The 425,149-nt window shown below is 52.8% G+C and overlaps 24 protein-coding genes and 2 pseudogenes across 58 annotated transcripts; 13 read left to right on the plus strand and 13 right to left on the minus strand.

The window, feature by feature from the left end:
• The first annotated feature begins 32,683 nt into the window (after nucleotides 1-32,683).
• ADGRA1 (adhesion G protein-coupled receptor A1) lies at nucleotides 32,684-55,561 on the plus strand. The gene is made up of 7 exons (XM_036335725.1): nucleotides 32,684-32,997; nucleotides 33,666-33,872; nucleotides 38,819-38,946; nucleotides 39,931-40,054; nucleotides 44,137-44,282; nucleotides 50,416-50,514; nucleotides 51,356-55,561. The coding sequence occupies exons 2-7, from the start codon at nucleotides 33,870-33,872 to the stop codon at nucleotides 52,575-52,577; spliced, it is 1,722 nt and encodes a 573-aa protein (XP_036191618.1). The 5' UTR covers nucleotides 32,684-32,997; nucleotides 33,666-33,869; the 3' UTR covers nucleotides 52,578-55,561.
• A 3,425-nt stretch (nucleotides 55,562-58,986) lies between these two features.
• On the plus strand, nucleotides 58,987-90,098 carry KNDC1 (kinase non-catalytic C-lobe domain containing 1). 2 transcript variants are annotated; one of them, XM_036335726.1, is made up of 31 exons: nucleotides 58,987-59,407; nucleotides 65,382-65,580; nucleotides 66,075-66,133; nucleotides 68,042-68,188; nucleotides 68,648-68,765; nucleotides 69,879-70,543; nucleotides 71,411-71,525; nucleotides 72,203-72,274; nucleotides 72,379-72,440; nucleotides 72,835-72,993; nucleotides 74,232-74,309; nucleotides 74,817-74,910; nucleotides 75,436-75,598; nucleotides 75,670-76,310; nucleotides 76,578-76,722; nucleotides 77,097-77,191; nucleotides 77,695-78,101; nucleotides 80,167-80,196; nucleotides 80,984-81,077; nucleotides 81,158-81,255; nucleotides 81,469-81,689; nucleotides 82,892-83,005; nucleotides 83,705-83,852; nucleotides 83,932-84,111; nucleotides 84,629-84,832; nucleotides 85,419-85,501; nucleotides 85,726-85,876; nucleotides 86,353-86,475; nucleotides 86,581-86,640; nucleotides 87,419-87,576; nucleotides 88,158-90,098. In XM_036335726.1, exons 1-31 carry the CDS (start codon nucleotides 59,306-59,308, stop codon nucleotides 88,387-88,389), a joined length of 5,217 nt encoding a protein of 1,738 aa, XP_036191619.1. In that variant the 5' UTR covers nucleotides 58,987-59,305; the 3' UTR covers nucleotides 88,390-90,098. The 2 variants fall into 2 exon arrangements, with proteins under 2 accessions (XP_036191619.1, XP_036191620.1); XM_036335727.1 differs by having other exon boundaries at nucleotides 75,685-76,310.
• Nucleotides 90,099-93,759: 3,661 nt separating this feature from the next.
• On the plus strand, nucleotides 93,760-94,923 carry UTF1 (undifferentiated embryonic cell transcription factor 1). Its single transcript, XM_036337363.1, has 2 exons — nucleotides 93,760-94,315; nucleotides 94,445-94,923. The coding sequence occupies exons 1-2, from the start codon at nucleotides 93,760-93,762 to the stop codon at nucleotides 94,921-94,923; spliced, it is 1,035 nt and encodes a 344-aa protein (XP_036193256.1).
• Nucleotides 94,924-101,436: 6,513 nt separating this feature from the next.
• VENTX (VENT homeobox) lies at nucleotides 101,437-104,826 on the plus strand. The gene is made up of 4 exons (XM_036337364.1): nucleotides 101,437-101,565; nucleotides 101,872-102,226; nucleotides 104,205-104,365; nucleotides 104,452-104,826. The coding sequence occupies exons 1-4, from the start codon at nucleotides 101,437-101,439 to the stop codon at nucleotides 104,824-104,826; spliced, it is 1,020 nt and encodes a 339-aa protein (XP_036193257.1).
• Nucleotides 104,827-117,235: 12,409 nt separating this feature from the next.
• LOC118669665 (sperm flagellar protein 1-like) lies at nucleotides 117,236-123,621 on the minus strand. 7 transcript variants are annotated; one of them, XM_036335742.1, is made up of 7 exons: nucleotides 123,201-123,621; nucleotides 122,586-122,697; nucleotides 121,205-121,373; nucleotides 120,635-120,701; nucleotides 120,138-120,222; nucleotides 119,944-120,046; nucleotides 117,236-117,589 (listed from the first exon to the last, which is right to left on the minus strand). In XM_036335742.1, exons 1-7 carry the CDS (start codon nucleotides 123,586-123,588, stop codon nucleotides 117,494-117,496), a joined length of 1,020 nt encoding a protein of 339 aa, XP_036191635.1. In that variant the 5' UTR covers nucleotides 123,589-123,621; the 3' UTR covers nucleotides 117,236-117,493. The 7 variants fall into 7 exon arrangements, 6 of the variants coding, with proteins under 6 accessions (XP_036191635.1, XP_036191633.1, XP_036191634.1 ...); XM_036335740.1 differs by lacking the exons at nucleotides 122,586-122,697; nucleotides 123,201-123,621 and having other exon boundaries at nucleotides 121,205-122,081; XM_036335741.1 differs by lacking the exons at nucleotides 122,586-122,697; nucleotides 123,201-123,621 and having other exon boundaries at nucleotides 117,236-117,921; nucleotides 121,205-122,081.
• ADAM8 (ADAM metallopeptidase domain 8) lies at nucleotides 123,574-135,635 on the minus strand. Of its 5 annotated transcripts, none has more exons than XM_036335733.1 (24): nucleotides 135,291-135,635; nucleotides 134,349-134,452; nucleotides 133,076-133,152; nucleotides 132,900-132,978; nucleotides 132,742-132,818; nucleotides 132,245-132,428; nucleotides 131,901-131,963; nucleotides 131,758-131,826; nucleotides 131,373-131,542; nucleotides 131,179-131,260; nucleotides 130,552-130,700; nucleotides 130,268-130,445; nucleotides 129,914-130,003; nucleotides 129,590-129,779; nucleotides 129,425-129,506; nucleotides 128,868-129,120; nucleotides 128,418-128,495; nucleotides 127,981-128,065; nucleotides 127,531-127,645; nucleotides 126,850-127,045; nucleotides 126,317-126,382; nucleotides 126,072-126,122; nucleotides 124,490-124,640; nucleotides 123,574-124,162 (listed from the first exon to the last, which is right to left on the minus strand). In XM_036335733.1, exons 1-23 carry the CDS (start codon nucleotides 135,334-135,336, stop codon nucleotides 124,509-124,511), a joined length of 2,616 nt encoding a protein of 871 aa, XP_036191626.1. In that variant the 5' UTR covers nucleotides 135,337-135,635; the 3' UTR covers nucleotides 123,574-124,162; nucleotides 124,490-124,508. The 5 variants fall into 5 exon arrangements, 4 of the variants coding, with proteins under 4 accessions (XP_036191626.1, XP_036191628.1, XP_036191627.1 ...); XM_036335735.1 differs by having other exon boundaries at nucleotides 128,961-129,120; nucleotides 135,291-135,634; XM_036335734.1 differs by having other exon boundaries at nucleotides 124,563-124,640; nucleotides 135,291-135,634.
• Nucleotides 135,636-137,759: 2,124 nt separating this feature from the next.
• On the minus strand, nucleotides 137,760-154,928 carry TUBGCP2 (tubulin gamma complex associated protein 2). 5 transcript variants are annotated; one of them, XM_036335729.1, is made up of 19 exons: nucleotides 154,785-154,889; nucleotides 152,499-152,731; nucleotides 151,050-151,232; nucleotides 149,920-150,048; nucleotides 149,030-149,206; nucleotides 147,761-147,920; nucleotides 146,694-146,901; nucleotides 146,293-146,492; nucleotides 145,753-145,942; nucleotides 144,701-144,846; nucleotides 143,094-143,274; nucleotides 142,447-142,627; nucleotides 141,715-141,887; nucleotides 141,372-141,500; nucleotides 140,830-140,950; nucleotides 140,089-140,232; nucleotides 139,357-139,485; nucleotides 138,335-138,498; nucleotides 137,760-138,002 (listed from the first exon to the last, which is right to left on the minus strand). In XM_036335729.1, exons 3-19 carry the CDS (start codon nucleotides 151,197-151,199, stop codon nucleotides 137,867-137,869), a joined length of 2,718 nt encoding a protein of 905 aa, XP_036191622.1. In that variant the 5' UTR covers nucleotides 151,200-151,232; nucleotides 152,499-152,731; nucleotides 154,785-154,889; the 3' UTR covers nucleotides 137,760-137,866. The 5 variants fall into 5 exon arrangements, 4 of the variants coding, with proteins under 4 accessions (XP_036191622.1, XP_036191621.1, XP_036191624.1 ...); XM_036335728.1 differs by lacking the exon at nucleotides 152,499-152,731 and having other exon boundaries at nucleotides 154,785-154,928; XM_036335730.1 differs by lacking the exons at nucleotides 137,760-138,002; nucleotides 138,335-138,498; nucleotides 152,499-152,731 and adding an exon at nucleotides 138,769-138,956 and having other exon boundaries at nucleotides 154,785-154,909.
• On the minus strand, nucleotides 142,027-142,091 carry LOC118670423 (annotated as a pseudogene).
• Nucleotides 154,893-157,916, plus strand: ZNF511 (zinc finger protein 511). Its single transcript, XM_036335743.1, has 6 exons — nucleotides 154,893-155,082; nucleotides 155,299-155,372; nucleotides 155,890-156,091; nucleotides 156,238-156,362; nucleotides 156,774-156,908; nucleotides 157,656-157,916. Exons 1-6 carry the CDS (start codon nucleotides 154,930-154,932, stop codon nucleotides 157,729-157,731), a joined length of 765 nt encoding a protein of 254 aa, XP_036191636.1. The 5' UTR covers nucleotides 154,893-154,929; the 3' UTR covers nucleotides 157,732-157,916.
• A 2,367-nt stretch (nucleotides 157,917-160,283) lies between these two features.
• On the minus strand, nucleotides 160,284-162,570 carry LOC118669668 (homeobox protein MSX-3-like). The gene is made up of 2 exons (XM_036335744.1): nucleotides 161,639-162,570; nucleotides 160,284-161,032 (listed from the first exon to the last, which is right to left on the minus strand). Exons 1-2 carry the CDS (start codon nucleotides 161,850-161,852, stop codon nucleotides 160,620-160,622), a joined length of 627 nt encoding a protein of 208 aa, XP_036191637.1. The 5' UTR covers nucleotides 161,853-162,570; the 3' UTR covers nucleotides 160,284-160,619.
• An 18,854-nt stretch (nucleotides 162,571-181,424) lies between these two features.
• Nucleotides 181,425-188,018, plus strand: LOC118669669. The gene is made up of 2 exons (XM_036335746.1): nucleotides 181,425-181,726; nucleotides 183,566-188,018. The coding sequence occupies exon 2, from the start codon at nucleotides 183,618-183,620 to the stop codon at nucleotides 184,836-184,838; it is 1,221 nt and encodes a 406-aa protein (XP_036191639.1). The 5' UTR covers nucleotides 181,425-181,726; nucleotides 183,566-183,617; the 3' UTR covers nucleotides 184,839-188,018.
• A 1,891-nt stretch (nucleotides 188,019-189,909) lies between these two features.
• CALY (calcyon neuron specific vesicular protein) lies at nucleotides 189,910-197,409 on the minus strand. The gene is made up of 5 exons (XM_036335747.1): nucleotides 197,268-197,409; nucleotides 193,444-193,595; nucleotides 192,267-192,380; nucleotides 191,203-191,316; nucleotides 189,910-190,206 (listed from the first exon to the last, which is right to left on the minus strand). The coding sequence occupies exons 2-5, from the start codon at nucleotides 193,573-193,575 to the stop codon at nucleotides 189,910-189,912; spliced, it is 657 nt and encodes a 218-aa protein (XP_036191640.1). The 5' UTR covers nucleotides 193,576-193,595; nucleotides 197,268-197,409.
• A 2,488-nt stretch (nucleotides 197,410-199,897) lies between these two features.
• On the minus strand, nucleotides 199,898-203,799 carry FUOM (fucose mutarotase). 3 transcript variants are annotated; one of them, XM_036335748.1, is made up of 7 exons: nucleotides 203,684-203,799; nucleotides 202,956-203,024; nucleotides 202,156-202,254; nucleotides 201,544-201,614; nucleotides 201,282-201,380; nucleotides 200,500-200,573; nucleotides 199,899-200,262 (listed from the first exon to the last, which is right to left on the minus strand). In XM_036335748.1, the coding sequence occupies exons 1-7, from the start codon at nucleotides 203,766-203,768 to the stop codon at nucleotides 200,196-200,198; spliced, it is 564 nt and encodes a 187-aa protein (XP_036191641.1). In that variant the 5' UTR covers nucleotides 203,769-203,799; the 3' UTR covers nucleotides 199,899-200,195. The 3 variants fall into 3 exon arrangements, with proteins under 3 accessions (XP_036191643.1, XP_036191641.1, XP_036191642.1); XM_036335750.1 differs by lacking the exon at nucleotides 201,282-201,380 and having other exon boundaries at nucleotides 199,898-200,262; XM_036335749.1 differs by lacking the exon at nucleotides 202,156-202,254 and having other exon boundaries at nucleotides 199,902-200,262.
• A 4,241-nt stretch (nucleotides 203,800-208,040) lies between these two features.
• ECHS1 (enoyl-CoA hydratase, short chain 1) lies at nucleotides 208,041-215,219 on the minus strand. The gene is made up of 8 exons (XM_036335751.1): nucleotides 215,073-215,219; nucleotides 213,576-213,773; nucleotides 212,965-213,092; nucleotides 211,683-211,782; nucleotides 210,324-210,428; nucleotides 209,759-209,878; nucleotides 208,982-209,049; nucleotides 208,041-208,186 (listed from the first exon to the last, which is right to left on the minus strand). The coding sequence occupies exons 1-8, from the start codon at nucleotides 215,158-215,160 to the stop codon at nucleotides 208,121-208,123; spliced, it is 873 nt and encodes a 290-aa protein (XP_036191644.1). The 5' UTR covers nucleotides 215,161-215,219; the 3' UTR covers nucleotides 208,041-208,120.
• Nucleotides 215,220-220,250: 5,031 nt separating this feature from the next.
• PAOX (polyamine oxidase) lies at nucleotides 220,251-227,910 on the plus strand. Of its 3 annotated transcripts, XM_036335752.1 has the most exons (7): nucleotides 220,253-220,493; nucleotides 221,011-221,497; nucleotides 222,537-222,736; nucleotides 224,780-225,032; nucleotides 225,599-225,711; nucleotides 226,207-226,364; nucleotides 227,534-227,910. In XM_036335752.1, exons 1-7 carry the CDS (start codon nucleotides 220,310-220,312, stop codon nucleotides 227,675-227,677), a joined length of 1,539 nt encoding a protein of 512 aa, XP_036191645.1. In that variant the 5' UTR covers nucleotides 220,253-220,309; the 3' UTR covers nucleotides 227,678-227,910. The 3 variants fall into 3 exon arrangements, with proteins under 3 accessions (XP_036191648.1, XP_036191646.1, XP_036191645.1); XM_036335753.1 differs by lacking the exon at nucleotides 225,599-225,711 and having other exon boundaries at nucleotides 220,252-220,493; nucleotides 227,534-227,670; XM_036335755.1 differs by lacking the exons at nucleotides 224,780-225,032; nucleotides 226,207-226,364; nucleotides 227,534-227,910 and having other exon boundaries at nucleotides 220,251-220,493; nucleotides 225,599-225,687.
• A 1,495-nt stretch (nucleotides 227,911-229,405) lies between these two features.
• MTG1 (mitochondrial ribosome associated GTPase 1) lies at nucleotides 229,406-239,069 on the plus strand. Of its 3 annotated transcripts, XM_036335756.1 has the most exons (11): nucleotides 229,409-229,591; nucleotides 230,279-230,343; nucleotides 231,153-231,257; nucleotides 233,323-233,403; nucleotides 233,871-233,927; nucleotides 234,203-234,293; nucleotides 235,890-235,951; nucleotides 236,461-236,557; nucleotides 236,746-236,827; nucleotides 237,733-237,845; nucleotides 238,604-239,069. In XM_036335756.1, the coding sequence occupies exons 1-11, from the start codon at nucleotides 229,480-229,482 to the stop codon at nucleotides 238,762-238,764; spliced, it is 1,026 nt and encodes a 341-aa protein (XP_036191649.1). In that variant the 5' UTR covers nucleotides 229,409-229,479; the 3' UTR covers nucleotides 238,765-239,069. The 3 variants fall into 3 exon arrangements, with proteins under 3 accessions (XP_036191650.1, XP_036191649.1, XP_036191651.1); XM_036335757.1 differs by lacking the exon at nucleotides 233,871-233,927 and having other exon boundaries at nucleotides 229,406-229,591; XM_036335758.1 differs by lacking the exon at nucleotides 230,279-230,343 and having other exon boundaries at nucleotides 229,421-229,591; nucleotides 231,186-231,257.
• Nucleotides 239,070-239,225: 156 nt separating this feature from the next.
• SPRN (shadow of prion protein) lies at nucleotides 239,226-243,102 on the minus strand. The gene is made up of 2 exons (XM_036335759.1): nucleotides 242,844-243,102; nucleotides 239,226-242,147 (listed from the first exon to the last, which is right to left on the minus strand). Exon 2 carries the CDS (start codon nucleotides 242,129-242,131, stop codon nucleotides 241,697-241,699), a length of 435 nt encoding a protein of 144 aa, XP_036191652.1. The 5' UTR covers nucleotides 242,132-242,147; nucleotides 242,844-243,102; the 3' UTR covers nucleotides 239,226-241,696.
• Nucleotides 243,103-251,150: 8,048 nt separating this feature from the next.
• Nucleotides 251,151-251,733, minus strand: LOC118670245 (midkine-like). The gene has a single exon (XM_036337335.1). It carries the CDS (start codon nucleotides 251,668-251,670, stop codon nucleotides 251,239-251,241), a length of 432 nt encoding a protein of 143 aa, XP_036193228.1. The 5' UTR covers nucleotides 251,671-251,733; the 3' UTR covers nucleotides 251,151-251,238.
• On the plus strand, nucleotides 251,688-254,426 carry LOC118670296 (annotated as a pseudogene).
• Nucleotides 254,427-256,571: 2,145 nt separating this feature from the next.
• Nucleotides 256,572-278,801, plus strand: LOC118670297. The gene is made up of 28 exons (XM_036337366.1): nucleotides 256,572-256,728; nucleotides 257,559-257,876; nucleotides 258,687-258,983; nucleotides 259,490-259,936; nucleotides 260,201-260,506; nucleotides 260,644-260,958; nucleotides 261,034-261,348; nucleotides 263,710-264,024; nucleotides 264,178-264,246; nucleotides 264,321-264,635; nucleotides 264,923-264,958; nucleotides 265,546-265,680; nucleotides 266,153-266,362; nucleotides 266,836-267,002; nucleotides 267,655-267,820; nucleotides 269,144-269,296; nucleotides 269,666-269,989; nucleotides 270,529-270,840; nucleotides 271,394-271,708; nucleotides 273,945-274,250; nucleotides 274,388-274,702; nucleotides 274,778-275,092; nucleotides 275,167-275,481; nucleotides 276,424-276,570; nucleotides 276,645-276,959; nucleotides 277,470-277,616; nucleotides 278,049-278,150; nucleotides 278,713-278,801. Exons 1-28 carry the CDS (start codon nucleotides 256,572-256,574, stop codon nucleotides 278,799-278,801), a joined length of 6,723 nt encoding a protein of 2,240 aa, XP_036193259.1.
• Nucleotides 278,802-289,453: 10,652 nt separating this feature from the next.
• LOC118669676 (cytochrome P450 2E1) lies at nucleotides 289,454-302,355 on the plus strand. Its single transcript, XM_036335760.1, has 9 exons — nucleotides 289,454-289,671; nucleotides 292,842-293,001; nucleotides 294,325-294,474; nucleotides 294,774-294,934; nucleotides 295,385-295,561; nucleotides 296,724-296,865; nucleotides 300,332-300,519; nucleotides 301,178-301,319; nucleotides 302,000-302,355. Exons 1-9 carry the CDS (start codon nucleotides 289,495-289,497, stop codon nucleotides 302,188-302,190), a joined length of 1,488 nt encoding a protein of 495 aa, XP_036191653.1. The 5' UTR covers nucleotides 289,454-289,494; the 3' UTR covers nucleotides 302,191-302,355.
• Nucleotides 302,356-303,272: 917 nt separating this feature from the next.
• Nucleotides 303,273-320,570, minus strand: SYCE1 (synaptonemal complex central element protein 1). Of its 5 annotated transcripts, none has more exons than XM_036335765.1 (14): nucleotides 320,545-320,570; nucleotides 318,432-318,490; nucleotides 308,174-308,236; nucleotides 307,494-307,553; nucleotides 307,083-307,157; nucleotides 306,407-306,454; nucleotides 306,132-306,186; nucleotides 305,332-305,421; nucleotides 305,018-305,081; nucleotides 304,254-304,320; nucleotides 304,056-304,179; nucleotides 303,882-303,992; nucleotides 303,650-303,737; nucleotides 303,273-303,416 (listed from the first exon to the last, which is right to left on the minus strand). In XM_036335765.1, the coding sequence occupies exons 3-14, from the start codon at nucleotides 308,199-308,201 to the stop codon at nucleotides 303,351-303,353; spliced, it is 876 nt and encodes a 291-aa protein (XP_036191658.1). In that variant the 5' UTR covers nucleotides 308,202-308,236; nucleotides 318,432-318,490; nucleotides 320,545-320,570; the 3' UTR covers nucleotides 303,273-303,350. The 5 variants fall into 5 exon arrangements, with proteins under 5 accessions (XP_036191658.1, XP_036191659.1, XP_036191657.1 ...); XM_036335766.1 differs by lacking the exon at nucleotides 320,545-320,570 and adding an exon at nucleotides 320,383-320,526 and having other exon boundaries at nucleotides 318,378-318,490; XM_036335764.1 differs by lacking the exon at nucleotides 320,545-320,570 and adding an exon at nucleotides 320,383-320,512.
• Nucleotides 312,346-318,485, minus strand: LOC118669677 (splicing factor U2AF 65 kDa subunit-like). Of its 2 annotated transcripts, none has more exons than XM_036335762.1 (2): nucleotides 318,378-318,485; nucleotides 312,346-313,877 (listed from the first exon to the last, which is right to left on the minus strand). In XM_036335762.1, exon 2 carries the CDS (start codon nucleotides 313,763-313,765, stop codon nucleotides 312,350-312,352), a length of 1,416 nt encoding a protein of 471 aa, XP_036191655.1. In that variant the 5' UTR covers nucleotides 313,766-313,877; nucleotides 318,378-318,485; the 3' UTR covers nucleotides 312,346-312,349. The 2 variants fall into 2 exon arrangements, with proteins under 2 accessions (XP_036191655.1, XP_036191654.1); XM_036335761.1 differs by lacking the exon at nucleotides 318,378-318,485 and adding an exon at nucleotides 317,934-318,014.
• A 3,792-nt stretch (nucleotides 320,571-324,362) lies between the features above and the next one.
• Nucleotides 324,363-357,950, plus strand: LOC118669681 (minichromosome maintenance complex binding protein). 2 transcript variants are annotated; one of them, XM_036335778.1, is made up of 16 exons: nucleotides 324,363-324,672; nucleotides 331,357-331,442; nucleotides 332,469-332,609; nucleotides 332,720-332,761; nucleotides 335,172-335,273; nucleotides 337,024-337,168; nucleotides 342,297-342,448; nucleotides 344,636-344,736; nucleotides 345,203-345,381; nucleotides 345,647-345,770; nucleotides 347,526-347,643; nucleotides 349,137-349,302; nucleotides 350,663-350,796; nucleotides 351,692-351,856; nucleotides 355,968-356,056; nucleotides 356,364-357,950. In XM_036335778.1, exons 1-16 carry the CDS (start codon nucleotides 324,615-324,617, stop codon nucleotides 356,488-356,490), a joined length of 1,929 nt encoding a protein of 642 aa, XP_036191671.1. In that variant the 5' UTR covers nucleotides 324,363-324,614; the 3' UTR covers nucleotides 356,491-357,950. The 2 variants fall into 2 exon arrangements, with proteins under 2 accessions (XP_036191671.1, XP_036191672.1); XM_036335779.1 differs by having other exon boundaries at nucleotides 345,203-345,375.
• INPP5F (inositol polyphosphate-5-phosphatase F) lies at nucleotides 332,973-418,493 on the minus strand. Of its 8 annotated transcripts, XM_036335771.1 has the most exons (21): nucleotides 418,177-418,493; nucleotides 413,122-413,839; nucleotides 399,377-399,457; nucleotides 388,405-388,541; nucleotides 385,240-385,368; nucleotides 384,203-384,370; nucleotides 384,030-384,086; nucleotides 382,083-382,281; nucleotides 381,391-381,570; nucleotides 380,483-380,550; nucleotides 378,284-378,408; nucleotides 377,455-377,532; nucleotides 376,427-376,547; nucleotides 375,326-375,454; nucleotides 369,979-370,096; nucleotides 367,541-367,739; nucleotides 364,166-364,237; nucleotides 363,254-363,327; nucleotides 362,706-362,834; nucleotides 362,089-362,176; nucleotides 358,318-360,579 (listed from the first exon to the last, which is right to left on the minus strand). In XM_036335771.1, the coding sequence occupies exons 2-21, from the start codon at nucleotides 413,189-413,191 to the stop codon at nucleotides 359,427-359,429; spliced, it is 3,375 nt and encodes a 1,124-aa protein (XP_036191664.1). In that variant the 5' UTR covers nucleotides 413,192-413,839; nucleotides 418,177-418,493; the 3' UTR covers nucleotides 358,318-359,426. The 8 variants fall into 8 exon arrangements, with proteins under 8 accessions (XP_036191666.1, XP_036191664.1, XP_036191662.1 ...); XM_036335773.1 differs by lacking the exons at nucleotides 358,318-360,579; nucleotides 413,122-413,839 and adding an exon at nucleotides 332,973-334,273 and having other exon boundaries at nucleotides 418,177-418,492; XM_036335769.1 differs by lacking the exon at nucleotides 413,122-413,839.
• A 4,781-nt stretch (nucleotides 418,494-423,274) lies between these two features.
• Nucleotides 423,275-423,658, plus strand: LOC118670298 (small nuclear ribonucleoprotein E-like). Its single transcript, XM_036337367.1, is given in 1 exon segment — nucleotides 423,275-423,658. A coding segment is annotated over 1 exon segment (258 nt). The 3' UTR covers nucleotides 423,533-423,658.
• Nucleotides 423,659-425,149: the final 1,491 nt, after the last annotated feature.

The following is a 425,149-nucleotide window of genomic DNA, read 5'->3' on the forward strand; positions in this document are numbered from 1 at the left end:
CCTGGGAGCCCCTGGGGGAAGGCAGCCTGTGTTGGCATGGGAGGCCTTTCTCCATCACCCTGACAACAGTGGACCATGTGTGAGTGTGAGCATGCATGTGTGTGAGCCTGAGCATGTTTGTGTGTGTGTGTGTGTGTGTGTGTGAGAGTGTGAGAGAGAGAGAGAGAGAGAGAGAGAGAGAGAGAGAGAGAGAGAAGGTGAGTGTGAGCACATGTGTGACAAACTTCTCTATATGAGTTCCCCAGCAGGCATGCAAGCCCTGCCCTGCTTGCCCTCCTCATGGGGTGACCCTCCCCTCCCCCATAGGACAGCAGTCAGAACTGAATCCAGCTGAACTGATGAGTGTCTTCTGGGAGCAGAACCCTGACACCATGTTCTGGGAGGCGTCACTGTAACCAGAACCAAGGTTCAGCTGCCTGTTGCCGCAAAAACCAAACTGGTGAGACAAATGCTGGTGAAAAAGGAAAGAGGTTTATTCAGGTACTAGTAACCTGAGAAGATGAAGGCCTCTTCTTGCAAAGTTCATCTCCAAATCTCAGAGGTTCCTATAAGGAGGGAGAGGGAAAGCAAAACAAAGAAAAGTTCCCTACTTGCAGGCCAGCACAGTCCATTCTGATAAGGACCTCGCAACTGGTCAAGTGATGGTCTGATACGCATCATCCTGGTCTTCGTCATCCTGGTTCTTCATCATCCTGGCTCTACATTGGAAAGTTAGCAAATCTGGAACTTGGATGACTAAAGGTTGGAGCCCATAACTTCTGAAATTAGTTCCTAGGGTTCTTATACAAATATGTTATCTGCAAACTACATATTAGTCAGAACCAGCACTTACAGAAACAATGTCAAAAGAATGGTGGTATGGGTTACAATTCCCCACTGTTACACCATCTTGAGTATAAATATCTTTGTTCAATGAATTGAAAAATGAAACTAACTCCTTCTTCAATCTTAAACAAATAACTTCAAGAATTCAGGGGACGAAGACTCCACCCTTCACCACTGGCACCCTGGTGGCCTTGTTATTGCAACCTACGGAGCCTCCAATTATTTGCTGAAATATTCATAAAACTATGAAAAATTAAGCATTAGCAGTTTGCCTGTGTTTCATTATTTATTAAGCTAGTGACTTATTTTTCTTTTGGCAAGGAGCTTCCGATCTTTCTCAAGGGGGAAAAAAACGTGGGCAAGAATAACAGGCCTATTTTGAGTTATTGAAATTAAAATTTAAATAACTTCCCACCCCGAATGAAAACTGAATAAAGATGTTCATAAATGCACGTTGATTGAAAATGAAAAACGTGAGCGCTTCCCCATTTGTTTTATGAACATTAATTTTGTTCAAATAACTCTCCTAAGTTGCCTCTGAGCCCCAATCCCTTGAGGTTTCCTCTCCACTTCACAGCAGCACCCTGGCTGGCTCAAGGAGCCATCCCTCCTCTCTCTATCCGTCCAACCTTCCCTTGCATCTCCCCCATGTCAGTGGGGCGTCCACAGTCCTCAGGAAGGGGCAGCCTGTGCCAGACCCCCATACGAAGGTGCAAGAAGCTGGGGTGTGACTTCCAGGGGAGCCAGGACACCCCCTGGTGGGCATGGCCTCAAGGCTCCTTTCCTGCTCTGCGGTTTTGCTCCCCCCCAGACTTCTCCCAAGAGCATCCAAAGCCACACGTCAGAAGAAGGGAGAGGTGATGGGGCTGGTGACCCCCTGGCATTGGTTTCCTAAGGCTGCTGCACAAATAGACAAACTGAGCGGCTCAAACAACAGCAACGACTCCCTCGGTCATTTCTGGAGGCAGAAGTCCAAACTCCCGTTCAGATCCCTCCAGGCGTGTGGCCTCATCATCACCCAATCTCTGCCTCCATCTGTCCCGTCTCTCTGTCTCAAACCTCCCTCTTCTTTGTCGCATAAGGACACCAGTGACTGGAGTTAGGGCCCATCCTAAACCCAGGACCGCCTCATTTTGAGACTCTTATTTACATCTGTAGAGACCTTATTTCCAGATAAAGCCCCATTCACAGGGCCCAGGGGCTGGGATGTGGACCTTCTTTTTGAGGCCAGATACATCTATTTTTATTCTAAATTGCAATACCACAAAGAGAAACATTAGACATATTAAAAAGTCGCTGCTGTGAGGCTTTCAGCTAACTGCAGGTGGCCAAGGCCCTTCAGCACTGCCCTGCTGTTCCCAGCGCTCCAGGTGCAGGTGGCGCAGGTGGCCACCGGAGGGCACCCTCCTCCCTGCAGCTGGGCTGGTGTGCTCAGAGGGTCACCCTCACACTAAAGCAGGAACCCTGGCTTCAGGCTGTCCCGCATCCTCACATCCCGAGAATCCCCTGCACCTTCTGCCTCCCCATCTCCTCTGGGCAGGCAGGACACGGGCTGGGAGGTCTGCGGGGATAAGATGTGTGTGGGGGCGGGGGGGTGTTCCAGAGGGTGTGATCCATGAAACAATCCCCATGTGAGTCATTATTGTTAGTCAAGAACACCTGTGGGCTCACCTGTGGGGCTTTAGATACACACCCCATCTCACCCTGCAACTGGGGCGTGCACCCCTGTGCTGTGCACACACGACTCCAGCTGCCCCCTCCTCCTGCCTTTCCCTGTTGTGAAGGGTCCCTGGTGGGTCCCACCCCCTCGGGCTACATTTCCTAGGGGACAGGGAGAGGTGGGGCGCTGGTCAGAGCTCCAGGCCAGTCTGGGTGTGTGTCAGGAACATGACAATCCTGGCCCTTCCTATGATGAAGACGTCTTAGGAAAAGTTATCGTACAGATCAGTAAAAACCCAACAGCCAGTTCTGAAAAGAACTCCGACTCAGAAAGGTATAGATACATGATTTATGACGGGGTTTTATTGAGCCTTTTTCTTAGATTTCTGAAGACAGATTTGACCATCAGTGGCAGAAGCTGTGGAGCCAGAAGAGAAGAAGCCACCGCTGTCCTCCTATAAAAAGTCCAGGCGATTCAGTTAAAAATAGTCCCCACGCCCCTCTCGGTGACCTAGAAATCTCAACATGCATTTCCGTCTCGAGTCCAGGTTGTGACGGAGGCGCCTGGACATCTGGTTCCTCCCTGCTGGGGCCCTGGGGGCTGGGCTTGCTCTCAGAGGGTCCCAGGTAAGGCCCTGACGCTGTGGGAGGGGCAGGCAGGAGGGAGGCCGGCATCCTCTCCAAGGGAAGGGGTTTCCTCCCAATTCAGAACCGTCCACCGTGAGACCCGGGACGCCTGCCTGGTTCAGAGAGGCCCGCGGGTCCGCTGCGCCATCTCACGAGGACTCCTCAGGCCAGGGCTAGTGCTGGTCTGTTTTCAGTTCAGTCACAAAGGACACCTGTTCTTGGCGTGACCTGCTCCACTTCATGCTGGGGCCTGTCTTCTGACGGTCATGGGAAGAAACAGCACTGAGTGTCCTCTGAGGGGCGTTAGACCAGGGCTGAGCCCGGCGTTTCTGCTCTCTGGGGAGCCGCCCGGTGCAGCCGCGTCAGCATTTCGAAGCTGTGTGAGCAGAGGAGGTATGAAAGCTCTACATCCCTGGGGACTGGGTGATCCAAGACACAGAGGCCAAGCTCTGAGGATGGCCTGGACTCACCCACAGCGTGCTGGCTGGGCGGAGTGGCTACCTCGCTGTTATACCCATGAGCTGCAAGGGATGTCTGGTCCAGGTGGGGGCAACACCAGGTAAAACCATCATGATTCTTCCTCCTGCCAGAGCAGGTGCAGGGCTGCTCCTGGGGACACAGGTCTGCATGACTCTCTTGGGTCGTCTTCTTGGGTGTCCCCTGCTCCCTGCAGACACTGCTGGGATCATCAGGACCCTCATCCCCACTCAGGGGGTAGGGGTGGGAGGACAAGAAGGAAATTCCCTGTGTGACCCAGCAGCTCTCCCCCTGCTGTTAAGGAGGCCTTTGGTACTCGCTCCTAGCAGAGCTCCATTCCCCAGCTGCTGACAGCTAGGTGGGAACAGACGGCCTGTGTGCAATGAAACACAGCACCACAGAGCTGCTGGGGATGAACGGGGAGCAGGGCTGCTTTAGGCTGATCTGGGAACCCTACACACACTGGCTGGCTCTCTCCTGACTCCGGGAGGGGCAGAGCTTCGGGTGGGCTGGGGAGGGAAAGGACAGGTGTGGCCCCTCTCACTGCTGAGACCTCTGGCAGTCCCTGAGCTTCCTCGGGGCGTCGCAGAGGACTCTTCACCCCGTGGACAGAGCCATATCCGAGTCCAGACGACTGCACCAGAGACAGAGCTGGGTGGGCTACTGGGCAGGTCTGGGTGTCCAGAGAGGAGGCTTGAGCTGCACCGCCTGGCTCCTCCTCCCCAACTGTAAACAGTGCAAGTGCCTCTGGGAAAGAGACTGATGGTGTTGATGTTGGAAACACAGTAGAAATAAAAGGAATAAGTATAATTTTTACTGTCAAAACTTGTTTTCATTTTGCAAGAGTTTGAGAGGAGAAGCACAGATGCATGAAATGCATTTCATTACCAGGAGCAGCCCCATCCAGTTTGGAGATCCACGTGGGATCCCATCAGCCCCTTGGGATCCCATGGGAAGTGCTGGTACATGCAGGACACTCCACGTGTCCCTTGTCCTTGGGCATCTGCCTGGAGGGAGGGCTCCCTGGGAAGTGCAGCTTTTCCAGTAGCTGAAAGGATAGTGCGCCTTGGGGACCAGGCCCTGGGGATGAAAGTTGGTATAGACGCTGTTGCTGCCATGGTGTCTCAGCCACAGACAGTGCACCATGAACAATGATGCCTCAGAAACTGCAGGTCATAGGCTGACTTTGGGTTCTCTTTGGAATTTTCCCTGCACAGGAAATGGCTGTGAGCATCAGGAAGCCCTCCTAGCACCCCATGGGTTCAAGTTCCCTCTGGTGTGGCACCACTGAAGTACCTGAAGGCTTGTCCCCTGACGGACAAGGATGAAGAAATCTCAGCATGGAGGAGGGCCGGCTGCTCAGAGGCCTCTGAGCCTTGGACCTTGGTCAGTTGGAAGGCTCTGATGTGAAGTTGTCTATCTGGGCTCCTGTGAGATTTTGTTGGGGAAAATCAAGGTTCTTCTGCTGAAAAGAGGAGAGAGAGAGAGAGAGAGAGAGAGAGAGAGAGAGAGAGAGAGAGAGAGAGAGAGAGAGAGAGAGAGAATGTGAAAACCACTGGTTCAAAGTGCACTTTGCTATCTGAGCTTCAGGAAGATCGGGGTGGGACCGGCCTCCCTTCAGCACCCTTGTGCTGATCTCCCTTTTAAACACAATGGTGGGCACTCTAGAATGGTCGGAGAAGTCACCTGATGCCAAACGCTGAGCTGAAAGGATGTCTCTCCATTCCTCCTTCACAAAATAAATCATCCTGTTCCAGCCAAGTCTTAACCTCAGCATTTTCCAGGTCACAGAGGTATCCTTCAGGTTATATAATCTAGGAAGCCACCAACTATTGATGATGATGGTGGTGATGAAGGTAATGGTGATGGTAATGACGGTGATGATGGTGATAGTGGTAGTAATGGTAATGGGTAGTCATGATGGTGGTGGTGATCATGGTAATAAAGATGATGGTAGCGGTGATAGTGATGGTGGTGATCATAGTGGTGATGTTGGTGATCATAGTGATCATGGCGGTGGTGATGGGCACAGCTAATACTTAATGAGAACTCCTGTCTGCCCTGCTGTGTTATCAGCATTTGGTGGCGCCACCTCATCTGGTTGGTAATGCTCTGAGCATCTCTTAGGTTGACCACAGACAGGTCTGCAATTTTGCTCCAGAGTCAGTTTAACTCACAGCAAGTCAGCTTCTGGTCTCCCTCCATTCAGTAACCACGTGGTCCTGGTAAGTCACAGGAATCTGAGCCTGTGACAATGACCTGTGTCCTCAGCCAGTGTCAGCCGTCAATGGCGCTGTTCCTCTTGCCACAGCAAGGACAAGGCAGGGGAGCGGCCTGCTGGAAAGGGGACTGGGCAGCAGGACTGAGGCCTGTCCCTGGGAACCATGCCTGGGGCCTCCGGGTTGCCCCTCCCATGTTTCTGTCAGGCTTCTCCCCGCAGTGGGTCTTGGTCACCGCTCTTTTATCTCTTCAGTGCCCACTCACTTCCTAACTACATTTTGTGGGTGTCGTCCATCCCATTCTCTTGGTTCTTGAGGGTTTATGCACTTTTGCCCTTTAATTAACTTTGGTCCTTTTAGTTGGGGTTCAGGAACAATCAGGGATAATTGAGTAAGACCAGTCAGGTGAATGGGAAGTCTTGCCTTTTCCCATTAGCAATCATCGTAAGTAACCCTTTTTGGTGTAGCTTCAGTAAATGCTCCTGGATTTGCAAAATAATCCTGCGACTGCCATGTTAAGAAAAGAAGATTAAGTGATTGATTTCTAGTGCTTTGTGTGTGATTTTCACACATAAAACCTGGGCACGTCCAAGGGTGTCTGTCTCATTTGTGAATCCCAACTAGTGTGATGATTTAAACTGCGGAGACTGTGCAGCAAGGTTCTCAAACTCAACCAAGCCCTGGAACCTCCGGGGGCTTTGTCAAAGCACAGATTGCCAGGCCCCACACCAAAGATTCTAGGTCAGTCTGTGTAGGCACCTGAGGACATGCATTTCTGACACGTTCGGTGATGGCCAGGTCCCACCTTTAAACACTGGTGTGAAGATGTTAGAATGACTGCTGAGGGGGCACAAAGAACCATCCGTTAAATGATAGTGATTCCGTCCACATGGCATGTCAGGAGTGGGACCACTCCATGCAGCAAAGGTTGTAACGAGATTTTTAATGAGCCTTTGTTAACCTGACAGCAACTGAGGTTTTACAGTCTAACACAGTGATGGCAAACCTTTTGAGCTCGGCGTGTCAGCATTTTGAAAAACCCTAACTTAACTCTGGTGCCATGTCACATATAGAAATTTTTTGATATTTGCAACCATAGTAAAACAAAGACTTATATTTTTGATATTTATTTTATATATTTAATTTCCATTTAACAAAGAAAAATCAACCAAAAAAATGAGTTCGCATGTCACCTCTGACACACGTGTCATAGGTTCGCCAACACTGGTCTAACAGCTAGCAAATAGGTGTGGTTTTACTTGAGGTCATATGTATTTGCCTTCCCAATCAGTTTGCAAAGAAGACTCATTAATGTTGCAAAAGGACCCTCTTCCTCTGGGCGCGTCTCTGTTCAGCTGCACAGTCTTTACTCCTCCCCAGCAGGTATGTGCTGAGCTCCTGAGGGCCAGGCCTGTTCTATACACCTGTGAACAGACAGACCTGGGCCCTTGTGGTTCTGAGCTGGAGCCATGGGGGGTGTGGGTGTAGAGTCAGACAGAAGCGAACAGGACAAAGAAGCAGACTGTAGGGTAGGTTGGAGGGCTGTGTGTCTGGGGTCCAGGCAGGTTACAGGGAGGACACAGGAGATTCTCCATCCCAACTGGGGCCACGTCCGGGCATCTGGTCAGACAGGAAGGTCACATCAGCAGAGCTTCTCCTTCCCCTGCTCACACCTGGCCCACATTCAGCCGTGTTAGGTGACATCACCAACACCAACCTGGCAGTGGTGATGATCCTCTCCCTGGGTGGGGCCAGGGGTGGGCATGGTCAAGGCAGCCTGTCCAGGAAGCTACCCAGGGCTGCCTCAAGGCCAGACAAGAGGCACTGGAACCAGTACAGAGGGGCCTCCAGCGCCTGCAGGGCAGGGACCCAGGGCACAGGTGGGAGGATCCCAAGGGGCCCAGGTGACCTCAGAGTTGAGCTCAGAAAAGGGACGAGGGGTGGACATCTCCTTTCCCCACCCTGGGGGAGCCCAGGGGTCCCCATGCAAATCTGACCCAGTGGGCCTACTTCTCAGAAGAGCAGGAAGGGGGCCCGACAGCCAGAAGGTGGGCAGAGCGCAGGCTGCACCTGGCCGCTGTCAGTGCGTGGTGAGGAGCTCGCAGGAAACAAGCCTGGGCAGATTGTATTCAGGATAGAGAATCATTCATAATCATGGGAAGCTGTAGCTAAGTTTCCCAAAATAAGGACTTGTGGAGAGATGGGCAACTTAGCACTCGTCATCAAAAAAAAAAGGAAAATGTGGGGGAAACCCCAGCAGGCTTAGAAAGGAAGAGTCTTCCGGCCTGAACACACGGTGACGTGTTCTGCTGCTTCCTCGGAGGTGTTCTGGCTTCATGACACTTTTCCCATCCAGAGAGCCTTCTCTCGTGCATGTGATTCCATGGTCTGTCCTCAGACACTGCAGATTAGAGGGGCCACAGGCTGAGGAGACTCCGTCCTCAGGACCGGGTGTGGAGGACCCAATAGCCTGGATGGCGGCGCCGCACCGACCCCAGACCCTGTTCTGAGTGTCAGGGCCACTGTCTACGAGGCATTTGGACAGCACACAGGACGCCCACCATCTGGAGGCCTTTCTCTCTGCGGAGAGAACCTTCCACAGTGACTCAGAGGAGAAAGGGCTGCAGGGCCCCAGCGAAGGGCTGGGAGGAGCCCATCTAAGCGAGCAGGCAGTGACTCTCCATCACAGAGCAGCAGGCTCAGCCTCAGACCAGGGTGGGGGCCCAGATTCTGGGGGAGCAAGTGGTAAGTCACCCCCTGTGCTCAAAAGCAAGGCCCTGGAGCAGCAACCCTAGTGGACCCAGCTGGCCTGAGCCTCACACAGGACAGCAGCAGGTGGCTCCTCCCTGCTCAGCCCCCTGGGAGAGATGTGAGGACCCCGGACCAGGGGCTGCCGCCTGCTCCCTGTGAGCCCATCGGGGCCAATCCTCAACCTGATGGGGCTGCCTGCCCAGCGTGCACGAGAGGGGACCCTAACTGGCACCCTCTGCATTCTGGAATGCTCCCCCCCTGCGGGATCCCAGCTGGAGCTGCTGGGACAGGGAGTATCCCACCAGGCAGACTCTCCCAGACCACAGCTCTGAGGGCCATCCAGGGGCAGCTGGATCCCTCCTTGTGGGACACGGGACATGATCCCATGTGGACGTCACATGTCCAAACCCGTGGCACATTCATGATTCCCCTCCTAGTGCCAAGGTGCACACATCAGGTGGGGATGCACCACCCGGCGCTCCTCAGACAGGTGTCCCGCTCGTACATCTCGGTTTCTTAGGCAGAACATGAGCTGATGCTTCAGCACACTTTGAGAAGCGGAGAAGCATGATAATGTGCGGGCTAAATTTGGTGTTAATTACTTTGAAGAGAATGAGCCTGAAGGAGAAAGGATCTTTATGCATCATTTTAGTTCTTTCATTTAGGTCTCTGATCCATTTTCATTGAATTCATCTTTTTATACACGCCCTCGCTGGTTTGGCTCAGTGATAGAGTGCCAGCCTGTGGACCACAGGGTCCCAGGTTTGATTCCAGTCAAGGGCATGTATCTCAGTTGCAGACTCCTCCCCAGCCAGGGCCCTGGTTGGGGCACGTGCAGGAGGCAATCAATCGATGTGTTTCTCTCACATCAGTATTTCTCACAGTCTTTCCCTCTCTCTTCCACTCTCTCTAACAATATCCTCGGGTGAGGTTTAAAAGTAATAATAACTATAAATAAATAAATAAATTCCTCTTCATGCACATGGATGTCCCATTGTCCCAGCGTCATGTGTTGAGATGACCATCCTTTGCTGAGAACCAGTTGACCATGTGAGGGTTTATTTCTGGACTCTCAATTCTGCTCCATTGACATTTGCATCTGTCCTTTGCCAGAACCAGTGTCCTGATGCCACTTTGTGGGAAGCTCCAAAACCAGGTCGTCCTCCGACCTCAGTGTTGCTCAAGCTCTTTGCATGGCCATACAGCGGGACTCGCTGGTTAGTTCTGCAGGTCCTCTGGTGTTCTTCCCAGGTTCTCTTGCAGATCCCCCACCCAGAACCCCTGCCTCTGGTCTCAGGGTCCACAGCTATGATGCCCACAATTTTAGCCTCACGGTGGCCTGTGTCCTCCGGGCTTGGTCCCTGGGTGTCTGGCGTCTCTAGCAAGGGCACTTTGGGACCTGATGGCCCTAGATCAGGGGTGGGCAAACATTTTGACTCGAGGGCCACAATGGGTTCTTAATCTGGACCGGAGGGCCAGAACAAAAGCATGGATGGAGTGTTTGTGTGAACTAATAGAAATTCAAAGTAAACATCATTACATAAAAGGGTACGGTCTTTTTTTTTTTTTTAGTTTTATTCATTTCAAACGGGCCGGATCCGGCCCGCGGGCCGTAGTTTGCCCACGGCTGCCCTAGATAATCAGATGACCTGGGTGAGTGCCGGTGGGGTGGTCCTCACGAAGAACAGCTGAGCAATCCTGACTTGTATAACACAGTGTTTCAATTTGCCAAACAGCCTCGAAATAAAATACAGAAGCTCTTAAAGTCCCTCCATTTTGCCTCCGTCCAGACCAGGGCCAAAACTAGCCGGCAGCTTTGGTTTTAGGACAAGTCCAATGTCTCTGCCTCGAGCCTTAGGCCAAGACAGAGTTCGTCCCAGGCAGTGGAGCTGATGCCAGCAGGATGCTCGCCATCCTGGCCATGTGGAGTGACCAGGGCACGATGTTAGCCGTTTCCTCCCTAAACAAGGAATCTCACCTGGACTTTATGTACCTAATTGGAGATCAGGAAACATGTCTCCCAACACCCTAGCCTTTTGCTTCACAGAGTAAAAGGGGCTTCATAGTGTCACTTGTGTCTGTTGATCCAGCACCTTTGCAGGCAGCTGCATCCACCCCGCACAGCACACTCACACACATGCACACACACGCCTGTACACACTCACACATATGCATGCCGTGCCCAGGACCTGCCATCTGATGAAGCCAACTGGGCCTCGTCCTCACCCACCCAGAGCCCCATGGGTGCCTGGGCTGTGCGTGAAGAGACACCGGGAAGGCACACGTCTGAGAACCGCAGCCTGGCACGCATCCAGGATGGAGTGTTACAGTGAAAATCCCCATGAAATCCTCTCTAGGTTCTTTGTTAGAGGGATTCCAATGTAAACATGCCGAGACGAGCTTCGGAAAGCTCTGAAACAGATCCCCTGCCTGCCTCCAAAACAAGAAACAAGCCCAGCAGGCGGTGTGCGGCCGTCCTGCGTGTCTGTGAATAGGGAGCACGATTTAGGAGGAGGCTGGCCAGTCCAGCGTGCCATTCTCTATGGGAGCTCTGGTCAGCGTGCCTGCGGATTTGAAGGAATAAAGTGTCCCAATTATGACTGTATGTTTCAAATTGAGTGGTGGCCGTCCCACCCTCTGGCCCCTGCAGAACTCACCAGACCTCAGAGCACATGGGTTAACCAAAGGCCAAGTTCACTTGAGACCAGCAGCTCCTGCTGTGAGCTCCACAATAGGATGTCCATGTGGGTCCGGGGAGCCTGCCTCCCGGACACCAGTGCTTGGACTCAAGGCTTTAGTCCAAATGACACCCCTGCTCCTCCAGTCACGCTTTCTGTAGTGGATCTGGGGTGGGGTCCTCACTCTCTGGGCCCTCAGGCTGAGGGCTGAAAGGCAAAGGGAACCAGCAGCCCATGCCAGGGCTGCCTACAACAATTTGAAGAGAACACCCAGACATCCCTGATTTGGAAACGTTATGTAAAGACTCCTGAAAAGAATCCATCACTTTCCATGCCAAAGGCCTATGTCTCCCCTCCATTGCTGACATAGTGGCTGTCACTGTCCCTTTGTGACTTTGGTGCCAGGTTGGGGTATCACCTCCATGAACCACAGACCTAAAGCAGCAGGTACCATGGTCACCTTAGCGTTTGGTGTTCTGGAACCTCAGGGCAGAGTCCCGCAGAGGTCGGTTAACACTGTGGCCAGGTGGAGAGGACCTCTGTCCGCTCACAGAGCTCTGATGGCTGGGACACGAAGACCTCACCCTTACATTCCCTGCATGCCCTCCCCACCCCCCCGCAGCAGACGACAGGCCCCAAGATCAGGCAGCAAATCACTGCTTCCTCATGTCTGCGTGTGCATGTGGCAGATGGGGGGGAGAGGGGGGATAGGATCGGAACAGCTGCCCTGCAGCCACATCCATCCTGCCCCAGCTGCACGGGCTTCTCGCCCACGGTGCAACCTCAACACCTAACTCACAGCCTGATGAGCTCCCAGAGAGCCATGGACGCCGAGGTCAGGACCAGCCCGACTCCAGTCACCGTGGTCACACAGACCCGAGAGAGTTGGGGAGGACGCGTCCCTGTGCACAGGGAAAGCACAATGAGCGAAGACGCGGAGGCGGCCAGGGCAGGTCAGTCTCAGCTCCCTCGGGGGCGGGAGGGGACGCCACAAAGGGGGGCGGGGGGGGGGGAGGTGCTCACCCGCTGTCCACACCTTCCTCCGCGGCGCCGCACGTGGGGAGTATCCGGTGACGTGACATCGGTGAGACCGAGCTGTTGTATTTTCAGAGAATCCGGTACCAGCAGTGGGGCGCAGCTTGGGGGCGTGCGGTGGATGCCGGGAAGGTGGGGAGGATGCTGGGAAGGTGTGGAGGATGCTGGGAAGGTCGGGAAGATGCTGGGAAGGTTCGGAGGATGCTGGGAAGGTCCGGAAGATGCTGGGAAGGTCGGGAGGATGCTGGGACGGTGCAGGGCATGCTGGGAAGGTACGGAAGATGCTAAGAAGGTCGGGAGGACGCTGGGAAGGTTCAGAGGATGCCAGGAAGGTGTGGAGGATGCTGGGAACGTGGAGAGGATCCTGGGAAGGTTCAGAGGATGCTGGGAAGGTGCGGGGAATGCTGGGAAGGTGCGGGGGATGCTGTAAACTGAGTGCAAAGGTATGAAGGAGGCCGGGAAGGGGTCCTCCTGGCGGAGGAGACCACCTGCCGCCCCGGTCCCAGCGTGTGGCCCGTCACAGCCCCGGGACCCGGTGAGAGGCCGGAGCAAGCACCGCTGCTCGGGTTCCTGTGAAGCTGGCGCTCCCGCAGCGGCTTAAGACGCTGTAAGTTCCAGGCTGGCATTGACAGCAACATAAACGTGAACTTGTAGAGCTCGTCTGCCATGGTTATACACCGTGTATTTAATGCTGCTGTTGGCAGAGCCGTCGCCGGGGGTGCTTTTCCGACCAGGGTTCTTGGGGAAGCCCAGAAGGTTCTCAGTGCCTCCTCCTCAAGGGCCCCACGACGCGAGGGTCCCAGGGTGACGGAGGACAGAGCGGCCCCGGGGAGGTCTGGTGCTGACCTCCGTGCAGTGTCGCGGCAGGGACGTCTGAAAGGGTCGTGACCTCGCCGGTCCTCTGTTCCTGGAGGGACAAACAGTGCGGCGGTGCAGGAAGTTCAGGAAAATGGGAGGAAGCGGCCACGGCAGGCACCGCGTGGATGTGAGCCAGGCTGCCTCTGGGAAGCCGATTGGTGCGCGTGGGCAGGGCCGGCCGGGCTCCACAGCACCCTCCAGTGGTGAGCGGGATTTGCCCCAGGCCCACCCACATCGCCGTTACCGGGAGGCCCAGCAGGCAGAGGTAACCTGGGGGCCTGTGAACGTTGGAACGAACACACGCCAGACCCCCGCCATCCACCCCAGAGGATGCAGGTCCCTCCTGGCCACCGTCTCCTGGCCATCATCAGGCCATCACTCTGAGGTCTGATGACCACAGTGCCAGGCGGCCTGTCCAGAGGGGGAGCGAGATTTGCCTGGTATGAGGCCACAAGGATGACAAAGGGGAGGCTGAGAGCTCAAGCTGCACCAGCTGGCCTGGCTGGTCCTGAGTCACTGGGGTGGAGGGTCAGCAGGACAGAACTGCGAGCTGACCCTCTGAAGAGGCTCGGCAGCAGCCCGCGATGGGCAAGGGGGTTAGTGGATGGACCCAGAGGTCCAGGCAAGTGGGACAGAGTCTACAGTGGAGCCCGTGCTCTTTGAGTTGGCCCTCCAGGCCCCACAGGGATGGAGAGAGCCGGTAACAGGCTCCACAGCATACCCAGGCCCCGCCTGCTGTGAGGACGCTGCTCATGACATCTGCATGGCCGGGGCCCACATGGCCCGGGTCCTCAGTGCATGAGGAAGTCATGCCCTGCAGCTGAGCCTAATGGAGGTCTGGGCGTGGCTGTTGTGGCCAAGACCTCACCTCCATGTCTGTAAGGACTAAGGGTGACCGGCTGCAAGCAGGTCCTTGGCAGATTTTCTTCCTGCTGTTGTAGTTTTTCCTAAGGCCCCTCAGACCAGATGTAACAGCTGTGCAGGCGGAGGGCGAAGCCGTGACGTTGTCTCCGGATGAGCGAGCTCCATGGAGGTACTTCACTAATGCTCCCCGGGGAAGGGAGCCCTCGGCGCGAAGGGCTCTCAGTATTATCACTAATAAAATATTTACCAAAAACCCAAGCAGGACGTTTTCTAGTTAATTAAAACAGTGCATCTTACTAGCAGGGCTGTGCAAGTTTATATAGGCAGGTGACACCCCCACACACACACCAAGGCAGGAATGGACACAATGGGCAGGTGACCAAGGGGCTCCCAGGCGGGGAGGAAGGTACCTACAATCCACATGAGTGTTTATCAGAACATGTGGAATAAAAGACTTTAAAAATTGGTTGTGCAAAGCCAAAGGTTCCCACGATAACCTGGGGTCCTGGGCAGTGGCCAGTGGCCAGGACTCAGAGCCGCATAGACTGGTTGGAGGGAACATTCTAGAATGGCTGGTTTGAGAGGTTCTGAAAGCAAACACATTCCCACCCATGATTGGACACTGGGCATCATGCAGAAGCCGGGTCCCAGGAGGAGCCCTGGGCAGGAGAAGCCACGTGTCCCTGCAACTTGCTGCTGACAAGATGCCTGTGACTGACTTGCATGGTAATCTCATCAGCGAGAGGTCAAGGAGCCCCGCTGCCGATTGTACCGGATTCTCTGCAATCAAGGCACTCCATTGAGATAGCAGGAAAGAGCTAAAAATAGACAAGGAAGCTGCCACTCTGCTTAGACGCGCCCTTCTTATCCTTCACGCCACCCAGCACCTGCCCGGCCCCCAACTCGATGCTGGCAGGGCTCAGGGCCCCATCCCTCCTGGTCTCCTCTGTCGGCCGCTCCCTCCTGCCTCCACAGAGTGTTCTTGGCAATAGTGTAGTTCACGTGTTTTCCATTTGTTGATGAAACCAGCTGGGAGACCCCAAAAGGAAGCCAGCCCAGTAGAGCTCACTGCCCTAATTGGGGGCGCAGGGACGTCAGTCTATCTGTCTGCAGTATTTTTACCTGAACTCTTGCTGTGACACCCAGTCTGAGGAATTCCAGAGTGACACTTGCGGGGGGAACCTCAGTCACTGGTGCCATCCACCCTGCACCAGGGCTGCTGGGCATAGGCTCCAGCACGGGACTCTGGGGTGACAAGGGCTTGACCATCACAGTCCCGCCTGCTTGGACCACAGGGACTCACACATCCAGCTCCTCGTTTCTGCAAAATTTAGGGTAGTGATGGACAAGACAGGGAGGTTTTCTATGGTTCTAGGCTAACCCTCTGACTCCTGGAAGCCTTGCCCAGGACCCTTGCGGCCCAGAGTGATCTGGTTGGCCCAAGGGTGTGAGTCCTGGAACCGGGCAGCTCTCAGCGATCCTGCCTTTGGGAAGAGCCACATAAAGAGGCAGTGTGGTCACCCTGGCCTCACTGCCCTCAAGACAAGCACCCTCCAATGTACCAGTCAGCCCAGCGTGAGGCCGATCACCACTGCCCCACCCCAGGCCCTCGTGTCTGTAAAGGCTGGGCTTGGAGAGCCGTGCCCCTTGGCCCACAAGACACGGCTCTCAGCGCTGGGCAGGTCCTGGCAACGCTCAAGAAGGCAGCTGACAGCCAGACTTTGAAACCTGTCATTTCAACACCAAGATGTCTCCCTTGTCCTGGCCCCAATCATAGGCCGGATGTGCCGGTTAAAAATAAAACTCTAAAAGCACAGTGGCTGAGCAGGCGTCAGGGCAACATGACGCTCTCGCTCAGAAGCCCCAGGAACCCTGGGGCCCGGCCGGTAAACCCGTTTCGCTTCTCTAACACAAGGCTTGTTAAAAATCCCTGCACTTTCTAACAGAAGCCAAGGGCGTCCTGTCATTGTGCGACAAGCAAAGGACCGGAGGGTGCCTGCTCTTTATTGATCATGCCTCACAGAGTCCACGCTGTCTTATTTTTGAAACATATATCAAAGCCCACTGATTCTTCCAGCATTTGAAGGCGTTGAGAGTTCCAGAGATATCTCCCAGGAAGCCAGCCCCGGGGCTCGCCTGTGAGGACCCGCCTGCAGGCCTTGGAGCCCTGATCTCATGGCCATAGGTGGGTAGACAGCAGCCGCTGGCTGTGCAAGGGAGGCGGGAGGCCGGCCCAGCTACAGCCTGTTGGGAAGAGCTGGGTGAGATTAACAGCCAGGGTCCCCACGTGGGGTCACCTGGCTCCAGGCTTGTTCCTCTGGCCTCGCCCGCCTTCAAGCTGTGCCCCTGAGCACAGGCTGAGCACGCTGTCCCTGTCCCTGGCATCTGCTTGCTGAGGATGCAGGAGGGTAAATGCAGTTTTCCCGTGAGGACGCAGGCGGGGTGTACACGTGCTGCTGGTGTAAAGGCCGCCGTTATTCATCCTGCGGAGCCTGCGTCCTCTCCGCCGTGCCCGGTGAGGCTGGCTAGGGACGAAGGGGAGTTTTCTTCCTCACATGTTTGCTGGGAATGGAGGGCCTCCCAGGCTGCAGAAGACTTGGAGGGGTGCTCCCCAGTGAGAGGCTCCCCAGGAAGCACAGCAGCCTCCCCCTCTCTCCCGGTGGCCCAGCCCCTCTGGTTGACTGTCCAGTCTCAGACCTTGGCCTTCCTACCCAGCCTCATTCCTCTTTGCCCTCATTCATTCACTCTTCCCTTCGTCATTGCCGGGGGAGGAGCCAGTCTGGCCTCTGGCAGCTCCGGTGGGAGAAGATCTGGGGTTACCACGGGCCCTGACCGGGCCTGGCGCTCATGGGCCAGGGGAGGAAAGGGCCATGTCCACCTGAGAACCACAGCAATGCCTGTGGGAGTGCAGAGAGCAGGAGGCCTGTGGTTACAGCACCTTCTGACCATCAACCTGACCAGTGGTGGCCTGGGGCCTCATACTTAACCCCCACTCAGCACTTGTACTGTTTGCCACTCCTCACCTCTGACAGCCCCAGGGCCCAAGAATAGGGACAGGCAGGCTGGACCCCAGGTTTGCCCAGAGATGCACCCTAGGGGCTGGTCACCCAGCCACATCCCCACGGATGGGCATGACAGCAGACCCGGTCAGCTGTGCCCACCATGTGGTGCTCTGCTCCCAGCATCTGTCTCCTCCCGAGTGTATCCCCAGAAGAATCCTCCTGCCAGGCCGGCTGCAGTCTGGGGAGCTTTCAGCACCTCCAATGCCAACTGCACCAGCCACTGAGGTCAGGTCTCGGCGGCCCTGGGGTCACTCCCTAGGTTCCATGGGGAGCCCAGGGGCTGGTGGTCGGGGACCTGGCAAACACCTCTCCCAGAAAGGAACGTTTGCTTGATGGTCTGTTCCATCAGGTTCATTTCAACCAACTCTTCTTAAGTAAAATTCTTCTTCAAGTAAAATTAATTATGGACATTTTATTAAAACACTATGTATATATTACCCCAAGTCTCAAAAATGATTTATTTCTTTCTAGCTATAAATATGTGCAAAGAGGTACACACACTGAGCGGTTAGGTTTTGGATAAGATTTTTACTTTCTTGGTGGTATAGCTTGAAATTTTCTTAATAAGGAGCATGTATCATGTTTTACAAAAAACAATTAAGCCTTTACTGTTAAAAAAAAAAAATACCATGGAATGAGACAACCAACTAAAAGCCGAGAGAACGGCCCACAGTTAGTCCTGGGCTGCAGGCGCACCCATAGGTCTGGGTGCCCTGGGTGGAGAGGATGTGGCCCTGGGCAGTCCTAGCCCCTTTCTCCTTCTACGGGGAGGCCATTGAGAACAGCTGCCCTCTGCCTGCCCCTTCCCAGGGGTTGTTTTTTTCAGCTCAAATGAGATGATGACGTTTGTAAGAGATTCACAGGCCAGACATTCATGGCGGCTCAGTGGCAGCCACTCAATGGGCAGAAAGAGAATATGTTAACTCATCAAACCCTGAGGTTGGCAGGAAGAACCAATGTCCAAGAAGGAGGTTTTAAAAGGTACCTAAGATGTAAATTTTTAAAAAGACTAAACAGTCTTGTTTTCTAGGGTAAACTTACTATTTGAGGAAACACATTAATGTTTAAAACATATGTAGATGAGGAAGGAGAATCTTTCTCCCAATCTAAGAGAGATTTAAAATGAGTTTCAAATAAAAGCTAATAAATTTTTAATCAATTTAGTCTCAAGTAAATGCAGTTTCAGAGTATTTTAGGAAAACCTTTTATAATAAACCTTCCATTTGCAGCTATATTTAGTATTAAAAGATGTTACGTCACAGGCTTTAATCTGTACAGCCCACTCCAAAATTGGGAACGTTGGCAGAAAAACCCTAAAGTAACTTGAACTAAGAAGGAGCATTTTCTTTTCCCAAGAAAAATCTCAAATCGTCAGGTTCAAGTTAAATTCCAAATAAATAGTGAAGACGTGACCAAGTGAATTATGCCAGAAATATTGAACCCCGCCATTCCGGGGGTGGGGCGGGCCCTGGGGTTCCAGGCACACTGCGTGTTCCGACGCTGGGACCCATGCCTGTTCCCTGCCTGTCTCAGTGACCAGGAATGTGGGTCCCCCCCCCCCGCGTCCCCACAGACAGGCTCAGCCATGAGCACCAAGAGGGGGTGCTACAGGTCCCACCACAGGACTGCACATCGCCACTTTGGTGATACTGGGGGGGCCCTGTCTGGCAGCCCTGTTCCTGGAGCTCCAGGTGGAGCCCCTCTCAGCTGGGGTGTCATTGCCATGTCACGGTCACCCCAGTTTTCACATTGACATTTAGATGAAATGTCTTCCTGCAGCCGCTGGTGTTCAAGAGCCACCCGGGGAGGGTGGGGGCTGGAAGGCAGCTTACGTGATCGGCAGAGGCTTTCCTCCCCTCAGGGGTGGAGAGGAGTAAGTGCCCATGACATGGTGGGTGATGACGAGGTGTCCCAAGCCCCACGTGGAGCTTTCCACTGATCGCCCCTGGTTTTGGAGCCACGGATGTGCCGGGCATGGGGGGTCCCACAGGAAGCTCAACAGCAGCCAGCCAGGCAGACAGGGCCGCCACCCCAGGCAGCCTTCCTGGCTTCCTTGGGGACAATAGTGACAGCTGCCCTGGGCAGGGGCACAAGAGGGCAGGAGATGGAGTTGAGCCTCATCTGGGTCACCCAGAAAGTCTGGACCTTCGTTAGAAGCTCGGTGGACTTCCCTGTCCGGTGGACCATGTCTCAAACCTCCTCTGAGCCATCCCTGCACATCAGCTGCCCCAGAGTGTGAAAAGGCTGCTTGTATCCATGAAACATGGATCTTAATTAAATTTTCAGCATCCATGTTAATTATAGCATGACACTGACCTGAAAGAAAATCTGCAGCAGGCTGTCAGAGGAAGGAAGCCACGGAGGACAAGCATCCTCTCACTTAACCGCAGCTGCGACTCTCAGGAAACTCCCAGGCCTGGAAGGTCAGCCCTGGACACAGCTGGCCACTGCCTCCTGGAGGCCCACGGCCTGCACACCGCTGACGGCGAAGCTCACGCTCACTGGGCCTCTCTCTCTTAGCCTTGACCTCGCTCACTTCCTTGGAGTCCCCCGGGCTGTGGCCCCAGAGAGACTCGGAAAGAAATGCCATCACTTCCCCCAGCCTGGCCCTGGTCCTGCTTGTTGGACAGGCGAAGGACGTAGGGGCTGTGGTCCTGCCCCACTGCTGCCACACATCACCTGCTCCCTCGCCCCACCCTGCCTCCGCCTCCCTCCTGCGACAGTCTGAGTGGTGGGTCCCCAGGACCGAAGACTGTCATGGCCCCAAGACAACATGTCCATGTCTTAACCCCAAACCTGCAAGCCTGGACTTCGAACAAGGGTCTCTGACAGGTGCATGTTAAACGTCTTCAGGTGCGGTCACCTGGGTCGTCCAGGTGGGCCCTGCACCCAATGACAGTGTCCTTACAAAGGGAAGGGGACGTGGACCTTTGAGACAGACTGAGCAGGCAGGGGAGTGATGAGGGGCCGCCCTCCCTCGAGCAGAGGGTCTCTCCTCCATCCAGGGAGAAGGTGTTGCAGAGAATGTGCCTGGGGGGCTTGGCTCCCTGGGATCACAGAGCCCTGGCTCCACTACTGGCAAGGCTGGGAAAAGCCCCGTGTTTTATGGGAAAACTGCCAGAGCAGGGGGCACCGTCCCCATTCCCACACGTGGTCTCCCCAGGGACACAGCCTGCCATCCAGGCAAGAGGTGCCCAGCAGGCTGCGTCACCACCGCATCCATGTACTCATGAGGGTGATGGACGGGTTTGCCCGGAGCTCAAGGATGCGTCTGGGAAACACCACGACCCTCTGTTCCTGGCACTGCCTGGCCCTCTGCCCAGTGGTCCTAGACCCCCTGGAGGGAGCTGGCTTCATCTGATGCTGATCGCCCAGCAGGGAGCCGGCTTCAGAAGCGTGTGAGCAGTTAAATGCTACTTAAATGTGCGCTAATTAAATTTGCCATTGATGCACACACAGGACTGTGCCGAGACCTCCCACAACAGCGAATGAGCGACAGTCGCCCCAGCAGGCACAATGCCACTTGCAGCCGGCATCCCCCAGCGGTCCCTGCCTCCCACCACTGGGATGCATTGGCCTCTTCACAAATGTGTCATGTCAAAATTTGCCTTTTTCCTTTGGGTTTGGTTTTTGTTTTTGTTTTTGTTTTGTTTTTTATGAAGAAACAGCATCATCAAGTGAAAATGGTTATAGCAAATTAAGTCCAAATCAAGGAAGGAAACTTGAAACTAATTTTTTTAAAACTTCACTGTGTATTAGTGTTCAATACCCAGGCTAATGGGGTTGCAGCAACGCAGTCAAGACCAAGGATCTGAGCCCACAGATGGGTAACGCCAGCCCAGTTCGCCTGCGACCAGCTCAGAAGCCAAGCGGTTGGACCAAGGAGACACGTTTCCATGGAGATCCAACGATGTTCTTCTGTGTCAAACGCACAGAGGTGGTTTCTCCTCTGGGCATCAATTCAGAAGGGTCTGGCCAGAGCCCGCTGGCAGAATTGGGCAGTTCTTGGGGAGCAGCAGGCCACCTCAGGAGTGTCCCTCCAGATCTCCTCCATGTGTCCCCCCAGGTCCTCCAGGTGGTCCTCCAGGTGTTCCCCCAGGTATCCCCTCCAGGTGCCTCCTCCAGGTGTTCCCCCAGGCATCCCCTCCAGGTGCCTCCCTCCAGGTGTCCCCTGTGTGTCCTCGGGTGTCCCTCAGGTGTCCCCTGTGTGTCCTCGGGTGTCCCTCAGGTGTCCCCACCCAGGAGATAGTTCCCTGGGTTCCACCTGGCCAGAGCGTTCAGGTCTCAGAATCTCCACTCAGCGGTGCATTCCCGCAGTCTGAGAGCCTTGGCAGAAACCCTCTTGTCAGCCTCCACCAGGCAGGGAGGACAGGACAGGCTCCTGACTGAGACCCACTGTGTGCTGTGAATGGCCTCTCTCTAATGGTCCCAGTGGTAGGTGAGCGTGGCCAGTGAGTGGTCCCACCTCACGGCCCTCCGTCTTGGACACTCGGTGCCCATCAGCGCACAGGATCCACCCAGAAAGCACCATCTCTACTGACCGAGAGTCTCCGCCAGCGGGCGGCTGTGGCTTACGGGTGGACAAGGAAGACGGTCTAAGCCTGGTCTTCGTCCCTGAAGAACAGATTTGATGAACTGGGGTGTGTAGGGACGGTCGCTGTGGGGTGGGGCCAGAGTGTCGGGTGGGGCTGGAGGAGGGCTGCCCGGTCCCTCAAGGACCCCCACCATGAAAGGCTGGACCTCCGACGACCGTGCCCCTGGAAGGTGGCAGGAGGGCAGGGTGACTCCACTGAAATGCCCCTGGCGTGGGTGCCATGGCTCCGTGGCCCTGGTGGGGAGCAGGCTCACTGGTTCTGGGTGCACAGGACATCGCGTTCTCTTGCATGTCACTGGGAAAGATGCACCCATTCTGCATTGTGAGCCCTGGAGGCACAGACATGGGACCAGGTCAGACACAGCTCCCACTCAATCGTGGCCTCGGGTTTGCTGCCTCCAGCACCGAGGGCAACCTGAGTGACATCGTCCCTGAGATGCAAGCTTTGGATGGGAACCAAATCGTTTTCCCCTTGAGATACTGCCAGCCTCTCCACGGCATAGCAGGACTATCCCAGTCATCGGACCGTCTCCATCACGGTAGGACTGTGCCCGTTGTTTGTGCCCATCGGTCCTGGGAGAGACGTCAAGGCAGCTGTCCTTGCAGCTCCTCCGCGAGGCCCCTCCGCGTGACGCTGTCCGTGCGGGCCTGAGCCGGGGCCCATTTACCTGTTTCCAGAGGCTCCGGGTTTCCAGGCGATTTATTCTCCTAATTAACTTACGGCAGCAGCCTTCCCTCTGGAGCCAGGTGGGGCTGCGTCCGGAAATGGGAATTCCTTGCTGATGGAGCTGCGGCCACACGGCTGGTTTTTAATGACGGCAGAACCTTTGGTGCCTTCTCATCCGCTTCAAACCAAACCCAGTGAACACATTTGTTTATTGGTGGTGATGCCAGTTCTTGTGTGGAGAAGGCGTGACCACCCCCTCGGGCCTAGGACCCGTTCCAGCTCCTGCCGGCTGCACTCGGTTGGTCGGTCCCTCGGCCCCTGGGGCCCGCAGCTGGGAACGGGGGCCAGGAGGCCGGCCAGGGGCCCTACCAGGGGGGTCTGAGCAGGGACTCTGGTGCATCCACACTGAGCCATGACTAGCCCACCACCCACCACATGTGCCCTCAACAGACGCTTGCTGAACCAGGAATAGTGAGGAGCTTATTTGATTACTAGTAAGTTGCATTTGCCAAAGGACATTTAAACCACCCAGAGCAGTGAGGTAATCGGCCCCGGTCCGTTTGGGACCACGAGAGAAAGGACCAGCAGCTGTGGGTGCGGTCCTGGAGCAGAGGCAGAAACCCGAGTTCTAGACCCTCCCGCCCTCACTGGCGTGCAGCATGGGGCAAGTCACGCCTTGTCCTGGACCTGGGGTCCTGGCCTCCGGCAGGCCCGCTCAGCACCTGCTCCGGAGCCCAGTGAGCAGGGAAGGGTGACGGATTCCGCCAGGGCACACACCTTCTGGAAAGGACCAACAGTCACACTTCCGGCTTTGTGGGACACACGGCTCCATCTGCACGGCACCTGCCCAAACAGCAGAGGACCTACCTCTCTGGGTGTCTGTGGCCAGGTGGGGGGCGTCTGGGCTTGGGTCAGCCAACGGCAGGACCCCGGGGGCCGGAGAGCTGCTGGTGGTGGTCTGGCTGCAGAGGCCTGGAGTCTGGTTCCTTCTGGAGAGGGGCAGGGACTGCTGGAATCTCAGAGGCTCCCTGTTGGCCCGACACCCCAGTGGCCGAAGCTGGGTCTGCTCAGGCTGAGCCCCGCACCACCCTCACCCAGCCTGTCCTGTGTCCCTGGGGCCTCGCTCCCTCCCAGCCGCTCCTCTGCCTGAGACCGTGGGCAGCTGCCTGTTGCACCTGAGGAAATTCCCTCCCACTGGCCTTTGAGGCGTGCAGCGGGCTGGCCTGAGCCTCTCTGCCATGTTGTCGCTCACACCTGAGTCCCTCTGCAAACACCAGCCCCATCTGCTCCCTGTCCGGCCACCGCACAGACTCTTCCTACCCTGTGGATCCTACTTACGCTTCAAGGTGCCTCCTCCAGGGAGCCCTGCCTGCCTGCTCCTCCCCTTCAGAATGGATGGCCCTTTGCCCAGTCTTGCTCCTGTCCCACCATACCTTAACCACACTCATCTTACTGTCTCTTTTCCCAGGGTCAGTGCCCTCCCCATGAGCAGGGCCTTCCCCACCTGGCCCGCACCCCCAGCGGGACTTTGCATGTCCCAGAAGGTGCGGGATGAGCTCGGCTCACATCATGAGGACAGTGCTGGCCCTCAGAGCGATTTTGGAGAACATCAGTTCCTCCATTCACTCTGCTCTTCAGACCCAAGCAGAGACCCCCTCCCCACCACCGGTCTCTCAAGGAGGCCCAGCCCTCTCAGCAAAGGGAGGCTGCCTGTGGGATGAATGCATCGCCATGGAAACCACTTATAGTGAAATCCAGATGTTTGTTTTGGTGGCATCCATCACCGCTAAGCAGATGACTCACACCGAGTTCCTGTCACCAAGAACATGTGACTTGACAGTCCCCAGGACAGCGGGACAGAGGGATAGGCCCTCCCAAGGGCCACTCGGCCAAGAGCTGTGAGGTCAGCTCTCCCAGAGCAAATGTTTCCGAAACCCTGGGACCAGGCCACTCGGCTTCCAGCAGGAGGATTCATCCCCAGGAGGCCTCCTCAGCCCGGCCCAGGGGTTTCTCTCTCTCTCTCTCTCTCTCTCTCTCTCTCTCTCTCTCTCTCTCTCTCTCTCGATGCTGCTCCCTATGAGTGTCCACTGGGTCTCACCCAGATGTCACATTGGGAGTCACTGGTCAGGAGTGATGTCTCAGCCTCAGCTCGAATGGAGCGAATGGTGACCTGCATCCTGACGCAGAGGCCCCTGAACTCAGTGGTCCGAGAAGAGGGGTTAGCATCTAGAGCAGGACAGGGTCAGCAGTGAGAGTCAAAACCAGCCCCAGCCCAGGTGTTGCTGGTGTGACCAGGAGCTCGGCGGCTCTGACCAGGCCGAGAAGAGGCCCGTCCAGAGGGGCTGGTCAGGAGGGTGGGAATGGGCCCAGGAGAGAACCCACCAGGCCATCATTGAGAGAAGTTCCATGTTCCCAGAGGCAGGCTTCCTCCCAGTGTCCAAGCCCAGGTGAATTCCTGCCTCACAGATGTCGGGGCCAGATTCCTCCTGAGAGAACAGCGGTTAGAGGTGAGATGGGCCAGGACTCAGGGGGCCTCCAGGTGAGGTGGGTCAGGACTCACGGGACCCCCAGGTGAGGTAGATCAGGACTCAGGGGGCCTCCAGGTGAGGTGGGTCAGGACTCAGGGGACATCCAGGTGAGGTGGGTCAGGACTCAGGGGACCTCCAGGTGAGGTGGGTCAGGACTCAGGGGACCTCCAGGTGAGGTGGGTCAGGATTCAGGGGACCTCCAGGTGAGGTGGGTCAGGATTCAGGGGACCTCCAGGTGAGGTGGGTCAGGACTCAGGGGACCTCCAGGTGAGGTGGGTCAGGACTCAGGGGTCCTCCAGGTGAGGTGGGTCAGGATTCAGGGGACATCCAGGTGAGGTGGGTCAGGACTCAGGGGACCTCCAGGTGAGGTGGGTCAGGACTCAGGGGACATCCAGGTGAGGTGGGTCAGGACGCAGGGGACCTCCAGGTGAGATGGGTCAGGACTCAGGGGCCTCCAGGTGAGGTGGGTCAGGACTCAGGGGCCTCCAGGTGAGGTGGGTCAGGACTCAGGGGGCCTCCAGGTGAGGTGGGTCAGGACTCAGGGGACCTCCAGATGAGGTGGGTCAGGACTCAGGGGACTTCCAAGGGAGGTGGGTCATGTCCCAGGATGAGGCTGCAGCCAGATTTTTACCGTCTGTGCTCCACAGATGGAAGCCGGCACTCCAGGCATAAACTGAACCAACCCCTTTGAGGACCAGGGCCTAGCATCCCGGGCACAGCAAAGACAGCCAGGCAGGAAGACCCAACTTCTCGAGCTCATGACTGCCCCTCCATTGGCATGAGCACCGTTTCACAAATGGACACCTTGCAGTCCAAATAGAAATGTCCAGGAGCCGTCACAGGACTGACCATAGGCTCCAGGGCAGTATGGAGGAGTCTAGAGGGAGCCACCCAAGCTGGGAGCTGCCCTGCAGGGAAAGGTGCGGTCCCATCAGATCCCTGGGGAGGCCTTGGTCAGGAAACACAACCAGCTAGCACGGGCTGAGTGTCCCCAGGTGCCAAGCCCCTCCTGGAGCGATGACCGGGAGGTGCTATCAGGGTCCGGTCCAGCAGCAGCAACTCCAGCAGACGCTGTCTGCAGGACAGCCGGTCCCTTGTCTCTATACCCACACACCCTGAGACTGGCTCCTGGGTCCCCTCCGCCGTGGGAAGCACCTGTGAGCTCACATCGACACTAGGACCCACTGGCTCTCAGGGCGAGTGGACATTTGAAGGACATTTGAAAGTCAACTTGAAAGCCCAACTGGATGGATCCGCTGTGTCCAAATTGCCTTGGAGAAAATAGCTTAATCGGGGATCTCTTATTAAGCCGGGATTAGGAAGGCTTGTCTTATCAGTGGGTGAGAGATGACTAAGGATTCAACCCCTCAATGGAGGGGTTCAAAGTAGGAAATGGTCTCTCTGCAAGCCTGGCCCTTCATGTCCTGCGGGCACTGGAGTTTCGGGGTCCCTGGGCCAAAGGGTTCCCTTGGGTCAAGTGTGGCCCCAGCACCCACGTAATGTTTTCCACCCTCAGTCCAAGGCTGTATTTGACCTCTGTCTCCTCATATCACTCACTGGAGGGTGGGTGTGGTGTGGTCAGGCGGCAGGGACACACTGCTGGGACTCTGGGTCCCAGGTTCGATCGCTGCCACCTGTCCCCAAGCCAAGCACTCCTCCCTCGCATCCCCAGAGCTGGGTATTCCAGCTCCAGACCAGGCTGAATGGGGGCTGTGCTGCACATGGACCACACGCACCCGTCCCCAACACCCATGTGTGCAGTGGGTCTCCAACCTGTGAGCAGATGAAGCGTGCGGTACAGCTGGGCCTGCAGGGGCACGACCTGCCCAGCGGAGCTGACGGCAGCCTGGTCACCAGGGCAGTTCTGAAGAGGCTGGGTTGGGGGAGAAGGTGTGAGCCCCTCTGGACACCCTGGGGTGGAGGGGTCCAGGGACCATGGGTGATGAGTAGTGGGTCTGAGGCTGGAACAGTTTGAGGCCAATTGTCAGGGACAGGGAGGCCACAGTGAGCATAGGAGGGGGGTGAGGGGTGATGAGAGAGAAGGCACAGACGGGATCTGTGGGCCCCACCCACGGGGAAGGGGGTCAAAGAGCAGGGAGGATATTAGGGGCTGGGTCAGACCGCAGTGTCCCCAACAGGGAAGTGTGAGCTCAGCATCCAAGGCAGCTCTGGAAAGGGGTTGAGTGTGTCAGGGCCACCTGAGACAAGAGGGGCAGGGATGATGGCAGTGCTGGGGGTGGGCCGAGGTGCTGAGGGCTCCCTGGGTGGATCAGGGTCCTCCAGCCACCAATGTGGCCGGGATCTCGGCTCCCTGCCTCAGCCACACACTCCCCAAGAGGTGCAGGGAGGGCTGCGTCTTCTCAGCTACCTCTGACCCCCACCCACCCACCCCCCCGTCTGCGTTTCCACAAAACTTCTCTTCCGCCTGCTGCTCCACGGAGAAAACTGTGGGCCATATGGACGTACTGGTCAAATATTTGGAGTCTGTGGACTGCACTGTGAAATTAATGAGGATCTTAGCTTTCAGGCACTTCTAAACTAGGTAAACACGCCGACGGGGGAGAAGGGGACTCAAAGTTTCCTGTGAACCCAGCTGCTCTTCTCCCAGAGTCACCACAGCCGTGGGGACACCTGGCTCTCAGGTGTCATGATCCATCGAGTCTCTCCTTCACTCTCTGCATCAGCCTCGGTGACAGCATTTCCCCAGAAGGTCTGCATGTGTAGTGGGGCCCCTGTCCTCCTGGGATGGCGCCCCAGCCCTGCCACCGTCCTCACACACTGTCGTCCCCGCAGATGTCACTGTTCATGTGCCCATCACAGACTGCCTCTGAGGGGCAGGCTTGCCATCACCACCTCCCCACCGGGGCCATGTGCCTCGCACGGCCCAGCCCCCCAGACAGGCCGGACATCCACGCAGTGTTTATCTCGTTTAGAATGTCTGAAAGCTCAGATCCTCGTTAACTTCACAACGCAGTCCGCCCCCCACACGTGCAGGCCATCGGGGAGCATCCACGCACTGTTCTTTCTAGGGCGAGTTCGGTAAAGAGGGATTTAGAAAATGCTCACTGATGGTCACAAGTCGTGATTCTTTTTCAGAATTCAAGGCTTTTTCTCCTTTTGTTTCTGTTTTTCAAAATAGTTCGCTTTTTTTGTTTCTTGATTTTTTTTTGTTTGTATTTAATTTTAGTGATTTTTCTTATCTTGCCTTTTAATGTAGGCAGATAGTGCAGCAAACAAATAACCACTACTAATAAAAAAAACTAATGTCACAACTATAAACATTTCATATTGTTTGTTATTTTTTAAACTGATTTTATTGGGGGTTTTCTTTACAAGGAAACAATACATAGTCAAGGCAGTGAGATCTGAAAAGATGGAGACAGAAAAATAAGGTGACCAAAATCCATGATCCTGCCCCAGTCGGGCACCAACCCAACTCCCTCCTCCTCTAGGTGGTCTCAGTGCACATGTGCACACGCATAGTCACATGCACACATGCACATTCATGTATGTATATACATTTATGCCTACGCATGCACACTCATAATTACACCTGTGTGTGCACATACATGTGCACACATGATCACACTCACACATGTATATGCTCGCTATTGCCCACTGTCACACACACTCTCGCTCATACTCACATGCACGTGTAAAGGGCTTGCACAAGCGTCTGCTGGCCTACTTGCTGTGAAGTGTGGACTAGTCGCCAAGTGATGGTGGGAGCTCCTCCGACCGTCCCTATGTTAGAGGTTAGCATGTTGCAAACCCCTGTTCTTCCAACAGCTCAAAGCCAGAATAACAGGGAGAAACATGATTAGAAACTTAAAATATGGATTTTTTTTTTTTTAGGCGCAAGGATGTTTCGAAGAGGGAAGAAGCGTCGTGCAATGTGAAGTGTGCTGTGCTGGAGGTGCTGATGCCAGAAGCCCGGTGACCTGGGAATGCTAAATTCCAAACAAAGCATTCTCTTACAAAACTGCCAGGTGGAGCCACTTGCGTTGGACCACATCTAATTTGGTAAAATTGCTTTGGCCCAAATGCCAGAAGCCTTGGCAGGAACCAGGCAGGAGGCAACCGACTGGCAGCGGCAAGGGCAGCGGAAGCATCTGAGCCAGACCCTGTCTGATGGGCCAGCCCAGGCGGGGCCACATGGGTGAGACGGGGTGAGATGATGGAACCGGGAGGCCCCAGCTGGAGGGAGGGCGTGTCCAGCAGGTGGGTGAGAGCAGCAGGGTTCTGGGCAGCACCGTGGACAGCTCCCGAGCAGCTGGTCTCCCTCCATCCTTACTTTGTTAGGGCTGGACGCCACCCCTTCAGCCCCATCCTTGGGTGGTGGACACTGGGGCCCCAGCCCACCCCGCACCCCTCAGGATCCTGCTCAGAAGAGGCCCGAGGAGGAGGCAAGTGGTCCAAGATCCCTACCCACACCCCACAAGATGGGCCCCTTACACACCCGCTCCCATCACCCACCCTGCTCGCTCACCTGCGGCCCCTCACCGTCCCCTGATATTCATTTAACGCCTCCCCTGAAGGACAGAGCCGGGGATCTGGGCTCCAGGAGGGTCTGAGGACTAAGAAGGAGAAGAGAAAATGTGATTTGTGGGAGGAAGGGAATAAAAATGGACTAACCACTTGGGAAAGGCCAGAAAGAACAAAGGAGAAATGGGGACATTCTTAACTTTCAGGGTGTCTTCTTGTGTGGCCCACTGTCGTCCTCTCCCTTCAAGTGTCTCCTCAGAGTGGCCCTTCTGATGGGCCCTGAAGGTCGCAGAAGGCGGGCCAGGCCTCAAAGCACCGGGACGAACACTGGGCACTCACCATGCAGTCACCACTCCGCCCCATGCCCAGCCTGACCCTGTGGCTTGCAGAGCTCATGGGGGGCCCACTCAGCCCTGACCAAGAGGGCCCGTGCCCGTGACCCATGAGCTTTGACGTGCCTGGAGAGCCAGCAGGGACATGCGCACACAGGCCCCAGGCAACGCCTTTCAGGTGAAACCCCTCTGAGACCCTCATTCTGAAGGGGCCCCAAAACACCTAAAGTTGTCCATTTGCCGCAAATGGCCAACGAGAAGCTGCACAAAATACCTCATTGACCTCCCCGTGGCCTTGGACCGGGGCCTGGCTTCTCCTGGGGCCCTGACAAGCACGTGACAAATGGAAAGGCCTCGTCGGAACATTCTAAGTTTTGTTAATTTTATTATTTGCTTCTCAAACTAGGCTTCACCTCAGGGCTGAATGAATTTGTTGGCATAAATCTTTGTTAGAAATGGTCTACACAAATTCAAACTGACACCGCGGAGAGGGGAGAAAGACAGCTAGTTGCCATGGCAACCGGAGACCCGGCTTTAATTCCACTCTGTGAGCCACGCATGCTGAGCGCACACGGAGGCCAGCCTCGCGTCCCGTGCCCTCCGGGGCCAGGCTGCACGCGCGCGCGCGGCAAGGTCACCTCCAGCACCAGGGGGCGTCTCCTGATTTCAGGTCTCAGAATCTCACACAATGGCTAGAAATGAGGCAACTCCAAAGCTGACTAAAATGCTCAGAAAAGACGCAAGTCCGGCCTGAGATGTCAGCGGCCAAGCAGAGGCTATTCTCGTTCCAGAGACGTTGCGTTTTTAGAGAACTCCCTGCATGCACGGGATGGGAGACAGGGAGATGGCACCTGAGCTTCCCTGAGCCATGCAGTGACACTCAGTCACTGTGCTGACCACTCCAGACCCTTGGTCTGGTCTTTGATTCCATCCACCGAGAGGCCTGCGCGCTCCCCAGACATCTCCTGTTCTCCCACCAACAGCCTGCAGAAGCCAGGAGGGGCAGAGAGAAACCCGGCTCCCAAGCACATGTCCTGGATGTGGGGACCAGGGCTCTGCCCTCCGGCCCTGTAGGGGCAGCTGGCTACTCTGTCCCCTGACCAGGTGGGGCCCACAGCACCCAGCCCCAGGCTGAGCCTCAGCGGGGCCCAGCACCCCATGGCAGAAAGCCATCGGCCACCCAGCCCTGTGTCCAAATGACTTCCCTCAGAGGGACAGATGACATCGGCTACTGAGCAAGGTCAGGCCCCTGACGTCCCAGAGGTCGCAGGTGCCTATCCTGTTGACGAACACCCACACCTGCAGTGCAAAGACTTCAGTGGGGAGTCCTGCATTCATAGAATGTGCCAGAAAGCTGACCTTTCCAAAGAGGAAGTGGAGTCCCAGGGCATTAGGGAGGCCAAGGCAGGCTGCCCACCTTACCCTCCTAACAGCCTCTTCTGTGTGTGTTCCCAGAGCCACTTCTGCGGGATTTGGGGAGCCCTGGTTCTGGTCCTGGCCCCCTGCTCTGAGGCCAGGACACATCACTGGGACAGCACACAAAGCTGTGCACAGAGCAGAGGGAACAGCTGGTGACAGCAGAGTCCCAGGTGGGTACCTCAGCACCTGTCCCCTCCTCCAAGCTGCGCAAGCCGTCCTGGGGAGCTGAGCCCCTGGTGGGCTATTCACTCCTGGCTTTCTGCCATCTCTGGGCGGGGAGCCCCTGAGGGCAGTGAGGGGTTGACCCGTTCACCTTGCACCCTGTACCTGGACAGTCTTGATGGAGGGGGCGGCAGTGGACAGGACATGAGGGCAGAAGCACCATGGGACCACCTCCGCCTGGGGGAGTCTGGGCAAAATCTCCTAGTTCAGAGTGGGTTCCCCACCTCCCTCCCTGCCCCTCTTGTCCCCAGGCCTGGGCCCCCAGGGAGCTCCAACTGCCCCACAGGCCTGGGGAACCAGCCTAGGAGGTTCCCCCCTGACACCCACTCCCTGGGCACCAGGAAAGGCCCTTCACCCCTGGGGTTCATGCCTTCATCTGAGGTTTAGGACTTATCGCAGAGTTCCACAGAGAAGCGTTGGCAGCACCCCACTCAGAGGCAGGGTACCATGAGGCCGAGGAGCCGGAGCACAGAACCCCTCTAATTCCTATATTCTTAATGACACCATTAAAATCAGGCCCCTCGGCCTGGCCGGGGTGGCTCAGTGGTTGAATGTCACCCTATGAACCAGGAGGTCACGGTTTGATTCCCTGTCAGGGCACATGCCTGAGTTGTGGGCTCGATCCCCAATGTGGGGCCTGCAGGAGGCAGCCGATCAATGATTCTCTCTCATCATTGATGTTTCTAGCTCGCTCTCCCTCTCCCTTCCTCTCTGAAATAAATAAAAATGCGTTTAAAAAAAATAAAATAAAATCAGGTTCCTCAAAATTTGAGGACAGCAGGGACCTGGGACTCCTGAGCGGGGTTACAGCCTTCTAGATTGAAGAGAAGAGTGATGGGGTCCCCTCCAGGTTCCCAGGAGCTGAGTACAGACCCGGAAGCTCGGGCGGGTCCAACTCGCTGCCGACAGGACCCCACTTCCGCCCTCCCCTGGCCCCGCTCTGTCTGGGGCTGGGGGCTAGGGGCTGGGGGCTGGGGCCTGGGGCCTGGAAGGGGCAGGGGCTGTGGGGCTGTGCACACCAGCAGGATCGCTGACTCACTAAGGGAGGACTCATTGTGGGTACACCTCTGTCTGCACATGTTTGGATTCGTGATGTTTTAACACAAGGACTATGAAAATTCCTCCCAAATCGATTTCCTGGTCACATTTCTGTTTGTGGAGCCCTCCACGAACAGAGCTTTTTTCTTTAAATAAAATCGCCAGTCCTCCTGCCTTGGTTCAGGGAGACGTTTTCAGGTGAGTTGTCCGACGCTGCTGGGAGCGAAGGCAAAGCCTGGCCGGTTGTCTCTTTAAATCGGCTCTGCAGTGTGATGGGCACGGGAAGAACCATTCCCAGCCTGCGGCAGGGAGCCGGCCACAGCGCCGCCATCCGCCTCCCCCATCCCCATGGTTACGGCTCCTGCTTCCCGCCGGTCCTCTTCCCTGGCTGTCGCCGGCGGAAGCAAGCGCAGAGGCGGCTGGCGTTCCTCGCCCGAGTTCTGGAAGCTGCGTGCTGAGAATCGCGCTGCATGTCTGCCGTCCTGGCTCTGACTCACGTCCCCGGCTGCAGTCCTGCAATCTGTTGATAACTCTGCCAGCGAGCGGGGCGCACGGGCCCCGGGAATGGAGACCTGCTCCCCTGCACGGCGAGCTCGCGGTGGCTTCTCGGCAACAGGCACTGTGCTGTTGCCCCTCCAGCTGTTTTTGCCAAAATAGGTGAGAAGTTGGGTACCGCGTCTCAGGGTCTGAGCAGTGGGTGGACCTGGGGGCCGGGAAGCGGCAGGAGGTGGGGGAGGCAAGGTGGGAGCCCGCTGCCCACAGAGCCCGTTCTCCACCGTTTCTCAGGCATCAGTGCCAACCGGGTGAGGCGATTCCTGCTCCTGGAAATGCAGATTCCCAATAACTTTGGGTTAAGCTGAGGGCACCGAGCCACAGCCAAAATCCGTGTCTGTGTGGGGGGCAAACAGCCAGCCCCTGAGTCCAGCTACATCCACCTGCCAGGGGCTGGCTGTTCTTTAGGAGATGCATTCAAGGTTTACTGGATTCTCTTGACTTAAGCTGGACAGACTTGTTATCCAGCTTGGTGAGTTTAGTTTCCTGTGCTGTGTGGCGAGCATGGGTTGCTTTTTAAATGTGCAGAAGGAAGTGCTCCCTGGAGGGCATTCTGCTGCCAGTGCCTTTGGCCAGGGCCCCTCAGGCTCCCAAGCCCAGGTGGTCCCCGGACCCTCGGCATGCCCCTGGCAGATGGAGGCTGGAGTCAGAGTCCACAGGCTGGCTGGGCTGAGAGCAGCCGAGATGGGGCAACTCTGGGAGGTGCTGGGGCTGTGGGAGGAGAGGGCGGCAGGGGGACCCTCCCCTGCCCTGACCAGGCCCTGTCTTCACAGGTGGGTGCAGCCTCTCCACCCTCACCTGCCCCACCAGAGTCGCCCTGAGGCCCGTAGCCTGGGGCTTGACCCTGTGGCGGCTGTTTGGGACCTTGACCTTCTGGACGGCCATGGAGGCTGGCGGGGAGAAAGGCGCGACATAGTTGGCTAACGGGGACACCATCTGCATCCGGGGCGCCCACCCTTCAGTGACTTCACGTGCTCATGGTGAGTCCACATGCTCAGGGGCCGGGGGGGCCACGTCGAGGGCGGCCACCCTGCGCACAGAGGCCCCAGCCAGGAAACTGAGTCGTCAGGTGGTCAGCTAGCCCGCAGCCAGGCATACGCTGTGCCTGTGCCCAAGAGTCCTGGGGGTGGGGGAGGGGGCTGGAGGCGGGGGGTGGCCATTTGTTTCCAGGCCGCCTGCCTGGCTGCTCGGGAGGATCATACTAATTAGTTGATGGCATGCCGCAATGTTGAATCATTTCATCGGTGGAGGAGACGGCCGCCCCGCGCCCCCACCCCGGTCGGCTCCAGGGCCTCTGAGCACCTTCCCTGGCCTCCAGCCCGGGCCCCTCCCACTGCAGCTCTGCCCTCCTCTTGCCTGCAGAAAGTTGGCAGGACCACAGGGGGACGTGGGTGGGCTTCAGCGGCACGTACAGCAAACACGGGGGTGTTTCTCTCGCCAGCAAAGGGGGGCGGCTGCTGTGAGCAGCCCGGGGATGTGGGGGGCTCAGCCTGCGGACGCGTGTGTGCCTCGCTGTGGCGGCTGCCAGTTTGGACTCCGGAAGGTTGATGCTGAGTGAATAATGCAGTGTGTGTGTGTGTGTGTGTGTGTGTGTGTGTGTGTGTGTGACAGCCGGCAGAGCACGTGCAGGGAATGCTGATGACCAGAGGACAGTGCAGCCAGCGGCGGCCGTGGCACTGACCCCAACAATGAGTCCCAAATGCAGACCTGGTGGTCTGCTTCCTCAGGAGTGGTCAGTCTGAGTCGCCTGTTCATTTTCTCTTCGTTAGAAATGTCCGAATGAGAGAGATGCTTTTCTCCGGAATTCAGCCTCCCTCCCAGGCTGCCACGGGCCTCGGAAGCTGGACGGACGCCAGGCACTCGCCTTTCAGACAGCCGAGAGGTTGCGTGTTTTGGGCACAGGCTGCTCCTCAGAGAGGCGGGCTGCCTGGCCCGGCCCCCAGCTTCCCACCAGCTCACTTGTTGCCCGGAGGTGCCACACCCAACATGGCTGTGGCCTCCCGGGTGGCAGCATCCCCAGCTTTCCTTCCTCAAATGTAGATCCCCATGTGCCAATGGAACCTGTCACTGGTGGAGGGCAGGTGAGCTGGCAGGTGCCCAGCACTGCCCTTCAGGGCCGCCACAGGTGACCGCTGCCTGTCTTTGCCTCCTCTCTGATGCTTCGGCCCTTCCATACACTCGCTCTCCATTTCAGGGGCGGGGTCGGCCCATGGTGCCTTGCTCTCAGCCAGAACGCCGGCCCATCCAACACTGAAAACCACCCGGTTAGCCTTGCCCACAGCGATTGTGTTTCAGCAGTTTGTTGGGGTTTTGTCTTAATAAATAACACTTACACTGGAGAGAGTTTCTGAAAGGAGAATGCCCGGCCTCACATGCAGGGGCACAGTTCAGGTGAGAGCACTTTTCTGTGTGTGTCTGAGCCTGTGGTGCAGACGGCGGCAGGCTCATCCTGTGGCTCGGGGCATCGGAGGGAAGCCTGAAGGCCCAGCAGCAGGGCGGCCTGCCCCGTCTGCCCCAGGCTGCCGCCCTCTGGCCACAAGTGCAGCTCCTGTGGGGCCCGGGCCTCCCTAACACCTGCGGGCATCAGGCTGCCTCCTGGATCCCATATTTCCTCGGCCACACACTGAAGTTCAATGGCACTGAGTTCCAGGCGTCTCTGGGCAGGCTTCCTGGGGCCACGCCTCCTTTCAGAATGGTGCCAGGAGGTGCTGCTGTCTGTCCAGCGCTCAGACAGGGTCTGAATACCCAGGTGCTGCCCCTGGGAGGCCTGCGTCTGGCACCTGAAGCCCAGGCTGCCGCCACCCCACATCTTCATCACAACTGCTAGTCCACGAAGCAGACGTGGGCTGGCCTGTCCCTGGCTGCTGCAGTTGGGATCCCAATGCAAGCAGGTTCCACGTGCTCATTACTTTGTCTCCTACAATCTTCGGTGACCTTCACCCTGAGCTAGGGGACCGCCTCTCCTCAGGGAACAAAGTGGCCGGCTTTGGAAGTAGAGTAAAAGGTTGTCCAAACCTTTGCACTGTCTGTCTCCTTCCAGAGGAGCCACAGGAGGAGCAGGGTCGGTGGCCCGGCGGAGGGCTCTGAGGTCTCAGCCCCTGCGCTCTGGGCGACAGCGGCTGCAGGAAGAGGCCTGGCATGGGTGGTCCAGCCGCCTGCTGGCGCCTCCAGTCACAGTAGCATCAGGTCGTGCGGGGGGTGAGCTCCCATCACTGACCTGCAGGTTCCAGTGGCACAAAGGCCACTCGGTCATTCGGGATGGTCCTGGCCCAGGAGGCGCCACAACAGGAGGGCTGGGGCTCTCAGGCACACCCCAGCGGAGCCCCCCACATGCTCTGAATTCAGGGCTGGAATCAGTGTCCTTGGAGCGTGCTCGGGGACGTCCCGAAGAGCCCTGAAGCCAGGACAGGGCGAGAGGCCAGTCCCGCCCCGGCCGGGCTTGGAGTAGAGACACGCGGCACGCTCACAATGCCCTTCCCCCCCCACAGTTGTACCCCACATTCAAACAAGGGAATTAAAACCCCCAAAGAGATCGGGGTAGACACCAGGCAGGGTGCTCGGGAGGCCAACAGGGAGGGAACCGCCGGTTGTCTGAGCCGAGGACCTGGGCCCAGGGCCGCTCAGGACGCTCCCAGCGCTCAGCCGCCCAGTCGCCAGTCGGTCAGCAGGTGCAGGGGGTCGCTCCCACTCCAAACGCATCCTCCAGGCCAAGCCCAGGAACCTCCCCCCCACCCCACCCCACCCCGCCCACAGGCCGGCACCTCCAGCCTCGCCTAGAAGAGCAGTGTGGATGCTGCAGACACTTGGCTTCAGTGAGTGCTCTCCATTTGTGCTTTCAATTCTGTCCGCTATTTACACTTCTAAACACTCCTGACACAGCCTCCAGTCCGCAACTGGAGTGTCACCCCCTTAAGCAGTGACGCCCAGACAGAAGGCGCGTCCCCGAGACGCTTCCCACTGTTCTCTCCGAAGCTCTCTGAAGCCGACCAGCCCACACGCCTCCAAAAGGAAACGTAACAAACATGTAAATGCAACGTCCAATTAGGGTAATTTGTGCTCCGAATGAATAAATTACTTATCTTTTTCCTCTGCCTCTCCCCCGGGAACACTTTGATGAAAGGTTGACAGATCAATAAGATGCAATTATCATTAAAAAGGCGACAAGGGACAGCAGGCGCTAATGAAATCAGCCTCAGTCGGAACAGAACCACAAGGAAGGACGTCCCACATGCCCCCGGCCTGTGGACGCCTCGCCGAGAGGACGGGGCGCGCACACGGTCTGCACACACATAGGTCTGCGTCCGCGGCTGGCACAGGCCCCTTGGGCACGTGTCACTCTCCACTAAAGGGTGATGTTTTGATCAGACAAGTGGCACGCGACCTGACTGACTCCCTCCTCCTTTCCTCTTGCTCTTAACGTCCTGATTTATTTGGTTTGCAGAACATACCAAAAGGACACACGCAACTAAGAATAATATAATGTAAAAGGAACTCATGCCTCGAGAAATGGGAAAGCAAACAAACCCACAGTCCAGGCCTGAGCTCCACAGAGAAAAGAGGCCGCCTGGGAGGATGCAAGCCGGTAGCCTCGGAGGAGACAGCTCCTGGCCCTGCAGGCCCAGAAGTGACCAGGAATCACAGCTCCCTCTGCCATGGGGGTGAGAGGGTGGGGTCCCTCATCCTCCCCTCGGGGCTCCCTAGCCTTTCTGCTGTGAGGTCGGGGCTCCGCCCATGGTTGCTGGTCCAAAGGGCACTGCTGGGGCCCTGGCCTAGGGGGACTTGTCCAGGGACGTCGGTCCAGCTCTGTTGACCACATACCAACAACCGTCAGGACCTGCTTGTGGAACGCTTGCAAAGTCGATTCCTCCAAGAGGAACTTGTACATGTGTGAACTTTAAAATATAAAGTATGTCTCCGTTTTGCATTGCCTACTTTGAATTTTAAATGTCACCTCTAAAAATGTAGAAAGGCACTGTTGAGAACTCTGATTTGGAGAAAGGAAAAAAGAGGAGGCCAAAGGGAACTGATTGTTTCTTATAAACACCCACTGTGGCTGCCGCTGCTTGGGGTCAGTCCTCAGCGCCAGGGGACCCTCAACCCTGGGCGCTCAGAGGAGGGGGAAGTGCCCGAGGGCGGGGTGACCTCCAGCCTGTGAACCCAGCCTGGGCGCACCCTCACGAAATGTCTCTGCATCTTGAGTAGTGCCGCTGCTGCAGCCGGGGTGTCCCTGTCACCTTGAGGCTGGCACCTCTTGGCCGCCTTATTCCTGAGCTCACAGTTTAGTGGGGATTTGGACAAGGGCACAGCATGTGTCCTGCTGGAGCCCATGCCAGGCTGATGGGAGTCATTGCTGTTCTGTGCATGTGCACACCTGCCCTTCAGACGTCCAGTCTATGGACATTGCGGACCAAAGCGTGGGTGCCACCGTGGTGTCCGGCCGTGGTCTGTGGAGTGTCATAGCACCCTCCCTCTGTCATGTCTGGTCATCATCTTATTCTGGGCCAGGGCACTATTTCTGGCCTCAATTGCCAACCAGGTCCCTTGGTGGTGAGGCCATGAAGAGTCCCCCTGGCATCCACTGGCTTTTATGTGAGGTCTCTCTGCTGTCAAGGCAGCAGCTGATGGGATCAGTCACGGGGAAACCCACCAAGGGCTGTCGGGGCCCCATGAAGACGGCCAGCTGGGCCGCCCCTACAGGGTGAAGCCACTCGTGGGCAGCCCATGAGGCGTGGCTCCACCTTCTGAGCAGGTCTTCCCTGGCAGGGTGCCTCCTTCTGCTGAGACCCGGCAAATGTCCCCTGATTCAGAGAATGCCACCAGGGACTTGCAGGGAGGGGCTGGGCTCGGGGAGAGCCCCCGTGGCTCTGCCACATGCACAGGTTCTCAGCCGCGTCGCTCACCTGGGTCTGCTCTGTGTTCCTTCCAGGATTTGAAGAGTGTCCTCTCCCTGCCCCAGCACCCAGGGGAGTTCCTGCACCCCGTGGTGTACGCCTGCACGGCCGTCATGCTGCTCTGCCTCCTCGCCTCCGTCATCACCTACCTCATGCACCAGAGGTGAGGCCCTACTCTGTCCTGAGACGCCCCGCCTCCCCGCCTAGAGCAAACCCCAAAGTGAGACCTCCTACCTTCACGGAGCAAGAAGTCCCTGGAAGGCACTTCACAGATGGCCGGCCAGCTGGAGCCTGCCCCGCCTGGGTGGCCCTGGGGGTGACCGAGGTTCGCCAACGGTCAGGGACAGCCATGCCCCTCCATCCCCCGTGTCCATGTTCTTATCAAATCCGGTGAAGTAAGTTCTTCCTCCAACAGCACAGCGTCTGCTCAGGCACCCGAGGGCCCATGTCCTTGGGAAGTTGGAGCAGCCGGCAGACCCTCAGGCACGTCTGCATTTTTTTTCTAGAAAGGAGACTCTAGTCAGGTCTCTTCTGAGCTGGTTTCCTCTGCCTGGGAGTGAGGAGACGACCTGGCTGTGTCCCCATCACTCGAGGATGCCCTGGGGAATGTGAGGAGGAGTGTCGGCCATGGTCAGGGGTCAGCCCACAAGGCGAGTCATGGGCAAAGCCTGGGCCGTCTCATAACCACAGAACCACCGTCATGGGAAGAGACGTGGGGTGGGAACACGGCCACGGAGGGCTGTGGCCACAGGCACAGCTGTCAGCATAGCTAGGGAATCTCAGTCGTGGCCGTAGCCAGGGATGAGGTGTGGGCACAGCCATAGGCAGCGTCCGAGTCCAGTGCCCACATGGCGACAGGGGTCGCCGTGTAGTTGGTCACTGTCACAGCCTCCTTTCAAGGTTATAAGAGATTTCTCAAAAACCCTTCCAGGCCTCGTGCTCCAGGGTGGTTTAACACCGAACCCCACCAGCCACACACTGAGGGTGGACTCCGCACGGTCTGTCCGTCTTTCCCTTGATCTGGTCCTTGGGGTGTGTCTCTCTGCCCAGCGGTCTTCCTGGTTCCCACATGGACAGACGCAGGTGAAGGGCTCACGTCCTTTCTGCTGAGGGGCAGGTTCCTGACGACACACCTGTGTTTCCCCAGCGCCATCCGGATCAGCCGCAAGGGCAGGCACACGCTCCTGAACTTCTGCCTGCACGCAGCCCTGACCTTCACCGTGTTCGCCGGGGGCATCAACCGCACCAAGTACCCCATCCTGTGCCAGGCGGTGAGTCTTCCTTCACCTGCGTCTTCCTTAGGGTTCATCACCTCTCCGGCCAAAGGGGAAGTTTGTGATCATTGTCTTGTGTATGGAATCATATTTGAGTATCTGTTCGGGTGTTTCGCATGAAAGGAATGGTCCAGCGTCCAGTGTGTCCGTGTTGCAGACCCAGGTGAGTCTAGTTACTTTGCTCCGTATTCCATAATATAAATAACTAGAGGCCCAATGCATGAAATTTGTGTGTGTGTGGCGGGGGGGGTCCCTCAGCCCAGCCTGCACCCTCTCCCAGTCTGGGAGCCCTCACTCCTTACCGCTCAGTACTCCTTACCGCTCGGCTGGCTGCTCCTTAGCGCTGCTGCGGAGGCAGGAGAGCTGCACTTGCCAGCCGTGAGCCCTGCGTTGAACATCTGCCCCCTGGTGGTCAGTGCGCATCATAGCGACCGGTCGTTCTGCCATTTGGTCGATTTACATATTGGGCTTTTAATATATAGGATGTATTTTTCACTTGGACCAATTTGCTCTGAGGCCTGTGGTGGCGACAGGCTGATGAGAAGTCCACTGTCCCACAAACAGGGCTTGTCCAGGAGCAGGGACCTGCCCTGCAGAGGCTGGTGGGCAGGAGCAGGGGACAAGCCACCCGCTTCCCCATCCAAGTAAGAATCCCAGGATGCTAATGCCAAGACTCATAATCAGGCAGCAGAAACTGTCACCAGTGGGCTGCCACGGAGTCCAGGCCACAGAGACACCTGTGGAGGCCACAGAGGAGTTTGCCCTGCCCCCTCTCGGGTAAAAAGGGAAAAACTTAAACGACCCTTCGGCTCCTGACACGGCTCGGAAAAGGCCCTTTCCCAACCCACAGAGCATCCCTCCAAGGACCACCCCTTCGGTTCTGTCACTTCGTGGGCACACCGCCCGGGCCACGTGGAGGGAGCTCTGGCAGCAGCACCCACGGGGATGTCCCGCTGCTCTCCTTACAGCCTTGGTTGCTGTGAAGCCATTCATCGATGGCTGTGCTGCCACAGCCTCGCCACCTGGGACCTGGTGCACTGGCGCTGACCTCGGTGGCTGTCTGTCCACACGAGGTGACCTGTCCACATGCACAGACTCACCCTGGGGACCCATAGGTGAGATGCTGCTCCCACAGGGGTACCTCAGGGAATAATCGGGCTGTTAGCTCTCGTTCTCCACACCCACCTGCACACAAGGGAGGCATCAGGCCCATGAGAGAAGCACCTGCTCCAGAGCCCTGACACCCCGGGCCCAGCCCCTAGGCTCCTGGTGAAAGAGACACCACTTTTCTGTGACTCTGTCAAGATGAGCCGCCCAGCACAAACGCGAACAGCACAATGAGGGGCAGGCCCGCCTCCTCTCGCCTTTCCACAGCGTGGAAACCGCTGAGGCGAGCGCCCCGGGAAATCCAATTTACGCTCCGCCTGCAATGCTACCGGGGAGCGGAGCCATCCAGACGCGAGGCACGGATTGTTACCTCTATGTCCGCACTTCTCCACGCGAGCGCCACAAGCCGGGCCCAGTGACGAGGAGCCGCCAGAATCACGGTGGTACGGCCACCCCCACCCCCTCAGAGGCCCAGTAATCATGGTACTGGGGAGCCCTTGCCCCCCCAAAATCTGGGAGCCATCTGTGTCTGCTAGCCACCCACATGGCACCCAGAGGCCTGGCCAGGGTGCACGGTAAGTGGGGGCAGATGTGACCTAGAAACATCCACAGAGGTAAGACCTGTAGAAATCCTGTTAGTGTGAGAAACACTCGATTCTCTCGTAGTGACAACCTTGGGGCCCCAGCAGAGGCAGCCAGCCCTGCGCTCCTCAGCAGATGCTGTCCTGATCTCCCCCCTACCTTGCCGGAAGGTATCAGGGCATCATTCATTCATTCACTCATTCACTCATTCATTCACAAAAATGCACTGGGTGCCTGTGGGTGCTGTGGGTGCAGCTGAAATCAAACCTACCGGTTCCCCCGCTGTGTGGACCTGCCTTCCAGTGGCGTGTAGACAGCAGTAACCTGCCCGGCGTGTCAGGGAAAACGAGATGCAGAGCAGAGGCGAGGCCAGGCTCTCCTGGCTGGGGTCCCTCCTCCACTCACCGCAGGAGACCAGGAGGCACAGGGAGAGGTGATGGCTACTTCATGTGTCCCTTTGATGGGTTCCTGGGCACCCAGACATGTCACACATGATTCTGGGTGTGTCTGGGACGGTGTTTGGGATGAGGCGAGTGGAGTGGAGGGCCGTCCGTGGTATCGGTGGCCTCGTCCAATTGCTGGGGTCTGAATAGAGTAGAAGTCTGAGTGAGAAAGACCTCGGTCTCGGGCCTTCAGATGCAGACACAGGCTGAATTACATCGCCGTTCTCCTGGGTCTCCAGCTTGCCCACTGCAGACCTGGGGCTTCTGCGGGCTCCCTAATTACATGAGCCAATTCATTATAGGCAGCCAGGCTGGCCCCCACCTTGACCAGTGACACCTACACACGACCCTGGTGCCCGACACAGGACCCTCCGGCCAGCCTTCCCTGACCAGTGTCGCTCTGGGTGACAGTGAGTGATGTATGAGAAGTGGTCCAAGCTCCGAATGGCAGAGAGAACAGCCGGTTGTCATGGCAACAAAAAATGACCATGCGCCTCATTAAAGTACAAAGTGACATCATGATCACAGACAGACGGCCAGCGTTGTCCTCACATAATAGATGTGCGTCAGGGCTGCCCTGGGCCCAGAAGCGTGGGGAGGCGGTAGGCGGCTGTCTGAGAGCCAGGGCGGCGTCCCCGTGACCTCTCCATGTGTCCAGTCTGAGTCGGTGTTTGGAAGACAGAGTTCTGCCGTCTACAGGCTCATAAAATCCCCCCACATGCGGTCAGGATGAGGCTCACCCCCACCTCCTCCTCCGCACTCACCTCCCAGCTCTGGGTGCTCCCTGCCCTCCTCGCCCCTGAGGACGTGTCTCCGTTTCTTCCCGAAAAGAAAGTCAGACTGTCCTTCAGTTGAGGGCCAGGTGACGTGACTCCCCACCCTGCATCTCCTGCTGCCGAGCTGGTCCCCTGGCTTCCCAGCGCCTCCCCCGCCTGCCAGGTGGGGTAAGGCCCTGTGCGTAGGACGCAGCTGAAGCCAATGGAGGGCAGGCCGAGGAAAAGGCTGGACTCACCCACGTGCAGGAGCCCATCCCAAACCCTAAATACAATTCTGGGATTTACCCGCCTCCTCGATGTTCTCATCAATTATTATAGAGTTTTCTCATAAGTAAAACTGAACGCTGCACTTGATAAATCATTATGATGGTGCAATGCTAGCTTTACTCAGAGAATCTCTGTGTTCCTTAAACATTTATGTCCTCTCCCATTATAGCCGTATTTTACTTGTCAGTGCGAAGTGTCAGGTTATTACTTCAAAGGTAACCTCCTTCTCTAGAACCGGGTGGAGACAGAGCGTGGATTGCGTGATTAGCTCATGCAGTAAGTGCTGGCAATGGGAGGAACCTGGCTCTGTTTCCATAGCAACAAGCAACTCCGACTGACAGGGAGCGGACTTGAGCGTCTGACCCAGAAGGTGCTGATCTCACCAGCAGTGCCAGAAACACTGGCATCTGGGAGACCCCTGCTGCGCACCACACCACCTCACCCGTGGGCTCCTGTGTGGGGAGGGCCCAGCACCTGGAGCTCTCCGAGTACCTGCCTGGGCCACACCCACCACAGGGACCCGTGCACACAGGCCCATGTGCAGGATGGTGTGCGTGCTGCTCACAGATGCCCTGTAGCCGGCCCCAGGTGGACCACACCCAGAGGCTCACGGGCTCCCAGCCGGTCCCTCTGCAGGACAGCCAAGCTGCTTTGGGCTAACATACCTGCAAGGCTTCTTTGCAGCCCAGGCATCTCCCTTGAGCTCAGAGACCCCTGTGAAGAGCAGTGTTGCTGGAACCAAGGACCCTGGGGCCTCCGGCAGCCTCGTTTCTTGTCACTGCCGAGCTGCCTCCTAGGACCCAGGGGAGCGGGAGGGCTGGGCGGCTCTGGGACGTGCAGTGGGGAGGTCAGGGAGGTCAGTGCACTGGCGGGCGGCTACTGACCTGTCTCCCCCGCCCCCCAGGTGGGCATCGTGCTGCATTACTGCACACTCTCCACCATGCTGTGGATCGCCGTGACTGCCAGGAACATCTACAAGCAGGTGACCAAGAAGGTCCCACCCTGCCCAGGCCCAGACCAGCCACCGTACTCCCAGCAGCCCCTGCTCAGGTACCTCCCATCCCCCAGGCTCCGGGAGTCCCGCACCTGATGCTGGGATCTAGGCAAAGTGGCTCACAAGGAAACTTGGGGCCCTAGGATGATGTGGCCAGGGTTTGGGGGTGCTGGGCGGAGGGTCGGGGGCAGGAGTGAGCTGGGGCTAGCTAGAGCCTGGCCAGCAGGTTTGGGCCAGTGTGTCGGTCCAGTGTTGCTGAGCTCCACGCCATGGGTGGGCCGTGGTGCACACGGCTCCAATGGGGAGTCAGTAAGTGGCCTCAGTTATTCATGGGTCTCTGAGTTAAGATACCTACTCATTCGCTGGGGAAACCGAGGCAGCTCAGTTGCTGGAATTGCTGGTTTCACGGTGACTGCGCCCCGGCCTTTCATCTGGGGCTCAGTGGCTTCGGACTCACAGCTTTCTCCACGAAGACTAATTACCGGTCTAGGCAGGTACCATCATCACGAGCCATGGAGGGCAGCCTAGGGAACGTGCGGTGATGTCAGAGTGAGACCGCGGTGGTGGAATAGCTTCGAAGTCGCGGGTGAAAGGCTTGTCTCAGGATGTCCACACACTGCAGGGGACAGCGGTGCTCACAGCAGGGACTGACTCTGCGTTCTCACACGGGAATGTCACCCCACCCCACTTACTGATCAGACTCCCTCCCCCCCACGACCTGAGACCAAGAGTCCCTGTGCCCAGGGCCAGCCCTGGCTCCTGTGCTGCCCCGCGGTGACCCCATGGCCAGTCAGCAAGTACCCCATGCTCTTTCTTCCTCCCAAGTGGCTGCACGTCCTCACCCTGTGTGTCCAAGGACGCTGTCGGGCAGTAGTTGGACTTTCATCAAGATGCAGATTCACTGGTTCTTTCTAGAAACTGTGCCCTGACAGAAGGAGGAGGCTGCCCGACCCTACGGTCAGGGGAGCTCCTGGCTGGGTTGTGCGGAGACAGGGAGTGCATGAAGCCCATGGTCCTAATGGGTCTGGGCTCCGCTAGGGGCTGTGTCAGTGGGAACAAAACAGAAACCCCACCAAGATCCAAGTGGGGTCCAATGTCACATGAGCACAGGAGAGGGGCTCTGACCTGGGGGCCCCCAAGGCTGGTGCAGACCTCCCTGCTGAGGACGTGGCTGGAGCCCAGGGGCACGTGAGGCTGGTGCAGAGGGGCCACCTCCACCAGGAAGAGATCACTGGAGGGGGCAGGAGGCTCCACACCTCTGACCACCACCCAGCGGCTGCAGCAAGAATAGCTGCCCAGGCCTCCAGCGCCCTCTGCTGTCTGAGCCTGTGCTGTACCCAGGAGCTGTGCTCAGCCCCTGTCCTGAGGGCTTGAGGACTTGGAGTGACTTGAGCTGGAATACTCAGGGAAAAAGCAGAAAAAAGGCAAGAGAGGGCCTGGTCGGAGGTGATGGAGGGCCCTGAGCGCTTCACCCTGCAGGACGCACGGCCAGGAAGGCTTGGGCCGCAGGGCAGGTCAGCACCTCTGCAGCACCCAGTGGGCAGTGGCCCGTGGGACACACTGCCCGAGTCGGGAGGGACTGAACCTGCCCAGGGCCCGGCCGCCTCTAGAGCTCCACTCGCTGGAGAACATGTGGGTCCCACAGGGACAGTCTGCAGCCATCGGGAAAGGAGAGCATGCGACAGCACTGAACGGGCCAGGGCACACTGTCCCCCAGCTCCACAGCTTAGCAATGTGGCCCCCCTCCCCCCACCCGGCTGCCAGGTGGACATCTGTGGTCTGGCCTGGGCCACGGGGCCAATGATGGCGATCACAGGCTTGAGCAGAGCGAGCCCCACCGCACTCTTGTTTAATCCTTTTCGTGAAGTCCTACGTGCCAGAGATGTGGTATCTGTGTTCATGGGGGAGAATGTCAGGGAATTTACATTTTTAATGTCCTTGCCTGGTTTGGATACCAATCTCAAACTGTGTCAGGGGGTACCCCACCCCCCTTGTTTCTGAAGGAGCCTACATAAGACCCGGCCATCCCTTCCTTAGACGTGACCCACGGGACCTGAGTCTCTCTGTTAGGTGTCTGTGGATATTGAAGTCAATCTTCTATTATACACAGAGTATTCGGACTTTCTATTTCTTGTTTCAGTTTTGGTGATTTTTGGGTGTTGGTTTTGTTTTGTTTTGTTTTGTTTTTGCCAAATCATTCACATACACTTGTGTATGATATAGAGATGCCCCTCTAATTACGATGGAGTTTCATCCTGGTAAACCCATCACACGTTGAAAATATTGTTGAACCGAAAATGCATTTAGCACACCGAACCTGTGAACAGCATAGCTTAGCTTAGCCCACCTGACGATGCTCAGAACACAAAACCCCAAGACGCTGGCAACACAGCACGCTGCCGGGAACGGGCTGTTGGTTACCTTCGCGATCACGTGGCTAACGGCAGCCTCCGCTCACCCTGCCGCTCAACATCACACCACATAGCACCAGCCAGGGAAAGATCAGAAATGCAAAGTGCAGTTCCTACTGAATGCGTTTCACTTTCACGCCATCATAAAGGTGGAAAACCGGAAGTAGAACCATCCTAAGTCGGGACCGTCTGCCCTCTGACTCCTTCGGTGCCTGTGGGACGGGTGATGGGAAACTGCCTCCTCGACGCTGCAAGTTGTTATCTCCCTTTTCTTTTCTTTCTTTCTTTCTTTCTTTCTTTCTTTCTTTCTTTCTTTCTTTCTTTCTTTCTTTTTTCTCTCTCTCTCTCTTTTCTTCATCAGCCGACTGAGGCTATGTCATTTTGTTCATGGTTTCAGGAAATGAACAACTGCTTTGGTAATTTTCACTACTTTTGTCTCTTTTTTTCCTACTGGAGGTGTAACTGACATAAAATGATTAGCTTCAGATGTAGGACATAATGGTCATGTATATTGTGATCTCCACAATAGGTCTGGTTAACATCCATCGCCCACATAGTTACTCCTTTTTCTCTTGTGATGAGAACATTGAAGATCCACTCTCTTAGCAACTGTCAGAGATACAGCACAGTGTTACTATCGTCGCTGCGCTGTACATTATATCCAGGACTTTTTTTCTTTTCTTTATCTCTGCTCCTTTCCATTTCCTTTGATTTTTTATTTTTCCGCCTTGCTGAGCTGGAATCTTAGGTCAGTGAACTTTAGACCTTCCTTTTTTCTCACAGATGCAGTCATAGCTATGAATGTCCCTCTGAATCCTGCTTTAGCTGCACCCCAGAAATCTTATATGGTATTTTCTTCCTCATTCTGTTTAAAATCGTTTCTAAATTCCCTTTTGATTTCTCCTTTGATCCATGAATTATTTACTAGCAGAAGTGCATCATTTCATTTCCAGATAGTCGTGATTTTCCTAGTTATCTTACTGTCATTAATTTGCAACTTAATTTCATGGTGATCAGAGAATATACTCTGTATGCTTTCAATCCTTTTAAATTTATTGAGATGTGTTTCTTGATGTCATCTGTCATGATGAACAGACTATGTGCACTTAAAAAGAATAAATGTTATGCATTTATTGGTTGTGATGTTCTAGAAAGAGTAATTAGGGCAAAGTGATTAATACTGTTGTTCAGATCTTGTTTCTTTACTGATTTTTTTTTCCTATTTGTTCTCTCAATTGCTAAGGAAGGGGAGTTAAAATCACCAACTATGATTTTGGAGTTGTCCGTTTTGCCCTTTAATTTTGTCCATTTTGCTTCATGTAGTTTGAATCTTTTCCTAGGCACACTCACATTCATGGTTGCCATGACTTCCAGTAAACTAACACTGACATCATTACAAAATGTCCCTCTTTATCTTTTTCTCTTAAAATCTACTTTATCTGCTATTAATGTAGCCACTCCAGCCTTCCTGGGGTCATGGTTTGTGTGGACTGCTTTTTCCATCCATTAACTTTCCACCTCTCTGTGCCTTTATATTTTAAATGCTTCTATTGTAGATGGTAAATAGCTTGCTTTTTTGTTGCTATTAATCAGTTCTGATGATCTCTGCCTTTGGAGTTTTTAGTCCATTAAAATTTAATGAAATTTTCATTTGGTTGGATTTAGATCTCCATTTCACTATTTGTTTTCTGTTTTACTTTTTGTTGTTGTTAATCCTCACCAGATGATATTTTTTCCATTTATTTCTAGACAGAGTGGAAGTGAGGGGGAGAGACAGAGAGAGAGAAAAACATCAATATGAGAAAGACACATTGATTGGTTGCATCCCACCCAGGGATCGAGCCTGCAACCAAGGTACATGCCCCTGATCAAATAGAACCCAGGACCCTTCAGTCCATGGCCGAAGCTCCAACCACTGAGCCAAACCGGCTGAGCGTTACTTCCTTTTTTTTTTTCCTTCTGTCCTTCCTTTCCTCTTCTATTTCCTCCTCTTGGATTATTTAAACATTTTTAAACTCTTTATTTTATCTCTTAGTGTTTTGCCTACTAATTTTCTGTGGTCGCTTCAGGGATTTAAATCCACGGCCTCTTCACAGCCTGTTCCGTGTGAAAATTCTACTATTTCATGTAAACTACATTAGAAACCTTGCGACTGACGGAGACCCTCTCCCCTCCCACCACCCTTAGGCTGGAGACACCGTATATATTACCCCGTGTGTGTCATAAATGCCACAGGCAGAGGTAGCATTCTTAAAAATATATATTTTATTGATTTTTTACAGAGAGGAAGGGAGAGGGATAGAGAGTTAGAAACATCGATGAGACAGAAACATCGATCAGCTGCCTCCTGCACACTCCCTACTGGGGTTGTGCCCGCAACCAAGGTACATGACCTTGACCGGAATCTGCCGGGGTCCAGCCCCAGCGGGTCCAGGGGTCCCCAAAGGTGTGGATGGAGTCGGCGAAGAAGGAATGACACAGAGACAGTGTTCAGTTGATCAGCAGCCTAGCCAGGATCTCCAGCCAGGATCTCCAGCCAAGTTCTGGTCTGGATCTCCAGCGAAGTTCTGCTTAGGACCTCCTGCCAGGGTCTGTGTCCATGTTCTCTTGCTAGGTTCTCCAGCCAGGTTCTGTAGCCATGTTCCCTTGCTAGATTCTCCAGCCAGGTTCTGTCCAGGTTCTCCAGCCAGGTTCAGTCACCAGGTTCTAGTCAGGTTCTCTTGCCAATTTCTGTAGTCAGGTTCAGTGCAGGATCTTTTGCCATGTTCTCTCCAGCGAAGTTCTTCTGTCTAGGGGAATCCTTTTCCAGGGGTTCCCAAAGGTGTGGACGCAGTCGGCGAAGACTATCCACCCTCTTCCTATGGTGGAGTCCGATCCGTCCCGAGTGCGGGGCGCTTACCTAGGGGTCCCTGTTCGGGCGCCAGATGCCGGAGTCCAGCCCCAGCGGGTCCAGGGGTTCCCAAAGGCGTAGACGGAGTTGGCGAAGTTCTTCTGTCTCTAGAGAACGTTCTGTGTAGGTTCTGTGCCTAGGTTCTGTCTCTCTTGGTTCTGTATTCTAAGTTCTGTGTTCTAAGTTCTGACTCTCTTGGTTCCGTATTCTAAGTTCTGTCTGTATTCTAAGTTCTGTCTCTCTTGGTTCCGTATTCTAAGTTCTGTCTCAGAGGTAGCATTCTTCCTTTAAACAGTCACATGTATTTTAAAGAAGTTAAGAGGAAACAAAATCTTTTCTACTTACCCTACTATTTAGCATTTTTATGTTCTTTCTTCCTCCGAGTGTCCATGGGGTACAAGAACCCTTCAGCCTGAAGGCCTTCATTTAGCATTTCTTGAAGTCAGCGGGACACTTAGTTTTATTTTTATTACAATCTGTCTTTATTTCTCCTGCGTTCTGAAGGGTGTGTTTCTGGGTATAGAATTCTGGGAGGCAAAGTCCTCAGGGGTCACCACCAGTGACCAGAGGCAGGGGCATCCTGCTCCCACCCAAGGACCTAGGACCCGTGTCAGTCTCCTCTTGGGGGACATGGCGCTGGGGCCTGGCCAGGGCCATCTCTGCAGGGGCGCAGCAGCCAGCGAGCTGGGGGTGCGGGGAGGGGTGCAGAGGAGGGGCCAGGCCCTGGCAGTGGCTGCCTGGTCAGTGGGGCTGGCGCTGCCCCTGCCTGACAGCTGCTTGGCCAGGATCCCTGGACTACCCTCCCTAACTTTGCCCTGAAGGTGATGCTGTCCTTGGGGGACCCAGTTGGGTTCAAAGGGCAGTGAGCGACCTCCTGCTCTCCGGCAGGTTCTACCTCGTCAGTGGAGGGGTTCCTTTCATCATCTGCGGAGTCACGGCCGCCACGAACATCAGGAATTACGGGACGGAGGGCGAGGAGTCGGCATAGTGAGTACAAGCACCGAGGGGCTGAGGGTGGCCCTTGACGAGGCTCCAGTTGCCCTGGCTGCAGGTGCCCAGCGGCAGCCAGCACCTTCTCTGGTCACAGACACTCATAGACGACAGACTGCCACAGCCCGGGAATGAGGCGCGGCCTTGCTGAGGCCATGCAGGGCAGGGGTCCTGGCTGCCCAGACTGTCCCCAGGTGTCCATGAGTTGCCAGCACAAAGCCTGGTCGCCCAAAGCTGTCCTCCTCCCCAACGGACCCAGTTTCCCCCTGGGGACCGAGGGCCAGTTCGTGGAGATGGGAGAGGCCTGGGGGACCAATAACACCTGGGCAGCAGGCCAAGGCCAGCAGAGTGGACCCAGCTGTGCGCAGGAGCTGGGTCAGACTCCGCAGGCCCTCCCTACCCTGTCCAGGCCAGGGAACCTCACCGACCCTCCCCACTCTCACTCCACACAGGACGCCCACCCCCAGCTCTGCAGGCTCCAGTGCCCTGGGACACTCCCCGATCTTGGCCCTCCGAAGCAGCCTGAGTGCATCAGACTGGCCCTGGTGGGTGGGATGGGGTCCCTTGCCCATCACCTGACCATGAGGCCACCCGTTGGCCATGCCCAGCAATGACTTCCACGGGCACCTCAGGTGCAGGCAGCACAGTCAGCACTGGGCTCTCCCCACAGCCAACCTGCCTGACCCCGGGAGGCCAGTCTCTCCCCCACATTCACAGCAGTGCCACACTGGGCTCGGGTCCCAGCACAGCCCTCAGCAGACCCTCGGGGTCCTGGAGCTGTCTCCCCCCGTCCCCCACACCCTCACCAGCTCCTCCTCCTCCTGCTCTCCTCCCGCAGCTGCTGGATGGCCTGGGAGCCCAGCCTGGGCGCGTTCTACGGGCCGGCGGCCTTCATCGCCCTGGTCACCTGCGTGTACTTCCTGGGCACCTACGTCCAGCTGCGGCGTCACCCGGAGCGCCGGTACGAGCTCAGGGAGCGGACGGACGAGCAGCACCGGTTGACGGGGCTGGAGGCCGGCCACAGCCCCAGGGCCCCCCCAGGCATGGCGCCCACCTGTGCCTCCCTGGCCGCCTCGCTGCTGCAGAACGAGCACTCGCTCAAGGCCCAGCTGCGGGCCACCGCCTTCACGCTCTTCCTGTTCACGGCCACGTGGACCTTCGGGGCCCTGGCCGTGTCACAGGGCCACTTCCTGGACATGGTCTTCAGCTGCCTGTACGGCGCCTTCTGCGTGACGTTGGGGCTCTTCGTGCTCATCCACCACTGCGCCAAGCGGGACGACGTGTGGCACTGCTGGTGGTCGTGCTGCCCTTCCCGCCGGGACACCCAGGCCTCGGGGCTCAGTGCCCACCACACGCTCGACGCCAATGGGGACGCACTGGGGCACGCCACCTGCCTGCAGGACTCGCCTTGTGTTGGCAAGCCACGGGGTTTTGGGCACCCGCCGGCCAGCCACTGCAAGATGACCAACCTGCAGGCCTCCCAGAGCCACGTCAGCTGCCTGTCGCCGGCCACGCCCTGCTGTGCCAAAATGCACTGTGAGCAGCTGATGGAGGACATGGCCCATGTCCACCTGCATGAGGAGGACGCGTTTGGGCACGACCTGCACCTGCACCGGTGCCTCCAGGGCAGAACTAAGCCTCGCTACTTCAGCCGGCACAGGGCGGCCGCGGCCGAGCAGGAGTACGCCTACCACATCCCGTCCAGCCTGGACGGCAGCCCCCACAGCTCACGCACAGACAGCCCCGCCAGCTCGCTCGAGGGCCCGGTGGGGAGGCACACGCTGGCCTGCTGCGCCCAGGGCGACCCCTTCCCCTTGGTCAGCCAGCCCGAGAGTGGCAACGTCAGCCCCACACTCTACGGCTGCACCCCACGGCCCGGCAGGGAGGCAGGCCGTGGCCCCGCCCACTTTGAGATGCTCCAGAGGACACAGTCCCTGCCCTTTGGGGGCCCTGGCCAGAACGGGTTGCTCAAGGGCGACGTGTGCGAAGCCGTGCCTTACGGTGCCGACAGCACAGGCAACATCCGAACGGGGCCCTGGAAGAATGAGACGACTGTGTAGCCGCCGTGCCACCCACCCCGGGCGAGCGTCAGAGCAGAGCAGGGACCCTCTCCCCCGTGAGGCCGGCAGGGTCACCAAGTGACAGAGCCGCTCAGAAGCGACTGGCACCCCCGCTGACCTCTGGTTATGAAGGACTCAAGTGGGAAGACGCTTTGGGCCACATTGCCTCCCCGAACCCCCAGGTCAGACAAGTTGTCGTGCCCACAGTCACCCCTCGTGGACCCGAAGCGCCCGTCCCCGGGCAGCCCAGCCATGCAGCAGGCAGAGGAACCGGCCTCCGTGTGGGGGCCTGCCCGCCTGTGATGGCCACGGCAGGAGGCACACTGATCTTTCTCGTGTTCAATGTGTGTGTTCAGTCTTGTTCCAGGGGCGGGCAGCCTGCTGGCCAGCCCAGTGCACTCTGAACCTGGGCCCCACGTCTGAGCCGACGCCCATGCCATCTCCACCTCAGCCCCCACCCTGAATGCAGCCCCAGCCCCGCAGGCTGAGGGCCTCACAGACGCGGGGCACCCAGCTGTGCTCTGGGAGCACGTGGCCTTCAGGGGGGTGGAGGGGGCCCCACGGCTCTGCAAAAGCCCAACTGTCCTTTAACAAATATTCCATTTCCTAAGCCAGCCGCTGTCAGGACTAGATCCCGCCCCAACATGGGAATTTGGGAAAAATAAAGTTCCCTGCCCCGCAAAGAGAAGGAGCTGGCATTTCCATGAACGTCTGGGCACAAAGCCCTGACTCAGAGGACAGAAGTGCCCCATCCCATGGCTGGGGTCAGTGGGTCCTCACAGGGGCAGAAGCCTGGATGCCCAGAAGGATGTGACGTGCGTGTGAGGCCGTGCACAACCGTCCCTCCCTTCCTCCCCTTGGAACTGTGACATGTATACACACACACACACACACACACACACCTGTGTGTGTGCGCCACACATGTACATGCCACGTGTGTGCATCACATGTTCACCCACCCGTGCACAGTACACTATCCCTGTGCGCACATCACCACCAACATGCACATGGCACATCGCGCACAGGCAGGGTAGTCAGGTGACCAGTGGTCTGCTCGGCTGTCATGGTGCGACTCGCCCGTGTGCTCTGCGGTCTAGGCGGGAGGATGTCCCCCGGAGCGGCTCCTTCCTTCGCACCCACTGGGAGAGACGAGGAGTGTGTCAGGTGCCCCAGGTCCCACGCTCAGTATCTGAGCGCGAGGAGCCTCACTTCCCGGGATTCCTGACAGTGAAGCTGTAGCTTACCACAGTGTCCGTACCTGCCACCAACCCCGTGCGTCTCACAGGCCCACCAGACAGGCAACCAGATGACCTCCGGGCGGCTCCTGTCTCCATCACTGTCTGCCTGTTCACCTGCTTCTGTTGCTGACATGAACCGAGACCCGACGCTGTGCTGTGTACACACTGTAGATGCAGAACCGTCAGGCAAAATACAGTGTTTCACATTGTTCGCCCTTCGTGAGGCTGGTTACTGGCATCCACGTGCGTCTCTGACCCTGGAGGAGGGCGGCCCACCGGCCTGCAAGGCCTTGTCTGTGCCCTGGTGCTTGGGGCAGGGCCGTTCTTCCCTGGCCCGCCCCTGTGGGGACCCAGCATCCCTCCCACCTCAGCAGCCCTGGCAGAACAGAGAGCATCTCATCATCTAAACCAACGATGCTCAGCACTAAATAAACCTCGAGGGCTTCAGGATGGACACGGCCTCCTGAGCCCAGGGGGGAGCCGTGTTGTGACATGGCCCACTGGCACGTGCTGTTTCCGGAGCACAGAAGGGCACCGCACGCTGCAGTCAGGCGCTCCGTGTGGAGTGAGCTTCCACAAGGGTGTGAATGTGCTTACATGTGTGCTGTATGTTTGTACCTTGGATAGCTGTGCACATGTGTGAGTTCATGTAGGTGTGTGTGCATTAGTGAGTGGGTGTGGTGCCGGAGTTGTATTGCGTGTATGCAGTAAGAGTGCATGTGTGTGCATGCTACATGAGAGTGTGCATGTGTGTATATGAGTGTGTGTGCTTGTGTACATGAGATGAGTGTGCATGCGTGTGTGTGCTCTTCAGAGAGTTAAAAAGTCAAAGCGGAGTGCTCTGGCCATTCGGGGGCACGTGGAGCAGGAAGGGGCATAAGAGGCGCATCCCTCAGCCATGACCCACGCTGCTGCGTCCATCTCAGCAAAAGGATGACCAACAACCATGGGGGTTGGTGACAGGATGAGTCTGTGGCCAGGAGGGAGGGGTGCTGGATGGGACTGTGGACATGCAGGCACATGTGACAGAAAGAACCACCTGAGGGACAGTCCTCCAAGGGCGCCAGGCAGCAGCCCCGCCAGGCTGTGGATCCAAAGGCGTTGCCTGATGTCACAGAGGTCACACAGCAGTTCGAGGACCAGAAACCCCTGCGCACTGACGGGGAAGGTGCAGCAAAGGGGGCCTGTCCAGAGCCCCTCTGGGTAACGGCACCCACAGTCCTCCACCATCCCTGCTGCCTTCACACCCACCAGCTGGCAGGTGTCAGCCTTGTGGTGTCCTGCCCATGGCTTCCCTCACCTGGGGTGTCCCAGGGAACCGCCGGCCGCTGCCATGTCCCCACGGTCCCCAGGGTGGAACGCATCCAGGGTAACATCGTAAATTTATTCCATCTCAAACTGCATAAATGTCGACACTGTCTCTGCACCAGCAGCAGATGACTCCTCTCATAGCTCCAGCCACACCCACGTGGTGACTTTGGGGGCCAGCCCTGGCTACCAGAGGGTCCCCACTTCCTGTGGTCGGGGGTTCAAGCATCAACTGGACTGGGGACCCATGTCCACGGTGACCTCACCCCTCACCCCTGCAGGAGCCCCCGAGTCCTGCAGAAGCACCAGGGGTCCCCAGGGAAGGCCTTGTGAGCCCGGCCAGAGCTCTGGCTCCCGGGCAGCAGCAGGTCAGTGGGCTACTGTCCTGTGTTCCCATCTCTAACTGACTGCACCCAAAGACCTTGATCATGTAAAATGAGTCAAATGGTCATTAGAAACAAAAAAAAAATAGTTTTAAAGTTATTTATTAAATATTCAATTTATTAAAACTTACATGTGTATTTGTTTCCAAAAAGTGTGATGGGGACCCTGGCTGGGTGGCTCAGTTGGCTGCAACATCGTCCCATATACCAAAAGGTTGCGGGTTCAATTCCTGGTCAGGGTGCATACCTAGGTAGTGGATTCGACCTCCAGTCAGGGCACATATGGAGGCAAAGGATAATGTTCTCTCACATCCATGCTCCTCTTTCTCTCTCTTCTCTCTCTCTCTCGCTCTCCCCCTCTCTTTTTCTCTCTCCCCCATCCTCTCTCTCTAAAGTCAATTTTTTTAAAAAGAACAATATTCTCAAGTAAGGATTTTTTTTTTAAAGAATGATGGGGGATCTATAGAAACTTTCAAGCATAAAAATATGTCACAATAGAATAAAATTCTGGGCCAAATTGGATGATTATCATGAGTTTAATGAAAAATGTCACGATGAGGATTTCCGACTAGTAAAGAAAAATGCGTTTCTATGTTTTCTGTAAATGGCTGGTGGTGGGTACCAAAACCCCTTTGGTATTTAGCTTCTTGGATACATTTAGGAGAGTGACTAACAGCTTTATTTCAAACGGTCGATATTTACACCACACCAGCTATGACATTCACTGCAATTACTGACATTTCTTTTAATTTGGATGTTGACTTCAAACTGCGCACAGGTTTTGACAGCTCTTCAAAGTGTTTTAGGGAAAATGAGAGCCGAGGCATTGAAGACCCCGCTCCATTGGCCTCACACCACCTGGCCAAGCTGAGCGCCAAGTGCACACCCCGAGACAGGAGGGAGCCCCCATCTGCAGAGAGACGGGGCTCGACAGAGAACAAGACCACGTCCTGACAGTGTCCGGGTGTGGCAAGGGGCAGAGACCAGCGTGGAGCAGCCTTTGCAGGAGACCCCATCCGTGGGGGGGCTCCTGTCCTGAACCCCGACCAGGAGGAAGGTCAGGCACTGCAGCGGAGGCAGAAGTGGCCACCCAGAGGGAGGGTCCTGCCAGAAAGAGGGGGTGGGGCAGAGAGTGAGCAGCGAAGGCCAGTCAGAAGACTGGGCACCACCTGTCATGGCCTGGAAGCCCTGCACGATTCAGACAGCACCTGAGGGAAGCATCAGGAAGAAGGCGTGCTGCTGGGTGTGTCCTGGATGCACAGGCGCGGTGCAGAGGTGGGTGCAGAGGCCAGGAGGTCATTCCAGTGTCTGCTCATGAGGCTGCGTGGCCCTGTTTGGAACTGAGCTTGCTATGAACTTTCAGTGGACTTCAGGGGCTGCCTTGTGGTGTCCCATCGGCTCTGGGAAGATTTGAGTGCCTCATCTACATGGCTCTGACCTCAAGGATCAGGCCCTCGTTCAACATTATCTATCATCTACTACGTTCGAGGCACCAGGACCCAGGGCTGCTCCCCTGGAGAAAGCTTGCTATACGAGCAGGCAGGTGTGCAAACACTCAGAAAGATGAACTAACTTCCAGAAGTTTCACAACACTCCACAAACAGGCAGACCGTGGCCACAAACTCTGAAATGAAAGCAGGTGGGTAGGTAGAAGGCGCTGCAGTGCGCCCTGCCCCAGACCCCTCCCCGCGACCCATGTGCCCTGGTCCCTGGCCACCGAGCAGCAGTCCCCTAAGTACTCTCAGGCCGCTATGGCCAGAGCTGACTCAGGTGATGTCAGTTGCCCATTTGTTCTGTATTTTACCCAAAGTGGATGCATCTTTTCCCAAGAGCTTATGTGATGTCACTGCTCCCTTAGCTATGGGTGACCTTTGCCCTGTCCCATTCAGCCCTCACCCTACTCCCTGGGCCAGCTACATGGTGAGTTGAGAAGCAGGTGACCAAGCCCATGCCCTCCTCCGGGAGGGCCCTGCAGCACACCCTTTGTGCCCGAGGCTCCCCCACTGGGCCACATCCAGGCTCCACCACCTCTCAACAAAGTAAGGTGGCAGCCCAGCCCCCCAGCCCTGCAGCAGAGGGACCCTGCAGCCAGGTCCCTCAGCTCTGTAGACCCAGGATCCAAGGTTGGGGGTGCGGCTGGAGCCCCAGAGTCCTGCAGCAGGGCTTGCCTGCCACTGTCAGCCTCCTTCTGAGACCCTATGTGGTGTCCACAGAGAGCTCAGGGACAGGAGCCCCAAGTCACACGTCTGTGAGATGCTTTTTCTCCAGTTCCTGCTGCCTCTACCCCCATTCCACTCACCCCGGCTGCTGCTCTGAACTTCCAAATATCCCAGGATGGGGGAGACTGCCCCTGATTTCTGCTCCAATTGCGCTGGGTGGGCCCAAGGATCAGCGCCTGGCACAAGGTAAGGCTGCCCAGCACCCACCTCGGCCACCAGCCTCAGGCTTCACTGCCCACCTATTTCTCCCGGGACTGGGGAGCCCCTCACATCCTTGGGTGCCATGTCCCAGGGCCCGGGGCCATAGCGATATGATCCAAAGACAGAACATTAGGAATTAATGTCCCTGCCCCTTGCACCCTCAGACTTTGGAAAACCTGTCACAAGCCCTGCCTCATTCACAACAAGGAGCATTTACGCAGTGCCTGCTGTGTGCCTGGCCAGGCGAGGCTGCGGGGACAGGGCTGGCCACATGGGGGAGCTCTCCTGTGGGAGACCTCCCCACAGCTCTGCTCTCTAAGGGCTTGGGGTAGCAGGCACCCATGTCAACCCAGGATGGTGAGGTTACCATCCACCCGTCTGTGCAAAATGTGGGTGGCGGGTATCCTGGCTCTTGGTCAGGCTGGGGGGAAGGGGGGAGAGAGAAACCTGACTCTTTGCCCAACTACAGCCCCAGCTTGGGGCAAGGCTCACCTTGGTGGACCCTAATGTGCAGTGAAGGGCTGAAGCGCGGGCCGGCTGGACTGCAAAAGGGGAGGGGTTGTCTGGTCTCTGGGCTTCTGATTCACTGGCTGGCAGGGTGCGGGTAAAGCTGTAACTGCTGGTCCCCACATGGCGTCCAGGGGACCCTAATTCGAGCAAGGGGGATTGGCCACCCTCCCGCCGCCCGGCCGGGTCCCTGCCAAGCCCGTCCCGCCGGCCTGCGCGCCTCTGCGGCCGCCACCCCAGCTGAGACTGCGGCAGCCCCGGCCCGGGCCAGCGGGGACGGGAGCGGGGATCCGACGGAGGGTCGACGACCCACACGGCGCTGTCCTTGGGGTGCGCCGCGGCCCTCGCCCCTCCTGTGCTCGGGTGGGCGCGGACCCCGGCGGCAGCCCGCGGCGCCTCTGGGAACAAATCGCCGGCCGCAGGCTTGGCCCCGCCCCTAAACGTCCCGGTCCCTCCCCCGCCGGCAGCCCCCTCCCCGCCGCGCATCCACACCCCCGCCCCCCCAAAAAAATCGGCCAACGTGCGTACGCCGGGGAGCCTAGCGCCCGACAAAGTGAGCGCGGCCTGGCGAGTGCCGGGACCCCGGTGCCGCCCCAGCCTCTGCCCGGTCCGGGCGGCACTGCGGCAGACGCGCGGGCGGGGCGCACCGAGGCCGGGCGGGCCGGGGCCGCGAGGCGGGGCGGGGCGGTGCGGGGCGCGTTGCCATGGCTCCGGGGCGCGCCTAGCGGGACCCGCTCGTGGAGCCAGCCCGGCAGACCTGGGCCCAAGGCCGGGGGGAGGGCCGAGGCGAGGCGGGCCAGGGGCGCCTGCCAGGCGCGGAACGCGGAGCCCAGCAGTGGCCGAGGCCGCAGCGTCGCCGGCGCGCTCGCAAGATGCAGGCCATGGACCCGGCCGCGGCGGATTTTTACGAAGTGGACAGCAAGGACCTAGACTTCTATGACTTCGAACCGCTCCCCACTCTGCCCGAGGACGAGGTGAGACCCCGGCCCCACGGTGGGACCCCCACCTTTCCTGGCGGAGGGTTCCGCGGAGAGTCCCCAGGGAAGGTACCTCCCACTCCCCAGGCCCCTGCGCCAGGTCTTGGGGATAGGGGGATCCCCAGCTGGTCTCAACGCCTCCAACCACCCCTAAACATTTTCTCCCGGAAGGGGCAGGACCCCTGGAATGCCGCAGGGGACAGCCATTTGGGGGCTGTCGCTGGAGTTGATGCTCTGTGGGAGGTGGGCCCTGATTATCAGGGTTGGGCAGGGGCGTGTGGGGGCACGTGGGGGGTAGAGCGCTGTTTCCTCTTTGCAGTCGACCTAGGAGGTCAGCGGGAGGTGCCGGCAGAGCCCAGTCTGGCGGGACTGTTGAGGAGCTGGGGGGCGTGGAGTGGGGGTGGGGAGTCAGGACTGAGCGCTGCTTCCTGCTCACAGAAGACAGGGCCCTCACCCAGGCCCCCGAGTGGGCCCCCACCCAAGGTGCACAGGGGTCTGTCACATGAGATTTCTGGCCGTTAACTGAATCAGATGCCCACAGGGCCAGGCTGCCTGTGACAGGCAAGCAAGCCATCACCCACTTGACTGGGGTTTGTCCCTGTGGCTCTGGCTTCCCCATAGTGTCCCACAGGCTCTGAATCAAACGAATTAACGGCTAAACAAGCCAGGCCCCTCTACATGAGAGGGGACCCCAGAGGGTGCAGCTGCTCCCAGAGAGACCCTCTTGTCTCCCACGGCTGTGGGGCCTGGGCACGGGGCCTTCCAAGCCTCCAGCAGGCAAAGGCCCGGATCCCTGGGCTTCCCTGCTCACTGTTGAGGGCCGGCGCCATGCAGCCCAGAGTCAGATGCCGTCCCTGCACATGGCTGGTGCCGATGGAGACCCTCCACGTGCCTGTGGGGGTGAATCAGACTGGCTGGTGCCTCCAGGGAAGGGAGAAGGGATTCATCACATTCCCCGGGGCCTGCCCCCCTTGGCCCAGCCCCAGCCCTTGGAGCTCAGGTTGAAGAAGCTCAGTCCTTCTTTCTGGGTAGCCGTCTGTCTCAGGAAGCCGCTGCTGGCCAGGAGGGGCCGCTGAGCCAGTGCCTGGGGGTGGGTGCTGCCCTGCTCCCCCCCTCCCCCATGGTGACCTGGATTTGGTGAGAGAAGCTGCAGAGAAGAGAGGCAGGTAATAAATAAACCTTTGGACATCTCCATGGCTTTGATGGAAGAAGAAAGGGTGCCTGTCCCCTGCCCCAGCCTTCACAGTTCCCCAGAGAATGCATTCAAGTGCATCTGTGAGAAGACTCACCCCTAAACCACCACGGCAGCAGAACAAGCCGCCCACACTCCACCCACACTCGGTCTGCCTCCTCTGTGGCCGGGCACCAAGCAGGACTGGGGCCAAGTAAACAGGACAAGAGCCAGGATTGGACCCAAAGCCACCACCCTGCCACAGCCCTTCCTCCCACCGAGTCCTGACACCTTCTCTTGGGAGGTGTCCAGGCTCCCCTCTGCACAATGCATGGGGCCGGGGGTCCCCACTGTCATGTGACCAACGCCTCCAGGTGACGGGGGATGCACAGTGGTCCCACTGCTGAGCATCCAGCAGGAGTGTTCGGGGGCTCTTCCGACTTCTCGCCCCTCTGAAGAGACAGGTGCTGCCTCCAGGTGTGTCCCACAGAGCAGGAGGCCGGGCTTAGAGCAGGCCTCACCTGTCCCTGGAACACACCAGGCCCAGACTGCACGCCACACACTCAGCTTGGTCGCTGTTGCAGGTCTTAAATCAGGGACATGTGACACTGCCTGCCACAGCGATACCTAGTCAGGTGGCATCCGGAGAGCCATCTTGTGCAAGGTGAGGGAGGAGCCAGGCTGAGTGTCTCCTGGGCAGGCTTGCTGAAGGAGCCTGGAGAGCCAGGACCGCAAGGACATGGGCCGCCCCAGGGAGGGACAGCGGCCACCAGACCCAGGACACCAACAGACCTCAGGAGACACAGGAGTTGGCCACTTACAGTAACGGACTGTGTGCAGTGCGGTCAAGAAATAGAACCCCATGGAGCCCTAGGAGCCCCTGGAATGTCCCTCCCCAGTGTCACCCGAGAAAATCCAAATAGCCCATGAACACATGAAAAGATGTTTGACTTTATTATAAAAGAGGATAGGAAATAGCCCCACTGTGAGTACCTCTCCAGGTTGGCAAGGCCCAAAAATCCGGACGCAGCCCTCCCTCCCTGCTGGGGGAGGAAAGGAGAATGGCCTTTGTCAAACAGCTTGGCGTTCGGTGTGAAGTGGAGACGCCACAGCCTGTGTCCAGCAGTTTCTCTGGTGGGTGCCGACGGGTGGGAGAACTCGACTGGAAACCCCCGAGGCACATGGTGAGGGCTGGCACCACCAGCAACGCCCTGGAGGATGCAACTCGGCTGGTCCCTGGTCTCCTGCAGGCAGCGCCCCGTACAAGCAAAGGACAGGGTTTCGGGGTCAGGCAGAGCAGCCAGCCAGGCAGGACAGTGGCTGCAGGAGTGGCAGACGCCATCGGGAGGCTTGGACAGGAAGATGGTGCACCAGTTTAGGGATTGGCGGGGGGGGGGGGGGGGGGGGGCAGGGTGTCTCCTGGTCCCCAGACCCCCTTGAGGAGTAAGGAGCATTCTTATCCCTGCCCAGTTCAGCAAGAACCTCCCAGCATCTGTGGGCTGAGTACTGGGCTTGGGGATTCGAAGGCAGACGGGGACCTTGTCGCTGCCCAGAGGAGCACACAGCTGGGGGTCCCCTAGAAAGGAGTGACATTCCCACTGTGCCCTAGGGGGTCCATGTGACGTCTGTAAGGAAATGAGCTCAGAGCAGCAGGCAGCTGGAGAACCATGGAGAGCTTCCGGGGAGGTGAGAGTTAAGCGTGGGGGGGCTCTAGGGCAAATAGGCAGACCCCCAGCAGGGCACCGTGCAGAGCTCCCCACACCTGGGGGTCTGGCAACTGAAGGGACGTCAGCAGGCCTGGGGGTTGTTGACAAACCTCCGAAGTGACTGGGCTTTGTGTTGGCAGGCCCCGTTCCAAGGTTAAAAAATTCATTGGTTATAGAGAATACCTCTGGGTCCCCATGGAACCCTGGCTCACAGTCTGTGACTGGGTCGACGGCCTCTTTAAGACACAGAAGCCCCTGAACGGGCACTCTGCTGCAACCAGACAGTGGCCCTGGGTGGGAAGCCAGCCCTGCCCAAGGTCCCAGGGACTAGCTGAGGAGGGGCTGCCCTGGAGACAGCCTGCCCTGGGGGCTCGCCTGCACCTGCCTCCTGCACCCCTCCTCCCAGCCGGGACGGGTTGACTTTGTGTCTGCACAGTCTCAGGGGGGAGACCTCTCTTGCCTGCCCTGCATAGAACAGAACTTAGGTGGTCCTGCCCTCACACCTACCCCATGGCCCACTCAAGCACTGCCTTGCCGAGGGATGGTGAGGAGTGGGGTGCGAGGCCCAGTGATGCCCACGGATCGGGACCCCTCAGCATGTGGGAAACCTCCTCTTAGAAGCCAGCCGTGTCCCTGGGCTCTGTCCTGGCCTGTGCCTTAGCTGTCCCCCTTTCCTGTTGCAACTGCGGGGCTTCAGGGGGGCTCAGCCATGTGGAATCAATGACTCAGACCCATGGATGTCACTTCATAAAATCGCACAGAGAAGCCCCTGATTAGCTCCTCCTACCATGAATGGGACAGAGGCCACAGGGCAGGGGGTGGGCAGGGCCTGGACCTGAGCAGGAGGTTGAGCAGGAGCACCGTGGGCACAAGTGACCTGGGATCCCCCCTCTTTTGGCAGCACACCCAGTCACCAGCTGTGTGAGCAGTTGGGCCTGCTGGCCACATGGGCACACCAGTGGGTGTGCACAGGGCCCTGTGGGGGACCGGCACAGACTCACATGATGGGTTGGCCTCATTCTCCTAAAGCACAAACCCACGTGGCCTTTGGGCAGTGTATTAGTGTGTGCATAGTGTGTACACATGTGTGTGAGTGTGTGCGCATTTGTGGAGGTGTGCTCTGTGTATTCGTGTGTGCTGGTGTACACATACACGTGTGAATGTACAGGTGTGTGTGTGTGTGTTTCATGTGTGTGTTTTGTGGGTGTGTTTGCAGGTGTGTACTGCGTGTACAGATGTGCACATATATTTGTGTTGTGTGTATGGGTGTGTGGGTGTGCAGGTATGTGTGTGCATATGTGTGTTTGTGTGTGTTCTGTATAGTGTGGTATCGTGTACGAGCACTATGTGTTTGTGTGTGTGCAAGTGTACACATACCTTGTGCACTGTGTATACATGTGCACATGTATGTGGAGAGTGCCAGTATGAGTGCACATGTTGAGCCAAATCAGAAAGACCTGCTAGTAGTGAACTCGGGGACACAGCAGGTAGAGGTGGAAGCTGGTGTTTTGGGGCTCCCCCCTCTACCGCCCCACTCTAACGGCTCTGCCTTTTGTCCTGGTTTCTCCTTCTAAAACACCCAGTCACCTTCGCACGGGGATACTCTTCTGGAACCCGGCCAGGGGTTCTTGGCTCTTGGAATTCTAGGTCCGGGTGGCCACTTCTTGAACCAGCTCCCACAAGTCTCCCTTCCCTCATCCACCCCCGACCCCAGCCCTGTAGAAAGAGCCGGAAGTTCCTGGGGAGTGGCGCCATTGGGCCCCTCACCCAGCCCCGAGGAGGAAGCAGATGGTGGCAAATCCCAGCCCTGGTCCCACCACCTCCACCGCCAAACCCAAAGGCTTGGCCAAGATGCGCGTGAGTCGCTGCCTGGTTTTCTGTCCTCCTGTCCCTGGTTGGGCCCTTTGTCCTCTTTCCCTGGTATGGACGGGGTCCTTGCAGTGCAGGAGGGGAAGTTCAAGGACAGGAGTGTGAGATGCTTTCTAGGATCTGACAGCTTGTCTGTGCTTGCAGAGCAGTCCTAGGAGGCCCCCAGGGCTGCACTGAGTCTGTGGAGGGACTTGGCCTCTCTTCTGCATCATCCCCCAGCACATCGCCCCTCAACCCCCCAGCTCAACCCCCCTCCTTCCTCAGAGGCCCATGCCCAGACCCTTTCTGGCCCCACCACCCGGTTCCCAGCCTGGTCCCTCATCCACCCTCCCTTCTGGAGCCCAGGTGGTGCACGGACACAGGGACACACAGATGGCCAGGGCGTCAAACAGAAGAGCAGAGAAGGGCCTTGAGGTCCAAGGTGGATGTGTGTGTGTGAGACTGTGTGTGAGTGTGTGTGTGTGTGTGTGTGTGTGTGTGTGTGTGCATGCATGTGAGTGCACGTGTTGGTATATGGCCGTGTGTGTACACACAGAGGGACGTTGTGTGCACATGGCTATGTGTTAGGTGTGAGTGTTGGTGATACGATCACAGCTGAGCTCTTACAGGGTCAGAGGAACCCACTCGGACCTGGAGGGTGACCTGCACGGGGAGGCCCGGGGTCAGGCTGTGTCCTGCGTGTGAGCTCCCGGGAGCAAATGTCCGGCCACTCCGCAGCCAGCAGGCCATGTGGGGCTGGTGCGTGTCCTGTGGTTGGCATAATAGCCCTGTGAGTGGCTCCCCGGGCGCAGCTGCAGCTTCCTAGGCAGCAACTCCATTCCCAGTTCCAACGTCTCGCTCCTCTGCTCAGACCTAAAACAGCCAGCGCCTCCGGGTCCCCACGCTGTGTGCGGTGCTGTGGGTCAGTGATGTCTTGGCAAGTGGGTGACCCGGCTCGAGGGGCTGCAGGGACAGAGGCACAGGTGCTGGCCACAGGCGTGAACACCTGCCCCAGCGGCACCTGAGCACCTTACTGAATGCTCTGTGGCTTCTGACATCCAGGAACTGAGCAGTGGCTTCTGTTGGGTTGTGGTTTTTTAAGAAAGCCTTGCCTAAAACCTCCTCCCTGACAGAAAATGAAACTGCCACGCGTTGTCTGCCTCCCCAGAATTAGTCGCGACGCCGGGGGCCTCCCTGGGGAGGAGGGCCTGTGCCCGCACCGGTGTCAGTGCGGCTGTGTTGGCAGGAGAACGTGTCCCTGGCCGACATCCTGTCCCTGCGGGACAGCGGCCTCAGCGAGCAGGAGGCCTGGGCCGTGTGCCTGGAGTGCAGCCTGTCCATGAGGAGCGTCGCGCACTCGGCCATCTTCCAGACGCTCTGCATCACGCCCGACACCCTGGCCTTCAACACCAGCGGGAACGTGTGCTTCATGGAGCAGCTCAGCGGTGAGGCCCGGGCCGGGCGGGCAGCTCCGAGCAGGTGCAGAGCCAGTGCGGGGGCCCCTCGCTGGAGGGGACAGTCACACAGCCCAGGTTTCCTCGGTTACCTGATGGGCTCTCTAGCCCCGTGGGCTCGGGCCCTGTTGGTGGGTGCCTCAAAGGACCAGGAAGGGCCTGCTGCCCTGACCGCAGGGAGGACAGGCCTGGCGCCTCAGCCGGCCCCTGGGGTCCCCCTGGCCCTGCAGCGAATGGGGAGGACCCAAGTGGAGGGCCTGGTGCTTCGGCTCTCTGGGAAGACAGTGCCTCTCCTTCCTCTTAGGAGCCTTGTTCCCACACTTGCAGGGAAGGAGGTGGTTTCCTCCCCTCAGGGACCAGGGCAGGGGAGGGGCAGGAGGCAGAATCGGCCCCTGGAGAGCACGGGTCTGGGGTCCACTCCGCGCCCAGAGCCGCCTCCTGGCGGGCGGGTGTGTGATCACAGCATCTTCTCTTTCTTTCCCCAGATGACCCCGAGGGAGCCTTTGTCCCCCCGGAGTTCGATGTGACTGGGAACACCTTTGAGGTAAGTGGCTGCCGGCCTTGGCCGGGCAGGGCCAGCGGGTGGTTAGCAGGGAAGGGCTTCAGCAGGCCTGGGCCCAGGGGCACGCCCACCCGGTCACTCCCGCAGGCAGCTTGGCTGCAGTGACAGCTGGGTGTGCTTCGCGTGTTGTCATTACAGTTGCATGTTCTCTAAAGTGTGAATTGTCTATATTTAACACGTTAAAGTGCCTACAATTACCAGTGGTGGCTGTCGTGTCTCTGAGGATTCGCAGCCTCTGGATGGTAATTCACAGCGTTAGGCAGCCGCACCCACTCACTCCAGCTGCGGCCACCAAGGCCTCCGGGAGGCCCCCCTCAGCTGAGTGGACCCTGGGCCCCCTAAGTGCACAGGCACAGGGCTCCCTCTGCACAGCGACCCTGCAGCATGATGGGGGGACCTGTCCATCCACTCAGCGCTGCTGTCCACCATGTGCCATGCTGGGCTCTGGCCACAGAAGCCATTGGTCACGGTTTCTTTCTTCATGGCACCCAGTCTCCTAAGATGATGGTGGAGGAAAACGAATCCATTGTTAATAAAGAAACGAGAAATTACAGACTCAAGAATCTTCCCAGTAAAAGTCTGTTAGTTTCATGACATGAGTTTGAATTTTTACCCCAAATAAGAGTTTAGGATTGTCCCTTCCTGTGCTCAGTTTTACTTTAAAACAAGCCAGTTCCGGGCCCCTTGCCCTGAGAGGCTGTGCGCATCCCGGCTCCATGGACCACAGGACCCGGCCCATGAGTCTCGGTGGACCCCACTGTCCGGTCTTGGGGATTTTTGGACCTCACGGGCCAGAACCTTTGGTGTGTACAGTTCCCATTCCTGGTCCGTGTGAGGACTGCTTTATTTTTTAACTGTACTTTTGGGAAGGGAGCCGAGCTCCAACACGAACACCCCGGAAGCAGTTCTGTCCCCACCCCCACCCCCGCCCACGGTGACCAGCACCCAACACCATCCCTTCTGCCTCCTCTGTCCTTATCTCACAAGTATGGATTCCTGCAATCGCGTTATTTCACTTGTGCTGTTTTTAAATTCATAAAACCTCAGCATGCTGCATGGCATGTTGTGGGACTTCCTTTTATGTTTTTGCTGAGACTCATTCGCATGGTCCTGGGCGAGACAACATAGCGAATCCTCCAAATCCTCCGCTCCTGGGAGCCCGAGGCAGTCATGCTGGGTCTGGCCCCAGAGGGGATGTGACCATGGACCGGAGTGGGCACCAGTCAGGAGTAGGGGGCTGGGCTGGGGAAGGGAGCACCGGGCAGGGCGGCAGGGAGCTTGGCCTTTGGTCAGGGCCCCGACCTCCACTGTGTGGGTGGGTTGACTACCTCTCCAGAGCCACCCGGCCCAGGCCCTCACCTGCCCTCCTACCCTGGCTGTGTGGACCCAGGCAGGTGTCTGAACCCCTCTGGGCCCAGCCTCCTGTTGGTAAAAGGGGCATGGTAAAGCCCCACATGCATTGTGGGATGGTGCCCAGCCACGATGGGGCCTGTCCCGGCATGCTCAGGCTGAAGAGCCTACACACTCTCACGTACGCAGATAGGAAAACCCTAACTTTCACTCTGGCTCATATCTGATTTTCTAAGAATAAACCCCAAAAAGAAAAGTCTCTGCCCTTCAGAGACACAGCAGCCATCAGGGGAGGACATCCAGGTGTCTGTGCCCGGGAGGGGTCCAGGGTCGCTGGCTGGTACAGCGGGGCCAGTGCAGACTCCAGACCCAAGAGACTGGGGTACGTGGCTCAGTGCCAGGGAAGTCCACAGTGGGGGAGGTGGCCATAAAGAGCATGGAGGGTCCCCCAAAACATGTTGCTGGCCTGGGAGAGCAGTGGCCATGGGGAAACAGCAACACACGAGCCCGGTGGCACTGACGGTCTCTTTGGTGCCACAGGCTCACATCTACTCTCTGGGGGCCACACTGAAGGCTGCCCTCGAGTACGTGGCAGAGCCAGAGCCGGAGCCCAGGCTGAGCCGTGACCTGGAGGCGCTGCTGGACCAGATGCAGGCCGAGGACCCTGGGGACCGGCCAGATCTCGAGGTAACTCTTGGGCCACCCCTCATTTCACCCAGAGGCTGAGCCCCAACACCTCCATGCAGCCTGATGCCTTGGAGCCACACGCATGCACTCACAAATGCAAGCATGCACACACACGCACACGCACACACACACACACGTTACATACACAGGGCCCTCCCCTCTGCCCCCCGCCCTGCCCCATCACACCGGCTCCTCCGCAGGATCTGGTGGCATTGCACTTTGTTTAAATAAGAACTTGGCTTTTTGCCTTGGCCTGTATGGCTTGGTTGGAGTGTGGTCCCATACACTGAAAGGCAGTGGGTTCAATTCCTGGTCAGGGCACATACCCAGGTTGCGGGTTCTATCCCCAGCCATGGCCTGTATGGGAGGCAACCAATGAATATTTCTCACATCGATGTTCCCCCCTCTCTCTCTCCCATCCTCTTTCAAATCAATTCTGACTCTCGCACGTGTGTGCAGAGCATCATCGCGCTGTGCGAGGAGAAGACGCAGCTCATGTCCTCCTGCCGCCTGTGCCGCAACCTCTCGGCCGTCGGGAGGAGGGTGCTCTCCCTCGAGTCCTTCGGAACTTTCCAAGGTGAGCAAGCCACACTCACTCATGCATGTGCCTGCGTACACCCATGCTCCCAGGCATGCACATGTTCTCACACACATTCACACGTGCACATGTGAATAGGCACAAACATTGACACTGGTCTCACACACATTCATACCAGTGTACTCACACACCACATACACACCCACTCCCGTGCTCACACACAGTCACACACGTAAACATACACATGTGCAGACGCGTACACACCCATTTATAATGCACACATGCACAGGCATTGCACACCCACTGGGTATACAGATGTGCACACACACGCGGGACAGACTCACGCTGTGCAGACATCATGCTGTTAGAAGTGAGAACCGAGGTCGTGTTGAGAAAAGGCTGAGCTTGGAGCTGGACACCTGTCCCGGTCCCATGAGCATTTCGGCACAGGGACAGGGTGAGACCCATTCCGGTCCCCACAGCACGCCACATCGGAGGACACGTCACTTCCCGCCATGCCAGCTGTCGCCGTAGGGCCTGGGTTTCCACGGCTCATGTGGGATTCTAGTCTCAGATGGCGTTTTGAACAAACGCCAGCGTCAGCTCTGCCCTGTGCCTGCTGAGGAGGGGCCGTGGAGTCCTCCCCGTGACGCTGTCGGTGACGCTGCAGCACCAGGCCACGCTGTGTGGCTGTCAGAGCCGAGGAAAGAGTCCCCGCGGGAGGGGCGCGTGTCTGGCGGTTTGCAGGGAGACTGCGGGCGCGGAGGCTGCCGCCAGGGCGGGCAGGGAGCGGCCACAATTTTCCTTCCTGTGGAGACTCTCACTTGTGTTCTAATAGAACACGATGTGCTTTTTGGATGAGATAATTAGGCGAGCCCCTGTGGGCAGCTGGCCTGGCCCAGGGGAGCGGGCAGCCTGTTAATTAGCCAGGATTATGTGATTAACGAGGCAGCGAGGAAGTGTCTGGGTTGCTGAGGGAAGAGGCGGCTGGGAGCCCCCATCCTGAGGGTCCTGTGCTCAGTCTCTTTGACAGGTGGGGCTGGGGCCCTGCAGGAGCCGGTTCCGAGGTGGCCATGGGCAGGAGTGTTGTGGGGGTGGCTGTCCTGGGCTGGGGCCCTGGCCAGGGCAGTGATCAGCCCTGCTTTTGCCCAGATATCAGCGAGAGCGCCTGGAGGGGGAGACTTGCTCCAAGAAGTGTGGGGCCCAAGAGGCAGCCTGGGGACCATGGCGCTGACCCGGAGGCCCCCTCCGCCCCTCAAGGCCGGCCCCAGACCCCCGCCTGCGACCCCAGGACCCTCTCCTCCAAGCTTTTGCTGTCACCCCCTGCGAAAAACGGAGAAAGTCACATCGGGGAGGGACTGGCCAGCCTGGTCCTGGACGCCCAGGGCCCCACAGAGAGGGGCCGCCTGAGGAAAGTGCAGACGGTCCCCAGGCTCCTGCCCGAGGGCCCCGAGGCCAGCACCCTCTGCCTGCCGCTGACCAGCGTGAACAACCAGTTGCCCACATTGGAATTCTTCCCTTCAGACCCCGGGAAGGCCTTTCCCGAGAGGAAGAGTGGCCCTTCCAGCTTCAGCGGCCAGCCCAAGTCCAGGCTGCGGCCGGAGCAGGGGCCTGGGCTCCAGGGGGAAGGGGCTCGGGGTGTGGGTCCCAGTGGGGGCGGGGCGGCTGGGGTGTCTGGCCAGGGCCCTGTGGAGGAATGCCACCCGCCCTGTCCCGAGGACCCTCAGGATGCAGGTGGAGACTCAGGGATGATGTTGGGGGTCGATCAGCAGATTCCAGAAGGAGCCGGAGAGCCGGGAAGTGCAGCCTCGGACCAGGTGGGTGAGGGCGTGTTCTGCATGGCCCGTGGCCAGGGAGGGTCTCCCGGGCCTGGTGCTGCCCTTCGTCAGCAGGGAGGGACAGGGGACTCTGTGAGAACCGTGGCCTGGGAGTTGGGGTACGCTTAGCATCCCCACAGGCACTCTGAGTGGCCCTTTGTGGCCGAGGACACTGAGCAGAGCCCGGTCAAACATGCTGTCCTGCTGGGCTCCCAGCAAGTTGCTCCCTGAACTGTCCCCATGAACTCCGGGGACAAAGCCACCTGGAAGGCCGTGGCCCGAACCTAGTGTGTCTAGGAACAGCTCCCGGCCCAGCACAGCGGCGGGCAGGGTGCCACCGAAACCCTCAGCTCCCACCAGGCTTTGTTGGCCCAGGGACTAGGGGGCGGGGTCTTGTTTCCATTTTTATTCACATCCTGACACGCACCTGAGCGTGAGAGTGGTTTACGTGAAAAGCGTGGTAACCGTAAAACAGTTCACCCTGGACTCGCTCACCTGAGGCCTGGCTGCCCCACTGCGCAGGGTCCTCCATCCACCTCTCACCTCTTGTGAAGGATGCTGCCGTGAACGTGGGGGTGCAAAGGCCTGTTCCAGACCCAGCTCTCAGTTCTCTGGGGTCAGTTCCCAGGAGGGGGTTGCCGCGTCCTATGGCCGCTCTATTTTCAATGTTTTGAGGAGCCCCAGGCCGTCTCCCATGCGGCTGCTCCTTCACGTCCCCCCGCGGTGCACGGGGTCCCGTCTCCACATCCTCCCAGCACCGGGGAGGTGTGCACGCGGGGACGTTTCCCAGCTGATCTGCAGGAGAGGTCTCGCGGGAGGCACATCCCACCGTGTGTGACGTGGTTCTCGCCCTGTCGCCTCCCCCAGGGCGTCTCCCTGCAGGACCTCCTGTCGAAGCTGGGCCGGCCCTTCAAGGAGTACGAGCTGTGGGCTCTGTCCCACGCCTGCCTCAGCGCTGTAGGCACCCACCCCCGGCAGCCAGGTGACACTTCCTTGTTCAGCCATGTGGCCCATGGACGGCAGTGTCCACACTGTGAGCCAGGAGCACCCCGGGGGGGTGGGGGGGGCGTCTGCTCTGGGCTCAGGACCCACAGAGTCAGGGGGCAGATGCCTAACTGTGGGCCTTAGAGCAGGTGACCCAGCTGGCTCACCCTCTCAGCAGGGAGACACTGTCCCCAGGGAGGGGAAATGGCCTGCGGGGATGGTAGACATTATACTGCTTTGTGGCCCCCAAATCCAGCCCTGCGGGGCAGTGTGACAGGGCTGCCCTCGAGTCCCGCGGTCCACAGGCCTTTGAAGTCCGGTCAAGCCAGGCCTCCAGCCTCCTACAGGACCCCTCCTCCCAGGGGTGCACATGTGGGCATGCCCCCCAACCCCCGTCACCTCCTCTTTCTTCAGCTCCTTTTTGTCTCCAGCTTCTTGTGTCCAGCAGCCACAGGCCAGCTCTGGGGCAGGAGGGCTGCTCAGAGGGTCCCTGTGTCCTGTCCCCCAGGGCCGTCTGTCCAGCGCCTCTGGGGAAGGGAGGAGGCCGAGTGTCCCCTGGGTGACCCAGGGAGCCTTGGGATGGCAAGGGGGCTGCCCCACCCACCCACCCCCCGGCAGGCCTCCGGGGAGCAGCTCTCTGGGTGAGCCCAGCCCTGACCCCGCCTTCCGCTGCAGCCTACCTGTGTCCAGACTCCGTGCTGGTGGCCGAGGATGGGGCCGTGCTGTTCAGGCCGCCTCCTGCCAACGGTGGGTACGGGCGGGCATGGCTCACCCTCGGCTGTGTTCCCACGTCGACCACCAACCTCCGAGGCAGGAAGGAGAGCTCAGTGGGTTTGGGGTTTCTCTCTTAGGCACCTCCAACTCGTTCTTCCTGGCCCCCGAGGTGGCAGAGCAGCAGCTGGTGACTGAGAAGGTGCCTGGCCCCATCCCCTTCCCGTGGCCTCCTGCCCACCCCTCCCCACCCTGTGATGCCACCCCCTTCTGTCCTGAGAGCCTGAGGGGGAAGGAAGGGACAGGCACTGGCTCAGGGGGGTCCTGGCAGCCCCAGTGCAGCACGTGCGTCCATCCCCCTGGCTTTGCCTGACCTGGGCAGCCTCCCCAGCAGGTGTCTCACGGGCTCTGGTGGTGTCACCCCAAGATAGGACTCTGCATGGACAGCTCAGGGCCCGTGGGCACTGGTTAAACATGCACCTGGGGGCTGGGGGCTCCGGGCTTCGAGGTGCCGGCGGGGGCTCCGGGCTTCAAGGGACGGCTCCGTGGGGACGGAGACTGATCTGCTGAGCACGGCTGGCTTCTCTCGTCCCCAGGCCTCAGTGTACTGTGTGGCCGCAGTGCTGTGGATGGCGGCCAAGTTCAGCGTCCCCCAAGACCACAAGCTGGCCCTGCCACGCAGGCTCAAGACCCTCCTCCTGGAAATGGCCAGGCGCAGTGCCCAGGAGCGACCGTCTGTGGCCGAGGCCGTCAAGGTAACCTGGCCGTTGGGCACAGCTGGCATCCAGGGCCTGGGTGGTGCCCACAAGGAAGAGACTTCTTATGTCCAGGAAAAGTCGGCGTTGGGCAGGGAGAGCATGGGTGTCCTTTGTGGAGGGCCCATCCCCCCAGCATTGCCCCCAGACCACCTGGTCAGAGTGGGCAGGGGTTGTCCTGGGGCCAGCCCAGACCCCTGCCCTTAAGCCCGGCCAGAGAGGAGCAGAGCACCCCACTCATCGGAGTCCTCCCACCTCCTCTTCCTGGGGTTCGGGGCCATGGGGCTCCACATGACAAGTGCAGGGGAGCCCCGCTATTGTTTCCCTGATTGGGGGGTGAGGGGAGCCACAGGACCTTGAAGGAGAAGCTGCATGCAGACTGGGAGGAGACAGCTTTGCAGCTGCAGCCTGGGTGCAGGGCCCTGTCTGCCTGCCCCCGACTGCTGTCAAGTGAGGCCCACACCGATGTTCAGAAGGGGCGCGAGCTGTCCCCAGATATCAGAGTGTTTGCTTGTGGAGTGAGCAGCTTGACTGAGAGAGGCAAGTGTTTCTTCCTGCGAAGGCACAGATCAAGTGACAGACACCTGCTGAGAACCCCACGGGGCCCAGAGGCCTGGCTGTGTTTATGCCACAGGGGCGCTGCCTGTTGTCAAGGTCATGGCGGGCTCAGGGTTGCCGGGGTGAGATTACCTTTGCTGTCATTGCAGTTTTTGTCTGTCTCAGGTTCCAATCGTGGGGTGGTTTTGTGGGTGAGCTGACTGGTTCTGCCCCGCCGGCTCTGTAGCATCACCCTTTCCTGTGGTTCTTAGAGGGATGGCTGGGAAGGGCATGTGTCCCCGTGTCCCCGTCTCAGCACTGGGCACTGGATAGGCTGCCTCCTGCACGCCCCCTTCTGGGGATCGAGCCTGCAACCCAGGCATGTGCCCTGACGGGGAATCAAACCATGACCTCCTGGCTCATAGGTCGACGCTCAACCACTGAGCCACATTGGCTGGGCCGTCCAGTTTTTATTCCTACGGAGGACATCCAGGAGAACAGCCTCTAGGTGTGCGGACGCTGACATTGATCACAGGCTGCCCGCGCCTGGCCATCCCTGGGGTCTTCCTGCAGGGGAGCCCCGAGCCCCTCCACCATGCCCTCGCTGACCCGCTCCTGTCCAGCCTGGCGGGAGACGAGCTGGTGGCCAAGCCTCCCGCATCTCCGCGTGTCGGACGTGTGGCCTGTGTCCTTTCTTTCAGATATGTGGCAGTTACCTCCTTCAGCGAGGCATGGACAGCAGAAAGATTTTAGCGCACCTGAGGGCATCCACCTGTAAGGTAAGGGGGCGACTTCCAAGGCTCAGGTGCGAGCCCCAGAACCTGCCCTGGGGCGCCAGGGAGACGGGGTCCCTGTTTCCACTGTTTGTTGTACAGAGTGTAGGGGTGTGGGTAACTGACACATTCTCAGCCTTTCTCACCGTCTTGAACAGCAGCCCCACGCCCTGACCCACTGACCCAGGGCAGGGGATGGGGCTCACCCAGGTGGCCTGCACACTGGCCCTCAGGTAGCTGCATCATTTATACACGTCCCTGTCGGCTCCCCAGGCAGCTGACCGGGGCAGGCCACCTCAGGGTCCCTGGGTCAGCAAACAGGCACCCACCACCCACCAGGGTCTGGGATGGTACACAGCCTTCCTGAGCCCTAGAAACCGACCAGCCCTTGTGGAATCGGATGCAAGTGCCCTGGAGGCTCTGCGAGGCGGCTGAGGCTGGAGCGAGGGGTTGAGAGTGAGCCCTGGGCCTCCGCTGTCGCCTCACCGGGGGGCCCGTGTCCTTCTGCCCCAGGTTTACCAGGAGGAAGAGACCATCAGCCTCCAAAATGTGTTATCGGTGGTTGAACTGACCCCCAGCGCAGCGCCAGCTCCCGGGTCCAGCTCAGGTGAGTCCCCCGGGACCAGCCCCTCCTGCCCCGGGGCCCCTGCTGTCCGCCAGAGAGTGACCCTGCCCTGGGCATCCCCGGGACCCCCAGCTGCCCTCCCCCTGGCCTCAGTCTCTTCTCAACGCCCCGTTGCTCAGCCCTCGGCTCTAAATTCTCTCCCATCTTACCAGCTGCCAGAGCAGCAGCTCCGCCCGCCTCCTCTCCCCCCTCCTGTGTTCACATCGCCGACCCCCTAGTTGTCCTGCTCCGTCCCCTCCACAGAGCCCACGGTGTCCTGTCTCCACGGCACCTGCCCCATCCTGCCTGTGGCCGGGTCCTCAGGGTTTTCATGGCCCCAGCCCTCCCTGAGTAGCATCCCCAGCCTCCCTCCCAGCTCCAGCCGCCCTGGGCTCAGCCTCCATGAAGTCTCCCTTCCCCTTGTGCCGGGAGGTCCCAGTGCGCTTGGGGATGGTGGGAGGGGTCACAGCACCCCCTCAGAGCTGGAGGAGCCATCCCCCCACCCACACTCACCCCAAGTTTGTCCAGGCTTCGTGCAGGTCAGCGGTGACACCAGACTCATGGCTGTGCAGGGGCCTGCGCCCGATCCACCCTCCTGCTGCGAGGAGGCTTTGGAGCTGCCCGAAGCGTTCGCCTCCCCAGCCACGCACTTCAAGCCCATCGTCCTCGCACCCGACGCAGGTGCGGCCAGGTGAGTGGCAGGTGTGGCCAGGAGCCGGCTGGGCCCGGGAGCCCCTCCTGAGTGCTCTCTCCTGCTCACAGGGAGGTACTTGCCAGGTCGGGGCCGGCAGAGAGGCCAGAGGAGAGGAAAGGCAGGCTGGACGGGGACATTGATGAGAAGAAGGTGCCTGAGGCCCACACAGTGGCCACCAGCTTGGAGACACCTGACCAGATGGCGCCTGGACCCAGCTCGTGTGGCACAGCCCCAGGACCCCCAAGAGAGTTGGTGCGGAGAGGGTCAGCCCAGGGGTGCCCCTGCCCCCCAGCTCCCACCTCCTCAGCGATGCCCCAAGAGGGAGGGCTGGAGGAGCGGGTCCCACCTGGAGCCTCTTCCAGAGGCCTGGGGCCCCGCACCCCCGAGCCCACCGCAGCTCGCCAGGGCCTGCATCACCCGGCCAAGCCGCCCAGGAGCAAGGCCACCAAGGGCCCCGGCCAGGAGCCCCAGGGCCCACCATTCAGCCCCTCCCTGGCCAAGGCAAGTCCAGACAGCCCCAGGGGTGCCCCAGACAGTCACCCCGAGCAACCCCGGCCAGCAGACCGCAAGCTGTGTCCATCCAGTGTGGACGCCTCACCCGTCCCCAAGAGCACGGCCTGCCCGTCCCTGCAGGAGGCCACGCGCCTCATCCAGGAGGAGTTCGCCTTCGACGGCTACCTGGACAACGGGCTGGAGGCACTGATCATGGGTACTGGGGGCCACCAGGGCCGAGAGTGGCAGGGGACACAGTGCACGGGCGGAGGGTCGGCATGAGGGGGGCCTCTGTCACCACAAAGAGGGGCCCCAATCCTCTGCACGAAGAGCCAGTGAGCAGAGCCAGCCCCCACGGGTCCTCTGGCAGCCAAGAGGGTCTCGGAGCCCAGCCCGAGACCAGCCTCATTTGCGCAGAAAGTGAGGGGACCCCCAAAATTGCTCCCCCACATTTTAACTTGCCTCTATCAATGTGTAAAACCAGGGGAATATATTTACGCCTTGAAAGATCTCACCTACGCCACTTTCTGCGGGGCCATATCAGAGAAGTTCTGTGACCTCTACTGGGGGGAGAAGCTGCTGCAGAATCTTTTCAAAGTGGTGAACGAGAGAACGTCGCCCTCCAGGAGGTGAGTGCCCCCTCGGGCCCCAGGCTCCCCCACCCGGGTCCCTGAGGCAGACCCTGTGTCCACTGGCCGCTTCCTCCTCCCGCCCCTCCTCACCCCAGCATTCAGCTCCACACCCTCCCCACAGGGGTTGCTCTCATGGCCCAAAGCCCACCCTGCTTCCCCAGCTTCCGGTTCTAGCACCTGGTCCCTTAGGGAGGAAGGGGGGCCCATGGGGTCACAGGGGGCCAGGAGGCAGATCTCCTGGCTCAGGAACCAGCTGGAGGAGGCAAATAACCTTCCGTGGGAGGTGGTGCAGAGGGCGCCTGCGGTGATGCAGGGGCGGGGAGCCCAGGGGAGGGGTCACGGAGGCTCCAGCGTCCTCCTTCTGGTGGCAGCACCCCGGAGGAGGCTGGGTCACAGCCCGAGGGCGGCCAGGCCAGCGCACGAAGCGGCTCACCGTCCAGCAAACGGCCCTTGCTGCGCGGAGCAGGTGAGCCATGTGGGCGGGGGCGGGGGGCCACTTTCCACGGCAGGTTCATCTCGACCCTCCCTATGTGGCTGGACAGTTACAGGAGAGGCTTCCTTTGTCCTCCTCCCCTGGGGGTCTGTACTGTGCAGGGGGACGGGTGAGGTGACAAGCGGGTGCCCAGGTGGCCTTGGGCCCCTCACCCCCTTTCACCCCTCTTTCACCGCATGTGCCTGAGGATGATGCATCACCTGTCCTGACCCTCCCTCTGCAGACTCACTTTATCGTGTCCGTCTATTTGCACGTGGTTGAGGGTTCCCTCAGTCTCCACTGTCAAGTTCGCCCCCATGTGACAGCTGGGTTTTTGAGGACCCTTGTGGCCCCTCTTGGGCAGAAGTGGGGGTGCCTGGACCCCCCGAAGGGCCTCACGTCCCCGACCGGGTGCAAGTAGCCTCTCAGGAAACAGTCTGTGGCGGACCCTCTGCATGACCTGCAGCTGCTGCCCCAACCCTCTGTCCTCTGTCCAGGGAAGGACATGCCGGCCGCTCACAGCAGCAGAGCCCCCTGCCCACCCCCCTCGCTGTCCGACATGGACTCGGATGAGCTGTCCCGAGGCAACTTGGAGGTGGGATTTCGGCCTCAGAAGTCAGTAAAAGCCGAGAGGGAGCAGCCGCCTGGGACCCCCGCGGACCAGCCACAGGCAGGGGGCCCAGAGCCAGCCAGAGGGACCCCGGACGTGGAGACAGCGGCCCAGCTGGCCAGGCCCAAGGACGGTGGCCCAGTTGTGAACCCGGGCGCGGCTGAGTTCCAGAGCTGCAGCCCCGGCTGGAGCAGCGCCTTCTACGAGGCCGACTGCTTTGGCACCGACGTCCACAACTATGTGAAGGAGCTGGAGGGGCAGAAGGCCGGTGGGAACCCCGACACCTCAAGCCCGGTGAGTGCGGGGCCTCCGTCCACACCCGGGTTGGGGGGGGGTGGGGCTGAGTCCAAGCAAGAGTTCTTCTCTCAGGTGACCACTCCCAGCGCCCCACTCACGCCCCGTGATCCCCCGCCAGCTGGAGCGCCGCGCCCTCCCCGTGCTCATCTTCACGTGTCCTCCACATTTTGTTAGAGGAAATGGCTTTTCTGTCCTTGTTAGCGGAGCACCTGGCCACCAGGTGACCGTTGGCAGGAGGTCACCTGGTCCTGGGGAGCCCGGTCAGCGCTCTGGCTGCGGCAGGTGTAGCTCCCTCTGCCGATCAGCAGCATCCCTTTGAGAAACACCTGCTGTGGCCGTCAGCTCAGCCTGGGCCCCGGCAGTCCGCCTGGCCTGGGCTGCCATGGTGCCCAGGGTGGTGGACGGGAGGGAACCCATCAGTGGTCCTCAGCCCAGGTCACTTCTGGTCTCCAAGCCACAAGTCACAGGAAAGTGTCTCCCAGCTCTTCTGCGCCGTCTAAGCTTTCCCCGTGTGTTTCTTGTCCTCCTCCTGCCACTTCTGAGCTTTGCTTACTACTAAGTCCCAGCCAGAAAGAGACCCGCCCTGCCTCCGTCCTGGCATGGATCTAGGCGGCTGAGTTAAAACGAAGAGATGGCCCAGTGACGTTCTTTACAGAAAGAGGAAAACCCATCCCAGAATTCTTAAGAATCTCAAGGGACCCTGAATGACCAAAACAATCATGGAAAAGAAAAGCTGGAGGACTCACACTTCCGATTTCAACGTTCACTGCAAGGCTGCTGTAACCAACTCAGTGTGGTGCTGGCATGGGGACAGACAGGGGCCGTGGGACAGAACAGAGAGCCCAGAAATGATCTCACCTCTGCAGTCAAATGGCTCTGACAAGGCGGCCAAGAGCACCCAATGGGGCAAGGACGGTCGTCAACGAGTGGTGCTGGGAAACGATGTCCACGTGCAAAAGGGTGAGGCTGGACCTGACCTCACGCCGTAGACAGAAATTAGCTAAAGAAGCGGAGACCTAAACCTAAGAGCTAAAACTATAAAACTTTTAGAACAGCAGTTCTCAACCTGTGGGTTGAGACCCCTTTGGGGGTAGAACGACCCTTTCACAGGGATCGCCTAAGACCATCGGAAAACACATATATAATTACATATTGTTTTTTTGATTAATCACTATGCTTTAATTATGTTCAATTTGTAACAATGAAATTGGGGGTCACCACAACATGAGGAACTGTATTAAAGGGTCGCGGCATTAGGAAGGTTGAGAACCACTGTCTTAGAAGGAAATATAGGGGGAAGCTCCCCCAACCTGGATTGGGCCATGATTTCTTGGATATGACACCAAAAGCACAAGCAACAAAAGAAAAAAATAAACTGACTTCATTAAAATTAAAGCTTTTGTGCATCAAATGACTCTATCAACAGAGTGAAAAGGCTCCCACAGATGGCGGAAACATTTGCAAGTCATCTACCTGATAAGAATGTAATACAGAATATCCTAACAGTTCCTAAAATCAGCAACAAAACAGACCACCCAGTTAAAAAACGAGGAAAAGGCCCTAGCCAGCGTGGCTCAGTGGATAGAGCCCTGGCCCACGGACTGAAGGGTCCCAGGTTCAATTCCGGGTCAAGGACATGTACCCCCATTGCAGGCTTGCTCCCCGGCATGTGGGAGGCAACCAATCAATGTTTCTCCCTCCCTCTCTGTCTCTCCTCCTCCCACTCTCTCTAAAAATCAATGAAAATATATCCTCAGGTGAGGATTAACTCAAAAAATTTAAAAAAAAAAAAAAATGGACTGAGGCCAGCTCAGATGAAAGATTCTGCTGGGGCAGCATCCATTTTTACTGGGTTGTGAGCCTATGGCTGGGACCCCTGGGCCTCCCGCCTCTGAAACGCCAACCTGGACAAGCCCCTGGGAGCCACGCGGGGCCCTGCCGACGCTCTACGGGTGGCCCCTGTGGGGACGGGCTGCAGGAGGGGAGGTGGTCTGGGGAAAGGCTGTGGGGCAGGTGACCAGCAGTGACCTTGTTCCTCCCTTTTTCCTGCTCACCTGGGAAGACGTCTCTCTTGGAACCTGAGTGCAGGCAGGTGAGCTTCCTGGGCCCTCTGCATAATGGGTAACGGGCTGGGGAGACCTGCCCGTAGCCACCTTTTCACATTTCTCCTCGAGAACCCACTGTGTCGGCTTCAAAACAGGAGCCTCAGGAAAGCACGAAAGTATAAAACCCCCTTGCCCTGACCGGTTTGGCTCAGTGGATAGAGCGTCGGCCTGCGGACTGAAAGGTCCCAGGTTCGATTCCAGTCAGAGGCATGTACCTTGGTTGCGGGCACATCCCCAGTAGGAGGTGTGCAGGAGGCAGCTGATCGGTGTTTCTCTCTCATCGATGATTCTAACTCTCTATCCCTCTCCCTTCCTCTCTGTAAAAAAATCAATAAAATATATTTTTAAAACCCCTAGTGGACACACTTCACATTCGCTGCCCCACAACAGAGCGAGAGGGTAACAGGCCGGGGCGCTGGGTGAGTGGGGCACTGAGGGCCCGCGTGTGCTGTCCATTTGTCAGGACCCACACGGCAGTGCCTCCCCCCCCCCCCCCCACAGTGAGTGCACCTGTCGCCTGGAGGGGCCATTGAAGTGCGATGATGGGGAAAGGCAGAGGGTGGGGACAGGGACAAGTGGAAAGACCAGGCAACCCCCAAGTGGGGAGGGTCCTGCAGCTCACCCACAGCCGAGGGGTGGGGTGCTGGGTGGTGGGCGGATGCACGCTGGCTGTTCTCTGAGCTGCCTTTTGCGTGGGGCCAGCTGAAAAGTGCATCCCGTGGGGGCTGAGGCCGCACGGCCCGGCCCTGGGCCCAGCAGCTCTTTCCTCCCCAGGAGCTGGAGCAGCAGCTCATGATAGAGAAGAGAACCTACCGGAAGACCCTTAAGTTCTACCAGAAACTCTTACAGAAGGAGAAGCGGAGTAAAGGTAGGGTCATCGGTGCTCAGGGTCGCACGGGGGCCCCCCGGGGCCAGGGCCGCCGGGTGCTGACTCTGCCGGGCCCCCAGGCTCCGAGGTGAAGACGATGCTGTCCAAACTAAAGGGGCAGCTGGAAGAAATGAAGTCCAAGGTGCAGTTCCTCGGGCTGGTCAAGAAGTACCTACAGGCGAGTCGCCCTGCATGCTGCACCCCCTCTCGCGTGGGTGTTCCGCAGTGACCACCTGGGAAACCCACTGTAGGAACAAACCCTGACTTTTGAGGGGCCACACGCGGTGCCGCCGCCTGGGGTCAGTGGCAGGGCGCCCGGGGACCAGTGTCCCCCCCACACACGCCTGGTGGCGCAGCTCAGCCGGACCACACTGACGCGCTCTCCCCTCAGGTCGTGCACGCGGAGCGGTGGGGCCTGGAGCCCTGTGCCCTGCCCGTGATCGTGAACATCTCCTCGGCCCCCTGCGACACGCTGGACTTCAGTCCCCTGGACGAGTCCTCGTCCCTCATCTTCTACAACGTCAGCAAGCACCCCCGCGGAGGCCGGCAGCGCAAGGCCCGCGTCCTGCAGGCCGGCACGCCGCTGGGGCTCATGGCCTACCTCTACTCCAGGTGCAGCCCGTGCCCCGGCGGGGGGAGAGGGGGGCATGGTTTCCCCGTCACCTGTCGGGCCTTGGAGAGCGGAAGGGAAGCAAAAAAAAAGGAACGAGCCCCTTGGAGGGGGAGGAGGTGGGGGAAGTCTTGCCTCCCCTCATCGGAGACGGGTTTGCACGATTTTCATTTAGAATGAACCTCACCTGGGCTTGCTGACATGTGGTCGCTGCCGCGTGCTCCTTTGTTGGGGTCCGGGCTTGAGTGGCCTCAGAGCCACAGGCCCACCCGGCAGCAGGTCTGGGTCTGGGTCTCGGTCTTGGGGGCCCCAGCAGGCTCTTTGGGGGAAAGTGTGTGATTCACTGCCCAGCAGGCTTCTCAGGTTAAATGCACACAGGCTCCTTCCTTGGAGACACACCTGAATCCCATCCACTTTACTAAGTCAAAACACCCCTTAGCTGACCGCCTGGCTCCCCAGGGACTGCGGTGGGGCTGGGCTCAGAGGCTCACTGGGGTATGTGTGCAGCCGCCACTGTGGGCGTGAACTGCTTAGGTTCATCGCACACCCGGCCTGTAAGCTCGCCCTGCAGCAGGAACCTCCGCCCACTCACATGTCACATGTCGCCCCCAGTGCCCCTCCACCCCTCTGCCCACCTGGGCCATAGATGCACCTGCGTCCTGCATGGGCCCCGCAGCTCCACCTGGCCCCCGGGCACGGCCCTCTTGGCAGGCTCTTAACCCAGGCGTGGCTTTTGAAGACCCATGAGTGGGACCCCTCTTTGCAGAGCAAAGTGGGCTGGTGGCTGCCTAGTCCCTGGCCTGAGCCTTCCGTGTTCCCAGCCCACTGAGGCTTTCTGGGGCACCCCTGCGGGTGGGGGCCCTCGTACACTCCCCGGCCTAGTTTCACCCTAATGACGCAGAGCTCTGGGGCACAGCTTGCTCTTTCCTAACGCAGGGATGTCCACCGGGGGCGGTGACTGTGTGTGCTCAGTGTGTGACTAACAGGTGGGCCTTAAAAAGTGATGGCCACTCACACACAGAGCTCACACTCAATCACCCTTATGTTCACACTCACACACAGCCATACGCACACTCGCTCACACACACATTTACCCCAGAACCACTATCGGAGGCTGTGGGTGGAAGCGGGCGTCCCGCTCACCTGAAGCACAGGTGAGGGGCAGCGGGAGGCCCTGCCGGGTCTGACAGGCCCCTCTGCGCAGCGACGCCTTCCTGGAGGGCTACGTGCAGCAGTTCCTGTACACCTTCCGCTACTTCTGCACACCCCAGGACTTCCTGCACTTCCTCCTCGACCGCATCAGCAGCACCCTGTCCAGGTACAGCCCCATGGGCCGCATACCGCAGGGTGGACGCCAGGCCCCTCGTCTGCTGACCCCGACAAGGAAGGGGAGGATGGAGGAGGCCAAGGTGTCACTGCCGCAGAGAAGGGAGCCAGCATGGGCAGGAGGGGATGGTGGCCTCGCCTGGAGAGGCCATGGAAGTGCGATGATGGGGAAAGGCAGAGGGTGGGGACAGGGACAAGTGGGAAGACCAGGCAACCCCCAAGTGGGGAGGGTCCTGCAGCTCACCCACAGCCGAGGGGTGGGGTGCTGGGTGGTGGGTGGATGCACGCTGGCTGTTTCCTGAGCTGGCTAGGAGCCCTCTCCCCACACCCCTGTGCGCCCTCACCAGGCTGGAAGCCCTGGCAGTCTCAGCCCATCCTTGTGGGAGAGGGGCTTACAGGAGACACCCCCCAACCCATTCCCTCCACACGTGGAGCCAGGCTCCCACCTGCCTGTTGGGAAGCGAGCGCTCTCCCGTGGCTTGCTGCCCCCTGGTGTCCCGGGCGCTGGCTCTGGGGGTGGCAGGAGGGCCAGGTCCTGCCCTGTGACCTGAGCCCTGGGTCCCTGTTATGTGGCAGCTGCTGCCTCTCTCCTGTCCCCAGACGGGCAGGGTAGGGGCTAAAACACCCCCTTGAAGACAAAGCTGCATTCAGGCTCCACACCCCCCACCCTTGTCTGGCCATCTGCCTCCAGGGCCCATGAGGACCCCACCTCGACCTTCACCAAGATCTACAAGCGCAGCCTCTGCCTGCTGCAGGCCTGGGTGGAAGACTGCTACACCGTGGACTTCACCAGGAACGCCGGGCTGCTGGGGCGGCTGGAGGACTTCATCTCCTCCCAGGTGACCACCGGGCAGCACTCGGGAGTGGCAGCCAGCACCCGCCCAGGACACAGCCTTGACCCCTCTGCTTCTGTCCAAGATCCTGCCCCTGGACAGCTCCGTGGAGCACCTGCTGGGCCTCCTGGAGGTGGGCACAGACCGGCGGACTGAGGGCGCCCCACACAGCACAGACCTGGAGGTCCCCAAGGAGACCGAGGAGGCCACCAGATCCCTCAACGCCCTCTGTAAGAGGCTCTCGGAAGACAGCATCTCCCGCAAGGTAGGGGCCTTTCCCAGGAGCGGGCCTCCCGGGACAGGTGCTGCTCCCAGTGTGCTTGTGCACCCCCACACAGACGTGCACACATACACATGCCCATATGCATACATGTGCACACGGGCACATATGCACACATACTTCGTGCTGCCAGTCCTGCGACCAGCCCTGTGGGGCTGGCACTTCCTGTCCCCTCTCATCCTGGGCAAGGACAGCAAAGGGGCCAGGCCAGGCGCTAAGATGACCTCACTTCCTGTCCTTGGACCAGAGATCCAGGTGGAAGGAGGCATTGTCATTCCTGCCCTGGGACAAGCACGGGGACTGAGGGATCCTTTCCATAGTGTGTGGGGACAGCCCCAAACTTCAGTGGCTCTATCTATGGGAGACCCCCTGAATTAACCAGGAAAAGGGGGGCTTGAGCCCACACGGCCGCAGGCGGGAGGGATGTGTGCTCTGGCTCTAGCTGAGCCAGGCTGAAGGGTCCTGAGCCTGGGTCCTCTCCCACCCCTGTGCCCCCCTGCAGAGCTTCCCCTGGAGGCTGCCCCGGGGCAACGGGCTGGCACTGCCACACAAGGAGCGCCAGTACACCATCGCGTCCGCCCTGCCCAAGCCCTGCTTCTTCGAGGACTTCTGCGGCCCCTACGCCAAGACCAGCGAGAAGGGGCCCTACTTCCTGACTGAGTACAGCACCCACCAGCTCTTCACCCAGCTGACGCTGCTGCAGCAGGTGAGGGGCCAGCAGCTGGGTGCAGGCAGGTCCCATGAGGCTCACTGGTAGGGCATCGGCAGGGTCTCGCGGGCCCCACAGATGTCTGCTGGAGGGGCACACTGACACGCAGTGAAGGGAGCCTGGCTGACAGGTGCACAGGCCGGGGGGTGGGTGCCGCTAAAAGGGATCCAGGAGGGACTCTGGCTCTGGGCACACAAGGCACACAGGGCCTGCTGCCCACCCTCCTGCACCCCTGACACTCCCCCCTCTCAAGCACCAGAGGGTGCCCTTTGGACTGCCATGGGTACCACCTTGGGTATCACCTCCTCTCTCCTGGATCTGCCCCAGGACCCAAGGAGTTCAGGCACCTCCAGGCTCTTTGCTCCCCCTGGGCCCGGCCCCTCACCATCCTGGTACCCCATGTCACTCGACAGGTGACAGCAGTGACAGCGACCCAGCGCGATCACAACCGGGCAGGGGCCAAGCCCTACAGCACACAGGACAGGCAATGCAGAGATGACCCCCCTCCACACACAGCCCCCAGGACGCTGCCTTGAGGTCCCCGGGAAAGGTGCCCTGACTGTCTGTGTCCTTGTCTCCGCAGGACTTGTTTCAAAGGTGCCATCCCGTCCACTTCCTAAACTCACGGGCCCTGGGCGTCATGGACAAAAGTGCCGCCATCCCGAAGTGAGTGTCCACCCGCAGGTGTCCACCGGAGGCCTGGGGTGGATGATTGGCGGGAGGGTCTCAGCAGCTTGACCGAAGTGTCTCGCGGACACTCTTGTCTGAGGAGAGATGCTGGTCTCAGGAACGGCCTCCGAGCCAGACCCTCCGCAGTCACGCAGCCCGGCCTGGCCCAGCCCAGGCCCCAGCGCCTGCCTTGCCGTGACGCGCACCCATGTCTCTTCCAGGGCCAGCTCCTCTGAGTCTCTGTCGGCCAAAACCTGTAGCCTATTTCTGCCCAATTACGTCCAGGACAAGTACCTGTTGCAGCTTTTAAGAAGTGCAGATGACGTCAGCAACTGGGTGGCCGCCGAGATCGTGACCAGCCACACCTCCAAGGTTGGCGGCCTCCGCAGCTCTGAGCTCAGAGCAGGGCCTGGGGTCTGACTGCACGGCTAGCGGCCATCCTGAGGGGCCTCGTCGTCATCCGTCTCCCAGGGCAGGAGGGTTCGCAGGCCGGCCCCCGGCCATCAGATGGTGCAGCCAAGTTCATGTCCGCTCCTGGCATTGACAGCCTCTGCAGTTTCTTCTTTCCTTCTCTGATACTCCTTCGTGTCCCTCACCCCAAGGCCCGCAGGGCAACGCCAAGGCCCATTAATAAATGCCAGTTTCTATTTCTTTCCCCTTTGGGAGCTTAGGAGTTTATTAGTTGACAGATTGACCCACCTTCACTTCTGCCCGATGGGGGAACAGGGAACCTGAGCTCACCTGGTTTGTCCTAATTCGCGACGTTATAAATATCACGGCATCCAAGGTGGCTTCCCCTACCATCCGTGACACCTGGAAGACGCTGAGTGCGCCGTTTCCCGTGTCAGTTGCAGGTCAACCTGCTGTCCAAATTCCTGCTGATTGCCAAATCGTGCTACGAGCAGAGGAACTTTGCGACCGCCATGCAGATCCTGGGTGGCCTGGAGCACCTCGCCGTAAGACAGTGCCCGGTGAGCCCACGAGGGCTGCGGCCGGACGCTGCTGACCTCGGCCGTGTGTGCTGAGGGCTGGGGGCGCCAGCCCGCCGCAGGGTCTCACCTGTGCTCTCATTCTAGGCCTGGAGGATCTTACCTGCGAAGATAGCAGAGGTCATGGAGGAGCTGAAAGCCGTGGAGGTACTCCTGCTCTGCGTGAGCTTCAGGCAACTGTGTCTGCCTGGGGATGCGACCGGCACAGCTGGGGGGTGGCAACCCCTCAGAGCCAGCATCAGGGCCCCAGAGCACATGGCCCCTCAGAGTCATGCATGGAGCAGCCCGGCCTTGCCCATCTCCCCACGGGGCCAGTGCCACTCACCTGGGCAAAGCCGGCTGGGAGCGCAGGGGCTCCAGAAGCCCACCTGCTGGGCCAGCGGCACAGGGTACAGGTGCCAGAGGACCTGAGCTTGGCTGACTGGCCGCCTCCTCACCGGCTGACAAAGTGAGGCCGTGAGGGAGGAAACAGTTTGGAACAATGGACCTTTCCCCCCAACTGCCAGGAGCAGGCCCAGCCCAGACACAGCTCTCTGCGGGCGGACGGGCTGTGTGTCCTCGGTTAACACCAGACATGGCCTCTGCAGCCGGCCTTGGTCTTACTACTATCTGGGGAGTTGGGTCACTGGCTCTTTCCTGGAGCCCCTGGGAGAATGAGTTAGGGAAGGAATCTGCCATTTCAGTAGTAGGAGGGGTGCAGCTTTCTGAGGGGGTCAGTGTGGCCTTTGTGGTGTCCAAGCTGAAGACACTGGACTTTCGATCCCCAATCCAATAATCCAAGGTGCGTTTGGACGGCTTGTAAGTCCGAAGGCTGCGGGACTATGGGCGCCAATTGGGATGGACTGGGCTGAGCCAGGACTGGCTGACCGCCCAGGACTGACCTCTGGCCTGTCTCCCTCGCCCACGCCCCTGGCTGGGCCACCAGGTGTTCCTGAAGAGCGACAGCCTGTGTCTGATGGAAGGGCGCCGCTTCCGGGCCCAGCCCACCCTGCCCTCAGCCCGCCTCCTGGCCATGCACATCCAGCAGCTGGAGACTGGGGGCTTCACCATGACCAACGGGGCCCACAGGTGGAGCAAGCTCAGGTGAGGGGCCCTGGGGTGCCACAAGCTCAGGTGAGGGGCCTTGGGGTGCCGCAAGCTCAGGTGAGAGACTCCCTCATCCCTCCTGCTCCTCTGAGGGCTGGTCCCCCTAATCCTCACTCAACCCTTACCCTAGCCCAGGGCATCCCCTACCCCTGTGACCTGCAGCCACCTCCTGCTCTAAACTTCATGCCCGCATGTCCCATGCTGCCATCCTCTGCCACTGAACCCGGTGCTGGGAGACGTGCACCCAGACACCGCTAACAATACCCCTTAAATGACCCACATCTACCGTACCCACCTCCTCCGTCCGCCCAACAGCGACAGTGGGTTTCATTCATGTTGGAATCCTTAGCACCGACCAGGGCGACATAGATTTTCAGTAAATATTTGTGAAATGCAAAGCAGATGGAGGGACGGATGGACGGATGGACAGACCACAGGCCTGAGGTCTGGCCTCGTTGGTCCAGACAGGCAAAGTTTGTGCTTTGAAGAGCTTCGGTTCCAGCCGTTGGGAGCGCGTCGGGAATTCATGAGCCCCTGAGACTCGTGCAGACTGACATCTCGTTCCTTCCCCAACACAGAAACATAGCCAAGGTGGCCAGCCAGGTGCACGCGTTCCAGGAGAACCCCTACTCCTTCGCCCCCGACGCCAAGCTGCAGGCCTGCCTCAAGCAAAGAATCGCGCGGTTCAGCGGGGCTGACGTGTCCATCTTAGCCGCAGACAGCAGGGCCAGCTACCACCAGATCGCCAGCGAAAAGCACTCTCGGAAGATTCAGGACAAGCTACGGAAGATGAAAGCCACATTCCAGTGACGGAGGACGGTGGGCGGACGTCGGATTCCACACCAAGGACGGAGCTGGGGAAAAAGGAGCCCGCCCGCTCGCTGCTCCGGGCCAATGGCCCCGCGGGCGCAGCCCCCGCCACCTTAGACTAGGGACCCCCAACGCAGGCCCAGCATGGGCCTGTGGGCACCAGAACGGGAGAGCAAGGGGCGCAGACCACGATTCGGAGGGGACAGGCACCAGTGGAAGTCAGGGGGTTTCTGCTAGAAAATTTAAACATGAAATCTTAACATTTTAAATGAAAATAGACAAAGTAAGCGCCCGGCTCTTTCCTGGAGCCCCTGGGAGAATGAGTTAGGGAAGGTATCTGCCATTTCAGTAGGAGGAAGGGTGCAGCTTTCAGAGAGAAATGGCCCTCCCCACTTCTCCAGGGATCCAACCTACCCCCACACCCCACCCCACCTCCCAGCCTCTGATTTTAACTGAGTTGCCCAATGAGCAGTGTTTTCATGGGCCTGGCCTCCATGTGCCCAGCAACAAAGGACCAAGACTGACCTCTGACCCCCACACCCACCATAAGTTCCAAGGGGTTCTGAACCCTTCCATGGGGGTCCTGAGGCTTCCCAGTAGCCCAAGCCCCAACCTGGTTCACACTCCCTCCCCCCAGACCTTCCCCCACCCAGACTTCCCTGGCTCACCCCGTCCCAGCCAAGTGGGGGTCCCAGAGCCCTGCAGCCCTTCCTGCCACCCATTCCAACTGAGCCTCCTGTTGCTGGCAAGCGCCTCCCAGCTCCACACTGGCAGCCCCCCAAGTACCCTCTGGCCCCACGTGCCCACCGCCCCCACTTAGAGCAGCTTCTGGTGGGACAGGTGCGCCCTGACCAAGGTTCAGCTTCCTAGCAAAGCACACAGGACACAGCAGCTCCAAAGCAGAGGCAGCTTCGGGGACCCTGAGAGGTCCCTAGCCCGTCTGGGGGTCAGGGGGCCCCTGGGCTGTGGCTGCTGCCCACCTGCTCCAGCAGCCATGCATGCCACGCACACACCCAGCCTGGGCTCCCGCCGCTTGCCGTCACCAGCGCTTTGTCGGAACCAACCAGGAAGTGAAGTTTGCTGCCTCAGTGGCACCAAGCTCTCTCCAGGGTTCTTCCCACGTGGCTGGTGCCGAGCACAGCCCAGTGGGTGGGGGACGCCCTGGGAGGGGGCCTGCTGTCACACCCACCACGGGGCCTCTTCCCCGGCGTGGGAGGCCAGACCCCCTGACACCATCCCAGGCACCCCCGTTCTTCCACTCAAATCATTGCAAGACCCACGACTGCTCTTCTGAGTTTCAGAATTAGTGGTTCTTTCGAGCGACCAGCTGTATTTCTAGGAACACTGTTACTAGTGATAAAACGCTGCTCTTTTCAATATCAAGATGTGTTTCCCCACATACATTCATTTCAGGTCCTGCTTCCATGGCGTACAGGGGACTCGGCTCTCCTGGCCATGCCAACGTGGCTTTATTTTTTTTTAAGCTTTTATATGAGGATTGTGTTCTGCCAGTCAACTCTGACATTTTCAGATTTTGAATTTAACAAGATAGTGTCACAAAGCCTGAAGCAAAATTAGTGTCCAGCACAAATAAACATTCCAATCTTAACGACTTATTCAGGGGAGCTGACGGGGCTTTTGGCTTAAGCACGAAGTTTGCATGGCGCCCTCCTGTCCTGTAGCGCAGGTTTCTAAATAAAGTCATTTCTACCAGGACGGCTTCCCGTGGCTCAGTTTGTTTCTCCCTAAAGTGACACCTGCTCTGTGGTCAGAGTGGGGGCTCCTTCGTGACCAGACAGAGACAATCAGGGTGCTCACGAAGGTGTGAGGATCCAGGGGTGCTCGGGCCACAGCCAAGTCCTCGGGTGGTGCGGGGAAGGGCAGGTCAGCCAACCCCTTTTGCCCACGGGCCCCACCGGAATGCGCAGGCCTGTGATCAGCAAACGCATCCTGCGGGAAGACTGCAAACCACCCATATAGCTGAGTCCCCAACCTCCCAGCGCTACCACCCAAGGCTGCTCTGCCACAAACTGCCCAGCCCCAGCCGCTCCGCCTGGCAAGCCCCCGTGCACTCGGGCACCCAGACCTCAGTACCCAGACCTCACCGCAGCCTGCGGGCGGGAGCGGTGGATCGCTCCCAGGCACTACCTCGCCAGGACCTGGGCTGGGCAGGGTCCTCATGGATGGGTTTGGGATTGGTGGACACCACAAAGGGAGGGGTGGAAGGCCAAGAGCTGAGAGTTGGGGGCGTAAAGTGCCTGTATGAATGATAAAGCCCTCTGCCTGGCAGGCAAGTCTGGAGAAGTTAAGTTTTATAAAAGACAACAAAACAGTCACCTTTTACTGTGGACCGAGCTCAGCAATTCTGAAGCTACTCTCCACACGCATGAGGGCTGGCCGTTAACGAGCTGTAGACAAGGGAGTCGAGCCACCCTCTGTCAGAGAAAGAAGCTACAGGAAAGCGCGTGGGGAGGCGAGGACACACCCTGCAGTGCGGGGACAAGGGGGTCAGCACCGAAACACTACCCGGATGCATGGACACAGGCTAGTGTACATTCCTCGGCTGCGGTGGGCTTCTCAGCCACTGGCTTCCGACCTTAGGGTGGATCAGTCTTTGCTGTGGGGCTGCCCAGTGCACTGTGGGAGGTATTACAGCATCTCCCGTCTCTACCCACTACATGCCAGCAGCACCCCTCAAGTTGTGACAACCAACAATATCTCCAGACATCACCAGCTGTCCCCTGGGGATAGAGAACCACTGGCTTAGAAGCAGTGACAACCCTGTATCCATATCTTGGCTTCCAGATCCCATTCTCAAAACAAAACAAAAAACACACAAATTTTTTGGAGAAACGGCTGAATAGCTGACTGGTGGGGAAGGTTCCAGCTGGCCAGGAGCACACTGTAGTGCCAGAAGCAAGCAAGTGCTAAAAAGAGGGGGGGTGGGGGGTAGAACATGTCAAAGGTCAGAGGACAAGAGGGAAAAAGGAAAGAGCTGCGAAGAACTCCCCGTGGCCAAAGCTGTGCCATCTGAGCACCTCAACACCAGGGCCAGACTGCAGCCCAGGAACGAGAAACGTCTGCGAGTCCACACTGACATCAGCTGATGGTGACTGAGTAAAAAGGGGAAGAGTTACAGAAGAACCCCTAACAATACATGCAAATGCCCCCGTGTAGGGGTGGGCTTGGTGACTGGCCCCCACTGCGGGGCAGAAATGGGGAGGTGGACAGAGAAAGGCACCACCTTACGGGAAATCAGGTGAGCATCACAGTCCTGCCAAGATAACACACCTGGTGTGATGAGTAAGGGGCACAGAACCTTGCGTGGTCTTCTTCCCAGAAACCCATAGCCCCAGTCTCACCACAAGACACCAAACAAGCCCAAACTGAGGGACATCCCACAAAATACCTGGCCAGTGTCCTCAAATTGTCAAGGGTGTGGACACAAGGCCACAGCGAGAGGAGACTGAGGAGCTACTAGGACAGGGGTGGGCAACCCCCGGCACGTGCCAAACATGGCACGCCAGTAACTTTTGCTGGCGCGCGAAACCCTCTCTTATAATCTTCCAGTTACAATTTTTTTCTTAATATCGGCTTCTTTATTTTTCAGATAAATTCAGTGTAGGTGCATCTTAGATAAATAAATAATTTCACATAACAAGTTATCTTAAAGACCATAGACATGGATTGACGAGAGAGGGGAAGAGCAATTTCTATGCCTCTGCCCTAACTCTCCCTGCCTTCCTAGATCCGACCAGTGTTTTGGTTTCATCCACATACGCTTGTGAATCTTTGTTCTCAGTGGTGAACTTTGTTAAGTCTCGAAATAGGAGTAGCCTGACGGATGAAAGTAGTAGCTCGTGCATATCTCTGAAGGTCACGAAATATAAACCTGATGTAAAATCTCTGTCATCAGTGATGCAGCAGCAAAAGTCCCACTGATGATATCAAACAGAGTCATAAAGTTTCCTGTCGGACTGTCAGTGTACATGTATACATTAAAAACTAAATGTATTTTTCATCATCATAGACTGTGTTTTTGTCGCTCAAATGAATTTTATTATTTCTTCAAGGTTCTGCACATACGTACACCTTAAGAAGTATCAAGTAGGCATAACATGTTCTCAAAAAATTAGGGTTGGCACGCAGAAGAATTTTGAGCCAGAGATTTTGCTTATTTTGGCACGCACTCACAAAAAGTTTGCCCACCCCTGCACTAGGACAATGCAGGTCCCTGGACAGATAAGGACATCGGTGGAAAACCTGGAAGGACCCAAATAAAGTCTGTGGTTTACCGATGTCATTTCTTGGCTCTGACAGAGGTCGAAAGGTCACGTGCGATGTTCATGGGACTCGGTGCTGTTTGCAACCTGGCTGAAAATCTAAAGTTTTCCCAAGCTAAAAAGCTGTAAAAACTATTGTAGCCAGTATACAGAAATAAAATTGATTTTTGTTCATTGTTCATTCAGTGACCTTGCTATTAAATTCATTTACTAATTCTAATAATGTGCTTGTGGGTTACGTTGTGCAGATTGTACGCGTATAGACATACAATCTGCAAATAAAGATGGTTTTACTTCTTCCTTTCCGATCTGTGTCCATCTTACTCGTTTTTCATGTCTTACTGCTCTGGTTAAACTTCTAGGTAATGTTGAACAGAGTGGTGATGCTGGGCATTCTTGTTTTCGTCCTAATCTCGGAGAGTAATGCTCAAAACTCTACGTGGACTAGAAGCTTCTTTCCGTGAAGTGTGTGTGTGTGTGAATCATGACACTAATTCTGACCCATGGTCACAGCGCGTTATCAGCTCCAGCCCTAAGCTGCCTGCACGTTTAGTGAACGCCACCTTCTGTGCATGAAACCACCAGAAGGTGGGAGCACAGCCAGAGCCTGGACGTGTATCTGTAAACAACACCCTGGGGCGCACCAAAGGCAACAAACAAGGAGGGGGCGCGGGGAGGGGGGGCGCCTTCCGGCTAGAACGTTCCAGAGCCGCTCCGCGCAGCGGTGAGAAGGCACAGCACACGCGTAAACACAGTTGAACTTTGCGCATAACGCACGTCGCGTTAGTTTGCGCCTCCATCTAACATTTTTTAAAAGTCCTACACCCACAATTGGTCGGCAGGTCCCCCATCGGGTGGGGGCGGAGCCTTGCCCCCTGCACTTGAGGCTTAGGGCCCGGAAGGCAAGCCCAGAAACCCAGGCGCAAAAACAGACGGAGTTGGATTTAGCCGGAGGGGGCGGAGCGGGGCGGGGCGGAAGGAGGGCCGCGTAGACCCGGCCGGGGTCCGGCTCCGACGGAGGGCGGAAGCGCACCAAGTCTTCAGAGCGCGTGTGGGCGGCCTGGCGGGCTGCGGCCCGGACCCCAGCATGCTGCTCCGACCCCGGCGGCCACCCCCGCCCGTGCCGCCCGCCTCGCTGGTGCAGGACAGCCCCGACGAACTCGAGGAGGCCGAGGACTCCCCCGGGACCCCGCCCAGACGGCCCGCCTCGCCCGGCACGCCGGAGGCGCACGAGCTCCCCGGGTCGCCGGTGTCCCCGGGCTCGGCGCAGCGCACGCCCTGGAGCGCCCACGAGACGGAGCTGCTGCTGGGCACGCTGCTGCAGCCGGCCGTGTGGCGCGCGCTGCTGCTGGACCGCCGCCGGGCGCTGCCCACCTACCGGCGCGTGTCGGCCGAGCTGGCCCGCCAGCAGGTGCGGCGCACGCCCGCGCAATGCCGCCGCCGCTACAAGTTCCTCAAGGACAAGCTCCGTGAGGCGCACGACCAGCCGCCCGGACCCTTCGACGCGCAGATCCGCGAGCTCATGGGGCTGCTTGGCGACACCGGGAGCAAGCGAGGCCGCCGCCGCTCCCCCGGGCCCGGGCGCCCCCCGCGCGGCCGCCGCCCGGCCCCCAGTACGCCCGCCGGTCCGCCCGCCGAGCCGGGTAGGTGGAGTGGAGGAGGGGCGGGAGGGCCGGGCGGGAGACCGGGGAGGGGGGTGGGGGGGAGGGGACTGGAGGTGGGGGAGCGGCGGCGGCCCGGGCGCCCAACCCTCCACCCACTCCGCGTTGCAGACGCTCCGTCGATGCCCGCGGCCCGCGACTCCGACGTGGACCCCTCCTGGTCGCTCAGATTCAGCTCGTCCCCGTCCAAGCCTTCCGAGGCTCCCCGCGACCCGGGCTCGCCGACGGCGCTCCCCTCCTTAACCCCCGCGCCGGGCCGCTCCGAGAACCACGCGCCCCCCCACGCCCCCAGCTCCCCGCCACCCCTGGACCCCGCCTGGGAACAGCCCGACTCGCCGCCCAGCCGCCAGGAGACCCACGGGCCCCCGCAGGCCGCACCCCCATCGCTGAACGCCGCCCTCATGCAGACCCTCGGGCACCTGGGCGACATCGTGGCCGTCCTGGGCCCCCTGCGCGACCAGCTGCTGACCCTGAACCAGCACGTGGAGCAGCTGCGCGGCTCCTTCGACCAGACCGTGTCCCTGGCGGTGGGCTTCATCCTAGGCAGCGCCGCCGCCGAGCGGGGTGTCCTGGGGGACCCGCGCCCCTGAGGCCTGGCCCAGACCCGTCCTGTTGCCCTCCCCCCACACCTCTAGGTACGTTCAATAAAAAAGTGTTGCTTTTCCCAACGTAGCCTTGTGAGTGTGTGCAGGTCCCGCCTAGGTAGGAATGGTCCCCTGCAGGTAGGGCGAGGTTAAAATGGCCTTGGGGTCCTGGGGAGGGGCAGGAGGAACCGCGGGGCCTGTGCGGGCTGTGGTTGGGCAGGAGTGGTGCGTCGCTAGCCAGGGCCTCACCTGGGGGCCAGTTTCCAGAGGGAAGGGCAGTGGAATCTGAGGTTGGAATCCTCCTGGTCTCGCCAGACTGCCCACCAGCACAAAGCAGCCTTGGGGGTGAGCACTACCTGCACTCTCCCTGGGAGCCCCACTGAGCAGGAGGGGTGGGTACGCAGGGCCCCACCTGTAGGATCCGGGGTGTGGCGGGAGCTCTGCCCCAGCCTGTGGGGGGAGGTGGAAGAGGTGCTGGGACACACAGGCAGGAGACCGATGCTCACCCAAGGAAGGGGCTGGTTTTGTCCCCAGGATGGTGACTGGCCTGGGTGGGTCCAGGTGGCAGGGTCAGGGGGAATCTGAGACTTGACATTGGCTGAGGCCAGGATCCTTGCAATTTTGAGAGGGTTTTTATCAAAATCGCTGAGAATGTTTTCCCAGATGGTCATTGAGAATCCTATATTCCATCAATGAGTCTGGCTGGAAGGAGACTGGGTGGAGCCAGACCCAGGAGCCCCCTGCCCAGGCAGATAGGAAGTAGCCTGAGGCGCCTCACCAGCATAACAATGCCGGCGCTGGAGTAGAATGTGGGGTGGGGAGCTTTTCACCAACTAGGGACTCATTCACAGAGACTAAAGCGATTTGCTTGGGGCCCGAAAAGCTAGGGACTCCCGCTGGCCTTATGGCGGGGCGGGGTGTGGGGGGTTCCGAGTAGTGGGGTTGCAGCCCCTCCCCAGCCCCTTTCAGGAGACACTGCCAGAGAGGCCACAGTTGGACCCTCAGACAGCAGGGTGCCCTGGTGAGCCAAGCTGAGCTGTGTATTGATGGCAGGCCCTGGGGATTCTGCGCGCGACCAGACCCACAGGACTGACTGTGGGTCACCTCGTTTCTAAGCTGCCTCAGCTCCAGGATGCCCCTGCTGCGGTCCCCAAGGATGGCCAAGTTGCTTGGAAGCCTGTTGGGTGAAGAGTCTGGCTTGCAAACATAACCCCCAACCCCCGCTTGGGGGGGCGACAGAATCCCAGCAAACCTGCCCACCCCCGTGGGTGGGGAGCTTGTTGTTTGGTGTGTTCATCAATCTAGTCACTAGGGACCCTCTGCCCTGGAGAAGAACTGTTCTGGGGCAGGAGAAAACCTCTGAGTTGGAGATAGTTGAGGACACCAGGAAAACCCATGGGCCTTAGTGCCACGTGGACTGTGGGTCAGGTCTGCAGCCTCCTGGGCGCTATGCTGGAGTAATCTGCCCGCTCCTGCCTGGTCAGCAGTATGTTCCTCCAACCTGGAAGGGAGAGATGCTGGCTGTGGGTGGTGCCCTTGGCTAGTTTCTCTACCATCTTTGCCCTGGTGATGCCCAAATGTCTTTTTTTTTTTTTTAGAGAGAGAGAGAGGAAGGGAGAGGGAGAGTTAGAAACATCAAAGATGAGAATCATCAATTGGCTGCCTCCTGCACGTCCCCTACTGGGGATTGAGCCCGAAACCCTGGCATGTGCCCTTGACTGAATTGAACCCGGGACCCTTCAGTCACAGGCTGATGCGCTATCCACTGAGCCAAACCGGCTAGGGCCCAAGTGTCTTCTTACCAGCAGGCCTGTGATTCCCTTCGCCCAGGGCTCCTGGGGGGCTGTGAGGTGAGGCAGGTACCCATGTTGCTTTGTGTCTTATGCTGGGCATCCTGGGTTTGGCTCTGGGAATGTGAAGTGAGGTGGACACATCCCAGTGGGATCAGCATCCCCAGCCCTTGGCCCATCTCTCCCTATGCCTGACCCCCGGTGCTGGGCAGTGTCTCCAGCAGCCTCCCAGGGCCTCTCTTCAGATTAGTCCCCATTCCGTCTCACTAAGGGGCTTCCGGTCACACTTTTTCTTTTATTGTAAATACACGTACAAGTCACATGACCTGTTTTCGAATGGGCAGTTCAGTGGCAGCAAGGACATGACACTGTTGTGCAGCAGCACCATCCATCCCCAGAACTCTTCGTCTTCCCAAACGGAAACCATGTCCCCATTAGACACACACTGACTTCCCATCCCCTCGCCCGGCCCCTGGACCCCAGCATTCCACTCTGTGAACGCGGCTCCTCGTGGAAGCGGAATCTCACAGTACTTGTCCTTTGTGACTGGCTTATTGCACCGAGCATGATGTACCCCGGGTCCATCTACGTGGTGGCCTGTGTCAGAATGTCCTTTCTCTTTAAGGCTGAATAATACTCCAGTGTGTGGATGGACCACATTTTCTCTATCCATGTGTGGACCGTCGGGTTGCTTCTGTCTCTTGGCAGTTGTGAATGAGGCTGCGATGGACATGGCGGCTGTCCCAGTGGGTGCGGTTGGCACCTTTCAGTGACGTGCAGGTACAGCAGCACCACACTTGAGGAGGACACCCACTGTCCAGTGGCAGGGTGGGCCATCTAGCTAGTGTTTCTAGCAGATGGTGCCGATTCCTAGCGAGCACCCTGCATTCTCTGTGGTGTGCTGGGGCCCTTCAGTGTGCACATCACCTGTGTCCCTCGCCAGGTCGGATGACCTGCAGTGACCACGGGAGGGTACGGCTTCAGGGACCCGGGGCTGGCTTTGCTTTTCCCTGTATCCCTGTCCTCTTAGTGCCACCCACTGTGTGTTCAGACTGAGTCAGGCCCACGCCAGAACTCACCTGGATCCTCGTCACCATCCGTCCATCGTGCAGGACTGTGGCAAGGGCGTACGTACTCTCAGAGGCCAGTCTGCTTCTGGGTGGGCAGCCAGTGGGCTTTGCAAACAGAGGCGAAGGTCCTGTGCCCAACCCAACGGCTTTGCTTCTGCAGCCTCCTGTGCTGGCAGCTCTGCCCACCGCCGGGGCCACCCAGGCTGTCAGAGCGCCATGTGACTCCGTCTTGTGCTCACTCTCACATGGGCCTGAGCCTGTCCCGCCTCCCCGTCACCACGGAGCTCTTCCCATGGCTGTTGCCATCTGCACTAGCTGTCATGTTTGTTGTCACAAGAAGGAGGAGGGGGTCCCTTCCTGAAGACCCCGGGGTCACTGTCCCCACCTTATTTATCCAGACGCAACACTGCTCCTCCTATTGCAGTGGTGGTGAACCTTTTGAGCTTGGCGTGTCAGCATTTTGAAAAACCTTAACTTAAGTCTGGTGCCGTGTCACATATAGAAATTTTTTGATATTTGCAACCCTAGTAAAACAGAGATTTATATTTTTGATATTTATTTTATATATTTAAATGCCATTTAACAAAGAAAAATCAACCAAAAATATGAGTTTGCGTGTCACCTCTGACATGCGTGTCATAGGTTCGCCATCACTGTCCTATTGTCAGAGTCGTCTGGTTCCACGGCTGTTCCCTGTGTGCCGAGAGCAACACGGTGTGGCTGGACTCCTGGGTGGGAAAGGTCTAGAACTGCACTGTCCATGACGACAACCACCAGCCACGTGTCACTGAGCCCTCGAAATGTGGCCGGTGAGACTGACACTAAATGTTTTCATGTCCACCATTGGACAGGACACGGGCCCTCATCCCTCTATCTCTTCACCCTTTTTTAAAAGCCCACATTCCACTATGGTGTCTTTAACCCGCGTCATGCAGACCACTACCTGGCCCTCAATGACGTGTGTTCACCGTCCACGCTTCTTACCTTTACAGCGGGGCATGCCCTCGGGTGCCCACTGTGCTGGCATGATGGGCCTGCATGGCTCCTGGGTCCCCGACTTTTCACAGCTTCACAGAACCTCTGGGAGGGGGCGGGAGGAGGGGGCAGGTTTGGCCTCCAGAGCCCTGTGATACCTGTGGGAGCAGTGGGTCCCGGGACTTAAGAGTCCACACTGGTCCCTTCCCGTCACCCAGCTCCCAAGGGCAGGATGGAGGTGGGCAGAGGGAGGCAGGGCCCACTCCCCACCTTTCCTGTGGCAGCGGCAGGGGAAGCTCTGCCTGGAGAGGGGCCCAGCCAAGGACACGGAGACCCAGATGGACAGAAATGAGCCGTCCTCCACTATCAGCTTGAGGCGGGAGGATGGGGAGCTGACTCATCACACCCTCCACCTGGGAATCTGCCACCTCCAACCCATCCACCCACCAGGTGCTCTCTTCCCAGACTCTCACCCAGCTGGGGTGGGGTCATGCCCACCTCGCCCCCACCCACCCCTTGGTTCTTTGCACAAACAAGCAATTGGGGGCCACGAGGAAGGGCCCAAGGGGACAAAGGGGCTAGGAGGGTAGGCTCGGGGGCTCAGGGAGGGGCAAGGCAGAGTGGAGGGGCAGGAATGCCCCTGTGAGTGATGGAGTGTGCGGTGGCAGGCCAGTGAATGCATGAGCAAGAACAGGGCGGGGCTGAGGCAGCAGGACCCCGGGCCCAGTGTGGGGTGCAGGGCTGGGGCCATGGGAACGGCCGTGGGGGGCGGGGCTGCCAAGCCTCCGAGTGACAGACGGGGGCCTGAGTGTGGGGAGCGCATCTACCACTCACCTCCAGGCCCAGTCACCCTTGCAGAGACCGGCAGGAGGCGACTCTGAGTCGTGCAGGCGTGGGATTGGGGCCAAAGGTCCAGAGCCGAGGCCACGCCCGTAATCACCAGGTCTCCGAGGAGGGGCAGAACCCCAGGGTGCGGCTCCCGGAACTGGGGGTGGGAGGCGGGGGAGAGGGTCCAGACTGCCCCAAATGCTCCACTCAAAGCCAAGTGAGGAAGCTGCCTCCAGGCACGCGTGGCACAGTCACTGGGGTTAGCTGGAGGGACCCCACTGGACAGGAGCCAGCTGCTGGGGGACAGCCTTCCGGAGACCAGGCAGTGCTGCAGGGAACAGCCAGGCAGCCGCCAGGAAGGAGGGGTCTCTGACCTGCTGAGGCTGGGTCACCTTCGGTCTATGGAACGGGTGGGGGGGGAGGGCGGTGTAGGCACGGGAGCGGGAAAGGGAAAGCAGGAGGGTCTGGATTAGGGAGGAAGCCGCCTGGCAGAGATGGGGTGCTGGGAAAGGTTTGTGTATGGGGTCAGAGGCCAAAGTCCTGAAAGATCAGAAATGAGGAGGTGCTGAACGCGGCGTTGGAAAGCTTGGGGCAGGTTAATGGCGGACGTTTCCTAAATTAGCACCTTGGGCGCCCGGCACACAGTGCGGGATTCCCACCCAGCGGTGCTCCTCATCGGAGGCCTGTCTGCACGCGGAGCCGTCCTGGGGGTGGGGAGTCTTCCCTTTGCTGGGTTTGTGAGGCACCCCCACCCCGTCAGTCCCAGAGGATCTCTGCGCAGGTCCCCACTCGGGACACAGGCCAGTGACCCAGATCCCCAGCCTCACCCCGTGGGGTCTGGTGACTGGACACAGCCGGTGCAGGGGTTGGAGGAAGACCTGGGTCAGCGCCGGCCGGTTCCCGCTGTGCCGGTGTGGGTCCGGCTCCCACACCTCTAGCCCCTTGTGGCCTGAGCGGCTGGGGAGGTGGGGCTGGGTGCTAATCCCGAGGCCGGGCCCGCGAGCCCTTTGATTCCACAGGCGGCATTGGGGGACCCGGGGTGGCCGTCGGTGCCCGGCCCAGACTGGCGCCAGCGCCCCAGGACCCCAGGCTGCTGACCTAACAGTCAGCACGGAAAACAGCCATTGGTTCGGCGGCCGGACCCTTGCCCGCACCCGCCTCGGAGCCCGAGCTCGAGGGCCCGTTGGTGGGTTTCCGCCGTGCACCTAACAGGCGTCTGCGGAGTGGCGTCCAGGAAACAGGCGCAGGCCCGCCTAGGTAGGAGAGGTCCCGGTGATGTGCGGTCTGGGGTGGGGCGGTTGTCAGAGGGGCTGTCACCCCGCTGGGCCCACCTGCCTGCGCCCTCTGCTTCCCCCAGAGCGCCGAACCCTGGAAGCCGACCTGGCCAGGTCAGGAGTGAAGCAGCATTGGCCAAAGTGACCGTCCCTAGGGCACCCCCTGAAGCTCTTGCTGCATAACCACCACCACCCCACACACACACACACACCCCAACTACAAAGGGGGCAGCAGCTGAATCTCGACCCTCCGCAGAGGACGGTGGCTGTGTTGTCCTTCCTGCTTGGTTCCTCCCGGGAGGGAGCAGAGGAGGGAGGTGCCCATGACCTGAGCCAGCAGGCCCCTCCTCCTTTGAGTCACTGGAATTTGGCAGCAGCTCCTAGGGCACCCTAAAGGACCCCAGCCCAGGGGCTGGTTGGGGGCTGGGAACAGCCAGACAGAGGGTCTACAGGAGCCGGGCAGTCCCTCTCTGGACAGCCCCTCCCTGCCCCGTCTGGCCTGCTTTACATTCCTACCCAGCCAGGCGCCTGGAGGCAGCAGACTCCCTTCTCACTGGCCGCCCACCCTGTCACGGAAGCAGGATGGATGCTGACTCCCCCAGCTTGAAGCAACCTGTCTCCGTTGCACACCTGTCGCCTCTGTCTGGCGCTGTAGACCTCCGGGACAGCTTGGAGAACGAAGAAGGTGGTCCCAGAAGCCCACAGGACAGGGTGGGAGCTGACATTGGCGGGGCCACCCTCACCTTCCCGCAGCCTCGGCCAGCGGGTGGGGGTGGGGAGATGAAAGGATCTGACAAATCCCCAGCCACACAGCCCCACCCCTCCCCGAGACATCTTGGAGCCGGGGGAGGTGTGAATGGCCTCCTTTGTGCCTCCGAATTGAAGGCAATTAGATGCTACTTATCTGGGGGGATTTGAGCTACCCATGCAAATGCGCTTCCCACCCCCTCCTCCTGATGAGCTATAAATGCTGCCCAGCCCTGCTGAACCTGAGACAGACCCTGTGCCCCCACCCAGCTTGGCCCTGCCCCGCCCACACGGCGCCAGCCCCCACCGCCTGTCCCGCCGAAGACCCGGAGCCCGGCCTCCACCTTCTTTTCCGAGGCGGATCCAGAGCTGTCCCCGCGTCCAGGCATGCCGCCCTCCTCCGACCTGCCCGGCGGCCAAAAGCCGACCTCCAGCTTTGGTTCTGTGGACTGGCTCTCCCAGAGCAGCCACGTGGGGCCGGCGCACACCTCCAGGCCCACTGCAGTCTCCTGGGGCAGCCTCTCTGCCCCAGCCAGGGTGTCCAGCGGTGGGGAACCCCCGCAGGCCGTGGGCATGGAGGAGGCGAAGTCCTCAGCAGTGTCTACACCAGGGACGTCCACGACTGGTAGGTCTGGGTGTGGGGAGAGGGATCCTTCCTTCCCAGACTGGGGAAGGTTCAGGCGAATGGAGGCCAAAAACACAGGCATCCTGTGTGCTCAGGTGGGAAGAAGGGCTGGGCTTCTGCCCGATCCCCCTGGCAAGTGAAGGTTTTCCTTCGGAAGCAAAAGCCACACGGCTGGTCTTCCCTCCTCAAGCCCCTTGGGCTCCTTCTGCACCCTCCTCCTGGAGGGACTGGCCTGGCCCTCTCGCCCAGGCCCGGCTGCCCACGGACTGTGCCCACGGATCCTCGCCCAGGTCTTCACTGTGGGCCATGACCGTGGTTTTCTAGTCGTAATAGTCCTGGACCCATTTCGACAAGAGGCGCGGGGTCGCGGATAAGTACGTCTTAAAGCTTGTGACACCTGGCCAGGTCAGAAGGTGGTTGTGCCGTCCCCCCTCTCCTCGCCCCCAAAGCCGGGCTCCCAGTTTGGCATCTGGACTGTCACTCCAGTTCCCCTGGAATCCTGCAGGCTTGATTTGGGGGCAGCCACAACCCCGACTCCTGAGGACACAGCCTCTGCTTTTCCGTACACCGGACTGTACCTGTGAGTTCCCTGCCTTGGGCCCATTGCTCCTGAGCCTTGCCCAGCCCTTTGTTTACTGACGACACTTTCTCCGTCTGCCTTTTACTCGATGTGACTTGGTCATTGCCTTTAGGTTGAAAGTGGGGGTTTATATTATCTGTAAGCTTTTGTTTTTTAAAACGTTTAGTTCTTATGAAGTAGTTTTATATTTTAATGAGGTCGAATTTTAAATGTATTCTCTGCAACCAGTAGCCACCCCCCCCCAAAAACAAACAAACAAACAAACAAACAAACCCCAATGGCTGCGTCAGAATCCTTCGTGCTGGCCAGTCACCCCCTCCACCCCCACTGCCCCTCGAGTGAGTGTGTGCTCCTCTGGTGGACACCACGGGAAAGTGTTAAAAACAACTTTGTAAAATCTGCTTCTCCCAAAGCAAATAATTGGTGTATTTTATTGGTCAGACTTCTGTTCAGTAAAGACCATGTGAAGGACCTACACCACACTGGTTGACCGTACCTCGTGCGTGGCGGGGCGGGGGGTTGGGGGGGTGCTGAGTGCCGTCCCCCACCTCCTAGTTTAGAAATTAGAAGACTGGACTTCCAGACACCTTTGGTGCCGACAGCCTGGTTCCTGGTGATGAAGGCTGCTTTCCCAGTTGGTCCCTCTAGGCCAGTGATGGCGAACCTATGACACGCGTGTCAGAGGTGACACGCGCGCGAACTCATTTTTTTGGTTGATTTTTCTTTGTTAAATGGCATTTAAATATATAAAATAAATATCAAAAATATAAGTCTTTGTTTGACTATGGTTGCAAAGATCAAGAAATTTCTATATGTGACACGGCACCAGAGTTAAGTTAGGGCTTTTCAAAATGCTGACACACCGAGCTCAAGAGGTTCGCCATCACTGCTCTAGGCCTTGCATAGAATGGACTCCACCCGCCCCACCCCTACCAGCCCCTCTCACCTCCTCTCACTTGATGAACAGGAGTTCCTTGTCTGCAGGCAAAAGAAACCTTTTCTGGAAGGAGGTGGGGTGGGTGGAAGTCATTCTTTCGGGAGCGAAATGCCCTGCGGTGGCAGGGGAGGGTCTGTGTCGGAGCCACTGACCTTTCTGCAGTGTCCACATCCCCGTGCTGTCCTGCGCCACAGCCTCTGGACCCTATTGCACACGTGGCTGGGCGGAGGAGCCATCGCCAACCCTGAGGGGGACAGCAGAACACTGGAGGGCTGCCACAAAAAGTGAGGCTAGGGAGGGCGATCTGCCCTTCTTCAGGCCCCAGGCATATTGATCACCGTGTCTGTCATCTTCAGCCACAAAGCTTGTGGCACCCACTGAGCAAGGGGAGGGTGTCTCTTGTAAGCCAATGTCCCTGGTAGCCAAATGGATTCAGTGCCTGTCCTTCCTCCCTCCCCCAGGGTTGAGCAAGGAGGCAGACAGCCCTCGACCTCCCCGCGTCCGCACAGCCTTCACGGAGGAGCAGGTCAGCACCTTGGAGAGCTCCTTCCAGCTCCACCGTTACCTGGACCCCCAGGAGCGCCGGAGGCTGGCCCAGACCATGGGGCTCTCGGAGGTGCAGGTGAGGCCTCTGGGCTCAGCAAACCAAGTGGGGCTGGGGGGCGGGGGGTGGCCTGTTTGCCCGCTCTGACCTTGTTTTCCCCACAGATCAAAACCTGGTTTCAGAATCGCCGAATGAAACATAAACGCCAACTGCAGGACTCACAGCTGAACGTCTCCCTCTCTGGAGCAGTCTACTCGCCCCTGGCTTTCTGCCCACCTGCCCTGGGCAGCCCCCTGCAGTTGCTGCACCCGTGGGCATCCCTGTCTGGGCCCTCAGCTCTAGCACAGCCCCCTGGCTCCTTCTGGGACCCCTGCCAAGGGGAACAAGCCTCCCTGGCCTCGGCGTGGGCCTCGAGCAGCAGACAGCCTCTGATGTGCTGCCTGCAGGATCCTGGGAGCCAGGCGCACACGCTGGGCCCGGCCTTGTCCAGGGGAACCTGGCGCCTGTATGTTCTGCCGGAGACTCGAGATGCCTTTTGAGGAAGCAGGGCAGCCCAGTAGCCTGCAGTTGGGGTGCGTCAGAAGCCAAATCATCCCACACACACACACACACTGGGTGTGTGCAGAGCATGCCTGGCATCTACCTGGAGAGATCGTCATCCGCATGTCAGTTTACGCCACCCTAACACCCTGGTGTGGGCCTTGTGCTGATGCATGGAGGGGACCTGGAACCCTGACCCGCCAGAAGGTTCTGGAGGGTTTACAATCGAAGGCATTTTAGAGCTGCCCCTTTACTGAAAGCTATTAAAGGGTTTCTGATCGCTCAGTGAACAGAATGGAAAGCGAGTAGACTGGTTCTGTGCTGGGCTGTTAGCACCTAATAGAAGGTAATCTAGTCCATCTAAGGCGTCAGAAAAATGTTTTCTCAGTTGGAAAAAATAAAGGTGGACCCTTCCTCTACCGGGGCCAGGCACATGTCCCTATCCTGAGCCTCCCGGTCTTTGCGCTCAAGCTTTGATCTGGGGGGTGGGCAGGGAAAGTTGCTCAGACCCCCCCCATAAACCCCATAAGGAAAGTGGGCATAGTGGGTTTCCTGAACAGATGCAGCCCCTTAGGGGTGACCCTGCACACCCCCTGCTACACTGACCTTTTACATTGGGCTCTCTGGACACGAATGCTCTCCCTGCCCAGGAAGCTGTGGACAAGAGACCCCCACCCTGAGCTGGGGTGCAGCATGTGACCCACAGGCCAGTTAGGGACCCAGGAGAGTGCTGCTTCTCCCTGGGCCCAGGAGCCATGTTGCAGCCGCTGTCGGTAAAAGTGGAGAGCCAGGCAGAGCCTTTGGCATCCTGAATTCAGCCATGCCTACAGCCCACAGCTGTCCCCACACAGGGAACAGTGAAGCTGATGCATTGGGGTACCCTCATACCTGCTTCCCTCTTACTCAAGAGTCCCACCAGCGCCTCATGCGGCTCAGCAGCATAGCCAACCCCCAGTTCGATCGGGAAGGATGGGATGGGAAGGGCCTATTCCCTGGCCGGGCGTCCCTGCGGCACTGACCCCTCCCCCCCAGAGGCTGTGGTCTTTTGAGGGAGGAGCCAGTTCCTATCAGTGAGATTAGGGGAGAGGCCCTCTGGGCAGGACCCTGGCTGATAGAGCTAATCGCTCCATTTGCTGCCTGTAATCGGACAATTGTTTAAGCCCTCAATTCCCAGGCCCCTGTCCTTTTCTCCACCTGGAAGTTAAGACACACGGGCGAGGGGCCGGGGGCGCTGTGCCCTGGGGGTCTGGCCCCGGCATTCCTGGCCGGCCCATCCCCACCTTCTGCCAGCAGGCGCCCTGGGAGTGTCCGGCTTCCAGCGACCCTGGTTATCAGAAGGTCATCAGGAACCACCTCGCCTTGTGGGTGGGAGTCATTTCTTCCCCCTCATGTGTGTGTTTTATTCCCCCATAACACCGCTCTGTCCAGTGTGACCCCCCACCCCCCACCCCTGGCCCACAGAGACGAGAGGAAGCCAGCACACAGCAGCTGCAACTTTGTTTTAAACTTATTGTCAAAACAACACCACACTTGCCGTGGAATTCGCTTTATTGACATTTCTGGTCAGAACATCAGCTCCTGCTGGTGGTTACAAAAGTATAATGAAGGTGCAAGAAGCACAGATCGCTTGTAGATGTTCAAGCTGCTCTCACCTCCACGGGAGACCCAGTCAGTCCCCCTGTGTGGCCCCGGACCCAGCCCCTCACCCCCAGGGAGAGTCGTCAGGTCAGGGTCTGGGCTGCCCCACCCGGCTCCGGGGGCAAAGATCAGGCAGGGTTGGGGCCTGCGCCATCCTCCCCACCCCTCAAGGGCACACACACACACAAAAACAAATGTTTCCAGATTTCCCCTCCTGGGATCCTGACCACCCCCGCCCGCCCGAGGAGGAGGGCAAGGAAGCCCTCTGGGTCCCACAGCCGATTCCAGGGGAGTGGAGGCAGGTCAGGATGCGGATGCAGCGGAAGGAGAACCTCGTCGCCCCATTTTCCCATGCCTTACACCTCTTTAGGCCAGACCCTCAAAGAAGTATATGCATAGGAAAAAGGAACCGCGAGAGACTGTGGGTGGCTGCTGGGCGCCAGGGAGGCCGTCCTGGCGAGGGTCCTGCGAGGCCAGCCGGAGGAGCTGCAGCTCGGCGAGTCCCGTGGGTGTGAGCTGTGTCCGGCCAGGAGGCAGGGAGGCCCCGAGCCTCCACCTTACCTCGTCCGGCCTCCAATCTCAGGTCCTGGGCAGCCGCTGAGGAGAGCTGCCCGCTGAGCTGAGCGAGGCGCTCTGCAGCTGCCTGCCGGCTGCGTGCCCCATTTATGCGAGACGGAGACCTTGACGGCTGGGCTCCCAGGGCAGCGGCTGTCACATGTGGTTGCAGGCTGTGCCGGCCAAGGACCTGGCCACCCCCGCACCTGCGAGATCGGGGCACAAAGCCCCGCTCTGAGCAAAGTGCTGAGTTGTGCCTTTCGGCCGGGCGAGCGGAAGGGCGGGTGGGGAGGCCCACGGATCCTGGGGGCTGCTAGCGGGGAGCTGGGACAGGGCCAGCCCTGGCCGGCCGCCCTCCTCCGGCACTTATCTCCCAACTTGCGACTGCTTGCGTCAGGGCCGGAAAATGCACACTGGCGACTCTCCCATCCCCTCCCCTCCCTGCTCCCAGCGTGGGCACAGCAGCGCCCCTGCCCAGGGCACTGAGCCCCAGGACCACCGATCCCCACCCCCAGTCTGCCCAGAGGATCAGAGGGGAGTTTATCCCCCATCGCCTGCCATGTGTCCTCCGCTCTGCTCCCAGAGCCCCTGGGGGTGTCTGCAGGCTCGAGGGTGAGAATGCAGGCACAGGCTAGGGAGACAGCACAGAGGGGAGAGCTATCAAAAACCCAAGGCTGCCAACAGAGAGCCCATATAGACACACAACACCCCCTGCTAGGCAGGTGCCCCAGGCAGGCAGCTCAGCTCCTGCTGTGTGTGGAAGTATGTGTGTGTGTGTGTGTCCACGTGTCTCTCTGTGTACAGCAGCCCCTCAGGCTCTTACCCCACTTGTTGATGGAGCCTGTGTTAGGGCTTCTGGGTGGACAAAGACAGACCGCTCAGGTGGAGGGACAAGTGGACAGGTGGGGGAAGTCAGCCGAGGGTGTTACCATCCATGTCCCATGAACACACTCAGGCCCTCTTGACACAGACCCCACGGTGGTCTGGACCCGTTTGGGCGGGTGGAGGAGTGAGACTGAGAAACTGCAGACCCGGGCTGAGCGGGACAACAGGTGACTACCCTGCCCGTGCCAGGGGCTTGTGTGCAGACCGCCCTCTGGCAGGGACTGGCCTCCCCCAGACGCTGACTGGGACTTCAGGCCACTGCTCTGTGGGTGACGGGGGCAGAGACTAATGGGTCAGGGGGCTCAGGAGCCTCCTGGGCAAGGCAGGACCTCTGGGCTGGGCGCCCCCTGAGGGTTGGGGGTGGGAGACAAAGAGGGGTGACCCACTGCACTGTGGGTGACGGGGGGAACAGCGGGGCCTCTCTCCAAGATCTCAGACATGCTCACACTCGCTCACACACGCACACTCACCTACTGACATTCACAGACACTCCCCACACTCACTGAGGCCTTTGAGGGGAACCTTCTACTGAGTCTTGGGCTGATAGTGAAGCCCCGTGAGGAGAGGGGTAGGTGAGTGGCCCTTCCCCTCACAGCTGTCTCCAGGGCGCTTGGGAAAGCACTGCTGTTCTTGACCTTGGGGCTCATGGGGCCCAGGGTCTGCAGGAGGGAAGGAGGCCAGAGGCAGACAAACAGGGAGACAGAGATATGGAGACAGAGAGACAGAGGGTGGGGGGAGGAGGCCCTGGATTGCCCTAAGACCTAGTTCTTTGCTGTGTTTTCCTAAATTATATTAATGTGACTGGTTATAAAGCACGTTTAAAATCCAGAGAGGTGTAAAGACAAAGACGGGGGCAATCAGCCAGCCCTCTGGGGTGTCTGCTGCCACACTCATTGTCCCTGCCACTGCCTTTCCCTTTGAAATTGAGGAGCCAAGGACTGTCCTGGGGGGAGTGAACGACGCCCCACCCACTGGGAGGAGGGGACCGGACCCACTGTCTTGTGTTTCCCCAAGGCCAGGCGATGACAGGTAGATTCTGTGTCCAGGTCCCTCCCTCTGCTGCCCTGTGGAGCTGGTCAGATGGAGGAGGTGGAGGTGGCTCGGGGACTCAGTGCAGGTTCCAATACCAGCCACCACTCCGGCTCTGAGGCCCTCACAGGTCTGTTCTGCCGACCTGGGAGGTGAAGGGTGGGCTCAGGAACCGCTGCAGCCCGAGAGCTGAGGTCAGGAGGCCCCCAGCAGGCGCCCCTGCATGCCTGCCCTACTCCAAGCTCAGTGCTTTGAGTGAAACCCAGCACTGGGCCACACAGCCTGGCGGCACCTGTCGGGGGCCAGGCCAGACTTCCCAGGGCGGTGTGGGCAGGAACACTGGGCAGAGCCCCCTCCCCGAGTAACGAGGATGGTCCTGCTGGGCAGGTGTGGAGGCCAGATTCCAGAGGCCAGATGAGGCACAGGGCTCCAGTTCACAGGGGGCCCTGCCCACCACTCATGGGGCCTCCAGACAGACCCCCCACCCACAGGAAGCCTGGCCTCTGTGTCCTGGTCCAGAGAGATATGGAGACAGAGACAGAGGGGTGGGGAGGAGGAGGCCCTGGATTGCCCCAAGGCCTAGTTCTTCACTTTGTTTTTTAAACTTCTTTTCCTGGTTATAAAATTAATGTGGCCGGGGCAGGGCTCCCTGCTGGGTCCAGCCAAATCCTGGCCCCGTGGACCCCAAGTGGCCCCTGCAACATCAAACATGCCAGGCCTGGCCCTCCCTCTGCCCATGAGACAGAGTATCCTTGTGGGTTCTGGGAAGACGTGCTTGGCACGGAGCTTCAGTGGACGGGCGATAAGGGGTGGCCTTCAGGACTCGGCACTCCCTCTCTGCTCCATTCCTGGCAGGGGGGTGGGGGGGTTCCCACAACTGTCTGCTTAGCTCAGCCCTCAGCTGCCAGCCCCCCGAAGGTACCCTGCCATTAATCCTTGGCGGATTCTCCAGGCCCATTCCCAGAGGGTGGCCCACCGATCTGTGAGACACGGAGACCTCGGTGTCTGCACTGGCTCCCAGGCTGCCCTGCACGCCCCCGGAGTTCACTACACCCCAGGTTACTGTCTACTGTGCTTTCCACCTGAGGGGCAGGCCAGGCAGGGTCCGCGGCCCCTTTCCAGAGCAGCAGCTGAGGCCTGGATCGGGACTCCCCCGGGCCATGCTGTGCAGACCTCCTCTCCTGGCCTCAGTTTCCCCACCTGTCAAAGCAGGCGCTGAAAATGGCCAACCCCTTTGGAGCCGTAAGACTAAGCATGTGACTCTGTGACTGTGACTTGGCCATTCCACGCCCACATGTCTCCCCCAGAGAAACAGAAGTATTGGCCCCAAACGGACCAGACAAGAATGTCCTCCCACCAGATGGCCCCCAGGCCCACTCTCAGAGGGGTGATGCCCACCCACCTGACCCGCAGGTCCACAGTGGAACACAGCTCAGCGATGCAGAAGACATATCCATAATAAGTTATCGCTTATCTGGAACTGGAATTAACTGGGTATCCTGAATTTTTATTTGTTAAATCTGGAGAGGACTGTGCTCAAAGAGGTAAAGTGACAGGAAACAAGGTCTGGACCTCAGGCCTCAGCATGAGGAAGGGGACCTGTGGGCTGGGAGCAAGTCCGAGATCCCCATGGCTCCTGGGCACCTAGGCACCTGGGCACCAGGCTTCCTGAGCAGGGGCCTGAGCTGGGGAAGCAGGAGCCTGAACTGGGGGAGCAGCAGGGGCCTGAGCTGGGGGAGCAGCAGGGGCCTGAGCTGGGGTGCAGGAGCCTGAGGTGGGGGGTGGCAGGGGCCTGAACTAGGGGAGGGGGTACAGGGGCCTGAGCTGGGGTGCAGGGGCCTGAGCTGGGGAGCAGGGGCCTGAGCTGGGGTGCAGGGGCCTGAGCTGGGGTGCAGGGGCCTGAGCTGGGGAGCAGGAGCCTGAGGTGGGGGGTGGCAGGGGCCTGAGCTGGGGGGACAGGGGCCTGAGGTGGGGGGTGGCAGGGGCCTGAGCTGGGGGACAGGGGCCTGAGGTGGGGGATGGCAGGGGCCTGAACTGGGGGAAGGGGTACAGGGGCCTGAACTGGGGTGCAGGGGCCCGAGTTGGGGCTGTCTCCGGAAGGCAGTACAGCCAGAGTGACCAGGGTCAGAGGGTCCTGTGGCCCTGGGTACCCATGGGAAGCCCTCGTGGGTGCTGGGTCCCTGAGACCTGTGCTCCAGGTGGGCAGTTCGGGGTATTGGCCGGGAGGTGGGACAGGCGGCCGTGGGAGGGGTGGGAGAGGAGGACAAAGAGTTAAGCCTGAGCCCTGGGAGGCCCTGCCTGTGCGTCAGGGCTTCAAGGCTGGTCTGCGTGACTCCCTCTGGGAGATAATATTGGCTTCCTGATATTTTCTTTCTCTCTCCCCGGCCGTATCAGGAACACGCACCGGCCCTGGGAACTTTCCTCTGCCCGCCAAGGCCATCGTGCAGGCAGCCCTTCCCAGGGCACCCTTGGCCTTTCCCGGAGCCCCCACCCTCTGGCAGAACCAGAGCCGCTTTGTCTGGACTGCTGACCTGGCAGCCCAGGCCTGGGCCTCCGGGGACCATCTGAGCACCTGGCCAGAACCTGGGCCGCTGGCTTGCCACACAGGCATGCACACACACTTGCACACACCCCCATGCATACACCCTCACACATGTACATGCACCCTCACACACGTCCACGCACACTCACACATGTATATGCATGCTGAGCCTGCCGCTCTCCTCCCCACTGCCTCTGGGGGCCAGCCACCAGGCTTAGCCCGGGTCCTCGGCTGGCTGCCCCCAGGGTGTCCACAGCTGCCGCAGGGCCCCTGCAGTGGTCTGGGGCGTCGGTTCGGACCTGCGAACACTGGAGTGGGGCTCAACCGGAGACCAGCCAACCCCTGCCCACACGGGCACTGGTCGGGCCTGTGGGGCCCTGGGCCCGGATCCTCCTACTTTGCTGAAGGGGACCCAGGTTAGCAGGCTGAGCTCGAGTCCCGGGGATAAGGGCCAGCCAGGGTCAGAACCAACATCCTCCAGGTTCAAGGTGTCTCCGAAGAGACCCTTTCCCCTGTCCTAGTGGACGGAGAAGCCACCAAGCCTGCCTGGGCTGGGGGGACCGTGGGGTGCCGTCTCCCCAGGAAACAAGCCACAGCCCGTGGCCCACATGGGCTCACTCACTACCTCTGAGTTGGGTGGGGCTGGGAAGACTCAGTGGACCCAGGATCTGGGGAAGGGGCTGAGCTTGGGCTGCCATCCCGGCTGCCAGGGCTGAAGACAGCGCTGGTCACAGAGGAGAGGAGAGGCAGGGCCACTGCGGGGCCAGTCTGGAGGGCAGAGTGGGGCCCACAGGCAGTGGGAAGACTGTGAGCACGCATGTGTGGGTGAGGACCCTGGGTGCGGAAGGTGGACTTGGAGCCGGGCCCAGAGTGGACTGGGTGGAAGAGAGCGGGCAGGGGCCGTGAGGACCGACGCTCAGAGGCCCTGGGCCTGTGCCCTGGGGGAGCGGAACCTCTCCCCGCCTCTCTCCCTCCCCACGGGAGGTTGAGTCAAATTGGCGGCAACGCTGACAGTTGTCAAATCTGGAGAGGGGGCTCAGGAGCAGACGGAGGGCCTGGCCTGGGTATATGGGGGCAGAGGGGCAGGGTGTAGAGAGAATCAAACCCTCCCTGAGGGCTGGGCGGGCAGGCTGGCAGGGCCACCCGGGGCCGGGATTCTGGGGTGAGGTCAGCATGTCCAGGTGACTGCCACTGTGGTGTCCACGGGGGCCACAGCCCGTCCACCCCTCAGTCCTCAGCCTCACCGCCACCCCAGCCGTGCAGCCCCCACTCTGACCCGCAGTCCCCTGCCCTCCGTCCTTGGCCTCCAGCCCTACCGTCTGCCGGGGCGGCCACTTGACCAGAGTGAGGGATGGGGTGGGGTCACGGAGAGCAGGTATCACTTGACCCACCATGTGGCCTGGGACACTGTGGGGTAGGGGCGGAGACAAAGACACCTGAGAACCTGGGGTCGGGGGGGGGGGGGCAGGCAGGCAGAGGGGCCTGGGCCGGGGTCCTCAGTCTCCCCTGGGCCTGACCCAGGGCTGTTTGGTTCTGTGTTTCCGGGGGTGGAGGGGGGTGAAGACGCTCTGAGGGGGCCGTTCACTGGCCACTTGGCTCGATGGGACCTGAGGAGTGTGTTTTGACGCGAGTGCCCTCAGCTGAGCCGGATGCCAGAGACTGGCGGGAGGCAGCGGCTCTCCCAGACGCCTGATCCTTCACGGGGATTCCCCTTTCCCCCCATTACAGAGCACATGTCGCCCTTAGGGAAGTGGCAAGGATACAGAGAAGAAATCACCTTTTTTGCCACCAGGGGACCCTGTTCACCATTTGGTTTTCCGTCAGCCTGCGTTCTGGCATCCTCTTACCGACATCACACGGGTGTGCACCCGCCGCCCCTCCTGTGACCGTGGCCTCCTCTTCTGGGCACCCACAGTGCAGGATGTGGGTCTGCGGCAGCGGTGGTTTCACAGAGGTGCTCCTTCCTGGGCCTTGTCGACCGGGTGTCTGAGTGTCTCCACGCGTTCAGGCCACCTCCACACGGTGGACACATGGCCCTGCCAAGCCTGCCGCTTGCCCAGCGTCATCCACGGCTCCCACCCCCCTCCAAGGCTCCCACCCTCCTCGGGGCAAAGATCCCCCCCACCGTGACCGCAGCCCACAGACCACCCCGTGAACCACTGGCTCTCTGCCCCAGGCCCTTTGCACCAGTTGCTCCTCTGTCTCGACCCCCAGTCCACTCATTCAGTCAGTCTTGGTGGGCACCCCGGCCACCCACTCTAAGTGTCAGGCTCTATTTTATTTCCCTCCTCCACCCCCACGCCGCACCAGGCCGCGCTTTCCACGTCTCCATCCTGCCCTTTTCGCGCTCTGCCACTGGAGGGCGGGCACCTAGAGCTGACACTATCATTCCGGCTTCCTGAGCATGGAGCCCAGCAATCCGCAGGGAGAGGGTCCCATTTCCACACCACGGGCCCCACATGGCCTGCTTGAAATCACTTTTCTGCCTGGCACGGTTAGATGGTTAGCTTCCCGGGCAGGCACATGCCCGGTCAGTAGGGGGCTTGCAGGACCAATGATTCTCATCATTGATGTTTCTTCCTCTCCCTCTCTTCCTTCCTCTCTCTGAAATCAATAAAAACATTTTAAAAACTGACTTTTCTGCCATCACTGAAGCCATTAGGGAGTCCAGGGGCCCGCCCGGCCTGGAGCCCCGGCCCGACTGGCTTGGCGCTTCCCCAGCCCCTGCTCTCTCGAGAGCACACCTGGCCATGGAAACTTGGGTGCACGAGTATTAACAAGTTGAATCAGTTGTTTCAAAATTCAGGAGCTGGAGCATCGGTGGGGGCCCCACAGAGCAGAGCAGAGACCACCAGGGGTCCGTGTGTGTGCCCACACTGGGCCACCGCCCACACTCACGCAGGGCTTTGGGCTGAAGTGGGATTCTCAGTCCTTTGCTGCCCAGCTGGGGAGGAGGTGAGGCTGCTGGTCTTTAAAGCTCCAGGTGTTGCCAATTTTTAAAGGATCAAGAAGGCGAGATTTACACACCGGCCACGCGGGGTCACCCTTGGGCAGCCCGTCTGTTGGCCCCTAGGGCGGTGTGGATGTGGCCAGGCTCACCCCAGCCCGGCATTGCCGGTCACTCTTGGGCACTTTTGTTCCCCATTTCTCAAATGAGGAAGTGGGTTCCAGATGTCCAGGCTCCCCGGGCCGGGGGTTGGGGGGAGGCCGATGGCCTGCCAGCTGGGCTCGGGGCAGGAAGTGGGTTTCTCATCACCATCCACATTCACCCCTGTGTGCATCCTCCTATCCCCTCATAATTGTTCAATTATGAATTGTGTAACACGTGCGAAAAGACCCGCCTCCCAGCTGAAGAAACACCTACACTCTCAGCTGTCCAGACCGGGCGGGGCGTCGGGGGGGACGGTGGGGAGCTGGCTCTGACTTCTCAGTTCCTCTCTGCGGGGTTACAGCAAGAGGAAGAGGGGGAGTGACCTGAATCTGAACTCGCAAGGACTCAGCTGAGCCCGAGGGCAGCAGCTTGTGGTCGGAGGGGAGGGGGAAGAGCGCTGGCCCTCGGCGGCGCTCCAGGGCCTGTCCACCTGACTCTTCCCGAGCCGCCGCCCCGGGGAAGCCTCGCGGCTCCTGCAGTCAGCACCCAGGCCAGCTTTGTGCTGCCTTCCTCTTTGGAACAGGGACGAAGGTGTTTGTCACCGGGGGTCGCTTTAGCTGACAGTCACTGGGCTCTAGTGTTCTCCATGGTACCCATGTCACCCAGGGGGGATGAGTGGAGGGGTCGGCCCTCACGGCCACTCCCTCCAAAGCCTGGGCACTTCTCTGAAGTAATCGCTGAACCAAAGTCCAAGTGCAGAGCGGGCGGCGCCTTCACCCTACAGGACGGGACGGGAAGGGACTGGCTTCCGATTTTGTCCTAAGTTGGCCCCCGAGGCTAGCTTATCTCTAGGGTGAAACGGGAGAGGCACTGGCCAGCGTGACTGTCAGCTGCTTCCTAACTCAGGAGTCAGCTTCTTGGCCCTCCACTGAAGCAGGACGTCTCCTTCTGGGGGGCTGGAGACCCAGGCCTGAGCCCCACCTCCAGCCCAGGCCGAGCCCCCTTGAAGCTGGCCTGGAGCAGGCTGGGGCTCACCGAGGCCGCCTATGGGCTTGTCTGCAGCCAGCAAGCCCGGGCCTGCATTTGGGGTGTGTTTGGGGTGCAGTGCTCCTAGTCCCTGGCCTCCAGGCACCTCATGCTCAGCACCTGCTCCCAGGTCCCTGCCAGGGACTTTCATCACCCGAGGCCGATTCCCCAAACTCCATCTTCTGTCTCCACCCAAAGCCCAGCCCTTGGGGGATGACACGCAGGCCCTGGATGGAGGAGGGGGCCTGTGAGTCCTCCTCGGGCTGCCCACCCTCCTCACCTCCTTCCTGCAGCCTCTGGGCCCTCCCTGCCCTGCCTCAACGCACCCCGGGAGGCCCCCCCCTGGAGAGCACACGCAGCCTCCGCTCAGCGTAAGGCCCGGGGTGGGCCCTCCTGCTTCCACATGTGCACGTGTGTCCGTGCCTGTCTGGGCCCCGGAGCAGAGGGCAGCCCCTGGCGGTACCACAGAGGCTGCAGGGAGGGCACAAGCTGTCCCCATCACCTCCTGGCTTCTGGGCTTCTCTTGGAGGCAGCCTGGTCTGGGGTGCGAAGCTGCCTGGGCCTGTCCTGACTCAAGCTCTGGGCCAAGCCCTCCCCAGCAATTTCCTGCCCCTCCCCCAGCTGCCATGTCACTGGGAGCTGGGAGCTGGGGGAGCCCCTCCCCACCTCTGGGTGGATTTTCCCTCTCCCAACACAGGGCGCAATGGGTGCTGTTTGTAGCCCAGATCCCCACAACCAGAGGGTCTGGGCCCCCAACCAAGGCTTACACAGCCACCACCCACGCATGGAGGCCTGGTCCCCGCACTGAGGCCATTGGAGCCTTCCTGACCCTTGAGTCTCAAGGCTGGGCAAGCAGATCCTTTATCTCTAATCCTCTTAACAAGGCCCCGGGACCCAGTCCTGGGAGCCCTGCAGCTCTGACTGTGCTGTGGGGCCCCTGACAGCCGTCTGACTCAGTGTGTACGTGGGCCGTGTGACTCAGGCTGAAACGCTGCCGGAGGCTTGTGGTTCTGAGTCTGATGCTGCTTCTGTGCCATTGGGGGTGGGGGGTGGGCAATGAGACAGTGGAATCCAGGAACTGAACCAAGACTGGGGTGGCCCCCAGCCTGCCAACTCTGGGTGTGGAAGAAGCAGGGAAGCCTGGATGCCAGGACAGAGAAGCCCTTGCCCATCCCCCAGGCAAACTCAGGGCCTGGGAGCAACCTGGCCACACGGACGCACTGCCCTGGAGCCCCCATCTCAGGGCCAGACGCTGCTTGCCTGGGACCTCCCTACGCATCCTCCAGGCGAACTCCTTCCAGGGGCCACAGACTCCATGAGGACTGGTGGGGCCCCATCCTGCAGGCCCAGCTCTTCCTTGGTCCCCAACACCCCGAGCAAAGCAGGGTGACCCATCCATCTCGAGGGACTGCAGCAAGGGACCTAGGACCACCCACTGAGGGTGGCCAGCACAGCCCCCTGATGGTTCCTAACTGTCCTCATGGCCCCCGGGGAAAGTGGACCACCCAGGGGACACAAGTTCCTGTGAGCAGGGTCTCCTACAGGACTTCAGGTCGGTGGACACAGGACACCGTCAGCCAGCCCGGGAGAGGGGGAACCGGTCCATGTTCACAGACACAATGACGACAAAACCCCGCAAGGCTCAAGGCAACCAGATCTAAGTCTTCACTTTCAAACTAAGCTGGTGGCACAGCCAGGAGCCAACGTGCAGCCCCGAGTCCCTGGCCTCCCTGGCCTCCAGGCTCGTGAGTTCCGCACACTGCTGCCCACCCCCCGCTCTTTGTACAAGATGTCCCTCAGCCTGCTGGACAGTGTGCGGCCACATCTGGTCGGGGGAGGTCCGTGCGGGTTCAAGTTCCGGGTCTAGTTGACTTGGGAGCCTCTCCCTGAGGCCTCTTGTTCACTGGGGCTCAGTCCCACGTCTGGTCAGCTCACTGATCCGCTGGTCCTTCAGCTTCACCAGGTGCTCCAGCCTGATGACCTTCATCTGCAAAACCTTCAGGGAGACACACGTCTCTCGCCCCGCCCACCTGCCAGAGCCGGGCAGTTTCGGCCCGAGCTGAGCGTCCAGCCAGCCATGCTGCAAGGGGGACCCCGGAAAGGCCCCGCGGAAGTCGCAGGAGGGGCGGCCTCCTCCCCGCTTGCCGCCGAGCGCTGGCCCGCCGTTAGGGGGGCAGTCACTGCGGATGGACGGTGTGCCAGGTGTCCTTCTAAGAGTTAACAGTCAAGAGCATGTCCATGTGCAGATGACGTGTGGCAGAACTGTCCACTTGAACCCTATATGATTTTATTGACCCATGTAACCCAATGAAGTCAATTTTTTAAAACCTGCCGACAAATCATCTTTATCAGAAAAAGAAGTTTCATGAAGAACGGGAGCCACCCCAGCCTCCTCCATCAGGACGGCCACGCCACCAGGCTCCCCTGCTTGGAAGCGCCGACCCGCCGCACGCACAGGCAAGTGGAAGAGAGGGATCTGAAAACGCTCATCTGCCCCCAACACCATGTGCAGAGTGAAGTCAGCAGCAGCCGGCCCACACTCCGGCCGAGGACAGCCTGCTCCCGCGGGCCCCGGTGGCGGGGGCCACCAAGTGCTGCCCACCTACCGTATCCGGGCCACACCCCTCCCCCAGGGCCCGCTCCCCACTGTGCAGACTTCCTCCTTGGGCCAACACAGAGGAGCCTGCCTGCCCCACGTGCCCAGGCCCTCAGCTGCTGCCCCCTTGGCCCTGGGCACCTGTCGCCCCACCTGCAATATCCACTGAAACAGCCAGCGACATTCTGAATGGCACGTAGAGCCGCTTCCCCCTCTGGGTTGCATAAAGCACAAGGTTATAATCCCCTTTGTCAGCTCCTGCGTGGACCAGAGCCCCGGGCTATGTCAGACCTCGCTGAGGTAGTTGCTTCACCTCTCATCGCTTCCTCTCTGCTGTTCCTCAGCAAAGGCAGACCACACCGTGACATCACTTCCTGCATTCTCAAGAAAACAGCTCACCAATGGGGAAGCATCTCTCATTTTGGAAAATCCTAAAATTACTAGGCCTACAAATTAGGCAAAACTAGATTTGAATTATTTATCCAAATTTGCTTCTTAATTGCCGGCCCTAGACAAACTAGTTAAAATTTTTTCTCAGATTCCCAAGATGGGGGATATATGTTCTAAATTATTTTAGCAAGTTATTGCTCTACAGTCCATCACATAAATGTTCCTAAATTCCTGCGAATAAGTGAAAATGAGTTATTAGGCTTGGGGGAGGGGAGAAACTGGGCACAGGAACACTTGCTAAGGTAGGTTACAAATAAAATACTTTGGAGAGAGATCAACCAAAGGACTTGTATGCATGCATATAAGCATAAGCGATGGATGTGGACAACAGGGGGTGAGGGTGAGGGCAGGATTGGGAGGATGAGAGGACATTGGGGGGATAAGGACACATTTGTAATATCTTAATCAATAAAGGGAAAATAAATTTTAAAAAAAAAGGAAATTGTAAAAAAAAATAAAATACTTTAAAAAGAAAAAGAAACAGCTCACCAAGCCCAGGACACCCACCAGGGAACCACCCTGTCATCACAATTCCTGCCGGCCCCTTGGACTCTGAGCAGACCGGTGTGGCCTGCACCCCTCCCCCACCCCCACTGTCTCAGGCCCCAAGCTGCGACCTATGCTCTCATAGGGTGGTCATTCTCTAGCAGCACGGGGCCTGAGCACTTCCTGAACTCAGGACCACTGCAGACCCTTGGTGCTCTCAGGACCAGGCCTGCACCTTGAGGACTATCTTCTGCTCCCTGACGTGGCCCTGGGCCTGCTGTCCATCACATCGGGGCGGTGACGCCTGTAACTGTCTGCAGCCCCCCGGAATGTGGGCCCTGGGGCTTGGTATCTGGGGAGGCTCGATGGTGAGTTCTTGGGGAGGGGGCACTAGACTCTTCTCTATGCTTCTGGATGTGTTTTGAATATTCCATAGTAAAAAATAATCCAGCCCTGGCCAGGGTTGCTCAGTGGGTTGGAACCTCTCCCTGTACATCAAAAGGTGGTGAGTTTGATTCTTGGTCAAGACACATACCCTGGTCCGGGTGTGCAGGAGGCAACCACCAATGTTTCTCTCATATCAATGTTTCTCTCTCTCTCCCATCCTCTAAAATCAGCTAAAAAAATTTGTAATTAACAAAAAACACCTAAATGTGGGTTCTCCCTGGTTAGAGACCCTGCTTGCCCCACCCACTGCCATACCCCCCACTATGGGTCTGAGCTGCATAGAAGGGAAAGCAGGGCCTCCCCATAACGCCCACAACCAATTCCTCTACTTCCTGGGGGGTGGGCATGGAGGGCCACCCCGGTCCCCATACCTGGACGGTCTCCTGCAGAATGGCCAGCGCCTGCTCCTTTTCCTCCAGCAGCTGCTGCACCCCAGTGTTCAGGTGCTCCCGGGGCCCACCGGCGGGGCCCCGACTGAAAGGCAAACACCCGGCCTTTAACCCGGCAGCTGGCAGGAAAGGGTGGCTGGGGTGCAATGGAAGAGGGTTCAAGAGATGGAGCCCACCCTCTGCACGCATAGTGTCCCGTCTTCTCTGCCCTCTGACTCTGAAGGGTCTTTACGCCGGAAGGCACTGGGGAGCTCGGCAGGCCTTCGAGACAAGTAGACATGACTCAGGTCCCCAGGTCAGAGAGGCGCCTCGCCAGCAGCAGCACACGGGGTGAGGGCGAGCCCACACAGAGAGTGCCATGTGGGCCCGGCCTGGCCTAGGCGGTCCCGAAGTGCAGCCTGGATGCCTCCATTTGGAGATGTGCCCATTGAACAACAGCCGCCCCGCGTGGCCCCTGGACAGAAGCCGTGGGCCCCCACTCAGGATGGCGTCAGGGCCCCTCTCAGGCCCCTCAGGGCGAGCAGCTGCCCTCCTGGAGGCCACCAGCCCCACTGGGCCCTGTGTCACCTGAGGACACCTGCCCTCCCTTGCAGGTGTGTGAACTCGAGGGCGCCACACGCCTGTCTCGATGGTGCTGCCCGTTTCCCACACACATCAGGGGTCTGGGTACTACCAGCGTGGGGGGTGGTCGCGAGCCCCAGCCACAGTCCATCAGCATCCGCACTGGAGACTCCTGGGTCCTGCAACGATTTCAGAGGTTGGGCTGTGAGAGGCAGCCCAGCAGGGCTCACACCAGACCTTGTAGCCAACTGGCCCCCCTGCATGTCCCAGCCACAGAGGGAGGGGCACGGGAGGGGGTATGGCCGGTGCGGGCCTGGGGACGAGCATTGTGAAAAGGGAGTTTCTTGCCGAAACCGGTTTGGCTCAGTGGATAGAGCGTCGGCCTGCGGACTGAAGGGTCCCGGGTTCAATTCCGGTCAAGGGCATGTGCCTGGGTTGCGAGCACATCCCCAGTGGGAGATGTGCAGGAGGCAGCTGATCGATGTTTCTCTCTCATCGATGTTTCTAGCTCTCTATCTCTCTCCCTTCCTCTCTGTAAAAAATCAATAAAATATATTAAAAAAAAAAAAAAAAAGGGAGTTTCACCGTCCCAGATGGACCAGGGGACCAGGGGCTTCATGACCACTCATTTCTTGCTTTCAGTTTCCCACTGGCAGACGGCAGGCTCAAAGGCGGTACGTACAAATGCACCGACGAGCACGCCTGCGCCAGGTGGGTCCTCGCGGACAGCGCCGTCCACCACCTTTTCCTTCAGCGCGCACAAGATGGGCTCGATGGCCCCGGGCGTGTTGGCCACCACCTTTCGGATATCCCCCTCTGAGACACAGAAACGCAGCTTGTGAAAGACTTTCCTGTGAAGGAAGGGGGTGTGGCCCTCAGAGCAGTGCGCCCCGGCTCTCCGCGGAGGGGACACTGGGGCTAGGGCTCCTCCTGGCCCTGCACCTGCAGAGGCCTGTGGCCATCTCGTTCCCAGCCGCCCCATGAATACTGGGTGCCCTGTGCGCTCAGGCCTGGACCCCCATCTCCCTGATGGGCATCTCCGGGACACTGCACGGTAGAAATCACCTTCCTGCTGAGTCACCCTCGGCTCTGAGGAAGTCTGAGGTTCACCTCCAATGCCCAGGACCTGGCTTCTCACCACCGCTGCCACACACATCTGCCTGCAGCTGCCACCTCCCCTCCCAGCCTCCGAAACAGGCCTCGACCCTGCAGTGCCTCTCAGCCCCAGGCTGGGCGCAGGGCCCTCGGCACAGTCTCCAGGGACCCTCCCCATCCAGCTCCAACCCCTCGGGTCACCACAGGGCTCTGCCCTCTGCCCCCACGGCGACCCCCTCCGCACCCACAGGTCGCCTCCCATCGCTGTCTGTCACTTGCTCAGGGGCCCTGCCTCATCCTCCGTTGCACTCATCACACCTGACACATCTCCTTTATGTGTCTTCCCTCTAGACCAGTGACGGCGAACCTTTTGACCTCGGCGTGTCAGCATTTTGAAAAAACCTAACTTAACTCTGGTGCCGTGTCACATATAGACATTTTTTTATCTTTGCAACCATAGTAACACAGAGACTTATATTTTTGATATTTATTTTATATATTTAAATGCCATTTAACAAAGAAAAATCAACCAAAAAAATGAGTTGGTTGACACGCGTGTCATCGGTTTGCCATCACTGCTCTAGACTCAGCCCCATGAAGGCAGAGGTCATGTCTGCAGTGCCTGGAGCAAAGCCCTGCACCCTGAACTATTGTTGAGTGAGAGGTGTGGTCGGCATAGGCGGGACACACGGTCCCAGGGCAGGACCAATACCCTAGTGAGTGAGTCTCAAGCTGACCAGTGCTGTCCTCTTGGTGGGGAACCCCCAGGAGCCCCAGGTTGATGGTGAAATTCTGATAGGAACACGGATACTGGCATGGTGTCAGGGAAACCCATAGCAAGGAAACAGCCTGAGAACCTGTCCTGGAGACCAGGAAGGGTGGGGGAGAGGGAGTTCCCCCCCCCACCCCCACCCCCCGAGGGCGGACTGGGGGCTCCAACAAGAACAGGCGGGGGGTGGAGCGCCTGCCTGTTGAGGGTGCTCCAGTTGCTGAGCTTCTGGTCCGTGTTGCAGGTGGGGACGTAGTTGTGCAGGTCCACCAGCCGGGGGTGGTAATGCTTCACAATCTCCGCCAGCATCACTGGGGGTGGGGTGGGGGGCAAGGTGAGCCTGGCCCGCCCAGCTAGGAACCCCTATTTACTTCCAGCCTCAGTCTCCATGGCCCCGAGGTGGATGAGGACAGAGAGCGGAGTCCTGGGGGAGCGATCACTGGGACCAAGGTGTGGGTGCTCCAGGGGGAGGGGTGTGGAAACCGGGTTCAGAGGTGCTGGAGGGAACCCCGAGTTTGCACCACCCGCTCCAGGGAATGCCGGACGGAGGAGGGGAATTGCCGAGTAACGGGGCTGAATGCACAACGCGGCCCCTCTCCGCTGCCATCCTCCTCCTCCTCCCGGGGCGTCAGTGCCCCCACTTGCCCGCATCCTGCGCATCCCTTTAGGGGCGCCCCTCACACCCTGTTCTGGGGTCTTCAGCACTCTACAGGGAGCCCGGGGAGCTGGGACACTTCGCGAGACACCGGCCCTAGCCGGGCCATCGCGTCTGGCCGGCCACATCCCGCTCCGCCTGGGCCCGTGCCTCCCTCACCGCCGTCGCTGAAGTCCCGGGCCAGGTGGCGCTTGGGACGGCTGAGCGGCAGTCGGTCCAGCCAGGCGTACAGGCCGCGGAGCGCGAGGGGAGACGGCGGCGGCGGGGCCGGGGAGCTCGGTCTGGCGGCGCCCAGCATGGCTGCGGGACTGATTGTTGCCGTTGCTAGGAGACGGCGCCGGAAGGGGCGGGTCGTTGGGCCGTTGCGGGGAGACAGGGGGCGGGGCCGGAAGGGCGGGAGTTTTGTAGGTGAGGGTGGACTTCCGTGGTTGGGCTGGGGCCAAGGGTCAGTGCGCCCAGACCGCTCAGTTTGAGGGGGCGGGGGTGTCTTATGATCACGTCGGAGAGCAAAGAAGGTGAAAAGCCGCCGTCCTTGAACAGTGCACATTTTATTTTAACACGCGTTGGAACCTTAACTATTACAAATTGAATTCCACCCAATAAAAATCTCCAGTCATTTAAAAGTTGATCAATAATTTAATCGTAAAACCATACTTTTTTTTTAAATAGCAGGGAAACAGGCTCTGAAAATTGAGGGGCTTGCAGTCTGGGGGTGCCGGAGCACACCAGCAGGACTGGGAAGCACAGCACACGGGCCTTCCACCTGGGGGGCCTGGGGGGCACAGCAGTGCGGTCGGACACACCCATTCGCAGGCCACGCAGCAGCCCCAGCCTGGGGGAGCTGAGTGTGGCCAACGTGGGTGAGAGTCAGGAACCCCAGCAGAGTCCTGACCGAGCGGCCCTCGGCTGTGACCCTGGGGTGCTGAAGCAAGACCTTGGCCACAAGGAAGTAGCTCGTCTGCTGGGACTTTTCAGAGTGGGCCCAGCCCACTATGGGGGCACTGCAGGGGCTGGCACCGGGTTCTTTCAACATGAACAGCTTGCAGACAGGTGTGCGGGTGCCCCAAGGGGCATCATCTCCTTAGGACGGGGGGCTTCAGGGCAACCTTTGGGCCAACTCCCTTGAAGGAGGAAACAAGAAACAATAAAAACCACCTGCTATGAAGAGTACAACTGAATCTTATTTCCTTTCACACTTATTAAAATTTAGATTCTTCGTTCAGCCAGCAATATGATGGCCCCTGCATACAACAATAACAGTGACGGCCGCAGTGCTCACAGCTAACACTGGATAAAGGACAGACTTTCGTACTTAGGCTAGTAGGGGAAGACAAATGACCAGCCAGTAGGAGCAGCCATCCCTGAAAAGTCCTCTGGCAGAGTATACAGCAGAGGTTAGAATATACCTACAGCTAACATTTCTCCTTTTAGCTGACAGTGTAACCAACCTCCGGGGCAGTGCCCTGGTCAGCCTGCTCCACTGCCCCTGCAGGTGACACTGCTCTGGCGGGGGAGGCTCACCTCAGTGGTTCCAGGGTTGGCCCCTCCAGCCTTGGGCTTGGCTGGTGGCATTGGGGGCACGGAGGTTGGCTTGATCACCTGGGAGGAAGCAGACACAGTGACTGGATGACACCTACCTGTCCCGAACTGGGCACAGCACTGTCTTCCCTTGTGCTCGGCTCTGCTCCAGACCGGCCCGCAGGCTTCTCTGCTGAGCTCTCTACAGAGAAGCCCCACCCAACACCCTCCCTCCACCAAGGCCAGAATGAAACCCAAACCAGTGGGACATGGCTGCCCTCTCCCCAAGACCCCTAGACCACCCCAACTTTACCAATAAAAAGCTTTTAAAACTGCCGGAATGTGGGTCTTGGAAGTTCAAAACCAAGAATTAACAACTAAAATTGGCTTTTTTTTTTTTTTTCATTTTAGCTTTCCCAGGGTGACAGGGGGTGGGACTCGGGATGGAGGTGGAAGGCTGACCAGGCCTGGCCCAGCCATGCTCAGCCCTGGCCACACACCCTAGCATTTAGGAGGCCTGGGTGGGGCCCAGCATTTGTAGTTTTCTATAACCCAGAAGGACCTTGGTGAGCAGCTGGTCCCTCACAGCCTCTGCCTGGCTATCTCCACTTTCTGGGCCAGAAATCTCTGCCTACCCTGGCCCCCATCTGGCTGGTCAAAACCCCTCCTTAGACCATCTTTGTAACTTTCTGTAAGTCTAAAATTAGTTCTAAATAAAATGTTTAAAAAGAAAGCAATAGAGAATATCTATTAAGCAAGCACCATAGTGAAGGCTGTTATAGGGAGATCCATGTGTGTCAGTTAAAAAATTAATAGAACCCTGGCCAGTGTGCTAAGTGGTTAGAGCGCTGGACCCCCCCCCCCCCCCCTCCACACACACACACAAGGGTCACAGGTTCAAATCCTAGCCCCGGTCGGGGAGCATGGGGGAGGTAACCAATAGATGTGTCTCTCTCACATCGATGTTTCTCTCTCTCTCTCTCACCCTCCCTCCCTCCCTTCCACTCTCTCTAAAAATGCCTCTGGTGAAGGTTAACAACAACAAAAAGGTTATACGAATTGCATCTCTCAAAGTACCTCCAAGATATCGAGGCCACAGGGAGAAACCTGTGTGAGTCAGCATCCTGGGTAATAGACAGACAGGTGGACAACAGGACACCTGGTGGGTGGAGCCTGTCCCAGGAGCGGGTGGTGACTGGTCGAGAAAGCCTGGCTGTTCCTGCCACCCCCACTTTGTCAGAAGCACAGGCTGGTATTGGTCCAGGGCCAAGGTGGGTGGTGAGCAGGCCCCAGCAATAAGGAGCCCACAACAGCCAGACCTCTGTGATCTGCCCGAGAGACTCCGGGGTAAGCCTAAAGGTGGTGAGGCCGGCAGGGGGCACTCCAGAGGAGAGCACCCCACACTCTCCTGTGGGGTTTGGGGTGTCGGGAGGCTGGGGGTCTGGCCAGAGGGGAAGGGAACAAGCATAGCCAAGGGAGTCTACTAGTGGCCGAGTGGCCAGGTCCTCTCACCTGTCTGGGCTTCTGCTCCGGGAGGGGCTTGGTGGGAGGAGCAGGTCTGAGCTGGAGGGAGGAACAGTCAGGAGCCCAGGCCCCCAGGTTAATGTCCTCACTGGGCCCAGGTGATCAGCCTCTGAAAGTGGGGCGGCTGCACCCTGGGGTCCCAGCCTCCCAAATCCAGCCCTTGGACCCCCCACCTCCTGGGACCCCATTTTCGCCACCTACACTGCCTGGTTGGGGGCCCCACCACCACTCACCTGGGCTGGGGACTGCTGGATGTACATGGGAACTGGGAAGGGTGGGCTGGACATGGTGGCCGGAGGCTGCAGGGAATAGGACCGTGAGCCTGGGTCTCCCCTCGCCGTCACCCAGCCCCCCAGCCCCCTAGCCCCCCAGCCCCCCAGCTCAGGACCTGAGGTTTCTGCCCCTCCCAGAGGGAGAATAAAGCTCCAGGTGTGTGTATGTATGGCGGCTCTGCCCCACCACCAGCAGGGCCCACAGCCCGAATGTGACCTGCACGTTCCCTTTGCTCAACCGTGTGAACGCTCTGAGGTGCTGGGTTGCAGCAGAGGGAGACTGGCCCTCAAAACTGTCCTCAGGCCCTGCAGCAGCCTCGAACCTGATTCAAGTTCAATGGCCAATTCTGTCATCAGTTGCGTGGGTCCTCAGACCTCCCATCCTCAAGCCTCCTTCCTGCCTCCCAACAGGGTGACCATGGCTGCTGCACTCAGGCCCTGGTGGAGCGCCCTGGCCCAGGGATTAGGTGGCCTGGGGAGCGGCTGGTGCTTACAGCAGGGGGTGGCCGTGTAGGGGTCACTGCAGAAGCTGTGGGCCGGGGGAGCGGGCCGGAGTGGCTGGCATACATGGGAGTAACCGGCTCTGGGGAGTGCGTGGTGGGGGCCGGAGCCATGCCCTTCTCTGGCCCGAAGCCCCTCTTTTGGAACAGGGGGTTGGAGAGCCCCATGGCGGTCTTGGGTGTCACGTTCCTGCCAAGAAAGTAAGATGAGTCGGTGCATCCTGGCCTCAGGGTCCAATCCAGGGATGTGGGGTCCCCTGAGCATGAGGTCCCCTGGCCTGGCCTCCGTATCTGCCACCCCCCACATGGTGCACCAGCCACAGCCACTCAAAAAGGAGAGGCAGCCTCGTGTGCGTTTTCCTGCAACTGGCACGGGGTCCAGGTCCCGACGGGGTGGGCGGCTGTTGAGTGGGTGGGGTGGGCAGTTCTCTGAGCCCATGCTATCCCCAAAGTGCCAACACCTACCAGGGTCAGGTGTGCGTGGGGGTCCGGGACCATCTCTCTGGGCTTACCATATCCCCAACCTGTCACCAAAATTTGTCACCTGTTCCCACCCCACGACAGGCCCTCGGGGACCCGCTGTGGGTTCTCTTCTTCCTCCAGCAGCAGCGGGGCCGTTTCCCAACAGCGAGGAGGGGATGTGCTTGTTGCGCAGGGACATTGTGCAACCCTCACCTCCCTCGGATGTGGCTCCCAGCCTTGCGGTAGACGACCACGCCCAACACGGTGAGTGCCAGGGTCACCAGGAGCACCACAGGCACCAGTACGCTCATCAGGAGGCTCCCGGATGCTGTGGGGAACATGAGACCAGGTGTCCATGGGGCAGTGGGGTTGAGAGGACAGACAGGAGCCTTTCTGGGGCCCCTTCTTGACCGGAGCCCTGGCCTCTCCCCTGCAGCCACATGCCCATCTGAAGACCCTTCTCCTGTGGGGCTGAGGTGGGGTTACTGGCTCTGGGCCCTACCCTAGACCCGTGAGGTCAGGATGCCCGGGCCTGCAAGTCTGACTCTTTAACAAAGCACCAATGGTGTGGGGGCACGCAGCTTCCTTCTCACTGCCCAAGTGGTCCCGCTGCCCCTTCGGGCTGTGTGGGTGTGGAGGCCCAGGGGGCCGTCGGGCTCTTACCTACGCGCAACTCAGCCAGCAGCTCTGTGCAGTGGGGTGGGGCCCAGCCCGGTTGGCAGTGACACTGGCCCTTGTGGTTGCACACCTGGGGGACAGCCAGGCGTCAGGAATGGGCCCCGGACCCTGCCTGTGCTACATCGCCCAGTGTCCACCCAGGAGTCACCAGGCCCAGCCTAGGCCTGTGAGGGCTCTGCCATGACTGACGGGGACAGGCTGGGCTTGTCCATGGACCTGGCTCCTACGTCCAGGTGTCCTTGGCTGTCACACACGCTGACGGCAGCAGCCCCAGCCTATGTGTCCACAGGCGCCACCACCGCCAGGACTGAGGGTCTACACGGGGCCCACAGATCCTCGCCAGCTCCAGGCCTCTGCCCTCTGTCCACCCAGGCTCGCCCTGAGCGTGGCCTATAGTCTCCTTCACCCAAAGGCCCACGCACCCCATGGCCATTGCACTGGGCGGAGCAGTTTCTGGACCGGTAAACGTGGAAGTCTTGGCACAGTCCTTTCCAACACACCTGGAAGGCGGGGGGAGGGGGGCAGGGGGGAGGTGTCTCATTAGGCAGTCGGTCTCAACCCCTGACCCCACTCTCCCCCAGCGCGGAAGCCCACCCGGAACCTGCAGGTGAGCTTCAAGGGGCAGGCCGCGGCCACCACAGACAGGCAGGCCTTGTCTGCAGCCCTTCTGCTGGCAGGCGGACCACAGGGCACAGAGGACTGCCCCCCCCCCCCCCCCCCCGGCCTCTGGGGGACTTGCAGACGGAAAGGTCTTCAAACCGCGGCAGCCAGAACGGCTCTTCTGGCGCCGCCCGTGTGCTAAGTTCCTACTGAGAACAGGGGGTCCGTCCATACGCACAGCCCCCCGTTGCCACCACCTCGCTTTGGACCACCTGAGCGTGCATGCGGGACACACGTTGGGGACATGGAGTCCAGTGGCCTGAGCGCCTCAGGGGGCACGTCCAGGCTTGTGTCTGGTCACTCACCCTCTCGTCGCCACACTTGGTGCCTTCGAGCACCCGCTCAAACCCAGAGCCACCGTCCAGGTTAAGAGCCTGGCAAACGGCTGAGCTGTAGGTGAAGGTGCAGGAGGCCCGCTCTGGAGGCTTCTGCCCACCTTCACAGAACAGGGTCTCGCACCCGGCCCTGTGAACAGAGAGATTTGCGTGGTCTCCTGTTCCGTGCATGCTGACGTGCTCAGTGGGGACCTAGGGGGCTGCCAGGAAACGAGGCCCAGGACCCTTGGACGGGCTGTGGGGTTCACTGATGGGGCATCCACCCCCCTCCCCCAGGGACAGGGTGGTCAGGCCTGACGGTCCTGGAAGACAGGGTGGGCCACACAGACCCCTGACTCAGGCCCCTCCTCCTTTGCGTAGAGAACTTTCTTGGGAGACCCCACCTGTGGGGACATCCCTGGAGCCAGGGGTGTGGGGCTTGGCTGGATGCTCACCTCTCGGCACCAAGGCGGGCATTGCTCTGGCAGCCTGGTAGGACACTGAAGGAGTAGCACGTCTCCCGGGCAGTCTGTGTGCCTGCAGGCCAGGAGCAGGTGAGTCCCCCAGCATCGGACCCGAAGCCACCCCCAGGACTGTGGGTCACCTGCCGCCCGCCTCACCTGGCCCCCACAAGTCCTGGCACCTCTGGGCCCGCGTGGGGCAGGCCCCGTTGTAGCAGTAGCCCCCCGGGCACGGCATGCCGTTCTCCTGGAAGGTGTCTTCTGGGCAAGAGGGCCGCTGGCCATCGCAGTACTCCTCCAGGTCACAGGCGTCCTTGCCGGGGCGGCACAGCTTGCCGGCCGGCTTCACCTGGCCCAGCAGAGTGAAGCTCACCATGGGAACGGCAGGCCCCAGGCTGCTCTCATCACCACCATCCCCGGGGCCCCTTCCCACCCGCTGACTTTGGGGCACAGCGGGCGGGGTCAGGAAGGGCCTGTGCTCACCCTGCACTCATGGCAGCAGGCACCATGGGCACACTCGGCCCCCTCGGCCAGCTGGCAGGTGGTGGTGTTGCAGCAGCGGTCCCGACAGTCCTGGGGGACGGACAGGGCAATGCCGAGGGTCTGAGCACCGGGCTCCAATGGCCCCGCGGCCCACCTCCCTCCATGACCCACCATCAGGGCTGGGGCCTTCCCACGGATCCCCTGCAGGTGGATGTGGGCGTCAGAAGGCAGGGGTGTGTTCTGACTGGCTGTGGGCATGCAGGGCGCCAGGCGGGTCAGGAAGGACGCCCTAAGCTGTGGGACTGAGACCCGGGGCTGGTGCAGGGCAGAGGGTGGCAGTGCCGGGCCCTGTACCTGGGGGTAGCCGCAGTCACACTGCTCCCCTTGCTCCACAAACCCGTTCCCGCACACGGGGCCGCCCACCAGGCGGTCGGGGTCTGGAGCATTTGCGATGCAGGTTATACGGGGCTTCTCCACGAACGTCTCCAGGTCGTCCTGGCTGCACTGGCTAAACAGGGTGGGGAACGTGGAGCTGCGGGGAGAGGTGTCTCTCAGGGGAGGGGGCGTGGGCAGGCCACCTGCGCCTCAGGACAGCCTGCTCTGCAGGGGCCCTCAGTCAGGACTGCGGTGGGCCTCACCCGATGCTGCCGGCCATGACGCAGCCGCCCCTGGTGCGTGACTCGGGGCAGTAGCAGCCCTGGACGTTCTCATCGTGGTCCATGCCCAGGTTGTGACCCATCTCGTGGGCCAGGGTGCATGCCACACCGATGGGGTTCGGGCTGTGGTCCTGCAGCGAGAGGCTGTGCTGGATGGGGCCCACTTGGCCCAGTCACCTTCCTGCCGGCCCTGCTGCCCCAAGCAAGGCTGGCATCACTTCCTGCCAACACTTCTTAAAACATAAAAGCATCGCCCAGTGGCTCTGCTGGCTGGAGCATTATCCCGTACACTGAAGGGCTGTGGGTTTGATTCCCAGTCAGGGCACACACCCCGGCTTTGGGTTCGATCCTCAGTCGGGGTGCTTGGGATCAATGTGTCTCGCGCTCCCTTCCTCCCTCTCTAACTATTAATAAAAACCATATCCTGGGTGAGGATTTAGAAAAACACAAGCCATCAATGCACCCTCCTGAAGAGGCAGCCGGTCAGGTGTTCATGGGGACAGACTGCCGTCCAGCAGGTGGACCTGAGCCCTGAGGTCTCCCCCGCGCGCATTCCAGCCCAAGTTCCAGGCCTGGCTCCCTACCCCACCCCGCTGGACCCCTCCGCACCTGGTTCACAGCCCCTGAGTTCTGGGAGCACATGGCAGACACCTTGGCCAGTCCCACAGTGGCCCCGGCGAAGTCGATATCACTGCAAGCAAGAGATGTGTCTGCAGGTGGACTCCCCTGAGTGGCCCCCGCGATCCCACAGCCCTTTGCTGGCAGTGGCTGTTCTCACTGCCCATCGCCTGCTGCCCACTCACGTGATGAGCTGGACGTTGTCGTGAGGGTGCCGCCCCACCAGGTTCTGTGCCCGCCAGGCCAGGAAGTTGTCCAGTGTGGCGCCGGCGTCGGAGCTGACCTGGATCTTGTCCCCGTGGTTCCAGATATCCAGGCCCACCAGGACCACGCGGAACTTGAGTTCCTGATAAAGCTGCAGGAAGACAGGATTCCGCGGGTCAGGGGCCAGTTGCCTCCTCATCGGCTCTGCCACCCACACCTCCCTCCAGGTGCCTCCTCCTCGTTGACAATCAGGGTTCTGTCAGGCTGGGTGACGTCCAGAATGGGCCTGTGTTGCTTGGGGTCCTGGAAGCCTCTGCTGGGGGAGGACCCCCTGGGAAACCCCCCCAGGGTAGAAACAGACGGCACCTTGTCCACGTGGTTCACCACCTCCAGCACCCGCCTGCGCACAGCTTCTCTGCTCCCCAGCTTCTGGAACTAATGACACAGACCCTCAGTCAGCAGCCCATGGATGGCTCGCCCCCTCCTGCACACCCCCCTGCCCATGGCACCTCTCTGCTGTCCGTGACCACGTATAGCTCCACAAAGCGGGTCTTTCGGGATAGTGGCCGGTTCTGCAAAACAGCAATGAGAAGCTGGTCAGCGGCCCCAGCCATAGGCCCCCTGACCTCGGCCCAGTCTTCACACAGACCATGTCCAGGGCCCCCTGCTCAGTGTTGGGGGACCTGTCTAGGAGGTGCCAGCGCAGACTAAGGAGCCGATTCCACAGCTGCTGGGCAGTCAGGCCCACTGGCCATCGGGATGGCAGGCAGCACCCTCATTCACTGAATACACGGGAGTCTGGGAGACTCGTAGGCCCAAGTGGCAGGGATGAAGCTGGGCAGGGCCTCCTCACCCGGGGCCTGAAGGCTGCCAACGTCCGGGGGCCCAGCATGCTCTCCAGGCTGGTGTTGCTGACCCCGCAGGTCCCCCCCTTCTGCTGCAGGTGCTGTGCCTTGTAGAGCGCGTGCTGCCCCTCTTCCCCGCTTCCATCCAGAGGCTCAATCAGGTGCACAGCCGAGCCTGCCTGAAAGAAGCCCCTGTGGGCAGAGGGGAGCAGGGGCTCGAGTCAGTGCCCCGCCCCCTGCGTGCTGCCCAGGGAGGGACAGAGGCCTGGAGGGACAGGAGGCCCCCACTCAGCCCTGGGACATGCAGGCGGACAGTGTCCAGGGCCCAGTGGGAGCCTTGCAGGTGGGGAACCTGTTGTTGTAAATAGAGCCCAGACACCCAGTGCAGAAAGGTGTCCCCAAGTCTGGCCCCTCTGTTCTCAGCCTCAGTTCACTTCTCGGGAAGCGAGGAGTGTGCTGGGGCCCTGACATTCTGACCCACTTCGCCCAGGTCTGGAGCACCCACCTGAGGCCATCACAGGTGCTGAGGCTGGCAGCGGAGAGAGGGTGCCCTTCCACGTGGCCCTGGTAGAAGCAGTGGTCCTGCGGGAGGCGGGCATGAGGGCTCTGCAGGACTCACTCCCAGAGCCCCCAGCCACCTTGGGGAGGGCCACCAGGCCGTACCTGCCTCTGCAGCTGCTCGGTCACCTGGGAGCCATTGGCAGCTGTGTAGGTCTCCGTGTAGCCCGAGCCCACCAGGTCCCTAGAAGAGAACCACTGTAGCTCACTGGGCCCCACCTGCCAGGGAGCTGGATGCCCAGGACACAGGTGTGCTGGGGGCAGGCCCGGCCCCTGCTCACCTGTTCTTTCGAAGGTGCAGGGTGAAGGTGTTCCCTGAGGCACCAAGGACATAACTCACACTCTCTGGGTACAGGCCCTGAGCCAGGAAAACAAGAGGGTTCTAAGGTGAGGGCCTTGCCTCAGGCTGTGCCTGTCTCAAACCTGGGGTGGAGCTCAGCTGACAGGGATGCAGCCCAAAACCAGCGGTTCTCAACCTGTGGGTCGCGACCATCGGAAAACACATATAGCATATCAGATATTTACATTACGATCCATAACAGTAGCAACATGACAGTTATGAAGTAGCAACGAAAATAATTTTATGGTTGGGGGTCACCACAACATGAGGAACTGTATTAAAGGGTCGCGGCATTAGGAAGGTTGAGGACCCTAGGGGTCGCTCAGCATCAGGCTAGTGAAGGATACTAGACCAGGCTGGGCTGTAATTCAGGGGTCCTGGCAGGCCTTGGGCCTCGGTTTCCCCATCTGTCCACACAAAGTCAATGACAATAATGCCCCTTCCCCAGGGAGCAAGGGGAGGGGAGATGTGGCCCTACAGGCAGCAAAGGAGCTCTGGGTGGGATAGCCCCTCCAGCCCCCCCCCCCCCGTACCCTCCCCTCAGGAGATGCAGTCCCTCCACCCCTTGTCAGGGACAGCATGCACCTTGCCCTCAGGGTGGAGTGAGGGTCCAGGGGGCTTAGTGTCCTTCCCAGACACCCAAGACAGGACAGGGCTACCCCCAATACACAGGCAGGCACATCCAATTCACACACACACACACACAATGCACATCCACATGGGTTCCAGGAATGACCCCAGGCAGCTCTGGGTATCTCAGCCCAAGCCAAAGCCTCTAGGAAAGGGTGTCTCTGCAACCACACAATGCAACAGGCTCTTGGGGAGCCAGCCACCCCTCTAGTCTGAGGAGGAATTTGACTTGTCACACTGCTGAGCGAAACCGGGGAGTGGCCGGGGAAGCCCCTGGCCCTGCCCACAGGGAGAGGCAGGGAGCAGGAAGGTGAGGCCTTGAGGAGGACAGCCAAGCCAAACACCAAGGACGTCACTCACACTTTCTGGGTACAGGTCCTGAACCAAGCAAACAGGAGGGGTCCAGGATGCGGAGCCCAGGTGGGTCTGCCCCAAAGCCCTCAGCCCACCTGGCCCTCAGCCCCAAGGCTGGCCCCTCACAACCGGCTGGGACACACAGGAGCTATCATCTTCTAATTGGGCGCTGTGGGGCCAGAGAGGGACCCCCCACACCACCACCAGGTCGTTGTCCGGCCAAGACTCACCACGCCGGAGGGCAGGGCTCTGCGGGCACGAGGACCTGGCAGGCGCTGGGGCCTCACCACCTCGTATTGCTCCACGTGGGGCAAGGGGGGACTAGGGGCAGCCACTGTGGGAGAGAAGGGTATCAGCAGGTGTGCAGGGCACCCATCCTCCTGCCCTGGGAGGCCCCTTCCTAGGTGAGACAGTGGGGACCAGACTCAGATCTGGCATTAGGAAGACAACAGGACCCCTGCTGGTGGGGCCAGGCAGACCCTGTCCTGAGGCAGCCCTTCCAGGAGCCCACAACTAACCGAGTAATTGCGTCTAACAGGGGAGCTGACCGGCCTCCCTGGCACTAGAAGCTCCCACATAGCCAACAACAGGCAGCAGGGCAGGCTGAGTTGGGTGCTGGAGATCAGCCACCCAAGACCCTGTCCTCTCCCTTTTAAGGTATTAACAGGTGTCTTGTGACCATTATCTTGCAAACCTCCAGGCTCAAGAGGCCCTGGGGCGCCCAACTCAGTCCTGTGGCCCCAGCCACTCGCTTGGTTGCCTCCACAGTGGGGATGGGACACCACAGAATCTAGACAGGAGGTTCCCAAGCCGGTTGGGGGCCAGAGCCAGCAGCCTGCTTGGTCCTCCCCAAGCAGGAGGAGGAAGCAAGTGGCTAGACATCCCCCCCTCTCAGCTCCAGGTGCTGCTCCTCAGTCCTCCCTTCCTTCTTGGGGTGGGGATCCGGGTAGGGATGGGCGATCACTGCTCTATCCCAGCCCCAGTTCCCACTAGGAGCCCAGGAATGATCCAGGCATGGGTTTCCCTCACTTCCCTTTTGAAGGTCAGTCTGTCCCCTCTCAGGGCCTCCCAGTGGGACCAGCACAGAGCACAGTGCGGGTACAGGCCAGGTGACCAGCCTCTGGCGGGGAGCAGCTCCCTCCCCCTGGTCAGAGCCCACATCCAGCACTCACCCTGCAGCCACCACACGCTGAGCAGCCAGACCCCGAGGTGGAGCATGGCCGAGGTGTGTATCGGAACTCAGGGGTCTAGAGCGCGGGTGGAGGTCTGGGATCACAGATGAGGATTCCGAGGTCTGGGATCCAGATGAGGGGAGGGTGGTGGAGTGTGGATGGGGATCCGGTGGCCTGGAGATCCGGGGTCTAGGATCCAACAGCACAGATGGGGGACTCAGGAACCAGCAGGCGCAAACAGGACGTGGGGATCCAGGGTCCAAAGTCAGCGGTGTGTGCAGGGATGTGGCTCTGCGATCTATGGAACACGTCTGGTCCCAACACTGGCCCTGAGGCTCTCCTAGGGGGCCCGCCCCAGACCCGCCCTTACCCACTAGGACCAGCCCTCCGGATGCTGGGAGGGGCGGAGTCTGGGGCACCTTGGTCAGGGTGCCCCGCCCCTCCCTTTTATCCTTCCTGCCCCATGCTCTTTGGTGTTCTTATGGCTACTGCTGGTCCCCTGGGGGCTCCTGGATGGTGCCCGCTGTCCAGCACATGGAAAAACTTCATAAATGTGGACTGAATTAAGGGAGAGGGAGGCAAACAGACTACTCTGAGCCCCTCCCTGCAAGGCTGGGCCCTGGTGGGGAAAGTGGCGTGTGAAAAAGGCTGTCTCGGGTGGGTGAGTCTGAAGGTGGGGGATACCCTGACTTCCTGGGGAACAGAAAGCTTCTACGGCAGCATGAAATCCACCCAGGCCCTGGTCCTACTCGAACGGGCTGCAGAGGCCTCACTGGGGAGGGGAGCACCGGGGTGCCATCCACTTCACCTTCACAGACCCTGTTCTGTGTAGAGGCCACTTCCAGGTAGGCTTGTCCATGGGAGTCGCCCAGCCCTGCTCTGGGGGGCCCCAAATAGCAGTGAAGGCAGCCTGCCCATGGGGACCTCCCCCTCGTTTCTGCCCTTCCTGTCCTGCTGGATGGGGTCACCCCACTCTGGCCTGACACAGAGGCTGGGGGTCCAGGCCTCCTGCAGCTGAGCTAAGTGCATTTGTCCACAATCCCAGACATGCTCCCTGGGATGCTGGGGTGACAGCATGTCAGGGACTCGAGAGGTGGTGGTGTCCACAGGTGGTTCCAGACCAGAGGTTAAAGTTCAGGGGGCCATTATTTCCCCCGAGGGAATGGCATAACAGGAAAGGCAGCGGGGCTGACACAGACTTTGGGGGCATCTTGAACAGAAGTAACAGGGAAGCCCTGGCCACAGCAGCAGTGTGGGCACAGCGACCAGGCCTGGACCGAGTGGGCCCTGTGGAGGCTCACTCATGGCTGTTATAGATGCCATGTGAACCGCAAGCCCCCCCGCAGGTTTACTTCTGTTCCTTCGTCACATTTTCCAAGTTGTTTCACAGAAAAAGTTTAAAAGCAGGGTGTCCGCCACGACCATGAGGCTTTACAGTGAGCTGACCCAATGCCCTGTGCGCAGCTCACGGGTAGGCAGGGCCTTCACAGTAGCAGCCAGGACCCATGCGGGCCCAGAGGCTCCTACCACACAGGAACCGCCACCCACCCACAGGACACATCTAACTGGTCCCCTCAACCACCTGCAGCCTGGAGGTGCGGGACAGGGACAGGGACAGGGCACCTGGGCTTCAGGGCCAGGCAGTAGGTCCCTCACCGAGAGCCAGGGGTTCCTCTGCTCAGTCCCCCAGTTGCGTGACACCACAACTGGCAACGGGGTTGGCAGATACGCTTGTTTACTCAGATCACATCTGCACAACCTGCAGAAGAGGAAACTTTGTGGCTTGCCCAGCCCTGCATGGCAGCAGCCCTGCCAAGAGCCACTCCTACCTGCACCCCAGGTGATCCTGTCTGTGTGCCCGGGCTGCTTCTAGTCTCATGCCTCCTCAGCTGCCCAGGAGGCCACCTGGAGCAGGTGGTTCAGACTGAATTTCGAAAATGACTGCATGAGTCAGCAAGTGGCCCAGAGGTGTTCGTGGCAGCATCATCCTCAGGGCTGGTGTGCCATCTACTGCCAGATGGGGAGCCCACAGGTCGTGGAATGGGTTGGGCGGGCATGTCCCCACCTCAGGGCTGTCCTAAGGACACAGGCCTCAGCCACAGCCCCAGGCTGCACATTCGTGGATGCAGGTCACAACTCACCTACAGCACAAGGAGCTGCTGCCCCCTAGTGCCAGGAGCAAACCCCAGCCCATGGGTTTGAGGGTTCTGGCAGACTCCAGGGAGCCCAGCCCGTCTCGCCTCCACAAGGCACCTTGGCAATTATTCTAATGTTGCTCAAATGCCCTTTTCTTTGAGGCCAAAAAGCAAAATCCCCTAAAGTGCCCCTGCTCTACTTAAGCGGCTCACAGGTCAGCACACCATGGAGACACCACTCTGGTCTGGGAGGCTGCTCTGCCCTGAGAAAGACAGACTGAGCACAGGTAACATTCAGACTTTATACTTACTTGGCAACAGCGCACGCAACACATGTACTTCAGATACTTTATTAGAAACCCTGACCTCATCTGTCCGCAACAGCACCCCCCAGCCCATCCGTCCCTCCTTCAGCTGTGGTGGGTGCAGGGTCCAAGGGCCTCACTGGGCAGTGACGGCGACCCTGGGCGCTGGTGCTGGGGGCCCCCGTGGAATGGGCACTTGGGGGGCTGCCTTCTGGCTCCTCTCTGCAGACAAGCGCTCCAGGCGCTCTGTGTAGAAGCCGTTGAAGTCGAGCCTGAGGGGTGAGGACGGGGCTGGAGTGTCTGGGCACCCACCCTGCGGTGGCTACAGGACCCTGCATCAGGTGGCAGGGACACCCTTCCATCGTTATCCGCCCGCGGCCCCCATCTCACTCCGAAGCGTGTTGTCACTTCAGGGAGTGACGGGGGACAGGCAGCAGCATAAGGAGGCCAAGGACAGACACCCTCAGGCCTGAGCAGAACTGGCCTCACGTTGTCTGTGCAGACCCGAGTGGGTGAAGGTGAGAGACGACAGCAGGGAACCTGGGCCTCGCAGTCACGCGGGGGCAGGGACAGGGCTCACAACAGGAAAGCTGCCCACACCCACCTGGAGATGACGCTGGCCATGCCGTGCTCGCAGTCGCTGGTGCTGTAGATGCTCAGCCGGGCCAGGAGGTCAAGTAGATGAGCTGAAAAATTCTTATCAAACTTATTGATGGTGGCCTCGAAGCTGGAGGCCAGCTGAGGCGTGTCCACGTGCTCGGCCAGGTGCTGGAAGACAGGAGCCCAGCTTGCCTTGACCTTCCTTTTAAGTTCTTCCAATAGAAGAATGGACTTCAGGAAGGTTCCAAGTGATAAAAGGTATAGGTAGGGCATCATAAAAGTTCCTGAGACCACCCTAGCCGATTTGGTTCAGTGGACAGAGTGTCGGCCTCCAGACTGAAGGGTCCCAGGTTCAATCCCAGTCAAGGGCACATGCCAAGGTTGTGGGCTTGATCCCCACTAGGGGGAGTGCAGGAAGCAGCCTATCAATGATTCTCTCTCATCATTAATGTTTCTATCTCTCTCTCCCTCTCTCAAATCAATAAAAATATATTAAAAAAATAAAATAAAAAGTTCCTGAGATCACAGGACGGAGCTGCCCTGGGCAGCTGGGCCTCTTCTCCTGGCCACAGGGCACCAGGGTTTTCTTTGTGCAGCTCAGACTTCAGCACAGTCCGTGTTCTCTTCTGCCCGTGAGGGGACAAAACAGGGACCATGGGAGCTGGCGCCTGAACCCATGAGCCCTCCACCCATGGACCTGCATGCTGGCATCTGAGAGCGGCCTGACCTTCAGGTAAGGAAAGACTCTAACCTATACTTGCTGAGGGCCAGGTTCTGCTAGGCAGCCCTACAGCTCAGCCCTCAACCACCGCCTGTTGTGCAGATAAGCTGGCCTCACCCTGGCGCTCAGGGGATTTCTGTGGCTTGTGTTTGGAACCTAATTTTAAGATGGTTGTCTTTTAATCAAACTCAAGCCAGAAATGAAAGGGTGGTAGCGGGTTTAGTTTTTAAGTATTAGAATCCTAACACTGTCCAATCTCTCAGGAAGATGGAGGACCTGCTGGACTAACCCCCGAGGCCACGCACCTTCCTGGCGAGCTCCTTCCGGGCACGCTCCTCCGCCCGCTCAGCCTCGGTGGGCGGCCCCTGCATTGTGCCGTGCTCCAGAGTCAGGCGGCCCAGCTCATCGTCCAATTTCATGCTCTGTGTAAACCTCTTGGGGGCCCAAAGAAAACTTTCATTACAACCTATTTGCTCCCACTGAAACGCCCCCTGCACCCGGACATCTGCAGACTCGAGGACAGAGGGCGGGCCTTCTGGGAGGCTGCAGACAGGTCAACACCATTCCCGTCTGCCCCACGGGCTTATGGACCTATTTTTCTGAAAACACTTGCTTTTCATGGTGTTCTCCAGGTTGCAACCCCATATATGGCTCCTAAGTGTCTGAGGAACCGAGTTTACATGCTCCTGACCCCTTTGTCATCAGCCGACACATCCCAGGCTTAGTCCGCCTTCACACTGGTTCAGACGTCCCAGTAGCCTTCAGCCCTGGCGAACCCCCACATCACCCCATCTGCCTCCTGGCACTGTTTTCTGTACCACTGCTTTTGAGCCACTGCTTATGACAGGCGCCCAATAAAAATGAAATCAAATAAGTTCTGACAAGAAGAATGCAAGGTGTTCAGCAACAGGCCAGGACAGAGACCCTGCAGCCGGGGTTCCCGCCCACGGGCCCGGCGGGCTCAGGAAGGACACTCAGGAGCACCTGCTGGCTGACGGACAGAGAGGGAGCGGGGTGGGCAGGGCTGCGGCACGCACCTGCATGCAGTTAGTGAACATGACGCACACGGACATGAGCTTGGAGAAGACCTTGAGCAGCTCGGGGTTGGTGAGCATGCAGTCCTTCAGGCAGTTGTCCAGGAAGCTTGTGTGGTGCCCCAGCACATCGTCGATGTTGGAGGCCTGCAGGGAGCACACCAGGTTGACGTGTGCCCCCGGGGCTTCAGCCCTGGCTTTGCACACGTTCGTGTTATTTCCATTTAAAAACTGACCCTGTGGTCTTTGGGGGAAACTCCTATACCACTAACAGGAAGTAATACTGAACATGCCCCCAAAGTCCAAGTTTTTGATCCCTAAAGACAGGAAGCAAGAAGGAAACACTGCCACTTGCCACTTCCTGCTTCTGGAATTTGGTGGCAATTGGTTCTTCTGGCTGAGAAGCCCCAGAGGGCCCAGCACGTGCTGGTGGGAGCGCAGGGCCCCCAGTTCTGAGGCTCTCAGAGCTCCCAGAGGACAAGGCATCCACGATGTTCAACAGCTTGGTCCTGGGGCTACGGGGTGTGTGGGAGCAGATCCCCCACGCCACACAAACCACCCTGTCACGTGAGGAAGGACAGCGTGTGTAGAGGTGTGGTTTCTCCCAATGAGGCTCTGAATGAGGCCTTGCTGGTGGCATCACCCTGACACCCACCCTAGCACCTTCCTCTCTGAGGACCTTGCAATGTGAGGGCCCGGGTTGCTGCAGAGTCTCAGTGTTACAGCAGTTACGTCAGAACTCACGGACTTCAGGTTTTTCTCGAGGATGTGCCAGGTGGGCTCCATGACCTCGAACATCATGTAGTACTGAATGTTCTGGACAAAGTTCAGCATCCGCTGGCGCAGCGTGAAGGCGCCGGCAAACCTGGGTGAACACAGACATCCCAGAGACGCTGTGGAGCTGGCACCTGTACAAGACCCTCCTGCTCCCCGCCCTTCCCCAGCCCCAGCGTGTGCAGGTGGTCGGCAGGTACACCTGCTCTGAGCACAACCCATGATGCAGCTCCTGAGGCTCAGACACAGGCACAGCAACACCTGGGGCCACAGACCAGCAAGCAGATGCCTCAGGCTTAAAGAGGTGGAGAGCTGACACCACAACGTCCCCACCCTGGGAGGAGGCTCAAGGTCCTCCGAGGGCTCCCGCCCAGACGGGGTGGCAGGCCCACAGGTCTGTGCAGGCGGCTGGGGGACAGGGCGGTGACCTGGGCACCTGGTGGTCAGCAACAGCCCTGCACCGCATGGGTGTGCATCCTAGGACCGCTTCCCCGTGTGGACAGAGGACGCACCACTTGGCGGAGTGCAATGCGTGCTGCTTGGCGGCCTTGTTGCTGATCCAGACGCTGCAGAGCTGCCGCTCCACATGCTTGCAGTAGAACATGTGCCGGAACAGCATCTGGTAACGCGTCAGGGCCTTCCTGCGGAGGAGAGGGCGTGGGATCCCACTGACACCTGACATCATAAACGAGGCTCCGGCTGTCACTGACACACAGTTCTGCATCTGGGCCACCAGGCTACCCGGTAACCCCCACAGGACACAAATGGCTACAAAACAATGCAGTGGGCAGGCACATCTGATTCCTCTCCCTGAAAACTGTTCACTGAAGCTGGGGCCCAGGGACCCACACTCACCTGTTAATGATCAGCGACAGGGGCCACTTGACCACGTAGTCGAAAGAGAAGGCCTCCAGGCCACTGAGAGAGAGCTCCGTGGGGTCGGCCTGCACCATGGCCTTCTCCTGCTTGGTCTCAATGGCCAGAACCCGCAGAAGCTGAGTGATGAGGTCATGAGGCATCAGGTCAATCTTGGGGGAGAGAAATAGAAGAACATGGAGTATGAGCCCTTCGTAAAGTGTGCAAATGTCTAATCGCTGTGCCCTCACCTGAAGGCAGTGCAATAACGTACGGTAACTGTAACTGAAAAAAGTGTTCTTTTTTATTTTGTTAAATATGGAACACTTCACAAATTTGGGTGTCAACCTTGCGCAGGGTCCATGCTAATCTTCACAAAAACCAGTTTAATACACAATGAAGGGGGGAAAAAATAGGATCATCTCAACTGAAGCAGAAAGAAAACCTGTCAGGCACTGGACCTTATTTTTTTCTTTTTTAAAATGTTTTTATTGATTTTAGGGAGAGGGAGAGAGAGGGAGAGAGGGATAGAAACATCATGATGAGAGAGAATCATCGATCAGCTTTCTCCTGCATGCCCCCTACCAGGGATCAAGCCCACAACCTGAGCATGTGCTCTGACCGGGAATGGAACCATGACCTCCTGGTTCATGGGTCGACACTCAACCACTGAGCCACACTGGCTAGGCTCCTGGGCTTTATTTCAACCATCTTTCTCAGGTAAAGGCCCACCTTGAGGTCGTCCTTGAAGGGGTCTGTGTTGGCGGTGCTCATGCGCAGGGCCAGCTCCAGCAGCGCCTCCAGGCGTGTGGGCGTGATGTCGTCCACTGGCTTCTTTAGCTCTTCTTCTGTGAGGTCCATGAAATGCACAAAGAAGTCCCCCTGGTCCATCAGGAAGTAGCGCTTGATGGACCTTGGAGAGGTGACAAGCAGACATCAGTGAGACCACTGGGGATGCAGACCAGCCCAAACTCTGGAGAAATGGTGGCAGGTGACTGACAAGAAAAAGCCACATGCACACAAAGGGCTCCGGCTACATGCATGCAAAGCGACATGACTGTGGTCAGTTTATGAGCTGCAATGAGCAGCTCTCTTGGGCAGGGGCACAAGACCATTGTGCCAGGACCTGCAGGGCAGCTGCCAGAAAGGGGTCACTGCAGGCCAACGAGGGGGGTGCAGAGGGGTCACTATGGGAGCCAAGGAGGGGCCTGGGGACCCTGGGCAGGGAACAGGCTGTGTCCACAGGTGTCAGGCAGTAAGACTGGAGATGACCTGGCCGTGTGCCCATTTGTAAAACGACAGATGGAACTGGTGGGAGCTCCGTGTCTGAGGCAAACCTTCTGCACGTTTGCCCACACTAACACGGCGGAAGCGCACACCTCAGGTGCGCCACGAGGTCCTGCTCCTCCATCAGGAAGTCCAGCAGCACTTTGCTGGCGTAGTTAAATGCCTTCTCAATCTGCTCCACATATGCTCGCTCCTTCAATGTATAGATGACCTCTTTGGCCACTGGGCAGGTGACATCATGACCACACTCTCTGACCACATTTAGGTACTTTCCTGAAAAGAGATGGAAGTAAGATTAAACATTCTGTTGTACATACAAGTCGTGGCCCACACACAAGCTAGAGGACTGGACACAGAACAGACTGTGAGAACAACTCTGGAACCTGCTTTAGCCATAGAGCAGGTGACCAACCGAGGTCAGAAGCAGTGGTTTGTCGTGACTGTTTACATCTGATTTCTCTAATCGAGAGCACGGAAACAAAAGCCCTGAGAACCAGCTTCTAAATCATCTTCCAACCCCGTCCCAGACAGACCTGCTCTCACCAAATGCCCAGACCCTGCTGACTCCCCATTCACGTCTCTACATCAGGTTCCTGCCCCAGTGGGGTGACTAAGAACCCAGTGGGCTTGTGTCCTTGATAGTTTTCCCTATAATGTGTGCAATATTGTGATATAACAACAAATATTTGGTTTTCGTCCCAGTTTCCAGCACTGAGTTCCTAAAACCCTTGGAATCTTGTTACTCAGAAGCCCCTCCACCCATACCTGAGTTTATGCTAATGAGGTGACCCTTGGCAGGCCCCAGAGAGCTGAAGGTGAGGCTGGTGGCCAGAGGAACCAGCCAGGTGATGAGAAGGCTGGAACTTTCAGCCTCACCCTTATGTCTGGGGAGGGGCTAGGGGCTGGGATTGAGCTAATCACCAGTGGCCACTGATTTACCCAATTGTGCCCATAGGATGGAACCTTCGTAACCCTAAACAAAGGGGTTTGAAGAGTTCGGGTTGGTGAACATGTCCACCTGCCAGGAGGTGGTGCGCCCCAGCTCTCTGGGGACAGATGCTCCTGTACTGGGATCCTTCTAGATTTCACCCCACAAACCTCTTCACCTGGCTGTTTATCCGAATCCTTTATCAAATCCTTTATAATAAGCCAGAAACTTAGTTGCTAAATTGTTTCCCTGAGTTCTGTAAGCCACTCTAGCAAATTATCAAACGTGAGGAGTCTTGGGAACCCCCAATTTGTAGTCAACTTGGTGGCCTGGGACTCATGGCTGGCATCTGAAGTGGGACAGTCTTGAGGGACTGAGCCCTGAACCTATGGGGCCTGCATTGCATCCGGGTAGTGTCAGGACGGAGTCAGACTGCAGGACACCCAGCTGGTGCCCACAGAACACTGGGGACCTGGGTGTTGGTGTGTAAATCTGGTGTCAGTGTTGTGAGAAAGTTTTCCTCTAAGTAGCAACCAAGTTCTGAAAATGCAATAGTTATGAGGAAGGAGAGGCACCTACTGAGACAACCTCTTAGGCTCAGGGAACAAATGCAGCCAATCAGACCACAGGAACCAGACACAAAGCCTGCACAGCCTGGCGCCTGCCTGCCCACCCCACTCCCAGGACACAATCACAGGACACTCGGCACATCCGGGACGATGGGGCCCCTCCTGAGGCCTGCTGTTCCCCCTCCCCCACCCCGGGCATCACCTGTGCTGAGCACCTTGCCCGCCATCTTCTGCAGGAAGGATGGGATCTGTCGCTGCACCACAGTGTACCGCTGGTCCCAGTACCTGTCGTTGTAGTCCTCCTGGATCTTCTCTTTCCGCAGCTCGTGCTCCTCGACCATGAACTCGCTGAAAGCAGGAAGGCATCTTGGGTCACAACCATGAAGGCCAAGCACAGTCTCACTACCGTTAATTCTCAACTGTGAATTAATCAAACCTGCCAACCTCACTTGGGGCTGCGAGGTGACCTGGGGCCAGAGAGAGCTGGGGTCACAGAACAGGATGGGAGGCTGGTTGACCTCTCAACGGAACCAGCCCTTCCTTTCACCACACATGTGGGTAACAGGATATGTTGGGGATGCTTTCCTGCCCATCAGAGCCCAGACACCTCACATCCCGTCTCAAATATCACCTACGCACCAGGACCTCAAAATCGCATTCCTTACTCAGCCCATCGCACCAGCTTTTATTTGGGTCATTAGTAGAGAAACTATTCCTAGATCACAAGTCTATTAGTAAGATATTTTGACAAGCCCTGGACCATCTGGCTCAGTGCTCAGAGCATCGGTCCATGGACCGAAGGCTCTTGGATTCGATTCCAGGCCAAAGGCATGTACCTCGGTTGCAGGTTTGTCCCAGGCCCCTGTTCAGACACATGTAGGAGGCAACCAACTGATGTTTTTTTCTCATGTCAATGTTTCTCTCTCTCTCTCACTCCCCTCTCCTCTTTCTCTAAAAAAATCAATGGAAAAAATATCCTTGGGTGAGAATTTAAAAAAAAAAAAAAAAAGGGTATTTTGACAAATACACTGCTCAGCCTTTTGGCTAAAATCAAGAGTAAAATGTTCTGACAAATAAATCTCAACCCAACAGAACTCTTTGTGAGCTGATGTATTTCGTCATATGCGTTTATATCCGTCACACTGAGGAGCCCACACAAAGGCAGCTAAGAGGCCAATCTGGGTCCTACACGTCCACCACGCAATAGAATAAGCTGAAGAGCCGCCTGCCCGCCCTCCACATCCCCAGCCCCACCTGTACGGGTCATTGATGATCCCCCTGTAGATCCACTTCTCCAGAATCTCAAAGTAGGGCACGCTGGCGGCCTTGGTGAGGTACAGGCACAGCTCCTGCGCCTGGCTGTCACCTGTGTAGTTGAAGCTCCGGTCGTGGAGGAGGCTCAGGGTGGACCCCCCAACACACTCACCTTTATCCACCGAGGTGGCTGCAAGGGGAAGAGGTACTCAGTGCTGAGAACGGGGAGGCCACGCAGAGCCTCACCTCCAACCTCCTCACGGGACAGGTGCTCTTTATGGGATACACCCAAAGCTGTAGTTGCAAATAAAGTTTACCAGAGCTTCCAGTTTCCTCCCGTGAATTAGGAAAACATGAAGCTCCACAGCTTTGGCCTCACAACCACGGTGACAAAAGCAAGACACGAATGACTAGCAAGCTGGCCCAGGGGTCCCTCCTGCGACACTACCCATCCCATCTTCACATCTCAGTGCTCCATCACAGGATCTGCCTGCATGCGCCCCACCCCCTACAGGCTCTCCTGGCCTGGGGGAGACGTACCCAGGGAGGCCAGGATGTCCACGGTGCGCATGGCCGGCTGCACGTAGAACCAGAGCTTCTGCAGAGACAAGAGGCCTTGCCTCTGCAGCTGCTCCAGCTGCGTCACCAGGATCAGGTACTCCTTCACCAAGGTCCTCATGGCAGCCGCCAATGCATGGTTCACCTGCCCATATTCGAAGGAAGACTTCTCCTCGATGAACCTACAAGGAAAGGAAGCATCCAGCACCTTGAGAAGCTGCGAGCTACCTTTTCAGATGAGGTTAGACATTCTGTTTGCTCTCAGGCCCAGACTAGGTTCCCTGCACCTGTCCCCAGGCCCTTCACATCATGCTAGGAGTGAAGCTGGTTGGCACACGCTCCGGGGCCAAGTGTGCCTGAGAAGGCCAGTGTCCAGCACCTACCTGGTCACGGTGGAGTAGCTGGCAGCCACTGGGAGGATCCTGTTCACCAGCTCCCTGATGGACAGGTCCAGGTTGGGGTCCACGAGGAAGGTCCGGCTCTGTCTCCCGGTGAGGGCCTGGGCAGTGATGTATCTGCCATCCACACCTACCAGCACGTAGAGCAGGTCCTCCACGACGGCCGACTCCTGGGCGGCCAGGGGCAGGGAGCCTGTGGGTTGCAGACACCAGCTGGGGTCACGCGCCTTGACTCGGAGCTCCCCTTTCCCACGGGCCTCTCTCCTAACCTAATCTACCTGCTGAAAGTCACGCTCTCACTCATTCTCCTCTGTGTAATTTCCTCAAATAACTACAGATATAAGAACTAGCTGTTCATTTGGCTTCAACTGAGCCCATCGGGGCACAAAAGGCTGAGATTCCAAACCATCAGGAGGAACAGCGCTGACTGTCCGGCAGGCTGGGAGCCCATCGGAGCCTGAAAGCACTAGGCAGGCAGAAACCTCTACACGCAGGGATCTGTCTGCACTTAAAGGACACAATCAGGAATCTGAAAAGCACGTCCAATGGGGTCTGCGTGCAGTGCTTATTACAGCTTGGTAAGTCTGGTTGCTCTGGGATAAAAGGGAGGTCTTCCTTAAAGACCTGAAAACACAATTTCTATCATAAACACACAATGAGATACCACCCAACGGACTTGAGGACAGTCCCAGGCCACTGAGTAGGGCTGCCACCAAATGCCTCAGGGCCCAGGAGGCTCCCAGCTCTAGAGCGACCCTCAGTGTCCCCCCTGACACCTGCTGGGACAGATGGGGACCTGGAGGCAGCACCAGGAGAAAGGTGTCTCTGAGAATCATCCCTGTTGCCCATACACAAGCTGCCCTGGGGTTCCTGAGACCAGGACCCGGCAGCACGATCACACGGCACCACATCTGCAGGTTACAAACCTGCTGGCAGCACACACACACACCACACCCCCTGTCTACCTGTGGGCACAGGATGGGCTCTGAGCACAGTGGCCACCTGTCCATGGAGTCACCACACAGGCAGTTAGAAGTAAGTGCTTCACATACCTATAGGCACAGTTGTGTCCGTGCTCAGGCCTGAGCCAGTCAGAAAATCCCCGACCAGCGTGGGCCTCTCGTACACCCACGCAGGGAAGATGGGGAGGCGCTGGCCTGAATTTTTTTTGTTCTGCTTGTCTCGAAGCATCTTTCTTGTAAGCTCCAGAGACTGGTGAGATTTTTTTTTAAAGCAGAAAACAAAGATATACTTTTAGTACAAACAGTTAAAACTAACATCCCTGAGCACAAGCGTCCAGTAAGTACGTGTATAAATGAAATGACTCCGAGCCCATCACCATACAAGGGGCTGGGGGCAAAAGAGATGGAGACCCAGGCCCTTGACAGGGTGTCGGTCTGTGCAGGGCCCCCATATTAAGGGGGACTGGCAGTGAGGGCACCTCACCAGGGCAGGCTGACCCTCGGGACCACCTGTGCTTTCTCCTGGCAGTTCAAAGTCTAGACATGAGCTGCTGGGTGAAGACATGGCCCCAGTGACAGATGGTTGGAGAAGGGGTGCCCCATCTGAGCCCCCTGGGTACAAGGGGCGGATGGAGAGGGCCACACTAGGAAAGCTGGCTCCAGGCACATGCATGGAGCAGTGTCCTCCTGAGGAACTAGCCGCCAGAAGCTGACCAGGGTTGTGGGGGTGGCTTTCAGAAGCATTGGCTTAGGAGTAGTGAGAAAGGCAGGTGCAAACTGAGTTTCCTCATCTGCCACACGGGGTGCCGGTGTGAGGGCTTTGTGAGGTGCTGGACCCAGCACATGCCCACCAGTGCTGGCCACTGTCCCTTTCAAAGCTGCTGTGCTCAACAAGCACATACTAAGCTCAGACCCTCATGGGGACACAGCTCTGTGGGGCTTGAAGGCCGAGGCAATGCTGTGAGCAGATGACGTACATCAAAAGAAGAGGGCAGTACATAAACTCAGAAGCAAGACAGAGCAGTAAGTATAGGAGAAAATGATCTAGAGAAAATGTCTATCAAGTATAATTTTAAAAAGACAAATGGCTAAAAATTAACAGAGGGAAATGGAAATTGCAGTTTGCATTGGCTGAACCCACACAACTGCCTTGCAGCAGGCGAGTCACCTGCCTGGGTGGGACAGAACCTTCCTGCCCCAGTTCACCGTGCCCAGGGTCCTGTCCACACACAGCTAGTCCCGATCAGCGTCTCCACGTTCAGACTCATCTTCAACAGATGACAGTGAGATGTGCACCCCCTGCTGGCCTCCCTCCCTGGCTGCAGTGAATGTGGGCCTGTGGGCGGCGGGTCACAGTACCTGCTGCAACGTGGAGCCCGTGGCCACGCTGCCAAGCTGCTTCCTCAGCTCCTCGAGCTCCTGCATGGAGATCCTGGAGGCCGTGGCAGGGGCGCTGAAGCTGGTGGTGCTGCTGGCAGTCACCGTGGCTGCCAGCTCGGCTCTTTCTCTCGCATTCTGCTGTAAATACTGCAGAGTCTGCACACACAGAACCCTGAATGGCAAGGGGCCGCACACGTCTGCACTCTGCCTGGCACCGACACCCCACCCCTTTTTTTCCCACCCCCAGTGACCACATGAAGGGGAAGAGCAGACGCTCCCATCAATCCTCAAGCTGCAGTCTGGTCTCCCAATGCTTCCTGCCACCAGGTTCAAGTCTTCCACTCACAAGGAGGGTCCCTCCAGCTGCTTTAACAGCCAATTCCCAAACTCCATTCCCAGGGGCACTGCCTTTTCGCTACACCTGACTGGCCCCCTCCCTGTCCTTGGCACTGGAGAGTGCACCTCCACCCCTGAATAGAACCTGAGCTTGGGAAGCAGGAGGAAGGTCCTAATGCATTCCCGGGTGCTCCCATGTGCCATGGCTCCCCCAGCTCGATATGTGCTTTTCTTAGCATCAAGTACACAGCTTTAAACTAACAAAAAACATGGCACAAAACAACACCACCCCCGCCCCTACCCCGCCCCTCGAGGTAACTACTGTCAGTACTTCCCGTGTTTCTGGCTACCACTCTGAGCTATTTTCAGTCCGACAGGCGGGCAGAACAGGAGGGGCACCCGCCACAGCAGGGTCATGAGGCGTTATCTCTACCGTGCAAACCTGTGTGCTGACAACCCTCGCCAGAACTGCCCCACAAGGCAGGCTCCCCACGCGCCTTCCCTGACAAGCCTGACCTGAGCCTGACAGTTACCTCTTTGTCCTCCGTGAGTTTTGACAACAGGTACACCAGTGGGTCAAGGTTCCTTGTGTTTTTCGATTTCAGTTCATCATATTTCTTCAGAAAGTCTTCTGGAGTACGAGAAAACTCTGCTATTTTAACCTCAAAAGAACAAACACAAGTGATTTAGTGACAATAACTAAGAACTTTAAAAAACATCTTCCAGAAAATTAAACACAAAGACCCACGTGGAGTAAAATTCGGTGGGCTGAGCAGTAACCATACGTCGCTGACATAAAGCCAAGATGACGCCTCAGTTTGGGAAACCATTCTCCTCCAAGGCGTCTCTTCCCGAGCCCGGTCACAGGATAACCCTGTATTTCTCCCCTGGTGGCTATGCCTTCTTTTTACTCTGTGCCCTCTGGAATTTATTACCATGTACTGGTTCGGGGGTTAAGTTTTCTCACTGGTTTTTAATGCTTCCCCTGTGGTAGATTAAACGTAATGTGTGTTCCTAAATTATTGTGCTCAGTGAATCTTTCTTTTCTTTTCTTTGTTAATCCTCACTGAGGATATTTTTTCCACTGATTTTTAGAGAGTAGAAAGGAGGGGTGGAGGGAGGGGAGAAGGAGAGGGAAAGAGAGAAACATCAATGTGAGAGACACATCGATTGGTTGCCTCCTGCACATTCCCCAACCGGGGCCGGGGATCAAACCTGCAACCCAGGATGTCCCGTCCCCTTGACCAGGAATTGAACCGAGCACTGGCCGACATTCTAACTACTGAGCCAGACTGGCCAAGGCTCAGTGAATTTTTCTAATTATCTGTGTGCCAGTATTAAGCTGGTTCAATACCTAAAGCTTCTTAATGTGTTTTTTAAAAGATTTCAAAGTTACCTTTTTCTGCTGATCTATAATTTTGAATCATATATTTTTTGATAAAGAAAAACAGTACACTTTAAAGAGATTTCAGTGTGGCCACGGCGTCAGCAGAGGCACTGAGCTGAGCAGACACTTGGTCCATGGAAAGCACCTGCCAAGTTGTCTGACATCATCACTGGCACGGCTAGGGCACCCCGTCAGGAGCCAGGGAGGTGAACTCTGTGCACAGCACAGGGACGGGCTGTCTTCACCAGCGACAGCAGCGCAGGGATGGGCACTCACCTTGGCACTGTGTGCAGACACAGTGGTTGTGACGTACGGGGTCCTGTTCTTCTGCAGGAGATCAATGTAAACCTCGGCCCCGTCCCCTCCATGTACACGCAGCAAGCTGAGCAGCTCATTGACATCGTGGTGAATCCGAAATTCACTCATAGTTTTGGCCCTGAGACATCACAATATGTTCTCCTAAAGATAAGAGGAAAGCTACTTACAAAAACAAAACCCTATTAGTAAGAAATTTTTAAAGCAACCAATTTTGGCCAATGTCAGGTCTAGGAGAAACGAAATCAGCATGTGGGTCACACGATGCCCCTCGTAGACCACAACCACCTACTGCCCGCGGTCTACTCCCGGGAGGGCTTGTTTCTAGGGTGAGTTCTCCTCTCCCTGCAGGTGGCGCTCTTGGTAGGGTTTGTCGTTTCTTACAGGCAGTCTCCAGTGGACATGCTCCCTTTGGCAATCCACACTCCAGCCAGTTTCTAGGCCCACTCCTCAGCTCGGGAGCCTGCAGGTGCAGACAGTGTGGACTCCAAGGCCTGGGCCCTCCTCACCCTGGGTGACATCACCACGCAGGGCTCTGGGCCAGTGGCTGGCAGACAATTTTCTTGTCTTGGCTGGGCAGACCCAGTGAACCTGGACCTACACAGGCCTGAGCTACTGCCCCGTCCCAGCTCGGGTATTCAAACTGTTCCAGTCCACGAGGCCCCACCTGGTTCTCAAATCCTGCGCTGTTTCAGGTTTGCGTGCTCTCTGCACTCTGGTACCTAGGACATTTCCTTCTCTTGCCCAAGCTTGGCTATATATGCAGAAGCTTTGGGGAAAATTGCTACACATTTCCTGTGTATTTGAGTTGGGTGGGATTCCACTTCAGCTCAGTCTAACCTGTCAACCAGATGTCCCAGGGTCTCACCATTAGATACAGAACCCTCTGGCATCAAAGTCATAACTGAGATGTCCCCAAGGGGACAGTAGTGGCCTGCATTGCAGTTTGTTCTCCCACTGATGACTGGCCCAGTTAGCCATCACCATCAACAGTGCTGATAAAAGGGAGTGAATAAACACACAGGGGTAATTAACTATAGATTAAAAAAATAAAAATGAGCAAATTTTACATGCTTCACATAAACATTTCAGTCTACCTACGTAAGGTTCTTAACTTCAGATCCATGAACAACAAAAGAACAGCTATCAAGGGCAGTCATGTCTCTGTGAATTTCCTGAGAGGCTTTTAATAGATCCTCAAAGGCTCTGTGACCCAGAAAAGGTTAGGAGCCACTGTGCTGACAGCTGCAGTGAAGACACCCAAGTCCAACAAAACACCAACAGACGACCCAGCCCACACTCCACAGCGCATTACCAATGAATATTACTTGTAACTGTGATCTTGGGGGGGAGGGGGGGGACAAGTTCTCCGGATGTAATTACAGTTCACAATGTGTAAGCATCACACACCGGCCAGGAGCAGATGTCTCCAAACTGGGGGCGGAAGAGTAAGTACGAGCTGGAACCCAGGCTGCCAGCGCAGGAGCGGCTACAAGAGGCGCTGACAGTAACGACAGCTGCAGCAGGGCGCAGGCTGCGGGGCCTGGCTGAGCGTGTCCGAAACCAGCTCCCTCCAAGGAGTGGTGAGCAGTGTACTCTCCCTGAGCTGCTGCAGAGATGCAATGCAGCAGTTCCTGTAAAGCCTGCACACAGCAAGTTATTAAAAAAGCAGGTCAGACGTCACTGTTACTGCAAAGGCCAACCAACTGCAAATGTGCATTTTACCCGAGAAAGGGCTGGTTTTCCAGCAGGAAAACTGGATCTGACCCACTGACGCCCAAACCACTGCTACCTCATTACTCCCAAAGGGCCATGAGCGAGGCGCTGCAAACCCAGCAAACGGAGAAGACAACAGAACTTCCCCCTGGCGACCTCGAGTCCAAGGGAACCAGTTTCCCCACATCCCATGTGGTTTCTGCGGGTTGTCCTTGTAAGCGCCGGACGCAGGATCCTTTGGCCATGTAAATGGCAAGGACACTGTTTACCGCGGCAAGCACACACACCTCCCCCAGACACAAGCGGGTTGAGAGAGCTCTTCTGAAGAAAGATCATGATTGAGTGTTTATTTAAAAACTATCTTCCTGTCCCCATGTTTGAGGCATCCACTGTTCTCTGTGGATTTGGGAACAATTCCTGCAAGAATGGGGGCTCTCTTGCCCTAGCCAACTTGGCTCAGTGGATAGAGCATCAGCCTGAGAACTGGGGAGTCCTGGGTTCGATTCCGGCCAAGGGCACATGCCTTGGTTGCGGGCTTGATCCCCAGTAGGGGGCGTGCAGGAGGCAGCCAATCAATGGTTCTCTCTCATCATTGATGTCTCCATCTCTCTCTCTTTCTCCCTTCCTTTCTGAAATCAATAAATATATATATATTTAAAAAAAAAAAAAAAAGAATGGGGGCTCTCACCTGCAGGCAGGGCCCCTGAGGGACCCCTGGTTGTCATGGTGACTGGGAGGCGCAAGAGGCCAGGATGCTAAACATCAGCAGCATCCACACTAAATGCAACTCTGCAGAACATTTAATTGCAACGGCTCACTTGACCTGTGACACTCCAGAGTTCTCTCCATCAGTCAGAACAAACGGACAGACTTCTGTGTGGGAAGGAAACCTACCTCGTCCACCCGTGAGCCACCGCCTCAGTGGGCTAAGACGCCTACTTCACGCACACTGGTGAACAGAGGAAAGTGAGTCTCTGTTGAGAGTTCAAAGCTAATTTCTCAAACTGGCTTGAAAAGCATTTTTTAATATGTATTTATTTTTTTTTAGAGAGGGAGAGATAAACATCCTCTGGCTCCTCATGCCCCCTACTGGGTATCAAGCCAGAACCCAGGTATATGCCCTGACTGGCAATCAACCAATGACCTATGGGTGCATGGAACAACGTTCAACCAACTGAGCCGGAGTAGGGCTTGAAAACTTGTGGAAAACGTCAACAACCCTAATGCTTTCTCTGAGGCAGAAAAAGTATAAAGTGATGAAAAGTCTGGGTCTGTCCAGTGCTCTTCCTGGGCATGTGAATGACCTGCTGGCGATGTAGCCACAACCTCCACTCCCAGAATGAAATGACCAAACTTTATTACATATTTTCAATTGCTTAAAGAAAAGCACCCCCCTAGCCCTTGCACGTATACATGAGCACGTCGTGCTCGATGCTGAAACATTCTGAGCCAGAGTCTGTGCGCACCTGGTCCACCCTCCAGTAAGTCTCATGCACACCTGCGTCCCTCATGTGTCTACCTATCACGTTTTAATCAGGTAACTGCTTGACCTCCTTGGATTTCTACGCCGTGAGCTCCTGGCCAGCTCAGGAGCTGAGCGGCTGCAGGAGACGGAAAGGCAGGCGGAGCGTGCAGGGCCAGACCGGCCGCGAGAAGGACACGGGACTAAGGTAATGGAAGCCACTGAAGACCTTTAGACAAAGAAGACTCCCAATAAATCCTGAGTTTCCTGGGGACCTAGGTGGTGACTGGTTTGGAGACAATGACCCAGAGGCCGCCGCAGCCAGAGACAAAGCCGTGCGGGCGAGGACGCCGGCAGCGGCCCGGGAGGGACCCTGCACCACTAGGACCTGGGAGGGACCTCAGCGTCCGCTTCGGGACTGAGCTGCCCCAAAGCACGGCTTCTGCTCCGCACGGGCTGGGGTTGGCTCGGAGGGCAGCCCCGCCGCGCCCGGCCCCTCGGCGCCCGTCCGCACTCACCGCCAGCGCCGCGCCACTGCCTACACCCGCTGAAATCCGCCGCGCAGCCCGTGCCGGAAGCGGAAGTGGCGCGTGACGTCACGTCCGGCCCCGGCAAGCTCGTGGACGGTGGCCGACAGGTTGTGGCTACGCGGCAAACCGGACGATGCAGTTGCCGCCCGCGGTGCACGCCCGCCTGGCGGCGGGGCCCGGGGCGGCTGAGCCGCTGCCCGTGGAGCGAGACCCCGCGGCCGGGGCCGCGCCTTTCCGCTTTGCGGCGCGTCTGGTACGCTTCCCGCGGGAGCATGAGTTTTTCGAGGTGCGTGAGTCGAGGGAAAGGGGAGTTGTCTAGGGGCAGGGCCTACAGCTGTGGGGGCGGGGCCTTGGCGGGGCCTATGGTTCCGCGGGGCGGGGCCTACAGCTGTGGGGCCGGGGTCTGGGCGGGGCCTACAGCTGTCGAGGGCGGGGCTAAGGTGGGGCGGGTCCCAGCCCGGGTGGGCGGGACCTTCAGTTGTGTGCCCACCGTGTTCTGTAGGAAGGGGACGTGCAGCGGCACCTCTACCTCCAGGACGTGCTTACGGGGGTGGCCGGGGTTCCCGAGAGGCCCAGGTGAGCTGCTCTGCGCCCAGCGCCGCCTCTCCTCGCCCCCCACTTTGTCCCCTTCCCGGGCCCCCAGTCCTGCTCCTCCCTGCTGACCTGTCACAGCGCTCTCTGCCTGAACCACCGCCCAGCCCCGCTTTGTTGATCTCTCCACTACCTGGCTGGTCTCTGAGACTTAACTTCTCAACAAAGAAAGATCTGGGCCCTGGTAGGGTAGCTCAGTTGGTTAGAGCATCATCCCTATGGGCCAAGGTTTTAGGGAACCTGGTCAGGACACCTACAAGAATCAACCAATGAATGCATAAGTAAGTGTAACAACAAATTGATGTTTCTTTCTCCCTCTCCCTTTCACTCTCTCTAAAAATCAATAAATAATTTTTTAAAAAGAAAGTAAAAGAAAAGCTACAAAAAAGAAAGCAAGATTTGGAATTGGGAAAGAAACATTAGGAGCTTTATCAGACCACTTAAAGGGAAGCTGTCAACAGTCTAATGTTTTTTGTCAGCCAGCAGTGGTTTCCTTTGCCAGGGTGCCTGAGTTCACCTGTCAGGTGGCGGGCTGCTGCCAGGTATTCGACACCCTGGAGGATTATGAGCATCACTACCACACTCTGCACAGAAACGTGTGCTCCTTTTGCAAGCGGGCCTTCCCCTCGGGACATCTGCTGGACACCCACATCCTGGAGTGGCACGATTCCTTGTTCCAGGTCCTGTCTGAGCGGCAGGACATGGTGGGTGAAGCAGTCATACTGGGGGCTTGGATGGGAGCTGTCTGCCTCAGGGTCAGAGCTCTCAGCTCTTGGGTGGGGCAAGACCAGGGCACCTTCCCTCTGCAGCCCCCATCCCTGTGGATGGCGGGACACTGTCTCTGTTTTAGTATCAGTGCTTGGTGGAAGGCTGCACAGAGAAGTTCAAGACCAGCAAAGACAGGAAGGACCACCTGGTGAGACATCACCTCTACCCTGGGGACTTCCGGTTTGATAAACCAAAGAAAAGCAAAGGGTATGTGCAGCCACCCCTGGAATTCAGAGAAGCCTTTTGAGTATATACACACATAATCGATATATGTCTCTCACATCGATGATTCTCTCTCTGTCTCTCTCCCTCCCTTCCACGCTCTCTAAAAACCAATGGAAAAATAGCCTCTGGTGAGGATTAACCAAAAAAAAAAAATTTAAAGGCAAAGTGAAATTGTTATACCTAAATTTATAAAAAGTGGCATCATAAGGTTCACTTTTGGCCTTGCCATAATCCTTCTCCTTAATCTGGTAGCCTAAAAATTACACAATGCCAAAATAGTGATAAAATGTCTTCAGGAAAAGACATAGTCTCTTTCTGGTGAGTTCATTTCTGTGGTAGACGGGCTGCACTCGTCACCATGGCAAGCCCTGCGAGCCCCTCTGCTTTCCACAGGCCAGCCACTTCCATGGCTGCCATGGAAGTGCCGACAGAAGCCATGGGGGATGATGGGGACACCATGGAAGTCTGCTCTGAACACGTGACACCACCCCCAGAGCCCGTGGGTGAGAAGCGGACCTACCGCCACAGGTCAGTAGCTGGCCTGTCTGAGGTTGTGAACGTGCTGGGAGAAAAAGGTGCTGGCTCCATTGGGCTTCTGTGGGAGCTGGGAGTCTGGCTGTTTTGGTTCTTGAGGAGGACTTCGTGTCTCTGGCTCACTGCTTTCGGAAGCCTGCAGCGCAGGAATGCAGAGTGCTGCCCCCTTTTCCTGCTCTGCTTCTTTGCAACACGCTGTTAACTTCAGCGTTCAGAAGCAGTGCAGGATAGAGAGAAGCTCAGTTGTAATTGCTTAGGCTACAACTGTGAGTCTGTCTTTCTAGTATTAACTGCACTTTTATTGGGTTAAACTTGAGTTCAAATCTAATCTGGGGGAAATGTTGGACAAATTAAAAAAACCGCCAAGGAATCCGAACTGACATGAAAAGGACTTGTGTCCCTTCGCTGCCTTCGCACAGCTGCCTGGACTTTGGCCATCGAGTGAGTCTAGACACCAGTGGGCAGTTAGGGTTTCAGTGCGGGGAGGGTGACAGGAAGTCAGCTCTGGAGAGCTTGGTGGGAGCCAGTCCCCATAGGAAGCAGGTCAGAGGCACCGGCCAGCTACAGTAAGGAGCTGCCCCAGGGCCCCAGAGCAGAGTCTGCAGGAAGGAAGAGCTGCCATTAGGAATGTTCCAGGAGTGAAAGAGCATTCTGGAAGAAGAGGAAAAGACTGCTCTAGGAATTGGGCTGTTTGTTGGTAGAAGGTATGATTCTTTAGCCTGAAGGTTTTTTCCATTTCAGAGTACCTTCCACCGTCTGTTTTGGTCAAGGTGCATCGCGAGGATTTAAAAGCACCAAGAGCAGAAATAAGCACTAGTGACAGCTGAGCCAGAGAGCGGGCCTTTGCCACCCTCATGTCTCGGTCCTTGGGGGGATGGTGGGATGACACCAGCTGCCAGTATCAGCGGAGAGTGACCACAGATTCAGCAGTGACTCTGCTCCCACCCCTCCCTCTGTAGGGGCCATCCTCCAGGTGTTCTTTATAAAGCATGTATTTTTTACTTATGGTCTCTAGTCATTTCTGTATTGTTGAACTAAGCAGGGAAATGAGCAATAATTACGTTTGAGCACTTTGCTTTCAGCATTCAGCTTTCAGAAAGAATTATTATAATTATTTTTTATCCTCATCCGAGGATGTATTTTTTTGTTTGTTTTTGTTTTTATTGATGAGAGAGAAACATTGACCAGAGATTGAACCTGCAACCTTTTGGTGTGCGGGACGACGCTCCAACCAACTGGGCCACCTGACTGGCCAGGGCAGTTCTCAGGAAGATTTATGAAGTCTTGGCACCTCTGGAGGGGTGAGTGGGCAGGGTGCCATCAGTGAGAGCTTGTGCCTGTTTGAGAGACCCTGGGTCATCCTCTACTGAGCTCTGAGCAAACCTGACTAGGGGGCAGTGACAGAGAAGACTGACAGGTGGCGCCTGGGCAGGTCAGTCGGTGCTGGGATGAAGAGTGCCAGCTGGGGCAGCCTCCCCAAGGAGGGACAGCCACAGGCAGAGGGAAGGGGCTGGCACCAGAGCTCGAGTGCCTGGCTGGTGTCTTCCTGGCAGGAACAGAGCAGGTGAGAGTCTGCAGTCCTCTCATTGATGGCCACCAGGTAGCTAAGGAGAGGGCACACCGCAGGGGCACGCAGAGCCACCGTAGGGAGGAGCAGGTTTGGGCAGGCATGTGGAACCCAGACCTATGCCGAAGGTAGCCCATGGACAGAAACAATGGATCCGCTCTGTTTTGACAAATAAGGGCTGTGGGCCTAGGCCTCGCAGAGTGGGGACCGCCTGCAGGGCCTCCCTCCAGAGGCCTCATCTCTAGTGGGGCTAGGGTGCTTTTAAGAACCTCCAATGTGCTCTAGCTGGTTTGGCTCAGTGGATAGAGCGTCAGCCTGCAGACTGAGGGTCCCGGGTTCGACTCCAGTCAAGGGCACATGCCCAGGTTGCTGGCTCGATCCCCAGTGTGCAGGAGGCAGCTGATCAATGATTCTCATCATTGATGTCTCTCTTTCCTCCCTCTCTGAAATCAATACAAATGTACTTTAAAAAAACAAAACCTCAGATGTGAGAAGAGGATCAAGGTTCTGAGTAGCCTTAAAAAGCAACAACTACGCTCTGTGAGGCATAAGTCACATGGGTCAGGTCATGGGTCATGGCTCTCAGGCCCTTCAGCCCCTCTCAAGCTCCTGTTGTGCCACGGCCCCACCGCCTTCTCTGGGGTGTTTACAGGCGGGTCTGTTCCCTGAAGACCCTGACTGGAGTTGGGCAGAGTTTAAACAGCTCAGGCACGGGCAAAGGCCTGGGGGGATGGCAGTGTGGAATATGAGGATGCCTCTCTCGTTATCAGCCTTCATTTCCAGCAGCTTCTACTTCAAAATTGGGTTAGTTTCCATTTAAAATCCATCGTGAATTGTCATTTTCCAGAAACACAGGGAGAGTAATGGCCAGTAATAGGCAGTTTAGGGCACTACCATCAATACTTCTGGGACTTCTCCACTTCTCCGAAGCTGTCTCCTGTGGGCAGCACCTCAGCAGCCCCCCGAGTGAATAAAACCGGGCGGGCAGGCCCAGGGAGAGCCAGCACCAGTGACCTAGGGGAAGGGGCTCGGCGTCCCCTCCCTATGGTCACCTCTGGGTCCTGGCTACAGCTGGGAGGCAGGGTGAAGGCGGGGAAGGGGCTGCCCACAGCAAGGATCAGGCTGAATGGTCGAGGGGGCTTCCATCCACCCAGGCACCTTGACAGTCCCAGTGCAGAGTCTAGAAGGAGAGCTGAGGCAGCTGGGAGAAGCCTCAGGAAGGGTCAGACCGGCACCTTCCTCCCTCGGGCCCTAGAGACCTGAATTGATAGCGTGTTGCAAAGAAGCAGAGCAGGATGCCAGCAGGTCCCTGGCCATCCTGGCCGAGTTAGCCGATGCCCTTTGTATGGACCCTGAGCCTTAGCAACTCCTCCTCCCCAGCCTAGCACCAGTCTAGGATCCCTGGGGAGCCCAGCAGACAGAGCCTGCGGTACACACCGCACACCGTGCTCTCCATGCCCATCCGCGGCTCCGTGGCCATCCTGCCTCTCTGCGTGAACACACCCCTACACACACCCACATCCCCACACAGACACAGACACACAGTCCACAGCACCTTGCCTCAGGCTCTCTAATAAAAAATAAATACGGAAAAAATCCCCTAAATCACGTGTGAAAGTTTCCATTCTGCCACGATGGTAACACACCTAGTTAGTAATCAATGCGATTCATTTCAGCAGTCCTGGCACCAAACTTTTCATTTCTTTTGCGGGAATCCGTTTCTTGCTGCCCTAAGACAGTCTGGCGAATCCTGATAGGAGCCGGTTACTGAAGCAGGGGTGTGGGAGGGAGGTCTCACAGAGTAAACTTCAGAATACTTTATTGGCTGCCTTGTACAAATAGGAAGCTCCACCCGGCCACCGTATGAAACTGTTCACTGTCTTTCAGGAAAGCGTTTAGAACAAATATTTTTTTTTAAGTTCTTAAATATCTGTAAGATACCCACAAATAGGCTTGAGGCATCAATTATAACATTGTATCAACAACAACAACAAAAACCTTAAAAGCAAAACAAAAAAAGACCAACAGGACGCAGGGGGTTTTCCTGGAAAACTGGGGTGCGCAGCTCGCCCTGTCCTGCGCCGCCCTCCCCTGCGGTCTCCCCAGGCCACCACCTGGCAAGGCGTGTGCCAAGTCCCCTAGGAGAGGTAATACACGCCGTAAGCGGTGATAGGCGCTGCGAAGAGTCCTGGCACCTGAGGCAGGGTGCCCGTAGCACCGCCATAAGCGCCCGGGGAGCCTTGAAGGTGGGTGCCCAGGGGGAAGGGCAGGGCGAATGCGGGCAGCAGCGGCTTGGCCTCCAGTTTCAGCTTCTCCAGCTCGGCCTCCTGCAGCCGCTTGGCCTTGGCCCGGCGGTTCTGAAACCAGATCTTCACCTGTGTCTCCGTGAGGCTCAGGCTGCTGGAGAACTCGGCCCGCTCGGCGATGGACAGGTACTGCTTCTGGCGGAACTTGCGCTCCAGCGCCAGCAGCTGGGCGGTGGTGAAGGGCGTCCGTGGCTTGCGGTTGTTTTTGTGTTTTCGGAGGGTGCAGGGCGGAGGACTGGGGGCGCCTGGGAGGAAAGAGAAGCACACATGGGGTACTCAGACGCCGGCAGTGCGCTCCCCTTTCCGACACTCTTGGATCCCCTTCCCGACTCCGTGATCGCGCCCACCGAGGAGACGAGACCCCAAATGCCACAGGGGTAAGATAAGCAAGGCACCGGGGAGACGGTGCGTGTAGGGGAGGGCCGCTGTGGACTCGGGCTCTGCTCCTCAAATCCACGGCCCCGCACCCCAGGGAGGAGGGGAACTCTGCCCACTTGGAGAGGCGAGAAGCTGGTGCTGGAGGCCGCCTCAATAACAGAGATGAGGGCTTGGCAAAGCGGAAGTTCACCGTCCCGGGACGGCCCGGGGCTCCAAGAAGCCTCAGGGCTTTGGGGTGCCCACTCCGCTCCCAGGTAGAGCGAGAGCCTGGTTGCGTGGGGCGCGGAACGGCTGCGGGGTGTGCGCGCGCCCGACGGCTCGAGTGGGCTGGCTTCTCTCTTGGTACTAAGGCAGGGCGGTTCGTGGCTGGTCACTTTCCGAAGTTAGAAGCGACAGCGCCCTCCCGCCCTGGTCCTTCGAGCTGCCCCAGGCCGGCTCTCTCGCAGTCTGGGACCGTGCGACAGGGCACTTACGTGGGGAGGACGAGCGGGCGGCCGGCGGCAACCTGGCCCGGGACTCCGCAGCGCCCCGCGGCCTCGCCTCCCGGGGCTCCGCAGGCTCCGGGCCCAGCCGGTGCTGCGCCTCCAGCAGCGACTCGACACTGAAGGGCAGCGGGCCGGGCCCCGCGCCGTCCCCGCCACACGTCCTGAGCCCCGACGAGTTCATGACGAGCGACGCCGGGGCCATGCGCAAGCCAGCGGGCGCGGGGCTTGCGGGGCCCGGCAGGCGCGTGGCGGGGGCAGCACGTCGTGCGACTGCCTGGGACGCGGAGGCGACCCCGCCCTCCGTACCCTATAAAAAGGCGGTGTCCTTTTCATGAGCCGCTGTCCAATCGCCTTGGCCGCTGTCGCAAGGCCCAGGCGTCCATTGGCTTTGCTGACCCCGGGGGCGGAAAGGATAGGGAGGGGCGGGGCCGCCGCCTGGCACCCCCGCATCCATCCGGGCCGGAGCCCTCCCGGCGCGCCCCTGGCGCTCTCCCTGTGCCCGGCCCACGCTCCTCCTGTCCAGGAGGCTGCTGAGACGCCCCCGGAGCACCCGGAGCTGGCCCAGCCTCCCTCTCCGAAGAGTGGACAGCGGGCGCGACGGGGCGAGGTCGTGGTCCCAGCACCCGCCCTTGACCGCGCGCAGATCCTGCGCAGCGAAGAGCTTGGCGCCAGGCGCCGCCCGCCTCGTCGTCGCTCTGTCGCTCGCCGGCTGTTCTTCCCGCTGCACCCCAACCCCAAGCTGGAACCCTCGGCACGTGCCTGCTTCGGCCCAGGCGCTCTCTCCTCACCCTGGGGGCCCATGTGACGGACCCGCACGCAGACTGGAAACTGGGCTTCCTCCATTCCACCGCCTTGAAGTAGGGCCAAGGTGCCCTTGCCTCCGAGTGCTTTCCATGCACCTGTAGCGGCCGAGCGTCCTCTGGGGCAGGGGCCGCCCCTCCCACTGCCTGGGCGTCCCGCGGCCGGGTTCTAGGAGCAGCCGGTGGGGACCTCGGGGGAGGCGACAGGGTCCAACCTCCTACCCGCCTCCGACCCCGGGCTGGGGACCCTGGAGGGGCGCCTCGGTCGGCTCCTGGCCAGGAACGCGGAGCCTGCCGCTGGGTGTTAGGTTCACCTTCAGTCTCTTCCGCCCCGCACTTGCTCGGAAAGTCGTCGTGAGACAGGGACCCGGGAAAACCCAGCCGCGAGGGGCCTGGGGGGCGGGGGGGGGGCCGGGCTTCCTACCGACCCGGGTCTGCGGGGCTGCTCCCGGAGGCGCCTGCAGAGGCGGGATCCCCATCCCAGGCTCGGAAGAAGAACCGAGGCCGACAGAAACCTGTGCTTACTCGAATTCTTTTTTCCAAAACTGGACCAATCTTTGGTTTAAAACCTTCTTGAGTGCTACAGAGGAGGCGCCACTCTGCAATCTCTCCTTGAGTTTTAGAATAAATCATGAGATTCGTTTGCGGGTAACGACTATCTTGTTAATATCCCAGAACACAGAAACAGCAACCTAAATCGATTTATATTTATTTTTGAGAAACTAAAGTTGCTTTAATGAAATCCAGCTTTTGGGGAGAGTGAAACCGTCTAGCTCAGCCAGAAAAATTCAATTAGAAAGTTTTTTTTCTCCATGCAAATGTAGAAGCAAGGCTGAAAGGGGCCCTCAGCCCGGCCCCAGGGCCAGGCCTGGTGTCTGCTGCGGGATCAGCTCTTTCTATATTCCAAGATGGATTGCCCCTTACTAATGTAATAAAGATGTTCTGAGTTGATTGAAGATAATTGCATCATTAAAGCATTTTCTTTGAAGGTCTCTCTCCTGGTAGTTTATCTTTAGCAGGCCACTCACGGGAGTGTTTGAAGAAGAATTTTAATAAGGATGACAGCCAGCTGCCCCAGCCTGCCCCACATCCGCTCAGGACTCTGGAAAGGTGGTGTCTGGGTGGATGAGTGGGTGCCCGAGCTGTGGCCTGGTTGGCAAAAGGGAAGGATGGGGTGTCAGGGCCAGGCATAGGTGCCAACCTTCGTCAGTCTTGCCCTTTCTTGTGGGTGTCTGAATTAGTGTCTGACCCTCCTGAAGAGAGCAAGGCTGGGCCAGTGCTGACCAAGCCCCTATCTGGCATGGCACCACAGGGAAGTAGAGGAGGGAGGAAGGATGCAGGTGGGGCAGAGCCCCTGGGGGGGAAACGGGGGTTGGCCATGAGAACACAAACGCAATGCTCAGCACAAACAGCCTTCGGCACACCAGTATCTCCAGCCCCTGGGGATGGGGGGCTGGTCAGAAGAGGTCCTGGGAGGTGGGGCATGGGGTGGTAGGGGTGAGAAGGGGCCCCACTTCTGTCATATGGTGGCTTTGGGCTCAAAAACCCATGTCCCACGTGGAAAGGGATCCTAGACTCTGTCCCTGGCTACCAGGTGGGACAAAGAGCAGGGTCCAGGAGCAGGCCAGCCAGGTGTGTTGTGTGGACAGGGGGCTGGACACAGCTGGTCCTTCTTGAGGCATGTAGATGCTCAGGCTGGTGCCCATCCCCATCCCAGGTGTGCTCCTGAAATGATGGCAAACCCTTTCTTCTTTTCTAATATAGCATGCAGTACTATGAATTTCCCCCTAGATACAGCTTTAGTGGCATCCCACAGTTTTGATATGTTTCCATTTTCACTCAATTCCAAATATGAATTTCCCTTTTGATTTCCTCTTTGACCCTGAATTAGAGTGTATTTACTTGGGAATTTTCCAGGGATGTTTCTGTATTGATTTTTAGTTTACTTCCATGTCAGAGAACACACTTTGTCTCACATAAGTCCTTTTACAGTTTTTGAGACTTGTGTTATGGCCCCAAATATAGCCTGCATTAGTCAATGATCTCTTGTCCTTGAAAAAAATGTGGATTCTTCTGGTGCTGGGGAGCAGGGGCGGGCAGTCAGTAAGTGTCACTTGGGTCAAGTTGGTTGATATGCACCTGTCACTGTATCATTGCTGATTTTCTGCCTACTTGCTCCATCAATTATTGAGAGAAGGGTATTGGAATCTCTAATAGTAACTGTGAGTTTGTCTATTTCTCTTTAAGGTTCTATTTGTTTTTACTTCCTTTATTATTAGGTTCATAAATGTTTAAGAATGTTATGCCCTCTTGACAAACTGACTCTTTTATCAACATGAAGTTGTCTTTATTTCTTTAATTTCTTGGTTCTGAAGTCAACTTTGTCTAATATTAGAATAGAGACTCCAGTTTCCTTTTGACCATATTAGCATGGTTTCTCTTTTTAATGTTTTTACTTTAAACATAGTTGTATCTTTATCTTTAAAGAGTTCTTCATGCCCTAGCTGGTTTGGCTCAGTGGATAGAGCGTCATCCCTTGCACCAAAAGGTCGCTAGTTCAAGTCTCAGTCAAGGCACTTGCCCAGGTAATGGGTTCTTTCCTGGGTCGGAGTTCATGTGGGAGGCAACCACTGGATGTTTCTCTCTCACATCAGTGTTTCTCTCTCTCTCCCTCTCCCCTCCTCTCTCTCTAAAAATTGGGTATTTAGACTACTTACATTTGTATACTTATTGATATGGTTAGGTTTAAATCCATGACCTTTATTTTATAAATTCCATCTGTTCTCTGTTCAGTCTTTTCTCTTTTTTTTAAATCAATTGAATATTTTTTTATTATTCCAACATATCTCCTTCATTGACTTATTTAGCTTTAATTCTTTTATTATTATTTTAGTGGCTGCTTTAGGGTTGACAGTATACATCTTCAGTTTTATCACAACATACCTGCCAGTGATATCATTCCACTTTGTATATAGTACAAGAACTTTACAGTAGTATCTGGGGTCTCCATCTCTCCCTCCAGAGCCTGATGCTATTGTCCGAATTTTTACTTCTATATGGTATAAATCTCACACTGATTGATGTCATTTGTTTAAGTGGTCAGTTATCTTTTAAAGAGATTTTTTTTAAAAAGTCTTTTCTATTTCTCTATGTAGTTACCATTTTTGGTGCATCACTCGGAGCAGAAACCATAGTGAGGCCAGCAAGGCAGTGCTAAGGGTCCATTCTGAGGGCAAGCCATGCAAAGCAGCCTTGGTACAGGCCTTGACTTGGGAGGAGGAAAGGGAAAGCTGGAACAAAGAGAGGTGTTGAGGGCAGGGGCCAGGGCCATGGTACTCAGAGGAGGGACCACGGGACTCACAGGGAGGGTCCACAGTGGTCAAGGAAGAGAATCCAGGGTGCTCAGAGCAACCAGGTGGAAGCCTGAGACGCTGTCGTGTCTCTCCATCAGCACCCTCCCAGGAGCTAAAAGGGCCCACCCAGAGAGGATGAAAGGGCCTGTGTTATTCTGGCCATTTTTGGAAAACGCAATGCACATGGAAGGTCTCTCTGGCTGAGGAGGGACTTGTGGGAGCAGCAGGGAAAGGTGAAGATGCAGGGCAGCAGGAGGCCTTATGGTGGAGGGTAGGCGTGGGGGGAAGGTGGGAACTGGGGCGAGAGGGTGGGTCCTGGGCTGTGGGTCAGGGTTTTATTCTGGAAGCACGTGGAGGGACTGGGGTGCGCTGGGGCCCCTCTTGCCTCCAAGTCACCCGCAAGCCTACCAGGAGGACTCTGGGAAGTTCATGGACATATGTCGATGGCACTTGGGCAGAGGGATGATGTGGCCACGTGGAGAAAGTGACAGCCTGGAGCTTGGTGTCCCAGCCAGGAGTCCTGAGGCAGCCTCCACCTTTGGGAAGAGGGAAGGCAGAAGGCAGACCTCAGTAGTTCGAGGCCTTACTGCTTTTCTTGGCGCTGCAGGAAGAAGTGGCCCAAACTGGTTGTTGCCAGATACCAGGCTTACCCCTACCCCCAGCCATCTCACTGTTAAAGGGACCTGCCCTTGAGGACCGTGGATGAATGCGCCCCGAATGGGTGCCCGCTCAGTAGTATGGGTTGGGAAGGCAGACACTCCAAACCCCACCTGAGGAAGAGACAGAGGGGTCTTCCTGGGCCACTGCTCCCCACCCGAAGGCCTTCTCCCAGCCCCGCCTGGAGCACCCCAGCACCTTCACTCGCATCCAAGCTTCTGCTGTGGTGCCTGGCTCCTTTAACCATGGCTGGGGGTGTCATCTGGGGGAAGCAGGGCTCTCCCAGGCTTGCCCACAGTGTGGGAGGAGTGTTCAAAGGGACTGAATAAACAGGCAGTACCTAGGGGACAATGGGCAGCTTGGTCTCCAGGCGGGGAGGGACCTGTGGAATCCCAGTCTGCCTGGGCTCCGGAGGGGAAGGCAGGGCTGGGGCCTGGGGACACGGTGCTTTGTGCTCAGGGTTAATGAGCTGGAAAATACAATTGGGCATCCCGGGCTGTGAAAATCGCTTTGGGGCAGCGGATCACTTAGCTGCTAGGAGAACCCAGAATTGATTTCCTTTGTCCCGAGGGCCAGCACATCCTTGCAGAGGCTGCAGCCCCCCAGGGCCTCCTCTGGGAAGACCTCAAAGAGCTCAGGCTTCGAAGAACTCTGCCTCGGCCAGGAACCCCGGAACAAGAAGGCTCTAAAAGCAGACAAAACAGCAGACGCCTTTCTCCTGCCTCTCCATTTTCTGCACTCCCCCCACCCTGTCCCCGCTTTTGTAAACTGGAGTAACATACCCCTGAAGGCAGGGCCTGTGGGAAGGACAGCCCTGGGACCCTGGACAAGGCTCCAAAAGGCTCCTCTGCTCCTGTTTCAGCCCCTAGGGATGGACACTGTGGCCTAGCCCCTTCCCCAGGAGATCAGCTGGGCCAGCCCCACCCAAGGCCCCAGGAGAAGGGTGGTCACTTGCCACTCAGCCCCTGCGTTGCTCAAACACCATATTCACTACACAATGAATGTCCCGGGCCATGGTGGGGTGGGAGGTGCTGTTCTGGACAAATCACAGGAAAGGTCCTTAACGGGGTCACAGGGTCATGGACATGTCGCCGGTTTCTGAGCAGAAAGTGCCTGACACTTCTGTGCTTATTTGTTCTCACCCAACGTTCCGCTTCGACATTGAAGACGTTTTTGAGGGCTGGCTCTTGCGGACAAACATGTTCTGTAAAACAGTCTGACTCAGGGCAGCTGGCCTCAGAATTTTTGTTACAGGCTTCCTGGTGGCTTAGGAGGACGGGCCAGCCAGCTGAGCCAGGGAGGGGAGGTCCAAGGCGCTTCACCTCTCTCGGCTGCAGAGCAGCTGTGCCCCAGGACCATGCCATGGAGAGGCCACCACAGGCAGTCAACTCAGACCTTCACGTGGAGTCCAGAAGATCTGTCGGTCATTTCCTAGGTGGGCCTGGAGTTCAGAGCTGAAACCTTGGCTCCAGACCCCCACTCCTGTGGTTTCCAGAAGCCCAGAGAAGCTCCAAGTGGTTTAAGGAAGGCCTGTGAATCCCAGGGGAGTGGTCTCAAGACAGAGGGGTATGGAGGGGCTCTGGCCTCAGCAGGGCGGGCCCTGGAGTAAGACGCAGGAGGACAGTGCCACCCTCAGAATTCCATACCTACCAGAAACTGGAAGAGAAGAGCCCCCACAGCTGAGGGCTGACACAGCCCCTTCTTGATTCTCCTCATTGCTAGTCACTGACTTTAAAAACCATGTTGTTTCAAAACAAATGCCGCCTCAACTCTGCTAATGTTCATTTCCTCCAAAGGCTTTCTGTTTCCTTCTCCCTCCGTCCCCAGGGACGGTCTCTGTGTTCCCCGGTAATGAGCAACATCAGACTGTGAGAAGCCTGAGGTTGGGGAGGTGCCTGGGAGCCGCTGCTTAGGGCTGCCCATCCACCCACCGTCCTGGGCCAAAAGCAGGCCGGCCCAGCTCCACACACTGGAGGATCTAGCTGCTGAGGCCTGTGGGCATGAATTGGCATGTGAGAGGTACCCACGTTTCAGACCCTCACCCGCCCTGAGCACTCCCCTGCATTGCCCGGCATGTGCTGTCTCTGGTCTCTCCCACTTCCTGGAGCTCAGAGCTGAGCACAACGGCTGGTTGTACATGGGACTCAAAAGAAGCGACAAGGGGGGTCCGAGGTGGTGCATGCAGCCTCCAGACCTGAAGCTCAAGTTGCATTCCTGGTTCATCCTGGCTCCGCTCAGAGGCTGTGACACCTGACCTGCCACCTTAACCTCTCTGGGCCTCAGTTTCCTGTCCAGTCTCCCCCACATAAGCAAAAGCAAACTTACAAAGCAATCCAGTAGTCTGGTCAGCAAGGTCCCTGCCCACTTCCCTCCCATCTCCCCTGCCCATCAGCCAGGCCCAGAGGCCCTGAGGAGGATGGGTAGCCAAAAACAGATGGTTGCAGGTGGGCTCACTGAGAAGAAGCAGGTGCTACTCAGTACTACCGCTCAAAGCAGGGAAGGGTGTAGCCATCCCTGTCCTGGGTCTGGTGCCAATGGTTCTGGCTCTGGCTGCCTGGGCTTTGAGGGGAGACGGTACCGATGGCTGGTCTCTGGGTCAGATGACGAACAACAGGCTCTCTGCCCACTGAGAAATGTGGGTTCTGCAAAAGTGCCCTCAGCCCTCCCTGACCCACCTTACAGCAGGGATAGCGCCCAGCCAGGATAGGCAGGCCGGAGGCCACTCAAATTGCTGAGCCTCTGTGGGAGGCTTGTAATCCTGCCTAATCCTGTTGGGCCTCAGATCCCTGCGAGGGAAGGAAGACCACACATGTGGTCTCACAATGATGCAGCCTGGCCATGGCCACAGGCCAGGGCAGTTGCTCTCACTCAGCCCTGAGCCCCTTGGGGTCCTGGGGGTCTGGGTCCAGGACTGGCACACAAGGCATCGAGCTGACAGGCCAGCTCTCTGTGGCTCATGCTCAGCCTGGTCGAGGTCCAGGACCTCCAGGCTCCAGAGCTGGGGCCTCCACCTTGGGTGGGTGGGCCAGGACCAGGTGGGAGATCTTGGGGCTGCCCTGGAGTTTCATTCACACTGGACACTCGGGAAGTCCATGAAAAGAAGTGTGTCTCTGAGCTGATGGCCTTAGTTCCTGAAAATGGCCAAGTTGGAAGCCGTAACTTGGTGTGGGAGCCACATAGGCCAGCCCTAGAGGGGGCAGCCTCCCCAGCACACCCCTTACCACCTGGGCCCATGCCTGGTCATGGGGAAGGTGACCTCAGGCCACTTAGGCCTTGTCCACCCTCTACAGTGGCTGGGTAAGTGCCTCCACCTCTCCAGGGACAGAGTAAATGAGGGTGGCACTGGGAAGAGGGTCACCTCAGCACACTCCCCACATTCGGGTAACGATATGTCCCTGTCTCTGTTGCAGGGACAGAGGCTGGGCCAGGGAGGCCATGTGGAAGGAGAAGATGAGGCCAGAGGGAAAGCAGGATCACAGGGTCATGAAAACCATGGTTCGGACTTTGAGTTTTGCTCTAAACGTGTGTGTGTGTGTGTGTGTGTGTGTGTGTGTGTGTGTGTGTGTGTCAGCATCTCTCTGGTGCTCTCATCAGAGGACTGTTATCTGCTCTTGCCCAACAGGTCACTCCAGCAGTTGACAGTGTCCGCCTGTCCTCAGGGACTGCTGAGGCCTGACCCAGAGCCCACCCCCCCCCTCAGTGGGTGGGAGGAGGGGGCTGCAATCAGGAGTTCTGCAGGGAGTAGGGGCCAATTAGGGCCTGCGGAATTCCTCTTGATCAAAGAGAACAGGCAGTGGTGTGTGTCTGCAGATGGTTCATGGCCCAAGGCTGGTTACTTTGAAAACAATCTAAGATACAGGGACATTAACAATCAAGTATCTAATTTAATTCTGGTTTAAAAGACCACTTAAGTCTGAACAGCTGAGTGAACTGTGGGTCTGCCTGCCCACTGTTTTTTCCCCAGTCCTGGGGGCAGGAGGCTGCTGGGTGGGTGTCTGGGCTGGAGATGGGGACAGGGGCCAGACCCCAGATGGGGCAGGGTGACAGGCACCTAGTGGGGGAAGCTCACCGCCAGCATGGAAGGCGGCACCTGTCTGCCTGGAGTGTTTGGGCCCCAGGTGCCATCATGCGTCCCAGACCCCTAACCCACACGTGTGTTGTCTGTGCAGCTGGGGCCCGGCAGCCAGCAGCATTTATACTGTGCATGTTGGGCCAACCATGGACTGGGCCCTGCCTAACGCCCGGGTTCTGGATCATTCTTTACTCCCTTGATGGATCCCATTCCTTGTATCCCTGTTAAACTGTTGCCCCTTGGCCTGGCACCAAGTCACTGGACCAACTCTGGGGCACGTGTGAAATCCTGGAGGTGCCCATCCAACCAGAAGCTGGCAGCAAGGAGCCCGGGATGCCGGGGTTGTAGGGCCAAGGCAGAGGGCTCCCTGTGTTCTGGGTCCACGGTGCTCCGAAGGGGACGCTGCCCGGACAGGATGGGGTGGGTATGGGATGCAGAGGGCCCAGCTCAGGCAGCAAGCTGAGGCTGGGTCCCAGATACCCGAGGGGTGAGCACGAGCTTAGGTGCCCCTCCCCAGGGGGCTCTCCCCGCTCCCTGGGTACCCAGTGAGGACACTTTGGTTAGTAGCATTTCCACTGCCCTGCCTCTCCCCAGACCCCGGAGCAGCCTTCCTGCTCCTCCTTCAGGGCGTGGGGGGTGCTGGGCTGTGGGAGGCGGGAAGTCCCGCAGGTCCAGCACCTCTGGGTCTATTAACTGTGATAGAGGGGTGGGGGGAGTTGCTCTCCCCTCCCCCAGGCTCAGGTTAGAGCCTCAGCCCTTTTGCCTGCCAGTCTTTCCCCAGGGCAGTCTCAGGGGCAAAAGGAAAGCCAGGCTCCCTGCTTCAGGGCGCTGTGGCTACAAGGGCTTCGAGGCCCACATTCTCCTTTGTGGGTTCCCAACAGGCAGTTCAGGTTTGGGCCAGATCCGGGATGGCCCCGGGCTACGCTCCTCCACTTCCCGAGGGAGGCCGGACTTGGAGACCGTCGGCTTCCCGCTAGGAGCGCCCTGGAGTGTGGGGCAAGGGTAGCCCCGGCCAGGCCCGGGTCACGGCCGGGCACAGGGCCGGGCTCCACCTCGGGGTGGACCCGCCACACTCGAGCGCACCGCCGCCTGGCTGGGACCGTCGGCTCCCGGCCCGCGCCCGCGGCCCCTTTGTCATGCACATGAGGGCTCCGCGGCTGAGAAAGGGTCCCCTTCAAACGCGGAGTCACCGATGAAGAGCACTTTTCTTTCCCAGCCTGCGGGCTTGGCACAAGCCTGCTGTTTCCAAGTGGCCTCTCATTCATTGTCCCCCTAGGTGCCCCGCCGACAGCCCCTGGCAGCTGCTATGCTTTCAAAGGCTCTATAGAGCCTCGCTGCAGGTGAGCCCTCCTGCCAGGGGGCTCCCCGTCAAAGGCTCTTTGAGACGTCACCGGGGAGCGGGCTCTGAGCGTGTCGCCGCTCGCAGCGCCGGCACAATGGATGCGCCACTCAACGGGCGACCCGGCGCGCCCCGCCCGCGCGTGCTCCCGTGGGGAGGGCCGCAGTCCCGGTGGAAGGCGCCGGGCCTCCCCGTCCTCCTGCGGTCTCCCCTCCCCCAGCCCGGCCTCGCCCCTCCCCACCTCGCTGCCCCGCCTCTCGGGCCTGGTCCCCGACACTCCCTCCCCCCTCCCGCCCCGGCATCCCGCCGCCCGCCCGGAGTAATTGCTCCTTTGAAGCCCCAGCCGACGTCGCGGCGCCCAGAGCGCTCCCACCCTGCGCCCGGGGCTGCCGTCCGGCCGCTCGGTTTCAGCTCCTTTTCATCCTTTCCTTTTCAACTTTATTAAAACCAGCCCGGGGTCCAGGGCTGCAGCTCTGCCCAGCTGGGCTGCTCGCTGGAGGGGCCGCCCGGGCAGGGGCGGGGACCGGCCGGGGGCGGGGCCGTGGCTGGGGAGGCGGGGCCTAAGCTCTTGGAGGATGCCCCGCCCATCCCGGGCTCCTCCTATTCCGCGAGTTGGGGCGCGGCCCCGGGACCCCATAGGACCAGATGACCCTCCCAGGACTCACTGTCCAGAAGCCGCGTGAGAGCTCAGTGCTCTGATCCTCCGGGTTGTTTTGTTCTTAGTGTTTACTGAAAGAACGAGAAGGGGAAGGCGAGAGAGAATTCTGAGAGCTGCTGTGGAAAGTGCCACCCCCTTCCCCCCCCCACACACACCACAATCGTCCTGGGTGGGATCTCAGACTCCAGAGGCTGTGCGGGGCCCACCTGGAGGGGGTGGGTGCCGTTGGACTTGAGCGGGTGACTGAAGGGGATACAGCTCCTTTCCCCCCAGCACCCCGCTCTGCCCTCTGGGGTGAGGCCTGTTCAGCAGAGATGGGGAGGGGGAGGTCGGAGGGGTGGCACTTGCTGTCTGCACACGTGTTCTTAGGGAGTCTGTTCACCTGGAACAGGTCAGCTCTTCCTGCAAGTGCGCTCCTCCGTTACAGGAGCCTGAGGATGGCCCAGTGTGGGAGGGGTGGGGACCCTATAGCTTCCACAGAGAAGAACTGATCTGGCCACCTCTGGAGAGGCCCAGGTGAGGGGCCAGACTGAGCAGGTGCTGCTACTGGATGGGCAAGGGTTGGCTGCTCAGACCTGTGGCTTGTCCTAGAACAGTGGTTCTCAACCTTCTGGCCCTTTAAATACAGTTCCTCATGTTGTGACCCAACCATAACATTATTTTCGTTGCTCCTTCATAACTGTCATGTTGCTACTGTTATGAATCGTCATGTAAATATCTGATATTCAGGATGGTCTTAGGCGACCCCTGTGAAAGGGTCGTTCGCCCGACAAAGGGGTTGCGACCCACAGGTTGAGAACCCCTGTCCTAGAGAGATCCCATCCTGACCGCCACCTTGCTCTCCCTCCCGTGGGCAGGGCAGCCACAGACAGACACAGGGGACACTCCTTGCTGGCCAGGGCTCTTGCCCGGGAGCACATCCAGGTTGTGTGGCCTGGAATTCCTTTCTGCAAAGCGAGGGCAGCTCTCAACAACTCTGTTGCCCCCTCCCCCCCCCAGGAGACAGAGAATGAGGGTTCCTCCAGGCTAGTCCTGAGGCCCTGCCACTCTTTCCTCTGAGCATCATGAGACCCTGCCCATGCTCCCTCTGTAGCCTCTAAACCAGCCGTGGGCAAACTACGGCCCTCGGGCCGGATCCTGCCCGTTTGAAATGAATAAAACTAAAAAAAAAAAAAAAGACCGTACCCTTTTATGTAATGATGTTTACTTTGAATTTATATTAGTTCACACAAACACTCCATCCATGCTTTTGTTCCGGCCCTCCGGTCCAGTTTAAGAACCCATTGTGGCCCTCGAGTCAAAAAGTTTGCCCACGGCTGCTCTAAACCCTGCTAAAGCAGGGGGTGCTGCCCATGTGTCAGCCCCTCATTCCTGGGGCTCCAGGCTGCCCAAGGGCCACCAAACTCGGGCTCTTCCTCACCAGGTGGGGGCATGTGGCTGAGGGCCTGTTCCCCTCCCTCCCCCTCAGTGATCAGAGAGGATGCAGCCCACATGGGATCACCTCCAATTTCACAGGAGACTCACGTGCCACATCTGTGTGTCTCCAGCGGAAGTAACTTCACTTATGTTGAATAAATTATTTCCTTTGAAGGGTAGTGAGATCAAGTTGCCTGCTATGGACACCGGCCAGTGCCATCCCTGGCAGCCCCAGCACCCTGAGCTGGAAGGTCCACGTAGCCCCAGAGCCAGGTGTTCTCCTGGAGCCAGGTGGGCACAGTGTTGCTCTGTCTCTAGTGGGACATTTCAGCTGGTTGTGGGCTGTGACCCTAAGGCCCTGACTTCCCGAGAGCACATTCCCTGGGCAGGGGGCCTGTCCCTGGGTGGGGGGATGCCCACAAAGCCTATCCCACCCTCGTGTCCGGCTGGGCCCACGTTACAGGTGGTGGATGTGTTTTGAGTCGCTGGCATGGGGAAGGGGCAGAAACATCACGCCATGGGGCGGTGGGCACTGGGCCTCACAGAGGGCACGGAGCAGCCAGGCTCTTGGCAGGGCTGCGCTTGGTGTTTGCAGCTGACACGCCCCCAGGCAGAGTCCCGTCAGGACTGGCTGGGATTCTGCCCCAGAAGCTTCAGTACCAGTGTCCCCTCCAGCAGCTGCTCCAGCCTGGCTCGTGGGGCTCTGGCCTTTTCTCCAACTTTTCTTTTTCTTTCTTAAATATATTGATTTCAGAGAGGAAGGGAGAGGGAGAGGGAGATAGAAACACCAATGATGAGAAAAAATCATTGATTGGCTGCCTCCTGCACGCCCCACACTGAGGAATGAGCCCGCAACCAGGCATGTGCCCTGACCGGCAATGGAAATGTGACCTCGTGGTTCAGAGGTCGATGCTCAACCGCGAAGCCACACCAGTCGGACTCTTCAGTTTTTCTTTTCTTTCTTTCTTTTTTTTTTTAAAAAATATATTTTATTGATTTCACAGAGAGGAATGGAGAGGGATAGAGAGTTAGAAACATTGATGAGAGAGAAACATCCACCAGCTGCCTCCTGCACGCCCCCTACTGGGATCGAACTCGCAACCAAGGTACATGCCCTTGACCGGAATCGAACCCAGGACCCTTTAGTCCACGGTCGATGCTCTATCCATTGAGCCCAACTGGTTAAGGCTTCAGTTTTTCTAAAGTTGCACTCAGACTCATGGGGTCCTGCTCTGGTCGGTACCAGCCTGCCCAGGGGTGCATCAGGACAGTGCTGGGGCCCACAGACAAGGAACCCCTCATGTCCTTCCTGTTCTCTGACCTCAGGGTTGGCCCTGGCCTGTCCCCCTATCTGTCCTACACTTGGACACGGTGCCACAGGTGTCCACATGGCACCTTGGTAGGGCAGTAGACATCCTTGAATCCTTGGCGAGTCTTCCCCAGGAGAAAGACCAAGGACCAGTGCCAAGAGGGACACGCCAATCATGGGAAGCTCTCTGTTGCCCAGGGCTCCTTCTGTGCCCCCAGGGCTGTGGCTAGGGAGGACACCCAGCCCAATGCCCAGCGTCCTGCTTGGCTGAAAGCTGACTTGTGCTGCCCGGCTCGCCAGGAAATGCCAGACCTGGGGCTGGGGGCAGATCCCACTGTGGCCTTGAAAACAGAGAGGAAGTGAGTGTCCAGCTCCCCACAGCGAGGAGGGAAGAAAAATCCACCCACAGGAATTCCAGAAAGTGAGAGGCAGCACTGAGTGGGGCGGGGCTGGGGGAGGGGGGAGGGACAGGCTGGGGCCAGACACAGACACAGTGTCCACCTCATGGGGCCCAGCCAGTCAGGGCCAGTGAGCTGGGGCGCAGCACCCATGCTGGGGAGAGGGTGAGATACTGGGGGCCTAACTCCGAGGCTGAACCTGGGATCTGGAAGCAGAGAGCGATAGGGCACCAGCAGAGGGAATGGAGGCTTGGCTGAGGGGGTGAACCTGGGGACAGAGCACGTGGTGTGGCTGCAGCCCTGGAAGTGAGGGGTGTGAAGGAGGAGGGGCCATGGCGCCCTGGGAGCCCAGGGGGAGCCAGTTCTGGGTCCTGTAGGCCAGTGGGGTCCCAGTACCTACCCCCTGCAGCTCCTGTGGCTGTCCAGACACTGTCCAAAGAGGCTCAGAGGGCTGTGGGCTGAGGTCATGCAGTCCCGCCTTCATGAGGAGGGGTGACCACCAACCTCGGGAGGGAGTGGTCAAGCGAGATTCAAGGCCAGGATGGAGCAGGACAGACAGGCTGGTTGGTGGCTGGCCATGCCCGTGGGGGTGATGTTTTCCAGGTCCCCAGGGCCAGGGGAGGCAGAGAATTGCAACCCCAGCAGAAACAGAAAGCCCCATCCCAGGGAGGCAGAGCCCTCTTGGCCCCGTTTTAAGAAAACACGGAAAGGCTCAGAGGGACTGGCTGCCCGGCTCCAGCAGGTGGCACTTCCTCTCCCTGGATTCCAGCAGCATCAGCAAGATCAGCATCTCCCAGGTCCTGCACGTGACCGGCGACCAGCGGTGGCGCGCAAGGCTCTGGTTACCAGAGGGCTCCACTAACTTCTTCCTCATGTGCCGTCTTGGGGTTTTTTTTCCAGTTGAGATGTCATCTACCCATAACATTTACCCTTTTATTTTTTTTTCTAAAATATATTTTATTGATTTTTTACAGAGAAGAAGAGAGCGGGATAGAGAGTTAGAAACATCGATGAGAGAGAAACATCGATCAGCTGCCTCCTGCACGCCCCCCAGTAGGGATGTGCCCGCAACCAAGGTTGCGCCCTTGGTTGGGATGTGCCCTTGACCGGAATCGAACCTGGGACCCTTTAGTCCGCAGGCCGATGCTCTATCCACTGAGCCAAACCGGTTCGGCCATTTACCCTTTTAAAGTGTACATTTCAGCGGCTCTTACAAGGCTCTAACTCCAGAATACTTTCGTCATCCTCATAAGAACCCCCATCCCCAGCAGCTGTCACTCCACATCCCCTCCCCCAGCCCCTGGTGACCATGAATCTGCTTCTGTCTTCGCGGACTTGCCTGTTCTGGACGTTTCCTGTAAATGGAATCGGACGCTGTGCTGTTTGGTGTCTGGTTGCTTCCAGGGCCCCCCACACGCACGCACGCACGCACAGCAGGTGTCCGGACTCCCAGCTATTGCGCGGTGTGGCTTTTCCACATTTTGTTTGCCCTGCAGCAGTTGGTAGGCCTCGGGATTGTTCCCACTTTCTGGCCGTTGTGAGTAATACGCCATCTTATTTTGTGAGCAGGGTCGTAGAACGGAATGCCTTCAGGACCCTGTAGAACACTGTGGGCCGAGCCACCCTTCTGTCCTAGTCCTTCCTTCTGCAGACCCCTCCCCGTAGCTTCCCAGCCCCCACCCCTCCACCAGCCCTGCCTCCACCCTGAGTCTGAGACCTGGGAGTAAACGGGGAATCTCATTTCCCATGCCCAGCAAGGAAGGAGGTTCCCCAGTTCTGGGGCCTGGCTCTCCAGGACCCCGTGCTTCCAGCTGCCCCTTACCTGGCCCCAGCTCCTCGTCCAGCCCTGACTACTATGCACTCTCTGAGACGGGCCCGTATGCTCTTGGACAAATGTCCATTTTACTCCCTATGTTTCCGTTTCTGTGTTCAAGGGACGTCTCTTGTAAAAGCATGTAGCTGAATTTTACTTGTTCGCCAATCTGAGCATCTCTCTGCTGTAACTCATATATTAAATACCTTTGATATTTAATATAATTGCTAATCTATTTGGATTTAGCTGTGGGATCCTTTTTGTGCTTTCTATGCGCTCCACTGTGTCTTTGCTTATTTTTCTCTCCTCCTCTGCTTTTCTTTAGATACTTTAAAAAAATAATTATTTCCCTGCCAGTGGCTTGAAAGTTGAACACTATTTCTATTGTTTATTTCTGTTTGGGATAGGTTGTGTTTTTTGAAAATACAGGTCAATTTTTTAAAGTAATTCTGAAGAAGTTGTTAGCAGCTACTTTTTCAAATATTGCTATTTCCCTACTTTCTCCCCCTCTAGAGTGCCAATAAAAATAGGCCTGGTCTTCTCACTGCGATCTATTGGTCTCCTAACCTCCTTACATCTTCCATCTTTTATCTCTGTCCCCCCTGCTGCATTATGGACCATTTCTTCAGCTGTACCTTTCACATCCCCATTTTTTTTTTCTCCAGCTGTATTTAACGTTTGTTTTTTTTAACTGTTCTAGTGTTTAATGTTCAGTAAATATATTTTCATTATTTCTAAAAATTATTTTATTCTTTTTCAAATTTGCCTGCCTTTTTAAAAATGCATTTGACCCTATTTTGTATTTTCAGTTCTTTTATTTCTCAAGATTTTTTTTTATTTTTATTTTTTTTATTTTTTATTTTTTTTAAATATATTTTATTGATTTTTTACAGAGAGGAAGGGAGAGAGATAGAGAGTTAGAAACATCGATGAGAGAGAAACATCGATCAGCTGCCTCCTGCACATCTCCTACTGGGGATGTGCCCGCAACCCAGGTACATGCCCTTGACCGGAATCGAACCTGGGACCCTTCAGTCCGCAAGCCGACGCTCTATCCACTGTATTTCTCAAGATTTTAAACACAAGTATTTCTTCTGTAAAACCTCTAATCTCACTTTCTAAAGATTGTTGAGTCGGCTGCTCCTGCTGAATTTCGTTTCCTGCTTGTATATTCTGTAGCGTTGGCTGTGAGTTCACATCTGGGTGGCTTTGTGTGGAGCCCTGTGCAGTGAGCGGTTGGAGGGCCACACTCCTCTGGAAGGCGCGTGGGCTGCTCCTGTCAGGGGCCTAGGGCCGCTTGCTTGCTGAGCCACACAGTAAATCACAACCCAGCCCTCCGCGTAGGTCCACCGTGAATGCAGCCCCCAGACCTGGGCTGAAGCCAACAGGACAGCCTGCCGTGGGCCTTTGCTGCGTGGATTTTCTTTCCGGCCCAGCTTCCCCCTGGAAGTAAAACCTTTTGGGAATCCAGCTTCCGGCAATGGCTTCAGTCCCAGCATCTTCTGACCTCCCAGGACCACTGGAAGCAGCTCTTGGCAGCTGAGACAGCAAAGCAGCCTGGCACCTCCGTTCAGGTTTCGGCTTCAGGCGCACGTCCATTTGGGTCGAAAGATGTCTGTCTGTGCACCTGTGTATCCAGCCAGACTTTCCAATAGTCACCCCCAAGCACCTGGCCCATCACTGCCTCCATCTCACTCCCCCACCCTCAGGTTCCCTTCCCCCTCCTCATCACTCCTGTTTCCTGTTAAGGTATTTTGCTTGTTTGTTTGTTTTTTGGTTAATCCTCACCCGAGGATATCTTTCCATTGATTTTTATTTTTTTTAAGTATATTTTTATTGATTTTAGAGAGGAAGAGAGAGAGATAGAGAGATAGAAACATCAACGATGAGAGAGAATCATTGATTGGCTGCCTCCTGCACGCCCCCTACTAGGCATGTCCCCTTGGCTGGAATCAAACCTGGGACCCTTCAGTCCGCAGGCCGACGCTCTTGTCCACTGAGTCAAACCAGCTAGGGCTCCATTGATTTTTTAGAGAGAGTGGAAGGGAAGGGGCGAGACAGAGAGAAACATCAAGGTGAGAGAGACACATCAATTGGTTGCCGAGCAGGGCCAGGGATCCAGCCTGCAACCGAGGTACATGCCCTTGACCAGTATCACACCCAGGACCCTTCAGTCTGAGGGCCAACGCTCTATCCACTGCTCAGTGGATAGGCCAGGGCTAAGGTATTTTTATTATGGAAAGTTTCAAACACACACAAAAGCACACAAACTCATGTGTGTTAGGATGGATGTGGGGATGGTTGCCCTAACCCGACAATGCCTACCCCTCTCACTCGCAGCAGGATGGGACTTGTCCCAGATCATGGGACTCATGAGGGAGGGGAGTCAGAGGGGACGGCCTCTTCCCGGAGCTTTCTGTTCATTTCAAAATGGGGCCGTGGGCCTCTGCTCCACGGCCTGGGCCTTCCCACCAGTGGACCTGCTAGGCCAGGGACCCAGCACGCAAGGGTGATGTGTTGGCTCCAAGTAAACCCATGAAGAGCTGGTCCCCACCACAGGCCCTCTGGCTGCAGGGTTCACTCAGCACCTGGCAGCCCCTGGCCCTGCAAACCCAGCTGCCTGGTTTGTATCTGCATAACCGCTGGGTGAGGGGCTTCCAGGATGTCCCCATGTCTGTGCCACCAGGACCAAGGGCCCAGAGCTTCCCCAGACTCTGTCCCTGGGGCCAGGTGGGTCTACCAGATCCACAGTGGAGAGGGCCCACAAGGTGCTCACCTGCAGCCTTGCGCCTCACTAAGCCATGGATTCGCACCCACCCTGAAGCCTGTGAGTTATGCCCCAGCCACCCTACCCTTGGAGCAAAGAGCAGTGACGCCTTTCCCTGACGTCACCCCTGCCCCCCTCCCAGCTGGCCTGCTTCCCTCCCTTCCTTCCTGGATGCCTGCAGGCATAATCCTCCTGGGACCCCCATCAGCCTCTGCAGAACAGATGAGGAAACTGAGGCAGGGCCCAGAGGGACACAGATGGCCAGTCCCTTGGGTGTGTTAATGTAAAAAAACTATTGAAACCTGTAAAGAATTTTTGTGAGTTTATTTGAGCCAAACTGTCGACATATGCCGGGAAGCAGAACCTCAACGAATTGAGATAGTGCTCTGGAGAATGGCAGGGTTACATCCGTATTTATACATGAAATTCATTGGTGACAGATTTAAGGAGGTGGGATTAAGCAAAGCGGGGAAACCTCTGTGATAGGATAAAAAGTAAAATGATGGACACATACTTAGGTGGGTGCAGGAACAATTAACATGATGATGAAGGAATTTGTGGTATCTGTCCTGGGACCCAGCACACCTGGTTGTGCCCCAGGGGCTCCATAAAAAGGGAAGTCATAAGTTACCCAGACATCCCAAGGGTATGTTATCTTAGATGCAAAAAGACAGATAGGCTCAGTTACGGTAAAGGTTGACCTTATCAGTGAAGATATCGGCTTAGGCTGCCCACCATAACTGCTTTTAGTTAAGGTTTAATTTCAGACCATCCTTTGTAGTTACTTTAGATCTCTGAGTCTGCAAAACTGCCATGCAGGCCTCCCCTGAGCTTGTCAGGTCAGCATGTGGCCCCTTTCATCCACAGGTGACTCAGCAGAATTGGTGAAGAGGCCAGTTACAAGCTGTGGATGGGTTTGGGGGAGCCATTAGGAGGGGCATGGGTTCCAGGCTGCTTGCTGCCTGGCCTTGGACCCCAGAGTATGGCTGTTTGGGGAGGGTCACCCAGAATCTTCCCTTGTTGGATGCAGCCAGCCCTGGGGACACAGAGGGTGACTCTCACTCTGATCCTGGCTGGACGTGCTCCGCTGAACCCAACCAGGAGCTCCCGGCTCCCAGTGGCCCTTCCTGTGCCTGCCTCCAGCTGGAGGGACTCGAGCTCTGGTGCCCTGGGAACGCCCAGCATCAGCTGCTGGCAGATTCTGAGAGCTCCTGGCCACTTTGCCTCAGATTCCCTGGGGCTGAGGCAGACTTTTGTCTTCTCCCAGACTCCTCCCCTTCCCAGATGGCCCCTCCCATTGCCCACTTTCTCTTTCATTTCCCACTCTTAGCTCCAGCAGAGAGGTTTCTGGAAAGCGCAAGAAGCGCAAACTTCCTTCTGTCTGGGACAGCTCTGCGGGAGGGCCCCTGGCTGCCCACTAGCTCTCTGAGGACTGAAGTGACAGGTGGGCAGTGCTGCCGCCTGAGAGCCTGAGACATTTCCGTGCCTGATTTGGTGAGATTCCTGTGTGGAGGGCTGTGGGGGGCGGAGGGCTGGGACATGGGTGAGACGAATGGCAAAGGGAGGGCTTTCCGACCATGTCCCTCAGAGCCTTGCTCACGTGATGTTCACCTGCCACCTCTTGGAAGGGACAGGGCATGTGGGCTCGCTGGGCAGAAAGGGTGGGCCTGGAAGCCTCTTGCAAAGACTCCTGCTGTGCTGTGCTGTGCTGTGCTGTGCTGTGCTGTGCTGTGCTGTGCTGAGTGGGCTAAGGCAGTGGTCGGCAAATGGCTGCTCGCGAGCCACGTGCGGCTCTTTGGCCCCTTGAGTGTGGCTCTTCCACAAAATTCAAGGTGCGGGCGCACAGGTACAGTGCGATTGAAACTTCGTGGCCCATGCGCAGAAGTCGGTTTTCAGCTTGGGTGAGTCTATTTTGAAGAAGTGGCATTAGAAGAAGTGGGGGGTGAACATATAGAGAGGATGAACGAAAGGGGATAGACGAAACGAGTATACAAGATGAGTGTGGATGGGAGAGTTGGAAAGGGTCGACCTCAGAGACTGTACCTCAATCAGATTGAGGACATTTTTAGCAAAGGCCAGCTTAGGAGTACCCTAAAAAAGTGAATAACAATGTACCTACCTATATAGTTTAAGTTTAAAAAATTTAGCTCTCAAAAGAAATTTCAATCCTTGTACTGTTGATATTTGGCTCTGTTGACTAATGAGTTTGCCGACCACTGGGCTAAGGAATGAGTCCCTTCCTCATCCCATACAGGAGCCTTCCTCCTGGCGGCCAGGTAGAACAGGTGGGGCTCAGGGACCCTGGGGAAGTGGGGAATGGGCAGATGGGCTTCCTCCTCCTTTGCTTCCCAGAGGGGCCGGTGAGAGGGTATGGGGCCCTTACAGGGCCGGCTGAGCATTCCTCATGACTCCATGCTGCTGGCCTAAGTGGGGAAGGTTCTCAGCTGGGGACCACCAGGCAGAGTGAGGTCATCGCCGGGTTGTGCCTGCGGAGCTGGCTCTGAAGCCAGGACCACTGGCTGGGTCCACTGAGCAAGCCCCCAGCGGTGAGTCCTGGGGAGACAGCAGACAGACCCCAACTAAGGCAGTTCAAGCTCAGCCCTCGGCTCACAGGGTTTGAGCTGCAGAATCTCTATTCGAGGGTCTTGAGCTGTGTAGAGAAAGTTCTAGTGCTTTCTGGAAGGTGTGACTGCTCCTCCCAGAGCAAGTGCTGTAGAGGAGGTCCCGTCTCGGTCTGTGTGGGCTCCTCAACAGCCACAGACAGGGTGGCTTATGCAACAACATTCATTTCTCAGTTAGAGGCTGGAGGGCTGAGCTCCGGGGGCCCACATGGGCGGGTTCTGGCAAGGCCCACCTCCTGGCTCCTGGCTGTGTCCTCACAGGGAGGCGGGTAAGAGAGCTCCCTGGGGCCTCTTTTACAGGGGCACTAACCCCATTCTGAGGGCCCCACCCCGGGATCTAATAAACTTCCAGAGGCCTACCTCCTACCACCATCGGGAGTTAGGATTTCAACATACAAACTTGGTGGGGGACACAAACATTCAGTCTATAGCAACCTCCCAGGACCTCATGAGCCACATCGGAGGAAAAAGAAAGGACTGGAAAGTGTGGCTTCTGTGTGCCCCACCCCTTTCAAAGTCAAATGTCTTGTGGACATGAGTGAAGACACCAGGTGAGAACAGCGGAGGCTTGGGGCTGGGGCCAGCGTTAGGGCATCACAGGTATTGTTTGTGGCTTCCCAGGCTGCTTGCTGCAGGCTGTGGACCTGGTTCCACCTTTATGGATGGTTGGCCTTGTCTTTCTGCATAATGAGTCTGCCCTGATCTCTTGCAGCCAGGGGTGGTTTTCTCTGTGGGAGAACAAAAGCAGCTCAGGGGCAGCGCCTATGGATTCCAGTTCCATGGATTCCAGTTCCGAGGAGAAAGGTGCAGCCATGGCCATCCCCCCGCTGAAGCCCAGCGAGAAGTTCCACCTGTTTGTCAGTTACAGCAGCATGGATGCCACGTGGACACATGGGCTCATCGGCCGCCTGGAAGCCGACCACGCGGGGCTGCGGGTCTGCCTGCACGAGCGGGACTTCACCCCAGGCAGGAACATCCTGGAGAACATGGCTGAGTGCATCCATCAGAGCCAGAAGGTGCTGCTGGTGCTGAGCCAGGACTTTGTGCAGAGCAGGTGGTGCCTCCTCGAGGCCGACCTGTCACTCTTTGGCTACTGCCTGGAGAGGAAGCCGGTCATCCCTGTCCTGCTGCGGCCCTGCCAGGTCCCGCTGCACCTCAGCCACCTGACCTACCTGGAGGCCATGGACAGCCGTTTCTACAGCAAGGTGGTGCGGCTCCTGTGCACACCCAGCCACTGCATGGCGCGATCCCTGCCCGGCCCGCGCCCGGTCCCTTCTTTCTACAGCGGGAAGACCCTCCTGACCCTGAACTGTGTCAACAGGGACAGGCTGCCCTCTTGGAAGGTGGGGACCTTCAGCACCCTGAGCGTCCCAGACCCCTTGAAGGAGGTGTTGCCGGACCCCGAGGTGTACAAGCACGCTGTGGGCATCCTGAATGGGGTACAGTCCCCCAGGTCCTGCCTCCGGTATCTGGGTTGCAGGATCCTGCTCAGCATCTTCCTCCTTCTTCTCTTCTTGTTGTTGATCTTGCTCTTCGTGGTTTTCGGGCTCGAGCTCATAAAACCGGGTCTGCGGTTCCTGCTAATCACCACCAATGTGTTCTGCTGCCTCCTCAGCATAGTCTTAGCAGTTAACACTCTGTGCTGGTTCAGAAGGTTTTCTAGGAGGAAGATGCAGGAGCTGGGCCTCAGGGTGGGGGAGGCCAACCTGCTGCTGGCGCCACACTCGGTGCTGATGGGCTGCCAGACCCTGAACCAGCTGACCTTCGTGTTCGTGCAGCTGGAGGACTGCAGGCAGACCTTCCTCCAGGCCCCCGAGGGCGAGGCCCTGTTCCGGGAGGCCCTGCTGCAGTTCTCCTGTGCCTACGCGTGCTGCCTGGTACAGGCAGACTTCCCCCACTGCGTGGACACTGCGACCGCCCGGGGCCACCTGGAGCCCGGCCTGTGTTTCTGCCAGTACGTCTCTGTGCAGCTGGAGAGAGGTTAACCCCATGTGGCGGTGGGAGGGCCTGTGGAAGGGCCTTGTGTGGACATCCAGCCGCCCCGTGGCCGGTGCTGTGGACGTGGCCGCCGTGAGGCCTGGCTGGCGCGCTGCCTCTCACCTCTGGTTAGTTGTGCCAAGCAGGGCAGCCTGCACTGCCTGCTCTGAGGCCAGAGGTGACTGCTCTGTCCCGACAGACTGGGGAGGGGGACTTTGGTCAAACTACCTGAGAGACCCTTAGGGCTGGCCTGCACCTCTCTAGATGTCCAGGGGCCAGAGCAGAATGCAGCTCCTCCAGGCACCTGCCCCTCGTTCTGGGACACGGAGATGAGAACAGGTCAATCCCTAGGGACTTGGAAACACACACACACACACACACACACACACACACACACACACACTGCGCTCCAGCCTTCAGTGCTGAGAGCTTGCAGGGTGCTTGCCACAGCCATCGTTGGCTGGAAATGGGAGACCTCGGTTGTACTGGGCACGGTCAGATTTGCGTCTGTGGCCGTTGATTCCAGACCGGTGAGCCCTTTCTGCTCTGCATGGCCCCAGGTCCTGAAATAAAGACCCCAGCCTGTCTTCATCCTCCCTTCTGGGGAGGGTGTGCGGGGGCTGCAGCAGCACCTCCCAGAACCGTGGCCAAGCATGGCGGTGCAGCCTCCTCATCCTCGCTGCTGCTGCCAGTCATCCCACAGGAACAGGGCAGCATCCCCGGGAGGTAACTAGGAACTGGTTCTGGACGTTGGGGACAAAGCAGGGAGCAGCAGCAGGCTGAGCCCTCCCTGAGCTGCGCCCCCCGGAGAGTGAGATCCCCACACCTTACGCTTCACACCTCTCCCCAAGACCCCTCTCTGTTCTGGCCCAAGCACAGGCAGGACCTTGGAGGTGATGGTTGGCCCCAGGGTAACATGGGCAGGCTACCCTCTGTGAAAGAGCAGTTGGCAGGTGATGACCTGCCAGACTTAAAGTCTGGTGCTGGGCAGATTCCCTGGCAACCTGCGGAGCCTTGGGCGGGCCCTGGCCAGATGCTACGCTGGTGAGAGTAGCTCATTGGTTCTGTGGTTTCGCTGCCTGCTTGGCCCTAAACTGACCCTCACCCCCTCCCACAGGCCCAGGCCCAGGCCCAGGCAGTAGCTGCAGAGTCACAAATGTAGTTCCTCGTTTAACGTCCCACTGCCCTGGGAGTGACCTTCCTGTAGGATTGGGCATGTGGACTCTCAGCGTGACACCGACATGCGACCTGCCCAGTCCCACAGGCTCCTGCAGTTCTAGGGGGTGCTGAGCACTGTGGCACAGGCCTGGAGTCACCTCATGAACCGGCCTCCTTCAGATCACCCCCTCCAGAGTCCCAGGCTCCTCTTTCTTCCTGCAGCTCCTTCCCAGGCGCCTGGCAGGGGAGCCTGCTCTGTGACCTGACAAGCTGACGTGTGTCTCTGGGACAGCAACCTCGGTGAGGGGCTGTGATGACTGACCTGAGAGGGGCTCCACCTCCTGGATCCCATCCCTGTGTCCCCAGGCCCGGCTCTAGTGAGTGTTTGCCTGATGAAGAAGGGAATGTAACCTTGAAATGGCCTTGAGGACATGGGCATCTGAGGGTTACGCTTGTGATTTACTGAGAAGGGCTGGAGGATGTGACAGGAAGTGGGAAGCAGAGCGGGAGGCGGCCAGGGGAGGTCAGCTTGTAGAGGACCAACAGGTTGCACACAGTCTGAGCCATTAAAGGATGACCCCGAGGCCCTGGTTCCCCCTGTGCCACTGTCCCCAGCATGGTCTCTCTCTTAGGCTCCAGGTCTCTTCTCAGATGAATACATGGAATCTCACATTTTCCTTGAAATCGTTCCCATCATCATCATCGGGGCCCTCGCCAGGGAGCCCATGGACCTGGCACACACTGTATGTGTAAGAATTATGTTTGACTTTTGGCATTTTATCTGACACGATTAAAGCCTCACCAGCTGTTATACCTTCTTCAAGAGACTCCTTTGGGCTGTGAGCTGGACTCAAGGTCCCGGATACCACACCACGCACCTCACCGATGAGACCCACAGTCAGCAAATTGCGTGTCTCAGTGTTGACTCCTCTGAGGGCCACACCTGGGACAGGACTGTGGGCAGGTGGCTGACCTGGCTTGGGGTCCTGTGGGGCCATGTCATCCGGGTCACTCCTGCAGGCCAGCTGACAGAAGCCAGCTCGGGGTTCTACTCCAGGGCGCCTGACTTGTGAGTTTTTAGAAGAGGTTTCTGTTAAATATGAGCGTGAACAAATGTAAAGGATGCCTGGAGGCTGCAGGGACCCCTGGGTTTCAAACTGGAGCCTGACTCTGATTGCAGGGGGCTTGGCAGGGCTCCCCACCCCACCCCCCCACTGCAAACTCTGACCCTGGTCACACTCAGGTCCGGCAGAGCGCCAGCAGGGACACTGCCTGCCCTCCGGAGAGACACTAGGGTGTCATGCCACCGGTGACGGGTGACACGCACCAGAAAGGCATCGAGCTCTGCTCTCTGCCTCCGGCGAGGCTCACCAGAAGTCATGGGAGCCTTGCAAATGCATGTTTGCTACTGAAAACCTGTGAAACTCTTAAGAGGATGTGGCATCCACGACTTGTTTTAACTTGAATTTTGTCTCAGGGATCTTGGGGTTTGGTTTTAGGATGCGAGAGAGCATTTCAGTTTAAGATCTGATGAGACGGCGAGTTGCGTGCACAGCCGCAGAGGTTTTGTAAGATAGGTTCGGCGGTCTGCAAATTGCAGGGTCAGAGCACTCAGGAAGATCAGGTCTGAGCATTTATGATGAACATTTAAAATACTAGGGAATCTAATCGATCAAGCTTGTCAAGACTGTAATGTCTTAAAACTGTTAGAGAAATTGATTCTATCGAGTATCTGAGTTAGAAGATTCATTCAGAGTAAGTAAAGACATACACGGACACAAAGGTTACTAGATTTATAAAGGAGCTTTTAAACTGAGCTTTAAAACTTGAGAAAAGCTGTTTTTAAATTTATATTTATAAATTTTTATAATTGTATAAATTAAAAAAATTTAATGCAGCAACAATACTTCTAGGAACTTGACCCTGAAGATAAATCTCCAAGAATAAAAAATATATATGTGGCCCCAGCCAGGTCGGTCAGTTGGCTGGAGTGTTGTCCTGTACACCGAAAGGCTTTGGATTCGATTCCCGGTCAGGGCACATACCTAGATGACGGGTTTGATCCCTGGTGGAGCCGGTATGGGAGGCTACTAATGGATGTTTCTCTCATCAATGTATCTCTCTCACATCGATGGTTTTCTCTCTCCCCCTTCCTCTACCTCTGGAACCAATGGGAAAATACCCTCAAGTGAGCATTTTTTAAAAAGTATAAATTACTCATTGAAGCATTGTTTGTATTGCAAAATATTGTAAACAACCTAAAGGCCAAGTGCAGGAGTTTATGTTAATGAGATAACTCAAGATGGGGCAGATAGCATCTGGATCGGGGCTCAGGGAGGGCTGGTCTCCAGAAGACCAATGCATGAGAACATAGGCACCTCTCTTTGGGGAGAGGGCTGGATACTGGGTTATGAAAGCTCTTGAGCAAGGAGATTTGGATGCCAAAGAGGGCACAGCAGCACTTCCAGGGATGCAAACCCTAAAACACAGCTTCTCCAGCTGATTGTGACGGTGTATCACACAAGTCAAGGTCAGCCTACAGAGTGTCTGCTCACTTCAGACCTGCCCAGGTCATGACAGCCTGAGCTGTCCCAGATGGAAGGGTAAGAACACAACATGGGTCTTGGGTTGGATCCTGGGTCAGGTGTGTGTGTGTGTGTGTGTGTGTGTGTGTGTGTTGGTTTTGGGGGGGGGGGGTGTTTGCTACAAAGAACATTATTGAGACGATTAACAAACTATTAATAAGGTATGTAGATTAGATAATATGATTGTTTCAAAGCTAAATTCCTGATTTTGATAATTGCATGGAGTGATGTAAAAAAATATGCCCTTGTTTTAAGGAAATCCACATTGAGGTATTTAAGGGTAAAGAAGTAGTTGCCTCTCAACTGACTCAGAAAATACTTTGGATAAATGAAAGCTAGAGAAATGATACAGGCCAGATAGATAGAAGGGTAGATGAATGGGTTGATAGATAATGATGGATAGACTGAGGGATGGATGGATGGATGGATGGATGGATGAATAGATAGGAGTCCAGCGATTAAGGACACTGTGCATAGCCAAGCCTCTCCTGACCCCCCAGAACCACCCTCCTCCTCACACCCCAAGTTTGTTCCCACTCCACTACCCACATGGCCTCCGTTGTGCCACGGTTTCCCTCACGGCCCACTTCCTGGGCACTACCCACTGTTCCTAGGCTGCCCAGACCCACCCCCCTTGCCACCCAGGCCTGGAGGCTCCCTTGGGTGCAGGTGAAGTTATTGTACTGTAGCCGCCCAGAGAGACCACAAGGCCCTGTGTACAGGTGGCTTTGACCCCCAGGCCCACCGCGCAGGTCCCAGCCTACCGTCCCACCTAGTTCTTCGGGGTCCTTCCGCTGGTGGGGACATGGGGGGGAGGGGCTCAGCCACATGGGGTTGGGGACAGGAGAAGGGCGGAGCGACCGAGGATGCTCAGGGTAGCCAGGAGGCCAGGTGGGTGTGAATCTTTATTTAGAGAAAAGCGACAGAGCTGGAGGCTCCTGGCGGCAGGCGGCAGCGGGGGTCCTGGGAACAGGGGCACGACCACGTGGTGGGACAGCATCTGGCGGGGCGGTCACGGGTGCCGCGGGTGGGGGCGCTGCGGAGAAGGGCGGAGGGATGAGACCACCCATTTCCGTGGGGACCCCCCCTCTCCCGCCACGGGTTCACCTGCCCCGCCCTGGTCCCCCTGCCCCCCCCCCCCCCCCGCGGGCACGCAGACGCTGTCACAGCAGCCGCATGTGGGGGGCGGGGGGCAGCACCCCAGGGTAAGGCTGGCAGGCGGAGTGGGTCCCGCATGGGGTGGGGGTGCAGGGAGGAGGTCCCTGGCTCTGAGTGGTGGCCGGGCCAGAGTCCCCGTCCAGCGGCTCACCTACTGGGCTTCGTGGCTTCGGGCACGTCACTGCGGGGCCGGGGCCGGGGGCGGGACGCTCCCCTCCGCCTTCAGCGCCGCCTCCTTCTCGTCGCCCGCCGCCAGCTTCCCGGGGGCCTCGGTGGTCGCCGGGCCCGCCTGGGTGGACGCCTTGGGCGCCTCCTTGAAGGCGGGATGGATCTTCCTCCAGACAACGGGGGGCTCGGTGCCTTGCTTGCGGCTCAGCGGGTAGGCCCCCATGGCCGCCAGGATGCTGCGGTGGCGCTCGGGGCCCATCTCCGCGTAGTACATCTCCAGGGACAGCGGGGTGCACATCTTGTGCTGCTGCAGGGGGCAGGAGGGGGCGGGCGCGGCGGGTCAGGGGGCGGGGCTGCCTGGGCTCCGGTGTGCTCACGGGGGTGAGCTCCCCTGTATGACACCGACCACGGAGCACGAAGCGGCAGCCACATTGTGCGCCACAGGCGGGGAGGGCCGGGACCGCTAGGCCTTCCTGTCCTTCTGCTCTGGAGCAGCTCAGTAATCCTGCGCACAATCGCCCGAGATACGTGTGTTTCTGCCCTAATTTCCAGCCACCCAAGTTGGCCTCCAATTCAGAAGCGGGGGCTCCATGGAGCGTCAACCCCTCTCAGAAGGGGGGTGGTGGCCCCTGCCTGGAGTGAAGGGGAGGGGCTCCGCGAGCACACCCCAGCCCACCCCCGCCCAGAGCACATGGAGGGAATCCCAGCGAGTGAGGGACAGGGAACCCCTGGGAATGCAGACAGGCCTCCCAGGCTCCAGCAACGCTGGGGTCAGGGTGAAAGTAGATTTCACTCCTGGAAAATTAGAGGCGTTAGGAAAATACACTAAAAAGGCTAAAAACCCTTACTAAAGTTAAGAGAGAGAAAAGAGGAGGGAGGAAATATTTGCCAACTGTGGGAGAAGGTTAATGTCATATCACATAGAAGGCCCCGCACAGGTCAGCGCGGGAGAGAGCAGCACCTCTGGTGCAGAGCAGATGCTGACCCAGGAGGGCTGCCTGGCCAGCTCACCTCTGTCCCTGCACCTCCTCCCTGAGGTTTACGTAGTTCTTACTCACAGGACCACAACGTCTCTTGCTAAGACACCTTTTCCTTGAATCTTTCAAAAGAGGATTTGAATGTTTTCTGGGAAGGTAACTGGAGCACAAGGTGCTAGGAGATCCTAAACCCACAGGAGCAGGACACGCCCTGGGCTCCCCCCGGGGGCACCCGTCCCCATGCTTCCCCTGGACCCCCAGGGCCCCTCCCTGGTACTCTGCCTGGGGACCCCCTCCCCACTCTGGGCCCAGCTTGCCTGCCTTACCCGAACCAGGAAGCCATCCGGGCAGGTGAACTGGTCGTACCAGAGGGCCTTGTACATGATCAGGAGGCAGCCCATGAGCGCCATGACGAAGGCCAGCATACGTGCTGGGGGCATCTGTGGGTGAGGGAGAGGAGAGGAACCCATGGGCGGGGGGGGGGGGGGGGGGCACGGAACCCAGCCCGGGCTCCTGGGACAGTCCTCATGATGGGGCTGCGAACCCAGCTGAGCCCCCCAACCGACCCTGCTAGCCCGTGGGGGCGAGGCTTTCCTTCTCAGAAACAATAGGGGGAAGGGGCAGGTTTTACTATGGAAACATGAAAGGCTTTAGAAATAGTACAGGGAAAAGGAGAGAAATCATTATTCGTAAAATTAATAATGCTAAAAAAAGGGTGGGAGAAAATATTTGCCAGAGTCCCTAGCAGGAAGAGCGACTGTCTATAGTATGTATAAAACCAACAAGCCCGGCCGGCGTGGCTCAGTGGTTGAACGTCAACCTATGAGCCAGGAGGTCACGGTTTGATTCCTGGTGGGGGCACATGCCCAGGGTGCAGGCTCGATCCTCAGTGTGGGGTTTGCAGGAGGCAGCCGATCAATGATTCTCTCATTGATGCTTCTCTCTCTCTCTCTCCTTCTTCCTTCCTCTCTAAATTCAATTAAAAATATTTTTTTAAAAAGAAAGGAAAGCAACGAGTCACTCAGGAGGAGACAAATGACCTGCAGGGAAGGCGGCTGCACGCATTGCCCACAGTGGCTGTCACCCACTGTGCAGCCGGAGGGAGGCTTTGGGTCCCACTGGCCACAGGTCAGTCTGGCGTTGCTCAGCCTCAAGTCCCTCAGCACCCCCACCCCTAAGCACCCAGCCTTCGTTCCCACCCCACCGTGCCTCTGAATGGGCGCTTCCTTGTCCAACTTCCCTGACAGCAGCAGCCTGAGAAAGGGGGCCCAGCCCCGCTGGCCCAGCCCTGGGTGCTCAGGGCCTGTGGCTGCCTCAGCACCTTGATCCTAATCTGACTCTCCACGGGACTGACCCCCCCAGAAGCACTGGGTGGCAAGGGTTCAGTTACCCCGCGTCCTTCCTCTGGGTTGGTGGAGGCCAGCTTCTGGGCCTCTATGTCTGGGAACTTCTTCAGCTGTTCTGTGGAGGGCAGTCCATATTCCGTCTGTGTCTTGATGACCACCTGTGCAGAGAGATGACCCCAGAGGACCCTGAGCTGGGAGGGCTAGGAAGGGATGGGGCAGGGGCTCAGCGGCCCAGCAGTGGTGTGGGTCCTGGTCATCTGCCAGGACTGTCCAGTGCCTGGGCTCCAGTGACTACAAGCTGAGGCCAGGGGAAAGTGGGTGCTGCAAGTCTGCTGGGTCCATGGCAGCCATGAGGCCTGGCCAGACCATGGACGGAGCCCTCTGGCTGCCTGCAGCTCTGAGGGTCCCACCTCTTCCCACCAGGCGCTTCCCCTTCAGTGGCCCCACAGCTTGCCTCCCCTTCCACGGAGTCACCCTGATTCCTCTTCTGGGTCCCAAAGGACTGAGGGCCCTTCCATAGAGGGCACAGGCAGGTGCGGTCCCGTGCTCTGTGTGTTCCTAGGAGCAAGGACTGGGCCTTCCCAAGGTGTCCACTGAGAACTGGGCCCAGAACCAAAGTAGATGCAATGGAAGCCCAGATCGCTGGAGAACTGCCCTCAGCCAATGCCTGGGGTGGGGGTGGGGGGCTGTCCTCATGGTCCCCAGCCAATAGCTGACAGATATGGGCACAGATGGCCACCTTGCCCCCAGTTAGGACAACTCTTGGTGTCACTCATACTCCGGAGTTCACATGGGATCAGGCAGGGCTACGCTGAGCTCTGCTTCTCACAGATTCCCACTGAAACCTCCCTTTCCACCAGCCACTGTCCCCAGGACCCCATCTCTGGCTTGATCCAAGACACAGTGTGCCCAGCAGGTCAGGGTGGGAATTTTGCTTGCTGAGTCCACGCCTGGCAGCACTATGGGCTGGGTGCTGTCTTCTAATGGTGCGTGAATCTTCAGTCACTTGTGGCCAAGTTACCCTGTTTACAGATGAGGACAGGGTGGCTCTGGGGGATGAGGGAGCTGATTGCATGTGGCCCTGGGTTCCTACCCAGCTGGCCCTTCCTCTGCCTGCCCTCCTGCACGTTGGAGGAGGCCATATCTAAATAAATCTCTCTCTGCACCCCTATGTTCCCAGTGCAGGCTGAGAAGGATCCCTCACTGGCCCAGGTCACTCACCTGGTCAGAGAATGGTGGCTGGAGCTGGCTGACATCCAGGGGGCTGATCAGGGGGACGCTGTCCATGGTAACCCCATCCTGGTACCCGAGGTCTCTGCCGAACTTCCCGAAGCTGAAGCCCAGCTTCACCATGGTGGATGGTGGTCCTTGTCCTGTCCAGAGGCAGACACAGGGTCACTGCACACTGGCCACCTAGCAGATGTCCACCCAGCAGGCCCTGGACAGAGAGGGTTCAGAGAGGACTGGCCCCAATGCTCCTTATACCAGAGCTGGGGTGGGCTGTGACTGGCCAGGCCAAACTCCCTTCCTGGCCCCTGGGCTCCCTCGGGGCCCCACAACCGTGCAGGGATGGCACCTCAGACCAGTGACTGTCCAGACACACAAGGGCAACAGAGTCTTCCACTGGCTCACCTGCTAGAGGACAGTCTAAAGGCAGTGACTCCAATCAACAGAAAACAATCTCCGATAGAAGCCTGAGGGTAGGCTTGCCAGACTTAGCAAATACAGGACACCGGTTAAATCTGAATTTCAGACAAAAAGGATTCTCCTTCTCTTTCTCCTTCCTCTCCTCCTCCTCCTCCTCCTCCTCCTCTTCCACCTTTAGTATAAGTACACCCCATGCAATATAGGATATACTGATTCTAAAAAGTTATTTGTTGTCTATTTGAAATTCAAATTTAACTGGGCATCCTGTGTTTTAACTGGCAACCCTCCTAAAGATGCAAGAAGTAACAAGATCTACAGAAGAGGACGTCGGTGAACGCTAGCTGGGAGGACAGAGTAGCAGTGGTGTACACAGGGCTGGGCCACCTGGAAAGCGGGCATCCCTGACAAGAGGAGAGAGTCAGGAGGATGAGTGGGAGATGGAGACAAAAGGCCCTTTGCCATGAGCTCTGTAAATCATGGTGCTAGAGGACTTAGCCACACTGTGGGGCAGGGAAAAGGAAGAAGAGGAGAGGCCTGGACAAGAGAAGGTCAAGCACACATTACTCACAGGCAAACCATCTCTTGTGAATAGAAAACCCAAGAGAATCTACAGGTAAATTATGAAGATTGAAAAGTGAGTTCAGTGTGGCTCAGTGATTGAGTGTAGACCTCATGAACCAAGAAGTCTTTGGTTCAATTCCCAGTTAGGGCACATGCCTGGGTTGTGGGCTCAGTCTTCAGCAGGGGGAGTGCAGGAGGCAGCCGATGGATGTAACATCTATGTTTCTATCTCTCCCTTTCTCTCTAAAATCACTATAAACATATTTTTAAAAAGAGCTCAGCAAGCTGATGGACTTAAGGTATTCAGAAATCAATTATATTTCTATATATCAGTGACAAAAAATTAGAAAATGCTTTTTTTTGAAAGATTCCTTCAACAGTATCAGAAATAGCAACTGCTCAGGAATAGGCCTAACAAGAGGTGAGAAGGACCTCCATGTAGAAAACCATCACCACTCCCAAACACTCTCCCTGTAACAGCCCCACCAGCGCCGGTACCCGCCAGGGCCTCAGGTGACCACTGCCTCATGCCCTGGCGGGTTCCGGTGTGGGCAGGCTGGGTGGGAACAGAGGAGGAGGCCTGTCTAGGCAGAGAGGCAGATAGATGCCGAGCAAGGAGTCCAGGGCTGTGCGGAGCTTGTGTGGTGGGGGGGTGGGCAGTCAGGAACCGCCACTGTAATGCGGACTGGAAGCCGCAGGCTGGGCAGAGAGAGGCCGCCCCCATCGTGGACTCTAAGGCCCTTTCTTGGGGGTGTGCGCCTAGCCCAGGGCCCTTACGGATCCTCACAGCGCCCCCAACGCCCACCCCCAGGCTGGGGGCCGGGCGCTTCCCGAGGAGGGGCGGGGCCCGGCCGAGGCTTAGCCCTGGAGGGCGCGGGGCACCTGGGCACCTGGCCCAGGCGGGCGGGCGGGCGTTTGTCAGGCGGCCCCTGCAGAGGTCGTCGGCGCTCAGTGACGCAGAGGTGGTCGGGCAGCCATCAGAGTAAATATAAAGAGGCCCAGTGCGAGGAAGAAATAGAACCCCCGCCGCGAAGACCACTGGAGATGCAGATGAGGGGGCGGTGGGAGGTGGGGCGGCGAGTGCCCAGGGCTTGAGGGGAGGTGGGGGGGGCAGGGGTGCGCCACCCCGGAAGGAGACTGGAGGCCTTCACGTAGTGGACGCCCCACGTGGCTCAAAAACCCCGGCCTGCGGCTGAGAATTGAGCGCGGTCTGTGTCAGGTTGGCGACCGTGCCCGCTGGAAGGCCGAGGGTCCCCCCCCCCCCCTCCCGCGCCCATAAGAAGCTCCGCTTCTGGGGCCGGTCCCCTTTGAGCCAAACGTAAGGTCCAACGCAGCTTGACGTCCCCGTTACATCATCGCGGGTTTCCACAGCAACGAGACGAGCTTTTGATGCCTGGTCTTCAGGAGAAGCTATTTGGGGCCCTTTGGAGCTTTCGCGTCTGGTTCCAGGCCCCGTGCCCCGGGGCAGAATGCTGGGGGAGGGGCTGGCTGCGTGTAGGTACCCCCTCCCCCCCAACACCACGCCGTTCCTTCGCTGTCATGGGACCTACTGGGCGGGGGGGTGGGGGGCGCATTCACATGACGGACACAGAAGTCCATGGAACCGGGGGGGAGGGGGGGGATCGTTTCTATCCTCCCGCCCGCTCCGCTCCTTCTACACGCGCGGTAATCGTGTCTTCTCCGGGGGTCGCCTGCTCCCCACCCGCAGCTGGCTCCTGGGAGGATGGGGGGGGGGGGCGGTGCAGCCTCCTCTCCGAGGCTTGGGGAGGGGGTATAGGATGAGCGGCAAGTCTGTGCTGATGGGTGGATGGATGCGGGTGGCCACGGGCTCTTAGGTGAGAGCCCACGAAGCTCGGCTACAGGTCACGTCACCGACTCGCTTTCGCACCCCCCACCGGGATGCTGCGTCAGGAGGCGCGCGCCCCTGCGCACGGGCACCAGCCTCCGCGCGCCTCGGGCTGCAACTGCGTAGCGCAGGGGCCTGCGATCTTAGCTGGGACCCAGCAGCGCCCCCCACCCCCCGCCGCCCCCCGCCCAGCCGCCCTCCTGCCCCTCGCCCTGCAGGCCGAGCGTGGGGTTGGCTCCTGCTTCAAGGGCAGGTTGACTTTGGGCTAGCAGCCCAGCCCTGAGGGCCCAGGAGCGGGGAGGGGTACAGTGGGGTGGGGAGACCTAGGGCTGCACCCGGCCTTGGCTTCCCACGTCCCAGTCGGTCACTGTGGCCCGCACCCAGAGCTGCCGCGGCAGGTGGTTCCCGAGACTCCCCTCCCTGCTCCTGGCCCCACGCTGCCGGCCCACCCCCTCCCGAAGCCCGATGCGTTTCTCGGTGCTGGGGCGCGACGCTCCTTGGTCAACCCCTTACTCCCCTTTCCCTACCCCTTACCCCCTTACCCGCCCCCCCCCCCCCCAGACAGACTGGGGTCCTGGAACTGCCCACCCCCACCCCATCTCAGGATGGCCCCCCCCACTCCCATCTCAGGATGGCCGCAACCGCTGACTCAGATTTTCGGGGCTGGAGCCGGTCACGGGGAGGGGCTGCGGTCACCATGGCGGGGCTGATGTCCAGCCGTCCTAACCCACCCGAGCTTCCCCGCTCCGCTGAGGACGGGGGATGTGCGAGGCTAGACACCGCGGCCCTTCTGGACGGTCCAGGCCGAAGTTCGCCCCGCCGCCCCCCCAGTCCGGGTCAGCGCAGACCCCACAGGAGGACCCCGTCCGCCACGGGGCTCCCCTCCATACACTCCTCCTGCACACGCACCTGCACACCCGCACACCCCCGCCTACCGCCGCCCTCACCCCCACCCCAGGGCTCCATAGGGATAAATGTGGAAATGGCTCACAAGCGGCTCCAACGCGCTGCTGCGGCAGAATGCGGTCTCCGGAGGAGGATGCGGTTCCAGACGCTTCGCAGCCGCAGTCGGGGTGGGGCGGGGGAGGGGCCGAGCCCCAGACCGAGGCTGCTGTTGCTGGGGAGACGCAGGCTGGGGGAGGGGAGCCCGGAGCCTGCCCCCCACCCGGGCTGCACCGGGCACCACAGCCTCACACCCCCTCCGACGCGTGCGCGCACACACACCTCACGCAGGGCACAGCGCTCTGGCCAGCTGAGGCCTGACTGCTCCTGCACCTGGGCGCGGGCTCTCAGTCCTGGCTTCCGTCAGGCTCTCAGACTCTCCCTCCCGCCTGCCTTGGTCAACTGGGTTGAGGTCCAGCTGGGTTTGGCCCCCACCCACTCGGAGGAGGGCCTCCTTCTCCTGTTTCAGCGTCTGGAGCTCGGGGCAGTCCGCTTTCCTTGGGCAAACCAGTCACTCCTGGTCACTGTTGCCCCGGCACCTGCTCGGTGCTGGCAGAGAAGGCGCTCAGCAGGTGTTTGGTGAGTGTCATGGGAGACGTGACCCCCCTCCCCCAAGGGCTCAGCCTCGCTCACAGCTGGAGGACAGCAACGGCAGCAGCTGGATCAGCGCTCCAGCCCTTTCGCTGTTGAATACCGTCCCATGTTCAGATGGGCCTCCTTTTATCCATCCATCCACACAGGCCTCTGGACCGTTCCTGGTTTTGTCTGTTCATGTTGCATGGATGCTCTTGGAGTCCTTGTGCGGACACAGCTTCATTCCTCTTGGGTGGGTACCTAGGAGTGGAGTTGCGAGGTAGGGTGGTAGTTCACATTTCACTTTTAAAGAAAATGCTAAAATAAAATTTTTTTTCCAAAGTGCCTGCACCATGGTATATCCACCAGCCATGTATGAGGCTTCAGTTTCTCCACACACCCTCCTCAGCACTTGCTACTGTCTGTCTTTTTTTAAAAAAATTATAGTCATCTCTATGAGTTTGCTAGTCCCACCCCCTGACCTCAGAGGAGGGGAGAGGGGCTGGAAGTTGAACCCATCACCAGGGCTAAGGATTCCATCAATCATGCCTATGTAATTAAGCCTCCATAAAAAACCCAAAAGGACAGAGTTCGGAGAGCTTCCAGGTTGGCGAACACATGGAGATTTGGGGGGACGTTTCCCCAGACCTTGCCTATGCATCTCTTCCATCTGGCTGTTCCTGAGTTGTATCCTTTTATAGTAAACCAGTGATCCAGTGAGTAAAACATATCTGGGTTCTCTGAACTGTTCTGGCAATTTGGTCCAACCCAAGCAGGGGGTCATGAGAACCTCCAACCTATAGCTGGTCGGTCATTGTTATTGGTGACCAGATTCATTAAAGGCCTCGGTGCCAATACAAAATGGGCAAGCATTCGTGTCACCAAAGAATTGAACCCAACACCTTTCAGTGCATGGGACCACACCCAACCAACTGAGCTGCAATGGCCAGGGTGATGTCCAAATATATTTCATTGTACATTTGAAATGTGTAGTTTACCATTGGTCAATCAAACCTCAATAAAACTGTTTAAAGAAAGGCCCTTGTGTGCCTGGCAGTGGCAATGGGGTCTGAGGTTGAGCCCTTGCAGTGATGGACCCAAGACAGAGTCCCTTCCCCAGGCTGAACCCCAGATCTTCACTCAATGGCTTGCCAGCCCCTCAGGCTCTCTGAGAGGTCAGGACACCAGCCCCCACATGGGAGCCTCTGCCAAGCCCTGAGGGACAGAGACCCAGGAGCCCCCAGTCATCCAGCTCCCACATTCACATGGCTGTAGAAGGTCTGGAGGAAGAGGGACCTCAGGGACACTGGAGTCTGGGCCAATGGCTGGCGGGAATTTCTTCCAACCTGAGACCCAGTCTGGCATCTCGCCAGGTGCCATCAGAGCCTCACAGACTCCCCTTCAGGCCAGCCCTCTGCCTGGGCAGCCTTTACCCTCCCATCCTTTGCACCACCCCGCCCTGATTTCCTAGGACAGCTCAGGCTTCTTTAGTCAGTAGGCACTCAACCACTGGGCTGAGGGAACACGGGCATGGGGCCCAGCTGGCACCCCAGGCAGCTCAAGCCCCCCACCCAGGGCCATCCTACCCCCATCCCACCAGCACCACCTCCAGACCTGCCCTCCTGCCTTTGGGGCTGAAGAAAGGACCTTGGTCCCCTCTCTAAGGGCCACCCCAGTGTCTGCAGCTGGAGGAACTGATGCATAAGCCTCCACTCCACTCAGGGCCACCTGAGTAGCGGCTGCACCTACCTCCAGGCGTCCTGCAGTGTGCGGTCACCACAGCCCCCCACCCAGGTCCCCAGGTCCTTAGGTTGCAGGAGGGTGTCTACCTGTGTGACCTCTGGTCTCACACCCAGGAACTCACCGAGTCAAGAGGCCCAGACCTACTGGGAGGTGGAGGCCTACTTCCCATCTGAGGCTCCATCTCGGGCACCTGGGGGCTGCCCTCGGGAGCCAGCAGCCTCCCTGCGCTCTGCCTTTGTGAGTGAGAGTGGTACTGTTGCTTAAAACTTTGGACTGAACATTGACACTTTTCCATCATATTTCTTTAAAAAAAATTTTTTTTTTATTGATTTTAAAAAGAAAGAAAGGGAGAGGTAGAGAGATCGAAACGTTGATGAGAGAGAAACTTCAATCAGCCACTTCTGCATGCACCCATTGGGGATTGAGCCCGAAACCCAGGCATGTGCCCCGACTTGGAATAGAACCAGTGACCTCTTGGTTCAATCACTGAGCCACACCGGCTGGACTCCATCATTTTTCAGATAGAGAGAATCCCAGCCGATCAGCAGCCCCCCAAGGACCTGCCGGTCACGCGCCCGGCTGGGTGAGGTCTGCGTGCTGCCAGGAGGGCAGGGCCTGCTGGTAGTGTTGTCGGGCTCAGGGGTCCTGATTCCTCACCCGTCTAGAACAGGGCTTCGGGGGCCAGCACCCCCTTCTTGAGGATGAGGTTTCCGTAGAGGGCCGTCTCCCTGCACAAGGAGCTGAGCTGAGCCCAGAGCCGAGCCAGGGTGCCCAGATCCCTGCTGTGCACCACCGCTGGACAGCTCAGTGACCCCATTCCCTAGGGACCATCTGTCTCAGGGGGGCAGGGGCTGAGCAGAGGGTGGGGAGCTCTGGAGTGGGGAGAGGGAGGGCCTCACACTCAGCCCAGACCCAGTTGGACCCAGGCAACCCATCAGGACCCAGTGGATCCAGCCAGAACTCACCCAGTTGCTACAATAGCAAAGGCCTTCTTGGCTTGCTGATAAAACTCAAACCTCTCTATCTTCTCAAGGGGGCTCTGGAAGGCAAACCAATGTGGTTGAGGGACCCTGCCCAGAAACCCCATGGGCCCAGCAGGGGCATCAGGAGGCATGGTCTCTCTGAGCTTCATTTCTCTGGTTCTCCAGGCCAGGGTCCCAAGCATGCTCGGCCTCCTACCTGCAAGGACCAGGCACTGGGGGGTGGGGTGGGTTGGGGGTGGAAGGGAGCCAGGCTATGGGGGGTGAGATGCCTGCTGTGCTTGGTGGCCGCCTGCCTGGGACCCCTGAGCCCCTCTGATCTGCCCCAGGGGTGGGGTATGGGAGCCACTGTCCAGGACAGGAGACCCAGATGTCCTCTCTTCAGGTAGGTCCTACCCAAGAACTGCCTGTGTGGGTGGTCCCGGGAGGACAGGCTCGACCCCTTGCAGGGTGGCATGGCATCGGGGTGTCACACAAAATCAGACCAGGCCTCTGACCACAAGATGGGGGCCTGGGGTACCCTACTTGCCCTGGCTCCACTTGGAGAGGCTGGGGTGGGTAAGGGCCCTAGGCAGACAGGTCAGGATCCTGGGAAAACATAGGAAGCTGGGGGCCGGAGGGTGGTCCCACGGTCATGCTCCCACGTGGGTGAATAGGCGCTCACACAACCATAGGGCAGAGTTTGGGGCCTGTCCTTCCTTCCTCCCAGGCCTCCAAGGAAGCGTAGAGGGTCCCAACCCCGTTCTCGGTGGGGGCAGCAGGCTCACCGAGCAGCCAGCCTCCAAGAGGATGGACTGGTAGCTCTTCCACACCGGGGTCTGGAGGCCCCTCTCCTTGTCACTGGACACCAGCTCCATGACAGCAGCCTGGGACAGAGGGGCCAGTCTGTCCCCGGGTGCCTCCAGGCCCCCCTTGTTGGGTGATGGTTAGGGCTCTTCTGATCAGGGTTAGAACCCTTTGAGGACACATCCTCCCCCCAACTCCCCAAAGGCAGGTGTGCCCTATGAGGTCTGGAAAAGGGGCCCTCACCGGACTCTCCACATAGGTGTCCAGTGGCAGCAGCTTCAGCACGGCCTCCAGGAGCTGCGGGATGCCCAGGCCTGAGGGCAGAGTGCTGGCCTCAGACTCCAGCCCTCCAAACCCAGGTGCCCACAGCGCCACCTGGTGGCTGGGCCTGGCCACACGGTCTCACTCAACCATCAGGGACCGACTTGGCCCCAGGATAGAGGGGCCACAGGCCAACTGCTGCCCCCCTGGTGACACTCATGGAGGTCACACTGGTGTCTCCTCACCCTGGCCACTGCACCTGTCACTGTCTGGCACTGGGCCAGCCCTGACCATCCCCTTCACCCTGCACCATGAAGGTTGTTGGGGGTACCCTCAAAACCTATCCACCAGGAGGAGCGCCCTGCCATCTCCTTGACCCCAGAGGCTGGGAGTTGCCACCTTTAGCCTGTGACAAAGACAGTGGGGTCTGGGAAGAGGCCTCTTTTGCCCAAGGTGCCCCCAAACCTGTCCCACTTGGCTCCCAGGCCCGCGCTCTCCCATAAAGTGAGTTTCTGATTGTTAAAGTAACGCATGCTCATTGTACAAAATTGGGAAATACAGAAGCCTATGAAAAGGAACCAGCTGTAATCTTACCACATAAAGGGAACCTGCTGCCATCGAAGTTCACCTTCTTCTGCACGATTAGACTTTTCTGCCTGCTTTCCACTCTGAATCCTAATTGCTTGTTCTCCACTAATGCGCACGGTGTGTGTGTGTCACTTTTGGTGGCTGCACTGTGATTTACTTAAACACCCCTTATGTTCAGCTTTTCCCACAGCCCACCTGGTCCCACCCTCCTCGGGAAGGAGAGCACCTGGTCACCTGGCCCAGGATCTAGCCAAGGCCGGATGGTTCAGCTCTCTGAGTGGGGAGTGGTAGCCAAGGCAACGGGTCAGGATGGGGCCCTCACCCCAAGGCCCCCCTACTCAGTACTGCTGGTTCTGCTCCTACCATCCTCTCTGGAATCTGGCTCAAGGTCCCTCCCAGCCTCACCTCCCATCCACCGTGAGCGTCAGAGGCTCTCTGAGTATGCGGACACCTGGGGCCTGTGAGGTCAGGTCACCAGTACTGGGATTTTTGCATCAGGGTAAAGGCTGAAAACCTGACTGACCTGGGGGAGGAGGGGGCCCCACTGCTCAGTCAGCCAACACGATGCCTAGCCTCCATTTCCCCATTTTCAAGAAGTCACCAAGGGGTGTCAGAAATGGAGCAGGAGGCCCAGGTCACCTCTGGGGGCTGGGGGCTGCAGGGAGCACCTTGAGGGTCCTGGCACACGGGTCGCCGTGGGTGCTTGGGGAATGGGTGGAGGTGGGGGCAGAGCTGTAGCACCTGGGGAGCTGGGACCAGGACCCCCCACCTTTCCGGCCCCGCCTTGCAGGAGGTGGCCTGCTCACCATCTGCGCGGATCTCCTCTGGGCCACACTTGCAGATGGAGGACGTGGGGAAGTTCATGTCTGCAAGAACTGAGCGGCCAGCTGGGTTAGACATCCTGGGGTCCACATGGGTGTTATGTTACACCATCTCCGCCAGCCTCCCACCCTTTCCCAACAGGGAAATCCAAGGGCCAGGGAGGGGAGGGAGTTACCAGGTGAAGGAGCAACTGTACAGGTGTTAGCAGGATGAGGGCGGAGCTTGGACCTGCAGCCTGCACCCTGAATCCCGCCCACAGCCCAGGAAAAGAGAAACAGCCCCACACACCGGGGACGCGACCCCTCCGGGGCCATGTGGGGAGGGGTCTGGAGCGTGAGCAGCACACAGGGCCTGAGGCCCCTCTCCACCCCTTACACTCGGCTGGGCTGCGGGAGCGACCAGCCCGCCCCGACTTAACCCTGTCCGGGCCGAGTGCACTTGTCCTCGTGACCGCCTGGGGCCAACCAAAGCCGGGGCTGCGGCCTGGGCCAGCCGGAGCCTCGGGAGCGGGTGGAGTCCTGCTCCGAGGAGGGACAGGGCCGCCAAAGCAGTGCCTCCCCCTCCGGACCGGTCTTCTGGGCATGGGGACAGTCTGGGCCAGGACCCCGGAGGGAGTCCCCACCCCAGCCCCGGCGCCTCCCCTGACTTCTGCCGCGAGGGTGGGGCTCCAGATCCTGAGGCTCGGCCCCCCCGCCCCCGCCGACTCACTCACCGATGGTGTCCCCGTGCCCCATCCGCGCCAGGGCGTAAAGCAGCTCTGGGGACAGAAGCGCCGGGATGCCCTTCAGCACCACCATGCTCGCAGGAGGAAGGGGTGTGGCCGTGGGCGGGGCCTGCACGGAGGGGCGGGGCCTGCACGGAGGGGCGGGGCCGCTGGAGCTGGAAGAGGGTGGGGCTGCGCCCGGGTGTGTGGTGTGGGACCCAGCCCCCAGCCCGGAAGGCACCCTTCAGGGCCTCGCGTCCCTGGCCAGTTCAAGACCCGGACACCCGCGTGTGTTTCTGGTCGGGGCTCCCTACCCCCTCCCATCCCTGGTGTCCTGGGGTAGGAAGACCCCGTGGTGGACTTACTCCCTGGGCCTGCCCTGGAGAGGACCCCAAGGGCTGTGTACTGGGAGTACCTGGATGGGGCTCTCCCAGCACCGCCCACCAGCTGAGAGCCACTGTGGCCTGTCTGGATTCCTGACCCACTTAGACTGTCAAAGAATAACTGACTTAGGGCTAAGCCCCTAAATTTAGGGACCATTTGTTATGCAGCAATAGCTGACCAATGCAGGTGGCTCCTGTGCCTTGCTGACACTACCCTTGGCCTCCAGCCTGTGTCTGCTCTCCCGGCCCCCTCCCCCCACTCAGACTGTGGGGCAGACAGCAGCACAGGCCCCTGAGTGCACGGGCGTAGTCACACCCTCACGTAAGAACCCACCACCAAACTCAATGCTCAGCCTGCAGATGGGCTCCTGCTTAGCTCCAGTGGGCCTCAGCCCTCCCTGCTCTGGCTCCTCAGCCCTCACCTTGCAGGGCTGCCCTGCTTACCTACCCACCTACCTCCCCTGCAGCCCAGAGGCCAGCCCAGGCCAGGCTGTCTCCCATCAGAGCCCGCCATCCTCCACTTTGTTCCCAAATGCACACTGGGCTGTGCGGCCAGTGCTCTGGCCACAGCCCTCAGCCGTGTGGTGACACAAGATGCTCAGAGCCTGGCAGCTCCTTGGAAAGATCTGTGTGTACATGAAAGACAACGAAGCCACAGTGAAACCCTGAAGGAAACAAAGCCTTCTCCACATCTTACAGCTTGGCTCTGGGAGCCCGGCTGGCTGAGGGAGCCAGGTGGGAAACCCAGTCTGGCGTCCAGCAGTGCCCTGAACACACAGCCCTGGACGGGTGGTTCAGAGGGTGGCAATCAGCAAGGCCAGCAGCCGATTCCACCCAGGGTGAGGGTTGTACCTGAGCAGTTTCCACTCTAAGTTTAAGTGGGGAGACTTACAGTCAACATTCGCCAAAGCTTTATCTTTTTAGTAGAAATAGATGAGGGGAAAGCTGGTTTTTTATAGATGAGGAGGAAAAGTTTCCGTTTCAGAAATAAACCAAACCCCTAAAACAACCTGAGGCCAGAGGTCACTTAACTCAAGAGGGAGTGGAAGCTCACGCAGGGGTTTGTGGTCCATCAGTCACAGTAGAGCACATGGCCACACATTATAGCAGTGATGGCGAACCTATGACGGCGTGTCAGAGGTGACACGTGAACTCATTTTTTTGGTTAATTTCTTTGTTAAATGGCATTTAAATATATAAAATAAATATCAAAAATATGTCTTTGTTTTACTATGGTTGCAAATATCAAAAAATTTCTATATGTGACACAGCACCAGTTAAGTTAGGGTTTTTCAAAATGCTGACACGCCGAGATCAAAAGGTTCACCATCAGTGCACTATAGTCTCCTGACAGCCAGAGGTCCCCACATACCCCAAGCCCCAGGCCAGCATGAAGCCTGAGAGAAGGTCCCATTCCACCAGGCCTGGGGGGTAGGGGGTGGACTCTTTTTCCTGCAAGTTCTGGAACCCAAATAAGCCTGTGGTGACAGACTTCTGAAATACGCTGGCTCAGTGTGAACCATTCTTGGCTTCCGACTGAGCACGGCGAAGACAAGGGTGTGAGGTCTCAACAAGATCCTCAGAACCGGCACCACTCCACTCTGGGGACCCGCAGCTCAAAATCAAAGTGTGGAGGCCACTGCCCAAAGCATGTGCAAAGTAAACCAGTGAACGAACAGTTCTCTCAATTTTATTCTGTAATTTACTTATTTATTTTTTAAAATTTTTATTGATTTCGGAGAGGAAGGGAGAGGGAGACAGAAACATCAATGATGAGAGAGAATCATTGATTGGCTACTTCCTGCACGCCCCACAGTGGGGACTGAACCCACAATCCGGGCACGTGCCCAGTCCTCCTGGTTCATAGGTCGACGCTTAACCACTGAGCCATGCCGGCCGGGTGGTTTTCTGTGTTAAGACTCCATCCCTGGATACTCGGCTTGTCTACTCACCTCTAGGGTAGGTGGCACGTCACACAGCAGATCCCTGGCCACTCATTCAGCTTCAATGAGTGAGTATTTCCACATCTACCTGCATGCAGAACACCCTGCCTCCGGGCCTGCTGTCCCAGGGCCGGCCCACTGCAGGCAGCTCCCCTTGTACCTACTTCTGTCATCAGCACGCGTCAAAGCGTAAAGACCCGAGGCTCCTCTGAAAAGAATGGCTCTGTTCTCAGCACCGGGAAGCGGGCTGATCACAAAGACACCACCACCTCCTTCTCAAACTGCTCCCTTCTGAAGCCTGATCTGGATTTCAGATCACAGCACAGACAGACCTGGTGGAGACTGAAGAGCTAATACCTGCCAGGCAGACAGTCTGCACAGCACGTCAAACTCTTGTTCTGACCAGTGCCCCACTTGGCTGCATAAATACAACCAAAACACAAGGGCATGTGATCTAAGGCAGTCAGACAGCTGAAGCTTTCAGATCGTTTCAATTCTTTCTCAAATGCAGGTGGGTTTCTCCTTGGTGTTCAGCTCCATCCCAGCCCCAGGCCATGACCCACACATGAAGTGACCTCAGCCATGGGGCCAGACTGGGGGGCACGTGGCAGCCAGCAGGGCCGCACTCGCTGGGCCTGTCTATTACGTTGCTTTGCTCTGTGCCCCAGCATGGAAAGCCAGCAGGGTCCCTCACCGTGGAGGGTCTAAGGATGTTCTGGGGCTCCCAGGAAGCCCTCCCAGGTGGCAGGACATGGGTTTCCTTCCAGGGCCCCAGGACTTGTTCCTCTCCCACTGGACGTTTACGCGAGAGCCTGGTTTAAGATGGAGGGTCCAGAGTTCTGAGCGGGGCTGTGATGTGAGAATTAAACGGTGGACATCCAGAGGGGGCAGGTGGCTTCCTATAACTAGGGTCACCCGGTTACCCAGTGTCCTATGTGCTATCTGACACTGCAGTGACCCAGGGGATGCAGCTGGCCCTCCCCAAGAATGAGGCCAGCAGAGGGAATTTAGTGCGTAGACTGTCTCCCCCAGCAAATGGCACTAAGTGTGACAGCCACCACTCACATTTCTGTTCGGGCACCTCCTACACCACGCATGCAGCAGCTCTGATCCAGGCCAGGGAATGGGATCCCGATGCAAGTCCTGACATCAGGCTTGGAGACTCAGCCAGCCCAGCACTGAGAAGAGGCCCTGCTGACCCACAGCCCGAGTTCCCTCACGCGCAGCCCTGCAACGTGCAGGCTCCTTCTCACAATCTCAGACATGCTCCACTCAAGTGCAAGGTTTCCTGCTCACAGTGTTATCCATGATCGTTCCGACAGCAAGAGACGATGCAGTCTACATACTCAACACCTGGGAAAGCGTAAATTACAACATACCAACATCATAAAAACATTCCAGGGCCATTTAAAAGAACGCTAGTAGGAATACTGTTCCGCAATGAAAAGAAACTATTACATGTTATGGCCTTGATGGACCTTGAAAACATTATACTAAATTCAGAAAGCAGTGTAGAGGGTGCCAGGGGCTGGTGGGGTGGGGAAAAGGGAGCTGGAGTTCATGGAGATAGTCTGTTTGGGTTGATGAAACAGTTTGGAGGTGGATGGTGGTGATGGCTGCAGGACTCTGAACACACTTAATGCCACTGAAATGTATATTTTGAAATGGTTAAAAATCCCCAGCAGCTTGTATGGCCGGAACATATTTTACCACAATTAAAAAAGAATTCTAGCCCAGCCGGCATGGCTTAGTGGTTGAGCATCAATCTATGAACCAGGAGGTCATGGTTCGATTCCCAGTCAAGGCACAAGCCTGGGTTGCAGGCTTGATCCCGTGTGGGGTGTGCAGGAGGCGGCCGATCAATGATTCTCTCTCATCATTGATATTCCTATCTCTCTCCCTTTCCCTTCCTCTCGGTAATACATAAAAACATATTGAAAAAGAAAAAGAGAAGACACTCAGGTCAGAATGCGAACATTCTCCAGACACCGATTCTCACAACTCCACACCGTTGGAGAGAAAGTGCACGCACCTACACTGCTCTTTAAAAGAGAGGGTTTATTTGTTCTAAAATAATTTGTCCTCTTTCAATGGAGGTTTTAAGGCAAAGGCAGCAGCTCTTACTGGTCTTTGAAGTTGGCCTTTCTCTTCTCCACAAATGCAGTCATCCCTTCTTTCCGGTCCTCCTGGGGAAAGGAAATAAAGCAGAGCTGGACGTCACATGTCCTAGTGGGTCAGGTGCAGGGCTCTCCACACTCACAGGCGGGGGTCCTGCAGCAGGACCACCTGGAAGCCTGGGAATGGTCCGATTCCCTGACCGAGTAGGGCTGGCCTGGGAATGGGTATTTTTACATACCTCCTCCCCTCACGCCCAGGTGATGCTCACTCAGGAACCACGAACCTCTGTGTCAAATAAACTCTCATCTACAGAGAACCTCAGATGCACGCTATTTGGGTCATTCACCAAATCATCTGAATTCAGCAGTACCCTGGGTGTCATAAGGCAGGAATCCAGACTCTACCTCTGCCTCTTTTCCTGTGTGTACACGTGTGTATACACACATCTGCACTTCCTCAAGAGCCAAAGCCATTTTTTATCTTTCTTCCATAAAAAACCTATATATGACCTTCTGATAATAGAAGAGGTAAATCTGTATTAGAAGAATGATTTCCTTTGTCACTAGCAGAAATCCTAGAAAACATTGTTCTAAACCCCATTTCAAGTGACTGGAGTGACAGGAAATCATGGGTAAATGGACTGCATTTAAGAGCCACCAGGAAGACCTTTTGTGACAGGAAATGGCCTTGCTCTGTCCGTCCTTCTGAACTTCCACTCACGATGGAGCCCCTGACCTAGCTACGGACGCTAGCAGCTCCGACCAAAGGGGAGTGGGGTTGGCTGATGAAGTCTACCAGGACATTCCCAGCAGCTTGTGTGGCTGGAACACGTGTGATTCTTTACTTGAATGTTGTTTACTCACAGTAGCAAAAGTTGAATAGAAGATTTTCTTTTCCAACTTATTTCCCTCTGTTAATGTCATTTCAAAAGCTGAAAAAGAAAACCCGGATGTTACGAAGTGAGATGCTGGAGCTGGGAGTGCTTTTCTGTGGTGGCAGGAAACAGTCTCAGAGCCCCATGCACTTGCACCTGATGTAGAATGTGGCCTGGGAAGGCCTGACCACCCCAGCTCAGTGCCTCTCCCAGAAGAGAAGGTGAGAAACTTTCAACTGCATGAAAGGTGGGATGCAAACGGTCCAAACACAGAGGGTGTGAGGCAGCCCATGAAACTGTTTTAAAAGTCTCAAAGGTCCTGGCCAGGTAGCTCCATCGGAGAGAATGGAGCGCAGGGCAACAGCAGCGTGTGGCCTCTGTCCTGGCTCCCACCGGGTCCGGGAGTCTCTGCCCCTTGGGCCAAGCCTCAGGCTATTTGCACAGCCACTGACCACTGAGGAGCAGTCTCTCCACCCAGCTCCCAGGGAAACGGAGTTTCTCAGAAGCTGACATCAGGCCTCCCCCCTGCACAGCCACCACCTGTGCCTGTCTGTCCCCCAGGATGACATATTCTTGGTCTCAGTACCAACGGGAGCTCAGAACAGAATTTGTGAGCGAGCAACTAGGAACAAAAACTCTACAAAGAGCCAAATTCAAAATATTGAGAATCCCAACAATTTTGTCCAGGATGGGCACCTGATTCAGAGACAAACTGCTGAAGCCGCATAAGTCCTGGCGGCCTCTCCTTCCCCCGGCACAGACCTACCTGCATTCACTGATTCTTTGGCCATCGCTGTTATAATTTTAGAATTGCTGGCAATTTTTTCTGCGCACTGGATGGCTTCATCCACCAGTTTCTCAACAGGAAAAATTTTGCTTACAAGACCTAAAACACAGAATGGTGCACAACATGAGGAAGCGGCTCTGGTTATGTGTCGACACTTTGAGAGCAGAGGTCTTTTGGGCTGTTAACAAGGAGCTGCAACAACACAGGGAGGGTTCCACCTCGTCCCCACGCTGGGGCGATGCTGCGGGCTGCATGCGTGGTCACTCGACGCTGACAGACCACGTCACGGAGCAGCGGGGACAGGGTGCGCTGCCAGGTCTCAGAGAATCCCCATTGCTTACACTGAGCTCGGGAAATGAATGGTTTAACACAATTCTGTAACCTGTGCATATGCTTCAGCTACTCTTTTTACATATGGGGTGTCCATACAGGCAGCAGTCCCTTGGGTTGTCAGGACCCCTGAAAGCACTGTGCTGATCGCCCACAGGGGCACCTGCAGGAAACTCTCCCCCCTCCACTCCTCATGGGGGACCCCGGCCTGTACCTGCTTGCTTGGCATCCTGGGCTGAGATCCGGTCACCAGTGAGGACCATCTCCATGGCCAGAGACTTTCCAACAGCTCGGGTCAGCCTCTGGGTGCCCCCCGCACCTGCAAGGGCAGAAGGCTGTGGGTCTCAGCGGGCTGTGGCCAGTATAAGCCAACATGCACAGACACAAGTTCTGAGGGGCTGAAGACGGGTCTGTCAGGTGGGGCGAGGCAGCCAGCAGGGGGGAGGCAGGAGACCCGAGGAACCCTGGGAGGCCTCCTTTCCATGCTCACTGCCCCCCTCCACCTGGCACCCCAGTGCCTACATAAGCACCTCATACAGGAGTCAGACTCCAGACAGATGCACAGAGCTCACAGCTTCCAGCCTCAGACCTGGCTGGGGGGAGGCCTCTGATCTGACCTGCTCCCCTCAAGGTCTGGGCCTAGAGCAGGGCTCCCGCCTCCTGGGGCACTCTGAATGTGCCCCTCTCCCCCAGCGTTCTGCGGGTGTCCAGCCTATGGAGCTCCCCTCCACGTGCCACCGACCCTCCACCAGCTGGACAGAGAGCAGTCTGCCCAGTCACCTACTCCATGGTGAACCCCAGGCACAAGGGCGAGTCAGGGGACCACCTGAGGGAGACAGCACAGTGCAGCAGACTCCGGCCTTGGGAGCTGGGACAGGAAGAGCCCACTGGCCGCCGAGCTCATGTGGGCTGTCCTTGCCCTTAGCCAATGGGACACACTTTCCTGTCCACCCAGCTGGCTCAGGAGATGCCCTGGGCAGAGACATGTGGGGCAGAGACCTTGTGGGGACATAGGCCCGGAATCTTGACCAGGTGGACTGCAGGGGCAGAGGTTGCACTGTTTGCCCATTGCTCCTGCCGACCTCCGTGTGAGGGGGTCTGATTTCCTGTGCTGCTGAACTTGGATGAGGCCATAAACTTGCTCTGGTCACTGGAACATGAGCAGATGTGACATGTGTGACCTCCAGGCACAAGCTCTCAGGGCTGGCCCTCAGTCACCATCTTCCAAGCTTCTAACCTACAAGGACTGTAAGCCAGTGTGTGGTCTGCCTTCTTAACAGCATCTGACACGGATGTGGCCATCACCAAAAGAGCTGGCATAGTTCCGTGACCCCCATGGCCATCTCTGAGTGCTGCTGTGACCACTTACACTTAGTGAGCTGGGGGGCAGAGGGCGCAATAGGCAGACACAGGCAGCCACCCGTCCAGTGCTCACACGACAACCCCACGTCCCTCGTCATGTGCAAGCCACATGCTCTGCCTGTTCCTGGAAAAGTCCTCAAGCCCCTAAGAGGTGGGCAGACTCTGGGGAGTGACCTGAAGAGCTTATGCTGCAGATGTCACTCTGCTTTACCTGGGATGGTTCCCAGTAGGATTTCCGGCTGTGCAAACTGGGCTTTCTCTCCAGCATAAATGATGTCACACATCATAGCAAGTTCACAGCCGCCACCAAGCTGCAAAACATGAGGTGTCATCAGGGGAGTTCAATCACAAAATCACTCTATTTTCTTACTTAAATATTCTATTAAAATGAAACACAGCCTTGGCCAGTGTGGCTCAGTTAGTTGGATGTATCCCATGTACCAAAAGGTTGCAGGTTTGGTTCCCAGTCGGGCCACAGGCCCGGATTTCAGGTTCAATCCCCAGTAAGGGGTGTGTATGAGGCAGATTGCTATTCCTCTCTCTCTCCCTGTCTCTCTAAAATCAATAAAAACATATTTTAAAAAATAAATTAAATAAGTAATTTTTCTAAAGAAAAAAAAGAAAAGAAAATAGTCTGGGGTATAGCAAAGATTAACACAGTGGTGCAAAGTTGTTAAGTGTTCCCAAGAAGCTATAATAATAAAAGTGTAATATGCAAATCAACTGAACGGCCGAACAGTGGAACAACCGTCCTGATGACCTTCTGGATGAAGCCAGGGCTGCGAGGGCGGCCAAGACAGCCAGGGCTGTGAAGGCCTACTCTTGCACGAATTTCATGCATCGGGTCTCTAGTTTCTTATAAAATGGCTGAGGTGGCCCAACTCTTTCTGTAAAGGGCCAAACAGCAAACACTTTCGGCTTTGTGGGTCCTAAGATCTCTCTGCAGAGGCTCGAAGGCAAACCAATGGGCATGGCTTTCCAATACACTTTAACCGCTGACCCTGGCTTACCCCAAGGGAGCTTTATTAAACAGTCACAAAGTGAAATGCTCTCATCACTTCTCTTCAGGCTCTGACCAGCCCAGCATCTCTGAGCAGTCGACACGCCTGCAGGAGACCTCAATGCACCAAACAGAGGACACCGAGCTTTCAACGGTAGTTAAAGAGGTTCGTTTATAGGTGCAGTGCAGGTCGGAAAGTCATCACAACTGTACAAAAAGCCAACACTATGCCTTTAACATAGCAGAGGGGAGGAACATTACAGGGAGTCACAGGGGTCGTCATGAACACTGGGGGAGAGGGCGCTGACAAGAGCAGATCCTGAAACACCTCCCCTCCTTACAGTCCTTGGCTCTTTGGCATCAAGTGGGAAAGGCCTCCTGGCCGGGGAACTAGACTTAGGCCTTTTCAAAATAAAACCGGTTACATGTCACACTCACAAGTACAGTTCCATAAGGAATTCTGAGCGAGAGGGAGACTCGGGCTGACACTCACAGCGTAACCATTGACAGCAGCGATGACTGGCTTCTTGACCCGGGTGAGATGGTCCCAGTGGCTCAAGAACCCAGTGGAGTAACAGTCCTGGAATCGCTGGTTCTGCATCTCTTTGATGTCGGCTCCAGCTGGTGGAAGTGAGGCCACAGTTACCAGAGTGCAGAGACCCCAAGAGGCAGCTACGGAGTGTCCACTGTGAGCAGGCACTGGGGCCCCTGGGGAGACCTGGCTTGCGCAGTGATGGACAGTGGCAAATCGCTGTGATACGTGAGGGGAGCCGGGGCAAGAAACAGACTCAAGGTGGACTCAGAGAAGGCTGGGCTTATTCATTGGTCACTTGAGCCCTCAACACACGACACCTGACTATGGAGGACCGGTATAAAGGTACTCTGCTGGCAGAGCACGCCTGAGTGTTAAACATACCGAGCAGCTCAGCCAAGCAGTTCCCCAGCCCATTTCCATTTTACATGTAAATCAACCCAAGTTGTCTGAGCTTTTCTGACCCTACCTCAGAGGTGTAAGTCTGTCTGCAACACGGCACCATGGGCGTGATCACGGTCGGACCGCCCCTCGTACACCTGGGTTACCTGCCACCACGCTGCCCACCGCACCTGCAAACGCCTTCTCCCCGCCCGTGAGGACGATGGCCCCCACGGCTGGGTCCTTCTCGAAGGCCTCCAGCGCCTGGTTGAGCTCCTTGATCAGGCCATCGCAGAGCGCATTGAGTGCTTTGGGGCGGTTCAGTCGGATCAGCCCCACGCTTTGGTTCTTCCCCTTCTTTTCTGTGATGATGTACTCAAAGTTAGCCCCTGGGACAAAGAGAAGAAAGGAGACTTCTATTCATATAGTGTGGGGAGCGGCTATAGGGTCAAGCCCCGGACTGACCTGTGGCAGAGCCACATACAGGTCCCAGCTTGGAGGGCAGAGCCCTCCTAGCACAATTACTAGTAAGCTTGACCTTATCGTCCTCCCTTGTTCCTAGGTAGCTAATGGGCTGTGGGGGGTGCAGCAAGTGCTGCCAAAACAAGGCTTGAGTAATGAAATAGTCATGAAACTCCCCTTGCTTTGCTTTGTGTGCTCTGACTATACAGTAAAGCTTCAGCTTACAGGCTGTCACTGTTTCCTCATCCAGGCAGTGGTCCACTTGGCCCCAACTGGAATCTCTTGTCAGTCTTCTCTAATCCTTCACCCCCTCCTCAGGTTCACCCCTGGCTGTGCTGGATGGAGGTTCAATACAGGCCCCAAACTGGGGGGATGTGTCCCCGTCAGTGGACACAGTGACCTGGACAGACTTGAGGGACCCCTGACCGTCCCTGGTGGCTGCAGCACCCAGCTCTCAGCCACATGGGTGGCTGTCCCACCACGCTGCTTCCACTGATGTTTGAATCTTAAGTTAAAAAAACAACAAAAACCCCAGCAATGAACAGCTCGCAGCAGCCTTCCTTCTGAAGGCCTCCGCCAGCACGAGAGACTTGTGATTCCGCAGAAACAAGGGAGGAGGAATCCGTGTTTTCAACCAATGCCAACTAGGTGACGGGACTTGGGCTGTGAACTGGACAGAGCTCTGGCCTTGCTGAGTGGACCGTCTGGTGGGGGGCACGCACAGGCACGGGTGACTCCCACCCCAAAACTGTCGGCCCAGACGTGGGGGTCAGCATTGACCTGGAGAGGAAGAGGGTTGACCTGAGGCGGCAAAGGCGTGGTGTGTGTGTCTGCACGTTGGAGTGGCCGCTTTCGTGAACGGTAACACGGGATCACAGTCCCTGCCCCGGGGCTTGTTGGGGAGAAACTGGAATAACAGGTCACCTGTCGGGGGACCTGGAAACGGTTGCTGATTACAGCCAGGGTGCAGGAGGGTCAAGGAGAACTCAGGGTAACGCCGACACCACTCGGTACTTGGGTCGTGAACTGGATACAGGGGTGAAGGGAAAGGACCGGGCAGGACCGAACGCGCGACCACTGCGATGCCCGCGGCGCTCCCTGCACAGCCCCTTAGAGTCAGGCAAACCCGCGGACTCCCACATCCGGCTCCAAACACAACGTGGCCCCGACCGATCCCCAGGGCTCAGCGAGCTCGGCGCGGCGGCGGCGGCCCCACCCGCACTCACCCGAGGCGAAGGGGCGCAGCGCCGCGCGGCCGGGCCGGGGGAGCAGCGGGCCGCGGGCCCGGAGCAGCAGGACACGCACCGCGGCCATGGCGCTCAGGGGACGACTCGCCCCGCCCCCGACACCGCCCCCGGCCGAGCCATTCAGGGGACGCCCCGCCCACAGGCCGGCATGGCCCATAGCCCGGCATCGCGAGACCGCGTACGTATCGCGAGATTAGTCCGGGAGACGGGGGCGTGGCCACGAGCCGGAGGGAAGGGCAGAAGGGTCTGGGGCGGGGCCGAGGGTCTGGAGGCGGAAGTTGGGTCGGTGGTGTCACACCTCAGCCAGGGCCGGCTGCAGTCTGACTCCGAGCGGTTGGAAGTAGCCCTGAGACCTGTGAGCGCGGACCCATGGTACCTTGGTGGCCTTTCCGCGCGTGGACCCCGCGCCTGCCCAGGGCCGTGCCCCTCCCCGCCTGGAGGCCGCCCGCCCGAGCCCGGCGGGGTCTAAGCGTCCTCGGGGGACCTCGGCGACTCGGGCTGACCTAGGCTCCGGACGCCCGGCGTGGCCCGCGGCTGCTGTCCGGCGCCGCGGCCTCCACCTGGCGGCGTCGCCTCCTGGCTTCTCCTGGGCAGAGGTGGGTGCTAGCTTGGCCCTCGGCCCTTGCCCCACCATATTCCCGGTGTCTGAGGGCCAGCCACACCTGGTTCCCAGGAGGCCGGGACTTTGAGCTGCACACAAGCTGTCCGGCACAGAAATCCAGCCATATTAGGGAATGAATAGGCGCTCGAGCGCCCTCCTTACAGCAGGGACACAACCTGTGAGCCTGAAATCTGCTCTCGGGCTCAATAGCTCAGGCTCCCACACTTCCCTTCTTTTACCCAGTGTCCTCCATGAAGAGCGGCCGATGGTAGAAACCAGGTGAATTTGCTGTGCGGAGAGCTGAGTGTTGAGACAAGGAAAAGACAGACATTCCTTTTCTTGTTCCTCTGCCTGTCTGTCTGGTGGCCCGAGGTACTCAGGAAGTAGGGAGTTATTCACAGCAGTTGCACAAGGTGACTGAGGAACATTAATGCATATCACTCTGAAATGTATGTATTTATAGGTGTAAATGGAGCAGGCATGAAGCGCAATGCCGATTTTTTAAATAAATTTTTATTGATTTTGGAGAGGAAAGGAGAGTGTGAGAGAGAGAGAAACATCAATGATGAGAGAGAACCATTGATCCGCTGCCTCCTACATGCCCCCCACTGGGGACCAAGCCGGCAACCCAGGCATGCACCTTTGACTGGAATCGAACCCGGGACCCTTCAGTCTACAGGCCGATGCTCTATCCACTGAGCCAAACCGGCTAGGGCAATGTTGATTCTTTTTAAAAAATATATATTTTTATCTGTAATACTCTCAACAATAAAGATTAAAAAATATATTTTAATTGATTTTAAAGAGAGGAAGGGAGAGGGATAGAGAGAGAAACATCAATCAGCTGCCTCCTGCACACCCCCAAGTGGGGATTGAGCCCGAAACTCAGGCATGTGCCCTGATCAGGAATCAAACCATGACTTCCTGGTTCATGGGCCAATGTTCAACCACTGACCCACACCAGTTGATTCTTTTTTTTTTTACAGTGCTGATTTTTTCTTTTTTTTATAATATATTTTTTATTGATTAAGATATTACATATGTGTCCTTGTCCCCACGTTACCCTCTACCCCCCCCCCCCCCGCTCATGCCCTCACCCCCCCCCCCCCGTTGTCCATGTCCATTGATTAGGCCTATATGCTTGCATATAAGTCCTTTGGTTGATCTTTCCCCCTTACCCCCACCCTCCCCTACCTTCCCTCCAAGTCCCGACAGTCCAATCAATGCCTCTCCGTCTCTGGATCAGTCCTTGTTCATCAGCTTATGTTGTTCATTATATTCCACAAATGAGTGAGATCATGTGGTATTTATCCGCTCTCCAGTTCCATCCTTGCTGTGGCAAATGGTAAGAGTTCCTTTTTCTTCTTTCTCTTCTTAAAGAATACCTTTCAGCATTTCATATAATGCTGGTTTGGTGGTGATGAACTCCTTTAGCTTTTTCTTATCCGTGAAGCTCTTTATCTGCCCTTCTATTCTGAATGATAGCTTTGCTGGATAAAGTAATCGTGGTTGCAGGTTCTTGCTATTCATCACTTTGAATATTTCTTGCCACTCTCTTCTGGCCTGCATGGTTTCTGTTGAGAAATCAGCTGACAGTCGTATGGGTACTCCCTTGTAGGTAACTGACTGTCTTTCTCTTGCTGCTTTTAAGATTCTCTCTTTATCTTTTGCTCTTGGCATTTTAATTATGATGTGTCTTGGTGTGGTCCTCTTTGGATTCCTTTTGTTTGGGGTTCTCTGCGCTTCCTGGACTTGTAAGTCCACTTCTTTCACCAGGTAGGGGAAGTTTTCTGTCATTATTTCTTCAAAAAGGTTTTCAATATCTTGCCCTCTCTCTCCTTCTGGTACCCCTATAATTCTGATATTGGTACGCTTGAAGTTGTCCCAGAGGTTCCTTACACTATCTTCATATTTTTGGAATCTCTTTTCTTTTTTCTTTTTCGGTTGGGTATTTTTTGTTTCTTTGTATTTCAAATCTTTGACTTGATTCTTGGGATCCTCTTGTCTGCTGCTGGATCTCTGTAAATTATTCTTTATTTCAGTCAGTGTATGCTTAATTTCTAGTTGGTCCTTTTTCATGTCCTCCATGGGCTCACTATACTTATTGAGGGATTCATTAAATTTATCGGCGGTTTCCATAAAATTCTTGAAAAACCTTATAAACGTGGCCTTGGACTCTATATCCAATCGTTTGCTTTCCTCCATTTCTGCCATTTGTGACCTGTTTCTTTGTCTCCGCATTTTGGCAGCTTCCCTGTGTTGATAGAGTGGCCCTGCGCGCCAGGTGTCCTGCAGGGCCCAGTGGCTCAGCCTCCCCAGTTACCTGGGGTGGACACTCTTGGTGCACTCTTGGTGAATCACTGGGAGGAATTGACCTCCAGGCCAATTGGCTGTGAGAATCAGCTGTGTCTCAAGTGGGAGAACTTCTGTGCTGAAGACACCCTTCTGGGGCAAGACTTGCTTCAGTGGGGCTTTGGTGCTCACTGAGTCTGCTCCCTGAGTGTGTCCCTTATGGATCTGAGGAGTTGCAGTCTGGATGGTCCCCCTCTGACCACTGGGTTCAGTGGCTCCTGGATCTAAGGAGGTGCTAATTCAGCCTCTGCCTGAGGCCACACAGCAGGAGCCACGAAGAGGCTCAGCTGTGAAGCAATGCAAGCCGCTGCGGGGCCTTGGGCCTTCTCTTGGAAGTTCCGGGTCTGCCTGGCTCGGCTGCAGTTAGGTACATTCACATGCAAAAGCCTCTGCCGCAGCCTGGGTGGGGCGGGGTCTCAGGGAATCCAAGGGCGGATCAAGGAGCTATGGCTGATTCTCCGCTCGGAGTCGCGAGACCCAGTGTCCCGGCAATGGCTGCAAGCACCTCTGAGGGAAAGCCGCCTTCAAGTTCGCCCGCTGCTGGGCAGACCAGCTTCTCCCCGTATGAGTCCTGGGTCCCCAGAGACTTCCCGGAACCGGAGTTCAGAGCAGTCGGGAGCTTGTGATTCAAAAAGACAGCCGCATCCTCAGGTGCCTCCCCCTTTCCTCGCGCGCGCGAGCCGCCGTACCTCTGCACTTCACCTCCGCAGCGCCTCTGGCTCTCAGCGTGCTTTTCTTTCCTTCTAGTTGTAGAATTTACACTCAGCCAGCCTTCCTGTTGTTCTGGATGATGTTTGCTCAGTCCTTTGCGGTAATTTTCAATTGTTGTGTGAGGCGACAATTTCCCGGTGTTTACCTATGCCGCCATCTTAGTTTCTCCACAGTGCTGATTCTTTACATTGGCAACTAAATAGCTATTGAAGCCGAAACCGGTTTGGCTCAGTGGATAGAGCGTCGGCCTGTGGACTGAAAGGTCCCGGGTTCGATTCCGGTCAAGGGCATGTACCTGGGTTGTGGGCACTTCCCCAGTGGGGGATGTGCAGGAGGCAGCTGATCGATGTTTCTCTCTCATCGATGTTTCTAACTCTCTATCTCTCTCTCTCTTCCTCTCTGTAAAAAATCAATAAAATATATTTTTTAAAAATAGCTATTGAATACTAGATTATGAAAAGTTTTATTTTTACAAATATAAGCTTTAATTAAATTTTAATAATGAAAATTATTTAAATAACACTTGGAACGCAATAACAAGAAGACAAACTCATTAAAAATGGGTAACATATTGAACAAACATTTCTCTAATAAAGACATACCAAAGGCTAATAAGCACACGAAAAGATGCTCAACATGATTCGTCATTAGGGAAACACAAATCAAAACCATGAGGGACTGCTTCAAACCCAGCAGGATGGCTAAAAAGACAGACAATGTTAAGTGTTGGTGAGGGTGTGGAGAGACCGGGATCTCCATGCACTGCCAGTGGGAATGTAAATGATGCAGGCGCTTTGGAAAAGTGTGGCAGTTCCTCAGAAGTGAAAGATAGTGCACCATATGACCCAGCAATCCCATCCCTACATAAACTTAAGAGAAGTGAACACATATGTCTACACAAAAATTCGTACGTGAATGCTCATAGCATTATTTGTAACAGCTGAAAAGTGGAGGGAAATTGTCCATCAATTCATGAATGAATACGCAAAATGTGAGATAGCCATACAATGAATGGTATGTGAGAATATACAGTGGAATGTTATTTGGCAATAAAAAGAAATGGAGTGTGCTGATACATGCTACGTGCTCTGATGTGGATGAACCTTGAAAACATGATGCTGAGTGAAAGAAGCCACAACGTGCACGGCTCCACTTACATGAAATGTCCAGGACAGGCAGATCCACAGACACAGGAACTGGGTTATGGGTGCCGGCGGCGGAGCGCTGTGACAGTGTCGTGTTTCTTTTCGGGGTGATGGAAGCGGTCCAGGCCTGATAGCGGGGGTTGTTACACAGCTCTGCAAATGTACTGTGACATGGTGAACCGTACACGTTCAGTGGGTGAGATGTATGATATGTGACTTCTGATCCGTTTACCAAAAAAAAAAAAACGGGCAGGCTGATTCGGTTCAGCCCAATGGCAGTGTCGGCGAGTCTGCAGGCTCAATGGCCATAGGTGGCCCCGGCGTCAGGAAGGCCCCGCCCCCCGGCCCGCCCGCTTATCTGCACCTCGCGGCGGAGGGAACGCGCAGGGACCGCCCGGGACCGCGCGATGGAGTCGAGCGGCGGCGACGAGGGGGCCCCGGGCCGCGGGCCGCGGGTGCTGGTGGTGGGCGGCGGCATCGCGGGGCTGGGGGCGGCGCAGAGGCTCTGCCGCCACCCGGCCTTCCGGCACCTGCGGGTCCTGGAGGCCACAGCCCGCGCTGGAGGCCGCATCCGCTCGGAGCGCAGCTTCGGTAACGGCCTCTCCCCGAACTCCCTTCCCGAGCTCATGCCCAGATCCCAGCCGGTGCCGCCCCGCCCGAGCTCTGCCGCCGCCTGGCCGGCCTGCGCCCAGGCTTAACCGACCCGGAAGCCTTCCCTGCCCCCTAAGTGAACCCCCGCCGCGCCCCAGTTAATCAACCAAAGTTCACTGGTCCCCGAAACTCAGCTGCCCGTGGCGGGCAGGGCAGTCCCTGCGGGGAGGGATCCCATGACTGTACCCACCGCAGCCTGCGCTCGGTCCCAGGTCATCCCTCCGGTGTGCTCCCCAGGCTGGTGCAGGCCAGCACACCCCCTCCTCCGGGGTCCCCCTCAAACTAGGTCGGGCCAGGCCCTTCGGTGAGGGACTGGGGTCCTCAGGGACCCGTGGCCCTGGGGCTGGTTTTCAGAGCATTTTGGGGAAGGGCAGAGCTGGCTGAGGTCCAGGAGAAGGGCTCAGGGTTCACCTTCGCGGGGACAGAACCGCAAGGTGCCATCTGTGTCCCCTCCCAGGTGGTGTGGTGGAGGTAGGCGCTCACTGGATCCATGGGCCCTCTCAGGGCAACCCCGTCTTCCAGCTGGCTGCTAAGTACGGGCTGTTGGGGGACAAGGAGCTGTCAGAGGAGAACCAGAGGATCGATACCGGAGGTCACGTGGCGCTGCCCTCGGTGTCCTATGCCAGCTCCGGGGAAAGTGTGAGCCTCGGGCTGGTGGTGGAGATGGGCCATCTGTACTACCGCCTCATCGACCAGTCCCGGGAGTTCCTGCACGCGGCCGAGGCCCCCGTGCCCAGTGTGGGGGAGTTCCTCAAGAAGGAGATCCGTCAGCACTTGGCCAGCTGGACAGAGGACGAGGAGACCAAGAAGCTCAAGCTGGCCATTCTGAAGAACTTCTTAAACATAGAGTGCTGTGTGAGTGGCACCCACAGCATGGACCTGGTGGCCCTCGCACCCTTTGGGGAGTACACTGTGCTGCCGGGGCTGGACTGCACTTTTCCTGGGTATGTGTATGCCACACCCACCCAGCCCTCCATGCTCCCCAGCCCCCCTCCATGCACCCACCCAGGCCCCCTTCATCTACCCCAGATCCCCTCCATGCTCCCCAGGCCCCCTCCATGCACCCACCCAGGCCCCCTTCACCCACCCCAGGTCCCCTCCATGCTCCCCAGGCCCCCTCCATGTACCTCTGGTGAAGCTTTGGGAGGCAGGGGAGTGGTGGGAGGGTCAAGGGGGACTTTTGTCTTCTCTTTTCATTATTATTTTTTAAAATATATCGTTATTGATTTCAGAGATGAAGAGAGAGATAGAAACATTAATGAGAGAGAATCATTGATTGGCTGCCTCCTGCATGCCTCCTTCCGGGGATTGAGCCCGTAACCCGGGCGTGTGCCCTTGACCAGAATCGAACCTGGGACCCTTCAGTCTGCATGCCAACGCTCTATCCACACCACCCAGGGCTTTCTCTTTTTAGAAAGCTGGTCATTTGTTTCCCCAATTTTTCTCATTTAAGAAAAGGGAAATAATGATTTTCAAGAAAAAGTGATTAAAAGAAGGAAATGCATCTTGTAATGCTTTCTTCCTCCCATGTTTACGAGGCCCCTCAGGTGCTCAGCACTGTGTGAGGGGTCCTTCCCTGGAGGGGAGTGGTGGGAGGGTTAAGGGGGACTCAGTCTGCCCCCAGGCACTAGTGAGACATTCCCACTGGGCTCTCCCAGGTGTCCTCCCAGGCCCCATGCACAGGGAAGGGCCTTTGTGCAGAACCAGAGCACTGGGCAGACAGCAGGGACCTTGTTCACTACCTTGGAACTTTGCCCATTTCATCCTCCCATTAGCCGGGAGGCAGGTATTAACATTCCTGTGGTGGATCAGAAACCACAGGGCGGAGCCTGGCAGGAGGCCCCCAGGCCCTCCCTGACCCTTCCCAGCCTCCTCTGTGGAACCTGAGTGGGGACAGAGCTGCTGCAGCTTCTTGGAGGGCTGTTCTAGTGTCTCCCCTCCAAGCTGGTCCTCTCATCAGTGCCAACACCCTGTCTCCCCCAGGGGCTACCAAGGACTCACAAACTGCATCCTGGCCTCCTTGCCCCAGGACGTGATGGTTTTTAACAAGCCTGTGAAGACTATTCACTGGAATGGGTCCTTCCAAGAAGCTGAGTCTCCTGGGGAGAAGTTTCCAGTGTTGGTGGAGTGTGAGGATGGAGACTGCTTCCCAGCACATCACGTGGTCCTTACTGTGCCCTTAGGTAAGGTCACCATCCAGTCAGGGTTTCCTCCCTTCTCGGCCCCAGGTGCCCTGGCCTCTGGCTCTCTCCCTTGGCGCTGGGGTTTTTCCTGGCTGCTAAGCTCACATTCTCATTCTAAGTCTTGGATAGAGTGACTCTGTTGTGTTTTATAGCAATCCCAGGCTTTGGAAATAGGAGTTTCACAGAGAAAAGGGAAGTCAGCTGTTCTCATCCTTTGGAGGTCTTTTCTGGAAAGGTTGGGGGATCTCCTGATGGAGGTTCACCTGGGAGACAGCATGAAAGCCACACCTCAAGGTTAGGTCCAGCCATCATCAAGGAAGGAGTTAAGTACATAATCTATTTAATTCTAGAGCTGATGCTTTCGACAGAGACTTTGAGTAGGAGTGTGCAATTTGATAAAAGGTGGAGATGATTGAAATCAAAGTTTTGCCAGAGTTGTCTCATTTACCCCTGAGGCAGCCTGAGAACTTACCTGGCCCCATCTCCTGTTTGACAAATGTCAACAGAGATAAGTCAGTTGCCCAAGTTCACAAAGCTAGCAGGAGCCAGAGCTGACTTAAAATCTCCTCCATGCCCCACAAGTGGAATCTTGTTCTGCTGCTCCATTTGCCTCTTCTCTCCTCTCTCCCTTCCTTTCTTTTCTTCATTCTTTCTTTCTTTCCCCCCTTTGTTCATTCATAGTTGCTGGTGCTTACTGAGCCCTTGCTGTGATCAGTAGGAGCATTGTTACGACTGTCCATACTGTCACAGGGAGCCAGGCCTGTACCACACTTGTTCTTTACAGCCACATAGAATTTTCTTCTATGCAGGTGCCATTGCTTAATATTACTTAACTAGAAGCCCGTTGCATGAAGATTCGCACAATAGGCCTTCCTTCCCCTGGCTGCTGGCACCAGTTTACCTCTGGCACCCGGGACCCAGGCCTTTGGTCCGGCTGCAGCAGTGAGGCTTGGCTTCAGTCTTCAGTCTTCACTCCGGCCGGAGCCTCCAGTCTTCGCTCCGCGCCTGCGTAAGCAAATTAACCGCCATCTTTGTTGGATTAATTTGCATAGCCGCTCTGATTAGCTGGTGGGCGTAGCGGAGTGACACCAATTTGCATGTTTCTCTTTTATTAGTGTAGACTAGAGCCTGATGCACAAAATTTGTGCAAGGGTCTTGGCCCTCATAGCCACAGCGGCTGCCTAGGCCCTCCTAGCCCCAGCTTCTTCCAGAAGGTCATTCCACTGTTTGGGCCATCTGGCCTAATTAGCATATTATGCTTTTATTATTATAGATATGGATGGAAATTTAGGTTACTTTTATTTTTTCTGTTTCACACAATGTTTTACATGTGTGTTTAAGAATGCTTGTGCGGCCCAGCTGGCATGGCTCAGTGGTTGAGCATCGACCTATGAACCAGGAGGTCACGGTTTGATTCCCTGCCAGGGCATATGCCTGGGTTGTGGCTCAATCCCCAGTGTGAGGTGTGCAGGAGGCAGCCCATCAATGATTCTCTCTCATCATTGATGTTTCTATCTCTCTCTCCCTCTCCCTTCCTCTTTGACATCAATAAATATATATATATATATGAAAGAACACTATATGGATATTTCTGTAGGACCTGAGTTGAAGATCTGGACAGGTGGGGATGGCTGTGGAGGGTGTGGCGACCCCTTCTGGTCCTCCCCACCCCCTGCCTCACTCCCTGTGGGTTGTCCATCCTTTTCTCATTGACTAGCGAGTTATGTGCATCTTAAGGGATTGGCTTCCACAGTGGCTGATTTTTCCTGTTTTGTTTGACTTGGCTACATTAATTTTTTCATCTGGCAGATTGTGTTTATGTGGCCTCTGAAAAGGCCTGTGCTGTGCCTCTTACTGCTTCTCCCCACGATCCTGGGGCGCTGTGCTTTCCGGGGGTGAGAGGCAGAAGGGTCAGACACGAGCCTCCATCCCTACAGAGGCCTCTCTCTGACTCTTCTGCGGGCTCAGGGTGGGTTTCCATGGCTGCTGATCCCAGTTACGGATATTTCTGTGGTGTAAGTCGAGTCCACTGATAAATTCCAGGTTTTCTTAAAGAACATCTGGACACCTTCTTCCAGCCGCCACTGCCCGCTGAGAAGGCAGAAGGGATCAGGAAAATGGGTTTTGGGACCAACAATAAGATCTTCCTGGAGTTTGAAGAGCCCTTCTGGGAGCCGGACTGCGAGCACATCCAGGTGGTGTGGGAGGACACATCGCCCTTGGAGGACACCGCTCCCCCGCTGCAGGACGCCTGGGTCAAGAAGCTGATTGGCTTTTTGGTCCTGCCTTCCTTCGAGTATGTATGCTCCCATTTCTCTGAGGAAGCCTGCGTGCTGAGAGGGCTGGCTCCTCGGCGTCGTTTGGGTTGATTCACTGTGAGGTGTCTGGAGGGTTTCATGGTGGGGATCCTGAGGGTTCCCCAAGGGCTGATGATAGACAGACCACCTGGGCCTAACCCCTGTGGGACAGATGGGCACACTGTGTGGCTTGTCAGCATTGCTGAGGCCAAGAATGTGCTGGTGGAAGGAAGGCATGTTTAGTCAGTAAGAAAGTATTTGCTGAAATACAAGCTGGGGCTTATGTAGGTCACAGAAGAAGTCTGAAATGTGGACATGTCTGTAACTGGGAGGCAGTGCTTAAACCCAATGCAGTCATTGAACAAAGCATCCTTGTAAGTCATGGGATCAGAGAGCCTCACTTGAAGGGCTAAGTCGTGTGTCCCAGACATGCAGCATAAGCAAAGCAACGGGTGTGGGCTTGGTGCTCACTCAGAAATCAAAACAGGAATCATTAGGGAGGGAGGGACTGATTTTTCCAGCAAAGCCCAACCTGGGTTGTCTCAGTGGTGTGTTCTCCGCGTAGGTCTTCCCATGTCCTCTGTGGGTTCATCGCTGGACTTGAGTCCGAGTTCATGGAGACACTGTCAGATGAGGAGGTGCTTCTGTCTCTGACACGCATGCTTCGCCGGGTGACAGGTACTGACCACGGCCATGGCTCTGCCTTGTGCTCCTTGTTGGATGACCTCTAAAGGGGAACCAAACTTCCTAACAGTGAAGAACTGAGTTTGCCTCTGCGCCTCCAGGGACGATCCTTCCTTATATTGGTGGGGTCACTTATCTGAGTTCTTGTTCCTGAGCAACTGAGATGGCTTTGCAAACACTTTTCACTTCCCTTTTCCAAAATATGCCACCAAAATAAATACAGCAGCCCCTAACCAGGGCTTTAAGATGAGACATGGAGGCTCAGACAGCGCAGTGACACATGGTCACGTGGGGTGAGGATGCAGTGATGGCGTCCCCAGTTGGACAGAGTGGATAAGACTGGGAGAGCCTCTTATTCATACACTTTGTGGCTTGGTTTTCTTCCTGGGCAGTTTCTTTCATTTTAAACTGTTCAGTCTTGAAAATGAAGGCCCAATTGCAGGCTTGTGGGAGGAGTCCCGGTTCACGTGTGGCATCTCTGTGGTTCAGGGAATCCACAGCTTCCTGCGCCCAAGAGTGTGCTGAGGTCTCGCTGGCACAGCGCCCCCTACTCCAGAGGCTCCTACAGCTACGTGGCCGTGGGCAGCACCGGGGATGACATTGACCTGCTGGCACAGCCCCTCCCTGCGGACAGAGAGAAGGCCCAGGTATGGTGTGGCCCCTGGATGGGAAGGCACCGGGGTCCTGCTGAACACAAGAGAGTGTGGGTGGGGCTGGGGCCCCTGAGACTCAGAATCCCTTTGCTTTATATTTTCATTGATTTCAGAGAGGAAGAGAAAGGAAGAGAGAGACAGAAACATCAATGATGAGAGAGAATCTTTGCCTCCTGCACACCCTACTCTGGTGGTCAAGGCCACAACTCGGGCATGTGCCTTGACTGGGAATCAAACCGTGACCTCCTGGTTCATAGGTCAACGCTCAACCACTGGGCCATGCCAGTCAGGAGAATCCCTTTTCTTTTTGGAAATCAAGAATACTTTTAAAATGTATTATCTTCATCAGAATTCTACACATACATAGCCGCAGGGCACATGCTCGTGTGGCTTCCCAGGGCTCCAGTACAGGCGTCCCAGTGGAATGGGCGCTGCATCACCTCCTGTGACCACGCTCAGAAGTCAGAAGGCACCATTCTGGGGCAGGACATGGGCCCCACCTTTCTGTAGGAGTCTCCTAGTTTGGGTATAAAATCGTGGTTTGAGAGTCATGCCCTTCAGGGTTTAGAACATTTTCCACTGTTGCTGTTGGGAAGTCCAAAGCCACGTGGAGACCTTTCTTCCTTGTGTCCCGTGCTCCAAACTCTTAGGAAGCTTAAAAGAGCATTAGGCTCCAACACCCACGGAGTCCAGAGGCACACCACCCTTGGCAGGCGTCCACTCCCTTCACATGGCTTGTCTTGAGCCCCTCAGTCAGCTGGGAAGTTCTTGTGAATCATCTCATCTTCTCTCTGCTTTCTTTTCTTTTCTAAGATTTCTGTTTGAATGGTAGACTTCTGGACTGGTCCTCAAATATTCTTATCTTTTTCTCTCCTAATTTCTATCTCTGTTTTTCGGTCTGCATGTTGGGGGATGTTCTCCGCATTGTCTCCCAGGCCCTCTGTTGCATTTTCCATTTTGTGATCACGTTTAATCCCGAATGTTTGCCGTTTGAGCCCTGTTTCCGTGCGAAGCACCCACTCTTGTTTTGTGGCCACATCAGGGTGTGGGATTAGGTGAAGAGCAAAGCCACCGCCACACCATCAGCTCTGTAGCCACAAGCGGAAGGCATGGGCCTGTTGCTGGGCCCCAGAACCCCATCCTAACCCCACCCTTCTCTGCAGCTCCAGGTACTGTTTGCAGGAGAAGCCACACATCGGACGTTTTACTCGACCACACACGGGGCTCTGCTCTCTGGCTGGAGGGAGGCTGACCGGCTCATCGCTCTGCTGGACCCCCAGGCGCAGCTGCACGGTCCCAGGCTCTGAGCCAGCCCTTTCCCCCCTTGCCGGGGGAGGCTGCCACCATCCTTTCCTCTGTTCAGCCTGGCTGGAGACTTGGGATGTATTGTTACGGGTCATTGCTCTCATTTTTCACGACTGTCACTGGGTCTGGCGATGGCTGAGCTGGAGCTGGGGTCGGGGGGAGTCTTCCTGGAGAAGTGAGACACAGGTGTGACCAGCTGCTGGTGGGTGGCTCACATAAAGCGTGTCAAAACCTCTGTGTCCAGAGTCGTCCTTACGCCTCAGGGCTGCAGCATCTGTGGCTTCTGTCTTCAACTTGCGCCAGGCCCAGTCATTGCAGGGCCCCTGGACTCTGGGTGCTGTGGTTGCCACTTGTTCTGGGCATCTTCAGGTGTTTCTGAGGGCCAGCAAGTGGGGAGATGGGAGGGCACAGGAGGCACCCCATCCTGAGGGTTTCTGGAGGAAGTGAACAAACAATGAGGCCTCAAGAGTGCGGAGGGTCAGGGTAGCCGGTGTGTGAGGGTGAGGGAGGAGAGCGCTAGGAGTGCACTGGGCGATGTTGGGGTGTGTTGGCATACCAGGGGTGGGCAAACTTTTTGACTCGAGGGCCACAATGGGTTCTTAAACTGGACCGGAGGGCCGGAACAAAAGCATGGATGGAGTGTTTGTGTGAACTAATATAAATTCAAAGTAAACATCATTACATAAAAGGGTACGGTCTTTTTTTTTTTTTTTTTAGTTTTATTCATTTCAAACGGGCCGTATTCGGCCTGCGGGCCGTAGTTTGCCCACGGCTGGCATAGCCCCTTATCCTTCCTGTCTTGGGTCAGATTGCCCCTCCAAAGGGTCTTCCTGCCCCTTGCCCAGGAGTTGTATGTGTGCCCAGTGCTTTGTGTCACTGGAGTGGTTTTGCTTGGACCGCTTCCAATCAAAGCTGTGCAAGAAGCCCAGACTTCAGCAGGGGTTTGTTTGCGTTTCACGGCCCTAGGCTAAGAAAGGATGCAGCTCCAATCGGATGCATAAATCTGTATCGTTAACGCCCACAGTTGCATCAATGCTTGAGGCCTGGGGAGGCATTTCTGTATCCCAAGAGGCAAAGGCAGGATGCAGGCTGCTTCCTGGGTGGGAGGCGGCTCAGTGAGAAGGACTGGGGGCTGAGTCCCCACCGGTTCTGACTCATCCGGAGGCTCACTCAGCGGGGAGGCCACCTGGCAGGACTTGTCTCTGGTGGTGGGCACTTGTCTCAGCCCCAGGAACCTTTAACGCTGCGTGTTAGGAACTTTAAGACCATCAAGACCACCGTGAAGATGTTTTCGTGTTGAGAATCTGAGCATGTTGAAGTTTAGGAGCTCGTTTCAAAAATCCCGTTAGAGAAGTAGTTTTGTAACTCTGTGTGCCATTGAGTAGTTGCTGGGACCCGACTACGTCACACGGACAGTGAGGACTCACTGTCTAACTCATTGTATAACTGCAGTCAGTTTTTGCAGAGGGTTTGTTTGCCATATTAAAACCTGGAGTACTTGGGGGGAGCGGGAAAGGAGGATAATACACTTACACGGTAAATCTGAAAATACTTGAAAATTTTAACCAGGTTTGTAAACAGGACCCAAATGAGAACGCTAAAACCCCGCCCCGGCGCGTGGCCCCGCCCCCTAGGTCCCGGCCGCCACTGGAGGCAGCGTTGTACGCACGCGCGGGTCGCCCCGGGGCACTCGAAGGCCGGAACCTTCGAGGACCGGAACCTTCGGCGGGGGTTGCTGGCCCAGCGGAGAGGTCCGTCGCGGGAGCGGCCCCCCGCGCTGCGCGGCCTGCGGGGACGCGGCGCGATGAGGCTGGCCCCGCGCGCACTGTGCAGCGCCGCCGGGGCGGCCTGGCGGGAGAGCTTCCCTTTGGAGGGTCACGATGTGGCGCGCTGGTTCCCGGGCCACATGGCCAAAGGTGAGGTCCCGGCAGGAGGGGGCGGCGTCCCCGGTGCCCGGCTGCTCTGGGGTCGCCGCGAGCGCGTCGGCGGGGGTGACCTGATCCCTGACTCCCAGCAGGGCCCTTCTGAAGCCTCAGTTTCCACATCTGTTCTTAAAAAGAAGCAATATTCCTGGATATTATGTTGAGGACCAAAGGAACTAGGAGTAGGAGAGGACTTCCCAAGTGCTTTCACTGCGGCACCTTAAAACGTGGTCATTTCTTGTCTTCTGCCTCAACCTCCGGGAGTTTCTTAGTGTTTGTCAAAATGTGGCCCTAAGAGACGCCTGGGACCCGCCCAGCTCTTCTCTGTGCCCTGCTTGCCACTGGCCTTCCTGCTCCAGCCCTCGGAGTCACTCAGATTCACCCTAAACAGCGACCCGGTGCCCGCCACGCCAGGCTCCTGCCGAACGCTGTGCGCGGGTGCCCCGAGTGGCGCGCGGAGTTGGGGGGCGGGGGGGGGAGGGGCGGAGATGTTTGAGGCCGCGCGCTGCTGCTGAACTTGAGGAAAGCCCAGCACAGGGTGACCCGTCGTCATTACTGGCGCACATCACTCAGACGTTCTTTTCGGGCGATTGGGGGGTCGTTGTGGACCCATCAGCTAAAGGTCGTGGCGCCCTGAAAGGCCGCGCGCGGACCCCTCGCCTTAGGCGCTCTGCTTTCCAGGGCTGAAGAAGATGCAGAGCAGCCTGAAGCTGGTGGACTGCATCGTCGAGGTCCATGATGCCCGGATATCCTTTGCTGGCTGTGATACTGGAACTTCCATTAAGAAATACATAGTTAGTCCCCATTCTTGGTTGGAGCTCCAAAAACTCTTGGAAGGTCCTAAGGGATGAGAGAGACGAAGGCCTCCGTTAAGTTAATGAGGCGACTTTTGGAAAGCCCCTCAGGACGGGTTGGTTCCTGGGGACCCACTGTCACTGCTAACCCCTGGCCCCTCGGAGCAGAGAGGGGCTGGAGGCGGACTTGATCTGCCGTGGCCAGGGCTCCCATCAGTCTTGCCTGAGCAGTGACGCCGCCATAAAACCCAAAGGATGAGGTTCGGAGGGCTTCCGGGTTGGTGGACACATGGAGATCCGGGGAGAGTGGTGCTCCCCGAGAAGACGTGGGGGTCCCGTGGGGGGAACCCTGTCTCCTCAGTGGGCGCCGGAGGAGGCAGCGATGGTTTGGGACACACTAGTTAACTTTTCTGAGTGATCAGATACGCATTTTGAAGGTTTGTACCTTGACAGCCTAGCAGTGGTCTAGCTTTGTTTTTGTCGCCGCCATTCCCACTTGAGAAGCCACGTGAGAGCCACTGCCGGCCTGCCGCCCCTTCTCTATGGGAAGCAGTGTCCGTGGCTCCGTGGCTGGGAGGGGAGGGCAGCACGCGGCCGGCCTCACAGCTCCGGGACGAGGAGGCTGGGTGTGCGCTCGCCCTGAGACGGCGTCAGTTCCTTCTAAAGATTTCCTTCTGAGGTGGTGCCGTCTGGGCAACAAGACAAAATCAATTAATCGGCTGGTAAAAGCTCTGAAGGAATTTTTGCCTTAATTTTGCCACATCCCGCTTTCGGGCCGCAACCCTCTGTTTCAGGAAACCCTCGGGATTAAGCCTCACTTGCTCGTCCTCAACAAAATGGACTTGGCGGATCTGAAGGAGAAGCAGGTAAGGCCCTCCGCTGCCTGGGCACTGGCTCGCTGGGCCCTGATGGCAGCCACCGCTGACAGCCTTGCGTTTGCTGGCCAGGCAGGCTTACCTGGGCACTCCGCCCTGCGTCTGCAGGCTTCCTCTAACGTTTAATTTATGGTCGAACCATTCGTGTGTGTCTCCCGGGGAAGTGGCCGGGATGTGCTGCCGGAGCCCAGTGCCCGCAGGTGACTCTGAGCACTTGAAATGCGGCTCTTGTGGCTGCAGAATTGACTTTCACATGATTTCACTTTAATTAGTTTAAATTTCAGTGGCCATATGAGGCTGTTGGCCACAGGCCTGGACAGCGCTGGCCTGGTGGCCTCCTGTGATGGCTACTTTCCCCCAGGTGTCCACATTCACCAATTCCAGGGCCGTCCAGACCCCCGCTTGGCCTGCAGATCGCCTCCCGCCCACTGTGTGATCTGAAGGTGGGGAAGGCCCAGAGTTGAGAAGGGATTCTCCAAAGCCAGGCAGAACCCGGGGACACAAGTGATCAATTGGAGGACATTTCCCTTGGGTCCCAGAGGTAGAGAAACGTGGTGATTCTGGAATGCCCTTCCCTTTTCTTGCTCTGTTGTCAAATCCTTTGCAGAGTATGTGTTAGAGTCTTTTGAATTCCGTTTGTTTTCAAGTTGTTAATGGTGCAGAGATTTTCCTTTCACTGCAGCCTCAGAAATGCATTCCAGGTTTCTTGGTACGTTGGCGTTATTTAAACCCCAACCCCAGCCTCCATAGTTTTCCAGGAAACCTTCACATGCTGAACCACATGTCGCCTGACTCCCACCCACTGCACAACCCAGGAGCCCACCTCTGATCAGTTCAGTCCGTCCTGTTGTGCGAGGCTCATAGCTTCACGGCTTTCCGTGGCTTCATCAGTGAAACGTCAGTCTTATCAGCGAATCCCTCTGCCCCTCGATGCTGATTTTGTTGTGCTGGCCGCACTGAGGTTACCTAACAGGACACAGCGGCGGCTCACCTCGTTGGGAGGCAGCAGGAGTGTTTGCTCTCAGGCCCTGCTTCCCCGAGGTCTTGGAGGGGAGAGCGGGGAGGAGAGGCTCCCCGTGGTGGTCCTCAGTGCAGTGGGTGGGAACATCGTGTGAATTTATACACTTCAGAGTGGCTTCACATAAGTCTGTTTTGGCTGTTTCTTAATCTGCATCATTATACTAGTAACTGAAATGCATAACTAAAATTAACTGAATTAGTGACTTTTTTGTTCATCTAAATATCAATCATGTTTAGGTCAATAGCTGACCAAACAGTACCATGTTGGGTTTTTTTTGTTTTGTTTTTTTTTTTTTTAAATATATTTTATTGATTTTTGACAGAGAGGAAGGGAGAGAGATAGAGAGTCAGAAACATCGATGAGAGAGAAACATCGATCAGCCGCCTCCTGCACATCCCCCACTGGGGATGTGCCCGCAACCCGGGTACATGCCCTTGACCGGAATCGAACCCGGGACCCTTCAGTCCGCAGGCCGACGCTCTATCCACTGAGCCAAACCGGTTTTGGCCCATGTTGGTTTTAACAAGTATGATTTATATGCTGATTTCACTTAATGTTAAGACCAGTGAACTCATATTAGCCTGAGTTTACTTTTGGGCTTTTAAAGTATTCCATATACTTTGTAACCAGATTGGGTTCAAACCTTAAAGTGGATTCACTTTGTGAAAGCTTGTTAGAATACACAGGAGTGACGAAAATACTAAGGGAAAATGAAACTGTATTATTTCAGTGCCGGATGTGGCTTCAGAGTAACCTAGGTCAGCCTCATTTTATAAGAAGGTCCTGGGGTCCCAAGAAGGCAGGATGCTCACGTCCGGTGGAGCCTAGAGCCCTCCGACTGAGACTGGCTCTTCCCTCCTGTCCTTTCACGGAGCCAGCTGCTCTGGGCCATGATGGGGCCAGGCTGTCCTCTCAAGTCCCCTCACACAGTCCGTACTGCCCTCAATCCTCCCTGTGTCCTCAGATCCTCAGACCTTAGGGTGTTATGCCACCCCTATTTTTACTTAGTATTTAAAATAGAAATATCTCTTTCAGAAAATTATACGACACTTGGAAAGAGAAGGCCTAAAAAATGTCATTTTTACCAACTGTATCAAGGATGAAAACATCAAGCAGGTGGGCTTTTCTGTTTACACTCAAATGCTTCTGCTGAAGGACTGTGAGAAAACACTGCAAAATGTTCTGTGCTTTCATAGGAGGAGAGTTTTGGAGGCAGTCCACAGATTGGCTGAGACTCCCGGGGCACACTTGTCTCCTGGTGCCCAGAGCAGATGGGCCTGGACAGTCCGGTGGTCTGAAAGGGCAGAGTCAGGCTGTAAAATATGCTCCTGGTTATAAATAGGAAGGGCCTTTGGGAAGTCTAGCACCTTATTCGTGCCAGTTGTGTTTGGAGAATTTCACTGGCTGGTGTACGTCTTTGTTACAAGGAGTTGTCACCCTCCTGGGATGGGACAGGACAGGGCACAGGTAGTCCCCCGCATCGGGCAGTCAAATCCGTGACGTGGATAGAGCCTGAGTGTGCCACCTCCAGAAACCAAGGGAGAAGCCGGTTTCCCGTGAAAGTGCCTGTGTGGTTGTTGCAGGTCATCCCGAAGGTCACGGAATTGGTTGGAAACAGCTACCGCTACCATCGAGGAGAGGTTGGTTGATGGACCAGCGCTGGCCCTGGGACAGTCCCTTCTGCTTCGGAGCCCGAGGCTCACCTGCTAAACACAGTGGGCCAGACCGAGCCCTTGGCGTAAACATGAGCCTCTCGCCTCACTGCTCCCCTGCAGGAAGGGTGGGGGGCTGTCAGGGTGGGCAGGCCTTCCTTCCCCCTTAGCTGGCCTAGGCTGCTGGGTCCCGTGGCGTGGGCTGTTGGGGTTCCCGGTGGGGGTCTGGGTGTGTCCCTGATAGCCGCTGCTCTGCTCTGCAGAATGTGGAGTTCTGCATCATGGTGATTGGCGTCCCCAACGTGGGCAAGTCCTCACTCATCAACTCGCTCAGGAGACAGCACCTCAGGAAAGGTACTGCCAGCCACATCGGCTGAGGTTGCGACGCCCTCACCACTCCTTCAGAGCAGCTGCTCTTGTCCTGAGATGAAACTCAGCCCCTACGTCCTTGGGCACAGTCCTCAGCTTGTCCCTTTCCACCAAAAGGACCCACTTAGCAGCCTGCTTGTGGTTACACGGTGAGGGAGTCCTCCCGTGACATTTCACACTTAATTTGTTCTCTCTGCTTGATACATGGATGACTGTTCTAAACTTTGATGATTTTGCCTTTTTATTTAAGTTTTTTTAAAAAATATATCTTTATTGATTTCCGAGAGGAAGGGAGAGGAAAAGAGAGATAGAAACATCAATGATGAGAGAGAATCATTGATAGGCTGCTTCCTGCACGTCCCACACTGGGGATGAAGCCCACAACCCAGGCATGTGCCCTTGACCAGAATCGAACCTGGGACCCTTCAGTCCGCAGGCTGACACTCTATCCACTGAGCCAAACCAATCAGGGCTTCATTTAAGTTTTTGATCCATTGTGCCCAACGCGTTACACAGCCCATGGGGTCTGATGTCAGGCAGGGGTGTCGGGAGCCTGCTTGAGGATCACATCTGGGAGCCCCTGGCTATCTCCCTGCTTCATGCATGTTCTCTGATTTCGAGGCACACAGGAGGGTCCACAGCACTCTAACTGTGCCTGCCCCTTTTTCCTTAAGTATTTGGAAGATTCAAACGGTGTCTGCATTGGCATCACCCCGTCAGTGTCAGCGTGTGGTCTTTATTAGCACTGTTTCCAGTGCACAACCCGAAGGCTGTAAACTGCACTGCACTGGGATTGACAGGCGCTGCTTCTGGTACTCTTTGGAGGGTGGTCATAGTCATCTATTTTTTAAAGTTCCTTTTTCTTTAATTGTGGCTTTAAAAATTGGTGGCATTAAGTTGTATAACTCAACACCCCACTCTCTCCCAGCCCTGGGAACCTGGAATCTCCTTGCTGTCTCTGGGTCTGTGAATGTAGCACCTGTGACTGATGCCACTGAGCATAATGGTCTCCAGGTCCATCCAGGTTGTGGCAGGTGCCAGACCTCATATATTTTAAGGCGGAATAATACTGCGTTGTGTGGATGGACCACATTTGCTAACCATCCACCAGTGGACACACATGTCCCTTTACCCTCCAGTTGATTTGGCAGAGGGTGCAGAGTCTGCTTGGGACACACCCTGAACTGGGCCCCAAAGCACAGGCTGGCCCTTGGTCGGGTCATCCTCACAGACGGCCTACCCTGGGCAGTGCTGGGGGCAGTGCCGTGGGGCAGATTAGGAGGGTGCAGGGTCAAGTTTGGGAGGGAGGGAGATGACCGCTGAAAGGAGCAGCTGTGGTCTGACCTTCACAGTCAGGTCCTTGCCCCTTTCCCTCTACAGGTCTTGGAGCACCTGTGCAGGCAATGGGGAGGCATTGCTGGAACCTGGTTGAAAAGGTCATTGCCATGAGCTGGTTTGGGGCAGAACCCTGAACTCAGGTTCATTTGGGCCTTTGCAGGTTTCCATGTGCTTCATTGCTTGTTCTGTACCTGATACGCCAGGTGTGTTAAGTGTATATTGACAGCCCTGTTTCTCCTGCAGGAAAAGCCACCAGGGTGGGCAGCGAGCCTGGGATCACTAGAGCTGTGATGTCCAAAATTCAGGTAGGGTCTTCAGCTCCTGGGCCCAGAGCTCCACACACACAGATGACTGTCACCCCCTGAGGGCTTGCAAGGTGGCGTGCTCCTCTCTGTCCTTTCCCTCAATCTCCATTCCCACGAGTGCTCGCCACGGGCCAGGCACTGCACCCACCTCCCACCAGACCGATGGGGAGGGCACACTTGTCCCTGTTTACAGATAAGCAAACTGAGGCACAGAGGTGTTGCGTCTTGTGCCCAAGGTCAGAACGTAGTCAGGGCCTAGCCGAGTTGCGTTACCTCTCTGCACATTCCCTTCCTCCTGGGAGGAAAAGATGGGGCTGTGGGGGCTCTTGCTGTTATCTCCAAATTAAGTGGGAGCGAATTCCTGTGGGGAAGCCAAGAGCTTGTGAAAACAACCCCATCAGGGTAGGTTCATTCGGGAGTCTCCTGCTAGAGGGCTTATCCAACAGGCCTGGTGGGAGGGCTGCTTGACACTTCCTGAGTGGTGAGCCAACTGCCCTCTGTGCCCACAGGTGAGCGAGCGGCCGCTGATGTTCCTGCTGGACACTCCTGGAGTGCTGGCTCCTCAGATTGAGAGCGTGGAGACGGGCCTAAAGCTGGCCCTATGTGGTGAGCCACCCTCAGGGTCCCACCTGTGGCCCCGTGTAGCCCCAGCCCGGTGGTTGTGCCACACTAACCCGCTGGCCGCACTGTCCCTTGTACAGCCAGGCAGAATGGTCAGGCCTGGGCATGGCCTTCTCCTTTCAGCCTCTGGCTGAGACCGAGAGCGTGCACTCACCCTCACTGCCTGTTTCCAGGAACCGTGTTGGACCACCTGGTTGGGGAGGAGACTCTGGCCGACTACCTTCTCTACACCCTCAACAGGCACCAGCTCTTTGGGTGAGTGCCGGGTGCAGGGCAGGCCAGCCCATCCTCTCTCCTACGCTAGCGTTGTTTCCAAAGTGGCACGGTTAGGGTATTGCAGACAAAGAACAGTTTGTGCATCATTTGAAGCAGCGGTCGCCAACTGGTGGTCCACGGGCCACTGGTGGTCCGTGAGGTCCGAAAGGTTGGCGACTGCTGAGTTAGCCCTTTGAGTGCCAGCCAATATCCTAGGAACTGTGCTAAAATTGCCAAGGCATTTTTGCTGATTCTACAGCAGTTTAGGAAAAAAATTATGAATTGCAAGTACCTGTAAAAAATTAGACAGATAAATGCCAGTGGTCAATTTTAGAACTACAAACATTCGGCATCATAAGTATTATCTGCACTTAGGTGCCATCTGTCAATAAAGAGTGAACTACTAGCATCTAATAGTGACACTGCAGGAGGAGCGCGACAGCGCTCCCTGCACTTTTGGTGAAAGACAGGAGCGCGATCACACTCCCTGGCACTCTAGGGGTTAGCAGGGGTGGGCAAACTTTTTGACTCGAGGGCCACAATGGGTTCTTAAACTGGACCGGAGGGCCGGAACAAAAGCATGGATGGAGTGTTGTGTGAACTAATATAAATTCAAAGTAAACATCATTACATAAAAGGGTATGGTCTTTTTTTTCAATAGTTTTATTCATTTCAAACGGGCCGGATCTGGCCCGCGGGCCGTAGTTTGCCCACGGCTGGGTTAGAGTGGGTTAGAGTGGGATGCGTTTGATACAGACACAGCTGTGAAGCTGCTTTGTAATTCCTCCTCATACCTTGTCACCTACACTGACACCAGTCACCCACACTCACGAAGGTCCCTGTGGAGCCAGATGTGACCTCACAGGCCGCCCTGGCTCCTGCTGGCTGACGGTTGCTCTCTTTAGGTACGTGCAGCACTATGGCCTGGGCGAGGCCTGCGATGACGTGGCAAGTGTGCTGAAGCGTGTGGCCATAAAGCTGGGGAAGACGCAGAAGGTGAAGGTGCTCACGGGCACAGGTGAGACTCGGGGCTTAGGGGGCCTGTCCTTGGAGCAGGCCTGGCTGTCCAGGGAGGACACTGGGGGACATGAAGCTGTTGTGGGAGCGAAGGTTCTTGTCCAGCCTCCCTGCTGGGTGCACTCTGTGTTCACCCTTTCCTCTGCAGCCTCAGGAGGCTCGCTCTGTTTTATTTATTTATGTTTTTAAAATATATTTTATTGATTTTTTTACAGAGAGGAAGGGAGAGGGACAGAGAGTTAGAAACATCGATGAGAGAGAAACATCGATCAGCTGCCTCCTGCACACCTCCTACTGGGGATGTGCCCGCAACCCAAGGTACATGCCCTTGACCGGAATCGAACCTGGGACCCTTTATCCGCAGGCTGACGCTCTATCCACTGAGCCAAACCGGTTAGGGCTGTTTTATTTATTTTTTAATTTAATATATTTGTATTGATTTCAGAGAGGAAGGGAGAGGGAGAGAGAGATAGAAACATCAATGATGAGAGAGAACCATTGATTGGCTGCCTGCTGCACACCCCACACTGGGGATTGAGCCCGCAACGTGGGCATGTGCTCTGACCAGGAATTGAACCGTGACCTCCTGGGTCAAAGGTTGACCCAGCTCAACCACTGAGTGACACCAGCCGGGCTCTCTGTTTTCTTTTTGAGTGGGTCCTGGTGCCTGAGCTCCACAGGGTCGCTATTCCTGAGGGCAGGCTGGGTGGGATCCTGCATGGGAGCCCCTTCCTCACCAGACCCTCTTGCCTTCCCCAGGCAACGTGAACGTCATCCAGCCCAACTACTCTGCAGCAGCCCGTGACTTCCTCCGGGCCTTCCGCAGTGGGCTGCTGGGCCCCGTGATGCTGGACCGGGACGTCCTGCAGAGCTTCCCCCCCACAGACCCCAGCCAGGCTCCAGGCCCCCGCGACATGTAGTGTCCCAGACCTTCATGCCTGGGTTTTGACACTCAGGGCTTCCTCTTCCGAAAGCTCTATGCCAGTCACTACACTAAGGTCTCTGCTCCAGGAAGGGGCTGCGCCCTCCTGCTCCACAGCCAGGCCAGCTCCTGGTTCCAGGGGACAGTGCCTGGGGTGTGGACGTCAGGCACCGACGTCCCTGAGCAGTCCTGCGTGCCTGGCTTGGCGAGGACATTCACTCCTGCTCACTTCTCATATGGAGAAGCGGACATTGTCCCGGAAGGAGTGAAGCTATAATCTAATTTAAATGTTTTAAACTAAAAGCCTCATCTCTGTTGTTGGCCCAGTCACCCTCAGCACCTTGAGCGCTTGTGTCAGGGCCCCTGTCACCAGGGAGAAGTGGGAGGCGAGCTGGTTAGCAGCTGAGGGATGTGGAGTCACCTGATGCAGTGTCCTGGGTTCTGCAATGAGGAGGCGCTGTTGCCAGGACAGTGTTTATTTCATGACACTATTGCAATGTGCACACAAATGTGGACAGGAGGGTCCAGTACTCATGGCAGAACCCAAGCACTGGCCTGTCCCCTCGGTAACAGTACTGGCCGGGAGGGTCTCTGGTATGGTCAGCGGGGACCTAGGGCTCCCACTGCTTCTAAGCACCTTCTAGCTGACGGACAATGGCACTTCCCAGGTGCCTCCCAGCATTTGTCATTGCACCTGAAGGGGTCCACGGGGCAGGAAAAGAACAGAGGGAGGATGGGTGGGGTGGGGGGAGCAGATTCCCTGGTCAGTAGCCCCGGCTGCTCTGTCGGGGTGGCCTGACCTTCCTGTAGGTCTCACTACCCATGTGGGTTCCCTTCTAGTTCCCACTATTCATGTGGGTTCCCCCCAGGTCCCACTACCCACGTGGGTTTCCCACATTCCACAAACCCTGGTTAACCCCGAGATGGTCCACCCTGAGCACCCTCTGCCTCCTGCGGGAACCCTGAGGGATTCAAAGATTCGGGGTCGCATCAAACGCCAGACGCGCTCCCAGGGTTGGGGATGAAATGCGCTCTTGACTGGAGTGTGGCATCTCGATTCCAGAGCGAGCTGATGGCTCAGTCCTGGTGGTCATCTGAGTGGCTGGGCGCAGCCACACTGGGCCCACATGTCGGGCCCTTGGGGAGAAAGCTCGGCCCTGTGCAAGATGACTTTCCTGCTCCCTGCCGATAAAGTAGCAGGACGGTCACGCTGCCTCTGAGGCCCTGGGCAGGGCTTGGCCACAGCTCACTGGTCTTTGGTAGCATCGAGCTTGGTCTGGAATGGAAGGAGGAGCGTCTGGGCTCGCTGCACCCCAAGAATACTGGCAGTGTGGACACAGGAGGCTGCCGAGGCTTCCTCCTGCAGCTTCGTGTTTTGGAGAAAAACACTTGGTCCGAGTCCTGTGGAAAGCCTAGAGGCCCCTGGCCCCTGACCAGAGCCAGCTGTGGGAGGCCGAGGAGGCCGCCGCCCCTCCGCGTGCGCCTCTCGTGCGTGCTGTCTGTCACTGAGTCCAAAGGCCCTGAGGTCCAGGGGACGAGGGCGCACTCTGGGAGGCTCTTGCTGAGCACCGGGAGGGTGAGGTCCCCAGGAGCCAGCCTGGGAGCTGCCCTGCCTCGGGGTGCGGTGGTGGTAGAGCTGGAGTACACGTCGAAGAGCTGCTCCCCCAGGGCTGAATTCACAGATGCACCAGAGGCTAAGGGTTGGCCTTATACTTAGGGGTGTTGGGTGCCATAGGCAAACCCTGTGTTCCCTTAGAAGCTCCTCGACATCAGCCCTGTGGCCCTACCTTCAGAATGTCTGGAGTGTTTAGACACCCCGAGATGGTAGAGGAGCTCTGCCTCCTGGGTGCTTCCTTCTACTGAGGGAGGCTCTCATGCCTTGCTGGGTCCTGGGGCCCAGCCACCTCCGCCTTCCTCCAGGTACTGCCCATGGTCATGTGACTAGAGCTCCCAGCCTCCTCCATTTGCACCACAGCCTCACCTTGGAGGGGGTGCTGCCCGCTGAGGGTTGCTACTGCCTACTTGCTACCTGTCTGCCTAGAACACAGCGAACCAGGCAGGGGAGGGCTCTTCAGTGGGAGTGGCAGTTGCAGTCCCTGAGCACAGGCCAGGGCTCTGGGTCCGGGATTTGAACCTGAAGTTCAAAGGGAATGGAAAGATCTTGATGTTTAAACAAAATGTTTTTTCCAAAGTAGGTCCCAAGAAGAGTCAAGTGACTTGTTTCAAGTCAGAGCATAGTGGCTCCAAGGGAGTCCCTGGCAGTGGGTCCCAGAGCATCTGCACAAGGTGCCGGGGGGCAGGGCAGCCCGTGGGCACCGTGTCCTCCTGGGAACTGTCCACAGGACCACGAGTGGGCAAGCCTGGCTCTGAGATCCACGGAGGGTCAGCACCTGACATTCTCCATGCTTCAGTCTGTGAGCAGGAACCTCTTCCCTTCTCCAAATCAATTCCTTTGGTCCATTGTGACAGCTTCTGTGGGGGAGGCCACCACAGTCCTCTGTGCACCTCCGCCTGGTGGTCAGCACTGTCCACACCCCTCGAGTGTCCAGGGTGGGTTCCAAGGAGACGGAGTGGCCGGAACAGCCTGGTCTTGGCACCTGTCTTTGAGGCAGCTCTGGAGAGATGGCAGGCAGCTGGCCCAGACGGTACAGGAGCCACGGGACACCTGCCTTTCTGGGGGAACCCCCTGACCTGTAAATGGTGGGTGAGGCATCCTGGAGCTGATGGTGGGGAGACTCTGGAGGGGCTTGGGCAGGATGGTGAACAGGAGGTGGTGCCTGGGTCTCAGGGAAGAGAGGATGCAGCTTCTGCTGGGACTGGCAGGCATTACCCACACAGCCTTTCTGGACACCGGGACCATGGGCTGTGGGCTGCGGCCTGCGGGGAGGGTGCGGGCTGGGGGGCTGATTTGGCTCTGAGCCCTGCCATGCCTAGGGCTGCAGCAGCCCCAGGGCGCTGAGGGCCCCACCCAGCAGCAGGCAGAGGTGCAGGCTGCACATAGGCCCCGCATCCGACGTCCATGCCCAGTAGCTGTAGACAGCGGTCCTGTTGCCTCCGGATGCAGTGTCCTCGTCCTCCAGGTCACTCTCCCAGGGCCCCAGGGCCCTTCTCCAGCCTGAGCCCGAGGAGGCCGCCGCCGCCGCCCCCGCCGCCGCCGCTGCCGCCACCGCCCCCACGCGCAGAGAGGACCCAGCGTAGCGGGGCGCCGGCCTCACGCGCACCCTGGGGACTCCGCGTGTGCCTCCGCGTGCGCCTCCACGCGCGCTGCCGCGGGCCCCTCCTCGGCCACCCTTGGTCTCGCCGCTGTCGCAGAGGAAGGCGGCGGCTAGCAGCAGAGCCCAGCACGTCGCTGCCATCCAGTTCATTCTCGTGGGGCAAAACCTGTGGACGACGGAGGAAAGGACCTCAGCTTCCGCGGACAGGGGGCTGGTGCCTGGGGCGGGGTCCCACTCCCCTCTCAGGCTGGTAGACTGATGAGGGGCTTGAAGGCCTAGGATTCGGGACTCAGGCCTGGGGAGGGGTCTTGTTCAGTAACCTGCGAGGGGTCAGCGCCTGGGGTGCAGTGGGGGCAAAGCGGGGGTGGTGAGCACCGCGCGGTGGTGTCGGGAGGCCGGTGCGGCTCTCCATCCTGGGCGGCTCCGGAGGACCCACCAGGCCCGCGCTGCGGCGGGGGGGAGAGGGGGAGATTGTGCTTGGAGGCCGCAGTCCGAGGGCCCCCAAGGACCAAGATCGGGGTCTGGAGCAAGGACCCGTGTGCCTCTGCCTGGCTCTCCCGGGCCCTTCCCGGCTGCGCGCAACCGTGGCGAGGCCGGAGTCTGGGGAACGCGCGACTGGTGACGCGGACTGACTCCACCCCCCAGGCCGGCACCTAGGGGATCGGTCCCTTCCCCCAACCCCGGCCCCGCACTCCACCCCTCCTCCGACTGCCTGGCCCCACAGCCGGGACGGGACCGGGACCAGGACCGGGACAGGACGCCGGCCGGTTCCTGGCGCAGCGATCTGGGCGGCGGCTCGACCCTCTTCCCGGACCCGCCGGTCCCTCCATCCCTGGTCCCGCGGGCACCCGCCCGGCCTTACCCTCCACGGGGCTCAGTCGGAACCGCGGCCGAGGTGGCGGCTCCAGGGGCTGCAGGCGAGAGGAAAGCCGCGGGCTGTGGGGGAGATCCTTCGCCCGAGCGGGGCGCTGGAGCCCGGATCCGTGCGAGGCCGCCGCCCTAGGATTGGGGGCGGGCAGACGCCGAGGCTCGGCTCGTCCCTCGGGAGACGGGAAGGGAGGAGAGAGGGGCGGCTCTAGGAGCGCACAGCCCCCTCCCTTCCCAGCACCACCCTCCTCGCTGCACCCCGTCCTCCTTCCCACCCACCCCTGCCTCCCTCAGCAGTCCCCATCCATCCCCCTCTCCACCCCCGCGTGCACTGTGCCCACATCTGTCCTCACTTCACCCCCTCCTGTCCACCTTTCCACCCTCCACCCCATTCCTACCCACTTCACATCCTCATCTTCCTCCCTGTCCCAGGGGGATGTCCCTGACACACGGACCTATTGCCATGGCAACCTGAGCTCAAGGTCCTGGTGACCAGGCCCCCAGCGGCTGCCTCGCCAGCACAGCAGGCCCAGGTCTGGGATATGGCCCCTCCTCCGCCTGCAGTGAGCATCGGGTAGATCCGTGGGGGTGGCCACTCCATGGCAAGGTCACCTGTAACCCCACTGCCCAAGCCAACAGGCTTCCTGGTGCTTCCAGGTGATCAGGGGCACTTCCTGAAATGGTGCTGTCTTGCCTCTGGGCCCCTTTCCCCTCCCACCTTGGACAGTAGGTCTTCACCCAGCCACTCCACTCGCCAGGCGCTTAGCAGTGGGTGCAGGGACCTCCTCGCTGCACACAGTTGTTAATGTGGTTAGCCTCTCACATCTCCATCAGGTCCTCATGACCCCAAAGGCTAAGAACCTCCGCTCCACGAGCTCCTGGCCACTCTCCCTTCCTTCCTTCCTTTCTCTCTTTCTTTCTTTCTTTCTTTCTTTCTTTCTTTCTTTCTTTCTTTCTTTCTTTCTTTCTTTCTTTCTCTTTCTTTCCTTCCTTCCTTCCTTCCTTCCTTCCTTCCTTCCTTCCTTCCTTCCTTCCTTCCTTCCTTCCTTCTTCCTTCCTTCCTTTCTTTCTTCTTTTTGTTAATCCTCACCCGAGGATATTTTTGCATTGAATTTTTATTTTTTTAAAATATATTTTATTGATTTTTTACAGAGAGGAAGGGAGAGAGATAGAGAGTCAGAAACATCGATGAGAGAGAAACATCGATCAGCCGCCTTCTGCACATCTCCTACTGGGGATGTGCCCGCAACCCACGTACATGCCCTTGACCGGAATCGAACCTGGGACCTTTCAGTCCGCAGGCCGACGCTCTATCCACTGAGCCAAACTGGTTTCAGCAACTAATAGATTATTTAGAAGTGCATTGTTTCCAAATATTTGGAGATTCCCCAGAGAACTTAATCTTTTAGTGATTTCTATTTTAATTCTATTCTGGTCAGCATACATGCTTTGTATTGCTTTTAATTCTTTTAAATTAGACTTAGTTTATGGCCTAGAACAGAGGTCCTCAAACTTTTTAAACAGGGGGCCAGTTCACTGTCTTTCAGACATTCCACACATGCGCACTGCGGGCCTGGGACGAGTTGGCTGCTAAGCAGGACACACCCGGCGGACTGGATAAATGTTTTCGGCGGGCCGCATGTGGCCCGCGGGCTGTAGTTTGAGGACCCCTGGCCTAGAATATGGGTCTGCCTCGTTCCATGTGCTCTTCTGTGCTGGGGGAGTGCCAGTCAGTCAAGTGAGTCTGCCTGTATCCTCCCGACTTCCCACTTGTTTTATCTCCCTGGGTCTTGTACACACGCTTGTTTTTGAGTTTGTTTCTGGAAAGTCCCACACCTGCTGCCACCCTGCCCTTTCATCGGTATAGATGTGCCAGCTCCTCGTTGGTTGCGCGCTGATCCTGTAAGAGAAGAATCACCTGCTTGCAGCGCACTCTCAGGTGTTACCTTCCTCCCTCCTGACGGGATTTTCTGTTTGTTTTTACTTCTTCCAGACACAGGGTGGTGCTAGTTGTCCAGACTCGTGTGACTGGACTCCCGAGTGATTTGGAAGTACTTTTTCTGATCTAAAGGCCTCTCTCGTGGGACATTGGTCTCGTCACAGCGGCTGGGACTCTCGGAGCCGGGTTAGCTCCAGGTCTATCCAACCGGAGGCCCCTCGGATTAGTGGTTGGTGTTTTCGGGGAACCCAGCATCTGTGGACAGTCCTCCTGCTTCCCAGGGCCCTGTTTCCCCAACCATCTCAGACACCTTCCCACAGACCCAGCTTCCCGTTGGCCAGAGCCCCCCCCCCCCCCCCCCCCCCCCCCCCGGTCCAGGCGTGAAAATTAAGGCCCTTTTCTCAGGTCGTTCCTACAGCATCCCTCAGCACCTCAGTGAGCGCCCCAGAACTGGGACCTGGGAGTCCCTAACTCCCAGGCCAGCGTGCCCAGCCCCTGCAGGGCCCCTCTCTGTGCCTGCAGCGGAACCGCCACAGCTTCCCCACAGGCTTCCTTAACTGCACCCCCTTCTCGGAAAACAAGCCAGGGCGGGGGCACCACTTCCTGCCTTTTCTGCAGAGATCTTATCTTTATCCGCACACCTCCTGGGGCCTCCTGCCAAAGCCGCAGGGCTGGCCTCCTCCCAGGAGGACCCTTCCCCTTCTTTCTCTCCAGCCTCCTGTCTTCTAAACGAAAGGGAAGGAAACCCCACCCCACAGCCTCCCGCTCTCTGCCCCACCCCCCGCCGCCTCACCCCCCTGCTCACGCCTACTGGCAGGATGCCCCCAAGCCCCTGTGACTGGCCCTGGAGGGGCTCAGACTGTCCCTGCTGCCCTTCCATCCACATTCCAGCCACCGTCATCCTAACCCACGTGGGGCCTCCCAGTCCTGCTGTAGTGACTGGATGGTCAGTTTGCATTTCCATGTAAACTGTAGAATCATTTTTATTGATTTCAGAGAGGAAGGGAGAGGAAGAGAGAGATAGAAACATCAATGATGAGAGAGAATCATCGATCAGATGTCTTCCGCACGCCCCCCCACCCCCGACCCCCCAATGGGGATCAAGCACGAAACCCCGCCATGTGCCCTGAGCGGGAATCGAACCGCAATCTCCTGGTTCATGGGTGGATATTCAACCACTGAGCCATATGGGCTGGGCGATCCTTAACATTTTTGTTGCCTTTGTAATAACTGGCTATTTAAAAGAATTCTCCACGTAGAAAAACAAGTGACTTTCATTCATTGACCGTGTCCAGAAGCATGCTAAACTTTCTTGTGAATTCTACTAACTTATGTGCAGATTCTTCTGGATGTTTTACAACCCAGTGGCATTGTCTGTGAGTGATGAGGACTTCACCCTCCTTTCCAACCCTACAGTCACAAGCACTTATCATTTGGGAAGTTTGCAGCCATAGTTCTTAACTTGCTGCCCTGGCGAAGGCCTCCAAGGCAAAGCCCAGGTGAGCGTGGGCCCGGCTGGTTCTGACGTCAGAAAGTAGGGCACTTGCTGTGGTTTATGTTTTGATGATATCTGTTATCAGATTAAGGAAGTTCTCTGCTATTTCTGTGGCGGGCAGTTAGACAGACACGAGCAGAGCAAGGACGCTGGGCCGGGTCCAGAAGGTCACGGGTGGGAAGCCCAGGTGCCTAGCAACGGACAATCCGCCATAGGGGAGGATCCTGCCCCCAGGTGACTTTCCTCCCCTGGCATATCGCAGGTCACGAGGTTGGGACCCCCTGGCCTTTTCTCCAGAGATGAACATCTAGGCCGCAGCTCCATGTCAGCTCCAGGCCCCGAGAAGCAACAAAACCCGTTGCTGCTGGCGTCAGGACCAGCGGCTTTGGATAATGGCCCCTGCCCTGGTGCCGCCAACCGATCAGTGGAGACCACAACGCTGAACGGACACACCTGGAAAGCTACCAAATATTCTATTGAGACAGTGGTTCTCAACCTTGGCTGCACATTAGAATCACCTGGGAATGTTTTTATTTATTTATTTATTTTAAATATATTTTATTGATTTTTCACAGAGAGGAAGGTAGAGAGATAGAGAGTTAGAAACATCAATGAGAGAGAAACATCGGTCAGCTGCCTCCTGCACATCTTCTACTGGGGATGTGCCCGCAACCCAGGTACATGCCCTTGACTGGAATCGAACCTGGGACCTTTCAGTCCGCAGGCCGACACTGTATCCACTGAGCCAAACCGGTTTCAGCAGAATCACCTGGGAATGTTTTTAAAATCCTGATTTCTGGGCCTCATCCTCCAGAAATTCTGTTTCTTAGCTACTAATGTTGTGGCCCCACCCCATAACAAAGAAACAGAATTTCCACAGGATGAGGCCTGGAACTCAGGATTTTAAAAAGATTCCCAGGTGGTTCTAATGTGCAGCCAAGGTTGAGAACCACTGTATTAAGATCTTTCCCTGAGACCGCTCCTAAAAGCTCCGCCCTTAAAACCCTTCGGAGGAGGACCCAGTCCCCCCCCCCGCCCCCCCCCAGGAGCACACCCCTGCCTTTTCCTTTCCCTTACCGCCACCCCCCTCCACTCACCAGGCACTTTATCCTTAGCTTCCTCACTCCCAAGCTCCAAGGGCCCTTCCTTTATCTCTAGAATATAATCACGGTTGGTAAATGTTCCATGTGTGCAGGAAACACATGTACAGTCTACTCTTGCGTTGCCGTGTTCTGTGAATGGCGGTGATGTTCTGTTCTCTGAGCTCCCTGCTGCTTTTCTGTCCAGCAGGTCTACTGATTGCCGTGAGTGGGCCTGTGCACGTGTCTGTTGTTCCCTTCAGCTCTACCCGTTACTGCTTCATGTACTTCAGGGGTCCTCAAACTTTTTAAACAGGGGGCCAGTTCACTGTCCCTCAGACCGTTGGAGGGCTGGACTATAGTTTAAAAAAAAACTATGAACAAATTCCTATGCACACAGCGGTGGCAAAAACACCCGGCGGGCGGGATAAATGCTTTCGGCGGGCCGCATGTGGCCCGCGGACCGTAGTTTGAGGACCCCTGATGTCTTTGGATGCTCTGTGGTTTGGTGCATTCACATTTAGGCTTGCTCTACCTTTTTCGGGTAGATTGGTCTTTTAAGCATTAGATAATGTCCCCCTTTCTCTCGAGTAATTTTCTCTTATCTGAGATCTCTTTCTGATATCAATATAGCTTGTAAATTAATGTTTACAAGAGATATCTTTTTCTACTTTATTTTCAACCTACCTCTGTTGTGTTTGAAGAGAGTTTTTTATAAACAACACATATTTGGGTCATGGCTTTATTATTTTTCTGTATGCACTTTGCCAATATCTGTCTTTGGAGTTATATGTTTAGACCATTTACATTAAAGTATTGACATGCTGGGGCTTAAGTCTACCTTTTGATTTTTGTTTTAGATTTGTCCCCACTGCTTCTCATGCCTCTGTTGTTTTTTCTGTCTCCCTGTGAGTTCTATTTTAATGTATTTATGTTTTTGAGTTTTGTGCAATTTTCTTATTGATTGCCCTAGATGTTAAATACATACGTAACTTATCACAACCTAATAGTACTTACAATTTACTAGTTCAAGTGGAATATAGAAACCTTACTTACATTTAGGTTCTTTACCCTCCCACTTTAAAAATACAGTTGTCCTAAATACTTCCTCTATGTACATTGAACACTACTTCAGGTAGTAGTATAGCTTTTGCTTCAAACATAACATTTTTTTTCCAAATAATACACAGTAGAATATTATTCTCAGGTGTATAATACAGCAGTTTGATATTTTCATAGCTTACAATGTGATCACCCCACAAAGTCTGGTCAGTTTTTGTCACTGTGCAAACTTATCACATTATAAATTTCTACATTTCTTTTTTTGGGGGGGGGGGGGAGAAAATGAGTTTTATTTGTTTTTTAGCAATGGCATCATGGTGGGTAAGAACAACAGGGGCATGCGAATCAAATTCCTTTGGGGGAGGCTCCAGCTGCCAGAATCCCTTGTCCCTCCCCACTGTGGGCACTTGGGGGGTGGGGGAGGGCAGGGCATGATTGATAAAGCTGAAGAGTCGGTCTTTCAACTAAGATGGCGGCATAGGTAAACACCGGGAAATTGCCGCCTCACACAACAATTGAAAATTACCCCAAAGGACTGAGCAAACATCATCCAGAACAACAGGAAGGCTGGCTGAGTGTAAATTCTACAACTAGAAGGAAAGAAAAGCACGCTGAGAGCCAGAGGAGCTGCGGGGGTGAAGTGCAGAGGTACAAGTGCAGAGGTACGGCCGGCTTGCGTGCACGCGCGAGTAAAGGGGGTGGCACCTGAGGACGCAGCTGTCTTTTTGAATCACAAGCTCCCGACTGCTCTGAACTCCGGTTCTGGGAAGTCTCTGGGGACCCAGGACTCATACGGGGAGAAGCTGGTCTGTCCAGCAGCGGGCGAACTTGAAGGCGGCTTTCCCTCAGAGGTGCTTGCAGCAATTAGCGGGTCACTGAGACCCGCGACTCCGGGCGGAGAGTCAGCCATAGCTCCTTGATCCTCCCTTTGATTCCCTGAGACCCCGCCCCACCCAGGCTGCGGCAGAGGCTTTTGCATGTGAATGTACCTAACTGCAGCCGAGCCAGGCAGACCCGGAACTTCCAAGAGAAGGCCCAAGGCCCCGCAGCGGCTTGCATTGCTTCACAGCTGAGCCTCTTCGTGGCTCCTGCTGTGTGGCCTCAGGCAGAGGCTGAATTAGCACCTCCTTAGATCCAGGAGCCACTGTACCCAGTGGTCAGAGGGGGACCATCTATATTGCAACTCCTCAGATCCATAAGGGACACACTCAGGGAGCAGACTCAGTGAGCACCAAAGCCCCACTGAAGCAAGTCTTGCCCCAGAAGGGTGTCTTCAGCACAGAAGTTCTCCCACTTTAGACACAGCTGATTCTCACAGCCAATTGGCCTGGAGGTCAATTCCTCCCAGTGATCCTACAACAACCAAGGCACCAAGAGTGCACCAAGAGTGTCCACCCCAGGTAACTGGGGAGGCTGAGCTACTGGGCCCTACAGGACACCTGGCACGCAGGGCCACTCTATCAACACAGGGAAGCTGCCAAAATGTGGAGACAAAGAAACAGGTCACAAATGGCAGAAATGGAGGAAAGCAAACGATTGGATATAGAGTTCAAGGCCACGTTTATAAGGTTTTTCAAGAATTTTATGGAAACCGCCGATAAATTTAATGAATCCCTCAATAAGTATAGTGAGACCATGGAGGACATGAAAAAGGACCAACTAGAAATTAAGCATACACTGACTGAAATAAAGAATAATTTACAGAGATCCAGCAGCAGACAAGAGGATCCCAAGAATCAAGTCAAAGATTTGAAATACAAAGAAACAAAAAATACCCAACCAAAAAAGAAAAAAGAAAAGAGATTCCAAAAATATGAAGATAGTGTAAGGAACCTCTGGGACAACTTCAAGTGTACCAACATCAGAATTATAGGGGTACCAGAAGGAGAGAGAGGGCAAGATATTGAAAACCTTTTTGAAGAAATAATGACAGAAAACTTCCCCTACCTGGTGAAAGAAATGGACTTACAAGTCCAGGAAGCGCAGAGAACCCCAAACAAAAGGAATCCAAGGAGGACCACACCAAGACACATCATAATTAAAATGCCAAGAGCAAAAGATAAAGAGAGAATCTTAAAAGCAGCAAGAGAAAGACAGTCAGTTACCTACAAGGGAGTACCCATACGACTGTCAGCTGATTTCTCAACAGAAACCATGCTAGCCAGAAGAGAGTGGCAAGAAATATTCAAAGTGATGAATGCCAAGAACCTACAACCAAGATTACTTTATCCAGCAAAGCTATCATTCAGAATAGAAGGTTAGATAAAGAGCTTCACAGATAAGAAAAAGCTAAAGGAGTTCATCACCACCAAACCAGCATTATATGAAATGCTGAAAGGTATTCTTTAAGAAGAGGAAGAAGAAAAAGGAACTCTTACCATTTGCCACAGCATGGATGGAACTGGAGAGCGGATAAATACCACATGATCTCACTCATTTGTGGAATATAATGAACAACATAAACTGATGAACAAGGACTGATCCAGAGACGGAGAGGCATTGATTGGACTGTCGGGACTTGGAGGGAAGGTAGGGGAGGGTGGGAGTAAGGGGGAAAGATCAACCAAAGGACTTATATGCAAGCATATAGGCCTAATCAATGGACATGGACAACGGGGGGGTGAGGGCATGAGCGGGGGGGGGGGGGGGGGTAGAAGGTAACGTGGGGACAAGGACACATATGTAATATCTTAATCAATAAAAAATATATTAAAAAAAAAAAAAGCTGAAGAGTCACAAAAGGCACTGGTGGGTTATACTGGGGCCGGGGGAGGGAGCACGTGGGCCAGGGGCTCTTTGGATTCAGGCCTGGCCTCTAGTCCTTTCCCTTCCCTTTCTTGGCTTTGGCCTTGGCTTTGGTCTTGGTGGCACAGGGCGTGGTGACGCGGATGGTCTCCTGGCACTGGGCGTTGTACCGCGCCTTCTTCAGGGTGCCTTGGCGGGCTTTGGTGCCCGAGCTCCCATCGCAGGACCCCCAGCTCTCAAACTTGTACTTGCAGTCGGCTCCGAACTCCTTCTTCCAGTTGCACGGCACCCGGCAGCGGAGGCGCTGGGTCTGGGCCCCGCAGGTCCCTTCGCGGAAGCCCGCCCCGCAGTCCTTGCTGCTGGGGGTGCAGGGTCCCCAGGTCCACTCCGCGCATTCGCTCCCCGGGCCGCCCTTCTTCACTTTGTCTTTCTTTTTGGCCGCCGCGGAGGTGAGCGCCAGCAGGGCGAGGAAGGCGAGGAGGAGGAAGCCTCGGTGCTGCATCTCGCTGGCTGCCCGCGATGCCTCGCTCCCTCCTGCGCTGGCCCGTCCCGCTCAGGGCGCTGCGGCCCCCAAATTTCTACATTTCTTAAAAACAAACAGAAAACACGAAATACTGTCATCATCATTGCAATTATTACCGTGACCATTTCTATTACTACCTATGGGTTAACCCAGTCAAGTTTTTCTGCCCATAAAGGTACCCACTTGACAGAAAATGACGTGGAGGGGTCGTGCTTCGCTTTGGGGAAATTCCTAAATCCTTCTGGGAACCGCTGGCACCCTGGTGAGCCCAGGTGATATGTCAAAGTCCGCTGGACAGCCTTCCTCAGCACAGGAGAGGGGGAGGGGGGTGGAGTCTGCGGGGGGGGGGGGGGGGGGGGGGGGGGAGGAGAAGAGATCTCAAACAACATTTGATGGAGAAACTCACAAAGCGAAGGACAGTCTATCACAGTGGTTCTCAACCTTCTGGCCCTTTGAATACAGTTCTCATGTTGTGACCCAACCATAAAATTATTTTCGTTGCTCCTTCATAACTGTCATGTTGCTACTGTTATGAACCGTCATGTAAATATGTGATATGCAGGATGGTCTTAGGCGACCCCTGTGAAAGGGTCGTTCGACCGCGACCCACAGGTTGAGAACCGCTGGCAGGTTCACTCTGCTCTTACCCACTGCATCGCTGCCTCCCTTCTTGGGAGCCCCGTCTCAGTGTTGGCACTTTCGTTCTGCTTGGAGGCCTTTGTTGAACCATTACTTACAGGTGTGCCTACCAGCAACACGTTCTCTTAGTTTTCCTCCATGTGAGGGTGTCCTTGTTCCCTTCATTGCTGAGGTCTGTGCGGTGGTTTCACAGACACAGGGTGAGGCTTGGCACACTTTCTTTCAGCTCTTCCACCTGGCGTTCCTCCGCCTGCTGCCTCCGCGCAGATGAGAAATGTGCAGTCGTGCACGTTGGTTTTCCCTTGTCGATAACGTGTCCTTTTGCTCTGGCTGTTTTTAGGATTCTTTTCTTTGTCTTTCGTTTTCAAAAGATTAGTTCTGATGTGTTTCGATAGGAATTTCTTCGGGTTTTATCCTGTTTGGAGTTTGCTCAGCTTCTCTTATCTGTAAGTTTATGTCTTCCACCAAATTTGGGAAGTTTTCAGCCATATTTAAAAATTTTTTTTAGTCTCTCTCTTCTCCTTTTCAGATCTCCAGTAGTAGAAATATAAGAACTTTTGCTACTGTCCCAGAGGTCTCTACTGCTCTATTATTTTTTCCTATTTTCTCTCTGTTGTTTACATTGAGTAAATTCTATTGGTTTGTCTTCAAGTTCACTGATGCTGTCCTTCGTCAGTAAAATTTCCATTTTACTAGTGAGTCTATTCAGTGAATTAAAAACACACTGAAACAAGCATGAAGCAGCAGTGGCGCTGGTAAATGCAACAGGTATAGGATGGTTTCCATGATTGCTCACCTGATTCTTCAAACTTCACTTGAAGGCTGAGAGCAGTTTCAGTGAAGAAGAGGAAGGAAAACGTGAAGCTGCATTTTTTTCTAGACAAGATCCTCACCTCGTTCTTGACACAATATCATTCCTTTTAGAACAGGCAGCGTATCGCCATGGGAAGCCAGCAGCTTTGCAGCAGCAGGTAGAAAACATTCATCTTAGACAAGACAACGCAGAAGCATTTGCCAGTGCTTGGTCTTCCACGGGCTGAGAAACAGTTAAAAAATTCAGGCAGAGCAGTCTCGCTTCCCACAAGCTAGCGACTGCCGACTGCCTGCCGGATGGCAGCTCGATCCTCAGAGGGCTCCCTCTGCCCCAGCAGCACAAAACCTCCTCACGCTGGGGCACAGCCGGGGTGCGAGAGGAGGATGAAGAGGGTCTGGAGGGAGGTCCTGTGGCATCCGGTCACAAGGAGCCGTCGGATTTCTGTAACAAGCGAAAGGCCACCCGGCACAGCTGGGCTCCCTCCCTGATGTCCTCAAAGACTGGTTTCCCCGTCACACTCCTGCCGCCTCATTGTCTTGCTTTGAAGATAGAGGCCAGGCTGTTTTCTGAAGGAGTCAGCAGTGTTCTTCTTGTGAATTAAGTGGCTCATCACTTCTGAGACTAGTAATAGCCAAGGGGAATCATTTTCTGAGGACTGGTTTCTAATAGAGAGGGTGTCACAAAGAAATGGATGCATATGCCGACTGCCATTTTAATTCCAGTGGGTTAAATCTGAAAAGAAAGAAACATCAGTTGAGCTATCAGCTATTAAAGTGTGTATACGTTTTTTGGGGGGGGCACCCTGTATATTCTCTAGTTCCATGAGCCAATAGCAAGCAATTGTTAAGAACATTTTTGCTTAAAAAAAGAAAAGAAAAAGTATTTTTTTTTACTGTCCTATTTTTGCTTTATTATCTAACTAGTTTATTTTTTTTATTTTTATTTTTTTAGTTTATTTTTGATATATTTGAGGACACTACAGGTGTCAAGGAGGGTCCATGGATACAAGGTATAAAGTGTACCTTAGAATACAGAACTTCAGTAATTACATTAATAAAAATAAGAAAGCAGCCACATGCAATCAAACACATTACAGTATTTTTCTTTTAAATATAATGAGTGTATTTTGTTTTGGAAATAATACAGGAAAGAAGTGAAAAATAGAGCTAGTAGTAATATATCAGATAATTCGTGTGAGTTTCTCTGTGCACTTTTTAAAAAAAATATATCTTTATTGATTTCAGAGAGGAAGGGAGGGGGAAAGAGAGATAGAAACATCAATGATGAGAGAGAATCATTGATTGGCTGCTTCCTGCACATCCCCCACTGGGGATAAAGCCCAAAACCCAGGCATGTGCCCTTGGCTGGAATCGAACCTGGGACCCTTCAGTCCACAGGCTGACGCTCCATCCACTGAGCCAAACCAGCTAGGGCTCTCTGTGCACTTTTGTTTTTTCTCTGAGTGTAGTGATTTAATTATAGTCCAGGGCTTTGTATGCCTTTCTTTGTACTGCAGATTAATAATGATTCGCTTTGTAGCGTCGGAGTCAGATTCAGATCATGGATTAAAAGAATTATAATGAGTACTAAGTGTGTATCCTTAAAATTTCAAAACAGATAACTTTTACATTCTCTTTCTGTAAATATGTTAATTTCAGTCAATAAAATTTTTGTCTTAGCATTACTTAAAAAATAACAGCTTTATTATGATATGATTCATATACCACAAAATGAATCTTTTATTTCGTTTTTTAAAATATATTTTTATTGATTTCAGAGAGGAAGGGAGAGAGAGAAACATCAATGACAAGAGAGACTCATTGATTGGCTGTTTCCTGCCTGCCCCACACTGGGACTGAGCTCAAAACCTGGGCATGTGCCCTGATTAGGAATCAAACTGTGACCTCCTGGTTCTGAGGTAGATAGATGCTCAACCACTGAGCCACACCGTCAGGCTATGTTGGATGCTGTTCTGAAATCTTTTTTTTTTTTTAAAGCTTTTTTAAAAAAATATATTTTATTGATTTTTTACAGAGAGGAAGGGAGAGGGATAGAGAGTTAGAAACATCGATGAGAGAGAAACATTGATCAGCTGCCTCCTGCACACCCCCCTTTGGGGATGTGCCCACAACCACAGTACATGCCCCTGACGGGAATCAAACCTGGGACCCTTCAGTCCGCAGGCCGACGCTCTATCCACTGAGCCAAACCGGTTAGGGCATGTTCTGAAATCTTGTCAGATAATTCCAACATCGAGTTCACCTTGGCACTGCCATCAGCTGATTGTCCTTCATCATCAAATTGTGTGCTTCGTGTGGTGAGGGATTTTCACGTGTATCCTGGGCATTTTGGTTATGGTGTTGGGGAGACTCCTGATTCTTTTCAAATGTTCTGTTTCAGCAGCTGGTCACCTGTTTCAGCTGAGAGTATAGGGTTTGGCCTTCTTTTGTGGTCTTTGGTTCCGATGACAGTTTAGTTTACAAAGCCCCTGCAAAACTACCCGGGCCCGTCTCGCTGTCCTGGTGCTGCAGCCCCTGCTCAGTCCCGGCGGGTCCCCAGGAGCCCGGGGTCGCTGGTCACTGTCTATGGGGGTGGTTTTCCTGCTGCTGTCGCTGCGGGCAGACAGGACCACTGGCCTGATCATGGGTCTGGGGGAAGCCGCCCCGTCAGCAGTTCCCAGCAGGAGAGGAAACCCACAGCTGGGCCCTCTGCGCATGCCTGGCGATGCTCAGAGCTGCCGAGGCCATTGGCTGCTCTGCTCACAGACCGAGAGCAGGAGCCACAGATAAGCCCTGGAAAGGCTCTCGCTGTCTCCACTGGTCCCGGGAGGCCACTGGCAGCCCCCACGCCTGTACATTTGACTCTGGGCTCCATCCCTGCCATTGCCCCAGCCCAGTGGCCAGAGCTGGCTGACGTCCCGGGGGCGGAGGGGCCATGAGGGCAGCTCTCTGGGCCTTGGGAGTCGGGCCCCTTCTCCTCACTCTCCGGGCAGTCCCCATCGGTGAGTTTCTTCTTCCTTCATCCACGGAACCTTCTGGAGGCAGTGGCTCTGTAGATGCCGAGGTGCCGAGTGTGAGGACCCCCTGCTCTGACCAGCTGCCTGGGTCTCGCTCAGCTTGGAGCGGGTGGGAGATCCTGAGGTAGGAGGGTATGTGGACTCCAACGTTCAGAGCAGGTCCCATCCCAGGGTGAACCCAGGGCCTCCCGTCCCACTGCTCAGAGCCTAGGGTGTGGGCTGGGTCAGAGCCTGGATGAAATGAGGGAACATGGCTGGGGTCTGGTCTCAAATCCTAGACTGACAGGAGGTGCGATGGGTCCAACAGGGGGCTGTTCCACCCCCTGTGCCCTGGAGCAGGGCTGGGAGGCGAGGGTGGGGGACGTTGCTACCCCTGGCGGTGAGGCTGAGCATCGGGCATGGTGCTGGGACATGGAGGACAGCTATAGCCCCAAGGAGACGCCACACCAGGCTGGGGGCACAGGGGTGTGGGAGCTGCTGGTCCAGAGGCCAAGAGGCAGAGTCCTGGGCAGGAAGCTGCAGAGGGGCCTGCATGCAGCCCTGAAGGAACAGCATGGAGAGGACGGAGGTGAGGCCGAGCCCCTGCGGGACCTGCCTACAGTAGCATGGGTGCGTGTGCATGTATGCGTGTGAGAGAAGAATGTGAGCGTGTGTGCATATGCATGTGAGTGTGCATTCGTGTGAGTGTACGTGTGTGAGTGTGTGTCAGGGCAGGGAGGCAGGAGAGGGTAGCAGCATTCGGTACCCTGGAAGCTGACAGAAGAAAACGTCACTGCCCAGGCTGACCCGGGGTCCAGCGAGGAGATGACTACACAGCTGGACAGAGGGGGCACCCAGGTGGTGGGGTGGGAATCTGGTGGCAGGGAGGTGGGGGCGGGGGAATGGCACCAGGGGCCCTGTTGTGTGTTAGGGACACAGGCACTGGTGCAGTTCACAGGCTGGGAGGCCGGGAGGAGGCGCGGGTGGAGCAGTGCCACGATGGCTGAGGGCCCCAGCGGGAGGTGGGAGGGCCTGCTTCCTCCGGTCCCCGCGGGCAGCCCTGGTGGTGGTCTGGGGTGACCCAGGCTGGGACGAGGTGGCCCCCCTCTCAGGAGTCCTGGGGCCGCTGTTTTATTTCCCTGCACCAGCCCAGGACTGGGGCTGAGGGTGGAGGGTCAGGGGCTGTGATGAGGTGGGGGTTGCCAGGGGCTGAGGAAAAGACCAGGGTGCGGAGGCCTAGGAAGGGTGTGGCTGGGGGCAAGCTTCCGGGTCACTTTTCTAATCTGGCTCTACCGGCAGCAAGGCCTTGGGGGTGGCCCCAGGCAAATGCAGAGGCCATCATCACTGGGCTCACCCTCCACCTCCCCTCCCCTGGCACCCAGTGGTCTGATCCACTGAGGCTGGCCTGTCCCTCCGCAGGCGGACCCGGCAACCTGAAACTGGCGAACAGATACAGTGAGTGTGACGGATTGGTGCTGGTCCAACACGAGGGTGTGTGGGGACACGTGTGCAACCAGGAGTGGACGCTGGCGGAGGCATCGGTGGTCTGCAGGCAGCTGGGCTGCGGCCAGGCTGTGGGGGCCCCCAAGTATGTCCCGCTGCCCCATGAGAGGCGGCAGCCCGTGCTCCACAACGTGTCCTGCAGGGGGGACGAGTCCTCCCTGTGGGAGTGCAGCCTCGGGGCGTGGACGCAGACCCAGTGCCCCCACGAGTGGATGGTGGTAGCGCTGTGCACCAGTAAGTCAGTGCTGGGACCGTGGGCGAGGGGAGGAGGAGGGAGGGGGGGAGTCAGGGGATGGGGTGTGGGAGGGGAGGGGGGATGGGAGGAGAGGCAGGCAGGTCTGTGGCTCTCTGGGTGGGCTCCTTTTGGGCACAGGAGCCCGCCTGGCCCCTCTAGCCAGGCCCAGTCTCATCTCCATTCCATGTCCTTGCGAGGCCCTGTTCTAGGTGCTGGGCATGCAGCTGGGGATAACCCGCACCTTCCCGCAGGGCAGAGCTGGGCTCCCGGGGAGAGACAGAGAAAACCAAGGACCCAGTAAAGCAGCAGCTGGAATGAGGAGCAGGGGTCGGACAGAGGGGGGTGGTGGGGGGGACCGCCCGGTCTTCTAGACACTTGAGGAGGCTGAGGGGCCCACGTGGGTATCTAATCAGGATTTCTCACCCAGAGGCAGGGTGTCTGTCTGTGGGCACTTAGGGCCCCGCCTCTGACGCAGCCCCACTGCTCGGGTTGTGGGGTGCAGGCGCCCTTTTCAAAAACGAGTAGGTTGTCAGGAGCATGACAGCAGCGCATCACCCCAGGCACGGCCCCTCTGAGGGGGTCCTTCTGAGCGAGGGGCCCTGTGTGACTGCCTGGTCGGAAGGGGCCCTCAGCCCAGCACTGACACCGAGGAAGGAGCAGGGCCTGCCTCTGGGGCTGGGACCCCGGGCGGGTGGAGAGCCTAGGAGCTGCCCTGCCCAAGTGGAAATGTCTGTGGGGGTGGCCGCAGGCCCCCCGTGAGGCGGGGACAGCAGCGGCTGCCCCTTCTGAGTGTGGCTCGTGCTTTCCAGACGGTACTTTCCGGGAGATCCGGCTGGTGAAGGGCCGAAGCCCCTGCTCCGGGCTCCCCGAGATCAGGAACCTGAACGGCATTGACCGCCTCTGTGGCCTGCATGAGACGGAGGCCACAGTGTTCTGCCAGGAGCTGGGGTGCGGCCCCGCGCTGCAGGCTTCCCGCCAAGATGCAGGCACTGGCGGGAAGTACATGACTTGCCAGGGCACGGAGCCCACCATCCGAAACTGCAGACTCAACAACAACCTCCGCAGCGGCTGCGACTTCCAGCAAGACGCAGAGGTGGTCTGTTCAGGTGAGGCCACCCCCACACCTGCCCCCTTCCCCTCGCGGACACCTGTGCTGCTTGCTGCTCAGAGGAAGTGGAGCAGGTGAAGGGGAGAGGGGGGAGAGAAGAGGAAAGCGCTGAGTCAGAGGTGAGAGGGCATTGCCCACATCCACCCCAGAGTAGGGGCAGGCTGAGGCAGTGCCCTGCGGCCTGAGGGCCTTGACGTTGCCTCCAAGATTGGACAGGGCCTTGATGCCACCACCTGGGCAGGCGCAGGCTGTGACATGCATGGACGCCTGCAGCAGGTGTCTCTAACCTCTGTCCTGGGGGAAGCACCCAGGGACCCTGCTTTGTTCTGCGTGCAGGGCGCACCGGCCTCTGGCTGTCAATCTGTCCACTGCTTGGCGGACGCACTGCCTGGATACAGAGGACCTCCTCTGGCTGGAGCGCCCTGGGGTCCAGGGAGATGGCTCCAGGTGAGCTGTTTACCTGAGAACACCGGCTCCTGACTGAGAATTTGTCTCCTCCCCCAGGACACATTGAGGCCCGGCTGGTGGGCGGCGAGCACCCCTGTGCTGGGCGCCTGGAGGTGAGGCGTGGCCTGACCTGGGGCACCGTCTGTGACCAGGACCTGGACCAGGCCACAGCCCACGTGGTGTGTCGGGAGCTGCAGTGTGGCATGGCCGCGTCCACACCCCCGGGCGCGCACTTCGGCCAGGGCTCTGGGTCCGTGTGGACGGAGGCCTTCCGCTGTGCAGGCAACGAGTCCCTGCTGTTCCATTGCCCTCGGGCGCCTGGGCACCAGTGTGGGCACAGCCAGGACGCCGGGCTCAGGTGCTCAGGTGAGGCCGGGAGGGTGGGCTCTGAGGCTCCCCTGCCTACTTTCCCACCAGCCTTCCTCTGGGATTCCTCCTGGGTGTTCCAACCCAGCGCACAGAGATGCCTCCAGCCAGGAGGGTGTCCTGTTCCAGTTAGAGGAAGTGGCTGCTGTGGGTTGAGGGGAGGGGAGGAGAGGGGGGTGGGGGCCTGGTCCTAGAGGAATGTTCTACCCCAGCCCCCCCAGGGCAGGCCACGAAGTGTGGGCTTCTCTGCACAGATGTGTGAGCCAGTGCTGAGCCTGGGGAACAGGGGGAGCTGGTCAGAGCCAGGTGACAGCTCGGTGGCCACCACACTGGGTGCAAAGAGAGAAATTGCCCTTTGCTGGGTGTCCGGGTCAAAGGGAGCCTGACACCCCGTCCCCACAGAGTTCCGGCTGGTCAACGGCAGCAGCAGCTGTGAGGGGCACGTGGAGCTCCAGGTTCAAGGGGCCTGGGCACCCCTCTGTGCTGCCCACTGGGACTTGGCAGACGCCACCGTCCTCTGCCACCAGCTCAACTGTGGCAGTGCCCTGGCCGCGCCCCAAGGAGGTCACTTTGGGCACGGAAGCGCTCCCCTCTGGCCCGACAGGTTTCACTGTGCGGGGACAGAGCCCTATTTGTGGAATTGCCCGGTGAGCACCCTGGGCGCCCCCGCCTGTGCCCCGGGAAACTCGGCCTCCGTGGTCTGCTCAGGTGGGTCAGCAAGAGCCATGGGCAGAGGGGCTGGGAGTGGACGGGGCTGAGGCGGGGGGCGGTCCTCTCCCCTTTCCAGGCCCAGGGTGCGGCCCCTGGCCCTGCCAGCCCCTCCCACGCCCCGCCTCTCTCCCCAGGTCTCCGCCACGCCCTGCGGCTGCGGGATGGGCAGAGCCGCTGTGACGGCCGCGTGGAGGTGTCCCTGGACGGCGTGTGGGGCCGCGTCCTGGACGACGCGTGGGACGTGCGCGGCGCGGGCGTGGTGTGCCGGCAGCTGGGGTGCGGAGAGGCGGAGCGGGCCTACGATGCGGCCGCCCCGGGGCGCGGGGCCGGCGTGGGGCTGAGCGGCGTGCGCTGTCTGGGCAGCGAGGCCCGCCTGGCCCAGTGCAACGTGTCCGCGTCGCGGCTGGTGCCGGCGGGGACCTGGCGGGACGCGGGCGTGGTGTGCGCTGGTGAGTGAGGCCCCGGCCCGCGCCTCCGTCCGCCCGGAGCCGGAGCCGGGCCGCGCTGACCGGGTGTCCCCGCAGGGAGCCGCCGCGTGCGCCTGGCCGCGGGGCCGGGCCGCTGTGCGGGGCGCGTGGAGGTGCTGCACGGGGGCGCGTGGGGCACCGTGTGCGATGACGGCTGGGACCTGCGGGACGCGCACGTGGTGTGCAGGCAGCTGGGCTGCGGCCACGCGCTGGGCGCCCCGGGGGCGGCGCACTTCGGGTCCGGGTCCGGGCGCATCTGGATGGACGAGCTGGGCTGCGAGGGCAACGAGTCTGCGCTGTGGCGGTGCCCGTCCGGTGGCTGGGGCCAGCACGACTGCGGGCACAAGGAGGACGCCGGCGTCTTCTGCTCAGGTCAGTCCCGGGAGCTGAGTTCTCTGGGCAGCGGGTATCTGAGGGTCGTGGTGTCTTCGTGGTAACAGCGCGCACTGGCTCTTTGCGGGCTCGCTCCTGTGTCCAGGGCCTCCGCTCTTCCCCGCAAGGAGAACTCCACAGTGGATGCTCGGTGTCCTCCGGCCCCGGCCCCGGAGACGCTGCAGGACCAACACCTTTCCCTGTTGGCGGGCGGGGCCTGGGGTGGGGGGTGCGGGGGGTGCGGCGGGGAGGGGCGCCTGCTCCTGTGGTGCCGGTGGTCCTGGAACTGCAATGCCTGCGGTTTCCCCCCTTCTCAGGAGGTCACCTCACACTCCGTCCGAGTCCCCCTGTGCCAGCGCCTTTGGGTGTATATTTAACACTGGATTGCCCAAGGAAGTCATTTTGACTGCTTTTTAATTTCAATTAGAAAAACAATTATGTATATCAGGACACAATGTCTTAGAACTTTGTGACTTTTTGTACAACATATAAATGTGTTTATTAATAATTGTAGTTACCGCCCCCCTCCTTCATTTCCGGTATATATATATGTGTTATACCTATATTGCCCAAAAGCAGTCATTTTGACTGCTTGGGGGGAGGGGGGGAATTTTAAATAATCAAATGACTATTATTATTTAATTGAGTAAATTTCTTATATGACCAGTTCGGCTCTGTATTGAAATAACAGTTTTCATTTTTTTTCGATTACCGTCACATGATAACATACAAGTACATGATAAATTGTCGATACTTGATAAGTTGCAGTTGCTCAATAAGCTAAACTAGTGTTATTCGAATCTTTATGCAGTGATACTTGTTCTAATAAGTTGTTTACTTTATTTCTTTTGCGCCCTAAATTCATGAAAGAAATGTCGAATAGAAGTGAGTTATTGGAAAAGCTAAGGAACATAAGTGAAGAGTGCGCCGATATTATTCTTCCACAATGCAGTCATTTTGACTGCTTTTGGGCAATATAGGTACATACTAAATTTCAGTCTTTCTAGTGTTAATGGGCTGCAGGACTTTTTCCAGAGTATCTTTAAGGCTTTTAGCTCACACACATCTGAGGCTCTTTATGGGGTTCTTGTCTGGGTGTGATGGTGGTTGAGGGACAGAATTTTGCCGCTGATTGGGGGCGTGAGCCTGGAGACGCCTGGGGAGGGGTTGGGTGTCCAAGTCTGATCTCTTCTTATTGCTTTTGGTTCCTATTTTGCTTTAGGAAAGTTTTCCTAAACTATGTTTAGAAGATTACATCTATTTCCATCATTCTGTTGTGTGTGTGTGTGTGTGTTTTAATTATTATTTCAGAGAGAGGAAAGGAAAGGGAGAGCCAGATAGAGACATCAGTGATGAGACAGATCCTCCCACCCCCTACTGGGGACCAGGCCTACAACCCAGGCATGTGCCCTGACTGGGAATCGAACCATTGACCTCCTGGTTCATAGGTCAATGCTCAACCACTGCGCCACGCTGGCCAGGCTGTCATTGTGTTTTTCATGTCCTTACAGTTCTTCCTCTGACTGGTGGACTCCCCAGGCAGCTGCTGCTGCTGGGGACCAGCTTGGCAGGGGCGGGGGACGCTCTGTTTCTGATAGGACCGAGCCTGGCAGCAGGGCTCCACAGCAAGAGGCCCAGGCGTGGAACGGCACGGTCACTCCTGCCCACTCACTCCGTTGGCCAGAGCCTGGAGGCCAGACTGGGTGGGCGGGGAATAGGCTCATTCATTGCAAGGAGCGTGGACACAGGCAGATCTGTGACCACCTCTGTAATGTGTCACGGATGTATTTCCTTCCCGTGTTTTCTCTAAGCCTATTTTAATCAGTTATGACTGTCACATGCAATTCATACCCAACTTTCTTCATTGATCCTGGTATATAGATATATAGGCCCTCATAACAATTTTAAAGGATTGTCTAATACTCTGATATGTGGCAATATTTAGTCCCCCTGTTGGAATTACACTGGCCAATGGTATTATGACGGTCCTTGGACACTGGCCAGCCTGGACTGGTGCTGTGTCCCAATGCTCTGGGCTAATTCCTTTTTTCTTTTTTTAAATTTTTATAGTCACTGCTAAATGGGTCATCTTATGCAAAAGTATTATTTTGTATTTCAAATAATTTCCAAGGTTGGGTTTCTAGACAATCAGCTGGCACACCTGCTAAGACGTTACAGTTTGGGCGTCACGCTGGTGGCCTGTGCTTAACTGCTGGCTGCTTCCTTAGGTGGGAGATGGCTGTGGGGGTGTGGGGTCGATGCCAGGGCCTCTCTGGTCCGATGGCTTTGAGCGGCATCGGTCTCAGTGCTGGGGCCCCTCCTTCAGAGACTTCCCCTGGCCTGACTGTTCTTGTCTTGCAGAGTCTGTGGCCCTGAGGCTGCAAGGGGGCACCCAGCACTGTGCTGGGTGGCTGGAGGTGTTCTACAACGGCACGTGGGGCGCCGTATGCGGTAACTCCCTGAAGGAGAACTCCTTGTCCATCATTTGCAAGCAGCTGGGCTGTGGGGAGCAGGGCTGGCTGGAGAACAGGCCCGTCCTCACTGGCCTGGGCATCTCCTGGGTGGACAACATTGAGTGCCGCAGGCTGCAAAACTCTACGCTGTGGCAGTGCCCCTCAGCCCAGTGGCATCCGCACTCCTGTGCCCACGGAGAAGAGATCTGGATCACCTGTACAGGTGGGCCCCTGGCGGTCTCTGGCGGGTCTGGTCACCCTCAGGGGCTGCCACTGACCCATGGCTGCGGGCCCGGGCATCCCTGGGGCTTCACAGACTTCATTCTGAAGCTTTTCGGGGCATTTACTCTGGGACGGCCCCTGTTTAATCCAATAGGATTATCAGCAAAAACGACGCAGGACCCCGGGGAGACCCTCAACTGCTCAGCCACCCGCAGCTGCCCAGGTACTCCCCTGCCCCTCTGCCTGCCAGGCCGCACCCCAGCCCCGCCCTACAGTGACCACAGCCCCCTTTTCCAGAGGAAGGCTCGGTGCGCGTGAGCGGGGGCGAGGACAGCTGCTCCGGCCGCGTGGAGCTCTGGCACGAGGGCTCCTGGGGCACCGTGTGCGACGATTCCTGGGACCTGGCGGACGCGGAGGTCGTGTGCCGCCAGCTGGGCTGTGGCAGGGCCATCAGCGCCCTGGCCGGGGCCGCCTTTGGTCCAGGCTCAGGGCCTGTGTGGCTGGACGAGGTGGGGTGCCGGGGCAGCGAGGCGTCCCTGTGGGGCTGCCCAGCGGAGCCGTGGGGACGTGCGGACTGCGGGCACAAGGAGGATGCGGGCGTGCGCTGCTCCCGTGAGTGGGCAGGAGGTGGGGGGGGGGTGGATAGTTGGGGGCTGGGAAGGGGGTCTCAGGAGAGCTCCTCTGGCGTGTCCCCCCACTGTGGGTGCTCCCAGGGCCCCGAGGCTGCCCCTGTGCTAGGTCGCTCTGAGGGGTGGGGCACAGGCTGCCTCTGTGGGAGTTCAAAGACATGATAGGCTCAGGCTGAGTGGGGCTGGGGCGCTGCTCAGAGGGCCTGGGCTGCTCAGGGCTATGGCCGCCTCTTCTTACTCGCCCCAAGGTCTGGCCCGTTTCTCCTGCAGGTGACAGAGGGACCACGGTCCGCCCACCAGCATCAGGTAGGTGTGCTCTTCCTCACCCTCAGTCCACACGCTCCGGTCTGACCCTGACCCAGAGGAGCTTGCAATGGGGTTACAAGGAGGGGCGCCCTGGAGTCTCCTGTGGGCACCTGTGCCGCAGTCTGGGGATGCTGAGGTCATCAGGGGCAGGGCCGCAGTGCCGGAGATGCCCTGTGGTTGGAGGAACACGGCTGCCCGTCCTTGTGCCAGCCGGGTGGAGAGCCGTGAGGAGGGACAGCAGGCCTGGGCCCTGCCCTAGCTACTTCTGGGGTCTTTCCCTTGCCAACTGGAGGTTTTGGCCCTCGTGTGTGCTGTGGCCTCTTAGAAACGTGGCTATGTCCAAAGCACAGGTGAGGGCAGTGGCTATCAGGACTGTAGGAGCTGCCCTTCTGCCCCTCCCTTCTGTGCCCTCCCCCTTGGCCCTGAGCTGTGTGACCCCCTCAGGGCCAACTCTGGGGGAGGAGCAGGACAAAGCCCATCTCTCCTCTGGGCGCCCCTCCCCCCACTCAGGTGGTCCAGGCCGGAGGTCACAATTCCCCAGGCAGTGCAAGCGCTCAGGGAAGACCCGCCTCTCACTGTCCCTACAGGCCCTGCCTTGGCCCCACTGCCTTCCCTCAAGGCTGGGACCCTGCCCATGATCTTCTGCTTCGTTCTGGGAACCCTCCTGGGCTGCGTCTCCCTGATCCTGGGGGTGCAGTGGTACCGCAGAGGAGCCTGCAGAGGTAGGTGGTAGGCATGGCCTATGAGGGTGACACAGGGCCTGGGGATGGGAGGGCTGGGGGGCACACTCTGCGCGCCCAGCCTGTCGCAGGCCCTCTCTGTCCTGGTCACTGCCCTGCACGCTGGGTGTCACCCGATCTCCCCTGTGATGACTTGTCGGGGACCCACAACTTGTTGGGGACAGGGGGCTCTGGGCTCTGCTCTGCTTCTCAGAGGAGCTGGGTGAGAAGATTCGTGGTCCTAGGGCTGCCTGGGGTGGGACAGGCTCGAGGGTTCCCCATTCCTGGGTCACCTGAATAGCTGGGGAGCTCTCTGGTCTTGGGTGCCCACAGAAGTGTGTGTTCCTTGTGCTCCTGATGGAAACCGAGGCAGGAGGAGCTGAGGGGTCGAGGGTCCCACCCTGCGTGGGGCCGGCAGCTGTGGCCTTAGACAGCAGCAGTGTCAGGACTGCAGGTTTGGGTGTGGCCTTTGCAGGTTTTGGAATGTTGGGGACTCGGCCCTCGGAAGTTGTTTATGAGGACATTGGAGCTGTCCCCATGGGGGAGAAGGTCGAAGGGTCCAGTGTGCCCCAGGACCTGCTGCCGGAAGAGGACTATGACGATGCCTGGGAGCCCGAGCCAGGCCCTGAGGAGCCGGAGGAGGAGCCGGAGGAGCCGGAGGAGGGGACGGCCCTGAGCTCCGTGGGTGTGCACCTGTGCGCCGCGGCGTCCGCTGTGCTTGTCCTGCTGTACTGCTCCTATGTCCACGGCTCTGCCCTGGCCAGCGCCTACATTTAAAGATCCCAGGAGCCCCCTCTCTGTGTGTCTGTAACCCTCACTGCTGTCGGGCTTGGGCTTTGATACGCGGCTGTCCCTTCAGAGTTGCTTGTTACCCTTATGAGCAGACGTGGCGTTTAGGGAGGGCCCTAGATTTTTATTTGGGCATCTTTTCATGGCTGTGCACAGAGTCCTTCCAGAACCCTGTTCCCAGTCAGCTTTGGGGGGAGCAGATGGTGGGAGGAGACACTTGTGAGCACCGCTTTACTCTCACCCCCACTCGCTGTCCATCCTTGTCTGCCCCTCTGGCTTTGAGGTGCAATGACCAACCAGGGCCCAGACGTCCTGGAGGCTCCGAGGAATTGCTGAGAACACCATGCATGTCTCTCCCCTTAAGTACAGGTGGACTCCGCACCCTCCGGGCCCCAGAGTGCAGGCTGGGACGGAAAACCAGCCTCCGGGCCCCAGAGTGCAGGCTGGGACGGAAAACCGCGGTGGCCCCGGCTGCAGGATGCGATGCGCAGGAGCTGGCCATCGGGGACACCAGCAAGACTCCTGGGAGCTTTCATGTTTCTCATTTCTAAAAAAGATTCTATTAAACTCCCTTTGAACGCATTCATCCATCCATTCGTTCACCTCAGAACATTCCCCAGACATCCACCGTGGCCAGGTTCTGTTTTCAACCCCCCAACCCTCTGCCTCGCTCTGGCCTGATATGGGCTCTGAGTGTTTTCAACTCTCCTCACCCACAGCCTTTTGCCTGAAGGTTCTACAGGGTGTGGGGTGGGCTCCCTGTGAACCAGCTCCTGGCCACTCTACTCTCGCCTGCAGACAGCCCTCCCCCTGGCTCAGGTGCTGTGCCAGGGTCCCCAGCACCCAGAGCTGTCCTGCCCTGATGACCCACCAAGCCCTTTGTGACCACACCTCCCTGACCACACCTCCCTGACCACACCTCCCTGGCCCCTCTGTGGGAAGTGTTTCTCTGTGTCCTCTTCCCTGTGTGGGTCTGGGATAGGTTCACACATGACCACATATCTGACCTCTGCTGACTCACTCTCCCACGTAAATGTCTTGGGAAGGACCAGGTTAAATCATCCTGTGAATCCCTCATCTATAGGGTCTCCCAGTGATGGCAGCGATTACCGCCCACCTCTCAGGGTTCCCTTGAGGGTCTGGCCAGCAGGCTGGGGGTTCTCTCTGAGCACTGCCTCCCACCCCCAGATCTCCCCCTGTGCCCACCCCCTGGGCTGTGAGAGAGGCACAGCTTGTGCTTTCCAGGACCACTATGCTGCAGACGATGAAAGTCAGTCCCTTCTGGACAGGAAGCCTGGTGAAGGAGATGGGGTCATGTCCACAGAGGTTGGACGGGGCCTCTGGGGTGAAGTGGGTGAGGAAGGCTAGTTGCCGGGCCCTGGGAATATGGCAGGAACAGCTCCTGACAGAGCCTTGAGGCGACAAGGAGTGTCCTGGATGTCTGAGCTCACCTTGCACCCCTGTGCACACACACAGGAGCCTCCCTCTGGCCTCAAGAGGTGGCCAGCCTGGCTCGCGGTGCATGCTGGGTGTTCCCGAGGTCCGAGCTGGGTGCTGGGCCAAGTGCATGGCCAGGCTGCGGTGTGGGAGGGGCGGAGCCTCAGCACAGAGGGTCCTGCCCATAGGGTCTACCTCCCTCTCGGGAAGGGGCGGAGGACCGAGCTGCCCTCTCTTAAACTGCTTCTCTGGAAAATCTTTTGGAAAGTAACTTTCACTGATGATATTCTGGTTAGAAAATAATACACATGATTATAATTTTTTTTAATATCTCTTTATTGATTTCAGAGAGGAAGGGAGAGGGCAAGAGATAGAAACATCACTGATGAGAGAGAATCATGGATCAGCTGCCTCCTGCATGCCCCCTAGTGGGGCTCAAACCTGTGACCCAGGCATGTGACCTTGACCTGAATCGAACCTGGGACCCTTCAGTCCGCAGGCCAACGCTCTATCCACTGAGCCAAACCGGCCAGGGCATGATTATAAATTTTAAAACTCATGGAGCCAAGGAAGAAAATGAACTGCCCGCCTCACACACACACACAACCATGCACAATGAAATAAACAAAAAGAAAATGAAAACCGTTATTCTCTCCGGAATGAATACATCCACTCTCCTTGGTTTGTATCCTTTGAGAACTTTTCTTTGAACAGAGGCACAGACATAAGCATGAGCTACAGCGATGCATCGGGCGCACATTAGTGCTTCCTGTGCGTTTCCCACCTGAAACACGCGCTAACCTACGCACTCGTCAACCGTCATTGTGAAAGGGCTTCCCAGCCTTCCTTTCTACGCGTCTGCCGTCGAGTGCTGTTCCAGGACTCCCTCCTCGCAGACAGGTGTCTGCCTCCCTTCCTGCTGCTGGTCGCAGGTCACGCACGTTCCTGCTGGTTTTGGTCCAATTGCTGGGTCCTGATGACACATTGAACGATCCGTGTTCATCCACACGCCTTTTGTGTGAGGCAGAGAGAGGTGCGTCTCCCACGGTGCCAGCTCCTGGCTCCAAGGTGGTTGTCGCCCGCCCATCTCTCACCTGGCCCTGCAGGAAGTCCAGCCCCGGCCTCGCCACGTGCTGCGGGGCTGCTGGGCCCAGGCCTGGTGTCTGAGCCTCTGCTCCACGTGACAGATGGTGGCACTGATACGGGGGAGGCGGGCGGGGCTCACGGGCTTCCTTCTCAGACGGCTCAGCGCTGAGCTGGAGTCCACCGCCTGCGCCGGTGCGGAGCACACCTCCCGGGCCTGAGGGGGCTCAGCAACAGAGGTGCCCAGGGATGGCATCGTCCCCTCTGCGGCTGTGGCCCCTCCTCCTGGCCTGCTGGACCCTCCCTGCGGGTGAGTGCTGCTGGCCTGAGGGCTGGGGGCTCGGAGGATGGCCTGTCAAGGGAGGGGACACTGTCGCATGGTGCGTGCATCCCGGGAGCTCGGCCGGGGCCTGGGGTGGGGCTGTCTCAGCCCTTTGCAGGCGAGTGAGGATGGCCCGTGCACGTGGGAAAAGCCACGGGGAAAGGCCATTCCTTTTTGTTACCATTTTCTTTCGTAAATGTCATCTACCCCGAGCGTGAGAGAACGAGGAAATTGAAGTTAAAAGGGTACAGATTAGGAGGGAAGGCGAAAATTCGATTGCAAATTTTTGAAAATTCTGGACAAAACGTTCTCGAGCGGGCCACGCACGACCTCCACCTCCCTGTGTTCTGTCCCAAGGCCCCGCGGCGGAGTCCGTGGCCCTGCTGAGAGGCGGGAACCGCTGCGAGGGCCTGGTGCGGGTCCAGCTCGGCGGCCGGCGGGGCCCGGTGTGTGGGGACCACTGGGGCCCGCAGGAGGCAGCGGTCGTCTGCCGGCAGCTGGACTGCGGCGGGGCCCACGTGGCGCCCACCTACGTGATGTGGCCCCAGGAGAGGCAGCCCTCCTTGCTGCAGGGCGTGAGGTGCCAGGGCTCGGAGGCCTCGCTCTGGGACTGCGCCCCGGGGTCGTGGGAGAAGCCGGAGGGCTGCGCGTGTGAGTGCATCGGCGCGGTCCACTGCACAGGTAGGAGGCGGGGCATGTCGGAGGCAGCCCCTGGGTGGAAGCCCAGGACCCAGGACTGTGACCCTCAGGCCCTCGTGGCATTGTCCTGGCCCCATAGGAGCAGGGCCCGGGATGGCCCAGGTGGGGGGCACTGTGCTTCCCAGCTGCGGGTTGCACACCCAGGGCAGCCCTTTCGGGGTTCATTTGCCTCCTCCCGCCAATGGTCAAGCATTGGGCCCCAGGGGGACCACACGAGAGAAAAGGGAGCCTGTTTCCCTCTCCCACTGGCCCCTCTGCTCTGGCGGGGCTCCCAGGGCGCCCAAGTCCCAGAAGCTGGAGTGCTTGGAGCTCAGTCCTGCCGTCCCTGTTGGAGGCCTTCGGGCAGGAGGGGGAGCAGCCACCCCTCCTGAGGGATCCTGGGTGGGAAAGAATTGCCTCTGCAGAGAAACCCAGGGCTCTGCCAAACCCTCTGTCCGGGAGCCGCTGTGTGCAGAGTGGGGTGCGCGCCCCAGGCCGGTGGGGCTCAGGTGAGCAGCAGGCGGGCTCCTGTGCTTCTGCAGGTGGGGAGCTGGCGAAAGTGGGGCTCAGCGGCGGAGGCAGCCCCTGCGCAGGGACCTTTGAGATCAGACTGCCTGGAAGCCCTAGTATGACGTGCGGTTTGCACGTGGAGGAGGCGAGTGTCTTCTGCAGGAGTCTGGGGTGTGGCCCCGTGCTCCAGGCGTCCAGACCCCACCGCACCGGGGGCTCTGGGGGCTGGGGACCTAAGATCGTGACCTGCCGGGGAACAGAGTCCAGCATCTTCAACTGCAGGTTCAATATGAACTTTCAGGACCAGTGCAACCTGCCGACAGATGCGCAGGTCGTGTGTTCAGGTAAGGACGCCTGGTTTGTGAGGGAGGCATCCTTTCATAGCTGTGTTCGGGGGACTGAAGGGGACATCCACTGACTAGAGAGGCGGGATGGGGGGTGGGGGATTGTCCACGCCCTGCCACCAGCCTGCATCCCTGCCCTGGGAGGTACTGGGTGCAGCTAGTGCTGGGGTTTAAACTGACCAAGTGACTAAAGTGCTGGCCGGACCCAGAATCCAAGTCAGGGGAGGGTGTGTGTGGGGGGGTGGGGGGCAGACGTGAGAGCCCTGGGCCCTTCGAGTGCATGGGCATGGGGGCTGTGCTCACTTACCCCGGCTTGGTGGAGCCCCAGGGGGTGGGAAATGAATGTTTGCTGTTGGAATAGGAGTGAGATGCCAAGTGATGGGAGGGTCCTCCCCACCTGCAGGTCCCACGTACCCCAGTGCCCCTCAGTGCTGGCCCAGCAGGTGGTTCTGGTCCTCCTGTCCTTCCTCCCCCTGGGACTGGAGGGCGGGAAGGCCTGCAAAGCTCCAGCCCTGCCCCTGAGGGGCTGTTTCAGCCCAGTGTCTGCCCCCAGGACACACTGAGGCCCGGCTGATGGGCGGCGAGCACCCCTGTGCTGGGCGCCTGGAGGTGAGGCGTGGCCTGACCTGGGGCACCGTCTGCGAAGAGGACCTGGACCAGGCCACGGCCCACGTGGTGTGTCGGGAGCTGCAGTGTGGCTCAGCTCTGTCCACACCCCGGGCCGCGCACTTTGGCCAGGGCTCTGGGTCCGTGTGGACGGAGGCCTTCCGCTGTGCAGGCAACGAGTCCCTGCTGTTCCACTGCCCTCAGGCGCCTGGGCACCAGTGTGGGCATGGCCAGGACGCCGGGCTCAGGTGCTCGGGGGAAAGTAAGTTTTTATGTGATTGTAAGGGGAATTGTCTCTTATTTTCCTTTCGGATTGTTTGTTGCCAGTCTATAGCAATACAACTAAAGTTTGTGTATTGATCCTGTACCCTCAACTTCCCTGAATGTATTAGCTTGAATCGTTCAATGTGGAGTCTGTAGGATTTTCTGTATAGATCATGTCTCTCAGGCCTTGATCACTATGAACCTCAGCAGATAGGTTTATGCCTCCTCTCCAACCTGAATGCCTTTTACGTCTTTTCTTGCCTAATTGTTCTGGCTGGAACTTTCAAGATAAAGTGGAACAGCAGTGGTGAGAGGAGTGCTGACCTGGGGGGAGGGGGAGGCGGGGGCGGGGAAGTTTTCAGCTTCTCACCATTGAGTATGCTAGCTTCGGGTTTTTCATAAACGCCCTTCATCATGCTGAGGAATGTTCCCTTCTTTTCCTAGTTCATTGAGTGTTTTTATCACGAGAATCTGTTGGATTTTGTCAGATGCTTTTTCTGCATCAACTGAGATGCTCATGCTTTGTTTAGTTTTTTTTAAAAAAATATGTTTTTATTGATTTTTAGAGAGAAGGGAGAGGGAGAGAGAGAGAGAGAAACACTGATGAGAGAGAAACATCGATTGGCTGCCTCCTTCACGCCCCACCCTGGGGATCAGGCCTACAACCCAGGTATGTGCCCTGCCTCGGAATCAGTGGTAACCTCCTGGTTCATAGGTAGATGTTCAACCGCTGAGCCACACCAGCCAGGATCCATTCATTTTATTTTTAAAGTCAATAAATTCTCTTCAGTTCCTTTTAAAATAATTGATATCTCTTTATTGAAATTCCGTATATCATGAGATATCATTAAACTGGTTTTCTTCAGCTCTTTGAGCACATTTAAGACACTTATTTAAGGTCTTTATCTAGTAAGTATAATGATTTAGTTTCCTCAGGGACAGTTTCTGTGTGTGTTTTTTCCATGTGAATGTGTCATAGTTTCTTGATACTTTGCATGAAGGAGACATTGCTAAATTACTATAGTATGGTTACTTTAAAAATCAGATTCTCCCACCCACTGTTTGTTGCTGCTAATTGCTGTGGGTCATAGTTGGTTGTTTAGTGACTTTTTACACCCTTTGTGTAAAGACTCTACTCCTTCTCGTGTGTGACCAATGAGGTCTCTTCTTATTTTATTTTATTTTTTTGTTATCTTAGTGGTGATAGCAATTTGACAGAGATTTTCTTAAATGCAAAACAAACAAAACATAAAATTCGTCCAGTCTTTGCATATTAGCTCTTTGTTGGAGCATAGCTTCAAGGCTGGGGCAGGCCATTTTTTCAACTCTGCCTTAGCATTCCTTCTTGCCTGGCAGAGCCAGACTTGCCAAGTTTTTGCTTCATTAAGTGTTTCTTAGTTGTAAGTTTTTGATTAGATACTAGAGTTTTCAAAAAAGTTGGTTATGACAGTTTTACAAGCCTAAACATTATTTATTTGTGTTTCAAAATTCATCTTTATTGTTGAAAGTATTACAGAGTCCCCCCCCCCATTGACCCCCTCCCCCTGGTTCCACCCTCTCCCCAGGCCGTCACCCACGATTGTCTGGGTCCATGGGTTATGCATACATGCATATAAGTTCTTTGGTTCATTTCTTCCCGTGTGCCCCCCTCCCCACCTCTCTCTGAGATTTATCAGTGTGTTGCATGCTTCCATGTCCCTGAATAAGCCTAAATATTACTTAGAGGAGAGGTGCAGTTTGGGGGTTCCCTTCTCTGCCATGTCTAGGGTTTTCCTTCCCAATTCCAGGGTGCAGCGTAGGTTGAGGTTCTAGTGATCAAGGCCTGAGAGCACGGCCGTGATGCTCTGCTGCTCCGGGGTCCTGGCGGGTCAGTAGAAGCAGCAGCTGTGCAGAGAGCGGGGTCTGCCTCAGTGTCCCCTTCCTGCCTGCACGGAGGCAGCATTCCACCACTTCGCTGCTCACTGGGATCCTGTTTCTGCTTGCACGTCAGGCTCCTGGAGAAGCTGATTTTGCCTGTTTCCCCAGGTTAACCATCACTGCAGTGGAGGGTGCTCCATCTTGGTGTTCTCTATCTGCCATTGACAGCGATGTCACACCCCAAAGATGTTTGCTTGCTCCCAGCTGTCCTTCCACGGTGCGGGAGTGGCTGTGTTGAACGAAGCCTGCACTAAGGAAGGGTCTGCAGGGTCGGGAGCAATGCTGACACCCTCTTCCCTCAAACCCCCCCACCCTAGGGTTCCGGCTGGTCAACGGCAGCAGCAGCTGTGAGGGGCGCATGGAGCTCCAGGTTCAGGGGGCCTGGGCACCCCTCTGTGCCGCCCACTGGGACCTGGCAGACGCCACCGTCCTCTGCCACCAGCTCAACTGTGGCAGTGCCCTGGCCGCGCCCCAAGGAGGTCACTTTGGGCACGGAAGCACTCCCCCCTGGCCCGACAGGTTTCACTGTGCGGGGACAGAGCCCTATTTGTGGAATTGCCCGGTGAGCACCCTGGGCGCCCCCGCCTGTGCCCCGGGAAACTCGGCCTCCGTGGTCTGCTCAGGTGGGTCAGCACCAGCCATGGGCAGAGGGGCTGGGAGTGGACGGGGCTGAGGCGGGGGGCGGTCCTCTCCCCTTTCCAGGCCCAGGGTGCGGCCCCTGCCCCTGCCAGCGCCTCCCACGCCCCGCCTCTCTCCCCAGGTCTCCGCCACGCCCTGCGGCTGCGGGATGGGCAGAGCCGCTGTGACGGCCGCGTGGAGGTGTCCCTGGACGGCGTGTGGGGCCGCGTCCTGGACGACGCGTGGGACGTGCGCGGCGCGGGCGTGGTGTGCCGGCAGCTGGGGTGCGGAGAGGCGGAGCGGGCCTACGATGCGGCCGCCCCGGGGCGCGGGGCCGGCGTGGGGCTGAGCCGCGTGCGCTGTCTGGGCGGCGAGGCCCGCCTGGCCCAGTGCAACGTGTCCGCGTCGCGGCTGGTGCCGGCGGGGACCTGGCGGGACGCGGGCGTGGTGTGCGCTGGTGAGTGAGGCCCCGGCCCGCGCCTCCGTCCGCCCGGAGCCGGAGCCGGGCCGCGCTGACCGGGTGTCCCCGCAGGGAGCCGCCGCGTGCGCCTGGCCGCGGGGCCGGGCCGCTGTGCGGGGCGCGTGGAGGTGCTGCACGGGGGCGCGTGGGGCACCGTGTGCGATGACGGCTGGGACCTGCGGGACGCGCACGTGGTGTGCAGGCAGCTGGGCTGCGGCCACGCGCTGGGCGCCCCGGGGGCGGCGCACTTCGGGTCCGGGTCCGGGCGCATCTGGATGGACGAGCTGGGCTGCGAGGGCAACGAGTCTGCGCTGTGGCGGTGCCCGTCCGGTGGCTGGGGCCAGCACGACTGCGGGCACAAGGAGGACGCCGGCGTCTTCTGCTCAGGTCGGTGCAGCCCCCCGGCCCGCGGCCCCTGCACGGCGGGCGGGCGGGTTCTCGCTGAGCCTCTCCCCCTGCAGGGCTCACAGACCTGAGGCTGCGGGACGGCAGCGGGCCCTGCGCCGGGCGCCTGGAGGTGTTCTACAATGGCACCTGGGGAGGCGTGTGCCGGACGCTGAGCCCTGCCTCCCTGGGCGTCCTGTGTGGCCAGCTGGGCTGTGGGCCGCAGGGACAGCTCCAGGCGGCGGTGGGGACCCGGAAGGCCCCCGGGACGCTCTGGGTGGCCTCCATTCAGTGCCGGCACAGGCACGACCTGTCCCTGTGGCAGTGCCCGTCAGCCCCCTGGGACCAGCATTCGTGCTCCAGCCAGGAGGAGGCCTGGGTGGTGTGTGCAGGTGAGGGAGCCGTGGGGCGGGGCGGGGGGGGGGGGGGGGCGGTCTGTAAGGATCGAGCCCCAGGGCTGGCCCGACATGGATTCCCTGCAGCGGTCATGGCGCAGCCCCTTTGCTCTAAGGCAGTGGTTCTCGACCCCTTTTGGGGTCGAAGGACCCTTTCACAGGGGTCGCCTAAGACCATCGGAAAACAAATATATAATTACATATTGTTTTTGTGATGAATCACTATGCTTTAATGATGTTCAATTTGTAACAATGAAAATACATCCTGCATATCAGATATTTACATGACGATTCATAACAGTAGCAAAATTACAGTTATGAAGTAGCAACGAAAATAATTTTATGGTTGGGGGTCACCACACCATGAGGAACTGTACTAAAGGGTCGCGGCGTTAGGAAGGTAGAGTCTAAGGGATGACGCTACCACCCTCACTTTGCCTTATAGTCCCGGGTGTGCTGGTCCAGCACGGGGAGAGTCCTTGCCCTGAGGGTCTGAGCTGGCGGGTCATCTGGAGTCTTCTGAGACCTCCTGACTCCCCCGCAGTGGGGAGCAGGACCCCTGGGTGCGCAGCTTCCTGTAGGGAAACGTGCTGCGGGGAGAAGCCCAGGCCAGTGTGGGGAATCCTCACCCTGCGTGCCTACCCCTCGGCTAAATGTATAGAGTCTATACCAGCCGTGGGCAAACTACGGCCCGCGGGCCGGATCCGGCCCGTTTGAAATGAATAAAACTAAAAAAAAAAAAAGACCGTACCCTTTTATGTAATGATGTTTACTTTGAATTTATATTAGTTCACACAAACACTCCATCCATGGTTTTGTTCCGGCCCTCCGGTCCAGTTTAAGAACCCATTGTGGCCCTTGAGTCAAAAAGTTTGCCCACCCCTGGTCTATACTATAGACCTTTCCTCATCTGAGGCAGGCATTCCTGGTGCTGGGAAGAGAACAAGGAAAAGTATTTCACAGAATTTGAAACTGCCAACCTTGCAAATATCCGATGGGTACTACTTTCCTACACAGAAAAGGCAGGAGGAACTCCTCCGGACCCCGGGGAGACCCTCAACTGCTCAGCCACCCGCAGCTGCCCAGGTACTCCCCTGCCCCTCTGCCTGCCAGGCCGCACCCCAGCCCCGCCCTGCAGTGACCACAGCCCCCTTTTCCAGAGGAAGGCTCGGTGCGCGTGAGCGGGGGCGAGGACAGCTGCTCCGGCCGCGTGGAGCTCTGGCACGAGGGCTCCTGGGGCACCGTGTGCGACGATTCCTGGGACCTGGCGGACGCGGAGGTCGTGTGCCGCCAGCTGGGCTGTGGCAGGGCCATCAGCGCCTTGGCCGGGGCCGCCTTTGGTCCGGGCTCAGGGCCTGTGTGGCTGGACGAGGTGGGGTGCCGGGACAGCGAGGCGTCCCTGTGGGGCTGCCCAGCGGAGCCGTGGGGACGTGCGGACTGCGGGCACAAGGAGGACGCGGGCGTGCGCTGCTCCCGTGAGTGGGCCGGCGTGTGATGGGATGTTTCCTCGCTGCGTTCTCTTGGGAAGAAGCTGAATTGCTGTGGTTTCTGCTAACATTTGGGGGACATCTCTTGGTTTTTACCCCCAGCTCATGTCTACTCCGGGGGAGTTGGGGTACCTTGTGTCAAGTGCAGTGTGGCAGCCTCATTCTGTTTGCAGAGAACAAAAATGACCACAGCAATCCCCACTGTGCGTGTCTCCCTGAGCCGGGGTAGCTAGCTCCCTGCGCCATGCCAGGGGGCCGGGGGGGGGGAGGGCGCTGCTCAGGAGCCTCTGTTTTGGACCCAGGATAGTCACTGTTTTAGAGCGGAAACCTCAAGCCCTCACCAGCACACACCAGTCAATCATGGGGTGCTTTGCCCAGCAGATGCCCCCTCAGCAGTTCAGAAGCACGTGGTGGCCCCTGAGGGTGAGGGTATGGGCCCTGGCGGCTGCCTTCTCCCCCTCAGCCACCACGAACCGCTCATGGTCTCTCCTTCCACAGAGCCTGGCCCTGCTCCCCTGCGGAACCCAGAGCCCTGCCCGATGCTCAGGGCGGTCAGCACCGTCCTGGGAGCGCTTCTTGGTCTTCTCTTTCTGGGCCTCCTGGGCCTCCTGATCCTGCTACGAATCACACAAGCCAAGCAGAGAGGTATGTGCACCCACTGGGTCCCGATGGCCAGCATGGCAGAAACCAGCGGAAACTGAACACTGGTGTTGGGGTCCCTGACGTGGGGTTTCACTTCGAGTGAGTGGCCTTTTCTTGGCCAAACAGAGTGACTTAGAAATTAGTCAGCCTCAGGCCCCTGGGACTCGGTGCTGACCCTAGGAGGTCCCACCGGGAATCCACATGGAGGCTCACTGGGCAGCAGCCTCAGGCCCTGCTGAGAGCGGCTGGTGGCCAGGGGTGGGAGGGCACGGAGGGCCTGGTCCCACCACTGTAGCCTCCCAGGCCCTGCCCAAAGCATCCTGCCTTTCTGCTGCCGGAGTGGGGTTCCCCCCTGAAAGTCCTGCCCCCGCCCCCAGCCCACGGACTCATCCATACCCGGGGGTCTGAGTGTGACCCTGCTCCACTCCTCCGCAGGCCTGGGAAGTTCGGAGGTGTCTCCTGGAGAGCCCACCTATGAAGTCATCGGGGAACTGCCTCTCGCAGGGCTGTACGAGGAAATCGAGGAGGAGCCCCAGGGTGAGGAGGATCAGGGTGTCTGTGTTCCCAGCTCCAGAAGCCAGGTGGGGGGGTCCAGCAGGTGGGAACCTTGGGGAGGGGGTGTGCTTGTGCTTCTGAGTGGCTGGAGCTCGCAGCCTCAGTGTCCTGGAGGATGAGCGTGACAGAACCAGTCATGTGCTGTGACCGGATGGTTGAGGCGCCCCGGTATCCAGATGCCTGGAGGTCTCTGTCAGGTGGTGTTTTTTGGTTTTGTTTTTATATTTTTATTGATTTCAGAGAGGAAGGGAGAGGGAGAGAGAAATAGAAACATCCATTGATCTGATTGTGCCTCCTGCACACCCCACACTGGGGATGGAGCCCGCAACCCGGGCATGGGCCCTGGCCAGGAATCGAACTGTGACCTCCTGGTTCAGAGGTCAATGCTCAACCGCTGAGCCACGCCGGCCGGGCTGTCAAGTGTTTCTGGTGGCATTGCTAAGCTTTCCTAACAAGAGGGACGTCATCAGGCCAGGCCCCTGGTGATGAATCAGACGTGGCTTCTGGGGGATCCGTGACCCGGCGCCTCGCGTGCCTGTTTCAGAAGGGGCAGCGAGCCTCACGGACGGACAGTCTGGACCGGAGGAGGGTTACGACGAGGCTGCGTTTCCTCTGGAGGAGATGACGCTGTGAAGACCTGGAGGTAGAGTTGCCGCTGACAGAGTGGAAAGCACAGTTCGTGGTTTCCCTTTACGATGGTGTTGAATCCAGAACACACAGGAGCATTTTGGGGACTGTCCTCAAGCCTCTAGGTGAAACCCCCGTCTCCTCCCACCCCTGTCCCCTCGCCCCCATTCCTTCTGGGAGACACACGCCTGCGGGCTTTCTGTGCATCCACAACACAAACACAAACGCCTGTAGAAATCCATAGTTATGTTTGCCATTTCTTTAACGACATCCGTGGTGAGCCCTGGTTGGTGTGCTCAGTGGTTAGACCATTGACCCTCGCACCTGGGTTGCAGGCTCAATCCCTGGGCCTGGCGGAGGCGTATGCGGGAGGCAACCAATCAATGTGTCTCACATCCATATTTCTCTCTCTCTCTCTCTCCCCTCCTCAGCCCCCCATTTCACTCTCTCTCTAAAAAAAAAAAAAAAAACAATGGAAAAATACCCTTGGGTGAGGATTAACCAAAAAAAACCCCAAAAAACAAACTTATTTGGCAACATCTTCAGGTACCACTCACTGGAGGGCTCTGTGTCACTGGGCAGCATCTGCTTTCCTTTTTTTTTTTTAATCCTCATCTGAGGATATGTTTATTGATTTTCGAGAGAGTAAGGGGGAAAGAGAGAGAGAAACATTGATCCGTCACCTTCAGTACTTGCCCAATCAGGTACTGACCCTGCAACCTAGGCACGTGCCCGAATCAGGAATTGAACCCACAACCTTTGTGGTGTATGGGACATCACTCCAACCCACTGAGCCACCTGGCTGGGGCTGCTGCTGCTTTTTTCTTGTAAACTCTCCTTAATTGGGTCCAAAGTGTCCTGTGGCTTTTCTACATGTGTAATCATGTCATCTGTGAATAATGACGGACCCTTTCCTTTCCTTTAGACCTTTAACCTCTTTTTTGTTGTGCCTTATTTCAAGGGCCAGGCCCTCGGCCCCATATCGAATGTGGCAGCACAGTGGCCACGTGCCTCCCGATTTCCTTTCGCCATTAAATACAGTATTGGATATGTTTTTGTGGTCAATGCCATTTATCAGAGGAAGGGAAATCAGCCTGTTGCCCATTTCCTAAGGGTGTTGGTTTTTATCATGAAGCGCTGACTTTAATGCTTGTGCATCTGTTAAGATTATCCATGATTTCCTCCCCTTTGTGGTCATTGTGGTGAGCTGCATTGATTGGTTTTCAAATGTTAATCCAACCTTGGGTTAAGCAAACTAACCTCTGTCATGACATATTTCTTATTCATTATCTCTATTACAGGAATCAGTTTGGCAATATGTTGGATCAATATTTAGAAGAGGGCTTGATGTGTAATTTTCCTTTTCTGTAAATGCTTCTGTCTCATTTCTTTTGGCATGAGGATAATTTAGGTGTCATAAAAATTAGGAGATTTCCCTTCTTTAAGAAGTAATTGTGAAATTTTGTGTGGCCCTCGTTTTATATCTTCCTTAAATGCTTGGAAGAATTTGACAGTGAAGCCATCTGGGCCTAGAATTTTATTTTCTGGGGAATTTTCCTTTTCAGATTTAATTTTTAAAACTGTAGATAATTGAATTATTTGTGCTTTCTATTTCTTCTTAGATCTTGTTTGTGAATTTCTCTTTATCGATGAACTGACAATATTATCTGCATTTTAAATTTATTGACATAAAGTTATTGATAATATCTTTGTACTATCTTTTAAATGTCTATAATACCTATACTTATGTGCCTTTTTTCAATGTCGATAGTGGTACTTTGTGACTGCTCTGTTATTCTTGATCAGGGTTGCTAGGGGTTAACCATTTCACTAGCATCTTCAAGGCCTTAGGAAACATGTGCCTTTGACTTCCTTCACTTCTTTAAATTGAACATCTGATTTCAGTTTCACTTGTTTCTGCTCTGATCTGTGTAATCTTTTTCTTTCTACTTATTGTAGCTTTTTGGTAGTGGTATTTAGACCACTTATTTTCCACATTTCTTCTTTTTAATGTGTACATGCAAATTTATAAACTTTCCTTGTAATGTCGCTTCAGTTACATACCAAGAGGTATAGGCTGTATTTTTGTTTTAACAGCTTTGAGGTTAAATTAGCATACAATAAACTTCATATATTTACAGTATGTAAATGGCGATAAGTCTTGACACACGTGTACATTCAGGAAGCCATCACAGCAATCTTGGGAGTGGACTGGTCCCCAAAGATTTTTCCTGTCCTTTTGTATGTCTCTCTCCACCCCCACAGCTAATCATTGTTCAACTTTTTGTCACTGTAGTTTGTACTTTGGGGAATTTATATAAGTGGAATTAATACAGAAGATACTCTTCTGGGTGTTGGGGGACCAGCTGGCTTTTGTTCACTTGGCATAATTATTGTGTTTAGAAAGTTTCCTTAGAAAATTTTGTTAATAAAGTTTGCAGCTAAATGTATAAGAGATACTGGTATTAAGTTTTCTCGTTATGTCTTTCTCTGGTTTTAATACAAGGTTGACACTGACCTCACAGAATGAGTTGGGCAGTATTCTTTCTTGTTTAATTTTACGAAAACGTTTGTGTTGAATTGGTTTTATCTATTTCTTAAATTTTTGGTAGATTTTACCAGTGAAGCCATCTAGGCCTGGAGTTTTGTTTGCAGGAATGTTTTTAACTACAATTTCAATTTTTAGTGGATATAAGCTTACTGATGTAGGGGGGGAGGCGGATTGGGAGATGGTGGAAGAGGCCATAGAGGGGATAAATGGTGATGAAAAAAAAAAAAAGACACTTTTTGTATAAGCTTCATTAGATTGTACCTTTCAAGGAATTTGTCCATTTTGTGTATGTTTCTGAGTTTATAGGTATAAAGTAGTTCATAATATTCCCTATTGTCCTTTAATATCTGTACAATGTGAGTTGATAATAATACATCAATATTCACTCATTAATGACAACAAACATACCATACTGATATACGGTGCTAATGATAAGGGAAACTGGGTGTGAGCCTCAGATGTACTTTTCGTGTGGTCTGCTCAATTTTTATGTAAATCTAGAAAAGATCTCAGCAGTAGTCTATTTAAAATAAAATCCCATCTTTCCTGCAGGGACTGGCTGTCTGCGATACATTGAGGGGAGAGACCTTTGGCAAGCCAGTGGTCAGTGAGCTCACGCTGCCCCCTGGGGCCCGAGGGCCCTGGCCCTTCTCTGTGCCCTTCAGGGTGCTGGCTGTGCTCAGCCGGGGACTGTGCTCACAAGGGTCCCTGTTTACCTGTGGGAGGGAGTCCCTGCTCCCAGCACCTCAGCGTCCACCCCAAGGGGACAGACTGTGCTTAAAGATCAGAAGCAAATGAAGGAGTCACCACTGCATCTCATTTTCCGCCAGAGTAAGAATTCCCTGCGTCTTCTCCTGAAAATGTGAACGTCTTATATTTAGACAGGAGACGATCCGGGGCATGCCATTACATTCCAATCTTGCCTTTTGGACAATCGTCCCTGATTTTCTTCTAGATGTTTCTGAAAAGACAAATCTGTTTTTGTCTTGACCTATTTTATTGTGGAAAAAAAAAAGTGATACCAGAATTGCTTTGCTATGCCTTTTACTTCCGTTTGAAATGGCAGAACCCCCAGGACCTCCGCACATCTGCTCATCTGTGGCCTATCTGAGCCAAAGATCAGCAGGAGGGGAACCAGCAGTGTGGTCTGGGCTCCAAATAGGTCAGGTTCTTTAAGAGAAGCCTGGCCCAGCAGGGAGCCTGTACCCGAGCCAGGCCCAGTCCTGCGCCAGGAGGCCTGGGGGGGTCCCGGGAGGCGGGTGCCAGGCAGGAGGTGGTGGTGTACAGGCCTGCGAGTTGGGTGGAGGGTTAATCAGGGACAGGGGGCTGCACTGAGCTGAGTCTGTGCCTTTCTTCCCTGAACCGCAGCTCCTGGCCCCGCCTGACCCTCACTGGGGACAAGCTTCCCACCTAGCCCAGGAGCAGAGGATGGCGTTAGAACCAGGAGCCAGGATGCTCCATACTCCGCCTCATGGGAGTCTTACCTCCTCGAGGAAACGGCCTAGAGTGGGCCAGGCAAGAAGGGGCAGCTGTGGTTTCCACTAATGGGCTGTGGCCAAGGATGACCTTCCCAAAAGAGCTGGAGGAAGGGACAGGGAGAGAGAGAGAGAGAGAGAGAGAGAGAGAGAGAGAGAGAGAGAGAGAAACCTCAATCAGCTGCCTCTTGCATGCCCCCTACAGGAGATCCCACAACCCAGGCATGTGCCCCGACCTGGAATTGAACTGGTGCCTCTCTGTGTAATGGATGGTGCTCAACCAACTGAGCCACACTGGCCGGGGCTAAAAGATTGATCATTTTAAAGTATCTATTTATTTTTAAAAACATAGCACAAATACTGTGGAAAGATGGCCCAAAGAGTTGAATAAAATCATTGCAACACATGCAACTGACAAAGGACCACGAAGCAATACGAAGCATTCCCGTAAGGACTGGACAGCAGAAACCCCGCCGACTGACGAGGAGAGCCCAACAGAAGCAGGCACTTCATAGAAGAGGCTACAAGCATAGAAGGAGATTCTGCGCTTCATTCATCATCAGGGCGATGCAAATTGGGGCCGCAATTAAATACCATTTTATACTCACCAGATGGGAAAAAAATAAGAATCTATTAGTATCAAGTGTTGGAGAGGCTGTAAATCAACAGGACCACTTTGTCTATTTTTCAGTTTGCAACTGGCATCTCCTATGGCACCTTGGTGAGCTGCAGCCACCAGCCAGAAGTCAGGAGGGCTCCTTCTTCAACCCGAGGGGCTAACCTTGCACACAGTGAAGTGCTGCTTGCTCCCCGTTCTTGCTCAACAGCTCAGAGAGCTCAGGTCAGAGCACACCTGGGTCACCTCCAGTCCCTTTGATGCGGGAACATTTGTTCCTGGGCCAAGGTGGCTTTGGACACTGCGATACTGTGTGTTATCTGCTTTTGTGTTACTTGGAAAAGATTTTTGGTTTTTGTCAAGGTCATTATTTTTTTTTTCTTTCTTTCTTTCTTTCTTTCTTTCTTTCTTTCTTTCTTTCTTTCTTTCTTTTTTTTTTTTTTAGTGAGAGACTCCATCTAGAAGGAGTACCTTAGGGGAGGGTGCATGGCACTCTTTATTTCTATTAGTTACACTGTGCTTTTAATACATTACAGTCCCTGTAGAGTGGGTGCAGTCCATGGTGAAGTAAAGGGGCAGGGAAAACTTCAGAGAAAAGCACAGCAGAATACTAGTGTTCTGGAAGAACTGCAATAATAAATTAGAGATTAGGATGAGATAATAAGTAGTCAATATACCCATAGCTCTCCCAATATTCTCTCTTGATGTTCTCACCATCTTTTAATCTAGATAAACATGTACACATGGTTATGCTGGGTGAGGTGAGAGTAGTATGCAGGTGTGACAACTCATCCGAGGGGTTTTTGAGCCTGAGTCTGAGATACAACTGTTCAATTGGCTTTGCGGAGAAGAAATCCAAGAAGATGAGGTCAGAGGAATGAGATGGAAAACATACACATGGTGCAATTTCTTCACTAAGTTAGGCAACCTGCTCTCTGGAAAAGGACTATTAAGCCAAGACATGCTCCGTGGACCACACAGGTGTCTGCCCAGGCAGGCCTCACCGACAGAAGAGAGCAGAGGGGTCAGGCGGCTCAGTCTCCATCCTGGGCTCTCGCAGGCCGATGCTCTATCCACTGAGCCAAGCCAGGCAGGGCCGGCCTTGTGTTTTTAGGTGAACGGTTCTAATCACACTCACCCAAAGCTCTCCCAAAAAGGGGGCGCTGGGCCTGGGGAAGGAGGCAGAGTGACACGGAAGATGTAAGGAGCGTGGAGGTATAGTGTTCCCAGACAAGCCAAGGTAAGACGTCACCAACACGTCTACCCAAGTTAACTCGTTGGCTTACAGAAAATCTGATAAAAATTCTAATGTAACCTTTAAATAATTTGATTAAATGATTTTCAAGAATAATTACCTCCTAATTGTTTATCATAAAAATATACCTTTTTAATAATGAGATGAACTTTTTCCAATTGGGTCAACTCTCCCCACCCCACCCCACCCCACCCCACCCCCGCCTTTTACGCCACTGATTTTTCCAATTGATCGGACCAAGTGGAATAGAATTCAGGTGGTGAATTTCCATCTCTGGCCTATGAGTTTGGCTGCTGGTGACTGAGGTACTGTCGGGGGCTGCCAGACAAGCCTTCTGATCAGATGTTAAGAGAATCGAGCCTGAGGTCAGGCATTCTGCCATGGAGACAGCACAAAACCGATGTTGTGTAAACCCCGACCCAGACACTCACAGGCAAACATTATCCCAATCCTCCCTGCCCAGCTAGTGTCAAAGGGGAGGACAGTTTGTCCAGTGCTTTCCCTTCCCACAGCCAGTTAGCAGCTGGACTGCAGGACACTGCTCTCTGCAAGGTTTACTTTGGCGGGCTTACGTTTTGTGCCTTTCACACATGCGTGTGCACTAGCAAGAAAGGCTGTCTTTTCGGGGACTCTTCCTCATTTCAGTGCTAAAACACACAGTCCTGGGTGGAGACTTAGCATGCTAAGGAGACATGCAGTGCATGAAGAAGCATGTCGTTCCACTGCGCAGGCTCCGGAGTCCCCATCTCTACATACTCTATGTTACACTTAGATGTCTTTCCTGCCTCATCGTCTGTGAAACTGTCCCCAGCTTTTGTTTGGAAGCAACGTGTCTTTCTTCCTTAACGCTGTCTCCCTCGGCGCTGGAGCTGTCTGTCAGAAACCTCTCACCGGAGCGCCACTTTGTGGTGAACTCTCTGGATTTCTATCCCAAGAACTCGGGCTGGTTCGATGGTGGAGACCTGGCTCGATCCTGGCCAGTGCGCCAGGCTCGCTATCAGTTTCAGGTGAACTTTAGATTTCTAACCTGGGAGATCACAGGAACCCGGGTGCCAGGAGCAACCCCACGTTCTGACCTGTGGGCTGGGGCGTCCGGATGCTGCGTTTACTGATGTGGATGAAAAGTGGGCTCCTAATAAACCCACTGAGAGGAGCCTCACCGGTGACCGATCATCGATTCCTAGCTGGGTAGGTCATGTGGGTAGGTCATGTGGGCAGGTCATGTGGGCAGGTCATGTGGGCAGGTCATGTGGGCAGGTCATGTGGGTAGGTCATGTGGGCAGGCCATACCGCGGGTCTATAGCTTCTTTGTTGTGGTTTATCTTTGCTTTTTTTTGGTTTTTTTTAGATTTATCTTTATTGTTTGAAAGCATTACAGATGTCCCCCTTTTCCCCCCATGGGCCCCCTAACCATCCCCCCAGCCTTCACCACAGTGTTGTCTGTGTCCATGGGTTATGCATATATGCATGTAAGTTCTTTGGTTAATCCAGTGGTTCTCAACCTGTGGGTCGCGACGCCTTTGGGGGTCGAACGACCCTTTCACAGGGTCGCCTAAGACCATCGGAAAACACATATATAATTACATATTTTGTGATGAATCACTATGCTTTAATGATGTTCAATTTGTAACAATGAAAATACATCCTGCATATCAGATATTTACATGACGATTCATAACAGTAGCAACATGACAGTTATGAAGTAGCAACGAAAATAATTTTATGGTTGGGGGTCACCACCACATGAGGAACTGTATTAAAGGGCCGCGGCATTAGGAAGGTTGAGAAGCACTGGTTAATCTTTCCCCACCCACCCACACCTGCCTTCCCTCTGAAACTCTTTTAAAAATATATATATTTGTTATTGATTTCAGAGAGGAAGGGAGAGGGAGATAGAAACATCAATGATGAAAGAGGATCATTGATTGGCTGCCTCCTGCATGCCGGCCCCCACCGCGCCCCCCCCCCCCCCCCCCCCCCCCCCGCAACTGAGCCCTCAACCCAGGCATGTGTCCTGACCAGGGAATTTGTCCTGATGGGGAATCAAACTGTAACCTCTTGTAATCGAACCTGGCTCATAGATCGACGTTCAACCACTGAGCTGCGCTGGCCGGGCCGTCAGAGACTCTTTTGCTTTAAGCAGCTTTCCCACCATTTCTGTGCATCCTGAAGCCTTGGAAATGCCAGAGATCCTCCTTTCAGGGTCTCAAAGGAGCACGTGATTTTGTTAGCGATCTTGTAATCCCCCACCTGAATTTAACCTTCCTTCTGTTCCTCCCTTCATTCCAAATGCACGAAAGAAGCTGCAAACTCATTCGTGAAAGCATTCTTCTCAGTCTGTTGAGATCTTGCTTCCGGGCTTATCCTGTTTGGCTCAAATAAATTTTATAAAAATTCTCTATAGCTTTGGACGTTCTTTTTGTTGTGGTGGTGACGGTGTTTTTGTTTTTGTGAATCCTCACTCAAGGATATTTTTTCCATTGATTTTTAGATAGAGTGGAAGAGAGGGGGTGGGGAGAGAGAGACAGACAGACAGGCAGACAGACAATGATGTGAGAAGAGAGATCCCTAGATTAGTTGCCTCCTGCACACCCCCCAGGGGCCTGGGAATGAACCTGCAACCCAGGTACATGCCCTTGACCGGGAATTGAGCCCTCAGGCCGATGCTCTAACCACTGGAAAACACTGGCTAGGACAATTTGGACATTCTTTTTTTTTTTTTTTTAATATATTTTATTGATTTTTTACAGAGAGGAAGGGAGAGAGATAGAGAGTTAGAAACATCGATGAGAGAGAAACATCGATCAGCTGCCTCCTGCACATCTCCTACTGGGGATATGCCCGCAACCCAGGTACATGCCCTTGACCGGAATCGAACCTAGGACCCTTCAGTCCGCAGGCCGACGCTCTATCCACTGAGCCAAACCGGTTTCGGCTGGACATTCTTTTTTTAAAAATGATTTTATTGATTTCAGAGAGAGGAGGGGAGAGGGGGAAAGGGATAGAAACAGCATCGATGAGAATCCTTAATTGGCTGACACCCACACACTGCCTACTGGGGGATCACGCCCACAACCCAGGCACGTGCTCTGACCAGAATCAAAACACGACCTCTGCTGGGACAGGATTCCCCTAGGTAAGCCTCCCCCCCCCCATTGAGAACCCCACACTCGGGGCGGTTAGGACTCCATCAGGGTACTGCAGACCCCCCTATAGAGGATAAGTAGGGTAAGAAGGTGGATAGTACAGAACTTAGATTGAGAAGATGTGCCATACTGAGTCCAAAGAAAGAAGACTCTGTATTGATCTTTTAACACATATGCTTGCTAGCAGAGGAATTAAGGTTACTCCAGTCAGACAGAACGTTTTACACAAGAAGTATGTCCATGCTTTTCTGAGGAAGGAAAGGTAAATGTAAAGGCATGGGAGGAGGTAGGCCCAAGGAGCCTTATCCTTAACCCCACTGCAGCCTTTCCACCCCGGGAAAGTGCAGGATTGGCAAGCTCTCCCTGGGGTGATAGATCAGGACTCAGGTAATAGCGGAAAGCGCCAATCCTACTCTTAAAATGGATACAAGAGAGCATTTGGGGTTTTTCTTTTTAATGCCTGCTTTTAAAAAATGAAAAAGGGGGAATTTGCCGGGAGCCGGTCCATCCTTGCTGCTTGACACAGTCGCTACAGGGAAGAAACATCTGCACAGCATATGTTTCAAGGGACCTGGCATATATGGCATACTGTTCTTAATATGTTTGTTCACCTTCTTGGCACTATGTGTTTTAACCAAGGTCACCTCTCCAAGAAAGGTTGTTTCCCCAGGTAGGGATTTTCCCCTGAAGTTAGGGAGGGACTAAAACCCCTTAACTAAGTGCCAGGCGGGTAGTTAATCACTTTAACTATGAACAATCATGCCTAAGCTACATAATCTTTACTCCCTGGAATGGAGATTAGAAACGCCCTAACCCATGGAATAGAGATTGATAGGATTGGAATCAACTGGTATAAATACAGATGTAACAAGACAACAGGACACAGAAACTGGAGGCAGAACCTAGAGACAGAACCTAGCGAGAGAACATGGAAAAAGATCCTGGACAGAAACTGGCCACAGAACCTAGAGACAGAACCTAGCGAGAGAACCTGGCTGAAGAACCTAGAGACAGAACCTGGCTACAGAACCTGGATAGAACATGACAAGAGAACCTGACTAGAACCTGGTGACTGAACCTGGCTGGAGAACCTGGACAGAACCTGGCTGGAGAACCTAGCGAGGGAACATGGCTACAGAACCTGGCTGGAGAACCTAGCAAGAGAACATGGACACAGAACCTGGCTGGAGATCCTAACCAGAACTTCGCTGGGGCTAGAGATCCTGGCTAGGCTGCTGATCAACTGAACGCTGTCTCTGTGTCATTCTTTCTTCGCCGACTCCGTCCACACCTTTGGGGACCCCTGGACCTGCTGGGGTTGGACCCCGGCAGACCTCCTGGTTCATTGGTCATGGCTCAACCACTGACCCACACCGCCCCGCGGTTTGGACGTTCTTAAGTCAACACTGGGATTGGTGCAAGTGCCAGCAACCAGTGTCAACAGAGCCTGGATGGGGCTTCTCGGAAGCAATCACTACAGAAATCAGCCTCTGAAAGGCTGGCCAACAGCAGCTAATAATAAACTAATATCTTGGGCCAGAGGAGAAGGAAGGTGGCATTGGCTGGCCAGTCCCCCTCCTTCTCGAGGGTGAGTTATAAAAGCGTTTCCTTTCCACAGAAGCGCTCCAGAGCTTGGCAGAGACCACTGCAGGTGCCATGACTGCCCTGGGTATCACAGTCGCCCTGCTGGTGTGGGTGACAGCTCTGCTGTGCGCCTTCCTCTGGAAGCAGATGTACAATAGCAGGAAATTGCCCCCAGGCCCTTTCCCACTGCCCATTGTTGGGAATGTTCTTCAGTTGGAACTCAAGAATATACCAAAATCCTTCACCAGGGTAAGAGAAATATTGTTGACTTGGGGGAGGAGAATTTGGGAATTAGATGTAATACGTGTGCATTCAACTCATTGTCAGACAAATTGTTCCGAATTAACTGAATTAACAGTAGTGTCCAAGAGCAATATTCAAAATATTTAGCTGATGGTAGAACTTGGGCACAGAGTACTCAAAGGGGGATCGGCCGTAGATACCCTGGAGGCCCCTGCCTGAGCCGAGTGTTCACTGCCTCCGTCATTGGCTGGCGTGGTGAGGCCACCACCATACATGGTGTCATGCATTCACACCAGGTGCACAAGGGCTGGTGTCAACTTGGAGTTCTTTGTAGATGCCAAAGACAGAGTGAAAAGTGAATTGCTTGCCCGACCAGCCTGGGACCTCCTCCCATGATTGTGGTGAACAGTGGATGAGCTAACAGATCTGAAAACTAAACGAGTTGATAAACCTACTAAATGAGTTAGTAAAAGAATGCCACATGGCACAGGGCAGGCTTGGAAAATGTGTGAGGCGCAGCAGAGCCTGTGGCTCCCAGGTTTGGTTCCGGTCAGGGGCATGTGCCTTGGTTGCAGGCATATCCCTGGTGGGGAGTGTGCAGGAGGCAGCTGATCCATGTTTCTCTCTTATCGATGTTTCTAGCTCTCTATCTCTCTCCCTTCCTCTCTGTAAAAAATCAATGAAATATATTAAAAAAAAATACAACTAAAAGACGGAACGGACATCATCCAGAACCACAGGAAGGCTGGCTGAGTGGAAATTCTACAACTAGAAGGAAAGAGAAAAGCATACCGGGAATCAGAGGAGGCGCAGTGCGGAAGTAAAATACTAAGGTACAGAGGCACACAAGGAGCGGGCTGGCAGCTGAGGGCGCAGTTGTCGTTTTCAATCGGGAGGGAGTCTCAGGCTCTGAGCTCCAGTTCCGGGCGAGTCTCTGGGGACCCAGACTAATACGGGAGAAGTGGGACTGTCTGGCATCTGTCGGAACTCGAAGGCAGCTTTCTCTCAGAGGGGCTTGCAGTGATTGCCGAGACAGGGAGAAGCAGCGGGGCCTCTGAGAGCAGCCATAACTGCTAGCCCCACCCTGTTGATCCTGTGGGACCCGCCCCGCCCAAGCCCTGCAGGGAGGCTTTTGCTGGATAGCCTAAGGCAGAGGCTAGATTAGCACCTCCCTAGAGATCCAGGAGCCAGTGTACCCAGAGGTCAGAGTGGGACCATCCAGTTTGCAGCTCCGTGGAACCATAAAGGACACACTCAGGGGGCAGACTCAGTGAGCACCAAAGCCCCATTGAAGCAAGTCTTGCCCCGGAGGGGTGTCTCCAACACAGAAGTTCTCTCACTGCAGACACAGCTGATTCTCACAGCCAATTGGCCTGGAGGTCAATTCCTCCCAGTGATACCTACAACAATCAAGGCTTAACTACAACAAGACTTTGCACAAAGACCACAAGGGGGTGCACCAAGAATGTCCTCCTCAGGTAATTGGGGAGGCTGAACCACTGGGCCCTAGAGGACACTTAGCACAGAAAACCACTTTATCAACACAGGGAAGCATAAAAAATGCGGAGACAAAGAAAAAGGACACAAATAACAGAAATGGAGGAAAGCAAACTACTGGATATAGAGTTCAAAACCACACTTTTAAGGTTTTTCAAGAATTTTCTAGAAACTGCCGATAAACTCAATGAGACCTACAAGAAATCTAGTGAGACCCTCGAGGTTGTGATAAAGAACCAACTAGAAATTAAGCATACACGGACTGAAATAAAGAATACTATACAGACTCCCAACAGCAGACCAGAGGAGCGCAAGAATCAAGTCAAAGATTTGAAATACAAAGAAGCAAAAAACACCCAACCAGAAAAGCAAAATGAAAAAAGAATCCAAAAATACGAAGATAGTGTAAGGAGCCTCTGGGACAGCTTCAAGCGTACCAACATCCGAATTATAGGGGTGCCAGAAGAAGAGAGAAAGCAAGATATTGAAAACCTATTTGAAGAAATAATGACAGAAAACTTCCCCTACCTGGTGAAAGAAATAGACTTACAAGTCCAGGAAGCGCAGAGAACCCCAAACAAAAGGAATCCAAAGAGGACCACACCAAGACACATCATAATTAAAATGCCGAGAGCAAAAGACAAAGAGAGAAAGAAAGTCAGTTACCTACAAGGGAATACCCATACGACTGTCAGCTGATTTCTCAACAGAAACTTTGCAGGCCAGAAGAGACTGGCAAGAAATATTCAAAGTGATGAATGCCAAGAACCTACAACCAAGATTACTTTATCCAGCAAAGCTATCATTCAGAATTGAAGGTCAGATAAAGAGCTTCACAGATAAGAAAAAGCTAAAGGAGTTCATCACCACCAAACCAGTATTAGATGAAATGCTGAAAGGTATCCTTTAAGAAGAGGAAGAAGAAGAAAAAGGTAAAGATACAAATTATGAACAACAAATACACATCTATCAACAAGTGAATCTGAAAATCAAGTGGATAATCTGATGAACAGAATGAACTGGTGATTATAATAGAATCAGGGACATAGAAAGGGAGTGGACTGGCTATTCTTGGGGGGGAAAGGGGTGAGGGGGATGCGGGAAGAGACTGGACAAAAATCCTGCATCTATGGATGAGGACAGTGGGTGGGGAGTGAGGGAGGAGGGTGGGGTGGGAGCTGGGTGGAGGGGAGTTATTCGGGGAAAAAAGAGGAACAAATGTAATAATCTGAACAATAAAGATTTAATTAATAATAATAATAAGAGAGAGGTGTTGCTGGTGCTTTACGCACCACGGGGGGTGGCCTCCCAGGGGTCAAGATGGTGCGGGCTCTGGGTCCCGCTGCAGTGCCCTGAGGCCCGTGGCCTTGACTGGACACAACCTGTGAAGGTGACCGGGCAGCTGTGGGCAAAGTGGCCTCAGGGGAGGGACTGGAGCAGCAGACCCCCGGGAAAGGGAATCCCCCACGGCCAGGCGGGGATGGCTCAGTGGGCAGGTGTACTGGAACCAGACTTCCCGCCGAAGAAAGCCATGTGGGGAGGGTCTTCCCACATCAGGCTGAATGTAGACAGGCTCTCCCCAGGTCCCTCTGGGTCCTCATGGTCCATACCCATGACTTTGGGGGTCCGTTGGAAGCACAGCGCTCCCGTCCCTCACTCCCCGCCTGCGGGTCTCGCAGCTGGCAGAGCGCTTTGGGCCGGTGTTCACCGTGTACCTGGGCTCCAACCGCGTCGTGGTCCTGCACGGCTACCAGGCAGTCAAGGAGGTCCTGCTCCAGCACAAGAACGAGTTTTCCGGCCGAGGCGAATACCACATGTACCGGGCGCACAAGAACCAAGGTACCTCCCGCTGCTCTTCTCACGATGCCCCGGGGCAGGGGGGGGGGCTGGGGGGGGCGGGGGCGGAGGTTTGGGGCCTGGCGGGGGCTGAAGCCACAGTAACAAGAAACAGTAGAGTCAGAAAGGTAAAGAGATGCCAGTCCATTCGGGGACGGTTGGTCCATTCACTCAGTCGTCACACAGTGGGCATCTTCACGAAAGCGGCTGTGACCAGGGCCTGCAGCACCCTGACAGCGGGGCAGACTTTTATTTTATTTTACTTTAAAATATATGTTTTATTGATGTCAGAGAGGAAGGGAGAGGGGGGAGAGAGAAACATCAGTGATGAGAGAGACTCATCCATCTCCGCGGCCTCTTGCACGCCCCCTCCTGGGGGTGGAGCCCAGTCATGTGCCCTGAAGGGTGACCTCCTGGTTCATAACTTGACGCTCAACCACTGAGCCACGCCAGCTGAGCTATTTTATTTTATTATTTTATTTATTATTATATTATTTAACTTATTTTATCATTTTATTTTATTTTGTTATTTTATCTTTAAATTTATTTTATTATTTTATTTTGTTTTGTTATTTTAATTTATTATTTTATCCCCCTCGACCCGGCCTCCCCGCACCCCGCCGTCCCAGGGCAGGGCCCCTGCGCGGAGGGGGCCGCGCTGGAGCCGTCCCCACGTGCGCGGAGCCTGTGACTCTGTGGCCCGCCCTTAGGGAGGACACTGTGAAGCCACAGCGATGCGAGGGGAGGCGCTGGTGGAGTGAGGGTGACCATCAACGAAAAGAGCGGCTTTGCAGGGATTCCGCCCCGGGCAGGAAGGGGTGTCGCGGGGGAATGTCCCTCGCGGAAAAGGAAAGGCACAGTGAGTTGCGGGGGTGCACAGACGACCGGGGACGACATGGATCCAGGGATGCCCTTGCTAACCTCCGGACGCTTGCGTTTCACTCTTTAAAGTTAGTCCCTACCCAGCCAGCCCGGCTCAGTGGTTGAGCATCGACCCAGGAACCAGGAGGTCCCCGTCCTTGTCCCCTTCCGGGCACATGCCGGGTTGCGGGCTCGATCCTCGCTAGGGGGCGTGCAGGAGGCAGCCGATCCCTGATTCTCATCATGGATGTTTCTCTCTCTCCCTCTCCCTTCTCTCTGAAATCAATTAAAAAATATATGTGTTTTTAAAAATTAATCCCCACTGTACACTTGACACATGACACAGGTGCGACCGGGTCGGGCAGCCGAGGGCCGAGATGGGCAGGGGAGCCCGCGCGTCCTCCGCTGCCCCCTGGCGCCCGGTCTGGGCGTTGGCAGGAACTCCTCGCTGTCCCTCTTCCGCAGGAATTACTTTCAATAACGGCCCGACCTGGAAGGAAACCCGGCGGTCCGCCCTGACCATCCTGCGGGACTTCGGGATGGGGAAGGAGGGCAACGAGGCCCGCATCCAGAGGGAGATCCCCTTCCTGCTGGACGCCCTCCGGAAGACCAACGGTGCGGATGGCCGCCCTGGCCAGGGCCCCAGGGTCACGGGGTCACGGGGTCACGGGACAGCCCTGCAGCAGCTGGGCGCACAGGGCCACCTTCATCCTCTGACTCGCGGGGTCCTCTCTGCATCGCAGGGGGAGCAGCAGTGGTGGTCACGTGTGTGACTGTTACTTCCAAATCGCTGAGAAGTAAAGAAACCCGAATAGGTCCTAGCATCCCTATCTTCCGAGAATTGCCCTGTTTTTAGGGCGGCTCCTCGCAGGAGACGGCCTGGCGGTCTCCCTCTCACAATCCCCGTTTTCCAGGCCAGCCCTTCGACCCCACCTTTGTGGTGGGCTACGCGCCCTGCAATGTCATTGCCGACATCCTCTTCCGCAAGCGCTTCGACTACGAGGACAGGACCAGTCTGAGGCTGCAGACCTTGTTTAACGAGAACTTATACCTGATCAGCACTCCCTGGCTGCTGGTGAGGCCCTGCCTTCCTTTTTCACTCCTTAGTCGGCGCTCATCTTCAGTTACATCGATTCCATTGGGAAAAGGAGAGGGGAAGCTCGGGTTGTGCGGACAGACAGGCCTGCAAAAGCCAGGGCTCCTGTCCGGAGTATTCCTTCCGGAGGTGTCCGTGGGCCCAGCGCTGCCTTTGCGGACACTCACCGTTTCACTCTTTCAAATTAGTTCCCGCTGGATGCGTGCGCTGTGTTCACATCCCCCACAGCAGGAGCACCGCCTAACAGAGGGGTGCCCAAATAATACCGTGGGCCCAAGGATCACACAATACAATGGTAGCGGCCATATGTTTAGGCTTGGAGGAAATAAGTCCAGTACACAAAATGGTGTTGCATGGGGGGGGGGGGGGATTAAAAAAAACACACACATATATATAAAGAAATTCTCTCCTTTCTCTTTATTGTTCTAGCTTTATAATAGTTTTTCAAGCTTTCTAAACTACCTGCCTGGAAGCCATAGAAAAGTAATGAAAAACGTATCTGAACTAAAAGACTATGCTTTAGCCAGACTGAAGGAGCACCAGCAGTCGCTGGCCCCCAGCTGCCCCCGGGACTTCACGGACTGCCTGCTCATGGAGATGGAGAAGGTACCCTCCACCATGCCCCGGGAAGCTGAGTGCTTGGTGTTCCCAGGTGGTTGGTTGGGGGTAGAGGGGGGGGGGGGGTGTCAGATTTATATTATAACCTGCACTGCTGGTGCCCAGACTGCCCACACTGGGTACATTCTGATGCTTTTGGTTTTACACAAACGCACTGGCTTCGGTGTGGCCACACACCAGATCTGCTCCCACACAGCCAGCCTGCCTGGCTGCCTTCCACACCACACAACCGTCCCCTGTGGTCTTATTTGGGGAAGCTGTCAGGGCCGTGGAACACACTTTGAGACCCCTCCCATCAGCTCCCTCCAGACCATGCTTCCTTTTTAAAAAAAAAAAAAAAAAAAAAAATTGATTTTTAGAGAGAGGGAGGAAAAGAGAGAGAGAGAGAAACATGGATGTAATAGCGAAACATCGACCTGCTGCCTCCTGCATGCCCCCATAGGGAATCAAGTCCAAAACCTAGGCACAGGCCCTAACTGGGAACTGAACCAGCCACCTTCCGGTGCATAGGACAATGCCCAGCCAACTGAGCCACATCTGCTTCTTATCATAACCGTGTCTCCTCTGGGGAGAGGCCCTCAGCGTTCCTGGTCAGCATGTGAACTCCCAGTTGTGCATGACTTCAGGGGGCTCCAGGCCTAGCCAGCATCTATCTACCTGACAGCTTCTTAGGACCCCCAACCCACATAGGTCACACTTCACCTCTGTCCTTTGAAGTCACTGTGGTTCTAGACCAGCATGTGACTTCCCTGGATAATGGCCCCAGGTTATCTGAGAATCTCCTCCATCGATTGGACCCCTCTCATTGGCTTTCCAGGTGTTTGGCTCCCCTGCCTCCTGGGACCCAAAGGTGCTGGGTCGTAGCAGAGGCCCCACAGCTCAGCCCTGGGTGGAAGGAGGTCATGGCACAGGATCAGCTACTTTGCTGGTCCTCGCCCCGGGAAAGCCCTCGGTGCTATAAAAAGCACAGAGCCCCACGGCCTGGGCCAGGAGCCCTGCCCCTCACCTTTCTGGCTGGCCGTGTGCACACCCGCCCCTTCCTCCCTGGGAGCTGGCAGGACTGTGACTTCTGTGCTGGTCAGGGGCGCAAGGGTCTCTTTCTCATTCGCCTGAAGGCATCCCTTTACCTGTCTATCCCTGACATCCACAGGAAAAATACAAAGCAGAGCCAGGGTACAACTTGGACAACATTGCCGCGACTGTGGCCGACCTGTTCTTTGCAGGGACAGTGACCACCAGCGCCACTCTGAAATACGGGCTCCTGGTGCTCATGAAACACCCAGAGGTGGAAGGTATGTAAAGGGCAGGCAAGGAGCCCCGGGCCCTGTGGCTGTCTGACCTGGGCAGTCAGCCTACAGCATTAGGCGTCAGCTTTCAGTCTGCAAGTGGTGCTGCTTATTAACCCTTGCAGGACATCAGACACGTTCTTTGAGGGGACATGTCCTTGTGCATGACAGCCGCCTGGCACTCTTGAATACCCATCCTTCCTTACCCACTGACAGCCGGATCACAGGGAAGGAGAGCCAGCACCAGGTTGGGAAAATTCGATGCCGTCTGCATTCTGCTCCATAGTAGGACCTGTGTATGACCCTGAAAATAATGTCTGCATTGCTACCCCCTGAGGAAGACCTGGCCTTCTGGGCAGAGCAGGGAGGGAGGGCCAGGCAGGGGCGAGGAGGAATGCGAATCAGAAGAAAGAAGCCCGCGGGAGGAGCTTCCCAAGGCTGCCCGCTGCCCTCGAATCCCTTCACTCCTTGTAGGTGCGACTCCGGGTGCCTGGAGGAGATATGGCTTCCACAGTGTGGAAACACCTACACGGGCATGACTTCGTGCATTTAACATTTACTAAGTATCAGCACACGATCTGTATTGTTTACGTGTTTTACATTTTTCTTCTGGTAAAACACTGGATGTAATTTTGCAGTTCATGCTACATATTGTGAAGGCCCACGGGAAACCTCAGACCCAGAGAGGCCAAGCAATTTGCCAAAGGTTGCTTCTACCTCTGCCGAGAAAAACGGGAACTTCAGACTCCTGCTTCCAAGGACTTCTCCAAGCAGTAGACGTGCATGTCTGTCTTCATTCTGCCATTCACTGTCAGACTTCTTAGAAGTCATTAACACAGAGATTCCTCTCCCAATAGAGATTTCCAAGCCCACTTTGTCAGTCTCTATTTCTGACATAAAGACAAGAGCTGGGTTCGTCCTGATCAGATGAGAAAATGGACACTAACAAAGAACTAAGTGGTAGTCGAGGTCAGGCCTGCAACCCCAGCCCCCTTGCCAAGGCGGAGCCCAGGGCCTCAGCCCCTGCCCGTGACTGTGGTGGCGCCTTCAAACCTGACGACCCTGCTGGTAGCAGAGAGGCTGGTGATCTTGGCATCAATGCCCATTACCACAACGACATCAGCAGCAGCAAGGCGCCAGCAGCTTTAGCGGCATTAAGAACAGCAAAGGCTGCACCTCTGGCAGAGGCAGTGGAGGGGGGAGTGCCACCTCTCAAACGTGAAGCAACTCAGATAAGAGAAACCAAAAACGTGTGCTGTAGCGCCACCTACTGGAAGAAAGAATAAGGTCTCTAATCACCGACCTGTTGAATCTTGGAATTAAAGTAAACAACGCCTTACCTAAATAAGAAAACTGTTTGCTACTCCAAATGCACTGGCAGAGGAACCACTCGTCAAACACCATGAGAATGAGAATTCTCCAGAAGTCAAACTTAAAGTCCCAGAAGATTGTAACCGAATTGATAGCAAATTCAAAATAGCTGGCATGAAGAAACAGCAAGCTTTGAGAAAACTCAGGACCATTTAACATGCTCCCGAGTAAAACTAATGAACAGAAACACACGTTACCCAAGAGACTGGAACTCTACAAAAGAACCAAACAGATACCTGGAGCTGAAGAACTCAATACATGAGGTGAAGACTCATGAGAAAGCCCCGGAAATAGAGCAGACGACAGGGGAGAGAAGACAGAAATCTAGAAATGATCACGTGAAAGAGGAGAGAGACTTAAGATTTTAAAAATGAAGAGCCGAAACCGGTTTGGCTCAGTGGATAGAGCGTCGGCCTGCGGACTGAAGGGTCCCAGGTTCGATTCCGGTCAAGGGCATGTACCTGGGTTGCGGGCACATCCCCAGTGGGAGATGTGCAGGAGGCAGCTGATCGGTGTTTCTCTCTCATCGATGTTTCTAACTCTATCTCTCTCCCTTCCTCTCTGTAAAAAATCAATAAAAAAAATATATTTAAAAAAAAAAGAAAAAAAAAAGATTTTAAAAATGAAGAAACTATCTGACTCACTAAAAAAAAAGGAACATCTTCTTATCTTGGTATCCCAGATAAGAAGAGAGTAAAAAGGGAACAGAGAACTTATTTAAAGAAACAATAGCTGAGAACTTCCCAAACCTGACGAAGGAGCTGGGCATACAAGTATAGGAAGCTATTAAACAACTAGTTACCTCAACACAAAGAGCACTTCTCCAAAACATTATATTAAAACTGTCAAAAGTTAACGACATAGAATTTTAAAGGCAACGGGGGGATGGGGGGGGAGATAGTAACCTACAAAGGTACCCCCCATTAGGCTATCTGCAGATATCTCAGCAGAACTCCACAGGCCAGAAGTGAGTAAAATACATATTCAAAATACTGAAAAATACATATTAAAAATACATATTCAAAATACTGAAAAATAAACACTGCAAGCCAGGAAGATTCCATCCAGCACAGGTATTCTTCAGATATGAAGGAGATAAAGGCCTTCCCGGACCAACAAAAGCTGAGGAGCTCACCACCACTAGACCTGCATTATAAGAAATGTAAAGAACTCTTCTCCCTGAGATGAAACTACACACAACTTCAGTAAGGTGAGAAGAGACGGACGGAATCAGAAAATTGCAAAGCTATTTCAGAGTGGGGTGTTTAACACTAAATTACAGCATGACGGTTAAAGGGGGAAACGCATTAAAAATAACTATAGCTATTTCAATTTGGTAACAAGCTCACAACATAAAATGGGATAGTTTGTGGCAACAAAAAACATGAAAAAGGAGATGGAAAAGGACGAGATCTGTATAGTTAAGTAGTGTTAGGAAAAGTGAATAGCCACATGCAAAAGAATGAAACTAGATCACTACATTACACCATACACAAAAATTAGGTCAAAATGGATTGAAGATCTGAGCCTAAGACCTGAAGCCATAACATATGAAGAAGAAAGCATGTACTAAGCTCTTTGATATCAGTCTTAGTGATGTTTTTATGGATTTAACTCCAAAGGGAAGGGAAACAAAAGTGAAAATAAATAGAACATCAAACTAAAAAGCTTCTGCACAGTACAAAATGAAAGGCAAAAAACAATGGGAAAAGATATTGGCAAATCACACATAAGGTGTTAATATCCCCTGGGTTAGGGGCTAATTGTATGGTGATGGATGGTGATGAGCACAATATAGTACATACAGATGTTGAATTTTAACACTGTACACCTGAAATTTGTATATATAATGCTACAAACCAATGTTACCTCAATAATAACTAAAAAAAGAGTGGATGCCAAAACATGCTGTAGACTAGAACCTGACGAGCCTAGCTCTCGCTGACATTTGTGGAGGGGCTGTCCAACAATCCCAGGCTCCTGGCAGCCTGAAGCACTTGTCCGGGAGGGCTCCCTAGATGGCTGGCTGGCTGGCTGGCTTGCTGGCTGTTGAGCCAGCCTAGAGTCAATCCTTTACATCTTTCCATTCATATCTTGGCAGAGAAACTTCATGAAGAAATTGACAGGGTGATTGGGCCAAACCGAATCCCTTCCATCAAGGACAAGCTAGAGATGCCCTACATGGACGCCGTGGTGCATGAGATTCAGCGGTTCACCAATCTCCTGCCCTCCAACCTGAATCATGAAGCCACCCAGGACACAGTGTTCAGAGGCTACGTCATCCCCAAGGTCAGATGTGAGCTGGACTGCACACCCCTAGTACTATCCTACCAGCTCAGCCACTATCCTGCCCGGGGAGAGGATGGAGGGCCTAAGGACAACTCCTTCTGGCAGATGTGGCTCGGGCACCCCTAGCCGTCCTCCTGTGGACCTGGTGACCACAGAGATCGGGGAAATATGGAAAATGGGCTCCTGAGATAGTCCCTGCGGTTGGTGGTATCACCTGAGGATATTTTTCCATTGAATTTTAGAGAGAGTGAAAGGGAGAGAGAGAAACATCAATGTGAGAGAGACACATCGATTAGTTGCCTCCTGCAAGTGACCGGAATCTGCAGCCAAGGTACATGCCCTTGACCTGACTTGAACCTGGGACACTTCAGTCTGTGAGCCAACGCTCTATCCACTGAGCCAAACAAACTGGCCAGGGCTGTTGGTGGGATATTCCAACACCAGAAAACAAACAGCAACAACCAGCCCTTTACTCCAGTGAAAAGGTTAGCGCTCCCACTGCTCTTTAGACCTGACACCTGAGTTCTTCCTATCTGGTCCCCCACTGAACACTTTCCTTCTTGCACAGGTAAAATGCAAAACCCCCTTCTTCACTGGGGGCCTCCAGATCAAAGCCCACGCGTTGCTAACTTGACTGAGAAAGCTTTTGTTCTTCCAGGGCACAGTCCTAATTCCGACACTGGACTCCCTCTTGTTTGACAAACAAGAATTCCCTGACCCAGACAAGTTTAAGCCAGAGCATTTTCTGGATGAAAAAGGGAAGTTCAAGTACAGTGACTATTTCAAGGTATTTTCCGCAGGTAAGAAGAGTTCAGTTGTAGCCCCCTCCCAGGATTTGTCCCGAATTCCCGGGGTAACCTGCCATCATCTCAGACCTGCATCACGTCCTTATTCACAATGTGACCCAAGTGCGTGCCTCCCTGTTCAGAGGTTAATGACATCTTCTCACCAGAAGTCCTGGGAATGAGGTGTTGTGGATGGATTATCTTTCTGAACAGTCGATATTTCACTTCATTCAGGACTAAAACTCTTTAATAGAACTTAGGTAAAAAAAATCTTTCAAAAATGGTATTACCTAATTCTCTATCTGCTACTAAACAGAATGTAACGTTTGGTTACCTGGGCCATCATGGGACCCTCAGCCTTTCTTGGGCTGTCACCTCTGGGCCTGGGTCTCCTCCCCAGGTCTTCTCTCAGCTGTTGGTGTGAGGGAAGGTCCTATAACCAGCTCGGTAACTTTAACCGCTGATGGTATAGCATTGGCTTCTTGCCTGTGGGACATGGGTGAGCATGGGGTGGGCAGAGACCATTCTCCAACCTCCCATGGGTTTAGGCGGCTGCGTCCTGGTGGTTGAGGTGTGTGAAGGCTGGTCCCTGAATATGTGTTACTGATACTCTTACCCTGAAAATGTTCTGTGCTTCCTTTCAACGGGCAGAAGGGTCCATCCCACCTGTCTCATGTATACTGTTCTCACTGCAGGGAAGCGGGTGTGTGTCGGAGAAGGCCTGGCTCGCATGGAGCTGTTTTTGTTCTTCACCGCCATTCTTCAGCACTTTAACTTGAAGTCTCTCGTCGACCCCAAGGATATTGACCTCACCCCCATCGTGAATGGGTTTGCCAGCATCCCGCCCGATTACAAACTCTGTCTCCTTCCCCGCTCACAAGCGTGAGGCCCGGGTGCTCTGAAGATGGTAAAGGGGCATGAGGAAGTGCTCTCAGCGGTAGTGAGGGGGGGAGCGACTAGGGAGGCAGGGCCTCCAGACACCGTGCACACTGTCCTCAATAAACAGGTCATGCTTCAAAGCCAGCAGTGGTACCATCTTCCAGTCTCTCTCTGACGGACCGTCCTGCCTCCCTCTTGTAGGGATCCTCCCAGATGGCCCAGGACCGTCTCCCCATCCCAAGACCTCACCACATACTCAGAGGCCCCTTTGCTGGGTAACATCGTCACAGGTTCTGGGATTAGGATAAGGATGCCATTAGGCCTGTTGTTCAAACCAAGTCTCGGTTTCAGGTTTGATGCCTCAACTCTCCTGCTGACGGGAGAATTCCCACTGGGGCCTGTTCTTCCTTTTCCATGGAAACAGTGCTGTTCAGGCTGGGGCCTGTGTGGTCTCTCTCCACCCCCACCATTCACTGTCCTACCTGGGCATGGGAGCCTTTCAAGACAAGGAATCTCTTTGTACTTAATTTGCTGGATTTTGACCTGGAGCACAGACTTTCACGCCCAACACTGCCTTTAACCGGGTTGCTGCATTTTGGTGGATTTGAAACAGGCCTCAGAAGCACAGTCCCGAGTGTCTCCCAGCACACTGAGCGTTCCTAACATCATATTCTTATAGCAGGGTCTCGGTGATACAGTTTGTGCCCGGGAGAGCACACACTACACTCAGCCTCCACCTGCACTTCTTTCTCAGCCAGTCAGTGGTGAGTGTGGGCATGTCACTGACTGGCTGAGGTCTCCAGCACCCTGGTCCTCACTGTTGGGATTTCGGGGATGCTGTGTCATCCAAAGCTCGCTACGGAATGGAAGAAACAACCACAGGGTGGGTTCTCAGGCCTGCATCCCTCTGCCTGGGGACCCAGCGCAGTGGGTCCTGGAGGTGAGCAGACCAGAGACTGGGAGGCGAGGGAACCATTGATTCAGTGTCCTCTGAGCCAAGAGGCCGAGTGCGGCCAAAGCTTCACCCAGTCCCAGCGGCCTCTCCTCCCCTTCCCCAACCCCCCAGCGCGGACACAGCTGAGGCAGGTGGACAGAAATAATGCCTTTATTTCCTGAAGCCCAGCCATATGCTCCAGGGCAGGGGGGACCTCCTCGCCTAGGAGGGCATCAGGCCTGCTCAGTGGGCAGCTCTGGGTCTTTCTCTTCACTGACTCCAAGGGGCTTTGGATTAGCCTGTGGGAGATCAGGGTCTGAGATGGAAGTCTCCCCAAATCTGTGTACCCACACCCTCCCTGGGGCCTGCCCCCCCCCACCCCCCCTCACCCCCACTGACAGACTCTTCTAGAGGCTAGACTTTGCCTTGGCTGTGCCCCTGTGGGAAGATCATCCTCTGAGGACCCCCTGGACCCCCTCCTTGCCTCCCCCCCCCCCCCCCGCCCAGTTCCTTTCATGATTCCAGGGCTCACAGCTTCTTCTGGGCTGGCCCCATCCTCTTGTTTGCTCGGGGCTTGAGCAGTGACTTGCACTCCGAGCTTTTCCAGTTCCTCCTTCAGCCTGGACATAAAGGGATGGATAAGGGGGCGGGGGGGAACGGGAGGGGAGGAGAGGGAAAAGAGAGCTGGAGAGAGCAGGGGACAGAGGCAGGAGACTCCCTGAGCAGCCTCCCCTTACAGACAGGGAGAGGGGCTCCATGCCCACCTCTGCCTCCTCTGCTGCAGCTGCTGGCACTCCCCCTGCAGCTGCTCGTGGCGCTGGGCAGTGTCCTCCAGGAGCTCCTGGGCCTTTCTGGTCTCCTCCTCAAACAGATGGCTGAGGGTGGGGCCATCAGTGCTGTAGCCCCCCCTCTGCCCTTCCCCACCCCGCCCGTCTTACACGGCAGCCGCTGCCTCCTTGCTGCGGAGGAAGAGCCCCTCAGTGATGGCAGAGCAGCCCTTGGTACCAAACTGGGAGCTCAGACGATTCTTCACATCCTCCAGCTTGGCTTCTACCAGCTTCTCTGCAGCAGGAAGGGGCAGATGGGCAGGCCAGGGCAGAGCAGGGCAGGGCAGAGCCAGGCCCCCCCATTCTCACCTTCCTTGAGCAATTGCTCATTGCTGCTGTCCAGGGCGCCAATCTCCTGGGCCAGCTGCTCTGGACTCTGAGGGGGTAGAAAGGAGGCCCATGCTTATCTCCCACTTCCCCTCATTCGCCTCCGAGAAGCCTACTTGCATCTAGTCTTCACTCAGCATGACTCACTTCCTACCACCCTGGCCCTGCAGACATGCCAGGACCTCTGCACTGGCTGCTGCCTCTGCCTGGAACGGCTCTCCCAGCTACCTGCGGTGCTGTGCCGAGAGGCTCAGGAGGTCGTCCTCTGGAGAATCGGGGACCAGCCAGCCCTGTTGCTCTTCCTCATTCCTCTGCGTGGCCCCCTCATTGAGCCCTTCCATCCTGACATTCATTCTCTCTGCCTAGTTTCTGGTTTGGAGGTTGGGATCCCTTGGTGGCAAACACTGACCCCCACCCCCTACCTGTGATGTCCCCAAATATATCTATGGGTGTCCTTGATGGATGACCCCTCCTTAGCTCATCAGGATTCCTCCTGACCACTGAAGGGCCCTGAGAAGGCAGCAGGGATGGGTGGGCAGGACCAGCGAAGAGGATGAAACTGGGTGGCAGTGAGGGTGGTGATGAGGGTCTGACTGAAGGGGATTTTGAGGTATGGCTGTCACAGCCTGCTCAGACACTGGGTGTGGCGGGTGAGAGGAATGAAGCCCGGAGGATGACTGAATTTTGGGCCTGGTTCTGCCAAGGAAGATGGGGGGAAATGGGAGGAATGGATTTGAGTGACTCACGTGGAATTCCCAGAGGTCCTTGTGCTGGCTCATCAGTTCCTCCAACTGTTCCTCGAAATCCAATCTGGGGGCCAACCACAATTGGATGAGGGGTCCTGGGTTGAGACGCCCCACATCCTGGCCCAGGCCAAGGGTCTCCATGTACAGTCCTGGGGAGGGGGGCTTGCCCATACTCTTTGCTCTTCTGGGGAAACTTCACCACCTTGACCCTCTGGGCCTTAGCCTGGCCAGTTCCTCTTTTAACCCCCATCCCTGATATCACCCCCATCTATAACCCATTCCAGCCCCCGAAGGCCTCAGGCACCTGGCTTTACCTCAACTGTCTCTGTTTGCTCTTCTCTTCCTCAATCTGGAAGTTGAGGGCACAGATTCGCTCCTTGCACTCCTCTAGCAGGGTTTGCTTCCTGGAAAGAGGCAAGACAGCCCTCCATCATGTTCTCCGAATGTCTCCCCAGGAAAGGGCTGGAGCGAGGCTTCTGCTTCCTTCTCCTGAGATCTGTCCTAGGCCTCTAGGTGGAGTCCTTCTCTATAACTTGTGTGTGTGTGGGGGGGGGGGGGGGCGCGGGGGGCGCGGGGACATGAGCACATGCCCCCTGAAAATATCTTGGTGAGGATTAGGGAGATCAACAGGGACATGGCCAAGTGCAGAAGCACACACACATTCATCTCATCGGAATTTCCCAATCTGAGGATGCCAGGACTTGGTGCCTCTGGTCACAAAATGAGCTGAGTAAGTGTTCAGGAGGTGGAGAGATGGATACACAAATGGTCAGGTGGATGAAGAATAATGGATGATTGATGAGAGGCTGAGTGGACAGACGGTTGAAGGGACAGATAGGCAGGTGATTGAACAGCCAGCCATGGAACTGGTGGAAAGCGTAAAAGGCTTAGAAGAAAAACCAGCTAGAAGAATTGAATTGGTATTCTAGCAAAAAAATGATTATCCCCCGTGAGTGAGAACACCCACAACAGGCCTGCCTATTGCGAGAGCTGGGGTGAGAAGACACTCATGGGCCTTTCCATTTGACAGGAGAGCTGTGATCTACGACATTCCCCTCACTTTCTTTACCAGAATGAAGGGCAGGGCAGAGTGAGGCCCAGGTAGAGCACTTACCTCTGTGCCTCACTTTCCTTTTCCTGGCAGTGGAGCCGGAGGATCCTCAGGGTCTCTGCAGGGAAAGGAACCATCAAGGCATCAGGTTTGTGGAGAGGTAACAGGGTTCCATCATGCGGAGTCTCGTGGACACGTGGTGGGACTTTGTCATTTGCTACAAATGGGGTGGAAGCCACAGGAGGGATGCCAGCTGGTGCAAAGGCTCCGGTGCCCTGCAGGGAGTGAGCTTCCGCAGGGGCAAAGGCAGAAGCCTGGGGCAGCGTAGCTGTCGTTACCTTGCTTTTTACTCAAGATCTCTTTCAGGCGCACTTTCTCTCCACTCACTGGAAAACACAGCAACAGGTTCAGGTATCAGGGACCACCCACTGTACCCTCAGGGACACGGGCATTTTGGTACAGCACTCCTTCGAAAACAAATGTGGACCCCTCAAGGCAAACCCCCTCCCCTCTTGTGCCCACACTCCCTGTGAGCACCAAGGGCTCTGATGTGATACAGGGTGACTGACTGGAGGACCCCGTGGAATGCAGGCGTGTTTATATGGAGGGAAGAGAAAAAGGAAACACATCATCTGAAATGGGTCAAGACTGTGAGGAAACACATCAAGCAGGAAGGGGCATGTAATCAGGTGGTGCTGTCTTTGGATGGGATGATTGGGGAGGGTCTCTTTGAGAATGGAAATCTGAGCTAGAGCTGAATGATGACGTGAAGCAATGGGAACCGATATTATCTGCGGGGAACAGCCTAGCAAAGGCCGTGAGGTGGAAGTATGCTTGGAGGGTGTTTGGGGAATACTCCTACCCACAGTAGGCAAGGGGGAGTTTGGTCGGCTAGGACCTGCGGCTGGAGAGGGGGCACGGCCCTTGGCCACAGTACACATGCTCAGTGCCTGGAATACTGGGTTCAGGGAGGCATGACGTTGGGGACCTCTGAGTGAACCTTGGCACACTTACGTGAGTCCAGTTCCTTCTGCAGAGTCTCCCAGACAGTCCGGGCCTCTCCCAGCTCCTCACTGGCTTTCTTTTTTGCTGTGCCAAAGAGCAGGACAGACATTGTCAGGGCAGCCTCCAGCTACACCATTCCTTGCAAACAGTGACATTTCACATTTGTCTTCGAGCAAACCCAGAGGGGCCCAGATTTTATTGAGCAGAAACATGAGGCTTCCAGAGGCCTTTTTGTTGGGCTCTGTCTGCAGCAGGGCCAGGATAATGGGCCCAAGACAGCTGCATTTGGATGGACCCGTGCTTGGTTTAATGCTCTGCAGTTGCTGTTGTGAAATACTTAGTAATTTCTGAACAAGGGGTCCTGCGTTTTCATTCTGCACCGGGCCCTCCTGGCTGAGAGGCTAAAATTCCTGAGCTCACCTTGTTGCACCTCATTAATCCGGTTAATCAGGACCTCAACCCTGGGCTCTAGGCTTCCCGCTGCAGGGAGGAAAGGAGTTTGAGTGAAGACGATAGTGCAGGCAGAGGAACATGGGAACCCCCCAGGGGCTCACATTCAAGGTAGGGGCCATGAGGAAGAGATAAACCAAGATATTGACTCGGGCTGTGGTACCTGCAGTCAAGAGAAATAGAGGGGCTAGGGATCAAAGACTGAAAGAGTGGGACATGCTTCTTCAGATATGGGAAGGCCTCTTGAAGGCCCCAAATCAAGTGAGGGGGCAGGCCCTGCACTCCTGGGGTGGGAATGGGAGGCAGTGAGTGCAGAGGTCTGCCCTGAGATGGCAACATGGCTGGGAGGAGCCCGGTGAGGTGGAGGGAAGGGAGATGAAGGTGAAAACCTGCGTCTAACTTTAATCTCTTTCATGCAGTGAGTCAAGTGGGTGGGTAGTCAGCAAGGGGGTTGCAACTGGATTTTGGGAAAATGTTTTGCCTGCTATCCTCTTATACTTTAATTTTGGATCATAGGTCTATACTTTTATTTTCAAGAATTAAGTTTTAGAAGTAAGAGCGAATGAATTGATTTCCAAAGGTTGTGAACTGTGGGGCCTGGAGTTGAATCCACTTCTGTTTGAGCCTCAGGTATAACGGAGACATATGACCTTTCTGCAACTTCTTCACCATATCCATCAAGTTTTCAATTTTCTGTGAGGACTTGGCCTGCCCTGTGGAGACAAAACAGAACATTTCAGATCCTGTAGGAGAGGCCTGAGGAAGGATCCGACAACCTTGGGCTGGGACTGAGATGGGCTGAGGGCAGACCTCCAGTCAGAGAGGTGCCCGGCTGGCTCCTTGTCTCGAGGCGGACACTGCACGAGAGATAAACTGAGCCCCTTTGTGAGCAGCTTTCACTAACAGGTAAATGACACCGCAGATCTCCCTTCACTAAAACTCAGGGTGCGGGTAGGGATGCACTCTCACTGCTGCTACTGTTCAAGGCTGGGTCCGCGCTCGCGATGTAATAGTGAAAGGAAGGAAAGGAGGGATATAAGAAACTGAAACAAGGAGTCAGAAATCACTGCAACTGGCAGACACCATAATCAACCAGAAAGTGCTAGAGATCTCATTTTTAAAACCCCACAAGGAATAGGAAGAACACGTAATAAAACGTCTCATTTAAGCATATGTAAATATAGAGCTTCCCTGTACACAATCGTTATTCTGAAGCCTCCCAGTAAAGTATTTCATGTTGACTTGTTATAACCAATATAGGCACTTGTATTTTTCACTCCCTAATAAAGTAGATCTAGGTAATTATTACTAATGGCATTAACATTACAATAAAGATAACCGGACATCATGAGACACTTAGGTAAAAATACAAGGTAGGATTCTTGACCAAAAATGACACATACTTACTAAGCCTCTTAATTTAAATATCAAGTCAGAGGAAACACAGGGACAGGGGAACATGTTAAATGGCTCATGAGTATGAAATGAGCAACATTCCGATTGGGAAGCTCCACAGGAAAAGCAACCCAGCTTCTTTAACAAATAAATTTTGGGGAAAGGGGAGAAAGGAAGACCCTTACAGACTAAAAGGGATTAAAGAGACATGTTAACCAATTTCAGTAAACAAACTGCATTTAGATCTTGATTCAAACAAATGCACTTCAAAAAATATTGATGACACAATCAGGGAAATTTGAAAATTGACCAGATAAGTTGATGAAACAAAAGAATGATTGTATCTCTTAAAATTTCAGAGGCCACAATGGTATTGTGGTGAGCTTTCTGAAAAGAGTACTTATCCTTTAGAGAACGTTTAGAGATGTGCATGGCCGTATCTATGGGTTACGTGCTTTGATGCCTGGGATGCTGTGAAATGAAACAGTGGAGGGGTGAGGAGAAAGAGCAAACCAGACTGCCCAGAGCTGATCGTCGTTAAAGCTGAAAGACGGGCTCGTAGGGTAATTATACGTTGTTCTCGACCTCTGTATAGGTTTAAGTCTTTTCATAATAAAAATTTTGAAAATCAACCAACCAACTAATCAATCAATCAATCTAGGGAAGCTAAACAACCATTTCTGCATGAGAGTGGCGAAAAGGATGGTTAACCAAAAATTACACAAATGGCCAAGAAACATTTTGAAAGAGGCACACCCTCGAATCATAACGAAAGAGATGGAAACCACGCCTTGTGCCCCGGAGGTGGGTGAAGATGAGGAAGTGTGACAGCGCCCGTTTGGGCTGCCGTGGGCCACGGGCCCTTCCACCCACGGGCACACTGGAGACCAACGTGACCTCTGGCAACCATGTGGCCGCAGCAACATGTTGAAGACAACCCCACTTCCAGGAATTTACCCATCAGACATACTCAGATAAATATTCAAAAGGGCACGCGAGATGACACTGAAGCAGTGTCTGTTGATGTCAAAGTGGGAAACCCATGGAGAACTAAGGCTTCATCCCCACGACAGGGCTCTGTGCAGCCGTCAGTCCCCAAATACGCACCCACCGCGTCCACGTAACCTCTGGCTGGAAGGACGGGAAAGGGTGTTTACTGTTCACATACACTTCTGCGTAGAGTTATATTAAGTTAATAAATTTCTGCGTAGAGTTATATTAAGTTAATAAATTTCCCCGTAACCCCAAAATGACTTTTTAAAAAAATATATTTTTATTGATTTCAGAGAGGAAGGGAGAGGGAGAGAGAGAGAGAAATATCCACGATGAGAGAGAATCATGGATCAGCTGCCTCCTGCACGCCCCCTACTGGGGATCGGGCCCGCAACCCAAGCCTGTGCCCTGACCGGAATCGAACCGGGACCTTGAGTCCGCAGGCCGAGCCATCGCTCCTTTCGGGCCTTGTCCGTACTGTTTCCATTCTCCGGCGCTGGTCCTAGGAAGGGCGGGCTGGGGCAGCAGCAAATCGCTGTCCAATGAGCCAACGACTCTCTCACAAAACAGCCTGTGTAGTATGAGTCCCCTATTTCTGACCTTCTATTTTAAAACAATTCCACATTTACTTAAAAGTGGTAGAAACAGAAGCCGCAGCCCCTGCACGCCCTTTCCCGGGCGCCCCAGGTGTGCGGCTGAGCTGCAGACACCCCGCTTCGTTACCCAGCACACCCTGCGGGGTCGTCGGAGGTCAAGGGCACTCGCCCTGCAGGCACCCCTCCTGACGACATTAACATCGGACCCTCGAACGACGGTTAAGAAATGTGCCCAAGGAGTGCCTAGACCGTCCCCCCAGAAAATCAAACAATAAGATTTAAAATGTGTCCTCACTTGTGTGTTCCCTTCAGAATCCAAACCCCTTCTCCGCCGCCGCCGGACAGACGCCCTCTGTGCACCCCGCGCAGATAATAAGCTTTTCCCGCAGATGCTAGGCCGCGGCCTGCGGATACGGAGGGGAAGCCACCTGCGCTCCCGCCCGTCCCCGACGGAGGCCCGCACCCCCCGCACTACCTTCGGCCTTCCCAGCCTGGTCCGTCTTCCCGGTCCCCGAGGACTCAGACCTCGAAGGCCCCGGCCGCCCAGCCATTTCCTCTCAGCTCGTGGGCGCCTGGTTGGCACCTCCGCTGGGATTGGACGGCACCCGCGAGGGGGCGGGGCTTCCGTAGCACGTCTGCGCAATGCGCTTCACACCACCTTCCGGGAGAGCTACCGCAGGATAACGGCTCTGGGCAAACGCCGGAGAAAGTCCTTAAGGGTAGAAGAGGGGAGGGCCGGCGTGCCGACTTCCGGGCTGCCGATTGGCCGGTATGAGGAATCTGATCTGCGCATGTGCAGAGGCCTCCCGGGCGCGCGCCCCTGTGGACGTCGCTGGCGCTGCAGCACGTGCTCCTGTGCAGTCCATCGGGGAACGGAGCTAGAGCCTCAGTTCCGAGGTGCTCCTCGCTGCACACACCAGAGCTTTACAGTGTCACCGAAGACTCCTCGCTCAGGCATCGGGAGCGAGGCAGACGGTGTCAGCTCCACGGGACTAGCCTTGGCTGCACGTCTAGGTAGGATGGAGGGGAGAGTGCAAGGGTGCAGCATGACCCTCCTTCCTCCTAGCTTGATCCCACGGCTGGCCCTGCTACCTGTGGACAGAGAGCGGCCGAAGGTGGGGCCGAGGGGGTGAACCGTCTCGGGGTCTGCCGGGAGGGCAGGGGGTGCGGGAAAACCCTGCCCATAGGGGACGAGGTGTCCTACCCCGCGCTGCGGCAGGTGGTCACCTGGGGTGGTGCAGGTGTAGATGCAGGTGCAGGCGCGGAATTCTCGTTTCTGGGGAGAGGCATGGCTGCGGGGCCATCCCCGGGCCAGTGGACCTGGGTGCAGTCAGTGCGGGATAGTTTCCAGCCTGTTCACTGTATACGAAGTCTGTTCTGGGACAGGCCAACCAGAAGGAGTAGTCTCAGCGCTGGCACCTCTGTGTTAAAGCCCTCACCCATCTTCCAATCAGAGAGGTGAATGCTGACAGTGGGGGTTCCCAGTGACTGAACTGGGGTGGCATGATAGGAAATGAGGCCAGGAGCGCCAATGAGCCTGATAGTCTCAGCACTGTGGGGATCATAGAACCTTTCTTCTCTAGGCTGGGGGCTGGGGGCGGGGCAGGGGGACCCGGTTGGTAGTTCTTACACTTGGGAAACAACAGGATTAGGTCCTTAATTTTTTTTTTTTTACCCTTTTTAATACTTTAAAAAATTAATTACAAAAAAATAAAATACATGTAAATAGAAAAAAAATTATGAATATAACCTGTACACCCCGCCCCCACCCCCACCCTTAATTGCTGTCATTCGGAGGGGAGTGGCCCCCAGCCAACCCGGCCCCACCCACCCCCACCGCCTCTACCCGAAGTCCCGGCGGTGGTAAGAGTCGGGGTCACAGTATTTTGTGACAACCACTCTGTTGGCGAACTTGCGACCTGTCAGGCCCTGCATGGCTTTCTGGCAGTCACACACAGAGGCGAACTCCACGAAGACCTTCCCGCAGCCGGGCACCTCCACGCCGTCCACGGGCCGGGGGATCTCGATGGACCTGACCAGCCCGTGCTTGCTGCACTCGTCCCGCACGTCCTCCACGATCTCCTCGTACTCCTCGTCGTCCAGGAGCTCCTCGGGCAGCACCGTGTTCAGGAGGCACAGGACCTCCGTGGGCTGGCCCCCCATCTGCACCTGGGAGCTCAGCAGGCCTGGCACTTGCAGGGTCACGGGGGTCTGGTGGATGGTGCTCGGCATGGCATTCTTGGCCCCCACACTCGCCCTCTGCACCTGCAGTGTCCTGTCCCCCAGCTGCATCCTGTTCAGCCCCGCCATGGCCTGATCCGTAGCGCTGATGTCCACGTACTCACAGAAGGCGAAGCCCTTGGAGAGCCCGGTGGCGCCGTCCTTGACCAGGTGGAAGGCCTTGAGGGGCCCGAACGATGTCAGCAGCTCTTTCACCTGGTCCTCGTGCAGGTAGTTGGGCAAGCCCCCCACGAACAGCTTGTGCGCAGAGTCCGGGACCACGGTGGACACCACACCGGGCAGGTAGACAGAGGGGTTCTCCGACAGGCCGGGCAGAGGCTGGTAGTCGTGGGGCCGGCGGATCTTCAGCGACTGGCCCTGGAAGATGATGCCGTCGAAGGCCGTGGCCTGGGTGGTCTCGTCCACGGAGCGGAACTCCAAGAAGGCGAAGTTCTTGTCTTGGTTGATCTGCACGGCCAGGACGGGGTGGCCCGGGGCCTGCGTCAGCCCGCCCAGGCGCATCTGGGCGTTGAAGAAGTCCACCATGGCCTCCTCGGTGACGCCGAAGGGGATGTTGCCCACGTAGAGGCGCCGGGCCTGCCTAGTCATCTGGCTCCCCACCCCAGGCACTGGCGTCGGGGTCACAGCCAGACCGCCCGGGGTGGTGGTGGGGAGGAGGGCGGTGGCTGGAATCTGACCCGCAGCTTGCATGGCCTTGTACTGCAGGGGGGTGACGTGCTCAAAGCCGGGCGGCGGCACGTCCCAGTATTTGCGGACCTTCCTCTTCTTCTCATGGCGGGGGGAGCGAATCAATCGACCCCGCTCCTCTTTAGCGCCTCTGGCCAACGGTTTGCTTCGTCGCCGCCGGTCCCGGGATGCGCTCCGCTGGTCCCGGTTGCGCCTGTCGCGGCTCCGGCTGCGGCGCTTGCGGTCCCGGCTGCGTGAGCGGCTGTGGCTGCGCTTGCGGTGCCGGTTCTCCTTGTCTCGTCCTTGCTTATTCTCGATGAGCTGCCGCTGGAACTCCTGGGAGTCCGACATGCTGAGGCTGCCGCCTAAGGGCCCTGTGCAGCGCTCACCTCGCCTGGCCGCCTGCCCGCTCTAGCCGCTCGCTCCCAGCAGGTCCAGGGGTTCCCAAAGGTGTGGACGGAGTCTGCGAAGAATGAAGGACAAGGAGGCAGTGTTCAGCTGATCAGCATAGCCTGGTTCTCCAGCCAGGTTCTCTCCAGGTTCTCCAGCCAGGTTCTCCAGCTAGGTTCTCTCTAGGTCCCTAATTTTAAAAGGTCAAACTGGTCACAGTGTGGCGGTAGGACTGGACAAGAGAGGCGCAGTGAGTACACCGGTGAGAGGTGGTGCTGGCCTGAGCTGAGGCAGGGACCATGGGTTTGGAGAGGACAGGAGTGTGAAGACCAGAGAGAAGCCGTGGTTAACAATGTCCTGAAGGTAAAGCCAGCACAGGTGTAGGAGCTGGTACCTAGGGGGACTTTGGCTCTTTGGACATGAATAGAAGAGCTCGTTCTGCTAAAAGGGGGCTAGTTGCTATACTCTTGGTTTATCCCACACAGAGGGTAGGAAAGACTAAGAAGGGAGGAGGGCGGGAGAGTGGGTGCGGATCACATGTTGAGCAGGAGCTGACACACTTTGCTGAATCCCTGCAGCCACCCTGAGAGGTGAGGAGACTGAGTTTACATTTATTTGCCTGAAGTCGCACAGCCAGTAAGGGATGGGGCCAGAAGTCAGTTCTGCACCTGTCCCCCTAGGCTCCATTCTGAGCCCCTAGGAAGCTCTTGTCAGGTGAGGCCTCAGAGGAAGGTCACGTGGGCAGAAGCAGACCTGTGCTCTGGACTAAAGAATAGATTTTAAACGGCTGGAGGGCAGCCCCTGTTATAGGCCTCTGGTGCTGGTTGTGCTCCTGTAAAGGGCCAGGGCACCTCCTCCCTCCCTCCCTGTCCCCTTCCCCAGCTGCCTGCCCAAATCCTACCCCAGACACCAGCTGGGGTGAGTGTATGGCAAGGTGGACCATTAGGTAATGTGCAGATTTTCTTCAGATAGAATGACCAAGATTCAACCCAAAGCTGCAAGGACTGTGTGATTCCTCTATTTGTCCAGGATACTGTGTGTGCTCGCTCTTCTGACCCATCTTGGCCCATTTAAGGCCTCAGTTATGTTAGACTCAGTCTTCAGCTTAAATACCTGCAAAATGGAGATAACACATCCCCTGCCTCATCTACCAAATGGGGGCAATAGGTCAGATGAGTATGTGAGGATCTTAAAGCAGGAATTATATCAAAGTGAGCTTATGACCAGGGGTCTACATCCTCATTTTAATGCAGAGTGGGCAGAGTCCTCAAGGCAGGAAAATGCTCTTTTCTTCCAGCTTGTGGGCACCTTGGGAGGAACACCTGAGTGAAGGTCACCAGGAAGAGTTTTTCTCTGCTGCCAGCTATTTCCGGCTTGAAAATAACCAGAAATGCTATTCTCTGCTGCCATCTCCTGTGCCTTTTGGAAACAGCACCTGAGTAGAAGTCAGAAAAAGTTCTCTGCTGTCTCCTGTGCATGTTGAGAACAACACCTTAGAGGAGATTACCAGAAAAAGCTGGTTCAGAGGCCGGGCTAGGACCTGAGGCTAGCATCAGTCTTTAATGATGTCACACTGCACACTGACAAGTCACAGGCTTTCGTCTTGTGTTGGCCGTGGCAGCTCACAGTGAGTCTAAAGGTCTGAACACCACACTGGCCTGCAGGGAACAGACACTCATTCCAAACCCCTGTCTCCATTCCTTCTGAATTCTATCATTGACCTCTCCAGAGAGCAGTAGCTGCCGATGACTGGTTTCAGTTAAGTGTACGCCAACTTAAAACAGAATTATAAAAACATATTTACAGACATTTCACAGTGATCCTATAGTCAGGAGCAAAGACCTTTTTATTTTTATTAATCCTCAACCGAGGATATTTTTTCCATTGATTTTTAGAGAGTGGAAGGGAGGTAGAGTGACACAGAGAGAGAAACGTCAATGTGAGAGAGACACATCGATTGGTTGCCTTTCACATGTGGGATCAAGCCTGCAACCAAGGTATGTACTCTTTGCTGGAATCGAACCCAGACCCTTCAGTCCGAGGGCCAACACTCTATCCACTGAGCCAAACCCGCTCGGGCAAAGACCTTTTTATAAAAAGAGTTATATCTAGGGCTGTGCAAAATTCAAAACGATCAGATCCCTTTGAAAGAGTCCAGAGTCCATGAAATGAAAAGTGACCCATTGGGAAGCCCCAGTGTGCCAAAGATTGCCTTCCAGGAAAGGACCCTTATTGAGCACACTTGGCCTTGGAGCCAGAGGTTGAAAGGGCTCCTGATTCTAGGGCAGGGGTGGGCAAACTTTTTGACTCGAGGGCCACAATGGGTTCTTAAACTGGACCGGAGGGCCAGAACAAAAGCATGGATGGAGTGTTTGTGTGAACTAATATAAATTCAAAGTAAACATCATTACATAAAAGGGTACGGTCTTTTTTTTCAATAGTTTTATTCATTTCAAACGGGCTGGGTCCGGCCCGCGGGCCGTAGTTGGCCCACGGCTGTTCTAGAGGGAGAGGTGGCTGTGCAAGTCACTCTCACTCACTGAGGCTGGCTCCCTTGGTCGTGCTGGAAAGAGGTATTGTTTGTGGGCACTGGCTAGGCAGTTCTGCAAAAATACTCTAGGACTAGATTCTCAATTTGAGATGGCAAAAGATGGAATTCTTCAGAGGAGAGCAAGACATGGGGGACAAATACAGAATAAATACAAACTGGTCACACAACAGAAACTGAAGAGCATCCAGGGAAGGTCTGGTGACCAGGGAGGCAGGTTGACATCACCTAATGGCTACAAGCAAAGGGATGACATGCCCTCATGTTCAGAGAATAGGGCTCCTACAAACCCAGAAGCAGCAAGGCCAGGTGGGCGACACCAAGGCTGATTTCAGGACCAACTGCATGACTAATGACCCCCCTGGTACTGGCTAATCAGTGGAGACCACCACCCTGAAAGGACACACCTGGAAAGCTGGGATTATATCTAGGGCTGTGCAAAATTCAGAAGGATCAGATCCCTTTAAAAGAGTCCAGAGTCCATGAAATGAAAAATGACCCATCGGGAAGCCCCAGGGTGCCAAAGATTGCCTTCCAGGAATATTCCATTGAGATCCTCCCCAGAGACCTCCCCTAATTTCCCCACCTTTAGAGAGCAGATAAGAACCCTTAGGACAGAGGACCCAGCCTCCATCTCTCTCTCTCTCCCTCACCCTTTCTCTCTTAGGCCTTTCACCCTCTCCTTCCCCCAGGCACCTATATCCTTGTTTTCTTTCTCCTAAATTCCAAGGGCCCTTTGACTCTCTAACTTGTTTCCTGAGCCCACACAGCCTGGTTGTCTCACTTTTTCTATCTCTGTGACTTTCTAAATAAACTTTGTCTTGACTCTAAACTTTCTTTCTTCCTTTCTTTCTTTCTTTCCTTCGTTCCTTCGTTCCTTCCTTCCTTCCTTCCTTCCTTTCTTTCTTTCTTTCTCTCTTTCTCTCTCTCTCTCTCTCTCTCTCTCTCTCTATCTCTCTCTCTCTTTCTCTCTCTCTCTCTCTTTTTCTCTCTTTCTTTCTTTCCTTTCTTTCTTTCTTGTGTGTGTGCGCGCGCCGTCACTCGGATTCTAAACTTTCTTAGCCCCAGAACTCAAGCAGTGAGGTTGCTGAATCAAGCAAGGTTCAATCATTGAATCTGGTGCCAATTTGCCTCTAGGAGATCAAGGCTAGATGCTACAGGGCCTTATAAGTTAAGAGGGAAAGGAAATCAGAAGGGTGTAAAGGAGGGTGGAGAAATAATATTGCTTTGTAGAAAGTTCACTCTGACTTCAGTGTTATACAACAGATAAGGACGGGGCAAGCCTGGGAGCAGGCAAGCAGCTGGCAGGCTGCGGCAGTGAACCAGCTGAACAGGGAGGGTGGCTAAAATTAGAGTGACTGCAGTAGGGATGAACAGAAACAGGAGGAATTCTCAGGAAAGATGTTAGACTGAACAGATATATCTTCATTTTCTTCCTCCTGAAACTTTAAAAACACAAATGGGATTGTTTGTTTCAAAAACATTTTGGAAGGCACCAAAAAAATGGACAAGTACTAGATGATTTAGAAAACCAGTAACGAGGATAACTCAAAGGCAATTTTATTGGCACCATAGACTCACCAAGAGGTTTAGGACCTGATTGCCTCAGGCACCTCTGGAAGTGGCAGTGAAGGGGACGAGAGAAGTCCTATAATTAGGATTTGTCCCTTAAAAAAAAAAAAAATTAGGATTGGTTAAAACTGCTTAAGAAGCAGTTAAGTCCCCTCCCTGACTTGAGTTACTGGAATACTACCCATCCCCCTTCTTGGGAAAAAGACTGTAAAACAAAAGGAAGATTATGCAAAAACTGTACATACTGAATAATAAAGCAGTTTATCTCACAACCCCAGCCCAATTTCTCTACTCAGCTCCAAGAACTCTAGCTGCCGAGACTTCAGCCTCTAGGCAGGAGGATATTAGGAGAATCTTCTTTGGGTCATGGGAACAAAAGAACTAGAGATACTGAAATCAGGGTTTCCCAATAAGAGGACGCAGCCAGATCCACCCACAAGCCCCAGAACACACCTTCCACTTGCCCAAGTACTTCTTCAGCACTTGCTTTGGATCTTCTTGTCTTACCTCAGCTCGAAATGAACCCCGACTGTTCCTGCTGGGTGGCCCCTGCCCTTGCACTGCTCCTGCAAATGCAAAGAGTACAAATGCATCTCCTGCTAGAAGAGCCGCCACGCCTGCTGATCCACGTGTTGTACCACGTGCGCCCAGGGCTTGTACCAAGTCTGCAAAAGGGCATCAGACAAGTGCAGACGCTGAGCCTGACATTGGAAAAGCCAGTTCCCACATGGAAAAACCTGTATTTTTAAATTGTTTCCTATTACCCTGACTTTGGTTGGTACATTCCTGTTTCTATGAAATCTTTCTGACAATAAACTCATATAGACTAAAACAATAACAACAATAAAACCCCACCAAGGCCTATTTATATGCTCTGAGCTCCCAATCACCTCTTTAGTCCCCACACTTTAAAAAAGATCTTTTAACATGAACGAGAGCAAAACAAGACACACACAAAGGAACAGGAAGTAGCAACTTAGAAGAAATAGCCCACTCGGGAAGGCAAAACAATAAAATACCTACGGTCTGGCCAGTGTGGCTCAGTGGTTGAATGTGGACCTATGAACCAGGAGGTCACAGTTTCATTCCCAGTCAAGGTATATGCCTGGGTTGTGGGCTCGATCCCAGTGTGGGGCATGCAGGAGGCAACTGATCAATGATTCTCTCTCATCATTGATGTTTCTCTCTCTCTCTCCCCCTTCCTCTCTGAAATCAATAAAAATATATTTTAAAAATATCTATGAATAATATCTTCAGAGGGATAAAAGGATCAACAACCAAGAATAGCATCAGGTGCATTTAAAAAGAAAAGAAATTCAAGAAACAAAGAAGAAAGTCAATAACCCCTGGAGTGAAGAGAGGCCCCACTTTTGAGTGTTGTGTGTCGGAGGTCATGTTGATTAGTTGGAGAGAATTAAGAGGCCAAAACCGGTTTGGCTCAGTGGATAGAGCGTCAGCCTGCGGACTGAGAGGTCCCGGGTTCGATTCCGGTCAAGGGCATGTACCTGGGTTGCGGGCACATCCCCGGTGGGGGATGTGCAAGAGGCAGCTGATCGATGTTTCTCTCTCATCGATGTTTCTAACTCTCTCTATCTCTCTCCCTTCCTCTCTGTGAAAAATCAATAAAATATATTAAAAAAAAAAAAAAGAATTAAGAGGCTAAGATTTATAAAAAGAAAAAGTAAAGAAAAGTGAAAGTCAATAGAAGAAAAATAAATGTAAGAAAATTCCCAAAAAGTAAAGCAAAAAAGACAAACATGGAAGCTAAGAGACCAACCTAAGAAAATTAGAAATTTCTAGGCAAGGAAATCCTGTATCTGAATATTAAGAGTTCTGCTAAGAATAGGCACAGAGAAAATGCAGGGGAGGGAATCACCAAGGGGAAAAGAATTTATTCCCAGAAATGAAGGATACAAGTTTTCAGATTGGAGTTGAGTACCCGGTACAGTTGGTGAAAACAGACACACACCAGAGTGTTAGGACTATAGGGCAATATAACCTTAATGGCCTTTTGTAAGCTTCCCACCACAGGAGGACAAAGACCAGAAAAACTTGCAGGACACCAGGAATCAGACCAGATAGAAATTGTCCTAAAGACACCTGATTGCACACCTGCATTCCATCTGCATTCTAAGCCCACCAACTCAGCCCCCAGACCCACTGATGACAAGAGCTTCCCGCCAGTGACTACATATACGGACGAAACTCCAGCTCCTGGGTGCTATATCCATCATCTACCAAATGTCTCCTGTGCAGCCCTTCCCTTCGGTTACCCCACCCCCCACCCCCTTTCCTTAAGTAAATTCAATTTTCTTTCATCGCAGTCAGAGATGGCTATTCAGCTTGCCCACACACCCCGATTTTAGTATTTCACAGAGCATGGAGACAAGATCCCTAAAGGTTCCAAAAGGAGAAAAACGGGTCAAAGGGAAAGGAATTCAGCTCCGAAACTATTTACCTCCCAAACATACTGTCTAAGAAAGCAATGGAGGAGATGATCCAGCCAAATGAAGGAATAAGCTAAGAGAGTTCTTCCTCTGTGGGATAGAAAACATGATACTGTTGAAGAAAAGGAAACTGGCCCACGGTGGAGCCCCTAGAACAGCAAATCAAGACTTACTTGCAGTTTGAGCTCCTCCCAGGAATGTGGCCTTAAACCAATCAGTCTGGAATTTCCTGATCGACTCTAGTGAGGTAATCTGCTTGATAAGATCCTCAGCCGTTCCCAAAAGGTAGGTGACTTCGCCTGAAACCGTCCTTTTCTTTTGCTAATAACTCCCTTGTCCTGTCTTCCCGCCTATAAAAGCCTTACATTTTGTACAGCTACTAAGAGCACCTCTCTATTTATTAAATAGGATGCTGTCCAGTTCATGAATTATTCAATAAAGCCAGTTAGATCTTCACATTTACTCAGTTGAATTTTTGTTCTTTTTTTATTTTAGTTCTTGTTCTTTAACAGATTTGGTGGCAGCAATGGGATTTGAAGTGAATTTCTGAAGGTATTCAGGGACAACAAGAAACACAGGCATGGGACTCCACAAGCCCTTCGAGTTCAAGGTCTTTCTTATCATCTTGGAGGGCCATGTTTATTTTTTATTTTTATTTTTTTATTTTTTATTTTTTTAAATATATTTTATTGATTTTTTACAGAGAGGAAGGGAGAGAGACAGAGAGTCAGAAACATCGATGAGAGAGAAACATCGATCAGCTGCCTCCTGCACATCCCCTACTGGGGATATGCCCGCAACCCAGGTACATGCCCTTGACCGGAATCGAACCTGGGACCTTTCAGTCCGCAGGCCGACGCTCTATCCACTGAGCCAAACCGGTTTCGGCGGCCATGTTTATTTTTAAACTATAGGCCTGGTGCACAGATTCATGCACATTGAAAGGAAATTAATTAGAAGAAATATTTTAGAGGCTGGGGAGGGACAGAAGGAGATTGGCCAGCCAGAGAGGGACCGAGGGAGGTTGGCTCCTGGTCATGTCTGGCCTGTCTCAGCCAGTCGAAATAGGCCAGACCCCAGCAGCAAGCTAACCTACCGGTCGGAGTGTCTGCCCCTGGTGGTCAGTGCACATCATAGCAACTGGTCAAACTGGTCAGACACTTAGCATAGTAGGCATATCTATATATATAAAAGCCTACTATGCTAAGTGTCTGACCAATTGGTCGACTGTTTGGTTGACCAGTCAACCAGTCACTGTGATGCACACTGACCATGAGGGGGCAGACGCTCCGACCAGTAGGTTAGCTTGCTGCTGGGGTCTGGCTGATCAGGACTGGGTGAGACGGCCCCGATTGACCTTGATCACCAGCCAGGCCGAGGGACCTCAACCATGCACGAATTCGTGCACCGAGCCTCTAGTGCAGGGGTAGGCAAACTTTTTGACTCGAGGGCCACAATGGGTTCTTAAACTGGACCGGAGGGCCGGAACAAAAGCATGGATGGAGTGTTTGTGTGAACTAATATAAATTCAAAGTAAACATCATTACATAAAAGGGTACGGTCTTTTTTCTCAATAGTTTTATTCATTTCAAATGGGCCGGATCCGGCCCGCGGGCCGTAGTTTGCCCACGGCTGCTCTAGTGTGTATATAAATTCATGCACAGGTAGGGTCCCTAGGCCTGGCTGGCAATCAGGGCTGATCTGTGGGGCAACCAGTGGGGCAATGGGGGGGGGGGGGTTTGCTGCTGGCACCCGTGTTGGCTGGCCTAGGGCCTGCGGGCTGGGGGCAGCTCCTGCATTGAGCGTCTGCCCCCTGATGGTCAGTGCTCATCATAGCAACCAGTCCACCAGTTCCACCATTTGGTTGATTTGCATATTAGGCTTTTATTATATAGGATATTGCCAGTGCACATCATATGTATCGGCCGGTTGGTCAGTCAGATGGTCAGATGGATGTACGGTCGGTCACTTAGCCTTTTATATATATAGATGAGATGGTGTAGAACAATGCATACAGTTGGCTGTCTGCATCGCAGATTTCCAACCAGATTGAAAATACTGTCCTGTTAGCGGTGAAATGGCACCAGGTTGTTATCAGACCTCAATTCAGCAACCTCAGTACTTGAGTTCAGTAAAAAAAGAATTCAGAGCCAAGGAACTCAAATTATAAGAGAAAGTTTATTTAGAAAGTCACAGCGGTAAAAAAAAACAAAACTGAGCCAGCTGGGCTGCATGGGCTCAGGAACTGAGTTACAAAAGCAGAAGAAGGGCCCTTGTTGCTTAGGAAAAAGAAGGGCAGAAAGATGTGCCTCAGAGAAGGAAAAGGGGAAAGAGGAGGTTGAGAGAGAGAGAGAGAGAGAGAGAGAGAGAGAGAGAAAACACACTGGGTCCTTGGTCCTAAGTGTTTTTATCCCCTCTTTAAAGGTGGGGTCTTAGGGGAGATCCCAGGGGAGGATCTCAATAGAATATCCATCAGCTTTTCCAGGTCTGTCCTTTCAGGGTGTGGTCTCTACTGATTGGCCAGTGCTAAGGGAGGGTTATTAGTCATTGCATCTGAGCCTGATGTCAGCTAAGGTGTCCCTTCATCTGGTTTTGCTGCTTTTCTGGGTCCTGAGCTGAAACAAATCTGTGGCCTAAGTGTCATCTCTAGTTTGACCAAAAACTCAGCAGACCCGAGGCTTTGTTCTTAAGATTACTTGATGTGCAAAAAAAAAAAAGGAAAGAAAAAAAAAAAGATGACTTGATGTGGGTCAGAACCTCACGTCCTGAGGACTTGATGCTGAAGGGAGTGGTCCTGCAAGGACTTGTATGGGAGTCCTGTGAGGCTACTCTTCAGTCCCCCTGTTCCTCCTTTAAGGGGGGCTATCACATGACCAGGATATTCGAGGGGAGGCACGGTCACCCTGGAGCGAGGTCCCAGCCTAGTTTGTCCGGTTGCTGGTACCTGGGGCTTTCTGCTCTGGTGACTTCTGTACCTGGCCTATTGTTCCTGCTCTTCTCACGTCTATCTACATGCCTACTCTTTTCGGTCCGCAGGTGGTTGAACCTGAGGATGCAAAACCTGGGGATATGAAGGGCCAACTGTATATTCATTGAAAAAAAAAAAAATCCCAGTATAAGAAGACCCAAGTAGTTCAAACCCGTATTGTTCAAAGGTCGACTGTGATTTGCCATGAAGCTAAAATATGAGACGTCTCCATTTACTACCAGGGACTTGGCAACCCTCTCCGCTCAACAAATGAATGCGTGAGAACGTGGTGGTAATGCTCTGGATTTGCAACTCGATTTTGTCAACTCACGCAGACTCACAAGAGCCGGGTGTGTAACCCAATGTGCCAATTAATCAGGTCACAGCGGGAAATGCAGGGACCCCCCTCGGCCCTAAGGAGGGCTGGAGCCCCGAGTTCCCTTCTTTTCCCGCTTTCAAGACTCCGTTCCCATCACCCCCCCCCCCCCCCCAACACACACACAACCCGTGCACATGCCCCATTTCCAGTCGATGAGACTGGCCCCTTCCAGGCCAGGCTAAACAAAGTGAACTTGGACATTTCCCAAACTTCCTCATTGAAAGGTGATCATAGATGTGATCTTCTGTGAGTGCAGACATGGGTGTGGGGGGGAGGTGGGCGGGCCCGAGGGCTGCTGCACCCATTAGTTTTGCCCGGAGTCGTTTCGGAGGGGGGTGTCTGGGCTGCGCCTCGGGGCTGCGGTGCCTCCGCCCCGAGCGCGGCCGCGCGCCGGGAACTAATTAGTGGGACTTGGTGTCGCCCTCGTCGCTTTGGCGCCGGGTGTCGAAGAGCAACGCGGCTCTGCCCGCCGGGCCGGGACGCCGGGCGCCGCGCCACAGCCTCCCCGAGGCCGGCCTGCCCGTCCCTCCGCCCGCTTCCAAGATGGCGGCGCGCTGCCGTCGCGTCGCGGCCCGCCCCGCCCCCGGGCCCGCCGGCCGCCCCGCCTCCTCGTGCGCGGGGCCGCGCCGCGCGCGCCCGCCGCCCCTTCCGCGCGAGCTCCACCCAGGTCGGCAGCAGCGCGGTCGGCGGCGCCTATTTCCCGCCATTGTGCGAAGTGGAGGTTGGGGGCCCGGACGCGCCGCCTTCCCGTGGCCGGCAGCTCCCGGGCGGCCGCCGCCACCGCCGCGGTCCCCTGAGGCCCGGCGGCCCGCGCCACGCGTGTCGCCCTGCGTGGGAGGGCGAGGAGCGGCCGAGCCCCTGAGGAGGCGCCGCGGCGCGGGACGCCGCTCGGCGAGATGCCGTGCGGGGAGGACTGGCTGAGCCACCCGCTCGGGATCGTGCAGGGCTTCTTCGGTGAGTGGCGGCGCGGGGCGGGCCGGGCCGGGCGGCGGCCGACTGGGCGAGCCGGGGGCCGGGCCCGCGCGGGGCGACCTCGGGGGCTCGCGCGGCCCAGACGGACCGCGCCGCCGGCGCCGAGACCCCGTCCCCGAGCCGGGCCGCAGGTGCCTCCCACCTGCCGGATTCGCGGTCCGCCGGCGGCCACGGGGACGCCGCGAGGAGCGGGCGGCCGGCCGGCCGTGATTGACGGCGGCGCTCCCTGCCTGCCCCGCCGGGGCCCGAGCCCGCGGGCGGGCGGGCGGGCGGGCGGGCGGCCGGGCTCGGAGGGGTCCCGGAAGCCGCGGAGGGCCCGCCGGGACGGGGCGAGGAGCGCCCTTCGCCGGGGAGCCTGCGGGATATTTCAAAACTTCCGGTGTGGCGGGGCGCCGGCCGCTCGCCGCCCGAGTTGGCACGGGCCGCCGAGACCCAGCCTCCCCGCTCGGGATGAGCCGGGCTGGGACCGCTTCCCGCTTCTGTGAGGGCGACGGCAGACCCTGCCCGGGGCCGCTCCGCGGGCCGAGCTCCCGAGCCCCCGCTGGAGACGCGCACACGCGGGGCATCGCAGTTGCAGGTGCTGTGACGGCTGCTCTTCTGCTCGGGGCGCGGGGGGGTCAGGGAAGGGTGTTGACGGTTAACTCGGCCGCGGCCAGGAGCGGAGGCAAACGCGTGGGAAACCCCTGGCGGAAGGGGAGCCCTAGCACCTGGCCGCCCGCAAGTCACTTAGACGGGAGAGTGGCCTTAGCTCCTGGAAAGCCTCGTGCCTCGTGGGGTATCGCGGAGAACCACCCGTCAGAAGCTGAATGCTCCCCGGGGCCAAAGCTGGTGGTGTGAAGTGGCTGCGTTGCAGCCCTCGATCACGGTCCCTATAATTGGAACTCGTTTAGTTACCTGGTTTCGCAGCCTGAAACTAGAGGCAGCAAATGAGAAGACATCCCGGGTACGCATGCATCCCCCTGGAAACCAGTGAACGCTGACAACCTGATGAAGAAGAAGTGGAAACTGTATACCTGTATTTTAAAAACTAGACTAGACACCACCCCCCCCCCCCAAAAAAAAAAAAATCATATCCATCAAGGGTGCTTTGAGGAAGGGGCAAATATCCCTCCACCAGATCCTAGTAATTGATGTTCATGATACTGGAACCCGTAATTGATACCCAAAATAATGGCCCCAAAATGTGGAGTGAAGGTTAAATTGCATAGTCGGTTTATCAGGGTACAGACTCATAGATACTTTATCTGAAAAATCCTTCAAAAGTATAAACTTTCGGTGCTTAATGGGTGCAGTTCCAGTTACTGATCTTTAGAAAATTTACTTATGAGAAATACCTCATATCCTAGTTATGCTGAACCAATAAGATTATATTTGATAGAGATTTGAATATGTTTGTATCAGATTTTGTCTCAGTGTGTATAATCCTAAGGGGCACATCTCATCATGGTACAGAAATGATATAATTTGGTTATAAAATACTGGCTTTACAGTAGTTGGAAAATTTTGTGAATTGTGGGGACCTGGACCTTGATACCCCCTCTCCCCCCCCCCCCCCAAGTATAATTTGTTCCTATATAGGTTGTGTCTTACAGAGAAAAAACTAATATTGGGTTGTCGTGGTTTTGTAGAAGCTGTTCTGAAGTATAGTATATACATATTTTTGCTGTGTTTTCCTGTCACGGAATGTATTGAATACCTTTATAAAACAGCACTATGGGTATGTTTGTGTGAGAAGTATGTCAGGTGTTAACTTCTAAACTCTTTTTGCTTTAGTCGGAAATTGTTTAAATCCATTCCCCCCACCCCTCCTCCCCCAGACAGAAGAATAAGGCAGCACGTCTTTGTAGTTTTGGTTCCACCCCTGCCTCACTCTCAGACCTCATGTTGCCCCTCATGTTGAACTCTTTCACTTTGACTGTGAGCCTGGCCTTCGGCCTTCTGCATCAGCTGTTTCCTTTTGCCTGGTCCCTCCTTCCCATCCCACTTCACTCTCCTGGCTGAATCTTACTCTTCCTTTGGGAACTTAAGTACTTCTGCTCCCAGTTACTCCAGGACCCTGTGTGTCCTGGAAATGAGCATGTAAAGCAGCAGGCTGTTGAAAGTACTTGTTTTGGGTTCCTTTGCTGGATCTTGACTCTGAGCAGTCTTGGCCTGTAGCTGCCTGATTCACGGGCAATATCCTAATTGCCTGGAATATGTTTTGTGCAACGAAAGTGCTGGTGACAGTTGAACAGAGGCAGTGGATGGTTTCTGGACCACACATCTCAAACTTAGGGCAGTCCTGGCAGACCTTATATTGATTCAGAGAATTTGAGGGTGTGCCCCATATGAATTACTTTTACATACAAATCCTAATTCTTTCTTCTTGGCTCAGATAAGAAACTTTGAAATTCTGTGAGTTGCTACTCATAACTATATGAGTCTTAATTAATCTTTGTGAACCAACCTTGCATTTGTATTTGCCATAATACAGTTGTTCATATGTAAAGGCTTTTCTGCAAGCCTTCATAAAATGCATTTAATGTTTCAGTTCCAGTTTCTAAAAGATTTTATATGCAGGCCATTGAGGTCCAAGGCTTAAATTAAGATTTAGGAATGCTTTAGTTCTGCAGATTTCTGTTGGGCTCTGTCATGGGCATAATGCTGGAGTCAGTCCCCCCGCTATTGCTCAATTCGTGATCCATAGCAGATAGCTTTCCTTAAGCAAAGGCAGGAATCTTCAAAAAAGAAAGTTTTGTACACTTCTCTTTCAATCATTTTTTATTTAAAAGAAATTTTCTTCATTTAAATTTATTAAAAACTTGAATAACCGCTGTTAATTTCAGAAGTAGGGATGCTTGTCAACTCTGACTTCTTTTATTGTTTTTAAATTGTTGGTTGAGTCAAGATCATTATTTTTGGTTATATTCAAGGAACTTTGGTTGTATCTGATAGAGTTAGAACTAGCGTATCTCGTACAAAAGAGCAGTGGTGTGTAAAGGAGGGGAGGAAGGAGTATTTTCTAGTATTTTAGAGAATTTAAAGCAGTAAGAAAATTGAAAGTTGGTATGCCTTTTTATTGTCACCATAATTCTAAACAGGCAATTAATACCCTTTTGTTTGTACCCACCTTGGATTTCTCCTGCCATCGCACCTTTAGTAGGCCACTGATAAGAAGAAATCTATTATGAGTGTTACGGCCAAAGGTGATCCTGAGTGGGGGGGTGAAAGGATTGAGAAAAGACAGACAAGAGAATGAAAGCTGGGTCTCGGTGGGACGCTGCTCCCTGATGAGACAGCGCCAGCGCCCACAAGCCGTGTCTTTATTTTATAGCAGGGGTCCTCAAACTACGGCCCGCGGGCCACATGCAAATACAAATATTATATTTGTTCCCGTTTTGTTTTTTTACTTCAAAATAAGATATGTGCAGTGTGCATAGGAATTTGTTCATAGTTTTTTTTTAAACTATAGTCCGGCCCTCGAACGGTCTGTGGGACAGTGAATTGGCCCCCTGTTTAAAAAGTTTGAGGACCCCTGTTTTATAGCAAATGCCACGAGGCAAAGTAAGGGCGTGATCAGGGTGTTTACAGCATTCTTGTGAGTTTCAACCCCACTCAACTACATGCACCTGAACTCTATCGCACAGGCACGTGGCCACGTGTTTGGATCATAGGTTCAAGCTTACAACTATGGCCGTTGGCTATAATTGTGCTGGGAGGGCCCTGCCCTCCAGCTGGGACTTGCACGTGGCAATGAGAGGACCCTGTCCTTTCATTAGTCCGAGGCTTGAACCTGGCCAAGACACTGTAGCCGTGCCCCACAGTGAGGCTGTGGAACCCCAAAACACAGGAGAGTGGCTTGGTATCCAAAGAGACTAATGAGCGGATCAGGAACTGGGAAACTAGCAAGAATCCAGTCCAACTTTATCTCTTCTCCACATAGCTCCCACATTCACTTGTTCATAGTTTCAACCCACACTAGTTAGCACCTCCCATTTAATCCCAGATTCCAGGGTTAGAGAAACTGATTGGCCTGGCCTAGTATGGAGTCAGGAGTTCACTCCTACACTAGTCAGTTATGGCCAGAGCACAGCTATGCTATGTAGGCAGTCATGACTGTGGGGGGGCGGGGAGGGGGTGCGCAGGCGGGCAAAGTTCTCAGAGAAGAATGGATTGGGCTGCTATGGCAAAAGGCATAAATATGGATATATGCGGTTTTTAACTCATTACATAATAGCTGGCACATGGTTACAAAAAACATAGCACTATTACTTCCTGTACTGAGGTAACCACTTTTAACTGTTCTTACTTTTAGTTCTTTTTTCTTTGCAAAAATTTTCATTGAGGTGTAACTCATAATATTCACCACTTTAAAATGTAAGTTCATTGGTTTTTAATATATTACAGTGGTGTGCAATCACTATCATTTAGATCACCCCAAAAAGAAATACCATACCATAAGACCCAGGATTTCACAGGGAATTCTTATACATACACAGTACATAAAACAAAAACTTTATAAATTGGGCATCATCAAAATTAAACACTTTTTTCTTTGACCAGTTTTCTCAGTGGTTAGAGCATCAGCCCGTGGACCGGTTCAATTCCCCGGTCAATGGCACATATCTTGGTTGCAGGTTTAATCCTCCACCCCTGGTTGGGGCGCCACTAGGAGGCAACCAATTAATGCATCGATGTTTCTTTCTCTCTCCCGTCTCCCATCCTTTTCCTTTTCTAAAAATCAGTGGAAAAAATATTCTCATTGCGTGAGGATTAAATAAATTAAAACCTTTTGTTATGCCAAAGATATTTATTAGGAGACTGAAAAGACAAATTATGAACTGGGAGAATGTTTTTTGAAAATCATACATCTCATAAAAGAACTTGTATCCAGATTATTTAAAAAAATACAATGATAACCCAATTTTAAAAAGGAGCAAAAGATTTAAATAGACACTTTACCAGTTCAGTATTGTTAGCCACTAGGGAAATGCAGATTAAACCACGATGAGCTATTATGCACCTATTAGAACAACTACAATTGGGAAAAAACAATAGTGACAATAGCAAGTACTGGCAAGGATACAAACAGCTAGATTCTTATACATTGCCAGTGAGAAAGCAAAATGAAGAAGCCACTCTGGAAAAGTCAATCACAAAGTTAATCACACATTTCCAATATACCCAACTGTCCAATTCCTCGGTTTTTGTCCAGAGAAATGAAGGCTTATGTTCACACAAAAACCTATATGCACATGTTTATAGTTGTTTTGTTCTTAGTTATCAAAACCTGGGGAAAATCTGTCCTTCAATAGCTAATTGGACAAACAAATTAATGGTTCAGCTATATAGTGGAATACTATTTAACAATAAAAATAAATGAACTATTGATACATGCCTGGCCTTAGAGATTCACTAGGACCCGTGAATCAGTGTATAGATGTACACATGGCTAAGATTTATTACAGCAGCACAGTGAGGATACGTAACTGGGAAAAGACACAGAGTCTGGAAGAATTCATATGTAGGCTTCTTTATGTTTTCTCCCTTGGGAGAGTTCATAGATTGGAAGATGTATTTTTTAAAAAAATATGTTTTCATTGATTTTTAGAGAGAGGAAGGGAGAGGGAGAGATGGAAACAGCGATGAGAGAGGAACATCATCAGCCTCTAGATCAGCCGTGGGCAAACTATGGCCCGGATCCTGCCCGTTTGAAATGAATAAAACTATTGGGAAAAAAGACCGTACCCTTTTATGTAATGATATTTACTTTGAATTTATATTAGTTCACATAAACACTCCATCCATGCTTTTGTTCCGGCCCTCCGGTCCAGTTTAGTCAAAAAGTTTGCCCACCCCTGCTCTAGATAATAGTGTTGCAAACACAGCATCAGCATCACTTATGTAGAAATCTGACTTATAACACATACCTGCAGTTAATCTAAGAAAACATCAGACAAAATCAAAATGATGGGCATTCTATTTTTTAAAGGCCTGTATTCTTAAATATGAATGCCATAAAGATAGGAACTGGTCTAGATTAAAGGTACATGGTAGCTGGAAGCAATATGTGATGCTAGGCAGGGTTCTGTACTGAAGGGGTAAAATGCAATAAAGGATATTTTGGGTCAGATGACAAGTTGGAATATGGACGGTTGATTAAATAAAAAGTATATCAATTTTTAACTTCTGAGGTCGATGGACAGTACTGTGATCTATTGTTAGGAAACACATTGAACTACTTAAAGTTAAAAATCTGTGATATGTGCAGCTTAATCTCAAATGGGTCAGAAAAGTGTACATGAGAGAGCAAATGAGAAAGCAAATGAAGCAAAGATACAGGTGTTCTTTGTGCTAGTCATGCGTCCTTTTGAAACATTTATTCCAAAATAGAAAATTCAGAAGAACAGCAACAACCCCAGCTCTTCATTTCAGTCTGTAGAGAAGTGTTTTCAGAGAGCCGTGCGCTGTGCAAAGGCTGCTGGAGGTGCTGCTTTGCCTGGGTGCCCCCTCTTTGTGGGCGTTGCAGCCAGTCCTTGGCCCCTGAGAACCCGCAGGAGGCATCACGCCCTGGTGTGTAGAGCCAGCCTGCGGTGGGCAGCTTCTTGTCTTGAATGTGCCACTTACCTGAACAGCCTATTATTGTGTAGTGTAGCTTGACCTTTGAAAAGTGTATTTGTCTTTCAGCCCAAAATGGAGTTAATCCTGACTGGGAGAAGAAAGTAATTGAATATTTTAAGGAAAAGCTGAAAGAAAATAATGCTCCTAAATGGGTAAGTTTATTGCTCTTTGTGGGGGAAGATGGTTGGGCTGACTTCCAGTTCTCTCAGTAGAGTTGTAATCTATATATAATTTTAAAATATATAAATTAATGTGTACTGCCTTCTGCCTTAAGTGCCGTACGTACATATATATTAAAAGATTTTGGTCTCTTTTACAACTTAAATTTAAAATCAAGCAATTAAATGTTTCTGTATTGGGGCCTCTAGATGGCAGTAACTGACCATGTTACTTTCTAAGACAAAAAAATTGGTAGTTGTGAGCTTTGATTATTATTTATTTAAAAAAATTGGCATGTACTAGTCTTTAAAAAAAATTTTTTTTTATTGCTTTTTAAAGAGAGGAAGGGGGAAAGAGAGAGAATAAAACATCACCCTGGCTGGTTTGGCTCAGTGGAGAGAGCGTCAGCCTGCTGACTGAAGGGTCCTGGGTTCAATTCCAGTCAAGGACACATGCCTGGGTTGCGGGCTCAATCCCCAGTAGGGGGCATGCAGGAGGCAGCCGATCAATTATTCTCTCTCATTCTTGATGTTTCTATCTCTCTCTCTCCCTCTCCCTTTCTCTCTGAAACCAATAAAAATATCAAAAAAAAAGAGAGAATAAAACATCAGTGCGAGAGAGAAACATCAGTCAGGTGCCGCCCTGACTGGGGATTGAACCTGCAGCCCTTTGGTGTACACACGATGACACTCCAGCTAACTGAGCCTCCCCGGACAGGGCAGTATGTACTAGTCTTAAAAGAAGAACTCAATAAAACAAATGCCTTTCTGCTACTCAGAAAGTGTTCAGAAGGAAAAGCATTTATTTTTACACTGTAGTCAAATGCCATTACACAAAGTTGGAAGAACTCGGAGGTATTCTTGTCAGCAGTTATGTTGACTCTTGAGAACATTGGCTTCCTAATGGGGCTGATTTTTGTGCCTGAGTTGCGGTTTGGGTGTGGATAGGATATAAAGTCTTATGTGTGTATTTGAGCGTAATGTTTTATAGACAGACTGCCATGTTCATTTTCCTTTAAGGTACCGTCATTGAATGAGGTTCCTCTTCATTATTTGAAACCTAACAGTTTTGTGAAGTTTCGTTGCATGATTCAGGACATGTTTGACCCTGAGTTTTACATGGGAGTTTATGAAACGGTGAACCGAAACACAAAAGCACGTGTATGTATGGCTTTTTATCGTGGAACTTTCTGTTTATAATTAGTGTTTTTTTGGTATTTTTGAATTAGATGTATTGCTATAATACTCTTATCCTTTGTTTTGGGTCATAGGTCCTTCATTTTGGAAAATATAGAGATATAGCAGAATGTGGGGTATGTATTTTTAAGATCTATAAAACATTTTTAATAAGAATTTTTCCCTAAGAGGAGAATTTATTTCTTTTGGTTTATCTTGAATTTATCTTTGTATAAATAAATTCTGAGAAGTCATGTGGAGTGCTTTTGCTCATATTTTCTCTGTTATATTTTTGGTCTTCTAAAAATCTCTTAGAATGTAGAATGTTATAAATGACAAAACTAATTTGTTTCTTTTCTCAGTATCTATGTATTTGGTTAAAAAAATTACAGGTTGTGATAAATTCTTTAAAAAATGAAAGTGGAAGATTAACTGAGGGCTTAACACTTGCTTAATTAAGTTGGATCAAGTTCTGCTCTCTTTCCCTGGAAAGAAAATAGTTTTTAATAAACTTAATCCTTCTTTGATGAAAGGAAGCACTGGGTGCTATCTTACATATCAGTGATGGGAAGGGTAAGAAGGCAGATCCTGGTGCAATTATAGTTGTGAATGGGACAGTCTTGAGGTAGAAACTTAATATTAAGCAGTTACAGTGGAACACAGTATATCTCCATTTTAAACAACTGCTTTTCTGATCATGAACAACACGCATAATTAAATTTAATTTCACAAAGAAACCTGTTCAACATACCTGGCATTATAACGGAACAGTTTAAAATTTATTTCTAGTTTAATAGTAGAAAAAGATTATCAGCATTTCAAAATAGATATGTCAGCCCCCAATGTCTCCCATCATTTGCTCTCCCTGTGTTTTTCATGTGGTCCCATTGAAACAGCAATTGTAAATGTTGGGAAAGAAGCCAAGTGTCCCAGGTGGGGATGGAGGAGGCAGGAGCTTGGGCAGAGCCTCAGGAGAAAGGTGGGCGCTCGGTGGAGCCATTGGGTCTAATTCTCTGCCTGGCAGACCATCCTTTTAAATCAGGTTTTCTAGGGCTTTTTTCACTCTGGGAGTCTGGCTCTTGCTTACTCAAACCTCAAGAGATTGGTTTATAAAGCCTAATCCCAGCCCATTTATTCATACAAGTTCTTCCTCATTGAATTAAAGTGTTCTGGTTCATTGGCCCAATCTGGACAGAAAAACAACCCTAATTTGGAAGGTTGCTGAAAAGATTTTATTAAACAAAAATGTAACTTCCTACAATTATCTAGAGAAGTGGACTCATGAAAGATGAATTGTTTAATCTTACACATGATGACCTTCAGGTCTCCCAGTGTCGTTTTTCTTTCAGGGTGTTTGCATAGGTAAACTGTTTGCCAGGTCTGACGAATCAACTTTTAAATGCTTACTGCATCTTTTGATTTAGGAGCCCTAACCCTCCTCATATGAGGCTAATATTTTAATACACAACTTTTCCTGGTACACAGTAATGCAGGCTTACTATAGCTCAGTCACCGTAGTACCTGGGAGTAGGAAACTAAAATAGATGCGACTGTCCATCTGTGACACTACCAAAGGCAAAGATAGTTCATACCGTGTGGCTCAAGATTCATACGTAAAAGCACCATCCCAGGAAAAGGGGACGTCAGGCCTGGAAAGAGAAACAGAAAACCCTGCTTAGACATATGATCTCAGGCTCAAACCTCATGTCTTTTGGATCCTTTTTTTTCCCCTCTACAAAATGAAATATACATCTTAGTTTATTTTTAAGAGGATTTTTTGTACTATAAAGTTATGTGTTTATTAAAGTAGTTTTTAAATGTTACATATTGGGTCCTTTAACACTTTCTAAGCATATATGAGATAGAGAATATGCTTTTTTTAGGGAATAATAGCTGAGACTTGGATTGCATCTCAGAGCTACCTTGTTATGAGTATTTCATTAAATTCCTTTTATATAGACTGATTCTGATATGTTTTCTTTTTTTTCTTTTTTTAATATATTTTATTGATTTTTTACAGAGAGGAAGGGAGAGAGATAGAGAGTTAGAAACATCGATGAGAGAGAAACATCGATCAGCTGCCTCCTGCACATCCCCTACCCGGGGATGTGCCCGCAACCCAGGTACATGCCCTTGACCGGAATCGAACCTGGGACCTTTCAGTCCGCAGGCCGACGCTCTATCCACTGAGCCAAACCGGTTTCGGCTGATATGTTTTCTATGAAAGAGATAGTGGGGTTACCATGTGCTTTGTCTTTAAAAAAAATAAAGCACCCTGTTTATTAAAAGGATTTAATTTTGTAACATAGGGTGCTGTGTATTTTGATTTGAGGGAAGGTAAAGTATTGATTATTGCTCACAAAATTATTTTTATGCCAGTTTTCTTTTTAAAAATGATGGTTTGGATTTAGTTAGCTGCTTGTTAATTCAGTTTACTCAGTGTGAAATAATTATTATGGTTTTATGGTAAATAGCATAAAAATGTGGTTGCTAAGTTAATTGTTTTGTTTTTCTTAATTTTTAAAAATACTTTTGTGTACATCACAGCCTCAACAAGAAGTTGATTTAAACTCTCCACGAACTACCACTTTGGAAAGACAGAATTTCTATTGTGTTCCAGTGCCTGGGGAATCTGTGTGGGTAAAAGAAATATCCTTTATCTGAACTTTCTTATATGGTCCTTGAGTATTTTAATTGAAAAGACTATAATTTAGATTGAGTTTTTAAAAACTTAGTCTTTTTATCCTAGTGAAGCTAACTGGAAAAAAACCCTATAAAGCAATCTAAGTATTCATCCCTGAGAAGTGATAAAATTGGTACATTCCTATAGTGAAATACTGTTAAAAGATTAAAGTAGATTTAAATATATTGAAAAAAAAGAGTACCATGATAATTAAGTTAAAAAGTTTTAAATTACAACTAATTCTAATTTTCTTAAGGGAAAACAATATGTTGGTTCTTTTGAGAGGTGACTGTGGAAACTATTCATCTCATTTTTATTTTTTATTTTTTTTAAATATATTTTTATTGATTTTTTACAGAGAGGAAGGGAGGAGGATAGAGTTAGAAACATCGATGAGAGAGAAATATTGATCAGCTGCATCCTGCACACCCCCTACTGGGGATGTGCCCGCAACCAAGGCACATGCCCTTGACCAGAATCGAACCTGGGACCCTTCAGTCCGCAGGCCAACGCTCTATCCACTGAGCCAAACCAGTTAGGGCTCATTTTTATTTTTTTAATTTAAATTTCTAGTTAGTAATATTTTTTAGGCATAGATTTTAAGAGTACACGTCAGTGATTTATACCCCAAAGTGAAGAACTAGTTCCAGGAAGTTCCTTTCTGCCTTTTCTAGGATTGCAACCACTGTCCTGATTTTTCACCATACCTCCCTCATGCCTGTTCTTGAATGTCATAGCTTAGTTTTGGGATTCATAAAGGTGGGTTTGGAGTAACTTGCTGTATGGGACATAGTTCTTACTCATGCCATGTGCTATTTCTGGGTCTCACCTAAGTGCCTGGAATGTTCAGCAGGGTCCAGTTCTAAGTGTTGTGCAACTTCCAGAACCTCCATTTAGCTCCTAGCCAGCCAGCAACTGTTCTTAGCTACACTTCAAGGAATCTGGCCTTGTGCATCTGCTGTTTTATATTCAGCCAAAGACCCAAATGTAACCTGCACCGATTTCTGGGTCCTCTTCTGTCTTCTACAGGGGAACTCCTTCCCCGCTAGTACCAGTCTGTGTTGTCTCTACCCAGCAAGAGATGCGTCTCCACTTCTTTTTTGTTGCGATTTAGAAAATGCCCCCTAGAGGGAGTTGGGGATAAAGTGGAGTTCACTCAGTATATTACTCATTCAAGGATCATAACATTATTCTCCCTGTTGTCTAATGATTGACAACAGACCCTAACCAGTTTGTCTCAGTGGATAGAGTGTCGGCCCACAGTCTGAAGGGTCCCAGCTTTGATTCCAGTCAAGGTCATGTACCTTGGTTATAGACTCGATCCCCGGCCCTGGTCGGGGCATGTGTGGGGGACAGCCAATTGCTGTGGCCCTCTCACATCTCTCTCTCTCTTCCTCTCCCTTCCACTCTCTCTCTAAAAAAATCATTGAAAAATGTCCTCGGCTGGGTGAGGATTAACAAAACAAAAAAAGAGAGAGAAATAGCTGCTTCATGTCTTTTGTCCAGTGTTACAGTTCCTTACAGCAACGGTAGGTAGGGGGCATAAATTAATCCATTAGCCTCTCATGACCAAATCTGGAAGTCCAGCCTTTTAAAAAAATACATTTTTGTTTTGAGCAAATTGCCAAATTAGCAATCTTTTATTAGTCATATAATTAACATAACTTAGGACATTCCTCAGTACATAGTGGTCTTTTTCTTAACTTTTTATTTAACGCCTATATTAATGCAAACCAAGCTCGAGTCAGTCCTTCAACATCTTACACTCCCAGTCGTCACAAGAGGAGTTATGAAGATGATGAAGACATGGACCTACAGCCTAATAAACAGAAAGAGCAGCATGCGGGTGCCAAACAAACAGGTAGTGTATGCTCACAGACTTTCTGTAGACTTCTGTTCTCTCATTAGGTGGTTTTCAGAATGAGCTGTTGTATAATACAGTTCTAGGTTTAGGAGCTGGTAATGATTTGACAACCTTGCTTTCACGGTTATCAGACTTGTAGCTGGTTCTGTGTGTTTTTACAGTACCCTGGTCAGACTGCAGTTAGGCATCCAGTAGGGAGAAGTGGCTGCTCTGCTGTCAGTTTTTAAGGGTCTCAAATGGTTAGCTGAAAAGGGTCTTGGAGAACCAAGATGGCGGCATAGGTTAACGCCAGAGTTTGCTGCCTCGAACAACCACTTCAAAAGTGAAACTAAAAGACAGAACGGACATCACCCAGAACTACAGGAATGCTGGCTGAGTGGAAGTCCTACAACTAGGAGGAAAGAGAATCTCATACAGACACTCAGAGGAGGCGCAGTGCTGAAGTCAAATACTGAGGTGCGGAGTGCATGCAGAGCGGGCTGGTGGCTGAGGGCGCGGTTGGCGTTTTCAATCGGGAGGGAGTCGCAGACTCTGAGCTCCAGATCCGGGCGAGTCTTTAGGGACCCAGACTCAAACGGGAGAAGCGGGACTGTCTGGCTTCGGTCGGAGCGAGTGCAGCTTTCTCCGAGGTTTGCAGCGGTTGCTGGGACTCAGAGAGGCAGAGCCCTTGGGGACAGGACTGAGAGCAGCCATAACTGCTCTCTCCGGCCCACCCTGTTGATCCCGTGCGACCCACCCGCCCCGCCCAAGCCCTGCACAGAGGCATTTGCCGGATAGCCTCAGGCAAATGCCAGATTAGCACCTCCCTAGAGGACAGAAGTTCTCTCACTGCAGACACAGCTGATTCTCACAGCCACTTGGCCTGGAGGTCAAATCCCCCCTAGTATTAGCTACAACAATCAAGGCTTAACTACAAGACTGCACACAAAGACCACTAGGGGGTGCACCAAGAAAGCAAAACAAAATGTGGAGACAAAGAAACAGGACAAAATTGTCAATGGAAGATATAGAGTTCAGAACCACACTTTTTTTTTTTTTTTAATATATTTTATTGATTTCTTACAGAGAGGAAGGGAGAGAGATAGAGAGCTAGAAACATCAGTGAGAGAGAAACATCGATCAGCTGCCTCCTGCACACCCCCTGGGGATGTGCCCGCAACCCAGGCACATGCCCTTGACCGGAATCGAACCTGGGACCCTTCAGTCTGCAGGCCGACGCTCTATCCTCTGAGCCAAACCGGTTTCAGTCAGAACCACACTTTTAAGGTCTCTCAAGAACTGTCTAGAAGCTGCCGATAAACTTAATGAGATCCTCGAGAAATCTAATGAGACCCTCGATGTTGTGATAAAGAACCAACTAGAAATTAAACATACACGGACTGAAATAAAGAATACTATACAGACTCCCAACAGCAGACCAGAGGAGCGCAAGAATCAAGTCAAAGATTTGAAATACAAAGAAGCAAAAAACACCCAACTGGAAAAGCAAAATGAAAAAAGAATCCAAAAATACGAAGATAGTGTAAGGAGCCTCTGGGACAGCTTCAAGCGTACCAACATCAGAATTATAGGGGTGCCAGAAGATGAGAGAGAGCAAGATATTGAAAACCTATTTGAAGAAATAATGACAGAAAATTTCCCCCACCTGGTGAAAGAAATAGACTTACAGGTCCAAGAAGCGCAGAGAACCCCAAACACAAGGAATCCAAAGAGGACCACACCAAGACACATCATAATTAAAATGCCAAGAGCAAAAGACAAAGAATCTTAAAAGCAGCAAGAGAAAGAAACTCAGTTACCTACAAGGGAATACCCATACGACTGTCAGCTGATTTCTCAACAGAAACTTTGCAGGCCAGAAGGGAGTGGCAAGAAATATTCAAAGTGATGAATGCCAAGAACCTACAACCAAGATTACTTTATCCAGCAAAGCTATCATTCAGAATTGAAGGTCAGATAAAGAGCTTCACAGATAAGGAAAAGCTAAAGGAGTTCATCACCACCAAACCAGGATTATATGAAATGCTGAAAGGTATCCTTTAAGAAGAGGAAGAGGAAGAAAAAGGTAAAGATACAAATTATGAACAACAAATATGCATCTATCAACAAGTGAATATAAGAATCAAGTGAATAAATAATCTGATGAACAGAATGAACTGTTGATTATAATAGAATCAGGGACATAGAAAGGGAATGGACTGACTATTCTTGGGGGGGAAAGGAGTGTGGGAGATGGGGGAAGAGACTGGACAAAAATTGTGCACCTATGGATGAGGACAGTGGGTGGGGAGTGAGGGCAGAGGGTGGGCGGGAACTGGGAGGAGGGGAGTTATGGGGGGGGAAAAGAGGAACAAATGTAATAATCTAAACAATAAAGATTTAATTTTAAAAAAAAGGGTCTTTTCTCTTTATTTTATTTTTATCTCAGCTCAATTAATACGGAAACAGAGTGGTTTATCCTAAAAATGATTTATTTATATCTGAAAACATTCTTCTTTTCTTTCAGAATAGTGGTACTTTTAATTTATAAGACTGAAAATGTCAGGAAATTGTGATACATTCCTAAACTCCAAAGAAGATAGCCCTTAGAATGGTCACAGTTCTGATCTATTTACATATGTTTGTAGTGGCTTACTTCTTAAAACACAACTAATTCTGATTAGAAAAAGGAGACAAAAAGTTGAAAATTTTCTCAAAGCAAGAGAGAATTTCGGAATTGGTATATCATTATTGATTTTACCAATAACAGTTTTTATGCATGGTGAATTTCTTTATTATGCCAGGTAGATATGTTTGTCTTTCTTTCTCTTTTTATTTATTTATTTTTTATTTTTTTCTTAAAATATATTTTATTGATTTTTTACAGAGAGGAAGGGAGAGAGACAGAGTTAGAAACATCAATGAGAGAGAAACATCGATCAGCTGCCTCCTGCACATCTCCTATTGGGGATGTGCCCGCAACCCAGGTACATGCCCTTGACCGGAATCGAACCCGGGACCCTTCAGTCCGCAGGCCGACGCTCTATCCACTGAGCCAAACCGGTTTTGGCTCTTTTTATATTCAGTTATTTTTCTTCAGCACCTTTAATTAGAGGACACGTTAAAGAGAGAGGAGGTAAAACAAATTTAGTTAATTGATCTCTGTCAGATTGGGTCGAGAGGGCAAATATGAATCAGTGGTAAACAAAAATTACTAAAGAATTTCATTTAACTATATATTATTCTATTTTACTAGAGGCCCAGTGCACAAAATTGCACTTCGGCGGGGTGTCCCTCAGCCTGGCCTGCGCCCTCTCACAGTCCGGGAGCCCTCGGGGGATGTCAGACTGACAGCTTAGGCCTGCTCCCCATAGGGACAGCAGTCAGACATCCTTAGCACTGCCTCAGAGGCGGGAGAGGCTCCCGCCACTGCCACTGCACTTGCCAGCTGTGAGCCCGGCTTCTGGCTGAGCAGTGCTCCACCTATGGGAACGCACTGATCTCCAGTGGGCATCTCCTGCATTTGAGTGCCTGCCCCCTGGTGGTCAGTGCACATCATAGCAACTGGTTGTTCTGCCCTTCGGTCAGTTTGCATATTACCTTTTTATTACATAGGATAAGTTCATGTTACTGTCTTTCCTTAATGCTAAGGAATATTTTAATATCTTCAAAATTGGAATGTTTTACAGTAAATATATATAAATCTAGTGCTCATTTTCTCCACCAACCCCAAATGTTTATTGAAATTAGTGGTGTATCATAACAATAAATGATAAAATCCAGATCTTTGGTAATTCTTATCATTTAAGCAATTGATTCTCCTATTTCTTGTCTGATTGTTTGAATGCCATACTGCCGGGCTTTTAATTTTTTATTTGAGTACATTATTTATGTAAAGTTTAACTTGTTGGTTTCTAAGCAGTCTTTCAGGTTATAAATAGTTTTAAACTTTTTCTGAGGTAAGTGTGGATTCACAAGCAGTTGTAAGAAATAACACAGAGACCTTGAATACCCTTGACCCAATTTTCCCCAGTGGTGACACCTTATATAATTATTGTAGAATATCATGACCAGAAAGTGGGCATTGATACAATCCATTTACCTTGTTCAGAATTCACATTCTTTACAGGCATCTGTTTGTGTGTGCGTATTTAGTTCTTTGCAATTGCATCACACGTGTAGATTCATGTGCCCACTACTATAGTTAAGATGTGGAGCAAGTCGTTACTTGACTTCTCATATTGCCCTTTTATAAGCATGCCCATCTCTCTCCTGCCTCTGCTCTCCCTCCCCAAGTCCTTAATCCCTGGCAACCACTAATCTATTCTTCATCTCTGTAATTTTGTCATTTCAAGAATCCCATATAATAAAAAGCTAATATGCTAATTAGACCAAACAGCAGAACGACCGTCTGGATGACCTTCCGGACGAAGCCGGAGGGGGCTGTGAGGGCCTACCCTTGCATGAATTTCATGCATCGGGCCTCTAGTGTTATGTACATAGAATCTTACAGTATGTAAACTCTGTGATCAACAGTTTTCATTCAGCAACATTCCCTTGAGATCATCCAAGTTGTGTGTGTCAGCAGTGTATTTCTTTTTATTGCTGAGCAATATCCTGTGGTATGGCAGGCTATATATTGATTCTAATTAGTTATCAGCCCTAAACTGATTATTTCAGGGCTAGAGGCTCTCTTTTAATCATCTTTGTATCCCCAATCACTAGTATGATTCCTGGTACATAATGGATGTTAATAAATGCTTGGTAAGTGAATTTATTGCTATATGGTTTTATTCTGCTTAGAAGTAGGAAACTCTTCTACCAGGGTGGTTCTGTTGTCAGTAAGCCATATATGCCTTAGGTCAGAGATGTCAAAGAAACCATATTAAATACTAACTTTTAAAAATGCTTATACTGAAATTTGATGGGGGGAATTTGTTGCCATTTTATTGTAGGAGAAACAATGGCTCAATAAGTCAGAGAAAGGGCTTTGCTAGTATGTGTTATTTCCTTAAGAACAGTAACAAGTTTGTGAGCTCAGAAGCATCCTTTATAACAAACTTGAAATGCTCCTGAGGGAAGGTTCTTTATCTGCAGAAGGCCCTAGAAATGACGTGAGTGCAATGCTCGCTTCCCTTTGACTTAGGGAGTGTTGGCGGTCTTCAGGGGTGTGGCGAGCCAAAACGTCTAGAAACTGAAGCTTCTACTGGACCACAGCTGAGCTCCCTGAATCTCTCTTCTCCTTTTGACCTGAACTTCCCACTGCCAGGAGAGAAGGGCCCTGCATGCCTTGTGAAGGTAAACCTGTCACAGACCGGACATTGACATAGACGTGTTCTGTTTCTCAGAAATTAAAATGGAAAATTCTTAGTGTTTGTGTTAGTTTCCTATTGCAAACTTGGTGGCTTAAAAGAATACAAATTTACCCAGGCTTTTAGATGAGAAGTCCGACATGGACCTTCCTGGGGGAAATCACATGTCAGTGGGGCTGCATTTCTTTTCGGAGGATCTGTTTTTGTTTGTTTGTTCGTTTGTTTGTATTTTTCCTGTTACTGTTTCTACAGGTGCCCACCTTCTTGGTTTGTGGTCCCCTCCTCCATCTTCATAGCCAGCAGCAGTGCATCTCTCTGACTATTTTCCTTTTTTTTTTTTTTTTTTTATAATACCCGAGGATATTTTTCCATTGATTTTTAGAGAGTGGAAGAGAGAAATATCTATCGATGTGAGAGAAACACATCGGTTGGTACCTCCTGCACAAGTCCCGACCAGACCTCAGGCCGGGGAGGACCCTGCAACCAAGGTCTGTGCCCTTTATCAGAATCGAACTCGGGACACTTCGGTCTACAGGCCAAAGCTCTATCCACTGAGCAAAACCAGCTAGGGCTGACCATTTTTTCATAGTCACATCTGACCGTAGGTAGGAAAGATTCTCCAACTTTAAGGGACAGTGTGATCAAATTAGGTCCACCCAGATAATCCAGGGTAATTTCCCCATCTCCAGTTCCTTAATTTATGCAAGTCACTTCTGCTTTTAAAAATAACATATTCACAGACTTCAGGGATTCGGGTGGACATCTTTGGGAGGTCCATTTTTCTGTCTACCATAGCATTCTTAAAGAATATTTCAGTTTGGCCAAGGTGGCTTGGTTGAGTATTGACCCATGAACCAAGAGGTGGGCACATGCCCGGGTTGCGGGCTCAATTCCCAGTAGGGGGTGTGCAGGAGGCAGCCGATTGATGTTTCTCTCTCATCTATGTTTCTATCTCTATCTCCTTTCCCGTCTCTCTAAAATCAGTAAAAATATTTTTTTAAAAAAGTATTTCAGTCAGAAGTGGAACAATATTTTAATTCATGTCTTTTCCCTTCCTATATTGTTTCTAACTTTCTAATACTATTTTCACCATTCTTCTCTTACCAAAGTTCATTTCTGATTTGCATTTAAAATAGAAGAAAAAAATTTTAATAGCTCCCTTATCTTGCTTATCCCCTTTTTTAATCCTGATAAGTGAACAAGTGATATAAGTTTCAGAAATGATCGATGAGAATCCATTTTTATTTGTGGTTTTAACTTTAATGACACGTATGTAACACGAAGACCAGAATCCCAGTATTTTTCCTGCCATACTTATATCGGGTGTCACCAAGGGGGCTTTGATAGTTATTAAAGACCATCATGGTGTACAACTTTGAAAGTTGGTTTTTTTATAGTGAAAGACCTCATGGCCAATCTAAGATTTTGTTAACCTCTTAATCCTGTGTTTTGTTTCCCCTTCTTTGGGTACGGGTGGTAGATTTTGAGATTGTGCATGTTTCTGGTTTTAGTTGGAGACTAGAGGCCCAGTGCAAGGATTCGTGCACCCGTGGTGTCCCTCGGCCTGGCCTGCAGGGATGGGGCCACAACTGGCTCTCCGACATCCCCCATGGGTCTCGAATTGCGAGAGGGCACAGGCCAGGCCAAGGGACCCCACCGGTGCACAATCGGGGCCGGGGAGGGACGCAGGAGGTTGGCCAGCCGGGGAGGGACCACAGGAGGGCTCCAGGGTGTGTCCGGCCTGTCTCGCTCAGTCCTGATCGGCCGGACCCCAGCAGCAAGCTAACCTACTGGTCAGAGCATCTGCCCCCTGGTGGTCAGTGCACATCATAGCGACTGTTTGAATGATTGGATGGTTGGAGGGACAGTTAGCATATTAGGCTTTTATATATATAGATCATCCTTGGGGGGAAGCCTCTCCTTTGTAGTGTGCTATATTGAAGACACGTTGGTTGGGGATCAGGGTCCCCCCTTTTACTTCACTTATTTGCTAACTAGAAGTATGACTTCAGGCAAGCACTTGACCTCCCTTGGTCTCAATTTATGAAACAGAAGAGTTGTTCTACTCTCTCTAACTTTCTATGATATTATTACTTTATTTCAAGACTGATATCTTACACTTTGTTGGTGTTATTTAGTCCTAACAACACAATGTCATGTGGCCTCTTACTAGGTCTATGAAGATGGGGATTGTTTCAAAGTAAATGATGTTCTTGAGTTGTATGGCATCCTCTCTGTGGATCCCGTGCTAAGTATACTGAACAATGATGAAAGGTGAGTCTTTTGTTCTTTTTTTGGGGGGGGGGGGATAACTAATAATTAGGATAGAGAAGAATAAATTTTCTGCACACTGAATAATAGATACCTGATGGCCTTTGAGAAAAAGACCCAGGTTTTTGAGACCCTCTGTGACATTTGACGTTCCAGCTGGTAGCTCAAGAAAGAGTCTGTTTTGAAATGACCTAGTGAGTAGCCAGACTATATCCCGCTGAGTCAGGTGACAGCACACTGAGTACAAACATTACTCTGCTTGAAGAAAAGAATGAGTACGTGTATCATAACATGACCCATCCAGCCTGAAATCTGTGAGGTAACAAAGGGGAGCCATTTTCTGTTTTTTTAAGATCCACAGGTAGAACTTGTTCTTGGCTTGTATTCTCACTTTTTTCAGAGACGTACATTATTGTTACATCTCTGTAACGGGCGGATCTGTGAGTTGAAGCGCTGTCCCTCTCCGCAGGGACGCCGCGTCACTCCTGGATCCGATGGAATGCACAGACACAGCCGAAGAACAGAGAGTGCACAGTCCTCCTGCTTCGCTAGTGCCAAGGATTCATGTGGTTTTAGCCCAGAAGTTGCAACACATCAACCCACTGTTGCCGGCCTCGCTTAACAAAGAGGAGAGCAAAACCTGTAAGTGTAAGTGACCCCGAGATGTCCCAGGGTGTGTCGGGAGCTACGTGTGACGTGTGCTCGTGGGGAACTGAGTCAGTCAGGGTCTTGTTCCTCGGAATGGCCACTGTGTCTTTGCCCCGTTGTCCTTTAGGTTAATTCATTCTCTTCGCTAAAGTCTTGACACGTATACTGACTTGTAGTGGGTTTGTTCCACAGTTACCTTTTAACCTAAAGCACTCGAGAGGAACTGGTATGTTTATTCTGAATCTGGTCTCCTTTCCTTCTCCAGTTGTTTCAAGCTTCATGTCCGAATTGTCTCCAGTCAGAGCAGAATTGCTTGGGTTCCTCACACATGCCCTTTTGGGAGATAGTTTGGCTGCTGAATACCTTATATTACATCTCATCTCTACGGTGTAAGTGCCATATTCCTGGTGGGATGGCGAGAGTTGGTGCTTTGTTAAAAGGGGGGAAAAGCAGGAAGGTTTCTGAGGATTTCATCATCAAGTCATTTTTATTTGTTCAGTGTAATGAGTGTTAGAACAAATTAGCGATGAAGTCCTTTTTCCACCTCGTCTCAGTTTCACATTGAGCATTTTGATGTTCTCTCTCAATTTAAGAGCCGATCCTATGTAATAAAGAGCTAATATGCTAATTAGGCTGAACAGTAGAATGACCGTCTGGACGACCTTCCAGACGAGGCTGCAAAGGCTGAGCTCCTTGCACGAATCTCATGCATTGGGACTTTAGTATCAGATAAAGGACATGGCTGATGAGTAAAATGAACTGTTTATCCTTTTTGTATTCGTTATTCTCTAAGTCAGCAAGGTCTGTTGTGTGCACATCTAACAGGTGTGGATGTGAGCACCCCTTGCTTTCACGTCACTATAGTTCTTTGTTTTCTGGTTTCAAAAGTAGTATGTGTGCCTTCAACCAGTTCCCAGAGCATAAAGAGGAAAATAGAAATAATCTGTAATCTCACCATTTAGAGATCATCTTAGCTATTAATACATTTTGGTACATGTTCTTGTCATTATTTTTGTTTACATTTATATACATTTCTGCATAGAACTCAGTTGTAATCTAAACACAGATCCATACCTTGCTCTTATCATTTAATATCTATTAAACATTATCCCATCATAATTCTTTTTTTAAAAAATGTATTTCTTTATTGATTTAAGAGAGAGGGAGGAAGAGATAGAAACATCAATGATGAGAGAGAATCATTGATTGGCTGCTTTCCGCACGCCCCCTACTGGGGATCAAGCCTGCAACCCGGGCATGTACCCTTGGCCGGAATCGAGCCCGGTACCTTTCAGTCCGCAGGCCGACACTCTATCCACTGAGCCAAACCGGCCAGGGCTAATTCTTTTTTTTTTTTGAGGATTTTTTTCATTGATTTCTTTAGAGAGAGTAGAAGGAAGGGAGGGAGGGAGGAAGGAAGGGAGAGAAATATTAATGTGAGAGAGACACATCGATTGGTTGCCTCCTGCACCCACCCCGACTTGGGCTAGGGATTGAACCTGCAACTCAGGCATGTGCCCTGGACTGGGAATCAAACCCTTGATCCTTCAGTTCATGGGCTGACGATGCTCTTAACCACTTGAGCAAAATCAGCCAGGGCCATTATTTATTTCTTGATGAACTTTTTAATGGCTGCACAATATTTCATTGTAGACAGTTGTACTATTTCCCTAAATGCTAGGTTTTCCTATTTTTTCCCTATTTTGAATTACACCACAGTAAACATCTCTGTGCTGTAAGTCTTTGCTCGAATAGAATTGGACACAGTGATATTTAATGGTTGCAAGCACAGACCTGGAACCAAACACCTGTGTTCAAATCCTGGCTCTTCTACTTCCTGGCTGTGTACTCGGTCATATTACCTAAACTTTCTCATCTGTAAAACAAAGGTCATAGCACCTACTTCAGAGTGTTTCAATGAGAGGATTAAATGAGAAAGCATTTAAGCACTCAGAACAGTCCCTGGCACATAATCAGCACTCATGTAACTATTGGCTGTTATTTTTACTGCTGTTACTCTGATAAATAAAATAATTTCAGAGTAATCTATCTTTCGTGATACTATTAAGCTAATTTTTCCATGTTTGCTTTTTGATGGAAATCACCTGAGTATCTTATTGGTTAATATATTTTTTTTTTTCTAGATATACAAGAAGAGACGTTCTTCCGCTAGGAAAATTTACGGTTAATTTGAGTGGTTGCCCACGGAATAGTACCTTCACAGAACACTTGTATCGAATTATTCAACATCTTGTTCCAGCAGTAAGATCATTATAAATACATATTACAGATCTGAGCACACTTGAAAAATCCATCTAAATGTCTTTTATTCAGCCCAAATATTTATCTTTGAGGTTTTAGTAGGTGTCTTTACAAGGCAGCAAGGCCTGCCGGGCTCTATAACTTAAAATGTACTCCCCCCGAAACATTCACTTTTGTTGCCTTAGCAGCAATTTCTGTAAATGTAACAGTGAGCCCAGTTGCAGTTACTCGCTCAGAATTGCACTCTCAGTTGAGGCCGTGTGCTTGTGGAATTTGGTATCCTTCGTGTGCCTCCAAACACCTGCCTCTTTAATGTCTTGTTCACACAGGCCGAGTGTGAGTAACCTGCTCATGTGGCGCAGGGCCATCGTTGGGCTCACAGCCATCCTTTGTTTGGACAAGATGCTGCTCTTAGCGGTGGTTTGCTTGTGTCTATAATGTGGCCTCCCTCCCTCATTTTCTTTGACTTCAATGAAGCCAAAGTACAAAAGTCTCTCCATTTTGAAAATATACCTTATCTCTTCCTCGACACCCTTCTCCCGCACCCGCACCCCCCACAACACTGCCGTTTAGGGAGGGAGACAGAAGAGCAGATGGGAGTGAAGAGCGGGTGCAGAGGGCGTTGGGGGGGTGGGCTCTGGGAGATGGGCGAGGAGGCGGGTGCAGCCGGGTGGAGCGAGTAATGAGACCCAGCGCCCAGCACAGCTCAGTGTGTTCTGCTCCTTGGTTTTTCTAGAAACAGTTTATTCAAGAATCTGTAGGATATGAATGAATATGATATAAATTCAGGGAGCATAGAGGAAAACTAGGCTTTTCTCTCCCCATCTTGATGAGTAAATAAACATTTTATTTTCTGTTTTGTTGCCCTGTGCACCTAAGCTGCTGGATATTTGTTTTTGGTTTTCTGGTAAAATAAGAATCTTTAAGAATACTGAGCAAGACAGTTGAGAATAAAGCAGCTCAGAGTCAGTGAAGTTATTTTTTAGGATGTAGATAATCGTTTTTGCTTAACACATTTTGTACCGCTCAGGGTTTCCTCGTGTTTCGCACGCCATCTGTTAAGGACCGCTCACGAGTGTTCTCGTTTTTCACGTCCATGGAAAAAGGAGCGAATCTAGATACTTACGTAAATTTTGTTTGGTCCCTCTTCATAGAGGAAAATGTTTTACGCAGTACCATACGTTAAAAAAGTACTAGGAACTTTAATTGTTTGTTTTTGTAAATAGAAATGTTATAATTATTGAAAAACAACACCTAAAGTGCATTATGAGGATTTAAATAACGTGCGGTTTGCCCAAAAACGTGCAGTCCCTGGCGTGTGTCTTAGAGATTTCTATGGGGTACGCAGTGTGTTAAAAGGGCTCAAGAAAACATGAGATTTCTCTTGGGAGTTGATAGGTTCTTTCCATATAAATACGGTGTTTAACTCCAAATATATGTTTTCTTAAAAGAGGAAACTTAGTTCCTTGCTCATTAAAAAATCTTTCTTGCAGTCTTTTCGTCTGCAGATGACTATAGAGAACATGAACCATTTGAAATTCATTCCCCACAAAGACTATACAGCCAATCGCTTGGTCAGTGGGCTCCTCCAGCTACCCAGCAACACTTCCCTTGTCATCGATGAAACTCTTCTGGAGCAAGGCCAGCTTGACACCCCAGGTACGTACGTGGGTGTTTCCCTTCCATTTGTAACCTCCTGTCAAAGCCAGATCTGGTAATGACTTCTTAAAAGAATAACTAAACAAATTGACATCTCAGAAATATTTAAGGTAAAGGCTTGCCATATGAATTTAAAGCATCTAGTATAAGTATAAATTGTGTACATCCACTATATGTTGTTATAATTATATGAAAATTTACAGTTTAGACCAAATTAACAATGATAGAACATTAGGGGAATAGCTTTAAAAATGAAAAGAGGTTTTGCCTTTAGTCATATATTATCTTTTAAAAAAGGTGTAGAAAAGATATAATAAAACATTTTTACTGCCTAATATGAAGTTTAAAATGTTTATTTCAAAGCATCTCTGAAAAAATAAAAAGTTTAGTAGATCATATGGCTTGCACTGAGCCCAGTTATGGAGCATTATAAAATTACAAGGGTCCGGCTGGTGTGGTGCAGTGGTTGAGCTTCGACCCAGGAACCAAGAGGTCACTGGTTTGATCCCTCGTCGGGGCACATGCCCAGGTTGTGGGCTCAATCTCCAGTAGCAGACAGGCAGGAGGCAGCCAATTAATGATGTCCCTCTCTCATTGATGTCTCTATTTACCCCTCTCCCTTCCTCTCTCTCTAAAAATCAATAACATAAAAAAAATGTCTTTTTAAAAATATATATATTTTATTGATTTTTTACAGAGAGGAAGGGAGAAGGATAGAGAGTTAGAAACATCAATGAGAGAGAAACATTGATCAGCTGCCTCCTGCACACTCCCTACTGGGGATGAGCCCGCAACCAAGGTACATGCCCTTGACCGGAATTGAACCTGGGACCCTTGAGTCCGCAGGCTGATGCTCCATCCACTGAGCCAGACGGGTTAGGGCAAGAAATATCTTTTATAAAATAAAATTATAAGGAAGCAGATAGCTTTACCTGTGCTCAGATGACATGATGCTGGTGATATGTTCAAGAGGAAAAGAGAATTAAAAACAGTGTTGACTGGGTACACATACGGCAGAAGTGGATGGTAGCAAATCAGTAAAATTCTGTAACCTTATCCCTGTGGATAAGTGTAATTTTAGTTCTACCGTATTATTTTAGCCTTCTTGAACACACCACCTAGAAAGTAATCATACTTAATTGGGAACCTATTTTTTGCCTAATTGCATACCATGTTAGGTATCAGATACCATGTGGCAAGTATTACCTAATGAACACTTAGCTTAGTAAATTAGACAGTGCTTTATATACTGTTTTAAAGCAGTAGAAGAAACCTCGTGTCTTATAATCAGTGTCAGCAAAACTAATTTGTTTAGGTAATTAAAATCAAATGACTGAAAAAATATTTCCTGCTTTTCTAGGTGTTCATAATGTGACGGCCCTGAGCAACCTAATAACTTGGCAGAAGGTGGATTATGATTTCAGTTACCACCAAATGGAATTCCCCTGCAATATTAATGTTTTGATTACTTCGGAAGGGAGATCACTCCTACCCGTACGATGAGTTATTTTTAAATGGAGGGAGGTTATATTGCAAAGATATTCATATATTCTTTGTCTCTTGGTTACTGCATATTACTTCAAAATTGTAGCTGCTGATTATTAATAAGGGAATTGATTATTTTGTTTCTGCCTTGGAATGAAAACCTTAGATCTACCAAGAATCAGTTATCAGCAAATCACAAGATAAGCAAAAAAAGCTGTTGGGGTAGTAACTCCCACATCTAGGTATAGAAAGTAGAAGCTGTCAGTAACTTGCCTGATTAATATCCACACCTTTGTTCTTGCTGCCTCTGTCCCATTGATTTCTGCCAATCTTACGTGCGAAGTATTTTAGAATTCCTTTTAAAGTGTTTCTAATCCATCTGATAATTATTATTTTTTGCTTGATGGTGAAATTCTCTGGTAAATCATCAGTGTGACTGACAGCTCTTACTGATGGGAAATATGCTATTCAAAAGGCATCAAGTTTCTGTGTATCATAAATCACATATGTTCACTTGTGATGTATGAGACAACTACCTGTGAATGAGGATGAAATGGCCCTTGGTAAGTTTTCCGTGGGAAAGTGTGATTAAGATACAGATTACATATTCTGTGGTTAAGGAAACATCTAAAACATTTTAATTAGCTGCTTTTCAGACACTGGCGCTCCCTTACGTGTTTGCTGATACTGGTGAGGAAACATAAGTAACCAAGATAAGGCCAACTTTTGTAATCACTGTTGAGGTAGAGATAGTGTATGTAAATTTATGTGTAAAGTGACCTCCCCCCAATAATAAATAGTTTTAATTCTCTTAGGGGATGGTAGACATGATGCATCTATTCTTCTGAAATTTTAGATTAATTTAAGAACTTGGAAAATACTGTGTACTATTTCTCTTTTTTAGGCAGATTGCCAGATCCACTTACAGCCACAGCTAATTCCCCCAAACATGGAGGAGTACATGAACAGCCTTCTCTCAGCCGTGCTGCCTTCTGTGCTAAACAAGTTCCGCATTTACCTGACCCTTTTGAGGTTCCTGGATTATAGCATATCTGATGAGATAACCAAGGTATGTTTGGGATAAGATAAAGGATTTCCCTGTGTTGAATGAAAGTATTTAATCAATTTACATTTATTGTATTTACTGATAAGGTAATTTTGCCATTTATTTTCTATGTCTTATGTCTTTTTTGTTCGTCTCTTTCTCTGTTATTGTCTTGTGTTTGAAATAGATATTTCTTGTATACAATTTTAATTTCCATGTCTTTTATAATTTTTTTTCTTAGTTGCCCTGGGGGCTACAATTAACATCTTAACTCTTAACTGTAACCATCATTTGGGGATTGATGCCAATTTAATCACAGTAGTACACAGAAACTTTGCTCCCTTACAATTTCATTTTCTCCCTTTGTGCTTTATCATCATACAGATTACATCTTTATACACTCTGTGCCCATCGACGTTCATAATTATTGGTCTATACAGTTGTCTTTTAATCCGAGGGAAAAGTTACAAAAGAAAAGTCAGTTATACCGCCTTTTATATTTACTTGTATAGTTCCCTTTACCAGTGATCTTTATGTGCCTTCAAGTTACTTTGCAGTGTTGTTTTATTTCAGCTTGAAGAACTCTCTCAATATTCCTTGTAGGGCAGATCAGCTCATGACAGATTCTCTCTACGTTTTTTTGCTTATCTGGAAATGTCTTTATTTCTCTTCCATTTTTGAAGACTAGTTTTTGCTGGATGTAGAATTCTTGATTTGTAGACTTTCTCTCAACCCTTTTGGGTTATTTAAAAAGCAATATGTCGCCTTAGCTGGTTTGGCTCAGTGGACAGAGTGTCGGCCTGCTGACCAAAGGTTCCCAGGTTCGATTCCGGTCAAGGGCACATGCCTGGGTTGTGGGCTCAGTCCAACATGCAGGAGGCAAACAATCAGTGATTCCCTCTCATCACTGCTGTTTCTATCTCTCTCTTCCTCTCTGAAATCAATAACAAAATATTTTTTAAAAAATACAATCAAATAAAAAATAAAAAGCACTATGTCCTCCCACTGTCTTGTGGCCTTCATCATTTCTGATGAGAGGACCCTGTGTACACGAGTCATTTTTCTCTTGTTCTTTCCAGTTTCTCTCTTTGGCTTTTGACATTTTAACTGTGATGTGTCTAGGTGGGAATCTCTGAGATTTCTCACTTGGAGTTGAGCATCTTGGATGTGCAGATTAATGCACATTTTGAGAAAGTTTTCAAGAAATGTAAGTTGTGAGACCATTTTTTCTCTAAATTACTTTCTTTCCCTTCCCTCTGGCACTCCCCTATATAAACGTTGGCACCCTTAACGGTGTCCTACAAGCCTCAGGCTCTGTCCATATTTCCTCATTCTTTTTGCTTGACATTCCACAGACTGGATAATCTCGGTTGTCCTAACTTCAAGTTTGCTGAGTCTTTTTCTGCCTGCTCAAATTTGCTGTTGCCTTTCTAGCTAATTTTTAATTTGTTAATGTTATGCCCAGATTTCAAGATCCCCCAAAGCCCACCAGGGAGCCAGCCGAGTCCGATGCAAAAGCAAAGAGTCTTTATTCGAACTAGTTCGGCTTCCCGACCACACTCACCGAAGCAATGGCAAGCCAAGTGGCAGAGAGAGAAAACTCCGTGTGGAGAGAGGTTTTATAGGGGGGTTGGAGTAAGGGGAGGAGAAAGGACTGTGGGCCCTGCCGATTGGCCAGGCGCAAGTCGGTGTCTTGTTACACAGGATGTGGTCATATCTATGGCGACTTCCCTTGATTGTCATTGGTTAGTTTAAAGAAGTCCTGGGTGGGGCTAGCAGAGGCTTGGGCTTTTGGGAAGAAGCCTTGCTGAGCACATGGCCAAGGCAAGATGGAGGGCGTAGCCCTTACCCTGGGGCAAGATGGAGGGCGTAGCCCTCGCCCTTTCATTAATATTTTTCAACTTCAGAATTTCTGTTTGTTTTTTTAAAAAATATTTTTTATTGATTTCAGAGAGGGAGGGAAAGGGAAAAACAGAAACATCAGTGATGAGAGAGAATCATTGAATGGCTGCCTCCTGCATGCCCCCCCTCACTGGAGATTGTGCCCACAATCTGGGCATGTGACCTGACCAGGAATCAAACCATGATGTCCTGATTCATAGGTCAATGCACAACCACTGAGCAACACTGGCGGGGCTCTATTTGTTCCTCACCTGAGGCTGTTTTTCCGTTGATTTTTAGAGAGAGGGAAAGACAGAGAAATATCGATGTGAGAGAAACACATCAATTAGTTGCCTCCTGCACGCACCTGACCAGGGCCCAGGCAGGGGAGGAGCCTGCAACCAAAGTATGTGCCCTTGACTAGAATTGAACCCGGGACCCTTCGGTCCACAGGTTGTCAGTGCTCTATCCACTGAGCCAAACTGGCTAGGGCTGGCTCTGTTTGTTTTCGAAGTAATTTCTATTGATATTTTCTATTTAGCAAGACATCATTCTCCTGTTTTCTCTTAGTTACTTATATGTGGTTTCCTGCAGTTCTTTGAATATATTTAAAATGGCTGGTTTCAAGTTTTTGTCTAGTAAGTCCAATATTTGAGTTTCTTCAAGGACAATTTCTATTAACTTTTTGTCCAATGAATGAGGTTGTACATTCATATTTCTTTGTATGTCTCCTAATTTTTGTGTTGAAAACCAGATATCTATATGTATAAAAGTCAAGTAACCAGAATGACCGGTTGCTATGACACTGTGGCCTGCCAGCCAACCTCCTGCGGCCCCTCCCCCCAGCCAGCCTGACCCCACCCATGCACAAATTGGTGCACTGAGCCTCTACTTTTAAATAATATAATGTGACAACTCTGCTGACAGATTCCCTCCCTCTCTAGGGTTTGTTGTTCTATGACTTTCTGAATCCTATAGTTTGGTTGTATGTGGGCACTGAAGTCTGCCCTCTTAACTCAGTGGTCACTCAATGAATGGATAGAAATTTAATTTCCCTAGATGCCTGTTAGCAATATGTCTCCCAGTCTAAGTCCTGTATCCATGTTGGGGCAACCCTTCAACACTCAGCCATGCAGATTACAACTGCCCTATCCTTCCTTCATTTTCTGCTTGCATAGAGACTCAAGGTTATTCCAAGGTGAGAGCTTAGGGCCTGCTCAGATCTGAGCATGCACAGACCTATGCAAGCATGTGACCTTCTAAATTCTTAGGAATTGATTTATATAGCTATCGCGTGCGCGCACACACACGGACATCTCATTCCCTGTTTTTCCTTTTAAGGAATTTGGCTAGCCAGTGCCCGAGGCAGCCAAGATGTTCAATAATTGCTTCTGATTTTTTTTAAATGCCCTGGGAGAAGAGACTGTTCACACTGGGCAAGCCCCATGTCAGGTTAAAGACAACCTTACAGGTGGGTTCTTCCAGGGAACCACCAGTCAAATGATGATAATTCCTGAATGGTGCTTTGGGAGACCTCCAGCCCCACTACCTCTTCAGTGGTTGCCAGGCGGGACATTGTCAGGGCTGCCTGGAGGTGGGGTGAGGGTGCAAGTTAAAATTCCTCAAAGCTCAGTGTTCTTTTCTTTTTTTTAAAATATATTTTTATTGATTTTTTACAGAGAGGAAGGGAGAGAGATAGTTAGAAACATCGATGAGAGAGAAACATCGATCAGCTGCCTCCTGCACATCCCCCACTGGGGAAGTGCCCGCAACCCAGGTACATGCCCTTGACTGGAATCGAACCCGGGACCTTTCAGTCCGCAGGCCGACGTTCTATCCACTGAGCCAAACCGGTTTTGGCAAAGCTCAGTGTTCTTACTGCCTTTCTTGAGTAATGCTCCTCAGATTGCTGCAAGCCTCTGGTTAATTTCCAGAGCTTTGATGAAGCTGATTTTGACCATTTTTACTAGAGTCTTTATTCCCTTTAATGGAATTTTCTGAGGTCCTTGTTCTGCCATTTTTACTGACATCATCTTCCCTGTGTTTACAGGCATGTTCGCCTGATCTTACTTTGTTTGGAATACTTTCATCGGTAACATTATTTATATGTATTAAGTTTGGTTCTCAATCATTTCATCCATGTTATCTCATTTTTCTAAAAAGCAGGGCTGACTTCATTTTTACATCAGTCAAGGGACCATGTTAGTTTTCTTTTCCCTATTAAATGCAAATGCCATTTCCTCTTTTGATAAAGGCAGTTGAAGATGACTTCGTGGAAATGCGCAAGAATGACCCTCAGAGCATCACTGCTGATGATCTCCACCAGCTGCTCATTGTCGCTCGGTGAGTAGGCCATGTCCTTAAGTGCTTAACGTAGCGATGAATAAAGCCCCTAGTTTATAGAAATGATCTTTTTCCTTTTACAATCCCTTGTGACATGGCTCATTGAAGTGAAATTGCATTTGGCCAGTGATCACTTCAATGGAACCAGGCATGCTTCTCAAAGTGAGTCATCTCCCAAATTTGACTTAAAGGATTCCTTTGTAGACATCTAACTTGGTCCTTGCCCTCTTTGTGGCCCGAGCACAGGTCTGTCCCTAAGCCCATCTTCCTCGGTCAAGACTTCAGTTTGTTTCTCATCTCCAACCAGGTTTCTGTCTCTCAGCGCTGGGCAGACAACGCTGTCGAGAGAACGATGGCTGAGAGCAAAGCAGCTGGAGTCTTTGAGAAGAACGAGGCTTCAGCAGCAGAAGTGCGTGAATGGAAATGAACTTTAAACATCTGAGACTTATCGAAGAGTAATGGGCAAATTACAGCCACATTCTTGTAAAATGCAAGTATCATTTATACCATTGTTTTGTAGATACTTTGTATTAAAAACCAAGGACTTTTCCTGAAATCAAGCCTGGTCACATCTGAAGTTTATATAATATTCAGTAAGGGCTTTTACCTTACTGATTTTATGGAGCTTTTGGAGTTTGTTTTATAATTATATAAATTAGTAATGTACAAAACTGTATTTGATATTAAAAGTTTAATATTGATAACATTGCTGCTTATACCATTTCCTTAGCTGAAGCTAAGTTATAGGCCAGACTTTGTTCATATGAAAATAGTTGCAATTCCATTCAGGAATGTTCACTTAAGATTTTTTACGTCTTTCCAATTAACAGTGGATCTGAATGTGTTTTGTGATCACATGTTTGGGAAATACTACAAAATTTCACATGATTTCCCAAACATTTGACCACAGCAGCTTTTTTTCTATTTAACAGTTGTTAATCTGCAACACTAGTCTTTAACGTGGCAGTGGTTCCCATACTTTTAGAGTTCATGGACCAGTAATATTTCCCAAAATTTTGGGATCGACAAGGATGCCAAGTTATCTGAAAGAAATCACTGTATTATTACATTTTCTTTTCATGAGGACAATCTTAAAAAACAAGATAGTCCTTTAAGTGGAATAAATGTAGCTTTTTGAAAAAAATACTCCCATTGTCCTTATTTTTCTCATTTCACCCCAGTACATTTGGGAACCACTGTTTTATGACACTCACTTAAGGAAATTCTACCCTACTAAGTTGTTTTTCCTAAATATGAGAGTAAAATAGTTAATATTTTTAATTTTAAGAAATGCCTTCTTTAGGAAAAAGGTTTTTATTTCTTTTCCTAATGTCATTTACTTGCTTTGATGATTGTATTAGATTTTGAACTTTATTTTATTAGGTTAACATTATCTGCTCGTCCAAAACACCATGATAAAACTAAGAAGGCTTTCCCCAGACCAATTACAGTTCTAACATACAGTAAGTTTTAAAATGAACAAAAACATCATTGTTCATAGTATAATTGTGGCTCCCAGAATATTTGGAGAGGTTAGAACATCACTTAAGCTGTGGTTATACATAATTATTTTTAGTCAGTGACTTACCTAGTTGGAAACATTAATGGTTCAGTTAAATGATTCCTTAAATTCCACCCCATCTAAATTGATATTGTTAACCAAGGAAACAGGGTGAGCCTTGAAAATCAAGGAATTTATTATGCCTCGCAAACGGGATTATTAGTTTAACTTTTCCTAAACTCAAATCTATTTTTTATAAACTAATATGAATAATCAGTTTATATTTAGTATTCTAACTGGTTTTCATTTTTATAACTGGTAGACTAGACCATCCTTGAACTTTTAGGAAATGAAACCTCACCTGGATTTGTGGGAATAAAATTCAAGAGATTAGTTACTGTGTGTTTATTGTGCCAATGTGAATTGTAGTTTACCAAAGAGAAGTACTAAGTAGCTTGGTCTGGCAGAGAAGTTGCCTTGAAAGGAGAACCCTTCCAGAGAACTGAAGCTCTTCCCATGTGCCCTCAGACTCCAGTGAGCAGGTAGGAGAGAGAACCCTGGGCTTTAGAAACCCTTTCCTCCCTTGCTATACATGTGGACATTAAAGTTGTCAATCTAACGTGATTTTAACCCTATTTTTGAATCACCAGAAAACTAAACGAATATTATAGAAAACTTACCTTGCTTACAAATTCTTTAATCCCATTAAAAAATCAAACCCTTATCCTTAAAATGTTATTCAAGGAATTCTCATACATTGTCACTTTAAATCACAATGGTATTTTATTTTTTAAATAGCCACAAGACTTGACACTTCACACACACACAAAAATATACCACTAATAAATAACAAAAGTGGAAATACTTAGCAAAGTTACAACAGACTTAATGTTTAGCTGAGAATCACGTCAACAGAGTAAGGCTCTAAAGATAGCAGACAAACCAGTATTGGTTTGGAATAAAGTAGCTTTCTTAATGTATGGGCTTATAGAAGAGTGTCCATGTGGTCAGGGTTATGGTCATAAAACCAATTTTAACACAACTGTGCTTCAGACTAAGTTTCAATAGTCTACACAAGATGTTAAGGAATGCCCCCTACAAAAGAATTACCAATATCCGGTAAATGTACATTCTTACCTGAAAATACCAAAATTAATAGGTGCTGGTATTCAGATCTGCTGTCTCAGGTTTTATGACTGACATATCTTAATGCTCCTAGACTTTGGGGTATACAGAGTGGCATAAAATTTAAAATTGTTTAAAATACAGGGAAAATTAAAATCCAATGGGCATACATTTCTTAACTATGCCAGTAACCCTCAATTCTTCATAGGGAATGGTTAAGCCATCAAAACAAAACCAAGTTTTTTATATTCAAATGCTTTTCCATATTAATAACACTTTTAAAGTCACTAAAAACTAAATGTATTTACCTTGTAGAGGTAATACACAGAAATGTACTGAGAAAAATGTTACAAAAAATGCTAACCCCCTCAATGTATCCATGACCGTCCTTTGTGTGTCTACTTCATACACTCAACAGCTCCCTCCGCCCACTCAAAAAAAAAAAAAAAAAAAGGTTCAGGTACAGGTTATTATACCCCAAAGTAATCTAGTCCTGAATTACATTCAAAGAGACAAACAGCTCTGTAGTGTTTAGCTACTTAGGTCTACACAGTCTAGGTTGATGCACCTCTGTTGTCCTGACTCCCAAATTTGGAAATCTGCTCAAGTTCATATTCCTTTTAAAACCTTTCCCAGTAAACAGAATTTATTATCCCTAAATTCAGAGTCAGTGCAGGTTAAAATAGTCTCATATGTGAAACCTTTTTTTTTTTTTATTAAAAGCCATAGGATTATGGCTAAAAACTAAATCTGAATTATTCGCGTCTGGCATTGTGTAAACATATTTTTAAGTTCATTTTGCTGGACCTCATTAACCACTTCAGGTTCTGCAGGGCTCTTTTGAACCTTTGCCACTGCAAAGCTTATCCCCTGGGTTAACCCGGCTTGAGTAATATTAGCAACCTGGACCATGGAACTCCGAATCTTTGCAAAGGGAGAGACGGCTCTGCTGCTGCTCTCCGAAGGAGAAGGAGTTACATGAAGCCCTGCCTCAAGGTCAAGCATGCTGGATCCAGAGCCGGGGGTCTTTTGAGATACAACTGAATGCACTGGTTCGACAGACAAAAACTGTGGGCCTGCTGCAGAAAAACACACGTCTAATTGAGATGGTCGAGAAGGTATGTGTTCCGTTGATTCAGATTGGGTTTCTTCATTGGAAACTTGATTGGTTGTTTGATTTCCTTCCTCACTAGCCTGCTGAGAAACACATCTGGTTTCGGACAGTTGGGTCATTTTGTTGTGTGCATCTTGTACAAATCGGTGGCAGTAAATATCCATAGGCTTGGCAAAGCCAGTCAATGTGTGTATATTATCAGCAGAAGGACTTTTTTTTAAAGGAGACTCACAGCCTTTTCCAAACTCACTTCCATGAGCAGCAATAGTAATATCTGAAGGAGCACGAATGCTAACATCAGTATTGCTAATAGATTGGGATCTGCCTAATCGAGGTGCTGAAGCAATAATGCCACAACTAGGAAGAACATAGTCTATTGGCCCCACATTCTCTAGAGAATTAGTTAGCTGCCTGTCCTCATCAGACTTGGAATTTGTAAGGAATTCATCAGAGTGGTAGGAGTCATTATCTGAAGACATTTCCCCATCAGACTCTGCCTGGACTGTATTATCCATCACACCTGTGTTTTCCATGGTTTCAAGACTACTATCTGATTTCCAAAGATTTACTTTTAAGTTTGGTTTCAGAAAATTAACTTTCATTTCAGGTTTTGCAAAGTTTCCCAGCCTTCGTAAATTGCCAATATTTACATTGGATTTGGTCTGTTTCACTTTTTGATTTAGAGATGAAAATTTGCTCATTAAAAACTTTTTTCCCTGGGCCAGAGACCCTTGGTTTTGAGATCTGATGCCAATTATGTCTTCATGAGGTTTACTGCTCTTCCTACAAAGTATAAGAGAGAAAAGTTAATTTCCCATGTAATTCAGCATACCATTTCCAATTATTAAAGTGAAAATTCTATTTAAATTGGACCCCATTTCTTGAAAACTGCGCATTGCTAATTGATAAACTAAGATAACCCCTTGGAGTTGACACTAGAAGAGACTGTCCAATAGAAATAGACAAGCTGTAGATGTCATTGAAAATAGCCACATTAAAAATGTGAAATGAATTTTAATAGTATTTTATTTAAACCCACAATATATACAAAACATTGTCATTTGAGCTTAGAGTCACCATGGAAAAATAGTGAATGAGGTGTATTTTTTGTGCTGAGTCTCTGAAACAGCCAGTGGGTAGGATTTTACAGGAGAGCAGCAGAGGCCCTTAATGACACTGGCACCTTGTTCCAGGCGCTGAGTGGAAACGGGGGTCCGGCTGTGTGACTTCAACCCCAGTCCCACACAGGCCAGAGGCATCTCCCACAGGCGCTCTGTCCTCACCTTCCTCAAGCAGGCCACCAGGAGCAACCCAGAGCCACCCTGTGGAAACTACCACATCAGCATTTTAATTCTGCTTGGTGACATTCTTTCTGGTAATTGGATTAATCATGTTGAGTTCTTTTGGACCAAACCATTTGTCTTTGGAGTTATCACTGCTGCTGCATGTTTCCTTCAGTTGTGTTCTCCTAGGCATGCAGAGAGGAGCAGGCAGTGGAGGAAGGGAGGGAGGGAAGCCTCCCAACAGTTGCCTCGCCCATGTTTTTGTGCAAACACAAACAAAAAACAAAAAACCCACACCCAAAACGCAGACTAATCACCTTTCAGAGGCTCCACCTCCACAATCTAAAGGATGGCAAAATCACTGGTTGTAAGTGGGAATCTACTGCACCGTAACTAGAGCTGTCTACACGCATTCCAATTTGGCTGAATTCAGGAAGGGGGGGAATTTTGTTTCCTTAAATTCAGATAACCCACTGGGAACATATTTTTAAAAATTTGGGACATTGAACATAACTTAGTGGTTTCTCCCTTGGCATCCCTCACAACAGGTACAAATGAGAAAAAAGTTGTGCTATTCATCACACATATCTTGAATGTCTGACCTGGTGGTCATGAGGGATTACTGGTCATGAGACTTTTGTAAAAGTTGTAACATCAAAGACAACGGAAACAATATTCTCTACTAACAAAAGACTGAACAATTTTTTTCTAGATGACCAAATGACTCTCTTCTCTAGTGGAATGTGGACCATGAACCTGCTCATTAGATGGAAAACTCACAAATTTAAATGTAATCTGTTTAAAGCATAGTGGCTAGTTTCTCTACAAAGTTATTTAAATTGAAATGCTCCCCTCTAAAGTTTTACCTTTAATCCACAGAAATGTGATACTTCTCTCTAAATACCAACTCATTACTCTAATGCAACCCGCCCCCTACCTGTGCAAATATTTTTAATGACTGGATAATAATGTCTTTATTCGTGAGAGAAAATCAAAATAAAGTACTCACCTCTCAAGTTTTTTCTCGATTATAGGCACATCCAGCCCCATGGCTTGCTTGGTGATCTGCAGCATCTCCGCAATGCACTGAAGCGTATCTGAAACCCAAATAGAACTGCCGCCACTTTCCCCAGAAACATACGAAAAAGTAGCAGTTCTAACTCAGAACCCTAACTGAAATTTGTGGTCTTTCAGTTAAAATCAAACTTATTTGCTTCAATTTTCAGGAAACTGCTCCTCATTCATTACTTCCCTCACTAATCCAGTGTTGTAAAACCAATTTTAACAAAAGAGTAAGTAAAGAGCAAAGGAACCAAATCAATTGGAATTAAAGTGCTAGATGCTGAGGGTAATAGCTGTGAACCAGACAGACACGGTCCTTGACTACTACCCACACGAGGCATATATGGTGGGAAAGCCCCGCATCCATACGGCTACACAGGATTCCCATTATAGCTTCCCTTGCCCCAAACCATCATCAGTTCAGATCATGTCTCCCTGTGCTGCTGAGAACAAAGTTGCTATTTCCCTGGATCATTAGTTGGTGATGGTATGTACTGCCCCCAATTCCATTTGTGCTTAGAAGAGCAGATCAAAAGTGTACACTCAGTAAATTCATCTCCTTACCTTTCCCATCCTCTTCTGGATTGCGCATTACAGCTCTCAGTGTGTGGAAATAGCCACTTGTTTCTTTGTATCTGTAGTGCAGCCGCATGCAGGAGAACTTTGGCTTTCCAAAAAGAGTGGGTTCAGGACCTAAAGACCAGAGGAATATGTGTAAATCTTTCACATAACCTTTACTTTCCTCTATCTTCAAAAGACAAACACATTCATCCATTAGGTCATTTAGCACGTTTTTCCTCACAATCTAAACAAAAGCACATAAGCTTAGTGTGACAGTTTGGTTTGATGAAACTAAATACTAGTACTTCAGCCTCAAATATGTAAACTTTCTTGATCTCTGGTTTAATCTTCACAAGATAATAAAATAGAAACTTACTATTGGATTATATTCATTAATCTCTAAAGAATAGAAGGGAGACCTACAAAACACGACTGGGAATACCCCTCTTTGGTTCTAGTAAGATGCTATGCCGGTTGCACAAACAGCTTGACCTACTCTTGGAAGAAACAGTATTTGCTTTCTATGACTTGATTAGTATCTTTAAATTTACCTATTTCTATTTTTTCCAGGTCTTCTAGACTTAGTCGTTGATACTGGTTTACTTTATCAACTTCATCATCATAACTAAAGGAAAAGGGATTTAAAAATTATTAAAATCAAAAGCATATTTATCTTATAACTGAAGTATAATAGTAGCAACTACTATGCAGTTAAAATCTTTAGCACAATACAGTTATTTTTCAAAGTTAGATGTAATGAGATAACATACATAGTTCAATAGTTAAAATCAGTTTATAGATCTTACACTAAAATTCACAGCAAAAATAGTTTGTTTTATAAACATTTTGAGGGAAAAAAAAAAGACAAAGTTAAACCTTAACCTAAAAGGAAATTTAAAAATACAGAGACATGTATTCTGAAGCTATGTATTTGGGAATAATACAGCAGATAAATTATATCCAAATCAATGTGATCAATGCCAATAGGCACCCAGGCCAATGACAAGAAAAAACAGTTCACACAAGGTGGGGGGAACAACCCTCAGTTCTGGCAAGGCTATGAAGAAGCACTTGTAATTCATCACTATAACCAAATGATAACCTTGCACACACAGTTATCTGTACAAAGACTGCTGTATCATTCACAACAGCAAAACGAAACTACAAAAAAGGGAATCCTTTTAATGCCCAACAATGGGAAATCACTTATGGCATAATAATAAAACAATACTATATGGTCACTAACAATAAAAATATGTGAAATACACCAAAACCTGGGATATAACTCTAAAAATCATTTTCAAATTAAAAAAAGGAAGTCTGATGTAACAGTTATGTAAGGTAAAGGGGTTCAATGACATTTCTTTAAAAAAAAAATAAAACCCAATTCTTAATTTCCTAAAATGGAAATTTACTCAAATTTTAAAACAAAATTTAAAGCTTTAAATCAATAAGTAACTTACTAGGCAACGTAGTAGGCAGAATTAGAAAGCAGTAACAGCACATCCACGTCTCTGTGCGTAGCATCAATGAGGCTAAACAAACACGACACAGGCAGTCACATATTTTCATCTACATTTTTGCCAAGCTTATTTTTAAAGGAGAGCCACTTGTGATAACAGATGGGGGGAGGGGAAGAATCAATGCATACATTTAATTTCAGAAGTAGGACACTATTTGGCTATTTAAAAAAGAATCTAGTTTGGGAGGGCGGAAGAAAGGATGAGCTGAAGAGAGATGCCTTCTCACAGGCAAGGAGGAGGGGGAAGTGGATAATGGGGGGAAAGGGGAACTGAAAAGAAAGATGTGAGGTTCAGAAGGAAGAAACAGTCTAAATGATTCACTCTCATAACCTGATCTTCAAAATGACACTGCACAGTAGAGTATTTTACACTGCAGAATGCATCCTTTGAAAGGATTTTACATGATATTCACCTAATAACAGCCTTTCCAAACAAAAGGTGGAAATTAATATGGCTTCTTAGATTAGTCCCAAAAGTCTCTATACCAGTGATGGCGAACCTGTGACACGCAAACTCTCTTTTTGGTTGATTTTTCTTTGTTAAATGGCATTTAAATATATAAAATAAATATCAAAAATATGTCTTTATTTTACTATGGTTGCAAAGATCAAAAAATTTATGTGACACGGCACCAGAGTTAAGTTAGGGTTTTTCAAAATGCTGACATGCCGAGCTCAAAAGGTTCGCCATCACTGCTCTATACAAATGCATAATTCTGCCTTAGAATTACACGCCTGTTTGCCTGTTTATCAAAATACTGCAAAACACCCTTTGCAGATGGAACTGGAGTCACATTTAACCTGCGTCAGGATGAGGTCATGTAGAACCCGTGCTGCCTGCGGAGAAAACTACCCAAAACCCCAAGTGCAGCACCTTGTTGTAGTGTAGCTAACAGTCTTAACCTAAAATAAATTCTCAATTTTCGCCGAAAATGCAATGAGTGACCTAAGATGGCGGGCCCGTCATCAGTCCCAGACAAGCACCCTGCATCCGGGGAAGCCAGCGCGGTCCGGCTCTGGCCTGTACTTACGGGCACTCCGAAAAGCGTTGCTCCAGCCAAGCCACGAAAGTTACGTCACAAGACATTTTAACACGGAAATATTTTACCATTGTTGACAATATTTACATCAGTCAGGCGTGGGCCTCGCCACTGACTGCTCTGGACGCGGAGGAAAGGCGGCTCCGTCTAGCGCTTCCGCCCCCGCCACCCGGGCCAGCCGTCCTCCGGCCACAGAACAAAAACAAAGCCGCAGATCAGTAGGTGGAGGCCGATCACCGCCACGACGAGGGCGTAAAAGCCGCTGTCCTCAGGGGACATTAACAGGAGGCTTTGAAAAAGGACTATTTTAGAATAAAAATACAACGCCACCGGAGCTTTCAGCGTAAGCCCGGCTAAAAGGAGAACCATCTTGAGCGTTGTCGTCAAGCGATCCAATTCAGCAACGTGCTCTGCGATGCGGTCGGGCCGCCGGGCGCCCGGCAAGGGCTTGTAGGGCCGCGGCATCTGGTCGGGGCGTCCGTTTGTCTCTCGAGGAGTCAAAGCTGTCAGAGCCGCTGCACCCAACCCCACACATGAACCGTCTGCACCAAACTGCACCCGTGCACCGACCGCGTGATTGAACCGCGCCATGCCCCGCCCCGAAACACGTCATGGCGGGCCACTTCCGCTGCGCACTGTCCAGTGCGCATGCGCATCCCGCTAGACCTGCCGCTGGTTCCAGTCCGATATTTAAGTGGTGGCCAATAGCCATCAAGATAATTCTTAACCACCCTAACCGGTTTGGCTCGGTGTATACGGCCTTGGCCTGCGGACTCCAGGGTCCTGGGTTCAATTCTGGTCAAGGGCACATGCCTGGGTTGCAGGCTGTCCCCAGTAGGGGGCGGGCAGAAGGCAGCCAATGATTCCTTCTCATCTTTAGTGTTTCTCTTCCTCTGAAATCAATAAAAATATATTTAAAAAAAAATTTTTTTAACCATTTGCAACAGCATTATGGTCCTGGAAAGCATTATGCTAAGCAAAATAAGTCCGTGAGAGAAAGATAAATATCACATGATCTCACTTGTGGAATATAATGTACAACATAAACTGATGAACAGAAACAGATCCAGAGACAGAAGTATCGATCAGATGCTCAAACCTCAGAGGGAAGGTAGGGGAGGGTGAGGGAGGATAAGAGATCAACCAGAGGACTTGTATGCACACATACAAGCATAACCAATGGACACACACACCAGGGGGGTGGGGGCATGAGTGGGTCAATGGGCGGATAAGGACACATATATAATACCTTAATCAATAAAGAAAGAAAAAAAAATATATCCAGAGACTGGGGTGGTGGGAGCTTGCCCTTAGGGAAGGAGACATATGTAATACTTCAAACAATTAAAAAAAATTTTTCAGTGCAATATATATATTTTGTTAGCCTTCACCAGAATATATTTTTCCATTGATTCTTAGAAGAGAGAGGGAGGGACACAGAGAAATATCCATGTGAGAGGGATTGATTGATTGTCTCCCGCATGTGCCCCAGGCTGGGGATGGAGCCTGCAACCGAGGTACGTGCCCTTGACCAGAATCAAACCCAGGACCCTTCATTTCGTAGGCCAATACTCTATCCACTGAGTTATGTGCATTAATACAATAAACCTAGATTCTGAGGGGGGAAAACCCACACAGCCACTAGCGAACCATAGTTTTACAATTGTTTTTTATATCAATTACTAGAGGCCCAGTGCACAAATTCGTGCACCAGTGAGGTCCCTAGGCCTGGCCTGCAGGATAGGGCTGAAACCGGCTCTCCGACATCCCCCAAGAGGTCCCCGATTGCGAGAGGGTACAGGCCAGGTGGTGAACGATCAGGGCTGGGGAGGGACGCAGGAGGTTGGCCAGCCAGGGAGGGACTGCTGGAGGGCCTCAGGGCATGTCTGGCCCGTCTTGCTCAATCCCGATCAGCCAGACCCCAGCAGCAGGCTAATCTACCAGTCGGAGCATCTACCCCCTGGTGGTCAATGCACATCATAGCGAATGGTCGACTGTCTGCCCCCTGGTGGTCAGTGCACATAATAATGAGCGATTAGCATATTACACTTTGATTGGTTGAACGGCCGACCAGTCGACTGGACACTTAGCATATTAGGCTTTTATTATATAGGATTGCATTAAAATAGTTCTCATTACTGAGTTTTTAGTGTCAGCTCTGTACTTGAAAAGTGCCATGCATCCATGCCCACGGCTTTATGGATAAGTCCTAGCATTAATTACAGAAAACTTATCAGAAATGTAAGCACATTAGTTAGCAGGACATCACTCATTACCTGGGATCACAGTCAATGAGGGCCCAGCCCCCGTGGAACTTTTCATTATCAGGCAGCAGTAACTTCATGTAACTTTGTAAAAGCTGGCTAATCAGTTCCTGGTGACTTCTCTGGTTTTCCTTATGCAAAGCTTCATGCTCTTTCTCTTTGTTAAATATGGAATAAAGATCTTCTGTCACTGGAATGCCTTGCATCAAATCTAGAGTAGAAAGTGTCAATATCTATCATCATCTTAGTTTCCTAATACATTTTTTCAAAAAACAAAAGAGAATGAAGACCTAAACCATAAAACTCTAAGAAAACATAGGAATAAATCTTTGAGACCTGGATTAGACATGGGGTTTTTTAGTTTTTTATTTGGTGTTGGGGGGGTGGGGAGTGTTGGGGGGGGGAATGGAAACTAACATCACAAACAAAAGAAAAAACAGATAAACGGAACATCATTAAAATAAAAAACTTCTGCCCTAACCGGTTTGGCTCAGTGGATAGAGTGTCGGCCTGCAGACTGAAGGGTCCCAGGTTCAATTCCGGTCAAGGGCATGTATCTTGGTTGCGGGCACATCCCCAGTATGGGATGTGCAGGAGGCAGCTGATCAATATTTTCTCTCTCATCAATGTTTCTAACTCTCTATCCCTCTCCCTTCCTCTTTGGAAAAAAATCAATAAATTAAAAAAAAAAAAGATACTGGCCTAGGATGTAACTACCCACCATAACTGCTGAAAAATAAAAATAAAAATAAAAATAAAAAACTTCTGTATTTCAAAGGGAAATAACATGATAGTGAAAAGAGAATTCACAGAATGGGAAAGGATATTTATAAATCACCTATCTAATAATGGACTTGTATCCAGAATTCCTATAACTCAATAAAAAGACAAATAAGCCCAGCTGATGTGGCTCAGTGGTTGAGCGTCGACCCATGAACCAGGAGGTCATGGTCTGATTCCAGGTCAGGGCACATGGCTGGGTTGCAGGCTGGATCCGCAGTGGGAGGTGTGCAGGAGGCAGCTGATCAATGATTCTCATCATTATGTTTCTCTCTCTCTCTCCCCCTCTCTCTCCCTTCTTTTCTGAAATCAATATAAACATATTTTTCTGAAATCAAGAAAAACATTTTTTAAAACAGATCTAAATAGACTAGCTAACTTCTTCCTAGTGTGGCATGTGGCTTAAACTTTAACAAGTCATTATAATCCCATTCCCTATAGTTGTTTGGGACAATGAGACTGGAGGGGGCTTCCGGGAAAGATCTGCCACTGCTATCACTATAAGGGGGAAGCAATAGCCCAGCCTGCTATGGGCCTCTGTCTCAAACTGCAAAAGGGACAAAACCTGAGTCCTCAAGGACATAACTGAGTTACCAGATCGACCAACAGAAGGAAGATATCTTACTTTTCTGTAATAATGTGCTAAAAATCCAGTTTTCCAGTCAGCACACCCCCATCCATGGCAAATGAACCAAACTTCTTTACACCAGACTTCTCAAATTACTAACTGGCCTGTGTCTAGGCCCCATTATTTTATGAATGATAAATATCAAGTTTAAAAACAGGATTTAAAAAATAGTCTCAGAGACCATAAGATAAAGTGTTGCATTTGGTTCTAATCCACAACATTATATGTTTATTTAAATACTATAAGGTAATATTTTAATAAAAATTAAATTTAAAACATGCCAACGCATGAATTCCACTGGGCAATCTACCCTCCATTTACTCTTCAAAAAAAAAGGACTGAATTGGGTAGGATAAATTTTTTAAAAATAGTTTTATTGATTTCAGAGAGGAAGGGAGAGGAAGAGAGAGATAGAAACATCAATGATGAGAGAGAATCATTGACTGACTGCCTCTTGCATGCCCCCCTCTGGGGATTGAGCCTGAAACCTGGGCATGTGCCCTTGACAGGAATCAAACCCAGGACCCTTCAGTTCACAGGCCGACGCTCTATTCACTGAGCCAAAAGAGCTAGGGCTTAATGTAATCCTCTTTAATATGCTATTTAATCACACCCATGGAAAGAAAGGATGGTGTTTTTGTCCACAGCAAGAACATACGATGTCATGGAAAGAAAGAAAATCATCTTGTTACATCTCTCAGCCTTGAGTAACGGAAAAACAAATAGAATGTGGAGTTTTTAGTTGAAGAGGTTTTAGGGTCTCTTATTTCATATTTCAGGAGCCTCAACCATGCTTTCTGTTACATGAACAGCAAACTGACAAATACATATGGAAACGAGTGGTTTCTTTTGTTGCTCCAGCCTAAAAAATTTGTCAAGTTCTAATCTCCTAAAAATTTGAATTTGATTCATTTGGTAAGATGCTCAATACAGAAGTATAAGTATATTATAAAACATATGAACTATGTTAATAATGTTGGTTTCGGTAAAACAGTCACAGAAGGAATAACAAATTTTAAAAAAAGGTTTTTACGTTTCTTACCTATGACAGCTTGCCTATAAGCATCCTTAAATCGATTCAGGTAATACCTATTTGCGGAGTTAACACCGTCTTTCATGACTCCTGCTAACTTCCTTTCCCCTGTCCTTGTAAAGTCACCCTATCAAGGAAAACATTTTGACAATTTAAACAAGAATGTTCCCGAAGTCAAGATGGGCTTATAAGACTGTAATTTTGTAGGCTTTTATAATTCCAAGTCATGCAGCTGAATTAAAATATCTATTAGTATTTGACTCTGACCAAAGCATGTCAAATAATTAAACATACTATTTGTAACGAGTCTTCAGCTAGATGGAGCTTTAAGGTAAAGCCATTCTTGGTAATCTATAAAATTTTGAAAATTTACAGGTCTAAATTTATTACATAACAAACAAAAAAGTCTTTCAATTCATTTATACGTTCTAGTAGTTTATTGATGGAATCTTTAAAGTTCTCTCTATATAGATCCATGTCATCTGCAAATATTGAATTTTTCTCCCCCCCCCCGCCCCGCCCAAAATCTGGATGGCTTTTATTTCTTCTGATCACTGTGACTAGAACTTCCAATACCATGTTGAATAAGAGTGATGAAAGTAGACATTCCTATTTTGTTCCTGATCTTAACACTTTTCAATTTGCCCATTGAGTACGAATAATGTTGGGTGTGGATTTGTTAGATATGGCCTTTATTATGTGCCGGAAGCCAGTCCATCCTTGCTGCTTGACACAGTCGCTGCAGGGAAGAAACATCTGCACAGCGTATGTTTCAAGGGACCTGGCGTATATGGCATACTGTTCTTAATATGTTTGCTCCCCTTAGCACTATGTGTTTTAACCAAGGTCACCTCTCCAAGAAAGGTTGTTTCCCCAGGTGGGGATTTTTCCCTGGAGTTAGGGATTAACAGGACTAAGGAAGGGAATAAATCAGTAAAACTCCTTAACTAAGTGCCAGGCGGGTAGTTAATCACTTTAACTATGAACAATCACGCTTAAGCTACATAATCTTTATTTAGGATAATCTCCTTCAGTTACTTCCTTGTAGCTTAACAGAACAATAGAGTAGTGACCTTGGAATGGAGATAACAAACGCCCTAACCTTTGGAATAGAATGGATAGGATTAAAATCAACTGGTATAAATACAGATGTAACAGGAGAATAAAGACAGAACCTGGCTGGGGGAAAAAAAAAAAATAAAGTCTTCCAAGCCTCAACTTAATATATTGAAAAATCACAAATTTCTTATGTGGAAAAATGTGGACAGCTTCCCAGAGTTTTGAGATTTGACCTGTTTATGTGGATGTGTGTAAATACAGAGAAAGCAGGTTTCTCATTATATGTTACAATTCCTGTAGAATGAGCCAATGAGGATTTAAATTGTTTTTTCTCTTGCTTTTAACAACAAAGGTATCAGAGCAACTCCCCAGAGAGATAGTGATTTAAACTTTTAAGGCAAGGAAAGCATAGTCCTTTTTTCCTCCATCCCAACCCCACTATTTCTATCCAAGGCCATTCCTGAAACAGACCTTGTCCTAACACTGATAATTTTGGAGAAGATACTGCCAACTAGTTAAGTCATTCACAGGAAACAGTAATTAAATAAGAATCTATTACAGAAGAGAGAGACATGAATGCTGAATCCAAAAAAGTTTAATATCAAAGAGAAAAATATTCCTCTCCTCCCCAACTTTATTGAGATAAAATTGATGAGTAATATGTGTAAATTTTACGGTGCACCATGTGATCACTTGGTATATGTGTGTGTGTATACAGCGAGCTGATTATGTTAAGGTTAACACATCTATCACCTCACATAATTCCTCCGTGTGTGTGTCTGTGAGTGTGGTGAGAACATTTAAGATCTACTTCCTTAGCAAATTTCAATTATACATTATTGTTAGCTACAGTTATGATGCTGTACATTACATCCCCCAAACTTATTCCATTTGTACCTTTTGAACAACATCTTCTTTGCCCCGAGTCCTGGTAACCACCACTCAACTATTCCTAGAAGTTTGACTTTTCCAGATTCCGCACATAAGTGAGATCATGTAGTACTTTGTCTGTCTGGCTTATTTCACTTAATCATAATGCCCTCAGGGTTCATCATACTGTCGCAAATGGCAGGATTCCCTTCTTTTTCATGTCCGAATAATGTTCCATGACACAAACACACATTTTCTTTAGTCATTCATCCTCACTGAACATTTAGATTGTTTCCATGTTTTCATTATTGTTAATAATGCTGCAATGAATATGTAAGTGCAGATATCTCTTCAAAATAGTGATTTCATTTCCTTCAGATATACTACTATATCATAAATGGGATTGGCGGATCATATCATAGTTCTATTTTTAATTTTTGGGGAACTTCCATACTGTTTCCCATAATGGCCAGGCCAATTTACGTTCCCACCAACAGTGTATAAGGGTTACGTTTTCTCCATATCCTTATCAACACTTATCTCTTACCTGTTTATAACAGCTACTCTAACAGCTAGGAAGTGACATTGCATTGTTGTTTTGATTTGCATTTCCCTGATGATTACTGATGTTGAGCACCTATGTATGTACCTGTTGGCCATTTGTATATCTTCTTTGGAAAAATGTCTCTTTAGGTCCTTTACTCACTTTTTATTCAAATTATATTTTGCTGTTGAGTTGTATAAATTCCTTACATATCGTGAATATTAACTTCTTATCAGATACATGTCTGCAAATATCTTCTCCCATTCCATAGCTTGTCTTATTATTTTGTTGATTTAAAAAACATTTTTTTCTTACTGTGCAGAAAGTTTTTTTGTCTAATCTACTCCTACTTATTTACTTTTTCTTTTCTTGCTCGTTTTGGGAATCACACCCAAAAAATCATTGCCAAGACCAATGTCATGGAGCATTTTCCCTATGTTTTCTTATAGGAGTAATTATAAAGTTTCAGATCTTACATTTAAGTTTTTAATCCATTTTGCGTTAATTTTTCTATAAGACAGGGGTCCAATTTAACTTTCTTGCATATGCCTATTCCATTTTTCCAGCACCATTTATTGAAGAGATTACCCTTTCCCCATAATGTATTGTTGACACCCTTGTCAAATATAATCTACAGAACTTATTCATCTTATAACAGACTATACTAATTATACAACAGCTGTCGTTGACTATATGTGGGTTTACTTCTGGGCTCTCAGTTCGATTCCATTGATCTATGTGTTTATTTTTATGTCAGTGCCATATTGTTTTGATTACTATAGCTTTGTAGTAAGGTTTGGAATCAGAGAGTGTTATGCCTCCAGCCTTGTTCTTCTTTCTCAGAAATGCTTTGGCTACTGGGGGTCTCATGGTTCCATACAAACATTAGAATTGCTTTTGTCTATTTCTGTGAAAAATGCCACTAGAACTTTGATAGGGATTGCACTGAATCTATATATGGCTTTGGGTAGTATTATAAACATTTTGAGAATATTAATTTTTTTATCCATGAACATGGGCTATCTTTCCATTTATTTGTGTCCTCTCAATTTCTTTCATCAATGTCTTACCGTTTTCAGTGTACAGATCTTTCACTTTCTTGGTTAATTTTACTCCTAAGGATTTTACTGTCTGTGATGCTATTGTAAAAGAGATTATTTTAATTTTTAGCAGTTTGTTGTTATTGTACAGAAGCGCAACTGATTTTTGTAGGTTGATTTTGTATTCTGCAATTTTACTGAACTCATTTATTAGTTCTAACAGTTTTCTGATGGAGTGTTTTTAGGATTTTCCATATATAACATTATGTCATCTACAAAGACAAATTCACTTTTGCCTTTCCAATCTGGATGCTTTCTATTTTCCTTTCATGACTGCTCTGGCTAGAACTTCCAGTACTATGACAAACAGGAATGGTGACAGTGGGCACCAAAGTCTTGTTCCTGATTTTAAAGGAAAAGCTTTTAAGTTTTCACCATTGAGTATGCTGTTAGCTGTGGGTTTGTTATTATTGCCTTTATTATGCTGAGGTACAGTCCTTCTATACCTCATTTGTTGAGAGTTTTTATATAAAAGAATGAATTTTGTCAAATGCTTTTTCTGCATCTATTAGATTATGATATTTATCTTTCACTCTATTAATCCAGGATGTCCCATTTATTGATTTGTATATGTTGAATGATTCTTCCACCTGATAGATAAATCCAACTTTATTATGGTGTGTGATACTGTTACATTTAGTTTGTTAGTATTTTCTTGAGAATTTTTGCATCCACATTCATCAGGGATATTGGCCTGTAGTTTTATTTCCTTGTAGTGGTATCAGAGCCTCATAAAATTAGTTTGGGAGTGTTTCCTCCTTTTCTGTGTTCTGGAAGAACTTGAGAAACACTGGCATTAATTCTTCAAATGTTTGGTAGAATTCACTAGTGAAACCATCTGGCCCTGGGCTTTGTTGCGAGGTTTTTGCTTAATGATTCAATCTTATTCACTGGTCTGCTCAGATTTTCCGTTTCTTCATAATTCAGTATTGATAGGTTGTATGGTTTCTAAGAATTTATTCTTCTAAATTGTCCAATTTGTTCTCATATAATTGTTCAGTATAGCGTCATGATCCTAAGTATTTCTGTGGTATCCTTTGATTGTTCAGGAGTGTTAATATCCTCATATTTGTGAATTTTCCAACTTTCCTCCTGTTAATGATTTCTAATTTCATACCACTATTACTAAAAACAACAACAACAACAAAAACACACCCTGATATAATTTTTGTCTTCTTGAATTTGTTGAGACTTTGTGGCCCAACATATGATCTATCCTGGAAAATGTTCCATGTGCGCTTTCTTAAGAATGTGTATTCTCCTCTTGAGAGAGAAATTAAGCGACTTGCCCAAGGTAACAGAGCTAGTAAAAGGCAGGATGGGGATACAAATTCAGGGGGCAAATGATCATACTAGGGGCCAAATCCCATCAACAGACATGTTTTGTTTTGTCTATTTAAAATTTTAAAAACCCAGTATTTCACACAATTCCAGATTGCCGACTCCCTTGAAAAAACCAGAAGACCTAGCAACACTGCGTCTCCACCATCCTCATAAGGAAACAAGACAGCACCCTCCTGAGACAACATATGCTCTTCCTTAGGGCCACACAGCTCCATCTCTCCCTTTCACCTAATGGGTGCCTGCCTGAGCCACCTAGCCCCAGCCCCAGCCCCAGTCCCAGCCAAAAGATGAGTGTGTGACCCCTGCCTTAGCCAAACATTCCAGAAAGCAGTCAGCCACCACCTGTAGCCGCACACCTTTATCTCAAAAACAAAGATGGTTTTTAACCACATTCTGAGTCCCACAGAATGACCTGCAAATGCTCGCTGCAGGGATTTACCTTCAGAGCAGCTGTGCCAGCGTACTGCCTGCTGATGGAGTCACCATTGTTGGCCCACATTATCTGATAGATCCGATTGCATTTCACCGGCAGTGGCTGCTCTGGGGGCATCACACCTAATTTTTTCAGCTAAAATTTACACATTGGTGGATTAATTACATATAAACCAAGACACCATAGCATAAAACATACTGCAGAAAAAGGAATTACGTTCATACACAATTTAGAACCCTTAAATAAAAGAAATGGTGTTTTCATCCCTGGCCGGCATGGTTAGAGTGTCAGCCTGTGCACCAGAGGGTTACAGGTTTGATTCCCAGTCAAGGGCGCATACCTGGGTTGCAGGTTCGACTCCCGCCCTCCAACCCCACGTCAGAGCTCATACAGGGGGCAACCAATCGATGTATCTCTCTCATCAAAGTTTCTATCTCTCTTCCTCTCCCTTCCTCTCTGAAATCAATAAAAATGTATTTAAAAACAAAACAAAAACAAAAACCCTAGAAACCATGCTAGGAATTTCCACCTTTGAATTCATTACTCAGGTGTTAGGGCCAAAAGATCTAAAAGGGGACCTGGGTAATGACATAATGACCACAGGAAGCAGTTGCCAGCAACTGGGGCATCAAGGCAAGAGGCTGGTTCTGTGGTGCCAAAGGGACCAGCAGCCCAGTGATGGCACTGCTGGCAGGACTACAACCAGATGAAGAAGCTAGTCCCTTTTTTCTCCTCCAGCCTCATGATCTTCCTTTAGTGTCCACTACTGGCAGAGCCTGACACGAAGCCAGTCGGCCAAGCAGAAATGAAATGTACAGACCCCCAGCTCCAAATACAGGAGAGAGGGTTTAGAGATGAGGTAAAAAGGTAAGTGACCATACAGTGACACCCGATAAATTTTTAAATATTGGGCCTCACATTCTGAAATGTGTACTTAAGAAAATACCATTTGGTTCAAGTTATTTCTAGTGGAGGTTGTGCTTTTCAGGTTTTAATGCAACAAGAGTTTTATGCCATAAATGTTCTAAAGAACAAAGATTTTAGTTATTAGTTTACCCTTGAAAAAATTAAAAATGAATATTTACAACCCAACGGATTCCAAGTTACCTGCTGCTCCATGACCACTCGTGCGATGGCAGCTTGAACCACGTTGGTGCGGTCCAGGCAGTCCATGCAATTAACTCGAAAAATCCCTTCTTGTTTACATATTACCCCAGCTTGATCAACCCTTTTCAAAAACAGTATGGGATTATTTCACAACATGAAACACTTAAATGCGTTTTTCAAAAACCCAAATTCTTTCAGGCACAGCGATGAGAACAGCGGCACTGGCTATCAGCTTGCTTGGAAGAGCACTGAGTGCGGGCATTATTGAGTCCTACGCAGACACTGTTGATTTACACAATAACTCAACAAGGAAGACATTACTATCCTCATTTTGGAAAGAAAACTGAGGTACAGAAAGAGTCACTTGCCCCAAGTCATACAACTACTAGGAAAATGGACCCGTTACTCTTTTCTGCACATTTAAAATCAAAAAGCACTTTAAAACACCATCCTGACCCTCCTCTTTGACTCCAAGAAGAAATACATCTAAATTAGCTCATTCACTTTACCACCTAATACAGAGTCATGCAGCATGCCTTGCTCATCTCACTTCTCTTGCCATCTGTGGCCTTAAAATCTAATAGAAAGTTCTGTTCTGTCCTTTAAGCCAATTTTTTCTTCCTGCCTCTCCCTCCTGTAATCTGAGAATTTTCATCCTTCCTTGATAATTTTAAATGCCTGACTACTGAGACTAGGTACCTCTAAGCCCTCCTTCCATGTTAGGGATGGTAAGAAAGAAGAGAAAGAAATTCAACTATGAAGTATTAAATGAATTAAATAATAGTCATTGGGCATTTCACGTCCCTTTGCCCAACCACTTGACACCTCTTCCCGGTTCACGGCTACAATGCCTAATGCCTAACCCTCTCTTAAAAAGGAGACTAGGAAGCGGGACACAAAACTAGAAAAACAAAAATGCGTTCTCAGCTTGCTGCTATTATTTTAACGCTTAATGTTACTAAACAAATACACATGGTTTCACAGACCAAGAGTTTGTTCCACTGATTTCTTATGAAATAAATACGTACCAACACCACTTCATGTCAAGAATAATGTCATAAATAGCATCTGTTAGTGTTTGAACATTCTCAAACTTCATTCCTCGGCTAAAATACAAGCCAAAACAAAGAGAAAATCTTTAACTTAAATATGATATTTAAGATAGCCTGAAAAATTAAAGAAAATTATTACTTTAAATAAATGAGGTTTACACTATTATAATTTATATAGGCAATTACATGAACGTTTAAAGCTAATCTGTCATGTGGAAGAAAATATACTGAAAAATAAAGATATCTAAAGCTCCCCACCAAATTTTCAACACTTAGATAGTTGAGCTCACGTTAGAACCAGGGTCATGATAAAAGAACCCTGCTTTCAAAATACACACAAGTTAAAGTTATCATCAAAATGGTTCACTAATTGTTGATTTTCCAGGCAAATTCTAGTGACCTTTATCCGTAGAGAAAGCAGTGTTCCTAATAAAGTATGAGAATGAGCCGGCAGGATGGTTTTTATTAAGGGGTTTCTGTTACTTCTGCCAGGCTCAGGCTTAAGCAGAAAGGTAAAGCTCCAGAAATTCTTTACTTGAATAATAAAAGGAAAAATGAACTCTAAGTCTCCAAGTTATTTAGGAATAGAAAAACTATAAATATTTCAGGAACAATTAAGTTAAATTTTTAGCCAAAATAAAATCCATATGAAAATGAAAACAAAGTAAACAAATAATATTCCTTCCCTTTCCAACAATGAGAAGATATTTTTCTTCCCAATAAAGAGTAACTTAGGTCCTTGGGGCAGCATCGTACCACAACCATTGGAACTGGTAAAAAAAACTCATCTCAGGAAGCACCTTACCAGTGCTCATGGAAGTCAAATGAAACATAAGTGAGGTGCGCATTGTTAAAGAGCAACACCTGCTTGAGGTAAGCGTCCCCAATAATTTTCTCTCTTCCTGCTTGGTCCACCAAGTTAATAATAACCTGTAAGAGTAAGGAGAAAAAATTCATCTTAACCAGATGATAGAATCAGAATGGATTTGTTTGGAATTATGTTTTAGAAATATTTTCCAGCTATGCTTAGAAATCCACTCAAGCATCAATCTTTTTCCTACAAATTAGGGAAAAGATTAGGATTTTCATTTGTTACATTTAGGTTTATGATAACTGCTTACATCAATGGCATTAACAGTTTTTATATACATTATACATTTGTAATAACCAACTAGAATAGACAATGAAAACAAGGTCCTTTAAAATAGCAAATCTTGAAAATATTTAGAATACTTTAAAAAAATTTTTTTTTATTGATTTCAGAGAGGATGGGAGAGGGAGAGAAAGATAGAAAACATCAATTATTGATCGGCTGCCTCCTGCTCAATCCCCACTGGGGATTGAGCCCACAACCCAGGCATATGCTCTGACTGGGAACCAAACTGTGACCTCCTGGTTCATAGGTCTACACTCAACCACTGAGCTGGTGGCAGCAGATCAATGATTCTTTCTTATCGAAGCTACCCCCACCCTTCTTTCTCTAAAAAAAATAATATATTTATAACATTTATAATCGTATTTATACTTATGATAAAGTTTCAAGAAATAAAATTCTAATAAAAATTTACAAATTAGTAAGGTCAATTTTACCCATTTAAAAATTATGGTTAGTGCTTTTTAAGTCCAGTTTAAGACCCAAGGTCAAAAGATGTTCTATATTTTCCTCTAAAAAGTTTTGTTAACTTTACATATTTAAATCCATATCCACCTAGAACTGATTTTTGTATATGGTATGTAAGATAGATATCAGAAAGCAAAATTACTGGGTTAACAGTAGAGCATATTTTATTTTGAATAATACCATTCAAAATGGCTGTACCAACTTATGCTCCAACACAGCGGTTCTCAACCTGTGGGTCGCGACCCCTTTGAGGGTCGAACGACCCTTTCACAGGGGTTGCCTAAGACCATCGGAAAACACATATATAATTACATATTGTTTTTGTGATGAATCACTATGCTTTAATTATGTTCACTTTGTAACAATGAAATTGGGGGTCACCACAATATGAGGAACTGTATTAAGGGGTCGCGGCATTAGGAAGGTTGAGAACCACTGCCCTAACAATATGTGAGAGTTCTCATTTCCCACATTCCTGACTTCATCTCTTATCATCAAACTTTATAGTTTTTTTTCAATCATTTCCCTGCTGGGACTTTCTTTGGGATTGCACAAAATTTATATATTAATTTTGGAAGAACAGAAATCTGTTGAATATTGAGTCTTTCCTTCTAAGATTATTGTATTTTCTCTCCATTTATTCAGATTTCCTTTTGTGTTCTTCAGTAACTCTCCCCTGGACCCCTACCACCACCACTGTCATGGTATCCTTTTGTATGCTTACAAGATTTTAGGTTATTTCTTCCTATTTTATTTTTGTTGCTGTTAGAAAAATACGTTCTATGGCACTACACATTCAGACTGGTTATTGCTAATGGATTAGTTACTGACAGTTCTAGCTCAATCCTGCATCTGAAATCTGGTCATCTTATTGAACGTGTATTTCATCTAACAGCTTTTATCTTACTTTGGTTTATATGATCACATTCCTACATGACTGTATGAATATATAAGAAAGGTGGGCAAAGAAAAGATACTGAAAGATACATATTAAATTGTTATTTCCAGGAGGTAGAACTAACTAAATGGATGGTACTGCAAGATGCCTTTTATTTCTTACTCTATAAACTTCTCAAATCATAATAATTGACAGATTAATCTCTAATCTAAAAATGGTTTAGTCAATTGTAATTGAAAAATAAAACTGATTTTAAAAATTAAAATTTTAAAAAATAATAAAAATGGTCTAAAGTAGCTGACCAATGATATTTCTTTAAAAATATTAAGAATATTCTTAGCTTACATGTGTTCTTTAACTTCATGAGAAATGCCATTTTGCTTAATTATGAATAGTACATTGTTATTTTCATGAAATTTAAAGAAACAGATATACAATCATTTCAAAATATAAAGGAACATTAACTACTAGAGATCAAAGCCCACCTGTTTTTTGTAAATTTTCAGTTGTTCTTCAAAGTGGGCACAGAAATAGGCAACAGTTTCCTTTTCACCTACAAAGAAGTGATATAAAATCGATTTTTTCCTTCCCCTGTTTAAGAAAAAATTAGTGTCTATTCCATCGTTATTCTTACTTTAAAAAAATTGACAGCCCAAAAGATTTTCTAAAATTATTTTAAAATGAAATGCTAAGTCAAAGATCTGATTTCTTCCCCCCTATTAGACTAAATTAAAACAAAGTACAAACTGTGAAATTATAACATTATAATAACAAGCCAGCCAACTTATCAGAAAAGGTTTCATGTAGTTTATAATAAAAAAATAAAAACTTCTTTAATCAAGGATATTAAAAACTGAAGTTTTACCAAATTCTCATAAATATAAATTCAGTTTTGAGAGAAAAATATTTTGTAAACAATTTTTAAAAATCAACCTAATTCAGTAATCTAATTAGGCTGACATGATTTAGCTATTCCAGTGTTAAAGTTAAAATACAAAAATAAATTAACTTCTCAAATAAACAATAACAAACACTTCACAGTGAGGCATTTCAATAAAGGCATCTTGTATAATAGATGCCATCTTAAGATATTTCCCCCTTCTACAAATATTGGCTTCATTCACCCTTTTCCAAAATTAAACATCCAATAAAGTATTCTTCAAAAAGTCAAGAATTTAAAATGTACAATAAGCTGTTTTGCTCTATTGTTGGGGAATTTTTGTTAAATTGTCAACAACCACTATTGCTCTTATGTTTATATCACTTTCCACTAAATTTCACTGTATGAGTTATTGTTTTGAATGAAGCATCTAGCAAAGCAAATCCAAATCTATAAAGTACCTAATATCTGTCTGACATCATCATTTGCAAACCAAATAATGGACTTGCTTACTCTTGTCCAGCCGAGGCCTTGGATTGTATCGATAGCCAACCTGGCTCCAAAAGACGGGCACAGAGCCTCGGGTTTGAATAAATGACAAGGTGTGGTTATGGACATGAATTAGCTGCTCAGTCTCCACATAATTGGCAACGTTTCCATTTCTATCCACCCCTCTTCGTTTATAGCGCATTCCTAAAACAAAACACAAAACAAACAGACAGACAGAAAACAGCAACATTTAAAAAATTTAGCCTAACTAGATCATGCTCATCTCACTTTCAGGATAGCCTTGGGGATCTAATGCGCAACTGCCAGGCAGAACTGGATCAACTTATCCCAAATCATAACTGCATGCATCATGATTTTTACAAAGTGAAGCTACGAGAGCTCCTACGCACTGAAAGAGGAGGGTTTTCCCAAAGGCGCTAGCACTCAGGAGGGACTTATTACTGTGACTGTGATCCAGCCCATCCCTGGGAACAATGGTATTTTAGAAGCACATCCCAAGTGACTTTCTTCTCTTCTTTCTCCTGTTAACTCTTCCCAGTTCGCCTCTATCCAATAATTGGTCCGCAGTCACATTACAAAGTGACTGAGCGCTGAAACGGAGTTTCCAGATCCACACGGTCACCAGCATTTCCACACCCCGCAGCATTTCCATTTAGCCTGGATTGATTTGCAGGTGATCACAGCCTCCCACACACCTGCTCTGTGCCGACTGCGACGTGAAATGAGAGCCACTAGGAATCGTGGGTGAATGTCATCTACACAGGTGGACTCCTGAGGCGGGGTCTCTGGGCTGCTTTTCTCATCATCAGATGACTCACTGTAATTTACCACAAGTTCTTCAATCTGCACAAAACCTTGGATAATGGGGATAATCCAGAAGTCCACATCTGGTGTCTGAAAACAACAGGAACATCACGTTGTTTCTATGCTGTACAGCACTGATAGTTTCTTAAACCCAAACAGTAGCCAGCACATACTTGTTAGTTTATTAGGAACAGAAACGTTCCATTCTTGAACCCTCACTGAGTATTCTGCTCACCGGAGAACACAAAGGAGTGGAGGAGTGCAGGTGGAGCAGACAGCATTTCCTTTGCTTTATAATAATCGCTCAAAAGAGAGCTGCCTGAGAGGGATCACACCATAAGAGCCAGACAGCCGGGTCCAAATTCAAGCTCCGCCATTTACTACCTCCCCCAGGTGAGTCACTGCACCTCCCCAGTGCCTGGACACTCTGCTTTGAAAAACAGGAAAACTACTACCCAATTAGGTTGCTGTGAAGATGAATGAGGAAAATGGAAAAAGTCGTTAGCATAGTGCCTGCCTGCTGACCGGAACGAGTTAGCAATAGCACAGGATAAACAGTGAAGGCTGAAAAGCTTCCCAGAGAGTTGTTCTTAGTCCCTCTTTCTCTCCCGTCTCCATAATCCTATCTAGCCCTAATCTCAGCATCAACTTCAAACCCACCTCTTCTTGCATAACCACACACTCCAGGTCCTATCTCATGGTTCTGTTTCATGGAGCCTGCAGGTAGGATCTTGGAAGGTGGCTGAAAACAGTAAAGGGTCAACCTGCCTTCATGATTCTTATCATCACTCCCATTATTTGTGTTTTTTTCCCTTCTAGCAATACATGCAGAGAACTCTTGGAGGGAACAGAGACGCGTAAGTGGCCAAATCCCACCTTTATAGCAAGTCACCAGTTCTCAATGGAAACGCAAAATATCTGCAAAAACTCTGCAAAACAGAGCTCAACACGTCAGCAAGCAAGACAATATTCATTACAGACACCCTCACTGCTAATCCTGCCACAAAGCTCTGGCGGTCCCAGTGTCAGCATCATCAAGAGGCAAGAACTCTTTCTCGATAGAGACATGATAGCTAGCTAGTGGTAGGCACTATCCATCTACCAACTCCCACCAAGGAGGAGAAATGGAAAAAGGAGAAAGGTTTGAAAATTTTTTTAAATAAAATACTTATTTAATCCTCACCTGAGGATGTTTATTGATTTTTATTTTTTAGAGAAAGGAAGGAGAGAGTGAAGGAGAAGGAGAGGGGAAGGGGGAGGAGAGGGGAGGGGAGAGGAGAGGGGAAGGGAAGAAGGGAGGGGAGGGAGGGAGAGAGATATCAATTGGTTGCCTCTCCTATGTGTACCAACCAGGGGCTGAAACCATAACCTAGGTATATGCCCTAACCAGGAATCAAACCCGAGACCTTTCTGTGCAGGTGACAGCGCTCCAACCAACCGAACCACAATGGCCAGGACAAAAGGTCTGAAATTTCTGAAAGGCTAAGAAAAAGATAATATATGATCCTAATCAACTATTTGCCCACTTTGTGCCCAAAACAGTAACTGGCACATAGCAGGCCTTCCACAAATATTTGTTGATTGACTGAATAAATTAATTAGTTGTCCTTGGACAGTCATAATTCTCCAGCATAATGTGACAGAGTAAAGAAAGACTGTAATCACCAAATCTCAATAACCTCAGCATATTCCCTATCTTCCCTGATTCAAATACTGGCAGTACTAGAATGTCCTTGGAGATCTGTCCAGATGAGGAAACAGGAAAGTTAAAAAACTTGGTATTGCCAGAATATTTGCTTAACTATAATTATCTTAGAATATTTTAGAAAACTACTCACACCAATCTCAGTAAGATCTTGTATCATATATTTATTCCAAAAAAATCGATCATCAACCTGGAAAAGGTAGAGAATAAACAGTTCAGAAACCTGGTGTTTCAGTTTTCCGATAAAGCCAAATAAGTCCATAAACTGCTCCGGGGGCAAACCCTGCTCTGAACCGTGAGCGGTACCTTCTGCCAGAGGGGCCGGGGGTCCCTGCCGGCAGCGCTTTGCCTCTGCACTGAGTTGGTCAAGTCATAGGTCAAGCTGTAGTAAAAGGATTCCGAGTCCATGAACATCTTCAGCAACTCTTCAAGTAATCTTCTCTCCAACTTTTCCTTTTCTTTACTTTCCTTGACCTGTAAAAATGTGGATCTACTATCACTGCAGGAATGAAATGTAAAGACAGCCTATGTGGGTAATACACACCTTCCTAGGAAAGAGGTGAAGCTAATCACTAGGACAGTGGTTCTCAACCTTCCTAATGCCGCGACCCTTTAATACAGTTCCTCATGTTGTGACCCAACCATAAAATTATTTTCGTTGCTACGTCATAACTATAATTTTGCTACTGTTATGAATCGTGATGTAAATATCTGATATGCAGGATGTATTTTCATTGTTAAAAATAGAACATAATTAAAGCATAGTGATTCATCACAAAAACAATATGTAATTATATATGTGTTTTCCGATGGTCTTAGGCGACCCCTGTGAAAGGGTCGTTCGACCCCCAAAGGGGCCGCGACCCACAGGTTGAGAACCGCTGCCCTAGGACATGCAGAGGCAGTGCTGGAGTATGACAAGTGGTTTCAAAATAAGTTCACCGGCAGGAAAATTACCCCTCACTTTAAACCTAATAAAAAATAAAAATTCCAAGCCCATATAAGTTAAATTCTTTTTTTCCTTATTAAATCTTTATTGTTGAAAGTATTGCATATGTCCCCCCACATCCCCCATTGACCCCTTCTAGCCCGCCCCCTACCCCGTCCCAGCCTTCCCCACCCCATTGTCTGTGTCCTTGGATTATGCATATACGTATGCAAGTTCTTTGGTTAGTCTCTTCCCACCCACCCACCCTCCCCCACCTTCCCTCCAAGATTCCGCAGTCTGTTCTATGCTTCTATGTTTCTGCATCTATTTTGTTTGTCAGTTAATTTTGTTCATTAGATTCCACATATGAGTGAGATCATGTGATACTTGGCTTTCTCTGACTGATTTTGCTTACTTTCTTTTTATTAGGAGCAGATACATTGGACTTAATATGCGTAAAGGTCTTCAGTAAAAACTTTGAGTCATCAGGAGATGGTATAATCTTCTCTGGTTTGTTAATTCCAAAGTGATGCTTCTTACAGAGCTAAATAATAGGGACAGAGAGAGAATTCATTATTAATATCTACTTGCTAAATGTTCAAATGTGAGTACAGCAGTGGATGCTACTGTAAACCTCAAGAGTTAGAAAAACGACCAAGTAGACAACTGGTAACAGGAAACACAGCTGTGCTTTCAGTGGTTAGAAAGCTACAGTAGAAGACAGGCAAAGAATTTAGGGCAGGATATACTTAGGATTTAGGGATGGGAAATTCAGGTTAGGATCATAATTATGGTTAACATAACTGAAAAATAAAATGCTCCAGCTGAGGTTAATTAATGCTTTAAAAATTGGCATCTAAAATTTTAAATTTTAAACGTGCAAAATGCACGTTTTCTATGCTCCAAGGGCATTACTCCACAGCTGTCTGTGCTAAAAATCATTCATGCCAGTTAACTGGGTGTTCTGGTTTAGAACATGTCAAGAGTCTGCTCTACTGGGAACCTTGAAAGCTGGACAGGTCAACTGCTTCCTCTCCTCCTATCCTCATACACTAACCAATCAACAAAAAACATAGTCTTTGCGTCCAGAGATTAAATCTGAAGAAGCAGTATGTAGAGGCTTCCGGAAATGTGTGGGCCAACTGGCAAAGGTGAGGAAGAAGATGGGGATGTGTTAAGACCAGAGAAGGGCACAGAAGTTCTGAAGATAACTACCTGATTAAGATCAAGTGTTTTACATATAATTTCACACACCCCCTCCCAGGTCTTCACTACCCTATTGCCCGTGTTCATGGTAACTCCAATCTTTTGTTCTGAGCACAAGACCCAAATATATAACATCTGCCTGCTATTGACACACCAGTCCCTCGAATTCAGCGTCTTCAAAACTGATCAACATCTGTTTCTCAAATCTATCTCGGGCAACTACTATAGCACCCACGGGATCACTTAAGCAAGAAAGCTAGGAGTCATCTTCCATTATTCTCCTTCCTAAAGTCTCTCCTATCAAACCCAACCACTTACTGCTGATTGCTACTGTGTTAATTCAGGTCCTAATCTCTTGCCCAGACCAGTATTTCTCAAAGTGCTTAACAGACAGAATTATTTATGCACAATTATCTATCCCATTTAGTACAATGACCTAACAGCTTCCTTTCATGAGCTGGGGAGTCTCACTCTAGCACCAGGCTTTCAGTACCAAGCGTGGCTTCAGGCCCCCATCTTTCCTGTAGCCCTTCTAGTTCCCTTTATTGTGTAGGGGACAAGTTTCTACCTGGAACTGCCTGCTTCTGGATCCAGAGTCCAGGAGGCCTATGGCCCCATTCAAACCACTGTTCTGTTTATGGTCCATTAAGATACTACTTCTCTCCAGGCCTAGCAATATCTTCTTTGTTTTTCTTTTTATTTACTGATTGATTTTTTAGAGAGAAAGGAAGGCAGAAGGAGAGAGAAACATCAATGTGAGAGCAAAATAACCACTGGCTGCCTCCTGCACATCCCCCAGCAGGGATTGAGCCTGCAACCGGGCCCGGGCCCTGACCGGGGAATCACAGCAGCAGCCTTCTGGTGCATGAGACGACACACTGGTCAGGGCTCTTTTCTTTTGTTAATCTAACCTCTTCCTGGGATGGGCCCAATACCCCTTAACTTCCTTCCTTATCAACAATATGCCAAAATGTACCCTAAACTGACATGAAGCTACTGATGTCATCACTCACCTCCCTTGGTATGAATATTCTCCTGATTCATTATTCTTTAAGAAATACTAATGTGTTGTATTGTGGAGTTAACACCTCAGACTCACAGGGCATATATAAAATAAATGGAATAACCTTCTCAGTACCTCCCCACCCTCCAAAATAAAAACTTGAACTCTAAAACAAATATGGCCCCAAAGGTTTCAGATAACCATTGTGATCTGTATGGGGAAGCACAAACACTACACCATCTTCCCCAGAAGTCTATCTCTACCTCTTAAAACTGATTTTTCTAAATAGAAATTTAAAATTACTTTGAACATAAACATTTTCAATGAATATTCTAGAATCCTCCATACAGTTACCTTTAGAAAAAAAAGTATAGGCCACTATCTTTTTAAAAAGGTTAAATGAAGTCCTACACAAAGTATGGATAGAGAAAATGAAGTCTGAGATCCTTCCCAGTCCTAAAAGGCTTTGTTTAGACAGGGTTCTGGGGATTACAACACCCCGTGCTGACAGTGGATCACTTTCCCTTTTCCAGAGGCACAGCCAGGTCTGTGCCGTGTGTGCTTAGGCCTTTAGCACAACCCTGATCTCAAAGAGAAAGCCACCGCCACAAGCCCCACGGTGCTCCCCGATATCTTCCATTACTCTAGCAACTTACGTTTCATAACCAAGATTAAGTAAGAGCTGCTGTGGCTGCTGTCTAAGAAAATAAAAATAAGTGATTTTTACTTTAAAAGTTGGTATCTATCTGTGTCCATCTGGAGCTAAAATTTTAAACCGATGTCTGATGGGAAACTAAATATGGGAAATGATGCAGTTATCTATTAAGGCAATGAGATACAGCAAATACGATATGCAGACATGGAACAACAAGCCTATAAAACTTTAAAGGATTTTTTTTTCCCCAAAAGAAAGAGCACCTCTGTTCTCATTTATTTGAACCCCACCGATTCTTCATACCCTTGTCTAGATTTTTTTTAATGGCACACTGCTTTGAAAAACAGCCTGGCAGTTCCTCAAAAAGTTAAACATAGAGTTACCACATGACCCAGCAATTTCATCACAAGGTATATACCCAAGAGAAAAGAAATGCCCACCAAAAATTTGTACATTAATGTTCACAGCACATGCCCACGCCCCATCACCACCTCAACCAAAGCAGCTCTGATCTTATGCATCTCATATACTGGATTTCACCGATTTGGAAACAGTTTCCACTACTAAAATGGAGCTTGAAAACCATAAGATTAAATTATTTTAAAGACATTATCTATGTCTAACATTGCATGATTCTGGTCTATTAAACCAAATCCTCGTAATTGCTATTATATTCACATCACGTTTCCATAAAATTTCCTGAGAAAGCACCTTACCTCTAGCTCAAGATCCTGAGGTTCCATTTCAGAAAGTGACAGCACAGCAATTTTGGTAACTTTACAGACCTCATGGTCTCCTGGAAGTTTGCCCACCAGCGCTTTCTGCCTAATTAAAATAAGCCACCATGGAAAATCTGAAACAGAAAAGTCATTATTAATGGCTAGTCTCTATAAAGTGCTACTGTCCTGGTAGGCTGAAGGTGAATAATCCAACCACAACGTGCATTAGATATAACTCGTTAAAGCAGCGGTTCTCAACCTGTGGGTCGCGAGCCCTTTGGCGGTCAAACGACCCTTTCACAGGGGTCGCCTAAGACCATTCTGCATATCAGTTATTTACATTACGATTCATAACAGTAGCAACATTACAGTTATGAAGTAGCAACGAAAATAATTTTATGGTTGGATCACAACATGAGGAACTGTATTTAAAGGGCCAGAAGGTTGAGAACCATTGCTTTAAAGTAAAGGACACAACAAAATATAAACACGGCCCTTAAACATATGAAACGGTGTTTAATCTCACTCGTTAATTAGAGGAATGCCATTTTCACCCATCAGATTGGGAAAAATAAAAAAGTAAGATAGTACATTTGCTGGCAAGGCTGTGGAGAAGCAGGCAACCTCATACAGTATTGGTGGGAGTACACACAGATACAATTTTTCTGGAGGGAAATTTAGTGGTACCTAACAATAAAACATTTGCACTTACCTTTTAACCTAGCAATCCCACTGTTGTAAATTCACCTTAAGATACACAACAATACACAAGTATATACAGTTAAGTCTATTCATTGCAGCAATTTGTAATTGCAAAGTACTGGGAAGAACCTGAATGCCAAGACACAGAAGAATGGTTGACTAAACTAAGGGACATATACTCAATGGAGTATTAGGCAGCTATGAAAAATAATTAGAAGTGTTCTATGACTGATAAGGAGTGATTCCTGGATATATTAAGTGGATAAACTGGATATATTAAATCAAAGTACAAAAGTAGAGTATTCCACACTTTACACAAGAAAGAAATGAGAAAATGTTAAGTATCTGCTCATTTGTTCAATAACAAGAGGCAAGATAAATCAGAAATTAATGAGACTGGTCACCTACAGGAGACAGGCAGAAATGGAACGGAAGAAGGGGCAATGGGGATGGTACAAGGGAATGAAAAATAACAGTCCTCTGAGTATACTCTTTTGTTAGACATGGTAATGTTTCATGTTGCCTCAAAAATGAAGAAATAGTTCAAATAACCAGAATGTGGAGGAACCCCAAAATGAAATGCAAACAGTAACCCAACTCAGCTACAGATGGAGAATGTAACCCACTATAGGAGACAGGGAGGACAAAAACTAAATAACTTTGGAAAAGAGTATTTTGTAAGGATAAAGGTAAAAACAGCTGAGCACGACACTGCATTCTGGTTAATGAATTTGTTCTTCAGAAGGGTATGGATTAACAATACCAAAACTACTTTATGTGCACTAGAACTGAGCAAATTAGTAAATATCTTGAGGGGAAGAGTGAGGAAGATGGTAAAACAAATGAAAGAAACCTTAATACAAGCAAGAAAAAAGAAAATACTCAGAGGCCTAATAGTTACCTTTCCAATCCAAGTTTTAATTTCTCACAAACACTTTTTAATTAAATGAGAAATAGTCTATGAAAGACCGCATGTAAAATCAACCTTTCAGTTTATGAGTTTATATCCCTAAGAAAAATATCCCAAAAATAAAAATAATTAAAACAGTTGTTTCAGGAATTTCTTATTGTAGAAAAATAACATGATATATATTTCCCATATGAAAAAAGTTTTTTAAAGAGATACATAGTATTTCAATTTCCCCTAGTTTTTCTTCCAAATATTAATCAACTCTCACATTAGGAACAGTGTTTTGAAGATGCTTTTTTAGGCATTTCATAAATGCAAGAGTTTGAAAGTGTTTTATAATTCTTTATAGAGTAGGGTGGAAATCTACTCCAAAGTTTCAAGGCTTTTACAGGCCATTTCATTATTCATTATCATTAAACATTAACCAAGAACCTACCATGTGCTGGGAAGGCATGAATCAAGGTTACCAAGCACCTAACACACAATAACCCTAACACATAATAAAACATAATACACACTGTAGAATGTCAATACATTTATTGAATAAAAAGAAATCCTTGCCCGGCCAGCGTGACTCAGTGGTTGATCATCAACCTGTGCACCAAGAAGTCGCTAGTTCGATGCTCGGTCAGGGTTCGATCCCCAGTGTAGGGCGTCCAGGAGGCAGCCGATTGATGATTCTATCTCATCATTGATGTTTCTATCTCTCTCTCCCTTCCTCTCTAAAATCAATAAAAATATATTTAACAAAAAAGAAATCCTTACCACAGGTTCTTAACCTCAAATAAGTAATTTCTATTTTACACTGAACAAGTTAGAGTGTTGGCAGCTGACCAGACAAGCCACATTAGAAAGTCCTCTTCCATGCTATGCCTTCTTAATGCAGTTTACTTTGGATTCGTTTGTATTAATATCAGGAATTGTAATCTTAAGTTACAGTATGACAAACATGATATGCATAATCAAATGTAATAAATCCTATCTAATCTAATAAAAGAGAAACATGGTAATTAGCGTATGACCGCTACCCTTCCCATTGGCTAATCAGGGCGATATGCAAATTAACTGTCAGCCAAGATGGCTGCAGGCAGCCAGGAAGCTTGAATCTAACATGAGGCTTGCCTGCTTCAGTGACGGAGGACTCCAACGTTCCCCGCCTGCCGCTGCAGGCCTCCGAGCTGCAAGCAACTATGTAACAAACATAGAAGCTAAACAAAACCCCAGAAACCTGCTGGGCTTCAGCCAGCAGGATCGCAACATTGTAAGCAAAGGCCAGAAACCTACTTTCAGCAGCGGAGGCCTAAGAGCTGGAGCCAAGCCTCAAAGCTAAAGCTGGCCCAGAATAAAAAAAAAGAAAGAAAAAAAGGAGCGGTTGGGAGCTTCAGTCACCCCCAGCCTGAAAACAGCCCTCAGCTCCTCACCCAGGCTGGCCAGGCACCCCAGTGGGGACCCCCACCCTGATCCAGGACACCCTTCAGGGCAAACCAGCTGGCACCCACCTATGCACCAGGCCTCTACCCTATATAGTAAAAGGGTAATATGCCTCCCAGCACCGGGATCAGCGGAGCCGCGAGGCCTCCCGGCACCGGGATCAGCGTGACAGGGGGCAGCGCCCAAACCCCCTGATCGCCCTGCGGCTCTGTGTGTGACAGGGTGCGGCGCCCCAACCCCCCTCCCCCCCCACGGGCCCTGCTCTGTGTGTGATGGGGTAGAGCCATAACCTCCCCATCGGCCCTGCCCTGAGTGTGAGAGTGGCGGCACCCCAACCCCCTGATCAGCCCTCCTCTGTGGGTGATAGAGGGCAGTGCCCCAACCCCCTGATGGGCCCTGCTCTGTGAGTGACAGGGGGAAATGCCCCAACCCCCTGATTGGCCCTGCTCTGTGCGTGACAGGGGGTGGCGCCGCAACCTCCCCATCGACCCTGCCTTGAGTGTGACAGGGGATGTTGCCCCAACCCCCCAATCGGCCCTACCCTGAGCGTGACTGAGGGTGGAATCACAACCTCCCGATCGCCCTGCTCTGTGCATGACAGGGGGCGGTGCCCCAACTCCCCAATCGGCCCTGCTTTGAGCCCGACCAGGGGCTGCACCTAGGGATTGGGCCTGCCCTCTGCCACCCGGGAGCAGGCCTAAGCCAGCAGGTTGTTATCTCCCCAGGGGTCCCAGACTGCGAGAGGGCACAGGCTGGGCTGAGGGACCCCCCTCCCCCACCAAGTGCACAAATTTTTGTGCACCGGGCCTCTAGTTTCTAATAAACCATCTAATGGTATAATACCAAGATATAAAAATACTAACTTTCAAACACAGAAGTTTTACCCCATACATAAACTCACTTGAGAAACCAAAAGGCATCCTTTTTTCCACAAAAATATTGGTATTGCCAATATGGAAATTCAACTTATGAACTCAAACACATTTAAACATAAAATATGCATATTTTAGAGTTTAGTTAGCTACTCACACAGAATAAATCTGAAAAGTGGGAGTGCTCCATTTAAAAAACTATTACAGATCAAAGTTCAATATACCTGGGGGGTTATGAGAAAGATTAAATCTGACAAAATATGCCCCGCTGGTGTGGCTCAGCAGTTGAGCATCGACTCAGGAACCAAGAGGTCACTGGTTTGATTCCCAGTCAGGACACATGCCCAGGTTGTGGCTCGATGCCCAGTAGGGGATATGTAGGAGGCAGCCAATCAATGATGTTTCTCATCGTTTCCACCTCTCTCCCTTTCTCTCTCTCTCTAAAAATCAAAAAACTATTTAAGAAAATAAAAATCTGACAAAATGTAACACAAACAATCTCAACAGAGAAGGAATTTTGTAAATAGTACCCTCCCGTTTCAAGGAGGCTTCCATGTTCTGGACTTCGAGGTCGGAACTCAGACTCAAATTCTAGCTCCATCACTTATTTCCATGTACTTGGCAGCATGATACTTAACTGCTCTGTGAAATGGACTAAACTGCCTACTGCAGAGAGTAGTTGTGAGGATGAAATGACCTTTTAAATTCATATTATCATTACTAAAGCTAATGTTTACCAGACAGCAAACCATACTAAAGCTCTCATTGAAACAAAAGCAGTATCTAAAGCAGTGGTTCTAGGAATATATCCCAACAAACCAGAAACACCAATCAGAAAGGATATATGCACCCCTATGTTCACAGCAGCACAATTCACCATAGCTAAGATCTGGAAACAGCCTAAGTGCCCATCAGTAGATGAATGGATTAGAAAACTGTGGTACATCTACATGATGGAATACTATGCTGCTCTAAAAAGGAAGGAACTCTTACCATTTGCAACGGCATGGATGGAACTGGAGAGCATTATGCTAAGTGAAATAAGCCAGTCAATGAAGGAAAAATACCACATGATCTCCCTCATTCATGGATAATAGAGACCATTATAAACTTTTGAACAATAATAGATACAGAGGCAGAGCTGCCTCAAACAGATTGTCAAACTGCAGCAGGAAGGCCAGGGAGGGTTGGGGGGCAGGAGGTAGGGGGGCAAGAGATCAACCAAAGGACTTGTATGCATGCATATAAGCATAACCAATGGACATAAGACACTGGGGGATAGGGGTGGCTAGGGGACTGTCTAGGGCGGGGGGGAAAAAATGGACACATATGTAATACCCTTTGTATTACTTTATGCAATAAAAAATAAATAAATAAGAAAAAAATAAATAAATAAAGCAGTGGTTCTCAACCTTCCTAATGCCGCGACCCTTTAATACAGTTCCTCATGTTGTGGTGATCCCCAACCATAAAATTATTTTCATTGCTACTTCATAACTATAATTTTGCTACTGTTATGAATCGTCATGTAAATATCTGATATACAGGATGTATTTTCATTGTGACAAATTGAACATAATTAAAGCATAGTGATTCATCACAAAAACAATATGTAATTATATATGTGTTTTCCGATGGTCAGGCGACCCCTGTGAAAGGGTCGTTTGACCCCCCAAAGGGGTCGCGACCCACAGGTTGAGAACCGCTGATCTAAAGCATGTCCCGAGAGCCAGGTCTCCAGCAGAGGTTGAGCTCCGCAGGGGTCCTGCCGGGCTCCTCGTCCCATCTCTCCTGTGCCTTGAGGATGGGGTTTTCTAGTGACTTTTTAGAAAAGTATACAGCAATGTTAGTGACACTCCATCACTGAAATATGTAAAATATTTCATGTCCTTAGTGTCATAGCAAGAAGTCTCTATAGACAGCAGAGGACTGAAATTATACACTTAAAACCCTGTGCATAATCCACTTTACATTTTAGTGACTTAGACATCTTCTCCACTTCAAAGGGAGAAACAGGCAGATGGCGAGCACCACTTTAAGGAGTGAGAGCTCCTTGATGAACTGTCTGTGACTCTTCAATCCTACTTGTAGTAATTCCCTTAATTACTACATCAAGAGCCTCCACTGCCAAATTAATCAAGATTCCTGACAATTTTCAAACTATTTCTGAATCTATCATGGAATATATACTTTTGCTTTTTATATTCCGTTATTTCTTACCCCAACAGAGCTTATCCTTGTCCTAAGCTTCAAAATAATCTCAATTTAAAGAGCTTTTGTGCTTGGATTCTCCAGCCTAAAGCAATCTTTTCATGAGTAGCTGTGTGAAGATACAGCTATTTCCCCAACATTACACAGAAAATAGAAACTACAGACACACAGAGAAGATAATGTGAAGACACAGGGAGAAGATGGCATCTCCATGCCAAGGAAAGGCCGCAGAAGAAACCAAACCTGATGACACCTTGATCTCAGCCTTCAAACCGCCAGAATTGTGAGAAAATAAATGTGTTATTACAGATACTCAGTTTGCAGAATTTTATTATATGGCAGTTCCAGCAAACAATACAGTTCCTACGTCACACCTGCTTAATATTTCCAGAACTCAGAGTTCAGTGACGGTCATGAACAGAGCACCCACGCCCTTTTAAGACTGTCAATGACATCTGTTCAAATAAATGTATGTTCCTATCTCACCAGGCAAGAACAAAAACTCATGTATTAATATGTAGAGAGTAAGTAGGAGGATGAAAATGTTTAAGTACATAAGTTTTATTCCCCTCGTCCTCTCCCCCAGAAGGTAAGATGCTCCCATGGGAAAACAGGCCTGCAGTGATTATCTGGTTCTGAGGCATACCAAAAGCACACCTCCCCTCACCCAGGCTAATGGTGTGTGTGCCCAGAGCAAGAGACATAACGGGGTCCAGAGAAGGGAGGAGGCATCCCCAGGACAGAATGAAGAAGAGAAGGCAAGGAAGAGTAAGATGAATGCTCAAAGGGCGAGGAGCTGGGGGCGGAATGATTCATACAGGGTGAGGCTGCAATTGTCTCCATGGGTAAAAAGCAGCAGGGAGCCCAGAAAAGATTTCCCTTCGTCGCCCCCCCCCAACTCCCTTTGTTAACAGCCAAACCTTAAAAGTGATGTGACAAGGGGGAAAAAAGGTAGAGATTAGAAAAGGGAAAAACAGACACTTTCCCTGTCCAACTTTCTTTTTAAATAATTTTTTCTTTTTCCAGTTCACTCTATTCCCACCGTTACAATATAAATATCCTATATAACAGGTACCCCCACTGCCTACCAACCACTTGTTTTTGGTCCAGAGAAAGGCAAGTGGTGCAACAAGGGGAAGCACACGTAAATGACCACAGGAGCTGACCATACTTTCACAGCACCATAAAATCATCAGCCAGTAAAATATTTGTTCATTGCTTGGAGGAGATAACTTTTGGGTTGTCTGCCACGTCCAAACCCTGGCTGCCCCTCCCGCCTAGAGGAGCACACCTCTGGAAAATGTCTGTGACCAGGGAGAAGAGTCTCTGTCTTAGGGGTCTGAACTACACTCACTACTCAGTCCTTGATAGCTAGTCAGTCTCCAATGGTTGTAAGAAACATCAGCCCAGCCAGTGTGGCTAAGTGGTTGAACGTTGACCCATGAACCAGGAGGTCATGGTTCGATTCCTGGTCAGGGCACATGCCTGTGTTGTGGGCTCGATCCCTAGTGGGGAGCATACAGAAGGCAGCCAATAATGATTCTCTCTCATCATTGATGTTTCTCTCTCTCCCTCTCCCTTCCTCTCTCTGAAATCAATAAAAACATTTAAAAAAAAGAAAAGAAACATTAGATGTTGGTTGCTTTGAGGGCTGAGGCTGGTTTGAGTGCCATAAGAGCAAAAATTTTGTCTTACATACACAGAAACAGAGAAAGGCGAACTAAGAGAAGGAGGTAGGAGAGGTATAGGGAGAAGCAGTGGTGAGAGACCACCTGACCCAGAAAAAGTAATCTTGGATCCCTATACAATGTCCACTTCTTTGTTTTGGTCCCTAAGATTCCTTATAAAAATTTGGGGTTTTTTCTTCTGTTTTGCATAAGCTGATAGGTTTGTATTTGCAACCAAGAGTCTTGATAAGCCGAAACCGGTTTGGCTCAGTGGATAGAGCGTCAGCCTGCGGACTGAAATGTCCCAGGTTCGATTCCGGTCAAGGGCATATACCTGGGTTGCGGGCACATCCCCAGTGGGAGATGTGCAGGAGGCAGCTGATCGATGTTTCTCTCTCATCGATGTTTCTAACTCTCTATCTCTCTCCCTTCCTCTCTGTAAAAAATCAATAAAATATATTTTTTTTAAAAAAGAGTCTTGATAAAATAGTGATCTGTAATTTATGAAGCACCTTCAGGTACTATCTCATTGGAGGCTGGCAATACCCTAGGAAAAAAAGAGGGAGGTCAGTTTTACTCTTGTTTCACTGCTTACAAAGCAGAGGCTTGGAGATATTGTGGACCCAATGAGCCAGCCTCCTGGGATGCATGCCCTTGTGACATCCCCTCCCATGTCAACTCTGGATTTGGCTTTGTGACTTCCTTTGGCCAATGGGACACTAGTAGACTCAGTGACAGAAGATGATGCTTAATAAACCCCTGCCTGTTGCAGCTTGTCTTCTAGCCACCACCCTAAAAGGATAGGTATCCAGGAGAGAGAAGACCCAAGGAGATGCTATGTGAGATGAGATATGAAGGAGATGCCACAAGTAGGAAAACTGGGACACCTCAGGCAAGCTCCCTTCCAGCTCCAGGCTGCCACAGTAATGACCTTGGCTAACAGAATAAATGAAAAGGATGTTAAGCAAATTCCCTTTTATCTGAAAGCTAATAAATAAAGCTGAATCCAGGTTTTCTGATTAAGTTCAGTGATTTATTCACTGCTCCAAGATGTGAAGAAAAAATAACTCAAAAATTTCATATACTTCACTTAAACAATAGAAAACTCAGCTGTGGAATTATCTTGTCAGCATATAAATGAAGTAAAAATATATGTATGTAAATGTAGTCAGGTAGGAGAGTGTTACTAAAATACTTAGCATGGTTACAGAATCTCTAAATGCTTTTCTCTTCTGTATTGAAAATTTTTTTTAAATATCAAAGGCAGAATATACAAAAATGCTTGGGGCAATATTATTTCTAATAGTGAAAAAATAAACAAAAAACCCACACTATTACCCAGTGATAGGAAAAAGGACAAATTATGGTATATTCATACAATAGTGTAAACAAGGGACTAAAGTTTCATACATCAACATGGATAAAGTTGAGTAGGAGAAAAAGTGAAAGAATACAAACAGCTTATCACTTATTAAAAACTTAGCAACAGATCTGTTTAGGAATACATATGTAATACAAGCAATAATGAAAGGCAAAATTCAAAATGGCAGGTTCTCTTGAATGGAAGAAAGCAGGATATACTTGGAGAAAGGCATGGTGAGGGCTCCAAAGACATTGGTCATATTTCATTTTTTAAGTTGAGTGGTAGATATAAATGTTTGTTTTATGATAACCTATACTTTATATGTGACAAACAGCTTTTGTATCTAAAATATATTTCAAAATGAAAACAGATTTTTAAAAAACCACCAAAAAACCTAATAAAGGAAAATTAGATCGTCTCCAGCAATATGTGCTTTATACCCACAAATCAACTTAACTCACAAATGCTCAATAATTTTATTTTACAATAAAAAGGGGCACACTTTTAAAAAAACACCACGTTTATACTGATTTTTAGAGAGAGAGGGACAGAGAGGGAGAGAGAAACATCGACATGAGAGAGAAACATTTATCAGTTGTCTCCCGCACATACCCCAACCAAGGATCACTAGGGATTGAACCCACAACCGGGGCAGGTGCCCTGATCAGGAATCGAACCTGCGACCTTTCGGTGCCACAGGACAATAATCAACTGAGCCATACTGGCCAGAGTAAAGGGCACACTTTTTACTCCTAATTACACAGCAATAATGGTAAAGCCGCCAAGAGCTCAAAACTCGTATTAAAATGGATACAAAAGGAAAAATAGATATTTAAGTATAATGCTTAAACTATTTCATTTAGTCATTTTCAGGATATTTTGCGACCCAACTATGTAACATCTATTTTTTCAGGAACAAAATTCCCTCTGATCCCAGGGCACAGGTGTCTGTCCTTCCAAGAGGGGGCCTGCTGAATTACCTAGACCAGCGGTCGGCAAACTGCGGCTTGTGAGCCACACACGGCTCTTTACCCCTCGAGTGTGGCTCTTCCACAAAATACCACATGCGGGCGCGCATGTACAGTGCAATTGAAACTTCGTGGCCCATGCTCAGAAGTCGATATTTTGTGGAAGAGCCACACTCAGGGGGCCAAAGAGCCGCATGTGGCTCGCGAGCCGCAGTTTGACAACCACTGACCTAGACCTTCCATCAATTTGTCTGCCCTGGATAGGGCCCCCGGAATGGACCACACCCCATACTAAGAAACCCACACTCTTCCCTGGCCAGTTAATTGTATCAGGAATGGACAGCTGACCCAAAGCCAACAACAGCCATGGTCTGCCACTGCCTATCTCTCTAGCCTTGTTCCTACTATCCTCTCCTTTGAAATCAGTGCAGTTGGGGGGCTATCTTTCCATAAGAGCACCTACCACCATTATCAAATAATTATATGTTTGTTTCAGTGATTATTCACCGATGTCTGTTTTCTCTCCTAAACTAGAAGCTCCACAAAGGTGGGAATGGGTCAGGTTTTGCTCACCACTGCGTTCTACCAACTAGCACAATTCCTGACACATGCTAGGCATTTGATAAGTGTTGAGTTTTAAGAGGAAGAAAGGGTTGTAATATTATACCTCCTTTTTCTCTAGTTTTATTTCATGAAACTTATATGGCAATATACCCACTTTGGGCAGACCCAAAATTAAGGCAAAGGAATCAAAGCCATAACAAAATCTACATTTATCATCAAAGAAAAAAATGTCAAAATGCCACAAAAAATTTGACAAGTTTAAGGAGTTTACAGAAACATACCTGAATGAAGCTGAATTTTCCCAATAACACCTTCTACCAAACCCAAGCAAATGGGATTCCAGGCAAGAAGTAGGTCAGTAGCTAAAATAAAATAAGAAACAATCATGAGAAAATATTCATCAGAAAACAAATTAAAACAGTGTATTAAAAGTAGTATATTAAAATATGATCAATGTCCAAAAAGAGCAGTTATGAACACCCAGAATCTATACATTACTATCAAGCAATTTTTGAAAAAGCGTTAAATCAAAGCCTGAGAAAGGCTTCTGTCAATAAGGACAGTTATGGGGAAAGAACTGACATTCTGAAACTCTGCTCAGTTGGAGGCAGTACTCTGGCGCCCTTCAGTGGGGGAAAGAGGCTGGTACACTACAAGACAACAGATGCCGGCAGTCTATAGTCATAGCTAGTCCCAAATCCAAAGACAAGGCCTGAGAAACTGCCATATAGAGATGTCCACTTACTGGATCTCAGTCTGGAAAATGCCCTTTCCCCAAGAATCATACACCAAGCAAAGAAATCCAGAAAGCCAGGGCTCTTTTATGGGACTTCTAGGGCAAAAATAATAGGAACAAGTACCGAGTGCCTGGTGTGCGCCAGGCATCCTCATCTCAGGCTTCCTCATCTCAGCCATAAAACAATGATGTGGGTGACTGTTTTCTCAATTCTCACAAATAACTTATGCCATTCTACACACATAGGAGACAAGTTAATTCATTACACACATTGGCTGCCTGAGGACATTAGAGCTTAATTCTCTTGTGGAACCCAGGTTGTAAAAGGCTGTGAAATACATGGATATAAATGTAACATTAATGGTAGTTCAATAGGTTGCAGGTTCAATCCCTGGCCCCAGTTGTGGTGTGTGTGGGAGGCAACCAATCAATGTGTCTCTCACATCAATGTTCTTCCTCCCCTCTTTTCCCTTTCTCTCTCTCTTTCTTTCTCTCACTCTCTCTCTCTCTCTCTCTCTCTCTCTCTCTCTCCCCTCTCCCCTCACATCCTCCCTCCCTCCCTTCCACTCTCTAAAAATCAATGGGAAAAATATCCTCAGGTGAGAATTAAAAACTAGAAAAACTGAAACAATAACCAAGTTTTGTGGTATAAAGACTAAAAATAATAGTTACTGATAATCTTTGAGGTTCAAAATGAGAACCAGTTAAACCCATTAAGACTGAATTCATGGTGGGATGATCAAGGACAAATGTCTAGCTGTAAGAACCAGAGATATGAAAGGAGGACAAGAAAACAGAAGATGACGACATTAAAATTCCAGGTGTAAAAGTTAACCTTTGAAAAGGAAGGATACCACTTTTTTCTAAGTCTAGAAGCAAAGATGAAAGACTAAATATAGAAATGGAGAAGAAAAGCAGATGATGTATTGGATGGCCTTGATTCAGTAAAAATAGGAGTCAAGTCAACTTTGCTTTAGCAGGGGGAAGGACAGAGAGGAACAGAGAGGCAGCGGAGGCTTGGTGTGGTGAAGAGACTTCAGAAAGTCAATTTGTGAATGTTCTGTGTGTGTTCAAAAGCATGCATATTTTTAACTTAGTGTTTTTAAAGAAAAAGGGTATCAATCCATTAGTGGATCATGAAATCAATTTTGTATGAAATTAGTATTAACAGCAATACAACAGAATAGAGCAGAAAACAGAAAAACTGTACCATGTAGGGAAATATTTTATGAAACTTTTGTTTCTGGTACATACATATGTGTTCAACAGGTCATGATTTTTAAAATATTTCTTACTATGGATCTGAAACATTTGAACACACTATTTAATTTTGGGGCTAGGGCTCATTATATCAACTTGGTTGATTATTTTGTTCAACTCCTCTATGTATTTGCTAATTTCCTTGACTGCTAAGCCTAATAGGTTGTTGTTGTTTACTTTTAACTCTCATGTTTTCTGTTTTTTTTTCCATTTTTCTTTCTTAAGCTTTGTTTTACACTTGAGACTATGTTCAGGATTACTGTATCTTCCTGGTGAACTGCTCTATCAGGATGTATTAACTGCCCTTTTTTCAAATGTTCTTTGCCCCAAAGTCTAGCTTGCCTACCATTATTATTGTGAAGGAAATACATTAGGTATTAAAAGGGATAAATATGAACATTGCTAATCCAATTGTATTACTTCTATTCCCCACAGCTTTAAAAACTAAGTCCAAATTCCTCAGAAAGGCTTGTAAGGCCCTGCATGGGCGGGTCCTGTGCACCTCCTCCTGCCTCCCCACGCCCAGCATCCTGGTCTTTCTGCAGTCATCCCCAAGTGTGCACAGGCTGTGTGTGGAATGCTGCTCCCCACCCACTTCGGCCTGCTCTTCACTCCAGACTCAGAGCAAGGGTCACTGGTGTTCGCTGACACATTCCCCTCTCCACCCTCCCAGCAGAACGGAGCAGGATCTCTTCTGTGACTCCCCTGAACCTTGCTCAGATTTCCATCACAGCAACTTATTTTGGCTTAATGCACCTAACTATTGACTTGTCTGTCTCTCTGACTGAGCAGGAAGCTCATCAAGAACAGGAAGCTCATAAGACCTACTCTCATTTAGCTTTATATCCTCAGTGCCTGGTACACAGCAGGCTCCAAAATGCTAAGTAGACAAATGAACGTATGACACAGAATGGAGTGGCAAGTTAAAGTCAGATAATTTGCTGTGAATTGTGTTAGAAAGGCTCACTATTTAAAGTGGCAAAGTTAAAGTCCTCTGTTCTACTTCAGGTAAAGGCTTCAGGGCTGGCAGAGACACAGGGACTGTCCAATACCACATAGCTTGTCAAAATCAAAACACCATTTCCCGTTCTCAGTCCAGGGCTCTTTCTAACACCATAAGTTTCCCTACCAAATGTTCTCAGGTATAATATTCTCATTTTATTTTTGTATGGGACTTCCAGCTTACCATCATTCCAGCTGCACAAGCAGGATGTGGGTGACATCCAAAATGCTTTTCTTCCTCACAGAGTCCTATTGATTCTATCCCCTCAATATCTGATGGATGCTTTTCTCTCCATCCCACTGCCACTATCTTTGCCCAGGGTCTAGACCTCCCCCATCTGGATCATTAAAAAGCTCTTGTCTGCTCTATATCTAGCAGGCTGCTTAATACATAAAAGGCATTCAAATATGCATCGAATGCAATGAGGACTCCAGACAGTTTGGTTCTGCAGGACCCTAACGTAAAAGGTAGGGAGCTGCAAGAACACGGCTGAAGAACTACACCGGGACCCATTCAGGAGGACAACAGAGTGAGTTCAGGGCTGTTTCCTCCAGACAGGGCAGATTTGCATTTGAGATTGAACATCAGGGTCAGTGTGTAGAGGATGAACATGAGAGGGCAGGCCTAAAGCCAGAGATCCAGATAAGCGTGTGTACAAGGACAGCCTCGAGCTGACTCTGGAACTGGAAGCCTGGACAGAGTCTAGAGGTGTAGGCATGATGTGGGCACAGCCTGAATACGGTGTCCCAGGTAAAGAGTCCTGGCTCTACTACTGTCTCTGAAGACCTCTCAGTTCTATTTTCTCTTGTGTAAATGGGAATTTCAACTAACTTATAGGGTTTTTATAAGGATCAAATGAGAGAATTATATGAAAGTGTCCAGCACAATGTCTGGCACATAAATGTTCAGTAACTTTTAGCTCAAGTTAGGAAATGTATATACATTTAAAATTCTAGGTTCTTACCACTCAGTAAATCTCTCCATAGATTTTTATTTCAAGGATCTACGTACAGCTTTAAAAAAAAAAAAAAAAAAAAAAAACTAAAAAGAAAAACTTCAATTTTTTTACTTATTAAATCTTATGGTAATGCCATGATTCCTGAAAGCCTCCTCGAAGTAAAAATTTTTAATGAAAATCTCAATATCTAGATATGTCCCCAAAATTGTTTTCTCTAATATGAAACAGATCCACAGCTCTGATACAGCTCAAAACTAGGCATCCAGTCTTAGTCCCAGCAACCCAGTTCAGGTTCAGATCCAAATGGCAAATCAAGCATGACTGCCAGCTTCCTCCCCTCTAAATCCCCCACACACAGGGGTGGCGGGGGGTGGAATCTAGAAGTATAGGCTAAAGGGAGGTAAAATTATGCCTGGGAAAAAGACATGGATATTGGTAAATTTTAGTTATGTATGTGAAAATAAATACTGGGTTTTAAGAAACCATAGAAAAATATAAGTAGAATATGTAACTTTTTTTTTTAAAATATATTTTATTGATTTTTTACAGAGAGGAAGGGAGAGAGATAGAGAGTTAGAAACATCGATGAGAGAGAAACATCGATCAGCTGCCTCCTGCACATCTCCCACTGGGGATGTGCCTGCAACCCAGGTACATGCCCTTGACCGGAATCGAACCTGGGACCCTTCAGTCCGCAGGCCGACGCTCCATCCACTGAGCCAAACCGGTTTCGGCAAAATATGTAACTTTTGATCAGCAATAGAGAGGCACCTAACAAATATTTGAGATATCCAAAGGAAGACAGGAAAGGTGATAGAATAAAAAGAAAAAGCACAATAAATGGAAAACAAGGGTACACAAGAGATAACTCCTAATATATTAAAATAAATGTAAAGTTTCAACTAACCAATTAAAAAGACAGACTATTACTAAGTCTCAACCCTTCTATCAGTTTATTTAATTCTATGCCTACTTTGTTTCCTACTATATACCTGAGGTCTAGGACAGTGTTTGATGCATAGCAGGCATTCATTCAATAGTTATTGAACCAAATGAATCAATAAATGAGTAAAAGCAAGCATGAAAAATGGACTTCTACCAATTGCTTATTTTCACTGACTTTTAATAGGGCTACCAACTTAAATTGTTATTGTTTTTAAAGGAAGTCCTAAAACAACAATCTCTGCTATACAAGCATTTTTAATAAAAGCATTTATCTTTCAATAAATATAATAAATGATGAGCATGTGATTTCTCACAATGAAAGACTTATCTAAACATTCAAGGGAAATGATCTTAAAATCTATAGCTGGTGCCCATGGTTTCTCATACCAATATAGAGACAAGTGACACAAAACAATAGAGGAAGGCCTGAAGCAGGCAATATAACTGGCACAAGAAAAGAGGCTCAGTGTGTCTTTGAACTGATGTGCCTTTGCTGCCCAGTACAGTGCCTGGGACACGATACATACTTCATAATGTGTGTGTGTGTGTGTGTGTGTGTGTGTGTGTGTGTGTGTGTTTAAACCTCACCCAAGAATATGTTTATTGATTTTAGAGAGGAAGGGAGAGGGAGAGAGAGAACTAGAGAATCACTGATGTGAGAGAGAAACATCAATTGGCTGCCTCCCACACGTGTCCCAACCAGGGATCAAACCCGCAACCTAGTTATATTCTCTGACCAGGAATCAAACCCACAACCTTTTTTGGCATACAGGACGATGTTCCAACCAACTGAGCCACCCAACCAGGGCTGTGTGCATCCCCCTCCCCCGAATCTGTTACTCTTTAAAAAGCAAGCAGAATCAGTTGGCATTAGTGGATTCTGTATAGAGGAGATCTGAACTGATATTAGTCTACGCATATGAAGCAAGTACACTTAGTAATGCGCACTATCACTACTCAGGAGGCAGAAGGCATTGGAATGGCAGAGAAAATGGCCAGTGGCCTTATGCCACCCTCCCACAAAGAACAGCCATGTAACCGATCTGCCCCAACAAGCATACTGCTTTCTAATCTTCCCTACAAAAAGTATATCCCACTGTGGCAGATAAATGCAAAAGAGAAACGTTTGAAATCTGCAAGTAGGTTTTAAAATTCAGGATTATCAAAGTCACACAGTAAAGAGAAAAGTTGCTTACAAATTACAAAAGTACAGCATTTTACAAATAATGCCAACTTTTAATTAGTGAAATAGAGCAACATACACTAAAAGGCATAAATATTTTGTTATAAGCTCAACTGCTTGACCAATGAGGTCTACACTTCCAGGTTCATTTGGCAGTATAGGGCTTCTATTTTCATAGGCCCTCCTCTTCCTGGTACACAGAAAACAAGTGATTAAATACTGGGTGCCTGCAGAGAGTATGAGTCATTCATTCCAAAAGCCCAGAGTGACGGCACTCCCTCAGCCCAAGAACAAGCCTGGGTTTTTCACAATTGCTGAAGTTTATGGGCAGTTGCGTTTGTTTTAGGGGGGGAAAAAAAAAAGGTACCAAGGTATAATCAGACCCAAGTTTTATTTCCTGCTAAAGACAATGGATATTATTGGTCTGAAATGACAAACACTAAAGTCAGACAGATGAGTAAAAAGATTCTAAAATGAGAAACTGAAAGTTCCCATTGCTAGCTCTTCCATGCTTCAAACCTCAGAATTTAATTTGGCCAGGAAAACAGATAAAGTTGATTCAGGTGTCATCTTAAAAATGCAAAATTTGATACATTTCTTTGAACTCTAATGGTGATGATTTTCTGGCATGCAGCAAGTTAAAAAGCTAATCCAATTTAGAAGTTCTAGCAGCTGGTGATTTCCCAGTGTGAACTCCAATTCAATGTTTGCTCATTCTGGCTGTTCATGGTCATCATCTAGGACACTGCAGCTCGCGAGCCACATGCGGCTCTTTGGCCTCTTGAGTGTGGCTCTTCCACAAAATACCGACTTCTGAGCATGGGCCACTAAGTTTCAATCGCACTGTACATGCGTGCCCGCACATGGTATTTTGTGGAGGAGCCACACTCAAGGGGCCAAAGAGCCACATGTGGCTCACGAGCCACAGTTTGCCAACCACTGATCTAGGAGCTTTATAAAATACTGCCGAACCGATTTGGCTCAGTGGATAGAGCGTTGGCCTGAGGACTGAAGGGTCCCAGGTTCGATTCCAGTCAAGGGCATGTACCTTGGTTGCGGCCACATCCCAGTAAGGGGCGTGCAGGAGGCAGCTGATCGATCTCTCTCATTGATGTTTCTAGCTCTCTGTCCCTCTCCCTTCTTCTCTGTGAAAAATCAATAAAATATTTTAAAAAAAATACTGATGTCTGTACCCCACCCCTCAGCAAGTCTGACTCAATTCGTTGGAGTGGGGCCCTGACATAGGTGTTTTTAAAGCTCCTCCAGGTAATTATAATGTACAGCCAAGTGGAGAATCACAGTAGCCTCCCCTTATCTACAGGGGTGGAGTGGCACAGTGGATGCCTAAAACTGCAGACAGTAGGGAACCCTATATTTACTATAGTTTTCCCTATACTTACATACCTATGATCAAGTTTAATTTACAAATTAGGTGATTTCATGGTCAAAAAATTTATTCTTATCATAGATCTTAGCAACTTCAGCAGACGATTTTTTCGTTCCTTACTAAGTGGAGAATTTCACCTTTTTACTTAAAGAAAGCAATTTACAGCTTCTATGGCATATCTGAATTGCCAGCACCACTACTCCTGCGCTCTGTGGCCATTAATAAGTAAAATAAGGGTTCTTTGAACACAAGCACTGCCATACCTCAGCAATTATCTGATAACCAAGATGGCTGCTAAGTGACTAACGGGACAGTATGAGATTTCATCACACCTCTCAGAACAGAGTGCAACTTAAAATTATAATTTATTTCTGGAATTTTCTATTTAATATTTTCAGGCCTCAGTTGACTGGGAGTAACTGTAACTGAGGGACAGGAAACGTCGGATAAAGGGGGAACTACTCTATTGGTCTAAGTCAGTGGTTCTCAACCTTGGCTGCACATTAGAATCACCTGGGAATCTTTTTAAAATCCTGATTTCTGGGCCTCATCCTCCGGAAATTCTGTTTCTTTGTTACTAATGTTGTGGCCCAAACCCATAACAAAGAAACAGAATTTCCAGAGGATGAGGCCCAGAAATTAGGATTTTAAAAAGATTCCCAGGTGATTCTAATGTGCAGCCAAGGTTGAGAACCACTGGTCTAAGTGATTATAGATCATTGGATGGAACATGCATGAGTAAGTTTACTTTTATCCTATCAGTCTGATTCAAAAATGATACCCTGTGTCATGTACAACTTTAAACTCTTTAATGTAATAAAGTACCATAAATTGCGTAAAGATCTCATAATACAGTGAGCTGGCGTAAGCTAGTACAAAGAATTATACTTCAAAAAATAACCCTAAGAGTACTTAAAAGATAAGAGATACTATCTAGGAAGGGCATCTTAAGAATATCTAGACTTTTCTATTAAAACAGGCATCTAATTATAGCAAAGAGCCCACAAACTTTTGATCATGATGAAGGATATTAGAAATTGGTTTTTAAACTCTATAATATCTACACTAAAAATTATTGATTCCTTATCTGAAGTATAAAGTCCTAATAATTTCAAGAAAGACCCAATGCAATTCAAAAAAGAACAGAAGATAACTAAAGAAAAAGATTTTCATGAAAGGTCAATCAATGTAGAAAGGTCCTGGGAAAACCTAGTGGAAATGTATAAAATTATGAGAGGTATGGAGATTACAGTACATTCAGAATAAGAGTAGGAGACGCGTGTTTAGGAATAAATGAAGGGAAGTAGGAAGCACAGCCTGTCACAACTTTCCAAACTCATTACCTACAGAGGCTGAAAATACAACCAGTTTAAACAAGGATTAGATAAATCTTTGAATAATAAATGCATAATGCATCACCCAAGAAACATAGCGCTGTGTTTAAATGTCTCTCACCTTCTGCTCCCCCCAAAAACTGTCCTTTGATATAACTTTCAGAAATAGTCTTCTGAGAACTAAATCAGAGCACAGCTGAGCTAACAATTGGTATTTTCCTTTCCTCACTTTAGAGCTCTTAAACCAAGATGTATAAAATTAGCACTTCCTTCATTAAATAAGTGCAACCTTTCTCCCAGCTGCTATTTAAATAATTTCCTAGCTTTCCCTGAAAACTTTGTCCAAAGTTAACTTATCCTCTCCCATCTAGGATTGTCTGCATAGTAGTTTTGCCACCATAGGGCCTGCCTCACCAACAAAAAGCTCTGCCTTCAAACCCACCATCAGATCAAACGAAGAACTCTACTAGATCAAACAAGGACCACCAAAGAGTGGAAGAACCTGCACTATTTCAGTCTAGCCAGGTAGGCACTAGGCATCCTCATAAACTGTCATTTTGCTTTGTTTTGGTGTTTTGCGTACCTAATTAGAATGAAGGCACTGCGCATACAAAGAGTTATTTCTGGCAAGACACACACACAAAAGTCCATACGTGCACAGAGCCGTTTCTTCCAGGGCTTTCCACTCCTATAGAGAGAAAGAAACTCTCACAGACTACGTCAAGAAATTTTCACAGAATCAAATAAAGTATTCTTCCTTCTCATTTTATTGGAAAAAAATAAATTTTTACCATCTCGGAAAAACAAACACACAGAGACCTTGAACTTCAAGACAGCTCAAATCTTCCACAGAACTGTCTTATATAGCTCTATCACAGTATCTGTCACTCTAGACTTCTGTGCGTATCTATCTCCTATTGGACTACATCCTCGGCTAGGGTAGACAGTGTTTTAACCATCTTTTCACTTTAGCACAATGCCCAGCAGAAGGGCTTCAATAAATGTTTGTTGAAAGAATAAATGACTTCACAGAAACTCAGCCTTAATATATTTGGAAGGAGAAAGAAGTAGAATACTAAAGTAGTTAGAAGTGAGAAGGGGGGCTGCTGCTTTGAGATGAGGGAATTTTTGAAAGGTGTAAAGGGGAATAAATGCAATAGCTACCAGAGGAGAGACAAATCCTGAAAGTTAAGAAGCACCACTGCCCAGAAGGGAGACTGGCAAACTGTGACTCTGCCCATCACAGCTATTCCACAGAGGGGAAAAAAATGTTTATATCTGCCATAAAAGCAATGTATAATACTGTGAAGCATCATCATTATATATGCAAACTACTAAAATTAAAAGCATATGGCATGTTTAAAATTTCCTAATATTTCAGTTTGATGCTATGATTGCTTCAGATGGTATATACTGACCATTGCAGAAACTGTAGAATTTGAAGTTCAGTGTAAATGAAAGCTGATTCAAAGAATAAGATTTATAACGAGTTAATGTATTTTTAAATATCCCACTGTCAAGTTGAAGAAATGCAAAGTTAAACTTGAACCTGAAATCAAAATGAAGTAACTTAAAGAAGGAACACTGACCTAAAATCAACCTGTATTTAATTCAGCCAGCCTTACCAAAGAAAGCAGGCAGGAGTAGATGCTTTTTCTGAATGAGCAGTTTTTTTAAGGGTCTCACAGCAACCAGAAAGTGAGTCATTCTAACAAAGCACGGGCTTTAATTAAGATACTATCAGTGTGTCTTGTAATAGTACTACAATGCTAAATGTTCAGTGTTTATCCTCACTTCTAAAATATTATTTATATATTATCATCAACAACTACTGATAAAAAAATATTTCTCCATTTTGTTAAACATTCTCTAACTCAAATGTTCTTTTCAATTCAATTATGGTAAGTTGACACATAATGATGATTTAGACGAGCTAAGGAGTAATTAATTATTTGTTAGAGGTTCTATGACACTGCTGTTACTTCTCAAACTTGTGTTCGTTTGAAAGGCTAGATTTTAAAAGGTGATATTTTAAAACATATTTGAATATGAATAGAACAGTTAACAAAAAGATGCAAAGAGAGGTAGTAATACAGCTTATAAAGATCTAACAGTTAAACCCCCATAAAACCACACCAGACTATAGCTCTGAGAATAAATAGCACAGCCAAACTAGTTTGATTTTTCCAATAGTCTACTATCTATCTGTAAATACAACAGTTCATTTTGTCATAAATCACAAGGACCAAATCATTAAACTTTTTTTGAATAGAAAAATAAAAATGTCTTCAGGTCCCATTTATTTTCATTCCAAAAGAGAATAAATTTCTTGAATCTTAGACTTAAAAGTTAAATATCCCCCCTTTACTGAATAAAATGAGAAATTAGTTTTAGTTAGTAAGAGAGGCAGCATTCTGGCCTTCTATTTTTACATTCTCCATTTAATCCTCCCAAACAATCTCTTTGCTGCTCAAAGTACAAAGGGTTGACCAGGGACTAGCATTATTTCAATTCATTCAGACAATTTTTACGTAAGACCTGCTGTGGGCCAGGTGCTAGGGATATGGTGATGAATTTACATCTCCACTTCCTTGCTCAAATGAGTTAGGCTGGGCAGGTAGGACTATGGGAAGCCGTGCAGCTAGGCATCCTGGAGCAGCACCAAAATAGCCAGGTTCCAGAAAAAAAACAAGCTATCAGGATACCCCGTTTGCTGGCACCTGCATGCTCTACCCTAAAAGGCCTTCCTACTTGCTCTCCTCTGAAGCTAGGGGTTCTACAAAGGCCCCTCCCCTTTTTGAAGGCAGTTGTCCTAAAGGCTTTTCCCTAACCATTCCCACTCCGCTTTATATGCTCTGAAAAGATGCCTGTGAAATTAGAGCTAGGGCTCATGCAGAGCTAGACTGAGGAAGGCTTCAGGTTGCCCATCACAGGCTGAAATACTTCCCATCCCGTGCATATCAATGTTTCTGCACAAAGATCTACCCTATATCTATTCCCTTCTCCAACCGCAGATGTTCTAAAAACTTAAGGAGAGAAACCTGATAAACTGACCCTAACCTGGAAAAACAACTAGTCAATCTATTACATAGTGACATTCCTTGTAAGTATATAAACTAATTTTGGAAGACAGAGTCAGGGATAGGTGTTGGGTCAAAGAACCAACCAGCAGTCCCATTATCAACCTTTTCCTTCTATATAGATCCTCCCTCGGTGTACGTGCTTTGACATATGAGAGGCTATTTTATTCTCTATAAAGGCTATACTATAACGATGATGATAGTGAAAGACACATTTCAGATATTATCCATAAAGTTATAAATACTATAACTCTGTAGTCAAGAAGATAGAAAGGTTTATAAAACAGGTTTGTCGACATTGAGAGGTTTCTATCTGGCTTTGTAGTCACATATTGGGTTAGAAGCCCATCTCTCTGCCTCTTAACTCTGTGAACTTGGACATATTACTTCTCTGTGCCTCAGTCTCCTCATCTGTAGGAAAATAACAAAACCCTCCTCCTGAGGTTTGTGGGGATGAAATGGACCAGTACAAATAAAGGGCTTAGCACAGTGTCTGGTTCAGAAAAAAATGCTCAATAAAAAAAACTGTTATTAGCTACTATTGATCTCAGTTAACAATGTAGACAACAAAATATGTTCAAAAACTTCCTTCATCTGTAAAACCTGATTCCAAAAATTGTTATCTGCCCCATTAGCAAGACCCTGTCGTTCTTTTTTTTAACCCCAGAAGAGAGAAAAAATATTTTAGAAAGATGAGTCTTTTCTATTTTGCATGTATAAAAATAAGTGCTCATAAAAATAAATATACAGACCTCTTCAACCTAACAATGCTAGATTATTAGAAATATACTAAATTATGGAGTAAAAAGTAGTTCAGAATATAAAAACTGGTAAGGCATTTAAATAAACTGAAGGGTAAAGACACTAGAAAAAAACCTGGTTATTCAACAATGACAAAAACAAAGATTTTTACAATATATTTAATAATTTTTTAAATTAAAATGCCCTATTATATTTTGTCATGGTAATTTGTGTTTATTAGCAAATATTTTTAGTTCAAAATCTTGTTCAAAGTCAATACCAAATAAACAAAACTCTAAAATACACTGAATGTATATTAATAAAATATGATCCTGAAAAGATAAAGTTTCATGTGGATCGCATTCCATAACTATAATTTCTCATTCAAAGAAATTTCATATGACATACTAAAAATAATTTCATTATAAAAAATTACTTTTTTTTTCCTTTTTATTGCTTAAAGTATTACAAAGGGTATTACATATGTGTCCCTTTTTTTTTTTTTTTCTTTTTCTGCCCTTGACAATCCCCTGGCCTCCCCTACCCCCCAGTGTCTTATGTCCATTGGTTATGCTTATATGCATGCATACATAAAAAATTACTAAGAAGAACAGAAACACTTTTCATGTTTCTGTGAATTCTAATTGATAGCTAGTTATCTCCTCCAAAAAAATATTCACTGGTATTCATCATTCAGAATATCATTTCTCCCTCTCCAGTTTACAGGCTATGAATGTTATGTGTATGACAAATGCTTCAACATCTTTTCATGGTCACTCAGTCTCCAAATAGTATGAAGCATAGACTGCAGTAAATTACATAACACCGTCATATCAGACAAAGACACAAGGTCTAGTAGAAGCAATTTTAAGACCGAAGAGGTAAGACCATATCACCCTTCCCAAACAGTGGACTGTTTAAAGTCTACAATCCTTATGCTCAGATAGTAAAACTTCACTCTCAGGAAGTTATTGAATGTTTACACAGTACTTTATCATTTTCCCTGGTAGACAATAAAACAACCTAAATATTTTTCTCTAGGGGTCACCTTGCAATAGCCATAAGCATTCACCAAAAAGCACTGCTACAGACTAAAGAAATGAAAACATCAGCCCTGGCGGGGTGGTTCAGATGGTTGAAGCATCCTCCCATACACCAGAAGGTTGCGGGGGTTGGATTCCTTCCCAGTTGTGTCAAGTAGGGCAGGCAATTGATCACATCAATGTTTCTCTCTCTCTTTTCCTCCTTCTCCTCCCTCCCTCTCTCTAAGAATCAATAAAAACATATCCTCGGGTGAGGAATTTTTAAAAAAGAAAGCATCAGAAAAAATAATAGTATCAACTCTTTAGAAGAAACAATTTTTACAAATTAAACAATGTAAAGAAGAAAATAAGAATACAAAGATTGGCCGGCGCGGGATCCGGTGCGGGGTTCGAATCGGCACCGTTGCGGGACGGGCGCGGAGCCATGGCGTCGTCGGGGCCGGTGGGGCCGCTGCTGCTGCTGCTCGTGCTGCTGCTGCTCGTGCTGCTGCTGGGCGCGCGGGCCGGGCTCCCCTTCCGCCCGGGCCGGGGCTGCTACCGGGCGCCGCGCGGGGACCGGCTGGCCCCCCTGGGGCGCAGGACCTACCCGCGGCCTCACGAGTACCTGTCCCCGTCGGATCTGCCCAAGAGCTGGGACTGGCGCAACGTGGACGGGGTCAACTACGCCAGCGTCACCCGCAACCAGCACATCCCCCAGTACTGCGGCTCCTGCTGGGCGCACGGCAGCACCAGCGCCATGGCGGATCGGATCAACATCAAGAGGAAGGGGGCATGGCCCTCCACCCTCCTGTCTGTGCAGCACGTCATCGACTGCGGGATGGCTGGCTCCTGCGAGGGGGGCAATGACCTGGAGGTGTGGTCCTACGCCCAGAGGCACGGCATTCCGGACGAGACCTGCAACAACTACCAGGCCAAGGACCAGAAGTGTGACAAGTTCAACCAGTGTGGCACATGCACGGAGTTCAAGGAGTGTCAGCCCATTCAGAACTACACGCTCTGGAAAGTGGGCGACTACGGCCCCGTGGCTGGCAGGGAGAAGATGATGGCAGAGATCTACGCCAACGGTCCCATCAGCTGCGGGATAATGGCAACAGAAAAGATGGTGAATTACAGCGGAGGCATCTACGCGGAGTACCAGGAGCAGAGCTACATTAACCACGTCATTTCCGTGGCAGGCTGGGGCATCAGCGATGGGACTGAGTACTGGATTGTCCGGAATTCGTGGGGTGAACCATGGGGCGAGCGAGGCTGGATGCGGATAGTGACCAGCACCTACAAAGACGGGAAGGGCGCGAAATACAACCTTGCTATCGAGGACAGCTGCTCATTTGGGGACCCATCGTTTAAGGCAGATGTCTCAGAGAGCAGATCTTTAAGAAAATATCATGAACTTCCGTGGTTTGGAGGATTGGGAGCTGATGTTCAAATCACACTGCGAGGGCACTAAGCACCTGGCGGAGCACATCCCCCGAGAGAGTCTCAGAAGGGATGGCGTAAACCAGCCCAGGCCACTCCCCTGCAGGACTGCAGTGAACCATCTACCTGCCCAAGATGGGATTACAACACATTAATTATGTGAACTGCATTTCTGTCGATTGATGGTTTGGTATTTTCCTTTTGGCAACTGTAGTCTATAATGTGGCATTTATCACCAGTTCTTTTGTCACCTTGGAAGGAATGGGGAATAGAGGGAGACAGCAGTTTCAAGTCGCCCAAGTGATGAATAAAATACGGGATTTCACAAGAAAAAAAAAAAAGAAAAAAAAGAATACAAAGATTTTTCTTTTAAAAATGGTGATGCTAAATCAGATAGAAAGGGAAAAAACACACACACAAGCGGAAAGCCTCACATTTATTTCCTCACCCAGCTGGACAGAGATTTTCCGCCCCAATTAGAAGATATTCAGAACAGGGCCTAAAATGGGTAATAAGCATAGCACAGCATCCGATTTTTATGGCAATGATATTGCTGAGAGAAAACTTGGACTTAAAATTTAACTCGGCTCCACTCAACCAAAAATGCTTTCTGCATCCTAAGCACTCTAGATAGGAGCCTAGAGATACCGAGATGAGTCAAGCACGGTCCTTGCCTAGGGAAATGCACTGTCCCCTGAGGAGAAAGGAAGGAAACTATTATACGGTGCAGTAAGGGCTATAATCAAAGTGTGTACTAAGTGTATAAAGCACCTGGAAACACAATAATGTGTTTATTGTGACCACAATTCTGCCCTAGGAATGCGGGCTAGGGTGAGCACACATCTGAGCTGGGTCTTACAGAATAAACTAGGCAGGAAAAGAGCTGACAGTAGCAAACATTCCAGGATAAGGAAATGGTCATTTTAACCTAAAAAATCAATGCTGACTCTTTGGATGTCTCTAAGAAAAAGGAAAGTCCTGATTCGGGTTGTTCAGTAGCCATAAACATAAAAACCACAATGTCCACAGGCTTGTTTGGTCTTATACTAGTAACACCGCCCTTTGGAAAAGATAAGGACTTGGTCAATAACCCATTCAGTTGAACTATCAATTGGAAATAGTGGAATATTTTAAATGCTTTCATTAGAAACAAAAGCAAAACTGGCAATAAAAGCAAAGGGAAAAGGTACGATAAAATGGAAAGAATTTTGAATGATTCTATAGGAAAAAAAGCAATTAAAATACAATTATTAATAGTCATTCTTTAAAGAGCATCTTAAGTACTGGATAGGACAAACAAGTTGGTAAAGTACATGGGATTCTTCATTCACTGGCTATACTTTAACACCTGAAGATCAAAACAGGCTGTTACTTCTGAAATATAATGGCCTCTTCCTTCCTCTAGATTTTCGGTCTACTTCAGTCTGTGGTTGCCTACATCCTAAAACATGAAATAAATGTAACTGCAAAGACTACAGCCATTTATGTAGAAAAGAAGTTTTTAACTTGCCTTCTGATGTGGACTTTGAATATATAAACAGTAACTCAAACCACGTGACTTAATCCAAAATCTAGGCCGACGTTACCCTGGGGATATTTCTTAAAGGCTTAAACCTGTGGCTCATCTGAGCTTCTTTAGCTCAGAAGTATGGAGTTAAGTATCCTTCCACAGAAAGGTAAGACACTAGCCAGCAGCCTAGAAGAGTTGACTTTCTTCGCTTGAGGGGAGTGATTTATCCCCAAACAACCATTAGGACAGGAGAGCCTCCATGTATAAGAACTGAACACAAACCAAACAGAAAGTCAAATGATTCACTTAAACCCGCTCCTCTTCAGAGGACTGCTGTGACTGCACCGTGTTCCGTGTAATTCCACCAGCTTGGTTCATCTCTGTCAATCTTATGGGCTAAGAGAAAGAAGAGAGTGGCCCTAGAAATGCAGACAACCCAGGCCACCTGACTTACATATGCCTCAAGTCACTGCCCAAACATGCTGGTGACTACCTAGATATCCTGAGTGTTTTTTCATGAAACACCCCAATATCAACTCCTGTCCTCTAAAACGTACACTGAACAAATTGGCATTGTTTTAAAAAACATATTCATCATGTACAATGACCCAAAAGCCCAACCCTCATTTTATAGTTGAAGAAATGAGGCGTGGAAAAGTGTTCTGTTCCATGGGTTGGCGATGATCTCAATTTCCATCCAGCTGTAAAAGATCTATGGTCGGCTCCCTAACAGCTTGGGGAATTTTGCAGTCTACCTTCCTTCAAGCTAAACTTGGAACCTTACCCAAATGTTGGGGGTGGGAGCAGGGGGAGGGCTAGGCAAATGGTCAAATCAGGAAAAACAGAGAAAAGAGAATGAATGGAGACTAGCCAAAATTAGCCTATCTACAACAACTTCTGTCCCAAGACCATCCAGAACCTTATCTGGTTGCCTAGTTTCTCCTCCATTCTGAATAGAGGAAATCGCACGTAATTGTAAGAAAATACACCGAGCCAAGGGGGAAAAAATAAGTTCTCCTTCACTGCTCTAGCAAATCAACCGGCAGGCCTTCCAAAGAAAGGGGCACCTGCCAGACAGTGTTCTGGGGCCAGTTCTACCCTCTCCCGGACCTCAGGGCCATGTCCAACATTTCCCACCTGTGTCCTCACGGGGACACGAGGTCACCATCAGCTGCTCTGTAAGGATGTTGTGGGGACAGTAAGGACCACGACCTTGAACGCCACCTATAAATGGTAGCTGCTGTGACCGAAAAGCTTAGTTGGATCTCTTAGACCAGTGGTTCTCAACCTTCCTAATGCCGCGGCCCTTTAATACAGTTCCTCATGTTGTGGTGACCCCCAACCATAAAATTATTTTCGTTGCTACTTCATAACTGTAATGTTGCTGTTATGAATCGTCATGTAAATACCTGATATGCAGGATGTATCTTCATTGTGACAAATTGAACTTCATTAAAGCATAGTGATTCATCACAAAAACAATATGTAATTATATATGTGTTTTCCGATGGTCTTAGGCGACTCCTGTGAAAGGGTCGTTCAACCCCCAAAGGGGTCGCGACCCACAGGTTGAGAACCGCTGTCTTAGACTTTCCAATTCATGTAATTCCTTTGTCGAGATTAGGCACAAGAATTGCTAGTAAATTTGAAATGCTCTATTTCTTTAAAGAACTCTATTCTCTCACTTCTCGAGTGAAAGACGTCTGAGGTGAATTAGGGAAAAGGACTGACAACCTCCAAGGGGGGGGGGGGGGACCCAGCCCCCTGCACCGCCGGCCCGGAGGGCGGGGCTGCCGTTTCACTCCCCACGTGAACTAGTTTTCCCAAAGCAAACGGAACGCCGTGGCCTTCGGCATCTCACAGCACCTTCACACCCTGACTCGGACCTACGATACACTCGGCATCGCACACCACTGAACCCCACAAAGATAGTAAAAGTTCAACATGACGAGACGGTTTCATTGCAACACAACCAAAGAAAAGGAGCTTTAAGCCAGGTGCCCGGGGGGCAGCCGGAAGGAATCACGCCTTTAAAAAGGTCCCAGAAACAGGTGGACAGGGAGCGAGGCTCCACAGCTCGTGCCGCTGCACTGGGGTCGCTTCTGGCCCGAGACGGGGTTCGCACCCAGACCCTGTCGCGGGGGCCGGGCCAGAGGCCACTCTGGACAGGAAGAGGCCTTCCCGGCCGGGTCCCTCGCTCGAACTTCCCGGGAGAGCCGACCGGACCCCGGCTGCCGGCAGCCCGGGTCTGCTCTCCCCTCCCGGGAGGGACGAGGGCCCTTTGTCCGCGCGGAGGCGGGGGCCGGGGGCCAGGGGCCAGGCGAGCGCCCTCCGTCGGGAAAGTAGGACAGCGCGCACCCTCGTCGAGCCGCCCGCCAGGGCCGCAGGCGGCGCCCTCCGCTCCCGCGGGCTGGGGGGCCCGGCCGCGCCCTCCCGCCGCCGCCCGCGCCCCGCGGCCAGGGTGACCCCGCGCCGCCAGCCTCACCGGGTCGGAGCTCGAGGCGGCCATCGCGGCGGCTGCACCACAGCGCGCGCTCGCCCTGCTGCAGGATGTAGTGGTCCTTGGCTTGGAAGAGCTCCATGCCGGCCCCGCGCGCTGAGGGAGGCGGCGGCCCCCCGGCCCGGCAGGCGGCGGCGGCGGCCCGCGGGGGGCGCGCGGAGCGTCCTCGGCAGCTGGGCCGCCAGGGCCCGCGCCCCGGGGAGCGGCGTCTGAGGGAGCGTCGCGGCCGCGGGGTCCGCGAGAGAACGCACCCCGAAGGCGGCGGGCGGGCGGCGGCGGCAGCCGTGGCCTTAGAGGCCTCTCCCCGGCTCCGCCCCTTGTCCGCTCCGCCAGGCCCCGCCCCCGGCTCCGCCCCCCGAGGGCCCGCCCCCGGCACCTCCCAGGCTCCTCCCCCTGCGTGGCTCCTCCTCCGCCTCTTGCTCCTTTGGGTCGCGGGCCCCCCTTTCCCGCCGCCTGAGTCTCCTCCTGCTTCTGCCGAGTTCCCTCCCCGGGCTCCTGCCCCGCCCCCAGGCTCTTCTTCCCGCTTCAGCCTCGCAGGCCGCCCCCTCCGCCGCCCCCTTCTCCTCCCCCTCCGTCCGGCCTGCCTTCCCGCCCGAAGCAAACGCGGGCAGAGCTCGGGGAGGGCTGAGTCGGGCGGGCCGCCTTCCTCCCTCGTGGCCGTGGGAGCAATGGCCCACTCGTGGGGCCTCTTCGCCCATGCCGGCGGGGGATGCGTTCCTTTCACCAGCCGTGAGAAAAGCCGGGCTGACTTCCTAAGTCCAGCTCGAAACCCCTCCTTCCCAGAGGCATGAGCTTCCCGGGTAGCGGGGTGGCGCCTGGGTCGTGGGGGGAGAGGGAGGGCCCCAGCTGGGCTCTCTGCCCGAGCGGGGCTGCCTTATTTTGTTTGGTGTTTCCTCTTAGAACCTTCTGACGTTTGACAACAGCAGGCGTTCAATAAGTGCACATCAACGAGGAGCGTGTAGCAGTAGGAGATACACAAGTGTTAGCAGCACAGGGCTCTCAACAGCGGGAAGGAAGGCGCAAAGCTCAGACGCCCCCAACTGAGCAGGATGGACCTGAGAAGACTTCATAAAATAGGTCAATTAATGAAGTGGAAGGGATTTAGATCGACGAGGGTGAGAGAGCTGAAGAACCCCTGTGGAAGGAGGAAGCCCCAGTATCTTTGAGCTGTCTATCTTGCAAGGCGAGGTGGCTTCTTGAACAGCCCAGCTCCAGGTGCAGTCTACCTGGATGATTTGGGGACAGTCTTTTGGTCTCAGATGGTAGTTGAATTAAATGACCTTGAATTACACTCCCAGTTTTGTAGATCAGGGAATACTTTCTACCTTCTGCTTTGATAAAAGTAAGAGGGCCCAAATGCAGGAAGGAGGTCACATTATTAATTATTCCAGTCCACACTGATTGGTTGTTGGATTGCCATAGCACAGGAAGTCCCTTGATGACAAAATGTCCTGGAGCCTCTAATAAGTACCACGCTTTCTGGGCTGCCCAGACACCTCAACATAAAGGCCTTAGATGAGTGATTACTAGATCAAATCTTTGTGATGTGATGAACACAGAAAACAATAGAAATAAGGAGATCAGAAGTTTCAGTGGAACCATCAGTTTCAGATCTGTTGAATTCAGGCCTATGTTGACTTTCCTTAGCAAAAAAAAAAAATGTATAAATAGATAATAAGAAAGTCCTTTGAAGACAGAAGCTCTGCAAATTATTTCATTTTTTAATGAACCACATTGCCAGATGTGAAGAAAACAATGCTACTGTAACTGTTTTAAAACAATTGATTAGTTGATTGAAACTTGGCCTGATGTTTTAAATCAGTGGTTCAAACCCTAGCTACTTTTTAGAACCACTTGGGGCTGAGGGATTTTTCAAACCTACCAGGGTTTGGATCTCAAACCAGTTAAACCCGAATTTCACTGTGGTGGGCTCTGGTGTCCGTATTTTATTCGAAGCTCCCCAGAGGGTTCTAATGTGCAGCTGAGGTAAGTGTTAGGGTCGCTGAAGGAGGAACGCACCAGGCCAAAAGGGGTGAAGAATTATGAATTAATTAGGTCATCTGGATACCAGATGGGCTGAGCTCCAAAATGGTGCTGGCACTCAGGGACAAGGAGTCAGAGATTTTAAAGTACTCTAAGCGGGCTTTTTCTGGGCAGAGAATTCCCTGGGCGGGCTCCTGAAGGCAAAGATAATGGTCTTAGCAAGTGGAATGTGGTCTCAGCAAGTGCTAAGCAAAAGGGAATGTCTATTGTGGAGTGGTCTAAAGGTGAGTTCTCAGGGGAGGGGGAGTCCACTCAATTACTCAATCAGACCTAACAGTAAGCACCACGATTTTAAATGAAATTCATTGCAAAAGTCTCCCTGACAGCAGCTTAGCAGAAAACAGCAGTCAATCATTAACTGATACCATTTTGGGGGGTTGCTTACCTGTAAATCCAGAGTGAACAAGCAGAGACCTTAGAGAAAAAAACCTGAAGGAAAGATGCTCCTAGAATCCACCTGGCCTAGTCACTGCTCTCCTCCTCTCGCTCTGAAAACATGCTTGACTTTGGCGTAGTTAGAGCCCTGGCCGAGCTGAGCAGAACCAGTGAAAGAGTAAATATTCTGTCGTTGGCCGAATGCATGTCCCCAGCTACTGCCTCAGCGGGCTTGCCCGCCAGGTGCTCGTAACCTTGCCGCTTCTCCACTCCCTGGCTGGCCTCCCCGCCCTCATCACTCTCCTCCAGCGTCCTAATTCAAGGCCATGTTGCTCCTAAATGGTGTCACCCAGGTTACAGTGGAAAGTTGGTGATGCTGTTCTGTTTTTTAAACGTGAATGAGCATCATACACATTATGCATCTTCTTTTACTTGTATGGTGTGTTTAGACTAATGTAAGTAACTCACAGGTTAGGTTCTAGCCCCAGGGTGGGCAAACTTTTTGACTCGAGGGCCACAATGGGTTCTTAAACTGGACTGGAGGGCCGGAACAAAAGCATGGATGGAGTGTTTGTGTGAACTAATATAAATTCAAAGTAAACATCATTACATAAAAGGGTACGGTCTTTTTTTTTTTTAGTTTTATTCATTTCAAACGGCCCGGAGGGCCGTAGTTTGCCCACGGCTGGATTAGACTTTAGTATCCTCTGGTGCAATTTGACTTTTGACATCATCTCCTCTCACACTTGACCACAGTCTTGTATGGTGTTTGTCTATTACTTTCCTCAGTCATGTTTGTATATGAGAAATCTCCCAAAGGAGAGATTTTTTAAAATACACATACAGTGGGGCCTTGACTTACGAGTTTAATTCCTTCGGAGACTGAGCTGGTTAAGGAGCTCCTTAAGGAGCTCGTTAACTCAAATTACTCTGTCAACTCAATGCAAAAAATCTGCCGAGAGACAGCTGGTATCTCAAAAAACTCGTTAGTCGGGACACTCGTAAGTCAAGGCCCCACTGTATTCTGCCTGCCAGGAGGCTGCTGATTTCTTAGGTCAGCAGTCAGGGCAACTAAAGGCCCATGACACTCACCAGCCAAATTTTTACATTTGACCAATCATCAGCCAATTTCTCATGGGTTTGTCTGCCAGTAAATTTCTCATGGATTTGTGTGCCCCCTCCTCCTATAACTTCATCAGAGACAACTGGAGACGGTAAGTACCACTTTGGAGCACTGCGGCCTATATCAAATAGGAAATTACCTGAGAAGCACCATAGAACAAAGCGGGGGGAAGTCCCTCGGAGACATCATGTTGGTTTAAAAGAGAGAGATCACTTTGCTCACTGGAGAAGACCATCTCCCCTTCATTTTTATACTTTGGGGTTAAAAAGTACTGGCTTTTCGTTGTATGGTCAGATAAAATTGTCAAGGGCCCAAGTTATTGTTTAAACCAGCTATAATAAATCTCCCATGTGTGAGAGAGAGACAGAGGAAAAATGAAATGTGTTTTCTGCATCTAATCTCCCAGAGGAAAGATGAATTAGCCGTTTACAGTGATGATTTCATAGTTGTCTAAAGCCAGCTGCCTCTCCTTCCTTTCTGTTATGCACTTACTTTTCAATTAAAAAAAACAGACGAGACAGTTAAGAAATTAGACCGTTCTAAATAAGCTAATTTCAAAAATATGTCCAACGTATACTATTAAATAGAAAAAGTACAAGTTGCAGAATAGTATTTTTAAGTATTCCAATTGTTTTTTTTTTCTTTTTTATTGAATACTAGAGGCCTGGTGCACGAATTCATGCATGGGTGGGGACCGGCTGACCCACCCAGATGGGGGCTGATCGGGGGTAGGGCCAGCCAGAGGGAGGGGCTTTGGGTGGTTGGCTAGCCGGCCCTGCCTCTGATTGCGGGGGGTGGGGGGGTGGGCGATCAGGGGTGGGACTGCCCCCCCCCCCCCATCAGTCCAGTTGGCCAGCCGCAGTACATGTCATAGCAACCAGTTGTTCCGGTCATTCCGTTGTTCTGGTTGCGTGGCTTTTATATATATAGATATTGGGATAACATTGGTTAATAAAATTATATGTTTCAAGGGTACAATTCTACAATACATCATCTGTACATTGTATTGTGTGTTCACCACCCCAAGTCCCATTTGTGTTTTTAAAAGGGGAGGATGGAAGAGAGAGTATGTTTTTAATGCCCAGAACATTCTGAAATAAAACACAAGGAAGTGTGGTTACCTCTGAGGAATGCCAATGGAGAGATGTGGCAGCTGAAGGCATCAGGAATGCAGGGAGAGTAGAAACTTTTCCTTTTCATTTTATATTCTTGTACACTGTTTTAATTTTTATAACCATGAACTTTTTGAAAAATATATTTTTATCGATTTCTGAGAGGAAGGGAGAGGGAGAGAGAAATATCAATGATGAAGGAGAATCACCGATTGGCTGTCTCCTGTATGCCTCCCCACTGGAGTTGCAGCCCACAGCCCGAGCATGTGCCCTTGACCAGAATCAAACCCAGAACCCTTCAGTCTGCAGGCTGACGCTCTATCCACTGAGCCAAACCGGCTAGGGCTATAACCGTGTACTTTTAATACTTTAAATCTTTTTTAAAGGCCTGGATTAGTCCAGTCCTTATCAGCCTCCACCAGGGTGTACCATGCATGGCCAGGGCCAGAAAGTGCAGAAGGGGAGGGTGCAGCCCATCAACCTCATCTGCAGACCCTTGCAGAATAGCTCTCCAATTTGGGTGTGGCTTTAAGGGTAAGTGACCTTGCAGATGGAGGGTTTCGATGAGTATATGAACCTCGTACTAGATGATGCAGAAGAGGTTCATTCTAAAACAAAGTCAAGAAAACAACTGGGTCAGATCATACTAAAAGGAGATATTGCTCTGCTCCAAAGTGGAAATGACTAATAACATGAGAAATTGTTGAGAAGGCAATACAGGTTGTGGTTTTTAGGTGTCCTTTGTTGGGAGTATAGTTCTTAAACATTTATTCATATTGCTTTGATTACCCTTGTGTTATTACCAGATGGCAATAAATGCTGTCAGATTGTTTTTATTTAAAAAAAAAAAAAATACTATTCCTGGCTGGTGTGGCTCAGTGGTTGAGCAGCGTTGACCTATGAACCAGGAGGTCACGGTTCAATTCCTGGTCAGGGCACATGCCTGGGTTGCGGGCTCAGTTCCCAGTGGGGGGCATGCAGGAGGCAGCCGATCAATGATTCTCTCTCAACATTGATGTTTCTGTCTCTCCCTCTCCGTTCCTCTCTGAAATCAATAAAAATACATTTTTTAAAAATACCAGTTTTGTGTGTGTGTATGTATAAAACTCATTCTTCTACCACACCCAAAAACATATGTTTTGGTAACATATTACCTAAAGATCTAGAACCTTTTACCTTGACAAGCCAGGAGTCCCAGGCCTACCTCTTTTTATTCTTCATACACTGCTTAATATTTTTGAGATTTCCTAACACCTTAAATGCTGTTAGGAAGTGAAGTATAGTTAAGTCTGTAAGCCATCTTAAATGTTGTCAAAATGAAATATAGTTAAGTCTGTAAGCCATCTTTCTGCACTGTATACTCTTTTAAATGGAGTGTAAGGAACAGGTTTCTTTTCTTTAGCACTTTTCTAAACCACAGCTGTGGCTGTGGCCTGTTCTTCCTCTCTGCCAATTGTAATACTCAGGCTGATGGCCTGCTGGGGTCTGTACCATCTCAAATCAGGAACCATGGCTGAAATGCCTTCTGTTAATCACCTTAGAGATGTTTCAGAGACTGCTTTGTCCTGCACCAGAGAACAGCAGAGGCGGAATTACTCCTGTAGGAACTTGGTCCATCCTTGGAAAAATCGCCCAGATTTTAAACCCGTTGTTGCTTCTCCTGGTTAAAGAAAAATAATATCTCAGTTTTCAACAGTTTGTAAAAGCAACCCTTCGTTTCAAGGAAATATAGGGTTTGGGCTTTCCTAACACTGCTCCAGCCTTTTTCTCAATTTTGCAGCAATTCTTCAGTGAGGCCCAGGAAGCACAGGGAAGTGTGTGTGTTGGGGGAAGGGCATTTGGATGAGCAAAGTGAGTGGGGCAACAGAGTGGGGTGGGGAGTGGAGTGGAGAGTGATTTGCATTCTTCACGGTGGTGTTTTTTTTTTGTTTTTTATTTATTTATTTATTTATTTATTTTACGGTGGTGTTTTTAACAAAGCCCATGGTGGGCAACTAGAGACCAGATGCAAAGGTGGCAAATATATTTTAAAAATGTGGTCCTCGCTCTAATTTTAGGATTAGACTGCTGCTGCTGCCTCTTGAATATGGTGAGATACTAACATTTAAAATCCTGCAAATTATGCTTCATTTCTCATTGCTGCTCTGTGATTTCATCACGTGGGGTTCTAGGTTGTAGGGATGATGCTTATAAAGCTACAACCCAAAGGGAAGCATTAAAAAATCTAAAAATAGCCATTCCATACAATTATAAATAATTTGAGAAAAAGCAAGTCCGTTGGGTGTATTTCCCCAATACTATAAAG

Source organism: Myotis myotis, unplaced genomic scaffold, assembly GCF_014108235.1.
Source record: "Myotis myotis isolate mMyoMyo1 unplaced genomic scaffold, mMyoMyo1.p scaffold_m19_p_15, whole genome shotgun sequence".
In the NCBI taxonomy this organism is placed as follows: domain Eukaryota; kingdom Metazoa; phylum Chordata; class Mammalia; order Chiroptera; family Vespertilionidae; genus Myotis; species Myotis myotis.

Excerpts from the sequence above, each read along its gene's own strand:
- ADGRA1 (XM_036335725.1), top strand. Across the intron at positions 38,947-39,930 it reads ACCTACCTCATGCACCAGAG|CGCCATCCGGATCAGCCGCA; the intron begins GTGAGGCCCTAC and ends GTGTTTCCCCAG. Across the intron at positions 50,515-51,355 it reads GAGGGCGAGGAGTCGGCATA|CTGCTGGATGGCCTGGGAGC; the intron begins GTGAGTACAAGC and ends CTCCTCCCGCAG.
- KNDC1 (XM_036335726.1), top strand. The coding sequence starts at position 59,306 with ATGCAGGCCATGGACCCGGCCGCGGCGGATTTTTACGAAGTGGACAGC. Across the intron at positions 80,197-80,983 it reads TGGAACCTGAGTGCAGGCAG|GAGCTGGAGCAGCAGCTCAT; the intron begins GTGAGCTTCCTG and ends TTTCCTCCCCAG. Across the intron at positions 85,877-86,352 it reads TGACCAGCCACACCTCCAAG|TTGCAGGTCAACCTGCTGTC; the intron begins GTTGGCGGCCTC and ends TTCCCGTGTCAG.
- UTF1 (XM_036337363.1), top strand. The coding sequence starts at position 93,760 with ATGCTGCTCCGACCCCGGCGGCCACCCCCGCCCGTGCCGCCCGCCTCG. Across the intron at positions 94,316-94,444 it reads CGGTCCGCCCGCCGAGCCGG|ACGCTCCGTCGATGCCCGCG; the intron begins GTAGGTGGAGTG and ends TCCGCGTTGCAG.
- VENTX (XM_036337364.1), top strand. The coding sequence starts at position 101,437 with ATGGATGCTGACTCCCCCAGCTTGAAGCAACCTGTCTCCGTTGCACAC. Across the intron at positions 101,566-101,871 it reads CCAGAAGCCCACAGGACAGG|CTTGGCCCTGCCCCGCCCAC; the intron begins GTGGGAGCTGAC and ends GCCCCCACCCAG. Across the intron at positions 102,227-104,204 it reads ACCAGGGACGTCCACGACTG|GGTTGAGCAAGGAGGCAGAC; the intron begins GTAGGTCTGGGT and ends TCCCTCCCCCAG.
- LOC118669665 (XM_036335737.1), bottom strand. The coding sequence starts at position 121,879 with ATGGGAGGCGACCTGTGGGTGCGGAGGGGGTCGCCGTGGGGGCAGAGG. Across the intron at positions 120,702-121,204 it reads GCGTGCTCGTCGGTGCATTT|GACCCAGGAGTCTCCAGTGC; the intron begins GTACGTACCGCC and ends AAATCGTTGCAG. Across the intron at positions 120,223-120,634 it reads CGCGACCACCCCCCACGCTG|GCCTGCCGAGCTCCCCAGTG; the intron begins GTAGTACCCAGA and ends CTTGTCTCGAAG.
- ADAM8 (XM_036335733.1), bottom strand. The coding sequence starts at position 135,336 with ATGCTCCACCTCGGGGTCTGGCTGCTCAGCGTGTGGTGGCTGCAGG. Across the intron at positions 132,819-132,899 it reads CCGAGCAGCTGCAGAGGCAG|GACCACTGCTTCTACCAGGG; the intron begins GTACGGCCTGGT and ends CGCCTCCCGCAG. Across the intron at positions 132,429-132,741 it reads AGCACCTGTGATGGCCTCAG|GGGCTTCTTTCAGGCAGGCT; the intron begins GTGGGTGCTCCA and ends CTCTGCCCACAG.
- TUBGCP2 (XM_036335728.1), bottom strand. The coding sequence starts at position 151,199 with ATGAGTGAATTTCGGATTCACCACGATGTCAATGAGCTGCTCAGCTTG. Across the intron at positions 150,049-151,049 it reads TGTCTGCACACAGTGCCAAG|GTTAAAATAGCAGAGTTTTC; the intron begins GTGAGTGCCCAT and ends TGTTCTTTTGAG. Across the intron at positions 140,233-140,829 it reads TCGAGAAAAACCTGAAGTCC|GCCTCCAACATCGACGATGT; the intron begins GTGAGTTCTGAC and ends TGCTCCCTGCAG.
- ZNF511 (XM_036335743.1), top strand. The coding sequence starts at position 154,930 with ATGCAGTTGCCGCCCGCGGTGCACGCCCGCCTGGCGGCGGGGCCCGGG. Across the intron at positions 156,092-156,237 it reads TGTCTGAGCGGCAGGACATG|TATCAGTGCTTGGTGGAAGG; the intron begins GTGGGTGAAGCA and ends TCTCTGTTTTAG. Across the intron at positions 156,363-156,773 it reads AAACCAAAGAAAAGCAAAGG|GCCAGCCACTTCCATGGCTG; the intron begins GTATGTGCAGCC and ends TGCTTTCCACAG.
- LOC118669668 (XM_036335744.1), bottom strand. The coding sequence starts at position 161,852 with ATGGCCCCGGCGTCGCTCGTCATGAACTCGTCGGGGCTCAGGACGTGT. Across the intron at positions 161,033-161,638 it reads CGCCCGCTCGTCCTCCCCAC|GCGCCCCCAGTCCTCCGCCC; the intron begins GTAAGTGCCCTG and ends CTTTCCTCCCAG.
- LOC118669669 (XM_036335746.1), top strand. The coding sequence starts at position 183,618 with ATGGATTCCAGTTCCATGGATTCCAGTTCCGAGGAGAAAGGTGCAGCC.
- CALY (XM_036335747.1), bottom strand. The coding sequence starts at position 193,575 with ATGGTGAAGCTGGGCTTCAGCTTCGGGAAGTTCGGCAGAGACCTCGGG. Across the intron at positions 191,317-192,266 it reads ACCCAGAGGAAGGACGCGGG|ATGCCCCCAGCACGTATGCT; the intron begins GTAACTGAACCC and ends CCTCACCCACAG. Across the intron at positions 190,207-191,202 it reads CGGATGGCTTCCTGGTTCGG|CAGCACAAGATGTGCACCCC; the intron begins GTAAGGCAGGCA and ends TGCCCCCTGCAG.
- FUOM (XM_036335748.1), bottom strand. The coding sequence starts at position 203,768 with ATGGTGGTGCTGAAGGGCATCCCGGCGCTTCTGTCCCCAGAGCTGCTT. Across the intron at positions 200,574-201,281 it reads TCTTGGAGGCTGGCTGCTCG|AGCCCCCTTGAGAAGATAGA; the intron begins GTGAGCCTGCTG and ends TTTGCCTTCCAG. Across the intron at positions 200,263-200,499 it reads TTTGCTATTGTAGCAACTGG|GGAGACGGCCCTCTACGGAA; the intron begins GTGAGTTCTGGC and ends CTCCTTGTGCAG.
- ECHS1 (XM_036335751.1), bottom strand. The coding sequence starts at position 215,160 with ATGGCCGCGGTGCGTGTCCTGCTGCTCCGGGCCCGCGGCCCGCTGCTC. Across the intron at positions 210,429-211,682 it reads CCTACTGGGAACCATCCCAG|GTGCGGGGGGCACCCAGAGG; the intron begins GTAAAGCAGAGT and ends CTGCCCTTGCAG. Across the intron at positions 209,050-209,758 it reads CAAAGAATCAGTGAATGCAG|CTTTTGAAATGACATTAACA; the intron begins GTAGGTCTGTGC and ends TTTCTTTTTCAG.
- PAOX (XM_036335752.1), top strand. The coding sequence starts at position 220,310 with ATGGAGTCGAGCGGCGGCGACGAGGGGGCCCCGGGCCGCGGGCCGCGG. Across the intron at positions 221,498-222,536 it reads CTGGACTGCACTTTTCCTGG|GGGCTACCAAGGACTCACAA; the intron begins GTATGTGTATGC and ends TGTCTCCCCCAG. Across the intron at positions 226,365-227,533 it reads CGGACAGAGAGAAGGCCCAG|CTCCAGGTACTGTTTGCAGG; the intron begins GTATGGTGTGGC and ends CCTTCTCTGCAG.
- MTG1 (XM_036335756.1), top strand. The coding sequence starts at position 229,480 with ATGAGGCTGGCCCCGCGCGCACTGTGCAGCGCCGCCGGGGCGGCCTGG. Across the intron at positions 233,928-234,202 it reads ACCGCTACCATCGAGGAGAG|AATGTGGAGTTCTGCATCAT; the intron begins GTTGGTTGATGG and ends TCTGCTCTGCAG. Across the intron at positions 236,558-236,745 it reads CCTAAAGCTGGCCCTATGTG|GAACCGTGTTGGACCACCTG; the intron begins GTGAGCCACCCT and ends GCCTGTTTCCAG.
- SPRN (XM_036335759.1), bottom strand. The coding sequence starts at position 242,131 with ATGAACTGGATGGCAGCGACGTGCTGGGCTCTGCTGCTAGCCGCCGCC.
- LOC118670245 (XM_036337335.1), bottom strand. The coding sequence starts at position 251,670 with ATGCAGCACCGAGGCTTCCTCCTCCTCGCCTTCCTCGCCCTGCTGGCG.
- LOC118670297 (XM_036337366.1), top strand. The coding sequence starts at position 256,572 with ATGGAGGACAGCTATAGCCCCAAGGAGACGCCACACCAGGCTGGGGGC. Across the intron at positions 260,959-261,033 it reads CGCGGGCGTGGTGTGCGCTG|GGAGCCGCCGCGTGCGCCTG; the intron begins GTGAGTGAGGCC and ends GTGTCCCCGCAG. Across the intron at positions 266,363-266,835 it reads GACGGCCCTGAGCTCCGTGG|GTGGACTCCGCACCCTCCGG; the intron begins GTGTGCACCTGT and ends CCTTAAGTACAG.
- LOC118669676 (XM_036335760.1), top strand. The coding sequence starts at position 289,495 with ATGACTGCCCTGGGTATCACAGTCGCCCTGCTGGTGTGGGTGACAGCT. Across the intron at positions 293,002-294,324 it reads CCGGGCGCACAAGAACCAAG|GAATTACTTTCAATAACGGC; the intron begins GTACCTCCCGCT and ends CCTCTTCCGCAG. Across the intron at positions 296,866-300,331 it reads GAAACACCCAGAGGTGGAAG|AGAAACTTCATGAAGAAATT; the intron begins GTATGTAAAGGG and ends ATATCTTGGCAG.
- SYCE1 (XM_036335768.1), bottom strand. The coding sequence starts at position 311,058 with ATGGCTGGGCGGCCGGGGCCTTCGAGGTCTGAGTCCTCGGGGACCGGG. Across the intron at positions 307,554-308,173 it reads GGTGAAGAAGTTGCAGAAAG|CGGGAAGCCTAGAGCCCAGG; the intron begins GTCATATGTCTC and ends TCCTCCCTGCAG. Across the intron at positions 306,187-306,406 it reads GATCTTGAGTAAAAAGCAAG|AGACCCTGAGGATCCTCCGG; the intron begins GTAACGACAGCT and ends CTTTCCCTGCAG.
- LOC118669677 (XM_036335762.1), bottom strand. The coding sequence starts at position 313,765 with ATGTCGGACTCCCAGGAGTTCCAGCGGCAGCTCATCGAGAATAAGCAA.
- LOC118669681 (XM_036335778.1), top strand. The coding sequence starts at position 324,615 with ATGCCGTGCGGGGAGGACTGGCTGAGCCACCCGCTCGGGATCGTGCAG. Across the intron at positions 331,443-332,468 it reads AAAATAATGCTCCTAAATGG|GTACCGTCATTGAATGAGGT; the intron begins GTAAGTTTATTG and ends TTTTCCTTTAAG. Across the intron at positions 347,644-349,136 it reads TTCAACATCTTGTTCCAGCA|TCTTTTCGTCTGCAGATGAC; the intron begins GTAAGATCATTA and ends TCTTTCTTGCAG.
- INPP5F (XM_036335769.1), bottom strand. The coding sequence starts at position 418,273 with ATGGAGCTCTTCCAAGCCAAGGACCACTACATCCTGCAGCAGGGCGAG. Across the intron at positions 399,458-418,176 it reads CCGCCTCGAGCTCCGACCCG|CTACTGACCTACTTCTTGCC; the intron begins GTGAGGCTGGCG and ends ATTTTATTTTAG. Across the intron at positions 376,548-377,454 it reads CTTGACATGAAGTGGTGTTG|GGTTGATCAAGCTGGGGTAA; the intron begins GTACGTATTTAT and ends GTTTTTGAAAAG.